The sequence below is a fragment of the Gopherus flavomarginatus genome, chromosome 7, assembly GCF_025201925.1.
Source record: "Gopherus flavomarginatus isolate rGopFla2 chromosome 7, rGopFla2.mat.asm, whole genome shotgun sequence".
In the NCBI taxonomy this organism is placed as follows: Eukaryota; Metazoa; Chordata; order Testudines; family Testudinidae; genus Gopherus; species Gopherus flavomarginatus.
Genome location: NC_066623.1, coordinates 100,045,124 through 100,621,839, shown reverse-complemented (window position 1 = coordinate 100,621,839; position 576,716 = coordinate 100,045,124). Strand labels below are relative to the sequence as shown.

The window sequence follows — 576,716 nt, the reverse complement described above, 5'->3', positions numbered from 1 at the left end:
TCTGTGCAAAGGGTGTGCAATGCTTTTTGCCAAGGTGGAGAACATTATAAGGCAGAGGATCCTAGCACTAAATGTATTTTGTGTGCATTTCTAATCTTTTCATTGGTGACAAGATAAAATCTGCATCAATCAACGTGTTGTAAAACAAGCTTGCTCATTGTTAACGAAAGCTAAGTGTGCACATATCAGCTGAAAGTTATTGTAAGCAAATGTTTTTAATTAAACAAAGCCAATGCAATCTGTTTCATTGGTATGAAATCATAATTAGGCCTGTGTTATCTTAAGCACGAAAGTGTGACTAACACTTAATTATCAGAAGAGCTGAAGCCTCCAGGTTGGAGCACAACAGTAGGTTCTACTTTTGTCTGCAACAGTAATCACTCACAAGCTTCACCTAATGCCGAACTCCTTCGATGCAGTGGGTCAACATGAGCATATAATATGTGTGCTCCATGAACATATTTAAGGACTGAAGGCTGGTATTTTTAGTGGAAGGTTCACAGCTGGTAACTCACTTCTCTATGATAGCCTGACTGAACTTGACTTTCAAGGAACAGTGCTACTAGTAGGATGCCCCACAGCTGAGCTTCAGGGTGTAGTGCAAGGCATCTTTTAGGTCAAATATTTCCTTGACTTAAGACCATGGTGGAATTATTATAGCCACTAGAGGCAGTTCAAGGGGACTGGCTATAATGAGCAGTCTAACATTTGCTGTATTTAATTGTCAAGTGCCAAGATAGGACAATGATGGGTGCAGAACACTAGTAAATATACAAGTTAGACTTTCATCCTGAGTAACAAAACAGAGTTAGTAGATTTGCTGTCCGTGTTTCATCTGCCCTATGGATCTAAGAGAATTCAGTCTCCTATGCTAGCAATCTGACATGGGCTTACATACTGGTGTGAGACAGAAGACTTGGCTAACTCTGCCCACTGATCTATTATAGTTAGAAAAATCCCGGCTGAACAGCAAAGAGTTAAGTACTGGCCAAAATATCAGCAAAAGCAGGAGGCTCTGGTGCTTTGAAACTCTGCTTAACATATGTCTGAAAGATTTTTAGGACTGCACATAACTGTAGAAGAGGAGAAGATTGGCAAGGCAGATGTTCATTGTTTACTGACCTCCAATGAAATCTGCCCTTTTCTTTACCCATTTGAGATGTTTAATAGATAAGTTGGTGCTGATTTTTAAGCCTTGTGCTGCCAAAAATCTGGTGTATTTCTCTGTCCCAGAGAGTTTGAAAACAAGTAGTACACTAGACTAGTGTGAAAATACACTTCCTTATGGCAGGTTTATAAGCTGATCGCTGGAAACAAAATTCTTGTAAAGAAACATGTTGAAAACCATGACAGGCTCATTGACAACAAGCAAAGCCCTCACAATCTTATTGCAGGAAGAGGGTCAGATTGCAGCTCAGACACCAAGCAATTGTTTATTAGAGCTTTGCAAAAAGTATGAAATTTTGCCTTGTGCGTAGTTGTGTGAGAAAGCTGACATTCTCACAAACACTAACATGAAAACAGGATTGTGAGAACTCCTGAATGTAATCAAGCTCACCCACCATTTTTCTACATGGCTGGAATGGCAACATTTGCACCACGGCCAACTGTCAGAACACTCATATTTGCAACTAGGGTTACCACCTGGCTGGGGGGTTTTTTTGTTTTGTTTTTTTATATAATGGATTTTCCAGTTTCCAGAAAAACAATTTAATCTGTTGGTATTTTTTTAAAATGGGTTAAAGATTTGCATTATCACAGTACACTGGATATTTAACGTTAAAAGTTTGTGTCCAGCTAAAGATGCTACATTGTTTCCACTTCTGCAATCGAAGTCGGAAAATGATGTTATCAATTTTATCTATATATGTTTTCTCTGTCGAGTCTATAAGAGGCAGAATGATTGGGCTCATTAAGGCAATGGCATTCTAGGGCCATCCACGTGGCTGCAGCTCCTGGAGTCATCTGATTACATCAGAGCTTCTTCATTTAACACACACACTGGACATTTCTAGCCCTTATGATTGCAAGGTTAGCAGACAATCATGCTGTAGACAGACAGGTTCACTGATATTGTGTATAGCAGTTTTCACTACAATTAAACTATTTAAACTTACATAGGAATACATGCAGCAATCTAAAATGTTAATAAATGAAAAAAAATAGTACCAGGTATGGAGTACAGGAGATGGGTATGTGTAGAAGTGGACTCACCAAAGGCACTGCCCCAGAGTAGTAGATTGTCCTTCACTAGCAGCACTTGGCACCAGTCACTCTGCTCTTGTGATAGTCTGCCTCTTCTCATGACTTGGGCCTTCAGGCAGGCCACGTTTTGTTCCTGTGGTGTACTAAAAACCATACTGAGATTGTAGGCTGACTGTAAAATTTCAGAGAGGTTTCTTAGTCCTACTTGCAGGCTGGGTGACTCTTTAGAAAAGAGTGTGATCAAGGCCTAGGAGAGAGGGAGTCTAGTGTGAGGTGGGGTAAGTTGTATATTTCTGCTTTAGACAGCAGCCTGCTTTGTCTGTTTTTGGATGCTCTCATGCTGAACCCTAAAAAATAAAGTTGTGTTACACTGCAACCTGCCAGTAAGGGTATTTATGTTTTTAATCTGATTTTCCTCTGTGTTTGCTAGGAACTTAACAGTGTCCACCCTTTCCAGGGATCTTCAGGCCCTAAATCCTAAAACAACACTCAGAGTTTCAGTTCTTCAGCCCCTTTTCCTGCAGGTTTCTAAGACCTACAGGGCCTCATCCAAGATCTTCAACATAGGCCACTCAATGAAATCTCAGCTCAAGGGCTTCTAGTCTCTCTTAATTCCCAGTACTTTACTGAACCCTATCTTGAGTTTGGCATGGTGAAAACCCATTATCTCCTGAAATCTCAATATTTCCTTAATCTCAGCTCCACCTTCCTTTGGCTCCACTGCCATGAGAAACATCATCTCTTTTGGATCCACTGCAGTGAGAAACACCTTCTTGGCATTTAACTGTCCATACACAAGGTTTCTCTGCTTCTAGGGCCTTTCCTGGTACCTTGAGCTTTCTGGGCTTCCTTTTCCAAGTCCTACACCCAGCTGCCTTCCTCTAGGCTTTTTGCAGGAGCTCAGCCTAATGCCCAGTAAGTTTGTTCTTACTCTTATTTCAGAGCATGGCCTCATAGGCTCAAGTGCTCAGTTCTGACCACAATCTTCCCAGAGCCAGTAACCCAACAGAAGACACTCCTAGCTAACTTTCACTTAGATCTCCTCCCATTTACTGCTCCTTCCTTTATGAAGACCCAGTGCCTCCCCAGCTGCTACTGATCATCATTCAGGCCAAGCACCTGGATGCTACCCAGTGATTTAACTGGACTCAGGGCCCTGTTTATCCATAGTTAACCAGTGTGTGGTTTATGTACACAATTACAGCACAGTTCAAACATAGATAGCCTTGACCCCATAACATGGTAAATACTAAAATTCTTGGAGAACTCTATGCAAATTTGTGGAATCTTCCATGTGCTCTTTTCTTCTCTCTGTCTCTCCAATAGACATGAAGGATGGAACATACCAAACACCTCAAGGTGTTGTTTTCACATTTTATTAATGTATTCCTACTGCCATTTTCAGCTCTCTTTCAATGCCTTTGATAGCTGACACATCGTTTCTATCACATCCCATTTTGCCATAGGCATTTCTCTTCTCCCTTAGACCTCTTCATTCCCAATTCCTGGGTAGACTTTTGTGCTAATATTCATTTAAATGACCTTTTTCAGACCTCCTTTTGAAATTTTAAATAATCCCAGGATTATGGCCATTAATGTTATGCAAGTAGCTAAGTCTTTAGAAACCATATAAGATTAAAGTGACCTAAACATAAAAGACTTCTTTTTAAAAAAATCCTTTTTTTCTTCTGTTCTCTTATTTGTTCTGCTCAAGAATCTGAGCCCATTGCCAAATGGAACCTTAGCCTTTACTAAGAGTGCTCTGGGGAGTTTATCAATTGCTGAGGAAAGTAAGCTTTTATTTAAAAAAAATTATATTAGCTCTTAGGGTTGTGAAAGTAACTTTCCAAAAGTGAACTGAGGCAATGCTGTCTCTCAAACCTGCAGATGGAAACTATAGCTCTAAGGAGCATGAACTACCCCCATTAATCTAGGTGGTGTGTTAACTCTGAAACCTAACAATGTAACTATGTAATAACTGGGCAAGTTTCAGGTCTAGTGCAAATGCCATTATAACTTAAATACAAAGTGATGCTACCTAGACTTTGGTTACTTGCTCACTTATCCCATCCCTGGAGCAGATGCGCAGAGCCTTGGCTCTGTCCTTGCTACATACTAGCCTGATTAACTGAGCCAGTTTGAGCAGGTAGCAAATTACTGCTGATATAGGCAGAAGCAGGAGAGGCACGTTTAAGTCACTGTCTCTGCAGGAGAGGTTCAGCTTACACATCACCCCTTGCTCAAGGCTGTGCCTAAAATCATAATCTAGCTCTTTATTAATTACTAGTACCCTGCAAAACTTCAATCATACAGAGAAGTAAAATGTTGGTCTATGTAAAAATCATGCAAGTAACGGAGGTCACTAGATCCTACCCAGACTGGGAGAGACCATACTAGTAATCTGGAGAATCTATAAAGGATTTATTTGAAAAAGACTTATTTGATGGCTTGTGCATGGTGACATAATGCATCATAAATTTGATTTTAAAATTTTTGACAAGGTGCTCGGGGCATTGTATCAAAATTAGCCTTATGTTGATTTTGATGAACAGAAGAGGGGTGGGGGAGGGCAGCAGAAATCTTGCTTGAAAATAGCAATGTAACTACTCCAGAGAGAATGAGAGAAGTGAAATCTGCCTGGGTACTCTAATCCTTCCAGGAGCTCATGTTCATCAGCAGGATTAAAACTGAAATTCTTTCTCCGACAATGCAGTGGAAAAGGGCTCCCAGGAGCGCCTTATTAAAATTCCAATATTTAACCAAACAGAGGTGATAGAATTGCACCCTTCACGCCCTAAAATTATTGCTTAATCATCCTTGCCAAACATGACAGCTAGGAGAAGCAATCTGGGGTACAATTTTTGCCAGGCCTCCAGCTGACCTGCACTTGCTTGTGCAAACTAGCATTTGCAAACTCCTAGTAAAAGTGTTACTGCATTCATTAATGCAGGTGTCATTGTCACTCGCAAACCCCATGGATGCCAATGGCTTCGCAGGCACAAAATGTTAACATGTGAATATCAGCTGGTGCTACACTATTTAAAGGAGATGTACAGATGTTAATAAAACACGAGTATACCTGGTGCAAGTTTATGAACTCCCAATTTGTGCAAGCAGGTTAAGGCTGAGGGCTGAAAATCTAGGCCTTAGAAAGCAAGAAAGGGATGGTGCCTGTCCCCATGCTTGATCCCAGTCCTTAGGTTAGAGTTCTCTGTTTATGGGCACTTCTGGATCCCCTGTTACTCCTAAAGTCCCATGTGGCCCGAGTGTCCAGGAAGAGCTCTTTTTCCCCTCCAGTCAGTATTTGGTGCAAAGATTATACCCACCATTTCTCTCATATGGAGCTTGCCATGGACATCCATAGCTTTATCATTTCCAGAATGGATTATATAAGCAGGATCTATGAATAGTTACCCTGGAAGACTACTAGAAGCTGTTGTCTTGCAGAATGCTGCAGGGATCAGTGTTTTAAGAACACAGTGGTTCCCTATTAGCTTTTCAGGTGCAAATTGAAGGATTTGATATTTATTTGATTCTCTGGGCAGTTTGTCCTAAGTACAGTATCCAAAGAACCTCCTCTCTCCCTATACTCTGCCACCGCTGCAGAAGTCAATTTATATGCTGCCTGGTTTTCTGTCTAGGGGCAAAGTTTATCTAAGGGAGGGATAACAAATTCTGGGTCTCTCGATCTTCAAATCACAATGAAAACCTTGTCTATTAACTCAGGAGGGTGTAACCTCAGCCCACGGCTGATTGTATGATTGAGTCTTGTTAGATTTAATTGATGTAATAAGTAGTAGCATGTGAACTGATGGTGCCTGGTTTTTAAAAAATAATGTATGCAGGTGCACATAGAGATATTATGAAAGATGTATTTCAGAATAATAATTCTTTCTATTGGGACCCCATGCACGTTGATCTACCTTCTGAGCTGAAATCAATGGTTTCAAGGGTATCTAATAATCCTATTTTGTGCTTTTTTTGTAAATTAAAAAAATGATATAAAACACAAATGGTCATTTTCTTGCTACAGCAGGAGAATCTACAATCCTCTTTTTAGTTTTTCCAGTTACCTTCCAAAATCAGTGCTCTACCTGTCTCCATCACTGGATCTACACCTAGCCTGGTAGCAAACTACATTGACATTGAAAAATGATAAACAAAAGAAAACATTTTTGCCTACCTCAGATTTTTCAAATACACACAAACAGAAATATCAAAAATTCTTCCAACACTTCGAAGACACTCCACTTGGTCCATCATGACCTACATCTACAGGCAAGACTCTAGCTACTGTTTACTGCAGTAGAAATGCTGCCAGTTTCTTTCCCTCTCTGTCTGATGCTAGATAGCAAATCAGCCAAGACAACGTTTGTGTGCCAATAATTTTAACAAGCCCAAGAGTGACTGGTGTTTGGCCCATGGAGTTTCTTTTCCTCCTAACTTAAATACAGGCCCCAGCTTACTCTGCCAAGCATAACCAAGTATACAAACAGTCTCAGAGCTTTTAAAAGGTCCACCTGTTCTGCTTGGGAGTGTATTTTTGTTGTGGTTGTTTTTTGTTTTGAACAAGAACACAATTTTTCTTCAGTGGAATCCCCGCTGCAGGAAGGGTGGAATTTCAAGGCTCCTGGAATGTACATGAAATTCTATGGCTTAGCAATCCCAATGGAAACTCCATGGTCACAAAGCATTATTTCAGCAAATTAATACTCATTCAGCAGTTCCAACACAAATTCAAATAAAACCATTGAAACAGTTGTAACCCTTCTGCCCCTCTGAGTTGGCAGCAACAAGGGCCGGGTTCAGTATCCAGGGGTTTCGTTTCAATAACACAATGCCAAACCAGCTCAAGCCTCCACCCAGTGACCTGGGAAAATCTTATACACACCTATAGGTGCCTCGAAGAGACAATACTTCCCCTCTCGCAAGCACAGAGTCTCAGTGTAGTAGAAAAGGTTTAATTACATGAGATAAACAACAAGCATTAAATTGGGAAAACACCTTAACTAGAGTTCATAGAACAAACCGTGAGCAAAGATCCACCCCAGGAAATTGGGCCATGTCCTTTTCCCTGGGCTCTTGAGTCCAGCAACCCCCAAATCACCCACAGTCCCAAAAGACCCACAATCCAAAAGTCTCTGTCCTGGGTCAGTGCAGCCCCAAAAATATGAGAGTCTATCTGCAGACGTCCCTCCCCCCAGCCTGGGTAGAAAGGGGCACCTTACGTGGTCTGGGGCCAACTGCCCTGCCTCTCCGTGGGCTTCTGCTTCCGCCTTTTCCACAAACTGCTCCGCTTTACCAGCCACTCCACTCCACTCCTCCAGCCGTCCTCAGAAACTGCTCCGCTCCGCTCCACCAGCTGTCCCATGAGCTGCTCCAGCTGTCCCCGCAAACTGCTCGGCTCCACTCACTCCATGGGCCGCTCCAGCCATCCCCACAAACTGCTCCAAGCCACTCTGCCAGCTGCTCTGTTCCACAGTATAGCTTCAGGCTCCCCCACTAGTTAGCACAGTACTCAGTGCTCTCAGCTCAGTAATTCCATCTCTTTAGTGATTTCAACTCTTAGTAGGGGAGCCCCAGTGCTAGTGCACCATTAGCCCAAAGTGAGTTCAGCTCAGTAACCTGTATCTAGATTCTTAAGGGAATAAAAAATCAACTCTGACATTCCACAGTGGAGAGAGGAGTGCATAGAACTGGTGCTTCTAGCTCCACAAGGAGACTACACCACCAGACACAGATACCTATCCCCAACCTCTCTCAATTCAAGGGTTTTAGAACCCATGTCCCTTGTCTAGCAAGTACCACCCAACTGAGGTTGAGTTATTTCTGTCACAAAGCAGTCCCTCAGCTTGGCAGCCTGGGATAGGGTAGGTGTGCCTATGCAAATACACTTTCTGAAATTCTTTCCCCCAGATGTCAGGGTAGAGCTCATCCTGACTCTGCTTACACAGTGAATTGGGAATACTTTTCTTCAGATTAGCATATTAGACAGGAATGGGTGAACCATTCACTCACTCCAGGAATCAAACCTGAAATAAGACTTTTTTTGAGGTGTGAAAGAGTTTGGCTGGCTTCCCTCTCTCACTACTACTTCTACCCCCCATGTTCCCTCCCTAACCTCACCCCACACTTCCTGAAGGACTGACACAGAAGGGCTAAAGCAACACTTAGAAAGATTTCTCTTTGCAAAATCAGAAACAGGAAGTATCAGGCCTGCTGTAAGATTGCCAGTTCTCTTGAAGTATCTCTGCAGCAGTGTAGCACAACCCAAAGGGTTTTGAATAGTTTGGATAAACATTTGGAACTGCTGGGCAGTTTATCCCATCTGAACTTCTGCTGCTTTGCCCATCTATAATATTAGTGTGGACCAGAGTGGAATTAGACACAAACAGCATGCATCTGAATTCATGAGAGCTGTGTTCAGTGAAACTGCACACCCATAGACCAAATCTGAAAATTGTCACTGTGCCCAGACAAGTTACTTGTCATTTTGATGATCTACGAGGCATCCATAAAAATAAGTCATTCTGACTGAGCTTCATTCCTCAAGGTCAACGCCAAGGTTAATTTATTTGTTTTTTTGCCTTCAGTTGTGGGTGGACAGTCCCTGGAAGAGTAGCCTTCTTTGTCAAATGCTTTCCCTTACGTATCCAGTTTGCTCACCTGCTATTGTTTGTATTCCACACCTTCACAAATGGCCCCATGAACCTACACAGTACTAATGGGGTGAAAGGTGGTTCTCAAGGTTTCTTTCCACTTTCTCACAGATTTTTCCCAGGATTATGATAGTAACAACTGGGCTGGCTAAATGGCACTGGTTTGATAGTAGATAGGCACCCTATTGGAGAAAATTAGTGAAGATTTAGAGGAGGGAAAGAGAAGAAAATTAAATGCTAAGTTATGGATGGGATTTTAGAATTACAGACTGATCAAAAAGAGAGACCATTTTTCATCTAGTCACATAGAAGATCTGATTTCTGAGATACCTTCCAGTCCCTGAAAGTCCTCTCCTCTTCCTGTATGCAATGCAGGTAAATCTCCATTAAAAGACCTTCAGTAAGACAAGACTTTGGGTTAACAGAAGGTTGGTTTGATCCCCAGAGGTTGCAAGAGCAAGCAACTGCATTCTCAGCCTCACAAGTTCTGCAAGTTTGAAGCCCGCTCTTGAAATGCTCCTAAGCTTCACAGGAATAGATCGAGTTCAGCTTCTCCTCCAAGAACCCAATGTACTCTGCAAGGCTGAAGCTCTTAGTTCTTCAATTATTATCCAGTAGTTTCTGAATCCTCCAAGAGCTTCAGATAATCTGAGTTCGCCTGCAGGACACTGGTCATTTTCTCGTGTTGTGAACAACATGGATACAGGTATGGTCAACAAAGGTAACAGTAGCAGCAGATTCAAAAGGACTTTAACCCTCTGAGTAACTCACAAGACTAGGATTGAGGCAGCCTGTATTTTATTCTTGTTTTTCTCACAGCCCCTAGAACTTTGTGGTCTTGAGAAATATTAGGTGACTTCCTTCATTTCTTCATCTGTAGAGTGGAGATACTCAGTAGGGAAGCAGTACGCTGATATTTTTAAAGCTGTTTGATGTCCTTTCATCTTTATAGTATCTTTCCATGCTTTTGCTTTCTTTCCACCTTTAATACCTGCTTTATCATTTCCGCTTCACACCCCATACCTTCGCAGCACACAGGTTTCTAATGTCTTCATGAGGGACGAGTGAACTGGTGTAATCCGGTTAACTTTCCAAAGCATTTGTATTTAGCCATTCAAGTTCAAAGTTCTATTCATGACCTAGTAATTGTCAGCTAAATATAACTAACTTTGAAAACACCGGACTTGCTTGCTGAGATAACATTTCCCTTTTTCTTACACATAAAATGTCACCTCTCAGTTACATAGTGCTGCATAACTCCATTTCCGTTAGGTCATTTCATAACAGATAAGACTTTTGCATGTTACATAGCCATACTTATTTAAAGAAATAAGAAGTGTTTATTAAATGATAGAAAGATTGGACTTGAAGGGGCACCCAGGTCATCAAGTCCAGCCCCCTGCTACTGCAGGCAACACTGTTGTAATCCCATTCATAAATTTATTAAAATCCATCTTAAAACCAGTTAGGTTGTTTGCTCTCACCTCTCCGATTGAAAGGTTGTTCCAGAACCTCACTCCTCCAGTGGTTCATAGATTCCAAAGGCCAGATGGGACCACTGTGATTCTCTATCTAGTCTGGCCTCCTGTATAACATAGAACTTTCCCAAATAATTCCTAGAGCATATTTTTTCTAAAAAAAGCCCTTCCAATCTTGATTTAAAATGTTCACCAATGGAGAATCCACAAAAACCATTAGTAAATTGTTCCATTGGTTAATTACTCTCACTGTTAAAAAGGTACACCTTATTTCCAGTCTGAATTTGTCTAGCTTCAGCTTCCAGCCAGGGGATTGTGTTTATACCTTTCTCTGCTAGAATCCTTCTTCTAATTTCTAGCCTAAATATATTCATGGCCAGTTTATATCCATTTGTTCTTGTGCCAACATTGTCCTTTAGTTTAAATAGCTCTTCTCCCTCACTGATGATTCTCTGACCCCTTTTCCCCACACACCAGTGTATTTATAGACAGGTAGAATGCCCCGTCAGCTCTCGCAGTGACCAGTGTGCATTATTTATTATTTTTAACCAACACCCAGAAGCACACAGAGTGCTTTACAACACAAACAAAAAGACAAGGTAGCTATCAGAAAGATTTTATAATCTAGGGCTAGCATGCTTCAATCAGATTCAAGTCAGCAGGTACTTGTAGCCATTCAGAGCCCCACTGATGTCAACAGGACATAACGGTCTGCCCAGGAAGGCTGGACCTAATTCTAGATGTGACATAGCTTGTGGGTATAACTAGTTGGAAAGTCAAGGTTACTAACAATCAGATTGTGCTGTTACTGTACTCAAGTTAGGCATGAATACAGAAATGTATGGTTCAATTAAAGTTTGCATTTGAAAGTTACTCTTTATTGGCTTGTTTATAGGCATCATGGCTTATGAATTAAAAAAAATTAAGAGTGTGCCCAATACAAACCAATAGATCCTTGTGACCCCTGGAGTTTGGGGAGTTTGCATCTGGCTTGTGTTCTTGTGGATATGTGTACAGTAGTAAAATGTCTTTCTTCACAATGGGTATCAGATACAGTTCCAGCACCATACTGGCCACCCCTCAAATCAGTGTTGAAAACAACGTGGCTGCTGCTAAAGCCAGGACCAAATTGTTTTCAGCACCCATAAAGGAAAGTGTGTGTTTCAACAGCTATGTATATTTGGTGAGAAGGTCGATGGGGCAGAGGGAAGCCACTGCTGATACCCTCATCAACAACAGGACATTTTCCTACTGTAGAAAGGGCTTGTAATGGGTCACATCTAATCCTGGATCTCAACACCCTTAAAACTGGGGAGAGTTGAGTTTTCATCTCAACCTGTTCATGGTATGCCCCTCTATTAAAATGAATGATGGGGAGGGAAGAAGAAGACAAAGGGGAAAGGAGACTCAGGTACCATTCTTCATTTAGCCTATTTCTGAGTTACATGAGATGACCTGAAAGGAATATACCCACCCATGTTATTATTTGGCAAAATATTTCTCAGAGATATTAGTTAAATGGCCACTAGTCACGACTTTCTAAAAATTAATTAATTAACTGAGGTGGAAAGACTGAGATGATGGATATAAGGCCTTGTCTACACTAGAGGGTTAAGTTGATGTAAGTTATGTAACTTAAGGTGACTTAATTTACATTGACTTAACGCAGTATCTACACCAGCTATGTCAGTGGGAGATGCTCTCCCGGTGACATAGATTCAGCCTCTCGATGAGGTGAAATACCAAAGTAAATGAGCGAGCGCTCTCCCATCAACTTATTGCGTCTTCACCAGACCCGCTAAACCAATGGACTGCAACGACACCAATTTAGCCGTGTAGTATAGACATGGCCTAAGAAACAAGTGGAATGTGTGCTTCCTGGGCCACAGATTTGCTTTTGGATTAGGAGGAAGCATCAAAACCAGCTAGCGGAGTTCACTGGCAGAAAATGCTATAGCAGCAAGCACGCCTCTCGGATAACAGAACCATTTCCTTCCTATTCATGCTGCAGAAACGGGAGGAACTAATGAGTCCCTTCTTGTGAGCAGGTGGGTCTCACGTGCCAACTCCGAACACAGCTCACACAAGCTATAGTGGGTCTAAAATGTACTGACTTTCTGAGTTTGATTTAATTCACAGAGTTTTATTCAAAATAGGGTATACCTGGGACTTCAATGGTACATATGCCTTGTGCTGGCTGAATTTCACCACAAGGAACTCATAATGAAACACAAACTCCAACCCCAGCCTTCACTCCAGGCTTGGCTGCTCTCAGGTTTCCCCTCTGAGGCCTCCACCCTCAGCCCTCTTTCTCAGCCATTCTTGACATCTGGATAGGGTAATAAGCTACCTGCAGTTGTGATACACTCAACAATCCTGTTGGAAAAGATTATGTTCTTGTGTGGTGTTTTCCAGCAAATACTGCCAGCCCATTGCATTCTACTTCAGTGGTGTAAACTAGAAATGATAATCTCACACCTACATTACAATTTACCATGCACCCAGAAAAAATTAGGTATTTCTGTTAAAGATAAAGAGAGCTAAACACTGCTCTGAGTTATGCTAGTACGACAATCCAGATGTTGGCATGAAGTATTTCAATGAACACATACGATCTCTATAGATGGTGGTTTATTTTTGTTTTCAAAATCCCACTAAACATATGGCCAGAAGACTCAGCTATTTCACTTTGCTAGAGTCTTCTGAAATTAATTACTAACTGTTGTAATAAAATAGTATCCAAAAAGAAACTAATAGTGCAGTCACAAGTTGTAACAAAGAAGAATACAAGCATCCAAAGAAATCCTAGCCCAGGTCATTTGCTTTGCTACACCTAGAAGAGTAAAAAGTACAATAGACGTGTGCAAAATCCAGCATGCAGGAGTGATCCGTCTTGGGGGAATCCTGACTTCTTGCACCACACTTCATGCAGTTCTCTGACAAGGCACATAACTGGTGAGCTCAAGTTAAATAAATGAAATCAGCTGTCTGACTTTAAGATAAATGATGTTATTAAAACATAATTGTATAACCCCATGTAGCTTACAGCACCAAAGGATGTGTATTTCACATGCCCTACTATAATTACATTCCCATTATAATTTTGCAGTTAGCTGCTATGAGGTCTGGTCATGAAAACATGCCAATTTTGCACAGGATTGAAGTCTGCCTAATTTTAGCAAATTGAGAGCCACACAAAAGAAAAGAGATAAATACTATGTTGTTATTTTTCATTAGAGAATTGCTATATTAAGAGGCTGTGATCCAGCTGTGTTTGTTTAAATAAAAGTGTGATTTGAATACCTCCTACAGCTATGTTCCTGCCAATGAATAAAAGATAAAATGCAGCTCTGGTTGGATGTTAGTCTCTGAGTTCGAGTTGACTCGGAGATTTATTGTTTAACATAAGGAAGTGAAAAGCATGTAGAGCAGACCACACACAGGGCTCTTTTGTGTATTGTTTCAAGCCATACCACTAATAGATTTGTTCCACCAAGGCTTGCAGCAGTTCAGCTGTGCTAAAATGCTCCACTTAACTGTGAAAAAAATAATAAAATAGTAATTATGTCTAACTGCCACATGCAGCTTAGACCAACACCATGAGTAATGTAAACAGGAATTAATACCATTCAAAGCTGCATGTTATCATCATTATGAGAATTAAATTAAGCTTTTATTTCCTCCAAACAAGCCCTTTAACTTAGTACCCAATGTCTCTGTAAACACAGTGACTTCCACTCAGGCCCTGATATGATCTCTGAAGCTGCTGGAATAATATCCTGCCAATGTGTAGTGACAATAGTTATTCTGCATTCCATTAGCCAGTCCAAATCTTGCCATAGAGAACTGGGAATTCATTGCATGTTGGAAAATCCCCTTACAATGCAAACATAAAGAGATGCACATAAATGTTCACTGCACTGTAGCAGCCTGTTTTGTAGTTTTCTTCATGGTAATCTTACATTCAGGCACATAATTCTAAGGAGCTGATATGTTTCAATGGACTTAGTTACGGCCAAGTGCAGAAGTGAGTGGCTGCATGCCAGCAAGCATTGACTATTGAAGGGTTTGGAATGTCAGAAGGACTGACTTGGGCTGTTTGAGTTTATTTAAATAGCATAAATGCCTCCAGCAAAAAAAAAATCTATTTAAACATTAGCCTTTATGTTATAATTTTAACTATATGGACTGGTGACTTACTGATAAGGATGGCTTAGTGCAATACTTTGTAACTGTAAACCAGACAGATTACTCTGAGCTAGGCTAGCAAGCAGGAGATAACTTTCTTGGGGGAAAAAAAAGCAGGAGGAAGACTATGGAGCAGGCTACAGTACTGTGCAGCCCTAGTGAAAAGGGAAGGAAATTTTTCAAAGTGATAGATTGTGACTTGGGCTACATACCCGGAGTAAGAATTCCCTTTCCCCTTACACCTCTGCACAAGCAACCCAAACCTAGTGTCCTAATGTGTAGGAGTAAATGGGGTACACACTCAGTTACTCCCTCACTGGGGGCAGGTGGAAGTGTTGGGGAATGGATTGAGCCCTCTCTCCACCCCCTGCTCTCTAGCCAGAGTGGCAAAGCCAGAGTGTGTGTAGAAGGGGGAATAATTTACAGCTAACATAGGCAAGTGGTAAATTATCACCCTCATCCCCCAAAGCAAGGAGGAAGCAGGGGGGAACTGAAATTCAAATGGCTGTCTGAGTCAAAAGCCTCACCTTTGCTCTTGGAGCAAAACAATTTACACACCCCTCTTTGCCCAAAGCTGTGCTTAAAGTCAGAATCTAGGCCAGAGCCTGAGTTTATTCAGCACAAAATGTGCATGTTTGGGAGATATGATCTCAACTCACTATACAAGGCTTTAGCCCTGAAACTCTCAAAAGCATCAATAACAATATCCTAGCCTCTTTTTACATAGCACCTCTCCCCTCAAAGGTTTTCAGATCAGATTTGACAATGGATGGAGAGGCAATGGCTTGGAAGGAGGTTGCAGACAGTGGGCAAGAGAAAGCTCTCTCCCCCATAGTGGTAAGACTGTGTGAAGGGATTAAGTGTTTTAGATAAGCTAACACATAACATTCAGTGGGTTGGTTCCACACCCTCAGCTGCTCACTTTTCGGGGGGTGTGGTTAGATGCCCACATCACCGGATATTGATTCTGCTCCCTGATTGGATAACTGACACTCTTCTAAACTGGAGGATGGGAATCAGAGATTTCCAAAGAGCTGCACAAACTCTTTAGGAAGCTTCTAATGAACATAAACAGTGGGCGTCGTTTAAAAAATTTGTCTTTTGCATTTTATTTATTTGTATTGATGAACATAAGATATTACAAGTTCCCCTGGTAGTCCCCAGTACAAGAATAAGGGATAGTGACTCAAACAGGTAATCGCTAACCTACCAGGAAAAAGATTTGAGAAAGTTCTCTATGCACCCTGTGTTTGCACTGATATTTGTTAGACTCTCCCATTCCACAAGCATACTTGTCACCAAAATAATCACTGATATGAATGTTTGAGGGATACAAATAAATAAGAATCATCAATACTATGTGTGCAGGTTCACAATTATTTAAATACTGCAACTTCGTCCCCACCCACCCACTATTCACCCAACTCTAATTGAGCTTAATAAATATTATAAAGCTAGAGATGACTACAAAAAATGGCCTCAACAGTACTGGATTTCTCACAGTAAACTAACAGCAGTATTCATAGTCATTCAAAGTGATTGCTCAAGGTGCTACCAGAGCAAGGCCCAGTCACCTGGGTTTGAACGGATATTCCAGGATATTTAACATGATCACTCTCAACTCTTCGTTGAATTGCGAGCGATAGCAGTTGGTATGATAGCAATGCCGTCATTTCATTATTTTCAGTCTTTACTGTTTCAGCCCTTTGCCTTCTTGATCACTGCTGGCAGGATTTATCTGCAGTTGTAAAAATAGCAATGATCTGATTTTCTAGCTGTGAGTTAAGTTAAATAAACTCAGAGCAGCTGAACTACTGTAGGATCCAGGCAGTTCATCAGTTTACAATGTGAAATGATTTAAAGTTCCAACAGTTATTTCATCAGCAATCTTTCCTCATTGATTATACCGTGGTAATGGAACACAATGCTAAGACTTACACTAGTACTACTGCATACCTAGCGTTGTGCCAACCCTTGCTGTGACTCCACCAGCTTTCACAAGCCAAACTGGCTCAGTATTTGAATGGGAGACTTCCAACAAAGAAGGTAGTGTACCTGCTGCAGTCAGTGATGCTTCTCTTTGAGCAGCTAAACAGAATTCAATGTCTCAAGGTAGCAATAGGGGACACCAGCTTGCTGGAGGTGCTGCTTTCTGGATGATATTTATTATAACTGAATCTTGTAGTGGAAGTCTCATTATGCTAGGGGCTGTACAAACATATATGAAGACACCAATTCACCAAAAACTTCTTCCCCAGATAAACTGCGCTCTCCCACATGCGAAAGCAACTCAAGCAGATTCAAGAAATAGCCTGGATGGGAACATGGATTTGTGATACATCTTTGTTATGCCTTACTTCTGCAGAATATCCAAGGCAACAAAGAGAAAGGAAATGTGAAACTGTCTAGAGCACAGGCTGAGCTATAGCGCCGGGGGGAAAAAATGCACAGAGAGGGAGAAAGAATGCATGAAATGTCTGCAAAATGTAACTCAATTATCAGAGATCAGCCATAACAAGGGAAAAAAATCACATAAGGCTGTAAGAGCTATAAGTATCAAATAGTTACGTTTGCGGCATTTATAAACAGATATCTTTTGGCAGGAGACTCAAAGAGGCCTCCACAAGGCACAAGATTCTGGGCTTGAATCCATTCATTCTGTGAATTAATTGACTTGGTTTGAACTCTACTGTTTTCAGTTGGAGAATTCACTGTGAACATGTTGTACATATCTCAGATATCAAATAGCAAATGTACTGAAGCCAGATACTGAACTGGAGCCAGAAATTCTCCATTAATCAGTATTGTGTGCTTTCTGTGAATAGGAAATAGAACAACAAAAAGCTGACAAGAATGGGAACAATATTTTTCTCTCTCTCTATCTTCACTTCCTCCCAAAGCCATACCATTATTAGCTTTCATTATTTATATTACTGTTGCACTGAGTGGTCCCACCTGAGACTGGGGACCCATTGTGCTCAGCCATATACAAACATTCTATAAACAGGCAGGACAGAGAGAGGAAACAGCAGCCCAGAAAGGTGAAATCTTTTGCCAAAAGTTATGTGGCAGATCAGTGGCAAAACTGGGAATAGAATCCAGGAGTGAGATCCTGGCTCAAAATTAAAGTCAATAGGAAAACTATTATTGACTTCAGTGGGGTCAGAATTTCCCCCCAGATCGCCTGTGCCCAGTGCTGATTCCCTGTCCAGTGGTCTATCCACTGGACTACACTTCCTTCCCAGTACTGCGGATCAGGTAGTTACTTATTTATTTCAAGATGGGATGCTTATCTTAAAATAAAGGTAACAGGCATGTCAGAGGGTGGCTTGCCCCATGGGTGAGAGAGCCTGGGGCTATGCCAACACTGATTACAGGATGAGCCCCACCTGAGATGGAATCAGATGGTTCCATATAAGGAGCAGGAAGATGAAGTGAAAGGCAGAAGGTGAAGGAATCTGTGGCAGAGTCTCTAGAAAGTGAGGAAAGCTCTCCAGGCAGGAGACCTGGGAGATACCCTGACCAAGCAGGGGAGGGACAGCAAACCTCTCCAGAAAGTGAGGTAGAAGACAAACCTTGGGTTATGCAAACTTATGAGTGGATTTTGTTTTGGGAGGTTGCATTTTATTTACAGTTTGTTTACTATTAATAAACCCCATCTGCAAAGAGAGATTTTTTTTTGACCAAGAAAAAAGCCTGTATTAAAGTTTATTTGAACAGTCCAAATGGGGAAACTGAGGCAGGCAAATGGGCACAGAGGAGGCAGACAACCTGGTTACAAGGCCTGATTCTCATTTTATAGTGGTGTAAAACCAATATAATTCCTTTTCCTTCAGTGGAGTTACTCCTGATTTACACAAGTCTAAGGGTCTATATTATAGGTAGGGGTGTGATTCCCAGATTGTGTAGATATACTTGTGCTAGCACACTAAGAATAGCCATGTAGTCACAGTAGCACAGGCTAACTGTGTTGAGTACAAACTTGCCTGAATCCTGTGAGTACATACAAGACACAGCTAGCCCACCCCACTGCTTGCCAGTGCCCGTGCTACTCTAGCTACACTACTATTTTTAGTGTACTAGGATAAGAACTAGCTCAAGAACGTCCACACAAGCTGGGAGTCACACCTCTAGCTCCGAATGTAGCCATAGCCCCAGAGAAGAAAATCAGGCCCAATGCTTTCACAAAGCAGAAGGGAGGGGTAGGTTAGGCTTTAATTTCTTTACAAACTCTTCTTGGCAATTGTTAAATATAACTATATTGTACTATAGAATTTGCACAGCATAAACAAATGCTTTCTCCTCTTTTAAAGACAAAGCGGTAGCCATGCATTTTGCAGACTAACTCTGTTCTACATGCTCAACCATTCACTATCCCTGCTGAGCACAAATTATGCGGTAAGTGCACCTGGAGTTACTGTGCATTGTAGCTCTCTGCCTCCAAGTCTAATCACCAGCACAACCTGCAGTGAATAAACCTTCATTACTGCATGTTTAAACTGCAGTATGCCAGGGCTAAGCCCTTTTTTTTTTAAATGTGAGCAAAATCTGCATGAATTTAGTCCAAGTCATGTGGAGAATCCACTGGAAAATGATGACTGCTTCTCTGTCTTCCCCCTGCTTCTAAGCTACCAATTTGCAAGCCAAATATATACATAAAAGAAAAAGCATATTACACAGTTGCCAGAGGGAAGGATATTTCTACTTATATAAATGAGCAGGGGGAGATGAAGACAGAGGCGGAGAGGAACACAAGCAGGAAAATAAATGAGCAGATGGAGAAGACAGCAAATGGGGAAACAACACAAGGCAGACTCCTGGCTATAATTCCAGTGGCCCACCTGCAAATGTTTCATGGTGAGTGTGCAAGAGAAGAATGTTTCCATTGGCTGTCTTAGTCCTTAAATCACATTGCCCAATATCTCCACTGCACATAGGAGGGAAATGAGCCAGCAGCCAGAAGACACAGAAGCAGGTAAAAAAAAGAAGTAAGATCAGTATCATTGTGCCTGTGGTTTGAGAGGCAGAAGTTGGCAAACTGGATAATTTAATATCAGAGCTTACTCTTGGAACACCTCTGTCACCACATGCTCCTACCCTACACTTTGACCCAACCCTTTTGGGGGTAGTGAGAGTTCAATAAAGAGCACAGCCCCCCAAATTATCTACCAGTGAACCAAAAAAAAATCACATTATAGGCCCACTCCAAAGTCCACTGAAGTCAATAGAAAGACTCCCATTGACTTCAATGGGCTTTGAGTCAGGGCCTTTTTGGGGAGAAGCATAAGTGCCCCCTCAGGTGACCATCTCCAATCTCTCATCTTCATGAGATCATTGATTTCTCCTCCATTATCCCCACCTCCAGCACCCTAACCCCAATACATGGTTTCATTTTCATCTTCTGGTAGAGGTAATCAGGTTGCCCATTCCCACACTGTTGAGCTGTGTCTTCTGTAGATGGGGAAAAAAGTATATTTGTAACCCATTTTAAACTAACCCATGTTAAAAACCTAGTGAAGACAAGGCAGTTGTCGTTCTGACTCATGTTAACTAGTCAAGGTAAACCTTAGGCTCCTCTGCTAGGGTTTATCTTGACTAGATAACATGAGTTAAAACTGTCTTGTCTTCACTAGGGTTTTAACATGGGTCAAAAAAACCCAAAACACCTTTTCTCCTAGTGAGGACAAGGCCTTAAGCACATATTTACAGTAACCTCTCAACCATGTTCTGCTGATTTCATTGTCTGAGAATTTTAAAGGCCTGCTGATTCCACCTGTGTCTTCATGAGACTGGTCTACTTTTGCCTTTTGGATTTTTCTGAATTGTCAAAGGCTGTCCAGGACAGATTCATTGGGCATATTTATTCCAATTTCCAAAGTAAAAGCAACAAAAAAGTCTCTCGGCTCACTCCTGGAACTTATTTTTCAAGGCTGCAGGGCGGGGAGAACACAAACAGAATAGGGAATTTCGTCCTCATCCCTCACCACACAATGCAATGGGAATGGGAAAAGACAACTTGCCGGACCTTTGAATGTTCAAAGTGGAATGCCTCAAACTGTCCCATTGTGTTTTCCGCTTCTCACAGCGGACAAGGATTTTGAGCTACTGAAAATGCAGCCTAGAGGAGAATAATGGCCAATAATTGCCTTTAATGATATTTTTGGTTTTTTCCCCCAGTCCTGCTATTTCATAGCTCTTTTCTCACTGGAAATTTGTCCCAAATACCTGAGAAACTACCAAAAAAATGACAGAATAATTTCCACGTCACAGCAGGAATACAGCTCACTTGGAACAGCAAGAAGTGATTCTGACATAGGAATCCATGCATAGAAAGTATGTAAAATTTCCTCTACCCTTTAGCACTCAAGGAACCTGTTTCAGAAATGAGAAATGCATTTGCTTGTAGCAATATCTAAAGAAAGTACAGTCACTAGACAAATGTATTAATGTTTGGAAAAAAGAGTCACTTCCTTCCCTCCCCTAGTTGTGTAGTGATATGCTGTAAATAAAGTATTGCTAAAATTCCATATTTGGCATGAAGAGATTGTCAGCTATTGAATCCAAGGCAGTTTAATTTAATCTAGACAACCACTGTCTGGTTTAAATGAAATATGAATATTTATCATTACAAAATAGATAAATTATTTACATTGTTTATATTAGGTGAGGAAAGAGTTGCAGTATCTTTAAAGGAAAAGATGGCTGATTCTAAAGAGATAAAACTATAAAGATATCCAAGATCTTTTTTATAGTTTTAACATGTTTTGTTTACATACAGATTATGTGTAAGATTTTTTTTTTTTTTACATCAGAGTTGATAGGCTGAATAGAAGTGTCCAAATGGTCTCATGATGCAAGAACAAGGGAAGGAAATTAAACTGAAAGGGAGAAAATTTAAAACTGATCAAGGAAATACTTTTCATACTTGTTTTGTGGAACTCATTGCCACAAGGTATTATTGATGCCAAGAGTCCAGTAGAATTCAGAAAAAGGATTACACACACTTAGACAGCCTGGGAAGACCCAGGTCCAGTCAATCTACTTACAAAGCCCAGATCCTTTTAATGCAAAGGATTCAGGGAGCTGTAGTCCCCAGAGGAGTCATATTACTGCAGGCTTAAAAACAGGGCCAGCTATAGAAAAGGTAGCCTTTCTCTCAGGAGAGAGATGTGTGATGTGGCTTTCCACAGTGGCCCAGGAAAGAAGCCATTTGGTGGACGATTTCTGGGAAGAGACCAGGGAGAAGGTCTAGTCATACGGAAGGAGCCCAGGAAGATTTATAATTATTAGTGCAGACAGCACCTCCAATAATAGATGGTGCTGTATATTTATCTTAGTATTAAATTGTTGTCTTGTTTTGATATTATGCTGTTGTCTTGGTTTGAGAGGAGGGGTGCTAGGAAGAAGTTATGTCCTGCCTGGGTGTGCTGGAGTTAGGGTGACCAGACAGCAAATGTGAAAAATCAGGATGGGGTGAGGGGTAATAGACACCTATATAAGACAAAGCCCCAAATATTGGGACTGTCCCTATAAAATTTAGACATCTGGTCACCCTAGCCAGAGTTATTACTTGCAGTATTCCAAAAAAAAACCTTTGATTTCTACAAGTGAGTATTACAGATTCAGTGAAGGACTATGGGGAACACACTGAGAAGAAGGCCTAGACAAAGAGAATTACTGTAGGAAATGGCCCTGGGAATAAAGACTGGGAAGCACATACAGATCCATTTGTCTTTTTGGCAGGCAGACCTCTGCCCATAGTAACCTTCATGGAACTTGGAGGAAAGAGCATAGGTTGCAGAAGGAAGAGTTTGGAGCAAGCACCAGGGAGTCAGTCTGTGTGCACATGGCTAGAATGCTAGCTGCAGAGGTGTCATAACCTATTCCCGGATTTGGACCTTAGCGTCCAAAATATGAGGGTTAGCATGAAAACCTCCAAGCTTAGTTACCAGCTTGGACCTGGTAAAGCTGCCACCACCCAAAAAATTAGAGTGTTTTGGGGCACTCTAGTCCCCCCAAAAACCTTCCCTGGGGACCCCAAGACCCAAATTCCTTGAGTCTCACAACAAAGGGGAATAAACCATTTCCCTTCCCCCCTCCAGGTGTTCCCTCCCTGGGTTCCTGGAGAGATACACAGAAGCAAGCTCCGTGAATCTAAACAGAGGGATTCCACCCTCTCTATTCCAGTCCTGGAAAACACAAGCACTTCCCTCTTCACCCAGAGGGTATGCAAAGTCAGGCTAGTAAATCTAACACACAGAGATTTTCCCCCCTGACTCCTTCCTCCCACCAATTCCCTGGTGAGTTACAGACTCAATTCCCTGGAGTTCCCCACCAAAGAAAAACTCCAACAGGTCTTAAAAAGAAAGCTTTATATAAAAAGAAAGAAAAAATACATAAAAATGGTCTCTCTGTATTAAGGTGACAAATACAGGGTCAATTGCTTAAAAGAAATCTGAATAAACAGCCTTATTCAAAAGAACACAATTCAAAACACTCCAGCAACTACACACATGTAAATACAAAATAAAAACCATATAAATCACTATTTTATCTTGTGTACTTACAACTGGGAAACAGAAGATTAGAAAAGCAGGAGGCAAGAAAAAATCCTCTCATAGCCGAGAGAGAGTACAGGCAGAAGACTAGAACAAAGAACTCAGACACAAACTTCCCTCCACCCAGATTTGAAAAAGTCTTGTTTCCTGATTGGTCCTCTGGTCAGGTGTTTCAGGTTACTCCTTTCCAGGTGTAAGAGACATTAACCCTTAGCTATCTGTTTATGACAAGAGGTGACACCTCAATAAATAATTTTTAATAAAGAGACAGTTTAGTTGTACAAACATTCCTCTTCTGTTATTACCTAGAACATGGTACATGAAACATTGGCTCTGATTTAGGGTCCCAGCCCCAGAGCCCAGAATAGAGGGAAGGCTGGGCTCCCTTTTGATGTCACTAGGCAGGACATTAGTCCAGTTTTAAATCAAACAAACAATGTTCTTTGTGGGTGGTTTGTGCCCATCTGGCACTGAGACAAAACCAGACATGGCTTTGTCCAATATGGGATAGGGGATGCCATTTTGAAGAACTTGCCACTCCGCCCCTGCCGGTATGACCACGCATGCTCATGGGGACAGAGCAGCACGCCTTTCAAAATGGCATCTGCCATGTGGCATTACCTCATCCACAGTATGTGTGTACCAGTATTCTGGGCATGACTGAGTGTCCAGCCTAAGTGTCACCTAAAGGTGGTGCTGAAAAATCCCTGTCATCGAGGGGCCAAGATTTTACCAGGAAGGGCTGAAGGAACCATGCTGTTTCGGAAGGGCTGAAGGACTACACTTAGCTTTACTGTAAGGAATGGTTGCCCTGATACAAGGGGAAGCATGTGGGATGGGTGGGTGGTTTTTGTTTGTTTTACTCTTTTGTTTATCCTAGATGGAGAAGACTTTTGCTTGGGGCAGGAGGACAAAGCAGAAAAACTGTCCAGTCACCAGGAGAGCAAGGGAAAACAGAAGCAGCAAGAGTGTTTCTATGCCAAGGAAAGGTAAGGCAGCTGTTTCATACAGTGAACACCCCACTTTTTTTCGTAAGTGATATAATGTTACATGGAAGGGATATAATCTCTTATGTTTTAGGACAAAAGCCAGCTCTGATTAAGGAAAATTAGGAAGAAACTTCCCTGACAGTAGGTTATTCCATAACTGCCTAATGTAGACTTTCTTGCATCTATTGTAGATACTTATATGGGCCAAATTGTGAAATATTCAGATACAACGGTAATCTTAAGTAGACTTTTCTCCCCACACCCCTGTAAGGTAAGACAGTGTTGTGATGTCCCATTTTACAGATGAGCAATGAAGACATAGAAGGGCGAAGGGCCAGACTTTTAGAAGTATTTAAGTGCCTAATGGGGAACATAGCTGCCTAGTGGGATTTTCAAGAGCACCCAAGCAAATAGCTCCCATTGATTTTATTGATAAGGTTTGGAAACACAGTAATTATATACAGTTATTATTACTTTCAGAAAGAACTCTTGTCCAGAAAACAAAAAGAATCAATTGCAATTTATTACCCTTTAAATATTAAGAGTGACATGACATTTACACGACAAGTCAATAGATCATCTCTTCATTTTTTATCCCTGCCTAATTATGTATAACTAAAAGTAAGTTGGGGGGGTTTTGTAAGTTTAAACAATTGTATCAAAAGGTCATTTTTCACCTGTAATAACATAATGGAAAACTAGATCAATAGATTAATTATACTCCCTGTTTTCTAAACACTTTTCTTAATGAATTATGATAAGTGTTGTGGAAATTAGGAAAGAAAAACCCGCAGTTGAAAGATCTTACCCTTCAGTGGCAGGCATATGAATGCAAAACATGTCAGCCTGTTTTTATTTCAGCTAAGACTTTCATTTTTATGGCTTATTAAACTCCTAACTCCTATTCTTTAGCTAAACATAATGTCCATAGAGGAAACAAATAAGCAGCATAATTGATTTTACTAGCCCATTATCCGGAATAGGGTGAAGAAACGACAGATTGTTACATGACAGAAATAGAGAAATGGCAAACATAATATCCATTTTGGGCAAATCCAAATGTAGTATTTTAACTCTTAGATGGCTTAGAATTCCTCCTCTGCGGATGGCAATGAGGATGAGTATATTCAGCTCTCCCTCATATCCTCCAGCTCTGGTCACTCCCTGTTAGCCTTAGGGAGTGGGTCTACATTAAAAAAGAGGGTGTTCTTACCTTGGGTTAGCTAACCTGCGTTAGCTAGCTTGTGTTAAAATAGCAGTGAAGACATGGCAATTCAGCTCTTAACTTCAGTTAACAGCTTGAGTTAAGGTCTATAGGAGCATGTCTACACTGCAGCTGGGAGCGAATTTCCCAGCCTGAGCAGACAGTGTGCTGGCGGGGCTCCTGCTAGAGTGCTAAAAATAAGAAGTATGGATGGTATCTCGTAGCCCAGGCTGGAGCTCAGGGGCTTTCAAGCCGGGAGGGCTGAGTGGGCTTGAGGGCCCAAGCTGCGATGGCTAAAATGCTATTTTTATCCATAGTAGCCTGAGCCCCACTAGCAAGCATCTGACATTGTGGGCTCGCAGGCTCACTCCCAGCTGCATTGTAGGCATACCCTGGGAAAGGCTGGGGTTGTACTTGAGCTGCTAGCCGGAGTAAAAAGCCATGCTGCCCTGTATTCACTGTTATCCTGGCCCAAGTTAAGAACACACTATTTTTCTAGTGTAGACATATCATAAGAAGTATGCATTCCTTTCATCTCCCTATTGCTACTTCATGCCCTTCTAAATGACCCCAGCCTGACTCTTCCCCCGTCCATTGCCTGTTCCTTCTCCCCACACCTCTTGGAGCAGAGATCAAGTGCAGTGTGGGAAACGACTACTAACTACACTATGCTCTGCAGTGTCATCTGCTCCTCTCTTCTGTTTATAATCTGCCCAATGGACCTATCTCTCAAGTCCTGGGTTTCCAATTGGTTGTACTGAATGATGTACTGAATGACAGAACAAGGAGCAAAGGTCTCAAGTTGCAGTGGGGGAGATTTAGGTTGGATATTAGGAAAAACTTTTTCACTAGGAGGGTGGTGAAGCACTGGAATGGGTTACCTAGGGAGGTGGTGGTATCTCCTTCCTTAGACGTTTTTAAGGTTAGGCTTGATAAAGCCCTGGCTGGAATGATTTAGTTGGGGATTGGTCCTGTTTGAGCAGGGGGTTGGACTAGATGACCTCCTGAGGTCCCTTCCAACCCTGATATTCTGTGATTCTATGATTCTGAGAAGCCTTCAGGAGGGGGTGAGGTAGGATCTAAAAGAACGGAAATAGAGTCTTATTGTTGACAAGAGCCTTGATCCACTCCCAGAAACCCCTCTGTTTTCCAGTCTTACCTGATTCTGCATCAGACTTTGCCACTACCTCAATTTTTCCTTCCTGGGTTTCCCACTAACTGTTCCCAGGCTCTCATGTAAGCCACATGACACCCCATCTTGGAGTATGATTTATAGAAGCAACATCACAGTTCAACTGTTAAACTAAACCAAAACAAGCCTTTCCCCAGTGCCCCAGTTTCTTCAGCCCCTGGATGGGTTCAGAGGTGTCTTCCCAAAATGTAGGTCCTGCTGCCTGACATTTCTTCAAGCATCATCTTCTGAAAGCTTCTGCCCCAGTCCTTCATGACCAAGGAACCCCTGCAGGAGTCTTCCTGCTTCCTACAGAGCTCCTTATCGTAAGCCCTGCTCTGGGCTATGACACGTTCCTGATCTCTGAACTAATTGCTGGCCCAAGTCCAAACCCATCACTGGCGCCAGGTAACTAGGTAGACGTGGGGCTAAACCCAATGCCCTTAAAAGGCCAGCTCATCCTGTGACATCTTCCCAGTACACAGACTAGTGTAGAGGTGAGCAAACTATGGCCCAGGGGCCGAATCCAGCCCTCAAGATGTTTAAATCCAGCCCTCAAGCTCCCACTGGGGTGTGGGGTCTGGGGCTTGCCCTGCTCTGGCACTCCAGCCTGGGATCAGGGTAGGGGGCTTGCCCCACTCTATGCAGCTCCCAGAAGCAGTGGCATGCCCCCCCTCTGGCTCCTACACATAGGGGCAGCCAGGGGGCTCCACACGCTGCCCCTGCCTCAAGTGCCTCCCCCGCGGCTCCCATTGGCCAGGAACCACAGCCAATAGGAGCTGCAGGGGCGATGGCTGCAGACAGGGCAGCGTGCAGAGGCGCCTGGCCACACCTCCGCATAGGAGCTTGAGTAGGGACATGCTGCTGCTTCTGGGAGCTGCTTGAGGTAACTGCCACCCAGAGCCTGCACCACTGATGCCCTAACCCCCTGCCCCAGCCCTGATACCCCTCCTGTCCTCCGAACCTCTCAGTCCCAGCCCGGAGCACCCTCCGGCACCCCAAACCCCTCATCCCCAGCCTCATGCCAGAGCCTGCACCCCTAGCTGGAGCCCACACACACATACCCTGGCACCTCAATCTCCTACCCCAGCTTGGAGCCCCCTCTCATACTCCGAACTCCTCATTTCTGGGCCCACCCCAGAGCCCGCACCCCCACGTGGAGCCCTCAGCCTCTCCCACACCCCAACCCACAATTTCATGAGCATTTATTGCCCATCATACAATTTCCATACCCAGATGTGGCCCTTGGGCCAAAAAGTTTGTCCACCCCTGGACTAGTGCCATCTTCATGATTCCTTCAAACTCTTAAAAATAGTCAGTTTCCTAAGTGATAAAGTTGTAATTTTTGTTTGATGTGGCCATTGTGAACCAGGGAGACCCACTATTCATATGGCTCTTGTCACTAGCACATGAAAGATTAGAAAGAAAAGTAATCTTGATTTTCTAATAGATGCTTCCAGTACATATAATACAATGTCCACTGATAGAATACAAGTGTGACCAAAGGGCTGTGGTCTGCTGGGCTGGAGCATCGGGCTGATTGCACAGCAGGGACATGTGAGATTTATTTTTAATAACACTTCTAAAATCTCTGGTAAGAATGGAGGGTTCTGTTTGTTACAAAAGCTACACATGATTACAGTGGTTGTGTGCAGATTTCATTGCTTAGAATGCACCAGGCACATTTCTGCTTGCTTTTTCATTTAGCAGAGAGTGGAAAGACAGATGTTAGCAATTCACCTTTTTCCCCTTAATTGCTAAATTTCAGCCCCTAGGTGGCATGCACTATAAAGTAGGGGGTGAAATCACCAGAAAATGACAGGCATACCACAGTGAAGAAAGGAGAGAGCTGTTTTGTAGTCTAAATAATACGGTAATTACAACATCAAAGGGTGAGGAGAAAGTTTTATAAGAGCCATGCAGTGACAGGTCTGACTCATGTTTTGGAAACTCACAACTATGGGATTTTACATGAATAATTCTTTAATGAAAGGTCCCCTAACTACAATCACATCCTGTGGGGCTAGGATCAGAGGGTCATAGGAAGTGTCTCAAATGTGCCAAGAAGTATATCATAAATCTTAGTCATTCTGGGGTGTTGTACAAAGAGATAGGATTCTGAAATGGAAGAGGTGAAAGATAACACAGACCTGAGTCCAAAACACAGTGGTTGGTTGGGGTGTAGAACTGTGACTAACAGGGCAGAGACCAGTTGCCTAAAGACACAGAACAGAGCACTCAGAACACATAGGCAACCTAGAGGAACCCCAGGCTCATAGACAAAGGAATACATAGAAGATTGGACAGATAATCCAACATTACCAGGGCCCTCTGTCATATAGCATCAAATATATTCACGATATATTTTTCTACTGCATCTTGTAGTACTCTGGCCAAAGTCCCTGAGGCAGTATATGAAAAGAACACAGTAAGTCCTACTTACCCAACACACTACAGATTGCAGGGTCAGATCCTCAGATGGTGTAAATCAGCCTAGCCCATTGACATCAGCAGAGTGGGACTGATTTACACCAGCTGACATCTTGTCCAAAGTGTAAAACCCTTAACAATCCTAGCAATTTTGCTAGCATAGATAAGACACCTAAGTTTGCACACAAGCAAGAATTCCCATACCATTAATCAGCAAACAGTTGATGTAGATTGGCATTTCATAGACATTTGTATATAGGTCTGTTTCCACATTAAAAACATATAGCACCATTTAAGACAGGCTTGGCAGTATCTGTCTCAACCATCAAATAATTCAGTAAGGACTGTGATGGATGGTGATATGAGTAGGCCCTGAATCTAATTTACACTAAGAGCTATTTCCACTGCGTAACTTATACCCACCTTACTGCCCCTTTACATTGCCAGAAGAATATAAAGGGCCATTAATGTAAATAAGAATCAGGTCTGTAGGTTTTAGACCAGAAGGGACCATTAAGATCATCTAGCATCACAAAGCTGTGTGTCCCACAGGAGCTGAGAACATCACTTCTGTGGCATTCTTCCCCTCCTGCCAATCAAAGAAACATGGCGGGGAGACAGATTCTGATTTCCCACATGGCCCCTGGGACACACATGGCAATTTCCTGTAATATCCTTAGGAAATCAAGGTCTTACCCTATTCCATGAGCCAAGGCCTACCAGCAAAAATTCCGGGTCTTCTACCTCTGGGAACTGTTCGTTTTATCCTTTTAACCACACTGGAAACTGGCTGCAAATTATGATGAACAAACAGCTCAACAGAGTACCTCAGTTAGGTACATTTGCTGAAGAGGCCAGAGCACTCCACACCTTGCAGGATGAAGCCCAGAAAGGTGTGGACAATACAGTCAGTGAAATCTGTATGCCTCATTAAGAAGAGAACACACAGTGGCACAATTGCCTTAGAGTAGCTCATGATGTGGCTGTTACAATTCAGGGCAATCACACCTATATTCCCCCTCCATAGTTCTTGACAGCACACACTCTTGGTTCCTGGCTCCTCAGCCATTACCAGTGAGGAAGGGAGACAATGGATGAAGGACATCAGGTACCTCCCCCCATGACTGGAGTCTCCAGTACGCATTGGCTAGTTGTGGGGAAAGGTGTTGATTGGCCTGCATCCCCCAGCTGCAGGAATTTAACAGGGAGCTCAGGACATGTGGAGCCTCTTCTGACTCCATTCCAGCAGCCTCACTCTGTACTAGGAATGGGAGTCTGATCTGGTAGAGGTTGTGTGTTTAATTGATTACACCTTTGAGGGTAAGGAAGGATTTTTTTCTGCCAGAGGGCCAATTGGCTAAGACCCAGGGAGATTTTCATCTTCCTTGCAGCACTTCCAAGCCATAGCAGGTTCAGTAGGATCTAAGTCTGCACCTAAGAGACGTGAGGGCTCAGGAGCCAGGAACCAAGAGTGGGTCCTCTCAAGGGACCATGGAGGGGAAATATAGCAGCAATTACCCTGAAGTATGACACTCAACATCATTAGCTACTTATTGGGCCACTGTGTTCTCTTCTTAATGAGGCACACCGATTTTACTGTGTGTATTGTCCACAGCTTTCTGGGCTTCATCCTGCCAGCTGTGGAGCACTCGGACCTCTTCAGCAAACAGTGACTTTGGCCAAGTCACTTAAGCACTCTGTGGCTCGGTTTCCCCATCTATAAAATGGGGATACTGACACTTACTTGCTAAAACACTTTGAAATCTATGGCTGGAAAGTGCTACATATGAGTTAGGTATTATTAAGCATGTGCTTAACTTTAAGAATAATAATTGTTCCACTGAAGTCAATTTTTTCAAATTCAGTCCATAGGATTACTCACATCTTTAAAGTTAAGCACATGCTTAACTGTTTTGCTGGATGGGGACCAGATCCAGCCCCTTTAAAAAGCAAGTGGAAGGATACATATAAGAATTATAGTATCCAGTGTTTCCTTTTTAGCACTTATACAATTCCACTATTGTTTCACTTAAATTTGTACTTTTAGAAAAAGAATGATTTATGGGCCCAATCTTTGTGTCCTTACTCAGTAAACATTAATTCAGGCAAAACTCTCATTGAAGTCAGCTGGTAGGAGTATATACAATAACTTCTGCCTGAATTACTTATAATTCTAGTTTTCTAGAATCCTGAGATCAGGGAAAATAAAATCTGTCCTAAAGGCGAAATTACCTATGCCTAAGCTACTTTCATTTGACAATTGCAAAGAACCATAGAAAGTATCACTATCTAATAACACCCAAAAAAAAAGAACTTCATTACAATAAAGGAAATTGTATTATTCATAAAGCTACTTTCTCTGTTTGCTTCACTATAGACCTTATGCCAAGAACCTTCCCCGGCCCATGTTGTGCACAGCTTCCTCTGACAGTTTTAAATAAAGCAGCGTAGGCATCCTGACAGCCACAGTTTCAATTGTTCTGTGGTACTAGAATCTTGCAGACCCAAAAGACACAAATCTGAATTGAACTAAGACTGCATTGACACTGCCGAGGGATGTGGCTTTGCTTAAATACATAGGGTCTCACAGCCACACTCCCATTCTTTAGAGCTAGATGAGAGAGGGGTCCTGGAATATGTTTCTGTTGTAACATGGATGCATGAGACAGGTAGTGAAAAGATTAAAAACCACTGGCTTAAAACACTGACAAAGTTTTTCATGTGCAGGTTCTTATGCACAAATTGTTGTCACAATGTTGTCAAGTAGCCAGGGGCCTTTTTATCTTGTCTGGTCTGTGGGTGCTTGCCAAACAACTTTAACTTGTTTGCTGTCTTTTTCAAACGTTTTTCAAGTTTTGCTTTCAACATGGTGTATAAATTGTCCATAAATTTCTGCCATTTGTTTACCATTTTCATCTCTTCTCCTTTTAATCTCTATTTCTTTTTGTGGTTTCCATTTTTTTGCTGGCAAGACCCAACCCTGCAATTGCACACAACTGCAGTATAAGCTTGCTGTACTGATGCTGGCTTATAACCCATGCTCCTTCCCCTCATTCTGCAGGGAATCTCCCATGTGAAGTACAAGATGTGCCCTCCCCGTGGAGGTGAGTGTGCTTCCTCATCGTGCCACTCACTGCTCTCCTCTTCTGAATAAGTTGTCTACCCATGGAGCTATTCAGGACTAGCTATTACACTTTACATTCACACCCAATCTTAAAACCAAATTAACTTTCAGTCATAAGTGGGTGAGCTTAGCTCCCACATAGAGCCACTCTTCTGAACTTCCACACCCTTTCCCCAAGTCCTCCCTCTTCCTATTTTGAGCTGACAGTGAAAATGCCAGTGCGACAGGGTGTAACGTCACAGCCGGTTGGGAAAAATACATCCTAGATAGCTATCACATGCATAAAAACAATGTTAAAAGAACATTATCGATATTGCAAAGTCACTCACTCAAAAACTAGAAAATGACCAAATTAAGGTTGCCTGTGCAACCTTAATTCATCCCCCTCATGCCTATGCACCATGATCACATGCTATTTTTTTCCACAGGACCCACCTCATTCAGTACTCACCCAATGAACAGCTATTCAGTATTTTGTTTTATGCTTTTCATTCAGTGTGTGGTCCTAGGCCTTACATACTGTACACTATTCAAACTCTGCTCTGAAGACAGAATTATTAATTTCTTCATAGGCTTTTCTGTGGTTCTCATCACAACTGTGTCTGAGTGCTTCACAAACATTAATGAATTTATTTTCACAACGCTATAGGGAGCTGAGACACTATTATCCCCATTTTACAGATGGGGAACTGAGGGGGCTGAGAGATTAAGGTCCAAGGTATTCATTAATTTGGGGCTATCGTCTTGCAAGGACATGGTGATATCATGAGATTATATCATGCTGTGCAAGAAACAGCATTCACTGGGAGAGGAAAACACTTGGCTTTAGATCTACAGGTTCACCTTACTCTGATATCAATGGCAGGGCCCAAAACTAAGCAAAAACTATCTCAGCATGTCTCACTCTAGTTCATGAAAAGTACAGGGTTGCCAACACTCCAGGATTGTCCTGGAGTCTCCAGGAATTAAAGATTAATCTTTAATTAAAGATTTTGTCCTGTGATGAAACCTCCAGGAATATACCCAACCAAAACTGGCAACCCTAGCAAAGCATCACTCCATAACAGACCAGTAAAGCTTGCACCTGGTACATTTTAAAGAGTAGAATGGTGGCAGCCACAGTGACCATGTACACTAGCACAGATTGTTCTTTCAATGACATCTTTTTGTTTTCCGTTTTAATTCCACATGCTGCTGATTTACAGTCGAGACATTCTGAAAAACAGAAGACCCACAGCTGATCCATCAAACAGGCATAGTGTGGGGTTTGTTTATTAAAATTCTCAATAAGCCATTCATCTTTTTCCTTATCAATTTATTCTGGGTATTTGTATTTTTCACTTTGGGATGGGAGGGAGCATTTATTTTCTGAGCTAAACAGAACAGGGGGTTAAAATTGAGATGCCTGCAGATAACACTGCACATGTCTAGCTTTGAAAATCTAGTCTGATGTGGGCATGACATGAGCAAAAGAGGCATAAGATTAAAGGGAAACTGTAACGATATTTGCAAGGGCCTGGGTTTGCAAGGTGCTGATCCCCAGGGGCTCAAGCTGAGCTCAATGGGTGTGGCTGGTACTCTGCACCTCTCAGGATCTCATCCCTTCGATAGCTAAATAAATCCTTACTAGACAATGTAAATCATGTATTGAAAGTTCAAAGCCATGTTTAGAAATCTCAGTTTCAGTGTCTTCCATTCAGTGAGATGTTGAGTCTCTCACAATGGGATGTTATGTCTGTCATTTTAGTGTGTAATTGTCAGGAGAGGGAGTGTGGCCCAATGGGCATGGCATTGCACTGGCACTTAGGAAACATGGGTTTTGTTTCTAGCTCTGGCACTGACCTGCTGTGTGTCCTTAGGGAAGTCACTTCATTTCTTTGTGCATCTGTTCCTCCTCCCACCTTCTGTCTGCCTTGTCCATTTAGGCCAGGAACCATCTCTTATTAAAAAATTGCACAGGGTGGCTCCAGCCTAGGCACTAAAGTAAAACAAATAATTAATGATGCTTCTCACCACAAAGGTGTTTTTATGATGTCATATAGAAAGAACTGCAAATCAAATTTCAAAGGTGTAAGTTATAGGATCAAATGGAATAGCTAAGATACAAAACCCTAACAAACCTCCCAACTTTGGCAAACAGCCCCAGGTATATATCTTTTTTTAATTATAGAATTTACCTTCCAGCAACTTTGAAACTCTGATTCCTGTTGCTCCTTGGGGAAGCAGGTAATTCCATTCCTATTTTGCATCACACTTTAAATGGCTGCTTTCTATGTGGTTGTTAATTAATTGTTATATGTCAGACATTAATTATTTTGCTAGTTATTTACTCTTCTTTGGAGTGATATGGCAAATTATAGATGGCTCATTGCAGGTGTAGTGGTGGTGCTATGTTCCCCATACACAGAAAGCAAAATAACGTAGTGTGAGATTTTCAAAAGCACTCAGATCTTGGCCTCTCTCAGTTCCCATTGAGGTCTGCGGGAGTTTTACCACTGACTTCAAAGGGAGCAGAATTAGGCAGATGTGCAGAAATAATAGCAACTATGGCAGGTGACCAGCTTGGCTTAACAGAGAAATCGTCAGTGAACTTAAACACAAAAAGGAAGCTTACAAGAAGTGGAAACTCAAGACAGATGACTAGGGAAAAGTATAAAAATATTGCTCGAGCATGCAGGGGTGTAATCCGGAAGGCCAAAGCACAAATGGAGTTGCAGCTAGCAAGGCATGTGAAGGGTAACAAGGGTTTCTCAGGTATGTTAGCAACAAGAAGGTCAGGGAAAGTGTGGGACACTTTCTGAATGGGGGAGGCAACCTAGTGACTGATGCTGTGGAAAAAGTTGAAGTATTCAATGCTTTTTTTGCCTCAGTCTTCACAGACAAGATCAGTCCCCAGACTGCTGCACTGGGCAGCACAGTATGGGGAGGAGTGAGCAGCCCTCAGTGCTGAAACAGGTTAAAGACTATTTAAAAAAGCTGGACATGCACAAGTCCATGGGGCCGGATGCAAGGCGTCTGAGGGAACTGAGGGAGTTGGCTGATGTGATTGCAGAGTCATTGGCCATTATGTTTGAAAACTCATGGTGATCGGGGGAAGTCACGGACGATTGGAAAAATGCTAATGTAGTGCTCATCTTTTAAAAAGGGAAGGAGAATCTGGGGAACTACAGACCGGTTAGCCTCATCTCAGTCCCTGGAAAAATCAGGGAGCAGGTCCTTGAGGAATCCATTTTGAAGCACTTGGAGGAGAGGGCAAGTCATGCCTGACTAACCTGATTGCCTTCTATGATGAGATAAATGGCTCTGTGGATATGGGAAAAGCGGTGAACATGATATACCTCGACTTTAGTAAAACTTTTGATACGGTATCCCCAGGGGTGAAAGTAACTGAGGACACTTACCAGTACGGGCGGGGCCTCAGGCAGAAGGGGTGGGGCTGGGGGATTCGGCATCCCCCAGCCAGCCCTTGGACTGCGCCACCCGGGACTCCCATGTTGATTTAAAGGGCCTGTAGCTCCGGACACTGCTGCTGCGGTAGGGGCAGCGGCGTCCGGAGCCCCGAGCCTTTTTAAATTGCCGACCCCAGGGCAGCTGCTCCTTTTGCCCCCCCGCCCATCAGTGGGCTGGGCATGGGCCGGTGAGGGTTCTTACTGGAGTACCGGCCTGTACCGGCTCACTTTCACCCCGGGTCTCCCACAGTATTCTTGCCAGCAAGTTAAAGAAGTATGGGCTGGATGAAAGGACTGTAAGGTGAATAAAAAGCTGGCTAGATCATCAGGCTCAATGGGTAGTGATCAATGGCTCAATGTCTAGTTGGCAGACAGTATCCAGTGGAGTGCCCCAGGGGTCGGTCCTGGAGCCGGTTTTGTTCAACATCTTCATTAATGATCTGGATGATGGGATGGATTGCACCCTCAGCAAGTTCACAGATGACACTAAGCTGAGGGGAGAGGTAGATACACTGGAGGGTAGGGATAGGGTCCAGAGTGACTTAGACAAATTGGAGGATTTGGCCAAAAGAAATCTGATGGGGTTCAACAAGGACAAGTGCAGAGTCCTGCACTTAGGAAGGAAGAATCCCATCCACTGCCACAGGCTGGGGACCGACTAGCTAAGTGGCAGTTCTGCAGAAAAGGATCTAGGGGTTACAGTGGATGAGAAGCTGTATATGGGTCAACAATGTGCCCTTGTTGCCAAGCAAGCTAACGGCATATTGGGCTGCATTAGTAGGAGCATTGCCAGGTCTGGGATCCAGGCTTGTGAGTGCCTAGGCAGCCATTGCATCCTGCCACCACCTGATATCTGCTGAAACATGGCAGGCTGAGGATCTTGCAGGACTACAGCCTCAGCCAAGGCACCACCCACAGGAGCCCTGATTGGACAGTTGCCTGGCCCCACCAATTGGTCCAGCCATGCTATTTAAGCCAGAAAGAAGCACAGGAAGTTGTCTGAGCAACTAGGTGGTTCTCTATTGCTGCTGCATTGGACTCTACCTGTGCCCACATTCTGCACCCAACCCTGTTCCTGATATCTGTTCTGCACCTGACCTGCTCATGGCTCCTGCCTTGCCCCTGCCTTCATTCCTAGTTCCCACTGTGCTCCTGCTCTGTGTCTGATTCTTGCCTCTCCTCTGGTTCCTGACCTCATGCCTTGCTTCTGACCAGAGGTTACCAGTCCTGGTTCTGACCATTGGCTCTGACTTCTGACCTTTCCCTCTGCTATTTGGCATCCGAGTCCAGCTCTGACATCCAGCTTTGATTTCTGGCTCTGACACTGGCTTGACCCCCAATGCTGGTAATCAGAAATTGACTCTGGTGCTGACCCTGGACTCCGTTCCCATCACGTGCGCCATCCACTAGCTCTGACTCTGACTCTGACCACTAGGTCAGACTGCTTATATCTGGTCCATAACAGTAAATATCCTTAAATCAATAAATCATACTTGTTTTAATATTCATTTGCCAGTCTGTTTGTAACAAGCCTAATTCAAATGTCTAAATAACTGGATTTTGACTCATACATTCTCATGTTCTCAAGCAGCATTTTTCTCACTTTGTCTATCTGTAAATTTGTTATCAGGAATATATCTTTTTGTCAGTCCCTGTGTGCACTGTGAAATCTACACATTACTGACAAGCATCTAATCCTATCTGTACTTCACCTTTTCACAAAGTGCAGCAACGGCCCACTGGTAAATACATTCACCCCATCATTGGGGCGGAGGGATATAATGTCTCTGGTGCACAGGGCACCTCTTTCTCCAACCTCCGCAGATTGATTCTACCTTCAGTATTCTCAGTTTGATCCTTATGTTGCATTGTAGCCTACCCATAAGTGCTCAGGCTGGGGACCTGGGGCAAGGATCTATGGAGGAGATCCCAGTGCTGTTGAAGTCAATGGGAGTTTGGCTACTGACTTCAGTAGGCTCAGGATTTCACCCAAAATATCCGAGCAACAGCTCTGCTAACAAAGAATTACTAGTCAAGGGAAGTCCCAATAATTTATTTCTCTAGTCATATGCCTTATATTTAACAAAAGTCAATAAGAAGAAAGGTCTGGGATATATATGGCTACAAAGCTACCAATGAAATCAAGAGACAACATTATTCTACTTTTTGTTGTATGGTTTGGTGGGTTTTTTTCTGGGGGTGGGGCAGTTGTCTTTTATCCATACTCAAATCCAATGTCTGGAAAAACACGATCTCTGTGGAAACAATATCCATTTACCTGCTTATAAATATTTTCAAAGCCAGACACTTGGAAATCAGACAGCTACCACCAATCTCTTATTGTTTCCCAATACACAAATCAAAGAGAAGCAGATGCTAACATAGTTCCTGATGCTTGCAAAAAGCTTAGCTCCAAACATCGGAGTCATCCCATTGGCTCGTGGGAGTAAAATTCAGTGTTTGCAGGATCAGGGCCTTGATTGGGTCAGTGTCTGAATTTTCTACAAAACAAAGAATGAACTAATCTAAAGAGAGGTGTGTTCCTAGACATTATCATTTTTTATTTTTTCTTAAAACACTTTTTTCCCGATTGTGTTTTTCCATAAAAAAATTTCAAAGTGAATTTTGAAAAATAGCCATAAATCTTCTGTGTAACTACCAACAACCCTATCCATTTTATAGTTAATCTATCTGACAACATATGGGCTGGCACTGTTTGTGAGTGTATGTATTTGGGGTGGGTTTTTTTCTTTCATGAAACCAACATAATTTAGAGTGATATTTTAGTTTATTATTATGAAAGGGATGGCAACTGGTTTTTAATGGTTGCAGAATGGTGACTCACAACACGGTCCCAGATGCTGTCACTGTCGCTATGAGAGCAGATTTGCAACATCTTGTCACAGGCATACATCAATGCCCATGCCTGCTGCCTTCATCCCAGAGGACAGCCTAACACCTGCTGCTGGCAGCGCGCCGGGCCTTCAGGGAACAAATGTTCTATTGCTGCTGGGTGATAGGACAGGACAGACTCTAGATTTCAAGTGAACTGGCTAAAGGCACCTAGGGCTCAGGGAACTCACTTCTGCACCCATATGCTTCCTATTTCTATCGGAAGATGACACACATAGTGAGTGATGGTGGGGTGAGGGGGTAACTACATTCTGTAAATACAGGACAAAGTAGGTAAAAGTACCTACCCTTCCTGTTACCCTTCTTAGCATTAGTTGTAATTCTTTAGAAAAACACTGTTTCTGAGTGAACATATTGTTGGAGTAATATGCTCCTCCTCTGTGCTTATGACATTATAAACTTAGGAAAGAGCATTATAACATTTCTTAACAAAACATAAGTACAGTGACACTTGCTAAAGGTTAATGTGCATAGTTCTGCTGCAGAATATACTTTACGCCCATTACAGCACTGGAGAAAATCAACAGAATTGTTATTTCCTACAATGCCTACCAAGCTTTTAGCTGCTGTAGCCTTGTGTTGCCAGATGTACTGTTTTTAAGATGACAAATAAGGACAAAAAGAAGGTGAGTAAACATCTTTTGTAGAAGTTTATTTTACAGAAAATGTTTTTGTCTAATATAACTGCCCCACTGCTACTTTATTTTTTTAAGAATGTTGCAATTTATGAAACAGCAGATTCTTGAAACAAAAGGCAGTTATAGCCCCACTGTCACCATTTAAGGGCCCGATCCTGGAAATGCTAAACACCATCTGCTAGGTGCTGAGAGCCCACATCTGCACTGAAGTCAGTGAAAGTTGAAGGCACTCAGTCTGGAAAAGCAGCTCAGGATCAATGTTGCAGGATCAAATGCCTAGTATCCTAAGGGGCGCACTCCTTTCAGTTAATTCTACCAACTTCGTGTCTACTGTGATGATAATAGCATTATTATCACTTCAAGTGGATGAATAGCAAACTGAAGGGATAAGGGTGTTTTTCTTTTTAAGGGTTACACCTGCATTTCAAATTAGAATGTTTTATTCTGAACTTTTGAGAAAGCTTTTTGTAAAAAGTGTTCCCAGATTTTACTCCAAATACAATGGCAGGTACTGAGAAAGATACAGTATAATAGCCAGCATGTTAAGAATTTGAATAATAAAATAAAATGAGGGAGCACTTTCCCATCACAGGATTTGCACCGGAATTAGGTACCTGTGAAAGTGAGTCCTCTCTCTCTCTCTCGTGTGCTAACAACCCCACAGATTATTGGTATATTTATATGGTTGCATGGAGATAGATTGTAGGTTCACAGCCTCTTGAATCCTCACACTGTCTTCAGGGGGACTTAGGTTAGGCCCAAACTGAGGGCTTGTCTATGCTTACAGCATTGCAGTGGAGCAGCTGCACCAGTCTAGCACTTAGGCCTTGTCTACACTTAGTGGGAGTTCGAAGTGTGGCGATTGATGCATCGGCAGTTGATTTAGCTGGTCTAGTTAAGACGCACTAAATTGACAGTAGATCACTCTCCCATCAACTCCTGTACTCCACCTGAACAAGAAGTGCAAGGGGGTCAATGGAAGAGCATCTCCAGCCAATATCACGTAGTGTGGACCCCGCAGTAAATAGATCTAAGTATGTCAACTTCAGCTACTTTATTCACATAGCTGAAGTTGCATAACTTAGATTGATGTCCCCCTGTAATGTAGACAAAGCCTTAGTGAAGACACAACGCTTCCCCTGTCAGAGTAGATGCTCCACCTCCCCAAGAGTAGGTAGCTATGTCAATAGAGAAGACCTCTCATTGATACAGAGTTCTCCATACTTGGGGTTAGGGGCAGTATAACAACATCGCTCAGGGGTGTGGATTTTTCCTGCCCCTGAACGACGTCATTATAGTAACATAAATTGGTAGTGTAGATCAAGTCTGAGTGTGCATTAGAATGAACCTCAGGGAACATTTCACTCTTGCTGCAATATACTGTACTCTTCTGCAACAAGTGAATATAGTCTACATCACAATACATTGATTGACTTCCTAGACTAGCAACAGGAGATTGTAGGATGGTCTTCAACAGGAGTACAAAAATCCTCTTTTGCTTATATCAAGTCTGTTAACTGCTCGAATTTACACGCCTAAGACCATCTTCAGAAAAGAGCCACCTCACGTAGAGCCATGACAGAATTCATTATCATCCACCATTCCTCTGTTTGCCTCTCCACACATATTTCTTTGCCATTTTTTCTGACAGGCTAGATCAAGGGTTGACCACCTTTCAGAAGTAGTGTGCCGAGTCTTCATTTATTCACTCTAATTTAAGGTTTTGCGTGCCGGTAATACATTTTAACGTTTTTAGAAAGTCTCTTTCTATAAGTCTGTAATATATAACTAAACTATTGTTGTATGTAAAGTAAATAAGGTTTTTAAAGTGTTTAAGAAGCTTCATTTAAAATTGAATTAAAATGCAGAGCCCCCCGAACCGGTGGCCAGGACCTGGGAAGTGTGAGTGCCACTGAAAATCAACTCACATGCCGCCTTTGGCACACATGCCATAGGTTGCCTACCCCTGGTCTAGATTATTAATTCAGGAACTCCCAAATTCTAATCTTGGCTCTACCAACAACTCCTTTTGGTCCTGGGCAAGTCATATAATATTTTCATGTCTCAGTAGTCCCTTCTGTAAAATGGTGATGATAATAGCCACCAAAAGGAGATGGTGAGAGAGTCTATTGGTTTGTTTGCACTGTACTTGAAAAATGGAAAGCTTTTCTATAAATGTTAGATATTATTGTTAAAGATTAAGGGCTAGATTCTGCCCTTAGAGGAACACACGCAACTGCTGTTGTAACTTCATTGACCATATTGGCACTAACAAATAAGTATTTGTTTATGTGCATTCAGACAATGAGCATAGGTTCAACACTCCAGCTTTGCTAGTGCACAGATGGGTTTTTCACATGCAGACAGCTGACATGCAAATTATGCAATCACAACAAAAAGCCCTTTGAAAACTTGGTCCAAAAGGTCTCTCTTCATCTCCTGTTATCTGAACAGTTTCTTAACTCTGATGAGAAAAAACATCAAAGAGCAGGGGAAATGCCTACAATGGACACTTAACAAATCTCCTAATTCAAAGTTGCAGTGACAAAGTCAGGCCATTCTTGGTGCATAACAGAGGTCAGGCTGACCCAGTCTTGTCACACTTAGAACATATTTCATGAGTAATTGCTTTTGCAAGCCTTCCCCCTGAGTTGTGAAAAAGCCCTGGCTATGATCTAGGAAATAAACCACCTACATTCCATTCATCTTAAAGGGTGATACTACTCTGACTGTAAACATAGCATGATGGGGTTCCCTGATATTCTCTCTCAGACATTCCATTTCTACTTTGCTCAAGTTAAATGACATTTTTTTCTTACTCCTGGCTTGTAAACTCATCCTGAGATCCGAAAGCCAAATTGCACTCGTTCTGGCTGTGCCATATTTGCATTGTGAAAGATTTTGCCCTCAGTAACATTTGTGCAGCCACATCATCTTTGATGTATTCTTTCGTTTTTCCTTCCTTTCTTTGGCTGACTCTATACTCCTGAAAAGCAAGTACCATGGCCCAGATCCTCCAAGGTATTAGGTTCCTGCTTCCCCTGAAATCAGTAGGAGTTAGGTGATTAGACATCTTTGAGGATCTAGGCCCATGTGTCTTTGGAAAGAAAAATAATTGACTGCCACTTGGGCACCGTTAAGGAAAACCCAACAACAGTATTGATGAATAGCAAAATCACTTATTTTACTGAGAAATGAAGCATATTACACTTCATGTTAAGTAAACTCTGTAAAGTAGGCAGAAGTGAGGCATATTTTTGCAAGAGCCAAGACCACGCAGTTCAAAGAAATGCATTAAGTACCTTACATTAATGATGTAGATTCAATGCATTTTTTGGAAGTTAAGAATAAATAAATGGATAGATGGTGATAAAAAAAATCCAACAACCCAGAGCTCTTTCTTGTAGCAGAACTTGCCTGTGGAGAAAGAGAATTCAGCATCACTACCTTGAGGATGGGAGGAGCAAGCCAGCTGGTGTCCAATGGATTGATACAGCAAGCCACTTTCCAGGCAGCTGCATAGGGGCTTAGATGACTCTCTGCTTTTTTAAAGTTTAAAACAAACATGAGGACAAGAGACAATCTTTCACTGAGACTTTATTGCCCATGAACACAGAGGACAGATTCAGGATGGTCCATGAGGAGTGTCTCTTAATTTGCTACCCAGGATTACAGGCAATTCTCTGGACACCTCAGACGCAAAATACAAGGCTAGATTAGCTATGTATTTTAAAAAAAAGTCTATGGCAGCAAACAAGGATCAGTTGTGCCCCTCTCAAATGACCTCTGAAGTTCAGCAGAACTGGTCAGTATAGGAATCGCCTGCATATTGCAAGAAAAAAAAATTATCCATGGCCTGACCAACTTTGATGGTGAATAGTTGAGATGCATAGATGGGACTCCCCTGCTTGAGCACTGTGGATTGGGTTGGGAAGATAGTGATAAATGCACCGGTAAAAGATTTGAAATGTTAGCTTGGATTGTTATAAAATGGGATCATCTACCAATAATAAATCTAGTTGTCCTCCTGCATTGCCTCTACAGAGCCACACTGGAGGAGTTGTGTACTTAGTTATGGGGCCAGAGAATCATTATGAGCAGAAGATGGCACCCCCGCACCCAATTTTTGTAGATGATTCCACCATCTTGGCAAGGCACAAGGTAATCCAACCCCAGCAAAATTTTTGACAAAACAGTAAACAACAAATCTTAAACTCATACTTTACAGTTTATTCTCTACCTAGCTGATAAAACTACTTATGAATTCTTTACAACTTTGTCTATACAAGTCACATGTGGGAGAGATGGTGACATTGGGCCAGCAGCTATTCCAGGAGGCAGATGTAAAAAGTATTACAGGATACTGTGTTTACTCCCTTAGCCTATGCAATGCACGGCTCAACGGCATGACCCCTAACTGCTAACTACTGCTCAAAATGCTTACGAACTCTGTAGCTGCATGGTGAGACACAGTCGCTTCTTATAGCATGTGGAGCCACTGGGGTGAAGGAAAAATCAGCATCTCGCTGCAGAAATGATCACATTTTTCACTGAAAAAAGTCCACTGAAAGTCAGGACCTTATACTGCAAATCCTGAGGTCACTTAATGTTTTTGATCCACGTCATGCAACTAGGGCCAGGCAATAAAGGTCATCCTCTAACGTTCCTTTGTGTCATATCCTTCCTAAACAGTACATGCCTCTTTACTATTAGAAAAATTATAAATTTTTAAACCCTTCTATTGGTGTTGAGAGAAATCAAGAGTGATAATACTTAGTACTAGTACAACATCTTATACCTTCAAACCACATAGTAGGCCTGATTCTCCACTGCTTTGCACAGTATGTACCCTTTTATCCTTGGGCAAAGTAAGTGAAACACACTACTATTCTGATCTGGTAGTAGTTCACTCTCATTTTGCACAGGTGCAAATGACTACACAAGGTACAAAGTAATAAAAAAGTCACCTCCTGTAACTCTTTAATAGTTATTGTATCAATTTACTTAGAAAGACGGAAGGTCATCAGTGGAATCACTCCAGAGGTACACTGGGATATATGAAATCATAGTGCAGCCTTCAGTCTCTTGGTCCCAGAGTGGCAGAAAGACGTTAATCCCATACATTATTGACAAGATACATGACCAGACCCAAGAAGAAAGTATTCTAACATATTAATTAAAGTGTGTTTTGACTGACAATTGTTACTGTAAAGGAGTCACAATTTTATATATTCCTGCTAACGAACTGGCTTTTTTTGTAAAATGTTCTCACCATGGAAACTGTATTTAAGGAAACAGATTATATTTTCTTGCAAAAATACTCGAGCTCTCCGTTGACATTTTCTGGGTTACCATTATCAGAAGTGCCATTTCTAGTTGTCAACTAAATGATGTAGACTTCCACAGTTTGCAGAAGTTTATTTTAAAATTAAAGTTCAATATCTCTGACCTACATTATTTCAAAACAAAAGGATTTAATAAACAGAGACTGTTAGAAGTGGAATACAGCCTTTTCTTGTTTTTGTATTCCCAACACCACTATATTTCCTTGTATTAAAAATATTAACTAGGGCTGTCAAGTGATTTAAAAAATAATTGTGCTGTTAAACAATAAGAGAATACCATTTACTTAAATATTTTTGGATGTTTTCTACATTTTCAAATAGATTGATTTCAATTACAACACAGAATACAAAGTGTACAGTGCTCACTTTATATTTATTTTTATTACAAATATTTGCACTGTAAAAAGCAAGAAAAATGTTTTTTTTCAATTCACTTCATATGAGGACTGGAGTGCAATCTCTTTATCATGAAAATAGAACTTAAAAATGTAGAATTATGTACAAAAAATATCTGCATTCAAAAATAAAACAATGTAAAACTTTAGAACCTAAAAGTCCACTCAGTCCTACTTCTTTTTCAGCCAATTGCTCAGACAAACCAGTTTGTTTACATCAGGGGTAGGCACCCTATGGCATTAGTGCCAAAGGTGGCACATGAGCTGACTTTCAATGGCACTCACACTGCCCGGGTCCTGGACACTGGCCCGGGGGGCTCTGCGTTTTAATTTAATTTTAAATGAAACTTCTTAAACATTTTAGAAACCTTATTTACTTTACATACAACAATAGCTTGGTTATATATTATAGACTTCTAAAAACATTAAAATGTATTACTGGCACGCGAAACCTTATATGAGAGTGAATAAATGAAGACTCGGCATACCACTCTTGAAAGGTTGCCGACCCCCGGTTTACATTTACGGGAGATAATGCTGGTTGCTTCTTATTGACAATGTCACCTGAAAGTGAGAACAGGCATTTGCATGGCACTGTTGTAGCCAGCATTGCAAGATATTTACGTGCCAGCTGCACTAAATATTCATATGTCCCTTCATGCTTCAACCACCATTCCAAAGGACATACATCCATGCTGATGATGGGTTCCACTCGATAATAATCCAAAGCAGTGCGGACTGACGCATGTCCATTTTCACCATCTGAGTCAAATGCCACCAGCAGAAGGTTGATTTTATTTTTGGTGGTTCGGGTTCTGTAGTTACCACATCAGAGTGTAGCTCTTTTAAGACTTCTGAAAGCATGCTCCACACCTCGTCCCTCTCAGATTTTTGAAGGCACTTCAGATTCTTAAACCTTGAGTCAAGTGCTGTAGCTATCTTTAAAAATCTCACATTGGTACTTTCTTTGCATTTTGTGAAATCTGCAGTGAAAACGTTCTTAAAATGAACAATATGTGCTGGGTCATCATCCAAGACTCCTATAACATGAAATGGCAGAATGCAGGTAAAACAGAGCAGGAGACATAGAATTCTCCCCCAAGGAGTTCAGTCACAAATTTAATTAATGCATTTTTTTTTAACAAGCAGCATCAGCCTGGAAGCATGTCCAGCATGTGGCTGAAGCATGAAGGGGCATACAAATGTTTAGCGTATTTGGCATATTAATACCTTTCAATACTGGCTACAAAAGTGCCATGTGAACACCTGTTCTCACTTTCAGGTGACATTGTAAATAAGAAGCAGGCAGCATTATCTCCCATAAATGTAAACAAACTTGTTTGTCTGATTGATTGGCTAAACAAGAAGTAAGACTGAGTGGACTGGTAGGCTCTAAAGTTTTACATTGTTTTCTTTTTGACTGCAGTTATGTAACAAAAAAATCTGCATTTGCAAATTGCACTACAGTACTTGTATGAGGCAAATTGAAAAATACTATTTTTTATTAAAAATATTTGCACTGTAAAAATGATCATCAAAAATAATAATAGAAACTGAGCACTGTACACTTTGTATTCTGTGTTGTAATGGAAGTCAATATATTTGAAAATGTAGAAAAGCATCCAAAAATATTTAATAAATTTCAATTGGTATTTTATTGTTTAACAGTGTGATTAAAACTGTGATTAATCACGATTAATTTTTTTAATTGTGATTAATTCTTTTTAGTCAATCATATGAGTTAACTGTGATTATTCAACAGCCCTTAGGTAGGTAGGTAGGTAGGTAGATAGATAGATAGATATGGAGTGAGAGAGAGGGTAGTATCAGTCTAGTTCCTAGGTGTACACATCTCATCATCACTGTACCAGACATAAGGTGGTACCCTTTGTACAGCAAAGGTGAGTGAAAGCTTCCAGAATTTCTGTGACTTTTCAGCTATTTAGGCTATTTCACTTTTCCCTTATATGCACCCTTTTTTTGTCCACACTATTCCAGCAGATGAGTTTATTAGTTGAAAGATTTGCCAAAACAGAATTTTAAGTGGACTTTCCAGAAGATTCCTGGAAAGCACATTTTATTTGGCTACCAACGTACTTTCACCAGAAACCTGAGTTATGGTCTTCCATTCAAGGAATAGAAACGTGATCTATGTGCCCAAGCAAAACAGTTCCACTACTTGCAATGGTTCGTGAACAAGAATTATTCAGACATTTGACAAAGTTTGAGGAAAGTCATGATCTCATCGTGGATTATTTATTAACAGAAAAATAGCACGGCTTGTACCACTCCCTCCAGCTTTTCAATTGCCCTGCACTGTACAGACATAACCTACTTGCCTCTCAGCTTTGTTGCCATCACTACAATAGGGCTTAACACTGAGTAAGGAGTTGGGGGGAAATGATGAGGGGTAGTTATTAAACTGAATAGTTGAATGGTTCCTATCGTTCCCTTATGTGTCTTCACACAACACTTCAGTCCTTAGAAAATTCTGACTGTCAGCACAATAGGACTGGTGAGTTCTCTCAGCAGAATGCTTTACTATTCTAGGGACTCTCTCTATCCTTAAAATAAATTGGAAAGTTAAAGAGATTTAGGGCTTGATAGTTGTGAAAGATACACACTATATCATTCATACATAAGAGATTTAATTCTTGCAGTGTCAATACAGCTTTGTCCTCAGATCCAGTTGTTATATATCAGGTGGATATTTCTGCTTAAATAACCAACAGTGGAATAGTTAAACTATGTTGACATTTTCATCTTTAGGTTTTAGAGTTATTCATTGAGTTGAATGGGGCTGTTTTCAACTCTGAGACCTATTGTTTCAGGAAACCTACACACTCAGGAAGGCACACTGCATCAGTTTGCTCTCCGTTCATGTGTTCAAGGTTTCCCCTCTCCCCACAGTGCAATTTTTTTCTTTAAAAGTGAAAGTTTAGATTTTGATTTTTTTTTATGACAACATGCATTAGTGAACACATTGACAATCATCAAGACAGAGAGTAACATTTATGACTTACAATTTTAAATCAAATGTTAACACATTAAATTTCAGGTAGCCTGTCTCTTAGAATTTTCTACAATTCAAAGCCCAGTGAAGTCAATGGCAGTCCTCACTGATCTCATTGGGCTTTGGAACATGAGCTGATTGCTTTGAACACAGTGATTAAATCAAAACAAACGAGTCAGTTAACTGTTAGGTTGGTAGGATGTTTCCACTCTGCTGGCCAAATTAATAAATTAGAGAGATGCTTGGTCTTCCAGGTATCTTATACAGCATCCGCATGTGCTGTAGTTTGTATTTACCTTCAATATCCTTGAGAGATCTCCCTTTCTCTACATAAAGAGTTACATTACATGGCATTTTTTCATGCAGCCATAGCATAACCAGTCGATGAACTCAGCTAAGAGAAGGCATTCTAAAATGCAAACCTACACTGAAATGCCCTTGTAGAAGAAGAGAATGTTTATGGGGTTCTGTAAAAAGTAAACAGAGAGCTGAATGTATTTCATTTTCCATGACAGCGAAAGGTAGGTGTTAACCCTCATCTTAAGTACATGAAACAAAGTCCATTTGCTATAAATTCCCATGGAAAGCTATTTTAGACAAATTAATTAAGCAATAAGATATGACAGGGTGAGAATCACTTGGTAATGATTTATGCTATTGTGTTGTTAGGCAGAAGGCCAAAGGCCATGTGCTGTCAAAGCACCTAGGTATAAATTATCATTTGATAATTTGAGCCCTGGCATGCCTTGTAACTAAGAAGGGTTTTATAGTAACATTTTGTTAAATAATGCTATGTTTAGCCAATTCTGAGGCATGTTTTAATACTTGTAATCCTGTCATTAAAAAAACAACTTTATTGTTTGTAGGCTGTGTCATACAATCTGTATCCTAAAATGCTTTACAGGATTATATGCTATAGTACAAGACAGTGCATGGCATAGAGACTAGTGGCAAATGACACTGTGCAGTGACTGAATTACAGCACACATTCATAAGGCCAGTTACAGACACTTGGGAAACATTAGAGGCTAGGAGGAGAGGTCCAATTTAAGATGAGGTTTGAAGAGAGATGGTAAGTCAGTGAGAAGGAGTAAGACTGCTCCAGATGGCTTTTGTACTAATAGTGGAAGGCTGGGTAGAAAGAGGCAGGCACTGGGTGAGCAGAGATAACAGGGAAGGTGACGTATTGGGCCAAATTCTACTGAACTGGAGCTGTGCCACCACTACTCACATCACTAGAGCGACAGGATTGTATCTGAGGCTGTATGTCAGCCTAAGATCTGTGGGGAGCAGCTCTATGGTATTTACTACAAACAAGGAAGTTGACTGGGTCCTGAAATGAAGGGAAAGCATGTGGAGTACAGGGAAGATGTAGGCCTGGTCTACACTAGGAAGTTTTACCTGTGTATCTATGCCTGTTATGTGGGTAAAACAACCCACAAAAAAAACCCTATTCCCTAGCCACTATAACTGTACCAGCAAAAGCCCTAGTGTAGACACAGTTATGATGGTAAAAGAACTCTTCCGCTTGTATAAACTGCACCTCCCTAGAGGAGTTTTCTGGTATTCCTCTATGGGTATATCTATACTGGGAACCCCATTTAAGTGTCAAAAAGGCCATAGATATGTTTGAATTTTTCATGTTCAGCAACAGTATTTCTTTGCAGAGATGTCCATTTTGAGGTTCTGGGTCTTGTGTAACCCCCCAACACACACACATACATCATTCAGTGCATTTAATCTGTCAGTTACACATCTGTATAAATCACTGGAACCATCCACTTGAGAACAGCATTAGATTCATTCCACTCCAGCAGGATGCAGCTGTATAAGTTTAGCTTCTGTATCAGAATCTGCTTATTCCCTTTAATTATTAGGTTGGATCATTCCATCTGTGCATTACTCAGTGATGTAATTCTAATCACAGAATTAACAAGCCTTGTGGGTATTATGACACACTTGGATTGACAAAGGGAGGGATCCTTTTAATACCTTATACTTGAACTCACTTAAAATCTCTCTTTTCATAGTTAAATAAACTAGTTTTAATTTGCAATCAAATTTAATCCAGTGTTGTGTATAAGATGAATTGTTTGCTAACTCCAATGAAAGTAGCAGATTGTGGTCTATTGACCCCTTACATCAGCAATCGATCTTTAATATCTAAACTGTCTAGGAGAGGGCTGGATGGAGCAGAACACATGCTTGGGGGGAAATTTGGGACTGGGAGCCTATGGGGGTCATCCTGCAGGTAGTAACCCAGGCTGCTGTTAGAGTGTAGCTGGTGAGTTCCTGTGAGACTGCTGGGGTCAGAGTGGCTGAATCAGGGCTGCCATTATACACAGACACTCAGGGTGTGACCTGCATGCTGTTTGGCTGTTTGCAAGCAGCCCAGGTTGTGAGGCACCCAATGGTGCAGAGCAGGTGGTGGCATAGCCCCACCCTTGTCTGGATTGCATCCCAACAGGCAACACATAAAAGGATTTGATCAATGTCATCTGGTTCTTGGCAACAGTGAATAAAATAAAATGGCAACGTCAAACCAGCATTCCCCATTTCAGTGGAAAGCGGGAGACACACGAGAGGTTCCTCTCTCACAAATGAAGCAGCAAGCCAGTTCAAAACTCATCTCCTGGGAAGCATAGAGGTAATTTGCACTCCGTCTCTGCTATAAGGGACTGATCCAATATTCAGTGATGGCAATAGAAAGATTCACATTGATTTCTGTAGGCTTTGGATCAAAACCTTCATTTTTCTGGGTGAATAGAGGGCTTTGTTCTACAAGAACGCCAAGCCATCAACTTTCAGAGCATTAGATTCACTCAGAGAAAGAAACCTGCACCATGTTGGACCAGCCATATCTTCAAAATAAGCAAGGGATCACCTTGTAAATAGTGTAGCTGTCAAAAACAGTACAACTCCTCAAGTCCATACTGCAATCATGTTATAGAGTTTACTTTTACTTTCTTCTTACTGATGATATATGACACTGTTTAGGTTGGGGGTTTTGGATGAGAGAAGAAAAGGGCTTCTCTAATTTTTCTACTTTCATTTCATATTGTCACAAAGACTACAGCACAACCCACATTGCCTTCATATCAATCAGCAAGATTAATCTAGAAAAACAGTTGATTTTACCATCAGCCCACATTAGTAGGTTAGGGTTTGGAAAACTGACAGAGAAACAGATGTTGGGATTATTATATGTAGTACAAATACCATAATGATGTACAGTTGTCAGAAGCTTCTATTTTCTTAGTTTAAGAAGATGATTATTTCATTTGGGAAGTGATTTTGTTTTTCACAAGTGAGGGGCGGGGGGAAGAGAGAGAGCTCTCAGGAAAAAAAATATAAGGAAGGGATGATGAATGTTTAGTCTAGCCTAAACGTATGTTAACAACATATGCAATTCATGAAGATGTTTATGGGAATAATCTTCGTTATGCCAGATACTCTAAAAGGTGCACGTCTCACAAAATTAGAAAGCAATCAATATTTTTAGGACTTGTGTCACTTCTGTCTTCAGTCAGTGCTGAGGAGATCTATTCATTCCTTGACAAAGCCTACTAGCCTCAATAGAAATCATGTATATACACAATAGATGTCCAGAAGACAACAAACCATTTATTGCTAGTTTGGTGTATTGATTTGGATCATTAATGGAATTTTCAGATTGAAAATATCAAGGTCAAGATTTTCAAAACTGACAGGTGATTTTTGATAGCTCTCTTTTCAGGTGCCTAAGCCTAGGTACTGTTCATAAAGAAATTGAGTGGTAATAAAACATGCCATCCTGAGGACCCAGAAACATCTCTGAGAGTAAATAGTCCTTCCCATCTTCTTCTCCCCCCCTCCTTCCCCAATATCACCTTGTAGTATGAGGTCTGAGTAAGAATCCAAAGCCTGTTGTGAAAACTCTATTGGTCCCCACTACCGTAATAAATGAAGTCTTGAGGGCACTCAGCACTTTCTGAAGGTACTCAGCACTTGGCAGGATTGAGCACGTTGGGCTGTAAATAACCTGATTAGTCACCTCCTCCTTTCATGAAACATGCCGCAGAAGTCAACAGCAAAATTTGGATTGATTTTATTGGGAGTAGGCCCTAAATGAATAAACTTATAAGAAAGCAGTATATGGAGTTACATACGCCAGTACTAGCTGAAATACAGTGTGAGAAGCTTAACACAAATGAAAAGATGGACGTTCAGTCTAGGGGAAAACACCTGAAAGGGACTGAGAACAGAAAACTTGCACAAGAAGGTATAGACTAGAAATCCCCCTGAAGGAAGGTTAAATCTTAGTGATGAAATAGAGTTCTACCTCTCTAAATTTATACCTTTAGCAGAGGTTTAGGTCTTTATGGATGCCTCCTTTTAATCTAATAGATCATAAAAAACTATACATCTAATTAAGCCAATATGTAGTTGATGTAACATTTGAATTTAGACCCACTCTTTAGGTGACTAATCAGCTTATTTACAGCCTAACTTGCTCAATCATTTAATTATAGGATTATGACATGTAATATATAGTATAGCCTCTGTACATTCATCAGGAATATCTCCCTTTGATTTATTTACCCAGCCAGTGGTTCCTGACCCATACAACTTAGTTCAAAAGCAAGTGGGAAAGGGTGTATCTGATAGTAAACTTAATTTTTATTAAGAGATTTAAGCACCAGAGTTTGCATTTTTTCATGCAACTTTAATCAAAACAATTCAGTTCAGTTATTTTTAAATAGCAATACTGATTGCCAGAATACCATAATTTTACCTCATTGATCAGCTGATTAAAATAGTCACTTCTTCTTTATCATTCTATTCTATTTCTTTTTAAATATTAATTTAATAGGTACAATTCACAATGCTGAACAAAATTTTTGTATTGTATTTAACAAAGCTTGTATGAATGATATTTTGAGAATTCTTGTCATACACCTCTACCTCGATATAATGCTGTCCTTGGGAGCCAAAAAATCTTACCGCATTATAGGTGAAACCGCGGTATATAGAATTTGCTTTGATCCACCGGAGTGCACAGCTCCACCCCCCCAGAGCACTGCTTTACCGCATTATATCCAAATTCATGTTATATCAGGTGGCGTTATATCGAGGTAGCGGTGTACTTACAGACCTAGAAAAAAGAGCTAATCTATTGCACACCATGGCCTGATGCTGCTCCCATAGAAATTCATTCTTAACATCCTACCATGCAAGTTCATATTCCAAACTAAAGATAGGTTAGATATTAGAGACAGGTTCAAATGAAAACCACAGATCTGAGCGTACGTTAGCCTTGGGCAGGGCTGGCTCCAGGCCACAGCGCGCCAAACACGTGCTTGGGGCACCACGCCGCGGGGGGCGCTCTGCCAGTAGCTGGGAGGGTGGCAGGCGGTTCCGGTGGAGCTGCCACAGGTGTGGCTGCAGACGGTCCGCTGGTCCCGCAGTTCTGGTGGACCTCCTGCAGACACGCCTGTGGCAGCTCCACCGGAGCCGCGGGACCATCAGACTGTCCACAGAAATGCCTGCGGGAGGTCCACGGTCCCAACCCCCCGCAGTATGCTGCAGTGCTTGGGGCGGCGAAATTGCTAGAGCCGGCCCTGGGCTTGGGGAAGTTCTGATCCACATCCAAACTTCAGCAGCTTGCCCCTCTCTCTCTGTCATATGCTAAACCAGACTCCTGGATCTAAACCAACCCAAGATACTGAAGTAGCTCTTGTAGTTAAGACCCCATCTCTGTTAGCTGCTGTGTAACATACAGCTACTAGCAAAAGTGACAAATACAGAAACGTTTGTGGGCTTTTTGTGTACATAATAAAGGTGCCAATGGCCTATAAATCACCATTGTAGGACACACAGGGATTCCAGGATTGTGAACATTTAAAATATTTTGGAAGTGTTTTTGTACTTGTAATCTGATTAAACTAAATTCCATAGGAATGCAAGCAAGTTTGTCGCCAAAGACAGGAACTGCAGCTGATAAGAAATAAATTAGGAACACTCCAAGCAGATGATTTTATCCTTAGGGTAGATGAGTGGGATAAATTGCCTTCCTAGACTAGTATTTTCCCCCCGGAGGAATAACCAGAATAATGTAATTGTCTTTATGGTGTCCAGTTTAACATAACAAGTTATGGTATTTTATGGTTCTTTCAAATAAGAAATCTGCACTGGGAAACACTTAAAGATAGCAATCAGCATAATACAGTGATTCTGTATCTCTGCCCTTGTGAGTTTATTTTATAGCTGAACGGCTATAAAGTGAGGTTTCCATCAGACTTTTAGACAGGCATCCAATTTCAGTACTGCTCTCTTGTACTATTTGAGAACAATTCTGAAATAAGATTTTTAGGGATACAAAGTGAGCAGCCTCTATCCCCAGGGTAAAGTAAGACTGTTTCACAAGTTACTTTATGGACCATATGGTTATGATTGGTTACATTCAGTGACATAACATCACATTAAGCAACTTAGCCGAGTGTATCCAGACACTACGCAATGCAAGTGGAGCAGTAGGTTAGAGCTTTAAAGGAGCCTCCTCTTTTCCCCCACGGGTATACAGTGTTGAATATAGTTGTTAGCCATGTTTCCCATAAGCCTTTAACACTCCAGCTACTCAAACTAGTTTGTAACCAGTCAGTACAAGGGAAACAAAGTGTTCTTCTCAATTCATTCTGAAAATGGAAAATTAAGTTATTGATCAGTTAAAGGGAACACTTTAGGGTTTCATGTATCCTTTGTTAAAAAGACAAACCATCCCTGATGTTCAGCTATCTGCATCCCTAACTCAACCTACAGAAGTCACTGCAAAGACTCCCATTAATTTCATTGAGCTCTGGATCAGACCCAGTGTTGAGGTATTTCTGAACTCTAATCACTATGGTATCTTAGAACCACATTGAGGCTAAGCCCTTCACTCTTGGAAATGGCAAAGACTGGAAGCATGAGAGAGGCAAGAAAGACAACAAAAGTCTTCCCAAAAAAGGAATAAAGAGTTAACCCTGACATGCCCAAAGGTGACTGTATTACCCAGTCTAACAGATTATAATTGACCATTGTATACAAGTCTGGTATAATCCTGGGGTAAAGTGCTTCTCTGACCATTGCTATCAGGAATGCTTTGACCCTGTTTATCTAATTGAATTCTGTGTGTGCTTAATTACATCCTGGCAAAAACATATTTCTAATAGCATGGCTAGAATATTCCATTCTATATTTAAAATGCATTAACTTTGGACAGGAATATTGTATTTGGGTACACTCCACCTCTATGGCATGCAAAACAATAGAGCTACTATTCGTTATCTTGGCTTTCAGGTCATGGACCACCATTGTAAACTCTTTTTATTACTTGTAATAATGACAGTGTTATACAGAAGATGTAGTGTATGCATAACTATGGGCAAATAGATATTGCCTCTCTTCATAGCTTCTGCCATTCATGAGGTAATATTTATTAATGTCATAATCACCACCTCCCCTCCATAAACAGAAGTAGCATTTTGTGCTGGCTTTACGTTTCTGCATTCACATCTGCTGATTGCTCTCCAGTCTTCTGCTCTTGCCACCCTCCAAGCCAGCCTCATGGTACATTGACAAAAGTTATAATGTTTGGTTGCCAGCAAGAAAATTTCAGCAGAACAATTCTGAATCTGATTGTTCTCAACTAACATGCTGCTCCAACAGATTTCAGCCCTTTCATAGGAGGTTGCAGGGCCGGTGCTACCATTAAGACGAACTAGGCGGTTGCCTAGGGCACCAAGATTTGGGGGCGCCAAAAAGCGGTGACCCCAGTTTTTTTTTTACAGCAGTTCCTCCCCAAGTGCACGGTGGCTGCTCCACTTCTCCCACCTCCTAGGCTTGCAGCGCCAATCAGCTGTTTGGTGCCGCAAGCCTGGGAGGAGAAGGAGAATTAGAGCACTGGCGGCATGCTTGGGGAGGACATGGAGCAGAGATGAGGTGCTGCACGGCTCCCCGGGGGGGGGGAGCTGCTGCAGGGGGGGCACCTCAAGGTGGAGGGGCCAGGGAGCTACCACAGGGCTTGGTGAGGAGGGGCTCAAGGTGGAAGTTTCGCCTAGGGTGAGAAACTTCCTTGCATCGGCCCTGGGAGGTTGCTTTTTGCTATGTCCATCTGTCTGATCTCCAAGCTTTGCTCCCAAGATTTGACATTTTAGGCAGTTCTGATTCTGTCTCGTCTCCTTCGCTTTCAGTTTTTAAGAACAAAAAACATACTAAGAACGGCTATTGGGAAGCGCTGTCCCAAAAGTACTTTTTTTGCACTGCTCCATACCAACAATAATGCCTAGCACTTGCACAGGGCTTTACAACTTCAACAAATTAATCTTCATATAACCCTTCCACGAGGCAAGTAATTAGTACCCACTTTATATGTGGGTAACCTACAAGGACATGCAGTAGACCAGCATCAGCCACAGGAATAGAGCTTGGGAGTCTTGACTCCCTGTTACCAGCTCTAACCATCAGACAGCACTCCTCGTCATCATGTCAGTCTGATTCTGGAGCTATTTCAAGTTGCTCCTTAAGTCAAGGAACTGAAATATCGATATGCTGAGCACTAATCTGATAACTCCATTCAGTTAGAAGAAAGAGCTCCATGTGTGTAAGTGGTTAATAGCTGCTACCCCAATTTTCAGGCAGTGAATGACTTCTAAAATATAATTTCATTTTAACAGACACGGACACTCAGAGTTAGCAGTGAAATAAGAAATTGTTAACCATGGCTTTATTCTACAGAAAGAGGGTTATTCTGGGAATGTATGTCAAAAATAAAGTAATTTGCGCCTAATTTAAATGCATTGTCATTTCATGCAACATATGTTCATTTTTTAAATACTTGCCTTGCCAGAAGCTAAGGAACTGGCCATAAAAATAAATTAAACCAGACAATGTCTGGTAAAGTTTAGAGAAAAAATTGCTTTAAGATGTATTGCATTTTTGTAGTTGTCCCTACTGTACTGTGGAAAGAGATATAGTTATATCAAGCTGATTACGTTAGTTCAAACATGCTAGATGAAAATTACTAATAGTATTGAAAAAGACTTCTGCTTATACAAGAAGACAATGCTTGAGGGGATTGGTTAAAACTAAACATCTCCATATTTGGTGTGTTTTCTTGTGTCTTGTGGTAACAGGTTTGAGACAAGCAGAACAAAATGACTGCACTTCCAGTCCTAGTAGGAATTGTATTAGGGTGACCAGACAGCAAGTGTGAAAAATTGGGATGGGGGTGGAGCATAATAGGAGCCTATATAAAAAGCCCAAAAATTGGGATTGTTCCTATAAAACTGAGACATCTGGTCACCCTAAATTGTATACTCATTCAGTATAGCCATAAAAATTATGAGATGACCAAGAGTTGTGGGTGCCACCTAGCGTGGATGATCCTCCCAGGAACTGAAGGAAGCTAAAACAGCAGGAGATCAGGCAGAAAGTGCAAGAAATAATCAATGATAAGGAAAAGGAATATGGAAGTTAGAAAATATCAGTTGTAGAGAGAAATGGAGGGGAGGAAGTTTGCAAACTGAGAATGAGGAACTTGAAACAATAATTAGAAAACTTAAAAGCTCCCATTGAGGAAAGGCAAATCCTTGAAGAGTTCAGGCAAAATTTCTACATTAGACAAGGACTGGATTCATTACATGGATAATGAACTGCACTAAATAAATCACTAATCACTGCACTGTACTTACTTCAGTGCCATTACTCCTGAGCACAGCCTGGCCCTCTTTCTCATTTCCACTGTTCCTGAATGAAAGCAGATGATTGTACCCCTGTTTTTCATAGATGTCTGTTAGTACATGGGCAAAATCCATCCCTATTGTAAGCAAGCACAATGCCATCCAATCCAACGGCATTCTATCCAGTTACCCCAGAACTGAAATTAGCCCTGCATGTTGGTGCCACAGCACGTGACATCAAAAAAATGCCATTTGAGGAAAGGCAACCAAAGTGCAGTAGCCGCAGAGATGATGGCAGCTGCAAAGTGCCAACTGACCCAGCTTGGGAGCAGAACGGCCAAGACTCAGCTTCACCATGGATGACACAGATTCCATGACAAATGCACAGTGACATGGAAAATGTTTCTTAGCGATGTCCAGAATTCACTACTTAACTCCTCTGATAGCTGCTCTGCCATGATTTCTATGGTTATCCCAGCTGCTCTGTGGCTCCTGTTCAGAAGAGAACACTGGCAAAGCAGAGTCATCATTAAAGAATCAACATGAGAGAGCCAGAGGAATTGTAAGACGTATGTGAGTGATTATTACACTAAGAAACATATTTAGCTATTCTGTTTTTTGTCTGATGGTTGGCCCTTTGTGCATCAAATTGATCTTAGAAGTCGGGAAGCACTCTGGGGTATACAAAAGCAAACACACAGATCCCAAACTTGGCAATACAACACAGCTGGAAACTCATCAATTCCTCCAGATGGGAAGTTCCCAGTTAGTGAGTAGAGCCAATGTAACAGTTCTACCTTACATTACACTCCTTGTTGGCTTCCAATGTTGGGAATATTCTTAGGGGAAAGGACTTTGTTCAAGGTACCCTTATGCCCTGGTGATCCCCGGCTGCTGAATAGCCCCTTGTGGACAGATGGACATAAATTAGAATAGTCCTAAGGCTTACGAGAGGAAGCCAGCCCAGGCTTTGGAAAAATGACATAAAACCACCTTTACCCTTCCCTGGTCCTGCTCCAAGTGTAAAATGACTAGATTGCAGAGTCTAGGCCTAACAGCTTCATGGGGATTAGTACTGCTTTGAGCAGGGGGTTGGACTAGGTGACCTCCTGAGGTCCCTTTCAACCCTGATATTTTATGATTCTGTGTTTCCAGAGGATGGATGTGAATCTTCCCCTATAATTTTAGTCACATTCAAAACCAGAAATGGGCCCAATTTTGCAACTGTGTTTCAGATTGTGGTTGAAATCTAACAATAGCTGATCTGAAGAGCTCATGAAGTTTTATATTGTCAAATCTCCATGGCAATGTGACAGAATCAGGGAATAATAACTGGAATGTAGCAGAATGGGTACATTCCTCCTTTATGGTAAGAAAGGGCTGTCAGCTGACTTTCTTGGCAGGCTTGAACACCTATACACCCCCACTTCTCCTCAGGGTGTCTGTAGGTCTGCATTAGCATAGGTACCTGTGGTAGCATAGGGTCATGACATAAAATAACTTTACATTGCTCCTTTTGAACTATCGTACACCTTCTTGGCAGCATGGCAAGGCAGAGGATTTCACTGTCTTCTAAGCAGTACTTTATATACCCAGGAAGAGATACCTTCTACCTAAACCCATGCCTGGTCATCATCTTTTAAAAATAATCATTTCAAGAGTGTCTAAGGCGTGGCCATATTCTAGATACCCACCACCTGAGAAACTCCTTAACACCTAATTCCAGCTGGGATTCCTCTAATATTCTTCCCCATTTGCTAAGCCTCATATTCTTAATTTCCATCTGTGGCAGTTATCAGTCTGAGGTCTCAAATACCTTGTCCTTTCCATTTTGCTGAATAGGAGTGGGATTCCAGCTATATCCCAGTTAGGCAGGAGGTAGAGCCTGAAGTGTCCTCCATGACATGGAAAGGTTTGAGGATCCCTGTCTCCATATTTGTCAGTGGTGGCTCTTAGGTTTTCATCTGCATTTGGGTGCATGACTTCCAAAGGCAATAAGTCCAATCTCCTCTGCATTGCACCTTGTGTAGCATTTAGCAAAGGAGATGCAAAGTGAGTGTAAAACACTACCATTGTAATCTGAGCCTGACTGTGATCTGTCAACAGTTTCACATGCCTGTCCCTATATGGACACCAATGTAGTTATTCTTGGTTTACACTTGTATGGCAATGGGGGGGAAACAACGTGTCACTGGCCTTTCCCCAATTTCTTACTCAAAACATAAACGCTGCTGGCCGACCAGGAAGGAGCTCATAATCACACCGTGAAGCACAACAAGTACAGATATAGTACTGGAGTTTTGCTAATCCCTCTGCAGTTTGGAAGGGGTGTCTTAGGGGCAGTTGGGGGATCACCTAGAAGCATGTGGGTGCTGTATAGAATGTTGTCCATGACTACGAGGCATGGCAGTTCTCTTGCTTGAGAAGACCCCTCTCAAAACTCACATTTGTGGTGGATCCCCCAAAACAAATGCTTCCTTCCAGGGGTGAATTTACAGGAAACTTCACATACTGAAAATTGCAGAGTTTTCCCTCCCTTATACGGCTACTTCCTGTGCATGAGAGAACAGGGCTACTGCATCACTGATTATAGACCAGAAACAGAATGTCACTGGCTAAGTGAAATAAAACTGCCATAAAAGAGAGAATTTTAATTTTAAAAGGCATACCGCTGGCTATCTGAAACCTGTTTGTCTTTCATGATAGCTAATCACAGGGCTAAGAAAATATGCAACCATATAAGTTTGGCTGCAATCCTCTCTGATCTTGCAAGTTAAATAGAGCCAGACCATGTCAGTGTTTGGATAGAAAACCTCCAAGGAAAATCTGGTGATTCAGTAAGTGACACTGTTGCTGAGAGTTAAATCAACCCAAGACACAGCCTGGTGCTAGGGGCGGTGATGGTGCTGTTTTTAATATGACATGTAAAACATCTCCTGGCACTTTTTACAAGACTTGAAATGTTCAGCTCATTGTTTTGGTAATTACAATCTATCTGTAATTCTACTCTGTATTTTCAATTGGATGTGGCTTTCTTTACTTCTTGATTTAAAGTGTTGGATAATGATTTTTGATCACCAGTTAAAAAAAAAACCACTAATGTCTTCCACAGTAGAGGTGGCTGCATTTCTGCAGTGGGAGAAGTAATTCCTGTTTATATATAAGGTTTGCAAAGCATTTGTAGGATCTTCACGCTGAAAGGCAACAAACAAAATGTATAATGGTTTACAGGCTGCTTGGAATTTTAAATCTTCATTCACTAGCATCAGTGTAACAAAGGGCTAGAGGTTAGACTCTAGGAATCCTATTCCTGGTTCTGCCTCTGACTCACTGCATGATCTTGATAGAACAAATTAGCTCTTAGTGCCTCAGTTTACCCATTTTTAAAATGAGGATAATCCTCACTTACATTGCATCATAAGATTTAATTAATGGACATAAGCCTGCATTCCATGAACACCTAAACTCCACTGATGGCTGAGGGAGCTTTCGGTACACAAGGAATGCAAGATCAACCCCTGTGTATATTAAGAGCTTTGAGATCCTTTGAGTAGTTGTCTTCTATAACTGCGATGTGTAATAGTATGCACTCATACTATTACAGCAAGAACAGATGACCATTTTTGCAGAGGTCAAAACATAATCTAAAAATGTTTCACTTTTTACAGTTTGTGTTTCTAATAAGATTTCATGGCATGTCCAAATCATTATACACAAAGGTCTATTCTAATAGCAGCAGACTCATAAAAAACAGGACCAAATAATCAGCTGTCTCCTGATCCATATATGTATTTACAGTAAAAATACTTTAATAAAGGTAGCTACAGCCTCTAGATCCCCAGACCTTTATTTGAACTCTTTGCTGTAGCATAATTGATGGATAGAATTAGAGTGGATATTAAGATCTGGAACTGAACTTTTTCTAATAGGCTCAGCTATACTCACATTACTCATAATATTAAAAAGAAGCTGCCATGATCATATTAAATGATTCCATCCTGACACAGATTAACAGAGTATGCAATTATATTTAAATGCTGTAATTGGAACATGCTGTTAAGTGCCTACTGTCAGTCCTGCATTCCCCTCCAGGCAAGTAAGCCACTTCGTCCTTTGCTCTATACATTTAATGTCTTATTCTCCATCCAGAAATAGCTGATATTTCATCAGGAACACTTCATTTACTTCAATTCACTGTGAAAACACAGAATTTGGGAACACTTTAAGGCACAGATTTACTCTGAGAAGTAAATCTGTTTAAAAGGGTAGGGAAGGGGGGCATTCTGGAGTTCCATGTGTATTGTTTTACATTGATTCCATAACAAATTTACTTAGTCCTGCAAACTCAGCCTGCAATCTAAAAGCCAAACTGATTTAATTCATTCACACATATCATAACTGTCAACAAAGATTCCACATGCCAGATTAGGCCCTTGGTTACAGCTGTGCAGTTCCCACTGACCTCAAATTTTGCCCAAACTCCTGTCTGTGCTGTCCTCTTGATAAATAATGACGCTGCACAGGTGTAACTGAGGGCTTAATATGACCTGCAGAATCTCTATTATTTGGGATGATGCATAAGAAGGAAAGAACCCAGCTTGACTTTCAGACCCCAGATTGTGATTGCAGGGCTGGCAGTTAGGGGGGGAAAAAACCCTTTGCGCTTTTAAAGTGAGATCTGATCAGCCAAAAAGTGTGTGATTGAAACCCCTTACAGAGTGACTCATCAGAGTACAGTCTCACTTTGAATGTCTACAGAATTTACTGTGTATGCAATAACATTGTTCTGCATTAATTATCAGTCAATTGCTTTACTAGATTGAGTGAGGATATGGCACAGCTCTAGCTGTGACATAATTGCTTATGTCTGAATCCGTCAAGGTTTGTTTACTTCTCTATCAATCAAGTCCTAATTATTTCCTATTATATCAAATTGTAATGGTTTTGGCTAACATTTAATAGGATTTCCAGTAAGTATTATTGCTCAAAGAGTATGAAGAGTGACAAAACAATGACTAAAGTATCAGGCAAAAAAAAATCTCATGTTTCTGAAAGATCTGGAATGACTGAAGAACAAAGCCTCATATTTAACAATGGAACAGCCTGGCCATAAGCAGTAGTTTCCCTACACTGCTTTGCAAGAGTGTTTCAACCCAGATCACTTCTAAGGATGGAATATACAGTTGTACAGTCTCCCTATCCATGCAGTCTTTGACAGGGCTGGATTTGGGGCAGGCAACCCAGGCGACTGCGGTGGGTACCGGACTTGCAGAGCTGTTTTTGCTGTTAGCAACAAAAGGGAAAATTGGATGTTTGAAGTAAAATGTTTCAGGTTTTCCGTATGTGGATTCATTTTTCACTAATCTCCTAGAATGTTCTGGACCTTTGTAGAATCTCATGGAAGCCTTTCAGACTTTCTGAGAACTACATTTTCCTTCAGCCTCCTAAAATGTTATCAGCCATGCCCTCGTGGGGTAAAAAGGGGCAGGGCGTCGCCAGTCAGTGGGATATTGGAATGAAGCGAGAGCACAGCTGTGATATTGCGAACCTTGTTTTATTGTATAATTGTGAAAGTGTACTTATGTTTTAAAGACTAATAAAGGACGTATTTAATTAGACACCAGAGATATCTATCAAACCCTTATCTATGCAACCCTATAATAAGAAAATTTCTAGCCTCAATTTTGGTTTGGCATGATAGCCGGTTCCCAGTAAACATTGTGAGAATAGCATTACAAACTCAGTCAAAACCACTACGACTTTCATGACAAGCTGCCTTGATTTCGTTGTGTCTTACGGAGTCAATGGATTTGAAGATGCCAACACTGCTGCCAAAGAAACGGTGGAAAACTTAGGAGTTAATCCTGTCTTCAATGAAACTTGTATTCATTGGAAGAAGAGACAGTTTGGTTACAAGGGCAAAGATGGGGTGATGGGAAGCTCGGAAGAAAGATTCAAGAGGAATTTTTTTGCTTGCTATTTGGCACTGCTCGAGTGTCCATCAAAGAAAGGTTTGGACAAATGAAACACCATGAAAAGACATGGGGAGTTTTATGACCTTAATAAGATGCCAGCAGACAAGAAAACACTCTTGAACAATTGTACGGACCTTCACCTGAGGCTGAGACACAGGAAATGTTCAAACGTCAGTGATAAAGACCTCTATGTTGAATTGAACAATATCTGTCACATTTTGCAACACAGGAAGCATCTCCACTCCAAGCTCTCCAATTAATTCATGATGCAGAGCTGAAGGACATTTTTCCTAATGTTTGGAAAGCTTTGAGGATTCTGCTCATGCTCTCACAGTCACAGTCACAAGTGGTGAGTGCAGCTTTTCGAAGCTCAGACTCATTAAAAAATATCTTTGATCGCCGATGGCGGATGAGAGACTGACATCGCTTCCTATTTTATTGCTTGAAAATGCCATTGGCCAGTCTTTGGATCTCTCTGATGCTGTGCTTCAGTTCGCAAGGGTGAGAAAAGTGACCTTTTGAACTAAAGGACTTCAGGTTAATATTCTAAGGTTGTCACTTACTGTAACACTATTTAATACTGGTCCACTCAATGTTGATGCACAGTTCAATTTCTTGATGTTAGTACATGTCAGTTATTCTTAACATTAAAAAGTTTCTATAAGCTTAGAGGAAACTAAAGTTTTTATTTGCTTATGTGTAGCATGAATAAATCCAAATTTAGAGATGCTAGCATGATGAATCATGCATGTAAATCATGCAAAGTCATGAAATAGGCTAAAAATGCAATACAAAATAAGGTATTCAGAAGTTTAACAAATAGGGGCGGGGGGTTCTGAAGACTCTCCTCACCTGAGGTGCCATTTGATCTAGGGCTGACCCTCATCCTTGATCTCTCTGCTGAGGCTGCTAATGGCATGCTAGCTGGTGGCCTTTATGCACAACGGTGGGTTTGTGATGCAGACTACTGTCCACTAAGAATTTGATCTGAGACTACTAACTCATTTCATATAAACCTTGTCTACACTTGCAGCGTTCTGTAGGGTACAGATAACTACATGCCACAGTGAAATGCAGTACTCTGTCCACAGATTAGTGTGTGCTTACACATGGCAGTGAAAGACTTTGGCAGGAGGGAGGCAGCCGGGAAAGGCTCCATCAATGGGGAAGCAGCAGGACATGACACTGCTAAAAATAGCAGTGTAGATGTGGGAAGCACGGCGTGGGCGTGGAGAGAGCCACGCAGGGTACATATCCTGGGGTTCAGGTGCGTAGGGCATTCTACTCACCTAAGATGTGCTTCATTGCCTACACCTCTATTTATAGCTGCGCTATCAGGGCATGCAAGGTCTGTACTTTACACACCACCGTGAGTGTAAACCTACGCAAAAGCCACAAAGAAGCAGTCAGGTAGTAAAATATTTAGTTTATTTTGGAAAAAGACTCTTCCAACTAATGGGTGACTCAGAGGAAGAGAAAGGTTTTATAATGAGACATAGAGACATCTTAGGCCCCCGTCACAGTAGAATTGGAGAGCCTCACAATATAGTTATCCTCACCATGCCCTTGTGCAGGAGCAGCTCTAGGCATTTTGCCACCCCAAGAATGGCAGGCAGGCTGCCTTCGGCGGCTTGCCTGTGGAGGGTCCGCTGGTCCCACGGCTTCGGTGGACCTCCCGCAGGCGTGCCTGCCGGATGTCCGCCGAAGCCATGGGACCAGCGAACCCTCTACAGGCATGCCTGCGGGAGGTCCGCCGACGCCGCAGGACCAGCAGACCTGCCGCAGGCATGCCACTGAGGGCAGCCTGCCTGCCGCCCTCGCAGCGCCGGCAGAGCGCCCCCCGCCGCTTGCTGCCCCAAGCACGCGCTTGACTTGCTGGGGCCTGGAGCCGCCCCTGCCCTTGTGAGGTAGAGAAATACCATTATCCTCATTTTACAGACAGGGATCTGCTAAGTGACTTGCCCAAGGTCACACAGAAAGCCTATGATGGCACAGGGAACTGAACCTGCTTCTCCCAAGTCCTAGGGGAAGGCCCTAACCATCAGACAATTCAGGAAAGAGCTGCTGACTCAGACAGGATGATTCCAGTGTGATTAGATGTGTCAAAGAAATGTATACTCGAAAAGAATTTGAAAGGTCATTATTTTTCTAAGTTTCAATTAGGATCAAAGCTATCACTTTGAGCCGACTATATAACATTCATTTTCACAGCAGGCTGGTGTGCAATTAGATGCACATTCTCAATGGTAATTCCTGGTGTTGCTTGTCTGATTTTCCAAGTACAATACCAATGCTAATGGTATGATATCTATGGGCACCAGAACCCTTGGAAACCCTGATATAATCCTTTCTGTTGAAGCAGAGGTTCTAGTGAGAAAACAAATTGTATAACGATAGCTTTATTGAGAAAAGCACTGAGATCTGAAATGAGAGACTGGGCAGTGCACGAACAGTTTACTTTGCATTGTCTAAAATCCTCCTATTAATTGATTTCTGCTTTCTGTTTCTTGAAAACACATATTCCTCTGTGAATAAACACCACTAGCCATCACAGAAGGGGCCTTGTCTCCTCTGTCAAAGCACGGGTCTTAAATGGAGTATTGTTTCCACATTATGGAGAATGCTAGGACCTCACACAGAGACTCATATGACATTGGTTGAGGCCTGTCTGAGATCCAGAAAAGAGTCTAGTCCAATTAATGCAACTTTCTGTGAACTGCCAGAGTTGCAAGAACAGCCGTATCTTCCTCGCGCCCTTTCCAATATGGCCATGCCGGTATGCCGCTTCAAAGCATGGCTACTCTCTGAGATGCCCAACAAGGGCAACTAATCTTACATGTGCACTGTGATGCTGGCAGGTCAGGTGCCAGGTCATGCCAAGGGCCCTAGGTCTCATTGAACACTGATTAATGAATAGCTGGGAACCAGCGTGACTCACCTGTGTCTCAGCATTGTTAAAATAGATCTTATATTTATAAGAATGTGTTTAGACTTCATGAAATGCTTCTAAGTTGCTGCATGCATTAATCTCATAATATCTGTATCCTCATGTTGTAAGGTGATATTTAAGTGTTTGCTTTGTAAATATAAAAGTGTTTGCTCTGTCAGGAGAGAAGCATCACCAAGTGTGAAATACTAGTTTACCGCAAGAGGTGCCATCTCCTGCCCACCAAAAGAAGGCCTATAGACATCAGACAAATCATTGTGGAACCTCAGTGCACAAAAGACTTTGTTGATGGCTCCCTCCCACACCCATGAAGTGGAAACATGCACAAACCCTTCTCCCATCAGTTTGAGCTGTGGGGGAAGGGGATGAAAGTCTCTGTCAAGAAAAAATATCATTGTGCTGCTTGGAATTTGGAAAGGACAATATTTCTAAGCATAAGCAAGGGAACTCCAAACTACTTAGCCTTAAAGGACATACAGAACCTGCATATTCCAGCAGCATCTATTACCTTTTTGAAAGCTAACACGGTAACTCATTTGTGTGTGCATGTTTACCTGCTTTAACCTTGTAGGTAACTTTCATTTCTTTTTCCTATTTAATAAATCTTTAGTTCATTACAAGATTGGCCACAAGACTTGTCTTTGGTGGGAGATCTAAGCTACAGTTAACCTGGGACAAGTGACTGATCCTTTGGGACTGGGAGTAACCTGACTAGCGTTGTGGTTTTTAGTGTGAGGGACCATCTATCACAAAGGCAGTCTTGCCTGGGTGGCAAGATAGGCCGGAGTGCCCAGGGGCTGTCTGTGACTCCATGTTAAGGCTGTTATAGTGCTTGAGGAGTTCACACTTGATAATTGGTTGGTGAAATCTATTTACAGAACACACAATCAGTTTGGGGTTTGTGCCCTGCTTCTTGACAGTCTGCCCTAAACTTGGCACTCACAGTCATGAACCACTCCAGACAGCCTGATGTTCACATTTTTAATTTAAGAAAATATTCTCGTATAATGTTTGAAATTCCCACATACAGGAATAATTGCTTGTCACACTCTTCCTTCCCCACAGATACTGAGTATTCTAACATTCTGTATACTAACACTGAATCTGAACTGAGATGGAAGATAGAAGTCATTCAGGTGCTTTATTGAAACACCTTATAAATAGGATCTATGGCCATCCACAAACAGACACCCTGGGTTAAGCAATGCCTCCTCTGCATATTACAATAGTGGAAAGTGGCCTTAGCATAAATAAGAATCTGGTCTCAAAAGTGAATATCAATTAATAAGATACTAGGAATGATATAATTATTAGCATCAATGAACTAGTTTTCTTCTTTGTGCTGATCAAGAAGGGAAAATGCAACTTCATCATATCCACTATTATGACAATCAGTGCTTGTGCATTCACAAAGACCTTGGTGGCAAGGCAGTACAGTAACTCCTCACTTAAAGTTGTCCCAGTTAACGTTTCATTGTTACATTGCTGATCAATTAGGGAATATGCTCATTTAAAGTTGCACAATGCTCCCTTATAATATTGTTTGGCAGCCGCCTGCTTTGTCCACTGCTTGCAGAAAGAGCAGCCAGTTGGAGTTAGCTGGTGGGGACCTGGAACCAGGATGGACCAGCAGCACCGCATCAGCTCCCCGCTTCCCTAAGTTCCCTGTGTGGCAGCCGGGCAGCTCAGCTGTCCCTCCCCCCACTACCATGTGCTGCTCCTGCCCTTTGCATTGGAGCTGCTCCTGGGACCCTCCTGCTTGCTGTGTAGAGTGGAGGAAAGAGGGGTGCTAATGTCAGGGTATCTGCCTGACCCCTCCCCATATCCCCATCTCCTGTACTTTATCTCCACGGGGATAGAGGCGGGGACACTACAGGGCTCGGGACTGAGGGATCTTGCTGGCAGCAGCTGCTGTCTCAATTTGCTAATCTACTTAAAAAGGCAATGTACTTACAGTATGGTCAGCATACTTAAAGGCGCAATGCATGCCTCTCTCTCTCACAGGGTGTCTGTCTCTGTCTGCCATGCTGTCTCCCCTCCCTCCATTCGTTCTGCCTTGTAGAGTGTGAGCCTACATTAACAACGTGTTAACCCTTGAGGACTCAGCCAAGTGCTAGTTCATCATTTAGCAGTAAGGCATTCCCTGGGACAGGGTTCGGTAACCTTTGGTGCGGACCGCCAGGGTAAGCCCCCCTAGCGGGCCAGGCTGGTTTGTTTACCGGCTGCATCTGCAGGTTTGTCTGATCACAGCTCCCACTGGCTGCGGTTTGCTCCTCCAGGCCAATGGGGGTTGCGGGAAGTGGCGGCCAGCACATCCCTTGGCCCACACCACTTCCTGCAACCCCCGTTGGCCTAGAGCAGCAAACTACGGCCAGTGGGAGCAGCGATCAGCTGAACCTGCAGACACGGCAGGTAAACAAATTGGCCCAGCCCCTGGTGGGCCACGTGCCAAAGGTTGCCGATCCCTGCCCTGCGAAATATCCCACCCTCTGACCCACTCCACCACCTCAACCAAGCTCCACAATCATCATTGCTGTGTACAGTATTAAATTGTTTGTTTAAAACTTATACTGTGTGTATATATATATAGTCGTTTGTCTGGCAAAAAAAAATTTCCCTGGAATTTAACCCCCCACTTTTTCCCCATTAATTCTTATGGGGAAATTTGATTCGCTTAACATCATTTCGCTTAAAGTAGTATTTTTCAGGAACATAACTACAATGTTAAGTGAGGAGTTACTGTAGTTTTAGACTAACATTTAGCATGACTGGGAATACCCACAAGTCCACTCTTTAGTCTCAGGCACCTTTTTCCTCCTTCTGTCATCCTATCTCCCCTTTCATTTAGCAACATCTTTGATTGCTGCATTTACCCTGTACTGGAGGCAGCCTCCTTCAGGTCTACTAGCTACTAGAGAAGGTGAAGTTAAGCTGACTCTCAGCTTGGATGCTGTGCATATCCCCTCTGTGATAATCCTAGCCCACCCGCCTACAGAACAAGATCTAGAATAGAGCTTGGCTTTAGGTCTACTGCTGCTGCCCTCTCCTCTGTGTTTTTGAGCCAACCAAGGATCATATTTTTTTTAGATGTTTCTGCTCTGTTGTACTTGATAATCAGCTTTCTCAAGATTCCTATTAGAACATGCACAGTGAAATTCTGGCCCCACTGAAGTCCATGGCAAAACTCCCATTGTCTTCAATGGGCCAGGACTTCACTCGTAGAATTAAAAGTTAGAAATACAGGCCAAGAGGCTACAAAAATACTAATGGAGTCATTTTCAATCTACTGTCATAATTGAAGCTTCTATTTTGGAAGTGAGACTTAATCCCCACATTAGGCAATAATACGTCTTTCCAAGGAATGGGTGGTAGTGACAGTGAGCCTTAGAGGCTGTGACAGGCCTGCTGTCCTAATTAATAGCTTGTCAGTCTTCAAATGGAGTCAGGCTATTCTATCAATGCAGGCCTCTAAACCTGGGTATACACAAAGGCAGGGTTAATTGACGTTGAGTACTAATTTAAAACATCATGAAGTTGGGGGGAGGGGATTGAAATGTTTGGTATAAACTTCTGATATGCGGGATATCTCAGGACCTTTAGTACTGCTTTTAGCAAGTGTCTGCCATTGCTACATAGAATAAGCCAGACATTTCTAAGTCCTGTTATGGGGACAAAAGGTGAAGTATGTGTGCCTGAGGGAACAATTATATCTTGAAGCTATGTGAATTTAGCAAAACAAACAACTCTCAAGGTTCTCTCTCTCTCTTTTAGTCAAACTGGAATTGTTGGAAGATCTCAATTATGATAAATAGGAGAGGATGGACAGCATAAAGAAGTGAGGTATAAAAATGGTGAAAAATATTAAATATATTTCATGTGCACTCTGTAAATTAATTGGAGATCATTCTTGGGAAGAATTTGTATGGAAAGGGAAGAATGCATAGACACAAGGAGTTGAGTAAAGGCACAGGCGGTAGTGGGTCAAATTCTGCCCTCGGCTGTCTATCTGTCTGGATAGATCTTTCTGTGAACTCCTTTCACCAGAATGTCTGAGTGTCTCACAAACATTGAAGAATTATCCTCATGACACCCATGATAATTCCCTTTATATAGATGAGGAACTGAGGCAAAGAAATTAAATGACTTGACCAAGGTCACATGGAGCAAGCCAGTAACTGAAGCCAGATTGCCTGTATCCTAAAACAGATCCTTGACACATGAATATAAGGGTAGAAATTGATCCAGTACAAGAGTACAACGAGCCATCCCAGTAAACAAAAAAGAAGTGCTTTGTGCTTAATGGTGAGCCAGCCAACATCTCTCTCTGTTTTGTGTCAGCGTGATAAAGATAAAATGACTTCCCAGTTATTTTGGGCCACATTGCATTGCACACTCTACTCTCAGAAGACTGATTTCCATATCTAGACTTTAAGTACTTTCCTGAAAAAGTTACAGCAGAGATGGAGCCTAGCTCCGTCCTCCACTGATCTATAGGAAAAGTTGGGAGCTGAACTCTGACTCCTATGTCTCCATCTACAGCAGGCCAGAATTAATAACCCAAATCTGAAAACCCTGAATTTAGGGAAGTTCAGACTGAGGTCAGAAATTCTTAGCTCAAACCCATCTCTAAAGTATATTTTCAAAATTATTGATTGAAGTTTGCATATCTTAAAAAAAAAAGCAGAGATACTTATTCACTTTCAACTTCTAATCACTGAACACCTAGGTGGCAACCTTCCTTCTCAAAAGAAGATGGCATAAGCATTAAAGCAGCTTAGTTACTATGCGTTATGCTGCAGCATCATGAGTAAAAGTCCAATTATGGAGCAGTAGTCTTTGCTACAGCAGTAAAATACCAGTATAGACAAGATCACTGATTTCCTATACAAAATTGGCTTCTGCTAACCCATAACACATTTTACTCGGGGGTCCAAATGTCGGGAAAGCCCTTGGAATGCCTTTAAATTTTAAAGCAGTCAGATCAGTGGGTCCAGCAGCGAGGGGCTTGCTTCCTTTGTACTAGATGTATTAGGCTCCTTGATCTCAGCTTGAGTAGATTGTGCTTCCTGAACAAGCTTCTTGATTGAAAAGAAGAAGACTGCCCCCAGAAGAAAACACAAGGTGGCAGAGGATAGGAGAAATGGGCTGCCACATGAAGTAGAGACAAACCATCTCTCTCTGTGATTCCCATATCACCTATCCTGCCATATCTAAGCTCCTTTCGGGAAATGTATTTAGAAGATTCATCACAACATTATAGCAACCAGCCAGAAGGGGGCGCTGACACCCAGGTTGTAAAAGCTCAGAGGGCCAACTTAATCCTGGGTGTAATTCCACTGATACTATGTAGAAAGGATATACAACAGCCTTGATATGTAGAAATAGAACACTCGGCTTCATTTCTTACACCATGAGGCTACTGAACACCAGGGACAAATTTGGCCACAGGCTGAGAGAAGCTGTTGCTAGATATATTAACTGCTAGGGGAAAGGAGAGTTATAACTAACAGACTTGAATTATGTGTGCAGAGGAGAGTGGATGCTGGAAAGTGTTGGGAGGACACAGGGGAAGCATTTGGGGGATCTGAAAATTGCACCTCCCTAAGGGAAACGAAAACAGGTGGCCAGATGTGAGAGGCCAAGTAAATGGTAAAACGTAACAAATTTAAAGGAGTTTGTGTTATATAAATACATTGGACAAGGTAAAAATATGGAAGTTATTTGCACTTATTTGTGGAAAATTGTCAGATCTGTCAGCTATGACATCATCCAGGAACTTATGAAAATAAATTCTATATTTCCATCCAGACCATTATACATTATTTCCATATACCACAGAAAAGGTAAAGGAAGCAAAATGTCAAACCTTTTAAGTCATCAAGGCTACATGTTAGAACCCGTACGTTCAGTAAAGATATATACACTAATCGCCTGCTGCCTTGGCATGTGCTGCTTTCGTTTCTGACGGACGGTTTGTATTATTTGTTGACTGTTTGAAAAGTCTTTTTTCTCCCCTCCCAGGGGTTCAGTGTTAAAATCATATTGTTTCATAACAGGGCTTGAAATGAAAGCAAAACTCTACATGGGGCTTGCCTAATGCTCAGTGTGGAAATTTGTAAACAGATGCCAGTACTAAGTGCTTACATTAGATAATAAATGGCACCTATCTCCCGAATGCCTTGCACGCCATTTACTCTGTGTGCAGCCTGGGAATTTTTATTTATTTATTTTATTGTGCTTTTAGGATCTTTTAGGCAAGCAATTTGCTTGTGAATCTTGCACAACTGTCACTGGTTTCATACAGGCTTAAAAGGGATTAGTTCTTTCCTAAAGGGTCCCAGGTGGATTCTTTATTAACCTTTTGGGTAATAAACATTTATCTCATTTTTACAGCAGCATTTAACACTATCTATTTATGGCCAAATATCTGCAAATCCATTACATGAGCCGAAAATGCACCTGCTTCTTTAAAAAAAGGCTCTCTGGAGAAGCCTCAGCAGGCACTGATAATTGTAAACAAAACAAACAAGAGCCTGTAAAATCAAAATGAAAGTATTACCCTGAGCTCTGTGTCTTACAGAATGACTTCACTTTGAACGTAAACCCAATTATCATCATAACACGGCTATAAACAAAAAAAGAATGAGGGAAGATTGAATGAGTCAAACTGAGGAAGACAGACACATTTGCAAGCCTGAATGGCTTTATCTGTGTGTGTGTGTGTGTGTGTGTGTGTGTGTGAGAGAGAGAGAGAGAGAGAGAGAGATCAATGCCAGGCCTCCTATTGTGCTGTTCATATATTACATCCAGGATCTATAGGGTCTAGTCTATTACAATTTTATAGCACCCAAAAGTGCACAAGGTGCTTCAGAGAAAGAAATAACACAGTCTCTGCCCAATGACCTTACAGTCTCATTGTTACATGTGAAAGAAAGAATGAGGGTGACTTAAAGAAGGGAGGGGATGGAGTAAGGGGGACAAGGGTTACAGCAAGGTGACCTTGTGGGGTGATGTGCATGCACATCTTGGTGGTTCTGCTGAATTTGGTATACGGCCCTACATATCATACGGAAGATAAAGACACAAGAGTGGCTGGTCCTGACTCACTGTACAGCAATGTCAAAAAGTTTGGCTCAGGTAGAGCGTGCAATTAGACATCTCACTCCTCAGACAAGCTGGGGCTAGGATTCTAATGAAGGAGAATTAAACAATATCGGGTGGGATTTTAAAAATGCCAAAAACCTGTTGGGCACCTAAGTCCCATTGACTTTCACTGGGAGCTGGGTGCCCATCTCCCTTAGGTACTATTGAAAATCCTGCCCATTGTCCTCAGAACATCTCCTTAGGCTGCAGATGCCTATTGGGAGCGAGTGCAATTCTCAGGATAGAGACGACAAGATATAGAGGGCCTAATCCTGTACCACAGATGCCAGTAGTACAAAATCAGGCACACAGACCCTAAATCATCAAGGTGCTGAACCACATTAGTCCCATTGTCTTCTCACGTGCTTCAAGGTAAGCACATGCTTAAGTGTCTTGCTGAATTAGGGCCGGGATGAGGAAAATGGTAGTCATTGTCTGTATTAAAAACAAAAACAGCAGCAACAGAAACCCACACCACACACAGGACACAACTGAGACCTAGTTAAAGGAACCTATAGCACTCTAGTGATCAGAACTTCTTGGAACCTTAACATTTTGAGTTCAAGTTAAAGCAAAGGTTTTTATTGTATCCAACCACGCTTGCCCCTGTTCCATAGGTGGCATCTCTGTGGGTAACTATCAGTATGTACAAGATTCTGAGAAAAAGTGACATTTCCATATTATGGATGCCATTCAATTTTTAACACTTCTTATGCTTTCCAAGTTTATATCAGCTTTCATTACATCACATGGTGTTAGTTACCGGCTGCAGTGAGATAATATAACACACCTCACACTGCGAGGCACGTTGATCTCTCTCTTGTTTAAGAAGTAAATACTAGTCCCAGTGGGTTATCAGCCTAGCATGGCAGGTGTTTAGCCCACATACCTGCTAACAGAAACAGTGAGGGAGTATTTCACTAGCAGCACTAACGTCCCCTCCACACCAATCTGATTAAAATAAGAGTCAAAGAAATCACATCATTGTGGCATGAAAGAAAGCAGCATTCCTTTCGCTGGGCTGATCAAATTAATTATGCTAAATAGCTGAAAACAGAGAGAAATGAAACAGAATTAGACCTTCAAATGGTGCTTGAGGCAGAGCCAGAAATGAGACCACTTCAGAGCGGTCCAGTGATATTTACAAATCAGAATCTCATGCCGTTCCCTCTGGCTCTGACTGACACCAGTTTCAGTTATCATTATGGATTTCTGTAGCAGAATCGCAGCATACAGGAGTGCAGAGTGCAAGCTCTGAAGTTCTGAGCTGCGGTTATCGCTAGAGATGCAATTTTCTTTAAAGAACTTTCAGCAATTATTAATGCGGATTTTTTATTCACAAGTTATATGTCATTTGTAGTGTCATTTACATAATGTGATTTTCATACAAGGATAATTCATTCTGAGAGTTCTTGGATCTGCATACAATAGATACACACATCAAGACAAATTCTATATCATTTACACCTGTGCAACCCAAATGAAGTTACTCAGCTGAACAATTATAAGTGAGCAAAGAATTTGAACCACCATGTCCTATTGTTTGAGTATTATTTATTTTTAAATACATTAGCCTCGAGAGTAAAGCAAACCACATAAATACACTTTAAAAAACAAACAGATTAAAATGGCAGCCCCACATACTCCTGATGTAGTTGTGGGCAAACAAATGACCTCTCATGATCAACACTTCCATAGGACATTGATAATCCTAACAATATCGGCATAAACACCCAGGATGAAATCCTGGCACAACTGAAGTCAATGACAAACCTGTTGACTTAAATGGGACCAAGATTTTACCCTGAAGTTCAGCCATTACCAAGAGGGAGATCATATGCCACCAGACGTCATCTCTTGGCTGTATCCAGATTTGTACCAAGGTTGATGAGGCTCCAGGAGATCTGAGTCATCCAGGTGCTATGACAGCTATCTCACCACATCCCTTTAAGTCATCTTAACCAGAAATGGTAGATGAGACACTGTGTGGCAGACAAACAGATTGCCAGCATTAAATTATATTGTTCAATAATGCCATGCCTTCACAGAAGCCAGTCCTCTGCCCTTCCGATAGAATGTGTAGACAATCTGCATTGGCAATGCACCAACTTCTTTCCCATCAGCTTCCATCAATCAAGGAAGGCATGAGTCAAAAGTACAGGCTGTGGCATGAAGTATTCTCAGTACCTCCAATACCACCGTGAACGTCATTGGTCCATGCTCAACCCGAAAAGACTTAACATGGGAAATGAATTGAATGAGGTTAAAATCAATTTGCCATACAAATGTTTCAAGCGAATGAGGGATCAGAACAACATCTAGGGTTTATAAAGCACCTTTTCATCCAAAAATCTCAAAATGCCTTACAAAGATCAATAGAGTATATCCAGGTCCCCTCCTTCCCAAAAGATGCCTGTCCTTTAACCACTATACAACATTGGCTCACTATGTAAATAAGGTAAGTGAAAGGTTGCAGAGCCCCAAAAGCTATTTCAACCGAAGAGAACTGACACTTTGCTGAATATGATCACAGAGCAACTGTTGAAGTGGTGTTGGAACGGTTTATCAGCTAATATAGACAGGACAAAGCTGTTCTTAGCACTATTATTCTCAAGAAATGATGGAATGCTTAAGTGATGGACCTACTTTGCCTACAGGACTAATAGAATTACTGATTACATGAACTTTGGGGGGACAATTGGTATAGATTATCACATAAGATGTATCTACAAAACACTAAAATATTCCACAGTGAGCTGCCTGAATGGATAAAGAATGGTTCTGGATATGAAAAACAGGGGATGCATATGAAAGAAAACAGCTTCAGATAGGGAGGAGTGTCATGGCCCTCAGTATTATCAGGACAAATCTTTTATATGAGAAGAATCTTATGGCAATGTGATAACATTTGCTTATAATACGAAAAAGTCAGTGCAATTCAGAATGGCTTGAAATAGCCTAAGAGCATGAGTTACTTATTCAAGTCAATATAAAGAAGAGTAAACTAATAAGACTCAGATGGGGAATTAAACAATAAAAAAATAGACCATTAATTCTCACATACTATAACAATGAACTGGAAGACAGCATGGTTGTAATTGAAAAAAGCCCTTTGAGGTCTTGAGCACAATTCCTAACAGCACTTGACGATGCGCTGGAGAGGTTTTAGTTGGGAGCTAAAGGTGACGGATAGAGGCATTTTGTTACTTTCTTTGTTGGGTCTGTCCTATAGTAGGTGACTTCTGGGTACCCTTCTGGCTCTGTCAATCTGTCAAGGATCTACAACCTATCCTGAAGGACAATCCCTCACTCGCAGACCTTGGAAGACAGGCAAGTCCTCAATTACAGATAGCCCAACCTGAAGCAAATACTCACCAGCAACTACACACCACACAACAAACACACTAACACAGGAACCAATCCCTGCAACAAACCCCGTTCCCAACTCTGTCCACATATCTATTCAAGGGACACCATCATAGGACCTAACCACATCAGCCACACCATCAGGGGCTCGTTCACCTGCACATCTACCAATGTGATATATGCCATCATGTGCCAGCAATGCCCCTCTGCCATGTACATAGGCCAAACCAGACAGTCTCTACGCAAAAGAATAAATGGATACAAAATCCATACATATCAAAATCAAAAACCAGTTGGAGAGCACTTCAATCTCACTGGACACTCAAAAACAGACTTAAAAGTGGCAATTCTTCAACAACAACAAAAACCTTCAAAAACAGATTTCAACAAGAAACTGCAAAACCAGAATTAATTTGCAAACCGGATACCACCAAATTAGGCCTGAATAAAGACTGGGAGTGGATGGGTCACTTCAAAAAGTAATTTTTCCTCTGCTGATAACCGCACCTTCTTGTTAACTGTTGGAAATGGCTGACGTTCCCCTTGATTGCATTGGCCTTGTTAGCACTACAAAAGTAATCTTCCCTCTCTTGATATTCACCCCTTCTTGTCAGCTATTGAGAACAGGCCACTTACACCGTAACTGAATTGGCCTCATTAGCACTGACCCCTCCCACTTGGTAAGGCAACTCTCATCTTTTCACGTGCTGTATATATATATACACTGCTTACTGTATTTTTCACTCCATGTATCTGATGAAGTGGGTTTTAGCCCACGAAAGCTTATGCCCAAATAAATGTGTCAGTCTAATAAACTATAATAATAATAATAGGAGATATATCAACCTCCTAGAACTGGAAGGGACCTTGAAAGGTCATGGTGTCCAGCCCCCTGCCTTCACTAACAGGACCAATTTTTGCCCCAGATCTCTAAGTGGCCCTCTCAAGGATTGAACTCACAACCCTGGGTTTAGCAGCCCAATGCTCAAACCACTGAGCTATCCCTCCCCTCAAGGTACTACAGGACTTCCCCCAAGTCTCTAAGGTGCCACAGGATTCCTTGTTGTTTTTGCTGATACAGACTAACATGGCTACCCTCCTGAAACCTTTGAAGAAAAGGTAGCTAGAGCACTGTTGGATTCTTCAGTTATTTGCAACTTCCTCCCCCCGTAAATAAATCTCTTACACTCTTCTTACAGGATTTGTCCCTGCCATGTTATCTATTTTAATGCCTTATTAACTAGCCCAGACATCTCATCTGCTTTTACTGTAGCCATATGTGCTTCAGCTCATGTCGCTGTGACTGCAGAAGCCACAAAAGATTGTGTGTTTTCATCACACAACAGTATGGAACTTTGACTTCTATCTCTCACTCTCCATCTAAGCTCTAAATTTTTGCACAGCTCTATTAATAAACTGCTCAGATTTTTTTAGTTGAATTTAACCTCTCCTTACCCAGTTCACAGGCACTTTTTGAGTTCACCTCTTTGCTCAGACAATGTCCAAAAATGTTACCTTCCTCTCCACTCCAGAGTTCATTACCAACCATGTGACTGCTATTAGCATGGTTCTCCAAGGGACTGACATTATCCCACATGGCCTGTGCCTTTTCCAGTGGCCTTAAGAGAATTATAATCCCCTTCTGAATGCACAGTTCATCTTGTTCATGAACCTGTTTTCTTAAAGTCTGTACATTCATTAAGCTTATTATCTTTAATTTTGGGGACATCAGATTCAGAGGACTCTGGGTGCATTAGCAAAATAAACTTAGAACCACGGGGCTAGATTTGTGTCAATTTACATGGTGATTCATTTGCTGCTACAGTTACAGCTAAATTCCAGATAAGGCACAAGAGAGTTAAGGATGAACAAAGCAGTTTGGCTAGAATAAGAACTGACTTGAAGCTTTTCCCAACAGGGAAACAGAACCAGACAAACTCTTCTGAGGGCCACAAATGTCTGGCTAATCTTTATTTTTTCATTAGTTTTAATTGCCACTGTACTGCCAGGTTTCAGCCAGGCCTGAACTAGAGGCAAGGGAAAGCTCTCAGACAGGCTGTTTTTAGGGTGCTTCTTTCCCATCCAGAGTTTCCACAAGCAAAGCCAGTTTCAAGCCCAGTTTTATACAAGAAAAGTTTGGACAAGCATCCAGTTTTTGGGTATTTTGCCCAACTAAACCTCTGAGTCACTTCAGTCTTGACCATTGGGAGAGAAAATAAACTGCAAGAGAAAGATGTCTTTTGCATAGACACCTGCCAGCTAATGGGCATAGATCCCTATTATATGTCATTATATTAGGGCACTGGTTCAGTATTCATTTCCAAGTATTTCTAGAGCTCTTATCACCTTTGTACTGACTAAAAAGCGAAACACCACCTACCGAATCAGCAACTCTTCCTGCAGTGCCTGGGTTTTCCTTGGTCTCCCATCCAAGCTGAACAAAAATAACTTAAAGGGCCAGATCCTTAGCTGGTATAAATTCACATGGCTCTTTGAAGCCAGTGAAGCTGTGCTGATTTACAACAGCTGAGATTTTGAGCCATCATTGAACTCCTGAGTGATCTATGTTTTGTCTCCTAATCCAAATCCATACACTAGATCATCCTTGTTGTATAGTTGTATTAGCCTTTTTCAACCTTAACTTCCACAGTGGATATGTGTTGCATATATGTGAGGCATGGTATATTTTCATCAAAGGAAAGCAGCACATCATTTACTTATGTGGGTGGGAGTGGTTTTTATCAAGGTCACTCTTGCATGCTCAATTATGGCTCTTTTTTCAACTCAGACTATTCTGTATAAGATTTGGATTGTCTATCTATCGTCCACCCCCTGCAAAAGAAAGCGGAAGGGTTAGAGCACATTTAAAGTATTCACATCTAAGAAGAGTCAATACCATCACCCCTAGTCCTACATTTTGATAAGTACCAACTTGTGTCACTAATGCTGCTGACTATATACTAACTTATTTTGCACAGATATTTTCTGACTCCGACTGGTTGCACTATTGCATCCAGTAATTCTCCTTATTTTTATTCATACTTCTGCAAAAGAGTTCAAAGCTCCACTTGCTGTGTGAGAATACGCATGCACCATGCTTCTTAAAACTTGACATTAAAAAAGGAGCTGTAGGAAATAAAGTTGTTTTATCTGGACAAGTGGTTACATAAACCGTGCTTCCTTGTAGAACTGGCAAGTGTGTAGCACTATAGTATTCATGTATGTTCTTGGAGTAATTTTGAAATGTACTTTGGGCAGCAAAGTTAAATCTCTCTGTTGCCAATATTCTATTGCTAGTGTCAAACAATATTTAGGCTCTTGTCTAATTTCAGTGCCAGCAAACTTAGTTTCCGGCACTACTAAAGTAACAATACATCAGTAAGATCATTAACCTTTGCTAGCACGTACTCAGCTCTGAAGTGGATATTATTTATCAAGCAATACACAGTGCAAATAATGTTAGCAGATTTGATCACCTCTATTTTCCTTCTTTTGCTGAATATATTGAATGTAATGTCTCTACTCTTCTGCATAAATAAGGATGGATATTGATAATACTTAATACTAGATATGTCACAGAAGGCAAAATGGCCCTACTTCAGATCTAGGAAAAATAAAAATAAAATATTAGTAGATATTCTAATTCTCTCTTCACTGAGCTACAAACTAAATGATTTTTACTATGGCTGGTCAAAAAATTTCTGTTGCAACAGTTTTTCAATGAAAAATGACTTTTGCAACAAAATGAAGATTTGAGAAAAATTCCCTATATGGCAAAAATATTCCAGTTTTAGGTAGGGGAACCCTTGGAAAACTTGAAAACTGAAAACATTTTGCTTTTCAATTAAAACAAACACACAAATTTTGATAAAAAAAATTTTAACTAAAAAAATTTCAGGGAGGTACAAGAGGGTTGGGAGGCAGAATGATTACCCAACCAACTTGATATTTTACCCAAATCCCCAACAACTCTACCCTACTTCTCAACACAGCTCTTTGGTGAAGAATCATATTATTGTTTTCTTCAAATTTTACAACTCTTCTTTTACTATCAACTGTCCTTGATTTTTTTGTAATCATGTTTATTCACTTACTTGCTAAAATACATATAAAAAATCATTAATTCACAATGGGTCGCCCGGACATCAATCTGAATTAGCAAGAGATTACTGTACTAATAGTGAGGACAGGGCTGGCACTCAGAGCTTAGTGGACCTATACCTATATTTACACAGCTGAGGTTCCTTTCTCTGCTTCTCAAAGAATACAGTATAGATCAGATCCTGGGCAGCAGTTCAGGAGCAGAGGGCTGTACAAAGTTATATCTATATAATTTATATATAAATACAACCATCAAAATAATTTTACTCACATAGAGGCACCCAGCAACAATGTCCTCTTTCCCTGCTTCTATCTCTTTTATTCTTGGGACCACCAGCTATGGCAGTCGGAGTAGCTGATAACACCAAAGGAATCACAGTGCCTGGATGGACAGTCCTAAGCATAGGTCAAGTTTCCATGTGGCAGGCAAGGCCCTGTGCCTCACAGTTCCCTCTTTTGTCAGAGCCCCTTCAGAGCACACACAACCTCCTCCTCCAATGTCCTGTTTGACCACCTACACCCTGAAAGATTAACTGTGGGACTCTAAAGAGCCCTGCCTCTCTTTCTCCTTGATAAAAGCCTTCTGACTTCCTACCCACCAGTAATGGCAAGGGCCCTGACACACACTCCTAATGGCATCTCAACATCCCTAACTTTCCAGATGCACTGGGCCTGATTCTGAAGTCCATTCAAGTCAAGCAGCCTGGGTCAAAATATGGAAGTACACCTTTAAGCAGCATATGTACAGAACAAAATGTATTAAAGACATCAATATTTATAGAACAGGGAGAATTCATACTATGCTTGTTATTTGTCAAAATAATCTTGATTTCAACTTGATATCCAAAACAATGAGGACTAAAGCTGGGACCAGCTCCTCCTTAAATCAGGTTAAAAGACAACATATTACCGTGCCAACAAAAGTAAAGTTATCACATAAATGAATCCTAAGGGACATCCCTATGTATCGAATCTCTGTCAATTCTAAGCATATACTGAAAATCTCCAACACTACACACATCATTGAATAGCCAAGGGGCATAACTTTGTCAAAGTAATTTTGTCCTTCAGAGCAGACTACTAATTGTTCAGAAGTCTTCTGGGTGAATTATGCTAAAAGTAAATTAATTAGTGACTCAATCTCCAATTTTCCAGACAAAACATCAGATTAGAACAGTGGGCCAGAGACAGACCACTCTGACATAGGATATGTTATCTTACACAAGGGACAGGCTAAAAGATTCCTCTTATACAGACTCTTCTGGATTCATTCTGGAAAGTGTTGAGATTTACATATTTAGGGTCTGATCTTGTGTTGGTTGAAGTCAGTGGGAACTCAACTATTAACTTCAGTGGAAGGAAGTTCATGCCCTTACTGGGAAAGAATTTGCTACTGGGGCTATTTAATGCTTCTAGAACAAAGCCTGAAACTAGGCAGAACTCACTAAGCCTCTAATTTTGTTACAAACCCGAAACTCTGAGCATATTTGCCAAACAGGACAAGCATTTTGATTTGAGCTTAGGCCAAATTTTCAAAAAACCTCAGCCACCTCAAGGTTTCATATGGTTGCAGTTTCAGCCTGGATGAGTTTCACTTTGAGGTTTTATTTTAATTCAAAGCAAAATAACTCAAAGAAAAAACATAATTGGGGTGAACTCACACAACCCAGGGCAAATTAAAAAAGACTATGCTAACCTAGGAGACCTAAAACATGATTCCTCCTATGCATTAGCCTTGTCTAGATTAGGCAAAGAGGTTGTGGTTGACATCTTGTTCGCTAATATACCATGATTTTGATCCTAGTCTAGTCACAGGTTAACACATGCTGATTGTGCGTAAACCTAGGCTCCCACAGCTAGGCTTAATGACAACCAGCTAATATGTATTAAACGGAGATCACTTCAATCTACACAGGGGAAAAATCACTGTGGAAATCATATCAGCTAAAACAATGCCAACCACTGGTGGATCCTGAGATGCTATGAAATTCCAGCAAAGATTGTTAATTTGATAAAAGCTTTGTATGACCAGACTATGCATGCTCTGCTGTATTTTTAAGTGAGACATACCAGATAGACAATACTTTTTCCCCCAAATGGACCAGCTAACAAAGACATTTTAATGCAAATATCTGCTTAATCTGTGTTTTGTTGATTGTTTAATCCCATCGTTAAATACTATTTTAAATGTAAAGAGAGAAGCAATCATTCCAGGCTCATTTTCTAGCTCAAGCCTCCTTCCCGCATCACCAAAGAGAAGGGGAAGTTTGCTGTTGATTTTAATGAGAGCAGGTTAGAGCTCATAAACCGTTTTGCCTGTAAGCCTGCACCCTCTTCTTGGAATATTACATTAGGGTAATCAGAGCAGTCACTTTTATTACATGTTCTAAAGGCAGCCAAAGAGGGGGAAAAAATTGTCACTGTTTGATATTCCAGCTCATAGTTCTGGGAACAAAGATGTACGGACACTAGAATTGTACAGAGCAGACAGGGGGATGCACACAGGGAGCCTGATTCTGCAACATGCTGAGCATTTCTTGCAAGGTGGTGAATGCCTTCAACTCCATTCGCTTCAGTTGGAGTGAACGGTTCTAAGCAACCCCTAACATTCAGCCCTCATCAAAAACATTTCAAGGAAGACTAAGTATAATTTAATCTATTACATGATTGTGCAAAAATTACTTAACCACATCAAAGCAGCAGTGGCATCATATTCTGGGAACAGACGTTGCAAAACAGTTCTCAAATACAAAATGCAATCTTACAGGTGATTTAATCAGAGGAATGCATCACAGAATATAGGTTTCATTTATGCCTCTAAGATCAATACAATGGAACCATTAACAGAGACAGAAATGTTAGAACCATTTTCCTTATTAGCTCTGGTCATTAAAGGGACATTTAGCCATCAAGCAATTTTTACTCTCTTTTTTTTTAATCAAAGTTCTTCTGAAAAGAATCCTTACTAAAAATAGAGGGAGGCATTTTCAAAGGGTCAGGAGAAATATTTTTAAAGAATAAATTGCATAGGTGTCTTTCATGCCAATTGCATTATTTTCTTTTGAATAAAAAAAAGTTCCAACCCAAATTTTTCCCATTTCCTCTTCTCAAACTTGAATATTTTATGATACTCAATAGAGAAGTAATAGCGTGCCCATCTCCAGCTCAGAGTAATATATTCTCTAGCACTGTTTTAATTTTATTTAGTGATTCAAATGTACAAAGATTCAGTTGGTTGGTTCAGATAGACCCAAATATGTTTGAATACCTACCTGTATTGTTACCTTTTTTCGATTGAACTGGCTAGTCAAAGTTCAGGATCTTGTAGGTTGTTCCAGCTGGAAATAGAAATTGATGATAGAGTCTGGTATTTTCTTGGATGCAATCTTGTTCATTTACAAGGAATGCACAAAGTCATGCTTCTCTGCAGGCAGAAGAAACCAAAAACAAAAGGAATAGTTTCATAGCTTTCAGCCCTACATTTCTTTCAGCCAGTACCCCAACCCAGAACTTAACCTCTCTCTCTCTAGTCTTCTCCCAGGGCAACACCCTTCTTATCAGCAGCACCTTAGCCTTCCTGCTTTGCCTCTCATTTTCTCATCTGTCCTCCCATGCCCCAGCTAGTCTTTGCCATGCCCACAAACACATACCTCCACCCTGTCAGAACAATATGTAGAAACCTCAACCCACATGGTGCTTCTTTTTGGACATCAGGCCTTCTTTTAAGTGTGGCTCCTTAACTATCTCTTACAGCTATCTTAAATGAACACTGCATTCATACTCATCAGTTTCAATGAGATCTTAACTCAACCCATAACAAGGTTTAACCTAGCTCATAACAGTTCCTTATGCAAATTATCCAATCCAATTAAAGCTGGAAAATTTGACTGAAAAACTCTCAAGACCACGCTTTCTTGAGTGATTTTGGGTAACATCATTTCAGAAAGGCTCCACAGATTATGAAAACGACGTTCCATAACACAGTTGTCTTTTTGTTTTGCGTAGGCTGTATGAACCTGATTCTGTGGTATAGGAAGGAATGCTCTGTCCAAATCCAGAGAATAGGGATTTAAGTCACATCCTTAATTACTATTTGCTCTCCCTTGATTCTGGGACCATTTTAACTTTGTGTTCACTGTCAAGAGCACCAATGGAATATTCTGGCAGCTGGGGAAAGCAAGTTGCCTTTTTGCCACCCATATCCTCTGGATGGGCATCTGGAGAGAGATGGTATGATACTCCCCATTGCCTGTGTCTGATCATCCATTCAGACAAATTCACTCAGTTACTTAATCATCAGATCCATCTCAGATGCCAGAAATACCCCATAAACCATTAATCATTAAGGGTCCATTGCACTGTTATTCATGTTATATAAGCTGAAGGACCTGGAACTGCCTTTGAAGCGTTACTTAGAGGCTTTCTGAAATGAAACTGAAAAGATTGATTTTAAGTGGCTGAAAGGGGGATTGTAGTATATAGGAATAGGGTAGTACCCCTTTAAATAGGTAGTGATTGCCTCTATTCTATTCCTAAACACTACTGTAGTCATGGATGGAAAAGGCTGTGTAACCCGGCCATATTTTTCTACATCTGTGCAGTATATATTTGTTGGGAGAGGAGATAATCATGAACTAAAAAGCTGGAGTTAGGCCCACACTCATCTCTGTTTAAAAGAGGAACTTTTGTTCTCTTTCGAACTCTTGTTCTATCGTGTCCCTGGTACTCATGTTAGGTAAGAGATGCTGAATGCTTCCATGTCCTGCTACTACTGAAATGAATAACAAAGCTCCTATAGGCTTCTATGGGAGCTGAAATCACACAGCAGATTGCAGAATTGGACCCTAAAGCTTTCAGATGGGTAGTGTTTGCTTTTCTGGGACAGGAGGTTACAGGCTTTTGTTAAGAACCTTCTCATTCCTTGATTCCATCTGGGTGCTGCAAAACCACTTCCTTTAGTAGAGTAAAAATATAAGATCCTATGGTGACATACTGCTTTTGATTAACAACTGAAGTTTGCTTCTTCCAAGGATTAAGTGTAATCGAGTAATAATTCTCTACTCAGATGAATAGGTTTTTTTGTTTTTATTCACACTAATTAAATAAATGTGTTCCTCAGCAAAGCCCTGAAATTCTGGAGTGAAATTCTGTAGCCGAGTTAATAAACCCCTGAAAATAAGAGCTCATGACAGAAGTGCTGACACAGCCTTAGCTATGGCAGCAGAACTATTTGTGCTGCAGCAATAAAGATTTGATTGTACTTCAGCCAAGAACACCTTGACAATCTTGTTTGGGCTTTGTGATTAGTTTTTAGCACTAGTATGCCATAGCTCAGTAGAACTAAGACAGTGGGTTTAGCAGAGGTTTTGTGATTACACTGCATGAAGTAATGCTTCTGAAGCAGAATCAGTTTGGGTGCAAATAACAAGTGAATTGCCAATGCATCTCAGTGGGCAAAGTCAGGACATGCTTGCTCAGATTGTTCTTATTTAAAAGCCCAGAAATCCTTCTTTCGCCCTCCTTCTTTGTTAATGTAACTGGAGGAAATCATTGATGGTTGACAACATTACAGAAGCCAATGCCAACAATTTAAAATACAGTATAGCTGAACAGAAGATTAACTCATAATAACCCACATTAGAGAAAAATCAGGTGGGTGGCTGTTAACGTTTTACAATTCTATTTCTGACTACATCTCTACCCCGATATAACACGACCCGATATAACACGAATTCTGATATAACATGGTAAAGCAGTGCTGGGGAGGCGGGGCTGCGCATTCCGGTGGATCAAAGCAAGTTCGATATAACGTGGTTTCACCTATAATGCGGTAAGATTTTTTGGCTTCCGAGGACAATGTTATATCGAGGTAGAGGTGTATACAAAATTAACAAAGCACTTCTCAGAAAAATAGTAATAGAAGTCCATGAAATATATAAGTTAGGGGGAAAATTCTGCTAACAGTCATACCAGTGCAAATCCAGATGATCTGCTTTGAAGTCAAGTATTTATACTGGTGCAAATGAGAGCAAATTCTGTATATAGAGCTAAAGTCCGCCCTTGGGAACACAAGTCTGATTCCATGGACAGAATTGGGACAGAAAAATAAAAAATAGCATTGCCATTAAGATATCCTTGGTATACCTGACTAATTATCAGAGCCCAAATATGAAGCACAATATGGGCTCAAAATACAAAATGCAAAGAGGAAAATGTGCACAGAAAAACTAGAAAAGTGTAGTCTTAACAATGCTGATGAATAACTTTCTATAACCTCACTCTCAAATGACTGTAGAATGTAACAAAGGCCGGTCAGGGTGGAAAGTCCCCCCCACAAAACAGTGCTTTTCAAAGGTGCCATTTTTTTTGCCCAGTGGAACAAAAAATTGCATTCTACTCACACAAGTGCAGGCTGAGAACTTGCTGCTGGATTCAAGTACAGCACAACAAACTCTGTGTAGGGGGAACTCCCACTGACAAATAGAAAGTGATGGAGCATGGCTCCATCCCCTAATATTCTGGAATCCCAGTTAAGGCTATGGTGATCACTTTACTACACCATTCATTGGCTCAAGTATTACTACCAGAAATACACATGGTAGGGACACTCAACCTCAGTTTTGCTCTGGGATTTGAGTCCTGAACTGCTTGACCTGGAAATCAATTTTAAAGCTCCCTGACTCCCTTTCCTCCACCCCACTCAGGAGCTTTACATTTTTCTATCTATTCCCCCCTTTAAAATCCATTAAAAACAACTCAGCCTGCTATGGGGACAAGGAGATACCAATGCTGTCTAATAATGAAGGGAGGGGAAAGCAGAAGAAATGAGCACAGGGCTGCCCAGAGGATTCAGGGGGCCTGGGGCAAAGCACTTTCCGGGCCCCTTTCATAAAAAAAAAAAGTTGCAATATTATAGAATACTATATTCTCATGGGGGCCACGGCGGGGCCCGGAGCCTGGGGCAAATTGCCCCACTTGCTCCCCCCTCTGAAAGGCCCTGAATGAGCAATGCTGGGGAGGCGGGGCTGCGCATTCCGGTGGATCAAAGCAAGTTCGATATAACGTGGTTTCACCTATAATGCGGTAAGATTTTTTGGCTTCCGAGGACAATGTTATATCGAGGTAGAGGTGTATACAAAATTAACAAAGCACTTCTCAGAAAAATAGTAATAGAAGTCCATGAAATATATAAGTTAGGGGGAAAATTCTGCTAACAGTCATACCAGTGCAAATCCAGATGATCTGCTTTGAAGTCAAGTATTTATACTGGTGCAAATGAGAGCAAATTCTGTATATAGAGCTAAAGTCCGCCCTTGGGAACACAAGTCTGATTCCATGGACAGAATTGGGACAGAAAAATAAAAAATAGCATTGCCATTAAGATATCCTTGGTATACCTGACTAATTATCAGAGCCCAAATATGAAGCACAATATGGGCTCAAAATACAAAATGCAAAGAGGAAAATGTGCACAGAAAAACTAGAAAAGTGTAGTCTTAACAATGCTGATGAATAACTTTCTATAACCTCACTCTCAAATGACTGTAGAATGTAACAAAGGCCGGTCAGGGTGGAAAGTCCCCCCCACAAAACAGTGCTTTTCAAAGGTGCCATTTTTTTTGCCCAGTGGAACAAAAAATTGCATTCTACTCACACAAGTGCAGGCTGAGAACTTGCTGCTGGATTCAAGTACAGCACAACAAACTCTGTGTAGGGGGAACTCCCACTGACAAATAGAAAGTGATGGAGCATGGCTCCATCCCCTAATATTCTGGAATCCCAGTTAAGGCTATGGTGATCACTTTACTACACCATTCATTGGCTCAAGTATTACTACCAGAAATACACATGGTAGGGACACTCAACCTCAGTTTTGCTCTGGGATTTGAGTCCTGAACTGCTTGACCTGGAAATCAATTTTAAAGCTCCCTGACTCCCTTTCCTCCACCCCACTCAGGAGCTTTACATTTTTCTATCTATTCCCCCCTTTAAAATCCATTAAAAACAACTCAGCCTGCTATGGGGACAAGGAGATACCAATGCTGTCTAATAATGAAGGGAGGGGAAAGCAGAAGAAATGAGCACAGGGCTGCCCAGAGGATTCAGGGGGCCTGGGGCAAAGCACTTTCCGGGCCCCTTTCATAAAAAAAAAAAGTTGCAATATTATAGAATACTATATTCTCATGGGGGCCACGGCGGGGCCCGGAGCCTGGGGCAAATTGCCCCACTTGCTCCCCCCTCTGAAAGGCCCTGAATGAGCAAGACAAGATCATGAAACTGTAGTTGCTAGTGACGTTTCCCAATCTAGTCAACAGGAGTCAGCCACACTTCATTTCGGCCACTAGTTGGCGCTGTGTGCACATCTAAATCACAAGCGGGCCCAGAGCCCAGGTGATACAAACTGAAGGCTTCCTAGGGCAAGCACCCTGTGTTGCTGGCTCTCCAGAGGATCCAGGCTATGGAGGATGATTTCCTCTTTAGGGAATTTCTTTTCCAGGTAAGACAGTGCACTGCAAGTCCTGAGTTAACCCTTGCAGTGGCTCTCCCCACTCCAGCACTTCTCTGAGTGGCAAACAGCTTTGGCACACCCAATACCGTGTAGTAATAACTGAGGTCTAGATTATGCTTAATTCAACTCAGCGTACGGTAAGGGAGTGTGCCCACGGCTATTGGCCTTCAGGGGTTGCAGCGCATGCCTTCCGCTGTGCCAGGGAGCAGGGCCTCTCTGGAGGTGGATTACACTGTTGTAGTGCGGGGAGAGAGCAGTCTCGGAGCTTCACGGAGTACCAGGTCTGCAAAGGCTGCCCCTTCCTGAGGACACAAGAGGTGTGGCAGTTTGTCGAGAAGGCCAATATATCTGTTGCTTCAAGGGCAGATGTTGGGTGTGCAGTGCTGGTGTGAAACTAGCTGCTAATATCTGTATTGTACACAGTAGTACTGGCGATGTGAAATACATTTTTTCCTTTTGCAAATGCACTTGAAAGAAAGAGTTGGGAATTTAACGATGAGGGTGAATACTGTGATTCTTCAAATAAATCTCTTATGGCTGATTTGTGTGGCTTCTGGTCATTAACATGTTTGAATCCCTGATGGGAAACCTCTCTAGACTGTGAGTGGTGACTCCGGGTTGGGGGAAGAGATGGACTTTGAGGCCCGTCTGGAGGAGGTTTCTAAAACGGGTTGGCAAACTTTTGGGGGTTCCAAAACTTAAGGGCCACATCGCGATTCCGAAACTATATGGAGGGCCGGGTAAGGAAGGCTGTGCCTCCCCAAACAGCCTGGCCCCTGCCCCCTATCTGTCCCCTCCCACTTCAACCCCCTGACTGTCCCCCTCAGAACCTCTGACCCATCCAACCCCCCGCTCCTTGTCCCCTGACCGCCCTCTCCCAGGACCCCGCCCCTGACTGCCCCCGAGACCCCACCCCCCCGTTCCCTGTGCTCTGACTGCCCTGCCCCATCTCCACACCCCTGCCCCCTGACAGACCCCCCGGGACTCCCACGCCTATCCAACTGCCCCCTGACTGCCCCCTGGGACTCCCTGTCTCTTATCCAACTCCCCCATTCTCCACCCCCTTGCCATGCCACTGAGAGCACCAGGACTGGCAGCTGCACCGCCCAGTTGGAGCCAGCCGCGCAGTCTGGAACACCAGGGCAGGCCGGCGACTCTCGCAGCCGCGCTGCCCAGCAGAAGCTTGCAGCCCCACCACCCACAGCGCTGATGGCACTGTGAGCTGAGGCTGTGGGGGAGGGAGGAAAGCAGGGGAGGGGCTGGGGGCTAGCCTCCCCGGCTGGGAGCTCAAGGGCCTGGCAGGACGGTCCTGCTGGCCGGATGTGGCCCGCGGCCCATAGTCTGCCCATCTCTGTTCTAAAAGGTGGAGCTGATTGTGCTCCTGCCACAACCCTGCTACGTAGGGACTAACAACTGAATTGTGCCTTTCTTAGAAGGCTTGTCTCTAATGTCCTCCTAAGGCAGTGAAGAATTGTGTTGCCCCTGGTTCAGGGTTGTGGCTTTTAAGCCACAATCTGGCCTGTATAATTACATAGAAAATAATAAGATTTCTATATATTTTTGGACAATCCAATGGGATTTCACAGAATTAAATCAGTATCAGAGAATTCTGAAGGAGGGTTAAAACCCCCTATATTAAGAATATCAGTCTCAATTAAATTCTGTTGCTGTCTTCAGAATAATTTCTATAGAACCTATTGTTTTCTTCCTTTTATACAGGACTTTATTGTACAGAATTATTGATTGGGGAAGACATTTGGTTCCATGGACTTCAGTGGTGAGTTTGGACATACTTTTTGTGCTGGAAATATTTCTTCTTCTCTGTATGTCTAGCCTGTGGTATCAAAAATATCTACTGCTGGAAATCTGAGTAGGTTATTTTGGTTGATTCAAACACTATCCTATCTGTGCATTTGATTTATAGTTCAGAATATCACAGAAGCACAGCCCATCATGGGCTCTGAATAAGTCAACAATATGCAACATTTTCATGTATTCATGTCCGTTTTGCATATGTGTAAATTTTTAGGGCACTCTATTCTGTGCACTGTGTAGTTTGAGAGAATAATAGACACAATTGAGAGAATGCAGAGGACCCAAGACCATGTCTTCTAGAGAGCATATGGTGTTTCTGGTCTTTGGCATATGTAACTGTGTCCATAAGAATTGTGCTAGAAAATGTAGCAAGTCAATCTGCATATGGTGATGCTGATGAATCTTTCCAATGATTAGAGATCATATCTTTAGCTACAGAAAAGAATATTAAACTGGCTTATAGAGGAAGAAATGGAAGAACCTTTGTTTCTGACAGGCCTTAAGTCTGGATACAGTTTAGTATTACCTAAATTCAATAAATGACTGCAGTAAAAGTACATATTGACCAAAATTTTCAATCTTGGAAAGTCAGTGAGAGACATGGCATGACCCTTGGCACTGAAATTTGCAAATGTGTGACTTATGATAAAAATTGGAGCATCCATATTTTGTTGCATGTCACTTTATAACTGACAGATTATAAAGCTTTTAACTGTAGAATCTCTTTTTAAGAATATTATTTCACTGTCGGAAATAAATAAACCTGTTGTCAATTTATGACAGCTCAGCTGTGTGTTTAGGGGTGCATGGCTGCTGTTACAGATTGTAGAACAAGTTTATTTGGATCCCACAGTGGGAGACGATCCTTAAAAAACAGGCTTTATCATTGGAAAAACATCGTAATCTTTTGCCTGTAGCTTGACATGTAATGGAACACGTGTTCTGTGTTTTGGTCATTTGGGGTCTGGCATGGCATGGGTCCCTGCTGAGGATATTATGGAGGTAGGAACAGGACCCCTGCCCTGTCAGCTTGTAGGGCACTTTGTGGGGAAGGAGGAAAGATCCCTGCTATGACAGCCCCAAATACAATTCATGCCTCCCACAAACACAGATCATGCCGGTTCTGTCCCCCACCACACACATGATCAATGCCACTAGCCCTGCAATTAATAAGTCCCCACAATTAATAGTGGCTGCTCCCTCCGTCCCCCACCTCAGGGCTGCTGCAGCTGGCCCCCTGCTCTGCTGGGACTCAAGGATTCTTAATGGTATGTTCTATTCAGTTGTAGGTCTCTGGTTCCTCACCTTCAGGGAGCAGTGAGAAGCGTTAGAGGCAAGCAGAGAAGCTGCCCAGCATCCAGTAGGGGATTTCAGATAGGGAGAAGAGAGAGGGAGTTGCTCAGGTGAATCAAAATTTTATCCACAGCAGGGGACGTGGTCACATAAAAAGCGAGCAACTCAGAGTTGGCTTATGCACCTCTCCCTGGGCTTCTCCTTCTCAAATAATGTATGCGTTCAGTTCCCCTCTGCCCAATATCTATTGGCAGCTCCTTCCCTCCCACATTCCCTCCTGCTCCGTAACACTAAGGGGAGCTGCTGGAAAGGAGTGGGGGGCCCGGAAGTGCTGCAACAGCAGGAGCATGCCACCCCCTGCCACACCTATTTGGGACACAATGCCGTGGGGCAAGAACGCGGAACTGGCTCCAGTGCTGAATGTATCACATTCAACAGAGCAATTGAGAACTCTGTGCACAGGCCTGGCCCCTCTGGAAATCAGACCAGTTAAGTGCCTAATTTTGGAACTCGTGTTGCAAAAGTTGGTCATGTTGGGATCAATTTTCTGGACTCTCAGAGCCATTCCCAGGAGTTGCTGACTTCAGTTAGTATGGCTCTCGGAAGGCTTGCTAAGGTCCAGTAGCTTCTAGTTTATTCTTAATTTTGGAGAAAGCTGATTGATATGGTTCTTTTCACTTTTCCTCTGCTCATGCTCATGTGTGAGAATTGGTTTAAAATTAGTGATGAGAAAATCGCAAATGTTTCAAAGCTTTGGCTGGAGAAATCACCCCCAAATGTTAATGTTGAAGGGCTAATCCCAGAGCCAGTGTAATCAGAAGTTGCTGATTTTTTTTTCAGAACTAGGCTGGAAATTGGGAAAGAAAAGGACTTTTTGTTGAGATTTTCCTGTACTTCCTATTTCTGGGCTAGAAAGCTGCATGAACAGCCTTTCTCACTCTCACAATGACATCTGTTGACCCAAATGCTTACTGTAACAAAAGAGTGTAGCCACTTATTATTAGAGGGCAATCATTAGATATGATGCCATCAAATTAACTCTTATTTTGCATGTGTGTGATCTCAGGACTAAGAGTTCTCTTCCTGATACCTCTGCGATGTTACAAGAACATATTTCATAGGTGCTAACTTTAGACTTCTTCCCTGTTGAATTATTATTACTTGGATTATCAACAAAAAGTGAGGAGGGAAATTGATGAAAACTAGTTTTACTCATACATCTTAACACAAACTATGGATTATGTACAAGTAACACCAGGGCCGGCTCCAGGTTTTTTGCACCGCAAGCAAAAAAATAAAATAAAATAATAAATAAATTTAAAAAGGGGGGCTGGAGTGCCGCTGCCAAAGCAAAAAAACAAACAAAAAAGCCGGAGTGCCGCCCCTTGGAAAGTGCCGCCCCACGCACATGCTTGGAATGCTGGTGCCTTGAGCCGGCCCTGGGTAACACACAGGATTATGAACAGGGTATGTCAGCAATGTATGGGATAAAATATAAGAGAATACACACACAATACAATGTTGTTATGATACATATAATGATGTTAGAGGTGTTTTCTTTGTTTTTAAGAACTATTCTATTACAATACTTATCAGTCTTAAGATTTAAGGAAAGATCTTACCAAAAGCCACTCTTCAGAGGCTCATTTCCTCCTTTGATCTCAAGAGATAACATAAACTACAAATCCCCAGTCTGGAATTCTTTTTTTTTCTTCTCCTCCACCAGTGAATCTGAGCAACCATCAACACAACTTTCAGTGTTAGATACTCAAGCCAGAGTAAACACACAACCTTCCAGTGTGGCCTCCAACTGCCAAGTTAGGGGGCAACCACATCCATCCAGTGTGGTTTCCAACCCTTGAAACCAGAGCCAGTGTAAACACACTGTCTTTCAGCTTGCCTTCCAATCCATAACTGATTCTGGATCAGAGGTGGAGACATCAAGGAAAACGATCTGTTAGAAGGTTCATCGCCAAGTTGCCATACAGACACTATTAAATTCTGTGACCCCCCTGCAGACCATTCTCATGAAATCTCAAAAATTCTTTTCTAGTTGGAACTAAGAAATGCCAAAATCCTTACAAGAAAAAATATTGTATTCCTCTAGAAGACCATAGCTTGAGTGATTGAGAACTTCACTGTAAAAATATTCTACTATTGTGTAATGAAAGGGTGCACTACAGAAATTGGGGGGTGGAGGGGACAGCTAACCTTTTTTTTTTAGCCTTTTGGGTTCCATTCAAATTCTGTGTGAAGATTCTTATTTTAACTATTTTCCGCCAAACTCCCCCCCACACATACGCGCACACAATTTCCTTAAAAATGTTATAGAAGGCACTTGGAGAAAAGCTGTGGGGTGGGGTTCAGTCACTTTTTGCTGAGATGGAAAGTACAAAATTGATAGAGAAAGGAATTATATTTTCCAGCTTTTAAAAGAGGGCAAGGGCATTGCAAACAATTGAGATTAAATAGAAAATTAAACTATAACAGAGTACTTGACAGCCTCTCTTCTGCATTGATCAGAATGTGCTGCACAAGCTAAAAGAGGGGGCACAAGGGTAATCTTTGCTCTGCTGTTTGTTTTTAATATGATCATGTTTTTGGCTCCTAACTACATCTAACTCCTGAATAAATGCTGCTTGTATCACTCAGAAACACACCTCATTATCTCATGTTAAACGTTCAGCTGCTAGAAAACCAACTGTGGTGGATAGTATGCCATGAATTTCAGAGGCATACAGGAAAGATTTAAGATCAGGCTATATTTGCAATTAATGACAATACTGTCTGCTAATCCATTATTTTGCCTCTTATCTTGTTCTTAGTCAAATATTTTGTCACTTCACCTTTACAGCAGATCTGCATTGGGGGCTACGTTTTACACAACGGGTTTAGCTATTATTGCTCTACTGTTTATCTCAAATGTGCTAATTTGTGTGTATTTGGCAAAATAGTCTAATAAAACATCTAAACAGAGATGGAGATCAATAGGCATTTTTTAAGGTTTCCTCCATGGAAAATGGAGGCTGGTTTGAAAGCCATAGTGCTTAATTTGGGGCAGAGGGGAGTTAAGTTTTAGTTCTCTGAGTCTTGTTTTCAGGAACTGAAAAGCTAGGTCCTGGTTTCAATGCATCACTCTTGAAGCATTGAACAAAATTATTCTTTGTTCTTCAGTGAAACTTATCTGCAGAGGAGCTGCATTACTTCCTGTGAAATACAGCCTTGCAGATGTGCTTTGCTAGGAGTCACTCTGCTTCTGCTTCTTTTGGTCAAGTCGTCAAGAATAGGCACTTTGTGCTGGAGTGAAAATGATGCTGCGTTGCCTGCTCCCAGCTGAGATCGAGCCCTTCTCACCAAACGGCCATGATTTTCCGCTAGTTATTCTGTTTGTTTATCTGCAGAGAAATGGAGTATCACTCACTCAAACGAAAGCCTCACCCATTCAGATCTTGGAACAACAGGCAGCAGATTCTCAAGCAAGTGCAATTTGAACTAATAATATAAATACAACAAGAAAATATGTAAGGGAACTTGTCAAGGGCTGTTGGGACTGTGAATGTGCTATGCAATAATTAAATAGTTTAGCTCAGAAAAGCCTGAGATTAGGGTTGAGGTGGAAGCTTGTCCCATTTTTAAGAAGCCAGAAAATATGACAATTAATTGCAGAAAATTAAGGCTTTAAGTAGTTAGGTTATATAAACCAGAATAGAAATTGATTTCATAGTGGTGCTTTGCATACTCAAAGAATCGCTAAGTGCTTTATGGTTTAAACACTTGTAGTACAGTAATTGTATGGTTAAATGAATCAGCTGTTATGCTCTGAACAATAGTTCACCGGGTCTTTGAAATCAGATTGGGCTAAAATTTTGCCCTCATGCATCGATGTTTCACTTACCGTCACTTTTAAGGTCATGGCCGTGTTGTGCTAGGTGCTGTACAAACAGAAGAAGTAGGCAAAAAGTTCCTCTCCCAAAGAATTAACAGTCTATGAAAATAAGCAACATACAGAGGGTGGTTGAGAAGGAGACAGTCAGCTACGTACACGTGTTCCTATACTTTATGTAATTACAAAACATTCAGTTAAATAAAACTGAATTACTCCAATTGCCAGTAAGCATTGTCCCATTTCTTCCAGAGGTTATGGCAGAAGTGGATCTAGAGGCGGAGAAGAAAGGGTAATGAGTCATCATAAATTCAGGGCAATATGTGAATGTAGAATGGGAGTGGGAGAGGTAAGGAAATGAGATGATCCAAACAGTAATTAGTTCTCTGTCCTCCTCTCTAAGTATGATCAGGACCTCTGGCAGTTCTGCATCCTGCCCTTGGTTTCACCATAGGCTGCTACTATTGAGTATGCTGTCTAATTTTCCTTCATTCTGGTTCCTTATGCCAAGGTCAGGCTCCTTGGGGAGGGGGTTCCAGATTGGTGGCCCAGCTTGTTGCGAAGGCTTCTGTTTTCTTATGTCTGTGCCTGGGTTACAGCAAGCCTACTGCCTTCTGTTCATAGTTATTATGAAAACCTCATGAACAGTGGTGGCCTGTGACATAATATGTGCCTGTCCTGTTGATGGCTTTTTATGCTGAGCATTAGTGCAGGATTAAAGAATTTTGGGGCCCTGTGCGCTATGGCAACTGGGGTGCCTCCCACACTTTCCTTAACCCTGGGGGAGAGAGAAGTCAGGTGCTGACCCTGGGAGGTGGGAGGCCCGGGGGAGGGGGTTGGAGGGTGAGTCTGTTTCTCACTCAACTCGCAGCAATGCCTGTCCTATGGGGCTGGCCTGACTCCCTGCTCCGCGAGGCCGTTGGTTCTCACCGCAGCATGCAGGCAGAGGCTTCCCACTGTTCTGCCCTGCCACCTTCCTGGCCCTGGATTGTTTTGCTACTCTATGGTTTTGGATTTGTTTCTCCTCCTCCCAGTAGTCAGGGGGCCCCACTGAAATGGAGGCCCTGTGGAAGTGCACCTTGGTTAATCTGGGCCTGCTATGCTAGGTCACAAACTAGCAGTATTTCAGACTAGTCTAAGTGGCATGCTGTTCCTAAAAATCAAGTGAGATATGTACTTCACTGATTAAGATGCCACAAATTTCTGCATTTTCTACTACATAAAATTACAATGCATGCCAGCCAGGCATTATACGTGCAACACTGACTATAGTTAAACTGCTTGTAAAAAAGTTTTGGACAAAGTTTTGTGTACACACTGGCAAGTTGTAGCTAACTTCTGTGGTCACTGTTCTCAATTTTTCAGAAATATTTTCCTTGGCCTTCAGAGGAAATCTGGCAATTTTCAGACAAAATGAATTTCCCAAACCAAAGTTATAGGGGAGCTAAAGTACGACTTCATAATAGAAGCTGATTGCAACTATTATGCAGAATTATGAAAGAAAATAATACAAAAATACAGGCAGAGGGTTGTAACCGTGCCTTTGTGGGTCACAACTCAGGATGCCAAATTCAGGACAAACTGCTGAGAAATAGGGCAGATGCACCCCAAGACTGGTGGCTAATTCCCCAAACCAACAAAAGTAAACATCTGTTTCACCACACTGGCTAACAAGAAGTCATAAAAGCAGTTTCCTTAGGCATACCAGTCCTTGTATCACCACCAAAAACACTGGATATAAAGATGAGTGGTTCTTTAAAACCAGTCTGTTCAAATAAAAGGTTCTTCTGATCCCAAAGGACCAGCCACATACCCAGGTCAATATATAACTCAGATTTCACCCCAAAATCACACTGTTGCCAGTACTTTAGTATCTAAAATCTAAAGGTTTATTCATAAAAAGAAAGGTGAGAGTTTAAATTGGTTAAAGGAATCAAATACATACAATAATTGCAAAGTTCTTGTTTCAGGCTTGTAGCAGTGATGGAATAAACTGCTGGCTTAATAAGTCTGTGGTTCCTTCCAAATCCTTGGTAGGTCCTCAGACCATCAGTTAGAATGCTCCTACTAATGTAAATTCGTAGTCCAGAGGTTTGAGCAGAAAAGAGGCAAAATGGAAGTGTTTCCAGGGCCTTTTATATCTTCTGCCATGTGGAGGGAACCCTATTGGTCTTACTGTGGAAAAGCACAATAACAAGATGGTGGTCGAAGTCACATGGGCAAATCGCATGTCCATGCATAATTTTGCTTAGTCACAGCAGAAAATCATTATCTATACCCCAGACAGTACATTTGCAAGACAGTCCATTCAATGTATATGGGTGTCACCCATTGTCAGTTAAGTGTTCCTTGAGCCACTTAATTTGAATAGTCCTTCCAAGATATGCGAGCTAACTACCTTGTGGGCATTACCCAGGAGCAAACATTTTGAAATCAAAGTATAGAGCCAATATTCATAACTTCAAATACAAATCCGATACATGCATATGGATAGCATAACCATAACCAGCAAATCAGAACCTTTTCATAGACATCTTACATGCCACATTTTGTACAAGATTTGTTGCAAATATGTAACAGCGGTTGCAACAATGATCTATATGGTCATATTTTAATCAGATAACGTCACAAGCATACAATTGTATAATATATTAAAGACTGTATCATATAATGCACAGAATAGGAGAGTTGAGGATGTGCTTTTATAACTTAGGTATCTTTTTACTTTTGTGTGATGAATTGCACAACATTAATGTTAATATTGGACTATTGTAGGTGGGACTGGTAGCCTATTATTAAGTTTGCCTGACACTTCCCATTATAAGACACTAGTTTCTTGTACTTTTAACTTTGCTAAACTTTAAGTGTTTGGCCTGAAATATTCTATGCTGGGTGTCTGCCTCAGGTTGAATTTCTTGAAAATATTCAGGAAAACAGTTCAGCTGTTTCTGAGAACAAGATCAGGGAAAACTGTAATCTTTCCCATGTACAATACTTCTGGCAACCTTTTTTGTTTGTTTGTTTTTTAAGAAGCTCTGGCTCACCCTGGAAATTTGGCAGTGGGGCGGTCTTCATGTCAGTGATGTGTCCTTTTGCTGTCCCCAGGAAAATTCAATCAAACTTGGCCGACTGATAAGCCTTTGAGAAATGGCCATTTGTGCACAATCAGCAGATCTCAATAGAGATTTTCAAGAGCTTCACAGCTAAGTTCCTAGAAGATTCCATCTGTACAGGCCATGCTCCAGTCTGGGGCTGAGCAGGACTTTCCCAGCAATTGCACCTCTGGGCTCCTGTGGGATGCGATGGGTCTGGGCACTGAAACTGAAAGCAGAGAGTCTGCCTCACTGGCACATTGATGCCCTCCTTCCTGGGCCCAGGCAGCACAGAGAAGGGAGTGAAGGACTGCAGAGGGGATGTGATGGAGTAGGGAATGTCTGTGTGGGGGATGGGAGAGCCCGGGAGGACTTTAGGTGAGAGACAGGACCTAGGCCTGTAACCTGAGCCAGGTAGGGGGGGAGGGGTGTCAGCACCTTTTGCCCGGGAAGCCAGACAAAGGAGGGACTAAGGAAGGGGCCGGCTGGAGGGGAGTTAGTTTTAGTTTCGGTTTTGGGCTGGGTGGTTGGAATTCAGGGAATCCTAAGCTGGGATCCAAACACCCTGAACCCCCAGAAGGACTTGATTGAGGGGTCCTGGTTGTGCCTACAAGCTCTGCTGTAACCTGCATTCCTGCTGTCCAATAAACCTTCTGTTTTACTGGCTGGCTGAGAGTCACTGTGAGTCCCAGGAAGAAGGGTGCAGGACCGGACTCCCCCACCCTCCGTGACAACTGGTGGCAGCGGCAGGATCTACTGCACCCTGTGGACGGCACTTCCTGCAGTAAGTGACTGGGGAGCAGTAAAACGAAGGGGGATTGACAGGGACCAGGTGGGCTGAAGAGACAGAGAGTGACGGTTTCAGGAGGCGATTAACCCCTGGGAGTGTGTGACCAGAGTAAAGGACTTTGCAGTAACAAGGTCCCCCGGGGGGATTGCAGGAGCAGTCCCGGGGCAGAGGAGTCTGCAGCTCGATCCTGGCAGAGAGGGGGTGACCTGGAAAAAGGGCTGGTGCATGAGAGGTCTCCCTGGAACCGGTGAGAAGTGGAGAGCACAGGACGTTGAGTGGCCAGCAGGAAGATGTATGCTAAGCACCTTAAGAAAGACCTGTGGAGCTGTGCAAGTAGAGGGGGCTGCGCATTGGGAGGTCCACCAAAGAACTGCTAATTGCCCAGCTGGAGGAGAAGGATTGCTTGGGTGAACCGAGCTTGGTCCCTGAGGGAAGCCGCCCAGCGGACGCAGCATGGGCCCTGGGGCCTGACATGGCTAGGAGGAGCCAGACTGCTGCTGAGGACATCCCGAGACCCTGCCCACCTATACCTAGGGGAAGGGTTAGGGGAAGCCCAGTGAATACCGAGGACACACTGACCCCGGCGGCCAGCAGGGGATCATCCCGGCAGAGCTGCCCGTCCCTGGAACGGATGCGGATGGAATATGACAGGGAGCTGAGACGGGAAGAGCTCGAGTTAAGGAGGCAAGAACTGAAGGAGCAGGCGAACCAGCATAAACATGAGGAGAAACAGTGCCAGCATGAGCTGGAGGAGAAGGAGAACCAGCATAAGCATGAGCTGGAACTGGCCCGGCTGAGAAGCAGCGGGGTCCCGGCTGCGGTGAGTGAGGGGGGACCCAAGCCTACAAAAAGCTTTGATAAGCACTTCCTGGCCCGGCGTAAGGAGGGGGAGGACATAGATACCTTCCTGACGGCCTTTGAGAATGTCTGCGAGCTGCACAGGGTTGACCCTGCAAACAGGATCCTATTTCTCACCCCCTTACTGGAGTCCACAGCCGTGGAGGTGTACAGCCAAATGAAAGGGGTGGAGCAAGGGACTATGGGCTGTTCAAACAGGCCCTGCTCCGCGAGTTTGGGCTGACTCCTGAGATGTATCGGAAAAGGTTCCAGAGTCAGCATAAAACCCGTGAGGTCACATACCTACAACTGTCCAACCGGGTGCAGGGGTAGGCCTGCAAGTGGACAGCTGGGGCCCAAACTAAAGAAGACCTGCTTGACTTATTCGTACTGGAGCACCTATATGAGCAGTGCCTGTCCGACCTGAGGCTGTGGTTGATGGACCAGAAGCCGGAGAACCCGCAGCACGCAGGCGAGCTGGCCAACCAATGTGTGGACAGTCGGGCAGGGGATAACAGGGAAGAGTCTCGAAGGAGCAGGCCTGCCTCAACGCAAAGATAGAGTCACCATGGGACCTCCCAGCGGGGGCCTATGAAGAACCCCCACCAAAGGGGAACATCCAGCGTCAGGTCCATCCAACTCCCTCAAGGGGACCCACGAAACATGGGCTGCTATCACTGTGGCCAACGAGGCCACATACGGGACCAGTGCCCCAAGCTCAGGGACAGACTGAGCAGACCCAACCCGCAGAGGGTTGACTGGGTAAAGACCCAGTCGGATGAGGGGCAACATTCCCAGGAAAGGGAGGCTGGCAGCGTACCACCTGTGAAGGAGGGAGGAGGTCCCCAGGTCAGCTCCTCTGGGTGGCTGGATGCTCCAGGCTCCGGGTTTTTGGTTTACACGGTGGGCGCAGGGCTGCCCCTCTGGAGAGAGTGCCTTGTTTCCCTGGAGGTAGATGGGAGGAAGGTCACTGGGTACTGGGACAGGGGCGCAGAGGTGACGCTGGCCCGGCCCGAGGTGGTGGCCTCAGATCAGATGGTGCCCGACACCTACCTGACCCTGATGGGCATGGGCGGGACCCTATTCAAGGTGCCCGTGGCAAGGGTATACTTGAAGTGGGGGGCCAAGGAGGGCCCCAAGGATGTGGGGGTACACCCACATTTGCCCACGGAGATGTTAATGGGAGGGGACCTCGAGGACTGGCCAAGTAATGCCCGGGGTGCCCTGGTCATGACTCGTAGTCAGAGTCGGCAAGGGGTACTGCGCCCTGACAACGGGGAAAGTACTCTGCCCGAGGCGCAGGACCCTAACCTGGTGGGGAGGGAACGCCCAGGGACATGGCTCAGAGAGGCTGCGGCCTCAGACCCAGCCAGCGAGAGAGAGCAGGTCCCCTTCCCTGTCCCAGCTGCTGAGTTCCAGGCCAAGTTGCAGAAAGATCCCTCCTTGCGGAAGCCCAGGGACCGGGCTAACCTCAGTGTGGTACAGACCATGAGGAGAGGTTGCAAGGAGAGGTTCCTGTGGGAGAAGGGGTTCCTGTACCGAGAATGGGCTCTCTCAGGGGAAGTAGAGGCATGAGGGATCAGGAGGCAGCTGGTGGTTCCCCAAAAGTTTCGCCATAAGCTACTGTACCTGGCCCATGACATCCCTCTCGCAGGGCACCAGGGAATCCGGTGCACCAGGCAGAGGCTGCTACAGAACTTTTACTGGCCTGGGGTCTTTACCCATGTCCGACAGTACTGCCAATCCTGTGACCCCTGCCAGAGGGTGGGGAAGGCCCGGGACAAGGGGAAAGCGGCTTGAGGCCTTTACCCATCATAGAAGAACCTTTCCAGAAGGTCGCCATAGACATAGTGGGACCTCTCAGCAAGACGACCCAGTCGGGGAAAAAATACATTCTGGTGGTGGTAGATTTCGCCACTCGCTACCCCGAGGCGGTGGCCTTGTCCTCTATCAAAGTGGACACCATGGCAGATGTGCTGCTGACCATTTTCAGCCGGGTGGGGTTCCCCAAGGAAGTCATAACGGACCAGGGGTCCAACTTCATGTTGGCTCTGCTCTGGTCCTTATGGCAGAAATGTGGGGTCCGGCACAACTGGGCCTCAGCGTATCACCCCCAGTCCAACGGGCTGGTGGAAAGGTTCAACGAGACGCTAAAGATGATGCTAAAAACATTTATGAACCAGCACCCGCAGGACTGGGACAAGTACTTACCTCACCTGCTGTTCACGTACAGGGAGGTACCCCAGGAATCTACTGGGTTTTCACCTTTCGAACTGTTATATGGAAGGCGGGTAAGGGGGCCCCTAGACCTGCTGAGAGACGAATGGGAGGGGAAGGCCACTCCCGATGGAGAGTCGGTGGTGGAGTATGTCCTGACCTTCCGGGAAAGACTTGCCGAGCTCATGGGCCTGGCCAGGGAGAACCTGGCCCGAGCCCAGAGGAAGCAGAAGGTCTGGTATGAATTCCAACCACCCAGCCCAAAACCGAAACTAAAACTAACTCCCCTCCAGCCGGTCCCTTCCTTAGCCCCTCCTTTGTCTGGCTTCCCGGGCAAAAGGTGCTGACACCCCTCCCCCTGCACCTGGCTCAGGTTACAGGCCTAGGTCCTGTCCCTCACCTAAAGTCTTCCCTGGCTCTCCCATCCCCCACACAGACAGTCCCTACTCCATCACATCTCTCCCCCCTTTGAGACTGAACTGAGCAGGATCACTCTGCCCAGTGACCTGGGGAAGTTCAGGGCCCCCTCTCCGGGACAAGGCATCTGCTATCAGGTTGGCACTTCCCTTCACATGGACCAAGTCCATGTCATAGTCCTGCAGGAGCAGGCTCCACCTCAGGAGCTTGGCGTTGGCTCCTTTCATCTGGTGCAGCCAGGTCAGGGGAGAGTGGTCGGTGTACACGGTGAAGTGTCGCCCAAACAGATATGGCTCCAGTTTCTTAAGGGCCCACACCACGGCCAAGCATTCCTTCTCGATGGCTGCGTAGTTCTGCTCCCGGGGTAGCAACTTCTTGCTCAGGTACACGATGGGGTGGCTCTCACTCTTTTCATCCTCCTGCATTAACACTGCCCCCAGTCCTGTGTCTGAGGCAGGGGCAGGTTGACTGGAATGGGGCAGAAGGAATCATGCTTGTGGGGAATCTTCTGCTCACTGGAGCACACTCCTTTTCAGAGCAGGGAATGGAACCAAAGATTCCTGAGTCGCTCCATTCCTTTGCTATCAGCAGACATCTGAGACCCACTGGCAAATTGTCTCATCCTCCCATTGTGCTGGTCCACATAGAAGATGACAACCTACTATGCTATCAGTTAGGATTGGCTTAAGAAGCAGAGGTCTGTGAGGAAAATCTAAAAGTTCCAACTCTGCTCATGACCCATGTGGTTGTCAATGTGATGCCACATGATGGAATTCCTGCTTTTTCACTTTATTTTAATTTTTAATTAGGTTTGCTGGAAATTTTACACCAATGTATGGTCAAAGACTATTCAAGCCTTTTAAACTCCCTGGTGCATAACACTTTGCTCTGTTCTTTAATATTACACTGTTCTAGGCATCTTTTCCAAAAACAGACTCTTGGCACATGTTTGTGTTGTGTGACATTTTTGATAAGTATTGTCTGGGATAATCCACCATGGAATAATCTTTTGGATTATCCATTGAAGCCCTGGTCTTCCAGAACAAACATAAATGTGCTCCAAATAATGCTGTTCCCCTTTAGGAAGACAATCAGTACACTGTCAGGTAAAGTAATTGCAAGAAGGAACCTATTCTATGTTTTTAAGCCAAAATGAAGCACTCTGATCAAAATGAGCTCAGTATCGACTGACCCTGTGTGCTTCAAAAGTGCTCATCTGCATTTATGAAAGGATAAAATGAGGAACAGGGGAACTCGTTTTGCCTAATTTGCAATCTTCTCAAATATTGGGGGTCTGAAAGTTCAACTCAAATGTTACAGGGCTTATGTTTTACATAGGTGCAACTAATGAGAGAGAATCAGAGAGGAGAGCAAAATTCTAATGAAACAATGCATTCTGTCTCTGTGTGTGCACACAAATATATATAATGTGCATGCCATAGAGTGAACACCTATTTCTGCCAGGGTAGCTTTTGGAAATTGTTTTTCTGTTTTTAGTACTTTAGCACAGACTTCCCAGTCACTGTACCAATGTGCATCGTGTTGGAAAAATAGTGGATTAATAGCAGGGAGAGGCTTATGAACTTTAACTAATTTTGTGAACGTAAAATTTAATTCATAGGATCACAATACCTCAGTGAGGTTTACTCATCCATATTTTGGCTCACACACTTTTGTTCCCCCTTCTAAGAGCGAGAATCTGCCCCTGTATATGTGGATTATTTGTGGGGTATCGGGATGCTAGTGCAGGGGTCGGCAACCTTTCAGAAGTGCTGTGTCGAGTCTTCATTTATTCACTCTAATTTAAGGTTTTGCTTGCCGGTAATACATTTTAATGTTTTTTAGAAGGTCTCTCTCTACAAGTCTATACATTATATAACAAACTAGTGTTGTATTGTAAAATAAACAAGGTTTTCAAAATGTTTAAGAAGCTTCATTTAAAATTAAATTAAAATGTTGATCTTACACCGCCGGCCCGCTCAGCCCACTGCTGGTCTAGGGTTCTGTTCACCTAGGCTGGCAGTGGGCTGAGTGGGGCCTGCGGCCGGGACCCCAGCTGGGAAGGGTTTGGCAGCCAGAACCCCAGACCGGCAGCAGGCTGTGCGGGGCTGGCAGCCGGGACCCCAGACCAGCAGTGGGCTGAGCGGCTCATCCTCCTGCCAGCCCACAGCATAGGCCCATCTGACAAACTGAAATGGAAGACTCCAATCAAGCCATTCTGTGTAGGTTTGAAATGTCACCCAGTTTATTTTACCCAGCTATTGTCCTATCATACTGCCCTGAAGGTAAGCTATCATATATTGTCTGCTAACTGTTGGTACTGGTAGGTGGCTTACACTGAAGAAATAGGCAATAGATTTATGAGGCCACAGGTGGCCTCTCTAGGCAATCTGGTATTTGAACTGAATTGAGTTAGTTAACAGCACAGGCTTCAAGAAGTATTGAGCCACACAAAGCAATTGTTTGAGAGGTCTTGCAGAAAACACTACTATTGTGCCTCAGATCAACAAAACACTACACAAATATAGAGTACAGCACTTTCCCTGCCTGGATTAACTTGGCGAGACACAGGACCACAGTTCTAGTAAGAGAGAATAAAGAATCTTGCTGCGGAACAGAAGGAAGAAAGCAATCTGTAACTCTTCATAGCAGTGCTTTCCAACCTTTATAGCCTGAGAGATGAACATATTATTTCTAAAATGTCAAGGAGTCGCAACCAGCTCTTGGGGGCAGATGTTGTGCCCTGATTTGCTTCCTTTGTGCTGCTCAAGGGGAGCAGAAACCATACACAACCCCTGCTTGGAATTCCCCTGGTCCAGGGAAGACCCAAGTGAAAATAGAACTAGCAAAGCTGGCTCTTACACCTCCCTCCATGAAGCCCTTGGCATGGGCGGTGTTTCAGTGGTTGGGAGGGGAGTGGTGCTCAAACTGTCCCTAGCTAGTGTATAGTCCCTTGGCACCATAAGCAGCTGTCACCAGCTGGAGCTCTGCTTTTCCTCCAGCTCAGACTCAGGGAGGTGAAACTGGTTCTTGGTCATGAGCTTTTCCTCCTTTTTTTGATGTCTGGAGGAGAGGACCCACCCTTTGCAAGGCACTGACCCAGACTTAGTCAGAGCCAGCCAAGCTTCTGTCCAGCTGTCCTTGGGGCTTCCGCAGCCCAATGGGCAAACCCCCAGCCTGCTCCCTATAGTGAAGGGAGCCAACTCAAACACTTCCTTTTTAAAAGTTGTCAGGTGCAACTCAGGGAACGCACTTTACATTCGTAATGCCAGGCCCCGTCTCTTCTCAGTACAATCACCTTTGAACGCCACAGTGTAGAACCTCAAGAGCCACACATCAACAGCTCTGTGCCACTCGAAAGCTTGTCTCTGTCACCAAGAGAAGTTGGTCCAATAAAAGATATTACCTCACTCACTTTGTCTCTCTAATATCCTAGGACCAACACAACTACAACAACACTGAAAACCCCTATTTATAGCATTCATCTTCACTAGACTATTCCGATACCGAGTGAGGAAATAGTATGTACATGCCACAGAAGTGGAAATGTAACCCTCTATAGTCTAAGAACAAGCTTGTGGTTTACCAGAATATTTCTGTTTCATTCTGAGGTTTTCAGCTAACAAGAGAAATTTACCCAGTCCATTTATTGACATTAAAATAAGGGTGATAGTCAACACATAAATCCAGTACTACTTTACTTTGTTCTTTAAAAGACTTTCTCAGGAGTGTTTGTGGACTCTGCTTATGTTTTTGCTTGAAGCGTCAAACCAGCCTGCTGTTAACCTAGTATCCATTCCAGCCATGCTTACAGCACAGGCTTCAAAGCCAATCAAAAATGGTTTCAGGACCTGTTCAGCACACAGAATATCCAATTTCAGCCATGGAAGCAAGTCCACTTTACAGATACTCCACACTGTGTGTCTAGAAAGATAAAACATAGGACTAAATTCATTCCAGGATTTACCCTGTCTTCTGCCGGCACACAGCCTTGGAGAAAATCTACTGAAGGACAAAATTTCAGTGGCGTAAAGTGGTCACAATCACCCTTGCACGAAAGGGCCTGTAATAGTATGTTTACACAGCAAATTAAAACCCACGGCTGCCCTGTGACAGCCGGCTGGGGATCACGGGGCTCGGGCCGCAAGGCTGTTTTATTGCTGGGTAAACTTCTGGGCTCGGGCTGGAGCTCAAGCTCTCAGACCCTCCAGAGCCCAGGCTCTAGCCCAAATGTGGAAGTCTACCCAACAGCATAACAGCCCCCATCTGAGCCCCACGAGCCCAAGTTGGCTGGCATGAGCCAGCCGTGGACTTTTCTTTGCTATGTACTAGTGGTCTCCAATCTTTTTCATCTGGCAGGTGCCAGACGACAAGCCACGGAGGACTCTGGCAGCGGACGAGCATTCGCCGAAGTGCTGCCGACAAGCAGCGTCATCCATAGGCATTGCCACCAAAATGCTGCTGAATTTCTGTGGCATTTCAGCAGATGCTCATCTGCCTGCCAGTACACGGGCGCATGGCACCCGCAGGCACCGTGTTGGGGACCCCTTCTGTGTAGTCATAGCCTTAGACGTCAGGCCAGCTTAAAAAGTGGGCAGCACTGTCCAGGATGGGGTTATAATCAAGGTGACTGGAGAATCATGGATTAGCACCTCCTTTCAGCAGCACCCATTGGGAGAGCTCCAGAGACGTTCCAGTGGGAGTTAAGGGTACAACCCATCTCAGCAAAAACCCTGTGGGAGAATAGGGATGGAAAAACCACCTAACCTCTGTCATGGTGGATTCCTACACTGGAAAGAGGCTTACTTAGCACCAGCACATGTAATTTATATCTCCCTTCACTAGTTTTTCTGAATCTGTTCCATGGTCTTTTGACTAAGGAAGATCTATGCTTTTAAACATCTGTGTGTTCCAGTTGTAACACTGTTCATTATTCCATGCAAAGGCAAGTGTTAGTGTATCATTACAGGGCTGAAATCAATTTCTCAGAATTCAGGAAATACAGACTTGAGGTGGAAAGCCTAACTATAACTCTGTCTCCTTGAGCTTATGTTCTAATGCATGGTGTCTTGTGATATTACTATAAATGGTCAATTAATACAAGATCTAATATCTGCAAACTGGAATATCTTGAACAACTTTCCATGTGGTATAGTAAGTTATAGCACATCAAGTTTACATCTTGGTTTGATTTTTAGTTTTAGCCAAGTTTGAAGAAAATTGATTTTAGTAGTTCTAAAGTTATAAAATAATTTATAAACTTGGCAAGTTGAAAATTTTTCCTTTTTATTTACTTTTTTAAAAATCAACTCGAACCTATGAAGACTTGCAGATATTTTCCACTAAAAAATATAAATAACTTCCAGGTTGGGACTAAGCATGGAAAATTTCCGCTCCAAAGGAATTTTTTGCTTAATAACTTTGACAATCTGAAAAGAGATTTACAGTGAACCTGCTTCAAAAGTGGAGAGTGCTCTGCAGTTAAAATAGCTTAGACTATCATAGTCCCCACTGAAGTCAGTGGAGTCATGCCAGCAGAGAATTTGGCCCTATCTTCTAGGATCCTTTGAATACACTGTGCTCAGAGACTGACTTTCAAAGATGTGTTTTTCCTTGAATTCCACTGGTGTGGTTTAAACAAGAGGTTTGATGTTCTATGCATATATCCTGGGGTCAGCCATGCATTATCTTGCTGTATAATGTTCAATAATCCAGAGCCACTTAAATGGATTATCCCAGACTTGCTTACAAAATTTACATGCAGCTCAATCCCTTTCAAAGCACGTGGGTATGTGAATCCTTGTCTAAGTATTTACCTATGCTGCTCAGCACATTGGCTGCCATTCAGATGGTATCATCGAGGATGAGGTCAACATTCCCTTTGGAGATGCAGCAAAAGAAATAGAAAAGCATTTAATAGACAACTGAGCTGGCAAACAGGAGCAATTGCTAACATTAGAGAATTGGTTTCTAAAATCAAAACAAAAATGGATTTACTTCCACTCTGCTCAAGAATTGCAAGTGAACATAGGCAACTAAGTTCGTCAGTCTTCATATTTGTCTCACGGCACTGTGGGCACTGTAAATCCATAATGATTAATTGTATTTGTTGTTTTGATTATATTTTATCTGCTTTTGGAGCATCGCTCTTTGAAAGAAGTTGATGTTGGTTGCTACATCTGTCTTAGATACTAAGTGGTTTTCAAGAATAGCCCTAAGCAGAGAGCCTTACAGAAGTCTCAGATTAGGGAGGAGGAGTTGCAGCATTCTGTTCATCTATAGATGGTAAAAGGCATCATGAGCTAGTACTGTTGCTTGAGAATCCAAAGCACTGATGGGTCCAACAGGAGACACAGCCTGTGAACTATTGTTGATGAAAGGCATTGGGCTGCTCCTCCAAATGCTTCCCCTGGCCAACCATCATTATGTCTTCCTTCCCAGCCACTTGTGACCAACTCTTACCTCAGCCAGAAACTGAGATAATAGTGAACATCTAAAATATGGGGCCAGTGGAGGGACAGAGATGAGTGTCATGGGCCTACTGATGACACAGCAATCTCTCCATCCCCCAATGGCCTTTCCTACACACTGAAAAGGAGAGGTGACAAGCTGAGCAGTGGGAGCCACCCAGTGACACCCCAAAGTGACAACAAGCAATTGCCCAACTATACCAACTAAAACACGGAGGAAGGACACTGTGTTAGAGACTGTGTCTTGAGCAAAGGCCTAGCCAGTGACTTGCCTGTGCAAGGGGAATGTTAATGATCTACATATTAATGCCCATAATTTATTTCCTTAATTTCTTTCAACTTGGTTTTCATAATAAACCTATTACCTTATGAAAATAGTACCAGTCAATCAAATGGTTAGACTGCTAACTTGTCAAAGTTAGGACAATATTCAAGCCATTCACAAACCAGCTTTGCATTGTATGGACTGTGCAGTCGGATAATAAAACTGTACTCTTATGAATGAGGTGATTTCCAATTGGCTGACACATGAAACAAGTTCATCCTATATATGCCAATTTATTGAGATGTCCAATAATAGTAAAGAGAGCAACTGTTCCACAGCTCTGCAGTGTTCATCGGACACAATGACAGTAGCCACATCATTAATCACACAGTATATTAGAAATAAAGTCACTGGAATGGAATGGTGTCAAAGGATAAATGTCTCCCACTTTGAAAATAAACTTCTCAGTTTCACCTCCAATGTTTTTTGATTCCAGTAAATCCTTTGGTTTCACCTGGCATTTATGTACTAGTAGGAGACCAATATCCTATGACAAGGGCTTATTCCACAGACAGCTATGTCTTTAGCATACTCTTAAATCTACATAATTACTATGCCAAGACCGCTTCTTTTCCTTAGAGGTTAAATATAAATTACATCCTGAAACAGTGTAACTAGGTGTAATTAGCCTTGTTTAGGCACTCTCACTTTAAATTATATATACAAATCTATGATGCTTTTCAAGGCATTTAACCTTAAACTGGTTTACTTGTACGTTCATCTTGTCACCTTTAACTTTATTCCCAAATAACATTCTAAAGATATTCGATTAATTTATTCAGTTATACACTCTCGCCTTAGAGGTTATCATGCTTAACAAAACATGTTTTAAAATAATAAACTCCATTAAGATTGTAATTAAATTTACGGGCAGTCTTTTTCTACAACTTTAAGAAAAGATGTCTGATCCTTTTTTTTTTTTCCCTTTTCCTTTCCTTTCCTTTTTTTTTTTTAATTTTTTTTTTAAGTCTTGTTCCATAAGGATTATAGCTCCCCCGCTGTTTGGAAAAGATAATTTCACTTGTAGCACTAATAACTTGAACAGGGAGAAGGCTGGCTCAGTGAATGGAATGCACTTCACTGCACATCTTGGCTTAGTTAGAAATCGGAAACAGATGGTCCTTGCGGCTGGCTTCCCACTCAGGCCTGCTCAGTGCCAGCCTGTGGTCGTTGGCTGGTTGCTGCTGGCACTGTGTGACTTGAACATAGTAGGACAGTGGCAAAAGAAATCAAATCTTTTTCATTGAGCAGCAAACTGTAATGAAATTTGACAGATCTGACATTCTATACCCGACATCTAGTTAGAATATATTAACCTTTTAGTTTTCTTAAGCTCTTCTCATACAAGTTATGAATCTCCTTATGAGAGTTATGCAGTGGATTGAATCCTTTGCTAGGGTTACAGAAGAGAAGCAGAAGTCTTTTGGATGTCCTCTAACATCACAAGCAAAATAAATATTTCACAAGACAAATGAAATACGGGGCTTGTAATTCCTCCCCAAAGAATTACAACACAAAAATATAGGTTTGTAGATTTTTATGGTATTTCATGTTAGGAGGAAAAAATCCATAGAAAGGTGAGAGTAAAACTAGTGTGAGTATTTGGAATATTCTCTGTTTTCATTACCTAAATACTGTGTTTTTAGCCTGGTATAACTTTGTTTGCATGTTGGGGAAAATGTCTTAATTTTTTACGCTTTTATATTTTCTATCTTTCCTCCTACATCAAGTAGTCCCATTGACCGTAGTGAGGCTACTCACAATAGAAAGCATCATGCCTGATAGTACGTGTTTGCAGGATTGGATCCTATGACATTGTAATTAGCACTTTTCCAGTAATTTAATTGGCTGTGATTTGAGCCCTGATTCAGCAAAACACTAAAGCAAGTGCTACAATGGGACTTATAACATGTTCTTAACTTCAAGTATGTGCTTAAGTGCTTTGCTGAATTGGGGCCTTAGAATTACAGAAGATGTTCAATTATGTCAGCATGAACAATAAATCTGCTTACACTTCTTAATGCATGGGGGGGGATTTTATTTTAATGTATTAAAATGTTGAAACAATGTTTTCCCTCCCTTTTCTCTCTCTCCTCCTACTTGATACTGATGTGAAGTCATAGTGCTGCATCTCTGACATCAATCTGGTCTCCATAATAACAGATTATGTCAGAAACAGAGGATTATGACTCCACTTGAGGATTTGGCAGGAGGAAAATCTGGGTGACAGGATGATAATGAGTGCTGATGAAGAGGAAGAATTACAGCTAACCAGTCGTATGCACTGAGTAAAATTACAGGTAAAGGATCAGACGCTCAGAGTAAAAAGAGATCCGTCAGTATCTGGGGAAGAATCCTCTCCCTCATCCCTGGGAGAGGGTACAAATGAGCTGCCCTTAGGCAGTTTTACAGCATCCTGAAGTCTCCGGCAGGGTCTTCAACTGTTGCACTCATTTTGGCCAGTGGATCCATGTAGTTGCAGAAACGGTGGCCCCATGCTGCATCACTCCATGTTTATGCCTTTAGCTACAGCAGAGCCTGTTGACTGAAGCCAGGATCGTAGGATTTCCAAAAGCTAGAACATACACTTGTTGTCAGCAACTTTGCATGAGTTCAGAGGTTGTCCAAAAATCAACTAATTGTCATTGTTAAAGATTAAGAAATCCTTTTCATAGCACATCTAACTTAAGATGATGCTGGGAAAATAGTTCCAAAATTAGGAGCAGATTTAAAATGATGCTATTGCACTGTGTTAAGAATTAAAGCTTCCAACTAATTGCAGCTAAAGAGATATGAGAAAATAAAGAAAGGGTTAATGGGCAATAGAGATCGTATAAAATAAGTAGATAATCTAGTATATACATTGAAGTAAGTATCTATTACTGGGAGCTGCATGCATCTGGAATGATACTACCTAGCTGCTTTTACCAGTGGGGATATTAGAAACCAATGTTGGGAGAAACTGCTCAATGTAGCAAAATTTCTAATGTTCTCATGCAGTCAATTTCCAATAGGATATATACCAGCTTGAGATATTCATCTAAATCAATGTACTTTGCTAGCCTGTTTTAGCATTCTTTCCTGTTTTTGTGCTCTTGATAGTAGGGAGAACTTCATCAGAATGCACTGGAGAGTGTAGAAGATACACGGGAAATACTCATGCTGTTTGTGCTATGGCAGGTACCTCTGCTCAACAATTAAGCAAATTATCTTTGGGTAGTTGGTTACATCTCCAGTAGGAAGCCAGAAAGTGGCTGGCAAGTACCCCAATCCATTGCTTGAGGCCTAAAGTTATTAGAAAACAAATCAGTAGTTCTATAGCCCACAGATACAAACATCTAGTCAATTGCTACCGTGAAATATCAGTCATGAATCACCAGCACCTTTATTTTGCCACTGTGCCCCTACAAATGTATGTACAGCACTTAGTTTTTCTCCCTGCAGAACAAATCTAGGTTAGTAACAAACCTCTTTGTGGTTTATTGTTGTTCTGAAGGCATCATTTTGTCCTTATACCATTCACATACAGCATTATGCAGAATGTTATTGACAAGAGTTAAATTCAAAACATGTAGCCATTTTCTTCTGTGTGGCTTTTTTTCTGATTGAAGGGAAACTATTTAGATGTTGGTTTCCAAAACAGCATCTGCCAGCAATCAAAGGGAAAAATGGCATAAAACAAATGCAATTGTTTGGAGTAACATTTCCTGGATCATGTTAAATGCTTGATTTGCTCCCCATTATGCTCACCAAATAATTTTATTTTCCACAATAATTGCAATATTTAACATGTATTTAATCTTGTTTTAATATTAACAGCCCACTTACAAAAGGAGTAATTGCTCTAGGTTAGTAGATCCACCACTGCCATCCTCATTTTTTTTTAAAAATAGCGAAGTTAACTGCACTTAATTGTTTGGGATTTAAAACTCTACTATCCAACAACAATTATCATGTCTTTCAAAACTACTGTACCGTCAGGAAGAAAATGATTTCATGCTTCTGTCATTCATAAACTGAAATCTGTATCCTTTTTTTTTAAATTACTGTTTATTTGATGTATTTCTATTTAATGTTTTAAGTAAAAATCTTTTTTAGGCCTTGGAAGACCGAAGCAGTGGTTACTGTAGGAATATGGGCAAACATTGTCAGCTGATGTAGAACCACATCAGGACACACAAAATGACATAGGCAGGAATATAAATTTTGTCAGAATTTTTTAATGAAAAGACACAAAGCAAGTCTGGCTTTGTAATAATAAATTAGTAATAAGAAGGGTGGGTAGGTTGTTGGATTTGAGAGGTGTAGAAGAGAAGGCAGAATGAAATTGAATCTGACATTGGTTCAGAGGTTGACAGTTGTTTAATCGTTTTATTTTATATTTTGCATGATTATTTTGAGAGAATGCTTCCACTAAGCAATGAGGAGTAGCATTAACAAAGCTGAAGTAACACAACACAATAAATGTTTTGGCTGGCCAGTGCAGGGACAGTTCCTGGCAGAGTGTCCATTTTCTTCCTGGACTCTGACTACAACTTAACACTTCCCATGCTAGTTAGACCTTTTCCTGTAAATAGAGTTGATACTGTACCTGCAGTCCGGACTGGTGAAGCACATTGGGATGCTGTACAGATAACATATTTATATATTTTTAATTCTGTCCAAACATATTGTTAAGGTTGGCATCAGGAAGAGGGAAAATAAAGAATAGTCCTTGTTGTTGTAATAGAGCAGTTCAGGGTTACCTTAAATCATTTGTCATCTCTCAAATCACAAAAATCTCAAGGTAGAGTTCAAACTGAATGAAAGAAATTCTATTCCATAGTGAATAACTATTTTGTAAACTATATAATCTGGACATGTAATTTGCTATAGCCAAATAGTTAAATCATCATTATAGCATGCAGAATAATCTGAAAAATTATGTGCCCGCAAACTCTTTCATTTTGATCTAAACTAAAATGGATATTGTTTAATCTAGATTGGAGATTCTTAATACATTTTTCCCCTTGTGTCTGAATAGTGAAAAGACTTGTACAGCTGTCTTTGAATGACTTTATCACTTATAGTTTAACAGAGGTTCGAAATAGCACTGGCAATCGTCTGCAAGTTCACAAAGTCACTCTTGGAACACTTTAGGGAAACACTACTATACAGATTGCAGTGCCCTATTATTATATGATGGTGGTTATATATTGTACGTCTGTCTCCTGATATTATAAAATGGTCTGATTTAAATGTAAACCATTCAGTGCCTGTTTAATATTCTATCATCATAAAGTGAAAATTTATTTCCTGGTTTCACAATGCACTGAGATAATTTACCTCCTCCAGATCTCAATTCTATGATTATCTTTTATTTTCCAAGAAAGGAGGATATTGTTTATTGTCAGCATTTCATAACTTTTCAAAACTGTTGTTTTGTGATGTCCTTTTTCCATGTTAGGATATTGTTTCCTAGAGTAAAAGTTGTGTGTTAATGAGAACACTGATGCATAGAGAAGTTTTGCAGTAGAGAGAAACAAACATACATGACTGCTATGGTTGTTACCAAACGATATTATAAAATGTTACATTAAAACCAGTTTAAAGAATGAAAGCTGGAAAAACTGTATTGAAAAAATAATTGTTTGATTAGCTCTTGGGTAGTCCTTTAGCCATCTGATCTACATATGGAAAGTCATTCATTTAAACAACATTCTCTAGTATCTGAAAATAAGGATGGAGCCAAATCATTCCCTTTTTTAAAAAACAATGAAAGACCGTATTTGATTCCTTTGGAATGCTCTATCAATCACTGGAGGTAAATATACTTAGGCAGCCTATACATTTGTTTTGCTTTTTGTTACTAAAATGATTATGTCCATAACTATTTAAAAAATCAGCAAGAAAAAAGAAATTGAAAACATTCAGTAGGTTGTTCCCTCACTTCCCCCTCCCAGTCATGTTCATGGGAAAAGTAGCTGCGATAAACAGATACTGAATGAGACTGAAACTCTTTTAAAAAAAAAAAAGCCAAAACATTGCATGATAGTCTCTAAGCAGTTCCATCTGTCAAGCAGAAATTTTAGGCTAATAGCCTGTGGCGATCTCCCTCCACAGTCCACTACCTGCCTTTGTCCTATTAAATCTCTTTATTCTTCTTAAAAAGGAGAAGGGGGGAGAAAAAAGGGAAAACCTTGTAGAACAAAATTATGAGTGATGAAACCCTAATTTTGACCGCCTCTCTTTGATGTTGAGCAGTGGGTTCTTATTTTAAAAAAAGAGGGGGAGGGAGAAAGCGGAGAGGACAGTGCTAGGAGCAGATGACTTTTCATCTCTACTTCACCTTGCCACTGGGTCTGTGAGAGATTGGTTCATTGTCAAGGAGATTTTTTTTTTACCCATGATTCCATATGGTATGGACCGGGCTACATGTTGCCCAACATGCCAGTGCAAATGTTTTCTCAATTAGGTGTCTTATCTCCCGTGAGTTAGCATCAGATGAAGCTTGCTGACAGCATAATGGCAGGGAAAACCTCCGACGGCTCCATCAAATGGCAGCTCTGCTACGACATCTCGGCCAGAACTTGGTGGATGGTGAGTTGGCAGCAGGGCTGCTTTTTTTTTTTTCCTCCCTTTTCTGCTTTCCCTTCCTCTTTGACAAAATGTCCCAGACCTCACATTTATCAAATTAACGTTTGATTTTTTTCACACTCTTCCGTGGAGCAGCCTCACTCTTGTCCCACTTGTATGCTTTCCTTTCTGTAACAAGAGACCGTTAATGTGAACTACAGTTTCCACAGGGAAGCTTATTCAATTCTCTTTTTAAAAGTACATGGAGAAGTAGTTTGAAAAAGCCTGATGCAGAGTAACTTGTCTCAGGCAGCTCCCTCAGGCTTTCAGCTTTGTTTTACTTTTATCTGCTGCTTTTCAAATACGGCATGTATGTGTATGTGTATTTTTGCCATGCAATATTTTCTGTAGAGGGGAGGGGGAAAGTTCAATACATTACAGAACAACCCGATTACAGTAGAACTCTGGGATGGTACATTTATGTCACAGTGTAAAATCATCACGTGTGAGAGAAGTGTGTTTTGCAAAGCGTTGCCTTTCATCTGAGACCCCAATCTAACTTTTTCCTCCGTTTGTTTACGTTAGAACAGGTTACCATTCTGTTATGATCCCGAGCCATGTGTTACAGATCCCACATAATCTGGCTCGAGCTGCATTTGGGCACAATTAAAGTTTTAATAAAGTTCCAGTGAACTCCGCAGAATAAGTTAACTAGCATGTCATGGTCAGTCGGGCCAGACAACCTTTGACATCTTGAATCTATAAGAGGTATAGTGAGTTAGGAGGATGCACAATAGTCCATTGTAGCAGAAGATGCAAGTCCTGTTGTGATGAAGAGAGTCCTCAAATCATTACTGCCCTCGTTAGCGTGTTGTCCGTTAGGGATTAATTCATTAGCAGTGCATTTTTAGTTTTCTGTAATTATTATTCTTGAGGCAAGCGTGAATTCTTCCAGTGAGAGAAAAAGTTCGCTGCCAGGACAATGAATGTATTATCCGTTCCTAACTGGACCGTGAACCTCAGCTCATTTCACATAGATATCAGTTAAAAAAGGACTGGCGAGTGGAATTACAAAACAAGGCATGATCAGTTTCATTGTATGATACGCTGAAACAAGGAGGGGGTTTTCCCTCCCCCTCACCTCCCTGTACCACTTTTGATATCATTTGGAAAGTTTAAGACCTCTGAGGACTTGAAAGACTTTTAAAAGTGAGATACGGAAGGTTTTTATTCTGCTCCTTGGTGGTGGCCATTGTGTGTATCATGTGGCTTGTGTTTAAAGGTGTTTGGGCTTTTGGGGGGGTTGTTTTGTTTTTGCGTTTTTAGTGTTTTGTTTTAAGGTTTAATTTCTTAACCATCCGTTAGAGGTTTACCAGTGTTTGCCAGTGAAATGTTACATGAAGCTTTTGGTTAATTATAATAGTGGAAGAATAACCACTTTACTTATACTACTGATTTTCCAATTAGACTTTCTGCCAGAGAAAATGGGAGGGAGAGGGGAGGAAAGAATGAAATATTTGCATGCTCAGTAACTGTTGACTATTCATTTGACTTCTTTTAGCTTGTAAAACTCCAGTAAATAACCCTATTGATTCTCAGCTGTCACTTTCGAAGCAAAGTTGTAAACTGCATATTTTAACTAGATACTTGATGTCACACTGTAATTTAAGCTTATTCTAATTCACTTGTCTATTTTATTAGCACTCCTATTTTATTGTTTATCACCTGCTTTGATGATGGGGGTGTCAATGTTTATTTTTTCATAAGTATCTTCAAATTCGGTTAGACAACTATTATCTCCCTTTGGAAAGTATCCTGGAAAGTGCTTTTATTCACAATTATTTCACAGATGTTTTACTGCTGTGAATATAATATGTAAAAATGCTCAAAACATTTAGTAATGCACTTAACTAAAAATAAACAGTTTTTTAAATCCACACATGCTGTTGTTTAGATTAAACATTGCAGAAAATTCTTCTTAAACGTGAACAAGACACACCATTTATTTTCTAAATGAACAAACAAGGAAAAAAACCAAAGAACCCCATAAACAGTCTGTTTGAAAAGATGTTGGGCTACATGAAAGATTCTTTATTTTAACTGAAATGAATAATTCAAGAACTTGTACAATAGATGTTTTAGTTACAAATAATTTTAAGATAAGATTTCAATTATTGATGAAAGAATAACAGTTTTGGTATTCCGTCTGAGTCTATAATGTCTAGTATAATCAAAAGTATACATGTATTAGTTATTTTTACTCCAAAACCTTCTAAGAGTTGCTACAATTGTTTAATCAAAAGTAAGATACAAAGCAGATTTTAATGTTCTAAAGGCAAATAAATCTTTTAAAATTACCTCATGCATCTTCAGGCTGCACAACAATCTCTGCTGCTTAGTGCTAAACTTCGGTTTGGGTACTACCAGCATACAAAGAGATGAGTGAATACCCCTTCCATCCATACGGACTCAGCTGCCAGCCCTGGGATATGCAATTTTGCTTTTTAATGACTTGAAAACAATTTGTGTGTCAAATGAGTGAGTTTGTTTTCTTTCTGGAGCAGGTTCTGAACGAGTTTTTAAGCCACAGTCATCTACTGTATTGAACTATTATGACCAACTTTAAAGGTTCTGTGTCCTTCTGATGAAAAGACCTGTTATAATGAAAAAAAATGCTTTATTGAAAGCTGAGTGTAGTAATCTGTCTCTCAACCTCAGGCTCTTTCACTCCAGTCTACATTATGTTTATAGCTAGATAGCTGGAGATAATGGTGATTGGTTGATGGGATGATTAGTAAAAATGAATAGATTTTTATCTTCGGGTAAAGTAGGCTGCATTTTTAAAAAGAAATGGAGGCTTTATCATATGGAGTTCTGATGCTGACATTATCTTCTGCCATAAATAAGGCTATATTAATGCATCTCTAAAAAATACACTTTTCTACACTGCAGCTAGTATGTTCTCTGTAGCCAGCAGATGGACTGGCTAATGAAATGTATCTTTTGTCCTAGTAAAATAAAAAATGTAAAGTTTTTGTTTTAACCTGAGTTATAAATGCTTCAAAGTACTTTAAGTAAGGCTTATAGCATGGGTATATTTAAGAATAATTACATTTGTCACAGCAGTTTAAGAAATCTTTTGAAATCTGATCCACTTCTCTCATGCTTTAATCATGCACATCCAGAAATAGATATTAATTTAGCTTTACTGTGTTGTGACATCTCTGGTTGAAAATGTTCACAAAAGTTTACAGAATTTCTTTTGATTTCGGCCCCCGCCCATTTTCAGATCTCTTAAACAACATGCAAAATATCAGGAGTTGGAAAAAATTGTGTAAATGAACGTACTGGAAAAATGATAATGGAACATTATATTTAAACTTGATGCTGTCTGAAAGACACTATAAAATATGAATCAGACAAAAGTTCCACTGGTTTTTGCAGTCTTGTGTTTGTAACAAATATATATTGCTGTACTTGTTTTATAAACATTTTGTTTTCAAAAATGCACGAATCCTAGCAAGTTGGTATGTGATGATGTTGGTCCATCTAATGAGGAAGCCACCTGTACAGTTCCTTTGTCTGTGAATTTTAAATGAACATACACCAAACTATATGTGTGGGGAAAATTCTCGTTTACAGTATGTCACTATACTATGTAAAGATATTGAGCCAAACATACTCTCGGTTTACATCCATGTAAATCTAGAGTCACTGCATTGAAATGAATGGAGTGGCTCCAGATTTAGTCAGCTGTGTGACTGAGAGCAAAGTTTGATCCATTATCTAGTATTTCTTAGTCAAAATTGTTTTAAAACACAAACCACTGTCCTCTTCCAAACTTCTCTAGAAAGATGCCTTATTAATAAATAAAAAGCCATTTCAAAGGAGCACATGTAAGAGTTAACATGCAAACTATTGTTATTGTGACAGTTAAAATGGATCCTTCAACTCCAGTAATATTCCAAAATTAATGACGGGGTTTTTTATGGACAACTAAGAATACATATTTCAGTATCTCCTTTTATTTCTTTAGGTGCTACCATATTACAAATACAATTTAAAAAAACCCAGTTCGTATAATGAATATGCTGGAATCATCTCAAAGCAGTCATTTTACTAATTTAAATGTTTTTAAAACATCAGTTCTTTGCTCTGCAGCTCTTGATAAATATTTTTCTTTCGTGCCTTTCGCTCAATTTTCTGGGCAAGTGGTTAAAATTGTTCAGGTAATCTCTGCAGCAGCTAAAGCATAAAAATTATCAAAATTAGTAATGATTAGTAAATTAAGAATGCATAAAATCCTCAATGTAACGTATTAGCACAGAGAGGAATGTAAACAGTAACATATTTAATGAGATGAAATAAAACATTTATTATCTGGAAACTGATCATTCTTTAAAGATGAAAAAATGTCTGTCAGCGTAAAAGCCTGTAACTGCTTGTTATATATGTTAAATGGATTCTAACTATCCTAACATGCTGTTGAGTTGTACTTGGCTTTCCTAATTTTAGCCTCCTGCAGAGAATTTACTAAATAGCAAGAGATTTACAGATATTAATACTTATCCTTGGCATGCCATTATGAAAATAACAAAATGGAAACAAAATAATATTGCACTAAAGGGTTTCCGTACACAGTTTTGTAAAGTAATTTCTTTGTAGTTATAAACTCTTCAGCAGCTGTGAAATATATTTAAAATACAGTTTTTTTAAAAAAATGCCTGCCCCTTTAGTGTTTTCAGATGATTACCAAATGTGACTTACGCAATAGTAATTTGCTTACATTGATACAGTGCACCATTAGATATACTTCAGCTACTCAAAAGTCTCTTGGTTTTTTGTTATTCTACTGTGCTTCTTTAATGTATATGCGTTTGTCCTCCTTTATTTTCTATTCTCTTTTTCTGTCACCTGTCCTGAATATTGTCAGGAGTGTTTCTAATTTAAAGCCAAAAGAGTTAGTGCCTGATTAGAAGACAGGAAATTGGAGGATTAAACTGTCTGGTTGAACTTCCTTTACTATCAGCACTCAGTAACTTGCACTGGATTACAAACTCTACAGGACAATTTCAACAATGTGTCATTACTTCTGTTTGTTTTAATTTTATTTTTTTGTTAAAAAGCAGCAAAATGGGGGAAAGAGGCAGTTAGTGACACCAAGTCAATAGATCTGTGCAACACTGACATCCAGTAGTCTTAAAACATCATCATGTCTGTATAAGTATCTTCATCCTTAGATCTGAGAGTTCATTCAATTTCAGAATATCAATGTATGTATTATAGATGTATTAAATGAACTTTAGCTTGTAAACAATGGAGCGGCAGATAATGAAATACTTTCCACGAGGAAAGAGTGACGTTATTTTGGTAAGAGGAGAGTGCATCACATTAACCCTTATTCAGCCCTTTCCCCCTCAGAAACATTCAGGTTCACTGTAATGTAATGGTATAGCCAGGCAACATCCTAAGGGAGGGATAGTGAGAAAAGCCAATTTATCTGGAAGACTTAACTCTGATTCCTAGTACTACCAACTGCGCCAAGAATCTCAAGTGTGATGGTTCAGTTTATAGCTTGCCAGGTGAGAACACTTCACAGAGCCATTGATAACAGACCAGGATATGGAGAGGGAGCATTTCTTTTTAACTTTATTGGCCAATCCATCTGCTCCATTGACTTCAATAGAATTACTCTAGGGATGATCATGGACCTCTATTACCAAGTTTACTGTAATACGTGAAAATAGCAAATAATAATGTGGTGGCGGGGGGTTATGCTCTCTCTCTTGTGCTGGATACCTAAAAGTAGCTCTAAACTTAATCTGGGATGGACCTTATGCCTCTCTGTGCTACCACTGTCCACCTCCCTTTCACACTATATACTGTACTAAACTGGGATCCCAAATGCTGGTGAAGATTAGAGCACACAGCTGAATGGGAGGAAACGGGCACTGGCTGATAGCAGTAGGTCTGCTGCTCTGATCCTGCAGAGACTTACTTACAAAGGCAGTGGGACCACTCATGTTTAAAATTAAGCATGAGCATAAATCTCTGCAGAATTAGAACTTTAGATTGATAAACTAGAAGAGTTGCTAGGACTGGTTGGGAACCGCCGATGTGCATAGTGCTTTTTGGCTGCTTCTGAGATGTGTGGGGTTGAGTCATCCAGCAGGACACCCAGACTGATACTAAAAACAGGTGAAAATAGAAGTGGAAGGAAAGTATCTTTTTAAAAAGCTTAGTTGATAAAGATGGATCTGTTTCAATAAGACTATGAAAGATTCTGAATCTCTCTCTAATGAAACAGAAAATATTATAAACTATCATTTAATTTGCACAGAGAGGAGAATGGAAAGTTTATTGGTGTAAGCACAGAATTAAAACTCAGAGATCCCTGACTCTCAATTCTAGCACTGAATGATTCCCACTGTGGCGATCAGCAACTCACTTCACCTCTCTCCATCTCTCCATACTTATTTATTTTCCTGATGGCACTTATTTATTTTTTAAGATGTTGTGAGGATAAAAGCTTGGCAACTCACTTTAAAGATGAATAATGCTAAATGTTCATAACTACACAAGGTCCTTTAAAGCAGACAAAATATTCTAAGTGTAAATCAGTGGCTCAGACTGGGGAAAACATTTTTTAGTTCACTAATATCTTTGGCCAAAATCTTTATGAAGGCAAAACTCCCTTTAGCTTTACTGGCAGTCTTGGCTAAGCAAGGACTGTGGGATTTGAACCTACTAGCAATTACAAAGCTCATTTGAAAATGTAAACTCTTCACATAGGCAAATGCATGCACAGACACTGAGGCCCTGATCCTCTTCCATTGAAATCAGTGGCGAAACTCTCCATGACCTCATTGGTGCAGAATTAGTCCTACATAATAAATAAATGAGGCCAACCAGATTGGGACCCCATAGTGCCAGGCACTGTACACATGCCCCAAAGCTGTGAACGAAAACGTATCATAATAAAAATCACAGATCTGATTTCCATATACTAGATTACTGAAAAGTAGTTGAGTGATATAAGAATTCAATAGATGAGAGAACACAGATATATTGGCTAATGGAGTGGAATTCAAACCATTTGCTACATATAAACATATATTTTCCAGAGAGTTGCCAAACACAAACTTAACAATAGAGCTAGAGATTTGTTTGAGTGTGGTATAGTACAGATGCCACGTGTTTTGCAGACGTTTACTACCAATAATTACAATGTCTTTGCTTTCAAAGGAAAACATGCTGCCCTTGATCCACACAATCAGCCCATATTTATTTCAAAACTCAAGTGGAATTGCAGACATGGATTAAGGGTGTCTGTCGGAGCTGGGTAGAAATTGAAGGCTGTATGTAGCCTCATTGACTATGGCTAAAACAGGACTATTCAAAATACATCCGGGCATAGTTTGCCATTGATCAATGCACATTTCTTAAATCAATGGGAGTTTGGTTCAAAAATATTTATAGTAAGATTCAGCCCCTAGCAAAGTGCTTCCACACTTTATATCTGGAACGTAAAGTAGAGATTATTTTGCCCAGAAGGAGATGGAGAAAATGAGCCAAATTCTGCGCTCAAGTACATTTGCAATTGAATTCAGAGGAGTTCTGCCTTATTAACACAGGTGTAACTAAATGCAGAATGTGGCCTAAAATGTATTTGTAAAGCAAATGTGAAGCAGAGGTCTTGTACTTTCAAGGTTAGTATAATCCTAAATTTGGCCTAAACTACCTGTTTTATTTTGTATAACTCTGTAACATCAATACCTTATATGTTTCTTTAAAATCAAAACAAAACAAAAAAACACACCCAAATTCTCCAAGGAATTCTCTTCAAACAATGTGCAGTGCCTAGAGCTAAGTACTCATGCTCAAACCCCTACAATGATCATTGCCCAGCCTGCAGGAGCAAGTTTGTATGCATGTGCAGCAAGGCAAGGCCGCCCAGAGGATTCAGAGGGCCTGGGGCAAAACAATTTCGGGGGCCCCTTCCATAAAAAAAAAAAGTTGCAATCTTATAGAATATTATATTCCTGTGGGGCCCGGGGCCTGGGGCAAATTGCCCCACTTGCTCCCCCCTCTGGGCGGCCTTGCAGCAAGGAAAATGTTTTGGTAAGATACAGATTTGTTTCAAGAATCTAGCTGGTTATTGAGGACATCAAAGCATTTTCACAATTATTTTCTCATTCTCAAAGTTTAATATTGATTCCATATTATTAAAAAGCACTGAGTTAAAAAGAGAGGTTTTTTTCTATGAATATTTTGCTTAAATATACTTTTGAAATATTTGCTTTAAATAAAGAACTCCAAAGCTGCTGGGCCACAGAGGATCTGAGACCACGGTGCAGGGAAGTTAACATAGATTTGGAGAAGGAAACATTTCTTCTCCGACCACTATGGAATGCCTCATTAGGCATACTGTGCTGCTCTATTCCCAGAAGCAGAGCTTCTTAGTAAACCCAGATTGATCGCCATATGACAAATGATGTTGGGGAGGAGTGAACTCCACTAAAAAGTCCTTGCTCAGAACAGGCTCTTTCGCAGGTGACTGAAAGCCAGCCAGTCAAGAATTTTAAGAGCCATCACTCAGAATCCTGGTGTCCTAACTAGGTTCTAGCTGGGTTAATTATATCCTGCCTTCCTGGCGTTTCAACTGAATACAGTAGTCTTCTTCACTTCCTGACCCAAACTATTGTGTAGAGTTGCTGTGCTGTGTTAAGCAACTGCTGTGTTCCATCGTTGAGGTAGCTGCATTTCAGTGGTGATCCTGCTACATCCAACAAGGACCTCCCAGGGATGTTGCGAAAGCTTAATTTAAAATGTGTAAAGCACTTTGAGATTCTCAAATGAAAGCAGCTGTTGAAGACAAAATGATTTTTTTTTATTATCTTCCCGTCATTGCTGGCTAGAAAGCTGAAAACCTCTTTGCTCATTCATCTTGGCATCACTCAGCACTTTTAATTACCCCAAATCCTAAACCTAGTCTGAGATAGTTTACTTCCAGACACTTTCACCAAGGACTTTTTGAATAAATTATTGCTACATGTGCATGCACGCACACACTCACATTTTGATAGCCGGGACTTACAGAATTTCAGATTCCAGTATGATAGAGAGAAATCACTATCACAGTGCCAGGGGCCAAATTCTGATCTCATTTTCACTAGTGTACATCTGGAGCAACTCCGTTGACTTCAGGTTTACACTGGTTTAAATGAGAGTAGAAACTGGCCTTATACACTTCCATAGTGCTTAGCCTCTGAGCATCTCAGAGCATTTACAAATTTCATTAAGTCTCTCATCACCCATGTGAGAAAAAACAACGAGGATTTCTTGTGGCACCTTAGAGACTAACACATTTATTTGGGCATAAGCTTTTGTGGACTAGAACCCACTTCATCAGATGCATGGAGTGAAAAATATAGGAGCAGGTATAAATACATGAAAGGATGGGAGTTGCTTTACCAAGTTAAGCTAACAAGATAAATCAATTAACACCAGGATACCAAGGGAGGAAAAATAAGTTTTGAAGTGGTAAGAGAGTGGCCCATTACAGACAGTTGACAAGAAGGTGTGAGTAACAGCAGGGACAAATTAGTATTGGGGAAATTAAGTTTAGGTTTTGTAATGACCCAACCACTCACAGTCTTTACTAAAGTAAATAGTTCATCATACATCTGATGAAGTGGGTTCTAGACCACAAAAGCTTATGCCCAAATAAATGTATTAGTCTCTAAGGTGCCACAAGAACTCCTCATTGTCCTTGCTGATACAGACAAACACAGCTACCATTCTGAAACATGTGAGGAAGGTCACTAGCAATGTACCTATTTTACCGAGGGGGAGTTAGTTAAACTGACTTGGCCAGGGTCACACACGGACCAATTGCAGAGGTAAGAAGAGAAACTAGGCCATCTGATTTCTGGAACCTTGCTCTGACAATTTGCTTACATGCTTACTCTTAGGAACAGAGAGGACATGCATGTGTGATGTACACACAGTCTGCCTATAGTAGATTTTTACCAAAAGTTTTTCTTCATTTTTCTGTCTGAAAACATAGGTTTGAAAGGGGAAAAAATGAAGGAAGGGCTACTTAAGACAGAAGTTTAAAGTTGGATGGATTACCAAGCAGGGCTGCCCAGAGGATTCAGGGGGCCTGGGGTCTTTGGCAGCGGGGGGCCCCCACTTCAGCAGTAATTCGGCGGTGGGGGTGTCCTTCCACTCCGGGACCCGCCGCCGAAGTGCCCCAAAGACCCGGAGTGGAAGAAACTCCGGAGGCCCAGGCCCCGCGAGACTTTTCCGGGGCCCCCAGAACGAGTGAAGGACCTTGTTCCAGGGGCCCCAAAAAAACTCTCATAGGGGCCCCTGCGGGGCCTGGGGCAAATTGCCCCACTTGCCCCCCCCCCCCCCCCCGGGTGGCCCTGTTACCAATTTGTCTGAACTACCGCAGTGGACAGCAGCAAGCTTTCAAAAGCAATGTACAGATACAGCTACATCTAAAACAACTTTTAACTTTTGCTGTTGCTAATAGATGTTTGCAGCTCTTATAAATCATCATCACAAAAAATTCCGATCTCCACAACGTCAGTCTCTAATTAGTAGAGAACAGGATGAGATGTATGTGTAAGGCAGATTATCCTACATCTCCCTGCTGCGGGATTCTGACACAATCCACATTCACCTCTGCTGCTGTTGGCTCACATGTACTGCACATACCTAGTGGTGCTGTAGAGGCCATTCTCTATTGTGATGGGAAACTATCCCTTCAGCAACCATGGTAAGGTAAATTCATCATTTATAAAGGCAGAGCCTGACTACTCACATTCTGCCGTATGGGATCAAGACAATGATTGCTGTAGACGTCGAGCACACACAGTTCCCTCATGTCCAAATCTCTTTGAACAGTTCCCAAAGAATTTAATAGAGAATAACTTTTCTATGAGTATTTTTGGCTATCTTATATAATTTAATAGGAAGTTATATTTCTGCTCTTGGATTCTCTAGGGTGGTTTTGAAAAGACCTCAGTCTTTAGTAAATCTCATAGAATTTTATAGTAATTGCTGTAGAATCCTATTACATTTCTGTAGATCCCTGTTCTCATCCATGTTCAGTTCTGTAGTGCTCTTCCGCGTGGAAATACGGGGATGTCCATTCTCCAGGTGACTAGCAAGGAAACAAAGAGGTTATACTCTTAAATTAGTGGAGTTGCCCCATGGTGAAAACCTCAGACTGGTCAACCAGTGAGAGGTGCTTATCCCAGCCATTGGTTTCTGTTATAGAAGAAGAAAACTGAAGACAAAGAAAATGGCGAACGAAAGCCCGGTTGTTCAACCACATTCCCTGGCAGGTGGAGAGAAAGGATTTGAGCTAGAGGCTCCCTTTTCTGTCATTGTGGTGACTGATGGTCAGGAGATCGCACTTCCTGCACTCTGGTGATGGGGGGTGAGGATAAGGACAATCTTTCATCTCTTACTCTACATTACTTGTAAGTCAATTTTATTTTCTACAGAAAATCTGGGCCTCTGACAATCAGACTGCCATCCTCCTTGGTCCTCCACCCTCCCTGGAGCATCACACAGGAGAATCACGTTGGTTTACAGCCGGAGTTAACAACTTCTTGCTTCACACTCACACATGAGAGTTTGAAAGGGCTGGAAATTGAAGATGAGGAGCTCACTGGTGTGAACTCTCTATGCTGGGGCCAATCCACAAGTTGAAGCCAGGGAGCTGTTTTATTGACTGAGAAAAGAGAGGCCCCTCACCTAACTCTGTGGCTTTTCTCTGTTTGTCAGTCTGTCCTAGGGTGACCAGACAGCAAGTGTAAAAAATCGCAACGGGCTGGGGGGGGGTAATAGGTGCCTATATAAGAAAAAGCCCCCAAAATCAGGACTGTCCCTATAAAATCAGAACATTTGGTCACCCTAGTCTGTCCATAATGAGAGAATTTTTGATCACCACATCTGATCCATTCCAGCATTTTTAGGGAGATATATATGCTTCAGTGGGCAGAGCCCTATTGGCTTTGGTGAAAATTAGAAAACTGGAAAAGCCTGATTTCAGCTGGAGTAAGTGAAAGGAAAATCTCTCCCATTCGTGTGCAACCTTCTAGTTATTCATTTTATGGTAGAGCTCGTGATGTACCAGCCATTTTCTAGATATTCAAGAATCAGCTCAGTTCGCAATAGGCAGCACGGCAGAAGTGGGACTGTATGAGAACCTGTGTGGACAGGATAAGGGATTTGGAGTTAGGGTCAGGGAGATCATACTGTGCAAAAACAGACAGTGTGGAAGGAGGCATGGGGGGACTATGTGGCAAGCAGGTGGATGAAGGTAAGAATATGGGCAGAGCGGAGGCAATGAAGTTTGACCAGGAAGGGTAGGTGGGGAGGGGCAGAGCTATAGAGTCTTGAGGATGGTGACAGGAAGCTTAAATTTGAGGTAAACATCCGCTTGTGTGCCTTGGATTGAAACACATGTCCAAGTGTGTGTTAGTCAGCCCGTGAAAAGCCCCCTAGTCCCAGTGAGTTTGGTGAATGTAAATTCTAACGTGTGTGTACGAGCAGGTGTAAGACTGTATAATGTACATGAGCACATTTTAGAATGATGAAGTTGTGCACTGCAGGCATTTGCATCTGCAAGTTGTAGGTGATTGGGACACTAGCCTAAGACTTGGGAGTTCAATTCCCTGCTCCACCAGATTTCCCGTATGACCGTGGGCAAGTCACTTAGCCGTTCCATGCCTGAGTTCCCATTTGTAAAATGTGGATAATAGCACTTCCCGAGGATTAAAATGTTAGATTGTGAAGTGCTTTGAGATATACCGATGAAAAGTGCTGCATAAGAGTTAGGTATTATTATATGTGTGTGTTCTCACAAATGGAGACACAGTGTAATTCTGCTGTCTTCAGTGGAATTCCTCTAGATTTACACTTTAACCTCTCCATGCCTCAGCTTCCCCATCTGAACAATGGGGATAATAAAACTTAACCTCCATGGAGGGTGTTTTAAGGCTTAATTAGTGTTTGTGAAGGGCTTCTAGATCATCTGATGAAAGGTGCTATAAATGACACATTTCATGTAAGAGAGAGAACATACTTAATGTTTTCATACAATTACGGAAATTAAACTTGGAAAAGACCTAAATGGTCATGTAGTCTCAGTTTGTCTCATGATTGTCTGTTTTTACTGTGTATTTATTGCTGATTTTATTTTACTTGGCTTATCGGCCAGATACTATAGGTTACTCATATAGCATATGCTGCTTTCACTCTTAGCACAAGTTAAAGCAATATGAGTTGTTCACTGAATTATCATTCTCAAAAGTTACATGATGATAGTATAGTAAAACTTGATTTTAAAAGCCTAAAATGATAGGCATGCTTACCACATGCCTCCAGACAAAGAATGCTTTGTGCATTTTTCTTTCTGCTCAGAATGTGCGTGTCACTATTCTAAATAAAACAGGACAGTTTTGTAAACTGATGGGATTGCTAGGTTTTTATTTAAAAAGAATAATTATTGGATTAATTTTCGATTTATGCTCGTGAAGAAACAAATGTGTACTTTAAAAAGATATTAGACATATGCTATACATATCTACTTGTGTATCTATATAAGATATTAGAATAGTATTAGCAAAGCCCATAATTATTAATCAATTCAGTGATTTGTATATTGGCTGAAATGAATGGCTTTGCATGGCATTCATTGAGCAATTTTATGTTTTCATTGCATTAAGTGAAGGTTTATTTATCACATGAGCAATGTTGGAATTCACGATCAAGTGCAGTTTGTCTAAGTTGTTTTCTCCGCAACTATTATTTTATTCCATAAGGCTCTCTTACTATTGATACCTTAGGAGGGAAGTTGCACTCTACCTCTTCCATCAGTGTCTGTCGGCCTGCACATGTAGGATTTGCATCTGTGCAAGGTGCTTTCTCAGCTTGGTTTTAATTAGAAACCAGGTGGTAAAGCCAGGGGAAAAGATTTGTAAAGATCTGAAAATATCTGAAGTGAAATGGCTTGTATCACTGTGTTAGTCATGAGGCAGAAGAGGAGGAATATTGACATGATTTGAAAGTAACATTGTTGAGTAAATGAAGACGTGAGAAACACTTGCTAAACTAAATGAGCTCTGCAGTTTGGTGCACATTTGTGTAATTCCTTTTGTTGATGCTTCGAACAATTTGCAAGAACAAAAATAGAAACAAACCCATTAAGAAAAAAGATGGCTTGAACTATTTATTTCTTATTATTTTTAAAAACTGCTGCAATTCAGCTGCCATATTTCATGCCTGACATGGGATAAGAAGTGAGCACAAAAATTTTCACAATACTGTATAATTCTATCCATTTCCCCAGTTGGTGACAAAAGATCTTTGAACTTTTGATTTTTGGGGTTGACCTAATAAGGACCCCTCCTTCTTTATGCACAAATGTAGTTCTGAAAAGGAGTTTTGATGCACTGTACCTCCCATAGCATCTACAGTGGCTGTTTGTAGCTGATAATAAAGCACTTTTTCCTACCAAATTATGGAATGAGGTGTTTGTAAAATAGAAAATATTGTAGTTTGAATGTCTCTTGCAGAATAAAATAAAATGAGTATGACCATACACTCATTTTATAATACTATTTTGTCACTGATTTTTCTCAGTATTGGAGCTTCCTCTGTTTGGGAAGGGTCTTTTTTATAGTCTCTTTTCACTATGTTAGCTCCCTATATGCACCTCTGACATTTACTCATCTAGCCTGGATCTTTACCTTTGTGCCATTATACTTGTTGCTGTCTTACTCAGTTAAGAAGTACAAGTAGCCACAGCAATGCCAGCTGCAGTCCCAGACTGGATCATTATTCCAGATTTGAGGTTAATCAACTGCAAATTCCATTAGCTTCATACAGAGTGAAAATAAAGAACAGACGGTCTCGCATGTGAGCCAGAAGTCAGGTGCAGCACAATAAAGCTAGCCTTCAGGTAAAGGTGTGGGCTTTTTCCCCTTTCAAAGGAACATTCCCTGATGATAAGGGGGTAAGGATCAAATGAAAAAAGGGTTTTCAGGGAAGCTTTGTAGAAGCCCAAATCTCTTAAACATCTTTCCTTTTCCAGTGACCAGTCTGAGTTCTTTCTAGCATTTTATTCCCCCCCACCATCCCATTCTGAAAACTGTGGAAAGCTGCTATTGAGGATTTTATTCTCAGATGTAACATCCTGTATCCACTTGATTGTTCCAGTAACTTTCAATATTGCTGAAAGAAATATCACAGTGCAGCTATCTGTACTGTAATGTAAAGAAATGCAGTTTTTGTGACCAAAACCTATTTATTAAGGCCCCAATCCTGCAAATACTCGTGCAGTGCTTACAGTTACTCAAGTGAGTACTTCCAGTGACTTCAGTGAGACTGCCCACACATGCAAAGTTAAGCACAAAAGTGCTTGCAGAACTCAGGCCTAAAGACCTTTCTGCTGTTTTTATTTTGTTAGTGTCGAAATAGCACTTTTTGCCATTAGTTGTTTTCTAATTAGTGTATTGTCTTGAATAGTAGTTTATATTTTCCTGTTATCTTGGTTTGTTTTTGAATAATGGGCCTCTTATTTGCACATGTAGTAAAAGTTATTCATGCCAAAAAAAAAAACAACCCACAACACCTGGAGTTAAAGCTGCAGTTGTCTGAAAATGATGCATCTGACACGACTAGTTTCACAGTCAGAGCTATTGAGACAAAATCTTTGCTATTAAAATTGAAAAAGGTATAAACGTTTGATTAAAATTGATACATTTAATATGAATTGTTTACTGGCCTCTTTCCTGCTGCAAATTGAGAATTCACATTAAAATGACATTACTTACATTATTTTGATGTGACCCTGATTTTTCTTTTCCTCCACATATTTTATCTGTGTAATCAATCTCTAGGTATACAGTGAAACAAATATTTTTGCTAGATAATCGCTTGGATCCCACTATAAAGGGTTAGGGAAAATATTGCCACCATTGAAACAAAAGACTAAATAATCCAGTCTCTGGGAACTATAAACTAACAATCGCTATCACAAATAGGCCCTTTCTAATTATAGTTTGTGGTGGAATGAAAGATGCAATTGTCTGGAAGTGATGAATATGGGATCCATGCTGGCTTAAAGGTCAAAGGTCATTTTATGCAAAGGTCCCTTTCTCTCTGGCACCGCTTCCTTTGTATAGCATAGTTTGGCAGCTATCTCTTTGCACTTCGGCTACCTGCCAATGCAGCTGGTACTGTGCAACTGTCTGGTACAGCCTACAAAGCATCACTCAGCAACCAGCAGCTCTGCATGGGGCCCCTTTTCTAGGATGACAAAGAAAGATGGGCTATGCGTTCTGCCATCTATGCCCATTAAAGGGACTCTTAAACTGCATTACTACAAGTTATTGTTAATTATGTAGTAGTCTCTGGATCTCTATGATCCTTTTAGGGGATGATAATCTTTGCTCTGTGCTATCAGTAGAAGTATTAAAGTGCGGGGGGATCTTTATTTGCTGGATAAAATATAATGTAAGTACTAATGTAGTAAGTCACTCAGGCATAACCATATGACTGAAACCCTCATCTTGATTATCTGCCTCATAGGTTAGTAGCATATGCAACAAATAAATCAACTGAACCAAGCAGATCACTGGTGAAGTCATATTCTTACAACTTCACAATTCATGTTATAGTTAGGGTTGAGAAAGTGTGTTTGTTGTCAACCATTTATCTTGAGACCGTTGTTAAACTGATTTTCACAATGTACTGTGAACTGAAACTGAGATTTAACAAAATGAAGCTGCTAGTTAGGGCTTAGTTTCTTTCTGCTTTCACGTAACAAAAAATAAACAATTTCAAAATGAAGTTTAGAAGCCATTTAGAGTGTAACCAGTGTTCCCTTGTAGGATTTTGAAAATAAAACGGGAGCATTACATGTGGAATTCTATATACTTTTTTCTTATGGTTCATTTTGTTTCCCTGTATCGTTTCTTCAACAAACATCTTTATTGTTACCAGTTGCAATCTTGGTCTTCCTCAGTGTTTGACTTCTATTTGTTGTCCCTATAAATATCTGGAGTATGTTATCCAATTCAACCATGGGATAAAAAGTGTGACTCCTATGTCGGGGATCAAGTCAACAGACCTGATTCTGATGGATATTTTCCAACCATTGTGATTCCAGTGACACAGCTGAGTTATTCCAGATATTCACTGGTGCAAAAAAGATCAGAATCAGTCATCATGATATGTACAGATGATTTAGCACATAGATCCCAGTCATTTTAACTCAATTGGTGTCATCTGGTGTAGCTCCATTGAAGTCAATGGAGCCAGACTGATGTACACCAACTGAATTTCTAACCCCTGCTTTTTCCAAAATTTAAAAAAAAATAATCTGGAAAAGAAAATACATGGAACCTGCTTATTTATGACTTTTTGTTCCTGCTCTCTGCACTATTTATGATCTCTCACAAGCCTCCTGTATAGCTGGCAAGTTTCCTGAGTTGTGCACCAGATTCTAGAATGGGAAACAATGCCAGCTTCACATAATACCATTGCAAGAGTTACAGCCTGTAGAACCACTTTTATTTCCTCTTTTGTTCAAATTACATGAAAATCTGAGAGATGTGGAACACAATAGGGGAGAGGAGAACCTTTTGTCTTCAGTTTCTACTATTCCTCCTTGTGTCTAATATTCCATTTCTTGCATTGTTCCAATATCAGCTATTTGAAATAGTTATATATAATTTAACATTATACAAGAGTATTGTCATATCAAACATAGTGAAATGGATTCCAAAAACACCATCTGGTATTTGGGAATGCACTGTGAGTTGGGAACGTGAGAAGAGATATTCTTTGCCACTTTGCTTGGGACCCAGCCATTAGCAATGTAATTGCCAAGAAAAGGTGACAGGCTTCAGGCTTAATGCAAGTGAGGATTTTTTTTTTCCCCTTCTCCCGCCTATTAACTCTGTGAGTCCTAAAGTAGATGCAAAAGGCACTCTAAGGGCATCACAGTTTTGAAAAACAATAGGTTCCCTTAAATTAAAAGGCGAGGGGAGAAAACAACGACTGGGTTTTTATAAGAAGAGTATTAGTGAAAGCAAAATAAGCTTTTTAGGATGTGGAAAGAAATCAAGACATTTATTCTTTAAAGCTATGGTGCACTGTAAAGAATTTTTTCTCATAAGAAGTGGATTTGCAATGATTAGAGTTTTCCAAGCTTTATCCAAAAGCTCGTTTCAAAGCCGTCATCACTTTCTTCTAATCCACCCAAAATTGCAAAACCCATATTGTGAAGGTCATCTGTGGCCATTCTAAATCTGTTTTATTTCATATAGTATCTAGTCTTCCTCTGTCTCTCCCATTCTTCCTCTTGTTCCTCATTTAGTGGAGGAGGCAGGAAGGAAAAAGTTGATAAACCTTTGTAAATTCTCAGATTGTTTGTCGGGGCCATATTCTGGCGTGTAACCCTCAAAGGGATGTGTAAAGTCCAGTTTTTATGATTTCTCATTGATATCTTGGGACAGATCCTTGGCAAGTGTAAAGCCAATGAATTAGACTAATTTTTCCAGACTGAGGATCTGACAGTGTGAGACCAGATCCCCAGTCATAACAGGTGTAGGGGACAGGGAAGGAAAGGTGATATTTGCATATGGATCGAAGTCTGTATCATATCTGCAAGCAGGCAACAAAACTTTGTAGCAGAGGATGAAAATAAGAGAACAGCAAAAGGAATGTTGGAATCTTTCTCTGCCTTTGTTACCTTTAACTTGTGAAATACTGCTTTATAGCAGTCCTGAACTTTAAAAAAAAGAAAAAAAAAAGGCCATGCTGATTTGTTTCAGTATGTCATAAACTGTGATGCTACAATAAGTCTGCTATTAAATTACACAAAATAAAATGATTTCTGGTGGGTGTAACTAATGCTTGCCAAATTAGACGAAGTGAAAGTTAACCCTCTTAGTCTAGCTCTTGGTTTTAAATATTTGTCTTTAACAGACATTTGCGTGTGCTGTGAAAGGGAACTGAAAACTCCTTTCTATCTGTCAATTTATGTACACGTGCAAAGTTCTTACAGTCTCAGTACCTGAGTCAGGTGAAATGTTAGTCACCACAAGTTATTTTCAATTACATTTAAACAAGTTTGTTAGTTGAGGAAATGCCAGGCAGTCCTTGTGATTGTTTTTTTTTCAATTAAATTTGCTGCAAACATGATACACCTCCTGGTCTAAAACTTTCTGCATGTAATGCAGATTTTCAGTAAAGAGTGTGAAAATTCAGTGTAAAGGAGGTGGTGGCAATTCAGCATACACCAAATAGCTTGGGGGAATGAGCATTGAGGCTGTGAGCCCAAACTTCCCATGCCTCCCACTGACCTGCCTCAATAAAACTTTGCCCTTTTGCAGTGCACTTTACAAACATTACTGAGTTAGGTCTCACCACACGCTGAGAGGTGTGAAAACAAGCCAGACTTTTCACATAGGGCCTGATCCAAAGCCTGTCAAAGTCAATGAGAGTTTCTCTTGATTTAAATGGGTTTTGGATCAGGTCTGAATTTTCCCCAGCCCTACTCTGCTTTTGGTACCATTTTCTCTTGAAAGCACTGAAGTTGTCACAATTAGGACTAGGATCCCTGTGCTGAGGTTTGTTTATCTAGTGAGTCAGAGTCGGGCGTATTTGGCATTTAAAGCTCTACTAAATAATAACCCAGTGTTGTACGGCATGGCACCTAAGAAGGAGGATATGTATCTGGCTCATGCTAAAAATAAGGCATTACTTTTCTCAGCAGAAATCACTTTCAGTTTAATAATAATAGTTTTTTCCTTATCTGTAATAGTTAATTTAAAAACCATACAAGAGTAAGCCTGTCAACACAGAGATTTAATGAAGTTTAGATGGGCTAAATTGGGTCATGATTACTGAGCCCCATCCCCAGGAAACTGGATTTGAATTTTATCACTCAGGTTTTTCTTGATAACAAGCCAAACAGAAATACTGAGCTGCTCTGAAACTGGTTCCATTTTTGATATTCAAAGAAGCTCTGCTTTCCAGACCCAGTTCTGTTTGCAATATTGCTGTGAGGTAAATATTCTATCGATTCTACAGATGCAGAAACCAAGGTCATACAGGTTTCAGAGGGGTAGTCATGTTAGTTTGTATCAGTTAAAACAACGAGGAGTCCTTGTGGCACCTTAGAGACTAACAAATTTATTTGGGCATAAGCTTTTGTGGGGTATCCCATGAAAGCTTATGCCAAAATAAATTTGTTAATCTCTAAGGTGTCACAAGGACTCCTCATTGTTTTTAAGGTCATACAGTCAATTTAATGGCAGAGCCATGAACAGAATGCAAGAGACCTGACTCCCAGTCCCCTGCTCTAAGCAAACCCCTCTAAAAAAAAAAAAAATTCCAAACCCAATATTTAGAAAGACACATTCTTATATGGAAAACTCTATATAAGAGCTAGGGAATATTAGTAAAAATAAACAATAATACATATATTATAGTCCTGCCTATAACAGAAATAGCACTGAGTATCTAACTGTTTCTTTGCTTTACTTCTTATCAAGGAATAAACTTAGGTCACCAGTGTTAAAAAATAAATAACTCAACAACAAACTGTCCAGAGGTGTATTCAGTAAATTAATATTACTAGAGATGTTTAGAGTCACTGTAGAGTAACCACAATGTACATGAAATAATCAATGCTGTATGAATAACAGTAATAGTACTTCTACACAACACAATTATTCCTCCCTCCCCAATACACAGGGAGGAATGTAGTAAAATATTCAGTAGTTTAGAGGTGTCAAAATAATTTGCAGAAGCTAATTTACTCTTTGCATTTAGCCTCTTTTTCTGCCTCTGAGCATTTTCTTGAATTTGTTTGTTTGAAATTGAGGGAATTTTGTGTGTATGTATGTATGTGTATAGATTTGGGTTTTGGTTTGTGGTTGGTTTTTTTACTCAGTGAATAGAACGTGAACACTTCAGCACGAGCGGTCAAAACCAGACCTGTGCTGGTTAGTTGAAATAGTCATGTCACATGGAATTTTTTCTGTTCCATCATCGGTTTAACATACCTCATATATCCTGATCCAGCAAAAACTTACAGTAGGTAACATTAAAGTACACAGGTGAGTAGTCCACTAAAACCAATGGGGCTTCCCATATTGCTTAAGGCTAACTGTGTGATTTTGCAGGATGGGGGCCATAACTGAGAGGACAGCTTAAAGAATCCTCTAGGCTTTTGAATGTCTCAGGGAGAAGTAGTGAGGAGAATTAAGGGAATTTTAACCTTTTTTGGGCCACATAACCATTGCCTGTCACATTAGTTGGGTGGGTGCATGATTTTAAATTTAAGTGTTTCTCCGGCACGGCTCTATTCTTGAAGGTTGTGGTCAGATCGTTGTTTGACTCATGTCATTGCCTGCTTGCCAGGGCTCTGGCAAGGGGCTTAGGAGGAACATTTCTCTTTGCTGTGCATTCGTGGAACTCAAATTCAGTAATTAGAACTCCAGTGGAAAGCTGTCGTAATAGGAGCAGGGGCATATCAAAAGAGAGAATTCATTTTCAAATCCGAGCGAATGCTTCCGTTGTGATACTCAGCCAGTTCTAATAGCTGGGCCTGTTGGCATGCTAAAAAGAACCTTCCACACAATGTAACTTAGAATCATTAGATTTTCCTGTTAAATAGCTGTCTTCTTTGTCTTAGACTCCATATACTTTCCCTTCCTGGTCTGAATGTTTACAGATTTGGTTTGGTTTTCCTGTGACATAATGATGGATTGTAAAAGTACAGTCAGAAGTAGTTTTGAAATAAAAATATTAAAAACATTATTACCTGCCCTACCCCCACGCCATACCTCTCTTTCTTTTTCCTCCTGTTTTGATGGCAGTCAGATAATGCAGATGCCAAGCAGTGGAAGATATTTTTAAGCAGTAGCATCTGGCTTCTTGGCAGACTGCACAGGCAGTTGGGTTGGTTGTTTTGGAGTTGCCTCTGGGTCTGTCACATGTTTTGGCATCCGATTAGTTGTCTGGGCCGCCTTGTCTTGTTGGACATATTTTTTCTTTGACTCACCTCTGATTCTGAATTGTCTTTATTTTCCTTTGCCAATGAACAGCAACTTTAGCAGATCCTGGGTTTGTTTATATAAAAATATTCTTATTTCCTCCCTTCCCAGTGTATGACTCAGACATCTCGTAACTGCCCAAATCTCACCACCAAAGGCGGATTGGATCACTGAGAATGCTGCGTACTTGATATTCAGGTCTTTGTCTGACAATGAACATTCTCCTGCACAGATACTTTTCTGAGATGTAAACTGTTCCAAGAGGGGTGGGGGGTAACTTTCCTGTACATTGCCAAGGAGAGGCATCCCAAAAACAAACAGAACCATCAAGAAAATTTCTCCTGGTAGATCCTGTATGTGCACATGCTTGCGCTAGTTTTTTTTTATTATTATTATTTTTTTTGTGTTTTGCTTTCAAAGATGCTCTTTGAGGAATTCCCACAATGTCTGGAAAAAAATGCAGCTTGAATTATTAGCCCTACTACAGCACATGCAGCAGAAAACTATCACGTGCAATGGCATAAATGCTATGTGTCTGTGGTGTTTGTTTCACTGTTTGATTTCTTAGCATGGTGGATCTTAGACTTGGAAGCCAGTCATGCCTTCAAACAAAACTGCCTGCCTTCTCTTCCCTCCGCCCCCCACCCAATGATTCATTGAGGAGGTTTTCTTAGCATGACCTGCTGCAGCCAGCCAATCTAACCCAGAATTTTTACGACTGTCAGAGCACTGAGGCTGACAAACAGGTGGGCTCACAGCAGGGAACAGAAGCAAAAGCCCCAGCACAAGTTATGATTTTTTTTTTTTAGGTGGCCAAATGAAATCTAATTAAACCAAAGCATGTTTAAATAAGCTTCATTTAACTTCCCTATTAATAACAGCCGCTCCTTTTTTATTAGTGCTATCATTTCTTTGTCTCTCCTCATACTCCTGGGAGCTCACTGAATTATTTGTTGGGAGGGCTCGGGGGTAGGGGTCTAAAATATGTCTAAAATCTTGTCTAAAGATATGTCTAAAATCTTGTTTTGGAGCTGTCCTGTGAACCAGCCTTTGCTGTGTTCGCCATCATGGAGATGTAAGTCTGTGCTCTCAAACTAAAAGGAAACCATGCTCCATGAAGAAATTATTTTCCTTCCAGAGGGAGGGCAAGTTGAAGTGGAAAAACTGATGCTTTTGAAATAAGTTGCTATTACTTTGAATGTAGCCTTGCTTAACGTAGATTTTAACACACTCTGCTGCAACAAAAATCTCTTTGTGCCCCTCCCTTCCCCCCCACTTATTTAGATCTGGGAGGAAATGGAGAAAACTCACAGTATGCCTTTTTTTAAATAGCTCCCAAATGTCCATGTAAATAAAAGCCATTTCTTCCGTTAATTTATTGCTGAAGTACATATTTAGGAACCTTCACGTATAACGTCACTGTAAATATCTGGGATATCAGAGACCAGCAAAGTGGTAGTGCTATGGAATGAAGTTCTCTATTACAGGGCAGGGTAATAAAAGCAGCTGGGATACACATTTGTTCCTACAGACTTCCAGTGCCCTCAATCTGGACATGGATTATCACTGAGAGGTAATTTCATAGTCCGCTTCTCGGCCAGGTGTAGTCTGCCACGACTGGGACATCTGATTCTAGGAAATTTAAAATGGAAAGGGAAATCTCCATTTTCAGGGTTTTTAAAGGTAAATTTCTAACCACATATCTTGCAAAAATCCTTGAAAATGTAAATTGATCACTAAAGATGAAAGGAACAAGCATCTCTCTCTCACTCTCATATATACACACACACACACACTTATTTACATAAAATGAATCAGAGTGGAAAGACAGTGTTGTCAACTCTCGCAATTTTATAGTGAGTCCCGTGATACTTGACATTTTACTTAAAGCCCCCAACGCTGAAGACGTGCCTGTGAGAATCTCAGATTTTATATTTTTTAAAGTAAGTTTATAACCCTTATGGTTACAGAGAAAAGCCTGAAAAATCTGGCCTGAGTGTACCCTAAGGGCTCATAAACCAGATGGCAGAGAAACAGAATCCAAAATTTATTTTTAAAAACTCATGATTATTAGGCCAGCCCCATGTTTTTTAGGGGGTCTGGCTCGTGTTTTTTGGAACACATGGAGTTGACAACACTGCAGTATCACAAAGAATCAACTTGCTCATCTCTCCATGTCCCCCGCAAACAGAAGTCTGATATGTTTGAAATAGGGTGGGGTTATAGCAAAAAATCTCTTCACAAGCCTGCCCCCAAAATGCTACAGCTCCTGAGAAATTCAGTCATTTCTCTGTTAGATTTCTCAGTGAGAAGAGACCACAATTCCTAGTGGGCTTTGCTGGATCCTGTGAGGTAGATTTGTGATATGAAAGCATTGTATGGGTGTTTTCACCATTATTTTTCTGTACCTGCAACGTTTGGCAGATACACTACAAAGCAGCAATAAAAAACAAGATAGTTCCAAATTGTAGCTCCCTCCTGTGATACTGTCTTCTCTGGGGATGAGCAAATAGTAGAAAGCAACTTCTAGCACTTAGCCAAACTATCCCTCTGGGACAAAGTGGCTACAGTAACTAAACTAACTTTAGTACAATCTTCTTCACACTACTCTGAGTCTCCACAGGCATGTCTAATAGGAATCTTTGTTTTCAGGACTTCTCTTTCAGCACAGAGGTCTGGTCTACACTGATCTTACCTCGCGTCCTCACAGCACGGGGTCGATTGCCGCGGCTCCACCGTCAACTTTGCTTCCACTTCTCACCAAGCTGGAGTTCCGCAGTCGACGAGAGAGCAATCGGGGATCGATTTATCGCATCTATACTACACACGATAAATCGATTCCCAATAGATCAATCGCTACGCGCCGATCCAGCAGGTGGTGTAGACATACCCTAAGAGTCGAAGATGAAAGTCTGCATACAAGATTTTTAACATGCAGCCGTATTTCAGTTTAGAGTCTGTACTGTTCGCTTGGCCAACAATCAGTCAACAAAGAAATCTCCAGGAGTGTATGAATGCTTCCTAAATGCTCTTGAATCTCTTAATATTATGGAAGGCCTGGAGTCACTGCAGCTGGACAGACATACTTTGTAAGGATATAAACTCAGAAACCCTAAAGTGTTTTTCTTTATCTATTGGTGACTCAAAATACAATGCAGTTCAGTTCACAGTAACCAGCTGTATTTTCCCTTCTTATTGTTAACAAAGGCCACAGTCAAAATCAAAAAGTTACAGCAAAGCATTATTTATCTAGTCCTCAGTATTATCTTCTAAGCACTAGGAACCTCTCAGAGTTGGTGACCCTGACAAGCTGTCAGTCTTCCTTCAGAGAGAGGCCTTTCCACTCTTGACAGCAATGACACTTTTAATTTTTATAAACTTTATCTGAGGCTCTCAAAGCATTTTGCAAAGAGTAATGAATTAGACTCCTGCATCCATTTGATGGGTGAACCACTTTTTCCATTTCATAGCTAGGAAAAGTGCAGTTAATTGATTTACCCAAGTTTATACAGTAGCTTCTGGCAAAACTGGGAATATGATTCTCTACTGCTTTGCATCTTGTGGCAACATTTCACACCCACTTGGCTACACATCAGAACGGGAGGGTTTTTACACCCACTTTGCACAGATGTAGCACAAATGCAAAACAATGGAAATCCCCTTATCACTTGACTTCTGTTCTCCTGCTTTGCCAAGATCTTTCTTCACCCTTCATTGGTTTATTTTTAGGGTAGGTTGCCTCTTTGCCTTTTTAGCTGAATTAGCAAGGAGGTTCATCTGCTTCCCTCCATTGAGATAAGCTATGGAGGGAGGAATCCCTAGTCCATTCTTGAGATGTTCCTCTTCCAGGGACACAGTAAACCTGGCAAAGATCGGGGTTAGGATTCAGTATTAGTCTGCCCAAATCCCGTGGGAGCTATGGCTGGTTCCTGTGTAGTCACCAATGACCTGTAAACAGCCTGCCAGTGTGTAAAGAGATGTTGGAAGTATCCCCTGGTATAAAAATTAGGACACAGTGTTTGACTTTTGTAAAGCACTTTTCTGTCCCACATTGAAAGGGGTTATTGTTTGTGATGAGATTTTTTTTCCAAAAGGGGAGTGCCTGCGCCACTGTTTGGTGGAGTTAGCCACATGGATAAGTTGCTTTCTCTGCTGCCATCCAACACAGGTGGAACTGGTGCCAATATAGCAAGAGTCAGTTGCAGCCAACCTGATGCGGGCTGACTTGTGCATGAGCCTGTGTAGCTGTATAATTGCTTGGCATGTGTTTGGCCCTTCACTTGTCCCAAGTGGTAAATATGTGAATGGGTTTCTACAGGTAATGATTCTTATAGCCAGCTTCTTTCCTCTTGTCATTACACGGGTGGAAAAGGCATCAAAGAGGTTCGTGTTCATTGCAGAATACTGAAGATTCATCATTGTTCAGAACTTCCTGTTAGCCATCGATCTCTCCTGTACAAATGCACGGTTTGTTGCCTTTAATTTCAATGTCCAGAACAAGAGAACATCCTGTGACTGCATCATCATCAGGAAAACCAAAACAAGTGCATTTCAGAAAATGTAGTTCTCAGTGTATGTGATTGATTTGTGCTACAACCAGTAAAGAAGTGGCTTGAGATCCTGGGTGACATCTAGAAACTAACCTGAAGCACGTCCATGGAAGAGAACAAGTGGAGACCACATATGAACCGGTAGTAAATCTGGGTTAAATTTTGACCAGAAGCATGTGTCTGATTGCCTGTCCCACCAGTAAGGCCTCTTGCAGAAATGTGTAAAAATCAGATAGACAAAGTGAGTGAGTTAATATCTTTTATTGGACCAACTTCTGTTGGTGAGAGAGAGAAACTTTGGAGCTTACACAGAGCTCTTCTTTAGGCTGTCTTTCTCACAAGCAGAAATTAGTCCAGTAAAAGATTATCTCACCCACCTTGTCTCTTTAATATCCTGGGACCAACACAGCTACAAGAAGATTGCCTACAATAGTGCAAATCGAAGGGCAAATTATGGTAAATTCCTCTTCTGTTCACATGCTGAGACTTGCTGATATTTTGAGGTTATAGAAATGAAGTCCTAGGCATTCACCATGGATGATATTAAGGAATATCAGATGCTTTGTGTACAAGGAGGATATTCTAAAGTGACAGTGACATTTAAATATTACTCTAAAATGCAAACGCAAATTTAATCTTAGAAAATGTGAGAAGGAATATACTCTTCATCTGTGCTCTGCACTCATTTTCAGACCCTTAACCCTTTTCTCTCTTCCCCTCTGTGCTTTCCATCTGACTCCTCCTTTGGCACCCTCTACCAAGTAGCAGAAGCCCCCCTCACTCTTCTGAGAGGAGAATATCATATTCCTCTCACTTCACTGCACTATTGGTCCCCCCTCCTGGCTTAGAACTGTTCTTTTATTGTCTGATGGAATGGTCAGGCACCAGCAGCAATGTGAAACTGTACTGCCAGGAGAGCAGGCTCGGGGGATTTATTTCAGGAGGTTCATTGGGGACTCAAGCCAGGCATGTGTTCCACCCCAGCAGTCAGACACTTTCCCTACCTGGCATAGTGGCCACCTGAAACCCTTGGCTATTCATTCATGGTGATGTGCTTTTTCTCTACACAATGAATCAGATGAGCTAGAGCCAGAGCTTTTTACTAGCCTAAACTCCTCTTAGAGGGCTTGGTTTTGTGTCTAATCTAGGCATCACTTCAGTGCAGATTGTCTGTGGTTTAATATATGCAGCCAAAGGTTAAATTCATACTGTGTTCTCACAGGTGAGACTGTGCTGGATTGTGCCAAGCAATATAGTCTGTGCTTTCCCAGTTTACATATTAAACCTACAATACAGGGGTAGGAAATCTCTGATTAATTATGTGCAATGAAAAATAGCATTACAGTAGATGTAGGTAGTTTCTCAAGGAAATGAGTTGCCTCTCCTTTGAAGGAACATTTAAGGTGGAAGAGATAATTGGAATACGGTAGTACCTCAGAGTTACGAACACAGCAGGAATGGAAGTTGTTCGTAACTCTGAACAAAACGTGGTAGTGCTTTCAAAAGTTTACAACTGAACATTGACTTAATACAGCTTTGAAACTTTACTATGCAGAAGAAAAATGCTGCTTTTAACCATCTTAATTGAAATGACAAGCACAGAAACAGTTTCCTTACCTTGTCAAATCTTTTTTTTTAAACTTTCTCTTTATTTTTTAGTAATTTACATTTAACACAATAGTGTACTGTATATATATATATTTTGGTCTCTGTCGCTGCCTGATGCATACTTCCAGTTTAAAATAAGGTGTGTGGTTGGCTGGTCAGTTCATATCTCTGGTGTTCATAACTCTGAGATTCTACTATATAATCATGGTATAAACTGAAGTGGAAACCATACTTCCTGATCCCTTAGCAAATATCAGTGAGGTTCTCAAATCTGGTCATTAATATGGTATTATTAACTTTAAACTATAAATGAATCTGCAAATGACATTAAGATTTTGGTTATATCAGGATGCAAAATCTGCAGTTAAATATTTGCTCACAGTTATTAAAGAAAACAATTAATGGTAAATGGGTGTTTTTCCACTATGAGGAAAATGCTTAATAAGTAACCAAGTAGCAAATTTTGGAAGCCAAAGGTGAGAATGAGATGGGAATTAACAGTACTTTGCCATCATAGTGATAGGCACTATATAAAAACCTTAGATTTTTATGTCTGTGAAAATAAATTGCTTCTTTGAATATTGCTGTGCCTCAGTACTGCTGCACTCTCCCATTCCCTTCTCTAGAGCATCTGTTTGGCAGAGAGATCATCTTTTGATTCTGTATTTGTATAGCATGCTGGGATCCTGTTTGCAACAGAGGCTCCTAGGATCCACTGCAATGCAATTAATAATCATAATAAAAATTGAGTCCAGAATATAAATGTTTAAAGTATTCTCTCTCTGATGAAAGAATTAGAATTGTCCACATTTAAAGAAGCAGGATTTTTGTCTGTAAAGAAGCAAACCAATCCAATGTACTTCTGGAAAAAAATTCTGACTTGAGAGATCTTGTGGTGGGTATGTTTTGACTTGAAAAAATGAGTAGCATTATTAACCCTTAGAATGCTAGTGTTTTGCATACTGCCAGCTAAAATAAGTGCTTTGGAGGAAATATATATGTGCTACATGAAAGGTCTCTGTAGTAGGAACAGGCACAGATAGAATATTTGTGTGTCAGGGTTGTAATTACAAGATGGATTTGAAGACACCAGTTTAGTTAGACGTTATGGTGGTAAAAATAGTCCTGCCTATACTGCAGCCCCTGCCAGTGCCACCAGCAGGAGAGCTTTACCTGTTGGGAAACAGAGTCCGAATTTTGAAAATTTAGACAAGGCCTGTAATGAGGTCTCTGACCTGAACTCAAACTAATTGCCTTTCCAAAGAAAATTCTGTGAAGGCATCTTGATTCCTTCTGGAAAACCTCTCTAGTTTGAGAATTGTTTTTTAAAATGTTTTAGTAATCCTATTTAAACTGCAAAGAATGGTACAGTCAAATCCCTCCCTAAAGCTCTTCTTCCTTCAATGGTAATTGAAGATGGGAAAATGAAGGGGGGGAGGAAGGATTGTCTCTTGGCTAAGGAAATAGTTTAGGACTCAGGTAATCTGGGTTCAGTTCCTGACTTTTATCAGAGACTTCTTGTATGACCTTGGGGAAGTCCCTTAATCTCTCTGTACTTCATTTTCCATGTCCATAATAATACTGCATGGGATGTTGTGAAGGTAAATCCATGAATGCACAGATGTTACAGTGATCTGGCCTTATAAATATGTATACAAATCTGCCTCGGTAGGGCCTTCAGCCTGTGTATCTGATGTTTGTTATATCTGTATTGAGTATTAAACTGTGAGCTTCTTGGGGAAGGGACCATGTCTCCCTGTACATTTTTATAATACATAATATAGGTACTGTATATCAAATGAAATCCTGTGGATACAGATCTCAATACCTTGTAAGATTTATGTTTTTTTGTAAGAGGCTGAAAAGATTTTCCTTTGATAAGCACTGTTCTAAAATGAGATTATTCTGTAACAGGATTATCCCACGAGAAGATATAGAACTGATGACTTCATGCTATGATATGATGGTCTTAAAATAACTTCTTGCATTAAATCATTGCTGTTTTTTACGGTAGAGAAGTGGAGAGCAAGCGAGTTAGCAGACCAGCTTTTCAAATTCGAGAAAGCATGAGTTTGTGTGGATAAGTGTTAGCCAGATCTGACAGGATCAATTTTCAAAATCCCTCTGTAACGATAGAACATTTCAGGGCTTCTTTTGTAATGGATTGCTTGTATTTAATGTGGCATGAGAGGTGAAATTACTTTCAGTCCAGCACAGACTGCATTGCGCTGTGTCGTTTCAGCTAGTGTCTGCAGTCAGTGCTGCAGTGATTGATGTTTCACTGAGATTGGTTGTGACCTTACTGTTTTGTATCAATGGACATCCCTGTAGAAAACCCTAAAACAGAGCCGCCTGGGGGGGTGCGGGAGAGAATGGGGCAATTTGCCCTGGCCCATGAGATTTTTTCGGGGCCCCTGGAGCAGGGTGTCCTTCCGCCCTGACCCCCCGCTGAAGTGCCAGGTCTTCGGCAGCAATTCGGTGGCGGGGGCCCCCCGCCGCCAAAGACCCCAGGCCCCCTGAATCCTCTGGGCAGCCCTGCCCCAAAAGAGTCTCGCACTCTGAGATGGGACATAAGAAACCCATCCCAAGTTTAATCTTGTAAATACTTTTCCCTTTGAAGCTGTACTCCTTGTATATTCAAACTCTCAAAAAATGGGATTTCATCTGTCTTCAAGACTGCATTGCACAAGATATTGATATCAGAGTGTAAGATTACACAGAACGCTTTGATCTTTGGTACAGAGGCTATGTCTTTATATGTATCTGTACAGCACCTAATAGACTGTAGGTGTTACAATAATATAAATAATGAAAAACATCAGCCCTTTCCTTTCTTAACTGCTGTAAATAAATATATAGCAACCTCTTCAGAATACCAGGTTCAGCATATAGCTTTATTCTTCATCTGATCCATTTCCTAATACCTCTTTCCATATTCAGTGTCCTCATAATGTTATCTTCTTACAGGTAATCTATTTTTGTCATAGCTCAGTATCATCAACTTTCCCAATATTTGGTGTTTCTCCTAAAGCTCCAGTCCTAGAGTCCTGTGATTACATTAAATACTTTTTTGTGTGCAGGTTCCCTAGATCCCTTGCAACAAGTACTTCAGCCCGCTTGCAACTTGTCTGGTTCTGCCCCCTAGTCAATCGCTCACAGCAGGGGAATACTCTGTCTTCTGAAGTTCCCTCCTGGTACTTGCCCACCTCCTGGGGGAAGACCATCCAGTCAAGGCTACTGCAGGAAACAGGCAAAGCTCTCCCTGTTTCCCACAGGAGCTGGCACTATTATCACAGGAGGTGAGGTATTTCCAGGAAAGTCAAGAAATCATTATTACTATTTGTGACAGGGGCGCTCTGCTCAAGGCTGGAGGGCGCCGCTTCCTGGTGGTTCTGGGGATTAGCTCTACCAGGCTGACGCCCCTTCTGGCGGTCACACTCTGTCACTTCCTCATTCTGCAGAATATGTGTTATTCCAGGAACTGCAGCCTTCTCTTTGTGACTTGGGCCTCCGGCCAGATCACTCCATTTTTTCCCTTTCCAGAGGTGAGTCAAAGTCTCTTCTCATAAGCAGTCTCAGGTGCCATTCCCTCAGTGGCATGTAGGGAACCCAGGCCCACTCTCTACTCTGGGTTCCAGCTCAGGGACCCTGTAGTCAGCAGCTAGGGTCTGTTCCTTCCTGGACCTTGCTGCCTTTTTCTGAGCCTCTTCCATACCTTCTGGTCCCACTCCTCTAGATTTGCCAGCCCAAACTCCCTCCTTCCAGGAAGTAATCGTAGGCTACCTGCCTCTGTAGCCCCAACCACACCTGCCTTCTCCCTGGGAGTGATTGCAGACTACTTCTCTGCAGCCCCCCTTCTGTTGCCAGATTCCTGGCTTTATAATCCCAGCGTAGCTTCTCCCCCAGCTGGGCTTCCTCAGCCAAATAGGCCTTAGCACTCCCTGGCTTACCTTCAAGTGCAGCCTATAGATTAATTGATCTAATTTACCTCTTCTGGCCTTGTACAATGATGTAATGGGATGACTACCCCACACACAAGGCACTGGTGAGACCTCATCTGGAATAACGTGTGCAGTGCTGGTCTCCCATATTTAAGAAAGGTGAATTCAAATTGGAACAGTTGCAGAGAAGGGCTACGAGGATGATCAGAGGAATGGAGAACCTACCTTACAAGAGGAGACTTAAGGAGCTTGTCTTGACCTAACAAAACAAAAGCTAAGGGGAGGTGTGATTGCTCTCTATAAATACATTAGGGGGATAAACACCAGGAGAGAGGGAAGTTGTTTACAGTAAGTTAAGTGCCAATGCTGGCACAAGAACAAATGGGTATGAACTGACCATCAACAAGTTTAGGCTTGAAATTAGGCGAAGCTTTCTAACCATCAGAGGAGTGAAGTTCTGGAACAGCCTCCCAAGGGGAGCAGTGGGGGCAAAAAACCTAACTTGTTTCAAGACTGAGCTTGATAAGTTTATGGAGGGGATGGTATGATATGATGAAATTGCCTACAATTCAGTATGGCCCAACTGTCACTGCTATTAGCAAATCTCTCCAATGGCCAGCAGTGGGATGCTAGATGGGGAAGACTGAGTTACGACATAGAATTCTTTCCCCATTGTCTGGCTGGTGGGTCACACCCACATGCTCAGGGTCTAACTGATTGCCGTGTTTGGGAGAGAAGAAGGAATTTTTCCCCAGGTCAAATTGGCAGAGACCCTGACGGATGAGGGGGGTTTTGTTGGGGGGGAGGGGTTGTCTTGTTATTTTGTTTTTTGCCTTCCTCTGCAGAATGGGGCACAGGTCACTTGCTGGTTTGAACTAGAGTAAATGTGGATTCTCTGTAACTTAAAGTCTTTAAATCAAGATTTGAGGACTTCAGTAACTCAACCAAAGGGTATGGTCCTATTACAGGAGCGGATGGATGAGATTCTGTAGCCTGCGATGTGCAGGAGGTCAGACTGGCAGTTCATGATTGTGTCACAGAGGTCACAGATTCTGACCTCTGTGACTTCCGTACCCACTGCAGCAGCAGAGCTGGAGTGGCAGCCAGCCCTGCAGCAGTGGGGCTCAGACCATTACTTCTCCCCCTCCCCTGGCAGGTATTTAGTAAAAGTCACAGACAGGTCATGTGCTTCTGTGAATTTTTGTTTATGGCCCGTGACCTGTCCGTGACTTTTACTAAAAATACTCATGACAAAATCTTAACCTTAATCATGATGGTCCCTTCTGGCCTTAAAGTCTATGAGGGAGGAGGGTGGAAGCAGAAAGAGCCCGACAGCTCAGGGCTGCTCCATTCCCTTCTCCCCTACCCCTCCTATGAGCAGTTGGATGGCACCCCTGCTCCTTTTACCTTCTCCCCACAGGCTTGGGAGAGGAGAGCCCCCAGGATACCCAGGAGGAGTAGAGGTGAGGCAGGGGTGGGGGAGGGCAGAACTGAGGGGATCAGAGAGGCAGAATTGATGTGGGAGCAGAATTTATTATAGGACATCTTGTATCATTGTGTGTTGGATCCCAGCTATATATTAAACACTCCAGTTTTAGCCATTCTGTGCACAGACTGATGCTGCCTTTTCTTTCCTTCTTGGCAAATGACTCTCAAATTCCTTACACCATGTACCAGAGTAAAATTTCAAAAAGCAGTGCGCCCCCTACAGAGGAAACTAAGCTCCTGCTGACCTTTCATTTCAGAGTCGGTGAAATGTGGCTTTTGCTGCCGTAATTAATTCTTTAAAGCAATGATTATAGACTGGATTTATTAAATGTCTGAATGAGGAAAATGCTTTCATTGATGTTGGTGCTGTTGTAAATAACTTGATATTCACACCATGGAGTTTCATTTCTCTGGAGTACTTTATTTACACTTCTTTCATTGACTCTTAGATTTCAGGTACTGTGACTGGTATATTAATTGTATTCTTTGATTATTTCCTCCTGTGTCCTACAATACCACTTACTCAGCCTTCTCTGATCAATAAAAGCTGCAAACAATTTGTTTGTAGCTGCACATACAAAGTGAGTAATAAAGTTCTTCACCTTTTTTAATTTTCCTTGATGTTGCTGGATTTTTTATGTCTGATTAACACAGTAGAATGGATCAGACAGTGACCTGCTACAGCAAAAGGCACCATGGATTTAGCATACAGCCCTGGTGCAAAAGGCCTATGGAATTTAATATAGAATTCTGCAGGAGAGAGAATTCTTTAGCAGGGATATAATTCTCTGTTAAATTCTCTAGAATGGCTTTTAAATTCTGTAGAAAAGGTAGGCTTCACGTGGTCATCACTATCAAATCTCTTCTTATGATCTGAGAGGTCAACTACATGATTATGATGGTCCCTTGTGGCCTGAAATCTGTGAAAATGCTATAAGAGCTAGATTGTCCCTAGCAGTTATTTGACTGTTCAGTGAAGGCATAAGCACACTCCTCCTCCTTCCTGCCTCATCCCTTTCCTCTGCACAGCTTCCATGCATCTTGGCTCTGGCCTGGAGTCAAGAACAGACTGAGGACTCAATGCTCCTGCACCAAGCAGATGAGTGGAAAGGGGCTGGATGAAGCCTTGTATCTAACCTCGCATGTGTAGCCAGAGGAGCTGAGCAGATGCGAGGAGGTAAGGGGAGTGTGCCGAAACTAGTGAAGGGCTGTAACAAACTTCTCCAGTCCAGAAGCAAGAGGGAATAGGCAGAATTGTAACTCTAAGGTTATGTCTTTGCTGTAGCTGGGAGTACGGTGACCAGGTGTCCGGTTTTCGACTGGAATAGTGGGTCAAAAAGGGATCTTGGCGGCTCCAATCAGCACTGCCGATTGGGCCATTAAAAGTCTAGTCCGTGGTGCTGCGGAGCCAAGGCAGGCTAGCCCCTACCTGTCATGGAGCACTGCTCTGCGCCCTGGAAGCGGCTAGCAGATCCGGCTCCTAGGTGGTGGTGGGGCCCACGAGGCTCCGCACACTGCCCCTACCCTGAGCACCGGCTCCACACTCCCATTGGCTGTGGTTCCTGGTCAGTGGGAGCTGGGGGAATGGTGCCTGAGGGTGAGAGCAGTGTGCGGCGCCTCCTGGCCCCCCCTCCCCTACCTAGGTGCCGGACCTGCTGCCCGCTTCCGGGGCGCAGCACAATGCCCCAGGACAAGCAGGCAGCCTGCCTTGGCTCCACAGCACCGCCAAGCAGGAGCCGCCAAGGTAAGCCCCCACCTCAAACTCCGAGCCCCCTCCTGCAGCCCAAACCCCGCACCCACAGCCCAGAGCCTGTACGCCCTACTGCATCCCATCCCTGAGCCCCCCAAACCCAAAGCCTGCACCCCAGCCCTGAGCCCTCACCCCCCCCACACCTCAACCGCCTGCCCCAGCCTAGGTCCCCATTCCACACTCATCCCGGGCCTCACCCCAGAGCCCTCACCCCCTCCTGCATCCCAACCCCCTCCTACAACCTGCAGTCCCCTCCCACATTCCAAGTCCCTCATCCCCATCCCCCAGATTGGAGTCCCCTCCTGCGCCCCAAACCCCTCATCCCCAGCCCCACCCTAGAGCCAGCACCCACAGCCCAGAGCCCTCATTCCTCCCATATCCCAACCCCCTGCCACAACCCGCAGCCCCCTCCCATATTCCAAATCCCTCAGCCCCAGCCCCACCCTAGAGCCAGCACCCACAGCCCAGAGCCCTCATTCCTCCCACATCCCAACCCCCTGCCTCAACCCGCAGCCCCCTCCCATATTCCAAATCTCTCAGCCCCAGCCTGGAGCCCCTTCCTGCACTCCAAACCCCTCATCCCCAGCCCCACCCCAGAGCCCTCCCCCCCCACACACCCAAACTCCCTGCCCCACCCTGGAGCCCCACCCCCAATTAGACCCCTCACCCCCTCCTCCACCCCAGCCCCCTACCCCAACCCAGTGAAAGTGAGTGAGGGTGGGAGAGAGAAAGCCACCAAGGGAGAGGGCATGAGTGAACGGGGGAGCGGGGCCTCAGGGAAGGGGCAGGGCTAGAGTGTTCGGTTTTGTGCCAATAGAAAGTTGGCAACCCTAGCTGGGAGCATGCTTCCCAGCTCGGGTAGACAGAAGTGCAAGACGTGCTTGAGCTAGCCCACTAAAAATAGCAGTGTCGCTTTGGGTAACACTTCAATCTCCCTGGACGTTCAATAACAGATTTAAAAGTACCCATCCTTCAACAAAAAAAACTTCAAAAACAGACTTCAAAGAGAAACTGCAGGGCTGCAATTCATTTGCAAACTTAACACCATTAATTTGGACTTGAATAGGGACTGGGAGTGGCTGGCTCACTACAAAAGCAATTTTCCCTCTCTTGGTATTGAGACCTCCTCATTAGTTATTGAGAGTGGACCACATCCACCCTGACTGAATTGGCCTTGTCATCACTGGGTTCTCCACTTGTAAGGTAACTCCCTTCATGTGCCATTATATATATGCCTATATCTAAATACAAAAGTGAGTGAGAGTGGGGGAGAGCGCTTAAAGACGATACAGTCATTGTGGAGAAACTAAATGGATTATTTGCTTCAGCCTTCACGGCTGAGGATGTTAGGGAGATTCCCAAACCTGATCTGGCTTTTGTAGGTGACAAATCTGAGGAACTGTCACAGATTGAAGTGTCACTAGAGGAGGTTTGGAATTAATTGATAAACTCAACATTAACAAGTCACCGAGACCTGATGGCATTCACCCAAGAGTTCTGAAAGAACTCAAATGTAAAGTTGCGGAACTATTAACTAAGGTTTGTAACCTGTCCTTTAAATTGGCTTCGGTACCCAATGACTGGAAGTTAGCTAACGTAACTCCAATATTTAAAAAGGGCTCTAGAGGTGATCCCAGCAATTACAGACTGGTAAGTCTAAGTCGGTAGACAGGCAAATTAGTCGAAACAATAATTAAGAATAAAATTGTCAGACACATAGAAAAATATAAACTGTTGAGCAATTGTCAACATGGTTTCTGTAAAGGGAAATCGTGTCTTACTAATCTATTAGAGTTCTTTGAAGGGGTCAACAAACATGTAGACAAGGGGAATCCAGTGGGCATAGTGTACTTAGATTTCCAGAAAGCTTTTGACAAGGTCCCTCACCAAAGGCTCTTACGTTAATTAAGCTGTCATGGGATAAAAGGGAAGCCCTTTCATGGATTGAGAACTGGTTAAAAGACAGGGAACAAAGGGTAGGAATTAATGGTAAATTCTCAGAACGGAGAGGAGTAACTAGTGGTGTTCCCCAAGGGTCAGTCCTAGGACCAGTCCTATTCAATTTATTCATAAATGATCTGGAGAAAGGGGTAAACAGTGAGGTGGCAAAGTTTGCAGATGATACTAAACTACTCAAGATAGTTAAGACCAAAGCAGATTGTGAAGAACTTCAAAAAGATCTCACAAAACTAAGTGATTGGGCAACAAAATGGCAAATGAAATTTAATGTGGATAAATGTAAAGTAATGCACATTGGAAAAAATAACCCCAACTATACATACAATATGATGGGGGCTAATTTAGCTACAGCGAGACAGCAAAAAGATCTTGGAGTCATCATGGATAGTTCTCTGAAGATGTCCATGCAGTGTGCAGAGGCAGTCAAAAAAGCAAACAGGATGTTAGGAATCATTAAAAAGGGGGTAGATAATAAGACTGAGAATATATTATTGCCCTTATATAAATCCATGGTACACCCACATCTTGAATACTGTGTACAGATGTGGTCTCCTCAGCACAAAAAAGATATTCTAGCACTAGAAAAGGTTCAGAAAAGGGCAACTAAAATGATTAGGGGTTTGGAGAGGGTCCCATATGAAGAAAGATTAAAGAGGCTAGGCCTCTTCAGCTTGGAAAAGAGGAGACTAAGGGGGGATATGATAGCGGTATATAAAATCATGAGTGATGTTGAGAAAGTGGATAAGGAAAAGTTATTTACTTATTCCCATAATACAAGAACTAGGGGTCACCAAATGAAATTAATAGGCAGCAGGTTTAAAACAAATAAAAGGGAGTTCTTCATGCAGCGCACAGTCAACTTGTGGAACTCCTTACCTGAGGAGGTTGTGAAGGCTAGGACTGTAACAGTGTTTAAAAGAGAACTGGATATATTCATGATGGTTAAGTCCATAAATGGCTATTAGCCAGGATGGGTAAAGAATGGTGTCCCTAGCCTCTGTTCGTCAGAGGATGGAGATGCATGGCACGAGAGAGATCACTTGATCATTGCCTGTTGGGTTCACTCCCTCTGGGGCACCTGGCATTGGCCACTGTCGGTAGACAGATACTGGGCTAGATGGACCTTTGGTCTGACCCGGTACGACCGTTCTTATGTTCTTATCTATAATTTTCACTCCTTACATCTGAAGAAGTGTTTTTTTTACCCACGAAAACTTATGCCCAAATAAATTTGTTAGTTTAAGGTGCCACTGTATTTCTTGTTGTTTTTGTGGATACAGACTAACATGGCTACCCCTCTGATACTAAAGGCCACGTGGCTTTTAGCTCACGCAGTAGAGGCTCGTACATTTAGCTCCCGAGGTCCTAGGTTTGATCCCGCCCGCCAGTGACTGGAGTCTGTCGGTGTTAAAAGTGGGGGCTCGTCCAGGATATCAACTGGGAAGTCTCTGAAGTTCAGGATGCACTATCTCAGCTAGGAGAAGTATGTAACCCACCCACCTTCTGTGTGTGGTTTTCTGTCCCTTCTAGTGGCACTTAGATCACTTAGAGATTAATGAGTATGCTGTAGCCTTAGCTAAGGGCCATGTGGCTTTTAGCTCATGCATTTAGCTGCTCGAGGTTCCAGATTCAATCCCACCCGCCAATGACCGGGGTCTGTCGGTCTTAAATACACACCCACAACATTGTGACTAATATCAGCATCAGAGTCCAATTCATAGTCATCTTCTGCCGAGTCTTTGCCATCCATTTCTTTCTGCCAATTACAAACCCAGAACAAATGTGATTTCCAAAGAGAACAGGATCTCTGGCAAGGTAAAGGAATGCAGAATGTTGTAGTGGGCTGAGAGACAGAAACTCTTAAATTCAAATCCCAACTCATAAAAAGACTTCTTGTGCAACCTTGGGCACGTCACTTAGATTCTGGCTCAACTCCTGTGGAAGTCCGTGTGAGTTTTTCTATTGACTTCGTAACCCTTCTGCCAGGTGGTGTCAGCAAAAAGTGCCAGGGTCCAATATCTAGGGGTTTCGTTTAATGAGACAAAAGAGAACCAGCTTGAGCCCCCAACCAGTAATTTGGGAAGACCAAACACCACCCTGGGTGCCTCTGAGGCCATGTCTACACTTACAGGTAGACGGACACTGCTGCAATTGATGCATTGGTGTTGATTTAGCGGGTTTAGTGAAGACACTCTAAATCGATCGCAGAGTGCTCTACCATCAACTTTGGTACTCCAGCTCCCTGAAAAGTGTAAGGGAAGTCGATGAGAGAGGGTCTCCCTTTGACAGAGCGCTGTGTAGACACTGTGGTAAGTCAGCCTAAGCTACATCAGCTTCAGTTACGTTATTCACGTAACTGAAGTAGCATAAGTTAAGTCGACTTACCGCAGTAGTGTAGACCAGCCCTAAGAGGCAATACTTCCCCACTCGTAAGCACTGGAAAAGGAAAATTTTTATTAAAATGGAAAGGGCACCCAGCATTAGTTTGGGAAAACACCACGACCGTGATTTGAAACCATATGACCGTAAGCATACCGACGCCCCACAGTACGTTGGACAGTGTCCTTGGCCTCAATTTCCCACCTTGCAGTGTGAAACTCCAATGAACGAATATCACTTTAACATGCCATTCCCCTTTCCCTCCACTTCTCCCCACTCACATTTGGTTGTCCTCAGTCAGCGAGGACCCAGCGTTCAGAGGTGTGTTCACATGGGTTCACCTCCTGCTCCTTCAGAGGGGGTGGAGTGTTGAGCCAGGCCTCTGCTACTGCTGCCTTCTCAGCAAATGTCTTGTTGCTGCTGCAGCCTCTGCTGCTCCTCACCGCTGCTGCTTCTGTTTTCTCTGCTGTTGCTGGCTGCTTAAGAACATAAGAACGGCCATACTGGGTCAAACCAATGGTCCATCTCACAAAGTATCCTGTCTTCTGACAGGAGCCAGTGCCAGGCGCTTCAGAGGCAATTAACAGAACATTCCAATTAGCAAGTGATCCATCCCTTGTTATCCACTCCCAGTTTCTGGCAATCAGAGGCGTAAGACACCCAGAGTATGGGGTTGCATTCCTGACCCTCTTGGCTAATAGCTATTGATGGATCTATCCTCCATGAACTTATCTAGGTTTTTTTTAACCCCGTTATAGTTTTGGCCTTCACAACATCCCCTGGCAACACGTTCCACAGGCTGACTGCATTGTGTGAAGTAGTACTTCCTTTTTGTTTGTTTTTAAACTTGCTGCCTATTAATTTCATTGAGTGACCCCTGGTTCATGTGTTATGTGAAGGAGTAAATAACACTTACTTTCTCCATACCCGTCATGTTTTTATAGACTTCTGTCAGATCCCCCCAGCTCTCCCCTTTTCAAGCTGAAAAGTTCCAGTCTCTTTAATCTCTGGTCACATGGATGCTGTTCCATGCCCCTAATAATTTTTGTTGCCCTTTTCTGTACCTTCTCCAACTCTAACACATATTTTTTGAGATGGGGTGACCAGAACTGCACACAGTATTCAAGGTATAGGCATACCATGAATTTAAATAGTAGCATTATGATATTTTCTGTCTTATCTATCCCTTTCCTAATGGTTCCCAACATTCTGTAAGCTTTTTTTAACTACCGCTGCACACTGGGTGGATGTTTCAGAGAACTGTCCGTAATGACTCCAAGTTCTCTTTCTTGAGTTGTAACAGATAATTTAGATCCCATCATTTTGTATGTATAATTGGGATTATGTTTTCCAATGTGCCTTACTTTGCATTTGTCAATGTTGAATGTCATCTGCCATTTTCTTGCCCAGTCAGTCAGTGTTGTGAGATCTCTTTGTAACTCTTTGCAGTTTGCTTTAGACTTAGCTTGTTGCCTCTGTTTTCTCTGCTGCCGCCTGCGGCTCACTGCCCCTGATCTCTCTGCCTCTGCTCAGCTCTGCCGCTGCTATCACTGCTTCTGTTTGTCGCATTCTGAGGTTTCACCACTTAGCCCAGATCTTGAGGATTCTAGCGCTTAGTGATTCACAGGGAAACTTACTGCTAGTGTAGCTTCTGCATTGTCTTTCATTGCAACACTATCCCCGCATCAGTTCTAAGTCTTAGCCCCGAGACAGCTCATTGCAATCACTGTCCAATTAGCTTGCCTTTAAACACTAGAGAGGTGAGAGTCACGTGGTGTCTAGAAACACCTGTCCCCACCCCCTCTGACTTCCACTGGCCTTTTTAGCAAGTGAGGTTCAATTTAGGGTGCCTCCCTTGATCAGGGCATGCTAAGTACAGATCTGCTGCCCTTTACTCATGCAATAAGGATAACATTTCATTACCCCTGCATTCAAATTTAAAAATTTTATTAAAGCTGATGTTAAACAGGTTAAGAAAAGAGTGTCTGTACATCTGGGTATAGTGCTTAGATTATCCACAAATACAAAGTTTGTTTTAAAAATCATAAGATACATATAGTGCATAATCAGCAATAATTCAAATTTAGGTGAATAAATTTAACAGTACAGTTTAGATATTAGCATCCAAGTATTTGGGTACATCACTCATGAAAAGTTGTACAGAGAGTTGGTTGTAGAAAGCAAAATACATCAACGAGTGAAGATTGTCCCTACTCAAGTTAATTGTAACCCCAAACCAGCCAAAACTGATCACTTTGGCAAAGTAGCTCTGTCTGCTGAATACCTAGGCAGAGTAGCTAGGTCTATGCAAACATGGTCTGCTCCAGAAGTCTTTTCCCCTCAATTTGTCACCAGACGTCAGGGGAAACTTCATTCAGACCCTGCTTACAACTTCAATGGGAGATGCAACAGGCCCTTAAACCTCTGTGTCTCCACTGTGTCATCTGTGAAATGGGAATAATACTTAAGTACTTTCACATGTTGTGAAGATTAATCAGGGTGTATAAAATGTTTCGAAATATAAACTATTAGCTTCCTGTTTTCTTATGGCCTTAATAAGCACCAATGTCTACTTTAATGTGTGGCAATTACCTTTTCATACCCTGCTATAAAGATAAATGCTTTATCCTTCAAGTCAGGATTTAGCAATATTTCAACAACATGCACTACATTGAAGGGTTTCCTTGCTATAGTCCAGAACATCCCAGGAATATTAGAGATGAGCAAACTGATTCAGGGAAAATAAGATCCAGCAGCAGAGCCCAAAAGTTAGCCTCAAACTAACTAAAATTTGAAAAAGTTTTATCTGTTGATATTGTAAGTTCTTTGGGATAGAAACTGTCTCTCACTGTATGTTTGGACAGCATGCAGAGCTACAGTAATGCAAATAATACTGATTACCTTTTCCAGACCATTAGATTTTGGTGTCATGTATCTTTGCATTGTTATGTTTATGCTAGACATAAAGGCAGGAATGCTGCAATATGGAATATACTTTAGTCAAGCACAGGTTATTATGCTCAATACAGGAATAATAAAATTCTCTGGCCGGTGTTATGTACAGGATGTCAGACTAGCTGATCTAATGGGCTTTTCTGGATTTAAAACCTATGAATCCAAGAAAATATAATGAATAGGCTATAGACTTACATTGAGGATAGTTTTTCCTGCCCAGCCAGAAGCAGAAAGTGCTAGAAATCTTGCAAGACATTATGTATTTGTGAGGTTCCAGCCCAGTTTTTGATCCCCATGCAGCAAACATGATACTTTTAAACTTCTTTTGACCTTTATGTAGGCATGTTTAGCACCTGCAGTTTTGCCCCCTAAGAAATCTAGAGTCCTCAGTTGCATGCATGCACTGATGGCTGTAAGTGAAGGCAAAGTTTGCTCCCTACAGAGCAATTCTTGTCTTAGTACTGAGTAATGGAGTGACCGTGGAATGAATGTGCACAGGAGCTCACAAACAATAATAATCATAATCTAATCACATATCTAATTAAGATGGAAGTGAGACCAAAAAGGGAGAAGAATGAAGATGTAGACTTCCAGTAAAGCATACATTTGAAGTATGCCAGCAGTGGTGGGTGAAATACAGCACAGGACCACAGGAGAAACAGAGACAACAGAAAGTGCTCAATGAAGAATGACTGCATCCACCAAGGATAGGCAAGGATGCCCCACTGCTCTCGCAATAAATACACATAGTAGAATGATAAACAAGGTGATGCAAAAGTGCATCAAGGGTAAGGAAAAGGCTTCAAGGTGGGTGTCTTAAGAGGTCAGACAAAGAAGTGGGGAATTGGATAGATTATAGGGGGAAAAGCAAGTCTCAAAGTGCTAACAAAAGCAAAGGCTGAGAATTGGCTGAAGATTGCACATACCGTTCCAGTGAATGGTAGGAATTTTAAATACCTTTATGGTATACCAGTGGGAATAGAGGCTGTTTATTAGCCATTGTGGTGGATACTGTTAAACGTATAAGCTGAAATAAGTTTTTGACATCTTCAAAGAAATGCCATTAAGCTATGCCTGAGAGAGCTCCCCAGCTCAGCCATGTCGCTACAGTCACAGAATATCTGACTCCAGGAAAACATTGTTCTCTTTCTTCAGTCTGGGCCTCGGCTTTATTATTATTTTAAATGAATGGATAAAGATCTCCAAACCTGTAGCAGCCACCTAAGTGCAACCGTGGCTACAGTGGAAACATGGACTGACCCTTAACCAGGGAAGGCTGTGGAAGGAACTACTCATAAGGAGATCTGGCAAAAAATAATATTTGCCTGTTAGATTTTTCAAAGTAACTAAATAGCGGAGAGAGAAGGGAAAGAAAAGTGGTTATGGATTGAAGTTGAAGCAATTCAGCCAGAATTTCTGTGCACAAAATGGAATTAAGATAGGCTAAGGAGGTGATATTTGGATGTGGTTTAGTCTAGAATTCAGAGTTCAGTGTCTTGTGTGAACCAAACATAAGCCTAGGCTTAGATTTGGTGCTGCCACACTCTTACAAGCTGTTCTCACGAAATTTCAGCAGAAAATCATAGAAGTCTTGTGAGACCCACTGAAAGGTTTCCACTAGTTTGAGCCGGCAGCCAAAGTAGATTTTAAAAATGAGGCCCCTTTCAGTGGGATTCAAAGCCAGATCCAAACAGATACTGGGATTTGAATCCAAAAACCCTCTTCACAAAATAATGAAGTTTAGCACCGATATTCTAGATTGGATATTCCCCTACCCCCTTTATTTTCAGTTGAAGAAACAAGTTTACAACTAGTGGTGAGGGAACCTCAAAAGATACAGAATTCCTGTTCAAGTCAATAAGCAACTAGTAATTAAGATAGGTGAATTTATTTAGATCCCTCTGTTTTAGAAGTCTGGTTTCATCTAAACTAGATACAGCACAAAAAGTAGCTTTTTCTAATGGTATCTCTGCTTCTGGGCAAAGCCAGCAAAACTGAGGCATGAGAGAAAGTAATTGGGTGCATGCACGTGCACATACAGGAAAGGAGTGGCTGGGAAGGGGATAGGTTCAGTTTGAAATATGGCTTTGACTCAGTTCTTATTTTATACAACCCCATTCACAATGTCCGAAGCTGGCAGGAAGTACAAGTGAATAGGGTTAGATGAAATGTCATCTGGAGATGGATAAATCTTTGGAAAAGTAGGGAGTGTGGCACTAAATTTTCAAGGTAAAGATGAGGAGGGAATCGTGTGGACTGATTTGCTTGCTTGTTTCTTGATCTGAAAAGCTCAGGTCTTATTGGACTATATAATTCCCACCTTGCCATCGCATGCATTTATGGTGAGGCACAAGTGTCCGTTCCTGCAATTCTTACTCATGTGAGTAGTCCCAGTGCAGTCAATGGGACTACTTGCATGTGTAAAGATTGCAGTTTTGGGCACATGATCAGAAAAGTTATGGATCAGTCCCTTGGCTGGAGGAAACTTTGTGGTGTCTGAGAGGTCATTGTTTTCCATTTTGGGCCTGAATTTAAGAGACGCCTCTTGTTCCATTGCCTCCCAGACACCAGTGCCCTCTTCTCCTTTACTTGGTTTCCTGTGTGTGCTGAAGCTTCCAACTACCAGACTATTTCTCAAACATTCGTGACTTATTTATGTGTCCATTCAGATGCCTGACTTGCATCTTTCACACTGTTTGGAACATTCTTTCCCTTGTGATCATTCCCTCTGTGATAATGCTAGCTTTAAAGCACTGGTAGCGAAACCTCTGATCCTATCCAAGGTAACTCTGCTTCCACAGAGTAGTGACACTTGGAGTTCTGAAATTATCACTTGCTTAATAAGTTACATCCGTCAGTCTTGGATGGAATCCATGGCAAACAGAATGTGATAGAAGTTGAAACTAATGAGCGTCTTCAAGAAAGGATAGGGAGCTTCTGTTATTTCATTTAGTCGAAAGAATTTAACTTCTGGCACTTCCATCACATCTCCAAATGGTAACTAAAGGTTGTTACTTTTTCAGGTTGTGCTGTGTAGCACATTTCATCAATTAAAATGCACCCTCAGTGTAAAATCACAACAGGGCCAGGCATGAAGGATGCTATCATGTGATTTTTTTTTTAAAGGATACTTTTGTTTCTAGTTGCTGAGCTCTGTTGTATAGCAGATTTGTGCTAAAGATAACATAGCATTACAAATATCCACTAAATGAATGCAACATGTTCATCTTATAGCCACGATGCAATTTACATTGCAAGTAGAAATATCTGTTTCGTATACCTTAATTATGTTTATAATGGTGATTTTGAACTTTTTTGTCCTAAAAGGAAGTAACTTCCTCATTGCTGTGGATTTTGTTCAGTGACAACACCATATGATGGTCAACAGACACTATACCAATGATGCTTGAGTATAGTTTCAAGACCTTGACATGGATGTTAGGATTGTGCTGCAGAATGTTGTACCGTAGTTAGAGCAGAGGGCTGATGGTGGGGACAGCTGGGGTCTAGCCCCAGCTCTGCTACTGACTTCATAAGTGTCCTTTGGTAAGTAATTTAACCCTGAGTGCTGCTCCCAACTCAAGACACTAACTTGCTGTGTTATCTTAGGGAAGTCACTTACCCCATCTGTGTCTTTTTCCCCATCTATAAAATGGGATAATAAAGTCTATTTGACAATGCCTTGAGATCCTCAGACTGTGTAAGTGCAATGTACTATTTTTCATTCTTGTTGCAATTTTTATTACAGTGGCTTCTTCACTTCATGTTTCCTCTTTTCAGTTCTGCATTTGTCATGAGAGCATGAGAACGGTAATGTCAGAGACTGTTCCATATATCTTTGGTAGTCCTTTCATTTTTCTTTTATGTTTTGTATCTTTCTTTGTATAGGGAACAGTGAGTGGAATTACTAATGGATCAAATTAGTAAAACACAATACAGTGTGGTGAAGTTAATAGACTTCCTGAAAAACAAATTCATTCTGGTGACAAAAATTCAAAGACTAGTGATGACACTGCCGTAGATATTTGTACTAATGTTTCCACATTAAGGGCCAGGCCCTCAGCTGGTATGAATCAGGATAGCTCCATTCACACACTCGTGTGCATCTTCATTTGGATACTGTATGCAGAGACATTACTTGCACAGAAATGATTAGGTGATGACAGTCTTTCATAGTGTGCAAGTACAATAATATCTCTCATATAACGTCACTTTGTATATTTTCGTTACAATTTATAGTGAGTGACAAACTTGAAGAAAATGATCAACAGTATAGCAAAATACCTTACACCCAGTGAAGAAAACTTTACCCTTTGTGAACTGAGTTAGACTGGCCAAAGCCAGAGACCTAATCATCTAAATCAGACTTGAATACATGCAATGAGTTTCTTCAGTCCCAGTCCATTTACAAGAATATGTCTAAATCAGTCCTGTCTTGGCATAGACTGAGCTGTCTCATCGTTAAGTGACATCAGGCCCAAAAGCACTGAGAATAGAAAGGGCTCCCCTGCACTGTCAAAAACTCTGCTGCAGTAGAAGAGCAAAAATAAAACGTTCAAATCCCACGACATTCACACCCCAGAGATTTCTTAGCAGTGCTTGGAAAACAAATTGAATAATGTTCTGTTTTCTTATTATATTTAAAGATGATGAAGTTTGGCTCATTTTCTTTTTACACCAGATAAACAGCATCATAATAATCTTAGGGCTTGTCTACATCACAAAGTTGCAGCGCTGTTGAGGGGGTTACAGCGCTGCAACTTAGGAGGTGTACACATCTGCAGGGCATCACCAGCGCTGCAACTCCCTGTTTGCAGCGCTGGCCGTACTCCCGTTTTGTCTCGGGTGTAGAGGATCCAGCGCTGGTGATCCAGCGCTGGTAATCAAGTGTAGACACTTACCAGCGCTTTTCTTGACCTCCGTGGAATAAGCAGGTATCCCAGCATACCTGAGGATACCTCTCTGGTAATCAAGCAGGTCTCCTTCCCCGCGGTTTGCTCCGGTGTTCTCTGAATCCCCCCCCAAGCGGGTCTCCTTCCCCGCGGTTTGCAGGGGGGTTCGGGGAACGCGAGAGCAAACCGCAGGGAAGCAGGTCTCCTTCCCCGCGGTTTGCTCTCGCGTTCCCCGAACCCCCGTGCAAGCAGATCTCCTTCCCCGCGGTGTGCTCTCGCGTTCCCCGTACCCCCGTGCAAGCAGGTCTCCTTCCCCGCGGTTTGCAGGGGGGTTCGGGGAACGCGAGAGCAAACCGCGGGGAAGGAGACCTGCTTGCGGGGAGGGGGTTCAGGGGACGCGAGAGCAAACCGCAGGGAAGGAGACCTGGTTGCACGGGGGTTCGGGGAACGCGAGAGCAAACCACGGGGAAGGTGATCTGCTTGCACGGGGGTTCGGGGAACGCGAGAGCAAACCGCGGGGAAGGAGACCTGCTTGCACGGGGGTTCGGGGAACGCGAGAGCAAACCGCGGGGAAGGAGACCTGCTTGCGGGGAGGGGGTTCGGGGAACGCAAGAGCAAACCGCGGGGAAGGAGACCTGCTTGCACGGGGGTTCGGGGAACGCGAGAGCAAACCGCGGGGAAGGAGAACTGCTTGCAGGGGGGTTCGGGGAACACTGGAGCAAACCGGGAAAGGAGACCTGCTTCCCCGCGGTTTGCTCTCGCGTTCCCCGAACCCCCCTTGAAGCCGCCCAACAGCGCTGCAGTGTGGCCACATCTAACACCACTTGCAGCGCTGGTTGCTGTAAGTGTGGCCACTCTGCAGCGCTGGCCCTATACAGCTGTACTAATACAGCTGTAACAACCAGCGCTGCAAAATTGTAGATGTAGACATACCCTTAGCTACAGAGTGATCAATAAGCAAAGTGCTTCAGTTGGTTACATGGCCACAAACCTTGCTGATCTAGATGAAATTTGTCATAGAGGGCTGAGCTACACCCGTTTACCCGAGCTGAGAACCTGGCCTTCAATGTCTGTTTCAGAGAAGTTTGGGACAGAGTCTGATATTAATGTTGGTTCCACAGTGTGTTTTCATTTCTGGTAAACACTCCTCCCCAGAGGTTTTGGAGCAATTCCAAGACTGATTTATAAAGAGGTGCATGAATTTTGCAGAGGGAACAGTTTCACATAAAAGCACAGATTGTGAATTTATTATAAGGTAATAAATAAATAAACATAGGTCAAATAAACATAGGTTTCCCATGGTTTAATCTCTGTAAATCTGTAAGTAAGGTTTAGATTGATACAGGTTCATGCCAGTTCTCCAGAATCAGGCCTAGGCTCTGATGCAGAAACGTAATTGACTGCAAGGGAAATGGAAATGTTTCTGTTAGAATTAGGACTGTTAAATGATTAAATAAATTAATTACAATTAATTGTGAGATTAAAAAAATGATGTGATTGATTACATTTTTAATCACACTATTAAACAATAATAGAATACCAATTTAAATGTATTATGCATATTTTGGGTGGGCTGTCATACGATTAAAAATCACAATTAATTAAGAGTGCAGTCTCTTTAATGTGACACTGCAATTTACAAAAGTAGAATTATTTTTTTACATAACTGCACTCAAAAACAAAGCAATGTAAAACTTTATAACCTACAAGTCAAAACATGAAGGGGCATATGAATGTTTAGCATATCTGGCATGTAAATACCTTGCAATGCTGGCTACAACAGTGCCATGCGAATGCCTGTACTCACTTTCAGGTGACATTGTACATAAGAAGCAGGCAGAATTATCTCCTATAAATTAAAATAAACTTGTTTGTCCTAGCAATTGGCTGAACAAGAAGTAGGACTGAGTGGACTTTTATGCGGTGAATTGAAAAATACTAATTTTTTTGTTTAACTTTTTTACAGTGCAAATATTTATAATAAAAAAAATAAAGTGAACACTGTATATTTTGTGTTCTATGTTATAACTGAAATCAATATATTTGAAAATGTAGAAAATCATCCAAAAATATTTATAATACATTTTAATTGGCATTCTATTATTTAACATTTATTAATTAAAACTGCAGTTAATTGTGACTATTTTTTAAATCTAGTTAATTTGTTTTGCTTTAATCTCATGCATTAACTGATTAATTGACAGCCCTGGTTAGAATACAAACATCAAAGAGAACAGACCCTGAATGTTTCTGGGGCTTTCTCTGTACCAGTGTTAATTTCAGTCTGAATCATTGCTAGAGTACCTCCCTGATTTATCTGCAAAACCATCAATTGCTCTTATGTTCACAAATTTGCAACAAAGTTAAACTATATTGTGTTTGCTTTGCATATTTGTCAAATAGCTGGTCTGTTTTCTTATATGGAAAACTCTCCTTTCTGTGCAATTCTGTGTTCACGGACAGAAATAGCAAAATTATACTGTTGATCAAATTAGTGACTATCCATTTATGCAGTGTAATATTTGTGAAGGTTAAACTTGTATCTGTTGTACAGCTCTAATCACTACCTATTCAGCTAGTCAAAAGCCTTTCATTTTAATCCAAAACCAGCATTGAGCTGATACTTCATGGTATTGAAATACCAGTCCATAGTCACATGGGCCCAGATTTTGAAAGGTATTTAGGCATTACTCCGCTTAGTAACACTTAAGTCTCATTTTCAAAAGTGATTTAGCACTTATGAGCCTACGTTCCACTGACATTCAAAACCCTTTAAAAATCTGGGCCAGGGAGTCTTTCCATTGACATCAATGGGCTTTGGATAAAGCCTGAAGATTACAGGGGTAATGAAGCTATACATGCTAGCAAATAACTGGGTTCATTCTCTTATTTAAAGTTAATTGTATAGAAAGTATTAACTGTATAAAAGGTTCCTACTGCATTTATGTTACAACCTTTTCAGTTCTGATCCCTGTTTACCCATAAATTATTCATTCTTCTCAGCAAATACCCCCAAACTACAGCATAGTATATAGATTTCACTTATCTCACAGAATATCATGATCAGTTGGGGCCAACTTTTTAGCAAGCCTCCAGACTTTCTGAGGGCATCCATTTTGTGTGCCCACAACACTCATATATAACATGGATAATTGTATGTACATATGTTAATTGGGGAATGGAAACTGGTATTTGCATCAACAAGTTAAGGTTTGAAATTTGACAAAGGTTTCTAACCATGAGAGGAGTGAAGTTCAGGAACAGCCTTCCAAGGGGAACAGTGGGGGCTTCAAGATTGAGCTTGATAAATTCATGGATGGGATGGGATGATGGGACTTCCTACAATGGCATGTGGCCCATTGGCGATTGCCAGTAGCAAAAATCCCAAGCTGTGGAAACAGGCCAGTAGATGGGGAGAGATCTGAGTGACTACAGATAATTTTTTCCCAGGTATCTGCCTGGGGGATCTTGCCCATGTGCTCAAGGTCTAACTGATTTCCACATTTTGGATAGGGAAGGAATTTTCCCCCAGGTCAGATTGGCAGAGATCCTGGGGAAGTTTCGCTTTCCTCTGTAGCATGGGTCATGGGTCACTTGCAGATTTAAATTAGTGTAAATGGTGAATTCTCTGTAACTTAAAGTCTTCAAACTATGATTTGAGGACTTTAGTAGACTTAGGGATCTATTACAGGAGTGGGTGAGATTCTTTGGCCAGCTATATGCAGAAGGACTAGATCATGATGGTCCCTTCTGACCTTAAAGTCTGTAAGTTACTTGTCCTTCATTTTCGGGTTTCAGGATTGGTGCACTCATTTAATCAACAGGCACAAGCAAGAAGGCTACAGCTGGTATGCTGTGAGTGCTGCTTATTAAACTAATCCTGATGGTTTTTCTGTTACCTTGTATCTTATCTTATACTTGGACTGTAAGCTCTTTGGGCTAGCGATTGTCTATTCACTGGCTTTATACAGTGCCTAACATAAAGGGGCCCTGATCCCTAATACAATTCATAAAGAATAATGTTGATGAAAATTTGGTACTGGAAACTTGGCAAATTTTAGAGGAAACCATTTTTGTGTTGCTCTTTATACATTTTGAATAGGTCCAGGTAATGAGGTATAGAGTTACTTTGAAGAGAGGTTTCAAAGGAACACAAATGCATGGGGTATTTTTGGTTTGTTTGGGGGGTGGGGGATTTACGGCCAGAAGGGACCATTAGATCAACTTCTTATATAACACAGGCCATAGACTTTCATCCAGTTATTACTGTTTTGAGCCCAGTAGCTTGTGCTTGATAAAGCATACCTTCCCCAAAGGCACACAGTCTTGATTTGAAGACTACAAGAAATGAAGAATCAATCACAACTCTTTTTCCAATGGTTAATCACCCTCACTCTTAAAAATATTTGCCTTATTTCTAATTTGAATTTATCTGGCTTCAACTTCCAGCCATTCGTTCTTGTTGTGCCTTTCTCTGCCTGATTACTATATTCTACAAAAGGCCAATAATAATAATAGTACTAGTAATAACTTCCTAGTTATTATTGACTTTGTTTTTGCATCCAATGTGGCAATGTGCCAAGTGATGCAGATGTTAAAATTACATTGAAAGGGGCCCCCTGTATCTCTTGGTTGCAGTAAAAAAGCTGCCCGTGTTCTTGCTTCATCAGCATCCAGTGTCACCTTTAGAAGGCTGTACATTTCCTTTGCTTTTACTTCAGCCTTCAAAGAAACAGAAAGGTTGTGTACCTTTCCCATTGCCACTTTGTGTAATAACAGTCCATGTAAGATCTAGCCAGATGCTACAACCCACCTTCTTATTTTAGCTGGGAATGAGGTGCTACCCATGGCCGCAATCACATTTTTAAAGGTTGTGCTGCCAACAAATATGGAAAGTTATTTCATCCTTGTCATTTGGTGGTGGTGTGGGTATTTTTAACTTGCTCACAAGATTGGCAGTAGAGGCTGGATTCTAACGTTAGCTCTTGTTCAAGGCAGTGTAAAATTGCACCATACCCTGAGGAGCACTGGCGGGGTTGTGCATTAGGAGCACATTCCCTCCCCCAACTCCCTCATGAGCAAGGGATGTGCACATATCTTGCCATCCTTAAAGATGGTGCAGCATATTCAGCTCCTTGCCATCACATTTTAGTGCTATGCCCTTTTTCCACCATGCCTCTTATAGGCTAGATTGCATTTTAGGCACAGTCTTGTTCTAAAAGGTGATTCAAGGGACAAATACCCGAATGGTATAAACTTCCATGTGTGTTGATATAAACTGGGTACACAGGCAGATGGGACTGATTAAAATAGGAAATATAACCAAAGTGGTTGCATCCTTTTGCAATCAGCTGTTATAAAGGCTGGTCATCAGCTGTTTAACAAGACGACTTTTCCAGTTTCCAACCAGCCTAGTGTCATTTTACATAATTGCAACCATCTTGGTATGGCAATTCAGATAGAATGTTACCTTTGAAATGGCAGCAATTAAAAGTTTGAAAATCGAAGTTTGGATCACAATTAGCCTGTTGTACATTGTTACAGTTTTCTGAAATGTATGATTCAGCCATTTTTCATACATACAGCAAATGTAATCTTTCATTTTTTAAAAAAACAGAAACAGACTTGTGGAGGCCTATGAGTAACAAAAACCATAGCAAAATGAGGAGAATGGGTTTTCCTATTTGATTAGAAGAGATTTAAAACTTATAGTACAAGAAAATGTTGAATTTAAGGTAATTGGTTGCTGGATTTCTTCAGAATTGAAATCATTATGCCCTGGCAATATTCCAAGCCATCCTTTTCTTATTTTTTTTAAGGTTATAGTTAGAAACAGTGCAGAACATACTATAATGTTGTAGTTGTTCATGTAATGTCACTGAAGCTAGCTTCTGAAAATAGACAAAGGACTTCATGTCCTGAAGTGTTCTTCTGGTGGAAAATTGATAGCAGCTTGAGATATGCTGTTACTGGGTTTTGTTCTACCTTCAAATTTGTGCTGACTAAAGTGCTTTTGTGCCTGCAAAAAAAAAAACAAAAAAAAAACAACTCTTGTGTAGAGGAGGCTGGAAGCTTAAAACAAATGCAGTTTGGAGGGCATTGTTTCCTAAGCAGGACTCTGTGAATTTAGCTGGGAATCAATAAATAACAACCAAACTATTTTACTTTTGTCAATTGTAATTTCCTGAAAGAACGTGAACGGCAAGAAATAATTTTATTATTTCCAAGACAAAAAAATAAAAATAAAAGAGAAGAATTAAACCGTGTTTTCCCCACTATTGTCAGTGTAGTCTGGAGTTATTGCCAGGTTTGTATACACTACAATCTATTCAAGCAGTACTGAGAGATAGGAACCAGAGATGCAGTTTGAATGCAAATTAAGCATGTGCTTTTTACCAAAGCAGCTCAGAGATGTGAGTGTGATGAGGGATATATGAACCCTTCCTCCACCCCCTGCCTAATATAAATAAATCGAACAAGTAGAACTACCACCCCACCACACCTACACTGGAAATCAAAGGCTGAAATAAACCATCATTAATCATAAAAAAATTTGCCTAGCCTTACCTTAATGATACTGTGTGAGTTTGCTGGCGTATCAGGGACAAGAGGATGCATGGCTAGAGCAGCTTGAACTCTGGAGACCCCAGACAATGGAACTATTTCTAGAGGACCATTACTGCCAGTGTAACATAGAGCAGCCTTTGGACTGCTCTAAGTTATGGTAAATGACGAAATGGCCCTCAGCCTCCCCCAGGATTTGGGCATCAGAAACAGGGCCACCTCTCTGCCCCCCACCCTCCATCTGTTCCCCTATCTCAGGTCCTGCAGTGAACATAGCTTGGTCATATGCAAAGTTCTGGCCCATTATTTCCAAGAAAGATTGTTAGGTACTGATGCTTTTACCTTCCAAAGCTACCCTTTAAACAACATGCTTTCCCCTCTGAGGATCACTGGCCTTTTTCTTTGCCAGATGCAGTTTCTTTCCCAGAAACTTTCCTTCCCATTTCAAATTAAATTAGTGCCTTTGGCCAGTGCACTACTTACTCTTGCAACAAGTGCCATAGGAACTTTAATGATTACAAACTGATGGTACCTCCATCAGCAGCTGTTTGGTGCCAGGGTGCTCGTGTTCAATATATACTCTGAAGCAAGAGGATGACCAGTTGAATCACCACCATTATTTCTCAGGTCTGGTTGACCCAGGGAGAGTGCTCATTCAGGTGCTGGCCCCACCCCACTTAGTTTGTGACTGTGACAGACTCAGAGTACAATATGGTATGATGACTGGCTGTTCACCAGTGGGTGCTTCTCCAAGAAGATGTCTCCAGCAGCATTTCGTGCCATGCTGAGACGTAGCTTTATCCCTGACTCAGAGTGAAGAGTGTCAAAAAGGAGCCCCTGGGTCAGGAGCTGTATAGCACTGTCTTTTCTTTTCCATCTCAGGCAGCTCCGCCATCATGCCAGCCACCCCAAACAAGCATCATTCTACACGAAGGGCAGCCACTGCCCCTCATTCCCAGCCCACTATTGCTACTCCAGCCCCTGCTCTTACCCCAGCTCTCCCTTTCTCTCCCCATTCCTGACTAGATCGGGGCAGATTTTTAGATGAATAGTTTATTTGCTGAAAAATGCCATTTTGAGTCAACTAGAACTATTGCAATAAATTTACCAAATAGTTTTAGGACCAAAAACAGAGAGAGAGAAATTAAAGATCGGGTTAGAGTTACAATGGAACTTAGGCACTATTAATAAAATAGGTGTTGGGGCTGTTACTCTTATTCATAATAGTTCCATGGCTAGGGCACTCATCTGGGATGTGAAAGACATGGGTTCAAGTCCCTGCTCTGGAGCATGTGTAACCCAGGTCTTCTTTCACCCTGGTGAATCCCCTTGCCACTAGGCTGCTGGGTATTGTGAAGTGGGTCTCTCTGAATCTCTCCTGGTGAAGCTAATCATTGGAACAGAGACTACAACATGGATTTTCCCTGTCCCAGCTGAATGCCCTAACCATCAGGCCATAGAGTCCTCTGGCTCTCTCTCAGGTCCAGTGACTGTTCAAGTATTTTATACAACATGGAACTGCTTCAACAGGAGAGGTTGAGAGCACCCCAACCACAGGATATTGGGTATAAGGGGAGACACCACCAGCTCCTTCTCCTCTTCTGGTGTTGTGAATCCTTTCATTTCCGTTGCTTTTATTTTTAAAAAATACCTGGAAATGTAATGCTTCAGTTGATCCAAAATGAATTTTTCTTGACTTTTTTGATTCACCAAAAAGTCCATAAAATTTTGGTTTTGATCCAAACTAATTTTATTTTAATTTCAGAACTGCCAGTGAACTGAAAAATCAATTATTTCCCTATCTGAACTCCTGATATCACCTTCCAGTGAACCTGGTACTGCCCAGGGAACCCACTTAAGAAAGTCCTGCAGCTGCCATGAATTCCCCTATTATATAAAACAAAAATCAGGACTTAAGGTTTTAGCATTGCTTCTAAACCCACTGCCCCAAACTTTCGCCTTCTCTCCCCTCCCCCCGCCCAAAAAAAGTCCCACAATATTTCAGGCCTGGGTTTCATAGATGATTCATTAATTCTATACATGGGCCCATACCTTTCATCTTAATGCCCCATCCAGATCTGTGTTTTGCTAGTGGCTTTCATTTATAATAAGGCCACATCAAAACCCCAGATTCTAACAGTCAGGCTTTGGGATGTTCCCAGTTCAGATCTAGGTTTTGTAACATAGGCCCTTCTCTAGTTTATACTGTCCTGGTAACTGTACATCACCCTTTCTATAACACCCTGTGACCGGGTGCCTGGAATTGACCACACTGAGAATGCCATGCTCAGGCTGCAAGAAACAGGGCAGACAATCCCCCAGACTGGTGGTTTATTCTATAATTGGATTCACCAAGCCAGTAACAAAGAGCTTCTGCAGTACCACGCTGGTTAACCAGAAGCCAAATACAGTCCCCCTTAGGCATTCCAGACAAAGGGTTCTACTACAGTGAGAGGTTACTGAAAACCCAATTCACCATATATGAGGTTCTTATTAATCCCAAAGGATCAGACACTTACCCCCAGCTCATATATATCTCAGATCTTACCAAATATCACACGGTCAGTCAATCCTTAGTAAACTAACTAAAGATGTATTAATAAAAGAAAAAAGAGAGTTAAAAGGGTTAATAGATCATATGCATACAAATGATTACAAAGTCTTTATATCAGGTTTGTAGGAATGGTGTAGTTTGATGGAATAGTGTGCTAGATTGCAAAAGTCTCTCTGATAACTTCCAAAAGATTGGAAGATCCTCAGTCCAGAATTCAAGATGCTCCTTTTAGTTGTAAATCCACAGTCCAGAGAATTAGAGCAGGAAAGAAGCAAAATGGAGACATCTCAGGTATCTTTTATATCTTCTGTCATGCATGAAATTTACTGCCCCAAACAAAGTCCACAGCTCCTGTGTATGGAAAGTTACTGGCCCAAGATGGAGTCCAGGGTCACATGAGTATATCACATGCCCCTACATGTTTTGCTAAATCAGAGGGGGTGCCCATTGCCTCCTCACTCTCTGAGAAATCCACAGGAAAGTCCTATTGGATGGGATGAGATTCTTCAATGGCCCATTGTGAGAGATGAGTGTTCTTAATGGGCCATCAACACATAGCTGGCTAGCCCTGATGTAAATCTATCTGTGGGGGTGTCACCCATTAATACAACTCATGTTTATGATACCAGTTCATAACTTTAGATAGAAATATGATATGTGGATTTAACCAGGATAATCATACTTGTTGGATTGTAACTTTACCATTGACACCTTACTTGATACACTTTGTACAAGATTTGTTGCAATTGTATAACAGTTGTGACAGACCTAGACGAGTAGGGTACAGGAGTCTTGTAGAGGGCAAATATACTGGTCACTGGATGAGTAGTTTTCTGTTCCCTGAGTGACCAGAGCAGGGGCTGCACTAGAGTAATCAGGAACCTGCTAGAACCAATTAAGGCAGACAGGCTGATTAGATCACCTGCAGCCAATCAAGGCAGGCTAATAAGGGCACCTGGCTTTAAAAAAGGAGCTCACTCCAGTCAGGTGAGGCGGAGCCAGAGGAGAGGAAGTGTATGTGAGGAGCTGGGAGCAAGAGGCACAAGGAGCTGAGAGTGAAAGGGTGTGCTGCTGGAGGACTAAGGAGTACAAGTGTTATCAGACACCAGGAGGAAGGTTCTGTGGTGAGGATAAGGAAGGTATTTGGAGGAGGCCATGGGGAAGTAGCCCAGGGAGTTGTAGCTGTCATGCAGCTGTTACAAGAGGCACTATAGACAGCTGCAATCCACAGGGCCCTGGGCTGGAACCCGGAGTAGAGGGTGAGCCTGGGTTCCCACCAAACCTCCCAACTCCTGATCAGACACAGGAGGAGCTGATCCAGACTGTGGGGAAGATCACTGAGGTGAGCAAATCTGCCAATAAGCGCAGGACCCACCAAGGTAGAGGAGGAATTTTGTCACACAGTATATCAATGATATAAATGATCATCTTCAATCATACAAAATCATATCCTCTTTATTGGTATGTTTTGAGTGTTATAAAAAAGGTGGGAATGTTATAAAGAGGGTGACTAGAATAAGGTTTAATGTAGCTGAGAGCTGTGCTCAGTTTGTTAGTGTTTTATTTACACATACACACCCAAAAAAGTAAGAGTTTATTATCTATTAATGATTGTTATTGAGTGCTGGTTCTATGATCTTTTGAATATTGCACCTCTAAATAGATCCCTGATGATTTATTCTTTCATTTTTCCCCATCAGTCTTGCTGAGAATATAGCCTGCAAACTGCACTTCTTTCTTGTAAGCCCACTGTTTTTTGCATTGTGAGATTTGTTCCATTTTTTAGTGCCCACAATTGCTGCGGGATAACCAGGAAAGCCATTTTTTTCTTTACCTTTAACTTTTCTCCTTTTCCTTTAGTTCTGAACTGTAACAAAGAGATGATGGTGACACTGAGTTTTAAGGTGGATTTTTTTTATCCAATTTTGACCTAACCACGCTGAGCTATTTGAAAATAAAACAATCCTATTGAAATTGTTACATAAAATCTCTTCTGTTTTCTCTCAGCTGCTAGTTTGCTCTGTTGTTTACCAACTGCTCTGTCACTGGCACATTCAAAATTGCATCTTTCTGGCCCTGTTTAAGTCTAGGTTGTGCTGTTGAGCACAGTCCTGAGCAAGGGGTGCTGAGGAAGTTGTACCTTCCACTCCAGTAGTAGCCTAAGGGCTTGTCTACATTACCAGCTGGATTGATGGGTAGCAGTCGATCCAGTGGGGTTTGATTTATCACATCTAGTCTAGACACGATAAATCGACCACCGAGTGCTCTCCCGTCGACTCCGGTGCTTCACCAGGGCGAGAGGTACAGGCGGAGTCGATGGGAGAGCATCAGCCATCAGCTTACTGCAGTGAAGACACCGCGATAAGTAGATCTAAGTACATCGACTTCAGCTACGTTATTCACATAGCTGAAGTTGCATAACTTAGATCAATCCTCCCCAGTGTAGACCAGGCCTAAGGGACTCAGCAATATCTCCTCTGAGACACAGTTCCCTCCTTCTACATATTAACTTCCAGCTGGCCTATACCAGCAGCAAATTACAACCCTGTACACTCCCCCAGATTACCTCATATGCTGGCCATAGAATAGGGGTACAGCATCAAGGCTCTGGAGAGATGAGGTGAATGGTCAACCATTTGCTCCAGGTATGAAGTAAGTGTATGTGGTAGTGCATGCTTACTCCTTGACACACAGATGCAAGATTCATGTGTAGTAAAATAAGGCCCTGAAACATAAACCCTTATCAGAGGTCCAGTATGAGGCCTAAAGCCTGAACTAAAGTAATGGTCAAGACTTTGCTAACATAAAGCAAAGTTAAGCCGTGAGCCAGAGGCAGGCCCTGCTCACAGAAACTGGCAAGGAAAGGGCTGATGCTGCAGAAAGAGACATACCTAAAAGGTACTGGACACCAGATATCAGAACATTTGCATACTTGTACACTCCACACAGATGACAAGGAACAGGATGACCCATCCCAATGACAGGGCCAAAAGGGTAATATGATGGATAGAGTTGTTTTGTTCGAACCAACATGTACAAGGTGAGAGGCGGCACCTTGCTACTTAGAGGGGTTGCACCTCAGTACGTCAGGAGTGATGTGTAACTTGTTTTTACCTGTGTATAAGAATGCATCCCTGGGGCAGTGTCTTTGTCTGGCCTAGGGGGCAGTGGAAAGTCCCGCCATTGACTGAGCTGGTACACTGTCAGGGACCACATAAGTACTAGGTAGCAGCACCTTGGACTTCTATGCCATGGAGCTGGATACTGTGTTTCTCTTCGACAATAAACCTGGCCCGGGTGCCTTTGTGCCTTACTAAAGTCTGTAGTCATTGGGGGTTCTCTCGGGGTCTTCTGTGTCAGCTATCTGTGCAGAGCTGGGGCAGCACACAGAGGGAACACGCATGCAGCCGAATGATATCAACATTGACTAGAAGAGAGCACCACACCAAGAGCGTCTGACAACATCAGGTGTCCCAGGCAATTGTGTGTAGGGGGTGCTCACTCTCCTGCATGTGACTGGGTATGTTTCTAGTGGGGTCCTGCAGGAATAAAGAGGTTATTTTACTTCTGTATTTGGCAGTGGTGTGACTGCTGCTGGAATACTGTGTCCAGTTCTGGTACCCATGATTCAAGAAGAATGTTGATAAATTGAAGAAGGTTCAGAGAAGAGCCACGAGAATAATTAAAGGATTAGAAAACATTCCCTCTAGCGATAGACTCAAAGAGCTCAACGAGACGGTTAATGGGTGACTTTATTTCAGTCTATAAGTATCTACGTGGGAACAAATATTTAATAATGGATTCTTCAGTCTAACAGAGAAAGGTAGAACATGATCCAATGGCTGGAAGTTGAAGTTAGACAAATTCAAACTGAAGTAAGGTGTAAATTTTTGACAGTGAGACTAACAATTGGAACAATTTACAAATGGGTCACAGTGGAGTTGCCATCATTGACAATTTTAAAATCAATATTTTTCAAAAAGAGATGCTGTAGAAATTATTCTGTGGTGGTTCTATGATATAAGCAGGAGGTCAGACCAGATGATTACACTGGTCCGTTCTGGCCTTGGAATCTATGATTCTGTGTAGTCCAAGTAACTATCTAGCTGTAATGGTTCCTCGCTCTCCCCCTTGGAGGGAGGCCATTCAAGCTGGGCCTGTCTGGCCAGGACCAGAGTCTGCAAGACAGCCAAGAGCCCCAATAGGGCTGGGCGATTAATAGTCCCTGTCAGGCTTTAGCCTGGGCTTGGGTAGTTCAAGTAATTAGCCCTTAAACACAGTCTCTCAGGGCTGGCTGTGGCCTGGGCGGAGCTCAGGCAGCCAGCGAACCAAATCAGTCTACAGGCGACTGGTAAGGGAAGCTCCTCTCAGAGCTAGAGCCTCCTTGCACAGTGTAGGGGATCAGCCACCCCAGGATAGGTTGGCAGGGGGACACGGGTCCACCCTACTCCACTGCGTCCCAGCCCAGGGTCCTGGCAGGGGCAGGACTGGCTGCCTCTGTGTTGGCGGGGATCCAGCCGCAACACACCGACTGAGCCACCCCTGGTTCTGCAGCCGCCTGCTTCAGGGCTGCCCTGGGCCACTTCCTGCCTCCCCAGGGTTTGGTTCCTGTGGCGTCCAGGCCTCTTCCGGCTCCTTGGGATATACGGCAGCAGGTACTCTGGGCCAGTCCTCGTCAGCATTTGAGAATCGGGAACAGCCAGGCGCAGATTCCTCTCAGGGACGCGGGAGAACAGGCAGAGCATCCCTCTCCTTCACAGGTTCTCCCCCAACTGTGCTGCAGGGTCGGCCTTTTATGCTTCCAGCCACACCCCGGTACTTCCGGCGATTTAGGCTCTGCCCTCCAAGGGGCGTGTAATGGTCCCTTGCTCTCCTGCTTGGAGGGAGGCCACTCAGCCTCACTACACCAGCCCTTAGTGATTATTTGTAGGAATCCTGCTCCTCTGCCAGTAATAGGAAAAACCTGCAGGAATTACCTTTATTAAGCCCCATTTTCTTCCCTTACCCCACTCTGACCAGCTTCAGTTCCAGCAAATTTCCTCTGACTGGAAGCTCAGCAAACAGTTTCTGCCTCAGTAGACATCCCTGTGCTTCCTTCTATGCCAGTACATAGATGGGACTATCCCTCTTGTTTCAGACACCAAATCACCAATGAGACACATCTCCCTCCTAGCCACAGCTAGAAAATCTTTTCTGAGTCAATGGTGGTTGCAGATATGTGAAAAACTCTCATTTGCTTAAGTACGTCATTAAAAAAATGGATGCACCAGTAAAACTGGCATTCTCTACAAGTTGCTTGCTGTGCAATTAAAAATAAAAAATCTACAATTTAATTCTGTTGGACAACAATCAAATCAAGCTGGAGAGAGCAAACATTCCAACGGACTACGCACAATGCAAAGTTCTGTGCTTGAAATCAGAGTAGCTGCACTACGCTTACTGGAACCTGGGCACGATGCTGTGTACATCATCGGTTACCAACTTTGAGTTTTTTCATGTAGGGTTTAATGAGAGTAAACAATGGTTAAGTTAAAGTGATGCTCAATGTCTCACCAGTGATCTCGGTATCCTGGACTCCCACTGCAGATTATAAATTTTGAATCAGAGATGTAGTTGCAAGATTTCTTCTCCTAAGCATGCCAAGCAGGAGAAATGGGGAGGTGATGAAATGAACACTGGCCCATGGGTTTAGAAAATTAGAGCCAGATGATCTTGCATCATATCAGCCAGACACTTGCTGATGGCCAGGAGCACACATTGATAGGCACTAGCAGCAGGGAAACTTGCCTCCTTTCCCATTCAAGCAACAGCCAGCTGAAATCACTATAGGCAAATCATAGAATCATATAATATTAGGGTTAGAAGAGACCTCAGGAGGTCTAGTCCAACTCCCTGCTCAAAGCAAGATCAACATCAACTAAATCATCCCAGCCAGGGCTTCGTCAAGATGGGCCTTAAAAATCTCTAAGGATGGAGATTCCACCACCCCCATAAGTAACCCATTCTAGTGCTTCACCACCCTCCTAGAGAAATAGTTTTTCCTAATATCCAACCTAGACCTCCCCCATTGCAACTTGAGACCATTGCTTCTTGTTCTGTCAGTATAGAGGTCTTTACAAACTCTATCAATAGCACATGGAAAGAAAAAATGGTTTTAAATTGAGCCTCCACTTTTAACAAGTTGAAAAGAACAATTGCTAATCAGTCATTAGGGAAAAAATTGTCTGCCAATCAAACACCTTCTGACCTACTTTTTAATAAGAGCAGAAACCAGAAACCCTTTATGCTGTTTAAAATCTTCAATGGGGTGCAATTCTAGTAAGCAAGAGCTCCTGAGGCACTTCTGTTACCTTGTCCCTTTTATATTCTTTCCACCCTTTAGCCACTCACACAAAGCAATGCCTTTCTATTTAAGTGTACTTTGACTAATTAATTTATTCCATCTGCTCTTTCCTCCAGAAGTGCAATTGTGACACAGAAGTTTCCAAAACAGATTTGGTTCTTATATTGATAACCAATCACAGAAAAATGTAAGGGAGTTGGAGGGAATATTGAGATTTTATTTTCTTTTATTTCATCCTCACTGGCTTGGAAGCAGATTGCTGATTTATACTGCATGCTGAATACATTAGGGCAGTCAACACATCTGAGATCATTCATGCAACTAGATTGGAAAAGCTGATCTCTGTCTAAGGAAGGGCCATAAAAAGTACAATGTCCTTAAAATCATTTTTATTCAGATTCAGTGGAACTGAGTATTTCTTTCGCATATCAATGATTTAGATAATGGCATACAGAGTACACTTATAAAGTTTGTGGATGATACCAAGCAGGGAGGGGTTGCAAGTGCTTTGGAGGATAGGATTAACATTCAAAATGATCTGGACAGACTGGAGAAATGATCTGAAGTAAATAGGATGAAATTCAATAAGGACAAATGCAAAGTACTCCACTTAGGAAGGAACAATCAGTTGCACACATACAAAATGGGAAATGACTGCCTAGGCAGCAGTACTGCAGAAAGGGATCTAGGGGTCATAGTGGACCACAAGCTAAATATGAGTCAACAGTGTAGCACTGTTGCAAAAAAAGTGAACATCGGTTCTGGGATGTATTAGCAGGAGTGTTATAAGCAAGACACAGGCTACTCTGCTCTGATTAGGCCTCAACTGGAGTATTGTGTCCAGTTCTGGGCACCACATTTCAGGAAGGATGTGGACAAACTGGAAAGAATCCAGAGAAGACCAACAAAAATGATTAAAGGTCTAAAAAACATGACCTATAAGGGAAGATTGAAAAAATTGGGTTTGTTTAGTCTGGAAAAGAGAAGACTGAGAGGGGACATGATAACAGTTTTCAAGTATGTAAAAGGTTCTTACAAGGAGGAGGAAGAAAAACTGTTTTTCTTAACCTTAGGTCAGAAGGTGTTTGATTGGCAGACAATTTTTTCCCTAATGACTGATTAGCAATTGTTCTTTTCAACTTGTTAAAAGTGGAGGCTCAATTAAAACCCATTGACAAAAAACAATGGGCTTAAATTGCAGCAAGGGAGGTTTAGGCTGGACATTAGGAAAAACTTCCCAACTGTCAGGGTGGTTAAGCACTGGAATAAATTGCCTAGGGAGGTTGTGGAGTCTTCATCATTGGAGATTTTTAAGAGCAGGTTAGACAAATACCTGTCAGAGATGGTCTAGGTAATACTTGGTCCTGTCATGAGTGCAGGGGACTGGACTAGACGGCCTCTCAAGCAGGGCTGGTTCCAGCATTTTTGCCGCCCCAAGCGGCGGGGGAAGCCGCAATCGGCAGCACTTCAGCAGCAGCTCTATCCCGCTGCTTCATTCTTCGCCAGCAATTCAGCGGCAGGTCCTTCCCTCCAAGAGGGACTGAGGGACCCGCCACCAAATTGCCACCGAAGAGCTGGACATGCCGCCCCTTTCCATTGGCCGCCCCAAGCACCCTTGCTGCGCTGGTGCCTGGAGCCAGCCCTGCTCTCAAGGTCCCTTCCAGTCTATGATTCTGTGCCAGCTAATGTGTAGTTTGTTCTTGAAATGCCTGGCTAGAATCCCCATTGAACCAAAAATGATCAGCAAATAGGGACCCAATTTGATTGTTTTTCTTTGGAGCATTTAGAAGGAGCTAAAGAGATCAATTTTTAAAAGTAAAAGCACTGCTGAACTTCATTGCCAACGCTTGTCATTTCACAAGCACTGCAGAATCAAATACTGCACTGTACTTCCATATGCAAGTTAGCTTCTAAAAAGTTAGCCACATTTATTTTAGACCAAGTGCCCTGTATCTGAACTGACAGCAGGTAACTGATCAAATATTACTGAGTTTGCCTTTAAATTTTAACCTGTGTGAGTTCCATTGCATCCTGTTTTTATGTTGTGTGGCATAGTATGCCAGAACTAAGCAATATGGCACACCATAATGTAACATGACAGCTAAAATTCTAAAGTTGAAGACAGTTCTACTACAATGATTAACCGCTTTTCGTATTGAATAGTTTTGCAAATCCAGTACTTTGCGGATATTTTTTAACCTGCCAGGTATCCCTGTACTGAGGAGGTTAGCTTTTGATCTGCCAGTTAGTCTATTAGATATAGATTTCCAGGACTTGGTTGGGTTTGCAGAACAGAATAAGACAGTTTTGCATGTCACTTTTTGAACTGGTTCAGATTTAGTTTCTCTTTCTGCATGTAGAGTTTCATCAACATTCCTGCTTTGATGCAAAGTAGATTGACAGTTTGTAGACTTGAAGGAGAGCTAGGAAAAAAATGTTTTCTAGCAAAATATCTGTGCTCCTTCAGGACATTCTGAGGCTCTCTTTGTATGTAATTTGGATAACCTTGACAACTAACACAGTAAACAGTGCCATAATTTTAAGTGATGATGAACTAGCATGTTAAAATATCTCTGCCAAAATCTAATACAAGTTCCAAGCCTACCAGGTGTTTCATTGTGTTATCACATAGAACTAACATAATTTTTTCCTTCAGTTTTGAAGAGGTAGTCCAAAATGTTTAAACTACAGTAGTTGCAACATGTCAAAGTGGGAATTTATCTCAGCCCCAATAGGTCTTAATAAGCCTTACACAACTGTTTAGGCATTTATTCTATTAACGGCTGTTCATTCCACTGGCTTCACCTGAATATTCATGATCTTACTATTCCCAGTGCTTCAGTGTAGCAGCTGTTTGAAATCCACAGCAAATGTTCAAGAGAGTTCCACAAATATAAACACCCTCACAGCTGAATGTTTGGGGCCTGTGCATCACAGAGGAGAGATATGAAACATTTATGAGGAGTGATTTTTGGAGAATGGCATTTACAAAGCTTAAATAGTCCTTGCACATTTGGGAGCACTTCACAATGATTGGGACATTACCATGGAGGACAAAGAGTCTGGGAAAGCCTATATCCCACAAAGATGGTATTCTCTCCTCTTCACCATAATTCAGCGTAATGGAAGATTCCTGCTAAATTCTATATTGATTAGAATCAGAACCAAGTCCCTTACAGTTGTAAGGTGTGTGTGTGTTGCTGCGGATTTTCTCAACCTTGTTTGAAGGAGGGTGGAAACACTATGCATAGAAAGGGCTTACTAAGAAGGTGATGTAGTGAGAAATAATGGGATGAAATTAGTTAAATTGACCACAGTGGCAAATAGGTCACTATACAATAAATTTTTAAAAAAGAAAAAAAATCGTGAAATTCCACTAGCTCCTGTATGAAGCCAAGCAATTAACTCAGGGTCCTGTGTATTTAGACCAGTGGTCTCCAACCTTTTTGTGGCCAGTAGCGCATTCATGTTTTCAGAAGAGTGTGGCGGGCACCAACCATTTTTCAAGGCTTATTTTGTATTTGTACATTAAATAATATGAAAAACATCATATTTAATATTATATAATATATGAATCTATAAGCTGAAAAAAGTAATTTTACATGTAAAAGGTATTAGTTAAATTATTCGGCAATTACTCTTTCACCTAACCATGTGAATTTGCTCTTTTTTATCTACCTGTATGAAAAATTAAGGAGTTTTTACAAAATAAATATCAAACAGTTTTCATCTTATTTATTTTAAAAAAGTAAAACGTTGAACTGCTGGTCCAAATATATTTATTATTCTTACTTTAACATAGATTGCCAGTTATGGTTAATTAAAAATATTCTTTGTATTGTTACTTGTATCTGGATTTCAATAAACAAACAAACAAATATGAAAAAAAAGTTAAACACAAGTTAATCATACGTGCTCATCAGCACTTAATGGAAAATAGGTATAATTAATTCACGTGGTTTTTCTAATAAAGTCAATGTGATTTTTGGCACTGCATTTCTTCAGCCAATTTTTCGTAGTTGGGAGAGTAGGATGACTTTCCTGTTCGTAAGCAATCGTCAAAATGGGCATCTGTAAGCCGAGATCTGTATTTTAATTTTATGATGTTCAGAGTTGAAAACAGAACTTCGCATAGATAAGTGGAACCGAAATAAGATTTTATTTTGTATGCTACATTTTTTAAGGCAGGAAACTTTTTTCAGTCAACCAGATTCCAAAAGTTTTCATCTGTTGCGCAGGATTTTAGAACAATATCATTTTGAAGGTCCAAAATCTCCAGTTCCATGTCTTCTGTTCTTACTTGAATCAGACTTGCAATTGATGTAGCCATTTCTATTTGGCAAGTAAAAGGATTCACAAGAAAGGCAACTACAGGCTCAATGATGGTGAACTGTTGAAATGTCTTCAGATTTTTCCAGAAGTGTTTGAATGTGGATAACAAATGATGATGGGTTAAAATCACTGTCACATACCATTTTCTTCATACTTGGGAAATGTATGAGAGACTTCATCTTCATATGTGACATCCACAAGATCAGTTTTGCTTTGAATGATTTTACAGAACTTATCATTTGAGCCACATGTTTATCTTTTCCCTGGATCTCAAGATTTAGAAATGTTCAGTTTGTCAGTGATGTCGGCAGGAAAAGCCAAGTCCATTAACCAGGTGGAGTCTTCTAGTTGCTCGAAGTTCTGATTTGTGGACAGTTTTGAGCCACTTGTCCATGTTTTACCCTCTCCTGAAGGCCCTAAGCTATGCCTCCTGCCAACAGCCCCCAGAGGCCATTATGACAGCTGGGGATCAGCTAGGATAGCTCACACCCCATTTTCCTGGCCATGTCCCCTGCGCTGGCATGTAGGAGTGGGTGACCCAAGTTTCTGCCCCTTCCTTCACACATGGTAAAGAAGAATTTTTTTTTTACCTAGAAGGATGTGGGGGGGGAGTCACAATAAAATTCACAGGAGCATTTCATGTATGACCCTCAGCACCACCACTTATGCCCTTTCTTTGAGCATTCTGCACTGGGAATTTCACTTTTATCCCTTTCCTTGGAGGATCAGGGTGGGGAGCATGGTCAGCATTTTGCTCTGGAAACAGGGACTGTCTTTCCAGAGAGCTGGCAGGTGAGAAACATCTCCAGGGGAACTCAGATAATAGTCTCCGTGTGGCACTTCTGTGGTCTAGCTAGATATGCAGGCTATAGAACATGAGCCTTACTTTCAGGCCTCCAGCAGCTATTAACTACATCTTATTTATTCATCTCCTTATTTGCATAGAAATTCTATCTCTGAATACAGTAGCTTCCTGTTGTTATAATATGCTTTGCCTGTGATCAAGAAGATTCAGGTGCCTCAAACAATGATGAATTACAATATCTGCCGTAAACAGCACTGGCAGCCTCTCTTTCTTCTCTCATCCTGGAGAGAAACCGTGGCCCCGCACCTGCTGGGGACAGAGAACTCCAGGGCTGCAGGCACCGGTGTTCTTTGTCCCCGGCAGGCGCGGGGCTGCGATTTCTCTCCCCTGCTGGGCACTAGGCGGGCGCACATAAATGCACCGCATTGGAGACCACTGATTTAGACTGTTTTCTGCTTAGTATTAAACAATATTCTGATGTAGTCTAACTAGAAAAGACACTTCAATTAACCAGCACATGAAGGAAGGACATACAGAATTCAAGGTTTTGTTTCGAAAGGGAGTTCTCATCTCCATAAATCATCTGTTCTATTTCTGCCCAGGTTGCTAGTTACCAGTAATTGTTACCAGCTAAAGATTATTTGGTGGCCTTTGCAAAATGAATTGGTCGGTTTAGTCAGAGGACAAGTGTCCTTCTCAAAAAAACAAAACAGAACAAAACCTTTTAAGGCATGAAAGTATAGTTCATTTTGAGCCAATTGGTACATTTGCAAGGCAGTTGGATGGAAGTTTAAAACTGGTGCTGCCTATTTTGTAGAAAGTGGATTTCTGTCTCCATCACTCATGGGGAAGCAGAAGGATGGTCTTGTGGTTAAGGCACTGTGCTGAGAGATTCATGGCTCAGCCACCAATTTTCTAAGTGACCTTGGTCAAGTCACTCAATTTCTCCATGCTTCAATTCCTCAACTGTAAAATGAGGAATAACACTACCCTACTTGATAAGGTATTCTGAGATTCAATTCATTAGTGATTGTGAAATACTTGGATTCTACATCGGTGGAAGCCATTTTACAACCTAGAAATCTAGATTAACACATCCTATCTCTCTCACCGGCAATACAATCAGCAAGAAAACAAAGGCATTTAAAAGAATCAGATTAAATTTTATTTAATTCCACTGGTTCGAAAGCACTGACTTTTGAACTCCTGCTTTTCATCTACTATCATCTCTCTAGAGATTGCGCTGAGCTTCAAAATCTAGATGCAAATCTGGATTCAAATGTCCCCAATGTTTGGGGTGTTGGGAGCTGTTTGGATCTGGGAGTTTGGCTGGGCTCATTATAGAGGTGGGGGCAAGCAGCAAAATTTTCATCTTCATCCACACTGGTCCATAATATGAGTTTGTTTGGATCTGGGATTTTGGTTTGGTCCAATCACTGTACTTCTGTTGATGCACTAGCAGATTTCTTATAAGAACAGTATCAAATTGTGCGACATGGGATATGGTAAAATGTGTGTGTGTACACGTATATATATGGGGGCGGAGGGCAAGGAAGTATCCAGTCACTTTACAGTGAAAGTCACTTCTGTGAGTATTACATCCAACTGTTGTCACCAAATGTGTCAAGTGAGTTAGTAGTTACTAAGATTTAAATTGTCAACGTCTTGTAACTATTTTCCTTCATACATATTTACATATAGGAGTAATGTTTATTTAGACTTTCCACAAACAGCATACAAAGCATTAACTTCAATATAATTAAGAGCAAGGCATCTTTTAAATGCCAGATGCCATTCAGAAAGTATGTCTCTATGCTGATCACACTACATGAGTGTAAGTGTACAGAGCAAATTTTACAACAGTCCCAGGATTTTCAGTACTACCAGAGAAGGCATTGTTCATATACAGACCTGATCTCTGTGAACAGAAACGGTTCCAGGCTAATAATGAAATAATCCATTTTTACCAGATGAAAGAAGGGGGATCAGAAAAGTAACTTGAGCTATGGGTAATAATGGTGCCAAAAGCTTATAATGGAAAATATCTAAAGAATCCGAGACTCTCTTTGTTAGATATGAATGATTTCTTTTTTCTTGTGAAATGTGTATGAAGAACTTGAGAAGAACTGCCTGAGTGAATTTTATGAGAAAAAGCTCTGTTTAGGGGGAAAAAGGGGTAGTGTCAAGTTGCAGCCCAAACACATCTCAATGTTACGTAACAGGAGGCACAGTTGAAAAATGTTCAAACGACTGCACTGTGATGCACTTGGAGTCTGAATCTTTCCCTCCCCCTGCCAGAAAACCAAGTTTGATCATTTTAACAAGAAAAGTTCTGTGTGTCTCATTATCAGTCTGCTCTAACTGATATTTAGGGCAAAATTCTTGCCCCATTAAAGTCAGTGGGAATTTTGCCATTTACTTCAATAAAGTCAGGATTTCATCATTACAACGTCACTACTTTGAATCAGTGATAGATTAAATACAGTATAAAAATGTTATGCGTGAGTGAAATTTCTGGGCCTCATCCTTCAAATCTCACTCATGCATCCTTACTCACATGAGTAGTCCCACTGAAGTCACTAGAACTTCACCTGAGTGAAAATTGGAAGAGTTCATTTGTGACAGCTCATAAACAATAGTCCTTGTCATTGCTTCCTCTGATCTTTTCCCCTAACCTCCTGCTCTCATACAAGTAAGGAAAGAGAAAAAACAAATAAAAGATGAAAATAAATATATTTTAATATTTAGGATTAATCTGTGCCCCAAAAATATGCATACGCCAACAACTGCATATACAGCATTTGCATTTGCCACATATAAAGAGCCCAATCCCACAATCCTAGGGAATCCAAAATGTCATTTTGATATCGGTTAAAGTTTTTGACTGTGCATGGAATGCCAGATTGAGTCACAAATGGGTAACTGTTTAAACTGCTCTCTGTGCATGCCAGCACCTTTTTTGCATATGCAGTTACTAGTACACACATCTTGCAAGTGCAGCTTAGAAAAACATAATCTCTATAAAGTTCAGGAGGTATCAAGGTTTATCTCTGAAGAAGGCAGAAATGGGAGTGGGTGAGAGTGGGTATGAGGAAAAGGGAGGAAAGTGAGATTAAGGGCATGCACACTGGTCCTCATAGCCTTTTCCTGTAAGTAAAATCTCTAATGTTCTGGAGTTCCATCCTTTGTATTTCAGACCCTGATCTGTGTTCTAATTCCCACTCAGAATCCTTTCAGCCATGTATGTATTGGTTACTAATCACTAAATAATAAACTCTGGTACCTCTATGGCACATTAATCTGAGGATCTCAAAATATATTACAGAATTTAACTAAATAAGCATCTCACATGCCCACATACACACTTGCTTAGAAAAGTGTGTGTGTGTGTGTGTGTGTGTTCATAATTCCAAATAAATCATTTTATTTTAGTGAGTGCTGGTTTAAGATTGAAATAAGAAATAGCTTGTTGACTATTAAGGCAATTAAAAGGATCATCTTATTGATTCCCACCCAGCTAGGCACAGACCTCAGTAATGAACATCAACTGGTTTAATAAGGGAAAAGGCAAGATTTATTGGATGCATGTGCTTTTAATTAGAGAGAGCTGAAGAGAAATAAAAAATGCTGAGCTATCATGTCATTGACCGGCTTTACTCTGATGAATGCAGCTAGTCCAGGAAAGTGAGTAATAGAAAGTAGTATGTGACCTGTTAAATTGTTGAAACCAAAGTATCAAAAACAAGATTGTTTTTTCTCCAAAGTTTTCCCTTTTGTTTTTTTTGTTTTTTTCCTCACTTTGATTTCAAAATTTGGATGGTCATGAGAAAGAGATACTCAAATGTTTGAGAATTAGAGTGAAGACTCTCTTTCCTCTCATGGACTCTTTAGGGAACCTCAGATACATACAAGTGCTTCAGACACATACTTAATTTTAAATTAAAATTAGGCTTTTTTTTTTCTAAAAGATGTGCTCTCGTTCAAACAGGAATTAGTTCAGGGAAGTCCTATGGCCTTGTCTCTACAGGAGGTCAGACAAGATGACCACAGGCATTGTCTAGGATGTGTCACCTTCAGGAAGAATAAAAAATGTCTGCAAGCATAGAATAGGTACTGAAATGTTCCAATTATGTGAGAGGTAGATTGGGTAATTGTTGGATTTTTATAGCTACCAGTTGTAGCAGTTGATTTAGCAAACATACAAATTGCTCTTGGGTGTTAACCCCCAGAGAGACTGTTCCAAATCAGCACTTTGTATGTTTACAGGCTGAACAATGAAACCCTGACTAAAATGATGGAATCTGGTATCATCATTTCTCCTTTTTTCAGGCAGGGAGCGTGGGTTTTTTATAGCTTATAAAAACTAAGGGACCCAATTCTGCTTTCAGCTATATTCTATAAATTCAGGCTACCTCCACTGACTTTGGTGGAGTAACTCAAGTCACTCAGCGTGTCAGTGAGAGTAGAATGCTACCTGTCATCTACTAAAAAATAAAGCTTTTGGTTTCAGCATTTCCCCATTTTATGGGAAGGATGGTCAGACCTACTTACTGGTGAAATCCTTCATAAAGCTTGAGGAACTGGAATCCTACACATGAACCCTTCCTCATTGCTACTGTGTGGAGGGCTCTTGGTTTCTGGATCCCTGTGATTAAAGCCTGAATCCAGTCCCTCTTTCCCCAGCCCTGACCCAGTACTCCGCTCTGTGGCAGTATATTGTGAGCTGGCATCAAGGCCATTTCTTTGACACAGAGCCTCTTGCCTCCCATCCTCCCCACGTATCTGACACAGTGGCACCGTGGTGCTTCCACAGCTCAGGCCTTGTTTGGGTCCTCCACCAATGCATGAATTTTGCCTATTCTGAACTCTGCTATTGTGAACCTCCATGCGGCGTATTGAGAGTCACAAACTGTTGCAGGGCATTGCAATTTGTAACTTCCAATTATTGATGTAGCAAACCTTTGCATGTACTGAAGTTGTTCTGACTTGAGGTTCCACTGCGTATTTGGTTTGTGAGGTTGTTTTGGGTAAGTGGGTCCCTCTGAAGGTAGTTCAGGATTAATGTGATTGTCAATTGCCTTGTGGCATGAAAAATTACTGAAAATGGGGCGAGGGTGTTTATTTTAAAAATCATCAGAGAATGTGACTGGACAAATATCCCTTTCTCAATGTACCTCAATCTTATAAAAAAGAACATCTCCCTAGGCTATTCCATTTCTAAGCCCATCAGTCTGCTGAGGCAGCCCACAAGGGTATCAGTGAGAGCCAAGTGTAGTGGTGGCTTTGGGTTCTGAACGCTGAGGCCTGAACTGTGGCCACTGACTCTTTTCACATAATCTCCAACTAGCCATCAGAGAATAACAAATCTCAGCCTTGTCTGTTTGGGAAACTGCACCAGTATGACCTAGGATATGAATTTAACCAGTTAAACTAGTGTAAACTCTTGCGTGGACACTCTGTTATTTCAGGTTGAATGGCTTATTTCAGTTAAGCATACTCTGGTTTCCTATCCTGGATGCAAACTGGTGACTTAAGAGGTGGAAGACACACGCTTGTCATTCTGCTGGCAGTCACCAAGCCATGAATTGCGAACCACTGGCTGTGCTTGGGTGAGCTGTTCTCAGAGTGACTGCTCCTCTCCCTAACTCCAGGAAAGGGCACAAATGGCTCTGGGGCTCCCTCTACTACAGCTGAAGCTGCTGCCATCTGCCTAAGGTCAGAGTTAAGGTTTTCCAGTAGTATGAGTCAGAAGAATTTGGTGGGTGTGTGATGGTTCCTTATATGTTGGAAGTGCAGAGGAATTTTGTGTGTAGATGTGGAATGTGTGATATCGCTTACCATAATGTGTGGGCATGAAGTGGGAGGGGGAGGTGAAAAAAGCTACCCTGAACTGAATATTTCCAAGCTTTTTAGGTATTACATGGGTGGGTTTTGCATTTATACAGTCTTTAATGTCGTCAAACAAAGATTTTGTTGGTAGGTTACATAATACTGCTTAATCTGTCTCACAGCTTTTCATGATGGTGGGCTGTCAGATTTGAAGGTTTGCCAGTAATCTAGCTTCCTAGACCCCTGCTATTCAAAGTGCGCCTGCTGGAGAGAGCCAGGCGTGTGTGAGAGACCAGTAGGACAGTGCATGTTGGAATGAGGAACTGAGGAGGATCTGACACTATTAGGCAATTCTGAGAGGGAGTTCAATTTTCAGTTGGAATCACTGACTGGTAATGGGACAATTTTAAAAGAGACTACATTCTTTTCCAGGATCTTGTTTGTTTGGAGAGGAGAGGAGGAATTAAGAAAAAATGCTTTTCCTTAGACTGGAGTATACTAAGGGGTTATAACCTGTAATGTGGGGCAAAAATTCCCAACAGTGTTTATGAAAAGGATCTCCAGGAAGAAAATAATGGGATTTAAAGATTTAGGTTGTCTGTGGTCATTTTTAACAACACTTAGATCACCATTCAATTAGGGTCATCATTATGCAGGTGACTGCTAATTAAAATCCTGAATATCAGGAACCAGATGAAATGTTAACCTTTTTCTCTGAGGAAAGGTTGATTATTCTTTGTTGTTAGATACCTTGTGTGTCTTTAAAGATGTAACCTTGTCCATTCCAGGGCATTTTTTAAAAAGGTTCTGCCCTAGATTCATTGATGGGAGAAGCACTTGGCTGAAAGACATTTATACTGTGTAATTGCACTTGTGTACACTAGGAATCATTTTACAGTGGTTGCTTTACTGTTGAAGCTGTAATTTTTTTGTATTGGTCAATCTCTCTGTTGATCGATTTGTGTCTCAGAAATAGAAAATGCTAACATTTTCTTAAAGGATAATGTTCTGTAATTAGTGGGCTTTAAAATGAATTTTCATGGAGGAAGTCTGTCACTTTCACACATAGTCCTTGTATGTCACAGAATCCAATGCAGTGAATCCTACAATGTTGGGGTGGTGAGTGTGTTATATCATAAGAATGTAAGAATCATCATTCTGAGTCAGACCAGTATCCTGGCCATCTAGCCCAGTATCCTGTCTTCTGACAGTGGCCAATACTAGATGCTTCAGAGGGAATCAACAGAACAGGCAACCATCGAGTGATCCAACCCCTGTTGTCCATTCCCAGCTTCTAGCAGTCAGAGTCGAGGTACACTCCAGAGGATGGAGTTGCATTCCTGACCCCCTTGGTTAATAGCCATTGATGGACTTATCCTCCATGAACTTATCTAGTCCTTTTTTGAATCCCATTGTAGTTTTGACCTTCATAACATCCCCTGGAAATGCATTCCATGGGTCGACTGTGCATTATGTGAAGAAGTACATCCTTCCGTTTGTTTTAAACCTGCTGCTTATTCATTTCATTGGGTGACCCCTGGTTCTTGTGTTATGTGGAAAGGTAAATAACACTTACTTTCTCCACACCATTCCTAATTGTATAGACCTCTATCCTATCCCCCCTTAGTCATCTCTGCTCCAAGCTGCAAAGTCCCAGTCTTTTTAATGTCTCCTCATATGGAATCTCTTCCATACCCTTAATCGTTTTTGTTGCCCTTCTCTTTACCTTTTCCAATTCTAATATTCGTGTAAGATATTTGCTATCAATGTTCTCATTACAAAAAGGGATGGGGTGAATTGGTGAGATTGAAGTAAAGGAAAAAGAGGGAAAGGGAAAACAGAGAGAAGTGAGCAAAGACAACGTAGAAAATCCAGATTAGCAGGATTCTCACTTCTCAACAGCTTGAAGTGCTGCAAGTCAAAATGTTTTAATTTCTTCCCCATTCCTGACAAGGTTCCTTTGTTATATGCACTGTTGTTGTAGCCATGTCAGTCCCGGGATATTAGCAAGACAAGGTGGGTGAGGTAATATCTTTTATTGGACCAACTTCTGTTGGTGAGAGAGAGATGAGCTTTCTTTTTTCAAAAGCTCGTGTGTCTCCCCAGCAGAAGTTGGTTCAGTAAAACACATTACATCACACACTGAAAATTTGTCTCTTACCAACAGAAGTTGATCCAATAAAAGATATTATCTCATCCACCTTGTCTCTCTAAGGTTCCTTATGTCAGACAATCGCAGAAGTGAGGAGGGAAAGTTAGTTTGTTGGAAGACAGGGAATTAAAACAGAAGTTCAACTTAAACCAAAAAAAAATGTGATGTTAGTTATTTCTGTCCTTGACTGTCATGAGCCTAGGGAACGTCCAACCTACTCCTATCATTTCAGTTCCTTGAGTGGGTGCAGACTGGTCAATAGTCTTAAATTGTTCTGACTATATTTAATGCTGGTTGCATCAATTTCAGGGCCAATGAAAGACCAAACACGTGAGTTTAGGCTCATCAAACTCTTCGATATCAATTCCGGATACTTCTCACAGTGCACAAGTAGCCTTGTTTTGTTAATTATCCAGTAAGTTGAAATTGTGCCTATATATTTGTGAGCATCATTAGGGTAATACTCAGAGTATTTCTATTTTCAAAGAATTATTGAAAATCGGGAGCAAAGTACACTGGCATAACTTACTTTTCAGTGTTCACAAAGAAGGAAGGTGAGGGCCCACAGGATCTGTGTTCATATGTCGTCCCAATAACGCAAAAATGCTAGGGCAGTGGTTCCCAAACTTGTTCTGCCACTTGTGCAGGGAAAGCCCCTGGCGGGCCGGGCCGGTTTGTTAAGGGAGTCCTCAATTCCCCAACAAGGTCTATACACTCTGAACTCCACCTATTTCAGGTTACAATATGCTATACCAGTGGTTCCCAAACTAGTTCCGCTGCTTGTGAAGGGAAAGCCCATGGCAGGCCGGGCTAGTTTGTTTACCTGCCATGTCTGCGGGTTTGTCCAATCGCAACTCCCACTGGCCGCGGTTCACCGCTCCAGCCCAATGGGAGCTGCTGGAAGCAGCAGCCAATACATCCCTCAGCCCACGCCGCTTCCAGCAGCTCCCATTGGCCTGGAGCAGCGAACAGTGGCCACTGGGAGCTGCGATTGGCCGAACCTGCAGATGTGGCAGGTAAACAAACCGTCCCGACCCACCATGGGCTTTCCCTTCACAAGCGGCGGAACAAGATTGGGAACCACTGGTATAGCATATTGTAACTTGAAACAGGTGGAGTTCAGAGTGTATAGACCTGTTGGGGAATTGAGGACTCTCTTCCCTCATGTACTTTTGGAGGATACTATCCATTTTAGGCAATCTTATCTATTCCAAAGGCAAAACATTTTCTCTTCAAAGTATTTTAATGAGACACAGGGATAAGTCTGGCATGGATGATTTATCAGTATCCTAAGAGGGGGTGATTCCATCAAGGACAGAGAAAGCATCCTCAACCTTCCCTTCAATTCTGGGGAAGAATTGTAATAAGGGACTCCAGCAAGTCCCCCGTAGTGCATCACTGCCTGTTTCACCTTTGTCTGTGTATGTGTAGGCTTTGTTTCACTTTGTTACTACTTCTATTTATTATATCAGGCCCTGACTCTCTCTCACTCGCTCTCTCTCGCTCTGTCTACCAATAAGAATGTGCTTGACGTGTTATTTTTCCAGCCCACAGCTGAGCTCATAGAAATTAAACTTGCATCCTCGTAGTTCCTTCCTCAGCACACAGGAATTCTCTTAATGGCAGATTGCCTGAGATGTCCATTCACCTAAAGTCAGTGCCCTGAGCCATCCACCCCCAGAGAGTAGTAGTTAAAATAAACTCTCTTGTCTAGTTTTCCTCATTATCCCCAGCTTCTATACCACTAAGTGTATAGTTTGTGACCCTGTCAAGGCCTTGACCCACAGAATAGAAATGCTGAACCAAAGGATTCTAAGTCACTCTTTCCCTGAAGTCTCTCTCACCCACATTGCTCAGTTAACATTTTACTGAGCATTTCACTCATCTGGAATCTGTTTTGAATAATTCCAGGAAACAACTGCACAGACAGTTCAGGCCAATGCTGACCCTAGCTTGCTAAATTCCCCATTTCTTTTCAAAACTACATTGGAACAGAATTGATTGTAAATGGTTCCCAAATCCTCCAGGCCAGTTGCACCAGTTTAACAGACTACTCTTTGTAGTCCTAATTAGCATCTGCTTCCTCCCAGTCGAGTGTATGCTATATCTTTCAAGAGAGCTTGTGCTAAATCCCAATCTCAGGATTGTTTGCAAAACTTGAGATTTGGAGAAAGCCGGTCTCCACTGAAGTTTAGAGTGCATGCAGCTGAGTTGGAGGGGGGCAGTGGCAGAATTCCAGAATCCCGCACAGAGGGTCAGCATTAAGGGGGTAGGGAGCAATCTAGCGCATCAAACTGATGTACCATTTATTGGTACAGGTACTGTGGTTGTGAACCAATGGACTGGAGAGGGTTCACTGTTTTCCTGACATTACTTAATAGAGAAAACTAACAAACCAACCCCGCAGGCCACATAAGTAAATTCCCTGAACAGAAGAAGATAAATTTGTCTGAAAAGCAATGAGGAATCTGACAGGAAAGAGTTACTTTATGCCATGTTTTGGTGAGGTAAAACAGCCTTAGGTTTGCTCTTGTCTGCAGGTTTTTCTTAGTGAGAACAGAAGGTTGGGCACAAGGTGAACTGTCAGGAGGAAAAATCGAGGGAATCATAGAGAAGATGGGCCTTGTACATAATTGATCTGACAGAGTGCTGCCCACTCTATCACCGTGGCTGAAATACGGTGGGTCTCCTGTGCAATAATGCATGCGAGTTTAACAGCACAAGACTTGGTCCGTTAAGGGATTTGTTTAATCAGGAGTGTAACTATCCCTGTCAGCACTGCACATCACTTGCAAAACAAGAAAGCTTGTCTTTGACTGGAAGGAAAAAATTCTGTTGCACTAATCACCTTTAACAACTGATGTAGGAAATACTCCGGGTGAAATACTGGCCCTCATTGAAGTTGATGGCAAAACTCCCAGTGACTTCAGGAGGTCCAGGATTTCACCCTTTGTTCCCTGAAAATTTGACATTGTTACTGCTTGTTCTTCACTCTCCCCGCCCCCCGGCATAGTTCATTTTATTGGGAACCGTAATCATGTTGAAGCACCTTGTAATTGCAAGAGCAATGTGGAAAGCTGAGCATGCCCCTGGTTCCCTATTATCGGAAGAGGTGTGGGGGGAAAGGAGACTCCCAAAGACTGAGGTTAAACAAGCAGGCGAAAGGATTGAAATTACTGAATGTTATTGGTTTCAGTTTGGAAGGAAAAATGACCTCATCACTTAAAAAAACAGAGAGCCCTTTTTAAAGAGAATGAGAAACACGGTCCTCAGAGCTTTCAGATAAAGAGTAAGATTTCACAAAGGATAAATGATTTTGTGGGCCCAACCTGAGACTCCTTTAGAGGAGCCTGACAGAGGTTAGGTGCTCATTGCTTACTGAAAATCAGGCCCCTTTAAGGTGACTCAAGAACTGTAGGCACCCAAAAATAGAAGCCCACCAGATCACTAGTCTCTTTTAAAAATCTTGGCTAAAAGGGCCAATCCTGCTGGGTGCTGAGCACTCTCTGGGAGGTGCTGAATGCCATCTGATCCCAAGGGAGTTGAGGTCACTGAGCAGTCACAGGCTCAGGCTCTTGTTATCAATTATCAGAAAAATGGAGTCAGGGAAGGACCATCCTATTCATTCCTGTGCCTTGACCTGGAGAAATCACCCTCTGCTGAGGTGACAGAGTAATTCACTAGCTATTATTTACATTCTGCCTTATGATGGATAAATCAGGCTGATAATGTAATTATATTGCTGTAGCATCATAATCTGTTTCAGAAGAACTAAGTTTATATCACCACAAATTTCATTTAAATAGTTACCAGCAATGAAAATCTATAGTAGCTATAAAAATAACTTGCACTATGCTCTTGAAACAACCCTCTCATGCAATGTTTATGGATGTTAAACCAGATTGTGATTATTTTCAGCATGTAGGGATTTACCCTCTGGATAGTGTTGGCAGGATCTGTGATGTCCTGTGCCTAAAACAAATATTATCTAAAAACATTTGTTTTAAAAAGGGTTAACAGTTTCCACTCAGTGTGAAGCCATAAAGAAAATAGTGTTCTGAAGTGTAGAACATTCGCTTTTACAGTAGGTGGTGGTGTTACACTTTCATACATGCCAGGCTAATTAACTATCCTAAAGACCACATCATTAAATTATTTCCTCTGCTTAAAACATTGCAATGCTTAATGTACCCTGGCAATTCAATCATGTTTTAAACAATATCCTTAACATCGGCTGTTGCATGGTGACATTTAGAGTAGATTTTACTAGGGATGCAAGTAAAATGGAAGTGAGCAAAAAATAGAATCTGCAGTCCAGAAAAGCTATTTGAACAAAAATCTTCTAGAGAACTTCTAAATAGGGCTAGTTATCGTCTAGACAATTGATTCTACCTGTGTTCTGAAAAAGTTCATTTGAACAGTAGACTTCAAAAAGGGTTTTTTTTTCATGTTTTCCCCACACTATTTGCTAAACTTATCTCCTGCATCTGACTATCCTTCAAGGTATATTTCATTTTGTTGTTTTGTAGAGTTTGTTTCCTACCAACGTGAAATCCCTTTAATGAAGTCTCACCAATTTATTTTTAAATAATTATAATACCTTCGGCTTTGTTTTCTGAAGGTATATTGTGACATTCACTGAGACTACTTTTTGAAAAATAAATGCATGAAAGCTCATTGGTTCCCATCAAGTCAAAATATCTCAAGTTAAAACTGAGCAAGAAAGAGCAGTGTTCTGGCTTTTCTGATGTATACACGAGCATCACTTCCATCCACCAGTAATGGATCATCTTTGTGGCACAAGGAGTGTAATAGTAGCCCAGATTTCTGCCTGAAGGACAACTAAACTACCTCACTCCTTGCAAAGGGCATACTTTAGTGTGGATATAGACATGGAAATGGCCTGTTTTTTTTGGCCGTGCATGGTAACAGCATACAGGTTACCTTCAAAAAGAGAAACTTCCACCAGTGGATATAGTGTACATAACCTGTTGGCTCCATGGAAAATCAGCGGTAAAACTGCAAACTGATGGTCCTGACACTGAACATGTCCAGAAGCTGCTGCCTGCACGTTCTCTGCTGGTCCTGCCCCAGTAAGGTATTCAGAGACAAGACAAAGACACACACCAATTCTTGGCCTACCAAATTTCACTCTCCTCAAGCAAAAAGCCATGTTATAAGGATAGCTCAGTGGTTTGAGCATTGGCCTGTTAAACCCAGGGTTGTGAGCTCAATCCTTGAGGGGGCCATTTGGGGATTAGTCCTGCTTTGAGCAGGGAGTTGGACTAGATGATCTGTTGAGGTCCCTTCCAACCCTAGTAATCTATGGTTACTAGTTAATAAAAGAAGCAGGAGTCCTGTGGTATATTGACATCCATTCCCCCCAACTAGATATAGAAGTAAATCAAAATCATTTTTAAAATGTTAATTAAATATTTTAGAAGACACTCAGGTGAGAGTGCAGAGCACAGCATTAAAGAAAGGGCTGAGTCAAAAGCCCAGATACACTCTCAAACTGGAAGGTGTTCCTCTTTAATCGCAGTTGGTATGTCAGCCATGTGTACAGTCCTAACACTCCTCTCTGGGTAGGTGTACATTATTTCCCACACATCATCTGTCTCGTGACTGAAGCTGACATATCTGAGAGTAGACATGATCTGACAGACTAAGACATATAAGAACACAACACAGACATCAAATCTTCTACAAAAAGATATCTAGTAAATAAGACACGGACAAGGCACAGCTCAGAATGAAAGCAGGATGCTACTTGAAGTTGCAGACACTCCATATTATAGAAAAAGAATAGTTAGCGGCATGTGAGAAGGTCACTATTCATGTAGCTTTAAGGGGCAAACCAGAAACAATAGTCTCTTCTTCACCTTGAGATTATCTAAGAGGGGTGAAAGGAAACTGAAATATCAATGGAGAGGGTGTTGGTTTTGTGCCCCGGTGATTTGGGGATCAAATTATTCTTGCTGCATAAGAAAATTATTCGAGAGTAGCCCCTTAAAAAAAAAAAAAAGTACCATAGGGTCAAGCCAGAAAATTCAGACCTAGTTCTAGACATTGATTATGTAAAGCTCAGATTATTCAGATCCATCGTTTTGATTGAACCTCATTGTAAAGTTATTTGTAAACCTTGGATCCAGATTAGAGTTTAAACATTCCTAAGGTCTGGAGGTGGCTGGCTCAGGAGTTTAGGTTCAGACCCATCTGTATTTATTTTTAAGAGGACTGATGTGTAGAAGTGTTAACCACTGCTGTTTCATCTCAGGTAAATTATTATGTTGTGCAAACTAAAATTCCTCTCTCACTTGCAGTTGCATTCCTGTGCAGTTCCCAAATGTATTCTTCACTGCCTGTCCTGCACTTTTCAATAGTATTTATTGCTTTTCTATGTTGCTCATTATTGACATATGAGGTCTGAGCAGCACTTCACAAACACGATTACATTTATCCTCACTTTACAGATTGCTAAAGTGAGGCACAGATCAGTTAAGTGACCTACCAAGGAGCAACCAGGAATAGAGATCAAATTTCCTAAATTACAGTCCAGTGCTTTATCCTTCCTTTTGTTGCTGTATACTGTTAAGTAGGTGTCATGTTAATCTTAGAAAGAGATGCTTCTCATTGGCGGGTGAAGTGTTCTCTTTGTGTAGTGTGTGTAAAGTGTTTCATGATTCTGTTGGATGTAAGACACTATGCAAATATAAATCCTTATAGCTGGTGTAACTTGAACAGGAAAGTTCAACAGATGGCACAAAAATCTGAATTACAAGTTCTCAATACTAGCAGGCTATAATTGAAATACTCTAGAGTAAAAGCGACTGCCACCTGCGCTTTGCAGTTTCAAGAAAAAAAGCATCTGAAATATCCTCCTCACAGAGAAATGGAACAGGAAACATGTCTGTTTCAATGGATTACATAGACAATTCTATGGGACAATTCTCTATATACTGCTCTCCCCTGTTATATAAGCAGTACGTTTTCAGAAGTTTTTTTTCCAGTGCATGAGGTTAATTAATAATATGTAAAAGTTTTTATAGTTTATATGGTATAATCTCATAAACATTTATTAGTATGCTAATAGACAGTAATGGCCCAGTGGGCATAAAATTAAACTGTAGTCTGAAGCGACAGTGCAAAATACTGTTCAGTTCAGCCATGTTATCCATTTTTTTACTGGCACTCAGGTTTCAAACAAATGCACAAATCTGCCTAATTTGGCTAGCTCTCATTTTCCTTGTAATGTGAGAGAACAAAATACTGTATTTATGTTCTTTCCAGTACAGCACTTTCCATGTTTTCCCTTAATCAGATCTTAGTGCTATATAATTATGCTGTTTCAGTCTTATCCTCTTAATTCTCTTAAAATACATACATTTTAAAAAATGTGAGGATAGGATTTCTGAGACGTAAGTAGTGGTTAAAACTCTAGCTGATTGAAGGCCTCCTTTTAGATTATTGGATCTTTTGCTCAGGGGACTCTGTCTTTTTCTGTTTTGTGCTATTTTGTTCAACCAGTCATAACATTTAACCACACAACCGGCATAAAAGAGAAACCAGCATTAATCTTCCTTCAATATTGCCTTTGCATTTTGCTGCCGTAGTGTTTTCGAACAACTTTTTTTTTTTTTTTTTTGCGTGCAAAGGTAGCTCAGTCTCCATCCAGTTTAGTTGAGGCCACTAATCCATTTTTGCATACCTAATGAGCAGTCTGTCTTATGGTGACTCCCATTGACTTATTTGGGCATTAAATCAGGACCCTGGGCAAAATTCAAACCAATATCCCAAAAGTTTGAAAGGTTTCAGCTGCCATTCGATGCCCAATGCCATCCATTCCTCTGTAATTAACTCTAAATTTGGTTTAAAAAAAAAATTAAAAATTCCCCCCCTGAAGTGGTTGATTTTTGCAGTTTTAAAAATAAAGATTAGTCTTTCCACAAAATTCTTGCCTGATGTGCGTGGGTCAGTCCCAGGTCCAGTACTAGTCAATATTTTCATTAACAACTTGGATAATGGAGTGGAGAGTATGCTTATAAAACTTGCAGATGACACCAAGCTGAGAGGAATTGCAAGCACTTTGGAGAACAGGAACAGAATTCAGAATGACGTTGACAAATTGAAGAATTGGTCTGAAATCAACAAGATGAAATTCAATAAAGATAAGTGCAGTGTACTACACTTAGGAAGGAAAAATCAAATGCACAGCTACAAAATGGGGAATAATTGGCTAGGTGGCAAGACTGCTGACAAGGATCTGAAGGATATAGTGAATCACGATGATACCCACAGCATCACAGAGGAGGCCTTGAAATGGTTTATGGACCTACAACTCAATCTATAGAATGTTGTTCAGCAGAAGCCATACCCAAGAGCAAGAAAGTGGTTCACAAATTGAATCGGAGTCAATGTGATGCAATTGTGAAAAAGGCTAATATCATTCTGGGGTGCCATGTGTAAGACATGGGAGGTAACTGTCCTGCTCTACTTACTGTTGGTGAGGCCTCAGCTGGAATACTGTATTTAGTTCTGGGTGCCACATGTTAGGAAAGATGTGGACAAACTGGAGACAGTCTCAAAGAAAGCAACAAAAATTGTAAAAGGTTTAGGAAACTGGATCTATGAGAAACGGTTAAAAATACTGGCATGTTTAGTCTTGAGGAAAGAAAACTGAGGGGGGACCTGAGAATAGTCTTCAAATATGTCAAGGGCTGTTAACAAGAGGATGGTGATAAGTTGTTCTCTGTGTCCACGGAAGGAGGACAAGAAGTAATGGACTTAATCTGCAGCAAGGGAGATCTAGGTTAGGTATTAGGAAAATCTTTTTAACTATACGGGTAGTTAAGCTCTGGAATAGGCTTCCAAGAGAGGTTGTGGAATTCCCATTATTTGGAGGTTTTTAAGAACCTGTTGGACAAATACCTATTGCGTATGGTCTATGGTCTGTATTTTCTTGGTCCTGCCTCAGGGCAGGGGGCTGGACTTGATGATCTCTGCAGGTCCCTTCCAGTCTGACACTTCTATGATTAACCCATGGTATAGGTTTACACTGATACTTGTCCATAATTTCCCATCCCTTCACTGTTGTATAGCATCCTATGCATTGGTCAGTTCAGCTGCCACCCTCCATTCCAGAGGTGGCTGCATTTCAGTGGTGCTGAATGCATATAAATCACTTTAGGGTACTTCAGGGTGACAGGTTCTATATAAAACATAGAACACTGTATTGCTGTTTCCATAGCTTTCCAAAGCTACATATTGGAAGCATGGCTTTCCACTCATCTGTGCAGACATACAGTATCTCCAGGATGCCCTCTTTTTTAAACACCTTGTTTTTCTAAGCTTTCTCAGGGCAAAACGTATCCCGCTAGAACAGATTCTGTATAGACATTTTCTGAAACCAATATTCAATTTCAAAATGCCTAACAAAGTAGAAAAACTTGATACATTCTTTAAAAAGCCAGATTTATCTCCCAGGGGACTGGACGTCTCAGGGGCTTGATAATGGAATATATAGAGCTTTTTATATTCAGGCTGCCAGGGCATAGCCAGAACTAACTGAGAGTAGTTATCTCATGGCTGTTTGGTAGCCTATGTAAAGTAAAGTCCAATTCCCACTACATAGGTGTTCACATCTCAAAACCTCATAAAAGTTAGCAGTAATTTTCACTGTTCTTGGTAATCTCAGCAGAGAGCCGGAGCTTTGAATGACCCCCTCCTTCCCTTAGCAGTACTTTGCTCAGATGAAATCAGAGGCATATTGAAGGGGAAGCTTATACTATCACTACCTATGCTATACTACTTAAAGGCCAGATTGTGCTACCCTTAAGCATGCTGAATAATATCTTACGCTTTGAGTAGTCCCACTGGTTGTACTGGGACTACTTCAGGAGTAATTATTACACAGTATGAGTAAATGTATCCGAATCTGGCCCAGAATGCACAAATGTAGGTTTTCATTATCTAAGGCTCTGAATTCAGCATTGAACTCATAAAGAAAAACAGACTCACAAGCCTAGACACAGAGGCTACACACAGTTTCTTCGTTTTTACCTTCATAGAAATCTGACTCATCACTGAGATATCTTCTGTACAGCATCAAGCACAGTGGGATCTGATCTGTGATTGGGGCTTCTAAATGCTTCCACAGTGCAAATAATTGATTATAATAATCTCCACGTCCCCTTGGAAAAATTCGTCAGTACTACAGATGGAATGCAAGGTGTGCTGACTGCCTTTGAAAATGAGATAAAATCCTTAAATGTGAAAGCCAATTTAGATGCAAAAAATTAATGCTGTGGAAACAGGGTTGCTGAGAACAGAGGAATAAGCCAGGACTCAAGACAAGGACAAAATAGCATCCAAGGCAACAGCCATGGGGAAACTAAATTACCAAAGAGGTGATCAGACATGAGAGACCTTAGAACATCTTGAAAGGGTTACAGTCAATCATATATTAAGCGTAACAGTACAGGGACTTGAACTTGAGAACTTTGTAGAAAACCAAATTGGTATTTTGCAGGGTATCCTAGCTCCATGGAGCCAATGTAGTGTAACCTAGGCCAGAACTTACATATGCACCGACACAACTAACATGGTTTATTGAATGTGGTCTTCGGTGTACCCAGTTTAAAGCTGGGCAATGAAAAATACATACTGTATGGCTTAGTCTTCTGTTGGGTTCTGCAGTAATGAACTCAGTGTAGAGACGTTTGACCTTTATAACTATGGTTTGAAACACCTGCAGATGCATGACATATCATGGGTTGTACGATTGTGCTCTTGCTTCTGAATAATGGTTTACAAATTAATTTTTAAAAATGGTATTTTTAGTTTACTTATTTTCCATATGTGTTCTGATATCCTCTTTTGCATTTTATTCTGTTTTATACCATAATGTGGGCAAAGAAACCTCATCTTTAGAAACTTCAGTTTCTGGCTCTAGTTCACAGATAAATTGCAAATGTCAAGATAATTTCCCTTCTCAATAGCTTCCTAAACTCTAATTAGCTCAACAAGGTGCATGTAACCTAAACCATTATTCTGTGAGTGTTGTGCAACATATATGCATGCATATAACAACTGCTATTTCCTTCTCGTGTTGTTAATGCATTGATTCCCTTGAAGCAGTTTCAAAAATAGTTAAAATAAAATGTCCTTTAATAGGAAAAATAACTTTTCATTTATTTCTTCTCCCTCTTCTTTGCTGATTCCCTTTCTTATTGATCAAGAAGATGTTGGTGATGGTTGTTTATATCAAAGTAGCATCTAGAGATCCTGGTTAAGATCTGGATTTTGTCATGAGCCAAGTATTATACATATGGGACTCTATTCTGTCCCCTGCAAGGATTGATTTTGATGGCAATTATTCATATGCTGTTTTGGGAAGAATTTGGCCCCACTCATTTTTAAAATCACATTTTAATAACTGTCTGGACACCCAAAAGAGGCTTTGAGGACTAACTTTTTTAAGCAGCTGCTACCTTTAACAAAACCAGATCCCACTTAATTCTAAAGAAGAATTCTTTTGAAAGGAATTACTGGGCATGCGGGAAGGTTAGTTTAGTAGATTAGACTCTGGTTTTCCCCTGGAACTCCACCTTGCTTGTAAAACCATTACAATTGCAGGTCCTCATGGCCACAGGACTGACAGATATGCCCATTGTTGTGTCTTGTGGGATGTGGACAGTAAGCACTGTACGGAGGCTACCAAACACATTCCACATAGGACATTGAGCAGCCATCAGGCTGGAAAAACTTTGCCACTAACAACCTTGGCCGTATTTGAACTGGCTTCTTAGTAATGAAAGACCCTATATCCCATTACCAGTCTTCTGGGCTATTAAGCCCTTCACAACACACTTTGTATATATAGTAGCTATATGTAGGTAAATACTGATATAGTATTAGAAATAGGCCTGAATTAAAACCTCAGATCTTAATATGTCATTTATGTACAGTACCTTTCATCTCGATATTCTTCATCAGGATTCAGTCAGCCAGCCTCCGGACATTCTCATGACATATGCTAAATGGGTATTATATCCGTTTTACTGATGCATAAACTCAGGCACAGAAAAGTTAATTGACTTCCCAAGCTCAGTCAATGGCTGAACCAGAAAAAAACTCGAGTTCTGATGTTCAGTCGCTTGTTCTACCGCTGCACCGCACTCCTTCTGTGAACCTCCACTTTCCTGCTGTGTGCTCTTTGAAAGAGATGCTCCTGCCCTTTTTCCAAGGGTGGAATCATAGTTGCAGTCAACCTGAGGGCAGGAAAGATTTTTCCCTTTCAGCAGTATTATCCTCTTGGTGTGAATGTGCAAAATGTGTTAGTCTGTGCTGTCACTTTAAAAGTGTGGAAGATCCTGGGATAGAGGATTTGGCTGCCATCTTTACTTGCCTACATGAGAGGAGGAAATCCAGGCAACTGCTTTAGGAGCTTTGAGCCTAATCACCACTGGTATAACTCCATTGATTTAGAAAAGGGGACGCGAACATCTCCTTCCAAGAGAGAACAAATTAAGTCAATATGGTTGCACTGGTGTAAAACTGGAGTAACACAATGGTGAATCAGGGCTATTGCTTTTATTTCAAAATGTGCCCATGGTATCATGCAGGGCTCCATCGGCATTCTGATTTTCCTATGATCTGGCATGCTTCTCAGCAAAGGAACCTGCATTTGAATGTTTTAAGTGCTTTTGAAAATCTGACCTATAATATACATCATCCACCCACCCACCTATCTAGTGTGAATTATGGGAGAGGCATTTAGAAATGGTCAGTGTTGTCCTAATACTATTCCTATTATTAGTCTTCATTATTTTTATTACATATATTATAGTAGCACCTAAATGCCCTAACTGAAATCAGGGCCCCATTGGGGGTAATCACTGTAGAAATATATATTAAGAGACATTCCATGCTGCAGGGAGTTTACAATCAAATAGACCTGACAGAGAAAGAGTGGAGAGGGAAACTGAGGTACTGGGAGGTGAAGTGACTTGCCCACAGTGTTAGAGTAGGTCAGTGGCAAAGTCAGAAAAAGAACCCATCCAGCACCATATCCAGACAGGACCAGGCTATTTGTGTCTGTTCTATATAATATTGTAGTCATGATAGACAATAAAATATGCACGCATGCAAATATGTAGATACACATTTTGCTTCAAAATACTCCTAATCCAAAATTGTAAAGTTCTGTTTTGAATTATGACTTCTCAAAAAAATCCTGAGAAAATGGTCTGTCAAACTAATCTGATAAACTCAAAAGTATGCTCATTTGTCATCACTTTGGGCTCAATACTTTGTTTTGGATACACTGAAGTTGTCTGACGGAAACTGGGACATATTTTTAGCAGTTTGCAAAATGAACCCATACTGCTGCACCCAACCTCTTTGCAGCTCTTTTGTGTTCCGCTTTAATGTACTCTCTGTCCCAGAAATTTGAGGCTTTGCTTTATCAGTTCTGTAGGATTGCATTACTCTGTTTGACTGTACAAAACTCACACATTTCACTACATTTGTAATCCCAAAGGTCACAGTTAAGGTTGGGAGAGAACAAAAATGATACTTTGTGGTCTAACATTCACACAATTATCAACTCCTAAATCTTGGTCATACTGTAATTAGAGTGTAAGAGATAAGAGAATTCTACACAGACTGATAGTGTCCGTGGAGAAAAAATAATTTCAAAGTTATGCAAAAGCCAAAAAAGATTGTATTTAGTGCATGGCAAAACAGACCTTTTTTGAAAGCATTGCTATTTTTCCAGTCTCTTAACTTACTGCATTTTTATGTCTGAATAGAAAAGAATGTAGCCATTTTGAAATATATGTAGCATATAGTGAAGCAGTTATGATCATATGCTGAATCATTTAAAGTATACCATAGAGACACTTTTGTTCTGAAAATAAATGAGTCTCATTCTGTGTATTTGGTAGCTTGAAAGAGGATCTAGTTCCTTAATTACATTCTTCCTCTCCAGTGTGTATATATTAAGTTTGCTATTTATATAATTGTTCACAGTAATAGTTTACACTTATCTTTCAGTCAAAGAGCATTGATTGATTAAGCCTCAAAACATCCCTGTGAAGTTAGTGTTAATTCTGATTTTTTTTTAGAGAAGTTAGGGAATTAACCTAGGAGTTCAGAGACCTGGTTTCATTTCCTTACTACATCACAGACTTCCAGTGTGACCTTGGGCAAGTCACTGAGCCCATCTGTGCCTCAGTTCTCCATCTGTAAAATCAGGATCAGTACTTCCTTACCTCACAAGGGTGCTGGAAGGATAAATGCATTAGATTGTGAGGTGCTCAGATAAGGCCCCTATAAGTACCATAGGTCAGGAAACAGAGACACAAAGAGGTTAAATGACTTGTGTGAAGAGCCTGCTGCAAGTCACTAGATCAGATCCAAAATTTGAAAGAACTTATTTTCCACTCCTGTTCCAGACGCAGCTGAAATCTCACAAGAACAGCTGATCTCAACATAGTAGATACCATGCGAGATTTCTGCTGCTTTAGGCAAAGCTGTCTGTCAAAGAGACACTCTTGAGATTTCGGCTTCATTGAACATGAACCTTAGCCCTGATTTGACCTTGAGGTCTAACCCGTAGCCTAAACCTAATCTGGATCCAGATCCCAGCACCACTTCCTTGGTCCATCTTCAGTTCATGTTTTAAAAGTAGTGTTTAGTTTTCTTGAGGCATCTCTTCCAAATCTTTAACCTCTGATTTCTCAAGAGCTTCTCTCATGTTCTTCCTCAGCTAAACACTAGAGCCAAATTCTGCCACCAGTTACATTGACTCATCCCCCTTGAGGGAGGTCATGGGGTTGTATAGATGTAACGGAAGGCAGAATTTGACCCTTTTGAAACCAATTTTGTTCCTACAGACCAAGTTGCCACCGTTCTTGATCTGATTTCTTATTTTTCTTATTATTCCTCTCAGCTTGTTGCTGGTGAAAGATGTTGGTTAGGTAAGAATATTGCAGAATTAAAATCATTGAGCTGTGAAAGAAAGATGTCAGAAAATCTTTTTAGTTACACCTACAAAATTATTCCCACCTTTATGAAATATCGTGCACCAAATATGTTTCCCGGGGCCTTTTCTTTTTACCACCTTTTAAAGCGTAGCAGCTCACACTCATTCTAATGAGAGCATACAAGCTCTGGAATAATTTGTTGAATGGTTGTTATATCTTTCTAACTGGTGTTCTCCCCAAACATTCTTTTGGTAATCCATGCACTTAAGGCTGAATCAAATGTATGTTTATGTAAAACAGCTCATGCTATATGCAGCCTGTGCTTTTTGTGTGACCTCTAGTGTAGAATGCAATATGTCTGGTCTCAGTTATGTTATTCTGTCAACATGTTCCAGTTTGGGCTAAGCTGGAAGCAGCCTTCTGTACATGTGGCTTGGGAAAAGAGGACATCTGTGCAACTAGTCCTATAAACCAGAGCAATTCAATGGAATATTGTTGTAGTGTTAGGGAATTAAAAGAATTTTTGCATTGCAAAACCACAACAAATGCTGACTTATACAAATAAGAGTTAGCTGCAGAAATACTCAGCTGTAAATCAGTGCAATGGGAGATGAGAAGAAGTGAAATGGTGCTCTTGTTTCAAATGCAAACTCACTCCTTCAAACACACAAATAGTCTGGGTTAATTTAAAGAGATTTAATTCACAGGGATGTATGTCCTTTAAAATGCACTTTGCGATTTATGAATGAAAAACATTAAGTATGTATTTTTAAATTTATTTTATTATTTTCTTATCTTAGTTTAAGACTCTCTGCCATCCAGAAGTTAGTTTGTTTATTACTGATGTAGTACCTACGGGCCTAATCTGTGATCGGGGTCCCATTGTGGTAGGCACTGTACAAATATAACAAAAGAACACTCCTTGAATATTGAAATGACACTGATACAATGTGCATGAAGTGGTTATCTATTAAGAATGAACCAAGCTCTCACTTGATACTGGCTGCAGAGAGCGTCTCAGCTTCCTAAGTGGAAGCAAGTGGTCCTTCCCATATTAATGGTCACAGACATCTGGAATATGGTGGTACCTGAGACGGTCCATGTGTGCAGAACCAATACATTTTCTGATTAAATGCTGTTTTTTAGATTCCATTTCATGAAGTCCTGGGCTTGGTGAGACCATGCTGCTTCAATGACTTTTCAGTTAGAGCTGGTCAAAAAACATAATTTTTATTTTATTTTTTTTTCAATCAAATCAAGACTTTTTAAAAACAATTTTTCACCAAATAATTTCCCATTTTTCACCTAGCTCTGCTTTCTGTATCTGACGGGCAGGAGCAAATGTCCCTTTGCTTAATCTCCTGGTTCCTTCTCTCTTTTTTCCTCTCAGTGCCCAGTTAATCTGATGCACCATTTGATCCAACTCTTATCTCCTGTCTTTGGCTTCCCGAGTTTGCTTGGTTTGAGGTGCTGTATTTGTTTGTTTGAATTCCTTTCAATACTATTTAAGCAAAATGTATCCAGTGAATTTTGAAGATCATGTTATGTTTTCATGTTCTGTACAGCAATGATATTACTAATTCCCTCCTTCAAACTCAGGGCCAAAAGCCAAATCCTAATAATTTTATTCATGTGAGAAATTTCTTTGACTTCTATGGGAACTACTCACGTGAATGGGGCAAACAGGATTTAACTTCAAATTTGTCAGTACTTTATATGCGTGTGGAAGGCCTATATTTAGTGGAAATGGCATTGACACTTCTTAGATGTCCCAGGAAGCAGAAAAACAACTGCATCCCCCCTGCACACTGGAATTCCCATCTATAGTGGGCGAGCAGAAGGAAAGAAGTGTCACCCACAAATGACATTTGTGGGCCACATTCTGCAAACCTTAGTGGTAGGTGAACAGTGAACAACACCTACTCTTCCACTGTGTACTAGACCTGGGTGAAATTTTTTGGATGAATGGTTTATTTGCGGGAAGAATGCAGTTTCAGTCGACCGAAAACTACAAGGGAATTTGACACACATTCACCAGATAGTTTTGGCCAAAAAAAACAAAAACAGATTTGCAAGGAAAATTAAGCACCATTCACAAAACAAACTGGAGGAAAAGCCATCTCCTTTACTCTTTAATCCAGTGGTTAGGATAGTCACCTACAATGTAGGGAACCTTGGTTCAATTTCTCAGTCTTTCTTGTTGAAGCTATTCCACTGTGTATAAAAAAATAGCCATTGGAGCAGGGACCTGAACTTTGGTCTCCCATCTCCATGCCCTAGCCACTAGGCTATAGAGTCACTCTCACTCACTCACTGGCCCACTGACTACTCCAGTATTTTACACAAAGTGGACAGGTGAGACTGAGGGAGACCCACCCCAGAATACCCTATTGCTTGGTTTTGCTTGACCTGAAAAAAAAAGTGTTTGGTTTTTTTTTCAATTTGCTGAAATGTTTTGCGATTTTTCACTTCAGGTTGAACCAAATTCTCCCTTGCCCCAGAACTGCCAGTGAACTGAAAAATCAGTTATTTCCTCAGCTCCATTAGGTACCCAGTAATAGCTAGTCACAGGCTAGCCCAGAAGTGCACATTGGATAGGATTCCCTCCCTCAGATCTGATGTGCATTTTTGTCAGAGCGAAGCTCTTTGAAACAGGTTTTTTTCAGCTTTCCGTGGTTTTTGAAGGCGTTCTCGCCATTCATGGGTGTTTTTAGAAATGGACCCAAGCCACATAGTTCAGAACGTGACTGGGATATTTGATCTAATTTTCTGGGATATGCTATATTGAACTATGTGAAAATAAACAGACCAAAAGAAACATTCACCATACAAAAAAACCCTCTCCCTTTTGTACTTCAGGGGGATAATATTGACTGACATGCCACCATGGAATATCAGTTCATCATACATGGGTCTTGTTCATTCAGAGTCCTCTAGCTTCCAGTGAAGCAAAAACTAACTGCTAAATTCTAATCAGTTCTGTCAGCCAGAGTGTAAATTCCACTTCTGCTCTGCTTGGGCAGTCAGGCAGCACAAAGGAGACACATGGGTCACCACCTGTAGGGAGGATTCTGCATCAGAACATAAGCCACCCCAGGACAAACTTCAAGAGGGAAGAGGTAGCTGCTCTTTAAGTTGCACTGTGAAGAAGAGCCCACCTGAAGGGAGCTGAGCAGCTGCTGCTCAGTCTGTGCTGGGAAGAGCCACCAAGGGTTTGGATGGAAGGATTTAGTAGGCTAGAGATTGAAGAGAATGGATGGATTTGGGGGAAAGAAAAGGAAGAAAGAGGATGGATTTAAAGGGATGAGTGGTCATAAGTACTGGAATAAATGTGTTCTGTATGTTATTTTTGGCTTTCTCTTCTAACGGGCCTCATTTTGGATGGGTGAAAGAGAAATGGACAAGGTTTGGGAAGAATGTCCTTCAGAGTTGTGTAGGGGCCCCAACTTTTTTGAATGCCCTTCAAAAAATAGTGAACACCTCTGCCTACAGGGGTAGTATTTGGAGAGCCAGATTCCGTCATGACTTGCAGCCTGTATATATCCCTTAACTTCAGTGGAGCTGCATATGGTGTAAGTCAGAGCGGAATTTGGACCGTCGTGAACATGAATTCCTAAAAACAACATTCAAATGAAGTTCTGCTTCTGATTTAAATTGAGTGAAGTTCAGAGTTTGGGCTGTTACTCCACCCTTAACTGAGTAGGTCAGTACCCTTGTAGAGCATGTGATGCAAAACATTGTCTACTTACTTGACAACCTTTAAAAGCAGCAAAGAATCCTGTGGCACCTTATAAACTAACAGACGTTTTGGAGCATGAGCTTTCGTGGGTGAATACCCACTTCGTCAGATGCATGTGGTGGAAATTTCCAGGGGCAGGTATATATATGCTAGCAAGCTAGAGATAACGAGGTCAGTTCAATCAGGGAGGATGAGGCCCTGTTCTAGCAGTTGAGGTGTGAAAACCAAGAGAGGAGAAACTGGTTCTGTAGTTGGCAAGCCATTCACAGTCTTTGTTCAATCCTGAGCTGATGGTGTCAAATTTGCAGATGAACTGAAGCTCAGCAGTTTCTCTTTGAAGTCTGGTCCTGAAGTTTTTTTGCTGCAGGATGGCCACCTTAAGGTCTGCAATAGTGTGGCCAGGGAGGTTGAAGTGCTCTCCTACAGGTTTTTGTATATTGCCATTCCTAATATCTGATTTGTGTCCATTTATCCTTTTCCGTAGAGACTGTCCAGTTTGGCCGATGTACATAGCAGAGGGGCATTGCTGGCATATGATGGCGTATATTACATTGGTGGATGTGCAGGTGAATGAACCAGTGATGGTGTGGCTGATCTGGTTAGGTCCTGTGATGGTGTCGCTGGTGTAGATATGTGGGCAGAGTTGGCATCGAGGTTTGTTGCATGGATTGGTTCCTGAGCTAGAGTTATTATGGTGCGGTGTGCAGTTACTGGTGAGAATATGTTTCAGGTTGGCAGGTTGTCTATGGGCAAGGACTGGGCTGCCACCCAAGGCCTGTGAAAGTGTGGGATCATTGTCCAGGATGTAGATCCTTGATGATGCGTTGGAGGGGTTTTAGCTGGGGGCTGTATGTGATGGCCAGTGGAGTCCTGTTGGTTTCTTTCTTGGGTTTGTCTTGCAGTAGGAGGCTTCTGGGTACACGTCTGGCTCTGTTGATCTGTTTCCTTATTTCCTCGTGCGGGTATTGTAGTTTTGAGAATGTTTGGTGGAGATTTTGTAGGTGTTGGTCTCTGTCTGAGGGGTTAGAGCAGATGCGGTTGTACCTCAGTGCTTGGCTGTAGACAATGGATCGTGTGATGTGTCCGGGATGGAAGCTGGAGGCATGAAGGTAGGCATAGCGGTCGGTAGGTTTTCGATATAGGGTGGTGTTAATGTGACCATCACTTATTTGCACCATGGTGTCAAGAAAGTGGACCTCCCGTGTAGATTGGTCCAGGCTGAGGTTGATGGTGGGGTGCAGTTCTTTAGCAGAGAGGACAGAGTGGTCATCTTGACTCTGAATTTCTTTGTTTATTGTTGTCAAAAGAACAACAGCGTTGGTTTAATGTAGCATTTGCAGTATCTCTCTTTCAAAAAAGAACACAACTCTGTAGTTTAAAAGAGTAAAAGTACTTCCAAAAGTTGCTTCCAGGCAGTTTGGTTTTAATGCACTACATGATGCACTGAGGGTGTTTCTGAAGTGCCTGGAAGAGCAAAGAGGTGTGGTGCTCCTCAGTGCATCCTCCAAGGGTCCCAGACTGCACGTATCTCTGACATAGTGGAGAATGTCATCCAGGAGCATGGAAACGTTATTGTCGGATTGATGACATGGTGTGTAATATCTCTGTAGAGACACTTATAAATGAAACTTCTATATCATACAGCACCAATATATGTTAAAACAGACCTGTGTATTCACACAGAGGCAGTGTGAGCCAGTGGACATGGCACAGGACTGGGAATTTGGAGATCTGGCTTCTAATTCTGGCTCTGTCACAGATCTGCTGTGTGATCTTGGGCAACTCTTAACTTCACTGTGCCTCTTTTCCCATTCCGCCTTTTGTCCTGCCTTGCTCTTTGGGGCAGGGACCATTCTTATCATGTCTTAGGCCTGGTCTACACCTAAAACTTAGATTGACCTCACTGCATTCCTCAGGGGTATGATTCACACCCCGAATTAAGCCGACCTAAGGCCTGGTGTAGAATTAGTCTGCCAACCTAGCTACCACCTCTGGGAAGGGTGGATTAACCACCATGATGGAAAACCCCCTTCCATCGCTGTAGCACGTCTACACTGTGGTGCTAGAGTAACACAGCTGCAGCACTGTAGCTGTACCTCTGTAGTGTAGACATAGCCCTAGGATGTGTATATACCCACATATGCAATAGTTTTCAATGACTAAGGACTTAAATGTTTAAAATCAAAAAGTGTGCATTTGTATGTTTATATAATATAGAACCCAAAGCCTAGCAAATGTTGTGGATAAACGGTCTACTAGCTTGTTTTTAAAAGATCCTAAACCCTTTTTTAGCTAGAGAGAAAAAAAATCAAAACCTTGAACACTCCTGTATTTTTCTCATTAAAAATATACGGAGATTTAGTATTTATAATGATAATAAACATGTTTTCCCAGCCTGAGACTTCGAACTGAAAACTTCATTTCGGAGGGAATCTTTTAATGGCTGTGTTATAAGCCTTCAAAAACACACTGATACAATTAAACAGACTCCAAACTCTACCCCACTCTCCCAAACTCTGGGGAAGTTCAATTCAGGGTGCAGACTTCACAGCTCAGAATATATTTCAATTATTGACCCAAATCTTCAGCTGAATGTGAATATTCCCCCAAATGTTGAGAACATCTCTCAACAAAATGCTTTCTTTTGTTGCTACTATTAGGTGCCATGTACATTTAAAAAGTATCTAGACAGTAAATGCAATTGCTGTGGAATATATCGTTCGAAGTGATTTGTGCTCTGAGATCTAGTCACACCAATAGTGTGCTAGTGACCTGTCAGTTATTAAATGTCAGTAAAGCTACGAAGTTGTAGCACTGAGGGTCAGACTTAACAAAATGTCAACAAGTCATTCTGATTTAGGCAGAGTTTGTCAGATGACAGTAAATTCAGGAGAATAGCATGGCAAGCCATTCCAAAGCTGAGGATACATTTCTGAGCTAACTGTTGTGACAACACTCAAGTTTAAGGTAAGCACGCCAGCTTGTTTGAAACAATGTGTGTTTCTTGAAATAGTCAAAGGGACTGACCCTGCTAGTTTTAAAGTCAGTGCCAAAACTGCTGTTGACTTCAACAGAAGCAGGATTGGGCCTCAATTTTTTTTCAGTGTATTTATTACATCTCTCTGTCTTACTGAACTGGGAGGAAAACAATCTAGTGAGTTATTTAATTAGATTTCCCCATAGATCTCATTCTTTCCTTAAGGCTGCTCAAAACAATCACACTTTAGCATCATCTGCTGGAAGAGACAGGCAATTGACCAGAGTACTTGAACCAACCCGTGTAAAAACCCAACTCCCTTTCTGAGTTGAATGCCTGTTCCTGCATCAACCTTGTGTGTCTCACTCAAGCTGTGCAGGCAAAACAGGCTCCGTTTTTCTCCTCTCCTGGGACAGCTGCAATTTCAGGAATAAAGAGAATGTTCCTAGGGGCAGTGGAATAGATAGTGGAGGCTCAGTTTAGACTTAAACAGGATTGCATACTTATAAGGGTCTCTGCATCATAGCTGCTCTAGGACATACAGGGTCAGGCGTGTAGGAACAGCTGACCCCAGAGACACAGATTATGCTGTTAATTTTTGCAAATAACTTTAAAGTTGCCTGTTTCCATTCAGCAGTGTAAAATACTCTGGGCAATAGATGCTACTCTGTCTGGTATACAGTCTATGTAACTGCAAATCTTAAACTCATTTTAAGATGTCATTTTACACTAACACAATATCATCCATCCCAGGATCTCAAACGGTTTCACAGACAACAGTTAATCCTTAAAATACCCTTTAAATACCCCTGTAAGGTAAAGTGAGTATTATCATCCCCATTTTACAGTTAGGGAAACCGATACAGAGAGACTAAGTGACTTGCTCAAAGTCATATAGTGAGTCTGTGACAGAGGCAGGAACAGAATACAGATATTGTGACTCTCATTTTTTCTTCCTTGCCACAAGAACATGCTCCTGCTTTCCATCTAAATCTAATGAAAGGTCGTAAAGTAATACCATTTTTAGCTAACACCTCATTTCTCAGATGCACATGACACCATGAAGTGTGTAGCGTATTACGTGTAAATCTAAAAGGAATATAATGACCAACTGACTTGTATGAACAAACGTTTTCTTTAGGAATGATTCTCAATGTTCCTTAGATGAATTGCTTTTTAGAAAGAGGACCGCATTTTGCTAGAAAGACATTTCAATGAGCTGGCTAGTTCACATGCATGCCGCTGTTCTCTCCTGGATGTAGTCGAACCTCCTCAGTTGTGTCAGAGGCCTTATGTGGCCAAAAGGTAATGGAGACCCTCCTTTATCTCAGCTGATAAAGGCCTTTGCTTTTGGCGCAGCAGGATCTGGGTTTTCCTCCTGTTGCAGACATGAGGTTTTCAGTGGTCAGGGGGTACAACATATGGACAGCTATGAAGCCTTGACACCCACAAAATTGGAATAGATTATGGAGTAAAGGTATAATGTGCTATAGATTGCCTGCCCTACCAAGTAGGTGGGTTGGATGCATTGCATGCTGGCTGAAGTTTCTGGCTGCCTTTCAGAGTTTAGCTCAAGGCACAGCACATTGCAGTAGCCTAACCCTGAGATAACAAATGGATTACATTGGTTAGGTTAGAGCAGGGGTAGGCAACCTATGGCATGTGTGCCAAAGGCGGCACACAAGCTGATTTTCAGTGGCACTCACACTGCCCAGATCCTGGCCGCCTGTCCAGGGGGCTCTGCATTTTAATTTATTTTTAAATGAAGCTTCTTAAACATTTTTAAAACCTTATTTACTTTACATACAATAATAGTTTAGTTATATATTATAAACTTATAGAAAGAGACTTTCTAAAAATGTTAAAATGTATTACTGGCACGCGAAATCTTACATTAGAGTGAATAAATGAAGACTCGGCACCCCACTTCTGAAAGGTTGCTGACCCCTGGGTTAGAGAAATGGTTGCCAATGATTGGCTGACTGAAAACCAAGTTTCTTACTACTTGCATCCACGCTCTGTCAGAGAAGACTGTAGTAGGAATCACTATGAGTACACATCACAGCTGGGAATCCCATCACCACCTACGGTCAACAGAGCTTACTCCTCTTCCAAGCCTCAGCCTCCCTTGCCTGGCACCATCTCTCCTTGATCAGCCTCATCATAACAGACCTAATATGTCCAGGAGTTATATTATAACCATTCCCCATTGCTGCCTTTCCCAACAGCCTCTCCCCAATCCTTTCTACTGTCGCCTCCCCACCCTTCCTAGCTGCTCTCTCTATTTCTGACTCAGACTCTTTCCTCTCCCCACCCCAAACACATTCTATAAACCCTCAGCACATTTTGCACATGCATCTGCCTTGTATGTCTTTCTCTCTCCCTGACTCTGCCTCTTGCGTGCATATGTATGTGGGCAGGAGGATTGGGATAGGCCTTCCTCCTTGTGCTGGCTACTTTAATGATGCAAAAACTGAAGAGTACCCAGCAAGTGCTTGCTATTATGAGCACCTTAATTCATGCCTCCTGGCTTGGCAGTGCCTCTGATACAGCTAACTTTTGAGCACCTGGACCAGCCTTTGAGTGCCTGTAGGTGCTTCTGAAATTGTAGTTCGGGTTTCAATCCCCTAAACTCACTCCCAACATGCACTCTTGAAGTACAAAAACCATTGGCCATTCTGATAACTTGGGTTCAGCCAAGTGCCAGCTCTGAAAAATCCCTGAACACCCAGCTTTACCTGAGCCCCTGACTGGAGACTCAAATACCTGTTTGTCCTAGTCTGTAGAATACTGCCAAAATGCTTAGAGAACTGCAAAGTATGAATAAATATGGTAGATATGTATAAAATGCTAAGAGTTTACAGTGTTGTTAATGTCTGCGCTTAATTCTGCTGCTATATATAGAATTTTAATCACAATCTTTACATCTGTTATTGGTAAGGAAAGAGTTACACAGACAGTCTGGAAACAGGACAGTGCTCTGAATCTCTGGAAATTAATATACATACTTTTTGTGACCTGGCTAAGGAGGAACAAGCAAGATGGAAAAAAAGCAACCTGATTTTTTTATCCAAATTTACTTCCCTGGTTATTAATGTGTCAGTTCTTTTTCATGTGCACTATCGAATATACAAAAAAAATGAATATCCTCTCTGAATACAAAGATGCCAAAATGTGTCTTACTGAGCAGCTAAAAAGAGAAAGGAGGACATGGCCAGTGATGATTTAAATGGAGTGGGACCTGATTTGTGGCTTCCTGACTATGACTAGGGATTTTTGGTTCATGTGTTGGCTGCATTTGTATGTGTTCATATACTTGACGTTCCATGCAAGCACAGCAAGATGGTTGATTTTATTTCTTAGTATGTCAGTCAAGGTGTTTCTTACTAGGAAGGGTCAAGATTGTGCATGTTGCAGGCAGAGCCCCTTCCTCAGCTTCTGGGATGACCGGAGAGCGAACAATTTGCAACATTCCTTAGGATGGCACAACCCGCTCCCCTCTCTGCACCTAGACAGCTCCACATGAGTCCAAGCCAACTCCCATTGACGTCAATTGGAACATTCCCACTGACTTCATTGAGAGCTGGACCAGGTCATCAGCCACTGTGCCATTGCCCTGTTTTCTCCACTACCCCCGCACACACCTTCCTCCCCAGGTATAGTAATTCTGCTCCCCTGAGTGCACACACTGTGCTTGCGCTTGCCTTTTCCTCAGAGAGGCAAACGTTAGCAAAGACTTCGTGTGCTCTTTTGCCCCATGCGTAATTGACAGCAACGTGCAAGTTGCCCAGCGCTGACCTGGCAATGCGCCCCAGTACTGACATGGAGAGACAAGAGGTTCATGTAGATTTCAAGTCTATTCGAGCCGTGGTTTCTCTGCTATTTGAGGAGGCCAGCTGATACGGTGTGGAGTGTGTTGTGGCTGTTTGTCTATGATAAATAGAGATGACTCCAAACTTTAAGGAAGATCAGATCTGGACTTGGATCTCAATTTTGTGGCTGGGTCACATTTCCAAATGGAAGCTGGACTGAGTCCACTAGTTCATCTCACAAAGGCAACTGAACAGCATCCTATGTCCTAGAAGAGAGATTCTGTATCCCATTGCCAATCCCACAAACCAGGTCTCTATCATTCAAGCTGTTTTTCTGTGTACCACTACAGTTTATAATAAGCCAACAATCTCCACTATAGAACCATATCAAATTGTTTTAGCAGATATACAATCCACTGCACTGCCCTTATCTACTCGGTATCTTTGAAAAACTACATTACTTTTGCAAAATAAAAATTAATCTTCCCAAATGTGTGTTTGGTTCGGAAAAAAATGTAAATCAATATAAATTCTGGCCTGGATTCACCTCTGTTATTCCAATCTCATATTGCTATAACTCCATTGCTATTAGCACAGAGGTGAAGCTCACCCACCCCACACACACACGTTCTGTTAAGAAAACATTATTCTTACGTGGAACTGGTTCTTGTTTACCTTCAACCTGTACAGTATTTTTTACCGTATATTACTTTTAGAAATGATTGCACCAGTTCTGATAAAATTCAAGCTGCCCCAAGTCAAACTGACCATACCATTATTAGAGGTTCAAAAAAGTGTAGGTTACTTTTTCTCCTCAGTTATTCTCATTTGGCCCTTTGGCTCTGGCTGGACCTGGAGATGCAAATGCAAAACATTCCAAGAGGGGCAATTCTTCGTTTCTTAGAACTTCATGTCTACAAACGGTAACCATTTAAGTGCTAACTATTATTTATCATCATTATTAATTTTTGTTGTAATTACAGCATGACTGGAAAACACTTGCCAAAAATACTAGAAGGAATAATCTCTTGAGAAAGCCTGTTCTTGCAAGATTTCCATCCCAATATTTACAGACCCAGGAGGTCCAGATAAGCTTTGGATATGCATCAAAGCTTGTGGATGCTTATCCGAACCAAGCACAAGCCCGGATCCTTTTGAAGTTTGTCCATCACTAGTTATTTCTATCCAATTCCTCCCCTTTCATAACAAGAATTATAGTCCCTGTCTTCAGAAAGTTCTTGTGTTCAGTTACTCCTAATTTTCCACAAAGGGATATACAGAATTATACTAATGTCTATACCAGCCTTTCAAAAGAAGTCATGCCTCAGTTCTCTTCTAATTCTTAAGCCTGTTGGTCTTTGTTAAAATTTGAAACACAAACAAAACTCATGGAGCTTAAAAGTATCTGAACTAGGCATCTGCATCTCTCCTTTATGCATCATTTAAGGTCAATAACCTTGAAGGTGTTGTGAATTAAAAATCTGGCCTTTCACCACTGGGAACAAAGTTCAAGTTCATCGTGAAGTCTTGAGTAAAATACGTTTGGTGATTTCTGCTCAATCCCTGGTGAACAGTAGCTCACGTAATAAAACTATCATACCTAATTCAATCCAACTGGAAAGTTTTTCTAGGGACAGGCCTTGCATGTGGACAGATTTATTGAATAACCCCAAGAGAAGATACTCCCTATAGGTCAGGTGAGACGAGGTCATTGGCGGGGCAATAATGATGAAGTTTTTTCAGCTGTAAATTCCACATTTCAACAGCTATAACAGACAGCTATGAACAATATGGATAAGAATTTTGTGTGATTTAATAAAAAAAAATGTCTTGTTCTGTGTTCTGCTTAAAGCCATTATCCTTCCCCTCCCCCCCTCCCTTTGCATTATGGTATTTATACAGTAAAGCTACTAGAACCAATTTATTTTCTGTGTTGACAGAAGATACTGAATATCTTCTTAGTCCTTTCAAGTTCATCCATTTACAACGTTCAGTGGAGATTGTTTCAATTAGGGTCATCTGGTCATGTATTCCTTGATCCTTTGATCACCAGAGCAGCAATACTGTGTCAGTAATCTCTAGGCCACCATTTGGGTTAATGAATCGGCTTGACTTTAATTCTAGCCCAGATGTAATCTTTTATAGCTTAATGATTTGTTCTAACATGAGCACCAATTGAATGTAAACAGTTTCTTGATTTAGAGTGGAAATAGGGGGTTTATGCCTTGTTTCTATTTCTAATTAATTGTGGAGCAATTAAATCAAACCTTGATCTGTTGCAATCAAGATTAAATCATAGTGTAGGTTAGGCTGCTAATATCGTCTTTGAGATCATTGTTATCAAGACTAACAGTAATCAGCAAAGGAGGAAGAAACAGATGTAACTGGGGTCACAGATATGAAGAATTGTTCAGCTCAGTTTCGCTACAGACTTCTCATCTTTGACAGCTGGTCTGATGTAGCATAATAACACTTATTTAGTAACTCATATTCAAGGATCTCAAAGCACTTTTCAAATGTCAGTTTATTCTCACAGCGCAGATGTGCAGTTGGTAAATATTGTCTCCCATGAACAGAAGGAAGAACTAAGGCCCAGTGTGCTTAAGCAACTTCGGCAAGGTCAGAAGTAGGGCCTCAATCTCAATATCATGAACAAAGCACTGGTAAGAGAGCTTTGCAATGGAATCTATGTATGTTGTTTGATAGGGATGGAGGGCATCCTTACCCAAGGCATGCATACAGCCAAACAGAATAGGTTATGTGTCCTGCTGCAGCCCCCCCCAAATGATGATGTGGCTCAGCATGTCCATGCTGTTCGCTGACTCGCTGGCTATGCTGTGGAGTTCAGACGTTCTGCCTCCATGAAGAGCTTTAGAAACTTGTCATGAAGCTTTTATCTGCAATTGCTGTGGGGGGGTGGAGGGAGGGGTTTGTAGTATCCTCGGTGGCAGAGAGAGAACAGGACACATTTGTAATAAGTCAATGTAAACGTGGGGGTGCTGGGGCTCGACCCTCTCTGGGGAGGATGGGAGCCACGCCGGCCCACTCTGCTCCGGATGGCCCGGGAAGTTAGCCCAGCAGTCCTTGCGGTACTTGTCCGCCCGACAGGCAAGGGACTCAGACCATCCGGCAGGGCTGAGCCGTAACAACCGCGAGGCGTCATTTCCTACGTCAGGACAGATAGCAACACAGAATCAGTAAGCTCAGGCCTGCGTCAGGGCTGAGCAACGGTAATAGTTTAGGGCCCAGTCCTTGGTCAGGGTGGGCAGCAAACGCTGAGTCAGTAAGCTCAGTGATAACAGTTATCGGCCTCCTCAGGCCAGGGAGAGGGGGAGTCTGCCAACCTAGAGTAGGGTGGCAGGGGGACGCAGGCCCTCCCCCTCCACTGTGTCCCAGCCCAGGGCCCTAACAGCGGCTGTCACTCCGCTGGTCAGTCAGTGGGGTTCCTGGCCGCAACACACTGACATTGGCTCCGGCAATTCCTCAGCCTGACTGGAGTCGGCTGCCCTGGGCTGCTTCCTTACTCCCCCTCAGGACCTACCTGGGTCCTAACGTCGGCTTCAGCGGGGTCCAGGAGCATAGGCTCATCGCGACCAGGGGTGGGTGGTAGGTCCGGGAACTCCTCGGGATACTCGGGCCATGGTAGCACCGGCGGCTCCTCCGGGTAGCAGCAGGCGCGGGGAAGCTCAGGCGGCTCCTCCTGGTAGTGAGCGCGGGGAAGCTCCGGCCAGTCCGGGCGGCTCCCCTGGGTCACTGGCATCGCCCAGTTTCGAGCTCCGGGAGGGACATCTGTTCTCTCCCGCCGCTGGGGCCTGACTGAGCTCTGAGGGCCGGCTTTTATAGTTCCGGGTCTCCGCCTGACCCTTTGAGGGGCGGGCTCAGAGCTCCGTGGCTCCGCCCACTCTGGCCTCTGCCCGGGGATCGACCCTCTCCGGGGAGGAGGGGAGCCACGCCGGCCCACTACAGTCAATAAGGTGCTTTACTGAGGCTGCGGGTATGTCTATGGTGCAATGTAAGCCCAGGATTAGTGGAACTCCAGTCAGTGGGCCCTGGGTTTGAGAACCTAAGACTTGAGCATCTACACTGATTGTCAACTCTAAGTAAAGAATTAGCTAACGTGGGTCTCCAGCAACCACACTGCAGTACGCAGACATGAGTACAACCAACCAAATCCCAGACTTCCTAGTGCCTCCTTGAAATGTGGCCACTCTAGCTCTGTTTGTGGTGCGGTGTGGGAAAACTTGATTATCCACCAAACTTGACGGTTCAGAGGACAAAGAAAGTTGGCCCATAGTGTTGTGATTGACTTTTGGCAGTCTCCCAGAGCATGAGTCCAGTGGGGCTGCATCTTCAGTGCAAACCAATAGGGTTTGAACCCTGGGTCCTGGCTAGACTAAGCTTCAGACTCCCCATCCCCAGGTTAATACAGTTTGTGTGTAGATGGAAGGGGGGTTTTAAACCTGAGTTTACATTGCAGTGTAGACATACCCAGAAGGACCTAAATCTCCCTAGCTGTAACTAAGCACAGACTGGCCTATCCAGTATCACCACATTGGCCGGGGTGGGCAAAATATGACTCACGGGCTGGATCCAGTTCGTATAACATTTCTGTCCAGCCCATCATGACTAAGATTTCTGTCTGGCCTCCTCAGCCCCCTTGCGATCTCCGAGTCTGGGCCGCTAAAAATCCCACAGCACAGCAGGGCACTTAGACAGACTGCCTGCCTGCCGTGGCCCCACGCCACTCCTGGAAGCAACTGGCTGCTGCAGGCATGTCTCTGTGCGCCCCTGGCACATCTCTGTGCACCTCTGTGGTAAGCGCCTCCTGGCCAGAGCCTGCACCTTGCGCCCCCTCCTGCCCCTCAACCTCCTACCCCAGGTCAGAATTCCCTCCTGCACCCAAACTCCTTCCCAGACCCTGCATCCCAATCCCCTGCCCCAGCCTGGGGCCCCCTCCTGCACCAAACTCCCTCCCAGACCCCAAACCTCCTCCATTAATATAGTAGAAATGTGCGGCCCATGACTACTTACCAAAATTCGTGGAGTGGCCCCCCTGCAAAAAGAATTGCTCACCTCTGACATAGGCTCTCCCTAAATTCTGGTCTGGATTAAGTAAAAAAAGGGACTGTGGATTACACTTCAAGCTTAGTCAATGGAAAAGCCAGGAATTAGAATCCAGAGTCCAGATTCCCACTCCTCTTCCCTAATCATATCTCTGAATCACGGCATTACTGTTCTAGAACAGCTCTCACAAAAGCTGTTCTGCATGGATCTCTGCAATTATTTATACTATCACATTCTCCTGAAGATTAATTCAAGCTAAATAGGAATCTTTTGCTCAAATGGGTCATCCGTATGGCACAGGCATCCCACAGAAGTAACACAACGATCTGAGTTTGACAATGAACATAGAAAATATATGAAAGCAGCACATTATAGTTTGTACTTCAGTTCATATTAGCTTGAAAAAAATTACAGCAGTGCCATTTTCAATTCAGTGTTAGGCTGGAAAGGCTGCAAATTGATTAGAATTATGCCTTTTTTATGCCAAGTGATAATTTACTGCAATTAATTATCAAAAGATCTACTGCTGTCAATTATGGTACTTGCCCTTTGGGGGACTAGAAGCTATTTATGAAGAGCTAAATTCTGTAACAAAGTTCTATTTTACTTTATGTTGTTTTCAATTAAACTATCATTTGCTTTCTTTCTGCCAAACATAATAAAGACCTATTAGGAAGTAATCATGCTACTGTGACATTTGTTTTATTTTAATCTAAACATTATCTAGACCTTCATTGAGTCAACACTCCTATTGTTACACCTGCAAATTGTACATGGAGAGGAGCATACTTCAGAATTAATGAGCACAGCTGCCGTCTCTCTTACATTCAACACTTGTAAAATAGACCTCTTTAAAGTGCCATTATCACAATATTGATAGAGTTATTTATAGTACTGCAAACGTTCCTAGTCATAACAGAGTCCTTGTTATCCCCTGTAGCAGTTCATATTGTTGCCATCTCCTGGCCTCATTCCAGAGCCTGTGATAAGGCACCAGGTGGACAATCCTTCACAGATGAACTATAAAAGACATTAGGAAAACTTTTATATAAGCAAGTTTTATAGGGGGGAATAGGTCAAGCTGTCGAGCCCAAGCCTGTAACAGACTTGTCATGTGCTTCCAGTGCAGTTTCTCTCAATTTCAGAGTGGAATGTGAAATGAAATAAGAAGCAGTGCAAGCTGGAAATGATCTGGCCGGCATTTTTGCAGTTACTAAGATTGTTTTACCATAACTCAGCAAAACAGATGTAAGTTCAAACTCATGGTGTCAGTCGTTGAAAACAAACAATCACAGGTGCCAACTTTTGTTGCTAAGGGAATAAAAGAAGCAGGGCATCATGTTCTGTATGTGCAGAGCTCGAGGTTGTACAAGCTGGTGGTTCTGTTGTCACTAAGCAGTTACTTGGGTTTTCAGAAATATGCAGGGGGGGGGAATAATCCTGCTAGGCAGGTCGGCCTTCTGACCCACAGGAAATTTCATCCAATCTGATTCAGATACTTTCGCTCAGTCTTCACATTTTGGATTCAATCCTATTTCCGTTAGAGTCAATGCAAGTTTTCCCCTTGGCTCCAGTAGGTTCTACATCTAATTCTTTATTTGCATTTGTCTTACTCTGTGCTTAAATTTTGCAACATGATTCTCTTTCACATTTGAGGCCCTTATACATCCCAAGATCCCTGCCTAGAACTCCCAGTGTTATGCTAATGATGATGGTTCCCAGAACTGTCCTGCAATGCATGGCAAGTAACTAATTCAATGCCTTTGCCTAATTCAGTGAAATTGCTACAGCTGTATTAAGATCACACAGTTTGGTGAGCAGTCTAGCTTCACTTTGAGTTTCAGGTTCAATTTAACCCCAAAAATTCAAACTTCAGATGAAACTCAGAGTTCTGTCATTAAACCAGTGAGTTTTGATGCTCTACTGTGAGATTAAAGAGTTTAATAATTTTTGTAACAAGCCCCTAATGACAACCTTGCTGGTTTCAAACCAGCTTTTCAGCAAAATGTATTTCCAGATCTGAGCACCTTACAAAATTTAAAAGACCTAAGGCCCCAGTCCTGCAACTGCATCTGTGTGGACAAACTCCCACACCAGAGATGACCCACACCTGCCAATACTGAGGGGACAGAGTGAAGGCAGCAGCTTCAGCATACGTTACTGAGCATGCTCAGCCTGTGTGACCATGCTCAGTACAAGCCAAGTAGCAACTCAGGGGAGGAGGAGGAGAGTATGTGACCCAACTTACCCACACACACACCACCACTGCCCCAAACCAGCAAGGAGCCTGACTTCAGTGATCTGTGTGGGTGGCTCTCACTGCAGGATTGGGGTCTATAGGAGAGGTTCTTTAGATTGTAAGCTCCCTGGAGCAGGGGCCTGTCATCATGTTCTGTGTTTGTACAGTGCCTGACACAATGGGATCCTGGTCCGTGTCTAGGGCTCCTAGGCACTACAGCAAGGCAAATAATAATATGAATCAGGTCCCCATTGAGAGTTGAGTCTAGTTCATTAAGGCTGGTTTGTGCCACTCTGGCAGTACGAAGTAGTTTTAAAGTCATCTTATCTGGCCTTAGAGGGAGCTCTCTGGGTAGTGGAATCCTCTGGTGGTATAGGTCCACAGCAGTAGCTTCTACATCACCAACAGCCTGACTTAGGGCACGTGACCTAGAATCCCGTGGCCCCACATGTGACTTATGTGTCTAGTCAAAACAGACTAAGCTCTGTTCACAGAAATTATTTGTTGAATAATTTTGGATAAGGAGTAAGGACAAGATTGTCACTTGACCTCTGCTTCTGTGTAGAGGGGTAAGAGGGCACAATTCTCCCATATGGGCAGACTGCAGGTCACAACATAGGGGTGGAGGAGAGTCACCTCCATGGACACAGACTCTCCCTCCTACACAGGTGGGCAGGCAAGGGTGGGAACGAGCAACCTGGTCCACCCCCAGCTCACTAGCCCGTGTAGATGAGCCGGAAGAGAGGGGGACATATTCTGCTATTGGTGCACTGGCCCTTGAAGTAAGATGAAAGGAACAATTTGTGACTCTTAGAGTCATAGGTCCCTCCCTGGTCTCCTTAAGGCAGGTTATGCCACCACAATCTAGCACTAAATTTGGGAACACCTTCCTGGTGTTTTCAGCGAAGAAGTCAAGGATTTGCATACCCTGTTATTTTTAAGGTTACTCCCTCAAAGCTTGAAGAATCTGCAATGTTACACCTTTTCTCTGGAGGACTTCTGTCTACCAAAGCATTTCTATGTAACATCATTGTAGGACCTCAAAGTCTTTGTAACATATTTATTGTTGCAACACCATTGTGAGGTAGGGAAGTGCTATTATCCCCATTTTACAGAAGGGAATTGAGGCACAGAGAGGCTAAATGACTTAGCCAAGGTCACACAGGAAACCAGTAGTGGAGCAGGAACTGGAATCCACATCTCCCAAATTCTAAGATAGTGCTCAAACCATCGGACCATCCTTCCTCTACATGATGTGACACCTTACACAGACAGTAAATTACTTCCATTTAGTTTATATATATATATATGTATATGTCCAAGAGTGAGATGCCTCCACATCAGTGCAACAGTGTTTTCAGTTCCCCAGCACTGACTACATTTTTTGCAAGTGGAAAAAAATCTAGATTTGGGAGAGGGTTGTGGTGGGAGAGAAGGGGAAGTTAATTGCTTTTTGTTTCTCCAAACTTGTTTTTAAAATGAGACACAATTTTGGTGCATGCATAATGAAACTCATCCAGTTAAAATCAGAAAAGGGTTTCTCATAATTCAGTTGGACTTGTTTTTAAAATTTGGATGTTGGTCAAGGACAGCTTTATTGATTGAATTTAATGGCATATATTTTCCTGTCCTTTTACTGAAGCCTATTTTTCAAGCCACTTGAGAGGCTGCTAACATTTCAGAAAGGGGATATGCCAAAGCATTGCTTTAATTCATTATCTTTTGAATATACAGTAGTTGCTACTTAGCCTGAATTAAATCAGTTGGAGAATGTGATAGTGTAATTACTTACAGGTATTCAAAACTCCTTTTAAGTGAATTCACTAGGAAATTTGTCTTGCACTTACATCAGATGCAAATGTCTGTTATTTCAATTATACTATTTTGTCAATCACAGACAGATTTTTCTTGTTTCTACATGATATTTTAAGGGATAAAATTCCAGCTAGGTCATTATTTTCTAAAATAACATAACATAGAAACGATCCATGAATTACTTCGCTAATTCTTTCAAAATGTGTAAACGTGATGATCCTCAAGGTAACAAAGGAAATAAGTCTGTCATTTTGTTTCCTTTTTTTCCCTCCCAAATCATGTTATATCTCTGGAAATTTTGTAGACAAAACTTGAACATTAGCTAGATTACTTCACTGAGTTTCAATGACGTAAAGTCTGTGCTCTTCCAAAAGTTATATCACGTCGTAGGTAAAATCTAGATGTTCTCAGATTAGAATGATCTATGGACTGGAAAGGAGAGTGCAGTGAGGTAATATTCAGAATGTTAGCAGCAGTGCACCAGAGCAGACCCTGAATACACGCATCGCTAACACTGAGCTACTTCTGGGGAACTTTCCAATTTTCAGGTGTAATTATATCCCATTGAAGCAGCTGAGCACTGAATGTATAGTTTTAGAAGGTGTAACCATTGCTGAAACTGCTGTAACCACTTCACTTCCTTGGCCTCCCCATTGGGGGCTTGGCGACACTTGCAGACGTAGAGCACTGTAAGTTAAACCTGCCTTCGGAGAGCACAGTAGGGAAAGCACTGCAGTCTGTCCACACTGACAGCTGCAGGCGCACTGGCGTGGCCATATTTACAGCACTTGCAGCGGCATTGGGAGCGGTGCATTATGGGCAGCTATCCCAGCATGCAAGTGACTGTAATGTGCTTTTCAAATGCGGGGAGGGGGGTGGAGTGTGACAGAGAGTGTGTTGTGTGTATGTGGGGAGAGAGAGAGTGGGTTTTTGGGGTGCTGAGAGTGTGTCAGCATGCTGTCTTGTAAGTTCAGACCCCCCTGTCTCTCACTCACTCAAAGCAAACAGTAAATGTTTGCTTTTCTCAGAGCTGATAAGCAGCCGGCTTCTCCGAAACGGAGCTTTGAAACGGCATTTCTGCATTCCTGCAGCCGATTTCACAACAATGACAAGAGTGACCACTTGACTTAAGGGGATTATGGGACGTTTCTGGAGGCTGATCACAGTGCAGTAACGCAACAGCTCGTTCACACTGGCGCTACAGCACTCCAGCGGGGGCGCAGCAAATGTTATTCCACTTGCCAAGGTGAAGTACCAACAGCGCTGTAGCTGCGGAGTCAGAGCGCTCTACGTGCCTTGCCAGTGTGGACGGGGAGTGAACTAGGGTGTGCGGGGCTGCTTTATTGCGCTGTAACTCGCAAGGGTAGCCAAGGCCCCTGTCTACAGTTCATTACTCCCGTTTGGATTGTCCTGCCTTAAAATACATTTCAGACTAGCAAAGCACGAAAGTACATGCACAACTATGGACTTCCATCGAAGCATGTAAGTTTTTTGGGGCAGATATTTTGTCTTTCCACTTGTCCACTAAACTAACTAGCATACTTTTGGTGGCTGTAAAAATAAATAAAGACACAAAAATAATAAAAATTCTATTTTATTAATTAATAATGGGCTCAAGCTGCAACATTTGGTTCTGAATTTGAAAGTGTTCAGATGCAGGGTTGTGCTGGGGCCCATCTCTGCTTCACAGGGAGGTGAGCAAACTCGGGTTAGTTTAGTATTTGAAAATTCCAAATCAGGAATGGTTTAGACATTCCATTTTATAAGAAATCTCAGTGTTTGCTTTTGTGGCGAGAAGAGGTGTGCAGATAAATGATTCCTCTTTTATCCTATCTCCAGCTTTAGATCTGAGAGTCAATATAGACTTGAGTTGAAATACTTGATGCTTGCATTACTCCCAGAATTAACCTGATTCTAGTGTCGGACCCAATTCACAAATGTTTTACTTGGGAATTCAGTACCCATCCCTAGTGAAGTGATTATGAAACTCTGATTGCAATGAACTGAACCACAAATGGATATGTGATTTTGTGGGCCACTGAACACTGACAATTTTCCCAACTGAGTCAAAATTACATAAATACCTGCATGGTTGCATCTGCTGACTCAGCTAAATTTATGCTTGCATACAGCCACATGACACCCAACCTGAAATTGTTCTGCATTTTAATCAAATGTGTTGTAATGTCAGTATAAAACTTTGTATAAGAGCAGCTTAATCTGTGGAAAGTTTCACTGAAGCATTTTTATTTGGCACCAGTGTAACTAACTGCGCGGCTCCATGAATTAAAATCAAAACACAGTGCATACAAGCGCCAAGGGCACTGATGTTTTAATTAATGAAATTGTTTTACCAGTGCTTTCTAAGGTTAAAAAATGCTAATAGTGTCATATGATGCTATCCATATATAGATCTATCTATGGATATATATATATATATGCGCCTCTGTAAGGCAGTCTGATCCCGCCAGCTGCTCCACGTATGTAAACCACTGTCCCCATTGAAAGCCCCCTTGACTTCGTTAGGGTTCTGCCTGGGTACGAGGTTCTGCCCACACAAACAGCTTACAGGATCAAGGCATAAGTGACTGAAAAACTAATAGACATGGTCTTTTATCTTGGGTGTTGGACTTTGACTCTGAAGATCTAGGTTCAGTTCCACGCTTAACTAAGAATCAAACTATGTGTTCACCCTGTTGATGTGATCAACATCAGGTTTGGTATCTTGGAGTTAGATGGAAAGTGCAGATTTCAATTTAGTGGATTAGAACCTGGAAGGATCGGTACTGCAAAATAGAGTGTTGCCTGCTGATCTCTTGATTTACTTTTGCATATGGTCCCAATACACCCAAAACTATAGACCAATGAATTTTTCCCATGATGGTACTTTAAAAAATATTCTGGGAATTATTCAATGAGTACAAAATCTATAAGTTCACTGGTTCTCAAACTCTGGGTCGGGACATTTTAATGGGATCGCTTAGACTTGCTAGGGCCCAGGGCCAAAGCTGAAGCCTGAGTCCACCACCCCAGGGGGCTGGGGGATCAAGTTACAGGCCCCCTGCCTGGGGCTGAAGCCCTTGGGCTTCGACTTTGGCCTGCCCACCCTGGACAGTGGGGCTCAGGCTTTGGCCCTCCCACCTGGAATGGCGGGGCTTGGGTGGGCTCAGGTTTCAGTCCCCACTCCTGGGGTCATGTGCTAATTTTCATGATCAGAAGGGGGTCCCGGTGCGATGAAGTTTGAGAACTCCTGTTTTAGTTGACGACATAAAAGAAATCATGTGAGACCTAGGTCCTCGTTTGGCAAGTTCTTTCAGATGTGGATGCCTGTTCACTAAGAACTGAACTGAGATCAACTCATTGTACATAGTTATCAGATAGTAAAGTGTTGTGGTCTAATGTTTCTCTGTCCCCCAACCGCAATAGAATAGAAATATAGATTAAATGAGATAATTTAATTATTTTACTGAATTGATTCTGGATTTCAACTTCATGAAGGAAGTTTGCTCTTCACTACGTTATTGACTTGTATGCACACAAATATCTATTGACAACCATCCACATACGTTAAGTGTATGCAGAAAAGAAAGACTTGTGTTATGGATCTATCTACTTATATGACCATAAGATCATAGCACTTCCCAAGTATTTATCCACACAACGCTCTGCTGAGGTAGGGAAGCATTATGATCTCCATTTCACAGATGGGGAGCTGAGGCACAGAAAAATTAAACCTGAGATTTTCAACATTATCTAGGCTTTAAATTTACTTTCACTGGAACTGGGCATCAAAATCCCTTTGAAAATCTCTGCTTAAATGACTTGTCCAAAGTAGCCCAGGAAGTCTGTGACAGAGCCAGAAGCAGACCCCATGGTCAATCCAGTGTGAAGGGAAAATGACACTTCAGAATCGGTTCCTCGCTCCCGGTTGGAATTCTACCCTTTCCATAAGCAATTAGGGGGAAATAACATTATTTAAAATATGAATAGTGGCTAAGGTTTTGAGAAGTGACTTGTGATTTTGGGTGCCCAACATGAACCACTTTAAAGGAGGCTCAGTACCCGCCCTCTGCACTCAGGCTCCATTCTCATGCTGAACACCCTAAATGTGAAACCTCCCACATCACTAGTCGCATCTGAAAATCTTAGCTAGTGTCAATACCTAAACAGGAGCCATGTTCTAGGAGCTTGTTTGACCTGCGTGGGACAGGAGAGGAAAAATTATGGAAGCTGAAAGGGTCCAAAATAATCATTGTGTTTAGTTTCTTCATGTTGGTGAGAAGAATTATTCTGTATTTTAAACAGATATAGGGGACACAGCAAAAAGATCTTGGTGACACACCCAGACATGACCTGATGTGACAGACCCAGGCGCAGACGTGACTGAAGCTGGGGTGTGATAGGTATTTCTCCACAGGTACAGGGATGCTGGACTATACGTGAAATAAGTTCATCTGCCTGTCAGATGGTGGTGATGCTTTTGAAGTTACCCAGTTGTTAGCAGCAGCCGTATAATCTCCACAAACTTGCTGAAAACCAGGAAGCTTTCTCATGACCTGAGAAACTTCCAGCTTCTTCAGAGTATGACTTGGCCCATCTGCTTGGCAACAACAATCTCTAGGAAGACATTATCCTGATAGGCTGCTCTTTATGGTCCCCCAGTGGACACAGGGTCCAGTTAAACATCTCTGTCTGGTTATCAAAGCACTACATATAATTAGACTTAGCTACCTGAGAGAAACACTCTGTCTCCATGACCCAGGATCTTCCACCAGTTACATTCCACAGCAATGAAACAGTTAATCAATGCAGTAGGCTCATGACCATAAAATAAACGCACCAGGGACTGTGGAACTCACTGCCGGATGGAATAAGAATAACCACAAGCCTCACTGAGTTGAAATCTAAATGCCAAACCCACCCCCATGTTCAAACTTTCCCAGAGCAATACCCTCACTCTCCGATTTTTGTATTCACTTATGTTAAGACCCCCACTCCTAAACCAGCCTCCTAATGGCAGAGAAGGAAGAGAGAGATGTCATTGTTGGGAGATTATTTAGTATGGTGATGAGTGCTAATACTAAGAATGTAGGTGGGTGGGTGAATGGATAGTACATTCACATCAGGTACATGTAACCAGTGGTTAGATGAGGTGGCCTATTTGGAACCAGGAACCCCTGGTTTCTATTTGTTGTTCTGCTACCCCATCAGGGAATTCACCCACCTGAATCAGCAGAACTTGGAAATTCATGAATATCCTGTGCCTCAACATTGGCTTCTAGCTCCCCTTGGTCCTCTCTAGACCCGTAGCACCAATTTCTTCTGGAACAACCCAAGGCAAAAGAGTTCATGTGAATAATAGTGGTAGTTCTTATTTTGTGAGTTGTTCTTTGTACGGTATGGTATTTTAGATTAGTAACCAAGGATTTAATTATTTGGTTGCGTAGGCATATAAGCTAAACCAAAGTCTTTAGGAGCTGCTGTGTTCCTGTTGGCTAGAAGTGCGTGTGAAGAAATGAGTGATTATATGTTGTTGCAACTAATGTTACAATCTGCATCTACATGTAATTAAGTGAGAAGTACAGTTTGACAGCTGCTGTTTTGATGTGTAAGTGTCTTGGAATCTCAAAGAACAAAGGTAACTTGGGCAAAGAAAGCGATGTGAAAAGCCAGGTCTTCAGCTGGTATAAATCAATGGAGCTACACTGATTTACACCAGCTGAGGATCTAGCCCTTGGTGTCACTTCTGTTGCTCAAGTTACATAGTACTACAGGACAATGCCCCACCCCCAACAGACAACAGAATTTGGAGGTCAAATCTCTCCCCAGAATCTGTCCGATCTGTCTGTTTATTTCTGATCTCTGATGCAAGGACACTTCAGAACGCTGCAGCCTTGGGGAGAGTATTTCTTTACCTCTAAAATATTGTGTCTGACCCTTCAACCCAAAAGCATCTCCAGGGAGAAGAGGAGAGAAGACAAAACTTTGATTTCTCCATTGAGAAAGTCCATACAGCCGAAGCCAGGTAGGAGAATTTAGACCTTTGTTCTCATTTGGTGGATATTTATAAGGATTAGTATTATTAGATGGTTACTGAACACTTCTTGGAAAACAGTAGTGGGATACAGTCTTCTGATTTAAAAGAAAATTCATATAAAAGTACAAAATGCATAGTTCTTTGGGTAATGTTTCCTCATTCTAGTTTGTCAAAACCTATCAGTGAAAAAGTGATGTCCTACACCTTTAGTGTGTCACTGATATTATGGTAAGTAGCCAGAATTCTTAAGCAAAAGAGAATGTTGCAAACAGAAGAGGGTAGGTCTTATAGTATATTCTTGTTCTCTCTTCTAGATTTCCACTTCTGGAAGGTCACCTGCCTACGTCAGTCCACTTTATTTTCAAAGAAAAGGAGAAGACACTAATTCTCTCCTATAGTTCAAATAACTCATCATATCGCTTCACCTTGGGATTATCAATGTACCGTAAATAACAGTTCTCTCACACAGTCACCAAGAACCAGCCTGGAGGCTTATTAGCCTCGCAATCTGAGGAGATTGGGCTAATCCAATTTTGTCCCCTCCCAGACTGTGTTGAACTCAATACAGATAGTGGCCAGAATCTGAGCTGTAAACTCCAGATGCTGCTGGATAAGATACTGTATCCGAAAATAATCAGAAGTCTGATTCACAAGGAAATGCCAAGTTTTCACCAATGTGCAGCTGTTGAAATTGATTAGCCCTGATAGAATGCTAGATATATTTGTTATTTGTACAGTTTGATTCACTTTTCTGACCTGTGGTTCTCAAACACTTGTTTAATAAAGACAGAACTCTGTTAGGGTTGTATCTACTTGTAAACTTTAAAAAACAACACAACCATGTACCTGGGAGATAAATTTCATGAGTTAATAAATTTACAGATTTTAAGGCAAAACAGGACTATGCTGAATCTCTAATCCAGGGGTAGGAAACCTATGGCACGCGTGCCAAAGGCCATGCGAGCTGATTTTCAGTGGCACTCACACTGCCCAGGTCCTGACCACCGGTCCAGGGGGCTCTGCATTTTAATTCAATTTTAAATGAAGCTTCTTAAACATTTTAAAAACCTTATTTACTTTGCATACAACAATCGTTTAGTTATGTATTATAGGCTTATAGAAAGAGACATTCTAAAAACATTAAAATTTATTACTGGCACGTGAAACCTTAAATTAGAGTGAATAAATGAAGACTCGACACACCACTTCTGAAAGGTTGCCGACCCCTGCTCTAATCTAACCTCCTGCAGAACACTGACCATAAAATAAGTAATCTTGAAAATCACATCTATGCTTGTTGTCAAATATTTTGAGTTTTTCCCAAAGCCCTCCCACTTTGGGCTATGAGTTCATCAGATTTAATAAGCAGGATTATGCTGAGTCAGAACTTGGATGGAAGATCCCCAAAGAACACTGCAGCCCCTAAAGAAATGATTCTAGATATACAGTAGATGACGCTCCTCATCTGGGATTATATTGAATTTTTACGGCAGACATCATCAGGTGGTAGTGTTACACATGCCAAGTTCTTTTTCTTAGCATCTAAGCAAGATTTTAGTCTTGGGAAGACAATCTATATATTGTGCTTATGCAAGGTTCTGGTTAGTGGAAGCTGTGTGAGCAGCAGGAAAGTTTGCTCTCTACTTTGATCTCTGATTAGAGTTAATTCTGGAGGCATAGTTGGTCCCTGGGAACTGGACGTTGGGGTTGCGCTGAGATTCCCAAAGCCTGGGATTGCCCTGCATGCTATTTGTGACACACACTCTCGTTCTAGGCTTGGTGAATCTGTGTTAATAAAACAAGAGACGGAGAGAATGTACCCAGACTTCGTGACACTGATTTCTCCTCCACTGGGAAGCAGGCATGCAAAGCTGAGGACATCCACTGCTACTTGTCAGAGAAACAACAGAACTAATGCCCAGTATGGAGGTGGCAGATACTTTTTGTGGGGTGGGTCTGGCTCATTGGATGGCTTTATGTGGCCTCAAGGACAAGTTTCTCCGCTTTCATTTTTGTGCAGAATTACAGGTTTCATTGTATTTTTAAGTACATTTCTAGCAGCACCTGCTTCCTCCTGAGTGCCTGGAGCCACCATGCAGGTAGCTCATGTTGAGCAGCCAAAGTGGTGTTTACTCCCTCTTATTCCCCTGCATGGATGTAGATTCCAAATCACTGCCTAGTCCCACATGTTCATGTGACTCACATGTGAATGCGTGTTTCATGTCAGAAGGGACCATTCAATCATCTAGTCTGGCCTCCTGCATATCACAGGCCATTACATTTCACCCAGTGTAATTTGTGTTTGGCTAAAACATATATTCCAGAAAGTTATCTGAACATAAGAGATGGAGAATCCACCACTGGCATTGGGTAGTTTATTCCAGTGGTTAATCACCTTCAGTGTTTAAAAACATTGTGCCTAATTTCTATTTTAGTTAGTCCAGTTTCAGCTTCCAGCCATTTGGTTCTTATTGTGTTTTGTTTCTCTGCTAGATTAAAGAGCTCTTTAGTATCTGCAAGGTATTTATACACTGTAATCAAATCAACTCTCTCAGGCCTGGTCTACACTGAGGATGGGAGGGGGATTGATTTAAGTTATGCAACTTCAGTTACGTTAATAACATAGCTGCAGTCGATGTACATAGTTCTACTCACCGCGGTGTCTTTACTGCAATGAGTCGACAGCTGACGCTTCCTCGTCCACTCCTCCTGTGCCTCTCGCTCCGGTGGAGTACCGGAGTCGACGGGAGAGCACTCAGCAGTCGATAAATCGACCCCCGCTGGATCGATCGCTGCCTGTCAATCCTGCGGGTAATGTAGACAAGCCCTCAGTCTTCTTTTTATACGCTAACCAGATCAAACTCTAAGCCTCTCACTGTAAGGCATTTTCTCCAGCGTTCAGATCACCTGGGTGGCTCTTTTCTCCAATTTTTGAACATCCTTTTTGAAAATATAGACAATGGAATGTGACACAATATTCCAGTATTGGTCTCACCAACACTGCCTCCCTGCTCCTGTTCACTACTCCCCTCTTTGTACAGCCAAGAATCACATTAGTCCATTTTGCTACAGCATCATGCTGGGAGCTCATGTTCAGTTGCTTGTTCACTGTGACCCCCTAAATATTTTTTAGCGTCACTGCTCTCCAAAATACAGTCCCCCATTCTGGAGGTCTGGGCTGTACTGCTTGTTACCTTTGCATTTGGCAGTATTAAGATGCATTTTGTTTGAATGGACCCAGCTTTTCAAGAGATCCAGATCATTTAATGATGGGGCCAGGGCAGTCATATCATTTATCATTCCGTCAATGTTTGTGTCATCTAAAAATTTGGTCAGCAGTGATTTTATATTTACCTCCAGACTATTGATAAAAATGTTGACTAGCATTGATCCTAGTACCGATCCACGCAGAGCCCCACTAGAAACACCCCCTTTTGGAAAAAAGCTGCCATTGATAACTATTCTTTGAGATCTGTCAGTTAGCCAGTTATGAATCTACTTAATGTGTGCACTATTGGTATTGTAGAGCGCTCGTTTTTTTAAATCAGAATGTCATAGGATACTAAGTGAAATTCTGTACAGAAGTCTAAGTATATACATCTACCTTTATACCTTTATCAACCAAGCCGGTAATCACATCAGAGTGAAATCAGGTATGTTTGACAAGATCTATTTTCCGTAAAATCATGTTGACTGACATTAATTGTATTCTTATATTTCAATTCTCTATCCACTGAATAACTATATCAGCTTTCCTGTTATTTTGCCCAGGGTTGATGTTAGAGGTTTTTCTCTGTGTCTGGTCAACAGGGGCTTTAAGTCCATTAATAGCTCTACCTTAAGGCTCTGTAGCTCAAGCTATAGAAAGTCATGTTTTAAGTTCAATTCCTGGGGTCAGCCACAATGGCAGCCATCACAATTAGATATCATCAAGTGACTAATTGACCACTAGCCAAATTGACCATATGTACACTGTAAAAAGTGTAATTACATTATTAGATATGATAACTTCTGTTGTTGGCCACTGGTTTAACCAAAGTTTCTAAATGACCATTAGTGCCAAAATTATTACTATTATATTCTTCTGGAGAATAACGTGACTAGCCACATAAGATGCATCACGAAAGGGAACATGAAATATCAGCTATCATGTAACTATCCATAAACGTTGGGTTTCTACAAAGTGATTCTACTGCATCATAATTAAGAGTTTGAAAGTCAAATGATTTAAATGCTAGTTTTAATTACTGCTCGGTGAACTTTAGTGTGTTAGAATTGTCACAACTTTCCTTGAGGATTAATCTCAAGACAGGCAATACAGTGGGAAATTATTAACCTGTACTTTGGTTCAGCAATTATCTGCATTACAAGGTTTATGCAATTAGCTGTTTAAGATGTCATTATATTTTGCCATCTGGTACACAGGAGTTTATGCATATGAGCAGGCATGTATTGAAGTGATTTTCACTATATGACTCTTGATCTCAACCCAAATCATCTCTATAATGAGTGGAAGACACAGTGTACAGTACATTAGTGGCAGGTGCATACTATCAAGCTTCATTTTAATAGAGGACTTTCATTTTTCCATTTTAAAGTATTCTGCACAAGTGCTAGGAAATTAATTACACGTTTGCAATTTAGCAAAGACCAAAGACATGTTATTGCAAAATGTTAAGGAACATCAGTTTTCAGAAAGGGAGCCACTAAATTTATGTTCTTTCCTTCTGTACCATAGAGTCAAATTCTGCCTCCAGGTACCAACATGAGTGTCTCATTGAAGTCAGTGGGGAATGTCTGCTCGCATCCTAGTGAACAGAATTTAACCCTCCGTGATTTATTTGTGGCAAATCTCTCAAAGCTGTGGATCAAGGGAAATAACAGAGCAAATTACATCGAGAGCAAACTGATAGGATGACTTGAAACCCGCCTATGGTATGATACCTGTGAAACCCTTGACGGTGGTTAGCCGGCTGGTGTGCAGTGACTGCTACCTATTGCTGCGTACGTAACTGCCTCTTTGTCACCTTGTGTTTCTCCCCACTCCTGTTTAGCTGTCTTTGTCATATCCACCTGTTGGCTCTCATGTTAAACTTAGATTGTAAGCTCTGTGGGGAAGGGACTAGCTGTTTAGGTATGTCTGGACAGTGCCAAGCTCAGTGGCATCCTGGCCTCCTGGCACCACTACAATAAAAATCATAAATATTAACAACAGACCATTATATCGAGTTACAATAATACATGCTATTTCTACATATATGGGGCTCAGAGTACTTCATAATCACTATCAAATTAATCCCCCCATCATCCCTGTGAGGTAAACTGAGGAACTGAAAGGTTAAGTGACTTTCTTGAGTGTGGAAGAAATCTATAGCAAAGACCAGAATAGAACCTTGGGGGCCCCATACACAAGGGACTCTTCATATGCAGAAGTACTTTTCTGAATCAGGGCGCTGATCCTTAGGCCTGTGCTGATAGTATTACAATACTATCATTCATCTGTAAATACCAAGCACGAAAAATGTATATAGATGAGGAGGGAGAAATTACATGGATGGGATGGTTTGAGTGTTCAGAGGCAGGAAACGGATTTTCAGAGGAGGGAATTTCCCTGGCTTCTCCCACTACCAATAAATCACTACCAACTCTCCACTATACTTTATAGATCTTATATTCTAAAGTGTAATTCAGACAGTCTAATTGCTTAGTTCCTGCTACCCCAGTTTCAGAAAGTCCTCCTTTTGTGAAAGGTATTTAGTATCACACACAAGGATAGTTCACAGACATGCTGTGAAATGTGGTCAACCTTCTAGCAAATCAAATCTCGCATGCATTTTTTTTAGTATTGCTTCTCATCTTATGTTCTGGATACTCGTAATTTCTTGGAGCAATGAATAATAAATTAGGTCCAAGGGGCTGGAAAAAGTCATCTCAGCAAGGTATACTTCCAATTACAGCCCCTGAAATTCCCATTATGAGAATTGTGCTCTGTTTGCACAAGTCGGAACTTCATTATTGAATTACATTAAAAGGACGCCCTCTAGTGTCCCATTTTATTAGATGGGTAAAAGAAAAATGAACTGCAGAGTCCATAAGGTTATTAATTATTTATTATTATTATTATTATTATTTTATTTATTATATTAGTTTGGGGTGGGAAATTTTTTCTCCTAAGGGTTAAGTCACTCAATGAAGCTGACATTAAATATTTGTATGGAATAGATTTAAAGTGTTCCTTCAGATCAGAATGTCTGAGATTTTGCATGAAAATATTTTTTTCTACAGGGCTGAGGGAAATGGTCCCAGAAGACCTAATAAAAATATTACACAAATCTGTGCACACACACTAAGGTGCAGACTTGCCTCTTCTAGAAAATCAGTGCTGACGGGTCTATGGTTCGTTTTACCGTTAGTCAGAGATTATTACATAATATATAAACACTTTTCTCAAATAACAATTTATATATTGTTATATGAGAAATATAAAAATGTTTAGAGAAATATAAGAGTATGTCCCACATTCATGCATGTGCAATGATATCCATCTGGAAAATAACTGGAAATGTTTTTCGAAGTGAAGCCAAATACTTACTCAGCCACAGTGCCCACTGATGAAAATAAACAGGTGATAAATATAAAGTAAGGGAAAATTAACATTCAGAAATGTGTGATATGTTTGCTCTCCAGAACAGATTAACAATGAAAATCCAGACAGGGAGCTTGGTCCTGAAACTTTTACTTTCACACAAGTAGCCTCATTGACTTCAGTGGAGCTACTCAGATAAGTAAGGATGGCTAAGGTGAGCAAGTGTAGCAGGATGGGACCCATATGTTAAGTTTGCTGGACCAAATCCTCACCTGATGTAAATTGATGTGTGAAGTCAGTGGCGCTACACCAGTCTATACCAGCTGAAGATCTATCTTCCTAGATAAATATGTCCTCTAACATCCACATCACCCACTTACCCTTCATTTTATTCATAATTTATTTCTTTACAAATATTCTTGTTTTCTGCAAGAAAAAGCATCTCTTCCTTTAAATAAACATAGGCCAGTCTTGGGAAAGACTGAAGCGTTAATTGAAGGTCACTGGAATTTTTCTGATCATTACAAATCCATTGCGAACAGAGCAGCCATTGAAAAGTGACACTGATGAATGAGAAGCGCTGCTGGTTTCCTTGGAAAAGTTGGGTTGCTAGTAGTGAGAAATGTGTCATTTATTTTCCCAGGAGAATGTTACTTTTTTTCTCTCTCTCTCCTCCTCATCTCCAAATCCTTTCGAATTGTGTAAATATCCATGTTTGCAAAAGTTAAGATGAAGAAGACAGAGCAGGATGTAATTCCAACAGGATCATTCCCCTTTCCAACAAGCAAGTAATTAGAATAATTAAAATTGGGCTTTAATAATAGCTCAGTGGTTTGAGCATTGGCCCACTATACCCAGGGTTGTGAGTTTAATCTTTGAGGGGGCCACTTAGGGATCTAGGGCAAAATCAGCTCTTGGTCCTGCTAGTGAAGGCAGGGGGCTGGACTGCATGACCTTTCAGGGTCCCTTCCAGTTTTATGAGATAGGTATATCTCCATATATATATATATATATATATATATGGAGATATACCTAACATGTTATCAACACACCAAAGCGTAAGGAAGCAATGGTAAATGTGTGGAAAAGATGCTGCATCTACATATTGGACTAGAGATCTCCATCTTGATTGTATTCTTTTGGCTTATAGTTGTCCTTTTATCTTTGAGAGTGAGGAGTCTCTCCTTTCCTTACATGCATTACATAAACCCATGCAATGACCTTCCCTTATTGTATAGAAATCCATACTCACATACCCCAGTACTCTAAGATTGCACATCAACAGTCAAAAAAACTGCCTTAGCACTGCTGTGAACTGTAATGTTTAATGCCATTACTGTAGAATACTGTAGTGTTCTCATAAGGGTTTATAGTTGCAGAGGAGCTGTGTAAAACTGTGACTACAGGGCAAAATCACCATGTCCTGCCAGACATCCTAGAACACTTATTCTCAAGGGCTGGTACATGTATCAATACAGTTATCTCGGGCTTTTACCATTGATTCTCGTTAAGCATTCCCCATCAGAATCTCCTCCCTACTTTAATGATAAATTCTGGGCCCACACACTTTGGGTTGATCCCCTGTGCTCCCCTGCTGCCTGCCTGTCAATTACCTTTGCATGCCCTAATCTACAGCAGTTCTAGGCTACTCTAAATCCCAGCCTGGTGCGCTCAAGGGTTTGGAGCAGCAGCAGGACCAGATTTAGGGGCGGGCGACCATCTGGGGTGCCAACCTTGGGATGCTGTAAAGTATTCAAAAGTTTAACAAATGGAGGTGGACACTGAAGATGCTCCTTGCCTGCGGTGCCATTTGGCTTAGGGCTGGCCCTGAGCAGCAGGAGAAACCCAGGCTCCATGGTGGGTTAGATTAACTCCACTGAAGGGCCTGAGACTGCAGGTCTTTCTGATTCAGATAATCCCATTGAAGCAGTGGGATTATTTGTATGAGGGTGGATTCGTATGAGTAAAGTTTTCAGGACTGGACCTTTAGAGGGTCATAGAGGTGGGAATAGGAAGAGATTTTCTGCTGCAGCAAAAGGGAGAGCAAGAAAGTTGCTGAAACAGCCAGGAGTCTTAGTGTGGTAAACTGGTACAGGTAACTAAAAATTTTAGGAATCACCAAGGAGTGTTTTGTACGCCAAATACTGGCCACCACTATACAGATTATTCAGATCTACTCCAGTGTAAGGGCTACATTTTCAAAAGTGTCTCAAGCCTGTCTTTACTTTTGACTGACAGTCCCTCTAAATGCATACTTAAGTTGCAAGCTCTTTGGGGCAGAGACCGTCTCTTTCTGTCTGTAAAGTGTCTAGCACAATGGGGTCTTGGTCCATGATTTACGGTACCTAGGTGCTACAGTAATACAAATAATAATGAGATCATGAATTGATAAATGGGCATTGTTATCTGCGTATTTGCAGCGGTCACTGATAGTGCACACCTATGCACACAAAGTAAGCTCAGAACTGTACACAAAATAAGAGGTCTTGTTTAGACAATTTGAAGCATTTGTGTTAAATTGTCATTCTGTAAGATTACAACAATGCAGAGGGAATATATGCAGGTACAAATACATAATAATGCGTATTGGTGTGGTTGAATGCTGACAAAAAATTGTAATACTTCCAAGGACTGGAGCACTGTATAATTTTATTTTCATTCCATATATATTCCATACATAAAAGTTCAGGTCGTGTGGTTTCCTTAAAGCAGAGGGGATGTAATAGGTGTGCTTTATTGCCACCTGGGTTTGAAGATCATAAAGAATCAGTTGAATAAAGATACCTGACCTAGAATCAGTGCTTTGGTTATAATTCAATCAAACCCTTCATTGTTGAGCCTAGCAACAACTGCAGTCACAAGACTCAGACCGCAAGCTCCCCTGAGGCTGCTGTTCCTAAATTCACCACTAGGGGGGCGATGAAACTGGGACTTTAGGAACAGTGGCTTTGGGGACCGGGATGTTGGCTGGTTTCAGCTGCACGTTTGTGGTGATATTTCTTCTGGCTCCTCTCTTTCAACCACTTTATTCTGTTGGGCCATTTCCTTGTTACTGTGCAAAGAGGGACTTGCCTACATCCTGGAGCCAAAATACACATTCATCATTCCGCAAAGTACCAGGTAGTGTTACATGGACATTTTGCCTCTAGGACTGGGCCCTTCTCCTGGCCCTGTGCAATGTTTATTTGGGTGAAACAGAAGCCTGATAGGCTCGGCTCCTTGGGATCAAACATATTTTTCCACTTGAGGTTTGTACATGCAGGTGAAAATCTTTAAGATTATGCTGAGGTGAAGTGGGGGGAGGTGTTCCATGGAAACACGTTGTGAGGAAGAGCCACAGCTGCAGCACGTCCCATTTGTTGAGGCAAAGCCCTTATGAAAGGAGCTTTGCAGACGTTCCCGGGGTGATACCCCGGGATTGCCTCTAGGTGGCGCGCTGACCGTCTCGCTCCATGTCAAGGGATGACTCAGGGGAGCACACAAGCCAGCTACTCCGAATAATACAGAAGTACTTAGTTACCACTCCTGATTTGGGGATTAGTAGATAGAAAAATCCCAGCCTCTGGGGTCTAAGGCTGGTGGGTGTATTTTTTTAACTAAGGAAGAAAGTTTTAACTTCAAGCCTTATTAAGTCACCCCCTCCTTGCTAAAGACACATTAGCCTGCAAGCTAACTCCCCCCGCCAGATTTCCGGTGTGGAGCTGGGCAGAGGGGTGTGTGATGTTGCCGGATGAGGTGACCAGTGTACGGGGCCTGGAAATAACGTTTGCAACGTTTCTATTGGGGAGTGAGGGCAGAGGGCACCAAGCAATACGAAAAGGGAGAGGGGGAATCCGCTCCACTTGTGCGGGGAGTGGGAATGAGGGAGATGAATGGACACTGTGATGTCTGTGTCTCCCATGGCACCTGCTGCAGCAGGAGTCGTTTTCCAATCCCCATGCATCCCCCCCAGTGCCAAAAAGAAATCTGGAGCGTCCAAACTGTTCTCCCTTTGAAAGTCTGCGGCCAGCAGGAATTTTACCACGTCGCTTTACGGGGCGCTCCTTCCAGCTCAGAATGAAGCTGCTCTCGAAATGTTCAATAAGATAAATTGGTTAGCAGCGGTGCCTCTTGCTAAGGCAAGCAGGTGCCAGGAACCCCTTTGCAGATCAGGCGAGCCGCGGGGAACCGCCAGGCTCGGCGCAAAGAGCATTCGCCACCAGCGCTGGGGAACCGCAAAGGTGGTTTTCCTGTGTGCCTTTACTTTGATTTCTCGGTTATTTACGCAGCCCAGAGCCGTGTGCTCTACTGCTGAAGTCTCTGTCCCCCGATTGTCTTTGGGGAAAGAGTCTAGCAAAGATTCAGCCCCGTTCACACTGCGCTCCACTGACCTGCCTACCGAATATCGGTCGATTGAAAGCAACCGGGATTGTGGCCATTAGCTTAAATGAGAGCTCGATCGGGCCTTTTACTTCTGTTCTTTTCTTCGATGACTGAGGACTGCTCCCAGGGAAGTCAGTGAAAGTTCAGGTGGCAATTTGGTCTGCATAAAGACAAATCTTCTGTGAAAGTAGACAGGGGCTAGGCTCCAGAAATATATATACTTTCTAGGAGATTTGTGTGTGTGTGTGTGTGTGTGTGTGTGTGTGTATATATATATATATATATATATATATATATATATATATATATATATATATATATATATATGTAAACGAAAACCAGGAAAAATCTATATTAAATTGGATCTATGCATAATTGCACCACGTTTTACACTTTTAGACATTTCATTTTTCTATTTTCTCTAGATAATATATTACTAGTTTGTATATCTTCCTTAATCTGTTGCCTAAATTATTGCCACATTACGAGCACGTGGTGTTAGGCAGTGCAGTAAATCCTCCTTGATTTACAAATAGTAGAATAGGGTTGGTTGATTGTTTTGTTTCGCTAGGAGACAACGTGAAATGACAATAAGTAATTGAGTAGTGATCAGGTGTGGAGACCAACAAATGAAAACAAAATTATTTAGTTACACTGCTTAAAAAATTAATCACATAACGTTGTTACATTAGCAAAATATCCTGATCGTCAAAAACTATTTATCTTTCAATCTCCCCAACAGAGCACAGCCTGCAATGTATATTATTATTTTATGGTTTTAATTACATGATGTCGGTTGAATACATTTTACACGTGGTATTTAAACTATTAAAGGCAACGTTATTAAAAGTACTGGACTAAACTCTGCCAAACCTCTGAAGAGCACGTTAAGAATATTGAAACTGTGAACACCAGCTGTCTTTTTTTTTTTCGCTGTTAACTTTTTAAAGAAAGCCAGTCGCACTGCAATTCAACTTTGTTTTGTTCTGCGGCCTAATGGAAGTTTGGGGGATAAGGGGCTCAACCTGAGTTCTTTCCTATGATCCCACTGTTTACATAGAAGTAGACGGTAATTTATATAACCCATTTGTACGTCTTTAATTTGAAGTAAGTCCTCCTATATCATTTTAGTCATTAGATGCAAATTACAGACCTCATCTTGCTGTCTGCTTCGATAAAACTCCCTTTGACTTCTCTGAAGTTTGGCTTCAGGATCAGGCCCTGTGCATTGTGATAAGGAGTCAGTATGCAGCACTTTCCCAGTCCCTCCGGAGTGGTGCGGGATAGTAGTTTGCACTTAACGACAACAACAACAAAACTAGGTTACTTTAATTTCACCAGCCAAAAGCCTGGGAGTGACTCTCTCATAATAGACCTGCTGTCGGATATTGTGAGTATTTTATGCCAAAATATAGAAGGTGAACTTCTAACATTCACAAACCGGGTGTAGTTGCAAGTCGCTCTGGCGTGGAACTAATGATCCATGAACACACACATTTCATAACGGGGAAGTAAAACTATCTAGCAACTCTGTGGCCTAGCAATTAAATCAAAGTGTGTCTCAATATTTCCTAGAAAGGATCAGTGACCAAGAACTAACAGGCGACTGTAAAAAAAGGACCTTTGAATAAAATCCTCTAAAGTTAAATGATTGGTTGTGGCTTTTCAGAGAACAGTTTGTCCCGTGTGGTAAAATGCAGATAGGGATGAACTAGGATCGATTCGATATCACCAGGGACGCAGGCAGTTAGGCCCAATCCTGCACTGATGCCAGCCGAAGGGAAGTGTTTGGAGGTCTCTAATCTCTGCAAAGGCAGCGGGGCCCGATCCTGCCTTGAATGAAGTCAAGGGGCGTTTCAAGAGCAGCCCCCGAGCTGTGTAGATTGAATAACTTGCTCTGATTAAATCTGCTTGACTTTTTTGGTAATGACCCGTAAGGCAGAGCAATGGCCAGCGTAGGTGCAGGCAGTGCTGGGCGCCCCAGAGGTGTGTCTGACACGTGCCAGGCTGGAGAGGGGGCTGGGCGGAAGGGAAGCGGGTGAATAACCTGGAGGTGCTGTTTCTAGGCTGAAGTTCCAAGCCGGCCATAAAGATACCAGACGCCATAAAGTTACTAATCGGAGCCCCAGGCAGTGAAACGATAATTGCTCCTTTGGCCCAAGGGTACAAGTGACTTCAGCGCTGTTGTAAGACTCCAGATAAACGGTTTGGGGGTTTTTTTAATGCTGAAATAGTTGCCGTGAAACGTGTTTGCGCGTGTGCCAGTCACATCTGTCCAGACTCAAGCCAGGGTGAACCGGAGTCTCCTGGTGGCTCTCTCCCCCGCCCCCCAGCACACCCAGGATTGGGGGACAGAGACATGTTCTGCTGCCCTTGCTGGGGAGCGTGGTGCCCTGTAGGATCCAGGGTGCTGCTGGGCCGTGTCTCGTGTGTGCTATGCAACCCCCCCAACTGCCCCAGCCATTGTCATCAGCGCTCTGCGTTGGCACAGCTGGAACCCGACTCCATGCTGCGAGGGCCAGTGACTTGCCGTCTTTGCTGGACATTAACACGGATCGAAATCTTCCGTCCTCCCCGCGCCATGCCCCCTCCCTCCTGTGTTCGGGGGACTCCTCCCGGGCCCCATCCTGCTCTCCCCGAAGGCTTTAATGGTGGCAGGATCGAGGCCTTAGACGCCTGTTGGAGTCAGGGTAGATCTCACTCCAAGGAGTGCAGGGTGCAGCCTCCCAGCTGGGGGAGAAGCGCCCTGGGCTAGGGGGAGCTGTTTAAGGGGCCCGCAGTCCTTGCCCCAGTTGGGGGGGTGGGTATCTGACTCCTGAAGGGTTTACAGGATACACTGGAACCCCCCTGGACGCTGGTTATGACCAGGAGTGTGCGGCAAAGGCCTTTGCCCTCCAGCTCTGGCTGCTCAGCTAACCTGGCTTTTCCGGGCAGCAGGAGCCGAGCTGGTTTCTAGTGGGAATTGGAAATGGTCCCTGGGTCTTGTAGGAGGCTAGGCTAGATATAGGACGTCCCGGGAGAGATTCTTCTTAGGGCAAGTGTCAGCTTCGCCTCCCAAAAGGGCACCAGGAGCAGGAGCCAGGCAATGGGCAGCCCTCCTTGTTGCTTGTCTCCGCTCCTGGGGAAGAGCGAAATCCCTCGGGACCCTCCCCAACCTACCCTGGGCACCGAAACGCTTCTGTGGAGGGACAGGCTCGCCTAAGCCCCCTGGAAAGCTCGCCTTGCTGTGTTGGTTTTATTCTTTTCAGTGCTCCGAGGTGCCTTGTGTCTTGAGCCAGGTAAGTCAGCGGAGAGAAGAGCAGTTCCAGCTCTGGGCCTCATAACACTCACCCTTCAACCAAATTCAAAAGCCAAATGGCAAAACTGTCTCTTCTCCGTGGGTTGGGCTGTGGGCAGAAGTTTCCTTTATGACCCGTCTAGTCTACGGGTGCTTCCCCCACTCTGAGTCTTGTGCTGATTTGGAGTCAATCCCGACTCCTGTTAATCTTTCTCCCCCTCTCATGGAAGGGGGGAGAGCATACAGGATTTTTTTCCTCGGTAGGATTGATTTATAGTCTCTCATCTCTTTTCTAACTGACTTACATTACTTGCAGCCTCACATCCTCTAAAAAACAGGCTCAGCTTTGATTTGTGCTAATTACACTGACTCTGTGATGTGGTTTAATTTCACTAGTGCTTGCAGCAGTTGAAAATATCCTACAGACTTAGGGGTTTTTTTCTTTTGCAGGATTGTAAACTTGATCGTCACCCTCAGGTTTATATTTCTAAAGGGTCTAGTGGATGAAGGGTACTGACCCTGCCAGCTGAGGCTTATGAACCTGAGAGACGTCAGCAGGGGCCTTTGCAACTGTAGTGTGAAATACCTAAATCTTGGAGAGAGGGGTATTTCTACAAACACAAAACCCCAAAGCTTTATTACATACACTGTTCTAAAGACTGGACTAGTAATGTAGCTTTCTTTTACCTTCTTAATTTTTTGAACTCTACATTTTCCTCTACGAAGGTGTACCATTTTCCCAACTGAAGGCCAGAGGTAACAGTTTACATAGAGGTTTAATATTACAGCGACGGTATGTCTGTAATCTTTAGAGTCATGGTAAATTAGAACACAATGCCAAAATTCGCTTAGTGTACAAAGTTTGGAGCCTAGTAATAAGTTTGTAAAATGCCAGATTAGGTTTAAATCTATATTAACATTTTTTTTATTGTAAGGAGTGAAAATAAAGCTGAAGATTTGATTTGTGATCGGGCACTTGCTTCCTCTTATTTCTCACTAACAAGCTTTGAGCAGGAGAAAATGTTTGCATCCCACTAGTGTGCTGGTCTCTTTGATTTTAACACAGGTATTTCTTATACGTATCAGTTGTTTGTAGACATTATAATGTGTGTGTGTGTGGGGGGGTGTTATCATACAGGGAGTTTCAAAAGTGTCTCGGTGACTTAGGAAAACAAGTATCATTGACTTTCAGTTAAACCTCTGGCTCTAAAGCCACTTTTGAAACTCCCACCCATAATGTGCGTATATATATTTCTGACTTAGATTGCCATAAGAGAACAAAATGGCACTCTGTTCACATCAACAATCCACCGCTATGGGTCACAACAGTAAGAATGGACCTTGTAGACCGTGGAAGGAAATGTTACGATTTATTGTGTCTATACGGATTATAGCAATGCCACAAACACTTTTCAGATGTCTTTCGCTACCATTCAAAAATGCATCTAGAATGAACATGCGAAACTGCATTAGTTGTGCTAAATGCCTAACCTGAACGTGTAAAAACATTCTGTGGTCAGGCTTCCACTCAGTCCTTAGGTAACTCACCAGCCCTCCCTTGGCAGGAGTGTAGCACCTGTGCTGGGTCCCGTTTCACACCGACCTCCGATCACTGTAATACCTCGTCACCAGAGGGCAGGTGACAAGGCGGAAGCGCTGATTACGAATGTCCTTGCTGTTACCGATTTTCACGCACCGTCTGGACGTTACCTGAAGGGCTCTGTGTTAATTGCAGGGATTTACAGCCAGTTAATAAAACAAGAATAGTAACAGACATAATAAAAATGTTGTGCAAAACCATGCTGGCAGGATTTGCAGAAAGACTCAACAGCTCTTAATAGAGGCACCTAGCTCTGATTTGTTTTAAATGCATCTATGAATGCAGACTAAAAATATATACATTTGTCAAGTATCCGTCTCTACTTTAGAATTGGTTGGGAGCCATAATACATAGAGAGAGAGTGTGTGTGTGTGTCCCGAAAGAGACTATAGATATATACATACACGTCTTTCAGGAGCCCTCTAGTGCATTTTGACCACAACCCAAGACCCTTTAAAGAAAGTTTAGCAATAAATTCTTGGCATACGAGATTATAAAGCAAGGCTGCCTTTCGCCTCTCTTACGTGCAGATGCCTGCCTGGTCTCTCTTCCCCACCATACGTTCTCCAAAGAAACCTCAACTGCAGCGTGTCCAGCGTGTGAATATTTTTAAAGCCAAGTTTCGTCGCAACTCAGTTCTAGTGCGTTTCTCTTAAAAAATCGTGTGAGAGCGTGCAAAGGAGAGCGTGTTTTGCTTCCCAGTCACCAGATTCCCAGGGAGTCTGCGTAAACGTCAGTTTCACCCTCTCCTACGTGCTTGTCTCACCGTCTAGTTTTGTTCAGACTTTATTTTCGTCCAAGCTGCATTACAGAGCGCTTGTCCACGCTGGGGGGTGGGGGGGGGAAGATCCTTTTTTGTCTTTTATTTCCCACTTTCCTCTGTTCAACAATCCGGATTTTTTTTCTTTCTCTCTCACTGCGTTTGGCTCAGATCTGGCCACAAATAGCTTATCTCTCTCTGTGTGTGCGTGATTTAAAGTGGGATAATTGAGAGCCGGGGCTGGAGCAGTGAATGATTCGCTGTGATAAATCAGCGTGGCTGTCTTCAGTACTGTACTTCCATTATTCATCTCAATGCGTGTTGGTTTATACGATGGACGTAGACTGCGGCAAAAAAAAAAAATCACACCACCACCACCACGATGCAGCTGCTAACCTCTGCACCAACAGCAGCCGCGGCTGGTGAAGGACCGGGCACAGCATGGATTGATTATTTCCCCCCCCCCCTCCCCTGCAAGCCCCGTGCAGCGCAGCCATTCGAAATGAATTGACTGTAGAACAATCACTGGATGAATGTGGATTCGGTTCTCTACCTACGGCTTGTTTTGTATTTTGGGGGGTTTCCTCGTGACCTTCCCCCCCCCTTCCTTTTTCTGTACCTTAAATGAAAATGGCTACCGTTGACTTCGTGAATAATTCGGAAGGCAGACTTGGCAGCTTATGAGACTACGATTTTTTTTTAAACACCATTTATTTTCCCCTCCCTCTCCACCGATTCATGAGTATACAAGAGAGAGGGAATGGGGGGATACAACGCTTGGTTTTTTGTTTGTGATCATTTTTGTTCTGGTTCTTTTTGCCTTTACTCGAGGAGTTAAAACCCTCCCTGCTGCGAAATCAATTGTAGAATAAAAATTGTGATCTGTACGGTGTTTAGCACCATGCTCAAATGTCAGTTTTACGTCGCTGTTACTTCCAGCGATGCAGATGTTAGAGCGGAGACTGCAGTCCTAGGGTTTACCTCCTGTGTGTGCAAATAAAAGCAAATGGTTCTGGGTATTTACTTTTCTAAAGATTGAGGATTGACTAGCTAATAAAAGAAGTATATGATTTGTCTGGGGCGGTGGGACGGGGTAACAATGCATCATGTTGCGTTATGTATTGTATCTAAATATTAAAGTGACATATACAGGGATTCTGGAAGACATAGGTCCTGGTGTATACAGGACAAACAAGAAAGTGTGGGGGAAATCTCGAAAATATTTTCCATTCATAAAAATGTCTGAATGTTCATACATGCCTTTATTTCTGTATCTGACTAAACAGCTAATAGGGTATTGCCAGCTTCAAATGATAATTGCAATGTCAGTGAAACCTAATAATACAGCAGCACATACAATTTTAAACCACACCTCACTGTTTACTGTGATATAACTTTCCCAAAGTTTATTTGTGGCATTAAGAGAATTTAAGTGCAGAACAAATTGCAAATGAGAAGCTCTGTTTCTATACATACTGTGGATCGCTACTAGAGTTTCTACAAGTAGGGACAATCCAAATCTGAAGAGGATTAAAAACATACATCTGTAGGGAAATGCTTATTTCCTGCCAAGGGGGAAAAATCTGCAGGCACAGCTTTTCCATGTTCTAAATGGAAAATTATATTATATTTGATTTATGCAAACTGGCTAAACTGCAATTGTAACAATACACCTGTTTCATAAAATGGGAACAGAACTTTAGAAACAGCTACATTTAAAAAAAGAGTTCACTGCATTTATCTAGAATAACTGAGTCCCCTGTTGTGATCTGTGTGTGTATACAGGAGTGAAAACAGAACAAAAACAAATGAACAAAACCAGGATTCATTAGTCCCTTTATAATCACATTTCTGTGTGTTTGTATTGGTTTCAGAGTACCTTTTCATGTTCTCTGTATGTATAAATATCTTCTTCCTGTGTGTTCCAGTCTATGCATCCGAAGACGTGGGCTGTAGCCCACAAAAGCTTATGCTGAAATAAATTTGTTAGTCTCTAAGGTGCCACAAGTACTCCTGTTCTTTTTGTGTTTGTATTGTGTCTAGTTGCTAATAGTATTAGCACTGCAATTGTCCCAACTTGATATGGAAGTTAACACCCCTTTAAGATGAATAGAAGAAATTCTCTCCTTTTCTAGTGCTACTTTAGTCTGTTTCCAGAAGGTAAGCAGGTCATTGACTACAACAGCTCTACAACCACAAACTTACTTTTTTTGTGAAGAAATCTCATATTCTGCAAAATAAAGCAACCTGTGCAGAAAGATCCTACCCGCCCCATGTTGCCCATAACCAGGGATCTAGATTGCCAATACTTATAATGCAGAAGGTCTCAGCATTACAGTAATGAAGACTTGAAAAATGTTCTGATGCTGAAGCTAATGCATTTATTAGATGTTATACAAAACATTTAGACTTTCTGAACAGTGGAGCAGAAGGCAAAAAAAACAAAAAAAACCTTGATCATAAAATTTACCTGTTTAGAAAACCTAGAAAAAGCTTCAACTTGAGCACATGCTGACAGAAGCACTATGTGCACAAAAAGCAACAAGTAAACATTTGAATTTAATAATCAAAACTGAAGATTAGTATTAAAATTTTAATCACTAGGGCTTCCTTGGTTAAAATGTTTAAAAATAAAAAGTGGATTTTGTAAAACTCAATACATAGAAAAGTTTCTGTCTTCCCTAGAGTGAATTCTACAACTTGCATATAATATTTTCACATTTAGGGGAGATTTAATTTGGGCTTGTAGGAGTATTTTTATAACGTAGAAAAATACAGATAAATATTGACAAAACTTTTGTGCTCATATATTTTGAAGTTCTCTTTACACCTTAGGAAAGTGATCAGCTTTCCACTGGCACACATTCTTACCCCTTATTTGGACACTTACCTCATATGACGGATTACACTATTTTGATAAATAAAGGCCTCATACATTCTCTAGTTCTTGGAGTGATTTGCAGACAGACATCATTCAACATACACAGTACCAGAAGCTTTCATATTGAAAGGTCAGATGTTAGCATACCGAGATTCTTCATGCCCAATCACTGTCCCCATGCACAAAGTTAGGAGAGATTTTGCCTGAAAAGTAGGATGCTTGTATTTTACAGACTTATTTCTAATAAAGAAAAATACAAGGAACAAACATGGTTCTTAAACAGATCACTAATTCATGCAGTTTGAGAAATATTATATGTCTTGTCTTAATTTTAAACTTCATTGCTCACACAGAAAAAAAGTTCAACATAGAATAGAGGAAAGCATTCTAAGTGTGGTATAAATAAAAGTTGTGAGGAGTCTTTCATTATACTCCCCCATTTTCTCTTAGTCATAACTTTTCTATAAAGTATAGTGCAGTTGCTGAGTGTTAATCTTATTCTATTAAATTCAATTAACATCTTCCAAGCCATATTTTCACCTCAGCTATTAAATTTCAGATTCAGTGTGTAGTAAGTCAACGCAAGACAAATCACTGTATTCAATGGGCTGTTTTCATGTGGTAGCAAAATAGTACCAAAAGTAAACAAACTGACGAAGTTTGGGAAGTATATTGTCATAAACACAAAAATGTGCATGTACCAAAATATATAGTAGGTATCTCATATTATAACAGAATTTTCATAATTTGACTGATCCTACACTCCTTACTCAAGCAAAATGACTACTAAAGAATGCAGGATTAGGTCCAAAATTATGTGACATACTATTTATGCTGAACTGTGATTTGGAAAGAAAGCTGCATCAGTACTGAAGACTATAATCACTCAGTCCCACTGCAGAGTAATTTATTGCCCTTGAGAAAGGTGTCTGTCGGTTTCAGATAAAGAGGAGAGAGTTGAATAACACAATGTGACTGTATAAAAAAAGTTTCTGTATATTACTTGACACGTGTGTTCTTCCATGTTTGTGGCCTAGCAGTTTAACAAACATGCTGATGGTTTGCACCAAACCGGTGTAGGGACTATCTTTTTAGTACGCATTTGTACAGTGCCTAACATGTGGTTCTGAGTTCTGACTAGGTGCTACTGCAATACAAATAAAATAATAATAATTTTCTGTCAATAACGCTTTTAACTTTTTAAATCAAAACTATTTTCACTATGAACTTTGTAGGTTGTAGTTTTCAAAATGAATCCTGTTTTCAAAGTACTATTTAAACTGAAAATCTATTTATTAAATTGTCAGAAACTACAATCAAACGAGGAAAGAAAATAATGATTATTCTGGATCTCTGTCTCTGATTTCTGTTTTACTCCTTTCATTAGTTTGAACCCATCTGATTGTAGGTTGCTATTTCTGTATAACTTGCAATAGATAAAAGTATACACTCATTTGGAAAATTCTGCAGAATTTTTCAGTGATCAGCTAGAATCAGGAGCAAAATGGACTTTCCCCCCAATATGCTGGAGAACAAAGACTGGATTAGTGAAATTGTGAAATGGAAAGCTTTAGTATGGCAGAAGGGATCTATGGTTAGAACACCAGCCTAGGCCTTCGGAGACCTGTGTTTAAATTCCCTGCTCTACAACAGACTTCTCTCTGACTTTGGACAAGTCACTTAACTTCAGGGGGCTGTAGGAGTCTAAAATACCTTTGAGGATCTTAGTTTTAGTTCCCCATCTATAAAATTGAGATAATAGCACTTCCCTACCTTCCAGGGTTGTGGTGAGGATGAAGACATTAAAGATTATGCAGTACTAGGATGATGGCGCTGTGTAAGTATTCAAGACAGATAGAAAGCTGCATATATGAACATTTATTATTCACAGGAACTAAGTAATTTTAAATTAGTATTTTGGCATCAGATTTCCATCAAACCTATGTGTGTGCTCATTTAATCTAAAACAGTTGAGCCCGTCAGTTTACTGTCTCTGCAGCCTTATTTTACTGTTTAAGGGTTCTATACTACTTTCATGGTTTTTTTTTAATAATTTATATTATAGCAGTATCTAGATCCTCAGATTGGGGATCAGGGCCTATGGTGCCCCACTTTGCTCACAGACTGTAATCTTATTTTCAGGCTCTTCTAAAAGAATAGAAATGAACACACTAAGAAAGTATCATAGTAGATGGGTATTGTCAGCCTTTTTTGAAGTATCTCTTGGCCATAAATGATAAAACTGGGGGAAAGGGTAATGCCAACCCAGTCAATATCTATCAGCTTCCCCCCACCACACACAATCTTTTTATTGGAATAAGAAATGCCTTATGATACACATCAAATTATGCGCTGTAGAGTAAGTGCTGAGGATTTAGCTCTATATAGTGCATGTAAGTCTCTTGGGCCTGGGCTACACTAGCGGGGCAGTTCGAACTAAGATACATAACTTCAGTTACGTGAATAGTGTAGCTGAAGTTGTGTATCTTAGTTCAACTTACCTGGCCGTCCTCACGGCAGCAAGTTGACTGCCACGGCTTCCCCATCGACTCCGCTTACTCCTCCTGTTGAGGTGGAGTACGGGCATCGATTTGCAGATCGATTTATCGCATCCAGACGAGATGCGATAAATCGATCCCTGATACATCAAACACTACCCGCCGAGCTGCTGATTTTAAGCCAATTGGAGGCTTTCTATTGACTTTAGTGGGCTTGCAAATGGGCCCTGAAGTCCTGACTCTGAGAGGAGCTGAGAGCCCTCAGTTCCCATTGACTTAGTTGTGAACTGGAGTCAATAGTGTCCAGGGCTTCTCAGATGGTGCTCAGCACCTAGGAAGGTTGGGGTCCATGGCAGTTGAGCATGCTCAGAACCTTGACAAAGGTATTCAGCACTTTGGAGGAGTAGGCCTCTAATGATCACAGTTTTATGTTAATATTGCTATGCTGTATAAAGAACTAATTGTATTCTAAATTCCCCCTTATGTGACCCACCTTCTTTTAAAAAACCCAACACAGTCTACCTCCAATGTCATTATTGCACACCTGGCCATCTACAGATGTTCCAACAGTCCCGGTTTGGGGGGAGATAGTCTCATAGAGTCATAGCAAGGGTTTGGTCCATGCTTCCTCCATCTCCTTTGGGGCAGACAGGCTAAACTTGAGTGGCACTGCATCCTTCCTTAGCCCCTTGAAATGCACTGAGAGTATTCTTAACTCTTGATAACATAGCAGACAATCCTTGCCATGTTTCTTTTAACAACACTCTCAAGGAGACAAGGGTAAAACATAGATGGTTTAATTTAATCTGCAGACAATATTTCATCATTTGATGATTTGCTAATAGGAACCATCTAAAAAAAGCCTCTCACTAAATAACAGAAGTTTATGCTAACCAGTAGTTACCATCTTTATTTACCAATTTTAGTTAACACTATAGTCTGGTAGATCTTTAAAGTTCTAATCTCATCCACTTAATAGTATTAAATATTTGGGGGTAACCATGATACCCCAGCAGTCCTTACTCAGCTCAAGGGCCACACTGTATTATTAAAAAAATTATAAAGTTCCAGAAATTATCAACTGTTTTTTTTATGTTGCAATATCAAGAGATCTCAAGCTTCCAATACATGATGCAATGCTTTTGCTGTCTGCTGTTAATCACACAAGCCTCCATCATCAAGGATGGTTGGGGGTTAGGCCAGATGACCTTTGCAGTCCCTTTTAACTTTGTGGTTCTATGATTCAGAGCTACACACAATTGACTGGTGGCTTTCTGTTTCTCATGCCCTCTTTGGAGATTTTTTTAATTTTAAGTTTAGCAGATTGTATTTTAGGAGTTGTAGATATCAGGGTTATCCTGCAAAAATGTCCAAAGCTAGTTAACAGACACAACATCTTGCAAGGATGACACCAGGACTATTTTTGGGGTGCTGCAGAAGTTGAATACTTTGCAGCTAGGAATTGGATGACTGTAATAATAACCCACCCCCACCTTCAGATTTTCCAATAGTTTGGAGGGCAGCCACAGTTCGAATTAGAATAGGGTGACAAGACAGCAAATGTGAAAAATCTGTATAGGCTTATGTAAGAAAAAGACCCTAAAATCGGGACATCTGGTCACCCTAAATTAGACCCATGCAGGATCCTTTTGTTTTGTTGCATTTGATTTCTGAACTCAGATTTAATACATTTCAGAGGAACTTTCCCCCACCCAGTGCAAATGGCTCTGCCGACCTCCCGGCCAGTCTCTGGAACTAATTCAGTAACTTGCAAATAGCGGTAGGGTTTGTTTGCTTTTAAAATGACAGGCTCGGTTGCAAGGCGGACAGCATGCAGCAAACCATCTCCTTAGACCCCATTCCAACGTCCGCCTGCAGAAAAGACTTGCATTGCGTACAGATATACCCTACTCCTCTTCCTCCCGCCTGCCGTTGCTGCAGCTGCTGGGCTGCGGCCTACTGTAGGTGGACCTCTGTCCCGACCCCGGCAGCAGCTGGAGCTGAATCCTGGAGCTCGCGTTGATGGGCGATTCAGGAGCTGCCATTGGCCAAGGGTGGGCCCCGTGCGTGCATCAGCCTCCTCCTTGTGCGTCCGTGGTTCCTATGCAAATTGCAGCGAATGCGGAAATAAACACGGAGAGGGGCGGGGGGGGGGGAGAGAGAGACTGCCGAATCGATCGCAACTTCTGCAAAGTCTAACACAATCCAAAGCACACAAGGCAAAGCCAGGGAGAGAGGGAGACTCTGAGAACCCAGCCAGCCCGGTTTGGATGGCTTTCAAAAAAGAGGAGACAGAGAGTGTGAGAGAGAGATTGCATTGCAAATCCTTCTGATCTGGGAGTAAAGTTTTTTTTTTAAAGAAAGAAACCTAACCAGCAGCCTGCAATTGGCTACAGCTTTTATTCTCTTCCGGGTTTTCAACGATTCCAAGTTTATTTTATATATATATATATAATGCCAAACAATTGAACAAAAAAAGTGTCAACCTATGAAGCCAATCGTCTCAGCCTTGTAAAGTTTCTCACGTACTCTTTATACATTGCAATGGTACGTGGTGCATCTTAAACTTTCTATTTCCATGTTTTTATAAACAAAGATACTGTATGTAACGTGATACTTAATAGCTATTCTATTGCCGATACATTCAATGTCAGTGATTTGCTACAAAAATAATGTATAGCTGAATGTATTTCTGTGTTATGTGTGCAGGAGATAGCAGCTGTGTGATTGGGATTTGTTTTGTGTGTGTGTATATATATGCACTAGAGTTTCCTTTTTTTTTCCAGGGATTTCAGAAAACCGCTGAGCTTGACAGATTTTTTTCCCCTCCTAGCGCTTGCTCGGTTCCAAAAAGAAAAAAAAAATGTACGTGCTCGGGTCTGTAAAAAGACGTCTGGCATCAGCAGCCAACCCAGCACAAAAGGAAGTGTCTAGACTTTGCGTGTAATTGACACACGCCTTCTCTAATCAATGTTGCAAAGCTCCATGATGGACTAGAGGGCTGTCCAATGAGAGAGCAGCTTGACTGTTGCAACGTTCGAATATCCCAAATGGGAAGGAAGCTGAGAGTAGGTTGGCCTTCTACCCACTCAAAGTTCTTTGAGCTCAGCAGGGGCCGGTGTAGTTTCAAGCTGTCAAACCTGCTGCAAACCTCCGGATTTAGCAAAGCGCGCGCGCGCACACACGTTTCTGCTAGTTTAGCAAAATACGGAGTTAGGGTAATGTTAAAACAAATTGTGTGTGCTTTGCTCTGCCTTTTGCACGTGAAAATAGATTAAAAGAATGCCAGGGTGATTAGGCCACCCCTCCCCCCCTTCCCGTTGGCATTTTGGTGAAAGAGAAAGCTGGCAGTATTCCTCATGGGAAGTCGAGAAGGGCCCCCCTCAGATGCGGTGTGTGTTACTTTGTCACTGTGTACAATGGACATTAGGTGATTACACTAGCATGTTTAGCTGACTGCAGATGTCTTTGCACATTAACTGTTCAACGGGGCCAAAATGTAGGAAGATTTAGAAAGTGCTTTGCAAGAGTAGCCGTGCGCCTTCCCCTGGCGTGTTAATCCTTTGTATGGTTGTTTATGGTTTTCTTAACCCATTAGTTACTGAATGGTGAATAGTGTGTACTGAGGTGCAGGAGGTCTGTGTTGGATTTGTTCACAGGCGACTGGCAGATGTTTTATAAAGTTGGGGTGTGTTCGCGCGCGTGGGTGTGGAGTGAGGGGAGACGGAGCTAAAGGTACCATCAGGAATGTAAGTAACCCGGGACTGATGAATCTCTGCGTTTCTTCCTGTTACTAGTCATCCCTGTGCAGAAGGTGCGAGTGTAGGAGATCAGTAACACACTAACTTGGAGTCAGGCCCGTAGTCCCTTGGATATAAGTCCCTGACAGAAGCCCAGTGGAAATCTATTCCAACAGCTTGTCTTGGAGACAGTAGCTGGCAGGCGCTGATTTAAAATATCCTACTCCTCTTTCCCTTGAGCGATGTAGGTACTTTGAAAGTTAACTAGAAAAAGGATGGGCTCTTTTAGCTCTGTGGAAATAGCTCCCCGGGAGTTGACCCCTAAGTCTTCCCGGGTGCTACTTAAGGCAGATTTGGGAGTCACAAAATTCATCCATTGCATTTAGTTGTGTACAGACTGTCTTTCAAGGGTCCGTAATTGTGAGTTACTGGCCAGCGTTTTATTCCCAGAAAGCGGCTCATAGTATCCAAAGTGCAACAAAGCTAGAAAGAAAGAACAAAAAAAGAAAGAAAAAACCCTTCCCCCTCGAGGTAACTGGCAAAGAAATTGTTGCTTTAACACGTACAGAAAGTGTATAAAGGAGGGGGAAGGGGGCGAGTTGTGGCTGCTCAGCATTAGCCGAGTTCTGACTCTAGTGCGCATTGGGCGCTCAAGTCTAAATCATACTAATACGGCCTCACTGTTAAGTAGCTCCGAAATAAGAGAGAGTTCAGATGTACGTACAAGTGAACTCTCATTGACGTAATTTATATATCTAAGAGGATTTCTCTAACGCTGGCAAGGTAAAGTTTCTGCAAATAAAACATTGTAAATGCGATGCCGGGCAAAGTGCCAGAGAGAATATGGATAGCAGGGATCATGGCAGAACTCTCTCTCTCTCTCTCTTTTTAACCAGCCATCCCATCTCCAGGCAGCCTATAGCCCTTTCAAAATAAATGACCGAAGTCCGCATTTCCAACCTCTCCTTCCTAGCGGCTGATCTCTGGGTTTGCTTTAGTGCCTCGCTTACTTTGTGATGATTAAGGAATTTGATTTAACTATGCTTCCCCGCCCCCACTTCTGCGTGCCTTTCCATACCTTTATGTGCCACCCGACGGTGATTTCTCTCGGAACCCCCCCACCTCCCCCAGTTGCTTTGTTTGAACGTTCCGCTTGGAACTTTCACTGGGCGAAAGGAGATCCTGAGCCAGTTGGGACCAGCGTTGTGCAAAGCTCCCCTCTCTCCTACCTCTTCTGTAGGCTCATGATCCTAGAGTTTAAGCGTGCACGATGTGTGCTGGATTCGAGAAAGCGGATGTGAAGGGGTTTGGTGCTGAACTTGGATGCAGCCTCTGCCTAGAGGGCGCAAACAATCGTCCCACGTCCAGAAGTCTTACGAAGGGCGCCAAAAGTTACTTAAGATAATATTGCTAACCACAAAAAGCTGGAAATCGTGAAGCAGGGCTGCCTGCTGCACCGAAAGGGCTGCTAGGGGCCCGATCCCGTATTCCTCGCGCACCTAGGATGCCCGTGGAATTCATTATCCCAGAGTTCATGGAACTTCACGTTAGCTTGTATTTGGGTCGGACAGGGAATGCAGGATCAGGCCCCAGAATGGAAACTACCCCCAGTGACTCACTTTATTCTTAAAATTGTTTTTTATAATTAGATCTTACTGTGTATCACTAAAAAGTATCCTCTTTTGTACCGCAGGGCTCTAAATAGAGGCAAATGTAAACATTATTAGCAACAAAAGAAAGTTGTTATAAGTTATAGAATACTTTTTTTTCTTTTTCTTTTTAAGGCATGCTTTGGTCAATATCTGCTCTCTGTGCCTCAGGTACATGTCTTGCTGTCAGCCAGAAACTTCTATCGAGGAAACTTGGAGAGCAATGAAGTGATATATAGCTGCAAATATTTAGCTGAAAGTGTTTCTTGTAATTATTTGACTAACAGATACAGACCACTTTTTTTTTTTATCAAAGGAAGGCACTGAGTGAAAACAGCTCATTTTTCAATTAGTCCAGGACATCTCAAGTTAAAGAAAAGCTTGTAGAGAACTTCCATCAAACATTGCCCTGGTAAATACCAAGAATCTCTTTTCAGTCAGCAAATTTAGTGACGTACTAGCGAGGGAACAGAAATGAAAAAGTCTCCAGTTGGAGAGAGAGGATTTTTTGTTTCTTTTCTTACACCAGGTTTTCTGGCAGAGCCTTTTCTTTGAACAGCAATGGGCACAGGGATTAACACTCCTGAACCTGTTGTGAAAAGGCTTTACAGTTTGAAATACAGTACCTACATCTCCCATCCACATGAGAAGCTTTGCACGCTGCATGCGGTGTGTCTTGTGGCGTCTCCTTTTCTTGGAGGGTGGTGGTGGTGGTGTTATGAATGGTTGTGGATATGTAAGTGTCTGCAGGCTGCATGCAGCTGATTGGGAAGAGGAAGAGGAGAAAGTACTCCATCCAGGAGATATATTGATGTTAGACCGGAGAGAAAATATAAGACTCAATAAAAGAGAAAAGCTCGCTGACTGGAACCTTTCCAAACCCAAAAAACCAAACCCTTCCTTGTGCCAAAACAGTACGTTATAGCCGAAATAAGTGGCTGGAGGCTCGGTTCTATTTGAAGTGCTTTACTTCTATTGGGGGGGGGGGAGCAGGGTAAATGCAGAGCACAGGTTGTGCATTTTTAGTAAAATAAACATCCCTTACCATCCAGTGATTTATTTAAAATGACAATCACATGGCCAGTATTAGAGATATTTGGAAAGTTTTGAACAAATTTATTCCCCCCCCCCCAAGGGACTTAACTTTAAAAGGCATTCCAGTTGGTAAAATATTTATGGTCCTGTATTAAGGTGTCTTGATCTTAAAAAAAAAAAAACCACCACCACCCAAAACCTAGTGGACTGTACCCACTCCAGTGTTATAATTCCTTAGTCTCAACAGTGCAGGGAAAAAAACTAATCTGTGAAAATTCCACGTGTAAAAAAAAACTTCAAGACCTCCGCTAATGAACACGATGCCTGCCAAAAAAAAAAAAGTTTTGAGTTTACAATGCGTAATTAAATATATCCCACTCTTCAGAGGAGCGTGCAGCGAGCAGCTTCCCACCAAATGTTCCCAGACTTTTGCATCTGTGGAGCTACAGACGCAATCGAGAGGCTATACAATCGGTAGCCTGTATCGGTGAAGTTCCTTAGGCGATGCACGGAATAAGGGAGACGGTGGGGGTGGGGTGAGGAGCTAGCACTGTGGAAAAGTAGTTTTGTTTGCTGAAGCACATCCTGTAGCCTATAGCCGCCCGTGAGTCCTGCCTGTAACTGCTCCTGACTGCGTTACCCAGTAATGCACTGAGAGCGGGGATCGGGGATAGGGAGGGCTGGCCGAGCACAGCACTGCAGCCCCTCTCCCCTCCCCTCCCCTCCCTCCCCCGGGCAAGGCAGCGAGCGAGCTGCTGCTGCTCTTGGTGCGGTGCAGAGCGGAGCTGGAGCAGGAGGCGCGCGGGCAGGTTCCCGGGGAGCCTGGAAGCTGGGGGTGGGTGGGAAGTGTGTGCTATGCCTTTAACGCCTGGGTACAGTAGACATGTATAGTGTGTAGTGTAGGGAAAGTCTAGGCGGGGTTAAAGTTCAGCTCATGGGGCTGCTCAGCGCTCGCTGCAGTTTAGCAGAGTTGGAAATGTGAAAGCAAGAAGCAGGCTAGATTCTCCCCCCCCCCTTCTCTCTCCCTCTCTCTCTCTCTTTTCCTCTCTCTCTCCCTTTCTCTCTCTCTCTCTCTTTCACTCTCTCTCTCACACACACCTCCAAACCACAAAACCCCCCACAGCAGTCATGTATTCTCCTCTCTGTCTCACCCAGGTAAGCAGCTGTTCGGATGCATTTGGGGCTGGTTTTGCTGGGTGGCGCGTGTGTATGCGTTGGGGAGGGTAGTACGGGGGGAGAAATACAGCTTTAAGAAAGTAACTTTGTTTCCATTAGATTGCATTCCTCTTCTTGCACGGCCATTTGTGTAGGCACATGGCTAATGGCGCCTACTTATTAATGGTTTAATTAATATTGGTGGTGGGGGGGTTTCTGCTCCTATGCAGTTTGGGGGGGGACGACGAATTGCACGTGTTTAGCAGGGTTGCAGCCCATGACATGCTTGGTCATCTGCAATCAATACTCACTGTTTGTGCTTCCGATGCGAGTAATGCATGAAAACATAGATGTGCTTAGGGTTATTTTTTTTAATGTAGCATTAAAAGCTGCTGCATTTTCTGTTTTAAGACGTAAGGTATTGCATAGTCTGCATTGATTTCCCTCCCTAAAGTCCACACTTTTTGTTTGTAAGGGTATGGTTCGTAGATGCGGTTAAGGTTTGCCTATGAGTCTCTCTGTACATTACCCATGCCTGGACCTAGCTATATATATATTGCACCTACGCATAGATCTGCAGCTATCTACATTGCCCTGATCTATAGCCCTACATATATAAAATACACACTGCACCCATGCAATGTATAGCTGCGTATAGCTACGCACTGCACTCCTGCATAGATCTACAGCTGAACATACATTGTACTCTCGTGCACAGATCTATATCTCTAAGTACACTGCAGCCGTGCAGAGATCTGCAGCTCTATACGTTGTACCCCATGCACAGATCTGTAGATGCAGCCTCTGATGGTCAAGAACGTCTAGCTCTGTCTTACACCCTAGAAATGTACCGCTTTGAGGCGCGTTGTCACTTTCCCGGGTGTCACATTTGCCTGGATGTTTGGGGCGTGGGGGAAGTTTGGATTGCAAGTTCAGTCAGTGTTTTTCACAAAGTTGCTCGAGTCCTTAGGGCAGCAAAGTTGCCTCTGTGTTATTTTTTAACATTATTTCAAATGCCTTTTCCCTTCTACGTACTCCCTCCCTCCCCATTGCATTACCCTGGATCTGTGGAGTTTAAGCTTGTGTGCTGACGCCCAGCCCTCCATTCCGGACGGTCTCTTCCTTTCACAGCTGTTGCTCTAGCTCCTGCTGCTCCAGCTACACTTAACTGCTCAGGACTTTGGGCAACTTTTCTTCCCAGCCTCCTCTCCCTCCCTCTATACCTCCTCAGGCAAAGGATTGCGCTTTTGCTGCTTCAGATCCGGTGCTGGCATTTTTCATACTTATTTTCACTATTAAAAGGCATAAAGCTGAACTGAGATGTGATTTTTCTTCTCTCCAAAGCTTCCCCTCCCCTCCATATAGCTCTGTAATCTTGTCTGGGATTTAGATGCCTTCTAGTCTGACTATTATTCATAAGGATGATAGTTTCTATTTATTTCCAGTTAAGTACCTTCTTCCGTCCCTTTTAATCCAGGTTATTGCAGACATTAAATTGTACACCTTTAATTAGCAGGAGATAATAGTTTGAACTAGGAAATACTTTGCGGCGGACTCACACCAGAGTTTATTTCCTCCTATATGAGAGCACTATTCCTATAATTTTATGTTTATATATGGAGAGAGAGAGAGAGTCATTGCTGGAGAATAACTGACTCTAATCGTGGGAATGGATAGGTTTTAGAAGAAGCCTGAATAGGTTTAAAAGTTGTTTTTTTCCTTCCATAAATCAATGAATTTGTGGTTATAGTATCCAGAGTGACTACAGGTTGGAACTTCACTATGGTAGTAATCTTACAATTTGTTATAGGCAGAAGGTAGATATAGTGAATGGACTTGTGAGCTGCAGTGAAATGCGGGGGTAGGAGGGGGGTGTTTCAAACACTGTACCTTTCTGGTCAAATTTATGCCAGTTTATTAATGCAACTGGAAATACCTACTGTCTGTTGTTTCATGTTCAGGATGATTGGTAATAACATAACTTTCAGAGAAGCAGCCATATACTATTATCTTTTCAAACTGCACACACGTAATCCTGTTTTAGTAGGCCCAGTGGGACATTAAGAAGAAAACTTAAGACAAATTTAGGATATTTTAAAATGCTGAATGTTGTATCATTCTGTTCCATAATTCTTGCATTCTTGTTGCACATTTGAAAAAGTAGTTTAGGGATTCAAAATCCCTCTTTTAAAACTCCACATTGAGAACGGAACAGTTATGTGGTTCTGTCATTTTATGTAGAAAACATACGCAAAATCATTAATAAGAGCGTAAGTAGTTTTCTATATTTAATGTCAGAATTAACATAAGCCTTTTATTTATACAAGTTTTGAAATAAATGCTTTTTAAAGTTTTGGAGAAACATTAGAGTTTTAGAGGTTGAAAACATAGGAAAGTGGATTTTTAAGAAATGGTCATAAAGCACATTAGTCCAAGAAACGCAACTGAAATGACATGACTATATGTACCTGACAGAGATTTGAATCATATATAAGGAAAATATACACAGCATTTGTTTCACTTCCCTGCTGCATATCCAGAAAATATTTTGGGCACACATGTACCTCCTTTATAGATTTATGGCCAAACATTTCTAGGAACATGGGTTTTAGAGATTTTACCCTTGCTATATCTGACTTATTTTCAAACACAGCCACGTAAATATATTGTGTAAAACAATTACTCTAAAGCATTACGTTATTTTTTTAACTCTGATCTGGATTGTAAGGCTTTTTTTGTCAGTAGATTTTACAGGTTTTTTTTAAGAGTATGTGAGAATTTTTATATACATATACTTCTAAGGCCCACCTTTAGCTACAGAATGCACTTTGAAGCACTATATTGACACACTGAGAAAGTTTTATGATAAAGCTTCCTGTTTATCACTGTCTTTTAAAAAAAAAATTAAACACATTAGTGGTGCCCTGTATTTTTTTAGAGTAATATTTAATTGTTAAAGGAGATAACAGTGCCTTTTAAACTAAACTTTTGAAATATTTTTGAACTTAACCTGAGAAAAGGCAAAAGTAATCTTATTTTCTTTAAATTTTTATATTTTGCAGTGATCATGTGATCAGACCTGCACATATATGAATACTCGCTCTTGCATTGCTACATTTCAGCAAGTTGTTTGGTATTATAACACTGAAACAAATAACTTTATTATGTAGAATAAAAGATCAAATTTGGTTGGATTAGTAGTGGATTCCTTTACCTCTGCTCATATTTTGGTAATACCATGTCACTGAGATTTAGGTAGGTTGATTTTATAGGAGAATATGTTTATGAAGACAGTTGAAAATACTGGATGAGTTAGTCTGTCAGTCTTCTGTTCTTGAATTAACCTTTTTGTTTAGTAGTTCATTTTGAAAAATGACATTAGACTGTTTATGTGATTATGTTATGTATATATATATATATGTGGTTGTAGCATGTAGCAGTTTAATACAGACTAATTACTGCTTAAAATTATATCCTCGTCTTTAGGCCATATAATGGTTCAGAGCGTTTTTAAAGCCATCCCTGTCCTGTTCCTTTCCCCCCACCCTCCTTTCAGGTTCTCTGTAGCTCATCTTTAAGACAGATTAAAGGAACTGTATTTTAGATAGTATCCAGCTTAGGTCCAAAAAAGTCATGAGCATGTGGGATCAGTCAATAAGAAGTACTGTTGAAAGCTGAAAGTTAAATATTTCTGGATAAACCAAGATGTATTTAGAATTTATTAGTGCTTAAAACAATCCTCCATTTCAACGTAGGTCTTTTCAGCGAATTGTGTGTATACCTTAGCAGATAAACTTTGACTTTGCAGGAGGCCTTTTCGCACTATCGGCTCTTCTAAAAGGGGGAACGGGAGAGAACATTTAAGAATCAGAAGTGTGCTTTTATTATTTTGAATAGCTTCTGGTGAACTGCAGCTTTTACCGTTTTTTTCTTGTAAAGCTATTTTTCATTTGCAAAAGTGCAGCTTCACATGTTATGTTTGTTGCCTTCTCTTACTTTTTGAATCTACTGGCTGAAAGCTAGCAGCAATGTTTTTTTTTTTTACTTTATTGAAATTTGAAACCAGGATCTTCTCCAAGTGGGGGTTGTGGAGGGAGGCAGTGTCACTCACCAAAGTTATTGTATTTTTACATATTATATTTTAGTAATCATTCATATTGGTAATGACTCCTGCACTGTCGTGCTGCATTGGAATATCTCTCTTTCATTTTCTGTAGTTTCTAACAATCTCCATTTTTTTCTGATATAAATGATCTAATGTTGTTTATCGGTTTTAATATTTACATTTTAGGAACCACAGAAAATACATGCAATTAAAGTATTTAGAAAGCTAATACAAGGTCTCGAATTGTAACAGGATTTTGCTAATAGAATGTTCCTATCACTGATTTCTTGGTTTTGCCTATATTTGTTTGAGCAGCAAAGGCTATTTAAAAAAAACAAAAAAAGCCATTGGAGCTGTAGAATAAGTAAATTTTAACAATGTTATTTTAAAGGTTATGAAATGATTTTGATACGTGACATACTCTACATATGAATGTAAAAGAAGAAATTCAGTTAAACTGAAAAAAACCCCCACCAAACTGTTACCTTGCAAGAATGGACATAAATTGGAGTTTAACATGCTGTAGGAAGTTTTGTGCAGTTTCATGGTGTTTTTTTTTCTTTGCCCCACAGGGCCCAATCCTGCAAATGGGAGTAACTTAATTCATGGGAACAGTCCTATCGACCTCATGAATGAAATTAGTCCCTTGCATACATGTTTGCAGAACTGAGTTCTTAATGTGTACATGCTTTTCTGTAGATAGTGTAACATCCTGTAACAGTATTACGTAGAGAAACATAACCAGCAGAATACAATGAATTATAATATGTTTTGATCTCCCTGTCTGATTTATGTAGTACTTTTTAGGTATATTTATTTATTTAAAAAGTTGAATATAGGGATCTTTCTTGCAACATATTTATTCAAGTTCAGGAAACTTTTTAATACTGATTATTTCTGTCTCAAGTAAGATGAGTGAACTTAAAATATTATTACTGAAGGCAAGCGAAGTTTTCAGGTGGAGAAAATTATTATAAATGTGGTAAATTCTTTTATAATATATTAACGGAAATAAAACAAAATGTATTAACAAAAATAAATCATTTTTTGAGTGTGGATCACTGTGGCAATGCTAAGATTTTGTGCCTTAATACTTACATAGAAGTTTTCCTCTCAAAAAAAAAAATTTTTTTTTTTTAATAGAAGGCTGTCAGAACTTGTCTTATATCCATGGCACAATATCAGATTTATTATTTTTGGTAGGCTACATATAAATCAAACACTTTTTCTTTTTTAAATTAAAAGGGTAGAGTTTAAGTTTTTAATACTTTTTACTGTTAGGCATGCTGGAGAAATTTGCAAACTGGGTACATTATTTACTGTTTCTAGTGGTACAGAAGACAGAGTTTAGAAGCACCTTGTATTGTATTATAAAATCACTTATACTGAAATTTTATTACACTGCAGATTGCCATTTCCAAATATGTCTTAGGGAAAGTTTGCTGTATTTCAGACATCCCCATACAAACATTGATTGGCATCCAAATGTTTAGAATTTGCCAAATTGGCGGGCATATGCTGGCTACACCACAAGCGAGTGGGGTCAGGGAGAGAGCAAAGAGAGATATGCATTCTTTGAAAATGGATTAAGGTCACTACACTCGTGTATTTTTAAACTTTTATTTTTTAATGATTTTAAGTTTTAGGACTGAGTCTAATAGTTACAGAATCTTCCTCATATTTATGTGTATTTTAGTCGTTCTCTACCCTCTGTGATAGCAGTGTCATATTCTTTAGGCTGATATAATATTGAGAAAGGGTTTATATATAGATATGTATATCTATAGATATAGTATGTGTGTGACTGTGTATACAGACGCTTCCTGACTTACGTAAGCGTTCTGTTGTGGAACGCCTTGTGTAAGTCACATTTTGCGTAAGTCGGAAATGTGTTCCTGACCTTTATGGAAAAATAACAACAAAAAACCCGCCTATTTCTAGTTTACAGAACTTTTTCCATAAGTGTGGATTTGCATAACCCGGGGGGGCGTCTGTATACATATATACAATATATGTGTTAATATGTGTGTGAGATTACAAAGGTGCTTGTGTTTTCTGCACTGCGTAGTATATACACATTATCATTACTTAATTCTCACTTCTAGCAGTTATTAATTTCTCATGTGTTAAAATAGCATTTTAAGGAGATGTTTTGAACTCTGTGACTGATTTGTTTGTGTTTTCATGACATCAGTATAATTCTTTATCATTTTCCTAGGATGAATTTCATCCTTTCATTGAAGCACTTCTGCCGCACGTCCGAGCATTTGCATACACGTGGTTCAACCTGCAAGCCCGAAAACGAAAATACTTCAAAAAACATGAAAAACGTATGTCAAAAGAGGAAGAGAGAGCAGTGAAGGACGAATTGCTGAGCGAAAAACCTGAGGTCAAACAAAAATGGGCATCCAGACTTCTGGCAAAGCTCCGGAAAGATATCAGGCCTGAGTACCGAGAGGATTTTGTTCTCACAGTCACAGGAAAAAAGCCTCCGTGTTGTGTTCTTTCCAATCCAGACCAGAAGGGCAAGATGAGAAGAATTGACTGCCTACGCCAGGCAGATAAGGTCTGGAGGTTGGACCTTGTTATGGTGATTTTATTTAAAGGTATTCCGCTCGAAAGTACTGATGGCGAACGCCTTGTAAAGTCCCCACAGTGCTCTAACCCAGGGCTGTGCGTACAGCCACATCATATAGGAGTTTCTGTTAAGGAACTCGATTTATATTTGGCATACTTTGTGCACGCAGCAGGTAAGTGCATTTATGCAAAGTTGTCCAACTTTCTGTATATCTACAGTCCTCTGCTGTACCATCCGAGTTGAGTGTTATGACCAGTCAGAGACTGTATGAGTCAGTGTTTGAACTTGGGAGAATATGTGCCATGTAAAGGTGGTTGGCAGCATTGTTTTAACGCCAGTTCCAGGCCTGACAAGTAGGAGAATGTACACCAGTATAATCTGGTTGTGAATGGACAGGTGTTCACACACTTTCTGTTGCCTTTAAGAAGTAGTAGTGTCAAGATATGTTGGTTTTCCAATACTAACAGCAATCAAATCTTTGGCACATCTAAACTGCTTTCAGAAGTGGCCGACGTCAATATTAGCACAGGAAATGTTAAAGGCTGTCTTTTAGAACTATGTAGTGGCCTGTTTAAAATGGACCTTATTTTAATACTGGTAAGAGAAAGAAGGTAGCTGAACGTTTTTTTAAACTGGCTTTGTATGTGTGTTGTGTCGTGTAAAGAATAAATTCAGGGAAATAAAAGTGTCAAAAGCCTAATGGTGGTAAGGCCCAATACAAGACCCGGTGAGTGCCTTCAGTTCATATTGACATGGGTGATAGGTGAAGGTGCTGAGAACCTTGCAGGATTGGTCCCAGAGGGAAAAGCAAAGAAATCATACAAATATGTAAATAGAACAGTGCAGTGTGGATTGTGGCTAAAATAAAGGCCGTTGGTATCAAATGGGGAAAGTAAGGTCAGTGTTAAAAATGTAACTAGCACACAATAAATGAATACACTTAGAATCTGACTGATACTAAGAACTGATGTCTTGTTTGACAATACTGCATTCAGGAGAGCGGAAATGCTTTTACATGTCATGAAATTCGCGATCTTGTCTGTGACTCCAATGTGAACCACACCCTACCTGTGAATATTAGTATATTCAGAGGCTACCTAATAGGTCAACTGGATAAATAACATGCAGTAGCATTTCTTTTCAATCATTTTGTTTCTGACAAAGTTGCTGTGTATGAAATGTTAGGCCCAAGTTTTTGGAGCTTGTTGACTTTTCATATATACGTACTAGTTTTGCTGGATTTCATTCACAGTAGTAATATAAGCCAGGGAGTTGGAGGGAGCTGAAAATGAGGGGAAACAAAGAGAAGTCAGTGGACTCTTATCAGTAGAAACTTAATAAATATATAGTAACAGTAATAATAATAATATAAATCTTGCTAAAAGAAGAGAATACATCTATTATCTAGCATTCTTTTGGGGTGATACATAAACTGCAGACTATCCAAAAGCTGCCTGCAATAAGATCAATATTCATTGTGATACATAGTATCACTTCAGTAATTTTATTGATATACACTATGGTTAGAAGGAACCTTTGGCTAACATTGTGATATTTTACATAGTTAGGCTGTGAAACTTTGTAATTAGACGTGATTTGATCAATAGCACTTCACATTGCTGGGGAAGCAAATGTAGGCAAATATTACAGGAAGAGTGTTTTATTTACTGCATGGTATGGTGAAATGGGAATGACCAATTCATGTAGACTTACGTTTAGCACTAGTGTTGTTTAGTTAGTGTTATGTTTCATGAATTAAATGCAGGCTTCTGAAAAGCACTGGGAATTGTCAGCAGAACCCAGTGACCTCCTACCTTAAAAACTTGAATACACGTTATCATTTTTGTCTGTCATTCTGTATATGTCTAGATAAAATATGGTTGAGAGACAGAGAGAGACAAGCAGCTTAACTAAGTATGTATGTAATATAAGGAGGCCTGAAGTGATAGTTTTTTTCTGTTGTGGCAGTCACACATTAGATATGTAAAGGATCTAATAATATTTTGTTTAGCAGCATATCATCTTATACCATCTTATCAATATGAAGTGGTAACAAACAGACCGCAGTTGCACTTACTGTTCTTTGGACTAAACCTTTGCCACAGGAACTTAAACATTAGACTTAATCTTTATTTACATTTATAGCCTCTTTTAAACTATAAACCTCTCACTCTAACTATACAATTTAATATTTTACCTATTGCTTACTGATTGTATATATTGCATGACACTGCCATTGCAATAGTTTGTGCTAGGATGTTAGTAAATCTAATCATAAGGTGGGACAAAATGGTTGTAAAATGTTATTTAGGAAGCATGCAGTGTAGTAGTTGCCTTAAAAAGACATAATGAAAGCGTCATGGATAAGGCTACCTTTTGGTTTTTTTGTTTTCCTCTGATGTATCCCAGAATTCTTTGTTACACCTGAACTCTGGCCAAGTCAATGGTGATTGGTTCTCACGGAACCGCAGTAATGGCAGCTAATGCTGTGTGCGCAACAGGAAAATGACAAAAGAAAATAGTAAGCATCCTTTGTCTCAGAATATTTCAGACTTGATTTCAGAGATTTACAGACCTGTTATTTATGCCGAGGAAGTTGCCAACACAAATATTAGGTAGGTTGGTCAACTTACATATAGCTGATTTGACAGGCATCTGCTATAGTGCAGAAGATTTGTAAACACTAAACAATGTTTTTACCTCTTTAAAAGTTTTGAGAAGTTGCCAGTATTGGCAGGAGGCACAGACTTTGAAACGTGCTTTAAGATACGTGCCAAAACCATTGTGGCCTTTTCACCCATAGTGCTTGTTTCTTTTTAATATTTATTTGTTTATTTATTTAATAAATTAATTCTGTTCCACTATGCCTTGTTCTAGATGATTTCAACCCTGAGCTGTTCCTTTCCATCTAAACGTGTACGATAATTATTGCTTCGAGTCCAGGCTTTCTCTTTAGTTGAACACTGTCATCTATAAGAGAATACATGTGCCCAGATTTAAATAATGCTTCTGACAAAGCAGATTCAGTTATAGAATGAATTATTCTCTTTTAAGAACTACTATATAAAAAACAAGAAAACTCAAGTATGTGAATACACAAGCTGTGTGCCATTTTTGTAAGAAAATAAGGACTGTCGGTGTTTTTTGAATTAGAAGGTCACCCAAAATATATTGCCCTATAGAGCATCAGCTCCAATTAGCAGTTTGTAACCTGTTTAAGAAAAGTATTCTCATACCCTTAACTTGGGTTGGCTTTTTAATTTTCATTTATTCTGCACATGTATCAAATGACAACTTGGAAACCACTGTGGCAAACCGTTTTCTTTGTGGGAGTGTAACAGTAAAGCTAATTTATGACCAGTCCTTTACCAGATGATCTGTATCAGAGTCTACAATAAACCAGGCACGTGGCAAGGTCACAATTTAAGTTGTTAAGGTCATAACCTTAGCCACCAGGCGTTTGACCTTTTAGATAAAGTTAACCTTTGTTCATTAGTAAGCACTCAACCAAGAACTTTCTTGAGTTTTTTACTGCTTCAGAGTTACTTCTGCTAATGTGATCAGATTGTAGAGAAGATTCGCAGCTGAAGTAGTTAAATTTTCCGAGAGGTCAGGTTTTTTACAGAGTTCTTGAGTGGACAAAGCTAGGTTGTAATCTATAGGCCAACAAAGTGATAACAACACAACACTTGATTTTTTGACAGATGTTATTCATTCTAGGCAAGAATTAAAGCTAGCTAGAAATTTGCCACTCAGAATCTTTTGATCTTTAAGACAGACATTTAAAAATGCTAAATTTTAATAAATCTGGGATTTTTTAAATTTAAATAAAGCCATTCTTTTGATTTTAGTAATATTAAAAAATGAAGCCAAGGTGGAAATAAGTCTAATGTATTTGTGTAACTGTGAAAGTTTACTTCACGTTGAAATACCTATTGTGGATAATTTGCTGTGTACAGTAATACTATGTACACATGACTTTAAACTTAAAATAGACACATTTTCTGCTGTAATTGGTGGCATTTTAATATTTATACTTAGGCTATAATAAAGTATCAATTTAAATAATGCACATACAGGAAACATGCTTGCATATATTCAGAATATCAATGTAAGTATCTTTTAGTTTCAAGTCAGAAAGGTACGTAACACTTTGTGCCATCATCTTTTAGTGCAATTGTTATTGATTGTTACTGCATTAATCCTGTTAATAGCTTCAGTTGTTCAGTATGTATCTGTAATGTGAAAGGTGTTTTAACAGTACTGTACATCATAAAAAGAGCTGTCGCAGCATCCTGAACACCTGAGATCTGCTCTGCAAAAGTCTAGTGTTTTACTGTGTAAAGTGTTACCATTTACCACGTTACATACACCATATTGTTACCTTAATTATGTTGTAGTGGAAGCTCATTTTTAATTACTTAGGTTATTTTCTTGGTTTTCTCTGAGACAGCATTTATTATTTAATTTAAATCAAAAGATAGAGTCCACTGTTAGTTTTTGATGCATTTTGTTTTTATTTTGGCTATGTTATTGCCATTCCATCATACAGATAGCCACGATATGCAGATTGGCCAGATGGTTGTGTTAACAGATTGAGAACCCACTTCCCACTGCTAAAGAGCAGGTGTAAGATCAGTAGGGATTTTTTTTTTCCTCCCAAGATTCATCCCAAATGCTCATTAGAATAGTGTTTAATGATTTAAAAAAAGGCCGCATTTCAAAATATCATCATATCTGTCATGAAGTCAATGTGTAATGCTCTCTGCAATTTATATGTATATCTGGAGATATTTTAAGCATATCCTCACTGTGAGACTGTTGGAAATTGACTTCTAATACACTGGACTTCAACAGTCATGTATTTCAAAAGCAGTCTTAAACGTTTCACACGTGAAGCTGGATGTTACTGACAGACATGCATTACTTCATTACTGGGCTGCATGTGCAGATCCAAAGGAACCTGGCTACATCAATATTCAGAAAATCTCTTAACGTCTCAGTATTTATATGTTTGTTTTTCATGGGTCTTCTTGCTATAGAGAAACATGTATGGGTTAAAAGTAATATGAGATGTAGTGCTCTCAGCATATTTCCACCATCAAAGAAGATCAGATCTTGTATTATTTCAAGCCCATAAAAGGCTCCCATTAAAAAGAAAAGAAGCCTGCAGAAAACATTAGTGCTCGCAACTGGATTTGGAATACAAAGACTAAATTCTCTGGACAACCATCGTTTTATATAACACACACACACACACACACACCCACCCACTCACTCTGTGGTGTAGAAAGATATCTTTGCCCATCAAACAATTCTCGTTTGGAAAGTGGAATAATCAGTCTCTGCTCCTTGCAGGAGTAAACAGTAAGTTGACAGAAGCAGGATTTAGGTTGGGACAACTGCTTTCACCCTGCTGTTGTAACTGAGATGGTAAGTGGCTGTGTTAATTCTAACCCTAGCTATAGCAAAACTTGTGACTGTTTGCTATATCACGAACCATTGGCAGTTCACTCATGTGGTTTAGCTTTCTCCTTTCACCACCAACAACCAAACAAACAGTGGCTAAATATGCTTTCAGTGTGGCTAGAATATTTTCCAGGTGATTTTTGAAGTCAGTAATGTAATAATATTATTTACATGTGTTATTCTACAAGCAGAGGTAATCTGGAGTGAGACAGTAGATAGTGTGGGTGAAAAATTAGGAGATGTCTTTGAATGGAGGTCAGTGCATTTATAACTGTGAGGTTTGTGTGTTGGTAACAAAGTTAGCCAGTGATGCTGGCTGGGTTTTGACTTGTCTACAGTTACTGCATTTTTATATTTCCCTTCTTTTCCACCCAATGATGAATAGCATTAATTTAAATCTATTTAAGGCGAGTGTGGGAGAAACCACAATCTTTGTTGTGGTCACTGCTGTACACAGCAGGGCTGAATGTTTCATTTGGTTGAGGCCTCAAAGCAGATTCTGGAGGACCCAAAACACCATGTCAGCCTTTCAAGCCCTGCAGAGAAGCAGTGGAAATTCTGATTCTTCACAAATGCCGATATTTATTATTATGACTATTTTTTTTGTTTCAGTGTAAAGGAGAGGATGCCTGTCCATGGCTCTGTGCGTTCAAACAATTATTGAAATGAACATTCCTTTCCAGAATAACCACCCAACAGTGTACTGAAACCACACACACAGCCAAATTAAATGAACATAACCAGCTAGTAATTCAAAGCAGCAAAATAAACCTAGCTCCATCAACTCCCTCAGCCTCAACCCTCCCCAGAGCTCTAGCAAAGAGATGTTCTTCACAGCACATCCTAAACATCACCAGGTTGGGGCTGTTTAGAGCTGGGTAGGTGGGAATAAATTCCAGGCCAAAGTATCTTTTCTGGAGAACTCCCTGCTGGCGGGTTCTGCATCAAGTGGGTTCCAGCTCACGTAGCTTCGCTAGCCACAGCTGTGGCTATAGCATCCATTCTGGATTATTTAAAACGAATTGGAGGATTGTAATTACAGATTAAATATGCAAATTGAAAAATCAGGGCCACTTGTTTAATCATTGCCATAGCAGTCACTATGGTTGACTCTGTGACTTATCACAGAGAGAGCTTGAAACAGATGCAGCTCTTTGTGAAATAAACGGGATAGTTTTAATCCCAGGTAGATACAAAGATACCCTTTGATTAATTTGTTCAGTTAATTATTTGTATTATGGTAGCATCCTGAGTCCATGATCAGTTTCAGAGCACTGTATTAGGCTCTGTGCAAACATAGAGGTGGATGAGGTTCTTGCCTGCAAAAGTTTACAATCTGAAGCTTTGGCTGGCTTGATCCAGATTCTCCAGGCAAGTTTTCCAAATGTTCAAACCTGAGGTGCTGAAGGTTAAGCGCACAAATTCATACTGAGGACACCTAATTAAATGACTTGATTTTCAAAAGGGCTGAGCACCTGCAGCTGCCGTTGATTTCAGGGGGAGTTTTGCCCAAGTAAGTTAATTCTGATTGGTTCTGCCAGGAGTCGGAGAGTTTTCTGATCAGCTCTAGTGTTTATTATATTATTATATTCACTGGATCATAATCTTCGATCACTAGCAAGAGTGCAATGGAGTGTCCACTGATGTAAATAAAAATAATGTATTTGTATGCTTTGGGCAGTGTTTAATAACTCTGTAACTTTGTTGATGTAAATCAATGAATTTGGCTATTTGAGCTCAATTCTGTCTGTAGATGCATTCATGTAACTCATTAAGAGTAATGCATACATCTCTAATGGCAGGATTTAGCTATTTCAAAGCAAATAACATTTCTTTGGGTCAGATTTATAGCTATCCTCCATAAAATATATACGTGCATCCATCTTGTGTTTACTAAACGCACGAGTGCATGTGCAAAATGGAGAATGGTGCCGTATAAACTGCTTTGAGCTGTGTTTTGTATGTATAAACTTGGGTTTTGCCTGTGCAAGTGGGCTGCTCCTTCGTATTTGACCCTTTGAGCCCTACATTTAGAAACCTTTTTGAATCCTTAAAATTTGAGGGGAAAAATACTTAATGTGATCCTTTACTAAGACTGGATGCTGTCAAGTGCCATCATATGCCTCCAATCGAAGCCTTAAATAAAGACAGACAAGTTTGTTACATTGTAAAGGCCTGTAGCTGCAACTTTATTGAAATGTTAATTAAACCTTCCAGGTAAATATCTAAACTCATTTGGGCCCTTGTGACCACCAAACCATTGGGACTCAGTACAGAACTATATCAGGCCCCACTCATAGTTCTAGACTCATGAAAAGAACTGGCCACGCCATATCTGTATTTCAGTGTGAGGCTTGTCCTCATACTGCTGTTGTCTCTGAGCTCCTTTGGGGCCAAGAAACATGTTACACATCACCAGGAATCTTGTAATTGCAACAGATTATCCCATAACCATTAGTGTTGAGTGTGGCAAAAGCTCTCCTGATGGGGACTGCTGAGGGCTCTGCCTAACCAGACCTGGGGGATGAAATTTAGCTCTGATCATATACCAGAAAAGAGGGAAGTGAAGAATCCCATGGAAAGGTGAAAACCTTGATTTGGGTCAGTTTACCGAAGAGGGGAAATTCCTTCCTAATCCCATACATGATAGACAGTAAAATCTGATGCAATTCTAAGGAGAGCTAAAACAAATGCAGAGGCAAATCCATATCCAGCCATGGCAATAAGGTGCAACTGATTCATGCATTGGGAGAGTGAAGGGAAAAAATTCACCATATGAAGAGACTGGCGCGTGCTCTCCAGTTTCTAAATAACTTCCATCCCTATCTCCATCTCATCCTGGTTGACCAATCAGGTGCCATGGCAGGTTTTAAAATGGCCAATTGGGCACTGCCTTGGGCTCAAGGAGAGAGCTCTTTCTTCAGAAAGCCTTTATATGGTAGTGATACGAGCTGAGTAAAATTGAGATCAGGCTAGATTTAATTCTGAGCTATTCTGAAGTTTTCATGGCTTTAGTGAAAAATGTCTGTCACTCAAAACCTAGGTTTGAATTTAGTTCTTCACACCCCGGGACTGAAAAGCTCCACACAACTGTGTGATTTTGGGGTGGAAAGCCGTTAGCATATTTGGGCAGGATGATATAGACAGTATGTCTGCATTCCTTTAAAATATAAATCTCGGTCATTTAATTATGTTTTCAAAGGGCAGATATGAGGATATACTGCAAAACTCATTACCTGTTTTACCGACATGATAATCTTATTAACCTTGCTTTCTACTTTTTAATTTTATTGTGCACCCTGTGTAACTCTTACCATATCAAAAATAATTGCTTGGCGAACGCATGATGTCAGAGGTCTGATACAACATTTATCTTCACAAGTGAGAAGACTGATAACTTGCGAGTTACATAACTGCATACAAGGGATCATATAGCACCTCACAAGAGAAGGAAAGTGAAGATAATTGTCAGCCGATAATATACAAGACAAGATGCAGGCATGTGCATTTGTACTTTGGATTGAAAATCAGTCTTGCAAAACTGTTGTGAAAATTGACCAGTGTTTGTCAAAATATGCTCGTTTGTCCATTGATGATGATAATCGCTTCCCCCCTCCCCGTTTTACTCACACATTAACTATTACTTGCTTAAGGCGAACAAAATGTTCAAGGCTGACGTTTCCAGCCAACCACACCCCTCCAGTTGGATTTTCTACCATGAACCCTTACACCTCACACAATTCCACTGAAATCTTTCTCTGTCTCTTTCAGTCTTTAGTATATAGTGGATATTTTCTCCTTTATTTTGTGATCTGGGGGTGGTGAGTGGAGGGAAACAAATGCCATAATAATATCCCTTTTCAGAAGAATATAGTTTAATTTTGTGTGTGCGTGCAGCAGCTGCCATTGGCAAGCTCTCATCTTTGTTGCCATGGTTTTTATTGCATGTGTGCCAGAACATCACTGGATGGTTCAGCATGATCCCGTTATTGGGTGAGATGTATCTGTAGTGAGTCACAAAATTGTCATTAGATTGGTGGATTTAAAAAGTAGGATTATTCAAACAGGTGGGTCGATTATGATGAAGGGTTATTTGGTGGCTGATGACATAATAACTTGGATAGCGCTGGTTAAAAATACCACAGAGGCATGTTTTTATATATAGGAAAACAGCCCAACAGTGTCCTCCAGTTGAACTGTGAAGAGGCAAAATAAAATGGAATAGACACAAGTTAGGTCAGTTGTTTTATTCAGTGCCATTGATGATGACAATTATATAAATACACATGTTGGATCCAGTCTTTTAGTTCATTCCTTCTTAAAACTCTCACTGCAGCTATTGGGAGCTTCATGCATTGACAGTAGCACCAACTCCATGGTGTTTAGTTATTCTTAAACCATTAAAATAGTTGCAAGATGAGGGGCCAGTGTTGCTTGTAAGGATCAGAGCCTGAGTCGTACATGTGGAAAGCATATATTGGACCTACTTGAGATCTATTTGTGAAAAGTTCTGTATAAGACATAGGTATTATTATTTTATTACTCATGGTTCTTTTAGTTGGGCATGTTGAGACTTAAGACAGGCAAAAGAATGAATGTGGTTAGTGGTACACCATTCTATGAACTATAAAACTGACACTATATGCCTTGTAACCATGTGTGGTATTAGCAAGACCCCTTGACTCTGCTATAGCTGTTACTTGCTATGATCATAGAGATGTAGCTACTATTACTCTTGTTCTTTGGTTCCATCTATCCATCAATCATATTAATAATGTGCCTGTCACATTGGTATCTAAGCAAGGACTAACTATTATTTGATAATACGTCTGCTATGCACCCATTTTTTGTGACCCTATGTGTCTTCTCTAATCATAACCATTTACCTCCCCTATTGTATCCCTTAACTCAAGCACTAGATGCATAAATATCACATTGAGCACAGATTACTCCTTGGTGCAGAGTGCATTTGCAGATCTGGGAATTTGCTGTCTCATGTGGGCAAGCTCTCCAAGCACGGAACTCCCAAAGGGAACTCTTAGGGCCTGATCCAAAGGCCAGTGAAGTCAATAGAGATACTCCCGATAGTGAGGAGTTCCATGAATGGAAGGCTGACATGCTCAGGTTTGTGGAGTACAGGCAACTGTGTACAGCATGTTATGGGCCTGCAAGGAGAAAATGCAGGATGATCCCGATGAAAAACAAAGTGCAGCATGAAATATTGAGACAGCTTTATGCATGGAGCTTGCCTTTTTTCCCACAGTTGAATACAATCGCTATGAACTACAAGTTTAAGCTTTGTAACTGAAATTACTACTAGTCAAACTACTACTTGAATATTTCTGCTTAAGGCCAACGTACAGATTAGAAAATATACTCTGTACCATTGAAGGAAACCTGATGAACCTCTGCAGAGGCATCAAAAGCAAAGTCTAATCTTGTCAAGGCAAAAATCTAAGAGAAGTTTTAGGACAGAAATATGATGTCTGTCACATTTCATCCCAAAGAGGATTGCTGGATTTTGGTGTTCTCTTTTTGCCTAAAGCAGTAGACAAGAGAATTTTAGTTTGGAATGGAAGAGCTATAGCAAAATCCCTGTCTGGTACTACACAGGGTGAAATTTCAGTTTAATTCAGTTGGATTGTTGTTCTTAAGTGGTAGATTTTACTATTTAAGCAAAGTAGTTTCAAATAACTTATAAGAATGTATTAATTGTAGCTGGATACTGTTCAAAACTATTGCTGTTGTTGTAATTACTGTTGGGGAAAGATTGTGCAGTGATGAGGACTTTCCTTGATGTTACATTGACTTCATTAAAGATATCTGGCAAACCTATTTTCAGTGATTGCTTTGCTGGAAAGTCAGTTTCTGCATTATTTTAGGGTATTGTGAGTGGCTGGTACAAATGTAGAGGGGTTCGTTTTAATTTCTGCTGACCATTTAGAAGGTCAGATGCTCTACTGTTGTACATTAGAGTTGACCAACTGACTTCCGTGAAGCTGGGCTGATTTTCACCAGCTGAGAATCTGCTTCATAGTGTTTATGTAAAGCTTTTTAATTTTTTTCAGCTGGTGAAAATTTATATTTGCACATAAAAATGTCTTTTGAAAAGTAAGGTAAGTTGGAAACACCACAGGGCTGGCTAGGCAGGAGGTAGTATTTTCATGGTCAAGAAGTCGCTCTTCTTTGGAGATGGATCACTGACACTTTAGCTAACTCCAGTGCTTGTTGGTGCCTAGATTCTATGGCTCATTTATTAATATGCATGTTATAGAGACAGATGCTGTTCTAGAGATTTTCACCCCAGTCTGAGAAGAATGTCCTCAGGATGTACATTCTTTGCAACATGTCAAAGGATATGTAAGTGTGATACCTGGACAAAATAATATGCTCAGAACCCATTTATAAGCTCTAAAGCTATTCTGTTCAAATGTTACAGATTACAGTCTCAGTATTTATTTACAGGAGTGGAATAATTATTTTAAATATATGATTTAAATATATCCTCTTATTTAAAAAGTGAATTTTTGTACTGTGAAATGGACAGCCCTGGAGATTGAAACCCTCTTTCCATAGAATAGAAACAGCAAGGGCAGTAAAAGTGCAAGTTCCCCTGCATTGCTCCACCGTTGTGCCTAAATCCTGACCCTGAGGCATTGGTCCCCATACCTGCTCAAACCCAGAACATGTGGGCCTATATCAATGTCCGTGCTATCCCATTGCAGTCATGGAGGTTCTACAGGGGCACAGAAATCACTCTGTATTGAGACTGGGCTCTGAATAAGGACTCTTCACTGCTGATGTCTAGCACATGTGTGCAAGGTGTTGGATGATATATGCACATCTCCTTCTCAGTATGCTGGGGCATGGTCTGGACAGAATCTGTATGGAAAAATTTACTCAATGCAAGGTAAAATTCAGAGTAATCTTTTTTTGAACAACCCTGTAAATCTCAGGACCCGCATTTTAAGTTTTCTGTGAGACATTCACTTTGGAACTCAGTTCTGCTATTTGCCAGAGTCTGATCGCAGAGCTGTCATCTGTAGTACTTATTCTTTTATTGTCCATACTGCTTAGCACCATATTGCTAATCTGTGTTGGAACATGAAGATTTTTTGTGTCCACTTTTAGTCATCCTCTGTTATTTTTTTTAACAACATGAATATTCCGTTTCATCTCACTTACCAGAAGTTGCAAGTTTGATTCTTGTGCATCATCTCCAATGGGAGGTTCATAATAGATTGTTCCACTGAATAGATGTTGCAGTAGCTGGATTCCTGTGGCTCTTCAGAAGAGTTCTGTTTCCTCTTTTTCCTGAAGGTTTTCTAGCATAGCTGTTTCTTGGCTTAACCACTGCTTCTTTTCTTTTCTTTTCTTTTTTTTTTTCTTTTCTTTTCTTCCCTATTTAAAGATAAATGTTCTTTCTTTTACTAATAGGGCCATTTTAGTGGCCAGATTTCAGGTCTGAATCACTCAGGGTATGTCTACAATGCAATTAGACACCCTGGCTGGTCTGTGCCAGCTGACTTGGGCTTGTGAGGCTCAGGCTAAGGAGTTGTTTAACTGAGGTATAGGCACTTGGGCTGGATCTTGGTGTCTAGAGCCTTGCAAGGTGGCAAGGGTCTCAGAGCTTGGGCTGCAGCCCAAGCACAAATGTCTACACTGCAATTAAACAGCCCTTTATCCCAAGCTGGAATCAGCTGCCACAGGCCACCTGCAGGTATCTGATTGCAGCACAGACATACCCTAAGACTCCATGGAATCACTAGTTCGAATCCCAGAAGAACCAGCTCTGCCCTTCTTCCTCCTTAATTACTTATATTGAGTTCCCTGAATTTTATTTTAGGTGGGTCTTTTTACACCTCCTCCCCAACTCAGTTGGGTTGTTATTTTGTAATGATTCTCATGATAACAAACATAAGGAAAGAGAGACTGTATAATGATTCTACATGGACATAAAAATACCACCGAGCCTTTTGCAAAAGTAAACATTTGTTCCAGGGTCCTGGGCCCAAATTCCTCCATCATTCAGGTGCCGTGTACTGTTCGTTTTACGGTTGCATTTCAGGAATGCCGTATGTGTCTAGTCCGTGAAATACTCTTGGATCCTTTGGGATGAAAGGCCATGCTTAAGAACACAAGAATGGCTATACTGGCTCAGACCAAAGGTCGATCTAGCCCAGTATCCTGTCTTCTGACAATGGCAAATGCCAGGTGCCCCAAAGGGAATGAACAGAACAGGTAATCATCAAGTGATCCATTCCCTGTCATCCATTCCCAGCTTCTGGGAAACAGAGGCTAGGGACACCATCCCTACCCATCCTGGCTAATAGCCATTGATAGAGTTATCCTCCGTGAACTTATCTAGTTCTTTTTTGAACCCTGTTATAATCTGGGCCTTCACAACATCCTCTGGCAAGGAGTTCTACAGGTTGACTGTGTGTTGTGTGAAAAAATACTTTCTTTTATTTGTTTTAAACCTACTGCCTATTAATTTCATTTGATGACCCCTAGTTCTTGTGTTATGAGAAGTAAATAGCACTTCCTTATTTACTTTCTCCACACCAGTCATGATTTTATAGACCTCTCTAATGTCCCACCAAAGCCATCTCTTTTCCAAGCTCAAAACTCCCAGTCGTATTAATCTCTCCTCATACAAAAGCGATTCTATACCATTAATAATTTCTGTTGCCCTTTTCTGAACCTTTTCCAGCTCCAATATAGCTTTTAGAGATAGGGTGACCACATCTGCACACAGTATTCAAGATGTGGGCATACCATGGATTATATATAGAGGCAATATGATATTTTCTGTTTCATATCTATTCCTTTCTTAATGATTCCCAACATTCTGTTTGCTTTTTTGACAGCTTCTGCACATTGAGTGGATGTTTTCAGAGAACTATCCACAATAACTCCAAGATTGAGTGGCAACAGCTAATTTAGGCCCCATCATTTTATATGTATTGTTGGGATTATGTTTTCTAATGTGCATTACTTTGCTTTTATCCATATTGAATTTCATCTGCCATTTTGTTGGCCAGTCACCCAGTTTTGTGAGATCCTTTTGTAGCTCTTCGCAGTCTGCTTGGGACTTAAGTATCTTGAGTAGTTTTGTATCAGCTGCAGATTTTGCCACCTCACTGTTTTTCCAGATCATTTATGAATATGTTGAATAGGACTGGTCCCAGTACAGACCCCTGACTATTTACTTCTCTCCATTCTGAAAACTGACCATTTATTCCTACCCTTTGTTTCCTATCTTTTAACAAGTTATCAATCCATGAGAGAACGGTCCCTCTTATCCCATGACAGCTTACTTTGTTTAAGAGCCTTTGGTGAGGGACTTTGTCAAAGACTTTCGAAAATATAAGTACACTATATCCACTGGATCCCCCTTGTCCACATGATTGTTGACCCCCTCAAAGAATTCTAGTAGATAAATGAGGCATGATTTCCCTCTACAAAAGCCATGTTGACTCTTCCACAACAAATTATGTTCATCTATGTGTCTGACAATTTTATTCTTTACTATAGTTTCAACCAGTTTGCCCGGTACTGAAGTCAGATTAGTGGCCTGTAATTGCTGGGATCACTTCTGGAGCCCTTTTAAAAAATTGGCATCACATTAGCTATTCTCCAGTCATTTGGTACAGAAGCTGATTTAAATGATGGGTTACAAACTGCAGTTAGTAGTTCTGCAATTTCACATTTGAGTTCCTTCAGAACTCTTGGGTGAATACCATCTGGTTCTGGTGACTTACTATTGTTTAGTTTATCAATTTGTTCCAAAACCTCCTCTAATGACACCTCAGTCTGGGACAGTTCCTGAGATTTGTCACCTAAAAAGAATGGCTCAAGTTTGGGAATTTCCCTCACATCCTCGTCAGTGAAGACTGATGCAAATAATTCACTTAGTTTCTCCACAATGGCTTTATCGTCCTTGAGTGCTTCTTTAGCATCTCGATTGTCCAGTGGCCCCACTGGTTGTTTAGCTAATATTAGCTGCATCCATTTGATGTAGCTATTATTAGCGGTCAAGGTAGTTTAGCTGTCAAAGCAAGGGAGTGGAAGTCGGGAGGCTGATCACTAGATTTTTCTGTGTCTCTGCAGCTCTGTGAAATGGGTTCAGTAATACCTTCCGACACAGTAATTGTGTTTTGAGATGCCACTGTAAAAGTATAAAGCAAGATTTATTAGTAGTAACAATAATTTCCTAAAGGGGGATGAGGCAGAGCTGTCTCACAAATCCATCATCATTACATACTTTAATATATATTTCTAGTTACCCACCTTTTAACTTTTCAGCTTTTTAAGGAACTATTTTCTTAATACTAGCCCTACATTAGGCTATACTCTAGGGCCAGTCCAACTTTAAGAGAGATCAGTGAACATTGAGTCATTTAACATTTTAATTGTCTGCCTTTATCAAATGCTGTTTGCTGTGATGACCAGTTTGTTTGGAGTATATCTCTTTTTTGTATTTAAAAAAAAGAAAACAAAGGAAGTACAGTGCTATGCACAGAACAATTATTAAAAACAGTTGGGAAGAATATAAAAGGTACTGTGTGTGAGAAACAGGACAGCTGTGATGGTCTATTGGGAAAGTGTGTACAGATGGTGATAGGGAGGAGAATGACGACTACATGGCTGATAAATGAAATACAAAAATCATTAAATTGGTGATCTTACTAAGCAGTGTATTTTGGGTAGAGGTGGTTCGTGCATCATTAGTGCTCATTCTCTGCCTCCTATTTAGCCAGAAAGTGCAACTGTCTGTGCATATTTGTAGTTCTGATTTTGATTACCATTAAAGACATTGCTTAATAAATTATATGTCATGGAATTATTAAAGAAGGTAATTAAGCACATGTTTTTTGCTATATTTCCAGTGGCATGCAATTGTCATAAAGACTTTGCAGTACTCCAAATGAAATTGGATCCGAGTTAGTCACGGTAACACGTCGAATTTCATGAAATCTAAAACAGATTTCTTTGTTTTGCAAGAAGTGAAAACAACAGTAAACTGGATACAGCTTGTGGGGTGTCATCATTTCAAAAAACTCCACTGAGACGGGCAAAACATTTGACATTTTACATTAATTTAAAAACACTTAATGATTCTGTACCTGGTGGTAAATCCAGTCCCTGGCACCCAGCCTGAGGATCTAGGGAAATCCACAGGGCAGATATTCTACAGAGGTGTTCCATGGAGTCCTAACATGCCTATTCTACAGATGGGGATGGAAGGACTGGAAAAGCCACGCAGGGGCAGATCTTTTAGATTCATCTGCAAATATCCATATATATGCAGTTCCGCAGAATATGTGGGTCTGGGCTCTGCCACACAGGAAGTGCAGCTCCCTCCAAATCCAGCCCTTCCTTGCTCAGCAGAACATCACGAGGTATGTTATCAGGGTCTTGCCCCACCAATGGCCAGTGGAGCTTAGGGCAGAATATGCCACAATATCATAAAGTAGATAAAACCGCCCAGGTTCTGAAAGCCTTGACTCAAGGGTCCTGCTGAATACGACCCTTAACATTTTTAACCTTAGGCAGGACGATGTTATCCCGAGCATCTCATCTAGTTCCCAGCTGACATCATCACAGCTTTTGTCCTTATTCAGTTCCCCTTGTTCATCCATTACTTGGTGTTTCTGCTCACTGTTTCTAAATATCATCAATAGATGAAAGCATTTGTCTTAATAATAAATAGGCTCCAGTAATACTGTGCTTTTCCACAAACAAACTTACTGTCCAGCCACACTGTGAGCCTCGATGTCATTCTATTCCTCTTCTGTTTCCTCTCTCTTTGCTTGGGATTGAGTTGCTTTAGAATACCCCCATCTCTGACTCCTTGCCTAGCACCTGGGAATTGATTGCTTGTGTTTTAAATTGGAATCCATCCTAAATTGTGCTGCTTGCCAGCAAGCCAGTTCAATATACTAATGCATCAGCTTTAGTGCTTTGACTTCCTGATCTCAGGTACTATGAGTTCAAGTCACAGATAGGGATTAAAAATGTGAGTTTGGAGTGAGATGCTGAATTTCATTTATGCTGGCTCGAGTGTCCGATTCATTACTGATATAGATCCTAATTGCACCTCTGCAGGTAGGACAAATGAAGTATAAATGGTCCTGCAGCACTTACAGCCACGTTCAAAATGCGAACTTGACAGGCAGGATAAAGAGGAATTGTTTTAGAGTCACCTTAGGCTGCACATGACAATGGGACAGGGAATAAGTTAAAAATGCAAAATAGTTCTAGAAGCTGGGACTGGATGAAAGAGGATGGATCACTCAATAAATTGTCCAGTTCTGTTTCACTCCCTCTGAAGCAGCTGTCACTGGCCGCTGTCGGCAGACAGGATACTGGGTTAAAAGGACCATTGTTCTGACCCAATATGGCCATTCTTCATGTTCTTATACACAAAATGGGGACAGTTATATATATCTATATATATCTATATCTATCTATCTATCTATCTATATATATATATATATATATATCTAAAGTACTTGTATGGTCCTGGACTACTACCTTAACCACTGGACCAGGGATCAGCAATCTTTGGCATGCGGCCCACTTGGTAAGCATCCTGGTGGGCTGGGCTGGTTTGTTTACCTGCCGTGTCTGCAGGTTCCACCGATCGCGGCTCCCACTGGCCACGGTTCGCTGCTCCAGGCCAATGGAGGTAGTGGGAAGCGGCTGCCCCCAGCACATTCCTCGTCCCGCACCACTTCTCACAGCCCACACTGGCCTGGGACTCCAGTGAGAGCCACAGTCAGCCAAACCTGTGGGCACGGCAGGTAAACATACCAGCCCGGACTGCCAGGGTACTTACTCTGGTGGGCTGCATGCCAAAGGTTGCCGATTCCTGCACTGGACCATCCTCTGCTTCCTCTGAAGCATCTGATACTGGCCATAGTCAGAGACAAGATGCTAGACTAGATGAACCATTTGTCTGCTCCAGTCTGGCAATTCCTTTGTCCTGATAAAGAATTTAGGAGGGGCCCAGGCATCTCATGGGAGTTTTCCATGTGGAAAGAATTCAAGATTGGGCCCTAAATATTTATATGATAATTAAAAAAAGGTATGTAGTCCTTGTATAAGTCAACATTTTACTATATGAAGAATTTTTCATTTATTTCATGTTTTATCAGCTGTTAACTTGCTATGTCTGTTTATTTGGTGCCCAACCTATTCCCACTGAAGTAAACAGCAGAACTTCAGTGAGAGAAGGACTGGGTTCTTTGTTAGTATGTAGCCTCTCAAAAAATCCCTGCCCTTGTTTATTGAATAAAATATATTTTTTTAAATCTAGGCTTTCCCCTCTGAGGATCTGTGTTTAAATCCATCCTTGAGTCTCATGGTGTTATCCTTGTTTCTAGTGGGGTCTACAGCACATAACTGTCACATGCATAGAGTGGTGTAATTTGGTACGACTGATTCAGCCTCTGCTGAAGAAGAGCAAAAGATGTAAAAAGTAGGGGTGCATTGATAGAATTGGATGTCGAACTTAGCTCAGTTCCTGCCTGTGCCATGTTGGTTCTGATAGTTCTGTTAGGCCTTCGTGTGTAAATATTTGTTTCAGTCATAGCCCTCTGACTGTAGTGAAACTGAGAACATAAGAACGGCCGTACCGGGTCAGACCAAAGGTCCATCTAGCCCAGCATCTGTCTACCGACAGTGCCCAATGCGAGGTGCCCCAGAGGGAGTGAAGCTAACAAGCAATGATCAAGTGATCTCTCTCCTGCCATCCATCTCCATCCTCTGATGAACAGAGGCTAGGGACACCATTCTTTACCCTTCCTGGCTAATAGCCATTTATGGACTTGGCCACCATGCATTTATCCAGTTCCCTTTTAAACATTGTTATAGTCCCAGCCTTCACAACCTCCTCAGGTAAGAAGTTCCACAAGTTGACTGTGCGCTGTATGAAGAAGAACTTCTTTTTATTTGTGTTAAACCTGCTGCCTATTAATTTCATTTGGTGACCCCTATTTCTTGTATTATGGGAATAAGTAAATAACTTTTCCTTATCCACTTTCTCCACATCACTCATGATTTTATGTACCTCTATCATATCCCCCCTTAGTCTCCTCTTTTCCAAGCTGAAGAGGCCTAGCCTCTTTAATCTTTCCTCATATGGGACCCTCTCCAAACCCCTAATCATTTTAGTTGCCCTTTTCTGACCCTTTTCTAGTGCTAGAATATCTTTTTTGAGGTGAGGAGACCACATCTGTACATAGTATTCGAGATGTGGACGTACCATGGATTTGTATAAGGGCAATAATATATTCTCAGTCTTATTCTCTGTCCCCCTTTTTAATGATTCCTAACATCCTGTTTGCTTTTTTGACTGCCTCGGCACACTGCGTGGACATCTTCAGAGAACTATCCACGATAACGCCAAGATCTTTTTCCTGACTCTTTGTAGCTAAATTAGCCCCATCATATTGTATGTATAGCTGGAGTTATTTTTTCCAATGTGCATTACTTTACATTTATCCACATTAAATTTCATTTGCCATTTTGTTGCCCAATCACTTAGTTTTGTGAGATCTTTTTGAAGTTCTTCACAATCTGCTTTGGTCTTAACTGTCTTGAGTAGTTTATTATCATCTGCAAACTTTGCCACCTTTCAAGGAGAGAGAACCCATCTCAAGGCCTTCTCCCCTGTAGACAACATATTTCAGTCTCTTTGGGTGAAATCCTGACTTCATTGAAGACAGTGACATCCCCACCCCCTGATTTAGCTTTTATTAATTTAAATTTTTCATTCAGAAGAATATAAAGAAAAAAAATTCCCCACTCCATTAGCTAGAGGTTGCCTCATGCCCTGAACCATGCAGATTAATAAACCTTCTAAAACTCTTAGTTTATTGTTATTTTTGTAATTCTTAACTATCCTGATATGGGATCACCATGGTTTCATAAAGAAATTGTGAAATCAGACTTGGTAAAGTTTTATCAAGTTCACAAAAAGATCCTTCTTGTGACCAAGCAAATTTCTCTCTGTATTTTCTTGGAATGTTAAAAGGGAGGAAAGGTTAGATAAGGGGAAAATATGTGGCAGCTTGATAAATTACCCTGGATTTCAGTGCAATAATTTTCCAGAAGTAAGATGTAATTGTTTTTTTAAAAAGACACAAAGTAATAAAAAAGGAACTATAAACAGTGTGTGTGTAAGAGAGATCATGTCGGCCAAGTCGTGCAAGTTTGTTCCAATTCTCAGTTATTATAATTACAAAAAAGCACTTATTTTAGGAGCATATTTTTTTTTAATGAGCAGAATTTGAGTCATTTTTTTTACAAATATCCCATAAATGTATTTTACCTCCCACAAAGAAAATAGCCAGTTTTATTTAGAATTTATTATGTGCTAAAGGGGATTATTTGGGTACATATAAAATAATTTGGTTCATAGATGATTCATTCTTATATAAATTTTTTTTTTATCAATCTTTGTTATTAATCAGCTTCCCTGTAGTATCATTCCACTGAGTACAGAAGTCCTACAGTTCCAGTGACTAAAAGTTGCTTTGATTGGTACTAGAGGGAGAGTGCAGAGAGCTAGGTTTTCATTGATTATAGTTTTTTCTCGTTGCAGCAGTCAGCTTTATGTCTGGCCTTGAAAATGTCTTGGAACAAAAGAATCTCTCTCTCTTTTTTTTATTAACTAGTCTTAGATCTGGATAAGGACACTTCACTAATCTCTCCATCACCAAATGTTTCCCTGTGAATATGAAGAGTTCCACATGTTAGCTGATCCTTATTCCCAAATATAAATCAAAGCTAAACACCTTGCAAGTCCGGATTAGATCACCTTATATTATTTTTGTCTCCGATGTTCCCTCTCTCTCTCTCCTCTCCCATTGGTTTAAAGCCAGGTCTACACTATAAACTTACATCACTATAACTACATCATTCAGAGGTGTGAAAAATCCACAGCCCTGAGTGATGCAGTTATATTGACCTAACACCTAGTGTAGACAGCGCTGGGTTGACGGGAGGGCGTCTCCCATTGACATAGCTACTGCCTCTCATGGAGATGGATTAACTGTGCTCTCCTGTCGGCGTAGTAGTGTCTTCACTGAAGTGCTACAGCTGTGCTGCTGCAGCATTTTATGTGTAGACCTGCCCTAAGTTTGCTATTGAGAAGGTTGAGTCACCTTCCACCTTTAACACAGAGCATACTACCTCAGGATTGCTCAAGTCTCCCCTTACCCGAGTCTAAGCTTTTGAGGCCTAATTCTGCTCTCTGTTACACTGGTGTAAATTCTGGAGGTCTGGATTTACCCCAGATTGAAATCATTATGACTCGGAGCGGAATTTGGCTCCAAATACCTTGGGCTTGACTGATTTACTCTACCTATGTCAGTGTAGCTGACAGCAAAATTAGGCCCTCAGTGACCAGTCTCATGTTTGGTGTGTAGTGTCGTGCTAATGTGGATGATGAAGAATGTGGAGACAAAATATATTACATGCCTACATAGTGCTGAGAGCTTGGAACGAAAACATTAATTCTTATTGAAGCCGTGATTTGTATCTTTTGATTAGTTACTAATTTTATGTATAAGCAAAATTCTGTAATGATTGTAACTGAGGTAAGAGGCAGGTCTCCTATTCTATCAGTATGATTTACAGCTGCTGTTCCCAAACATAGTTTTTTTCCACAGAGAGCCTGATCCTGTGAGATACTGAGGTCCCTCACCTTCACTTCAGATTGCTAAATGGCTTACAGAATCAGGCCCTTAAAGTGCACAAGTTGCTGTCTCCTGTTCCATTCCCCCCAAGTATTTTAAGTCTCAAGTAGAACAGTGCTACTCTTGTGAAGCAGACGGCAGGAAGGCAACTATTAAAAGTAGAAGGCTATTAAGCAGTCAGATTTTTATTATGCTTTAGTGTTTTGTTTAAGTCTGTTCTTAATTGGTTGATTAATGTAAGCTAAGTCCTTTTCTCCCCCTCCATCTCTACAGATGGCAAATGGTAGGTCCCAACTGTCATTGTGCGTTAAAAAAGGTTATGGTTCAAAGTCAAAGATACAGAGATACCACAATAATCAATCATAGGAACTTCTCTCACTGTGCCCGGCCAGGCAAAAGTTAGACCTAGTGGTAATATTCCCTCAAAATCTATTAGGAAGAATTTTTTTTTCTCTAAATTTTATTTTGGTGAGATTATTTAGTTACGGAAAAGTTCTTTTTGTCAGATTCACAACATTTAGATAAATAAAGGCAGAGTTGCATGCACAGAATTGTGCAGCTTAATACTGCCGTGGCTCATTTTCTTGTTCTTAATTCTCATCTTAAAGGTGTATTTAAATATATATGCCCCAGTCTTGCAGTCTCTTTGTTTGACAGGCTCCCATCAACTTCAGAGGGACCCTTGCCCAGGCAACATTGGAAGGACTGGGCCTGTTTAGTTAAAAAGAATTAACACAGGAGAAATATGGCAGTCTGAGTGCAATGTATGTTTTAAAGAAATACTTCCAAAGAAATATCTTTTGTACCTTTTTAAATATGTGAAGATGATTTATTAAGGCTAACTTCCTACTCAGGATGAAGTCTAGAATTATGCTTCTGGTATTGATCCATAAAGTGGATTTGCATTTTATTCATACTATAAAAGTGCTTTTAATGGTGACATCGTGGTAATTGAATCTATACTGTGTGTAACTACCAAAGTATCTTTTATATTATTTTATGTGGTGTAATACAATAACTAAATTTAAGTCTTGTGAAAGGGAATGGTAGTACTCTGTCCTTAAGTGTAACATATATAGCTTTTAATATTCTAACAGTGGAGTGGAGTTAAGGACATTCTTTATTTAAGGGGAAAAAAAGGAGAAAGATTTCATTACATTCAGCACAGTATGAGACTAAGTCAGAGTAGTTTTGCTAATTAAATTCAATTGCCATCCATTAGACCAATGAAATGAGATGAATCTACTATATAGCTGACACAGCACAGGTATGCAATTTGGCTAAATGGCCATTTTTAAACCTCAGCCTACATTTCTCGACTTGTTCATTTTTTGAGAGTTAGAATTTCTGCACACACAAAAAGTTGAATAATAACTGATGCCTACAGAAGGGTAAAGATATCAGTTTAAATAATCAGTCTCAGAGGAGTGAATGGTAGCAGTGACTCAGTTTGAAAGTGCTTACTATAGTAAGCTTACAAGGTATAGAACAGTAAGAGAGATGCTGTACATGGAGTTCTTTTCTGTGTTCATTCATAGATACATGTTTTATTTATCCCGATATCTAAATTGATCTATACAATTTCTTGAGCTGAATTAGTTCTGTTTTATTTAACATCTCAGTCATTATTATAGAATAAGACTGTATAGTTATGTGTGTTTTAAAAAGTATTTGAAATTCACTTAGTAGGGTAAGTTTGTCTACTTTTCAGCATAACTCACTATTTTAGGAGACTTTATATGTCAGCCTGAGAAGTTTCTTACCTCGGTGAAATGACAAGAATACCACTCAAGTATTGGCTGAGACAAAATTTTGACAGCCAGCAAGCCTGTAATGCTACTGAGTGCACAGATTTACACTTCCTGCCAAGATTAAAATTGGCTAAAACCAAAAAGGATATTAGGGATTGTCACTTTAAGAAGAAATAACATGTTGGTGTGTTGCACTGGTTTCAGAAATGTGATGATCCTTTGAACCATCTTACCCCCTGGAATCTACAAGCTAATGTGTAATAATCAATCTGATTGAGTTGTGAATGTTGGATACAATAACTTGGGAGAGTAAAAATAAACCAACAAGTTAACCTACATGAAACTTTTTATGTTGCTGTACTCTGAAATCTGGGAGTGTAAATCCCAAACCTGCAGTCTTTACCTTGACAACATTTCAGTGAAGTTGATGGAGGCTTTTGCCTGAGTGAAGTTTGCAGGTTTTAGTCCATGGTAGGATTTTGATTTAGACTCATGTTGTATTTTCCTTCAAGCTATTTTTAAAATTCAGTAAAACCTATGGGGGGAAAAATAACCAAGTATGGTTGAAAAAAGGCCTAGCAGAAAATTGTTGATTGAAGGTCCTCTTGCTGCATACTGTGTATTCTTAGACTTTCCTTTTGGCATGACTGGTTATGCTTTTTGATGATAAAGTTTTGGGCTCAGGAGTGTTTTCTCAGTAGAATCTAGACAAATAAATGTGAAAAAAATGCTTTCAAAGATACAATTAAACTTCCTACTTTGTTCTTTACAGTAACTACCCTTTTTTAACAGTGGTACAAGTTCAAATTAAGGTAGCAGTGTGAAGAGGGAAATGTGGGAACATTCATTTGTTGAAACTTTGCATTTCTTCAGCTTTATAGCCATCAGAAAGGAGATTGTTGTGCATTCTATTAAATACTGCCAGTATGATTAATTTAAAGGGTTACATTTTATTGAACCCTGGTGTAGATGTTCTTTGTCAACCCACATTCACTGCTAGTTAGAGTGTGTGTAGCATTTATCAAAACTTTCTGGAGCCTCTCTCACCTCATTAGCATCTGAATCTCTATTCAGCAGTTAATGTCCGTTACAGCTAGAGTGCTCAATTCTTGTTTTCAATAAGCCAGTTGTAAAATGTCAGACTGTCACTTACAATATAAAAAAGCAAAAATGATGGTATTTGTAAAAATGTTATCACCTCATAAAAACAAATTGTAAAGACATGAAAGTGATCTTGGTATGCTTTGCTTTCAGAAGTGAGTTAGTACAGCTGCTTTAAATACCAGTTGTCTGGATTCCCACACTTTCCTACCAATGGTGAGGTTTACACAAGCATAATTTAAGTTACAATTACCCTAATTAACATCTCATTTGCATAAATTGTTGAAGTCAAAACAACAAAGAATTACTTAAGAAGCTTAACCCTATTTGTTCAAAATAGAGAAATGAGTTTTCACTTTTCAGGAAAAATTGGCAGGTTCATTATGTCTCTCAGCTATAATAGAAACTGAAGTTATACTATCAATTAATACGTTATATTTTTGTAATAGGATGTGCCCTTTTTATTTATGGGATATAACATTTCAAAACCATCCTGTTCTTGGATTCAAAGTTACATAAAACTGTCAAAGAGTGATTCAGCATCATTTCGCACAGTTAGTAAAACTTATCTGATTGGTGGGGCTGATTCTTTTCTTACTTACCCCTGTACAAATCTAGAGTCACTCTACTGGAATAAAATTGTTGGAAGAGGAGGATCATATCTAATATGTTTGAAAGCTCTGTTTTCTAAAAAAGAGGGCTTGCAAAGTAATGTGAAGAGGCGAAAGTGTAGCACTGAAAATTTGCACTGGCAAGAAACATTTTATCCTTTCTCAGCACTCATTTTAAGTAGTACACATACGGCAGAGTTGACTGGTCCTCTTTTGATACTCCAAGTGTTTTCAGACTTTCCAAGGTCACAGTAAACATTTGGTTTGATGCTGTAGCCTAATAAACTCAGGGAAAACTGAGGAACGCATCTGGCTTTCAGAAGTTAAATAGTTCTTTACCATGTGCCGGTTTGGAATAATATGTCAGTGTATTTAGCTGTACTATATTTAATAGCGCCCAATATGTTACCCGAAGAAGTCCAAACAAAAATTGCTGCAAATAAAGTTTTAACTCTATATTCAGTGGCAATAGAATTGACCTTCCCTATTTCAGGACTTTGGCTTCAAGGTCTGGTAGGCTTATAACTAAATATTGATGGAAGGAAGGAGTTGACTAGCACCGTTGCAGCTGCACATATGACTTATGGTTATTACCTGGCATAGTTCAGGGGACTGGTTAGGGCTTGAACCAAAGCGAATGAGCTAGTGTGAGTCTTTCCCTCAGGTACTTGTTTCCTTGGTTACGTTAAGGCAAGTTAACTGGCAAGTTACAAGATCTTTATATAGCTAATATATGACAAAGCCCTGGCTGGGATGATTTAGTTGGGGTTGGTCCTGCTTTGAGCAGGGGGTTGGACTAGGTGACTTCCGGAGGTCGCTTCCAACCCTAATTTTCTGTGATTCTGTGAAAAATAATTATTGCAATTTGTATAAATATTATAGGGGTTTTGTCCATTGTTAGACCCGGGCTGTATGGCTAGGTAGGGTAACTGTGGAAAGAATGGCTAGATTAAGGTGATTGAGATTATTGCTATTTTACTCACCAAAACAAAGATCAAAGTGGTGACAGAGTCTTGGAATATTATGAAACTAAAGTATTAACGGTTTATTCTGCATCAGAAAGTAGCATTTCTGTGACCTATGCCATCGTTATCCTGTATATTACACCTTTTGTTAGCATTCGCACACATGTAAAGACTGATTTGAATAATCTCAGATTTATAGTAAATGGTCAAGTGGTTTGTTCTTAAATTGAAATAGAGAGAAGTGAAGTCTGGGTGTCTTTGGAATCAGATAAAGTTAATTAGTCTCCAGGAGCAGATAACTTATTCTGGAATGTTCTTTACTAGTGATGGCATGCAGTTTTGATAAGATGTCAGCTGTAGATGTTTCTCGTCACTAATGAAAGTGAGACCAATCAGCAGTGCTGCTTACAAATTTTCATATGCTCTATTATGTTGTTAGAGCTTCATTAGTTAAGTCAAAGTGAATGTGCGTTTCTCCCAATGAAAATCTTTATGCATCAAAGTGATTTAACATCCCATCCAATCAGTGGACCGACCCTAGATGTAAATTATTGCTTGTGTGTGTAAGAGAGTGAGGATGCTGATCAGTTGCATCAGCCTGGAAGACAGAATAAAACACATATTGTACTAGTTTTAAACTCAAAGTTTAATTCTGTGTTGGAAAGCTCTGTAAGCTAGAGACTATAATGGATTAATAATAATAAAATAGCTGTACTAAATATGGATCTTGTGTCATATATAAGATTTTCATATTCTCTTGCATAGATTGTATTATAATTGAGTAGCTGACTTATACCCTTCCTTCTTTTTCATTAAACAATAATTATACAATAAACAAAGCCTGCATTCTGAACATAAATGAGTCTGCCAGTGCTCGTACGGTACTCTTTACAAAATAAGGCTTACCAGGTGGCAAGGATTGCATAATTGAATTGGACTGCATCCTGGTTTCCCACACCCCGAGCATTTTCACTTAGAAGTAAATTGCAATTAAAAGAGACAGAATATTTCCATTGTGTTAGGAATTCTTAATAGCAAACTTTTTCATCCATAAGGGTCTATTTTCTTCTTGAAGCTTAGGGGAAATTACTGGATGTGCCTAACTACCATTAAAGCTAACAAGAGTAATGTACATAAATCCCTGCATGTTGATGGCCGAATAGACCCCAGATGCCTTCATGCCTTTAAGAGAAAAGTGCTTAAAGGGAATGAATAGAAGTGTGTGAGTTAGTGGGTCACTGTGGCGTCTGTTCCAGAAATGTGCAGATTTAACTTTAGGGATTGGGCTTTCAACCCATTCTCCATAATTCCATGTGGAAAAACATTTTAAGGACAGAGGACTATGCTCCTGTATCTGGAGCCTTCCTTAGAGTAGAGGCACTTGGAAGAAGAAGCTATATAAAACATCAAGACAGAAAGGGCATTCATAGATGGATGCTGTGGGCCGATTTATCTCCCACAAAAGTCACTGTTCACTTCTATCCCATTACATTTCAAATGCTGCTTGCCAGCAAGTTCCCAATTTTCTTCATTTTTGGCCATCACTTCCTAGGCATGCAGGTCAGTGACATTAAGGTAAGTATCTCCTAATGTGGCAAGGAGAAGATAGCGTGTCTTTTTTTTTCCTCTTTCCAGAGGACCTTTGGACCCATTGGATTTGCCCCCTTCTTTTGTTTGTACTCCCCTGCCTCAGCAAGATCCTGTCAGCGCTACTTCTAATCCAGTTGTATGGGTTAGACAGCAAAGCAGGGGACTCCTTTGCCCACTCCGCTCTGCCTTTACTGTGTTCTCAGCCCCTGAGAGAAGGACAGGGTTTGAGTCTTGAGCTCTGATCCCCACATGCTTAGACACTGCATTTACCGTCTACTCCTTGGCCATCCCAAGAAGACGCATTTATACAGACATTGTTGCTCTCAGATTAAGTGAAATGTTTAAGCTTTTATTCCAGTCTGTTACCCGCTTATTCACTGCTATAACTGAGTCATGCTTGGGATTTCAGATATGCTAAATTATCCCTACCCTTCTCATTCAGAAATGTGTGAGGACGTACATATTCCCCCACTGATACAGGTGGGACTCCATAAGTAACTACCACATATAGATGCTCTGGTAACAAAATTTGTAGCTGACTCCTTTTGTCTAAATGGTATCAGAGGGGTAGCTGTTTTTGTCTGGATCTGTAAAAAGTATCCATGAAAGCTTATGCTCCAATATGTCTGTTAGTCTGTAACGTGCCACAGGACTCTTTGTTGCCTTTGGCTAAATGGATTCATTAATCTGAAACATGAATGTGTGATATTTAGTTCCTTTAGTTTTATTCCACATTAATTCCTGCTGAGGCTAGTGGGAGCTGCACGTGTATACCTAGCTCTTATCTGGGCCCTAAATCTTTTAACACTCCTAAACTTTCAGATCTGTTCCGCTGGTTGGCAGGGCAAAGCACAGTCACCTTGCCACTAGGCTAGATAATTAATAGCTATGTAACAGAAGTGAATATAGTTGCTCAGCAGAATGAATGATGTAGACTACAAGGGAAAGCACTGGAAAGTACAGTGAAGCTGGAAAGTGTTTAGCGGGGAGAAACTTCTATTTGTCCTTCATTAAGGGGAACTGTGAAGAAACCTAAGTTATGATCACATTAATCACATTAATCAGAAAAATTAGCATTACATTACATTCCTTATGTTTATTTGGGGTAGATTGGATAGCATTCATTAATTTAAATAATAAGTATATCTGAAATAACTCTTGCTGATATTTAATTAGTTCTAAAGGTTGAGTTTGTTTTTTTAACAGTGGTTTCAGTTTATGAAAGTTAAGGGACAGATTGTTTGTTATTTCCTTACCTCGTATAAAGTCCCATTGGAATCCATGGGGCTGTCTGCAGAGCAAAGTGCAGCCAAATATGAGAAAAGTCATTACAATGTAGTCTTTAAAAAGTCAAAATAAACCATAGGCTATTTCTTGTTTTTTTTACCTTGGCCTTTCATGGCACGTCTGTTTCTTTTATCCATTGTGGGTATTGGTCACTAAAGATGAGATTACCAAGAAGTTGAATCTGGCATCTTTTTTTTTTTTTTTTTTTTGAAATACAGTTTCCCTTTAATTAAAAACTTTGCAGATGAGCCTCATCCTGTGAAGTGCTTAGCTCCCTCAGCTTTCATTGAAACCACAGAAGCTGTAGGTTCTGATCCTCCACGATAAAGTAGTGGACTTATCATGGCCACAAAACCACAGTAGATATACCGTAGTTCTGTCAGATAAGTTGTGATGCCTTAGAACTATGGTTATTTTTCTTCCTCCCTGCCTTTTAGCAAAGCAAGACCACATACAACTTTATGACTATCTTTGTAAAACAGTGTTTTTAACTTTTTAGTGCATTTAGCAGCTTCACGCCTTGTTCCTTCTCTTTCCAAAGACATTTATTTCTGGAGAGAGAAAACAAACCAAAATCTAACCAACAGATCCTGCAGCTCACTGCAACCAGTTTGGTTGAAAATAAGTGCATGGATCTGACTATCCAGAAAACTTAAAAGAATATTGAAAGAGGTGTCTGATAGAGAGGGTGGTCTAGTGGTTAAAACACTGAATGGGGACTCAAGAGGTCTGCATTCAGTTCCCAGTTTTGCTACGGACTTCCTGTATGACCTTGGGAAAGTCATATAACTAACTTTGTGCTGCAGTTTTCAATCTGTAAAATGGGGATAATGTTATTTTATTTCTCCCGCCCTTTGTCTGTTTTGTCTACTTAGACTGGAGGTAGTCTGGGACACAGACTATATATGTACAGTGTCTAGCGCAACAGGGCCTCTGAGCATTGCTGTAATATAAATTATTATTTTATATGTTTATATTTATATATTTAATAATAATAATAATAATAATACAGATGAGGCAAGGGAGGCCTGCTAAACATAGCTGGAAGAAGAATATACTTACCAATGTGAATGCTGTGAACTTCCTCATTTGAGACGCAAAGCATTTATCACATTTAAGAAACTATAAAACTATATAGCATTTTCAAAAATGAAAGAAAATAATCTGACGGTCCGTCCTCAGCAGTCCAGCCATTCAGAAAGAGCTTTACACATTTGGAGTAACACTACCATTGTTCTCATTAAGCTTTCCCATTAAGGTGGCAGTTTTCAGTGATAAACAGAACTGTACTTATTAGCACTGATAGTCTTCTGAATGGACTTGCAAGTAAATAAGAGATTTCTTGTGCCATTTGCCGATGACATGTCCTTTTAGGAAGGAAGTCTTTTAAATGTTATAGTAGTGCTACGGTTTTAGGGGAGAGGGTCTCATGTCATTGTTATTAACCCCCAACTTTATAGGGTTACAGAAATGCTGTAAGATTTTACCCTACGCTGAAACGTGCACAGAAAGTCACCCCACGGAACAACTCTTTATTAGCAATTTTAGTTTTCAACAACTCTGGCTGTTTTTGCGCTATAAGAGGTTTAAAAAATTGTAATAAAGACCAAGTTCTTTGGTTTGGATACTTCTGTTTGCAATTTCCTAATTCCAAACCAAATCTAACATACAATTAAAAAAATGTTAGCCTTTAAAGGTTGGGTTTTCCAAAGTGCTCAGTATTAGCCTAACTCTGATCGCACTGAAGTCAATGTTAAAACTCCCAGTGACTTCAGTGGGAGAAGAGCTGGGCCATTACTCAGCATTATTTTGGAAATCCTATCGTCAGCGTGTAGCAGATAACCACTGATAGTGCCCTGTATACGACCTCATTGTCAGATTTAAAAGAAATAAATACAAATAACTAAGGGCTCTATCCTGCCTGCTAGGCAGTGACCTGCCTTGGGGGCAGCACCAGTTGGAATGGGGTGGGGGTATTATCTGGCCATACGGTATTAAGAATAACACAGACTGGGGAACAGTGCTTTTTTTAAATATGAATTTTAACCTGTTGGAGTCCTCTTGAGATTTTTATTTTTGATATTTAAAACTTAGGCATTGGATGGAAATGAGAATGGGATGAGACAGTTCCCAGAAGGGATGTAATAGCTAATCACAGCAATGGGAGTAAGTGTATGTAGGGAAGCGATCCTGATGACTTCAAGTGGAGCTGGATTGGGAACTTAATCTTTGCCTTCATGCTGTTTTACTATATATCTAGGTCTGTAATCCATTCCATTTTCTGAGTTTCCTTATGGCTGTTAACAACTATTTTGTGCCACATGCACAACACCACCACATCACTGGTGGTGATGACATGGCACTAAGAAAGAAGTAGAGTGAATTTGGTATAGATAGTGTTTGAGCTGATGTAGGTTTTTATACAAAACAAATACTAAATTAAGAATAGCTGGAACTGAAGAATGAAAAAGTTTAAAGGAACAAAATGGAACTACCAATAAAATACCATCAAAGAAATATCCAGTTGCAAATTTTAAGATGTTTCTTGAGGGTTTTTTCCCCCTTTGATTTACTGAAAAGTTAAAAAAAAAATAAATAAAAGAGGCCTTCTAATCTGGAGTCAGTTTTAATTTTAACTGTTATTAACGGGAAATGGTGAATTCACAAGCAGCATATCCAACGTGTGAGGCTGTATTTACATTTACAAAGAATTTGTGTGTCATAAAGTGAGGTGTATCATAAATCAGTAGCTCTCAAGCTTTCCAGACGACTCTACCCCTTTCAGGAGTCTGATTTGTCTTGCATACCTGCAGCTTTCACCTACTTGCTTACAAAATCAGACATAAAAATACAAAAGTGTCACAGCACACTATTACCGAAAAATTGCTTACTTTCTTATTGTTACCATATAATTATAAAATAAATACATTGGAATATAAATATTGTACTTAGATTTCAGTGTATAATATATAGAGCAGTATAAACAAGAACTGCTAACTGTTGTATGTAACCCTATTGCTTAAATCAGCCTCTGTACCAATGACGGGTGGATAGCAAATGTAATGCCGATTTTAAAAAAAGGTTCCGGAGGTGATCCTGTCAATTGCAGGCCGGTAAGCCCTAAATTCAGTACCACGCAAATTGGTTGAAACTATAGTAAAGAACAGAATTATCAGACACATGGATGAACATGATATGTTGGGGGAAGTGTCAACATGGTTTTTGTAAAGCAAAATCATGCCTCACCAATCTATTAGAATTCTTTGAAGGTGTAAAGGAATTTGTGGACAAGGGTGATCCGGGGGTATAGTGTACTTTGACTTTCAGAAAGCCTTTGATGAAGTCCCTTGCCAAAGGTTCTTAAGCAAAGTAAGCAGTCCTGGGATAAGAGGGAAGGTCCTCTTATGGATCAGGAACTGGTTAAAAGATAGGAAACAAGGGTATGAATGAATGACAATTTTCACAGAGGACAAAGGGTCCCCCAAGGTTTTGTATTGGGACTAGTGCTGTTCAACATATTCATAAATGATCTGAGAAAAGGGGTAAACAGTGAGATGGAAAAGTCTGCAGATGATACAAGACTAAGCCCAGCTCCCCTGGACCAGAGCAGATGATCATAGTCCAGCCAATTAAAGAGGACTGGGCTACACCTGGGCCTATTAAGGGCTGCTAATGGGCAGCTGGGGGATGGACTGAGGGATGCTATGCACTGGGGAGGGAAAGCCACACCGGAGTGGAACTAGTGCCTGTGGAGCAAGAGATCAGGAGCTCAGGGAACCAACCCTGGGGCTGTTGTTTTAAGGAGGGAACAGAACTGGCAGAGATTGGGAAACTGCCAGCAGCAGGAGTGCTGGAGATCCGTGGGAGGGTTGGCCTTGAAGCCTGAGGCCAAGGAAGGATTTAAGAGTGTTGTTCCATTTGTTGAGTAAGCTCTCAAAATAAAACTCCTTGCAAAAGACTAGGCATGGCAGCACATGCTTTGGAGCTGGGGAGAAGCCTTGACTGGACCTCACAAAACTGGGTGACTGGGCAACAAAATGGCAGATGAACTTCAGCGTTGATAAATGCAAAGTAATGTACGTTGGAAAACATAATCCCATCTCTACGTAAAAAATGATGGGGTGTAAATTAGCTGTTATCACTCAAGAAAGAGATTTTGGAGTCATTGTGGATAGTTCTTTGAAAACATCTGCTCAGTGTGCAGCGGCAGTCGAAAAAGCTAAACAATGTGGGGAATCATTCGGAAAAGAATAGATAGCAAGACAGAAAATATCATAATGCCACTATATAAATCTATAGTACATCCATGCCTTGAATACTGCATGCAGTTACAAATGCTCTGACTCAAAAAAGATATATTAGAATTGGGAAAAGTACAGAGAAGGGCAAAAAAAAAAAAAAGGGGGGGGCTAAAAATACGGTACAGCTTCAATATGAAGAGAGAGTAAAAAGACTGGGACTGTTTAGCTTAGGAAAGAGACAGCTGAAGGGAGATAATGATAGATGTCTGTAAAATCCTGAATGGTGTGGAGATAGTGAATAAGGAAGAGTTATTGACCCTTTCGCATAACACAAGAAGCAGGGTCACCCTACGGTGACAGCAGATTTAAAACAAATATAATGAAGTGCTTTGTCAGATGACACACAGTCAACCTGTGGAGCTTGTTGCCAGAGGATGTTGTGAAGGCCAAAAGTATAACTAGGTTCAAAAAGAATTAGATAAGTTTATGGAGGATGGTTCCATCAGTGTCTATTAGCCAACATGGTCTGGGATGGAACCCCCTGCTCTGGGCATCGCTGAATGCCTGATACAGGGACTGGTTGATGTGATGGATTACTCAATAAATTGCCTGGTTCTGTTCATCCCCTCTGAAGCATCTGGCAATGTTGGAAGATAGGATACTGGGCTATATGGACCATTGGTCTGATCCAGTATGGCCGTTCTTTGGTTCCTATGCTCTTATATGAATGGAAAATTACTAAAAATACAACAGAAGTTAAAATATCTAGAATGAAAGTGTAAAATATGGCAAAGGAACTTCTCTGCCAAATGAATCAATTAAAATTAAGTCTTGCTTTTTAAATTTTAAGTTTAATGTATGAAAATAGCATTAGAAAGGCCCATCTGGTTCATTCTTACATAACGGTGCATATAATATGCTGCATGCAGAATAGACAAGGTTCTGCTATTGTCTGTTCATGGGTCCTAATGTTTATCTTCACTATACTTGCTTCTATTAAATATTGTGGGTTTTCTAGTGACTAATGGGGACATTTTGTATTATAGCTTATTATTTGTTTGTCTGCCTGTTCCATGTACTCTCTCACTCCACTTTCATACACACATATGCAAAAAATACTAGGGTTAAAGAAGAATGTCAACCATATGTAATATACAAGGAGATTAGTGGCAGTAAGATTGAATTAATTGTGGTTTTGGCAGTCAAGACACCATAAGGGCCATATTTTAGAGTTTTACACAACTCCACATGTATTCCAGAGTTTGCCTGGGATCTACAGTATGTGTAGCTCATTAGATACACAATCTGCCTTATATTCTATCCTGTCACATGAAATGGATGGCAGCAAACTGGCGTCTTGGAGGTGTTGCTAGCACTACAGATTTTAACACTCATGCCAGACATGGGCATCATGAAACTTCTCTACCTTATCTGGTTGTGATGCATCTCAGTGGCCCAAATTCTAATCTTACGCATTCCGTGCCCATTGCTGTGTGTGCTGGAAAATCTGCACAGTAACAGCAGAATTTGTTTATGCCAAATGCACGCTGCACGTCTGAGTTTATATTTTTTGTTTCAGTTGTGTCTCTCTGATAGGTTGATATTCTGCTTCCAAGGGGCATGTACTATTAAAAAAAGAAAGAAGGCAGCCTCTGTCCTTGGTTGCTGTTTTTAAAGAAGACAACCACTAACTGGTTAGTAGCCCAAAATTTGTATTCAGCTATTCATGATGAGGATCTCATTAAATGATATTATATCTCCAAATTAGTGTGACCACGTTACTGCTTTATTTTATACATGATTCTTTTCATACGTTGTCTTCAAAATAGCCTTTTTGTCACTTTTTCCTAGTATAAATAAGGAAGCATATAAGATATAAATTCCATCTCTCTTGGTCACCTCCCTGAATTCATAATTTGTTGCTTTAAAATCACAGAATCTAAAAACCTCTGTAAATATCTCTGTACATAGACAATGCTGCCAGCCAAAGTCTAATAACCATGCAAAAATAAGCACTGTACAAAAAGGAAATTTGTGATATCTGTTCATTTGATTCTGATTTATGTAAAAGTGGCAAACTCTTGGTTGAACTTATTTGAGTTCAAATGAGGCTACATTCAGCAGCGCCGAATGATGAAATATAGGTGAAGGAAATGCTGGTTTGCTAATTTCAGCAGAACGTTTAAAACAAAGTGTTACTGTTTAATCTGGGCACATGATGGGTGAATGAATGAATGTTTGAGTGAAATGACATAATTGTTAGTTAGTCTGTATAATTTGGAGAATGATCATATCTTTGCACAATTTTAACTCTTTCTAGAGGGAGAGGATTCTCAGGGCAGATAAATAAATGCTTGCCCTAATGACTGTGAATTCTAGAATTCCATCTTTATTTGTATTTTTTCAACTTTTTAAACTACGTCTCAGACTTGCTTAGCAGTGCATTTCAGTTGAAGAGTATTATCCTTAACCTCTTTGCTCACGTTACATATGATATTTAATCCATCATCTTTGTTTTAAACAAACAGTGCACAAGCTGTTGCTAGCATTGGTGTAAAGCGGATGGTCCATCTGGAAAGCAGGAATATAGATCAGGGAAATAAGAGAATTAAAACTGTTTTAGGGGTGAATTTGGATGTGTAAAACCTTTGAATCAGAGCAGAGCATTTAACAGCTTTTTAAAAAGCAATTTAATAATGGGCAGGGGAAACTATTTTGCTTTTTTATGGAAGAGGGGAATCCGAAAGATAAGTCTGGTAGTAATAGATATTTTTAAAATTCTGTAGTTCTAAACTATATATAAACAAAAATATGCATGTGAGCATCTTTATTTTAAAAGTTTGCTATTTATTCTAGCTAATGGAATGGCTAACAGTGTCAGTTTAGTGTAAAGTTGACCATTATTCCTAGATAGAAGTGCAAAAGGTAAAAAGTTACCCAGTCATAAAATAGCTTATTAATTAAACCACTGGCAAAACAGCCCTTTCAGCCAGTGGGGCGTGCTACGCAAAAGACTACACTTCAGCATTTGGCTTTTGTGTAATTGCCGGTAGTGTTCCATAGCCAGGAGGACCAACGATTGCCATATTTGAATCTATACAGTCTTTTTAAAGGAATTTTTGTGAAACCAAAATAGTTGTGACATAATTTATCTATGGTGCCATCTTTGATCCTCTCTCTGAGAAAGGAGACTCCAACCAGATGTTCTATATTCACTGTAACAACGGTACTCTTTTTACAAAATACAAGTTTTTTATCCCTCTCAAAAATGTTCTGTCACTTCAAAAATACACATTCTAGCTCTGCCTGAAATATTCTCCATCAGCGCTACACAATTATTGGAGCACAAATTTGCATGCCATTCATATAGCTTTTAATGATACTGTCATATTTAGAGATTAAAAGAAATTCCTCCATGCGTATTCTGCAGTTTTGTTGCAGGAATTTGGGGCGTAGATTGAATACTCAAATAGATAAAGACCCTCTGTGTAATTGTACAATAGTATATATGCAGGGCTGAGGCACTCAAACAGTTTTTCATAGGAGCCTGAAGCGTCATCACCATTTTGCTGATAGCAGGACTGAAATTTTTTTCATTGCTGGTACCTTGACCAGAAGTTTGTAATTTAGGGTTTACTCTTGCTCCCATTGAAATCAATGGCAAAACTCAACAGCTACTATTCCAAAACAAAGTAAGAAGACAGCATGAACAAGAATGGAGTTATACACACTACTCCTCTCCTGTAAGCTTTCACTGTTATTTTTCATAAAAGTATATTTCTGGTTATAAAAACAGTATGGTAAATGGGCAGGCAAAAGACCTATGTAAAGAAGTTTAACAAAATATAAAACATAATTGGGACTTGCCAAACAATCTGACATCCGCATGAATCCTGCTCAGATATAAGTATATGTGTTTTGCTTTAATGACAGCACATAGAGTACTGCTGACTCATAGTGGAAAATTTTACAGGGAGTTTTGCTTAAGGAATGGCATTAACTCAAGTTACCTGTAGAATATAGTGTCAGGTGGAAACACTTAGGGGGCTGTGGAAAACTTTCTGAAATACAGTGGAAGGACCTAGGGAAGCATTACACATAATAAGAAGGAACGGATTCAGTAATTAGTGGACTATGCAGTGGAGAGGGAAAGAAGAATACAGTTGCAACAGTACAACGAAAAGGAAAAGTACATAACCAAGTGAAAGGAATTGCTAAATGTCTATGCCTGGTGAACATCTTCAGTGTTTGATGTATACATAACCTTGTTAAAGAGCTGAATTCAATAACCTTAAGACTCAGAGTGAAAAGAGAAAGGAAAGGAACCAAAAACTGCCACCAAATATGCATGGCCAATTCCTATGGACATAATCAGGAACTGTGAAATGTGTCTTTGGGGCATAATGTGACCTCAAATGTTCACATCATAAATTAATTCCTGTTGGGGTGAAATCCTTCTCCACCCTTCACAGATGTGAAACTGGTTTAGCTCTACAGCGCTAGGAAGTGGGGCAGGCTACACAGAGTCGAATCAGAAAAAGATGGTCCACTTTTCAGGCGCATGCATGGAGATGGTATATGGGGGAATGGCTACAGTACGGCCATGCTATACAAACTGGTTAGCTCCGCTGAACGCTAATCCCATATAAGTGCCATGGCCTGGATGGACAAATGTGCTACACCTCATAGCCCCATTCGCTTCCCCCAACCCGTGTAGCTCCCCTGTGCAAGGCCTGTTTACTTGGACTTTGTGCAGGAGTTGAGTATGTTGAGTCCACATCTTCACAGTTCACAGAGGACATTGTTGAGCCTATCTTTAGGGAAGGAGAAGACACTCCAGTGTTGTTATGGAACAGTGAAACACTTCTGACCAATCATAGCACAGAATACAGCAACAGTCTTAAGTACATCTGTGAAGTAGGTAAGTAGGTACAATGCCTGAAGGAAATAGTGAGGGTGCTCCTTGTAACCACAAAATATATATCTATTGATAGGTACTGATTTATTGTCAAATGTTTGAATTTATTTTTGCAAATTAAGGTTTCTCTCTCTCTCTCTTTCTCAATATCTTTTTAAAGGCAGCAGCCTTTTAAAAATGGATTTTATTATTTATTTATCTCCTCAACACTTATGGCGCTGAACTCTAGAGCATCTGGGCATGTCACAAGAATTAAAACGGACAAATCCATAAACAATAAACAACAGGCTACCCACTTGGGCAGCCAAAAGCCCACCGCTGCATAAGCTCCAATAGCAGCACCCATCTGCCAAATAAAATCATCCTCACTGCCTCCTATTATCAGCAGAGGCCTGACTGCATAAGTATGCCTTGCACTGGTAAGGACATGGCTGCTACAGCAGAGCAGCCTCCCAGAAAGCAACCAGCTCACCCTCCTCAGTCAGGATTCCCAAATGCTTCCCTAGCTGATACTTGTTTTGTATTTCAAAAGCAGCAAGGTGTTTTGGGGGGAATTTTTCTTCTTCTCCCCATCATGAAGTAGCAAAAAGTAACAACACCCTTTTACTTTTGACTTTTTGGCCTGCAAACTCTTTCAGAACACAATAGAAAAGCTACCACTGGCACCCAAGGGAGGAGACTTAATGACTAGAAAATAAAGAGAGAGAATTTACTTGGAGAAAGAGTGGAATTAAAGTTCCGGACAAAACATGCATCACTGATGCATAACCTTTTTGTTAATTGGGTCTTAACAGGTTTCTGACTCAAGCTGTAATCATTTGAGAAATGGGTCACACTAGGCAATGCCAGCAGAGTATCCTGCAGCTACAAGAACTTTTACCTAGTTGTAAAACGACATCTAGGCTTGTGCTGATTTACACCAGCTGGGGAACTGGCCCCTTAGTTCCTTGTGTATTATTTAAATACCCAGTCATACATTCCTTGATTTACAAAGCTCCAGTTGAAGCCAATGGGAGTTTTGCCTATGTAAAGACAGTAGGATTGGCCTTTAAAAAGGTTTGTTTCTGCTAATACCGTGGTTTTCAACCTATGACCTGCAGACCACTGTCTAAGATTTCCAAAGGAGTCCATGCCTCCATTTGAAAATTTTAAGGGGTCTCCAAATGAAAAAAGGTTGAAAACCCTGTGCTAAAAAAATGCAAACACCCTTTTATGTGGACTAGCTTTACAGCCCTACCTGTGATGGAAAGACATCTTGGAGATCTCTTTATCACGTGCTTTAAGTAGAGTGCCAAGCATGAATTAATTTTCTCTTAAAGTTCTGTAATCTTCATGTTGTTTTTATTTCTTTTTCACTTGCTCCCTTACCCCTGACAGTGGCACTGAATTTTTCTAACTCCAGCCTTAAACTCTAATCACAAAATAGATCACATGAAAGTTCTTTTTACTAAAACAAGATTAATTAAAATATAAAAATGCACCCAACTGTGGTAAAACCATTTCTTTTTCTAAAGTGATTGCTCTCTCTGCTAAATCCCTCTGTTTTCCGCAGCAGAAGTATCTCCACGCAAGCAAAAGTCTTCTAATGCTCGTAAAGTAACCCTGATGTTATCTCTCTAATTAGCTGCTGAAAAAAAAGATCAATTAATGGTATAATTAAAAACAGTGTCTTTAGATCTGTTGTTTGTGGTGAACAAATGTGGTAATTACTTTGTTCATTGATGGAGAGATGTTGTATTTCCCCTGACAGAATTTAGAGGACCTAGTTCTCAGTTACGCTATGACCCTTTACGCCTCCCTGGAAGTGTAAAGGTGCCTTAAATAATTTTACCCACTTTAAGTCACTTTCACACTGACAGAATAATGTAGAGGGGCCTTCGTGTAGATTAGTATCAGGCCCAGGGGTTCTATTTTGCTGGTGATATTTACATTTATCTCCCGCCAATGGCAAATAGGAATCATGCATGTGCGCAAAAGGGAGAAGAGGCCTCCTAATGTTTATAACAGAATTCCATTTTAAACATAGCTGACACCTTTCTTTAGTACACAGTGTTACATCAACCTCATGTCCCCCTCCACTCTGGGACCACAAACTTCAATATTTTATCTCCAAATCCTCAAGTTGTATATGTTGCAAAAAATCTTAGGTGGATCACGTATGTGTTTAAGTGCATGATGCGATGCTGCTGCATGGCTGTCGAACTGAGTCTGGTGACGTGACAGTCATTTTTATTGCAGAGCGAGGGAATAGTATATATTTGTGCAGAGCTGCTTGGCCCTTCTCTGTTATAGAGTAAGCTGTTTTTCATATATTGTACCCTGGGAAAGCTCTGTTACTGTTAAAAGAGTAACCATATCTCTTTCTGAACTATTGCCAAGCAGATGTAGGGTTTTGGAATGTTCCCAACAAACTTACACAGCTGATACTTTAGCGACTGGTTCTTTTCCATCTCTTTCCTTGCACTTATTTAAATAGCTGGAGAACATAATTTTGTGTGGGACTGTAACTCTGTATTCCTTCCTTGTTAAATATAATTAATTGACACTGATGGGTAGTCTTAGTAGCATGATAATTACAGTGTATTATGTAAAACACACAAATATCCATTTTCTAACGGATAGTTTCTGGGTAAAACCAAGCTGGTAATGAATAAGACTGGGTACCCTAAACCATTTGTTTGGTCTGTTCCTGTTCCTGCAGTCATTGAAGCGAAGGCAAAAATCCTGTTTACTTCACTAAAGGCAGGGCTAGTAACTTAGGAGTTGTCTACACAGCGGAGTAATGCGTTCTTCAGGGATGTATGTTTTCTAAAGCACACTAATGTGTTGTGCATTAATTGGTCCATGGTAGACCCTGCTGATATGCACTAATGGCTCCCTAGTGCGCTTTAACATAGTAGTGTTTTGAACAGCACAAAGTTCAAGCACAACAGCAGGGTCTACATGGGTCAATTAATGTGCAAAACATTAGTGTGATTTAGAAATCACACTCTTGCAGAACACATTACCCTACTGTGTAGACAGGCCAATAGAGTGATAAAATGGGAGCAGTAAGAGATTTAACAGTATAATGTTGCTGTTGTTAAAACTGATCTAATTGCAGGTCTGCTTGTTTTTTGCGGGGGGGGGGGGTGGGATATAGAGGATTTTAAATGTGGAAAGAGCTAACAATTCATAGATCATATAAAAGGGTTCCAGGAGTTTAGACTATAGCTAAGGGTATAGATGTCAGATTCTTTTACACAATAGAGGGTCTTTTGTTTCAGAATTCACTCTTGGCAGGAATCTCCTTGCCACTGCTGTTAATTTCCTGTCTATCTTTCATTGAGCAGCAGAGCTGGAGCTGGGGAGCAGTTGAATTTTTTTGTTTAGGCTGTTTGATTTTTTTATTTTTTTTAAAGCCCTGTGCTGAGCAGGATATCCCTGTATATGTTTGGAGTTCCTGAACTTCTTTGGAGAAAATTATCCTTAAAAAGCCTTGTCCATAATGCTGGGTTTCTTCTCTCTCTCTCTCTCTGAAAAACCTTTTAAATTCTCATGTGCTTTTGAAAACTGTTACCTTGCTGTTTATTGCCTGTGTACTTAAAAAGGCTGCCGACATTTTGTTTCGAGTGACCCTGTGACTTACAAGTAGTAATTAAAAAGTTAACAGAGTTCATTTGTACAATTTTATATTAAACAATTAACACAGGAAACCATAGTGAAGAAAAGGATCCTGGCTTTTTATGTTAGAGCTAGTCTGTTCTTGCAGCTGAAGCCGGATTGTTTAAACCTCAGCGTGTGTAACTCTCTCGTTTCCCTATAGCTCCCGTGTTCCATTACCTCCAGTTCAATTAGTAAAAAATAGCAGGCTATCTTTCTGCTGCTGAAGATCCACCTCCAGCTGAGTCAGCCACAGCTAACTTACATTCATCCAGAGGATTGCACTGGCACAGCAGTGCAGACGTAGTGCTCCAGTGGCCTCCTCCCCTTCCCCATCCCTGCTCAAGGGTTCAATCTTGCAAGTTTCTGAGTGCTCCCAACTCCCACAGGCTCAGGCCTTTAGGTCCCAGTTCAGTTAAGCATCATCTAAGCATGTGCTTAAATACATCTCTGTTTTGCAAAGTACTTAATCACATGCACACTTTGAAGTCATTGGGATTTAAGCACATGCGGAAGTGCTCTGCTGGCTAGAGGTAGACTGCTGAATCGGGGCCCTACAGGGTGGCCTTCTAGACATGCAGCTGTTGTTTATATTTTCCCCGGCTTTTCAAATGATCCAATCAAATAACATTATTCATATTTCTTGACATCACAAAATGATAAAACTACATGTGCTGCACAGATATATTATAAATCTACCATTATAATATTAACTTAATGGGCTTTTCATTTCTAGCAACGGCACACACTGAAATCTGTATTTTTGTTTGGACAAAACAGTATGTAAATAGGAAATAGTAGGCAGAACAGAGACTGAAAGAAAGAAACACTATATTACTTTATATTTATATGAGATGTCTGAGGGAAAAATTGGCCCTGAATCCTCAGTTACAGTAATGCTTGTACCCACAGTAAATGCAGCAGATTAGGAGACAGAGTGATTATCTCCTGTTCATTGAGAAATGTCCTCAGATTTAAAAATTTTGCTACGCTTTCTGTAAATCTTCCCTCACCTTTCTAAAACTATATTAAAAAACAGTCAGAAGGGCATTGTGAAGTGATGTGAATACCACCCACTTGATATTAAATCAGTCAGAAACGTGATACACATAGTAATCTATTTTTATTTAGATTTAAACAGCCCTTCATATTAACAAATCATAATATGTGCATTCTGTAAGGGTGATTACCACTTACATATTTCCAGACATACAGGCAGGCTGGTCTGAACAAACTCAAGGCACATCTTATCTTCCAAAGTTTAAAATGCTAGCTAAAAGAAATAATCATACAAGGACTGAAAAGTTTGCTTGCTTATATAAAGTGTGGCTTGAGTTGAATTAAAGGAATACATTGCAGTATACAAGTTACTGTATATGCCTGTGTTGTCCATGCATTCTTTTTGGTAACTTGATCTTATTTATATTTGCGTTTAACAGATAGCCTAGGTTAAGTTATGTTAAACATGTTGTACTAAAGCTTGATTCACAGTGCTCTAGTCTGGCTTGCTTTCTTAGTTAGCTTTAATCAAACCGTCTGCATTCCATGACCTTAATAAAGCTATTTTTCCTGACAAGTGAAGACTGTTTTAACAAGCAAAGCTCATCTGGGCTGAAACTAAAGCCAAGTTAAGATGGTGTTTTAGGTCCTCATTAAAGTCCACAGCATGAAGTAGAGGGGAAATGATGAAATAGTGCTCCACCAAACGTCTCTTCTTTACATTTAATTAGACAAATTATATGCAACCCAGTAGATGCCCTGAGAATGCAAACAACAGTAGGGTTGATAAAGAGTCTGGAGAGCATAAAGGGGTGCAGTAAGACTTTTAGTGAGAAGTAAATTAACACCAGGAGCCAAACACAGAAGCTCAATGGATTTCAGGAGCGATTAAAAAAATAATCATATTACGTTGGTCTAGAAAAGAAAAGAGTTACTGTGGAACCCACCCCCACTCTGAGACTTGCACACACATATTATAAGATGACCCTGAAATACTTGTAAGTGAAAGTTAAGTGATGGCATTTTTCTTCTCTGTTCAGTACTTTCCTTCAGTTAATGCTGACTCATGTAGGTTCAGTGAAATACTGACTGCCTTGGACAGCCAAGTGGAGAGGAGAAGAGATGAAGGAAAAAGCCCTAACAGTGAATGATGCCACTGGTTTGGCAGAGTGTTAGGAAATCAGCCAAATGCTGACAAAATCTGGTCAAGCAGCCACCCAACCCAGAGGATGTCCCTTATACTCATTAGCATTGTGTTTATAACTGAGCTTATCAATGAAACAGCCAACAGACATAATCTGTGGTTTATGCTCTCTCTCTCTCTCTCTCTCTCCTTTCTTTTTTTTTTTTTTTTGTAAGGATTGCTGAAGGGATATAATCCACTGCTTTTTATACTGTTTTTTTATTGTGTTTGCCTCTGGCTGTGTTCTAGCTCACCCCCACAGTTTTTTCAGGGACTCCAGCTTCCCTCTGTAGGTCTATGTGGTGGAATCTTGGCTGCCTCTAAACTGTAAACTCCAAGGCTGTTTAAAGTAAATAAATGATTTGTTAGTGTTGGGAGTGTCTTATTGCTTATCCAGAGATAGAAACAATGGAAACAGTGAAATTTGATCCCAGTTGTGATAGATGCTGCTGGCTAGCAGTTAATCAGTAAATTGTAATTACATACAGGACATTGCAGAGTTGCATTTGTTTCTAGGGTCTCGTTCAGCGCAGAGGATTTTAAGTGGAACTAAGGGAAAATTTTATATTTTTTATTGGTTTTGACAGTTGTCTTCGCTTATGCCTAGCCCCTCTCCCATACCTCTCACCCTCCTCCACCCCCCAAAAAAAAAAAAAAAGTGACAGGCAGCTACCACATTGTCTTTCTGCTAAGAAAGAGTCCTTAAAAATTGTCTCTGGGATTATTTATTACTATGATTATGTATTTATTACAGTAGCGCCTAGAGTTCCCTTCTTCTTTCGTATGACTCGTGTAGAGCAGCAATGACAATTTCACCTGAAGTTGATTGAACCCGATGGCTACATCAGGAGTAGAAGAGTTTATTGCAGAAATGCCTCCTTCATATTTATAAATTGGGCAGTAGGTAGTGATATGTTTGAAGGTCTGTTGTGGGAGCCACATTTGCACACCAGGGGCCCTTGACTTTCCATTTGTGCATTAGATATCTTTATCTATCAGGGTTGGTTCAAATTTGGTTCAGAGTTGACCGAGATGACTGTGGAAGGTCAAACCCAGGAACCATCTGATTGTAGCCTGATTGCACGAGGCTAGATGAATGTTACCGGAAAGGCTTGTGGGATGTAAGATGTTGCAGGGGCAGGAGGACATTGTTAAGGTCTTGGTGGATAGGAAGACATCTGTTTTCCTGAGTTCAATCAGGGCGCTGTAGGAATACAGAATTGAAGACTGTCCCTGCCCCAATAAGTGTACAATTTAAGGTCCCACTGGCGTATGTGTAGTTCATTATTATTATCGTTTATCATGTTTATTGTTGTAGTGCTTAGGGGACAACTGACAACGGGTCCCCATTGTGCTCCGTAGGTGTAGGTGCTCTGCAAACATAGACAGTCCCTGCTCCAAAGATCTTACAATATAAATAGTCAAGAAAGGATAAGGGGGAAGATACGTAACGCACATGCAGAATGAGCAGAGAGCAATGTGAGTACCATGACTTTTGGGAGGTGGTGGTGATTAGGGGATTATTTAAATCCTGAGGTTGAGGTTTAGTTAGGAGGAGATTAGCTATTCGGAATGATGAAAGAAGGGAGGATTTTGGAGAGAAGAACCAATCAGCACAAGGGAGACACTATCCTGTGTGAAAACAGCAGAAAGCAGTCTGATGAGATCAATCAGGGTCCCATAGACCTTGCTGAATCTCCTTGTGCAACTGAATGCCTTCATTATACTGCCATGTAATGGGAAATGGGGTGAGTCCATGGTTCCATCCCAAAGTCGTGTACTATTACTCAGGCTCCAGGAGGTAGGAAGCGACTGTAGGGCCTGGTCTACACTACAGGGGAGGATTGATCTAAGAATCAATAGCAAGAATAGCGTAGCTGAAGTCGACGTATCTTAGATCGACTTAGATTGATTTACTTCGTGTCCTCGTGGCTCAGGATCGACGGCCGCGGCTCCACCATTGACTCCGTTTCCACCTCGCCCTGGTGGAGTTCCGGAGTCGATGAGGAGCATGTTCGGGGATCAGTGTATCACATCTAGACGAGACGCGATACATCGATCCCCGATAGATAGATTACTGCCCGCTGATCCGGCGGGTAGTGTAGACATACCCTAGGAGCAAATGATTAAGGCCTCCCCACAGTAACCTCTGTGGATGATGTGGGTGGGTAGTAGTGCTGTGAAGGAGGGGTAGGAGTGGAGTTTCTGCCATCTGCTGGATGCTGCATCTTCTGCAGGAACTTAGTAGAAGCAGAGATAGGGGCTGCTCCTTGTAGGAGGTCTGGCATTGTGCTCTTCTGGAGAGAATGTGTCTTGGTGTTTCCTCTTTCCCGCCCCCAGCAGAACTAAGTGTTCAAGCACAATCGTGCCCTTAATTTGTAAACATTACAGTTCTTTTTATGATTGCTAAACTGGTGCCAAAGCCAAACACACAGTTGCTCACAGTATTTCATGATGATCCCATGCTGCCAGGGTAGAAGATAATGTAATTGATTTAACAAGAGGCCTTCCACTACTGCAAACTGAGAAAGGCCCGTTTTAATTAAAAACTTTTATTTTCCAGCACAGTTTTTATTCATGTTAAAAAAGAAGAGTGCTCCTTACCTTTTGAACTTCAAGGTTTCTGGGCTGAACAAAATAGGTGGAGCTTTTCTTTAAGCAAATGTCTGGCATTATTTTAGTCTTTATGCTAAACTAAGGTTAAGGCACCTTCTCAGTCATGCAAAGGAACAAGCAAGTTGGTGGTAATTATTTGGTTGGAGACAAATTTTTCCAGTAGCCATAGAAAGATTAGAATTTGATAGGGATTTGCTGTTTAGCCGAGGAAGTAATTACAAGGCAAAATCTCTTATCATTTTAAAGTTAGCCATTCGATTAGCTATTCATACATTTTATTGGTCAAAATATGACTGAATGGATTACTGTGTGAGAGCTTTGTGGAAAATAGATGTGTAAAAGCAGTTTAACTGTCAGTGCAGTAAGGCTGTGGTTAGCGCCATGTGCTGCTATTGGCTGGCAATGAAAATGGTCTTTAGAGGTAATTTTTTCCCCTCTTTATAGATAGTCATGGACTGTTTTAAGAGCTTGGAGGGACTAATGAGGACAGGTAGCTGAAAGAAGAGAATTTAAGTTTATGAGATAAAAAATAAAGGGCACCATTCTCTGTTTCCTTGCACTTTGTGCAAAGCCATTTACACGGCAAAGCACATGGAAAGTGGGCTTCAAACACTACCAGAAAAGAAGGTTGGCATTTTGCACATACTTTGTGCAGGTGTAAGTAGCTACATATGGTGCACTGGAGAATCAACCCTTTTAAAGATGTATAGAATCATAAAAGTTAGAGATGGAAAAGATCTATCAGGTCATACACTGCATGATGTAGGGCCCTTCCCTAGTGACTTGTCCTGCGTATGTGCCAAGGGGTTGAGGTGTGGGGGGGGCACATCTTGATGCATGAGGGGCTTTCATATATTAATTATGAAGCAGGTCAAGCTCCCACATCTGTGGACTTGTTGCAGTAGGTCCACTCAGGGATGGAACCTAGCACTTTGGGGGTTCCTGAGAGGGAGCACATGGGGAATCAGTAGGGGTGGCTGAAGGAAGGGTTGGAACAAGGCCAGAGGTCTAGGTCTCCTCCACGAAGCAGAACCTCCCTTGCATCTATTTGAATGGAGTGCTGAAAAACTGGTAAGTAGCTTCTTAGTGTGGACAAAGAGGTAGGCAGTGATTCAGCAGAATACTAAGCACACACTTACCTTAAATCCCATGCTTCAAGCAAGTGCTTATGTTAAGCATGTATTTAAGTGTCTTGCTGAATAGGGGCACTTGATCCTTTACCCACTGAAGTTAACAGCAAAGCTCCCATTGACTTCAGGGTGCAGGATTAGGCTTCTAATGTATAACCTCTCTACACTGAGATGGAACTATCGCAAGACTAAAACTGATAGCTGACATTATGTGGGGCTTGATCCTACAAATGGTAATTTCAGCAAGTGCAGTTCCTACTCCATGGTATCCCATTTAATTCAGTTGGACTCTGTGTGGGAATAACTATAGACTGCCGCGACATTTAATGGGGACTGTGGAAGTGGAATAGTTGCAGGATTGGGCATCTCGAATTCTTGATCTATTCCATTTGCATGCCAAAGTGTTTTCGTTAGCACGGCATTCATGTATGTGCGATAGTAGCTAACTGATGTAATTAACTGGCAAGTCAAAGGCTATATGTTTGTTGTACATACAGCTGTCTTTCCATAGTAAGAAATTCTTTCTGCTGACACAGAGCGTATGAAAACATGCTAAATTGAAGTAATATAACTGATAATCTGCTCAGTGCCTGCAAATTATGAACAATTCCACCTATCTGATGCTAAAATAATTAGAACAGCATTGTGTCCTCTTGAACATAGTTGATGAAAGGTGACCAGGGTTAAAAAACATAGTAGGTCAGAAATGAGGGAGGGAGGGTTGGGTAAATAGTCTTTACTGGGCTCACAGTAATGGCTGTTCTTTATACAGTGAAACTGATCTTAAGTGACCAACAAAGTCGCTTTCCTCGTATAAGTGGATTTTAACAAAAGATCAAAGGAACTGCTGGAAATCTTATAGGAGATACTTTTAAATGGTCGCTTGCCCACCTTCAAATCCCATTTGTTCCCTTTCCTGTCTCCTTGATCTATATGTTGTCCGTTCATCTCCCAGGAATAAAGTTATTGACATGTGCAAATGCTTGCAGGATTGACCCCCTTGACTGTAAGCTCCGTGGGACAGGAGACTGCCTTATTCTGTGCCTGTAAAGTACATTTTAGGCACTGATCCAGCTCCTGCTGGAGTCTTTTCATTGGAAGTTGGATCAGATCCTATATAAATAAAGAAGTTGTTCACTGTTGGAGGTGGCCTTTGCTATAGGTTTCGCTGCAGGGGATCATATGTATATGCCTTTTGCATCACATTTAACAGTGACTCTGTCCTAGGCGCTGTCCTCTTCTTTCTCTGTACCCTTTCTCTAGGTCAGTGGTTCTCAAACTTGGGCTGGTGCTTGTTCAGGGAAAGCCCCTGGTGGGCTGGACCGGGCTGGTTTGTTTACCTGCTGCATCCACAGGTTCAGCTGATTGTGGCTCCCACTGGCCGAGGTTCGCCGCTCCAGGCCAATGGGGGCTGCAGGAAGGGCGGCCAGCACATCCATCAGCCCATGCCGCTTCCTGCAGCCCCCATTGGCCTGTAGTGGCGAACTGCGGCCAGTGGGAGCTGCGATTGGCCGAACCTGCGGATGCGGCAGGTAAACAAGCCATCCCGGCCCGGCCCACCAGGAGCTTTCCCTGGACAAGCGGCAGCCCAAGTTTGAGAACCACTGCTCTAGGTGATCATATCTTGTCACTTTGCTTCAGCTGCCATGACTTACAAATCTACCTCTCCACTCCTGACCTGTCTCCCACTATCCAGTCCTGCATCTCAGCCTCTCTCTATGACATCTCCCCCTAGATGTCATGCCATCAGCGTAAGTTTAACATGGCCAAAACGGAGCATGTGTCTCCTCCCTGCTTCCTCTCTGTCACCACTGATAACTCCACTATTCTTTCAGTTGCTCATATCTATAACCAGATGTTATTTTTGACTCCTGCCTCTCTCTAGCCCCACATATCCAAACTATTCCTTAATGTTGTCTCTTTTTTCTCCATAACTTTTTTGGGATTCCACATTTTTCTCTAGTCCTTGCTGTAATCTCACTAGTCTGCGTCTTCCTCCCCTCAAAACACTGCTACTAAGATCATCTTCCTGGCCTGGGTTCTGACCACATCATCCCTTCCCTGAGTCCTTCCACTGACTCCGCCTTCTCCGCAGCATCCGATACAGCCGCCTATGCTGTACTTTTAACTACCATTCACAGCTGAGCCCTTTTCTACTTATCTGCATTTGTATTCTGTTGTGTTCCTTCTCCTTCCCGTAGTCTTTATTGCCTCTTTGTCCGCTTCTCCTGCAAGCATCTCACTGCCTTCTTCCAGGAACCATCTTCCCTGAGCTAATGTGTAAAGCCACTACCTTGTCTGCTTTCAAATACTTCCTGCTACCTAATACCCATTTCTACAGCCATGCCTATGGTTAATTGTCTCCATAAATGGCTAGGCAGGTGGCCAGGAAGGTTTACTGACCTCATTAATATCTACTGTATACTTATATTTAAAAAATAAAATTTTAAACCAGCAAATTATTCACATAGCTACGCTATAACCACATGCTCCTTTCACTGTTACCCTTGTACCTTTTCTCCCTCTCCCTCCTTTTATTTCTTACACCCTCTCAGGGCAAGGGGCTGTGTCTTCCTATGTGTTTAGATAATGCTGAGCACAATGGAGTACTAATCTGCCTGGGACCTCTGGGCACTATTCTAAAACAAACAAGTAATAATGAAAATGCGAGTTTAAAAATGAAAAGGGACTCCAGCCTTGTCAGATATTTTGTTGCAAGGAGAAGAGAAAGATTGTTTATTTTGGCCCCAAATTTTAATCACCCAAGGGCTGTTCAGTTAAAAATATTCAGTTTTGCCTTCTGTTTATGGTATACTTGGCTGAGTACAGGCAAATTTTGAAGTTGAACATACTGTCTGCTATTTTTGCTTAATTTTAGATTCTACATTTTAAGTAGTTTCTTTAACAAGAAGCATGTTTTCAGTGAGACAAACTTAGCTTGAGGAGAACTGTTCCAAAGTTCTAGCCATATTGGAGGTTGGTGAAATGTAGTAAACGATAGTTTTTTGGGGGTTGTTTTCTTCAAGAGATGAAATGAAGAGCGTGTTCTGGCGACATATACTGGCACACTGCACCTTAAATGCACTGTTCCACACTTCAGTTCCCACAGATGCCCTTCATTCTTCAGTAGAGCTTCCAGACAAGGGCACAGGCAATACTCTAGTCTGATCTTTAGCCGTACAATTTGTCTTGACTGTGTACTTGCATCTAGGCAGGACATAGCTCGTGTGGCCACAGCAGGGGGTCACATGCAGCCCAAGGAGCTTCTGAATGTGGGTTGTCCAGCAATAAGTTAATTTAATTATCTTTGCCCATTCTAAGCTAATTGGCTGCCTACCATCCAGCCTGCCCTCAGGCACAAGTGATTTAACCATATGCATCCATGAGGGCAGCTGCCTCTGATCTCATAAGCCAACTCTGGGGTTCATCCTTGACAACGGCCTGGCTTCTCCCCTCACCCTTCGTTTTCTTTGGCAGTGTGCCCCCAGAACATTTGTGTGTAGAGGAGAATGAGAGCATTGGATGTTGAAAACTTAAACACGTAGCTAGGTATTGACAATCTGAAATCACAAGTCAACCCTCTGAGAATCCCAGATGCATCAGAATAGAAATCCTGACTTTGCACTCCATTTACTTGTACACATTGTGGGAAGACTTCCTTTCTCTCTCTGTGACTAGTTTATATGCTACCACCACACTGAGAACACAAGACCTTCCACTCATTCCCAAGACTTAAAGGCCACAACTAGTACAACCCAGCATTCTTGATTACACGATGCTCTTAAATGTGTCAGGAAGGTTGACTGTGTCCAACAACTGTGTTAATTAGATCCAACATTAGACCAACACAAAAGCCCTGACCTCTAATCAAATAGCTCAGTTCCCAGTAGTCTCTCCAAATACTTCATCTGTCTTCAGATGGTGCAGAATGTCATCCCACTTAAGCCTTGTTTTGAGTGGGACTTGGTGCAAAAGCCTTATGCTGACTCTTACAAGGGCAGATTTCATCCATGTTGAGTAGGGCTCCATAACCAACCAGAGAGGATTACTTCCTGACCCAGTTATGGTAAACGTATTACTTGGACACCTGTGGTTTATGTACCTGTTTGGTAACTTCTCTTACTCTTCGATAGATCATATGTCAAGGACAGATCATGGACTAAGAAAAAGCATAGGAGACAGATGTCTTTGTGCCGAGCAAGTAGAGGTATAAAATGATAACTCCTTATCTCTTCGTCCCCCATCCAAACAGAAATGCTGAGTGCATGCACTTCTCATCTGTCCTGTTCATGCACCTGAGATCAGCAAACTTTATCCTGCTGCTCTACATTTTAGTGTTAGCAAAGAAGCAAATGTATAAGATGATGCAGACAGGATCATTCGTTCTACCATAGGATACTGTTGGTGTCAGTCTAGGTGTGTTCCAGTGCCCAAGGAAGGAAAATCTTCATAATAGTACGTATTATTGTGTTAAGCTGTGCATGCATGTACTGTGGGATGGGAATGTCTGTTTAATAGTGTGTAAAGTATCTGCATATTTCTCTTTTAAATGTAGTAATAATAACAGTAATTAATAATACTCTGCAAGTTTGTAATGCCTTTCACCTGAAGATCTCAAAGTGCTTGGAAAACATTAATTAAGCCTCCCAAAATCTCCTGTAGCTACATCAGTATCTCCTTGCTTCATTCCTCCCTCTTTTCCTCTGAGAATGTGATTTTGGATTTACCCTTATTACAATATTGTAAAGGCTTTAAAAATCTTGTTCAAAGTAAAAGAGGCTGGAGGCTTAAGGTATGTGAGGGTGCGACTCCTATTGACTTCAATGGAAGTTGCATATAAGTATCTAGGGGGAGAATTTTGCCCAAGGATTCTGCTTTGTGTTATCTTCGGTTTGAAATAATCATTTCATTTATATTAAATATGAGCGAACTAAATACTTTCAGGTGTTGTAATTCTTTAGGATGAGGCCATTTTAGAGTCTGCTTTGAGCCATTAATGCATGTCTCAGGTATGCGAGTGGAATACAAGGTCCTGAGTATTAATGGTGCTTTCCACACACCCCTTATAAATAGTTGTACCATATGTAGTGATTTCCCTCTGCTGTTTGCTTTCTCATTCACAGTGGTACCTAGAGCAGATGATCTTTTGCTAGGTCCTGCAGTGGACATCAGATAACAATTTGGGAAAATCACTGTCTCAAATATGTATAGGGCTCGATCCTGCAAGGTGCTCAGTGCAGTTTACTCATTAGCTGCAGTGTGAGCTAAGAGTGGTAAGAGCCTTGCAGGGAGCATTTAGCACCTTGCCAGGTCAGGTTTTGTTCTGTAGTGTTTTCTATGTGATTATTTTGATGAATTCCACCTCCACAGCGGGAAACATTGATCAGACATGTGATCATCATCAGATGAAAGGACACCAAACCAGGTATAACTGGTCTTGTTACATTCTTACTGAAATCTTGCTTATAAGGCTGCTCTGGCATGTCAATTAAGCCCCTGATTGGGTATGTACCTGAAGACCACTTGAAAACTTCAGCTAGTGAGGGATGTGGTTGCCCACCTACTTCTTGTATGGAGCGTATTCCCTCCATATGCCACAAAGTGCACAGGCTTACACTTCATTTCTGGTACAGTCCTTAAAGCCATTTTCCCCACCTCCTGCAGGTCTATTCAAAACCCACTTCCCCTGTACAGCCTGCAAGAAAGTAGCCTACCAGTAATGGCTAGATTGTATGGCAAAGAGAGGCAACTGATTTTGGTTATATACAAAGAGGGAGAGAAAGATCAAGATTTGCAGTAACTATGTAATAATATGATTTTATTACCATTTTATTACCATTACCTCATCTTCTGAGTGTTTTTCTCATTCACTTGTACTGTGTCTTAAATTAGATTGTAAACTGCTCAGGGAAGGGGCCTGACTTCCTGTGTGTTTGTACAGCACCCAGCACAGTGATCTTCCCAGTCCTTTGGTGTTCTTCCGCAGTAACAATAAATAATAATAAAGGGCTGGTTTTGGTCTGCAAAGCCCAACAAAATGGGGGTCCTGCATACTCCTTTGTAGTAGGAGCCTGCATTCTCAGAGGATGATCCTTCACTCTGGAACATACTCCCTTGTTAGGCCCCCAAGAGGCTGAGTTTGCTGGCACTCAGGGCACATAGCAGGTCTAGCTGGTTTTGCCCAAGGCTTTCTTTGGGGGGGTGACCTGAGGGATGAGGAAGGGGGACAGTGTGTCAGGTTTAGCAAGGTGTGGAGTTTATTAGTGCTGACAGTGTTTGAACGTGACATCTTTTGTAATAATGCGGTTTTCAAATCTGAATTATTCATGCATGGTTTTGCATACAGGGCCATTGTGTAAGCTGGGGAGGGAAATTAATTAAATAAATGTCAGCATCCTTGAAGAGCATCTGAGGTTTCACATGGCACAATAACTACTCTCTTCCCTTTTAAACATGGGCGGAGGGAGGAATAACGGGGTGGGGCAATGTACACACATGTAAATTCCATCACTTACTTCAAAATGAGTTTTTAACAACAACCAAATGGATAAATTAGTTGTAGTGAGGTAGAATTAAATCCAGTCATATAGATTCTCTTTTTTTACATACTCTTTGTTAATCACCATAGTTAATTCTTTGCTCTTGTTTATGATGAAAATGAAATGGTTCAGAATGAATTCAGCATAGGTAGCAACTTCTAATGCTTAAATTGTTTTCGAGTTAATGGCAAGTGACTCAGTGCTGGGTATGTTAGCTATTGCAGTAGTGGATTGGCCATCTCTTATCAAGGTAGCATTCAGTGACTTCTTTACCAGTAAGGTTTTTATTTAAATGATAGGAAATAACTTATTGTGCCTAATTCCAGTAATTGACAGAGAGTTTTTGTAAACTCCTTGCTTTTGTGTGGGGTGGATGAAGCTCCCCCCCCTTAACCAGCCACTCTTGTTTCTTCTAGAGTTTGTTGACAGAGACAAAGGATATGTTTACTGTAAAATAAAGGCCATAAACCTGGCTTGAATCTGAGTCCTGAAGAGACCATTTTTTTATAACAGAGAAGACTGTGTGTGGGGAAGGGAAGAGCCTCAGAAAAGGAAGAAGAAAGGGAATGAAGGCGGGGGTGGGGAGGAGGCAGAGATTTATGACCCTTTGAAATCACGCTTTTATGCTGAGCATCCAGTCTTGATAGTGTGAGTTCATAAGAGCAGCAGAACTCCCAGCTGTAATGTGCAAAGGAGAAATTAAACAGTCCACCTAGTGCTTTGACTACAGAGAAAAAACACAACAATAACAACAACAAACCAAACTCTGGATGCTTCCATGTTCATTTAAGTCCTGTTGAAGAACCCTTTTACAAGCTGATCAACTGAATCACCCTGTGAATTGCTAAAATATACCAAGGGTAGTGTTTCGTACAAAATTATTGCCATAATAAAGTTTTGTGGGGGGGGAGGGGCTCTCATTTTTTAATATAATGACTAATTTGGAGCACTGAAGCTGCCCATATGCCCTAATAATGCCAAAATAATAGAGGTGCATTGGCCAGAATAGCCCTGCTCAGCAATACAATAATAATTGAACATATTTAAAAATGTATGTATCTTCCATCTTTCCCATATGGGCTCCTTAGGCAACATGACCTTATGTGGCCATTATCTGACCTCTCTTACACTTGGATTACTCAGTACAAAGCGAATTTATGGTTGTTTATTCTCTCCTCCTATCAGCTATTAGTGCCTAATCATATGGTCTATCGATCATGTGATTAATCACCTGCCTAAAGAGGCAGCAGGTCTTGTGGAATGCTGCACTGCACCAGACTGAACTTCAACCTTTTATACAAACTGGAAGAGTAAAAACATTAGTCAATGCCGGGAGCTTCTGGTTGGTATGCTGCTTGAACACCAGGAGGTAAATCCCCTGGTTTTTGAACGGTGTACTTTGTACTTCCTTTTTGCTGTTGTTTTTTTAATGTATAAAACTCCACCTAGTTGAGTGTGCATGCGCTTGTAAATAAGATGATTTCCAATGCATCCTGTAAATACTGATCAAAGGGAAAATATGTGGGCTTTATTACAGCAGTGCCCACCAGTGCTTATATAATTAAGGGTCTGTCAGCGTTTCAATTATAAGCCCTTATTTTCAGGAGTTTATAACTCGGCCATAAAATTTTGCTCTGGTTAAGACTTGACATAAAGAGGCCCAGCATGGAACCAATTTTTCCTGCTACCAAATTGTATTTAAAAAATACTGATTGGTCACCTTTGAGTTATGGCAACACACGTGCTTATTTGTGTTTCTGAAGCTTTTTTATTTCTTAAAGAAGCAGCTTATTATTACAGTGAAATTAGCATTTTAAATTCACAAGTATAAACTAAGCCATTTTGCTGCTTATTGCATCCAGCGTTAAAATGGTTGAGTTGTTATACTTTTGCACATTGTATTTATTTTTCATAGACACTTTCAATATGTATCAGTTCCATATCATTGCTGCAAAGACTGTATACTCTGGGCTATAGATTACAAGGATCTTCATACAGTGCAATGGATGATCTTCCATATAGTCTAGTGGAGTGTCCCTGGGCAATCCTGCCTGCACACAGCAGAGTGAAGTATTTTCCTGCTACATTACTTACGGCTGCTCCACAAAGGAGCAGTATGGGGTCCTACAGCATTCACTGCTGGGTGCAATAGCTGGATCCCTCTGCTTTATACTCCGGGGAGCACTTGGCCTCTGGCCTGCCCTGCCCTATTCTGGGGAGCAGAGAAAAGGCCCCTGTCTCTTTTTGCCCCTCAGTGAATCTGTTCAAACATCAGAATTTTGCCCCATCTACGCAGGAGGAATTAAACACAATGGGCTGATTCAGCTCTGGTACCCCTGTCTAAATCCAGGGTAACTCCATATGATTAGTTTTAACCTTTTCTTTGAATTGCCTTGCTTTTTTTATTGGGTTAAGTTACTCACTGAGGGATTTATTCTTCTCCCAGTGATCCATATGCATTAATTCCCATTCATGTTAATGACAATTACGGCTGCACTGAAGGGAGAAACCCTTTTCCTCATCATTCTTGTGTAGTGTAGAGTTTCCTTTGAGCGAAACAAAGGGAATTTCACTCTAAAAATATGTTTAAAGTCCTTAACATTTCAAGTTGCCATACATACACCTCTCAGATTGCTAAGGCAACTTGGTCCATCTCCAGAATTGCACATGCACATGTCCTTGATATTGTAGTAGAGGACAGCCAGTTGCCCTAAAAAGATGCAGCCATTTAAAAACATTAATTCTCTTGGGACAACTCACCAAAGTGCAAAAATAAATGAAACATAATGTGGCTAGATGCTGTGTTACCTTTCCATTCTTTGGCTACATTATCCTATTAGGTGGGTGTAGTGGGGTAGGCCTCTCGCGAGCACTGCCTGCTGACTGAGTCATGTGCCTGCACTCTCTCTCTGATTCCAGTAGGTCTTTAGCGACTCAGCCCTCCAGACGAGTCACACACAGTCCATATGAGAAACAAACAAATCCTTTCTGGAGGATACGGTCCTGGTACCATCTTCCTGCAGCCCTCCCTGGGCTTAGTCCTCTATCTCACCAATGAGGCTTATCACAGTGCCCTCAGTCGGTCATGGCTTTATGTGTAGACTTCCCTGGGCTCAGTCCTTTACCCAGTCCTTCCAACAGAGCCATCGCGGTACCCTCGTTGGGGTCTGCCTGCAGCTCTCACTGGGCTTGTTCTAGTATCTTTCCCTCTCTGGAATGGAGCAGTGCCCCCAGTGTTTCCTCCCTGGAGACTCTTCGCCCTGTCTGGGCCTTGCTGATCCCAGCTCTCCAGCTGAGTCATTGTCAGTTCAGTTCCCTTCTGGGGACGTATCAAAGTTCAATATTCAGCCTGTTTTCGGGGTCTGTTTTCACTCGTTTCCTCAGGACTTAATTAAACTGCCCTCTCTGGGGTTAGGCCATTCTGCTTGTGGCCAGTGGGGAGAACCAGGGTCTGCTCACTACTCCAGGTCCCAAGCCACGGACCCTATAAATAGCAGTCATATTCTGTATCCCTCTAACTAATTACTAGTGTTCTCTGGGCCACTTCCCTGCAGCCTCTGCCAATAACTCTTCTGTCTGAGTCACAGCAGCCAGCTAGGAGCACCTTTCTTGCTCCCCCAGTCCATGCTAGTAACTGCTCTCTCTGACTCCCAGCAGTCAGTCAGGAGCACCACCCTCACATCTCTAGCTCCAGGCAGCAACTGACTTTGCTCTGGTACTGCAGCTCCTTTTATATAGGCCTGAAACACTCTGATTGGCTGGTCCCTGCAGCATCGATGATTGGCTGCTTCCCCGCAGCCGCACTAGGCAGCTTGGAGGACTCACCTCTATTGCCCTTTTTCCTGGGGCGGGGTGTGTAGCATTGCCAATTTTGGTTGGAGGTTTAATCACATGACATAATATTTAATTAAAGATTAATCTTTAATTTCTGGAGACTCCAGGGCAATCCTGGAGAGTTGGTAACCGTAGGGGTGTGGGGGCCTCAGAGCGCCTGGTATACCCTGTCACAGGGGGTTACTAGTTGGACAACTGAAGATGATGGACATTTGCTCATCCTTCAGGCCTTATTGGACTTCCTGGCAGCAAAAGCAGCAACAAGAACACTAATAATAAATAATAACTCAGGTTTAGACTTATATGAATATTTCACTGACTTACTAAGGCACATATTGCGTCCATATGTTATTTTATTCAGTACCAATTTTTATACTATACCAGCTTTTTAAAAGGCCTTTATCAAGGTTGTTAAAGTTGGCTGGGATTTTCAAAGGAGTATAAGGAAGTCAGGCACCCCACTCACATTGAAATTCAGTGGGCACTGGGCATCTAATTTCCTTTCATTCTTTTGAAAATCCGAACCCTAAAAATATTACTTTATCCTGGCACTGAACCTCATTTCTAAGGTCTTTCCATTTCCATGCAAGTCATTGAGCTGATGCTAGAAAACTTCATCTGATGTCTTGTCTACTGCATTATATGAACATACACTCAACTCTTCTGGCCAGAAGAGGAGCCTGTGACTTCAGAGGAGCTATACTAATTTACTGTAGCTAATGATCTGGCCCTCTGTGTTTAAATACAGCAATCCTTCTGACATTACAGACTGTTGTCAACTTCTGCCATTTTATTGTGAATCTCACAACATTCAGTGCAGTGGTTCTCAAACTATTGTACTGGTGACCCCTTTCACATAGGAAGCCTCTGAGTGTGACCCCCCCCTTATAAATTAAAAACACTTGTTTATATATTTAACACCATTATAAATGCTGGAGGCAAAGCTGGGTTTGGGGTGGAGGCTGACAGCTCGCAACCCCCCATATAATAACCCCGCGACCCCCTGAGGGGTCCCGATGCCCAGTTTGAGAACCCCTGATTTAGTGTTTCTCTTAAAGTCCCAACTCCAGGAATTGAGTGATCGTATGAGAATTTCAGCTCTTCCTTTTTTCTTAATAGTTAAATTTTAGCTCTCACGGTTATGGGGAAAAATAACTGATGATTTTGGAGGCCTGACTCATTATTTTGTAATGTTTGCGAGGTAGCAGCAGGAGTTGTATGTTGGTTTTAGGTTAGACAGAAAAAGTACTTACCCTGGCGCACCGCATGCCAAAGATTGCTGATTCCTACTGTAGTGCATAGGAGCCCTGGTCATGCACCAAGACCCCATTGTACTAGATACTATACAAACACAGAACAAAAAGATGGTCTTACACTTATATATAGTCTAGCTGCATAAAATTCAAATAAATGGTTGGTGCATAAATTAATACATCCCCCAGACAACATGTACTGGCAGATTTTAGGCACAGTGGGCCACAGCTGCCCCAAGTGCTTGCCCCATGTCTCTGAGACAGGCAGCGTGGAAATGCAAGAGAGGTCTGGATGTTACTCTTGAAGGATTGCTGTAGCCTAATATTCCTTAGAGTGCAGCCTCTTTCTGTGGGAAGTCGAGAGAACCTGCATAGCTGTGGATCCACAAGCTGCTCCTGTGTAACTAGCTCCGTACCGTGAAGGGGTGCACACCTCTTCCAGAGCTATCCAAAATCTCACCCTTCTCTTGCATAGTCCAGTGATGGTCAATCTGCAGCCCGTGGGCCACATGCGGCCCATCAGGGTAATCTGATGGTGGTCCGTGAGACATTTTGCTGATGTTGATCATCTGCAGGAATGGCCCCCCACAGCTCCCAGTGGACGTGGTTCGCCATTCCGGGCCAGTGGGAGCTGCGGGAAGTGGTGGGCCGCAGGGATGTGCTGGCCACCGTTTCCTACCGTGCCTATTGACCAGCAATGGTGAACTGTGGCCACTGGGAAATGCGGGTGGGCTGTGCCTGCGAACGGTCAACATCAGCAAAATGTCTCGCGGCCCACAATTAGATTACCCTGATGGGCCACATGCAGCCTGCGGGCTGCAGATTGCCCACCACTGGATAACCTCACTGGTTCTGCTGCCATGGAACTCTCCACACTCATGGAGAAGGGAGCAGGATCTGCCCTAAAGGATCTTGCTTAACTTCAAATAAATAAGTGCTCTTCTGCACTGCACATTGGTGCATAATGAATGAAGAACAAAGACTGCTGTGCATGTGGGCTTGTGGAAACAGAGCTGATGGACCAGATTCTCAGCTGGTGTAAATCAGCATCATTTTATTGCAGTCAGTGGGGCTTTGTCAATTTACACTCGCTGAGGTTCTGTCCCCAAGTCCTGAAAAAGTACTGCTTGCTTTGTGAAAAATCTCTCAAAACAGATAGTGATTTTAAAAACATGAATCTGGTTCCTTAAAAGCGATATAAAATTTCAGCAAACTTCATTAGCCCCAGGATGAGGGGAAGGGGAAGATCTGTTATTATCAAATCAAGTAATAGTTGGTTAGCAATAATTTATTCATTGCATTTAGTCTGGGTACCATTGCAAACAGAATATGTCAGTTCTGAAGTGCACAGATTAGAAAGGAATGTGGAGTTTGGAAACGTGGCAGCTTGCAGCACCGTGTATGGTTTAAATTAAACCTTTTTTTGGAAAGCAGAATAGCTGCAGGCCACATTTAGGGGGAAAGCAACAGCAGTGAGGGCTGGCTGTGGTTTTTCCTTAACTGTGTTACCAACCCACTTTCTCTTGTTTTAACACAGGGGAAAAAAAAAAGACTTTGGACTGCTTGAGACCAACCACACAGCTTCTCCACTGACCACAAAAAGGAAGCTTGGCATGGCAGCCATAGGATTAATACCCACTGTCTCTTAACCCAACAGGGTGTGAAAACTTTTTATAAGATTTTTTTTCAATTGTGGAGTGACAGTGTGGTTGGAGTTTAGACATCTTGAAACAAGCATACGTTTGCATTTCATTGTGTTTTGGGGTTTCTCTCAATTGTCGCAATAAAATCTATTGCTTATAAGTTGTTTTCATCTACTTCTAAGGTTTTAGTGCTGCAGACCATCAACAACTTTGTTCGTCTTGCTGCAGGGACAGGAAACATAAAAATATGTCTGCTCTGAATAATGTACTGGGTCAGTCTTGGTCTGTTAGAATATCATTGTTCTTAATGAAATGGAGACAACTAGCTCTTAACAGAGCAGCCTTTTCTTCTTTGGAAATAATTTGATTAAGATCATGGATTCTATTAATCATTTGATCAGCTTTATTCATTCATCTCATTTCCTTAAACTAAAAAAAACTCCACTCTGTGCTGTGCCTTTATCTTTTAAGATGATGACATTTACATATTTCCTTGTAGTGTAATGTCCTGGGCTTAATATACAGATTGCTCTCTATAGATATTGTAAACTGGCTATTTTCTCATGTGCTAAGTGCTATTGTTGATTAGTATCTTAATAATGTGATTAAGTAAGCTCAGTCTCCATGGTCTTCTGAGACACCGCCTCCCCCAGCCATGGCCTCCTGGCTAGCTTGGTTGCCACTAATGCCATCAGCTGCCATGCCATGTCTGTATTCTGTGACCCTCTCTGACTAGAGGATGTCACCTTGCACAGAGAAAGAGAAGTTAGAGTCAAAGCATAATTCAGATGACCTGCTCATTAAATGCATCTGCATTCAGGTTTCTTGGTGCTCTGCATCAAAGACTCTGAAAACACAGAGTGGAATTTAAAATGTTTAAGAAGCTATTAAAAATGACACTGTAGCTCCAGACAGCATTGTTAATTCTTGCTTGGATGTGCTGTTAGGAAGGTTTTCTTTTGATGTCATTAGAAAAATTGCTCTTTTGTTAGAACGTTTTCTGCGTGTGAAGAAATACAGCCATAATGCATTTCTAGTTTATTAAAACACTATATTAATACCTCCACCTGCAGAACAGCCTCCACTTCTTGTTGATATTTTCGTGAATACCTTTGATCCTCATTCCTTCTGTACATCACTTAGTTTAGTAGTTGCAGAATGGAAAACTAATGGCAGACTTAGTGCAAAACTAATGGTAGACTGTTAACTTCTTTTAGCTGCACCAGAGAAGTTGCACTGTATCTTGATCATTTTCATCTTGGTAGAATTATACTGTAACTAATTGAATCCATTGATCATTGTCTTGTATTTTCCATCGTCTTCTCAGTGGATTCAGTTTATAGGGTTCTATACATCAGTCAAGAAAATGGCTGCAGTGAAATTACCAACACTGATAATACAGGTAATTTAGTCAGTCCAGTTTATTTCCTCTGTATATGTGTAGGGTAACATACAACTGTTTTAAATCCAATAATGAAATAACTATGTTCCTAGGCCATAGAAAGGGAGATGACTCGTAATGAGGGAGAATATTGATAAACAGAGAAGATACAAAGTATCTATTGGTTAGATAGATCGTTGTCTTTTAATATAAAAAAGATTGAACTGACCTCGTTATCTCTAGCTTGCTTGCTAGCATATATATACCTGCCCCTGGATCTTTCCACTACATGCATCTGAGGAAGTGGGTATTCACCCACGAAAGCTCATGCTCCAAAACGTCTGTTAGTCTATAAGGTGCCACAGGATTCTTTGCTGCTTTTACAGATCCAGACTAACACGGCTACCCCTCTGATACTTGACACCATGCAAGGCACTGCATTTAGCCGTATGGAGTGGAAATCCATCAACCTCATGAAGAAACTTGCACAAATACAGACAGATATCATCTTCCTTTCCAAATGCAAACGGATGGACATCATACCAAATGGACTAAAGGTAAAAAATCCACTGCTATCTACATACTACATAGACCACAGTGAGAGATTATGCCACACTCTATCAAAAAAACTGAGGAACCACCTGATCAGCATCCTATACAGCAAACAGGAAAACATCAAAAAAGAGCTCTCCAACCTGGAGACTCTCATTAGTAACCAAACTTCTACACAAACGGACTTCACTAGAATAAGACAGGAGATCTACATTACTCACTTCACCTCTCTACAAAGGAAAAAGAACTGTAAGCTGTCTAAACTCCTACTGCCACATGGGGCCACAATCGTGGTACCCCTAACCCACCCAGCAATATTGTCAATCTATCCAACTACACACTCAGCCCAGAAGAAAAGTCTGTCCTATCTCGGGGACTCTCTTTCTGCCCGGCCACCCCCACCAACATGATACTGTTCTGTGGCGATCTGGAAGCCTACTTTCGCCGTCTCCGACTCAAAGAATACTTCCAGGACAACACCAAACAGTGCACTGATACACAGGTGCCCTCCCACCAACAGCACAAGAAGAAGAACTCCACATGGACTCCTCCTGAGGGTCGAAATGACAGTCTGGACCTATACATTGAATGCTTCCGCCGGTGTGCACAGGCAGAAATCGTGGAACAACAACATCGCTTGGCTCACAACCTAAGTCGTGCAGAACGCAATGCCATCCACAGCCTCAGAAACCACCCTGACATTATCATCAAAGAGGCTGATAAAGGAGGTGCCGTTGTCATCATGAACAGGTCTGAGTACCAAAAGGAGGTCGCCAGACAACTCTCCAATACCAAATTCTACAGGCCACTTCCCTCAGATCCCACTGAGGAATACACTAAGAAACTATAGCATCTACTCAAGACACTCCCTACACTAACACCAGAAGAAATCAACATACCCCTAGAACCCCGACCAGGGTTATTCTATCTACTACCCAAGATCCACAAACCCGGCAATCCTGGACGCCCCATCATCTCGGGCATTGGCACTCTCACTGAAGGACTGTCTGGATATATGGACTCTCTACTCAGACCCTATGCCACCAGCACTCCCAGCTATCTCTGTGACACCACTGATTTCCTGAGGAAACTACAATGCATTGGTCACCTCCCAGAAAACACCATCCTAGCCACCATGGATGTAGAGGCTCTCTACACAAACATCCCACACACAGATGGAATACAAGCTGTCAGCAACACTATCCCTGATGATGCCACAGCACAACTGGCTGCTGAGCTCTGTGCCTTTATACTCACACACAACTATTTCAAATTTGATGACAATATATATCTCCAGATCAGTGGCACTGCTATGGGCACCCGCATGGCCCCACAATATGCCAATATCTTTATGGCCGACCTGGAACAACGCTTCCTCAGCTCTCGTCCACTAACGCCCCTTCTCTACCTACGCTACATTGATGACATCTTCATCATCTGGACCTGTGGGAAGGAGACTCTGGAAAAATTCCACCACGATTTCAACAGCTTCCACCCCACCATCAACCTCAGCCTGGACCAATCTACACAGGAGATCCACTTTCTTGACACCACGGTGCAAATAAGTGATGGTCACATTAACACCACCCTATATCGAAAACCTACGGACCGCTATGCCTACCTTCATGCCTCCAGCTTCCATCCCGGACACATCACACTATCCATTGTCTACAGCCAAGCACTGAGGTACAACCGCATCTGCTCTAACCCCTCAGACAGAGACCAACACCTACAAAATCTCCACCAAGCATTCTCAAAACTACAATACCCGCACGAGGAAATAAGGAAACAGATCAGCAGAGCCAGACGTGTACCCAGAAGCCTCCTACTGCAAGACAAACCCAAGAAAGAAACCAACAGGACTCCACTGGCCATCACATACAGCCCCCAGCTAAAACCCCTCCAACGCATCATCAGGGATCTACAACCCATCCTGGACAATGATCCCACACTTTCACAGGCCTTGGGTGGCAGGCCAGTCCTTGCCCACAGACAGCCTGCCAACTTGAAACATATTCTCACCAGTAACTGCACACCGCACCATAATAACTCTAGCTCAGGAACCAATCCATGCAACAAACCTCGATGCCAACTCTGCCCACATATCTACACCAGCGACACCATCACAGGACCTAACCAGATCAGCCACACCATCACTGGTTCATTCACCTGCACATCCACCAATGTAATATACGCCATCATATGCCAGCAATGCCCCTCTGCTATGTACATCGGCCAAACTGGACAGTCTCTACGGAAAAGGATAAATGGACACAAATCAGACATTAGGAATGGCAATATACAAAAACCTGTAGGAGAGCACTTCAACCTCCCTGGCCACACTATAGCAGACCTTAAGGTGGCCATCCTGCAGCAAAAAAACTTCAGGACCAGACTTCAAAGTGAAACTGCTGAGCTTCAGTTCATCTGCAAATTTGACACCATCAGCTCAGGATTGAAAAAGACTGTGAATGGCTTGCCAACTACAGAACCAGTTTCTCCTCTCTTGGTTTTCACACCTCAACTGCTAGAACAGGGCCTCATCCTCCCTGATTGAACTGACCTCGTTATCTCTAGCTTGCTTGCTAGCATATATATACCTGCTCCTGGATCTTTCCACTACATGCATCTGAGGAAGTGGGTATTCACCCACGAAAGCTCATGCTCCAAAACGTCTGTTAGTCTATAAGGTGCCACAGGATTCTTTGCTGCTTTTACAGATCCAGACTAACACGGCTACCCGTCTGATATAAAAAAATAGTAGCTAAATCCTGTCTCAGATGCTTAGGCAAGATGACTTCAGTGTTAGTTTCTGGTTTGGCCCTCACTAGTTAACCATTTGGAAAAGGATTCTCTGTCTGGATTAGGAGGGAGGGTAGTCTTGTGGTTAATGCACAGGATTAGAAGTCAGGAGATGTGCGGTTTGTTCCCAAGTCTGCCAGGGCCTTTCCATGGGACCTAGGGCAAGTTATGCAATAACTCTCCTTCTGCCTCAGGTTTCCTGTCTGCAAAAAGGAACTTCCTAACCTCACAGGGTGCTATGAGGCTTACATTAGTATTAGTAAAATCCTTCAAGATCATTGGATGGAGGAGTAAATGCAGAGGAATATTTTAACTCTCCTCTCTCCAGTGTACTTGTGTGCACACACACTCACACATACACACTCCAGCTAGTTCAGACCCAGGACCAAATTCCTGGTCATTGTCCATCTGACATGTGAGCTGGATGGAGTTGCAAAACCCACTCAGCAGGCTCATAAGCCTAAACAGATGTGAGGAGCAGCCATGTAGCCCCTCTAACATCTGTCTTGTTTTTGGGTGGAGTCCTCAATCTTGCCTGTAACCAGTGCCAAAGGGAACATATCAGAGAGGCACTAATCGTGCACATGTCCTCCCCAGATATGGGGCAAGGATCAGGTCCCACAGGCTGACTGCTAGTTATACAGCCCTCCCAGATGGTCAGGGCGAGGACTGCATTGGGGCAAAGAATCCACCATGGTGATTGGGAGGGAGGAGAGGACATGTCCCCGGCCTGAAATCCCGCCAGTACCCTTGTCTCTGCTGTCAAGACCTGAATTTATTTTTAAAGTTAGGGACCCCCATTATGGTCCCTATCTCTCTGGGCTGTGGCAGCTGAGTGGTGGTTATTAATGCCCCAGGGTTGCGCACACACATGCTCTTTCATTCATGCATAGCTCAGCAATTTGGGGGGGGGGGGCAGTGTCTAGTGCTTACATATGGAAAAGGGCAATAGAAGAAATAAAACAGAGTCCAGGGTTTAATATGAAATATTTATACAGTAAAGATCTTTCATCCTTTGTCATTCACAGGGAAGGGAAGTGAGGAATGTATTGGGAGTACATTACCAGCAGTATGTTATAAATTAAAACCTCAGATTGAATAATATAGGCTGATAATGTGTGGTGCTTTGGAAATGAGTGACTTCTGCATCAATGTAATTTACTATACCAGCTGAAAAATATTTATAAAAGAAGGTATCTTCTTTACTTAATAGTTATTCAGCATTTATATTTATGGATATCAAACTCATACTGTCAACAGCAAACCATCAGTCACAGACAGAAAGTAATATCCATTCATACAGAACAGTTTAAAACACAGTTATAAAGAAGTAGCCTGGTCTTTGGGCTAGCTAACTCTCTGTCTCTCAGTGTCCCCATCTGTAATAATCATCATACAGAGGTGCTGTGAAGTTTAATTAGGGAATCATTGTACAGGACTCGGAAGATATTGACTGCTCTGTGAGTGCTAAATATTATCACACAAAAATAAGTCAGCCTTCTCACAGCTCCTCTCAGGTTGTTAGTATCAGTTGTAGATAATGCTTTTTCTAAGCAAATTAGTATGTATTCATTAGGGCAGGTCTACACTAGAAGCGCTACATCAGCGTTGCAGCACTGATGCAGCTGCGCCACTGTAGTGCATCTGGTGAAGATGCTCTATGCCAATGGGAGAGCACTCTCCCATCAGCATAATTACTCCACCCCCGCGAGAGGCAGAAGCTGTGTTGGCGGGAGAGAGTGTTTTTCACACTCCTGGGCAACGTTAGTTAGAGTGACTTAGGCGGAAGTGCAGACCTGCCTTAAGAGGGGAGAATGGGACTAGCATGGAGAAGCAAGACTGAGTAAGAGAGGAAAGAGGGGAGGGATAGCATATTGGCCTGCTGAACCCAGGGTTGTGAGTTCAGTCCTTGAGGAGGCCATATAGGGAATTGGGGTAAAAATCTGTCTGGGGATTGGTCCTGCTTTGCGCAGGAGGTTGGACTAGATGACCTCCTGAGGTCCCTTCCAACCCTGATATTCTATGATAGTTAGGGTGCTAGTTTGGTATTCCTGAGACCTGAATTCAGTTGTTTTTGCTGCCACAGACTTCCTGTGTGACTTAAGAGAGGGGAAGGATAGTCTGGTGTTTAGGACCCTACTGTAGGAGACCCATGTTAATTATTCCTCTGCTACAGATATCCTGTGTAAACATGGGCAAATCACGTAGTCTCTCCATGCCTTAGTTCTCTATCTGTAAAATGAAAATATTTGTGCTTTCCTACCTCCCAGGATAAATACTTTAAAAGATTGTTTCATGTTCTTATACTCTTATAGTAAGAGGGGCCATATAAGTATCTAAGATAAGCAGAGTAGGTTGTTCTGTTCATATCTCTTTGGTTTTTGTATCTACCAGTGACAAAGGGGAGCTTCTTCAAATGGAAATGGTAAAATTAACTAGATTGTACCACCAAGCTGGACTGAACCATAGAAATGCTAATTATCAGAGGGGTTGCCATGTTAGTCTGGATCTGTAAAAAGCAACAAAGAATATTCACCCACGAAAGCTCATGCTTCAATACTTCTGTTAGTCTATAAGGTGCCACAGGACACTTTGTTGCTTTTTACAGAAATGCTAATGATCATCTGATAAAGTGTGGATCAAACTGTGTTCTCTTTTATACCATGTGACCATATCAAAGGCAACGAGGCTTCATCAGTGTACATGAGAGGAGAAATTGGCTCTATAATTCTGGTAAATGCTGTGTACTCTGGAACATTGAAGACTGAGAGTTTCAGTCTCTGCTAGGTCTCTGCCAGCTTAGAGTTGTATTGGTAAAAAGATGCACTGGTCATCGAATGAGTCCGTGTGTGGATTTACACTTGCAGAGGATTTGCATAGCCAGCCACAGGAGTGCTATTACCTCATAGGTGGAAGCTGTAGGGAAATATAACCATCCTCATTTTATGCACATTTTTGTGAGACGTAAAAGAGAAATGGCAGTGAATTTGGGTAGATCGCTTCCAAAGTAAGATCATTATTTGTCTTTTGGCATGCACCAGTAAAACCATTATATCACAGTGCAGTGTACAACGTGATAGGCTGGACATGCCAGAAGTTAGAGCAGTCCTTGTCTTCCTCACAGCATAGTTTTCGTAGCTGACTAGACTGCACCCAAACCAGTAAATTTTAAAGTTACTTATTATGAATACATCTGTTTTCTTTGGTAAACTCGCTCAGTTATTATTTCCTAGCTATTAAAATTTGCCATTTTGATAGTTGGTTATTCATTGTCTATCATAAAATATTTATTAAGGTCATATTACTGTAGTGCAGCAGAGAAACTGTAGAGTAATATTGTGCTGTACTTTTTGGTAGGCGCATTTCTGCTTGGTTGCATCACTGTCTGTAAATTTTATTGATTATAATTAAGTCAGTCTGCATTGTCTCCAAGAACTTACATAGGTTTAAAAATTAATACTTCTCATATACATTAGGAGAATGAGTTTGAAAAGGGATTATGATAGAAATAAGCAACGGATCTGTAGCCCTGTGTTTATATTTACAAACCATTAAATGCTGTTCTGTTCTACTGCTCCCTATTTGGGGTCAGGAATGTTTGTTTCCTCTCAGTTTTTCATCTCCTTGAAGATTGGCTTTTGTTAAATTATGAAAATCCATTCTCCATAACTAGCTGACTTGGCCATTACCCTTCCTTGAAATCGCTTGTCACACCGCCTTATCGGGGTTCTAATAAGGGGTATGGAAAACACCCTTGGGAAGAGCAGAACCTTAAAGAAGTCATGTTGCCAAAAGTTGTGATGAAGTCATTTTAGTCTGTTCATTTACTCTGAGGTACCACATAATGGGTCAAGATAGTTGTAAACTCCCTCTGTTTGGCTCAGTTGTAACTGCCCAAAGAATTCAGTTCTGGGCACTTCAGAAAGATGTTGACAGGAGCTGCAGAAACTGGGGGGAACGGGGAGCTAGTTATATGATTTATGAGTGAAGATTAAGGGCCAGATTGTGATCCTCTTACTCACACTGAGTATCTCCTTACTCCACAGGTACTCCCCTTGAAGTCAGTGAGGCTGTGAAAGTAATGTGCTATTTATTGTAGGGATATTACAGTGTGACCATAAAAATGCAAAATATGTTTAAGTGAGCTAAAGAAGACCAAAGATCTGACTGTAGTCTGCAGATATGTGAAGAGTATGAATACCAAGAAGAGGGCAGATAATTATATAGGATGATATGTGGGGGCACAGATAAAAATTTACTGTCAGTGAGATGTATTAGTGGAATATTCTCACAAAAGAAATGTTGCTAGTCCCTTAGCCTGAGACGCTTACAAATAGAATGGAGAAAGCACTAGAAAATGTTCCGTAGGGATCATTCTGCATTGGCAGAGAGCTGGACTGGATGATCAGATATGTTCTTTTCTATCTCTAGGTTTTGTATAATACTTTGGTTCACTGATCTGCACAATGGTTAATCTCTATAATGCAAAATTTATTGTGCAAATGACTTCCTTTTAATGGATCTGTATTGAGCATTGTTACACATTATTATTGATTGTTACTAGTTATGGACCCAATATATTATATCAGTGGCTTGCATGTGAATATCTCCGTAGTACTATAGGTTGATGTGCCATAACAAACGAGCACAAAAATAAAGAATATCTTCAGCTCTTGAATAAATCCACAACAATAAAATCACTTTCCACACCTCTAAGAAAATAACTTGGTAAGGAAAGATATTTTAATTTTAGGCTTCTTAGGTGTTATTGTATTTTTTAATGGTGAAGTTTAATTTTTATTATGAAATATAACTTGGTACAAGGCCATTTTTATAAAAAGAAAAATAAAGAAAGGGTTGATTTAAGGGAATGAATCCTGTGATTGGTGATAAACTCTAGATTCTTTTCAACTCTAGACCTCTGTTTCAAATCTGATCTAGGTTATTAGTGTGTTATAGGAGTTCTTTTGGATGAGCCTAAAACTATTCTTTGTTTGTACAAAGTTTCAATTCTGGAACAAAGCACACACTTTCTAATGTCAGCATCAATGGAGTAATGCTGATTTACATCAGCTAAGGACCTGGTCTTGTGACATCCGTTGGCTCTGTGATAGCCTTTGTGAAATTATCTTGATGTAGAGGACACATCACAAAAAATGACCACAACTGGCAATAACTGGCAGCCTGGCTGACAATGTTGGCAGAGAGATAAAGGACTGGGGAAGAAACTGGGTCTAAGTGTGATTCAAGTGGTGCACAGGCCTTGTTCTGACCTTCTGCATCACCAGGGTGAATTGAACCCTAAATGAACATGGCCTTTGAACTCCTTCCTTGCCCCAACAGATTGCTCTTCCAGGTCAGGGTTAAGGCACACTGATGGAGCAGTGTGGGGAAATTTGTACTGCACCTGCCCCAGGCTTTATTTGTTCTGTAGATCAATCTGGCATCTCTTGCTATCACTAAATTTACATAAGATCATAAGAATGGCCATACTGGGTCAGACCAGAGGTCCATCTAGCCCATATCCTGTCTTCCGACAGTGGCCAGTGCCAGGTGCCCCAGAGGGAATGAACAGAGCAGGTAATAATCCAGTGATCCATTCCTTGTTGCCTATTCCCAGCTTCTGGCAAACAGAGGCTAGGGATACCATCCCTGCCTATCCTGTCTAATAGCCATTGATGGACCTGTCCTCCATGAATTTATCTAGTACTTTTTTGAACCCTGTTACAGTCTTGGCCTTCACAGCATCCTGTGGCAAGGAGTTCGACAGGTTGACCGTCGGTTGTGTGAAAAAATACTTCTTTTTGTTTGTTTTAAACCTCATACTTATTTCATTTGGTACCCCCTAGTTTTTGTGTTATGAGCACATACACGCAAGTTTAAATACAAAAAAGTAAATTATTCCAGCTGTGTTGCAGCAGCTAATAGAATCAAACACAAAACTCATCCAGCTCTTTTGTTGGACAGTAGGAGTTAAGCTTCAGCAAAGATACAGTTGGAGCTGGCCTCAGGCAACTGCAAAACCTGCAGGCTGATCCTAGAAAGGCACTCATGGTATTGTGAAAAACTCTCGCCCATTATGTTTCTTTGAGGCTGCCATTTAAATAGAAGCTGTTGTCTCAAGTCTGGGCACTGCAGACTTTTCTCAGGAAGATTCGATGGGTCTGGAATAACCAGGCTTACCTCAGGCCTCTAAAAATCAAAGGCCTGTTGGTATCTGCCATGACAATATTTTCATTGTGTGGGCACTCGACTGTAATGGTTCATCTAAAAAGAAGTTTAATTGTGGCCAGTAGTCGAGAATCTTTCTTTGTATCCACTTATCAATGTTTTCCTTTTGCAGCAGGACTTGGCTAATGTGCTTGTGGAAAGTTCTCTGTTTATCTGAAAAACAAGGCTTTACTTATCACATTGTTTGGTGGGAGAAAGAAAAGTTGAGTCAAAAAAGAAAGAAACCCAAGAAGAAGATGTAAAAGCAAACTTCTGGGGCCAGCTCCTCAGACTGTGTAAATTGTCATAGTGCCATTGAATTGGACAAACGGGGAGACCCAATTTACGTGGGAGAGGCATGGATGGCTCCACTGAGGAAAGCTGATCTGACAGCAATGATAGAAGATGGCACTTGGCGATCTACTGCTGTATTTCCAATAAATGTTTTTTTTAAACAACTATTTTTGTAGGACCTGTAAAAACCACACAAATTTGCTTGTCTAGGACTGAAGAACTAGTTAAAACACCACTTATTTTGCTCACAGCAGCAGTCTAAAAGCTCCTAAAGTAAGAAGTTGTATGACATTTATGCAAATATTAAATGTATAAATATTATAGTTCTTTTTTATGATTGATATTTATATTACACTTTATACTTTTAAAATGCTGCTCAATAATTAACACTTTTTGTCTAGAGATGCTGAAAAGCTTTGCAAAAGTGGGTAAGTAGCATTGTCCCTATTTTATAGATGGAGAAAATAGGGCACAGATCAGTGAAATTGACTTGCTGAGGGTCTCACATCCAGGCAGTGGCATAGTGGAGAATAGAACCTACATCTCCACAATCCCACTTAATTCAGTTTTAAAGTATTCCCATTCAATAGGACCAGGATTTCATCCCAGGTATTTAATATGGGGTTCTCACACTGCTATATACGATGACTTTTTAGTAAGACAACTTGCCACTGATATTAAAGGTGCCAGTTTTTTATCTATGTCTGAATATATGTTTCACAGTTTATTCATGCTGATCATAAATGTTTTTTTGGCTTTGGGAATCAGGCTGAAAAAAATGGTAGTTTCTTTTAATGAAGAAACATTAAAGAACAACAATCTGTGCTGGAGTACAAAAAGATATTTAGAGGCAATAAAGCTCTATAAAAGTTGATTTGGTTGAACCAAAAATAGTCATATTAATTCAAGGTCTGTTCAAAGCACAGAAAAATAGTCTTCATTTGCCAAACTGCTCAGCATAAATATGGTTTGAAAAAATATTTTAAGTTTTTAATAACTTATCACTAACAAAGCAGAGCAAAAGCAATAAAATATACTAAAAATATTTGACAGCTCTTTTAAAAGGTTATGGCTTTTTTACAGTCAGAACCCATTTATTTGGAAAAGCCATTAAAAAGCCAGGAAAATAGGCATTTTGGTGCTTGTTAAGAGACATCGATCTACTACTGTACTGGTCTTAGACTAACGTTAGCTTTGTTTACCTGTTGAATCAGAAATTTAAGGAAACTCTGAATAATAGGTAGAACCAGTTGTATTGCTTTTACATGATTTGTGAACTGGAGCAAGTAATAAATGGCATTGCTAATGCTAGCATGATTGTCTCACATACTGAGAGCCTCATTCTGATCACACTCACTGATTTTACACTGGAGTAACTGCACTGAAGTTTGTGGAGCTGCCACAGATTATACACTCTGCTTTAGGCCCTTAGTCTTTTTGTTCCTCCACTGAATGCAGATTGTTAAAAGGAACATCATTTAGGAAAGTGTTTCTGTGGGCTGGTCTGCACCAGGGGTGGAATATCGATCTAAGAAACGCAACTTCAGCTACGTGAATAGCGTAGCTGCAGTCGAAGTATCTTAGATCGATTTACCTCAGGTCCTCAAGGTGCGGGATCGATGTCCGCGGCTCCCTGTGTCGACTCCGTTACCACCGCTCGCTCCAGTGGAGTTCCAGCATTGATGGGAGCGTGTTCGGGGATCAATAGATCGCGTCCAGATGAGACGCGATATATCAATCCCCGAAAAATTGATTGCTACCCGCCAATACGGCGGGTAGTCTGGATGTATCCTTTATCTGCTTCACAAGGCTAAGGAAGTCTCCCTACTGAATCACACAGGTGGAGAGGCAACAGTGGTCAAAAGGCAGCTACAGCTGACAGATTGCAACCCTCGTGATGAAGGGTAAAAGTTAAAGAGTCCTGACTTCAGTCTCAAGCTTAAGTCAGTAGGTTGTAAGTGCTATGGAGAAAGTGTACTCAGTCCCCGAAGGCTGTGGTGATGGTGGGGAAGTGTCTTGTGTTACTCTAGCTGCTCTTTGGTGACTTGATTGATGCAAGGAGCGTTTTTGATTGAAACTGAGTCCAGGTCTTTACGAGAGGAAGAATTATGACATTCATAGCTTAGAAGAGAGGGGTGATAAATAAAATTGAGGGAATCCGCAGAGCTCCAGGGAGCTTCCTCTCTAAGGAGAGAGTGAAAAAATTTATAGATGTCTAGAAATTACAGTTGATCTTTAAAAAAAAAAGTTAGCCTTGTTGAGTCACGTGACTGGAATTCAATTATCAGCACCATAAATATTCTTGTGAATGGGAGCCATGTGTTGGCAATGAATTTCTGCTTTCTAAAAAGGAAGGAGCCGTTAGAAGTGATTAGAAATAATGCTGTGCCATCAACTTGTTTCTCAAGTCTAAAAGCAACCAAGCCCCATATATATCCTTGCTATAGAGAAGTGGGCCAGATACATGCTGCTGGTGGTGGATTGTTTTAAGGCTAATATATTTTTAAAATCCATTATTTAAGTATGCAATATTTAAAACTTCAGCCATATTGGTTTCAGAACAAAGCAAAATAGTTGCTAAGATGCTTTCTTGCTGCTGATAGCTTCCCTGAGATGTTTAGCAAGGAGCTGCATGTTAAGTATGATGCCTCTAAATCTGTCTAAGATTTCCCATTACATTGGTAAAATATTGCTGCTAATCACAATATGTATAACCTAATAGCTCTCTCTTTATATCCCTTATGTTTTTTGCTTTCTACATCATGGATGTGACTTATGTTTATAGGATGGGGCGTGGAAGGGGATTTAGTCCTCTTGACTTCCTTTCTTTCTCAGACTCGACCCCTGGAATTGCTGGTGAGCTTTTTTAGAGCAGGCTTGATTTCAGGTGCAGTGGGTCCATGCAGTACACCAGCAACTGCTTGTATCTGTGATTCATGTGTGTTCCACTCAGGAATGAAGGGAACTGTGTGATATAGTTGTCAACAGATAAGACCGCACTAGTTTTGACCCTGTGTATCTAGAATCTCCACTTTCAGAAACTTGGTTGAAGTAGCACGCACAAATGTACACCATAATTTTTCAAAATGCAAGGGAAACCTGATGTCCTAGAGGCCTGGGTCATTTGTCAACTCATTTGGCTTGACAAATGTTGGAAACTCATCATAGTCCATTGATTAATGATGACCTGCTTATAAGGTGGGGGAGGGGAAGGGTATTTAATCCTCTTGACTTCCTTTCTTTCTCGACACCCCTAGAATTGCTGGCAAGCTTGTTTAGATGATTCATCAAAAACATTACACATTGCTGGCTTTTAAATCAAGCCTTTGTATGTGGGAAATTGATTACCATTTCAGTAGCAATGTAAAGCACAACAGTCATCTGTGATGTAAAATGTACAATTGTAGATCTTCATTCCGGAGTCTGACTACCTAATGATATACTCTCCCATTGGGGAGGGGGTGTCAAACAGTGGATTTTGAAAATGGCTATTTAAAGAACTGTAAATGCCTCATGGAAAATTCTGAATAATTTTTTTTGGGAAATACTCTCCTTTATTTTACATTTTTTTGCCTTTCCCTCTTTTTTTTACCGTAAGAGACAGTAGCCCAAAACTTTAGATATTTGTTCCCCAGGAGCCCATCTACTCCTGCTGCTTTTTTAATCACTTGAAGTTATAATCCTATTTCTGACATCACAATTATCTCTGCAGTAACTAATTGTGATGTTGCATATAGGGGATTATGGCTTCAAGTGGGTAAAAAACTGGCTGAGCGAATGGGCTCTTAAAGTTAAACTCCCATGGACCTGCCCCTGGTGAAAATCATTATAGCTGCACTGATTTTGATTTAATTATTCAAATTTACACCAGCTGAGGAACTGGTGTCTTATTTTTATGCAAATATTTCTACCAATTAAAGCAAAACAAAATCCACCAGTAAGAAGTGAAAAACAGAAAATATATTATAAAGGTTGAACAATGTCTATAAATAGAATACCTGGTCAGCTGACTCCAGGACAAAGAGATGGGCCTTTTAGAAACTGTAAATACAGAATCCTAAGCACTTCCATCACATATTGTATATTTACATACAGGCCTACTTTTTAAAAACAGCCTCCTGGACCGGGCTTCTGGTTCTGATTGCACAGTTCTGATGGAACCTGCATTTTTTTCTCCTCTGTTTTTAGAAGCATTCAGGTAATTAGTTAATTGTGGGAACAAAAATAATGGTGCACTTAGTTCTGGACACTTTTTTGCCTGCAGTATTAAAGGCCAACCTGAGGAACAGCTATCTTGCTGGACTGAAGACTGCTGCAGTATCAGATTTTTTCCCTGTTGAAGTGAAATAACATTATTGTAGTACTAGAACTTCGTTGACAGCTTTGTAAGGTTTCCTTCCTAATCCAAGTAGCAGCCAGCCTTCTTTTGAGACATTCAGTTTTTATACATGGGTTCAGCTGTCAGTTGTGAGTTTTTCGAGACTTCTTATGTCAGAGAATGTGAGAAGGGGATATGGGCAGATGAGGATAGGTAGATTCTTGCTAGCATTCTTATCTAACTGCTCTAAAACTGTGGACAGCATTTCTGAGTAGTAAGAGGATTGTTAACCAGCTTTCAAAGTTTACAAGGTCAGCTGAGGTACTATGGCAGGACTTGTAGGTTCAGTAATTGATCTTGTATAACGTTAACCTGGATTGAAGACATTGATTTGATCACTCTCCTAATTTTTCTTGTTTAATTAGAGGTAGCTAGCAGCCTGAGCGTAAGAAAATATTATTAACGTAAATAAATATTGTCAAACCCATTTCCATAAAGTAGGTTTCCTTTTTTAAAAAAATGGTTATTGAGCAATTTAAATCTTTGAACACCTTTGTGGCTAACCGTACACTTCATAGAATCTACTTCTGCTGGGAGAGTTCGCATGTCTGCAAGACATGTGAAGAGTCTACCCCTGTATGAGACTGGGGACTACATATTCTATGTAGTTTCCCATTGTCATTTACTGACAGCAGTTTATGGGTATACCAGACCATCCTGTGGGCTCAGGAGGCACCATTTCTCCCTTTGCAGGTAGTAGTGATATGGAATGGCCAACCCCACCATTTCATTGCATTAGAGAAGGACTTTTTTTATATTGTGTTTCTGTCTCATATTTTTGCTTTGTTGCTTGAGGAGAGCCATGGAGGACTGTTGATCTGTTATCCTGTAGTGCATAATATACATCTCAGTGAGGGCTTCAAAGCCACAGTAGCACCAGAACTCCAAGGAGGGTGCCTGCACTTCATTGAACAGATTGACAGCTACAGCAGAGGCCTGAGGGATACTTTCATACTTCCTCTTAATTAATGAGTATGCATGCACTTAAGACAAGTTACAGTACCTGATGTAGCATGTTGACCTACAGCTCCCTCTAGCCAAGTAGCCTGTTTAAACTTATTTATTTCTAAATATAGCTTTTAAATGATAATGGGAAACTTCCCGATTGATTAGTTTGCTCCTGCTGCTTCCTTTTTCAGATGCTGAAGTTGAAATGATATTCCCTAATACTATTCTTAGGATGCTCATTAGATTTATTAAATTGACTGTACTGAAAGTTCTGGAACTGTTAAATATCCCACAAAGCTACAGAATTTAGAGATGGAAAAGTCCTGTTAGGTTATGTTGTCCTGTTAGTGGGCAATTGTTCTCCACAGTACATTGAATTTCCAGTCTAGTTTTAAATGTCCCAAGTAATGAGGCTTCTACCACATCCCTTGCGAGACTGTTCCAGTAGAGCTCACTGCCAGGAAGTTTTTCCTAATTTCCATCATGTTTTTTCCCATTCTTAATTTTATCCCTTTTATTCCTAGTTATATCCTCTTGTATCACCCTCCCTGACATTGACATTCTCAATTATTTGTGCTGTGTTTTGATGTCCTCTCTCACCTATCGTAAAATCAAGTTATACATTCTAATGCTTTGCATTTTTCATAATGTAATCAATCCCTTCAGTCCGCTAATGGTTTTTCTTGCTCTTTTTAGAATTCCTGCTAGGTGGATTAGAGTCATAGAACTGTTACCTCTGTGTTCCATGTTGTGATGACTTCGCATATTCAGCCTAAAATTGCACTGGCCTTTGCTGGTGCTGCCATACTGCATTACAGAGTCATGTATAATATTCTTTCTTCAATCATCCCTGGGTCTATTTTGAGATTATTGTTTTCTAGGTTCTCTCTCCCACGGAATATTTGTGTTTCTCATTGTTTTCCTCCGTAAGTATTTTTCTGAGATGAATATCATTTTCTGCCCATGTTATTTCCCACCCATATTTCTAACCCTTCTTGCCTTTTTCTCTTGTTTCCTTGGTGTCCTGGGAGTCCATCCAAGATTTCCTTTTTAGCATCATATGTGAGTTTCATTCATGTAATGTTTATTCTTCTTTTAGATCATTAATGCACATGCTAAATAAGATGGGACTCACCACCTCTTACCTCTTCTCCCTGAGGTTCTCCGCTTGTCCACCCAACTCAGCATATTGCTATGTATCATTTTCACATGTTGTAATGAGCTGTGTCCCTATGACAAGATTCATATCACACCAATATGAAACAAATTATGTGCATAAGATTTTACTTGTCTTTACTTGTACTGAGTGATTTATCAAAATCCAAATATGTAACCTCAACTGCACTTTGTTATTCTATTAATTTTGCAACATTACCAAAAAAACCCAGCAAAACAAAGTTAACTACTGTGTCAAAAATTGTTCCTTAAAACCATGCTACTTATTGATCATCCGAGTAGTTCTGTGATTTCGCTGTTTTTTAACCTAAGAATATTTGTTTGGACCATAATTGCTCGGATTATTATTCCTTCCTTTTTGAAATGTTGGTACCACATTTACTTATCGCAATAATTCCGATACCTCTCCAATTCTCCGTGAGTTTTTAGAAGTAATTGTTAGTATTTTGGAAAGCTTGTTAAATAATTCAATTAGAGTTTTGCCTGAATAAGGACTTGAGGTTGTGGCACATAACTCGAGGCCCAGTGAAATGATTGGGAGTCTTTCCTTTGAATTCAGTGGGCTTTACTGAGGTTTAACTCACAAGATTGGCAGTATGGAGATCTGGCAGTATTTCCTTTTTTCATTGACTTGTCTCATCTTTGGCAAGTCACTTAGAGACAGATAAGAAGCTGGTGTAAATCAATGTAGCGCCATTGAAGTCAGTGGAGGAACACTTATTACACCATCTGACAATCTAGCCTTTTAGTTCTGCATGCTTCAGCTTCCCCACCCGTAAAGTTGGGATAATAACTGCACATTTCAAAGGGCTGTGAAAGGCTTAATTCATTATTGTATGTAAAGTACTTAGAGGTCTTTGGATGAGGGATACTGTTGAAATTCAAAGTATTATTATTGTTAAATAATAAATTATTTAAAATATAGTGGTCCATAGAGAAAATAATGGTTTGTAGGCAGTGAAGTGGTTAATATGATTGCATCTCTTACAGGTTTCACCAGATACACTCACTCACTGTACAATGGATAATTGTTAGCTCTTGTTGTGCAGATGCTGTTGCAGATGGAGCCCTGTACCTGCATGCATAGCAAATGAATTAGACTGGCAATCCCCTTTATAAAGCATAAATATGTAATTTGTTCAGCTGTTGTAATTAAATATGTATGTGTGAAACAGCCACCATTCAGGTCATTAATGATGCGCCATGCCAAATTAGAGCTTACAGACAGTAATGTACATTGTTGTGCAATGAGGGAATTGCAAATAACATAGCTAAGCCTTTCCTAGTGAAGTGGTGGATTCAGTGGCTTTAAATGGAATATTTATATTTCTAGCATTTTGATGACTTCAGTCTATATTTGAATTGCTGCCCAATCAAAAACATACAAATTGGATGGAATGTTTATGTTGTTAGTTTTGTTTTATTACTGTTTGAAGATCTTAAAGTACCCTTTAGGTATATATGACCGGGTATAACATTTTGTAATCTTTTGATAACATACTGAATATGTTGTTATGATCATTCTTAAATGTATACTCAATAAAGAACTGGGAAGACCCTTTCTTTTGCTAATGCAGACAACTACCTTTTCAAACCACCTTGGACATTTTAAATTATGTAAGTGTATCTAGTTTCTGATCTTAGGACTTCAAACTGACCAATATTTTTTTTTCAATGTGATAAACAGTGTATTTATTGCCACATAGATCTGCTAGATAAAAATGCAGTTCTCAGAAACAATGAATGAAGCTGGCCAACATAACGCACAGTGGCTTAAAATCAGGATATCTTTCTCTTGTGTGTATATATATATATATTTGTTAATAGCTAGTAGAAGATAATTTTGCTTAAAAAATTGTAATATTATTTATTGAAAAAATAAAAGTTAACATGCTCATGTGCAGTGGACTTAATAAATTAAATTAAAGGTGACAATTTGCTTCACCTGAAATTATTCTTCCTGTATATGTTCCAGTCAGTTTGAAATAGATCAGGGTATTTTGTTTTGATGGTTGGTACTGAGTATACAAGAGCTAATCATCTTGACCTTTCTGACAAACAGGGCAACAGAAGGAAGCATCTCAGAGTTAATTCTGTCTTGTTGGCAGTGGGAACAGAACATTCCTCTGTGATCCTCTTTCACATGATTCACTTGGGCCTCCTGAAAGCCAGGCTTGATACTATTAGTTGGGCTTCTTAGGGCTAAAGTAGATAGACACTAGTGACATCACAGACCATTTGTGGTTTAGAGTGAGATTGGACAGGGCAAGCAGAGTTGTTAAGACTCATATTAAGGAAACAGAGTAGAAAATGGGATTAGACGATAGATTATTTGTGTGGTTTTACAGTGAATTTGAATTTGCAACTCTTAAACCTAGACTAAGAAAGGAATAGAAGATTAAAGATTTTTCAAGGTTAGGGCTATAACGAGTTATGTAACTTGCTGCATAAAATCTATTGTCATGTGTATGATGTAAAACAAATTGCAGACATTTCAATTACTTTTATATGTATTTTACTGAGAGCATTGGAAGTAACTATCTGTAGAACAATATCTTTATATTTTAGTTAAATTATTGTGTCATAACACTGAAGGTCTTTCTTTCTTTCTTTCTTTCTAAAATGAGACATATTTTTCCAAAGTATAGTTTTTTATTCAGTTACAGTAGAACGTATTTCAGTTACAGTATGAACGCAAAGTCAGATATGCGCGGCCCCTGCATATTCATTTAGTACATTTTAACACTGTGATTATTGGTGTTTTGGGAAGCTATTTTTGAGGACAACAACGATGATAATCTCAATCGCAGTTAGGCCTCCTGTAGGGTTTCACTGATTTTAACTGGAAAGCTCCTGTCAGTTGTGTTCATCCTATCTATAGCCATGTGTTCAGTGTTAACTTGTTCCACAGCATGGCTCCAGCAGCTTAGCAATACAGAGTTTTATGAAAGATTCGTTTTCTATTTTTTTTTCTTTCCTTCTCTGGGTCGTTATATGAATAGCTCAACCTGCTGATTCTTGGGTTGCATTATTTCCACCTCTTGTGAGGTTTTCGTTGCCCTAGAATGGCACAAATTTCTATAATGTTCTATTTTGGGGTAGGGGAGAAATGTTTAATGTTTGTATTGTTTATTAGAGTGTTACATCATCAATTAGTGGAGAATATTTTCAAACGTATTACATTCTGTTTCTGAGAAACAGTCCCATGTATGTCTGCTTTTCTATTTTGTCTTACCAGTGCTTAGAGGCAACTGGCTCTCTCAGTAAATAGCTGCTTCAGGGTTCTTTCTTTTAAAATCCAAGTTAACAGTTTAATTGCGGAAACAGAGTTTGGCAGAAAGAATGCGGACTTCTGGGTGGTTAAATCGCCAGTGGTGTATTATTGTTTTAACAAAGGGTTAATTTCCAAAGGGGTGTGGAAGGCTCTGGATGTTCAGTTTGGCACATTCAACTTTCCAGGACTGACAGGATAAATGGGTCAGAATTGGTTATAAAAGTATTAACTGTGGCAAAACTGTGTGTTAAATACATTAACCATTAATAAAAGGGTGGGAGCACCACAGTGGCAGCTGGCCAGGTACTTTATGATAAGCGTTTGCAGGACTGGGCCAATCAGACTTGATTGTTTGCTGGCAATTGCTTCTTTGGCCAACGCTGCAGTAAACACTTTCACTTGGATGTTGGTTTTCTGTTGTGTCTGGCAGCCACACAGGGCTGCTTGAACTTTAGCCAGAGGCAAATATTTATACATCAGAGCATGCAGTGTTCAACTGGTCAGGCCTGGGAGAACGAGTGACAGATCTGTGTGCTTTTTAGCCAAAGAGGATGTGTGTCCTTTTTAATTACATTTGTGACATGGTGAAGTGGGACCACATTTTGGGTCTTTTCTGCTTTAACTGTATATGCTGTGGCATAAACTTTTAAAACGTTTAAAAACATTGGCTGAAATGTATTTCTGCAAGGGGACAGCCTGATGTTAGTTCTGTTCCTTTAATTCCTCTTGGAAAGTTTACAGTTAATATTTTCCCTGGAACGTTGTCAAGCTTTTGACAGTGCCTGAGTGTATGCTGAACTGTGAAATTGAGACGCAGAGCAAGTTGTGAGAAATCTGTTTCTACTCAAATCTGTAAGGTTTATAAAAACTTCAGCGGGGGAGGGGGGGAGAAAGAACTGAGGCTGGGTCTCAGCTTGCTTCTCTTGGTGCGCTGCAAGTCCGCCATTTTAAGAATTCAGCAAAGGGCGAAGCTCTCAGCTCCTTACATGGCGGCTGTATTTACTGCAATTCCGGCCAATCGTACAGGCTGTGCCAAATCATGTGATATGCCACGAATGCACTTACAGCCATTTCCTTGTTCCTAAAAACTTTGTTACCTCTACAGATTACTTTACCTTGTTTTTGATGCCAAATGTTCTTTGCTGACTGTGTCTAGCAGACTGGCATTTGTCCATAAAGTTATTTTAGTAGGTAAAAAGTCTCTGAGCACTTGAGCTGTGTGCATTCTTTATGTAAAATGGATTTCCCTTCTTGGCCTCGATCCAAGAGTACAGAATACTCGCTGGGCGAGAAGAGAGCTTCTCTGCGGATGAACTGGTGGACTGACACACTCTAATTTTTTGGCTCCAGACCAAACAAGCTAGATTGATGCCAAAATTCAACAAAATAACACATTATTGTGTAATAGGAACAGTGCTCAAAATGAGCAAGAGCTCGCAGGGACTGAACACCAAGACTTTTTTTTTTTTTTTCTCTAAAGCAGAAGCTCAGAACTAGCACATTTAAAATACTGCTTCAGTGGAACAAGGAGTTAAATATAAGTGTGATGTAAAAAATCAAGGATAACGTATGATTAAAAACATAAAGGGGGAAGAGAAGAGGAAAGGGGTGAAAGATAAAGAGTTAAAATTACTTTTGTGAGACTTCCCTCAAACATGTTCCGTAGTGCTCAGTGCTGTTTTAACCCTCTGTGCTCTGCTCCAGAGCTCTGACCTATATTGAAGCATTAAACATCTCACCTGTTTTTTTTCATTTACCTTTGAGCACTTAAAAAAAAACCCATCAGAACAAGTTAAGTGCAATGCCTAGATTTGTATTCTGTTAAATAAGAGTTATTGGAGTGAATACACTTAGCACAGAAAATAGAACAGAGAACCCTTTCTATCATGTTGTGTCACTTAATTTGATGTTAAGTAAAGTGTGCATATGTTTAGAAGTATAATACTTCAATATGCACAATAATCAGGTTTTCCTCTTAAAATAAGTAGCTTTAACTATATTGTTATTAATTTTGCGCTTCAGTAGCAACTTTCATCATCGAATCTCAAAATACTTTTAAATAAATAAATAAATAAATAAATAAATAAATAAATAAGCAAGCAAGCAAGCAAGCAAGCAAGCAAGCAAGCTTCAAAACACTCCTTTGAGGATATAAGTGGTGTTTAAGGAATCACTGCATTCATCAGCGAAATGCAGATGTCTCCGGGGTTGAACATGGCAGCCCTTTTAACAGCGCATAACAACACAATAGGAAGTGAAAACTAACACATCCACTGGAAACTTCAGGGGGACTGTAGGTCTGCAGATTGTAATTGCATGAGTCGGAATTTGGCCAGACCGCTATTGTTAGCCCGGTTACTCTTACCAAAAATTACATGGGATTTTTAATGGCAACAGTTGGTCAGGACCCCCCTGGTTTTGCAGGACCTCCAGCAGCACAGCACCTGCTATCCCACTGGGCCATTTTCTAGTACTGACTCAGAATGGACAGTAAGTTGTGACCATAAGCAAAGAGGAAAATGGGCTGTACAAGAGATAATGCCTACCAGTTAACTTTGATGCAGTGGAGAACGTTGGATAATGAAAGGGTTTGCACTTGGTTGGAAAACATCCTTCCCTCCACCACACGTTTTTCCATCAACCTGTGGACAGCAGCATTTTCTATCCTGATTCCCCATCTCACTCATAAAAGGATGATAGCAGCCTGATTTCCACCACAATATCCAAACTGATCAGGGTCCGTTGTAAAATGCGCTGATTCTTATCTTCTAATTGCTCTCTCTAGATGTATCTCCTTCTCATCGATTGATGGATGTGTGTTCTTTTTTGCCTTCTACAAAAGACATTATTTTTTATTATTATTTTGTTAAGGAATTTTGCTGCCTGTTTGTTTACATTAGCAATCCATTTAGTGCCCACAGGCTGCAATCAGGGTTAAAGCCCTGTTATATTATTAACTATATCTTTCTATTGTACCTGCTCCAAAGAGGTTACAGCCTAAAATAAATCAAGAACAAACAAGCTGGTCAAAGTGTCCATTGCCTGGGGAAAAATAAACCTTATTTGAGAACTACTACAGTATTTAATTTTGAATTGTTGAGCATTCTCAAATACAGAATAGAATATTGCAAAATAAATAATAAATAAAAAGTAATGAGATGAGGATTACTTCCATCCTGGTGTGCAGTGACATTAACCATTATATTAATTAGAGCCTGGGCTTTCCATGTGAAAACCAGATTTTTTCCCAGTACAAGTTTTTTATCTTTCTGGGGCCAACAACAAAAATCTTCTGTCAGTTTATTTAATTGAGGTTTTGTAGTTTTAATGATCTAAAACGACATAAAAAAAGTCAAGGCTTCTGCCAGTTTTTCAAGACCAGACAAGGGTATGATACAATGTTAAATATATATGTCTATATATGTGTGTCACAAAGAGTTGGGGAGTTTCAGAATAAGGTGTGCTCTTAGTATTTCAGCTCACTGTTATAATACTTACAGTTGCATCAAGCTGTTCTCCACTCATTACAGAAATTTTTAAAAATGTTATGGGGGAGCGAACTAATTTTAACATTTAAATCATTGAGTATGAAACCAATTCAAAATTATGGGGCTGAATTATGAATTGTGGTGTGGCTGCTTTGTGCTGTACTTGGAATCTAGCTGTAGATCCAGTGTATCTGACCCTGGGAGGATCCCTCCACTTAAGGGGGTCTTCGGTGGCACAGAGGGTCCTACGCCACTGTATTCATTGCTATCGGTGTTGAAGATGTGGTAGGGAATTCCTAAGCCACTCTATCCCTGGCTGCTGTTTCATGACTGAGGCCATTGGCATCTGGTGTAAATTATTCTGCCTTACACCAGGCAACCTGACTTACCCTGTGTGACTGGCTTGGCACATAGCTAGCCTAAGATTCAGTGAGCACAAAGGTAAGTTTTGTGTCAGCTTTTGCAACACGTCCCACCATGCTTTGTGTGCTCCTCAGATGTAACCAGGGATCTGGCCCACAGCATTCAACATACTTCGAAAGATAATTAAGCTATGAGATAAAACAGTAAATCATAGGAAGGGAGCCCACCATGAATCTGTCCAACAAGAGTGATATTCACAGTCTATGGACCGGGTAAAGACAATTAGAAGGAGTGGACTGAAGCCATCCTACTGTAGTGTATGGATCATTGGGCCTGATTTACATAAGTTTTACACAGGCGTAACACTGCTGACTTCAGTTGCACTACCTCTGGTTCACACAGAGGTGAGAGGAGAGTCAGCTTTGTTGTTGTGTTACTCTTCCGTTTTTTTATATGTTAACATGTTCTGGCTCTTTTTATTTTTACTTTATTTTAAGAATTGAAAATGAGCCCAGGTGCAGTTACAATAGCCGAAGCCAAACTAACAGTAATTCACTCTTAAAGAAGTGGCAGGATAAAGAATGTCATGTATATAAGCAAAAGATAACTGACATTAACACAGTAGGCAAGGTGATTACATACCACGCTATTGACTCTGTGTGATCATTATTGCTATTTGGAGGGTTGCTTTAATGGGTACCTGAAGGTTAAGTAATAGCTGTAGTAGGACAGTGAGAGAAACAGCGAGAGACGAGAAAAACCAGAGGAGACGATAGAAAGATGGATAGAAGGTTAAGAAAGAGGAAAGTGGATAAGTAGAGGTATGGACTTCTGGGGAGAAAGGTGATGTAGTTATGCCTTGGCAAGTGATATTTATGGGCTATATGATACCTTTGGTAGAAGCTCCCCAGAGAAAAAATAATACAGTACATCTAAGTGGTTATATCTTAAGACAATTTTTTTTATTTTTGTCAACAACCCAGTATGATAGAAATGTGTTAATATAAGTTTGTGAGCTTTAAAATAAAAACAAAAAAAAACAATCCTTTTTCTAAATCTCAAATAAATACCCTCTCTTCCACTTCCCCCACTTATGAGCAAAACTGCAGGTGTATTCTTACTTTACCCAAACACAAGTGTTTTAAATTAGCTCTATTCCAACTCACCTAAACTTCTTTCATTATTTGCAAAAGTTTCATTTGTTTTTACACTCAGAGTTAATGGGGCTGTACATGGGTATGACAGGATGGACTGGTGAATCTTATAGGGCTCTGATCCTGCAAAGACTTGTGCATGTGCTTATTTACACATTGTGAGGAGTCCCATTTCAGTGAAGTCTACGGGACTACTTACAGTGAATAAAGTTAAGCGTATGCCTAAGTCTTTACAGAATGAAGCCTTAGACTGTAAACTCTTTGGGACAGGGACTAACTTTCTGTTTGTGTGAACTACATGTAGTACCCTATGGGTACTAGTGCAATATAAATAATAATAATAAGAACAACTATATCTTGCACTCACTGATTAATGTTGGCTTTTCTTTGGAAATGTACTCATGACAGTATGTATCCCTGGGGGAATTCTGTGAAAAAAAAATTCTGCACCAACTATTTAAAAATTCTGTGCCAAAAATTAAAAATTCTGCATATTTTATTTGTCAAAATAACACAATATAATTATGCCAGTTTCAATTATTTTGATAATTTATTGAAACTACAATACAATGGGTGGAGAATGGGGAGCACTGGAGGAAATCCCCAAATCGCCTTTGTCTAATAGTAATGTAGCAGGTTTGATCCTTTATTTCTAGTTATTAGTCAACAAACATATGCAGCGATACGCTCAGTATTACATCATAGGCAACTGATGAGCAAGTAAGGGCTGAGGTATCATACTCACAGTTTATATTGGCTACTGACCATGTCCAGAAAGGTCAGTAGTAAACAGTTCATGGAGCACATTTTGATAGAAAAAAATTTCAGTTAAAAAATTTAAGTCAGTTCTACTCACTAAACCGCCATAAGCATTTATAAGGCCATGCTGTCATTTACAATATATCCCCTCTGGCAGTGTAAAGGAACCTTAAAACTTTTACACCTGTTTTATGCTGCTGGGGGAATTCAATGAGAATGGGAACAGTTCGCTAACAATGGGAACAACTAAGCAGGCGGGCTGCTACATTATGCGTTGCCTCTGGAGATAGACTGTCTCAATGCCTACCTCAAATACGCCAAAGCCCTGCCCCTCCACGCTGGGCATGCCACAATAGGGAGCAGAGTGACACAGTCTCTCTTGTTCTCTTGCTTGCATGCCCAACCCTACCCCCTGGTGGCGACTAACGTGTTCCCACATATGCATGCCCAGCCCTCTCTCCCACTGTGCAGATTTATATCTATGCTGTCTGCTCCGGGTGCCGGGGAGGAGCAAGTGATTGCTTTTGCAGCTTCCCTTTGCTTTCCCTCAGAAATCATTTCTCTGTGAGGAAGCAAAGAAATCTATGGACAACATGAATTCTACGCCCGCGCAATGGCGCAGAAGTCCCCCAGGAGTAATTATAATATCATGCCAGAGAATGTAGTTCAATTTCAAATTGTATTACCATATTTCCTAAACATATCAGGGTTACATTTTTCAAGGAAACAATTCTCTTCTTTATGTAGAGTGAGGAATAAAATCCTTATTTTAATATCCAGTTTTCCCGGCACTGGGGCTAACTATTTCATTTAAATTAATATCTACAAGAGAGACATTGCAAATTTAATATTAACAGACTATACTTTATACTATGGGGTTATCCACAAAATATGTGTTTGCAGTCCAAACTAGCTAATAGTTTTGCAACTGGTGAACATAAATTGTAATATCTATACTTCCCAGCTTGCACTAGTGTTGTCTGAAGTCTGGGATGACTGATGTTAATCTCCAACTTGTTTTGTGTCTTTCCAGAAATGAACTTGAAGTAGAATAAAATGTGATGTAAATCCATTCATATTTATATTAATAATAGAAAGCAATACACAAAGTGTATCCTATATAATAAGTTATTTAACATAACTTAAAAGTAGAGACATCCCTGTTATGAAAGAGAAAGAGTATTCAAATACATCAGCTGTTAATTGCATTGCTGGTCTTTGAGTTTTCAGCCTGGTGATGGTTGTATCTTAAATTCATCTTTATGAACTGAATGTGGAGTTTTAAAACATTACAAAAATTAGATGGAGATAATGGAACCATCCATCTTTCTTTTGGGAGTTTATAATGGTGCAAAATAATTTTTATTTCTAATGGGTCAATCTTCCAGTCCTTATTTACACTTTATTCAGACAAAACCTTTATTTCAGTACTCGGAATCTGCCATCGTAAAACAAGTAAGCATTGCAGAAGTTGATCCATTATTATTCTGTATTTAGGGCTAGCTATGCAAGCTTTACTCATGCAGGTGAGGACTTATATGAGTAGCCCCATTGAAGTCACAGGGGGAAATCTTGACCCATTGAAGTCAATGGGAGTTTTGCTACTGACTTCAAGAGATCCAGCATTTCACCCACTGCAACTGCTTATGAAATAAGATGCTACTCTGTGTGAGTGAGAGGATCAGAATTTGTCCTTTTGTTAGGGTAATGAAACCTCATAGCAACATATTGATTTGGAACCAAATCTCGTGTGTTACTGAGACTCTGCACAAGGGAGAGAGGGATGGATAGCTCAGTGGTTTGAGCATTGGTCTGCTAAACCCAGGCTTGCGAGTTCAGTCCTTGAGGAGGGCCACTTAGGGATCTGGGGCAAAAATCAGTACTTGGTCCTCCTAGTGAAGGCAGAGGGCTGGACTTGATGACCTTTCTACCTCTAGGAGATAGGTATATCTCCAATTATTATTATTATTTTATGCAACTTGCAGTCAGATCAATGGGAGTTGTAGGGACTAAGATCTGTTAGGATTGGGCCCTATATCAAACAAGAATCCAGGGAATAATTCATAGTGCAGTTGTTTGTTGAGTGTTTCTCTTGTACTGTAGTTTTAGCCATGGGCAGTGGATTTGTTTGAAAGCAAACAAAGACATACCAGTTGATTGGAGCATAATGCAAATAGATAGGATAAATGGGTAGATTAAGGATGGGTAAAATGAATGAAGAAACTGACTGAATAAAACACCTTATTGTGCCTGGAAGGCCAATCTAGCTCACATTTAATCCTGGAGGAATTCTAGTAGGATAAAATGTTACCTGCTTTGACTTTTTAAGCCTTACAGAATTGTTTTGGCATTTTATTTTTCATTCATTTTTGGTGTGTTGGTAACTTGATCTGTTAATCTGAACTACAGAAGTGTGGTTTACATTTCCTTTTCTTTCTTTTTTCTTTCTTTAATTTCTGCTAAGGATGGAGTAAAATACATGTTTAACTTGCAGTGGCAGTGACGTGGTTAACGTTGAGCCTCAGGTGGTTAGTGGGGGCATTCTTTATGTATGTATTTTGTTTAGAGTTATTTTGGGGGGTGGGGAGCAGGGGGTTGTGTTTGCCTGATGTTTATGAGGCAGGCAAAAATACTCTCACAAAACTGCAGCACTCACGCCAAGAGCCCAAGTAATTTCTTGCTCTACAAGACCACAAAATGAGTGGTTACGATGTGAGTAATCGTGTATTATTTGTAAGGACTGAAGCATGGAATATAGTTGTTGCTTTTAGCTTATCTCCTTCTTGACCTTCCCTATCACTCTTCCTTGTAGCTTCGGTAGACCTTAACACTCCTTCACCTGAAAGGGCAGCCAGGCAGGCTGCTTTAATGAAGGCAGTACCATATCAAGGAGGATTCTTGGCAGAACTCTTCCCAGCCAGCCTGACCTAGCACCTCAGCTACATTCTTGGCTTTGTCCAGCAACAGCTGAGAACCCTGGTCTGTTTCTGAATCCAGATGGTAATGCGTTGCCATATGTCAACAACACATGTCATCCTGATTAAATTTTTAACCACATCTATTCTGCTGTCCACATGATGAACCATTCTCAGCCCACTGCATGGCAGAGGCCTCTTTAGTAGTGATCCTACTCCTACTGTGGAAACGTGCTGCTGGTAGCTCAATACAACTGAAGGCATAACTCTTTCTTTCCACCAAGCTCATCACTTCAATGCTGAGCCTGAGTGGGACTTCTTGTCCCTAATGACACTGCTGAAAGAAATTGTTTCAGTTGACTCTGAGTAGTAGTTCTATGTTCTGGATCAGGAAATAAAAACACTTTTCAAAATTTCTTGTGAGAGCCTTTTGTCTTAACTTGTCTGAGACAAAATGTCCTGTCCAGCCTGCCTGAGGCTTGGAAGGAGAAAGAACGCTCTTCTAATGGGACACAACCTAGACAGCCTCTCACTCAGAGACTTACTCTTTTTTTGTTTTTTTCACTTCCTTCTCGATGTTCTCCATTAGTTGCAGAACGCAACACAATTTACAATGTTTTCAACACCTTTTATGGTGCACCTCTCCCCCAGTCCAAGCAAACTACCATCTTAGGCTCCTCACCCCAACAGCTAGACTTCATTGGGTATCTGACACAGGAGTTTTGTACTGACAAGGTTTTCTGCAGGTTTCCACCCAAGGGAGGATGTCTAAATCCTCCAAGACATGAATGTGTCACACTTAAGGTTTCAAGTAGGCTGTAAAGATCACACATTATTAGACACTCCAAATTATCATTTTGAGACTGAGATGCTGGGGAACGAAGATTATTACAGCTTCTTCTCCCTACCTGTGTGGTCCTACATACCATCTAAATTTCTGCCTCTCTGAGAAAAGCAAGATAGGTCGCAAATAAATATGACAGAAGTGAAAGGTTAGTTTGTTAACTAGCCCTGACTTCTTTTAAGCAGAGATGAGCCTAAGGACATGCAGGTCTTGGAAGGATCTGAGAGCCATAGAAAATTCCACCCCTTCACTCTGCCATTTGGACTACATTTTTGTGTTCTCAGTCTATTCAGGAGAGCATATGGAGTGTGAGAGTAACTGGCCCAGAGGCCGTAGGCACAGGGAAAATGGGTTTTCCTTGGCACCTGAACTTGCTTTATGGCTCTGAATACACTTTTCTGGTTGTTTCAGAAACTGTTCTGGTGCTGTCTCCAGGGGGAACCCAGACTGCCAGCAAAACAGAGGGCTGGTTTGTGTGATGAATCTGCTGAGCCATCATAGGTCAGCAGGGGGGGCAGTGTGATGAACCTGCTCGGTGTCAACTTGCTTTGGAGAGAGAGGTCAGGAGGAAGGGATGAGTTCTGTGCCATTGGGAGGCTGGTGGGTGAGGATGGAGCAGTGCAGAGTGCCTGGCGGCCGTTGGAGGAGTGTGGCTGTTGGAGACAGTTGGTAGAGTGCTTGTTGGCACCCAGCAGGTGCTGAGCCTATCGAGTCTAGTGCTTGGAGCCAGGCAGCACTTGCTTCCAAGCTCGTGCTACCCAGGGTATGTTAACCAGACAAGTAGAAGGGACTGGAGTACGTGGCACTCCTGCAAACCCACAGAGTGATACTTCCAGTGGAAGCAGGATTTCAGACCAGCATAAGTTGGAAAACGAAGTTTGCTTTTTAGTCACAATAGCCAGTTTCTTTATATAGCTAGGCAAATTATGCAAGAAGTATTTCTTTTTATTATTTGTAGAGCAGCCAGCACACAAAACTTCTGTTTTTCCCTTGTGCTTTCACACTGCTCCAGTCAGTCTGTAGAGCTGATCAAGTTGCTTGAAATGTGAAAGGAAAAACACCATCTGAACTTTGCTTTAAAAAAAATAACACTATCACAGCCTCTCTGATATACTGTATTCAAGCATCTGCACAGGGAAGATCATTTGGATCAATTTTTATGGATAGTCAGTTTTTCGAGGCCGTGCCAAAAGACATGCTCTTAATTCTGATTCAGTAACTGACTTCTTGTGCATACTGTGCCAACGCGCAGTAGAGAGATGCTATTTATTTAGCAGTGATTGCTGTGTAAACATTCTTTGTTTTACATATAGATGTATTACAGTATAGGGGTCAGATCCACAGCAGATGTAAATAGGTATAGCTCCACTGACTTCAGTAATACACACCATTTGACAGTCTGGCCCATTGTGTTTTTTTTTTTAGTGTGTATTGACCTGCAATATTAAAAAACTTGTCATTGGGGACCAATGATGTCGTCTAATGTAGTGCTGACTTTCATGTAGTATAGCTATTAATAACAATGAGGGGAAATTAAGAGTCCTAAGTATGACGTTTCTTATGCTTTTAAAGTCTATTCTGATCTTGCACATATTTTAAATATAACATTTAAATACCTTTTGTAGCGTTTGATGTTGAAGCACTATTTGTTGGAGTAATGAAGTCTTATCTCAGTTCTACTTCTGTCTCATAGTGGGGTCCCAGGGGACCTGCCTGTGCCTCAGTTTTCTCATCTGTTAAATGGATATAATGATATATAGAAACTAGTAAACTCTTCTTCTTCTTCTTCATTGTTGTCACTTCCCTATTTGGGGTCAGTAGTTTCTCCCAAAACTCATGACAGGCTCTTATGCAAGTTGGTCTCTCTAAGGTCGTCTGGTATCTGCTCCGTGTACTGAGTCTGTGTCCTACCCCTTGGTTGTTTTCCATCCACCGTCATTGCAAGGGCCATTCTACCAATGTAACTCTCAGGTCTCTGCTGGACATATCCATACCAATGTAGCCCAGTCTCTTTCAGTTTATCTTCAATTGGGGCAACCTAAATTAAGCCCTTCACAGCTTCATTTTGTTTTCTGTCACAGAGTAAGTAAAGTCTTAAGAAATATTTTTAAATGTCTTTCGATGACAGGTCACATTCTGTACTTGGATATATGGATCATTATTGAAAAGAAGAGAAATTGGAATCATTAGGGAAATGGCAAAGGGTAAAATATACTTAACTAAACATCAGTCGTGGGGGAATTTTTATTAGGAACTAGTATATGATGCTAGCCTCAGTTCACTGTTTGACCACACCTCTAGTAAATGTCGTGCCTTCTCCCAGGCCACGTCATGTATGGCTCATTCTTCCTGAGCTGGTGTGCAAGGCCCCTCACCTTCTGCTTATCCACATTCCTCACAATGACCAACCTCTGTTGGATGCCTACAAGTAACTTCAGCAGCATGGTTGTAGGAGAATTTGGGATTATCCATCTATCCGTCTATCTATGTATACATCTGCTCACCCTTCCACCCACCTGTTCTTATTAAGTGGATGAGGCCAGTCACCACCTTATCACCGTTATTGCTTCTTGTTCCTCTACCCTCCGTCTCGATGTTGTTAAGGCACTGGACTGGGGATATCTGGGTTCACTTTCTAGCTCTGCTATAGACTTCCTGTGTGACTTCAGGCAAGGCCCTTAATTCCCCACCTACAAAATGAAAAGAGTAACCCTACCCTTTCTCAGAGGAATGCTGAGAGGGTAAATTAATGAATTATTGTGTGATGCTCATATGCTACAGTGATGAAGGCGAGCTACAACCGGAGCAGTGCTTTCTTTTGTGTTCGTACATTCTTGGCATTACCAAATACAAAGTAATAATGATAATTAATAATAATAATAATAATGCAGGATTGCACTTAGAAAAGAACAATATGATTAGAAACAGCCAGCAAGGATTTATGAGAGGTCATTTGGCCTGGCAGACAAGGAGAAAGACAGTGGATGTTGTTTATTCCTTTCCTAAAATCATTTAGGGTAGGATTTAAAAAAAAAAAAATCACCTGAGAGACTTAGGTGTACAGGTCCCATTGATTTTCATTTTGTGCTAGGCACTAAACTCCCCACTTTACTGTATTGTACCCTTTCTGTTTGCACTTTGAACATTTATTAGCGGTGTCTCACATATTGCAGATTGTAGTTGGTTGGACAGAAAAGCTTCTCAGAAACAGTAAATGTTGAGTGGCTGCAAATGGCAATTTCATCTGAAAAGGAATAACTAATAAGACAGCAAGACCTCAGTTTTGTACCTCATTTATTAATAATAAGCCACAAAAACATATATAAATAATGTCCATTGTTTTTTTTAAACTCATGAATGCTTAGAAATTCAAAGTGAAGGCTAAGACAGCCTGTAGCTCACTCTGCAATGCTTATTTACAGCATACACAGTGTGCTATGTGAGATCACGCTATTTTGATACCCCGTGGTGTGCATCAGCACAAGGATTGCATTTTGTACAGGGCTTCTGCCTGAACTCTGAATTTCTTGAGTTTTGTGGGTTTAAAGTGCACGTTTATGATTTCGTTCTCTTTTTTGATTTTTTGTAGTAATAACAAATGCAATTAAATAGAGACAGAATGAGAGATGGGGTAGAACACTGACAAAGTGGATGTGAGATCACACAAGATAAAGGCTGCAAATTAAGAACTGGTCAGAATACATAATGTTTGACTCTGATTTATTAGATGCACAGCAGATTAACATGAAGGGGTAAAATTTCTGAACCCTGGCTAAGGGATAGCTACTCTGTTATTTGCTTAACAAAATGTTTTATATCTGCATATTTCTAATCCAGTGTGTTTTAGATTCATTACAGATAATTCTTTCAGCTGTTTCCTAGGTATCCTGTCACGCAAATGGATGAAACAATATAGCTAGCTCAGTGGAAAAAAAAATACAATAAAATGTGTGCACTGTATTTTTTGTGTTAGGACCTGATTCATCACTTCTGCTACTCTAGTTTTACACCAGTGTAACTCTCAAGTTAAAGTGGCATAACACTGAAGCAATTCAGTGGTGAATTAGGGCCTTAGTATCTATCATATGCCTAGGTTTTAAAAATGGTTAAGATAAAATTGTTCATTAAATAATCAATTTGAAGTTTATTAATTAGCAATAATGGTGATTTTTTTGTAATGTTAACATTTAAGAAAAATTTGTCTGCTGTATAACTTTATCATATGAATATTCAAAAAACTGGAAATCCAGTATTTGTATAGGTGTAAAATTAACATGATAAATCAACTTGCACAATCCAGAGGACATACTAAAAATTGGGGGAGATAAGAAAAATAGTTTAATTTTTGGCTCTATAACAATAAAGTTCATTGTAAGATCTATCAAGACATTTATAAAAATTGTTCTGCAAATCATAAATAGTACACATTTGTGTATAAACTATGTAAACAACAAAAATTGATCTTCCATGCAGTCCTGGCATGTCACTTAATCTGAATTTTAGCAAATTTTGGGAAGAGTAAAATGAAGATGAATGAAACAACATCAAGATTTCCTGGAAGCACCTAAAATTGTGCTGATGAAACAATCTGCCAGTCACATGAGCAAGTGAAAGAGGCTCTTATAACAAACTACAGCATATTAATATGTATTTGATGGGTAACCAACATGGTTTATTAAGACTAAAAATGGATGTATCCTAAAAGTATCCATATAGAGACCTCCCAACATGCCTCACACTTGCATTGGAGGTGCCTCATGTCAGGTCCACTGTGTATGTGAGTCTTCATGTTCATTTATTGCTTGGTCTTTACTGAAATTGCCACCAAAGGTGTACGTTAGTGCTGTTCATGAAGGTAAGAGTTTTGTTGTTGTTGTTGTTGTGAAACCTCTCTACTGGGCACTAGACTGCAGACATCAAATTCATTTCATTTTGGCCACTGATCTGTCATCATATGGTCACTACCCACCTGACTGTATTTAACTGTTGATCTAATAGCTAGTGACTTGTAGCCACATAACACTTTGAGGTCCATTTGCTGGTTACTGAGATATTCATGATTTAAAATTATGTGCTTCAGTTGACTGACGAGCATTTTCTTCCTGAAAGGTCCTTGAATACCAAGTGTACTTTTAAAACAGGATAGAGTGCAGGCTGTCCCATAATTTTGTTATAAACAAATTTATATTCCTATTTCACACCTACGGCATGGTTCAAAGTACTGTCGTATGCAAGGAGTCTCCGTATATAAACTCCCCATTCAGTCCACAGAAGGTTTCTTTAGGTGTTTCTCTGATGATACTTATATGAATTCTTCTTCAGTTAAATTAAATTTTTGTGGCACTGACTTGCTATCCTTTGTATTCATGGTTCCCATGTATTTTCAAAGGTCCCATTCTTTCTCCCTCTTCTGTCCCCAAAATGTTTGGTTATAAACACTGAATAATAAAAAGACTATTTTCCCCAGAAAAAAGAAGCAATATTCTACAAATTATCTATTTTAAGGTGTGGGGCTGGGAAATCTGTTTGTTCAACACTTTTTTTAAAATTACAATAATGTCCTATCTCATTCATGGTGCTAGAATTTTTTTGGATCATAGGAGCATCATTAAATGAGCTCATTTTATTCATGCTCCTAATGGCACTGGTGGTCTGGATTCTCATTTACTCTAAGTCCCTTTTACGCAGCTCTTGCTGTGTGAAGAGACCTTAAAGTAGGTACATCTGGAATATATACCCGCTTTTAGGGCCCTTTACACTGTTAAGAGTGGTGAAAAGGGGCCTTGGTCTAAACGTTGCCCAGTGACGTAAATGGGGCTGCATTCATGAGTAAGGCAAGCAGTGGTTGGCCTCATATATGTTGCTGTAGTTCCTAGGAATGAATGAACACATTCTCACTCATAGTAAAACTGCCCTTCTGTGAATCAAAACCCAGCCTTTTTAAAGGCTTAGATAAGGGGCCTTCAATACCATCCTTCTCATTCAGGCTCTGGTTTCACCCTGTTCCTCCCTGCCTCCCATCTTCTCCAAGCCCTGTTTCCTGTTGAAGATCCTGATTTAAGGTTTAGTAATTGTGTCAACTACTCTGCTGGGCCCCCTGTGAAGGTTCTTTCAAATCTCGTGTGGTCTGGCAAGCACTGCCATTCTGGGGAATCTCTGACCAGTGAAATACCAGAGTAAGGGAATATAAATGGATCAGGGCCCAGAAGAGTTCCCGCTGGATTGGCCAGACCTTAAAGAGGTTTCTCAAAATAGGGATGAGTTTGTAAGAGACTGTTTTAATCTCCTTTGGCTGCCAATGTTTCCAAAGGACTGTTCTGGCAGCCTCGATTTGCCAGGCACTGGGACCTTTCCCTTGGCCATGCCCACCATCTGTCAGCCAGGAGGAGAAGTAATGGCTCTATGCCATGCAGGGATTCCCCTTTCCTGGGATTTGCCAGGTTAAGGCTGCTTAACTCTGACAAGGCATAAAACAGCTGCAGTGCGGCTAAGAATCGGGGCCTTAGATGGATGAATAACTTCCACTGTCATATCAGCAAATGACAATAAGGCTGTTTTGTTGTAGTTTTTTTGGCTTCTTTTTTTATGAAAATACTGTAAAGATTTCAGGCCTGATCCTCAGTTGGAGTAAATTAACGGCTGCTGGGGATCCGGCCCTACCTAAAATTAAATAAAAATATCAGTCCTTTTATCTGTGTGCAAATTAAGTGAGTTAAAGTGATATGAAAAAATGTTTGTTCACATTATAATCTTGCTCTAGGGTAGTAATCTACAAATTGATCTGAAAAGATCCTATGCTGCTTTGGGGAAAATTGAAAATAGTATTAAGCCACAGTTTCACTGGTTATTGACTGTAGGGAGCTGAGCTCTGGATATCACTGAGGCCATGTCTACATCTAAAATTTTGCAGCGCTGGTTGTTACAGCTGTATTAGTACAGCTGTATAGGGCCAGCGCTGCAGAGTGGCCACACTTACAGCAACCAGCGCTGCAAGTGGTGTTAGATGTGGCCACACTGCAGCGCTGTTGGGCGGCTTCAAGGGAGGTTCGGGGAACGCGAGAGCAAACCGCGGCGAAGCTGGTCTCCTTTCCCGGTTTGCTCTCTCGTTCCCCGAACCCCGAGCAAGCAGGTCTCCTTCCCTGCGGTTTGCAGGGTGGTTCGGGGAACGCGAGAGCAAACCGCGGCGAAGCTGGTCTCCTTTCCCGGTTTGCTCTCGCGTTCCGGAACCACCCTGCAAACCGCAGGGAAGAAGACCTGCTTGTTCGGGGAACGCGAGAGCAAACCGCGGCGAAGCTGGTCTCCTTTCCCGGTTTGCTCTCGCGTTCCCGAACCACCCAGCAAACCGCGGGGAAGGAGACCTGCTTGTTCGGGGAGCGCGAGAGCAAACCGGGGAAGGAGACCAGCTTGATTACCAGAGGCTTCCTCAGGTATGCTGGGATACCTGCTTATTCCACGGAGGTCAAGAAAAGCGCTGGTAAGTGTCTATATTTGATTACCAGCGCTGGATCACCAGCGCTGGATCCTCTACACCCGAGACAAAACGGGAGTACGGCCAGCGCTGCAAACAGGGAGTTGCAGCGCTGGTGGTGCCCTGCAGATGTGTACACCTCCTAAGTTGCAGCGCTGTAACTCCCTCACCAGCGCTGCAACTTTCTGATGTAGACAAGCCCTGAGATTATAATAATTATTATGTGGAGTTATCTTTGAAAAGTGATATCACACAGGACTTTAAAGATCAGATTAAAACTAAGGTTTTCCAATTGACTTCAGTTTACTGTAGTTATGAAAGTGTAGAGCAAATAATTAACAAGTGAAGAAAAAATAATACAACTCCAAAGAAAAAGTAAAAAAAGCAGCGTCTTGTAGATTAGCACTTTAGCTGAGGTAAGGTCCACACAAGAAACCTTTTGAGGTAAAGCAGTTTGGTTAGGGGTATGATTTTTTTTTGCAACATTTCTGCACTGACAAAAGCCTTAGTGCAGACTCAGTTATACCAGCTTGAAAGAGCTTTTGCTGGTGTAGTTTATTTCACCCAGGGAACCGGTATAAGCACTTGTTTGCTGGTATAAGCCTCATCTATGCAAAGAGGGTTTGCTGGTATAGCTGTACTGATATTGTTATACTAGCAAGCCATTTCCAGTGCACACTTGTCCTTAAATTAAGTAATTGCATATAGAGATTGCACTGGCTCCAGATGATATCGATAGTAAAACTTCTTTTGATATCAGTGGGCACAAAGTTTGGCCATTCCTATTGTACAGTGAAGTTTTTTGAAACCCCCAGAATCTTCATGTATGTCTTACCTAGCATGTAGTAGTGACAGGTCGTGTAAAGATTTACTTTCCCTCGCAGCATTATTATTATTTACACCCAGAAAAGGGTTGTTGCCAAACACTTCAGGTCTACCACCTGTACCCTAAGTAAGCCAGATCCCAAACTGCGTAAGTCAGTGTGGCTGCAAAGGAACTATGCCAATTTACACAACTCAGGATCTGGCCCACTGAATAGTACCTTATGCTGCAAGTAGTCCCATTAAAATGGAATAAAGCTGTTTCCAGAGTAAGGTATTAACTCAGTGGGTAGCTGAATGTGGCCTATAAAAATATAGTAGTAAAATACTGGGGAGGAAGTAACCCATAATTGTAAAAAAAAATGAAAGCATACATACTACGAATGTTTTTTTAATGTATTGATAAAGCAGATGTGTATATTCAAGCCTTTTGTTATTTTATTTTTCACTTGAAGTAAAATTTGTTAAACATTCACGGTTTTGGAAAGCATATGTAAAGGTCTTGAGTTTTCTATTCTTTTCACAGATCTGATTATTTAAGTAGCATAATCCTATCATTGGAAGTATAGAAGAACAAAAGTTTCTATCTTATTAAATCTTATCAGGCTATTCAGGAATTTATACTGTGTTCATCACCTTGGTATGTAGAGGAGATATTTGTAGAAGGAAAATGGGGGACCTGAGATTAAATGACTGTTAGATGATGAAAGGTAAGGGTTAAAATCTTTATGATTACAGTACTCACATTTCTCCTCTGTCATCAGCTCTCTGATATTTTGGCATTTCAGAAAGAAAGAAAGATTACACTATGTGACCCCTAGCTATTTGGTATTGTGTTGTAAATGTGATGTGGGCTCTTTTATTTATTACCTAAAGATATTACTAACTGCAAAACTGGCTTAATCTTAGAGCTTATAATAACAACTTCAGCAATAATAATAATAATAATAATTAGTAACATAATGCTTTCCAATGCCTGTAAAAGATCTAGCAAATATTTTTGGTTAACACTAGGCAACACTACAACACATCTGGCATCGTCGGATCACAGGAACTGGCATTTTCATTAAAGTATCTGTAACTGCAAATCAAGGAATTCTTCAGTTTCTTAACTCTGTGAAAACCCTTTTCACACAATATTTTTAAAGCGTTATAATATGTATTGATGAAAGAAGTGAGAGTATTTGTGTCTTTTCAATTTTTTTGTGACAGAACCTTAATATCTTACAAGGAAATGTGAAAATGTTCATAGCACATAGCACTTGAAAGAATTCATAGCACAGCTACCATCCATGGAAAATGTAAACGGAGAAAGTTTCCATGCAATCACTGCTTGTGCAGTATTATCAATATTAGCTCAGAGCTCAGTTCTCCTGCCATTGAAGTCAATGTCACAATCCCTGTAGACAGCAGTGGGAGCAGGAGCTGACCCTTGCTTTGTCCCAGGATGATCATCTTCTACTACAAGAAAGGTTAAAGTTAGACCCATTTCTTGTCTAATGTAATTAAATATGTGCATTAATAATAAATCAACAAAATTTCATCCAGTATAGTCAAGCCCCTCCATTTTCAATGCAAGCTAGCAGAAAGATCTTGCTATTGATATTTCTAATCTCCTTCAGTCTGTGATACTACTACAAAAAACAAGCAAACAAAACCCAACCTAACAGTGATAAACGCTTCAATGGGTTTTTGAAAGTCCAAACCGAGGGCTAGCTTTTGCTCTTACACAAGTGTGCAGAACAGCTTTTGAAGCCAGTGAGAGTTGTAGGCCTGTATTTGAAGGAAGAATTTGGCCAATAATTTTTTGTTTATATAAAATCTAAATGTTTACAAATCTAAATGTTGTTAAAGAGGTTGGGGCACGTGCTCAGCTGATGTAACTTGATGCAGCTCCATGTAAGCGAATAGAGTTACACTGATTTACGCCCTCTGAGAACCTGGCCTCTTGTCATGTTTCCCACTGAAATCCCAGAGAAGTTCCTCATGACTGCCTTCCTGCAAAACAGGTTCATTAACATCTTGGTTCTCAACTCCTCAGGGCTTGTCTACATCACAAAGTTGCAGCGCTGGTGAAGGGGTTACAGCGCTGCAACTTAGGAGGTGTACACATCTGCAGGGCATCACCAGCGCTGCAACTCCCTGTTTGCAGCGCTGGCCGTACTCCCGTTTTGTCTCGGGTGTAGAGGATCCAGCGGTGGTGATCCAGCGCTGGTAATCAAGTGTAGACACTTACCAGCGCTTTTCTTGACCTCCGTGGAATAAGCAGGTATCCCAGCATACCTGAGGAAGCCTCTGGTAATCAAGCAGGTCTCCTTCTCCGGTTTGCTCTCGCATTCCCCGAACCCCCGTGCAAGCAGGTCTCCTTCCCTGCGGTATGCAGGGTGGTTTGGGGAACGCGAGAGCAAACCGCGGCGAAGCTGGTCTCCTTCCCCGGTTTGCTCTCGCGTTCCCCGAACCCCCGTGCAAGCAGGTCTCCTTCCCTGCGGTTTGCTCTTGCGTTCCCCGAACCCCGAGCAAGCAGGTCTCCTTCCCTGCGGTTTGCAGGGGGGTTCGGGGAACGCGAGAGCAAACCGCGGCGAAGCTGGTCTCCTTCCCCGGTTTGCTCTCGCGTTCCCCGAACCCCCCTTGAAGCCGCCCAACAGCGCTGCAGTGTGGCCACATCTAACACCACTTGCAGCGCTGGTTGCTGTAAGTGTGGCCACTCTGCAGCGCTGGCCCTATACAGCTGTACTAATACAGCTGTAACAACCAGCGCTGCAAAATTGTAGATGTAGACATACCCTCAGTGAATCAGCCTAGGCAGTAAAGTGGATTGGAGTAGGTTAGCTTTGTGCATGAGATGCTGCAAGGCTGCTCAGCTCAGTTTCCTATGATGATACATACACCTCTACCCCGATATAACGCGACCCAATATAACTCAAATTCTGATATAATGCGGTAAAGCAACGCCCTCGGGTGGGCGGGGCTGTGTGTTCTGGCGGATCAAAGCAAGTTCGATATAACACAGTTTCACCTAAAAGGCGGTAAGATTTTTTGCTTCCCGAGGAGAGCGTTATATCAGGGTAGAAGTGTATCTCCTTTTGTTTTCCTGGCTGGATCATTCTGATTCAGAGAAGGAAATAGAACAATGGGAATAATCCAGTTCCACAGGTCCTAAATGAATGATGTATATTTAATTCAATCTTTATTATTCTACCTGTGCCAGTGAATATTCTCCTTGCTTCTGGGTAAGCCTAGATGTACACCATCTGCTTGTCTTATGATCTTTGACATGATGGAGAGGCCACCAAAAATACCTATTGATTTCATACCTTGTAACTGATTGGTATAGGAGGAGAAGATGTTCATAATCAAGCAAACACCTTAAACTTTTGCTGGACACATTTTCAAAGTAAACTCCACCCAGCCGCTAAAATTGTGCCTGCGTCTAAGCTTTTGCATGTACATTTGTCTTTAGCCAAATTTTTGCATACATCAAATTTTAAATGCAAAATATTGTAGAATCTGTTTTGAATGGTGCTTTTGAAAATCTGACCCTGTAATTCTACCTCCAGATGCTTTGTAAGAGCTCTATTTCTGTGCCTGCCTAGTCTGCTGTTGTAGCTGCCTACATCTTTAATTCCTGTGAACCATAGTCATGAGATCTTATAACCAAATAGATTATTATTTTTCTAACTTTCTCATTTTGGTACCTGAAGAAAACATAGACCATTTAGGAATAGGTAGAAATACCAGCCTATATACCTTATTGGGCAATTCAGAAAGAGCCTGATCCTGCATCGTGCTGCGTGCTTCCTGCCAAGTGCTGAAGTCAGTAGGAACAGAAGTCACTCAGCACCTTACAGGATCAAGCTACAAACTGGAGCATTGACTTTCACTGGGCTAATACTGTGTACATAGTCTAACCCGGATCCACAGGTGCTGTAAAATGATGTTGTCCACTGAAGTGAATGGAGCTAAGCTGACGGTTACATCTACGGGGGCTCTGGTCCTCTGCGTCCGGTCAGGCGTGTGTGCTTATTGTCCACATTTTTTCTAAATGTGGTTGAGCAGGTAATTTAGATTTTTGTCTATTTTTAAATTTACAACATTTGAATAGATGTTCAGTGCTACCCTCTTCCATAGCTTATAGATGTGTTTTATCATCATGGCAAAAAAAAGTATGAAAAGGTCAGTTCAAGTGTAGGAAAGACAGGAGATCTGTACAAATTAGGTGTTTCTAAGGGTGAACGAATTGGTAGCATGGTTACTATGTCATTCGTAAAACATAATATAGCGAAATGACCATATCCATTTTTAAAACCCTGTAGATTCTTCCTTTGCCAAAAGGATTAGCTCCACCTTCTTACTCATCGGCTTTATGGTAGGGTGTTTTTTTTGTGGGAGAGAGTAATTTGGGCACAGTGCCGACAGGGTCCAGACTTGTATCCCTTACTGTATCACTACTACAGCTGGAAAAATCTGTGCCTGAAAATGTTGTCACATACATGGCAACAGCCAGAATAACAGTACAGGCAACATATACCTTACAAAACATCTGGTAAAAAAATAATCTGAGTCAAGATCTACCCAAGTATTTTCAATGTTTTCTTTATTAAACCCAAACCTTATAAATTGATTATCATATTTTTCTTAATAGAATTACTGATTAAGCTTAGCAGAGAGAGTAAAAAAGCCCTAACCTTCCACAAAGAACCCCTGAGAGGTGGTCTACTCTTAATGGTCAGAAATCTCAGTACATTTTACATAGGCTACAGTGATATGGTCCCTTTGATTTTGTAGAAAACGAGCATTTTTTTGTTCCCCTGATCTGTTTGTCCATATGCTGGTATGCAACCATGAAAAATCCTCCATCTTGCTTGCAACACACATCTCAACTAGTCTGTAATTACGTTCATCTTTTCCTTCAATCATCTCTTGTCCTGGTTCAGCACATTTAGATTTTTCACAGAACTTTTGTGTCAAAATCAAAATCTTGAACCAAAACCAGCACATCTGTGGGTTCTTAAATGTGTTGTTCTGATGCCAGCTTGAGTGTCAAGAATAAGAGAACTATCAGGAAACAGTCATGATTGAATTCAAATTTTCCAGTGTATTTATGGTCTGTTTGGTCCACCTACTGAGAGACATTTAATTACAGGTCTTCTTTACACACCACTCTAGGTAAGGTTCTTAACAAAGCACAGTGAAGGTAGGAAATCCCAACAATCCTTTATAGGAGTTAGAAAATGACAGAACTGTTTAAGTTTCCAACTGTGAGAGTCTAATCAAAATAACAGAGTTTCAGAAGCACTTGTCCTCTCATTTGCCATGAATGATATGTGTGCTAGCACAAGGTGCTTTAAAACAATTTGACCCCTTGTTCACTCTCACTTTTATAACCAGGTCCTTGGATATTCTGGTGAATACAGAAGCCAAAGTAGATAGAAATAAAAATTCGTTATCCAAAAAAAGCTTAATTGTGAACTTTCCTAGCCCAAGTTTACTATAATGTATAGGCTGTCAGTACAGGTGAATGCTTGGAATACTTAGGCCACATACATATCCTGTGTCACACCTTTTTGTGTACACTAACTGAGAATTTACAAATACTGCATTGAATTAGACTGTTTTATGCAAAATTTTGCAGTCCTCCCTGGGACCAATGTTCTTATACATTTGACCAAAGTTGCGACATAAATCAGGACTTGTGTACCTTTGACTACTCACATTTTAATATTTTTAAATATATGTATTTTACAGCAAAGCTTTTTGTAGTTGATATGCTTATATAATATGAATAACTGTATATTTTCCTACCTGTATATATTAAGTGGTTACTAGCTATTTTATTATAATACATTTAAACTCAATAGCAGTGGAGACTTTACTAGATACATAACTAATTTATTGTTGCAATGTGGTATTTAGACCACTGATTGTCTGCCAGTACAGTTAAAAGAAATTAGAGACACCATCATTGCTAAATCACTTTACCATTCAAAGAAGAACTGTAAACATATGCATTCATTTAATTATAATAGTGCCAATTATAAGAGAAATTGTAATGCTGAGAGCAGTGGCTTTTATGTAATCATAATAATGGCATGTATTTATCTTGGTTTGGCAAGTTAGGCCTTTCTTTAATAGTTGGCTTTGCCTAAATAGAATGTGGTTTGCTGAAACCAACAATAACCCCCACACCCTTCCATTTGTTATTACGCAAATACTGAACAATAATCGTGGTATAAATGATTAATGTATGCATGGATTAGCAAGTATCTTTGAGGTTTAAAAAGTGTATTTACTTTCATTCTTCTGTTTGACTAAGCATATGGAACAATTAAATGTTTGCGTAGAAATTTCTTTTTCTTTCAGTAAAACTGAGAAATAAGCTCAGGGCCTGATTCTGTTTTCATTGAAGTCCATGGGAAATTTACCATCAAATTCCATAGAAGCAGGCCCATTGTTTTTAAAACATTTTTTCTGTGGTTGTTTCACCTATTAAAACATTTCATATCCTGATTTCAAAATATCCTCCATATAAATACCATAAACTCATATTGGGTGTTTTGCGCTAAATGCTATAGACACTAAGTATAGGTCTTATTTGTAAATGTAAAAAGAACATTCTAATTATACTTATGAAGCTAAAATAATCTAATTAAAATATTTATTGAAATGCCTTTATTTAGTGTAACCATTTATATTTGTCAAAATGTGTATGGGATTTATAACCTTTCAAAAGACAAGTGAAAAAAAAAGTTAGGCATATGTGTTTTTTTCAGTGAGTAACAGTTACTGGCACTTGATTTCTGTAGATCCCTGTTGGCCCCGATTATATATAAAGCTATTGAAATCCTTCCTTTCTGAGACTCATTTAAAAGCATCAGATATCACGGAGCTGGTTTACAACAAGGTTACATGGAGCAAAATAATGATATTTTATGGTATATTGATGCAAACAGCAACAAAATATTGACATGGACCCCAGTTTATAAAGGTCTTGAAAGAGTTAAAAAATGCATTACTTGAAACTTGATATAAAAATTGTGGCCAAAGTAAGCAATGTGCTGGAGCACTCGATTATTCTTTTATCAATAAATAAGAGTGGCATACAGTTAATTTCAGCACTGTAATTGAGCAATGCATTCTGGGAAGCTGAAAAGCACTGTAAGATGAGGAAATGTTTTACAGACTAATCATGAGAAGAAAGGAGCCTTTCATAGCCCGTATGATGCTGTTGTCAGAGCTAAAGGCAGATAATGATTCAGTAATAATGGCACATTGTGGATATTTAAGCTGAAAAGATTGGGACAAAATGAGCAGACATTGTTGATTTGCTAACCTGAACGGTTTGTCTTTGGGCTCCAAAAAACCATCTATACTAAACATTTTATACTAAAAAGTTTTAAAATTCACACACAAAAAGATATTTCTGGGACACTTGTATCAAAAATCAGTTCTGTTTTGTTTGTTCCAAGTTACTTTTTTTCAGCTGTAATTGATCGTCAAGAGTTTTTTTTGTTACTCTGTGAGCTGACAAAGTATAATGTGCTTCATGCTGCGTAAATCTTCTTCCTTTAGGTGCCAGAAGAAATCATCTCAAAAGAAAATCAGTTTTAGTAATGACCTAAAATATTAAATATAAAATTGAGAGTGTCATATTGCAAATAAGTGGGCTAATTTGCATTTTTCTCCAGGGCATCGATAGTGCTATAAAGAGTCATGCAGTTGAATTTATGTACATTGTCTTTTTTCCTCATTAGTACATTTTGGATCTGTTAGTTGTCTTTCTTTAAACATCTGTTAAATGCAGCTTTATAAAGCCATACTTTCCCATATGTTTGGGAATGTTACCAAAAGCCTGGAGCCTTGGCCTCCTGAACGCTGCTTCATTTCAGAAGAAAAGGTAGATGAGCTCCGAGGGCCAGATTCTGCCTTTAACAGTCAATGGTCAAACTTCCATTGCTTTCAGTACGTGCTGGAGCCGCCCCTAAAACATTTAAGGCCCAACCCTGGTAGGAATTGAGAACTTGCAACTTCCACTGCCTTTAGGTAATGGTTTTAAAATACATGTGTTTAAAGGTTTTTTAATTTGTTTTTTAGGAAAAAGCCCAATTTTAGCAAACAACGCTGTGATGTGAGAACATTTGGCCAAATCCTGTTCTCCTTAATTACTCCCATGAGAAATGCCAGTGAATCCAATATGACAGCTTGTATGAGTGAAAGATGGAGGAACTGGCCCTTTATTTTGTGAATATAAAGTATATACACACACAACCGTGCATTAATTTATTATCATCTCTGTGATGATGTAAATAATTCCAGGCCTGGTATTTCCTTTGTAAATGCACTTTTCATGTGCACTTTTACACAAAGGATAAAATGAAACATACTTTTAATGGCTAGACAAATGTGTGGTTTTTTCTTTGAGAAAAATATTTATAATAAATAACTTCAAAATTAAAATCAAAATATATCTTTAAAAAGATTTTAGTTCTAAGCATTCTGTAAAAAATTGTGTTGTGTGTTTACAGTAACAATCATTTGGATCCATATGTTTTAAATCTGTGTATTTACAGAACTAGCTTTTGTTTATTTTAAAACATATTAAAATTATCTTTTATATTTTTTTTTTTACAAAGTTCTATATATAGTAAAAGATTTTAAAAACACAGGACTAGGTCCTCAGCTGGTATAAATTGATTTAACTCTTCTGGCTCACAGTACATGGAGAAGTTGAACACCAGGAGTGTTGTTAAAAAAAAGGATGACGTGCAATTCACTGTGGTCTCCAAGGCCCCAATCCTGCAAACAGGGACGTGGTTAACTTTACTACCTTGAGTAGCCCTGGTGTTGGTAGTAAAGCTAAGCATGTGTGTAGTGTTTGCAGCATTGGGGCCCAAGCAGGGAGCTTGTAGAGTCCAAAGGGAAAAGAAGACAGAGGGTGATGGTTAACAGCAAAAATATTCCACAGTCCAAGGCATACACTTGCAACTCTAGTGAAGGGTGAAGTTTGTTATCCATACTACATTCTGATGGAAACAGCTGCTCTAACACAATTCAAAAATGAACATTGATACAGCCATATGACTGATCTGCCAACAACATTAAATAGACACAGATTGAGCTGCTGTTAGAAGCTGAGTGGCTCCTTCCAGGGGCTGGGTGCCGTCAGCTTCCTTTGAGTTCACTGGGAGTTCGGGGTGAACAGTCTCCATAATCTTAGCCACAGAAGGAGTACATTAATTGAGAGACTGTTTTCAAGACATTTTCACACTTAGTAACAAGAATGGCTCATTTGAATCTTCGCTACCTGGGTCCTCTTAGTGACCACCAGTCTTTTTTCTAGGAAATTTTCCCCATATTGTCTCAGAGTATATTGGGTGTCAGTTATCTGAGCCTATTTGGTAGGGGATAACATGGCTATTTCAATTTTCTTTAGCAAAAGACCTAAACTCTGCTGCTCTGTGATTTTGATTTGAACTGTCTCATTCAAACCTTTTCTTTCATTTTGATTTGTATGGCTTGTACACCTTGAATTTCACATTGAATTTTCAGTTTAAACAAATCCCCAAACACACTTGATAAGGTAACTCCCATCTTTTCATGTGCTGTGTATTTATATCTGTCTACTGTATTTTCCACTATGTGCATCTGATGAAGTGGGTTTTAGGCCACGAAAGCTTATATCCAAATAAATTTGTTAGTCTCTAAGGTGCCACGAGGACTACTTATTGTTTTTGCTCATACAGACTAACACGGCTACCACTTTGAAACCTGTCAACATCTAGGAACAGGTAATTCTATTCCCTTCTTAGAAAATCAAGAGAATCTTTTGATTTTCCCTTGCAATGCTCAGCAGTCTCTCTCTCTCTCTCTTGCTCTCACATGGGTTCAAGGTGCAAAATTCAGATGTAGATCCAGATTTCAAAAAACTCAAAACTCAGTGCTGTTAGGAGGAGTTTGATTTGACCCACTCTAAATATAGACAGCTGGATCCTTAGCTGATGTAAATTTGTGTAGCTCCAGACTTCAGTGAGGATCTGGTCCAGAGGTTGTTTGCAAATTCCAATCAAATCTGAATTCAGATTTTTTATATTCTCAAAGGTTGGATGTGATTTGATTTGGGGTTTGGGCCCATATCTATTTTGTATTAGCTGAAAGCACATCAGAGTACCTCCAGGTTCATCCATACCACTGTTCCTTTTTACCTGTATCATAAAGATACGTAAAGAGAAAAGGATTTGTGCTCCATATTAATATTGAGGTCTCTTGCCAAGGCTTTATTTCAAAATACAGTGGTATATGCACCTTGCTTCTCAGACACAGAAGTTTGGCCTTCACTTGATTCTCTATAATCTGCAATCTACTTTACCAAGGTAAAGTTCTTAATTCTCCATCTGCCAAAAGACTTGTCTAATAGTGTATCTTACAAACAGCAATCACTGATCTGCTTGTCCCACCTCCTTCCTTCATCTATCTAGGCCATCCTAGTTTGCTGAGAGTACTTCAGATGTTGCCCTTGGAGGAGGACAGAGTTGTCTGGAGCTTATCCAACTTGGCATAGGGATGTTCTAATAAAACTCTAAGTGATTCTCCTTGCCCATGAGGAAGGGGATGAGGAAGATGAAGGAAAGGATGGCTGCAAGGTCATCTCATTCTGTCCCGCAGCATGCACTTCTTGGGAAAGTCACTTTTCTCCCCCTAATTCTTACTCTTGACTGCTAATGATCAAAATAATAAAACTTGGCATTTATATTGCACTTTTCATCTTCCGGGTTCTTTTACAAACACTAAGTAATTAATTGGTCTTCGCAACATACATGTGTAACAGGCAAATATCGCCACATCACAATTAGGGAAACTGAGGCAGAGAGGATCTCTTAATATACGTTACTGATATTATGGTAGCTCGTAGGGGCCCTAGCTGAGATGAGGGCTGCATTATGCCTTGGCACTGTAAAAATACACAGTAAGAGACATTTCCTGCCCTGAAGATTTTTTAATCAAACAGACAAGACAGTCAAAGAATAGGAGACAGGAAGTATTATTAGCCCCATGTTACAGAACTAAGGCACAGAGAGGTTAAGTGATTTACCCAAGGTCACACACAAAGTCTGTGTCAAATTGTGGATTTAAAACGCAAATCTCCCGAGTCCTATTCCAATGCTTTAGCTATAAAATCATCATCCATTCTCTCACAGATTAATAGCATAAGGCTCAGATCACTAGACCATGCTAACGCTATTAGACCACACATTTGCCTTTCAAAGGCTTCTTATTAAGACATCCTGTTGAATGAAAACATTAAAATATCATTTTAGGTACTACAGTGATGGATGCTATAGAAAAATGTACCACAGAGAGATTAGATTAGGGTAAGATTTTCCAAGATGGCAAGGACCTCCTTAAAAAAAAAAAATCCAATCAACCGGATGTAACTGAGTTAAGCTTGCTCTCTTTCTAGAACAGTATTTTAATTCTGAGCAACCCTGGTTAAAGTCCATCAAAGTAAAATTAATTTTGTGATTTAGATTAGATCACTGTGCAGATATTCCAGTGTCCTGTTTTTGACACAAAAAGCATGTTTAATGGAAAATGGTCAAGCAAGCTATAGTCAGAATTAATGTTTTTTTAAAACCAAGGAGGGTGTTTCTTCGTGTCCAGCTTGGTTTTTACCAAGTTCAGCAAAGCACTTGAGCATATACCTAACTTTAAATATATGTTTAAGTCCCATTGACTTCAGTTTGACTGGAATTTACCTTGATCGTGGACTTTTGCTCATTGACCTATGAGATGTAAGCACATGCTAGAATTAAGCATGTACTTTAGGGCTTTTCCCAAAGCTGTTTTGAATGTTTAATGAAATATTTACACCATGAGTAGTATGAGCACCTGTGCTTCAACACCAATGATTAAACAGATATTTGCGTTGTAATGCATACCAGGTGCTTTCATGTTAATGGGTCACTCAAGTGAAGTTTTTGAACTCTCATTTCCAATAGAACTTCTTTTTAAAATTGTAAGTGAAGGGAATATTCAAAAATAAAATTATATTCAGTAAAGCCAAGTATCTGCTTAAAACTACAGCAACTAGGAAAACTGGAATGAAGGCTGGACATCTGCCTAAGCTTAGCTCATAGGTGATGGTAGTGGCAGAAGACGCTTGTTAATGTGCACCTCAAATGCCTGGATCCTTTATGTAAATAGGAATTGTACTGTGGTTACTTCATGCGTCCGACGAAGTGAGTATTCACCCACGAAAGCTCATGCTCCAAAACTTCTGTTAGTCTATAGGGTGCCACAGGACTCTTTGCTGTTCTTGCATATTGTGATGTGTGTTTCTCCCTTGAAGTGGTTTTAGTTTTGTATGTGAATAAAAGCTAGCATGTTTGGTACTTTCAGGAGTTTAAAAAGTAAGGGCTGATTAACTCAAGAAGGAAAAAGCCCTGGGAAGAAAAATTTATTTAAAAATAAATTTTAAAAAAGATAAATGGTTTATTTTAACATTTCTTTCTTTAAAATAAAAAAAGGTGAAGTTGGTTGAATTTGGGGGGGAAATTGCATTTAACACTTGGATGCACTTTACTCTAAAATGAATGCTTGCTCAAGAGTTTATGAAGGCTTCATGGGAAGAGCAAAGCAATCTAAGCCATATGTATTGGGCAGATTGCCAGTTGTTTGCCAATATGCCCAGGCCACCTGGCTATATATGCAGCCAACTGTGCCATTCTGACTAGCCAGCTTTAACCTTCAGACTGCTGCTTTTTCCGCTCTTATGAAACTCTAAAGATCTCCAAAGTGCATTCCATTTCTCCCATGCCAGTAGTTTATGTGCATCCGGACAGGCTGTACAGGTACGCTGACCAGACAATTCACAGCACCCATTTCAAATGAGCAATTCTTTTGTCTAGAGAGCAGTTTAATAGTGTTGAACCAGGGCCATAAGATGAGTCTGGAGATAGCAGACTGAAACCTTTACCCATATGCCATAGACAGACACTTTGACTGACAAGCCACAGTTTTATTCCCAAGTCTGTAGAAACACTGTTTTATAAGTATAGTTTATCAAGATTATGTTTAACATTGTTTGCCACAGTAGCTTTCTTTACTGAATATTTTCACGAATTTTGAAAGAACTGAAGCATTTATTGTAACTCAGGCATTAATAGCACATGGTTGTATTATATGAGGTAATTTATTTAAATGTTTATTCATTAAATTTCACTTGCAGCGAAAAATACTTCAATATTCTATTAACCTTTAGTTAAATTCTGTGTCATGGACAAAGCCTGAAACTAGTGCAGTATCTGTGGCAGTATTGTAACATCTGGTAGGGATTAGATATAATAGTGAAGCTATTCTAAATTTTGAAACTAATGTAGAAAAAAGATTATGTTCAGCTTGGTAAACATAGCATGGGAGTAAGTGTAAGTGACAGCAAAATTTTAAATGTGTCCTATCTGAGATGATAGGCATGCATCACAGATTAATTGTCCTTTACTTGAATAAAAAGCAGCTCTGACAGTTTAGCATGGAAACTTTCCTTCTCTGTATAGATTTTAATTAATGCATTTATAATTGTTATTATATTTTGAGGGTTGGGGGTGCAATCAAGCCTATGTGTTACATATCTGTTTCAGTTTAGAGAGAGACATGCAAATATTTTATTTGTGGAAGTAAATGAGAGCAGGGTAAACATCTAGCTACCTGATTGCACCACAGATCATCTGCGAGTGGAAAAATGGAACTGACGCTTATTTGCATAAGACTGTAGGTTCAATAAGGATCCGAGGTTAAGGCCCCTTCAAAAATCAGGCCTTTAATGAAGCTTTAGCTAAACTCAAACTCGGCAACTGTACATGTACCAGGGTTTCAGGATGAAAGTTTTTCACTGTTCTAATGCACACTGCTGTCACTGCCGCAAGAAGCTATTCTAGTCCCCTCTAACGCTTGTACCCTTGATTTGTTCGCAACATCCAGCTGTTGAAAACTAGCTGAGATCCCATGTGGAGCCCATCCGCTCTGCTGTGTAATCCACCAAAGCTTGCTGTTGAGCTGAGTGACCCACTCTTCCTCCCTAAAGGGATTGAGTCACATTGCTTTTGGGGTGAGGGAGTGGCATTGTAATTTTTGGTGAACATCCAAACCTTGGAGGCTGATACAGATTTTTGGGACTTGTATTTGTCTTCTTCTTGTAAGATACATGTTGCAGATTTAACGTTTATTAGCAGAGAAAGATATTGTTGCAAATGCACAAAGATGGACATACAGTGATAGAGAAAGTGTCCCATTGGGTTTTACAATCTGTCAGGTGAGATGCAGCTGAAGCCAACCCCACCTTTGCTACCCTGGCCTGGTGTGGCTGTCAGCGTAGGTAACTGTGGCTAGGATGGAGAAAGCAAGAGCAGAAACGGAGACAGGTGATTAAACTAAAGGTTTAAAAGGGCTGATACCATATAGGTATTTAGGGTACACTTACAATTCACAAGTTTTGCCTTTAAATATTCATTGATCCCGTCTGTGCCTGATGTGCTAATGTATATTTGCTTACAACCATGTCCAGATAAATATATACACCACATTTTTTACTACAGTATTTGTTTAGTCAGTGAGCCACATTGTATTGGTCTACAGTGATCTTCCTGTGATACTGAATCTTAATAAAAGGTTTAAGGCAGCACTCTAATACCTTGCCTGAATCATACGGCTTTTCTATCAATCAGTGTTTATTACCTAATATTTTTCTGTGGTGTGGTGTGTGTGTATGAGAGAGGGAGAATCTGTTAATCTGTCTGTCTGTCCTCTGTATGTTGTTACCATGTTATTCCTTCATTTTATGTATTTGAACCTGATTTTATTTTCAGATAAAAAGTTTGGTAATAAATAAAAATTCTTTCATCCAAGGATCTCAAAGCAGTGAAGTTTTAAAGGTTGCCCATAATGAAGTTGTTTAAACAGGAATCATAATATCCTTTGAATAATGTTTAAGATGTTAAATATCTAAACATTAGTTTGGCTAGTCCACACTGAAGATTTTCTGTTAAAAAGGACTGAGAAGAATGTGGCCATGCCAAAGTGGTTGCAATATACAATACTATCCTGAACGGAACAGATGCTTCATTCTGCTGTCACTTCTGCCTATGCTTTCCCCTTCTTCTGACCAAATTCCCCCTCCCTCATCCATCGATATTCACAAAAGGGAGGGTTCTATTACATGTCCGCTGCACTCCCATCTTATATTAGGAAGAACATAGGCTCAGCTTCTCTCTTCATGCACCCGCGAGACTCCCAGTAGTGTTAATGTTCCACACTTGTCTCAGGGGAAAATGGACCCTGAAATCTTTCTTAAAAGTAATAATAAAGCTCTCATTCACATGGCTTTAGTTGAAAAATTGAATCCACTCTCCCTTCCCTGCCCCCCCCCCCCCAAAAAGTTATAGTGTGCTGGAACGGATTTCCTTTGTTTGATGACAGATACAGTCACAAAGTGACCTCAGACTCCCACCTCTAAGGATGATATGCATTCCTATTTCCAGTCTTTGTCAGGGGAACTAGGGGTGTGACTACAAAGCAAAGAAACACCCATGGCTGGCCTGTGCTAACCGACTTGGACTCAAAGGGCTTGGGCTGCGGGGCTGTTTCATTGCTGTGTAAACTTCTTGGCTCCCAAGCTCTGGGACCCTACCACTTTTCAGGTGGATTCCAGTCCACTCGCCTCTCAGTGTCCAGCAGGTCTTGTGCAGCTCCTCAGCAACTTCTGTTCCAATCTTGTAGTGCTTGCTTCTCCGCCTTCCCCATATGGGGTCTCCTGGTGAGAGCATAGATGTAAGTCTGGATCCCTGAGTGCCCCCTTCACTCCATTTTGTAAAGACTTTAAGGAGACACCGTCAGCTTGAAATAACAGCCCTGAAAGTTCTATACCTATAAGTGACCTCTAAGACAGGAACAGAAAGAGGCTGAAGAACATTTTCCCTGGGTTTGCAAATTGTTTATGTTGTGTACTTGTGCATCAGTCAGTTTCACGGTGGTGTTGATGGTGTACACCCTGGCATACACTCGGCAAGGATTTTTACCAGTTACAGCTACAGTTGGTAGGAGTGTGCACAAAAACAGAGGGACTGGGGAGTAGAGTAGGGACCACCCAACAGGTTTGGTGGTGGTGTGCTTCAGACCCTTACTAATATAAACTGGGGAACAGAGAAACCCTTTTTTTTTTGTTTAAAAAAAAGTCAGAACATACTGTTTATCAGAAAATTGATTTAACTATTCAGTTATTAACAATTAAAAAACTCATGTTGACATTGCCACTTTAAGAGGCCAAATTGAGACAGCCTTGAAAATTTAGCCCATACAGGAAGAAAGCAAAAGTTGCCTCTGAAGGGCAAAACGGACAAAGATGTGCTCAGAGCCTGCTTGTGCTAGCATGTGAAGAACACACTGTAAGCTGTAAAGAGGGAGGGACCTAAGAGTATGGGCCCTCTCAAAACGTTTCTGATTCTAGGTGAAAATCACATAGTAAAGAGGGATGACTCCTGCACTGTTGAACTCAAGGGGGACAGGATTTCAACCCAGAAGTTTCGACACTATTTTAGACATCCCATTTAATAACTGACTCACTTCAGATTAACACAATAGGAATTCCCCTAATGAATAGTGTTAGCCTTTTTTGTTCCTAAATCAAGTAATGTTTCTCTGGGCAAATTGGTAAATTCCTCTCCTCAGTTATTTTTCCAGTATTTTACAACATACAACAGTAGATAAGTGGGAAGCGAACTGCCTTCAGGCATGACTGTTTCAATCCAGGCAACTGTGCACTGAGGATGTGTCCTGTTGTGTTGAATTTCAACCCACCACAACACATCGTCAGAGCATTGTGACATGAACTGACATGGAACAGTTAATCGTATCTGGTTGATGCACTACATCATGATGGTTCAAAACTTGAACTCTTGCCTTGTGTGTGGGAAGAGGTAATTTCCCCTTCCGTGCTACCAAATGCTAACATATATACTAGTCAGGACAGATAAACAGAAGAGTTGATTAAGGGGTGTAGTCTTGATAAACAGGTCTGAAATTCAGATTGTTACTTCAGGGAATCTCTGAAAGGAGGCTGGTTAGCTGAGCACCGAACATATGGTACAATCTGTCTTTGCATAAAGCAGCAGTGGACCTGATTCTGACTTTGTTTATGGTGGAGTAATTCAGGAGTAGATCCACTGGCTATACCAGTGTCACCAAGCATAGACTCAGTAGCTCCTATGACATTTTTAACAAGAGGTTTTGTGCTTTGCTTGAATGAGCAAACTTTACTGCAGTGCCTCTGCTGTAGTTATTGGGCACTGAGGTTTAAGAAATGATGAAATTCCAGGTCACCTGTATTATGCATTACTTGGGCTCTGATCCAGAACTGATCTCTGTACGAGTTTAGGGGTATGCCCATGTCGAGCTCAATCCAGGATTGAGGCCTTGATCAGCTTTGAGCTGGTGTAAATTGGCATGGCTCCACTGAGTAGAGCTAGGCTGATTTATGTCAGCCTGAGGATCTGGCTCTAGAAGAGGGTGTGTGGTGTGTATGTTCAAAATAGGAGTCAGTGTTATAACAATAATTGTTATGATACCATCCTAAGGTGTTATTAAAAACACTAATATAGGATTAGTCTCATACAATTATTATTGAATGACAGCTCCTTTTGAATGTGTTGCCTTGAGACTTGGTCTTCAGTGTGGCTCTTTCTGACTTTTATAAATGTGTTAAATTAAATAATATTTCAAGATAAATGAAGGAATTAAAAATGAAAACTATGGAAAAGAAAAAATAAAGCAGGACAGAAATGAATATTAATTTAATGCTGAATGTGAAAATGTATCAAAAGTGCTAATCAAATAGTTTCATGTAATACAAAAACTAAAAATTTTGTTCTGGGAAGGCAATATTTTCTGTATTAGCTTTCAGTCACTTTCACATAGGACTATATCAATGCCAATTAAAATTCTATGACCGTGAGTATAACGACCCAATCAAAGTTATTTCTAACCTATATAGCAACCTAAATATAATTAACAAACTATATAATTCCTAGAGCTGCCCAAATAATTAAAAATATTTGACAAACAATTGATTCATGATTGAAAAAAATGAATAAATTATTTGAAGAACTGCATAGAGCCGGTTGAATAATTAAAAATGTATTTGTGAATAATTGTTTAATTAATTGATGGGGAAATATATTGAATACATTACTGGAACATTAAGTCAAATATTATTTGACTTATACTAATAGCCTTCAGTACTACAAAGTGCTGAGTACCTCCTGGTGATGATGGGAGTGGAGGGTGCTCAGCAGAATGCACTCTCAGGCTTTTAAATATTAGGGCCTCGTTTCAGTAAAGCACATAAACTGGAGTTTAAGTGCTTTGCTGGATCAGGGCCTATGCTCAATCCTGCAAACACTTACACATGGGCAGCTGGGACCACTACTGTGCATAGAAGTACTTATGTCTGTATGTGTTTGTGGGATCAAGGCCCCATTTGGTATGAAATTAATCTTTCTAAGCTGTTATTACTAACATAGACATTGTCACACAGAAAAAATTTCTTAATATATATCCAAATTTCAACCCCCACATGCACTGTATTCATGATTTGAACTATTTAAACTGTTCTGATCTTTCCATATTAGATATTTGCACAGTACCCTTAGTTTACAAGTCAACTATACTTATAGATGTATTACGTAAAATACCTCTCACCCTTATCTTCAGTAATGTGGTTTTTTTTGGGTAGAATGCACTCCATCTTCAAGGCTCTGTGTGCTTGATCCAAAGCCTATTGAAATCAATTGAAGAAATCCAACCCCCCATTCTGTGGCCACAACATGACTGTCACCCTTCAACACAGTTCCTGTATAACCTTAGGTGATGTGTGGAGCACTTTGCTTTGCCTTGGCAAACCAAAAATGAATTATGCCCACGGTGTTGAAGGACAATACCAGTCTCATGTGATATTTAAGTAATTTCTAGCTTCAAGTCACTTTACACACATGGCTGCTTTTAGTTATGTTTTTATACAATGATTAGTGAAGTGAAAATTAGTGAAAATAATGAATTTCTTGATAATATACTGAGTTTTCAAGTTCCCGTTAGTCTTAACAAAACCTGATAACTGACATACTGGAAATGCTAATCATAAACTATAGAGCAATTTTTTTACAGTAAGACACCCCCTTTCTAAGCAGTGGTTAGTTCTTTCAGAGGAATATTGGTCAGTCTTTGAGATAAGAACATACAGCAGTCTGTTGGATTAGTTATCAGTGGCACCAGAATGTTGTTCAAACATGCAAGCCCCACTCTGGGTATGGTTCATGGTGGGAGTATATCATTTCAAGAAATAAAAAGCTTCAGCTTAAAGTGGTATTTTAATGATATTTTTAACACCACAGACTTCTACCTGACAAAAAGATCATTAATGTCTGTCTATGTAGGAAAGTCTTGCTGGTGTTATCACATGGCATAGTCTTAAAGGGGGCCCTTCTTTAGACTTGGTTCTCTCTAGTTTTCCGTCCAAGTGTCCATCAACCCACGATGAAGAGAAGGAAGTAAATATGTTCATGCTCCTTTGATGAATATAGACGCCCCCTGGGTTACGCAAACCCGACTTATGCAAATCCATGCTTAAGGAAGAAGTTCCGTAAGCTAGAAATAGTTATTTTTGTTTTTTTGTGTGGTTTTTTTTGTGTGTAATGGTTGGGTATACGTTTCCAACATACGCAAAATTTGAGTTGCGAAAGGCATTCCGGAACAGAATGCTTGCATAAGTCAGGGAGCATCTGTATTCTGACAGGTGATTTCATGACAAACTTCATCTTCTGCCCTCTGAGGAAAATAGTCTGGAATCTGCTGGTATAGAAGGAATGCTTCTTGCGTTACATGTCCATTTCCCAAAAGGAAAATATTAACATATGCTTATGATTTTGACCATGTTAAGTCATTTTCTAGTCAATGAAAACATGAGAATCTTTCAATTGACTTCAATGGGCTTTGCATCAGGCCCTAAATACCTCCTTTCCAGATATTTTCAGATAACCTGGTTAATCGTTATCTCTGAATTATGGTCAACTGTGATGCTGTCTGACTGGTATAATCCTATTGTCTTTTTTAATTATGAACAATATGATTCCACTGCATAAACAAGTTATTTTATCTTCTTTTGCCAATGGCAAACAAAGATAATAACAATATACATATTTATTGGGTATTAACACCATTATGTTTTCCTAGATGATAATTTAATACAATTTTCAATATCTACTGAGTACAGAGATAACTTCGTAATTTTACTGAATGTCACTAAAATGATTTTGTGATCTTTAACAGAAATATTTTAAATACCGTATGTTGCCTATATAATAATTACAAGTTAATTAACATCTTAATAGGATTACGATTAAATTCAGATCACAGTGTTTTCATGTTCCTAACCATAATCAGTTCTGTATGTTACGGTAAAATCTCGTTCCTACAGTAACACTATGTTAACTTATCAATAACATCATTCTGATTTTACAAACAAGACGTTGTTAATTAATTCTGGAAAATCCTATGGCCTGTGTTATACAGAAGGTCAGGCTCATAGTCTATGAGTCTATGATCACAGTGGGCCCTTCTATTAGTCTATATTGGCTTTATGTTTTTGTTAGTATTTTATGGGCTGAATATTAGAAAGTGGCTTCTAAAATTACATGTGCAGCTTTTGTCCATGCAGAAGATTTGAAAATGCAAACTTACAGGTAGTTTTACTTGCTAGTTTGAGGCCCCTGTGAAAATTTAGCCCTACATATTTTCGTCTCTTGAATCTGAGCAGTTTGACAGTGGGATATTTTGGACCATAAGGGTAGATTTTGACATAATTTAGTCATTTCTCTCTTACTGCACACAGTTAGGATTCCTCAGTAAACAAATCGTCACACTAGGGGTGGTGAGAGAATGTAAAGAGAGTTGGATCTTGCTACAGCAATCCACTGTATGCAATCTACTGTATTAAAAGGATATTTCGCCCTGATTATTCCAGCAGAAGCCCATGTAGAGCATGGTTCAGGACAAAGCTGTTGTGGTACAAGGTGGTTGGACCTCCCCCTTCTCTGGAAGGCCATGAAATAGTACAGCATTGGGTGGGTAGGGTGCCTGGCCAGGGACCCAGGAGGCTGAATGAGTCAGTGTGTGTCCCTAGGACAGCTTCTATCAGCTGAGTTTCTGTGAAGCTTCAGCTGTAACTTAATTGCCCCAGTGAACCCCTAAGAGAGGGTGGAGTGCCTGTCTCCACCTGGGACTGAATTCCCCTCCTTGTGCAGTGGCCCCTGCTGGCTCAGGAAGTCACATCTTGCTCTGCTTCTGTGCCAGCAGGAGTGAACGGAGTCCGTTCTCTTTTCCAAAAGCACACTATAATTTGTTGGGCCAAAATAGAACATGTAAATGAAGCTTAGAAGTAATCTCTGCTTAAGCACTGACCTTGGCCCTCAGATTTATGTGCTTGCTCCTGCCGTCCCATCATATACTAAAATACCCACTCCAGTGTGCAGTGTTTATGTAATGATGTCATCTCATTTAAAAAATACATGATTGTATATTGTATTTGTTGTTAAAAATCTCCGTAAGACCTAGGGCTTGATTCATTGGTGAAGTGGAATGCAATCTGACTCTCCTGTATCACCAGAGGCAGCTGTTCCCCAGGATCAATTCATTCCCTGAAGAGAGCAAGCACTGTTTTTCCCTATTGTACTTCTTGGGAATATCCAGTGTTCCAGTGAAAGATGTGCACCTTATAGATGCTGTCCCTGCCACCCACTTTCTGAGATGCACTCATCAACTTGGTATCCTCTAGTAGAGTGAGAATTGTGGGTGTCTTGCAGTATGGCAGCTCCCCTTTGGGACAGAATTTCTGCTGCTGGAGGTTGGTAACTCAGAGCTTGTCTACACTGGCAGGTTTCTGTGCAATAAAGCAGCTTTTGGTGCTCAAACTGCAGCCATGTACACACTGCCAAGCCACTTTGTGCGCAGAAACTCCTCAGCTGCAGCGCTGCAAAAAGCCCACCTTGATGAGAGTCATAAGGCTATTTGCGCAGAGGCACCAGCGCTCTATTGCCAGTGTAGACACTTGATTGCTTTCTGCCTTGTAATTGGCCTCCGGAGCTGTCCCATAATGCCTCAAGTAACCGCTCTGCTCATTGTTTTGAACTCGGCTGCTCTGGAGACATGTGCCCCTCCCCTTTCAAAGCACTGTGTCTGACAGTCCTTGTGAGCTGTGCTGATCTGCTCCGGGGTACAAAGCAAACCATTAATGTGGAATGCTCGTGCTGTTGAACAAAGAGGCAGAGGTGTGTGTGTGTGTGTGTGTGTGTGTGTGTGTGTGTGTGTGTGTGAGAGAGAGAGAGAGAGAGAGAGAGATTGCAGTGCAGGGAGCCCAGGGAGGGAGATGGCAGCTGATGTTGGGGTTTCCCCCTCCCCCTGCCTCAGGACTGGTTGCTTCCTGCCGCTGTCTGCACTTACAAGACAGCATGTTGACACACTCTGACCCCCAGAACACACTGTCTCCCCCATACACACACACACACACTCCCTGTCACACACTCCTCCCATCCCGTCAGTTGAAAAGCCGCTGGCAACGTAGCAGGATAACCATGGAACAATTGGATTGGGAAACCTGGATCATGTGACTCTGTGCCTGCCCCATAAGGCATTGAAAACCCTTCCCAAAGCACCCTGTGGCCAGTTGCACATACAATGCACTGTTACCACAATGCACTGCTGTCTTTGCTGTTGCAAGAGTTGCTAATGTGGATGCGCTCCAGCGTCACGAACACAGTGTGGACACGCAACAGTGGTTTAATTCCAGCATTTTAATAAAAGTGGTATAACTTGTGGTGCAGAAGCTTGCCAGTGTAGACATACCCTCATTTTCTATCTTCAGGAACCTGGGAGTGAATAGAGCTGTATGTTAAGAAGAAAATACAGCTGTAAAGTGAGTGTAAAATGAAAAGTTGTAAAAAATGTAATATATACAAAAGAAAGTTAAAACGCACATAAGATTGGATCCAACCATTCGAGACACAAAAGACACTGGAGTACATGCATGAAATACATAAAATAGATTTGACCTCACAATCCATTAACATTGTGGACTAAATATAGCAAATTACGGTCCCTGCACTGGTAATTCAGTGTATTCACAATTTTAGCAGGAGAGGATCCTTCTGATTTTTGACAACAAACTCCTCAAATTTTTACACAAGACCATTTGAGGTTTATTAAAGTGCTTTGCTAACATTGTGACTTCCAGTGTAAAATATGCATTAGGATTTACACCCTGACCATACTCTTTATAAGTGGAAAAATAAGTGTTTTCCTGAGGCTGAGATTTAGCAGTCAAATGTATGGGGCTCAGAAGCCTTCCTGGATTTTGAACTGGGGCCATACAGTTTTCTAAATTAAATACCCAATGTGCTTCACAGGATCTGAGTATAATAAGCCTCAGCAAACCTTAAGATATTTGTTCTTAAATTATGAAAAGACTAAATCAAGCTTATAGTTTTTACTTTTCCAGTTTTCACATAAAGTATTTGGCCAAAGCTATCATTGGTTACACTGGTGTAAATCAGGAATAACGTCAGAGGGATTGCTTGGATTGACAATGTGGTGAATTTACTTTATTGATGAAGAAATGGGGATGAAAAAGTGTTTGGCCTTTTTAAATAATTGAGTCTGTTTGCATACTTTGTGTTATTAGGGTATGTTTAAATTCTCAACTGTTTCATATTAGCTATATTAATGTTTTTAAAAAATAATCTATTTTAAACGTGTTACTGCAATACATGCTGAAATATTTCTGAAGGCCAGAGTTAGAACTTGCCAGTTGGAAAAAGACAGTCTTAATTGCTGAAGTATGAAAGTCAGATGGCCTCAAATACCATCTGAAAAGATAACCATATTTTTTTCAGCTGTTGTGTAGCCTCCATATCTCACTGTTAAGAAGCTTCTTTTGGGACTGAGACAGGTCACGTTGGAAGTCAGTGGCTAATCAGCTCCCACTGCAGATTGTCTGCCTTCAGCTTGAATTATTTTAGGCAGACATCCTGGCTAGCTGCAAGACAAACGTCTGATGGCTTAAGCCTGAGAAGACCTGAGTTTGGCAGCCACTAAGTTAGAGATGAGGGGGGAAAAAGAAATCCTATCTTTTCTGGTGCTTTTCCCTTCTTGGTTTCCCCACTAAAAATCAATAATGTGGTCGATAGTAGGTTTTGAGTTGTTCACTACATAATGGAGTGTTTTTCTGATATAAACCTTCAGTGTCTAGGTTTCAGACATTATAAGGTGTCAAAGGAGGTTTGATAGCTGGCACAATTGTCCCAAGTTACATTTTATTTCCAGTGACAGCCTTTGTAATATGAGAAGAAAAAGAGTTCAGCAGTTATAAGTATAGATCATTTTTACACCATTTACATTTTTTTGTGGGTGAAAAGTTTTTCAGAAATGGATCATATTCTTTTTTAAAACCTACATTGAAAAAAATTCTCTTGAGACAGTGTTAAATCCAATAGAATCCGTTTTTCAATAAACATTCCAAAGTGTGAGGCTTCATGAAACATTTATTTTCCTAATTTCCTTGTAAAAGATATTTAGAATATAGTTATATATGTAGAACAATAGTCTTATTAATTAAATAATCCATTCAGGAAAACATTATTGTTTCTTTCCATCACTAGAGAGGTGTATCAGGAATAGCTAAACTAATAAGTATGTTACAGAATTTTTGTTACTTGTGTGTATACATATAATATACATTTTCTTTTTTAATTAAATATGTGTCTAACAAGCTTAAGTTGATGTAGCCATGTTGGTCCGAGGATATTAGAGAGAGAAGGTAGGTGAGGTAATATCTTTTATTGGACTAACTTCTGTTGGTGAAAGAGACAAGCTTTCGAGCTTACACAGAGCTCTTCTTCAGATCTGGGCTGACCTGAAGAAGAACTCTGGACAGAAACTGGTCCAATAAAAGATATTACCTCACCTTCATTATCTCTCTAACAAGTTTAAGGACAATTTGAGTTGACAGAGGTACTACAGCATGCAAATCTTTTCTATGTCCATTCACACAGTCAGACTATTATTGGTGCAAGAGTCTTCTCCTTTGTAGTTCCTTCATATAGCTTTGTCTTCTGGAATAGTAGTCCTGTATCTTTCTGCCTCATCTATTCTCATCTCATTTCATCTGAAAACATGTATTTTCTCTCTTGCTTTTACCTATTAATTTCTCTCTCCTTCTGCTATTTTTATAACATAACTAAGTAACCACATTCGTTATCTCCCTAAAGCATGTTAAAATACAGTTTGTATGAGAGAATCTGTAAGATTCAAAGAGGTTGGATGTTTATATGAATAACAAGTATATCAAGAGTTATAGTTGTTAACGTAAATAAAAAAAGTATTGGAAGGGAGAGAAAACTTCATATTTCAGAGCTAAACTAATCTTGAACTATTACTGATTAGGATGAGACCTTCATGGGGAAGGGTATGTAGCTAACCACTCATCTGGCCACTTTCAGGTTCTTGCAGCTTCCTCTGGTCTTCCTTTGGTGCTAGCCAGTTTTGTAGACAGCATACTGATCTAGATAGACCACTAGTTTGATCCAGGATGATAGCTGCTATGTTCTTATGCAGTGCAAAATGAAGGACACATTCCTGCCAGCTGTTTACTCGTTGCTGTAATCCAGTGAATAATGGTTTGCAGGATTGGACTCGAAAGGCGTTGTCAGAAGCAAATTCTTTCCTCAGATCCATGCATACAGCTCATGAATTGATTTCAATGGGAGTTGCACCTGAATAGCTAAGGGCATAACATGGCCTTTAAATATTTAGAAAGTATAATTTAGGCCTCCTAGTCCTTCTCCTACTGAAGTCAGTAGTAGTTTCGCCAGTGACTTCCATGGGAGTACATGATCTTGTAAATCCTCATTCAAGTGAGTAGTCCCCTTGACTTTGGTGGGACTTTTGCTTGAATAATAATTGCAGAATTAGGTCTTAGATGGAAGAGAGAATGGAAGACTGAAAATCGAAGCTCTTAGAAAATTGTGACGATACAATGTCTTTCATAATACCAAAATGACAGTTATTTAAAGCATTGAAAATTCTGTTCGAATTGTATTTCAATATTTAGCCAATAATCTTTAAATACGTGAATTTGAAGCAAGTATCTTACCCCAGTACACTTTTAGATATCAATCATGCTATATTAATTGAAAGGATTTGGTCTAATCTCATAAAGAAACAGGCAAACTCTTGGCTTTGCCTTTAAAGAAAAAATATATCACTCATGTCATCCATTACTGTGCTATAATTATGGTAAGTGAAGCAGAACAGAATCGATGGAGCAATTTATCAATGCATTCCGAACTGTTCTAGCACAACTGACGTAATGCAACTGCAGATACTGTCCTTCAATATAAAAAATATCCAGCAGTGTCAAGACTTTATTCTGATCCATTTCAGCATATTTTAATATTTAATGTTGTCATTTCAATTATGGTTTAATTAATTTATTTCATTTGCTATACAATTATATTTAATTAATTGGCTTTTTAAACTTTTTCCCTCTTAAATTAAAATTTCAAAAGGGCAAGAAAAAGAGTGAGGATAAAAATTCCAGTTACTATTTAATTCAGACTTCAAGGTAAAAAACCCTTAAACTTTAACGTTTATGTTAATAGAGCATAAACTTAATCTTTTCTATGCCACTGTAAATTATTTCAAGATAAGAAGCAGACTGTAATGTGTATGGTAAGCATTTCCAATGGGCATTTTGTCTTTCGTAATGAATACTTCCCAAAAATGTCATTTTAGTACCTGGATAGTGTTTAGTATCTTCAAATATTTGCCTTTTCACGCACTCAGTTTTCCAAGTGTTGGATTTTACCTGTGTCTTATCTTTTAAGTTTTATTCAAATAAGCTTAGAGAGTTAGAGCTCATGCAGACTACACTTGTGTAAAACAGTCCTGTAGAAACACTCATTGCAAATTCCTCATGAAGTTATTAAATGTATTTACAATACATTAAATATGAAAAATGAACTTGTTCAATAAGAGGATTGTTTAAAACAGAGAGAGAATTGCAGTGAAAATTCCCTGCTCTGTCCCTCCCTTCCCCACTAGCAATACTAACATGAATCCCTGTGGGGTAATCTATCCTGCTCTTGACTTAAGCATCTATCTGTTAAATTATTTTCCTAATTCTGAGCTAAAGTGTGTGGTAACAACTGTGCCTTTCCTCACATGGGCACAGAGCAGGGGATCAAATTTTGGCACTGCCAAAGAGAGAGGCAATTGGTTTGAAAACACAGTGATTTTGTGGGGTGTGAGAAGAAGAAAGGTCTTTGTTTACACGTGACATCAAAATTAGACACCAAAGTGAAAGATATTACCTCACTCACCTTGTCTGACCAAAATTAGAATCTGTTAATAAAGTGTGCCTATTTTAAAATAACCAGCTGCTTGAATATACATTTCCATTTCAAACAATTTTTTTCCAGGAGAGAAGCACATGAAAAAGTTCATGAGAAACAGAAACTGTTGCTCCTTAAAAGTAGTTTCTTTCATATAAAGCTGTTTGATTACTTGTAGGTATTTTATATAGTCTTGTTGCAAATCTTTATTTTTCTGTAGATGGATTTTTTTTAATCCGAAAAAAAAAGGGATCCTGTACTTTGATTCCAGCTAGACTTTCCATGGCCTCATTAAACATTAACAAAAGGGAGAATGTATTCTGTATTTTGTAATTCTTGATCTGTCCCATAGTACTGTACAGCCACAATAACAGCATTACCTAGTGTACTATATATTCGTTCTTGGGTAGTCAGCGTGGTTCTGTTTTTTTGTGTCCTGTAGGTTTAGTTTCCTAATTGCTCTTGGAGCCTTTGTTTTTGAGTAAAAAGCCTGTTAAAGGGTTAAGGAGCATGCAGTCCGAACTTCCTTAGTGGAATGTGTTCTCTGCTGAGGAAATCAGAATGTCACTCACTATTTAAAGATCTACTAGTAAACTGTTTTGTCGGGTGGATTTATTAAGGGTGATTTTACCTGGTATCACATTGTATTGTTTAATTTGGGCTATATTTAACCAGCATTCTGTTTAAACAGTGTCAGTGAGTTCTGAGAGCTTGCCAGACAAATTCTCAAAATGGTTGCCAAGCTGTAAGATGGCTGCCAAGGTCTGAACACACAGAACAGGTCCAAAATGGTGACCAACTTCTCAGAATTTTCCTATCGATTTCTTTCCCCCCCAAAATGAGGAAGATGCAGGACTTGGCTCCAACCCCTTTGGCACTACGATTTATAGTGTCATCCAAAGATTCAAGTAGTCACTGTGTTCTTGTTTCACAGTACTTGGCAGAAAGCTATTTAGGGGAGGACGTGGGTGAAATAGCCAGTGTAAAATAACATAAGAGTTTTCCTTCCTTGGCTAGAATGCACCAAACATGTTGAAAATATGAAATGGAAGGTACAGTACTTTAAAAGAACTCTAAAGAGACCAGCTTTAACTGACACTTCAGACTATGTTCATTTATAATGTGTCTAAAGTGGTGCAAACTTTAAACAACAGGTTTCAGATTTATTTTATTTTTGCATTTGTTTACTTAAGTTTATAGCAGTTGCTTTCTGGCAGTTGTGCTTCTTAGCAGATTGAAATAAAATCATAAGGGTTAATTAAAACACACTGCTGTTAGTGCTGATTAGAATTTTAGCTTAGTGTAAATACTGGATGTAGTGTCCAACTTTTCAGGGACTTGGCATCAACTCAACAGGAATCTCCAGGCTACACAGGAGACAGTGTGTGCTTGGATGCTTTTTGAATACTTGGATAGGTGAAACTTACTACTTTTGCTGGCATGTGGGTTAATTTTATGGCTGTGTTATGCATGATATGGCCCTAAAATAGCTGTAAAAAAAGAATAAGATAATAAGGCAAAATATTATGATCTTAAAAAATTGGAAATCTGGATTTTATTTAAATCCCGGGCATTCTGGGCTAAGGGCCTGCCTGCGCGTACAATCTGTAAATATAATACTAGTTTGGAATGTTTGAATTGTACTTATAAATATAAAAAAAATTGAAGGACGTGTCATTTTGAAAAGTCATAGATTATCATTATTTATTTATACAGCTGCAACGGTTCTAACTTAAAATCTTAGGTTGCCAGTCACTGCTTCCTTCTATAAAATACCTGTATTCAGAAGGGCTGTGTTTATAAGCTCTCTGTTTACAGATTCCGGCTGATCCTATGTCCCTTAGTTACCCTTCCCTCCTCAATAGCTGCCCCCTTCTCAACAACCAGGGTTACCTCAGCACATTTTCATCAGAAAACAAAGTTAATAAAAATCGCTGAGAGGCAAGTATCATCCTCCATTGCTGATGCAACAAGTCCTTGCATCTGGTAGCTAGAAGGTATTAAACTAGGAAAATAATTAGCACTTTTTGATAAGCTCAAATACCTCACCACTGTAACCGTCTATTCTCTGCCAGCACTGACCTACAAGTCAATCAGCCATGTCATTTCTCCTATAGAAACTGTAAAGCACCTGAAATGCATTTTGCTCTATGGCTGATCCAGTTGGGTGAGGGAACTGATAGAGCTGCAAATGTTCCTTCAGCTACAACTGTTTGTACTGGGGTGTTTAAGCCCAGGATGTTTTCCAAAGCCTTGTATTTTTACATTTTCCCGGGGTTTGTAAACAACCTTCTGTTCAAATTCATGCTCTCTTTCTGAAAGCAATCGCTACCCGATGTCCAAACGGTACATCTGGGGAACCAAGTGTTATTGACAATGATGGAATTTGAACTCTGAATCCTTCAGCGTAAAACATCAATGCACATTAAGGTATTTGGCCTTTAAAAGACCAACAGATAGCAATAAGAGCACATAGAAGTTAGTTGCAGAGGTGAATGTTCTGAGTTATATAACACATTCTTTCATACATGTTTTCAGTCTGTTCTAATGTTATACGCTGTCAAAAATGTGGAGCAATACAAATTCAGGAACAACATTTTGTATCTTCTCTGCTAACGTAAAAAAACAAATCACAATCGAATTCTATAAGTGAATGCCTCTGTCCTTACTGAAGAGTTTATTAAAGCAAGATTAAAACACCCTCTCTTGTCCCTCTTTCCGTTCCCCTTAAATCTAATAGAAAAGTATAAATTTAAGAACAGTACTTCAGCTGCTTTAAATTAGAAGACAAGTAATGAGACATTTAAAAGCTGCGTACACTCTAGTATAAAAATTGTGCATCATCTTTTTGTTGACCAACTTTGGGGTTTACTCGGCTGTATGTGTGTTGAATTTGTGTTTACATTTTAGATAAATGTAACTGGTGATGAGCTTGATTTTAAATTCCCATTGCTAAATTTTTGTTTATTTGTATCACCTTTTCAAGCCTACCTATATTAAGGAAATACCTAACAAGTTAACCATTACATTTCAATATTATGAATGTATAGGCCATTGGAGGATTTTCCAGGTACTCCTTCCTATGTGTCATTATTTACACTAAATGACCATTGGGCCTGATTCTCTTCTCACTTAGTATCATTATTTCACCAATGATTTACACAAATGTAAATGAGGGAAGAAGTCGGTCCATTGTGTATGGCTTAAAATAGCCATTCTTAATCCTAGATTCTGATCTCACCATGTTGTACGTGGGGAATAACTTCATTGTAGCCAACAAAATTACAGTTGTAAAACTGCTATTAGTGAGAGGAGAATCAGGCCCTTAGTTTACAAACTTGTCAATTTTTCTGTCATGGAATGAAATCCTTCAGAAACTTTTGGCACTAATTAATTTTATGCTTTGTAAAGTGAGTCTGGTTTGCTTTTTTTGTAATTTGAACTGGTGATACTTGTTTGTACATTCTACACGTACACATTCTGCATATGCGTGCACGCACGCGTGCATCTATACGATATGTATAAAATTACTTTTTATATAGTAACTTTCTGCATAGGGCAACCCAAGCAGCTGTTCCTCCTTTTTATAGCTTCTTTAATCTATGTGCCAACAAGTCAGTTTACAAAATCTGTTTTGTTGATGACTGCTGCGATAATAATTGTGGTGTTTTGTGGCTTGGCAAAAGCCTGGGGTCTCCTCCGAGGACTCTTGCCAAAGTCTTTGAAGGGGTTGAGGTAGATTCACTGCCAAAATGAGTCACCACTCTCTATTTTATTTAGTGTCCTTCTGCCAAGGCCTTAGACACTTTCTGTTTTCATTCTTTTGTAGGCTTTCCTTCCCACATTGTGGTTTTCTTCACAGCCAGAGTAATGTGTTTGCCAGCATAGGTGAGAGAGTGTGGGTAACTCCCCCAATGCCACTGCTAGACCATGCTTAAGGGTTAGTGGTTTAGCTACTGTGCTTTCTTAAATGAATGTGCAAGATTTAATTATACATCTATGAATTATAAATAAAAGGACGGCTCTAGCTAATACAATGTAGCTCAGTAAGTTGGAGTAAGGTCAGGGGAATTCAGAAGTTTCCCAGTGTTCACTTCTCAATGGCACTGTGATAGTGCATTCTTTTAATCATTGTACTAGTTGCATTAGGGATGAGTTGCTCCTGTTGCATTTACTCTCATTTTTTTATTTATTTTATTTATGACTTTCTCCTGCCCCCAGAAGCAGGGAATCATTCTCTTGGCAATGGAGCGACAAAGCTTTCTGTGTTCCCAAATGCACAGGAGTTATAACAACACTTGGTACCTCCCACCCAAATACCTCAAAGCGCTCCGCAAGCACGAATTAGTTAAGCCTCCTGACACCGCTTCTGCGAATGTGAAAACTGAGACACGGAGAGGTGAAGTGGTTTGGCCAGATTCATGTAGTAAATCTGCATCAGGGCTGGGAACAGAACCCACTCGTCTGACTCACTGGCCTTTGCTTTAACCACAAGAACTTCCTCCTCCTGGCTATAGAAGGAGAGATGTTTCTGCCTTGTTCTAGATAAAATGCTAGAAGTAGAAATGGCCCAGATGTCCTGGAGGTAAAGTGTGTAACTACTAGCGGGTGATGTTGGATGAGATGAGACATGTGGGTAGATGACTTATTATAGTCTCTGTGGTTTTCTTATTACTGCAGTGTTTTGGTATCAATAAGGAAAGTAATGAGGCAATTTCTGTAAACAGTTAAGAAAAATTAGAGTGAAAAAACATGTCTGGTACCCTAAAAAATAACTGTAGCATTAGCTATTCAAATAGATTCTCCCTTCCTTATCAGCTAAACACTCATGCTATATGATCTAGGCAGTTAGCTTAGTACTGACTTACTAATGCTGGTATTTTTAAAGGAGTCTAAGGGAGTTAGCACCCAACTCCCCAAAACTCCATCCTAAAAGTATACTACATATTGCAGCACATACATGTCACATGCTCCTGAAGGACTCTTAATATCCCTCATGTTGCTCTGTGATTCTCAAGACATTTCTGGTCAGGACTCACCTGAGAACAAGAACCAGTTCTCAGGGCTCACTATCAAACAGAATTGTCCCAAATGAGTAATTAAATACCCATGTAAAATACAAATTTAAGAAAATAGAAATTTTGTGTGCCAACGCAAACTGTGGAATAAGTACGGAGGATGTCAGAATTAGGGGGAAATACTTTGGGAGATCAATTGTCTTTCCTCATTTCTTCTTTCTGTGTCAGCCTCTACTTGTTATCCTGTTTTGCTCTTTTGGGGTGAAATTGTTCCCTGTGCAGAGGATCAGCACAAGGCCTATGTATCAGTGAAGTTTAATTGAAGCCTGTGCTCTGCAGAGGGGTGAGTTTCACACAGGAAGAATAAAACAGCATAGGCTTACAGGGGTTCATTAGGACTTAAGTGGTGCATAAGCCATGTGTTGTGTTAGCTTGGCACAGGGATGAATTTAACTCTGCATGCTTACCTCTTTTCCCTCCCTCTTGTCCTTTTTCCCAGTGTCTTGTCTTTCCCGCCCCCGCTTCCTCCCCCAGTTGGCACCCTTTTATTTCTTTGTGTGTCCATTTGCCCCTCTATATTGCTCTTTTTTGTGTTTGTCCATGATTTTTGTCCTCTCTTGCTAAGCTTTCCTGCTTATCATCTTTCTGATTGTTCTTTTACCAGGCACAATTTAACAGAGTCGCTCCTGCAATGAAGCACTTTACCTGAAGTGTCTTATAGAAGTGAAACTGATAAAAAATCATATAGTCCTAGTCAATTTCACATTGCAGCAGCCCAGACAGGTAACGTTTCTGCTCAGGAGCACATTCTTCGTCCTACCGTTTTCTCATTGTCAGCTACTGGTGGACATTCAGTCTGGGTACTCACTGCCCACAGTCTGAGAACAGCTGATAAAATCATCCATAATTTGGAGACTAGGGGTTAAATGGCTCCCTGGTGTAACTTCAGTGACTTTGTTGGAGTTTACTGAGGAATTAATTTGGCTTTGTAGGTTTCAAAATGAAATTTTAATTAAAAAAAAGGAATTATCTTATTTTTGTAAATTTAAATTAGACTAGCAGTTGATGGATTAGTCACGTGGTAGTAGCATTAAAAGATATTAAATAAGCCCCATGTCACTTCACCTTCAGTGGTCTCTTAAAATATGCGTTAAAATATGTGTTAACTACTTATGCTAAAAGTCTGTTCCACTTGGTATTTATTTGTAACGTTTCGAGTAAAAAGAGTTCAGTATAAACTCGAAAGCTTGTCTCTCTCACCAACAGCCATTGGTCCAATAAAATATATGACCTCACCCACCTTGTCTCTCTAATATCTGGGTGCCAACGCAACTACAGCACAACACTGTAAACATTAATTTCCCATGTTAATTTGCAGTTTCCACAGGGATGTTGGAGGATTGCAAAGAGGAAGAATAGCGGCCTATGAAAATTAGAATACAGGCAGATTGGTCCACAGTACAATCTCTGTGTTGAAATGTGCTTTACACCGTGAAAAGTTTGAGAACCTCATTATTACTCCTTTCAGATTATTTAAATATTGTTGTACTGTTCTGGTGCCTACTTCATATTCCTGTGTCAGAATTTGAATGTGAAGAGCACTTATATGTGTAATTCTCTATTTCATATCTGGGATAGGTTTGCTATTTTTCCGTACATTTAAGCAAATTCTTGCTTTTAACATAATTGTTGTAAGAATTTCCAGCAGCTATAGTTTTCTTTTATTGAGCTTGATGCCTTTTTCTTAAGAAAAGAAATTAAGTTCTCCAATGAGGTAAATGCTTAGCTTTACTCAAAATCTAAGCCATTATGACTGAATTCAGTTTCATGGACAGCTTCACCCATAAATGTACTTAGAATACCTCTGTGCTATTGCTTGTAGTATTGTTGGTAGAAGTAACAACACCTACTGTACTTAAAAGACGCCTGTATCAATATAGAATCAGATTCTTTGTCGGTGAAAATCAGCAGAACTCCATTGACTTTTGATGGAACTACACCAGTTTATACTAGCTGAAGATCTGGCCCATAATACAGAATTTTGCAACTTGAATTTAAGTTACGTTGTACAAAAGTTTCCACCTACTCTGGTGCCTAAAGTCAACACTCTTGGGATGCGATTCAAAGGTATCACATAAAGAAACCAATATAATCAAATGGTACACTCCGGATTTACCATAAAGTTACATTTAGGCCCTTTCTTATACTGCTTTTGCATCTGGACTTGTTAGCAATGTCCAGAAGGATTTCAGCTATGGAAGAATTAAAAATGTCCTATATATTTATATACTTGCACAGTTATACTGATTTAAACTACCTACTAGGTATTGTGCTAATAATTCTCAAGTTAGAGACAGAGAATTTTAACACAACATGCTATCCTCTGTTATACACAGTGGTCACACTGAAAATATTTCTAATGGTCTGAAAATTTTTACTAGTTGAGAGAGCATTTCTGTATTTATACCCAACAGTACTAATAGAACAGGAAAAAATCTTTCAGATGAGTAAAAACTTTTAAAGCATGATTATAGTACTGAAGCTATATCATCTTGTGAAAAATACATTGCTTACCTTATAGAAGTAAAGTGAAGGTTTTAATGATGGATGGAGAATTCCCCAGTATGCAGTAACCTCTGATTATATGCACTTGAAACTCTTCGCCGAAGTCAGGTACTGTAGCAGAGGCTTATATAAAGTTCAGTTCTTTATTAATTCAACCTTATAAGCACAGTATGCAGTTCATGTTCATGATTTCAATCAATTATTTATTTAAGAAGAAAGAGATGTGAAAAATATTTTGGGGGTTTGTTCCAAATCTGAAATATTTAATGAGAGGTCTATTTTGGAAAATGTCTGGATTTATTGTGGATACATCACAATTGATGTAGTATAAATAAAATGGAAGCTTCTTTAAAAACTATTAAAATAATAGGACCGCTGAAGGAAATAAAAAGAGAAGAATTTTTTTCTGTATGCCAGGCCATAAGATGTACAATGGTACAGCAGAATGAATGAATGCCTGTTTAGAAAGGAAACTTTCTGTGCACCAGAAGGCCGATTCCCCAAATAATAGAGCCATTCACAAATATATTTTTCTGTATAACAAATAATACAATAATTGTACAATGGAGTCTCCTCAAGTGCATAATAGATAAAGAGATTAACTGTAAAAAGAGGGGAAAGAAAATTCCATCTTCAAGATCCCGGGTCTGATTAATTAGAAAATATTTGTAAAAGCTGATCCTTTGTTTGCCAGTCTGTGTGTGTGTGCTAAAGCATGCCAGTGTTCACAGGATATATTGGTTTCTGTGCTCTTTAAAGAAGTTATTCTCCCTGGGCAGATTTCTACTCTCCATCTTTCACAGCAGATCTCAACTCCATTGTTCTCTCCCTACGTGTCTGGAACTCTTTTGGGAGTCCCATGCATATAGGGGGAGAAGGATAGCTGAGTCACACTCCACCATTCAGGTCTGAAAGGAGAATTTTGCCCCAGAAGCAGAAGAAACAGAATTATGCTTTGAGATGTCATGGTTAGATTTTCTGCTGTTTAGTGAACGCTACAGGTACTGCAAGCTTGCTCCAAAGTGCATTGGAATCAATTGGAGTCTGTCCGTAAAAAGCAATAAGAGTTCAATCCTGCTACCATTGAATTCACTGTGAGATTTCAGTCCCATCTGTACAGAGTGAATATACACTTATCTACAGATAACTCCCTTATAGCTCTTTATTTTGAGCTTTAGTGCTAGGCACTTTTCAGAAATGTCACTGAAGCCTCCTCCATTGCCCATGTCTAAAAGGGGGTTAATAAATTACATGCCTTATCAAAGTGTTGCAGGTTTGACACTGTAGTTAAAGGTGAGGTGGTATTTCCATTCTAAACCCTATTTTTCACTGGTTTCTACATTCATTAACATTTATGTTTTGGGCTTATTTTAGACATATATATTCATCCTTTCCTTCATGCCATTGAATGGAAATAAATGGAATCATTTTATATTTTTCCATTTTTATTTCTGAGTTCAGTCTCGAGCACTGGAGATGTATATGTGGTCAGGGAATAAGACACCATTCCTGTCCAGGCATGACTACTAAATTGTAATATCTGTGGGTCAAGGATCGTCTTTTGATTTTGTGTTTGTACAGCACAGTTGGGTCCTGTCCCAGGACTGGGACTCCAGGGTGCTAACACAATGCCAATAATAATAATAATAATAATTGAAACAATAATTGAACCTGTCAGTGGGGTGATCACGTAAGATTTGGTGGAAAAGGAATCATTGGCTAGGAATCCTGCAGCCTTGGGTGTGTAAATAGCTTCTGCTTGGATTATGCCACCTTATGTTAGGGCGTGCGACTAAAGCATCTGCATTGTCATAGATCCACTACTTTCCACTGACCTTGTGCCCTCATTCCCTGAGCTCAGCTGTATACAGTGGGTTGTAATAGAATAAAATGGGTATCTTGCCTGAGTAAGGATTGAGGGAAAAACAAGTGAGGAATTCAGGATTTGGCCCACTGGAAGAGAGTAAGACTCTCTTAATTTATTGTTGATTTGCCAGTTATGATTTATAGGTTTAACCCTTACTAACTGAGTTTTCCACTGTAATCTGCTATTTTCCTTCAGCATCAGTCTCCTACCTGGGCCAATATACAGTTATATATAGATAACAGACATTCTTCTTTTATTGGACAGGTTTTTGTGAGTAAAATGAATGAGGGTCACGGGGACAAAATCCATCATGTGCTACCCAGGACTAAATTGTGTGCCCAGCTTAGTCTTTATCACAACGGCTGCTGTTTCTCCAGGCCACCTGTTTGAGGAGAGAGGGCCACTGGATGTGTGTAATGGAGGGATCCATTGGCCTTTCTTTGGCCTGTCCTCAGTGTATCCCTCTGATCAATAATTGTCCAATAAGAGCCCTGCAAACCAGTTTAAAGTTCATCCTTAGACTTGGAGTCTATACCCAATAATTGGGGGTAAATACATTTGATTCAGACATAATTTCCACAGTGTGGGATTCTATCCCACCATGAGGTTTCGGTTTTGGGACAGACGTATCAAAAATGATCAAGTAAACATATAAGATTAAAATTTTTCCAGCATGTAGGATTAATCAATCTCCCCATTTTATTTACCCTCAGTATCTGACAGATAGGTGATGAAACAGAGATCTTAAATGTGTTTGCTAACTTTAGGCCAGAAGATATCTGGTTTATAAATAGGAGTAATACCCTACCAGGATTCTGCATTTAGATGAAGTAATGATAGAGATGAGTTATTAATAAAGTTTAGTAGTGTTTTTGGTGTCTTGAAAATTTTAGAATAAGAGTCTGAGTCTGTATAAGGGGCTGATTAATCATAGGGAGAATTTTCATCATCTGAATGTGATGAAACAGAGAAAATTGGTTAAAATATTGGGCCAGAGTCACTGGTGCACATGGCTGCTTTGCCAGATTAAGCAAGGTTCACAGCTGCTTTGCTAGAATGTAAACGATGAATCTAGTTTTATATATTTAAACAATGTTTTTCAGTGTTGGGATTGACTTATTAGATATTGGATAAATGGAGAAAACCCTCATTTGAACCAGTTTGAAAAAACTCTTCATTTCTTAGTAAGTTCAAAAAATGAAGTGCTATGGATAGGTGTCAGAGGAGAAAGAAATACAAAATATTTTAAAACTCTGGCTGTATTTTTCTAGATTGATACATTAAAAGAAATATGTGAATTTTAAGAACAGAGTCTGGTATATATTTTTGAGTGGTAAATAAAAAAACCTTGTGATTCATCAGAGAGAAATCAGATCATTCCATCTCCCTCAAATATTGCTGTGGGTCCCCTGCAGATTGAAATTGTGCTGCTAAACAGATAAAAATAAATAAAAATGGAAGGGTACAAGGTTTTCTGATTCTTTGTTTGTTATAACCACATGCAACAAATTTTATATCTTCCACCAGCACTGATAAATTTTGTAATGACTTTTCTGAGTTTATTGAAGAAGGAGTCTGGGATATTGATAGGAAGAACTTAAAAACGGTAGTTGAATCTGGATAAAATATTCATAGATATAAGAATTTCTAGTACCAGGGAGAGGCTGCTGGGTTCATTCATGACTGTCCTTCTGATTTCCTAATTTCTGTTTTCCCTGTTTGCTCTGTTCTGTGTTTAAATAAACTCTTCTGGTTCTGTCGTTCACACATCATTGCTTTTTGCTTCAAAGGCTCCTTTTAATAACTTATTCTTTGGTTTAATTTTCTTTTGAACATGAAATGGGTTTAACCAAACATTGTGTGCACTACACTCACCCAGAGAGAGAGAGAGAGAGAGTTTGATTTAATATATATGTAATCGTGTGTGTTTCTTTATGTTTACTATAGTGACAGATATAGTTAAGTTTGCAAAATAGTTTCCATTATAACCTCTTCTTTTACCATCATCATATTTCAAGTATGCAATTTTCTCTGCCTGGTCTTTGCTGGAAAGTACACCATTGTGAAAAGCTTGAGCAAAATTCCTTTAACCATATGTTTTTAGTAATTTTATAGCAGAAAAAATACACTTTTCTCATGTCAAAAAATTCTGACCTCACTTTTATGAAGGACTACAGCAAAAAAAGCTGAAATTCAAAACTTTTTAAAAGAATAGTCCTTCGTGAGGCACAATGTCTTTATAAGTTTGGGAGGAAAAACTGAAGAATCATTTCTGGGCATGCTCAGGGGGCATATACGCTAACATTAGCCAAGTTCTTTGCCTTTGTATTACTGAGATACAGACCAGGTGGCTGCTACAGTTAGTCTGCAGGTGGGACAACTTTCATGAGGACATTCTTTATTAACTCCTGTGATCTAGGCGGATGTTGTTTGGAACCAGAAGCAGTAGGTTCTATTCCCAAGGTTGCATCTGTGCCATTTAGCTGGCAGTGGTTGTCTGTTGTCTGTAGTGCATAGTTTAATCAATCACGCCACACTTTATGCAGCTTTTTAGATATATTCCTTGCTCTTCAGCTGCTTTTTTGGGTTTGTGGCTTCATACACTGTATGTAAGTATGTTGCCACCTGTCCCATTTTTTCCCCACATAATTTTCCCATATTTGATGGGGGGCGGGAGTCCTGTGTCCCATAAATCTGTGGTGTCATTAGGGGCCTTTAATAATTTGCAGCAAAATAAACAACTCTTGGGTCCCATAAAATGTAATCACATTGTGCTGCAGTATCACAACACATTAATTTCTCCCATTGGAAAATCTCCCATTGGTGCCAACCTAGTTGGAGGGGGAAGAAAGAAAAATAATATGTAAATACAAATATGATTAGACCCTCACTGAGTCACCAGACAAGCCAAGCACCAGCATTCTGAGGGGGAAAAAAACAAATGATGACATAAATGTGAGGAACACCAACTGCAAAACAAAACAAACAAAAAAATCCCAAAATTTCACATACATTTGTCTGAGATCGCAACCAGTATTACTACTGGAGATCTGTGCTTGACTGAGAGCATCACATGAACTAAACTTGAGAAACATCATTAAAGAGGAACATGTGATTAACTGTTCATAGTGTGAGTAGTCCGTTTACAGCCAACTGTTCCGCTTGCATTTTGAAAAGTTAGGAACATGTGTAAGTCTTTGCAGGATTGGGGACGCAAGTTATAATAAACTCTTCATTGCTCGGACTGTTTTTGGTTGTGACATGGAACACAGTGGAGTCTTGATCTTGACTGGTGCCTGTAGGTACTATTGGAAATGATAATACAATGAATAAGGGACTTTACAATCTATGGCTGTAATTCATTAAGTAAAGGCCAATCCTAGGCCTTCTGAAATTGATGGGAATCTTGCCTTCATCTTCAGTGGGACCAGACTTTGGCCATAGGTGGTTTAAAATAGTTAGATCTGTAACATTTGGTACAACTATAATTTTCAGATCCTTATGTTTCATGCATTGCAGTTTTCTTTGTGCTCATACCATCTAATACTATCTTTCCATGCGCTAGAATATAAAAATGAACGACAACTACTTTTCCTACAGTACGATATCAAGGATACAATACATTGTAGGGGTACTAGATTAAAATAAGTCAACACACATTTTTTTTTGTTCAAAAAATATCAGTGCAACAGAGGTCAGTTAAATTGTAAATCCAGTTCTAAGTGTATATATAATACATATGACTGCACACTGTAAATTTGTTTTATAGATTTTCATTGAATTACTGCACAGTCTAATGCTAATTGTAAAATGTTTCAAGTTTATCTGAGGCCACTGAATAACTCAGGCATGATGGTTGGGGTGATGGAGAGTTAAACCTAGCAGGAACCAGGAGAAGTGAAGGAGGGCAAAGTGGGTATACTGGAGGGGTCATGACTGTGCTGCTTGGGAGGGGACATGCCAGAGGGGAGCCAGTGGAGCATTCTGGAGACCCAGCAGATTTTCTAGTGGAAGTCAATTCAGCATTTGGGTCCTGACTTCTTAAGTCAATGGAAAGACTCTTTGGGCATGGCAAAGTTGTGTGCAGAAGGCTAGGATGTGAATTTAAAGCACACTAGTTACTCTTCACTAACTCCCTTACGGCGCACTAAGAGTGTCCTGAGGCAGTTTAGCTTTCTGCACTTCCAAAATGTATTAAGCTAATGCAAACAAAGGCACTCAGTGCACACACAGTAAGAGCATCCACATGAGGAGTTAGTGCAGAGTAACTAGTGCTTACCATGTGGATGAGCCCTTACTGATTTAAGTGGGTTTTGGGTCAGGCTCTTAATGCTGCCAAATTACCTTCTCCTTATGTCTTTGAGAGAGGAGTAGGAGACACGGCCATTAGAAGTATGCTGTCAGAGGAGGAGAAGTACCATAGAGTCTCTCTCTCCCTGCAGGCATATTTTTGGATCCACACACGGATCTGAAATCAGTGAGGTTTCTAACCCATACCTGCTGCCCCTTTCCTGAGATCAGATGCCTTTTGGAGAGAGTATGCCCAAGTTCTGTTTGCCGAGTTCCCAGCAGATTTTGTCCCCTCCCATGGGATTTTTTTATGGACCAAGACAGTTTAAATAATGCAATGAGCTGGGAATGTTTTTAGATGGGTTAATTCTAAAATGGATTATCCTAATTTCTCATATGTAAGAAGAAAACTGCTTTACTCCTCCCCTAGATATTACAGTTTATTTAGGTTCAGTTGTTTTACCATGTCTTTATTAAGAATGTAGTGTAGATGTAGCTGTGTAGGTCCCAGGATATTAGAGAGGCAAGCTGGGGGAAATGATCTCTATTATTGGACCAGCTTCTGTTGGTGAGAGAGACAAACTCGAAAGCTTGTCTCTTTCTGTCTGGCTTGAAAGCTTGTCTCTCTCACCGACAGAAGTCAGTCCAATAAAAGATATTACCTCACCCACCTTGTCTCTTTATTAAGAGTAACTGTTAGGGTAGAGATAGCTGCCAGGGAAACTGAAGGGCCCTGGTCTCTTTCTCAAGCTAATAAAATGATATTTTAAAATAGATTCCATGTATTTTTATACTGGAATAAATTACCAGTTCTAGATTAAATCCAGTCTGTGTTCATGTTGTTTATTTGAGATAGGATTTTCAAAGAGCCCAAGTTAGTTAGAAGCTCAAGTCTTATTAAAATTAAAATTCGATGGGTCATGGGCACCTATCTCGCATAGGCTCCTTTGAAAATCCCAGCTTCATTGCTAGGTCTCATCTCACTTCAGACTGAGAGAGAAACCCCAGCTGATCATAAAGTTGTTATGTGAGAGCATTACTGATTGTAGGATCCCATCACATGAAAATGTCTAGCTTGCATTGTCTATATGAATGTATGAATACTGGATAAGTGGATCTAATTTAGCTTCAGTTTCTGAAGCATTACAGACAATGCAGTGGCACTTTTCAGTAGATATTGCTTACTTTTCCCCAGGATTACAAATATTTGAATACAATTATTCCATCAACTGGACACATTTTCCATCCCATTTCTGCTTGAACAGTAGTATAATTTAGTGTTGATTTAAAAGACAGTCTGCCTTAAAGCAGATTGCAGAGTTTGCACACTGTGAATTGTAATTAAAGTATAAGGGGTTCTTATTATGTCAACAACTGGCATGAGAACCCCTGAGCAGCAGGTGACCCCAAACATGTGAGGTTTGTGACAGCTAGGATCCTTCTTTCACTGGTTTAGCAATCTGAAAGACCAAACTGAAAGAAGCCCAGAGGCTGTATATTTCATTAGGTCCCAAGGGAAGTGTGGGATACAGCTTCCTTCTGCTTCCCTGGGACGTAGCCAAAAAGTTTCTAGAGGCTCTGTTTTTGACAGAGGCTTGCTGAAGGTGGGAGGGGGGACCTTCCGCCAGTCACCCATAGGACCATAAATTTGACATTTCCCACAGTTTCTTTGAGTCAGTGATGTTGCTGTGTCAGCAGTATGTCCCAAATCTTGTGCTTTGTATTCTTTGAAATGGAACAGTTAAACTTTCAGGGGAACTAAAATGTTTTTCTTCACTGTCCAATAGTTTGTCTGGTGCGAAACCACAAAGGATTGTAAAGTACACATCTCAAAACAGGGTTTAGTTTTATCGAAAAGTATGTGTACTGTGCACACTGCTACAGGGTATACCTTTTTAAAATGAAAAAGAAAGAAGAATGTAGAAATAAAGATGACATTTCTTCCAGTAGATAAAGCAGAGCAGCACCAAAAAATATATATGTAGGATTTGATTGCAAGAGTGATAAGGAAAAGGAATTTTATGCAAATACTGGGCTAAACTCATCCCTAGTGTTATTCCATTGAAATCAGTCGAAACTTGGCCCAAAGAGTGAATTGTGGTGCATCTAGTCTATAATGTATTAACATGCTTTGAGAACTTAATGTTGAAAATCAATAGATTCTTCATCCTCTGTCCTTCCTGTCCTTTTGTGATTGACCTACAGCCATAACCTGTAGAAACTTGTACTTTTCGAGTTCCTGCAAGACACTCCTCCACACTTTTTCTGCCTCTACAGGAAAAAAAATTGACACAGCAACTGTATTAGTACTCTTTCCTCTTTGACTTGTATTTGTGTCTATGTGTGTTCAGCCTTTTAATCTTTGTTAATGAAGTTTTATTAAAAACTTGTCACAAGAAATTTAAAAAATGAGTACTCAGCTCAAACTATTTAGAAATTTTTTATTTCACACACACACAGATCGATCTATCAGTCTATCTGTTGATCTATCTATCCATCCTGTGACCATCACTGTAGTGTCTGAGTACTTTCCATCACAGTGATCAACTGTTGTATCTTATCTCGGTTCCCAGATATCTCTGTAAGTCCCACAACATCTTAGCACCACCTTACTGTACAAATCTCACGATGGAAAAGGGTTTGCTGGTCTTTTTAGTACCTAAACCCATATTTATACGTTTATTATTAGGGAGCAATTTGTCTAGCAGTGAGAAGAGGGGATTGGGTTTCTTCACTCCCGAGCACAGTTATCAATTCTGCCACAAATCTGGTGAGTGGCCTTGGTCAAGTCACATAACCTACTGAGTTTCACTGTAATTAGATTCCATAATGACAGATATTTTACAGATGTGATAGATCAGATTTGAGAAAGATGAAATAGATTTCAGAGTACTTCTGGGCCTTAGGGCTTGTCTACACTGCCCTCCAATTGGGATTACAAGGATATGAACAGTGCTGCTCTGTAACTCCCCCGTGTGGACACTGTGGGCATGAACTAAAAGGTTCCTACTTCGCGTTAACATAGTCCTTTTCAAACAGGACTATAGTGAGAACAAGGAACGTTTTAGTTTGCTCCCATGGGATCCACATAGGGAAGTTACAGTGCTGAACTTTAGTGGGCAATGCTATTCACACCTATGTAGTCTGAACCACATGCCTTAGTTTGGTATTTCAGAGATTTTTTTTAAAAATTGATTTATTACTGTATAAGCAGGATTGAACCTGATATAGCTTACCAGTTTCAGGCATTTTCTTGTGGGCATGTAACTTTTAAAAAGTTAGTATTGCAAACATTTTGCAAGCATTGAAGCCATAACAGGGACCAGATATTTTTATGTTATTGAAAACAAAAATATTAAAATGGCCAAAATATTAAGATTTTGAAAGTAGCCCAGCCCTGCACTGCTTTCCATAAAGATGTGTATTATACACTTATGATCATTCTGACATGATTCTGCCTTTAATTATATTTCTACCTTCAGAAGCTACTGGGCTTTTACACATATGGAGCGGAGGCCAAATTGGTACTAAGAAATATTTGACCAAGTCCTTTTAATATTTTAGCTCATACAAAGAGCAATGATGGAAGTGTTCTGTTTGTGATTAGTTTATTTTAACTAGTTTATTTGGGTGAAGACACCCAAATGGCATTTGCCCTGGTAATAGGTGAATCTATATGAAAATGTTGTTACCAATAGCCCAGGACGGTATTTATCATAGACCAATAGATCATTTACACTTTTATATGGTTTGTCTTCGTTTCTTTGGAGAAGGCTTTGGATTTTTCATGACTAGCCAGCCTACAAATACGACTTCAAAGATGTTTCCAAACGAACACTGCAACTTTAAATTTGGCAAGGATTTAATTTTCCAAAAGCATTTGTACGATATTTTCTCTGGGAAGTTTTAACTGCTCTTAGCTAATTTATCGACTACCCGAACTGAAGGTTCCTGACCTCTGTAATATATGCTAAGAGGCATATGCTGTAGCACATTAAGTACTGCTGCACAAAATACTTTCTTGTAGGATTCCCATCATCTTTGTCGCAGACATTATTTATGACATTTTAGTCAATATTTGCATGACAGAATGGTCAAAATTATTTTGTTTTAGGCATACCACTGATAGCTGGAGCCATACTCTTTATCATTCTTTTACATTCATTAGTCACTCTGCAGTGTTTTAAACATTTTAAAACACTCACGCAATTCAAAGGCAAATAGATTTCAGCCAAAACGCCTTCAAAATTATCTTTTTCCCTTTGAGTTATTCAGCGATTTTTAACACTTCATATGTTTGATGTTTTTTTCTTTAGTCTCAGCAAGGCAAAGTTTTTGCCGGCTTTGAATACACTAAAGATATGAGTTTGGGAGAAAAAACGCAAGGTAACCTTAATATGAAAATGTTATCAGACACAGCATAAGGTATAGCCAGCCCCCAAAAAGTGAGTATTTGCCTTCTAAACAAAGGGTAATTTTTTATTTTTCGTATTTTACAACAAAACTGATTAGCGAATAGTCTAACGCAAGAACATGTTGCTGTTAATAAAGTTTCCTCAGTGTGCCAGAAAGCAGATGGTGGCAACAGAATAGTGTTTTCTTTTGACAGCTTTTCTGAATGCTTTCTAAACCTACAAGAGATTTTGCTGTTCGATAATTAAATTTCTGACACTATGATTCTTTTAATCTAAAAACAGAAATAGAAACTGAAACTTAAAATTGTAATCAAGTCAAGCTGTCTGTTCAACAGACCAGACCTGCATCTTTAAAAGTTTGATTGAAATTGTGTCTACTCAGTCTAGTGCTCCGTTTTAGGAGTTCGGGGCTCTTCTGTTTTTCCCTCCTCAGATTTTAATTTCTCAGCAATGGAAGCAAGTTAAAATGAATTGTAATTAATATTTTCAGAGTGAACACTTTAAGCGTAACTCTTTTTTCATGCTGTTTTTTTTTCAGTTCCCTGTCTTTATTTTTTTCCCCATAGCGCACCCTAGTATTCCACATATCTCCAAGGATCTGTTGTTCCCCGAGATGTTCATTTTAAATACTGTTTAATTCTTTCCTTGCTTATAGCCCTCATACCTTGGATTTTGGTGTAATTTGGCACAACGGTTCTGTATAGACTCTGCAGGATATCACTTCTCTATTAGTTTTAACTTTGTCTTCTGCCTGTGTGGCTTATATACTCTGCAGAAGCGCAGTACAACTAGGCTGCCTAACAAAAAGCCTCTTTCTCTTCTGACTGAATCTGTCTTGTCGATGCCAACATGATACTGATGCAGCAAAACACATCCTGATTTTTATGGTTATTTAGTTTTCTTTTAAGCTGCAATCTGCAATATTGTGGGAGCAGGAATGTATCTGCAAAGCAGCGATTGGTAGGTATTCTCTGTAGATAGAATCTCCTAACTTTGGGAGATTGCTTCAGACTGACTGCAGTATTTCTGAAATTATTTGCAAAAGGCAGGCAGGTTAGAAGAGAGGAAGACGAACTTTGGGGTGCAGTGCTGGTGTCTGGCAAGAAGGAGAGCTTAGAAGTGGCAAGCAGGTTTTTCAGTTACATATATTTCAGTATTTTCTTAGGAGGCATAGTTCACATGAGACTAACGAAAATCTGAAATGGAAATTTTTCAGATGCCACGTTGAACTCCTCAAGTGCAAAGAACAAGGAAAAGACATATACCGGGGTAGGGGGAAAATTGGCACTACAACCAGATATGTACTTAAAAGGAGTTGAGATGAGAGCCAAGAGGCAAGCTGTCAGGTACACCCCATTGAATGAGAGCTGTGAAAACTACGTTTCCACTATGAGTCCATAATAAAAAATAAGGCTTAAACTTTACTCACATTGGTGCTGACTATAACTCAGTATTGAGCTGATACTGACCAAAACATCTTTTTATTCTTAACTAATCTCACCTATTTTTATTTGTGACATTATTCTTCTTTGTTTGAAATACTAATCCTTAGTATATCAAATGAGCCCATTCCCCAGCAGATTCCTCCTTTTGTAAATGTTAGTATATACGTTCTTATTTGAATATTCTTTGAAAACTTTTCTCCTGTAGTTGGTTTTTTTTGTTCGTTTGCTTGCTTTTGTGTAGAGCAGTCAAGTCTTGGGTGAAGTCTAGGAAAAGAATGAGGTTAGCAAAATTCTTAGATTGAAAAATACATTATGTTGCTGACGCCGGGAAACAGCTGGACTGGTATTGGTGGCACAGCTAGGGTTGCCAGTTTTGGTTGGACATATTCCTGGAGGTTTCTTCACATGACATAATCTTTAATTAAAAAATAATCTTCAATTCCTGGAGACTCCAGGACAATCCTGGAGGCTTAGCAAGCCTAGCAACAGCAGCTGTGAGTAGAGAAAAGACCAACTTTTGGAAGATTCTAACTCCGGGGTCGGTACATGCTTTTGTTTGTTTTATAGATAGAGGCAGAACTGCATTGCTCTTAATGCCGCCTCTTTAGGGCAATCCAGAGAGCAGCCTTGAGATGACCTTGTAATGCTGTGCATCTTGGCTAGAGGAAATGTGCCTCGTTGCAAGTTATTACGTGGTTGGGGGAGGATAAGGGATGAGAACTGGCACCAGAATGAATAGCCTAGCAAATGCCACATGCTTGGATCCCTTAGGGGTGGGTTTGTCACAATAAATATATAGCAAAAGGAGGTGTGAGGGTGGGGAGATTTTGATGTGTGTGAATGTGCTGCAGCCCAGTGGAGTCTCTGCATATACTGAAAATGGTGGACACAATTCTCCTCTCAGATATACTGAGGCAGACGCCACTGAAGTCAGTGTGGTTTACACTGCTGTAAAACCTGTATAGGCCCAGAGTTGTACCAAACCTACAAGATCTGCTCCAAGCCATCATGGGACAACATCATCTTCACTATAATATAATACAGTACAAAGAAATGTACTATTACAATGAATAATTTAATTAGATATTGCTATGGAAGGTGCTTCAGTTCAAGGATTCTTGTGGAAGTGATTTGAAGTTGCCTCCAAAAAATGAAGGAAAAGATGGCAGACAACAGGGATCTTACGGGTATGGTTGCACTGCAGTAAAACATCCCTGGCTGGCCCATGTCAGCAGGCTCGTGCTGCAGGGCTGTAAAATTGCATTGTAGACTTTCAGGCTCTCACTGGAACCCAGACTCTGGGACTCCGTGAGAGGGGAGGATCCCAGAACCTGGTTTCCGGCCCGAGCCTGAACGTCTACATTGTATTTTTATAGCCCTGCAGCCTGAATCCCATGAGCCTGAGTCAGCTCACATGGGCCCTTGTGGGTGTTTTATTGCAGTGTAGACGTGCCCTAAGGGAGATTAAAAGGATTCAGTCAGACTGACATTAGTACCAGGCTTTTAAACCACACTTTTTCCATGCAGTACAGTTGGAAGTTTTCTAGTTTAACCATGACAACACCGTAGTCATGATGCCTATGTATAAGAGAGAACAATATCTGGTGTTTAGAGCAAGAGGTTATGGGCCAGGCCTCTTGCCTTCTATTCCCATCTTTTAGACACTGTAGCTCTGGAGATAAAACACTTAATCTCTCCATACCTCAGGGCATTCATCTATAAAATGGGTATAATATTCACCTTCCTTATTGTATTGTGAGCTTTAACGTAATCCTAATAAAATGCTTTGAGTTCCTCAGATGAAAGCTGTTATATGAGTGCACATTTTTTTATTATTAATAGTAATAGTTTCAATGTGTCATTATTTATAATGGTGTTTTTCTAGTTTTATACATTTTGATCAGTTCACACATTTTAAAATGTTATAGCTCAAATGAGCTTTAATTATTTACAGATTGAAATTCAGACAAACGCTGTAGAATTACTCTATAGTTTTAAATACCTATATAATGAGCGTTCCTGAACCCTGCTCACCGACACTTTAGGATCATCAATGAAGCCCTTCAGAGTTTTAAACTCTTCATTGGTGTGCATATTCAGAACGTTGATGGCTTCTAAATAGAGTGGTTCAAATATTTCAAAGCACTTGAGATTAGTACAGTGTGAAGCAATTTAAAATTATTGTACTGCAATTAATTTTAAATAAGTGAGCACTGCATCTGTCTAGAAACCCATATAGATCCAAATGGAAGCGCTCTAAAAAACTGAAATGATCCAATAAATTTAAATCACTTTAAAAGTCATAAAAATGAATAGTGTAAATCAGTTTGTGAGGGACGTAGGCAATTTTTATAGAAAGGAATCCGAGGGTTAAGGCTCAAATTAGATTTTTTATTTTGGGGTTCGTGATGATGAAAAATAGGTTAATTTATATTTCCCAGTGGTTTCTCCTGGCTCTTATTTATTCTGATTTTTTTATTTCCCAAGATTGTAGAGGCTCAGAAATCCAACTTTGCCCAAATCTTTTCCCCATTACAAATATCTTCTCCAAACCTATGTAAACAAGGTATATAAGACAATAATGGTCCATACCTAGGAAATGCCAAGTATATTTTTAAGTCCAGCTGAAAAATAGTGCAAAATTAAAAATTTTACATCATAAAAGCTCATTTTTCTTGTCAGGCTGGATTACTTAGGGAATATGGATTTTTTCACCTCTAAATTATCAATTCAAATATGACCCATGTCAGTAGTTACCAAAATTAATTACAATCTGATGGCTTTTTGGAGGCCTATGCAAAATGAATTTGTGGTCTCAGTCCAGTTCTTGTAGACAGGGGTCCAGGTTAAAAAGACAGTCTCACAAGTAATAGAGGGCCTGATCCAAACCCCAGTGACATCAGTGGGAATCTACTGACTTTGGACCAGGCTTATGAAGTTATATGGACAGGTTCTTTTCAGATCTCTAGCACTTCAAGGCACGTTTCTGGTAGATACGTACAACTCTCTCCACAATATACTGTTAGGTCTAAAATTCCAAATTATCTTCCCAATATTATGACCACAAATTTATTTGTTACCTATGGGATTTACTTGATTATTCCATTTCACATTTTTTCCTAAACTCCATTGAATAAATAGTACCATCGCTTCCTTCTCCATACAGCAGCTCAATGTGTTATTGGGATGAGGGTTTACTTCAGGGTAATTTCTGCCTCTTGGCAAATGACTGGTGAGTGTCTGACTATAGTCCTGACACTGATGTGGGACGCCAACCAAATGGTTTCCTGGATGGAGTACTAGCCCCACTTGGTTTTTCAGGACTGGTTGGTAGCTGACATTTGCAAAAAATTGTTTTCAGCTTGCCCCAGGTCTGACGGGGAGTTCCAGAGCTGTGGAATGACAAAAAGCAAAGGGGCCCCCCTCTGTAGGGCCTTTTTAAGGCCTTACCTTACTTTTAGACAGTTGTCATTATCTTTGTCTAAAGGTCATGGCTAAATTGAATAAAAGGAAAGCTGTGTGTTCCTGTCGATGCACAAAGGCAGTATTGACTTTCCTAATCCAGTTTGCTGAGGGGTGAGAGAATTAAATTAGATATCTAAGCACAGAAATTGAGAGCCTTTGAAAACAAAGATAAGGAGACAGGCTGTATTTTCCCTTTCCTGGGAGCACTGGGCTCAAGATTTTGCAGGTGTGTCATCTGATCCATGGCTTGCATCGATCAAAACTGTGCCAATGCATATTTAATTAGCAAGGGGACCCTGGGTGTATTATGGCCATCATCCCTATATTGAATGGACTGTCAGACTTTCTGAATGCTTCCCCACCCCCAGCCCCGCTTCGTTGTTTGGGGAGCTTCTGCATTTTGTCTGAGCAGCTAAAAGTTTCTTTGTTTTTAGCTGATGATGCATACAGCACCACTGAGGAGAATACAAACAAGTAAAGTCCTAAAGTGTTTATTTTGTCTAGGAAAAAGGGCTGAACAAATTTGAATCCTTTGGGTTAGGGTAACAGATTTTTTTGTCTCTTGGAATTAAAAAAAAACGGTTGCATGTTGTTTACTTTAAGAATATTTTATTATAACAAATAAAATGTGCGCTATGGGATTCCTTAAGGAATCCTTTGATGACAATTTGAATTAAGTCAAAATTAATGTTTGCTGCTGCAAAGAAGTACATAGAAAATGTTCCAGAAATAAATCAATAAGCAGGAATCAAAGGCTGTAAACTGTTTTAAAAACAAACAGACGTAAATCAAATGCTTGTTTGTAATATCAAGCAGCAAATACGGGAATACACAGATTTCCCACATTCTAGAGCTATCGCATGATACCAGTAAATCATTCATGGATGGACTCGTGAAAACAAACAAAGTTGATTTAAAGTGAAAACCATTTTGATACAGCTTTGGAGTACTATTATCATTATAGTCAAATTATACATGCTGCTCCCATTTCTTATGACTAAGGAAGTAATGAGGAGTTTTTGCCGCAGACAAGTTAGCTCTGGAGTTTCTGGGATCTCTGCTTCCATCTACCTTGTTACAAAGCCTGATTATTCAGAAAAGTGTTGCTTGATAAACAGATGTAATACACAAAGTCTGCTTAGAATAAAGAGCAACAGACTGTGGGCACATGTTTTGGTCTCATTCAAACTCATCAGCATAGTCTAGCTAGCTGTTTTGTCGCTAGTCTACTTACAGGGTAGCTTAGTAACGTCTTACTGGTGAAGTAATAAGGAGTTTTTTGCCACAAAAGTTTTGTGGCAAGGGCTCATGGGAAAATCATTTGCATACATCTTGTTACAAAGGCTGACTACTTCCTGGCTTAGACAAAGTGTTGCCTGATAAACAGACTTAACACACAAATGTCTGTCTGGAATAAACAACAGCAAGCTTTGATTTACATTTCCATTATCAAAGATAATCTCTTTCCCAATGTACAGGAATTAAGAGTCCTCTTCTTATACAAACCAGACTGGCATTGCTGTGATTTTACCACTGCAGAACCCTTGTTCGTGAGTTGAAAGGATGTAACGTACTGTATATGGGGTGCATAAAATAAGAACTTGACAGCTGGTATGGATAGATACATGTGTGAGGCAGACGTGTATGATAATGACACATGGGCACTTGGAACACCTTATAAAATAGTTGACTTGAAGGTGATGGCTAGAATTTAAATGTAGATCAGTGTCTTATTTAAAATAAATAATAGTACACACCCCTATAACTATAAATAGGCGTGGCAGAATTTGATTTTTTTTTTATAATTTCAATGGATCAATATTTATTTTTAAGCATTTTTAAAATGTTTATCAGTTTAAATTTTCACAGTTGCACAAAATGATGGGTTTTAAGCTTTTTTCTTCAATTTTTATTTATCAAAATTTTCACTGTGCTGCGAGGTTATCAAACAATAGAGGGGTCAGAAAATAATTATTTGGTGACAGTAGACATTTAGATTAAAAAACTAAAGCCTTATAAATTGTTGAAACACAAATTATCAACACGACATGTCAAAATATACAAAATAAATATTCTGAAATGAAACTCTAATGAATTCTCAAGCAGCATTTTTCTTTGCTTCTCTGCAAATTTTAATTATTATTGGTGGAAATATTTTTTTGTCAATTTGTGGGCTTTAGGTGAAATTTACATTCATCGACATTTGCTGAAATATCTAATCCTTCCAAATCTATCTATAAATGACAATTGTAGTAAATTTAGTAAAAGTAAGTATAAAAAGTCGCAATACCTGTGCAGGTTTCTGCTTGTAAATAACTCATCCCTTAAACTCATACAGGTTTGTGTATAAAGGGATATGATTTAGATTTTTTTACATATATAAATCTTTGGTGAAATCTGTACCCCAAATTATAGATGAAAAATGTATTGCACAAAGACAACCCAGACGTATAAATATTTTATTAGAAATAGGACTCTGAAACTTGAATAAAATGTCAGTTCATTATACAATATTTTCCCAATAAAACATGACATGAATGCAAAATTTTACTTGTGCGCTTTTCTAGTGCTTGTGAAAGGTGTGGACTGACAGTACTGAAGAAAGGAGCTCTTTATTTATTTATCCACAGAACAGGGTCAGCATGGGCAATGTTAATACAGTCTTCCTCATTGATCCCCACCGACATGCTATTTCCTCTGTCCTGAAGGTACCACCTCTCCCAGTTAGAGGGTAGATACATTTCCGTGCCCATTCATACATTGGCTTCTCTGATGAAACCACTAACAAGGGTTCAGTTGTGATGGGGACACTGGTTTGGTAGGAATTAATCTGACACCCACTAATTCATTTAACATAGAACACCAGATAGCCAAGATAGGTTGCTTAAGGCCTAGCTTCAAACAGGAAACGCTGAGAGGAAGAACATTGCATGTCCTGAATAAAATGTTGGAGGAGATTTTCTGTTTACCATACAGTACTTCTCCAAGAAAATGTCTTGCCTCTCCAAGGTAGCATAATTATAAGTAGTGTAGTATTGATAAGTGAATAAGTGTATTTTGATTATCGAACTGCATAAGCAGTTGGTAACACTATGGTCATTTTCTGTGAGGAAGTAGGACCTGTGTTTCAGGTCTGTTTCTTCCTTGTCTACAAGTAAGGATTGCAGTGTTAGTCTGTTGATGTTGCTACCACCCAGAACCCAGAGTTTTCAGTGAACCTTTCATATTTCCTTTTTATTGTTGCCAGACAATGGATCACATGTGTTCAATGGCACACATCACAATGAATCCTTTTTCTACACTGTAGTGAATCTGTGGTCACACACATCAAGGCACCACAATTTACAGTGGGAATGAAACCCAGAACCGTCAGCATTAGAAAGCACAAATCCCTCCTGCTTGAGCTAAAGGACCGTGCCTGTCCACAGTTTGAGGTCAAGTTCAAGATCAGACTTAGCTCTTCCATATAACACCCACTCTTGTATTGGGATAGCATGTTTTTAAGGGTCTGATCCGCAATATCAGAGGCTGCTTCAGAAAATCTGGCCCATTTTGTCTTTTTTCACCCTCACTAATAGTTGGCTCCAGGAGATACAGAATAATATAGCTTCAAAATTCCTTTTATTCTGTTTCCCTGTAATGATTATTGATATCAGTCCCGTCTGAGCCCCGCTAGTCCAGTAACCCAAGTGTTCTCTCATGCATGCAAACTCTAGCTACTTTAGGGTTAAAATTCTATCGGTGGGCTTTTTTTAACCTAAAAAATGCTGCGCTATTCAAGGTTAAGCTTCCTTAAACTAAACTCCTGAATTTAAAAAAAAATCAGCAATCCTAATAGTGTTTCCTCACTATAATGTTTCCAACTCCATCTGAAATCATTTAAATACACCCCTTAATAACATGCACTTTATTGTAATATACAGATTCTTTGGCTTCCTACCAGCCCTAGCTTCAAGCACCAATGAAACTCGTTGCCGCAGGGGGCCCTGGATTCAAGAGGGGCTCCCATCTACTGTATATTTTGTTTTGTATGTTTTTCACTGGCTTTAATTATTGCAGGTGGTAGAATTTAACTGACAGTGTCACTGCTAAAAGAAATAGGCATAAAGTGTATATAGTGTATTGTGTGAAGCATCTATCAAATACATAAAGAGAATATCCAATGCATTGTTAAACTGCTTTATAATAAGTGATTTTATTGATTTCATGCAAATACTTATAAAACAGTCTTTCATTTATATCTATTATGTATGGACAAAAATTAATTTGTTTCTCTAGTCACCTGTTTGGCTAACGGACTCAGCAGGACTGACATCCCTCCCACAATATCAGAACCCACAAAACATGAAACATTCAGAAAGCTGGGGTTTTAAAGTTACCTTAATCAAAATGAAAAATTGTGCAAGCTATTGCCAACTTAGGAAAAAGTGAGGTGGACTGTGAACAAAAACTATGCAGTCCTCGACAAGTTTATAAAATACAATGACACTGAATTTTGCCAATCCTTTAATTGTGTGGTGGCACGTTTATATGTGCCAGATCATCTGCAGCATCTGAATAAAACCAGGGAAACAAAATTCTGCATAGAAACATTTTGGTTAAGTGCCTTTTTCAGTGTTCTTTTCAGGGGTTTCCATGAAACGGTACCTTGCCTGACAATCTTGAGCAGACTTTTGCCCAGTTAGTATTTTTGGGAGCCTTAGATGATCTGTATCACTGTATTTTTAAAAACACATTTTACTGCATTTTATTTTCCTTCGCCCGTTTGCAAACACTATAGTTTTTTGGGGTATTTTTTACATGAGGAGAGGGTTGCAGAAAAATAGGATTTGTAGCTAAATGTGAAAAAAAAAAGGCAAGACGCAATATACTAACAAACGTTCTGGGCTCACTGTCTGTCTTGCCACTAATTCTGGTGTCTGGAGCGCAGCGCTAACCATATACAAAAATGCATTCTTTGTATCTCAGCATCCAGAGAGAAAGTCTGAGTTTCTGTGCCGAGTACAGGATATGGAGCATCAATGAAGATGATGCCACACTGGGTATCAGAAGTGTGCCAGCTCGTAGCTTGGCATCCTTGCATGTATTAGTGATCGGCCATTTCCGCTGCCGTCTAAATGAATTTTAAAATATTTTTTTAGTTATTCATCTTATTTCCATATTTCTTTACTGTCTGTTTTTAAAAAATAAATATTTTTACTACATTTTAACATAATTTTAGTTGTAAAGGTCAAATAGTGATTGAACAATGACTTGGTGGGGAAAAAGAAACATAATGCATGTCCTATTCAATGAAATATGTTGATTTAATCCTTGAATATTGACTGGATTTTTAACCTTTGTGGTACCAAAAACATAAAACTTCTGTCAAAATATGGTGTCCAGAATATGGCAATGCTGAGGATGGGCTTATATGGACTATCTGCTAACCAGGATCTGAGTTTAGAGATAGTGCTAACCCACAACGTTGATATTTAAAATAAAATGTTAGCAACAAAGTTTAAATTTAAGATCTTTGTCAAGCTTCCTTTAGGAAGTGTTTAAAATAATACATTTAGAAGCTGGAGGAGAAGATAGTTCTTAGAGATAGACAGTAATGTTGTGGGATATCACATTGCCAGTTTTTTTAGCTGAACTTCACGTTGATTTTAACTGCAGATATCTGCCCTGGATTCTAAACATTTTTAATGTTCATATTACAAATTTGATGAAAATTATGTTGTGTGCACCTTTTATTAGATGTAATGTTTAATTTATATGGAACTGTCCTTTAAGCTTTTTCACAATAGTTAATGGATAGGGTAGCAGGTAAATTTTTAAAAAATATTTAAAATAGGCATTTTCTTTATAGTACTCAGTGGTAATTAAAATCTTCATTTGCTTAAAAGCAGGGGCCTTTTAAAAGCAATAAATTAGCATTGCTTGACCCAAGGTCTCCAGTAGTGCTGCTTCTTTCAGTGCTATTAATACCTCAAAGAAATAGAAGGGGTGGTGTTATCATTCTATTGCAATAGAAGTAAGATTTTCAATTTAATCACGGTTAAGTGTCATGATCTTTTGATCTTGCATTGACTTCGTACTGAAATGTAGTCCAGTTTCAGACAGCTAATTCTAAACCTTGCACAGTCAAGATGAAGTGAGGAAATAGGTTTACCACAAATGTAGATTTTTTTTTAATACAGTAACAAATGGTTTCGTTCCTTAAGTGTGTTTTCAGTTAAAACTTTTTTAAAGGTTTAAATTTATCCCAAATTCTTCTTTTACTCAAAATTGATAAAGTGTGATTTCTTTTAACTCTGTAATGTTTCTGTTGATCCTAAGAAAACCTAGTTAAGAGGTTGAGTTTTTCTTTAGAAAATATTTTTTACACATATAAAGCATTTTTTCTAATTTGAAGAGCAGACAGTTAAAAATAATTATGAAACAAAAATCTTGTTTACCCAAAGCTTTTGCTGAAAATCCTTATTTTTTAAGTAAAAGCACCTTTTTAGTACAAAAGAAAGTGAATGTAGATTAACAAACCTACATCAACAGATATGATCTTACGGGTCATTTTATTGTTTCAGGCAGATATATTAGTAGGATAATTGGCGACTTCTAAGTAGGAACCTGTAGAACTCATTATTGGTGCATGTTTTGAAGCCGTTGGTTCAGCATCTGATCTCGCTTTACACCATGTAAATGAGGAATAATGCCATTTATTTCAGTCTGCTACCCCAATGTACCCGCAGTGAAAGCATGATGAGAATCAGGTCTTCTATCTGTATTGTGAATTTCTGTTGCTGTAACATATAGACGGTAATCAGAACATGTTAGTTAGCATCACTTTTATAGCTAGTTACTGTTATATGCCAGTTTAAAAATATGTTTTGACTCTGGATTAAGTCTCAGGTTTGTATGCAATATACAAACTGCATTATAAAAAAATGTAGAAAAGCAGTTTAAATCAGGCTTCCTCTGAAGAGAATATTTCTCTAAGCCTAATTTATGCTAATGCACAGACTGAACACTCCATGCAATGATGTAAACAAGATACAGTTTCTTCTTAGCATAAATATGACCAGGGCACTGGCCTCCTAGCTTTGTCATGTCCTAGTGCAACATTCCTGTCCTTAGCTTGTACTTTCAACCTTTTAAGGAAGTCTGGCGCCTGTGATCTACTTTCCACAGCAGACCCTGTAATTTTTGGCTGTATTTTATGTTTTTCAGATTCAAGTCAATCTGAAAGTCCCAGCCAGCCAAGTGAAGCTGATATTAAGGACCAGCCAGAAAATGGTAAGTTCTTACCTGCTGCTAATTTGGAATATTATAATAATCCATGTTTACAAGGATTTTCATTTTCAAGTAATAAGTGCAGATGTCTAGAATGTAAAGACTCAGTCTTTGAACAATCGACTAGAGACCTCCACAAATGAATGGTGCATCTTCTTCGTAGTTAAATGCCATGGTTTCACAAAATAAGAGTAGCATTTGTCTCTACAGTCCTGGAGGGAGATCTTTATTCCATTAAAAGTTGCTTTAATTAAGGGGATGCTGTAATAGAGCCCGCTGCATGCAGCACTGGGGCTTATTTCGCTGTAGCAGAGGCTTTCAATCCATGGGTCATGAGTCATGACCCACTAGGGGGTGCCTGCAGCTTTACTTTCATTTTTATTTGTGTGCTTTTAACGTCGTTTTGTTTATTGATGTTTTCATGATAACGGAACACTCTGAAGTACCTGACTCATAGTGTCTGTCCAGCTCATCATTTTAGATTGCGGGATTTCAAATCGTCCTGCAAAACGAAACAGTCACTTTGAAGTACTATAATTTTTCTGTGACCACTTCTCTCTACCCCTAAAAAGTACACACAGTAAAACTGACAGGCAGTCCTCCTGAAGCACTGATACTCTCAAAGCAGGACTGGAAATCTATGAACACAGCAGCCACTCAAACTATTAACCACTTCTTGAGTTATAAAAGTTTTTTCAGAGCTGTCTGTATTTTCATTGGCATGCTTCTGAGAAGGTGGTAGTATTACATGGAGAGAAGAGATGCAGCAGGACTCAAATCTTAATTTGCTGCTGCTTTTTCTACTTTTATTTCTAAAGCTTGTTTCTGAAGACAGCTATTCAGCTTTGTTAGAAAGCAGGCCTATGGCTGTGAATTTTAAGAATACTGCAGTGAGACTGCTGCATTGTTTTAATAGGGAGTCATAAGCACAGAAGTCCCATTGAGAAAGGCTAAGCCATAAGGTCACTGCTGTGAGCAGGTACTAGTATTCTCTGAGGTGGGACAGTTTCTAAAAGTAGAAGTAATGGCTGTGTGGAATTGAACCCATGGAAGGGCCATCATGGCTGGTTTCCATTGTAAAAGGGCCCAGAGAAGCATTTGCTGTCAGTAATTGAGCTAGGGGATTGTATGTGAAAAGATAGATGAAGATACAAAAGGAAGAGCTTGAGGTAAAAACAATGCCCTTCTCTTTCCCCCAAACACTGCCCCCCAAAAAATACAACCCAACAACAACAGCTTAGCATCTCATGGCCCCTTTGGCAATTGAAATTCTGTACCTTCTGTTACTACAGAGAATTATTTCATTAGTGCTTGGAATCAAGAAATGATGACATCCAGCACTGGAGATAATTGAAACTGAGACAATCCCTGGTTATTCTGAATTTTTTTCTGATGTTTCTAAAAATGGTACTTATAATTATTAGTAGCAAGTGTATATATTGTAGTAGCATCGAGAGGCCCCGATTGAGAGTGGGGCCCCATTGTGCTTTATTCTGTCTAAACACAAAAAAGAGGCTTGTAACGTCTGCCCTGTAGGGCTTATAATCTAAAGCCCCTTTCACACTTATGAGGGCATTAAAAATCTCTCTCATATCGGATTTCTATATATATAAGAGAGATTCTCATTTCCCTTTAACAAATCCACGAGATTGCTTTTTGATTTGGTGTGTTTTTATTGCTGCCTCTCTTCTTTATGGTACGTCACTGTTTCCTTTAATGTTTTGAATGTTTATATTGAATACTTGACTAGTAAATAAACAAGTCACGAATAGGGATAAGATGGAAATGGTGGTGCTCAGATCTGGATTCCATTTGGATTTGAGTTCAGAGTTAGAGTTTAGGATTCAAGGCAGAATAGAGCTAGTGTTTATATTCAATGATATCAAAATCTTAAGAGCTTTTCTCAGGAAATTTCAGCATCACACTCTAAAAATCTCTTGGTGTCAGGTGATGTGGTGAGATGTCTAGCATTCTGGATCACTATTTCTCTCCCTCTGAAATTTGAAAGGTTTCAGATTTGAGGGCCTTTATTCTGCTCATCTCTAGCCACAACATCTGAAAACATTTTTCTGACTATTGAATGACGGTGTCTAGCTTCTCTTATCAGTGCTGTTTTACAACAATTATAATTTATTGCAAAAGTATTGCCAGGTTTGAAGATGAATTGGCTAAACTGTGAAATCTGTTCCGCCAGTTCTGAATGTTTTTTTTAATATGTTTCCTCTGTATATTAGGTCACATTTTAATTTAGACTTTGCTAGGCACCCCGAATCCTTCTGACTCTGGTGTTCTACTGTTATTATTTGTGTCTGGTTGATATTCTTTTGCAGCTTCTCAACAACCGTTCTCCTTACTGTGCAGTGCTCAGTCTTAAGGAAGCACATTTCACAACTGCCACCCCAAAAAGCAGCAATGACAGTGAATAATATAAAATGTGTCAAACCCCAGTAACACTAAATATGTCAGTTCTGGAGCCTTAATGCTTCTTGTAAAACAAACTTTAATGAATTATTGGAATGTCACTGGTGACTTGTCAATAGTACTTTTTTCCTTAAAAATAATCAGGAAAATTATTCTTTCTCTCAGTTTTAGTAATGGGTATTTTTCTCCACTATAACAGAATCCTTGTATCTGATTAGTTGCAGTTCGCCTGATCCCTCCAGGTTGATGCTGAGTTCATTCTCAGTGTGTACCTGGCGCAGCATGGAGATCAACATAGCCCTGCAGTTCTGATCTGCTGAATGCCAGGCTGAAAGCCAAACTGCAGGCTTTAAAAAATAAAAAACTGCTCACATAAAGTGCATACAGAAATCATATTCACTGTATTGTTCCACACTTGCCATAGACAGCTACCATAGACCCCAAAGCAAATACCTCTGGAGTCAGGGGGAGTCTCACCACTATTTTTAGTGGCAGTTGGGTTGTGCCCACAGAGAGGGAAATGTCTTAAAAACCAAAATAAAATAGCAGTGGGATAATTCTGCTCCCACTGAAGTCAACAGCAGAGCAACCAGATTGAGGACAGATTTTGGATCATATTGCATGGATTTCTGTAAGGAGTCTACAACGCGTATCAATTAAGAGTACTACCCCTCACATGCACACATTCCTTCATTTAAAAAAAATAAATCTTTAAAAGCCTTCCGAGGGTTGCACAGCCCCTCTGCTTGCCTGTTAATATTCTTTCTGTTCCACTCCATAAATTCTAAAGTTATATATTTTGCATAGCTTGAGTAGTGTAGGTTCAAAAGGGTCAGCTATATAGCCCTGAAAAACAAGGTCTTCTACAGTAAGTTTTAATTCATTGTTTAAAATTCTGGAGGTTGCTTTAGGAAGAATCATCCATTTAAGTTTCACTAAACTAAAGCTAATGCAAATAATTACTTTTGTATTTAGAGCCATCCATTTTCTCCAGTGGGTTTCATGGTTGCTATCACTCAGACAGAGCCAGCAGACAGAAAAATATTTGGTGCCAGCTGCTTCCAAAACAGCCCCTGCCCCTCATTTCTTTTCTTTAGCCTTTGCTAAGACACAGTTTCAGGCAACTGCTTACGCTATTAGCCCTGCTACAACTAACAGAACCCCAAAGAAAGAAATTGTTTTTCAAGACATCCAGCAAAGAGGTGAACAAGTGTTTTGTAGCCATCACAGGACCCTCTTCCTGGTCTTCTCTGGAAGTTCCCAGATTAAATCCTAACCAGATAAAGAAGAAAACTGAGAGCTTAAAATGGAGAGAAGGGAAAATCATGTGTCTCATCTTCGGATGGGTAAAAGGCAAAGTATATGAAGGAGAGCAGAAAAAACCATCATGACTCTCCCAACCCAAATTTAGTCCTTGTCTCCCTCCAGTTTGTATTCAGAGCTGGTTGATATCTTTATCCAGGCATACATCGCAGCCTGAGTAGTTGGAGCAGAAAGAACTCTCTCCAACATTACACAGATTCTCCACACATAAATAAGAAAAAGCGATAGGTGTAGAGTCTGTCCAGCAGAAAACTCAAACAGTGGATTGACTTCTTCTGACCATGTCCTTCAATGGCCTTTGGAAAAGGAGGTTGGAATAGCTCTCAGCAGCAAGGTACGCATGAAGACACTGGACTTGTTAAAGAGGAAAACAGTTTATTCTTTGAGTAGTGTCCCTGTGAGTGTTCCAGTGTAGATGTGTGTGCGTACCTGCACTGCCGATCGGAGAACATTGGTAGCAGTGTCTATTGGGTCCACAACATGCACTGTCACTCTTCTTGTGCTGTGCCCCGAGGCTAGTCAGCACACATGGGCTAACCATCCTGAGTTCCTTCTCAACTGCCCCTGGCTAGAGATGGAGCCTATAGCTGTCCATTAGCGGATCATTAACTCTCCTTTTCATTTGTTAATTTTTAGCTTTCTTCTGACTTTTATTTAGCCATGCCTTTAAAAAAAAAAAAAGAAGAAAGAAAAGAAAAATCTGGCATCTGATTACCAACATGTGCCGAATACATTGCTCATGCAAAATCCATAGAGGGGAGATTTTTATCTAACAAATAAAATATTTAATGCCCAAATCAAATGTTTTCATTCTAATGCATTCTTCATGCTTTGAGCTGCAAGTATCTTCATATCACCACAGGTAATGAAATGCACTTTGTTCTTCATTGCATTAAAAAAGACCAAACAAAGATGTGAAGCAACTCATTGAACACGTTTTTCAACCCTGCAGTAATTAGACTGAACTTGTAAACATTGCCATTTAAGTAGGGCTGGTCTTGGATATTAAACATGAAAGAAACGCTTTTTTAGAAAAATACCATGTATCAACTTTTCAATGCTTAAAACCACAATGGAACAAATTGTGGCCCCTCATAATGTGTGTGGTTGAAGTAGGGATGGGATGGATGTAGGGAACTCTCTGCACTCCCTTCCCTCTTCCCTGAGCAAGGCTGCTCGGGACAGACATAATATGGCTGTAGGTGCAGGAGAGTGCAGTGCTATCTGGAAGGTCCATGACTGGGTGAGGGAAGGGTCTCTGTATGCAGCAGCCAGGGTTCACTGTCATCCATAGAGCAGGTATAGGAAGAAGCACCTCACACTGCTTCCTGCATGGCCCTGGAGTCATTATACCATTCAGAGGGTCTGCATGAGCAGTTTGCCTCAGCTGAGCCCAAAGTGTACTGAATTCAGGGAGTACAAGAAGAATCTGGAGCTTGTTACTCTCTAGTTTGTCTGGATGGTAAAATGTTCAAAAGTGCCTTAGGAACCGAAGGGCTTGTCTTCCTGTACAGCGCTACAGCCGCCATAGTGCTATAGTGAAGTTGCTCCTCTGCCAGTGGCGGGAGAGCTTCTCCCATCAGTGTAGTTAATTCACCTCCCTGAAAGGCAGTAGATATGCCGGCAGGAGACGCTCTCCCAACAACATAGCGCTGTCTCCATCGGTGGGTGGGGGAGGAATGTATGTTGGTATAATTGTGTCGCTCGTAAGTGTGGATTTTTCACACTCCTGAGCAATGTAGTAATACTGATATAGGTCTGTAGTGTAGACCTGGCCTAAGTCCCATTGTTAAAAGTGACATAAGCACTTAGGAGCCTAAGTGTCATTGACATTCAATGAGATAGATTCTGAGGCTCCTAAGAGGCTCCTACATCACTTAGGCGCTCTTGAAAATGTTACCTAACATCTTCCATTTTTACCTGTTGTGTTGTTAGAAGGACCTTACTCTAGCTATGGTATAATACATGGAAGAAAAACGTTTTGTTCTTTTTAACTGAGTGAGGTAAATGTCTTCTTAAAAGTTCTGCCTCTTGATATACTTGTTCTAGTATTTCATCTCATTTTCTCTCCTCTCATGAAACCTGCAGTAATTTCATTGCTGTGCACGATTATCATCTCTTTTTCCTTTTTGTGTCGTAGAACACAGATCAATATCCTAAAGAGATACTGATGAAATCAAAGAGCCACTCTTATGGCATTTACATGTTGAACCCAGTCTGATACCACTTTACTCTAATTCAGTTGAACACGTGTTGAAATGAAAATTAATACAGTTAAAAAGTGCTTCATGTCAGCCTTCTAACATTCTTAAAAGCACCTCTTTTCCAGGATATACCTGGAGGCTGCAGAGAAAATTTTTCTTTCATTGATAGTTGCATTTGGCATGATACAATAGAAGCAGCTTTGTTGTTGTTTAGAGACTCATTTGGGTTGGATTGTATGAATATGGAAAGCTGCTTTTCTCATGCTATAAAGTAGCATTTGAGAAATCATCCCAAGCTCAGAGATCAAACTGAAATTAACTTCTCATCAGTAAGTACTTACAACAATGAATTTGCTAGCTTGGGGGTAAAGTAGAAGATCAGTGATAATTTCACTTTGTTTGAAAAAACCTGCGTATAGACTCTGGGCCAAATTGTCCACAGACTCACACTCCTTAAAATACCATTGGCTTCAGTTAGGTTACACAGGTGACTTTAAGTCAGGTTGTAAAGTTATGCTAGAATTTGTTCTGTAAAGTGGAGATTTGGTGCAGTCGTTCAGTGTGCCTTTCTGCAGAGTGACTATAGTAGGACATTTCAGTCTAGAAGTAGACATTAGCTAATGAACGTTTGATTTGAGGCAAATTCTATTTTATGTCCCTTACAGTTTACACTATTATTTATTTATGGGAAAGATGGAATCAGTTGTCTGTAGTGAGCCTTAGAGTCCATGTTTCATATGGTTCCAAAGAAACATGTGGGCATACTTGGCCACAAAATTTATAAAAGTGTGCTGTGAATCCTGCATTTTTTCATCCTGTTTCATTTCCAGTAGATTGCAGCCCAGATTCTCATTTCTAACACAAAATAAAATGAATAGAATTTTAATTGCAACACTCTAGAACCAAAACTCTTGCTGCATCTAACTCCATTTCCCAGCCAGTTTCATGGCCCTTATGCAAAAAGTATCTAAACAGTCTAGTAAAGAAAGCACTTGTCTCTCTCCTGTATTGCCATACTTTCAGTGAGATACATGTCCAAAGTCAAATGAGGTTATGGTCCAGATTTTATTGCACAACTTTTTTAATTTCCAGTGTTAATGGGTATACTCTCTGCTCACAATTTAGCCTAGTTATCATTAGCTGGCACTCCGTCGAGGACACCCTGTTTTGGCAGCTTTGAAGAATGTTGACAGTCAACCAACATGATATGAGATAGTCAGTAAGGGTCAGTTCTGAAGCCACTACAGGGGCCAAGTAGGGAATCTTGCCTCGTCAGTGACCTGCAGTATTTAATACTTTAGGATTGACGGAGGACTTCAGTTTTCACTGCTTATAACCATTAACCTTCACAACCAAAGCATTCTGACCAACCCCCCACCCTCCAAATCATCCAAGGAAAGTCTGACAGGAAATATTCAAAATATGAAATGAATGCTTATAGCATAACAAAGCAGTGCTTGAAAGACATGAAACGTTCATTACACTTCATCTGAATGCTGCAAAGAAAAGGGGCAATGAAAATGTGGCTGGACTGCATGTTTTTATTTCACCATATGTGTGTACAGCAAAAAGGCGGTGAACCTTTACAGTGGGCAAGGTGTATAAATAAAGTTGCATTACTCTAACTCATTTCAAGACTTATTTATATTCAGTATCTGTCTTCCATACCGTTCTGCATTTATCTATACAGACCCAGATAGCATTAAGATAGCACTCGCCCTGGGTAGAGGGCAACTTGTAGGTACGATGCCCCAGAAGCACCTCCTGACAAGGAATCTTGCCTCAAAGAGTCAGGATTCATTCCTTGCTCTCCAGCTTGTTCCCTGAGTGTGTGAGATCTGCTGCTGGACCATAGCCCCCTCACTCCCTCACCAGCCCAACTCTGCTGACCAGAGAGTCAGAGGAAAGCCAAGTCTCCACTCGTTTTCTGCTTCCTCCCCAGCCACATGCATGCAGGGAGAAGTACCAGGACCGTCAGCTCTTCAGCTTTGTTGTAGCTCATCTATAAGAGGTATTTCCGCTCTAACACCAGCCTATTCTCGCCCCTTAGTACTCCCAGTACTCAGTGGCGTCAGGACTGAGCTAGAGCTGTGAAAATTTCCCAGTTTTCACCACTAAACAACTTGTATGCTGAACACAAAATTTTTCATGAAATGCTTGTTATTCAATTCACAGCAGAGAGTTTTATTTAATCAATGTTACAGCCATAACCTGGGCAGACCACAAGCTGAGTGATGATCTAGGATACCACACTAGCCCACCAAGAAGACGGGCAACTAGGAAGAGGGTTTAATTTGTGGTTCTGGCTTTCATATAAACTTTCTGCCAAGTGGAGAGAAGGGCTTATTAAGGGAAAAGGCTAGGATGTTTGAAAACAAGGGGGGAAACCCACAAAAAGAAAAAACCCTCCAGCTTGTCTGTGGGTGTTAGAATTTCCATATGCTTGTAACTTAAGACAAAGGGCAAGTTTTGGTTGCTGCAAAATTACCTTTATTTATTTTTGTGATTGTATAAATATAATAAACCCTGCAAGCCAGAGTGTTTGGTCCAAAATGTGAACTTTTTACTCCCCACAAATCTCCTGAGTTGTGCTACCAACCTGTCAGCCTGATACACCCTTGTCATAAATTTGTATAGTTTAGCTTCCTCCACTGAACTGACTCCTTCATTTAACAGGTCTGATGGAAGTGTTATGAACCGCAATGAAATATGATAATTAGCAGTTTGATTTCTTTTTCATGTATTAATTTAAAAGGCTTGAACTCTAAATACAGGATCTGTAGATAAAAGCAGACTCTGAAATCAGTCATTTATCAGAAGTATTCATTAACTGACATTCATTTAGCTGGATTCCACTAAGAGAGGTGTGTGTAAATGTTTATACTGCTTTCTTCCCTATCATCCTTTTTTACACTTCCTCTTATAAAAAGCCTTGTGATTGACTTCAGAAGTGCTAAGAGGGTGATTGTCGTGTGAGCAACCTTGTCATAAAGGAAGCCACTGATCCAAGTCTTACATTACTGTGCTTAAGACAGTGGTTCCTAAAGGTCCTTTATTTTCTAAGCTGGGCATGTGTATAATCATTTAGTCTGTTCCTGTGGCACCGGGAAGGTGCACGATGGTTTGCCATGAAAAATCAGAGCTGCAGCTTTGACTTAAATGTTGCAGCATGCTGTTATCTGACTCGTCCTTTGCAGTACACCCTATGTTAAGGAGCTACATTACTGTTAATGCTTGTGCTTCTGGTCATCCACTGGAACTGCTTAGTGGGTCACAACCACCTTTTAAAAGTGCATAGGTTATCCACTTATAGTTGGAGGATTTTGGAAATTATCTCTTACTTTAGATTCATCTCTTTACACTCAGCTTAGTTCTTTTGTAGACTCCAGTTCTTACATAAATAAAAATATATGATATTTTGCTAATTACAATTTGAATAGAATAATGTGTTCCTCATGTTCTCATAGGCTTTAAGGCCGGAAGAGACCATCATGACCATCTAGTCTGATCTCCTGAACAATGCAAGACACAGAACCTCACCTACCCACGTCTGTAATAGACTCATAATGTCTGGCTGAGTTACTGAAGTCCTCAATTCATAATTTAAAGACTTTAGGTTACAGAGAATCCACCATTTACTCTGGTTTAAACATGCAAGTGACAGAGGAAGTGCAGAAGAAAGTGAAACAGCCCCCCCCCAGGATCTGTGCCAATATGCCCCAGGGGAAAATTCTTCCCTGACTCCAAATATTGCAGTCAGTTGGACCCTGATCATTTGGGTAAGACCAAACAGCCAGACATGTGGGGAAGAATTCTCTGTAGTAACTCAGAGCCCTCCGCATCTATAGTCCCATCACTGGTCATTGGAGATATTTGGTACTAGCAGTTGCTGATGGCTACATGCCATCGTAGGCAGTCTCATCATACCATCCCTTCCATAAACTTATCAAGCTTAGTCTTGAAGCCAGTTAGGTTTTTTGCCATCACTGCTCCCTTTGGAAGACTGTTCCTGAACTTCACTCCTCTGATGATTAGAAACCTTCATCTAATTTCAAGCCTAAACTTGTTGATGGACACTTTTGTATCCATTTGTTCTTGTGTCAACACTGGCACTTAAATAACTCCTCTTCTTCCCTGGTGTTTATCCGTCTGATGTATTTATAGAGAGCAATCTTATCTACCCTCAGCCTTTTGGTTAGGCTAAACAAGCCAAGCTCTTTGAGTCTCCTTTCATAAGGTAGGCTTCCCATTCCTCTGATCATCCTAGTAGTCCTTCTCTTCACCTGTTCCAGTTTGAAGTCATCTTTCTTAAACATGGAAGACCAGAACTGCACACAGTATTGCAGATGACATCTTAGCAGTGCTTTGTATGATGGTACTACTACTTCTCTGTTTCTACTGGAAATACCTTGCATGATGCATCCTAGGATTGCATTAGCCTTTTTCATAGCTGCGTCACATTAGTGGCTCGTAGTCACCCTGTGATCAACCAATACACTTAGGTCTTTCTCCTCTTCTGTCACTTCCACCTGATAAATCCCCAGTTTATACCCCCAAAAAATTGTTGTTAGTTCCTAAGTGCATGACCTTGCACTTTGCACAATTAAATGTCATCCAGTTTCTATTACTCTACTTTTCAAGGTCATCCAGTTTTCCTTGTATGATATTCTGGTCCTCTTCCTCATCAGCAAAACCTCCCAACTTTGTGTCATCTGCAAATGTTATTAGCACACTCCCACTATTTGTGCCCAGGTCATTAAAGAAATTGATAAATAAGACTGGTCCAGTGACTGATCCCTGAGGAACTTCACTAGTAACCTTCCTCCAGCCTGACAGTTGAACTTTCAGAATGACTTGTTGTAGTCTCCCCTTTAACCAGTTCCATATGCACTTTCAGTTTTCACATTAATCCCCATCTTCTCCAATTTAACTAATAATTTCCCATGTGGAACTGTACTAGATGTCTTACTTATATCCGGGTAGATTAAATCTGTTGCTTTTCAGTTGTCTAAATAATCAGTTATCTTAACAACAAAAGAGATCAGGTTGGTCTGGCACGATCTACCTTTTGTAAATACCATGTTGTATTTTATCCCAGTTACTGTTTACCTCTATGTGCTTAGCTACTTTTTCCTTCAAAATTTGTTCTAAGACCTTGCATACAATTGAGGTCAAACTAATGGGCCTGTAGTTTCCCAGATCACTTATTTTTCCTTTCTTAAAAATACTTACTGTAGTCGCAATTCTCCAGTCATGGTGTGTGACCCCCAAATTTATGGATTCATTAAAAATCCTTGCTATTGGGTTTGTAATTTCATATGCTAGTTCCTTTAATATTCTTGGATGGAGATTTTCCAGCCCCCCTGATTTGTCTCATTAAGCTGTTAGAGTTTGACTTCCGCCTCAGATACAGTAATTTTTACTTTCGTATCCTCATTTCCATTAGCCACCCTACCACTACCCGTAAGCACTATTCCCTCCTTACAGCAATGCACATCTATTGTTGAGATCAGTGGGAGTTCTACACTCAAAAGATCAGAATACCAGAAGCAAGATCCACCCTGTGGATGTCAGAATAGAATTCTGCTCCCAGATATGCGCACATAACTCCCAATGCCTCTATTATACACATATGAAACACATTATGGGACAAATAATGTCATCATATATACACTGAAGTCAGTGGATGTACAAAGTGCATATCCGAGACTCCGTTTGTAAATCGTTTAATAAAGTGCTGCATCCTTCTGGATGAGAGGAGCTGTCCATAACAGACCAAGGCCTCCAACAGACAGATGCCAGGGTTGACAGTGGAAAGATTGAACCTTGGGCCTTCAGCTTGATGAACAGAGGCCCATAACACTAAGGCTAGAGGAAGATTCATTTAGCTGAGAGTACCAGGCTGTCGATCTCTCAGGCAGCCACTAGGGAATGCATTGCCCCTGTTAAAACAAGCTTATCCTTGCTATCTGATGTCCTCGGAAATTCAAGTCCCTCCAGGGCTGTTACTTTGTAATGAACTGTACCCTTTTTTCCCTACATACTCCATGATCCTTATTAGGGAATCAAACCTGGGATCTTCAACATCAAAGATACAGACTTCTACCACATGAGCTAAAGTATAATTGATTAGCTCTAAATAGCAAACTGTTGTGGCTGCTGGACCAGCCACTGAAGGGAGCCATGGTCACTCACATGCTAAGGGTCTGATCCAACTCCAGTAATGTAAATGGTAGTTATTCTATTGGATCCTAAATCAATGTATTCGCTATATAAATGTAAGTCATTATCTCACATACCCAGATGGTTTGGGTATGTGGTGAAGTAAGAGAATGGATTAAACCTGCTTTTATAAGTGGAATCTGCTTTTATTCAATTATTTTGATAACATATTTTAAAGATTGGCTCATGCACCATGACTATGTGATTGTATTGCATTGCCCGGTAGGAAAGAAAAGATGCATTTTCAAAGGAGACCCAAATTTTGTGCCCAGATTTTTGCACATTAAAATATTGGATTTGATTGCACAAGTCTGAGTTTTTGCACAAGTAAAAACTTGAGTGTGAAAAACTATGGATGCAACTACCTAAGTGCAACTTCAGAGTATGTTTTTGAAAACGAGACCATAAACCTTATTCCTTTTTACTGAAGGCAGATGTTACTGTTAGATCTTTTCCAAGGAAAACAACTTAACCCCCAGTCCAGGCATTGGAAATGAAGTCTTAACATGGAAGATGCTAGGCAAGTAACACGGAGAAAGTTTAGGGTGATTGCCTCCTGCAGATCTAGGAGTAAAGTCCTCTCTGAAGCCTGACTGTAATGTAACTGAAATGGAAAAATGCCAGATCCATTTCTTAGAAAAAGAGAGAGACTTTTATTTGCAATGGTTCACAAATATTTTCCCAGGAACAAAGTAACAGCCAATGGAGGGCAGTGAGGTTAGGTTAGGTGATGGTCACATTTGTAAACAAAATTTCTGTATTATGCCTGTGATGGGCTGGATCACAGAAACCCCATGTGAGCTGCCACCTGAGTTGCCAAGACTACCTCTGCTCCTGTTTTCCCTGCCAACTCAGGACTCCAGCACCCTGTCTTGCTGAGCCAGATACTCCCATCTGCTCCAACAAAGACCCAGGGTCTGAATTACTTGCCCCAAAGCTGCAAGTTTACCTGAAAACAGCTCATAGAAGTGCGCTTGTCTTTAGCACTCAGATGCCCAACTCCTAGTGGGGTCTAAACCAAAATAAATCCATTCGACCTCTATAACACTGATAGAGAGAGATGCACAGTTGTTTGCTCCCCCAGGTATTAACACATACTCTGAGTTAATTAATAAGTAAAAAGTGATTTTGTTAAATACAGAAAGTAGGATTTTCATGGTTCCAAGTAGTAACAGACAGAACAAAGTAAGTCACCAAGCAAAATAAAATAAAATGCACATATCTATGTCTAATTGAACTGAATACAGATAATCTCACCCTCAGAGATGCTTCAGTAAGTTTTTTCCTCAAACTGGACACCTTTCAGGCCTGGGCACAATTCTTTCCCCTGGTACAGCTCTTGTTCCAGCTGGTAGCTAGGGGGATTCTTCATGATGGCTCCCACTCCGTTCTGTTCCACCCGTGGATATATCTTTTGCATAAGACGGGAATCCTTTGTCCCCCTCTGGGTTCCCACTCCCTCCTTCTCAATGGAAAGACACCAGGTTAAAGATGGATTCCAGTTCAGGTGACATGATCACATGTCACTGCAAGACTTCATTACCCACTTGCCAGCACACAGGTATACAGGAAGACTTACAGGTAAAACACAGCCATTTGCAGACAGTGGTCCTAGTTAATGGGAGTCATCAAGATTCCAAACCACCATTAATGGCCCACACTTTACATAATTACAATAGGCCCTCAGAGTTATAGTTCATATTTCTAGTTTCAGATACAAGAGTGGTACATTTATACAAATAGGATGATTACACTCTGTAGATTATAAGCTTTGTAATGAAACCTTACAAGAGAGCTTTTGCATGAAGCCTATCTCAATTACATTATATTCACTTATTATTAAATTTTTATAAAACCATATAGACTGCACAACGTCACAATGCCATTGTTACCTAACTTGAAAATGGCACTACAAGTTGTTTACAGCAGTTAGTGCTATTCACTTTCTCTCTTTTTTCAATGCAGTGTCTTCAGTCCTATAACGTCTTGTGAGTTGTGATAGTCTCCTGACAAATTTTTGTTCAGTGGTGGTCGACAGGTGCTGGTTGATTAAATGTGCTACTTACTGTGTATGTTTCACTTCTTGTGTCTTAAATTTTTTCAACCACTGTTGCACCTGAAGAAAATGCGGAAGTTTGACAGTTGGGAGTTACTGCTGAGTATGTGCTGTAAACTATGCTGCCCCATTCCCCTTTCCCCTCCCCATCCTCCTGATGCCAAATGATTTATAAAGTGCCTTAGCATTCTTGAGAGAGTTCACACTATCACCTCCAGGTAGTGCAGTAAGGAATTACAGAAGTGGATCGGAAGCACAGATTGGATAACTGGTATATTTCTGTGGAAGAACAAAACCAGGAGAGATTAAATTTAAAAGGAGAAAAGTTTCCCACTGTGACTTGCTAGGGTAAATCTTTAGTCGCTGATGTACTTGTTAGTAAACAGGTGATTGTGTGATTACAGTTTTCCATATACAGCACCTCTGTATTCCATTTTCATAGAATCCAATTAATATTTTAATTTTCAAGTGACTCACTCTTTCTCCAGTTATTGTGTACTCCCACTTCTACGCACACACAGACACACTTCTCTCAGAAACAGGTGTTCTGCTAAAGACATGCTGCAATGTGGGGATTCTAGCCCATGCTCCTGTCACCAGTGAAAGGCAGCATGGGATAGGAAAGAGGACTGCTGAGTGGAATCAAAAGATTTTTTTACTCTGTCTCTCTACTCTTTACAAACACATGGTCAGCAGCCCAGTGTTTCAGCTGCTCCATTCTCTCCCATTGAGCTCACTGGCACTTTGACCTTGCAACGCCCCTGCGGTCATATTGCCCACCTCATCCCCAGTAAGCCCTAGCCCCAGACCTCCCTTCTGCCTCTCTCTGGGAGGAGGCAGCTGAGTGAGAAATTACACTTTTATGGTGCAGTATCTCATTAGACCACCTGGGACTCTGCCTGTCAACCCTCTGTCCCTGCATGGTCAGCAAGGTGCTTGTAGAACCAGCCTTCAGTCAGGCAGAGAGGAGGTGTAGGGGTTGAGAAAACCACACCACCCTCTAAAAAAATGTACTGTGAGCATTTAGTGCCTGTGCCTATGTGTAGTTTTCCCTGCATAGGGGCTTCCTGTTCCTGCAAAGAGGGGGCTTGTGGGTGAGTGTCAACACCATCCATTTGGAGTCAATGGGCCAAATTATTTCCTTGCATTACTCTGCTGAAGCCAAGGAGAGAGGGATATTTTTATTGTGAACAGTTTATAGCAGTTACACCCATAGAAAATTTAGCCCAAAATCACAGGTTCTTCATATTTCTCTTCTTTTGTTCCTTACTCTTAAAAATAATTGCATGAAAGAAGGATCCTTGGTTCATAGGAAATTGACGGTGGCTTTTCTGACAAATTCTGATCTTTCACCATGTTAGCAAGAGGGTGACCCCGAGCAAGCTAGCTTTGCCTAGCTGAGCACCAGGCACTCAAGTTTCTGCTAGTGAAATCTTGGAGTAAATTGAGCCTGAGCTCTTTTAAAAGCAAGGAACTTGCTTTCATGATGCTTCCCATACCAATAAAAAGACGACAGAACACAGAAAGGGGCTAAACTCTTCCCTGGTGTAAAAAATGTGGAGAGGAGCCAGTGAAAGGGTTTGAGCAGCAGGAGAACATGGTTTTGCAGTGACAATTTCAATGTATGGAAAGGGAGTGAGGTAGCGAGGCTATAGGGATACAGGGGAACACCACAAAGTTCAGAAGTACACAGCCGATAGTGCTGTTTATTCAGACCACAGGATGGTGTGAACAGTGCCAGTTGGGGGAACATCTGCAAACGGGCTTCTGAGATTGCCAAGGCAGAGTTAACTGGGGTAACTGTGCACTAGCCAAGAGCGAGACCCAGGGAATTGATTAATCCATTGGGAAGTCAACAAGGCAGAAGAAGTCAGGCAGCTTCCGTCCCTGGGACCAGAAAAGAGGTGTGCTCCTTATTGCTGGCAGATTATCTTCGGAGATTCATTCCCCATTTATCTGAGATTGCAGGGCCCCTTAACTAATCTCATGAAAAGACTAGGAAAAATGAGGTCACTTGGTCACCTGCTTCTGACTTCAAGGATGTATAGCATACCTCTGTCCAGGCTCTGTATTAGAGTCCAGACTTAGAATCATAGAATCATAGACTATCAGGATTGGAAGGGACTCTCTTTGCCTGTCATGGTGCTGAGTGATGCATTTGAAGTAGGACTGGGACTGGGACCAGTCCTTTGACAGGAGGCAGAAATATAGAATATCCCATACACTATATAAATGTGAGTTATTATTATTGCCATTATGATGCAATCTATAAACCATTCCCACAAGAATGGAGACACAGCATCATTGAGAAAGAATATCTTCCTGTGAAATGGGCAGCAGAAACACTGCAGCATTATTTTCTGGGTAATGATTTTACCTCAGTGACAGGTCATTATCCCACTCCATGACTGAACCGGGTGAAGAACAGGAACCCAAGGGTAATCCAGCAGTATTTGGCTTTTACGACCTTTAAAGTTTGAAATGAAAGAACCAGCCAGGTATTAATATAAGAATACTGATCAGCTCCCTAGGAATGATGTGAGTGACAAGATGTGTGGAGGAAAGACAAATTCTTTCCCAAGCAAGGGTATATGTTAAATGATAGTCCCTAACATTGGCTTCTACGGCCCTGTAGCCAGGGCAAGTTCTCTCCTATCCACTCTCTTGTGCTTAAAATAGGATTTAAAGTTAAGTGACCTATCCTGAAAGGAAAAAGCTATGCATTTACTTGCTAGGAGAGGTGTGACTTGGATGAATGAATTGTTTTGGGATGGGAAAGAAGGCAGAAAATCTGCCTTGTTCTTTCTCCTATTCCATTTTCCCCTTCTCTCATATAGGAAGAATCTTCATTTTAGATAATTTAGCTTCCAAGAAAAAGAACCATTCATATCCTCATATTTTGTGGAAGAATGTTTTTCTAGGGATGGGCAGGCTGGCTTGGATACAGTAAGAACTTTCTCCTTTACGCCTCAAATGACTCTTTGCCAAAAATTCAAAACTCTACCCAAACCAATCCAGTATTGAAAATTTAACAAAAAGTCTGTTAATTTTTTAAATTCTTTTTTTGTGTCCCAGGTCCAAAATAAATTGAGAGAGCCCATTCTCATGAGATATCTTGTCCAATGTTGCAGACCTAAGAGGTTCCATTTTTCCAGTTACAGTTGAGATAAGAATCTGCAATGCTGGGATCTCATCCGTTCAGAATTTAACTCCAAATCTTCCAAAGTTCACCAGTCATTATTTTTCCCTTTTATTTCTGGGTTCCAATAATGCAGGCAAAGGAAGACCAGAAAAATTCTGATATTTTTGCATTATAAAGTTTAATGGAGAGATTCTGTTTTAAATTGAACTAATTGAAGTAAATGTAAAGAGCCTTGTGAATGAAGTCCTTTTTTGTATGCTTATAGAGGTTAGCTGTTTTATACTGCCACCCAGCACGATACTATCTGCCTTCCATGTAAAATCAATAGCAGTAGCAAAGTCCATAGTGGAATTCATGGAATCTCTGGCACGTCTCCTTTTCCAGGGTCAGAACTTGGCTTGGGGAAGGGTTTTTGTTTTTTATTTTATTAAGTTCCTATATTTTGGGGTAGTTGGTAAGGATTTAGGGGTAGAACGAAGCCTAAATGTCGAGTGTGTAATTCTTATACTGGAAAGGCTTTTGTTCTATTCCAAGGAAGATGAGTATATTATCCTGGTGTAAGTGGTTTGCTGCAGGCAATCTATTGTTCGTTCGGACACCCTTCTCAGAGTATAGGGAATAATTATCGTCAGTGTAGAGAGTATGACAGTAATGTTAGCGTTTTGGAAAGGCAGCTCTGAAGACTGGACTGGTGATGACTGCAGGTAAATCCAGCACTATATTTCATATAGATTTTATCATCAGTGAACGTTTTGACACTTTTGTACATTGCGGAGCACAGTGTCAGCACATAACACATAAATAATCATGTTGAATAAAGTGGAAAAGCCCATGGGAGATATGGGGCTGGCTGACCATGTGACCTAGTTTCCATTTCAAATGCCCATCTTCCAGAGGTCTTTTTTAATTTTATTGAATCTACTGCAGGTATTCTAAAACATCTATTATCATGGTTTCACAGTAGAATTTATTTCACTGTAGTAGTGATGAGGGAGACAGGTTTAAGGCAGGGAAGGGGAGAGGGAATAGTTCATGGAGACCCAAGGGTATGTACCAATATTATAAAACTAATTGGGAGCAGGAGTTTCCTTCCCTGGCTTCACCTGAAGTATGGTGATTGCTCACTTGCGTTGTATTTATCTAATTAAATTCTGCCGCCTATTGTAAACAAAAAGGTTATTCGTATGTTTCCTTCACTGTTAATTTTAAAAAATCTTGGGCCAGCTTTCATTTTCTTTGATCTCAGTGCCTCACACTCCCTTAACCCAACTCCAGGCCTTATCAGTTATGTCAATATAGCACTGCAGCATGTTGTTTTTGATGATATAAACTATGGGAACATAGTTAGCTACCACCAGTAGAGGGAGTATGAAACTTGGTGTTTTTATAGGTCCTAAAATAATTACACTATTCCTGGGTTTATTTGTATATTTAGGCAACATAGTAACCTAGATATTTAGAAACAGGATTTATTTAAAAGAACATACATGACAGTTTCATCAGAACTTTATTGTGCTGGTTTTTCATATGGGGTGAAATCCTGAGTTTTGCCATTGTCTTAAATGCGGTCAGGGTTTCATCCATGGTTTTCTAGTGCCCCTGGAACTTTTCCCCAAGACTTCTGAAATATCCCAGTACTTCATTCATCAGTCAAAGTGCTTGTTATTTTTAATAATTACAAGACATTTCTAATTGTGGTCTAGTTATGTTACTTTATCAAGTAGAATTTGCTCTGTGTTTACCAGGAATAAACAGTCTAGTGAAGCTGAGCGTTCGATGTGAGACACTCTTTGGAGCTGAGAAATGAGGGTAGAAATTGTCAAAGCTGGTTTTTTTTGTCAAAAAATGAATCATATTGACACTTGTTTAACGATAAACTTATTCAGAACAGTACATTGCTGGAAAAAAAATCCTCCACCCTAGAAATATGCAGGTGTCACAGATGAGTCAAACACTAGTGGGAGCAACACTGCCATAAGTTTGCAGAAATCCCCAGTGTTCTTTTATCTTTTATATGAGAATTTCACAAACCTGAAAAAAAGGCCAACACAAAAGTGTCCAAATATTTTTATGCTCACTTTACAGATTGTTACACTCAGGAAAATCTTCCTCACCAATTTGCAGTGACTACAAGAATCAGAATGCAGGGCTTAAAAATCTTAAAAATCACAGAAGTTTCTTCTGCTTTCCATCCTTTACAATTAAGTATTCATCTGTCAAATATTTGTATCATTGGAGAACAAGCAAAACAGGAGAAAATAGCATAGGCCAGTATGGAAGCTACAATATCAGACCTATGGTACGAGAGATGGTTTTGATGCTGGAGGTGCCAGTTGGATTAGGACGAAGCTACACCCATTTCTCTGTGTATAGCCCATCAGCATTTAGTAGCAAAAAGCATCTCTCACTGAAATGAAATGTCAAGGAGAGTTAGGTTTTGTACTTAATAGGACTTTTCTTGGCCTCTTGTTGATGGGCCCTATTGCTGAAAAGAGACAGGACTTGTGGCTTATAGGAGACCCATGCCATTTTCCATCCTGCTTTAATACTGCTTTGCCACCCAGAAAAAGAGCGTTAGCATTTAACAACCCTCCCATTTCCCCCTGAATATTTATATTCTTTTCCTGAGTGCCATACCAGTATTAAAAGCAGAATGAAAATGGATTTAACAATCGCTGGCATGGGGCTTCTATACAGCATGTGTGCCACAAATCATGTCACTTTTCAGCAATAGGGCTACTGCCAGCAGGAGGCTTAGAAATGCTCATGTTAATCAAAAATTTTAATTTCAAATCAAATTGACGGTTTACACATGGTGAGAAATGCTTCTCACCATGTGATTTTTCAGTATGCAAAGCTGGGCAAAATGGGTGCAGTTTTCTGTTAAGAATTTTGACTGCAGTATTTGCAAATTTATGGGTTTCAGTGTATTGGGTATGGTGAGTAGTTGATCTAACGGAGCCCCTTGGAGAATAGGAAACAGAAGGGTTTTCATGCAGCCTGGCACTGGTGAACTGCTGTTGGCACATGCTGCTGGAGAAATGACTGGTATTCAATAAACATCACTATGGTTAGAGGAAGATTTAAAGGAGGGAGGGGCTGCAATGCTATAAACAAGGAGTTGAAACAAATGTGCCTATTTCACATCTTGATTATTTTGAATATGTAAATGTTCCAAACCATTTTTAAATAACTTTCAGTTTATTTGCATGTTGGTCTTGTACACCCAATGCCTACAGCATATCCCCCAGTAATATTGATGCAAACGATAATATAGGTCCAATTCTGATCTGAGTTGGTATAATTAAATCAGTGGAGTTACTCTGATTAACATCAGTTTAAATATAACTAGAATTTGGCCTTATATTGTTCTTATGGCCTGCATTCCCAGATCCTTATCCTGCAAGCTCTTATTTCATGGAAGTGAGTAGTTACACTGAAGTCAGGAGGACACCATGAGGGCCCAACCCTGCACCTGTGGACAGGGCCGGTGCTACCATTAAGGCGAACTAGGCAGTTGCCTAGGGTGTCAAGATTTGGGGGCGCCAAAAAGTGGTGCCCCCAATTTTTTTTTTACAGCGGTTCCTCTCCGAGCACGCAGTCGCTGCTCCACTTCTCCTGCCTCCCAGGCTTGCAGCACCAATCAGCTGTTTGGCGCCGCAAGCCTGGGAGGAGAATTAGAGCGGAGCAGCATGCTTGGGGAGGACGCGGAGCAGAGGTGAGCTGGGGTGGGAAGGTGCTGCATGGCTCCCGGGGTGGGGGGGAGCCTCAGGGCAGGGGGAGAGCTGCTGCGGGGGTGGGGGCACCTCAGGGTGGAGGGGGCGGGCAGGGAGCTGCCGCAGAGTTGGAGGGGGGGTGCACAAGGTGGAAGTTTTTCTTAAGGTGCGAAACTTCCTTGCACCAGCCATGCCTGTGGATGTCAATGGCAAAATTCTCATTGACTTTAGTAAGAAGAAGATTGGGCCCATAGTGAGTAAGGAATACTCACATGAGTAATAATTGGCAGGATCTGGTGTTACTTGAGGAAACCAGTGTTTTCAAACCATATCTGAAATATAAACATAAAACCAAAGTATGATCAATTGACATGAAACATGATATCACGAGTTACACACTAAGTGACATTTCCATCTTGAAAGGAATGCAGCTTCTTTTGAGACTATGGGTTTAAAGTTCCCTTGCCATATTTCTTCATGCCGGGGAAATCAGACTGAATGTGACAGTACCCCTCCTCTTCCATTTCCCCCACCAGCACACAGGTACCATTTTACCTGTGCCAAGCCTACTGGGTAGTCTGTAGCATCACATGGCATCGCCAACTACATTAGGAAAGCCATATCCATCAGTCTGCCCAGGATTACCTCATAGCTCCTTTCTGTGTTCCCTCAGTCACTGAGCCAGATCCCAGGACGATAAAGCTGAAATATAATATCACTGCAGAGACCTAGGTGATCACAATTGTTGTTGTAACCAACCTAGATAAGAAAGGAAGATAAATAACTCATTATTATTATTATTATTTGCATGGGGGAGGCCTTTCTTTGTATTAGTCTCTTTATTGTCAGATGCCATAAATATTCCAAAATGATTATCCTTATGTAGATTTCATCTCATTTTCTTTGAAAGGGTTTGAGGAGCATATTATCTCATAAGCTGCCAAATGAATATAACCATTTATGACATTTCCTCTTTTTTTTAACATTTCCTTTTTGGATTGAAGACCTGAAGCAGATAACTATGCTAATTTAAGACATCTGTTGTTTTCCAAGATGTAGGGCCCTAGACAGTAGTAACTGCTGAGAATTTGTTTACTGAAATTGTGATTTTTCTTAATAGTTTTCATTATTGCAAAAAAATTATATATTTTTAAAAGGTCTCTGTGTTAAATAGGTAGAGAAAAAGTATCTCTTATGGAATATGAAACTGGCTGCAACCAGAGCTGCCAAATACAGAGGGCTCAGTGAAGAAACCCCATTATTACTCAATTCTCATACCCCTACATTGGATTGGACCTTGTGTCACACGTAGGGTCCATTAATATCATGAGAATCCTTCCACTGACATCAGTGGATGCTGAATCAAGCCCTCAGTCCCGTTAAACCAGTGGGACTCCGCACAGACCAAGGTCGTATTCAGTTTGAGTATGGGTGTTGCAGCTTGGCCCACAGTGTCAAGAAGTTTTCTGGAACCATACTGTTCTTTTCCATTCAATTCAGGAATTTTGGAGTTCAAAACCCCCCATAATTCATCAATGATTTTGCATGGTGTGAAGGGTTAACAAAACTTTCATTATCACACTCTGTTAAACCAGGACCAGGAAACAATTTCTAATCAACACTCTGATCTGGGCAGGGATTGTGCAGTCTTTTGTATTAGGCCTCAGATCTGTGTTCTCTATTCACACATGCTCACTTCCAGCTGTTGTCATTGAAATCCCACATAATCTGTCCAGGTCAAAGGGCAGTCATCCATGACTGCTGCTGTTAAAAGGTTATGCTGATTTCTGTTGTCAAATATTGGCCCTTTTCTCTTTCAATCACTCCCATTCTACTTTTTTCAACAAGAAAGATCCAGCCTAGAATTGTATTACATGACTTTAAAGTCTTAAAAGTGTTCCTCTATTGTACTAACACGACATGCCCTGGACGGTCTAATTCATTCTGTTACATTCCACAAAGAATTTTCTAGTGCTTCTTAAAAACTCTGTGCTAAAGCTGAGCAGGCAAGCTTCAAAGAATAATGACATATGGGTCTTGTGGCCTAACATTTATTTTGTAAGGAAATATGTCATTTGACTGTGTAATAAAATAACCATGCTTAATTATTGCTATGACAATAAAATTAAACTAGAAGTAACTGTAGCCAAAACAAGGCTGGGGCAGGAAGGGTGCAAGTAGAAAAGTGAGAGGAAGGGAGAAATGAGATTTCTGTATCAGAATTAAAATCATGGCTAATTTCTAGTTTGAACTCTTTTTTAAAAAGTCATATTTTAGAGATTTAATTGAGCCCATGTTTTAAAGCTTATAATGTATGAGTTTACAGAACATACTTTGTATGAAGAAAAATGGATCCCTGGGGTTAGCGTTAACCAGAGTTGCATGCAGTGGCCCAGTGCAGACTACAGAGTAAAAAAATAAAATAGATGATAGTCACCTTTATTTTTAATAGAGTACTGTGATCCATATAGACTACAGGTCCCAGAATGCAGTGGTCCATCTTGATTGTAGAGGGTATTCAGGTGAAGATGGAGAATTGCATGCTGGGATGTGTAGTCTCCACAAGACTTGCAGAGTATAAACACCTTATATGAAGATATCACATGATGCACATATGTTCTATCCTTCCTTTTATTTGTTTGTTTTTGCTGGGGGAAAGAACATGACCGAGGATCAAGCCTAAGTTCTACCACACCTATCCTGACACCACAATACAGTTAGATAAAAGTAAATCCACTGAGCAGTCTGGTGAGGAGAGTTCTCAATTATTTTCTCTCTCAAGGTGTCAGTGGTTGTACTCTTCTGATGGTTAGAAATCTTCCTCTAATTTTGAACCTGAACTTGCTGATGGATGCATCATCTCTTGTTGGTTTGGGGATTATTTGGTGAAGAAATCTGTCAGCTATCACATCCAGGAATATCTGGGCCCAGCTATTATAAGTAGCACTTGTCCTCCAATCTATATATGGGAAATTAAAGTATCTCATAATCATACAATTCCCAGTAGTATTCAATTCATTAAAATATTAAAGAGATGCCTATCCCTATCCATATCAGATCCTGGGGGTCTGTAGCATAACCCAGGGACAATCCCAGTGGAGCCAGTGCAAGCTTTCTTCCCCCAAAGTGATTTTGACCCATACAGATTCTGTTTTATCCATTCCATCACTTCTAATTTCTTTACAGTCTACCACCTCATCATTATTATACAATGCTACTGTATCACCTTTACCTTTATTTCCGTCTTTTCCTGAACAGCACATACCCTTCAGTACCTGTACTCCAGTCATGACCACTATTCCACCATGTTTCCGTTATCCCTAGGATATCTGGTTTTACTTCCTGCACCAGTAGTTCCAGTTCCTCCATTTTGTTACCGAGGCTCCTTGCATTGGTGTACTGACGTGTATATTCTAAGCAGTATTAATTAGTTACTCAACACTTTGTGAAACAGAGGATTATCTAGGTGGAGGATAGTACCAAGAGGAATCAAATTGCACTTTGAGTGGAGAGGGCTTTTCTTTTTAATCAGGCATTTGGTTAAGATAATAGGCTTGAAGCCCTAATTGATTATTACTATTTTAAGGTTTTAAGATGGTTATGTACAGTAAGATGCTTGACATGAATAGGGGTTTATAAATTGTTTCAGTCCTAGTGTAGGAACTTGTCTCGTAATTTCAAAATACTGAAAGTGAATCAAAGTTTCCCAGAAAGCTGTTTCTCCAAGCTTAATATTATAATACATCATCAGACTGTCCTATGCAAATGAAATAACTGAATTTGGACTTTTTCCTCTTCAAAGGATTAGCTCTTTCACAGTATATTATTGTTCAAATTACAGAGAACATGTTTTGTTTGCAAAGTACCACATACACTCATGGCACCATATAATTATTTAATAAATAATAATAATAATAATAATAAAAATTAATAATAAAAGGAAAACTTTAAAAACAACAGTAACACTTTGAACACTGGTACAATGAAAACATTTTTTGATATGTAATTAAGGAACCGTGACTTGATGAGTTTACTGTATGCAGGCTTTCCAGATAAAAGTAAATGCTTCAGTTGTGATTTTCTCAAACTTCAATTCAAGTGCTTGATCTGTAATCTTCCTACATCTGAGACTCCCTTCCTGGGCATTAATTACGAATTCAAAGGTGACTCTCCATGTAAACTAAATATTCGGAGGCAGTTTAGTTGGCTTTTGTACACACAAGGCCTCCATTGACTCAATCTTTATATGAATTCACTTAATAACACAGCGCAAATGAAATGAGACCTAATTCTGATCTTACATTCACTAGTGTAAAACAGGAGCAACTCTGTTAAGGTCAGTGGAAATTGACTTGCATATAACTGGTGTGTCACAGGGTTCACTTATCGCTAGCAGCGCCTCCTGCTGGCCGTCCTGGGAATTAGCTCTGCCAGGCTTGTGTTTTCCCTCCAATGATGTCTTGCCCCATCCTGTCTCGACGTGTGGCCCCACTCACTCTCAGATCTGCCATCTCCTCTTTGTGGCTTGGCCCTCTGGCCAGGTCACTAAGGTCCTCTCCTTCTTGAGAATTCAAAGTCCTTCCAGACCCGCTGGATTGCTGACATTTCCAGTGCCCTTGCCGCTCCCTATTGGCTGGTAGGGAAACTAAAGACCACTCTCTGCACTGGGTTCCAGCCCAGGGTCTCTATACAATCTGACCCCTTGTTGCTGTTTTCCTGGGCTTTTCCCCTCTCTGGGCCGGCCGGGCTTCCAACTTCTTCCACTCAGGGAGTAACTGCAGCCTACTTCCCTGCCTTCATGCAGCCTCCTTGCTGCTTACAGCTCCAGGGCTTTATACTGGCCCTGCCTGTTCCTGCCCCACTGAGCCTACTTCTAATTAGTGGTGTGCTCCCTGGCTCCTCCTCCAGATGCACCTGGTGGAGTTAATTGGTCTGCCTGGCCACCTTAACCCCTTTGAACCCTGTGTGGGGCAGACACCCCATCACATGGTGCAAGATCAGAATTAGGTTCCTTAAACGTAGACTTGTTTTCGCTCCTTCATTATTGGGGTAGTGTTTGATCCCAAAATGAAGAAAATGTAGTTTATAAGATTACGTTTTACATAATTACACTGTCACCATCAAGCTAAAGTGAATTACTTTTACTGTGGTGGTGGTGCTATATATGCATATTATTTGTATAATACCAAGAGGGTACTAGGTACTAAGAAACTATTTACTGGTTAGTATTATTATATAACATATTCAGCTAACTTTATTATTTTCCTGCTTCCTCAAGAAGAAAATTATCATCCCCATAAATATGACTTATAGTGAAGTACTGGAACCCAGGGCTTTTTCTTTCATGTCCAGATCCAACTCCTATTGAAATCAGTGGAAAGACTCCCACTTATTTCAGTGTGAGTTGCTTTGGACATAAAACCTTGATTCAGGAAAGCACTTAAGCACCGGTTTAAATTTAAGCGTGAGTAAGCCCATCCCTAGTTGGCAAAGCATTTAATTAAGCATGTGCTTTTCTTAAGCACGTGCTTACCGTTAAGCGTATGCTCTGGTGCTTTGCTGAATCAGTGCCTTGGTTTATGCATAGAACTTCAGTGAATGAATAGTTTTTGATAAATTCAATAAGGATCATCTAATCCTCATTTTAAACACCAGCTTTACTACTCAAATATGATTGAGGTACAAAACTGGAGAGATAATCAGTTCATGAACAGCAATTTCAACTTCCTATCTTAGGGGTATTTAACAAAAGTATAATTTTGCATATATTTCAGAAAAGTGCTGTATTAGAAGTAAATCTTGCAGACTTTAGGATGTTTAATCCTCTTTTCAATTAAGGTTCTTTTAATGCTAACATCTGCTTTTGCAATTACTTAACAACTTTACCTAATTTTTTTTCTCATTCACAATTAAGTGGAACAGCCAAATTGATACAGTTTCTCTAAAAGACATTTTTCCATTTTGGCCTTTTTTAGCAGGCACAAAAAAGTTACATTTTTACAGCTTTTCTTGTTAATTATGCTGTGTCCTGGCCATTCCTTTGTCATTTGTTTGGTGGGTTCCCTTCATTTTTTCCACTTTCAATTTTAAAAAGATTCCTCAGCAAAGGCTACAAACCCTAAGCCCTACTTCTGCAATTTGAATCATGTAGGCAGAACTTTAGGCCTTCTCGGAGTCCACTAAACTCAATGGGGCACCACGTATCTATGCATGCATGGATCAGATTGGAGGATCAGGGCCTGTTCAAGAGGACAGCTCATATGAGTCAGGATGTGAGTAAGGGGCCCGATTTCCTAATCATTTATGAATGTATAATTCAATTTAAAAATCTCAACCAATAAGACTGAAAATCTTGTCATGCTTTGCACTCTTGTTCAGTCACAGCTACAACCCTCTAAACACACACACACACTCACTCTCTCTAACGCTTTGAGAATGAGCCCAATGTTTTACCTTCACTGTGAATGTTCTTGCTTTTGTGTATTTTAAATCACCCCCTCAACATTATTGCAATAGGATCTCCTTTGTTACAGCCTGTCTGGCAAACAAAGGTGCCAGTGGACACAACAGGCAGAACCAGTGTAGTCTACTGTTATCAGACCTACCAAAGGTAGGTGCCATAATGGTGCTTGATGGTGCCATGTACTGAGCGTTCTGGCCCTTATCCAGTAAAACACTTAAGCATGTGCTTAACTTTAGGCGTCTGAGTGGTCCCATTGAAGTGAAGACCTAAGAGAATTATTTTTAATTCATAGATCTTTTAATCCAGTAAACAAATCTGCTGCAGTATATGAAAAGTAGACTCTCATATTAAAAGTACTCAGGAAATTGCCAGTGAACATATTCTGTTTGACTAATTACCCACTTTTAAAAAGAAAAATGATGCAATCATGAACTTTGTTATTGAAAAATGCAAACTGGGCCAGGCACAATCACCTACATTTTCTGAAATCTACTTTTGAGAAAATGGAAAAAACACTCAATTTCTATGCTGGCATTTTATGCACTTAAAAAAAAATTTTCCCCTCAAAAACATAGTAAAAATTCATGCTAGTAGAATGAGAGATTTGAGTTAAGTTTTAACATCAAGTACATTTGAGTAATTTAGCTGTAAACTATTGGATCGTGACAGATTTGTGAATATATTTGTGTACATATGTAGTACAAACTCACACATAGAGGGACCTATAGACACCAAATTATAATTTCAGTAGTGTATAGTATACTGTACTAAATATAATGATATAATGCTGTATCTGACAGACAGTTAACTATGTAGGGCACATGGTGCCCCTATAAAACATTCAATAATATGTGTGTGCGTGCATTGGAATCAGTGACCTTAAGTAGGACAACCTTAAAAGGTATGCCACTTATCCTGTGGACAAGTACGACTTTACAGTTCTTTTAATAATCCCTTATCCTGAGATTTCTCTTTTGACCCTGATTTCAAAAGCAAGAGGTCAGGCTGGCCTGCTAGCTCCAGACCTCTAATTGAAGTCCTGATATGTACGGTATGAACTGTAAATCCAGCTATGTACACTTACTTGCACTTGGTTTTGAGTTTGAAAGCTGCTTGCTTTGTAATTGATTATGCCCATGAAATTGAATTAACATTTGGTGATAGACATGTTTTCAGAGAAATAGGAAAATACCATTATGTGAAGTGTAACAACATTTTGATATAAAATGTAGAGTCATCCCTTACAGAAATGAAACAGGCAGGGAAACATACACCCTGTCTCAAAGAAATTCCAAGGCTTAAAGTTAATGCTTTTCTTATGCAGAGATTTATTTTGTCTTTTGCAAAGCTTGTTTTAAATGCTAGAATTTTTCTTTTTTATGGGAAAGGCATTCATTTTAAAGGTTTGGGGTTTTTTTTAAACAGCTGCTATTTTAAGATTTCCCTAGTGTAACCTCAGAAAATGAAGAGTACATCTTTAAATCTTGTTTTGTTTGAATGAATGGGTAGATAATCCTGATCAGATGTTTCTTTAGAGAATAATGTTTAAAACGATTATAGAATTTAGCTGTCCTGTCTGATTCCTAGGTACAGTATTTTAATTTCAGTTGTTAAGTCGGTAGGGGTCATCTAAGGTAACTGTATATTAAAATAGTCCTCTTTTGTTTCAGATTTCCTGTTGAGATACTTTAACATCTAGAAAACTCCCTGCTGATGTGTCATGTTAGCTTTCTTAATCTCCAGATACAAACTACAAAATAACCTACATAGCTGTATGACTAGTTACCCACCTCCAGAAATAATAATTAGTGCTAAGTGGGAAATTTGATGTCACATTTTAAATCTAAATGAAACTCAAGTATTTGAGAATACTGTCATTAAATGCTTAATGCTCATCAAAATTCTTTCATTCTATTTGTTTTGTAGGACATTTGGGCTTCCAGGACAGTTTTGTCACATCAGGTGTTTTCAGTGTGACTGAGCTAGTCAGAGTCTCACAGAGTAAGTATCCTTTTGTTGTTGTTTCCTGTGTTTATTATAACTTACTTTTCCTCCTGTTTCCCCCCACCCCAGAAACTGACAGTCCCCTCTTCTACCTGCACTCCACACATGACTAACTGTGTTCCACATTTTAAATTAAGTGGGAAAGTTAAAATAATAGAATATTTTAAAAATAAATGATAAGTTCCCGATTTTGCAAACCGATGGATCCTTACACCAATGTGGCACCTTACTGAAGCTATTAACATTCTGTGTAGGTGCCCATATGGATCAGTTTGTAGGTTCAAAGCTTAAGGGATGAATTTTAACCAGACCTTCTAAAATGACATCAGCTGTGCCCATCCATGAGCCAGGAATTACCTATACACCAGTTTTGTATATACATGTATGTGTATGCACAGAAGTGGCTGCTGTTTTAACACCCTTAGATTGGTGAACTTGCAAATACTGTGGACAGCTATACTGGTGTTAGCCCTAAGAGGCTCACTTACTCAGATGCCTACAGCTTTAACTTTGTGAGGCCTGCATTGTACCTCCATGATATGGAATTCTGCCTTTTAAAAGGATTTGGTTTTTGACCTTTAAAGAATGCTAATGCCCACAGCATGAGTGACACGCTGCAGCATGATCATTACCAGCTTGTCAATACTCACTAACAACAGTGAATTAAGAGTACCTGTCACCACCCCGTTCCATTGATCAAAGGTGCATTGATTGTATTTTTCTGTGACATAACCCAGACAGTCCAAGGAGACAGCCCCTCTCGAAGCTGTGCCTCTGTTTCGATTACAGCTAGACCAGCCCCTCAGTGCTAGGGTGCCGTGGATTTTTGTAGGTAGGGCCAAACTATGTTGCAACATTACAGTAGCACCAGTTAGCACTGCAGTAGTTCACAATTGGACTGTGTTTACAATATAAACCTTGCAGCTTATCTGCTTTAATATGCTTAGAAATAAAACACGGCGTGCAGGTTCTCAGCATGGAAGTTTAAAAGTTTGTTTATATGCCCTGCAAGTCCAACTTTTGGCCTTCCAGGGGCCCTGCCTGGCAGGGACAGCCTTAGGAGAGAACCCACGTTTTTGAATCAAACCATGGGCTTTCTATAGGAAAGGTCACCCTGTTTTCCTGCTTTATCTCCCTACACACACACACACACATATCAGCGCTCTAGTCAGAGCACTAAATTGGCTTCCTACTGAAAAACTAGAAGTGGGGGTTGGGGAGGAGATGTGTAGGCATCAGAGAGGTATGCATGGGAGACTGAGAAAGAAAAGGGTACCCTGACCTTAGCCAAGCAATTCTCCTCGCTCTCCTTCCCAGATAACCTGTGGAAAGGCTGTTTCAAGGACATGTGATGCCAGAGGGAGTTCTGAGTACACAGTATGTTTGAAAACCAGGCCACTTTATTTAAGTGCCCAAATTTGGACTTGGGAGCCTAATGTTTGGCACCGATTTTTGAAAACCCTGGTTTCGTTATTTTATTGTAGTGCACTAAATTGATTTTTAACATAAACAGTGTTGGGAATAGCTAAGTTATCTCCTCCTGTATGTGAATAGCTCCATTTTATGATGTTTTAATTTGGTGCAAAGGGGAAAGGCTCTTGAAGTCCTAAGGGAATCCACCCTATCACCCTCTAAGACATCCCACATTAAGATAATGTTATCTTCACTGGAGGAGCACTAGTCATCATAGCTGTCTCTGGTTTCTGTCAACCCTGGTTCATGTGTTTGCAAGATGCAGTTGTTAGAAAGTAACTAGGTTCACCACTCCTGACTTCCGATCTCCATAGCAGAGAGTTTGGGACTGTGTTTATGAGCCAGCATATTTCATGCTTATTAATATTCATAGACTCATAGACTCTAGGACTGGAAGGGACCTCGAGAGGTCATCGAGTCCAGTCCCCTGCCCTCATGGCAGGACCAATTACTGTCTAGACCATCCCTAATAGACATTTATCTAACCTACTCTTAAATACCTCCAGAGATGGAGATTCCACAACTTCCCTAGGCAATCTATTCCAGTGTTTAACTACCCTGACAGTTAGAAACTTTTTCCTAATGTCCAACCTAAATCTCCCTTGCTGCAGTTTAAGCCCATTGCTTCTTGTTCTATCATTGGAGGCTAAGGTGAACAAGTTTTCTCCCTCCTCCTGATGACACCCTTTTAGATACCTGAAAACTGCTATCATGTCCCCTCTCAGTCTTCTCTTTTCCAAACGAAACAAACCCAATTCCTTCAGCCTTCCTTCATAGGTCATGTTCTCAAGACCTTTAATCATTCTTGTTGCTCTTCTCTGGACCCTGTCCAATTTCTCCACATCTTTCTTGAAATGTGGTGCCCAGAACTGGACACAATACTCCAGTTGAGGCCTAACCAGCGCAGAGTAAAGCGGAAGAATGACTTCTCGCGTCTTGTTTACAACACACCTGTTAATGCATCCCAGAATCACGTTTGCTTTTTTTGCAACGGTATCACACTGTTGACTCATTTTAAGCTTGTGGTCTACTATGACCCCTAGATCTCTTTCTGCCATACTCCTTCCTAGACAGTCTCTTCCCATTCTGTATGTATGAAACTGATTGTTCCTTCCATTACATTTTATCATAACAACAACAACAACAACAACAAATCTTTTACCAAAGATCCCAGTGCCTAACAAATTTTACAAACATATTGTGAAATGTATTTATGAGGCTCACGCTCCCTGTCGCTGGAATGTACACAGCAGCCTTTAAAATTTGCTTGGAAACATACAGGAGGGTAGGGTAAAAAATGTAGTATTGCATCCATTGGAGTTACCAAGGAAATTTTGGGAGGTAAAATAAAATTATCCAACTGTTATTTATCCAGGACACAAGGGCTTGCTCTCCTTGCTCATGCAAAAAATGCCATGGTCTCTTTTAAGGACCCTATGCAATCAGGACCTCAGTTTTATATCCTGTCTGCAAGACAGCACCTCTCCGAAAAACAGTGCCCCAACACTTACTAGGATCTCCCTTCAGTACTGACTGAGAAGAAAGAATACCAACTGCTGGCTTAGGAACACTGCTTCTGGTAGCATCTTGGATTTTCTGTGGAGGTGCCCCATACACATGCTGACCGGGTCTGACCCCGTTTCGTTTATGAGCTCTGACAAGCCCACACAGTAGGATATGTCTAGTGTGGATTCTATCAACAAATCCCATTGATGTCAGTGTGAATTTGCCTGCCAACATTCAGGGAATGATTTAGCATAAAGGATCCATGATTAACCGCTATGAGTTGTGCCTAAACTGACATGTAAGGTTGCTTGATAGATTGCCCTATTCAGAATAAACCTGGCTGGGCTGTTTAAATATACTTGTGGCTTTACTTCAGACTAGTCCACAGATTGCTTTGGCACTGGAGAGCTCAACCCCTGCAGAGCACTAATCCAGATTCACCAGGATTTTTTTATTAGAACTTGGCAGCTTGAATTATCAAGATACACTCAATCCAGTCTATATATTTATTTCTCTAAAAAGCCACTGAAACTTTAAACACCACCCTGCTGGGGGAAACAGCCCATATGCACATCCTCTGTGGTGAGGCCCTTCTTTGATTTCCTGAGCATGCGCTGTGACAGCTTCCCAGAAGGCCATATTCCACATATGAGCATGAGGCTGCAGAGAGATCCAGGAGCATGTTCTTGGAAGAAAGTTGTGTGATTCTGGGCCTGAATCCCTGTTGTGGCGAATGCTGTTTTGGGGTTGAATGATGCAGTGCAGCAGTGCTGCCCACATTTTGTATACAGCTCTACATCAAAGCAACGTTTGTTTAAAAAACATTTCAATAATATTAATTTTCTAAATGTGTTTAAATGTGTGTGAATTTTCAAGGACAGTCGCTGTCCCTCTTGCCGTGCAGTGTGTGTGCTACAGGAATTCTCATGCTGAGACGGAAGGACCAAATTTTGCTTTTTGTTACATCAGCATAATTGCACTGAAGTCAATGGGGTTATTCTAGATTTACACCTACGTAAGATAAGCAGATTTTGGCGTCTGCGGCAACTATAGCTCTGTATGGCCTTGTTTCTTTTACACCTTTTGACATTATAGTTTTCGTGGTTTTTTTAATAGAAATACATGGTTTCCTTGAATTTTAAGTAGTTGTCTGTTGTTAGCTTCTGTCATCTAAAATTAACATGAGGCACGTGTTAGTGTTTCCAGCATTTCCTCATTAGGTATTGTTGGGTAATAATAATGTGCCATATATATTGAATAAGGTTGTCAGAGGTCAGTGTGATGGAGAGACTCAGATAAAATGTTGTTCTGTCAGCCATGCAAGTCTGAGTAGTGGGGATGAAAAAGCTAAGCAAAAAGTCATCTTCCTGGGAACAAATATTTGGTATTAACATTATACCTTTTTCTAATCCAGAACCCCAGTTCTCAAACTGGGGGTTGTGATCGCTCAGAGGGTCATGAGGTTATTACGTGGGGTCGTGAGTTGTCAGCCTCCACCCCCAAACTCCACGTCGCCTCCAGCATTTATAATAGTGTTAAATATAAAACAGTGTTTTTTCATTTATAAGGGGAGTCGCACTCAGAGGTTTGCTGTGTGAAAGGGGTAGCCAATACAAAAGTTTGAGAACCACTGATATCTTTAATCTGTCAATCATTTGTATAGGTCCCAGTTCTCATAGTATTTATTTAGGTTTGTCTGAGCCCCTGAACAAGAATTATAGACCCTCTTGGTGACAGGTAGACCTGTAGCTTTCTTCTGTTCCACAGCAACGGGCTTTACCACTGAATCACTAGCCTGCTGCTCAATCTTCTAGAGGCTGGGTAAATAGGAAAGACAAAGCATGAGAAAGAAAGCAGGGGTGCTTGGGCATAGGAGGTGAGATTGGGAAGCACTGGCAGGCTGGAAGCTTAGGGGCATGAAAAAGGCTACTACAAACATGTTGCCAGTTTTAAGAAACTAAACATGGAATCCCCCATCTTTGGAGGTTTTTCGGAACAGGTTAGATGAACACCTGTCAGGGATGATCTAGCCTCAGTGCAGGGGGCTGAACTACATGACCTCTCAAGGTCCCTTCCAGCCCTACATTTCTGTGACGCAGTGTATGCGAAAACTAGGTATGAGGTCGTTCTCCACTCATTGTCCAATGTGAGTAGGCCAGATCAGATCCCCAATATTCCTGTATTGTGGTTGGGGAAAATCAGCATTGACCCACATACCCCGGACTCTGCTGGGACTGCTCCAGAGAGAAATTCATCCATGACTGAGAAGGGTTGGGCTGAGGGTTAAAGGCAGGAGTGTCAGAGCAGATGCACATTATTGTTCCTCAAGCCTGAGGCTACATTTAACCATCCGTTGGCCCCTTCAGCACTGGGGAAACTCCCCCTAAAGAATGTCCTAGGGACAGTGGTGAAGGGAAGCCATACAAGTGTGGCTCCAGTGCACCTCTGTTGACTCCTATGTTGCTGGTGAGAGCCACAGGGGGCCCTAAGCTCCTGTAGACCCCAGACAATGTGCAGGATTTGTTGATTGAAAAGGCAGCTGTTGCACAAGCGAAACAAACCCCTCACCTCCAACCATCCTTTATGAGGAGGTCCTCAGAGGTGTCTAACTTCCATTGAAATCCATAGAAGCTAGGCTCCTAAATACCTTTGAGGATTTGGACCTAAATTCAGTCCCCAGCTCATGTGTGCAGAGGTCCCCAGGGCAGTAGAATATGCCTGCTGTGAAAGGGTGGCAAGATGTGGGAGTGCAGAATTTGTTCACCCCATTTGGCACAAAGTTCTTCTCCATGGGATATCCCTGTTCAGCAGGACCCTGGAAGTGTGAATGGGAGACATTGACAGGCTGGGAGCTTGGGTCCAGGGAAGGAGCATGGAGAGGAGGCTAATGCAGCCATTAGATTTGAGTAACCTGCATATGCTCCTGATCTGGATTCCTTCCTGTGTGGATATTCCCCACAGACAGTTGAAATATACAGGCTGAGCTGTGAAGGAAGGATTTGGGGCTTAATGAGCAGTCTCTAAAAGCAGATCAAATTTACGCATGTTTCGCGCTGCATTGTTGGCTGAAATTATAGAATTCCCGGTGCTGATGTACGAAGCACCCTGCCTGCTCACTGGATTGAGAATGCCACGCTTAAAGTTGTAAAATACTAGTTCAGTTTTTCATGGAGTTGGTGGGATGATTTTTAACCCTTTTAATATGCCAGTTAAACCACACACACACACACTCACACTTCTGTGTTAGACACTTTAGATCCCATGAAAGGATTAAGTAAATTCCACAGGCTGTGAATGATTTTATGGTCATGGAATTTTGAAAAGGCAGGGATCCTGGAATAATGCAGTTTAGGAGTGGATACTAAGGGTGTGAGACTTTCAAGCAGTCAATCTTTGTGATTAGGGATTGCTGTAGCAGTGCTTCAGTGTCTGCTGAAACCAGCTGCAGAATTCTCCTTACTCTTGCTGCATAGATGGGTGCTGCTGTGGCATAGAATTTCGGGGGCTCTGGCAATGGGAAACTGGAACAGAATGTAAGAGGTTTCAGATTGACATGAAGTGGCACCCTAGTGTTTGAAATGTGCAATAATTCTGTAACTGTATGAAATAATCATTGCTGTTTAAGGCAATAAAAGGGAAATAATCTCTTGTGTGTAGTGTTTGTGTGTGTGACTCCTCACGCTCACCCGAGAGGCTGAATAAAGCTGTTTGTAATATTCCATCTCAGATGATTAGAAGTACTGAAGCAGAATCATCTCGGTTGAAAGACATAGAACTGACACTGTAGTTACTGTGGGAGGAATGTGAAGGAGAAATTAAATTCATTGCTACTACTCTGAGCGGGCAGGGGGTGGGTCAGGGAAGAGATGGATATAACCGAAGGAATATAGCTTTCCAGTGTACTTTTATCAAGGAGTACTTATCCACTCAAAATAAGAGGTATAATGTAAACAAATTATAGAGAAAGTTCTATTGCACCCACCAATTCCTCTGGATGTAGAGGGCCAACCCACAGTGTAATTCTCCCGAAGGTAGAATGGTTATCAATAGCTGTAGTCCAAAGCCCACCAGAGGGGTCTACTTTCTCTGTATGACACAGAGCTTCTTCGTGACGCCACAAATTGGTTTTGTGGTGGCGGGGCCTTCAGATCCATAACCGCCTGGATCTGCTGGAGATTGCCTTACACTCAGCTGCCTTGCAAAAAAGCAGGAGTTAGTGCTGCTGCAGCTCTGAAACTGCAGAGTGGCTCCACTGCTTTTCTGCAGTCTGGAGGAGAGTGGGAAGGATCCATAGAACTCCCTAGTGCAGAGCACACTTACTAGGGCTTTTATAGAGCCTGTATGTTTTCTGCTATACTAAGCAATACCGTAGCTGAGATAGTTAGAAGTCAGCAGCATGAAAAATAACATTTAAAAGATAACTCTGTATTCCTTAGCCAAGGACTGCTATCCCAAACATAGCATTTGGGCTTGTGTGTATAAGAGGGAGAGAAAAAAAGATGATAATAAAAAATAGACTGCAGGCATCGAATGAACAGTTACTGTGACCTTGTTTTTTGTATGCCATTACACAATTCAATGGCAGTCCACTCAAACCTTGCTCTCGATCGATATCCTATTAAAGCAGCACAAAAAGTCTCCATAAACTTAGTGGTTAGCTATGTTTATAAATGGAACTCAGCATAATTAGATGGTCAATAGCAAGCTGTACTAGTAATTTTAAAATGAACATCACACATTTCATATCAGTTGTAGTCGGCAAAACCTCTTTGAGCCTAACAATACAGTACATAGGAGACAAAGGTTATGCAACAAATTCGAGCTACCCTTTCCTCGCTCAGTCAGAAAGATAGTATGTTTTCCTCTGGTTGTTAAGCCACAGTATATGAAAAAGTGTGTTAGTCAGTCGTCATGTTTCTTATAATAGGTTTATCCTTATGTACATTGTCACTTTGCTGCAATATTAGACATGTCCTGATCCTAGTTTTACCCAAATATCTTTGTAAAAACAAATAAACAAAAAATTAAAAAAGAGAAATTAAATATATCTTAACAACTAAAAGACAGGGCCATTTTTTTAAGGAAGACAAATGCCAGCTTGGCTGGTTTTATGTAGTGGGTTTCCTGTACTCTAGTTCAGTAAATTTCCAAAATAAATATTCAAATTGAATCGAGTCACAGGGTTTTTTGCTAATTTTTCTTGACATTTTGGGTGACTATTTGAGCTAATAAACTGGCTCACTGGGAGCTTTCCTCAGAGCTGCCCTTTATCCAGAGCAGAGCTACCCTGCAGGTGGTCAAAGAGAAGCAGCTCCTTGCTCGCCTCCCCAGTTTAACATGGAATGATTGGCCTACGATGAGGGTTGTTCTAGTCTTTCAGGCAAACTCTCTCATTCTGCCCCTTCATAGTGATTGAAATGTATCCTGTGTGTGTAGGAGTTTTGTGATGGAGACCGCCCTGTCAGCTGAAATCAGCTGAAGCTGCATCAGTTAGTTCACTTACAGGCGCCGCACACATCAATCAAAGAAAGTTTTAAATGAAAGGCCAGATTTCTATCCAATAAACCATTTTACTCCTCCCTCATTGGGGTCAGAGCTCTGTGTCAAATGACATCTTGATGCAGGCATGTGGGTGGGGTGTGTATTGTGTGGAAGCTCAGTTGAAATTTTCAACCTATATCTCCTGCTTGGGATGTGTTCTTGAGCTATTTTGGTGTCATTTTTCTGAGGAGCATCTCTTAGGTGGAGAAAGCAGCATATTTTCAGTGTGGCTGGTATAATCTTAACCTTCAATTTATGTATACTTTGGTGTAATAAAGGACTGGCTTTGTATTATAGAACAGAATGATCTCCACTATGTTAGTGCTCTGGACAATGCCAAAGCATGTTCTTGGGACACTGGGTGCAGGTGAGGAGGGTGATCACATGTTGGATGATCATATGCTAAAATGAGGAAACTCAGTTTAGATCACTTTAATCCTTCTGTTTGCTCTCTGGTGCTGGAATGTTGATGGGGAATCCTACAGACAGACAGAAATGTGACTCTGTCTTTCCTCAGTATTCAGGGCTAATAGAAGAGGGAAAGTCTATTCAGGCAGCGTGAGGGGCCATTCGGAGCAGGTGAGGTTTTGCCTGGCTAGGCTAGATGAAGTTTATGCTCCTTTGCAACATGTTGTGTTGCAAAACAGAAAAGTAAATACAAGGTCCAAATAGAACATAACAGGGTTCCCTCAGCCAAAGTCCAATGTAAAGTGTTATGAAGTGTGACTCGATTCAGCCAAGTCTACAACAGTGATATAAAGCATGAGTTACTTCAACCAAATTCCAGAGAGGAAGAGACCGATTCCCCCCCTACTCAGAGAAAGAGAGTTAACCCCTTCCCTGCCAGCCTCTGGGTGGGGTCTGTCATTTCCCTCACTTTGTCTACAGTAAAATGTTGTTTGAAGAGCAAAGTAACTGGGAAAAGAAAACACAGATACCCTTTATTGAAAGATAACTTCCTAATACCACAGTATATGAATCCAGAACAGTTCCCCTTTGTGGAAAGTTTACCCCTATAGCATTACTAAGTGTAGTGACCTTGGTCTGTCTCTGCTATGAATGTAATTGTTAGAACTGCCATAGGCCTTTTAAATAAGCAACTGCCATGAAGCCTTTAAATACCTTTAATACTCAACTGCTTTAATAAATGTTCTGTCCTTTGACCATTTTATTAAGAGGAATGGATCTTGTCTTTTTACCCTTCATCATGCATCCTCTCAGCTCAGCTCCTTGAGTACTGCAGGGTGTTCGAGGACTTGACAAGAAAACCCCAATACTGTTAAATATGGAGAAAGCTAGAGGTTACCTAGTTAACACTTTCTATCTTGTGGTTAGTTTTTATGTTACTAGCTTTACCCCCATCCCACTCCACATATTTTTAGGCTATGTTCACCATGTTGAGAAGTGGAAGCATATTTTAGTTTCACATAAGGCAAATTCAAGAATTTGGCCAGTAATGCCCTAGATTTTGGGGGGTGATGAACAGGAGCAGAGTCAATTTATGAACACAAAATTTTCCTCCATCTCTGTCTGAAATAACACTGCTTAGTAAAACTTACAATAGCTGGGAAATTCATTGCCCCTTGGAAAGAAATGGTGCTTTAATTTAGTGCCTGCCTTTTTATGTGCCTATTTGGAAAATATTACTATTAACCTCCAAGTTAGGCTTTGTTAGGTCTGAGGTGCAGGGGAATTGATCAACAAAGGGGTTTACAGAGTACAAAATCTGCTTGGCAAAGGAGTTGCTGAAAACTATGGAGTAGATGCTGCAGAGAGTACCCTTATGATTGATTTCCATTCACGTCAGACTGACTGCAGTGTGGTCATTTTTCTAACCCATAACTGCTCACACTGCAGCAGTCTGCTATCTGCAGGGTGTCTGAATTATAGCAGTCCATGCCTATGTTACCTTTTACACAAATTACTTACACTAGTTTCTTTTTCATGCAAATTTGTCAGTTTTACAGCCTCTTGTAGCTGCTGTCAGGAAACTCTAGCAGAAAGCACAATTTAATAAAATAAATTTAATTTAATAAAATTACTATATTTAATTTTTCTTAAAAAAAACAAAACCCTGCCCTCTCATACAACCAGTGCACAGGAAACATATTTTAGTTAAAGGAAGACAACAAAGGATTTTGGTGTTCTTGCCATAAATTACTTCCCAAATTATTCCCTTTTAATGATCATTCCAGATTTTCTTAAGTTTTAATAGCATTATGTGCTTTCCACCCCATCCTTTTAAAATCTGTTGCTTGCTGTCTATTCTAGCAGTGCTTGTTCCCTAAAACTTGGGGTGAAATCCTGACTCTATTGAAATCAAAGGCAGAACTTCCAGTGGCTTCATTTGGGCCCATATTTCATCCTTGGTATGCTAGGTTATTTGTGCAAGATACCTGAACCATCCAGTCTTGATTTCCTCACCGATGCCCACCAGAGTGAAATATTTCAGTTGGGCTCAGTTCCTCCCCGGTAGGAGCAAGCACAGGTCTATTGATTTCAATACAGTTTTTCCAACTGAGGCAAGAGTAAATTTGGCACAGTATCATTGTGTGGCACCAGGAAAATCCCGGTGAATCAGTTTTCACATAATATATCCTGTGCCAAACAGATATATCTTGGGCAACGGGGTAATTTTCATCAGATTGTGGAATGGGACAGACAATCAATCATGGTCCATAAAGCAGAATGTCCTATAAAGGTCAGGGCACTGGAATGGTGACAGTGGGAATGGTATCATATCATATGCAGTTGATTTCATTGAGGAAGACCTTGCCGGCTCAGTTTTATATTCGGTTACAACATTCGTTCCATATTGTTTAACACATGTGAGTTCACAGTCCTATCTATGCCTGTAAACTTTTGGAAAAGGAACTCTCATAATACCTTAGTGTAAAACAAGTACTCTAGGCAAGTGTATTAGAGTTAGGTGAGTCATAGCACAGTGGTAGTCCTTACAGAAAACCATGCATGCTGGTGGGAATAAAGAATAATAGAAAACTGTTGTTGGATAATAATATAATGAGGCAAATTGTCTCTGGCCCCCGCACAGGCGCACAGAGACAGAGAGGAACACAAGGAATCTCAGCCCCTGGCATACTTCCTGCAGGGGCGTTGGACAGTCATAGCTCCTATGCTCCGAGGGTATAGAGACTGTAGCCTCTATGTACATCTGGGTGCACACAGCATTCTCAAAGCTCTTGGGAAGAGGTGACACCACTGCCCCTTCCCTGTCTACAGAAGCTCACAGACTGGGCCAGGCGTACACGGTGCAACACGTCCACCACTCAGGCTGCGCCTATTAAGGAAGGAAGTTTCAAGAGATGTTATTAAGAAGATTACAATATGGCAGCAGTTTCTTAAAGGAATCCAAGATTCTTGCTGCAAATGATTAGAACGGACGGTGCAGAAAAGACTGACCTGAAAAGAAAATAAGAACATCTTTATTATATCATATCATTATTATTATTTATTATATTATCGTCGTACTTAGGAGCCCTAGGTGGGGACCTGGACTGCATTGTAGAAACAGACCGAAAAAGACACTCCCTGCCCCAGAGGGACTCGTATAGTGGTAAAATGTTCCTCATTACCATGTCAGTTCACTTTGGGTGTTGATATATAATTGAGTCCTTATTTACATGACTTACTGAGTTGAATTTCTTTTGTTTCCCTAGCACCAATAGCTGCAGGAACAGGTCCAAATTTCTCCCTCTCAGATTTGGAAAGTTCTTCATACTATAGCATGAGCCCAGGAGCAATGAGGAGGTCTTTACCTAGCACATCCTCTACCAGGTAATTTGATATATGCATGCTATTGGGTTACGTGTGAAACCCAGATTATGATTAATGCTCATATGGAAGTTATTGTTTAGTATTTACATTGTTTGATGTGTTCTGGTGGGGACGGGACAGTGAGTCTTTTCAGAATCACAAATTTGAGTGTCTGTCTCAATCTATATTAAAGCTCTATACTTAAAGTCCAGCTTTGAAAAAAGCTGCAGAGACACACACAGGCCCTGATTCTTTTCTCATGTACATTGTTTAGAATCGGGTAATTCCATTGAAATCAGTGTAGTGACACTGATATAAGGCGAATCAGGCTCATAATGAAACATAATGTCCTCCTATGATAATGTCACTGAGTATTTTTCATGGAGATATTTCTTGTAGGTATCATAGCTTGCATTGCATTGAAGGGAAAGAGACCGGACACCAGACTTCAGATAAAACGTATATGTATTGTGTATACATAAAAGTGTTAGCTGTGAAACTAACATAGTGCTGAAGATTTGGCCTTTTAATCCATTCATATTTTGGTGTGGCTTTAAGAATATTGTGATTTAATTAAGCAATTGAATTTTTGATAGAGGCTACTATCAAGTCCGATTGCATATCTTAGATGCAAACTAGCAGACAAGAATATTTTTTACTCTGTCTTTTTACTTTAACCATCCATGAGATTGAATTTATAAATCAGCGTAGTCACCATTGCCATCTTGAACACTATTAAGGAACCAGATTGATTTTTGTTTGTCCGCCAGCCAAAATGTTCAGTTATTTCAAAGACATGACAGGAAATTCTAACTTCAGCTTGGAGTTCTTTTAGGTTCTGATCTCAGTCAGCAGCGCCACCAGCTTTGCAAAAAGCAGGCACACCATAAAAAAAAAACCCATACCTTTTCTCTGTAGCTGTTTTTATTTTCTACAAAAGTATGTAGAGTCTCCTAGCAATAACTTTTAGCTTACAGTTCGCAGTGATTGAAAGAACATTCTGTACACATGAGCTCAGTCAGCATTCTGAAGCTTAGCAAATACGGTTCCCATTATATGTGGCAGTAATCAATTTAAAAGTTGTACTGTTAGTTTTTTCACATGTGTTTGGCATACTGTATGTGCAGTGCTCATCATTAGAATCAATCCTAGCAAGAATTTTGTTGTGACGCCAGGAGTGAAAAAGGCAGATTATTAGAGTTACTTGAAAGCTCAGTTGTCACTCTTCTATTCTTCTGCAAATAGCTAGCACTGATAAGGAGCTAATTATAAACATCACCAGTAGTTAATAACTTGGTAATACGTTTGTTTTTCTCTTGTTAGGTTGTTCCCAGTTAGAAAAAAAAATATTCCTTAAATACACAGACTCAGCGGCGCTATCAGGCAGTAATTGTATTGTACACACAAAATTTCCCCTACCAACATATACTGATTCTTTAAAATAAGTTATGGCAGAACCTGCATTTCATACATACCATAAAACATTGTCTCCCTTCAGCTTTGCATACAGAACTCCCAAATCCTGCAGCTCTTACTCAGGCAGAAATTAAGTTGAGTCTTGCCTGAGTAAAGGCTGGAAGATTTAGCTCAATGGGAGTTATGCCAATGGAATGTTTTATATCTATCCAGTACATCCCTGATACACAAAGGCATCTATTCTTGTTTACTCCATGGAACATTTAGGCAGGTAAGGCTTTTCTTGAATCCCTTACACACTGCTGGTGGAATTGACCCCACAGAATAAAGAGTTAGCAATAGACATAAGATCTGAAAAAAATGTGTTAGGACAAATTGACAATAATATCCTAGAGCATTCTTGCATCTCATTTTTCCAAACTTAGCCAAGATTGTAGGCCCTTGGCACTGGAATTCATTCCCCCACTGCTCTGCCACACTTTGAGTCAGTTGACCTTCAGAGCACGGTGTAGGGGTTCTCCCTTCTCTCAGCCTTTTGGATTTGGAGGAGGTATTGTATATGGTGGATGCTGTGTGAGAGTCTTTCAATGTTGACATTAGTCAGCAAGATTTTTGTTCCTTTTTTTTTTTTTTTTTTTAAATCTGTGGTGGCATCCAGAAACTGTCCTACATCAAGCATTGAACAAATAAGGTATAGGATGAAATTTTTATACTTGTTTAAAATAACCTGTGACAATGTAAAACTGAAACATCTTTTCCATCTTTTGCCATCACTCAGGTGTTTATTATTGTAGGGTTGCCATAAAGCTGGGATTGCTGCCATTTAATTTTTCTTTAGGATAGGGCCAGCTCCAGGCACCAGCTGAGCAAGCAGGTGCTTGGGGCATCCAAGGGGAAGGGGTGGCATGTCGGGCTCTTCAGCGGCAATTCGGCAGTGGGTCCCTCGGTCCCTCTCAGAGGGAAGGACCTGCCACCGAATTGCCACTGAAGAAGAAAGCGGTGCGGTGGAGCTACCGCCAATCATGGCTTTTTCTTTTTCTTTCTTTTTTTTTTTTTTCCGCCACTTGGGGCGGCAAAAACCCTGGAGCTGGCCCTGCTGTAGGAAAAGAAAGCATTGCAAATATAAAAAATGCATACAAAGGGAGTATATGGAATTCACAATAAGATAGAAGGTAGAAGACAAGATAGTTTAAATGAGGGTCTACCTGTCAGTACCATAGCTGGTGACAGAGTAAGTTAATGGTACAAAACCCACTGAAGTCAATGGGAGTCTTTCTGTTGACTTCAGCGTGCTTTACATAAGGTCCTAGCCTTACACCTGTGAAAATCTAAATTTTAAAATAGCTTTGGTTCCAGTTTGGAATGAGTTTGGTGATCTCAGCTTAGTCTTTGTTGGAGGTTGTTCTGTGTCACAGTATCAGCATGGAGCTTGGCATAGTTCAGAATGGCATAAGGCAGCCTCAAGTCTGATAAAAGTTGATCAGGACTGAGGAACATTGTTTCAGCTTTGTGGGGAAGAGTGAAGAGAACGGGAATCTCTCCCAAGTCAATGCCGTCAGTGTCACTAAACTTAACCCAGTTGGTCTCTTCCTGTGCTACCGAGAAATATACCAACAGAGAAATACCTTTGTATCCTTTCAGCATATACAGTATTGTATGTTTTGCTGTTTCAGCTCTACAAAACGCCTCAAATCTGTGGAGGATGAAATGGACAGTCCTGGTGAAGAGCCATTTTATACAAGCCAAGGACGCTCTCCAGGAAGTGGCAGTCAGTCAAGTGGATGGCATGAAGTGGAGCCAGGTAAGCCACAGCTTTCAAGAGTCATAGGAAATTTTCTCTAGTTTTTCAGTTTTGTTATCATAAGAGAAGATCATATGGAAAGGCTATAGATAAACCCCCTATGATTTGTGCTGAAATGATCAGTCTAATGAAAATATTGCAATAGTTTGATTGTTCCTGCAGCGCTGCCGAGAGCAGGTTTGGGCCCCAGTGAAAAAAAATTTTGGGGCCCCCCCAGCAAGGGTGGAATGGCTAAACAGGGCTGGAGAAGCCAGGCCCCGGGTCCCATTCCAGACCGGTGGGCCCCGGTAATCTGTACCGGCTTCCCCCCCACCGCCGTCGGCCCTGCGCAGCTGCAAATGTTTTCGTAGTGCCTCACTTCTGTATTTGGGCCAAGCATCTGAAGTATTTGAATAATGCAGCAAAAGATATGTTCTCCTTCTCTGTCAAATTGTCCATATCCAATCATGGAATATCACTGATAACAGCTTGGCAAAACACAGCACCTGTCCCAGCTGTGTACCACATTTCATTCTGTTGTAAAATGCCATTGTTTATATGTGTGTGTATATACATATTTGTTAAAAAAAAATACCTCTAAAAGATGGAAAGACTTTTGAAGGGTTTTATAACATTTGTTTACTCTGCAGTGGGTTTTTAAGAGACTTAGTATGAGTTGCTGTTGTATTCATCTATAATAGTGTGAAGTTTGATAGGAGACTCCATGCTAAAATACATATCATTGGATGTTGGAGTTAATAACTTTAAGGGGGAAGCCATGCCTTCTCCTGATAAATTTTCCTTGGCTTGTGTTATTTACTTAATGTCTCTTGATCACCTAGCTTGGTGTCATCTGGGTACTTAATAGTAATGAACAGGGCCGGCGCTTCCATTTAGGCAACCTAGGCGGTCGCCTAGAGCACCAGGATTTGAGAGGGCAGCATTTTGCCACCCTCAGCTGCAATTCGGTGGTGGGGGGTCCTTCCGCCCTCTGGGTCATCGGCGGCAATTCTGCGGTGGGTCCTTCACTCGCTCCGGGACCCGCCACCGAAGTGCCCCGAAGACCAGGAGCGCGGAAGGACCCCACTGCCGCAGAATTGCCACCAACGACCGGGAGTGCGGAAGGACCTCCGCCTAGGGCACCAAAAACCCTGGCGCCACTCCTGGTAATGAAAACGTTTTCCTGGCATGATGGCAATTAGTAGGCAAAATAATGCCACAGAGCTCTGTTCTAGATAAGGATTTTATTGCTAATTATTATTAATACTAATTTATTGAATATCAACGAAGTGTTTTTGTCTTTCACCTTCCAACATTTTACCAGGTCATCAAGATATGGTCCTAAGGGATTAGTCCTTTGTGTTTTATATATTTTAATATAATTTTACTTAGATTTAAAATTATAAAGCTGTCTAACCAATGGTCTAGGCACCCTAATATAATTAATGATACAGCTGTACAATTAGATTATACCTTAGCACCATTAAAATCAATTCTGCAGGAACTTGGCTGGCCACCCAGCCACCTACTGCCTTCATCATCTCTGAAGCATATCCACAGCCTTCTCCAGAAGCACATCAAACAGATGTCTTTTGCAGCATGCCTGGAAAGCCACCAAATTTAGCTATTTCAGACTTGGGGGGAGGAGAACAGCAAGTTTCAGAGTCTCAGAGCTGACAGAACATCCTGCCAACAGCCCCCCTCTCTTTTATAATGAGCTGGATCCAGCCTGAGTGCTACTGCTGACCACAGCTGTGACGGTATAGCATGGAGAGAAAGGCAGTCCCTCAGGTAGGCCAGCTCCAAGCCATGTAGGGCTTAAAATCCACCCAGAGACACATGGGCAGCCAGCACAGATCCTGGATCACTCTGGTTAGGTGACCCCAGTGAGATGTCCTGTTCAGTAAGCAAGCCACTGCATTCTGCACCAGCTTCGGTCTCCAAATAGTTTTAAGGTGTAGCCCCATGTAGAGTGCATTGTCGGAATCTGATCTTGAGGTGACAGAAAGCACAGAAACAGTGGCAAGGTCTGTATCTGAAAGGACTGCAATCTCCTAGCTAGACGCAAACTGGATCACTGCTGCAACATGATCGTCAAACAGCAGCATGGGCTGTAGACTCTCTCCTAAATTGTGAATACTGTACTATCAACTAATGGCAGACATACTCCTTCAATGGAAGGGGCTGATATTACCTCCTCCCTGTTCTCCAGCAACATCCCCCAACCCACCTTCATCACCTCAATATGATCTGGGGTGAGCTCCAGCCAGCTTGCTTTCAAACAATGTTTGAGGTGCTGAACAGCATAGTTCCAAATGAGAGAAGATAGTGACATACAGTTGGGAGTTATGAGCATGCTGAAAACACTGAACCCCATGTCCCCTTACAAATGTTCCTACTGGCCTTTTATGCATGTTGAACAAGAGAGATGACAGAAAGCCACCCTGCAGCACCTCACAGAGCTGCACGGGAAGAGGAACAATTGTCCACAGCTACCTGCTGAGAGAAGAGAACAAAACACTGAAAAGTGGCCTGGTCCATTCCCAACAGATTCTCAGGCAAGTCAGCAGCATTTCATGATCAACCATATTAAAGGCAGTTGATAGATCTAATAATACCAGCATGGAGTCCTGGTTTTCATCCGCCGCCAGGAGGAGATCACTGACCAGTGCATCAGGGCGGTCTTTGTGTCATAGCCAGGTCAATACCCAGATTGATAGGGGTCAGGAGGATCACAGGCATCTAGACACGGTGATAATTGTCTTGTCACAACCTTCCCACAATCCTACCTAGAAAGGGAAGATGTGATACTTGTTGATAATTAGCAAGATTCTCAGCACCCTGTGATGACTTCTTGAGCAAAGGCTCCAAAACAGTAGGCAGCCTGCGCCGTCTAAAAGAGGTGCTGACAGTGTCCACAAATAAGGAGACCAGCACTTCCCCACTGGCCTTCCCCGGCAAAGAAGGATGTGAATCCAAAGGACAGGTTGCAGGACAAGGGTCTCCCAACACTTCCAGTACCTCAGGGAGTATCAGTGGCTGAAACTCCAGCAGAGAAGAGAAGGCCTTTGTTCCCTCAAGACCAGGCTCAATCACCACGGAAGCAAACAGCCCATCCGTAATCTGATCAGTCTTGTCTGCAGGATAGCTAACAATTTCCTCACAACAGGAGGGCCTCAGACCAGCTACCGAGCCGAAACCTTCCAGATCTACCAGACTCTCTGTCACCCAGATCAAATCTGCTGTCAGATGTTGCGGATACTGTGGAGGAGAAAAATAATTATCACTTTGCCTCCTGCTCAGCAATAGCATAGGAATTAAAAAGAAATATTTATGCTACAGCTGGTCAGCCTCAGCACAAGATTTCCACCACTGGTTCTCTAGCCATCTCCCTCTTGCTTCATTTGTTTCAGACCATCCATAAACCAGGCTGACCTCTGAGAATGAAGCCAGCAAAGAGAGCACTGAGGGGCCACCTCTTCAATAGTGGAGGACAAAAAACTATAATCATCTCCTACAAATGCATCAAAAGAGTGGTCTGTCAGCAGAACAAGAGTCACCATCAGAGCTCTGTGTAACAGAAAGCAACAGTTTACATCATATTTTGTTTTAATATATAATATACAGTAAGTCACATGTGGCTCTGAAATCAACATTTGATCCTTCATGTTTGACACGGATGCTTTCGTCTCAACCACTACAGAATGTATTATGAGTCTCCAACAGGGCAACTGCCTAGAAAATATATTGGCCCTCTGAAAAATACAGAAGTGGGATCAACATCCTTAATTACTTTGTATATTGCCAGAGTATTGCTCCTGAAAGAATAGTAACCTTGCCCTGTTTCATTGTTGCCTTTTCCTGTTTCAGTTACATCCTTTCTGCTCTCTATATTGTCCAAATAAGACCCTTGCTCACAAAAGACATTAAAAAAATTCTACATTTTTAACATATAATAATTACTTTGGGTTTTAATGTTTAATTCATCTGATTGACATATGCAAAGGGAGCTTAAACACTGAAACCATCTTAATAGTTGATGTAGCTCATCAAAGCCCAGAGCAATTATACTGTATACAGTGGTAAAATATGTTTACAACAGAGCCCGTTGCTACTGTGAATATTTCTGATACTATTAACTCAGGCTGGTCACTGTTGAGGGTTTAGCCTGTGTTGTTGGACGGTAGCATAGGAGTGATTTGTTCAGCAAGATTTTCTTACATCCCATCAAAACATGTTCTATTGGACGATCTGTCCATGATCAACATGGGAACATGTGGATTACTTCCCTTGAGAAAAGGGGAAGGTTGGATAGCTGTCCCTGAACGTGCCTTTGGGGAAAAGACAGGTGTTGAAGACAGCAGCCACCAGCGGCCACACCCAGTTCCCCAGAGGACCCACATAATAGGTAATACAGCCCCAGACTGAACAAGGAGACCCATCTAGGCACAACTTCTTACCCTGTATCTAGGAGTAGAAGAAGCCTGCATGTATGTGCAGATTCTGGGGGAATCTGCATGTGTTTGGGCATTTGATTAGTTTTGAGGAGAAGGGAGCAGCACGTGCATGAGAGAGATTTGGGGGATGCAAAGCATGAGAGAGAGAGAGAGATACAGTGTATGTGTGTGATCTGGTGCGTGGAGAGAAAGTTTTTGGCGCGGCAGGCAGAAGACGAAGAATGAGGGGTTTCACAGAGGTTTGGAATGGGAGTCATGAGAGGGGGAAGAAATGATAGCAAGAGGATTGAAACTTGGAAGGAGGAAGAGAACACAATGTGGAAAAAGAAAGATGGAGGGGGGAAAGGAGAGAACAATTATTACATCATATAGAAAACATGATAGTGAAAAAAGACAGAGGCAAAGATAATGAGATATGTATGAGAAGAAAGGAAAAATAGTGTAGTGACCAGAGAAAGAAAAGAACAAATACAAGGGTGAGAAAGTAAATGATTAAAAGTTTTTACTTGGAAAGGGGAGATTCAAAAGGATGCAATAAATAACTAAATTAACAATATTTCTGAAAGCAGTGCATGCTGGGGACAAAAGTTTGCCTAGGGCTAGCCATGGCTGGCTATCCTGCCTCTCTCCCCATTTGCTCTTTTTATATTGGTGCTGTTTGTGGTCCCTGCTGACTTGTTTTTCTGTGGTTGGACCTGTGAATGGGTCCATTAAGGGTTGGCTGTGGACTCAAGGGGTGCTTGAAAAATGGCTGGAGATCAGAAGAGCCCTGCTCCCACCTTGCAGAACGCAGGACAAAGCTACTCTGAGACTGCTACTCCAGACTATGGGGAGTGATAGTACCCCCTGCTTTCCAAAGGCTTTGGATGACTTCATCTATGCCCTGTGCAACCCACCAGCCACATATATTTCCCATCCACAATTCCTCCCCCTGCACTCCTGCTTTAAAGGGCTCCACTGGCTCTCAGCTCCTTGATTAGTAAATTGTGTGCGGAGCTCTGGACACAGGGTCTGCACCCGCCACGTCGTGGCAGCATGGCATTTCGATTGCATTCTGGTCTGCGTGCACCCAAGGAAAGGTCCAGAGCACAGAGCACTCTGTGTATTACATCTGGGGTACTTTTCACAAACAAGTGTATGGTGCTTTATTTATGCTTCAGACATGGCAGCCAAAGCAAAAACCAACATTAATTCCACGTTCCTTGTAGTGTACTCGTCGAGTCTCACATCCATTTGCCTGCACTTGAACGCTTCTCGGGAGCTCTGAGGCCTAAAAAGACTGGAGTCTGCCAGAAAAGATGAATTTCCTTTCACAACAGGAAGGCTTGGGAAGTAAAACAAAACAGACGTGTAGTAAATTACTTCTGGTTTTCAAATACCTTTTGCAGTATTCTCCTTACTGTTACTTTATCTCAGCACTTTCAGTACATAACTCTTGTTAACTGAGAAGAAAGGCAAGAGGGACGATAAAGATGATGTTAGGTAAGAAAACCAGGGAATAGCAAACTGACTTTGGACTTGGGTACAGGCACTGGCTTTTGTTCAGTTTTGTTTCAGCTGTATTTTGTAAGCTGGTTTAAAGGCATTATTCCTAGTAAATGCTTGCAGCTTCTGTTTTTGGTTCCATTCTGATCAAAATGCACCCTGTAAGGCTGAAACACATACAACTGTATTCCACTTGTGCATTTTTCTAGTGTGTTCTCTAATGCAATACAGATGTGACATCCACTGTACCTTATCAGGTATTTTTGTGTGTGCTTTACTGTATATTAGCAATTTCAGTTTCAGGTTTCTCAGTCTAGTTTCTTGTATTTATAGACTGGGGGTGGGAATGCTGATTAAAGTGTAATCCTCACAGTATTCTAAAAATCAGCCTTGTTGGCACGGGGAAGAGCAACCTGCACCTTCCTATGTCAGTCTGGTCATTGTTTTCCCCACAAGGGCATTGACTCCAAGGGAGCCAGGATGTTTGCACTACCTAAAGTCCTTTGCAGTTCCGAAGGAGAGAATGCAGTTTTAAGTTCCACAGGGGATGCACTGGATCAACACGAAATCTCTCTTCAAACAGCACATGCTGGCCCTGTGTTCTACTTCCCTCTTGTTGAAAGGATGTTTGTGCTGTTTTGTGTCACTGCAGCCCATTCTCCTTCTCTCCCCCAGTGGTTCTTCTGCCACCAGGGACTCTGTACAAAGGCCTCAAATGTGAGAAAAAGCAAGTGATTGGATTGCAGAACTGATTCAGTGCAAAGCAGCACCAACACAGTATTAAAGCATAATGTTTTTATTGCATGAGTGAAATATGTATTGTACAGTTATAATACCTCATGGAATTAAACCATTACATAAGCCCATAATAAATGACAACACCTACGCTAGATCACATTAGTTCTTCTGCTAGTGCTCATCCACATATATTCCACTCTTCTTAGTCAGAAATGAATCGAGGACTTCATACTTGCCTAGTGGGTATCAGAGTAGGCATATGTCCTGGTACCTTTCTCCCTCACCCCCAGGCCCTTTTCCATATAACTGTCCATCATGACCCCATTGAAACCCTTGGAGTTTATGCACCAGCTCCTAAAAGGAAAGGTAAGAACCCAGCAGGCAGACTGTCATCAAGTTCCTTTTACCACCAGAGAGCCTCAGTGCCTCCAAGAAGGAGGCTGTGTGCTTCAGCCTCTGCAACATTCTCCTCCCACACTACTGCTATATCAAAATGGTTGAGAGTTGCTCCATAAACAGTGCACCCTTCCTGCCATTTGGGAATCGCCTTCATTTTTTCCAGGAGTCATGGAACCTAAGAACATCCAACCCCTAGGTTTCAGAGATAGTCTCAGTCAGATATTCTCTGCAGTTGTGCGCTATCCCTACTTTTCCCCCACACTTTCCTCGTCACTTTTCAGGGACCCCTCAGGAGGTGGAGTAACTTCTGTCTCTCAGCACAAGAGAAGAAGTTTTTCTGCAGTTTAGGGGGAAGAGTTTTTATTCTGGTTACTTCCTAAAATCACATAAGGTCTCAATACCTTCTTCTACTTCCACTTCAGAATGGTAACTCTAGCTTTTATAATTCCATCATTAGATCTATAGGACTGTTTTGTGACTCTCAATCTGCAAGGTGGCAGCTTCCACAGCTCCATACAGTGGGCACACAGAAAGCACATAAAGTTTTAGACTCATAGCCTATGTTACTTTCCTACCAATGATCAAAGGACTGACAATACAAATTATGACTGACAGTGGTCATGTTTTTTACAAGTAGCCAGGGGAGGAGCCCAGTTGTCTCCTTTATGTTGGGAAGCAGTTCAGTGATGAAACTGGTTCATTCAGGATAACGTATTTCCCATAGAACTACATCTCCCAGGTCTGCAGATGGCTCTAGCGGACCCTCTGACCAAACAATTTTTATCAAACCAGGAGTATGATCAAGAATTGTGTTGTCAGATGCATCTTCTTCAAGCAGGATCGTCCATCAATATTTGCAAACCGAAGGCATTTCTCAAATTCTGCTTTAAAAAAGAAAGTGTAAGCCCATGGTCATTGTAGGATCCATTCCTCACTCAGTGGTCCCCAGGTATGAGATGTTCTTACCCTCCAATCCCTCTGACTTCCAGTGTGCTCAGAAGTCATCATGATAGCACCTGCCTAGCTAAGGTAACTTTGGTACCCAGGTCAGCTGCTCCTATCAGTTTGTCCACCAAAACCCTTGCTTCTTCTACCAGACTTAATATCTCAGGATAGTAGGAATATTTTACATCCGAATTCAGTCTCCCTCTACCTGGCAGCTTGAACTATTAGATGTCAGACCCAGAAAGATCATGTTCCTCAGATATCCAGATCATTTTCATTCAAAGTAGAAGAATTCCACAAGGCTAACTTGGGCTGCTAAGTGGAAGACATTTGGGATTTGGTGTGAGCAACAACAATTACAACATAGTGACTCCCAGATCCCTGCTAATTTGGATTATTTGTGCTCTCTCCCCACTCCATCCCCATTTGAAGCTACACATTTCCCCCTGACTGTAGTTACGTTTCTTAAGGGCCTTATGCACATTTTTCCATCAGTCAAGGAAACTCCTTCTTCTTAATGTGCTCTTGGCAAGTGTAATGGGCCCCCCATTGGAACCCCTGGCAATCTGTGCCCTGTTGCACCTATCTTCTACTTTTAATGGCAGTCACAACAGAAAGGAAAACATCCTTTAAATGGCAATCACATCTGCCAGAAGAATTGGGGAAATGCAAGCTCTCATGCAGACCCTCCCTGTATAGTATTCTGTAAGGATAAAGTATTACTCATCCCATCCCAAGCTCTTGCCTAAGGTACTCATGGATTTCCACTTCAACCAAATGATTCATTTACCAGTAATTTTCCTTAAGCCACATTAAGCACTTTTTACATGTTCTCAGAGCCTGATCCTTTATTTTAAAAGGATCAGACCCTCCAGAGTTTTCTCGAGGCCATTTGTAGCATTTGCTGACAGAATGAAAAGTCAAGTGTTATCAACACAGAGACTATCTAAGTGAGTATCGGGATTTTAGTTTTAGCTAGTTTAGATCCCTCAGCTCGATTTAGGGCTCATTCCACTAGGGCTCAGGTGGCTTCTGCAGATTCCATCTCAAACATGCTTTTTTTATTTTTTACTAAGCGTTATTCCCTCATGGAAGCATTGAGGTATGAAGCTTCTTTTTTCAGAGCTGTACTGCAATCTGTGTTGAAGTAGACACCTTCACATCAGGTCTTCTTCTTCAACGCTTAGCCAGACAGTCGGCTGTAGCGATCGTTCGTCATTTGATCCGTTCCTGTGCAACCGCAAAGGCTTGACGGCCTGAGAGTCCAACATTGGAACAGACTTGATGAACCCATGTAATAGAGGGGTCTGCCTCTGGGCCACCTCCACCCACATCAAGTCACCGCTTGTAAATAACTAAGAGTAGAATATATATGAATAAGTACTCAAAGATGAAAGAAAAGTTACTTACTTTACTTTAACTGGAATTCTTCAAGATGTGTTGTCCATATATATTCCATGACCTGCCCTTCTTCCCCTCTACTATGGAATCCTATAGCATCTGGATTTTACAGTGGTGAAGAAACTGAATGGCTGTTGGACCCACACTGCCCTTTATGCACATATTACCAAATATGATGACATTCAGGGTGCATGCATGGGCCCAATGCACACCACTGGACAAAAGATCCCAATCTTGAATGCATAGGGCACGTGCATACCAAGAGTGGAATACATATAAACATAATAAAGAACTCCAGTTTCTGTAAGGTAAATAATTTTTCTTTCCTAAATGGTTTTTGCTTTCATATGATTTGGATCCGAATGCCTCCTTATCCTTGCTGTTTGCATAACAGTATCCCAATACAAGCTGCCCAACGGCTTTCAAGAATGTAAGATTTTTCTTTACTTCTAAGAGCAATACTACTTCTTAACTTTTTTCTGAAATACCATATCAGCAGTCTACAGTTCCTGCTGCTATAAGTTTAATGTGTTTGTAGGAACACTTAGCATCAAGTCTTTTATATCACAATCTATTACTCACAGGTGCTACATGATACAGGATTGTGTTAGCACTTTATAGATCTTTTATCAGATACGTGTATGTGTTTCTGTGCCAGGCAATCAGAATGAAACTTCTGCATGACTAGTGAGTTATTAACTGACACAAGTTAAAAAAAATACAACCTTTCCACACCTGCTCTTTTATGGATAAGTTAGAGTCTGATTGACTGAAGCCAACAAAAAGTCCAGAACTAAACGAAAGCGAGTAAAAATGCAGCATGGAAATATTAATGCTTTGAGCATCAATATTTTTCAGTAACATTCATCAGGTAAAATGTTTAACTTGTTTACTATTATAAACAGTAATTGTGACAGTGAATTATCACTGGATCAACGTCTCAGCTTTTCTCCTGCCATGTATGTAGCAAGAGACCATTATCCTATGGCCACATTCCATTCAGTTGGAATTATCCCTCCAAAATCATGGCAGTTAGAGATGGAAAAACCTGTTGGATCATCCAGTCCATCTCTTTGCAGTACAGTAATATTTTTAATGAATTCCTGAATTTATATTTAAGAGTTGTAAATTATTGGGTTTCCATATCTCCCCAAAGAGTGTTGTCAACCTGTGTCAGGTGATATTCAGTCTACATATGGCCTGGTCAATTTTAATACTAATGCTCTTATATGGAAATGTCCATCTATAGATCTCATAGCGCTTACCTGCCCTTTGTTAATTCACGTCAGAGAGGTACTCAGTTCAGCGTGAGTCAATCAGTGAAGTGCTGTAGCTTTGCTTTTACATCTGACTCCAAAATATATGGGGTGCTTCATTTCAAACATCAGTTCATTTGAGAGTGGCCAACCTATATATAAATCCCCGGATAAGATTACAGTGGGAATGATTCTGGTAAGGGGGTTGCACCTCAGATTTCCAATGTAAACTGAGTTTCTGACTGGCCTGGTGTTTGGGTCATTCTGACATATTATGCTGGGTGATTTCATCATCCATGTGGACAATAGATTTCATGGGCACCATGACAGCCATAGGACCATCTGAGATGCCTTCTGGCTCTACACACAAGTGGCATATTCTGAGTCTTGTTATCAGATGGGTTTGTGGAAAATTATACCTTAATCAGGGTTAAATCATTACCTCCTCCAGAATGAAAATAAGACTCACCTTTGCTCCCATCTTGGTGCAGAACCTGTGTGTCATAAATCCATTCTCAGCAGTCTGTGGACCGAATTAGGCTTTGGATTTCTTTAAGGGCTGAGTTTTATTCTGCCACCCCGATTCTGTTTAACAGATGTTGGGAAGATAGTGAATGGTTTGGGCTGCAATTCCATTACTGTGTGGATGGTTTACAGCCCCAAGACTCCTTATTATCAGAACAGGAGGCTGTTGAGAAAGGGGCATGAAAAGGCATCACTGCTAGGCAAAAGCATCCTCTTCCCTCTGAATTTAGCTGAACATTTGTGGCCATTTCTTGCTGATTCAGAACTTGTCACTGATGTTGCTGCTTTGTGAACTCCAAATTGGACCGCTGCAATGCATCTGCCCTTGAAGACCAGCTTGTGTAGAATGCGACTGATTGCGTAGTCTTGACAGCTGGGTTGTTTTTTACCACCAGTCTTTGGGTCTGAATGGGTAGGAGACAGAGGCAGTGTTTTTTGGTAGAAAGCGTTCTACTATGGAATGCTGGTCCAAAAGAGTTCAGGTATCCTGGCCCATCAGGGCATGGGGAAGTATTAGTCGCTTGCTCAGGCAGTTACTAGGATGGAAGGATTGTGAGAACTGAACTAGGTGTATTTTGGAGCAGGTGGCAAATCTTAGCTAGCTTAGTTGCCAACACATAGTGCATGCTGCTTCAATTTTTTGTGCGCTGCTGCATTTTATAGAATAGATAACGAAAATATTCACACAGTTGGTTCCTTAGGGATACACACATCCGAACAGAGAAGCTGCCTAAAAGACAGGGCAGAGCTTATTTACAGAGGTGGGGGAGGGAAACACAAGGTGGCCTAGTGGTTAGAACAAATGACTGTGGGATCCTTGGGTAGCTTTCTTGACCTCCCTTTGCATCAGTTAAGACATCTGTGCAATTTTGTGAAAGAAGCTCACCACAAAACAGATGTGGGGCTATCTTGGGTAAATAGATTACCCTCCCCCCAAAAGAGAAAAATGACACATTTTACAAAACGCAGCTGTGTAAATATTGTGTGGGGGCAGGGAAGAGTTGGAGAGGTGTAACACACACCCTTTCTTTTTTTGCAGAAGTTCTGTGCTGTGCACTGTTTATTACCATCACCAGGACAACCATCACTATATTGCATAGCACACAGTGCAGCTACTGTATCCCATACACAGACTTTCATCTTTTTTTTTAAAAGGGGGAAAAACAAGTCTTATTTTAAAGTAATGTTTTCAAAATAAAAATATGCAAGGGGGTGGGGGGAACAGAGAGGGAAGGATACCAGAATGGGAAGAGGAAACATCTCCCTTTTTTTCTTCTCTAAGTGCTCTATTGGTTCCTCCTATGCTGTTTATGTATGAAACAAACCCTGACCTTTTAAATTAATCAATCCAGGTGCCTGTTGCTCTTTTCTTTTCCTCAGCTCTCACTGCACTTACAACCCATACATTTCATCCGCATACGCTCAAATCTTCATATACATACACATAAACCTATAGCCCTAAATGCTGCCCAGCCAACCTGGTTGATGGGCTTTTGGCCATGGTGATCTAAGAGCAATAGGAAAGGAATGAATCCTCCCTATCAACCTGGCAGCTTTGTGTGGAGTAGCTGCACAGCTGCCTACTGCCATTGGAATAGTATACTGGCTATAGTAGCAGCCAGGCACAATTGCACCCCTACCTGGGGGTTTAAGCCTGGGCACTCGTGCAAGCCCTGGAATGCCAAATGTCCCTCTTCAGTCATTTCACTATGTTTAGGACTTTCTGTCACAAGAGCAGGGGAGGCAGCATTTAGCCTTTAAACATTATTCATTTTCTTTTGTCCTGTAGCGCCATGCAAACTCACAATACAACATGGGTGTGTGAGACACCGATCTGCAGCACATAGCTGTTGGAATGTTATTGCAATAACAGTGATGTCTCTGTCGTACAATACAGAGAAGATTCACTGCACCCACAGCTTCTGTTGACTTCAGAGGGAGTTATAGGTGCTCAGCAGCTCTGGAAATCACACCTTTTTTATATATAATTAAAATAGCACTTCTCTTATTCTGTTATACCAAACCACATGCCATATTTTTAGTGTGACACACCAAAAAACATGCCATCGGAGGTCCTTGTTGCTCAGAAGCTATAATTGTTTAACAAATTAAAAGCCCATTTTCTTCCCTCAGATACATGCACACAGCATTCAGTTACTGCACACACATACCAGAACACTGGAAACCCACTCAAATCAGACTGAACCCGAAATCCTTACTCGAAGTCAGTGGGACTACTCATGTTAGTAAGGGTTGCAGGTGGAGAGCAACCTGGGGAGGAATGACATTTTATTTTAAAAGTAAGGAGCTCTTGCAACCAATTATATATGCATAGATTACCTTTTATTTATACTCCATATAAAACATCCTGTTCTAAGTGCACATTTATCTATAGCAGATTGTAGTTGTATCATTAATGCATTACCCTGCTCTGAACAGAAGAGAAGTATTTTAGATGTAGTACAAATTTAACCCTATCCTGGGTCTTGCCTGAATTGTTAACTTAAAGAACAACAAACAAACTACAAACATCATCCTAAGCTTTCACCTAAACATGGCTGTTCGGAGATGTGCAAGTGGTAGGTTTGTGGTGGTAGTTGGCCACTCTATTCTCTCTCTTTCTCTGTCCTTAGTTCTCCCTTTTTTGGAGACATATCACAGCCTTTTAGATTGAGAAGTAATTGGGCTCACCTGATTTAACTTCCTAGGACTCAAGTGAAAGTATTACTGAATCTCAATACATAGTTCAGACATCGGCCATCAAGATGACTCATTGGAAGCATCCTGCTTCTTTGGGCAGAGTCCTGGATTCTGCCACCCTGTTTGTATGGTATTTTGAGAATTAAAAATATATATATTTTTCAAAAATTCCAGCTGAAGCTTCTTGTGCAAGTTCTCAAGCGAGCAGTGAACTTTATGCAAAGTTTTATATAAATTGTTGGGCTGTGAAAAGAGACTCTTCATCTTGAAATCTAATAATTGGGGGGAATGAGAGGAAGTTAGGAGTTTAAAGTAGTCTTAAGAACTGCACATGTTACTGAGTCTCTCTGCCAACAGTTGTAATTTTACAACATCACTTTCCTACTTTTAAAGTGTTTTTCTCTATGTTGCTATGTGAAAGTCGCACATGAACCAAAAGTAGCACTGACTCTACAGGCTAAACAGTGACATTGACTGTATACAACGTAGCAAAGAATCCTGTGGCACCTTATAGACTAACAGACGTTTTGGAGCATGAGCTTTCGTGGGTGAATACCCACTTCCTCAGATGCATGTAATGGAAATTTCCAGGGGCAGGTATATATATGCTAGCAAACAAGCTAGAGATAACGAGGTCAGTTCAATCAGGGAGGATGAGGCCCTGTTCTAGCAGTTGAGGTGTGAAAACCAAGAGAGGAGAAACTGGTTCTGTAATTGGCAAGCCATTCACAGTCTTTGTTCAATCCTGAGCTGATGGTGTCAAATTTGCAGATGAACTGAAGCTCAGCAGTTTCTCTTTGAAGTCTGGTCCTGAAGTTTTTTTGCTGCAGGATGGCCACCTTAAGGTCTGCTATAGTGTGGCCAGGGAGGTTGAAGTGCTCTCCTACAGGTTTTTGTATATTGCCATTCCTAATGTCTGATTTGTGTCCATTTATCCTTTTCCGTAGAGACTGTCCAGTTTGGCCGATGTACATAGCAGAGGGGCATTGCTGGCATATGATGGCGTATATTACATTGGTGGATGTGCAGGTGAATGAACCAGTGATGGTGTGGCTGATCTGGTTAAGTCCTGTGATGGTGTCGCTGGTGTAGATATGTGGGCAGAGTTGGCATCGAGGTTTGTTGCATGGATTGGTTCCTGAGCTAGAGTTATTATGGTGCGGTGTGCAGTTACTGGTGAGAATATGTTTCAGGTTGGCAGGTTGTCTGTGGGCAAGGACTGGCCTGCCACCCAAGGCCTGTGAAAGTGTGGGATCATTGTCCAGGATGGGTTGTAGATCCTTGAGAGACTGTGAATGGCTTGCCAATTACAGAACCAGTTTCTCCTCTCTTGGTTTTCACACCTCAACTGCTAGAACAGGGCCTCATCCTCCCTGATTGAACTGACCTCGTTATCTCTAGCTTGTTTGCTGGCATATATATACCTGCCCCTGGAAATTTCCATTACATGCGTATGAGGAAGTGGGTATTCACCCACGAAAGCTCATGCTCCAAAACGTCTGTTAGTCTATAAGGTGCCACAGGATTCTTTGCTGCTTTTACAGATCCAGACTAACACGGCTACCCCTCTGATACTTGACACCATGCAAGGCACTGCATTTAGCCGTATGGAGTGGAAATCCATCAACCTCATGAAGAAACTTTCACAAATACAGACAGATATCATCTTCCTTTCCAAATGCAAATGGATGGACATCATACCAAATGGACTAAAGGTAAAAAATCCACTGCTATCTACATACTACACAGACCACAGTGAGAGATTATGCCATACTCTATCGAAAAAACTGAGGAACCACCTGATCAGCATCCTATACAGCAAACAGGAAAACATCAAAAAAGAGCTCTCCAACCTGGAGACTCTCATTAATAACCAAACTTCTATACAAACGGACTTCACTAGAATAAGACAGGAGATCTACATTACTCACTTCACCTCTCTACAAAGGAAAAAGGACTGTAAGCTGTCTAAACTCCTACCTGCCACATGAGGCCACAACCGTGGTACCCCTAACCCACCCAGCAATATCGTCAATCTATCCAACTACACACTCAGCCCAGAAGAAAAGTCTGTCCTATCTCAGGGACTCTCTTTCTGCCCTGCCACCCCCACCAACATGATACAGTTCTGTGGCGATCTGGAAGCCTACTTTCACCGTCTCTGACTCAAAGAATACTTCCAGGACAACACTGAACAGTGCACTGATACACAGGTGCCCTCCCACCAACAGCACAAGAAGAAGAACTCCACATGGACTCCTCCTGAGGGTCGAAATGACAGCCTGGACCTATACATTGAATGCTTCCGCCGGCGTGCACAGGCAGAAATCGTGGAACAACAACATCGCTTGCCTCACAACCTAAGTCGTGCAGAACGCAATGCCATCCACAGCCTCAGAAACCACCCTGACATTATCATCAAAGAGGCTGATAAAGGAGGTGCCGTTGTCATCATGAACAGGTCTGACTACCAAAAGGAGGCCGCCAGACAACTCTCCAATACCAAATTCTACAGGCCACTTCCCTCAGATCCCACTGAGGAATACACTAAGAAACTACAGCATCTACTCAGGACACTCCCTACACTAACACCAGAAGAAATCAACATACCCCCAGAGCCCTGACCAGGGTTATTCTATCTACTACCCAAGATCCACAAACCCGGAAATCCTGGACGCCCCATCATCTCGGGCATTGGCACTCTCACTGAAGGACTGTCTGGATATATGGACTCTCTACTCACACCCTATGCCACCAGCACTCCCAGCTATCTCCGTGACACCACTGATTTCCTGAGGAAACTACAATACATTGGTGACCTCCCCGAAAACACCATCCTAGCCACCATGGATGTAGAGGCTCTCTGCACAAACATCCCACACACAGATGGAATACAAGCTGTCAGGAACACTATCACTGATGATGCCACAGCACAACTGGCTGCTGAGCTCTGTGCCTTTATACTTACACACAACTAGTTCAAATTTGATGACAATATATATCTCCAGATCAGTGGTACTGCTATGGGCACCCGCATGGCCCCACAATATGCCAATATCTTTATGGCTGATCTGGAACAACGCTTCCTCAGCTCTCGTCCACTCACGCCCCTTCTCTACCTACGCTACATTGATGACATCTTCATCATCTGGACTCATGGGAAGAAGACTCTGGAAAAATTCCACCACGATTTCAACAGCTTCCACCCCACCATCAACCTCAGCCTGGACCAATCTACACGGGAGGTCCACTTTCTTGACACCACGGTGCAAATAAGTGATGGTCACATTAACACCACCCTGTATCGAAAACCTACCGACCACTATGCCTACCTTCATGCCTCCAGCTTCCATCCCGGGCACATCACACGATCCATTGTCTACAGCCAAGCACTGAGGTACAACCGCATCTGCTCTAACCCCTCAGACAGAGACCAACACCTACAAAATCTCCACCAAGCATTCTCAAAACTACAATACCCGCACGAGGAAATAAGGAAACAGATCAACAGAGCCAGACGTGTACCCAGAAGCCTCCTACTGCAAGACAAACCCAAGAAAGAAACCAACAGGACTCCACTGGCCATCACATACAGCCCCCAGCTAAAACCCCTCCAACGCATCATCAAGGATCTGCAACCCATCCTGGACAATGATCCCACACTTTCACAGGCCTTGGGTGGCAGGCCAGTCCTTGCCCACAGACAACCTGCCAACCTGAAACATATTCTCACTAGTAACTGCACACCGCACCATAATAACTCTAGCTCAGGAACCAATCCATGCAACAAACCTCAATGCCAACTCTGCCCACATATCTACAGCAGCGACACCATCACAGGACCTAACCAGATCAGCCACACCATCACTGGTTCATTCACCTGCACATCCACCAATGTAATATACGCCATCATATGCCAGCAATGCCCCTCTGCTATGTACATCGGCCAGACTGGACAGTCTCTACGGAAAAGGATAAATGGACACAAATCAGACATTAGGAATGGCAATATACAAAAACCTGTAGGAGAGCACTTCAACCTCCCTGGCCACACTATAGCAGACCTTAAGGTGGCCATCCTGCAGCAAAAAAACTTCAGGACCAGACTTCAAAGAGAAACTGCTGAGCTTCAGTTCATCTGCAAATTTGACACCATCAGCTCAGGATTGAACAAAGACTGTGAATGGCTTGCCAATTACAGAACCAGTTTCTCCTCTCTTGGTTTTCACACCTCAGCTGCTAGAACAAGGCCTCATCCTCCCTGATTGAACTGACCTCGTTATCTCTAGTTTGTTTGCTAGCATATATATACCTGCCCCTGGAAATTTCCATTACATGCATCTGAGGAAGTGGGTATTCACCCACGAAAGCTCATGCTCCAAAACGTCTGTTAGTCTATAAGGTGCCACAAGATTCTTTGCTGCTTTTACAGATCCAGACTAACACGGCTACCCCTCTGATACTTGTATACAACGTGCTGTTTTAATGCACAAAGTAAATAAACTGAAAAGATTGAGAAAATATTTTTTCTCTCATCTCTTTCAGCTGCTGTAATCTTAGGCGTATTACTTGTAAAAACTAGTAGGTTAAAAAAAACCAGACATGCTTTTCAGATTGACTGCATCACTTTAAAAATGGTTAAGAATTGATTTGCCAGACTCTCGGGGAAATGCTGTAATGTTTTTGGCTGTATTCTACTTCCTGCTGCCAGCTAAAAGTACCATCTGGCTTGTTTGGGGCCCTACCCTGTCTCAGGTGCTTCCAAAATTCTCCCCAACTAGTGGATCATTTCATTGGGCTGCTGTGTCTGCTGCAGCATGTGTCCTAGGCTGGGAATCCTACTGCTTCTGTTTTCTGCCATCTTTTTAACTGTGGTGTATATGTTTGGGCACAGATCTTACTGCCTCTCTTGAGGACATTTGCATCATTGTCAGCTGCACATATTAAATTGATATGCAGAGCTCACAAACATGTATTCCATCTTTTGTCCCTTTGTTTGTACAATTGTTCCAGTTTTAATTCTTCTTTGACACCTGGAATATCACAAAGCTGTTGGTAATCTGCTGGCTACTGAGGAAAATGACATTGATAGAAGGATAGTGTGTGTCAAACTTGTATCTAGACAATTGCAGGCATACCACATGCTCTCATAGCTCTAGGAATCCTAAATCCATTACTAATCTGGAGTACCAAATGTGGCAGTGTGCTGCTCTGTCATTCCCTCACTAGAGCAGACAGCAGTCACTGATAATTGATTAGAAAAAAGTATTGTTTATGTCTGCGGGATGCTATATTGGGTTGTCTGATGCAAGTCAGTATTTAGTACATGCTTGCTGCCATTTTGTGAGAAAGGAAGGGGCTGTAACAAAATGGCGTCTATAATTACCTCCTTATTTCTAAATGAACTAATGCCCCAGTGTACACATTTCTACATAGGCGTAAGAATATTCAGGAGAACTAAACTCAGGAACCATTCTTTTGATGTGATCATCATATTTAAAGATTTGAGGTGCTTTGACACATATACAGTTATAGGGTATATTGTCCTGTTTTTAAAATGATCTGTACCATATATCGCTGACTTAATTTTCTTGTCCATTTCAATCTGTGTTCCAAAGAATGCTGAGACCATAGTTTAGTAAATACCAGGTAGCTATTATATATTGGTAGAATGTTACATCATGGCTCTTTCTTGTTTGTAAGATTATATTGTTCACTATATAAATCTTTGTCACTATTTACATTCTTCTAGAAGTTTGTGGTTCCTTGTATGTTGGTATAATAGCATGAGGATCAAGAGTCGATGACATGATTCTCTGTATTTGAAAGACTTGGGAGATGGCTGCGGATAGTTTTCAGTAAAAAACCTGAATGGCTCTGTTAAGTATTAAAAGTTCCAAAAGCTGTGCTGAAGTGAAAAGGAAGCACCACAGGATGATATTATTTTTATTTATTTGTGCCAAGTTAGAATGTGTGTGAGTGGAGTGAAAATTTTAAAAGCTATATTCCAGCTCTTTTAACAGAGATAGAAAAATATGCAGAATATGTTGCTTAGAATATTAGATAAGCTACAGGGTGTAAACCAAACATTTTCATGATATGAGGGCAGTTAAGAAAACAGTACAGTTTTTACTAATTGCGCTCGTAAGTAAACGGATCTATCATTACATTGTCATGAAGGGTGACACTGAGCAGAAACACCCTTCTAATCCCCAGAAGATAAGGATTTAACATAATTAGACAGACACTGTCTCCGTTGTTGAATGTAGCATTAATCATCACGAAAAGTCCAACTTTATCCAAGATGGCTTTTTCTGATATGTCATTGCGTTAGATAGCTTCTTACACTATTTTGTGAAGAAATGACGACTACAGCTGCATAGTTTTCCCTGATTAGGTCTCTTGCTGTTTGATGAGCCTACATGTATATTCTTATTGGCAAATGTTACATTATATAACCATTAGTTGTTTCTCGGCCTAGAAAGCTACGCATATTTGAGCTATTGAACTATTTAACATATTCAGCCTAAGGAATATCAAAGAAGCTTTACTGTGTTCTGTCTGACAGGTTGATGTATCTTCGACTCTTCATATATGGCATTACAATAGTTTCATTGTTGTAGAATAAACAAAAAGTTTCTTGCCTTGAATTGTAGCTCATAACATCACACAAAAGAGAGCCTCTTTCTATGAAAAATCTCAAAGTTGAAATGATGAAAAATGTTGCCACCTTCCAGAATTTGTCGGCACTACATTCCCCTCCTCCCCTCATTGCTTGTAATTTCTGCTGTGAAATGCCGTCTTGTTATCAACTTGTATCAAGTTGGATCAGTGCACAGCTGTATCTTCCCACCTTCTCAGTGGCTCAGAAGCCTTTGAAGGGAAAGAATAGGGTTTAGTCAAAGATAACAGCAAGACTTCACTCAGTAACAGGTGGAGGTCAAGCCGGTTTATTTGTTGGGATGAACAGAGTACAGAGATGAAAAATCAAATGGTTTGCCATAATAAGGTTTAGAAAGAAAATGCTGACTGGTCTCAGCTTTGATTCTAGCTGTCAGGACATTTTCTAGTGTTCATTACTTGATTTCACAGTTCAGGCCATTTTAAGAGGCTTAAAATTATATTTCTGCACTCCTCTGTAAAACTTAATTGTTTTTTAAATTTTTGCTTTAAATAAAGTTACAGGGGCTCCTTATTATGTCAGTTGTACATTTTGACAATTGTAAAGACAATATGCCATCAATAAACTACATGATGATACAAGAACATATGTCTGATTTTTTTGTACATGAAGTAAAATTTATCATTTAGCACAAACTTGATTACAAATTTTAAAACAACTTACATTGGAAATTCCAACTTTAAAAGAACATTAAAATATGTAAGCATGAAGTTTAAGGAGTCTTCTGCCATCGGTACATATGGAATTTGTGTGTATAACTTTCACTAATATTGATGAGGAAAAATCCTGAGTGTTTGCATTGATTCACAAAGATCTGGAGAGCCAAATCATGAGTGGGAATTGCAGCAGGGCACAAAATAATCAGTGTGACATTCTGACACTGTGTCACCGTGTTTGTGTAGTGCCCACCTGTTGCTGTCATGGATTATCGATGCAACATCACAAAAGAATTTCTGGAACCCTAACTGCAGTACTGCTGTGGATCTCTGTGCTAGTCTAGTTTTCCTGCTTTCCCTATCCTGGGCTGCTGAGAGGAGGAAGTAGGTGTTTCTCCTTTCTTTCCCTCTTTCCTCTACCCACAATTCCTTCCTAGCTACTTGGATGGACAGGGAGGGAGTAGCTCTGATCTGTTTGCTCAGCACTCCCCAATCCTACTCTTATAGCACAGGGAGTGCTTCTGTGTTTGAACTCTGCTTACTCTAGGCAGAAAAAGCAGAATCACTAAACCCTTGGATGCTGTAATAGTTGCATGCAGATCTCCAAAGAGTGCTCTAAAGCCTCCCATTGACTGTCACTGGCTTCTGGAGTCAGTTTATCTTGTATTCTTATAAAATATGTTGTCTGCTTTGTACTACGTTGTGACATCTGAAGCCAGATTCCTGTTAAAAACAAAAAAACCCAACCTGTGTATAAATTTAGACCACTTCAGCACAGATGACACCTCCTGTATGCAGGAAAATGTGCAGAATGCTTGTTATGTTTCAAAGCTATTAACCCCCTGGCATCAAGAGTCAGGATATTTCAGTGTTGAGCACTAATGCAAAATATATTTGCATTTAGTGGCAGGGGCATCAGACCTGCCAGCACCAAGATGTCAAACCTTCTTTCTGGATGTGGTTAACGGAAACATCTTGGGGAATAACTCCAAAAAGTGGCAAAGTCAACCAACCTAAGGCTGTTCCCAGGTCTGCATATTCAAATAAAGACCATAAAACAGAATCCCTCCAAAACAGCTTAGACATATTTTGCAGCTCCACAGGAGCAGTTTTCTGGGGCTTTATATTCCTATCTGCCATAGTGTCTAACAATAAAAATAAATCTGTCCCATGCCAAACCTGACAACAACTTGGTCAAATGGCAAGATGCATCCTCCTAGTGGTCCTACATAAACTACTTTAAAAAGTTACTGTAAAGAGGTCTTTCTCTCACTATATGGGCTGTTTTGCAGCCTTATTTGCTACAGCTTGATGGAGCCTAAATGCGTCCATCTTCTGTGATGTGGAAGCCTGACCAGCAGCCAACATTTTGTGATTCTACAGCTTTATACAAGTTTTCTCTTAAGGAACCCAGAAACTTTCCGTCACTTCACCCCTGTTCATTCAGGCCCTTACCATGGTAATGGGATTTATTCATGTCAGGAGAATAGATGAAAGGAAGTTGTTGGCAATACCTGGACAGGGAAAAAAAGAATATTTCCTGTTACATGTAAAGTTTAAACAGATTCTCAAATAAAATGTAACAGTTGCAGAGCAAAATGCTGTGATCCAGAGTGGAGCAAAATTCCAGTGACTTTTACATAGCGTATCTTGCCTATTGGGAACATCCCCAAGTACCTGGCAGTTTGCTTTGAATTTTAGGTAGTATCTTGTGCACTCTTGTGGATGCATTCAGCCCTCATGATTCTCTTATCGTGCTTTCCAGAGAAACCACGATTGCCACTGTCATTTGTTATTTAAGACCAGGCTGAGATATTGTAATAAGTGTTTTTTATATTTTCTCACTACATAGACCAGAGCTCATCAAATCATTAAGGGTGCATGAAATCCTGTCCCTTTTGCAGTCAGTGACAAAACTCCCAGTGTCTTCAGCAGGGCCAGGACTTCATTTAGTATCTTCGAGGCTGCAATAAATGTAAAAAATATTTTTCCCCACCCCATCTCCTTTTAATTTCCCTTATGAAACAGGAATCTCTCGGGAATCACGGTAGCTTCAGAGAAAAATGTGGTGGGAGTGCTTACACAACCATTGTATATGATTTTATTCCTACTGTCTGGCCCCAGCAGACTTCATCACAGGATGAAAGAGAAAACTCCTATCATGCTCAGGGTATGCTGCTGTCTTCTAATAAGTTCAAAATATTCATCATAAATGTTCTGCATTCTCTTTGCTGTGATCTGTGTATGCTGCCATTGTGGGAATTCCTTTCACATAAATCGTTCTCTTCAGTGATACTCAAAAGCACTCACTGTCAAAAATGCCTCTTCTCTCTCAGGACCCGTTCCACTGCCATAAACCTTGGACTCCCATGCACTCCCCTCTCCTTACAATGTGCAGCTTCTTCTTTTATTAAACCCTCCATACTCCTACCTCCTATACATGGAAACTTCCATATCTTTCCAGGGAGCACCTCTCTCCTTCTCCAAAGTTTTGGAGGATTTGCAAACAGAAAAAAATTGTTTTATTTCATCTAGCAGACTCTTCTGTCTCAGAGAAATGGGGACTTTAAAAATGTAGTGTGCTTGTTTTTTCCTCGGTATAAACTGCCAAATCTTCCTGTGGCTCTGTCTATGATACCAGCATCATGATGAAATTGTCCTTCCCATCAGAGGAGCACCAGTGTATAGTTTGGAACTTAGTCTCTCAAATTAAAGAACACACCAGCTGTCAGTCAGCAACAAATTCCTTCTTTATTATGTAGCTGAAGATGGCTGTTGCCATCCTCTGACTTTTAAGATAAACTATTAAGGTGTGATCTATTTCATACTTTGCAAGTACCACTGAATACCAATACATAACAATTTCCTGGGTGCACTCTTGACCTGTATGACTATAAATCCATTTTCACAATGTGATATACTGCACATGTTCAAATTGCTGTAACTTATTTCTTTGGAATAGTGAATAAACTCTTCACCCCCACATTGTGCAGAAACCATGTGACCTGCCATATCTCTGTTTTAATAAGACTTTTAAAATAGCTATGATTTACATTTAATCCTGTTTAAGTACAATCTATTTATTAATTGAACAATATGTTAAATGATTGTATATAGAATTGGAGTCTTCAGAAGTACTGCTAACATTGAATTTATTCTTGTCGTTGTAAAAGTCCATTTAAAACATTATCGTGCAATAGGTAAGGTCATAGGTCTAAATAATCTGCATATTTTACCCTTATCCATCTCATAGTTTGTGAGGTTAGTAGACATCATTGTAATATATGACCATGGATGGATTTGATCTATTAGAGTCAACAAATATGGAACAAATGGTGTTTGAGAAAATAGATTCAGATTTTCTGTTCCATATTGTTTTTGGTTACTAAAACTGCATTTAGTATCACGTGAAATGCAGCATCCATATGCATCTTGGGAAGATATAGCTGAACCGTAAATCTATTGGTCTTTTACTTGCAAAAATATCATACCTCAGCTATGATCATATGCAAAGATTTTTTAGAGGGCTTTGTAAATGCCATTTGAATTTACAATGGCACTTTTTTGCCTTACAGCCATTGATGTTCCATCTCCAAAGCACTCACATAAAGGTATATTCTCATATGGATGACTGCAATTCGTGCCTACTTCTATATCTAATCTACCAAATATATTGAAAAACTCTCATAAAACATTGCCGCAGAACAACCTTAATTTTGAATTTCAATGGTTAGATATCTAAAGACATTTTTGATTCTTTTATTTTTTTCTGTGCAATAGAAAAGGACATTGAAGCTAACATTGAATCTAACATTTAGTTGAAATTTTTAATTTTTCATGCTATACATTAAACTTCTCATAATTTTCAAATAATAAAAAAATCTCATGAAATAATTTTATAAAGTAATTGATAGTATGTGAAGTATTTCTTATTAGTGACCTCGCTGATCACTTCAATAACATAGCTGGAAGATAGCTTTGCATATCAAATGTAAATCAATCCAGATGATGTTACACGTGTGTCCACAAACAAATAAGTTCCTGTTCTTTCTGTAAGCCATGTTGTACCACAGATTTTTAGGCAAAGCCCCTCATTGATTTTAGTGGGTACTTATCTGCTTAAAAACTGATGGTAAGACTCCTATTGCAAACTGCATAACTCTCTGGGCCAACTTTTCTGCTGGTATGACCTGATGCCACTCTATTGTAAATGGAACGGCATCATTTCACACCAGCAGAAATTTTTATCCTCGTTATTTGGGACAAGAATCTGGTCTTGTTTTCATTACCATCGTTGGCTAAGATTTTCAAAGGGACCTAAAGGACTTTAATTTCTGAATCCTATTGAATTTCAGAGTGAGTTGAGCATCTAACTCCCTTAGGCTCTTTTGAAAATCTTAGTCCTTTTTTTTAATCAATCTCTTTTTAACAATTCTTTGGAACAATTACTGGGACAAAGATTTTACTGCTATATTTGGAATATTGAAGTTGTTATGTCTTTGACGAGTTAGTATGTCTCTATTGTTTCATTATCTTAAATATTTGGAAGCCATTCTGGTACTATGCTTATGAGTGGATAGATAGATAGATCCAGAAGAAACTGATATTGTGTATCAACTGATTTTCATATAGAGTAGTCTAAACTCATAAATGGCAGAATGTGGATCTTTTATTTTATTTATCCTTGTTCATTGAGCTGGATTTTGTTTTATGAAATGTGACACTCATTGGTAGGAATTGAGCAATGATTGTGGGGAGCGCAGGAGAAGATGCATCCCAAACATACAACTAGAAATTCAAACAATTGAAAATAAAGTACACTTGTTAGAAAAGGAGCAAACTTCCACCTATCTTGTATTGTGTGCATACTGGAGTTACAATCAGAGTAAACTGGCATACAGCACTTAATGTGATCAAGTGTCAGCTGATGACTGCTAAAATTTGTTTAGCAGTAAGTGTAACAAATATGACAGACATTACCATGGTCATCAAAATTACAGGAAACTCAAGAGGACAAGTTGAAGGGTCCCCTTACCAATTTACATGACCAACACTTCTGTAGAATTCTGACTGATCTCAGTGGCATGCTGAGGTCATTTTCACAATAGAATGAACAGTCGTTGCATGATTCCTCCAACATATCAGATACTAACAAGCTTTCATTCAACAGCCATCTTGCCTTCATGCATCACCTTTTATTTTGAAACAAATATTTTGTTTTGTCCACTCCTCATTAATATTTGAGCCTCCCATATTCCTCTTTATAGTACCTCAAGGTGTTACTAAAGCCCAAGGTTCTATTGCACCCTTACCTTTTCATATGAAATTCCAGTGTCAGACAGCTACTGGGAGTGTTTTGGTAGATGGAAATTAGTTAACACAAATCTGACTGACTTGCTATTGAGTTGTGTGTTATGATTTAGATGTTATGTTATGGTGGTGGTGTATTATCAGGAAGGTACTGGCTAAAGACAATACTAAAGTGAAATTAGATGGAGGTCACATTAGATATATAACTATCTAGAAAGAAAGAGGGCATCAGTCTCCTCTTACACTAATGTACCTCCATTCACTTCACTGTAGTTACTCCTGCTTTATACCAGTGTAAGTGAGAGGAGAATGACCCCATAGAATGTGTGGAAAGTAGGCTACTAGGTATCTGTTTACTGTGGGAATGGTTTTTGTGGACTGAATTCTTACACATCCTTCTCTAATTCATTTAATAAACATCAATCTCTTACATGGAAATTTTAAGACTCTTTGGATGTGCGTTAGGAAGCCTTTTCTGTACTTTTTGTACTGGCAAATATCAGGAGGTACAGGAATTAAAAATATCGCAATGCTCCAGTGATCCTTAGAAGATGGTGAACGTGAAATATTCCTATATATTCATGGATTAAATTTGGGTTGGAGGTTTGCGAAGTGCAGAGTTTTGGAAGGTCTTACTGCGGGACTTCATCATCAGTTCAGTGGCTCCAGTAACCAGAAGCACTTTACGCTTGTGTTTGTGCATTGAGCAGAAGGGTGTGATGCATGATCTGGAATGAACAAAATAGCTTTATGTTTAGGAATTGCCAAATTAATGAAAATTCAGAATGCTTTAATTTTGAAAATGAAAACAAATTCTTTGGAGAAAATATTGCTGCGGACAGTTTCAAGATTTCTGTTGTCTGAATTTTCTGTTTATTGTGTACTGTTCTTAAACTTATTTTTAACTGAAAAACCAATGAAAAACTAATATTTGGTTTCAAAAAACCACATCGTGTTCCATTTAGCACCATTATGGGCCTGCTCTTGCTCCCGCTGAAGAGAGTGACAAACCTTTAATAAATGGGCGCAGGCTGAGGCCTCATATGTTTGGCTTTATATACATATATAATGACAAGAATAAAAGTACAGTAAGTTGAGGTAGCCACTTAGATTTCCACCTGTGTTTTATAGTACAAAACTCCTCAATTTTCCTTTTTTAATTTAGCAGTTAGCTTTTCCATTTATTCTGCAGTTAAAATTGTCAAAAAAATTTAAATGCTGTTGGCCCATTTCTCTTCTCAGTTACACTCATATCAGTCAGGGAGAATCAGACCCAGTCTTTATGAAATCTGTGACTCTGAACAAGAAATGTAGGGCTCATCAGAGATTTGGACTTCATGGCAATGGGGGGAGTAAGAACCACCCTTAGACCCCACGTGGGCTACCCAGTCCTGGGCTCAGGCAGTGCTTGTTTACATCTTCCTCACAGCATGTGAGTAGGAAGGGTCAAGGACTGGGTGGAGCTTGGCTCCCTCCCATTCACTGGCCGGCCACTACAGCTGAGCTGGTTTGGGGGACATTATAATTTGCTGCTGCCCTTGAGCATACAGGAAAGAGGAACTAATTGTCACTCCTCATCACAATACCGCCTGGCATGGTACGACTTATCCACCACTCCTTATTCAGAGCTGCGCCTGATGTGATAGGCTAGTCCTTAGTGTGCTGAAACCACCATGCTATCAGGAATATAGTGGAAGAAATTTAAAACGCCATGGTTCTCAAACGTGGGTGCCAAAAGTTGGGCATCCAAATCCATGTTTAGTCATCTGTCTGTCTTAGGTTAAAAGATGGCATGATTAAACACCTCAGTCTTTAATCTAATTATCTTCACAGCGTCCCTGTGAGTTAGGGAAGTACTATTAAATAAGTGGCCTGGTTTTTAGAGGTGTGAAGAATCCACACCACCAGTTGAAGTCAGTGGGACTAAGTAAGAGTTGCATACCTGGGCCATTTTTTTCTGGATGATTAAACTTCAGTCCCATATGCTTTTGCTTTCCTGAAAGAAGCTAAAGTGGAATTGACCAGGACTGAAAAATACGACTTAGTGAAAGAACAAAATAAGAATATATGAAATGGATGGACTAAAGAATATGCAGGATAAATCAGGCACATCAACCAAACATATGGTGCTAAATGAGAGGGGGTATTTTAAATTGAAAGAAAAAAAAAAGTCATTTCTGGCAGTCTCAGGAATGATGTCTCGTGGCTGTGATAAATTTAGAAGAATGGGACATATTTTGGCTTGTTCTTGGAAACCTTTTTCTTGCATGCAAACTGTATTTCTCCTTTTATTAACCCATTCATAGAATGTTTGAATTTTGCTGCTAGAGCACCATGCTAGCTCGCCATTAAATGTGAATGATGCTAATTGCTTTGCACTGCCTAACTTACTGCTGCCCCCTTCCATCTTAAAGGACAAAATATGCTCAGAAGTGAGCTGGCAGTTCATCCCCTGCTCTGTTCTTAGTCAAGTTTAAGTTAAATAATTAAAATCTTGTTTGCATATTCCAATAAACTGTGAAGCAGTTGCTTTTTCCTTGAGATCTGATGGATACAATCCCTTATAATAAACTAATAATTTAGCATCAAAAGTAAAATAAGATCAAAAATTCAATGCTGTCTGTTGTTTCAAAACCAAACCATTTACCAATGGTAAGTTAAAATGATAATTATTATGATGATAATGAATTAATTATGATTCCAGCATCAACATTTGTTTTTCTATCCATTGGTTATTTCATAACTAAATTTATAGTAGAAGCTCTGTTTGTACATTACAGCTGTTGTGATCTTATAAAAACCTTTCCCATATGATAATGATGCCACTCAGCTCTGCCATAGTTCAAGATTATTTGGCCTTTTCATTCTAAATCCTCAGCTTTAGGTGTTTATAACTCAGTCATGTGAATTTGCTTTGGGTTGGTGCATATGTTCTCAGCCCAGAGAGATTTTTGTTTTAAACAAAAGTTGGATTAAATCAATTAAGCAGTTTTATAGCACTAGAGCAGAAGAAAGTTTATGGGCTGTCTAAAATGTTTTAGTGTCTTCCTCATAACCACATTGCTAGAGGATATGGCAAAAAGTGGAAGATACAAGGAACACTGCTCCTACCTGAACATGGGTTTATGGTCCAGTAGAACTGCTCTGTGTGCAGTCCCACTTCTCATGTTCTTGTCACAGCCCTAACACACTCATTCCCTCCTCTGAATTCCAATGCAGAGGTCTGCCCCTGAGGACCTCTGCAGTTCCTGGCCCTCACTACACAGAGGAAACTTAGCATTTCCATTGCATCTGAGGCCTTGTATGCCCATGCAGGCAGACACAGGATGTTCTCTTAATGTGGACATAAACATTTAATAATTAAACTTACCTTACCTTGAAAATTTCTGAGCATGAAGAGGGCTTGTTTCCCTTGTTTCCCTTATGTTTTTGAATTAAACAAAATATTGTACTGTGGCTTAAGGATGAATTTCAGCCCTTTCTCTGTATTCAGTACCTCCCTTCAGCTCCCCAACATGCAAAGGAAGTACATGAGCTGCATCCTCCCATAAGGTAATGCAGCCTGCTCCCCTGATGCACCCATGCAGCTCCGTGGACAAGTGCAGAGGAGATGTCATGGTCCTGTCCCCTTTAGGGAATCCCAGATTGGATTTAATGGTTTCCCAAAGGGAGCTGTTCCTGTGCTCCTGTTAGCATAAGTACTGTGATTGCCCCTAGCCACTGTGGGGAGGATGGCTCATTACATACCCCCTCCCTTCCTGCACTTCTGTGCAAGCTCAAGGGCCACTGTATACCGAGTGTGCACATATGTTTATACTGTGTGCTCATGTGATGCCCATGGACGGACACACACACACATACAGCAAAATACTTGAAATTGTTACTTGGACTATGACATGGCCATTGTTTTTATTGAGGCATAGAGTCTTTGCTTGCTGTGGAGGGAAACATTTAAAAATAAAGTGATTTAAGCATCACTTCCAAACATGCCCAGATGGCATCTGCCAAAGTTTTTAGCATACCCTAATTAAGCTCCATCCTTTTTGTGACATCACAATGTACATTCATTCTCCTTGCCATTTGAACAGTGAATTAGCAGGCTACGTTGGGACACATTGCATCTGAAAGATTGTTAATACTTCATTCAAACACATTACAGTTCAGCCCACCTTCACATGCCTCTCCCCCATCAAAAAGACTTTATCATGATTAGAGTAAATCATGAGAAAATAGATCCCATTTTTGTTGCATTGTGCCACAGTCCCTCTATTCTAAACTTGTATTTTAAAATAAAATTTAGTTGTTAACTTTTTCCTGCTGTGAAGAAACAGCTACCACCAGGGAAACACTTGATAGAAAACAGTCTCTAGATCAGGGGTCGGCAACCTTTCAGAAATGGTGTGCCGAGTCTTCATTTATTCACTCTAATTTAAGGTTTCACATGCCAGTAATACATTTTAACATTTTTAGAAGGTCTCTTTCTAAAAGTCTATAATATATAACTAAACTGTTGTTGTATGTCAAGTAAATAAGGTTTTTAAAATGTTTAAGAAGCTTCATTTAAAATTAAATTAAAATGCAGAGCCCCCTGGACAAGTGGCCAGGACCTGGGCAGTGTGATTGTCGCTGAAAATCATTTTGTGTGCCGCCTTCAGCACGCGTGCCACAGGTTGCCTACCCCTGCTCTAGATAAACACTAGTTGCTTCAAAATGGGACTTCACCTATGCCCCGACTTTAGTTAACTTACTGATATGTGAGCTGCAAAACTTAATTGGGACCATTAAGACTCCAGTCCTGCAATGCACAAGCACACTGCCCTGTGTTGTAAATTAATGTCTTGGGGACTATAAAGCTACCATTATTCAGAACAATCCATTTTCTTTTTTGCTATTTCAACTGTAGCCCAAAGAACTTAACATTTTTTCTGCATATCTGTCAATAGATGGATACACTGAAAATGAACTATAAATACAGTGTGGACAATCTGCATGTGTGTGTATCTATGTCTGTAGTAATATAGATACTGACCCATACACACACGTACTATCTATATAATACTGCATATCCACCTATCCTAGTATAGACAGCATACTAAACATCCCAGATTTTACTGAGTCCATTGCAAAACATCCATTCTACTAATATTTTTGATATTGCATCAGAGCTGAATGACCCATAGAGTTGATATGATATCAACAAAAATGGCTCACGTGGAAGAATAAATCCAAATTGTCGTATTAACACTGCACTAAGGCTACGTCTTCACTACCGCCGTATCGGCGGGTAGCAATCGATTGCTTGGGGATCGATATATCGCGTCTCATCTAGACGCGATATATCGATCCCCGAACACGCTTATATCAATTCCGGAACTCCACCAACCCAACGGAGTTGCGGAGTCGACATGGGGAGCCGCGGACATTGATCCCGCGCCGTGAGGACGGTGAGTAATTCGATCTTAGATACTTCGACTTCAGCTACGTTATTCACGTAGCTGAAGTTGCGTATCTGAGATCAATTTTCCCCCGTAGTGTAGACCAGCCCTAAGTCTGAAGGTCAATATAATGTCAATAGAAATGTTTTCACCCCAGTGGCAGTTCTGTTTTCTACGGGAAGCATCTGCTATATTTTCACGGGTATAGCAACTGCTCTGAAACTATGTAATTGTGACTTTAATATATACGTGCACATTTAAAAAAAATAAAAATAAAGCAAAGATAACCACACAAATAAATGCTTTTAAAGTAACCAAGTCTTAACTAAGCTGAGGAAGGATAAGGAAATTCAGAGTTTGGAGTGAGATTCCTTCTTTCTCTCCTTGTGTATTGATCTTGCAACACACTTAAAGTATCCACATGCAATAGTCCAATAAAATAGTGTGAGTTAAGGACAGACTAGCTAGCAGCGTTAACTATTTAAAAACATGTAAAAATCCAAGTGCTGTAACTATTGCAGGTTTCTAAAAATAAAGCATAGTTAGGATTTAATAATAAATAATAATTAATAATAACAAAAAAGCTGCATCTTCTCTGTACTTCAGATTTAAAGGACAAATATGGCTGCATTTTAGTACTTACTACTCAGAGCAAACCAGGGTCACTCCTACCCCAAAAAGATCATAAATAAAAGTGAACTTTCAGCTGCTTGTATTCAATTTTATTTGTCCTTTAAGTTTATTTAGCTGCTTCTGCACCCACTTTCACAATGCATAGGCTGTCGTTCCATGACCTAGCATTATTAAATTGCACTTATCAATCATTCTTGCCAGGAATGCCATCGCCAACCACATTAAAGAAGTCAGAGAAGTCTGGTTTCAGCAGTCCCTCGCCTTCGCAGACCTCCTCCCTTGGAACGGCATTCACACAGCATCATCGACCTGTCATTACAGGACCCAGAGGTGAGGCCTTACCCAAGAGCCCAGAATCAGCTTAATAAACTTTAGCCTCCACACCCTGAATCAGCATTATTTTCTACTGAAAGTCACCATCAGCCTGTGACACACATGATAAGAGGTTTTGCTATTTCAAAACTGGTAGCCTGAAGGTTTCAGTTATTGAAAACTGTGTTTGTTTACTGGGGTCTGTTTGTTAAAGTTTTTGGTGACAATTCAACATTTTCCAAAGTTTTTTGTGGGGAGAAGTCATTATTTTTCATCAGAAAAATTACAGAACGGGTTACTTGCTGTGTGTTTTTATTGTCCATGTCAATATATACGATAGGTTCATTTATCTGCTAAAGATGGGGATCCTCATTCAACATCTAAAATGTGCTAATCTCCTTTTGACATCCTCGGTTTTCATTGCGTGTTATTTTGTATTCCAGCTGTTGGTATTAGTGTGCTGGAGAACTGCCCTCATTAGTGGACTCCTTTGAAGTTGTAGATTGGTTCCTACAATACGTTGGCTGGTTTTCTTCACAATATTTTCTGACTAGCTTTTCAAATAAAACAGATGTCCTCCGGGTCTCCATGTACTTATACATTTGTTAGAAAGATATATCCACATTAACCTAGAAAAAATAAATATGATACACAGTTCACGTTAGAAAGAGAGCACATTTGTGCACAGTGCTGTCCACAAATGAATGAATCATTTAGTAAATTTTCTGTGTGAAAATATAAAAATGTGAATGAAATAATTGTAACAATTCTTTCTGTCGTGGGTTTTGCTTTATTCAAAATAATTATTGTTCAATTGATGAGGTGTGGAAGACTTACTAGCAACTCATACCTGGATAAAAGAAAGTCCACATTTTGTACTTTCCTTTTTATAAGATGTCTTTATTGGGTTTATTGTCATCACTTACATCAGTGTAACCAGGAATAATTCTATTGTCTGTATACTGTAAGGGGATGGTGCATAAGTCTGTGGAAAATCGCCAGTGTAAGATTGGTATTAGTTTAGAATCAGGCTTAAGGTTTCTGTATAGTTTTAGAAATTTAAAACATACTGGACTAATCAGTGGAGTCAAGCTGTTGGCTGTTAATCATATAAGAATTATTATTTTCCTGTGGAACTAAGGTACCAAGCAAACATATAATATCTTCAAAAAACGAGTGAAATGAAAGTAACATTAACAACATAGTGTGCTGTACATCAGCTGACACTAAATTCCTACCTTGTAATACTCTTAAACTTTCTGCCCTTTAGTTCTGTACTGTTGACTAGTTGGTTAACAAATCCTATTCAGTATTTAGTTAGATTTTACCTCACCCCAGTTTATTTAATTTAAGACATACCAGACTAAAGCAGAGCGGCGACCCACTGGCCTGGCGCCTCCTGCTAGTTGTCCAAGGAATTAGCTTTTCCAGCTCCGGAGTGCCCTCTGCTGGCCAATGTCTCGCTGCTGGCCGCCATGTCCTTCCTGGACCCTGGTGCCCCTTTACGTTGGTCTGATTGGGGCGTGGCCCCAGCTGTGGCTGTTTCCCCAATCAGTCGAGGCTTGCTGCTCTGCCTAGCAGCAGTCCTCATGCAGCCTCAGCCCTGTCCCAGGGCTGATTTCAAGCCCTTCAGGGCAGGAATGGGTGACCACCCCGCTACACAGACCGATATGCATCCATTTGTGCTCTTACTTAGACTCTGTGTATTTTGCATTTTTATGTGGTTTAAACAAAAATATGTCACTATACAAGTCTTGTTCAAATTTATCGCCATTATCTATTGAGAAATTTGGTGTGCTGTTGGGGAACTCTGCCAGTTGGGTGAGGAGACTGTTCACAAGGGTGCAAAGAATTTGGAAGATCAGATTATAATGATTCTCTTTCACAATTTTATTTTTAAATGCTGGAAGAAAATGCGTGCACTAACTCTATAGAAGACAGTCATAGGTCCTAGTGTATTAAACAAAAATCTGCTTTTTTCAGCATCAGTCAGTGAGATCTTGTTCCACTTGAGGCTCACTCACTAACATATTTTTGTGGATTTTCAAGGAAATCCCACTCTCTGTTAATATCTGAGTTCCTTTGAGGTCCTTTTAAAAATATCACCCAGAAAGGTCTTGTTCCAAACTGGAATCTTTATTGGATAGATGGCTCCTCTCCAGGACTCTATTTCCACTGATCACTGGCTGTCTTTATTCCTCTTCTCCAACAATTATTCTGTTCTGAGGTGGATTACTATATTACCATCTGCAGATCCAGACTGTGACCTTTGTTCAATCCCCCAAAGTGTACATTAGAATCAACAGCAGAGGAGGAAGGAGAGAAGCTTTTCAAGCATAGGAAGATGACACAGGAGCAATAACCTCATTATATGAATTGATATATTCTCCAAACAATTATTATATATTACTAGTTATTGGAGGTTGCACAGTTTAGTGGCAACATGCCAAGTAAAATGTAGTGTACGCTGTCTGTTCACCTTGTGTGGTGAGAAATTTCCATGAGTTCGCTTATATCATGTATCGGTGGCCAGCAGTCTGTCATCTACAATATTTTGGATCTCCTTGGGGGTGAATACAGTGCACTAAACAGTCACGATGCTGCTGAGAAAAATCAGTGAGAAAGAAGTTGTATATAAGCAGGTTACAATCATAATAAACCCCTGAGTCAGCCAAACAATTAAAAAAGGATCTATTTTCCTTTTGAGGGGGGAGTGTGTGCACCACAAACATTTCACATTCATACCAATACAAATTATTTGCACACACTGTGCAAAATAGAGAGCAAAGAAATGTGTGTAGAATGTTTAAGAGATATGCCGTTAGCAGTCCATTGTTTTAAGTTCTCCATCACACACTTGCAGCTTTCACAGCCTTCCAGTCATGCCTTGGAACCCTATTCTAGTTTGCAAATGACTAAAGATACACAGAGCCTTTCCTAACAGTCTGCAGAATGAAACATTGTGAGAACAAAGCCATTGTGGGGATCAGTGTTAGGAAGCTGGTCCAAAAGTGGATGTGTCTGTTATGAAGTGTTCCACTGAATGAAACAGTTAGAAAACCCCATGGAATGGACTGAAGCAAGCAGCTGTGCTGTGCTATGGAGGGCCATGTGTGGCAGCTTCTCCTCTGTGCTGGTGCCAGCTCTTAACTCACCTATGCAGTAGCCAGCTGACAAAATCTGGGGCTGGCCAGAGGATCAGATGTGCAGTGAGTCCTGGCCCAAGGACCTTAGTTCTTTAGAGACTGTCTCTTCTGTTCCCTACAGCCAACAGATGGTGGCAAGTTCCAGGTTTTTTTAGTGGTAAGCTACCAAAGTGATTCATGGATTCTCACTTAACGAGGGCAGTTTTTCTTGGCATGACTCCATGAACCTTGATCTTCTCTGAAGCAGGATACATAGGTCTCAAACTAAGTATTATGTTTGGCAGTTGGCAGCATTACCTATAGCCTCAGTTTTAAGTTTTGACATGACTATCAGCTTTAAAATAAATTGCAAATTCTTAAAAATTCAAGCAACAAGATTTTTATTTCTTAAGTACTATACTCTCATTACATGAGGGTAACATTTTTGATGGTCAGTGTGTTCCAACAAAGTGATTATGCATTCATTGCAAAGCCAATCTGTTTCCCAGTCATCAGGCTGCTTGCAATCTTTACCAGACAGCAAAATACTGAAATAATAGGCAATATTTACATAGTAGCAATGTACTAATGCCCGAAAAGCTCCTTACACTTTAGTGACTTTACCACCTGGAGCTGGCTACAAAGTTAAACTGACCATGATCATGAAATCCTAGAGAGGTTCATACAACAGCCCATCTTGACATGTACATCACTTCTCACACTATGACTGTGTAGATCCTGCAGGCAGGCAGGCAGGCAGGCAAAGCAGAAAGAAAGAAAGAAATAGATAAGGGAGAGAAATGAAGGAGGCACACAGATACAAAGAACAGGGAACAGGGGATGTGGCAGAAAGTGAGGAACCCAAAGCAATGGATATGTGAGCAGAAGAAAGGAATGCAGGAAAAAAAGCACTAGGGGAATGTCTAATGTTGTCTTAATGTGATTTTCCCACATAGTACAGTATTTCCACTGAGACTTGGATGGTCACCAAAATGTGTCATTGTGCTTCAAAAGTGTGCTTGTTGGTTGCCCATTAAACTAACATGCAGCAAATCGCTTAATGAATTTGTACTGACTGACTTTAATGGAGTGGGCTATACAGTGATGTATACCATTGTGAAATAATATATTCCAGAATGGAATCTCTCCAGTTGCCCCTAGAGGTTCCCTCAGAGTGCTGGTTATTGTATGCTATATCATAGAATCATAGAATATCAGGGTTGGAAGAGACCTCAGGAGGTCATCTAGTCCAACCCCCTGCTCAAAGCAGGATCAACACCAGCTAAATCATCCCTGTCAGGGCTTTGTCAAGCCGGGCCTTACAAACCTCTAAGGATGGAGATTCCACCACTTCCCTAGGTAACCCATTCCAGTGCTTCACCACCCTCCTAGTGAAATAGTATTTCCTAATATCCAACCTAGACCTCCCCCACTGCAACTTGAGACCATTGCTCCTTATTCTGTCATCTGCCACCGCTGAGAACAACTGAGCTCCATCCTCTTTAGAACCCCCCTTCAGGTAGTTGAAGGCTGCTATCAAATGGCTCCTCACTCTTCTCTTCTGCAGACTAAACAAGCCCAGTTCTCTCAGTCTCTCCTCATAAGTCATGTGCCCCAGCCCCATGATCATTATTGTTGCCCTCTGCTGGACTCTCTCCAATTTGTCCACATCATTTCTGTAGTGGAGGACCCAAAACTGGATGCAGTACTTCAGATGTGGCCTCACCAGTGCCAAATAGAGGGGAATAATCACTTCCCTCGATCTGCTGGCAGTGCTCCTACAAATACAGCCCAATATGCTGTTAGCCTTCTTGGTGACAAGGCCACACTGCTAACTCATATATCGCCCAAGCCTTTCCTAGAACCCTGGGAGAAACTACAAACATACCAAAGCTAGACACTTCAATAGTTGATCTGTAAGATGTTAAAGACAAGCCAAACAACTGTGCCATAATATGAAAAAATCATACACATTTTGCAGAGTCTGAATACCCAGCGCAGATTAGCTAACACAGTGACACTTAACCAACATAGCAACTTGCTGAGGCAATTCAAAAATAAAGATGGGGTTATACCTGTGTGTAGCCAACCGTATGTGTCAAGTGTTTGAGTTTGGCCCTACTTCGGATAATATGGAAGGTAGAGGAAAAGTGGCTTCCTAACAGAGAACTTCAAAGGCAGGATTTAGTAATGATTACATTCACCACACAAATACTGCTTTCTCTAACTAACATCCCCGCTGAAACGGGAGAGGCTTGCTAATGGTTAAAACTCCAACTAAACAAAAGTCAGGAACCGTGTAATTAAAACTCCACCTTTATTGTATTGTAAAGCGTTACCCTGTGACATAGGAAATATTTAAAGGAACAGGCTGTTTAGCTAATTTGTGTGTGAGTGAACTGCTTAGAGGACTACTATCCTAAATTAACTGTAAGACCACCCACTGAGATTGCCTCATAAAGGGCCATGATTGCTCAGCTTCGTTTTGTGTAACTGTTCAATAATTACCAGATAAATGCATAATGAAAAGCTCTATTACACTAATAATTTGTACTGAGATAGATGTGTGGGACACCATGCTGGGTTAATTTGTCATCCCTGCAGCAAACTTCTAAAGAAGGCTCTTTGCAGAGGAATTGTGTTAATACATTGTTCCAGTGAGGACATGTTAGAGCAACAAGATGACTTGGTCGCTTAATCTCTTAAAGAGGCAAAATGCCGTGGGGGAAGTGCCAGAGAGAATAATGGGGAGTGATTAACAAAGTGGACCTAGATTTAAACACATCCTGACAAAGAGAGCTGATCTAAGTGAGCAAAAGTATTTAAAAAAGGGGAGAGAGTGTAAAAATACTTATAAGATTTCATGCAAATCTAAAAAATAATATAAAAATATAGTGCTGAAGGACCTAAGTATTTTACCTGCTCTCTCACTGATTATGTATTCGTGTTCATTGCTTTCTTTCATGTATCCGTGAAGTTACACTCTGTGCTTTTAACAGTGCATTGAACTGCAATATTTTTATCTCTGCTTTATGCTAAATTCTGTAACCTCAGACACACACAAAAAGCACATTATTACTTTGAATATGGAACCCATGTTTAAGCATCAGAGCTTAGGATTTTCAACCTCCCCTATTGACAGAATCATAAATCATGTTAAAGTTAAGTGAATTACTGTAGCGTGGAACTATAGCTTTAACAATGTTTATGTAGTATCAGCTTACCATCTACAGAATGAAATAGGGGAAAAAACACTGATATTAGAAATGGGAACGTGGAGTCCTATTAACTTAACAGCAATATATCACTCCAAAGTCACAGATTCCATTACCATGCCCTTTTTAGTATCAAAGCAGAATTATATCATCACACACATAAAGGTTATAGGGTTTTTTTGGAAAGATAATTTACATTTCTTTTGTAAACTTATAATAATAATAATAGGAGATATACCTATCTCCTAGAACTGGAAGACACCTTGAAAAGTCATTGAATGCAGCCCCCTGCCTTCACTAGCAGGGCCAAGTACTGATCTTTGCCCCAAATGCTCAAGTGGCCCCTACAAGGGCTGAACCCACAATCCTGGGTTCAGCAGGCCAATGCCCAAACCACTGAGCTATCACCAGGGCTGGCACTTTCATTAGGCAACCCTAGGCAGTCACCTAAGGTGCCAGGATTCAAGGGGCGGCATTTTGTGCGCTCCCTACGGGGCGTGTGGGAGCTTCCGGTTCTGCTCCCGTCGTGCCGCTGAAGAAGGACCTTCTGCCGACGTGCCGCAGAAAACAGCAGCAGGTAATTGAGCAGCTCAATGACTGGCGCTGTCGCCTGCGGCATTTTGGCGGAGGGTCCTTCTTTGGCGGCGTGATGGGAGTGGAACCGGAAGCTCCCGCGCACCCCGTGGAGAGTGCACAAAATGCTGCCCCCCGAATTCTGCCTAGGGTGCCAAAAACCCTGGTGCCGCTCCTGGCTATCCCTCCCCCACTTAGCAACTACATTTCATTATGAAATAACCACTACACCTTTCTCCAGTGGTAGCTTTTCTTTTTGTATATGAAAAACGTCTTGATTATTAAAAAAATGCAAAAGTTGTCAATGCTTGATTTTGAAGTAGGAAACCCCACTAGTAGACTACGTGGTAGTTTTTGGCCATTGAAGAGACCTTTGGCTAAGGCCTACAGTTTGTTTTGTTTAGGAAGTAGAGGCATTCTTCAGTGTTTATACCTTTTTAACTATTCCTTCAGTATTTCTTATCTAGCATACGTAGAAGAATGTCACTATGTTTTCAAGAGCTTAATACTTGGACCTAATTTTGGATTTCAGTCTAGCCCTGCTTTCTGGTTTTCCTAGGGGCCAGTTTGTCACTAAGGACTTCAAATATAGCAGCTCAGAATAGCCGGAGCCCAGGATATTTCAGCCCCACCCATAGGCAGTCCCCAGGCACACACCCTATGCTGTGGCCCTCGGGGGCATTGGCACAAGGCCCTTCTACCTGTACTGTGCTACTGGGAAATCTTACTTACACCGTGAATATTTCCCAGTGGACGTTCCACATGATTTCCAAAACTTTATTATGCAGGACCAGCATAAAGGGACCAGGACCCAGCCCAGAACTGAGGACATTATAGGTCTGGTTTTCAAAAGTGCTGAATGCCCAAAGCTCCATGTGACTTCAGTAATATAAATGGAAGCACTCAACATTTCTGAAAATAAGCCGTTATGTGTACAGTCTTGCTCTTATTGATGTCAATGGGAGCAGGATCAGACCCTCCATCATCATGCTTGGGTGATTGTATATCATTTGCATAATTATTTGTACTATCATCAGTCCCGGCCCCAAAGATCTTGCAGCCTAAGTATGTTGGGTGAACTCTATTTTGTTGTATTTTGAAGGTACACTTAAAAATTACCTAGTTGAATGCAAAGGTAAAATATCAGTGACACAAAACTCTCAGCCTTCTTGTGAGTATCAATTAAGGATCTGCTCCTGTTCTGACTGAAGGCAAAACTCCCAATGGTTTCATTGAGAACAAGATTGGGCTTGCAGTGTCTGTTGTAAGGGCTACCCAATTTTACTCATCCTAGGCCAGATCGACAGCTCACCAAGAGCCCACTGGACTCCCCCATTTAACCTCCATTTTGGAGAATGATGTGGGACTTCAGCAGTGCGTACGTCTTGTGCTGGCCTGCGTAGGGGTGAATTCCACCCACGGGGAGGAAGATCGCAGCAATGTACTGTATTCCATCATGATTTGAGTGGCTTTCTACCAGTGAATAGCCTGTATGCACAGACCTGTAATTTCTGTGGTCAGTATCTCTGTATTAAAGATGAGGGTAGGGTGAACAGACAGCAAGTTTGAAAAATCAGGACAGCGGTATGGGGGGGAATAGGAGCCTATATAAGAAAAGACCCCAAAATCAGGACTGTCCCTATAAAATCAGGACATCTGGTCACCCTAGGTGAGGAAAACCCCAGGCCACATTGAAAAAGTCAGCAACCAGCGTTTGACCACCCAAGACCATTTCAAAAAGGTAGTAAGAAAAGTTGAGATCTTCAAAGGATGTTAGGCAAGCAATTCCCATTGACATTCAGTGGGACTTCATGAATACCGTTAGGTGCCTTTAAAAATTCCAGCCCAAGTTTCTCAATTTATTTTCTTGTTTGGGGTAAGTGCTTTCGTCACAAAAAATCTGTGCTTTTTAAAGTTATTGTTTTACTCTTCTCTTCTTTACCTCTTGCATTGTATTATCCACAGAAGTGCAAGTTCTTTTCAACAAATCTGGATTATTGCCAGCTTTTCTTATTAAAAAGTCACTCTTCATATTTCCGAGAAACACAGCTGTTTCGTGGTGTTTGAAAGCATTTCACATCAGCCAGCATGGTGGCTTAGCCAATTAGTACTCTAATATGGTCAATTTTGAGAATAAGTACCTTCGGGGTACAAAGGGTGGGATACATCTTGCATAATTTGAACTGGCACTTGCACCAATTTAATGCTGTGAGAAGACTCACAGCATGCAGGGAGTTAAGGCATCTTAAAAGCCTGAAAGGAAATGTCTCAGAGAACAAACCACAATATAACATTTCTAGATAAATAACTTTTTAAAAATACTTTCTGAACTGTAATAAAGTCAAAAACAAGCTGATACAAAATACTACTTCTTTCATTATGATTATATTGTTACTATTTCTAGGAAGAATGATCAATGTTTAATGAGCTAGTAGTAAACTTAATTATCACTTTATACAATAGCTATCTTAGCACTTTGCCCCAGTGAAGCCAATACTCCATCTGTCTAGTCGGATGGTCTAGCCATCCGTAAGACCTGGGTTTGAGTACCCAGTCTGTTGCTTCCATGGATTGGGAGCTGGGGAGAGGGGTAAAAATCATTTGCTGAGTAGGAGATGAAGGATGTTGCATGGCAAACAGTGACCCTGTTGGAGACTTAAGGAGCAGCATTATGAAGAAGGAAATTTCATCCATTCATCTTGGCTGGAAGGATGGTTGGTAAGAAGTCAGGATGAATAGGAGGGGAAAATATAAGTGGATCAGCATGTCTGTGTCCCATATGTTGGGAACCATTCATTCCTTGAGGGAAGAGGTGGGAGGAATCGATGTAATTGCTAACGGTCAGATTATGAAGTCCGTTTGTATTCTGGCAAGCAATTACCAGAGGAGTCCCATTGACTACTGCAGTAAGTGCCCACCAGTGTGAGAAAGGACCCCAGTCTGGCCCTGTATGCCCAAATAAAACTATATCCTGCTTCAGATTAACTGATTCTTTATTATCTGATCGTATAACTGAATACAATTTACAACTTAATCTTTTATTCATTTGCCCGACACATATGAAATGCTAATCTAATCAATGAGTCTGACTTGTTTTATTCGTAATTTAGTTTGTTATTGGCTACTACAAATCAAGGAGGGAGAAAGTCAGACAAGACTGGCCTTCATAATCAGACATTTGAATTCAGCGTTCTGAAAAAAATCCTCTAACTTTTATGCTGCATAGCACTAAGAACCCATAAAACACTGAAAAAGCTAGCATAGCATGCAACAGCTGTAGCACATAATTACTTGGCCCAGCCATAGTAGTTTTAAAATACTGGTCTATCTGTTGCAGGCCACCATACATTATCATCTCATTTTCTTCCGTTAAAAGACTGGGATGATTCAGTTGAGCTTCAATGGAATTAGAGTCATGTGTGCTTTGAAATATTTACGCTTGCCTTGAGATAGGAGGATTATTCCCCCACAGACAGACAAAAGATTTATTAACACTGAAGATTCCTACCTCTGCATTCCTACTGCAGGTAGAAATGAAGCCTTGACTTTCAAACCTGTGTTCTTTTTTATTTTTTGTATAGTTGAATAGGTAAAATCTATAATAAAATATGAATTTCTTTGGTTTAAAGGAGAGGCATGAATAGGCAGTTTAGGGCTTCTGAATAATAAATACATAAAATAAAAATACTTCTGTGTTGTCTTCCATCTAAGGATGTCAGATCACAAACAACTACTGATTAAACTTCACTGCACCCTCTGTGAAGTAAGTAGTAGTAGCCACTTTTGCAGATGGGGAAACTGAGGCAGAGAGAATTTGAGGCCAGAATTTTCAGCTGGGTCGTCTCATTGTGAGTGATTAACTTCAGACACTTCAGGCCTGGTTTTTTACCACCTTAATGGACACTTTTGAAAATCTTGGCTGAAATGGCTTACCCACGGTACTTACACAGTGAGTATTTTTCAGAGGCAGGACTGGAAACCTGGTCTCCTGATTCCCAGTCCTGTACTCTAGCTATTAGATAATGCTGGGTGTATCTGGTGGAATCTGTCAACTGATACAATACACTGAGTTTGGTGGAGAGCTTTCATACATCTTTGGCCTGTTAAAAGTCTTACTTGGGAATACAAATTCCTGAGACTTTGCATGCAGCCTCTCACTTCATGTGCAGTTTACTAGCTGGTTTCTTGTTGCTGTGTGGACAAATGAGTGTCATTTTCTTTTAATAGTGCATAATAGTAATATACATACATATAATAGACACACTAGTTAAGAAGTTCAGTTTTTGCAACTGGGTTATTACTGCTTAATAGCTGAGATGGTAAATTTTTGCAAAATCTAGACTAAGCTGTGATGTTTTATGTGTCTGGAGGAAGGAGTATTTTATATAATACTGGCTGAGAGCATGCTACACCTGAGGGGAGATTAGTTTTTACTATTTGCACAGCTCTACTGACAGCTTTTCTTGGGATCCTCCCACAGAATTGGGAATCAGTCTAAAGAGGCGATGCCAAAAGTAACAACTAAAATGAAAAGAACCTAAGTCTCTGTCCAACCTGTGTAAAATCTGCAATGGCTCAATGAGAAGGGAAGAGGCAGCTAACTAACATCAAGGTTGCAGATCTGAGTACATATCACTTATCTAAAATTTTGTTTAATGAAAAATGCAGGATGGGGAGGGAGAAATTGTGCTAAATGGACTTACAAAGAGTCAGCTGGAATAATAAGGATAACTAGACATGAGAAAAGTATGGACTTTTCTGAAATATCTTAAGAGAGCAAAGGAGGGGGAAAATCTGCTTGAATTTGAACAGTCCATGTCTGTTTTACTTCATGTCCTCTGATTGATTAAAAATGTGCACGAGGATTTACACATTCAGGCATGCAGAATTCCATAATAATGGCTTCCTTACTGAGGTAGGTCTCTTGGCATATCCATTATAGACCTTGTTTTTTGCCCCCATGAATTAGTCTGAGTATAGGAACAACCATAGAGGATCAGAGCAGTGGTCCTGTAAGGGATCGGGGCCTAGGTGGTATTGCCTAGAGGTCACAGCTGGGCTGAGGTCTGGCCCCCAGGGACAGGAGTTGCCAGACTGGAGCAGGAGGCAATGCAAGGCCAGGTTCCGCAAGCAAGAGTCAGATCAGAGTCAGGCTGGGTTCGGAGACCAGCGATAGATAGTACCAGGTTATAATTGAGAGACAGGAGGCAGGATCAAGATTGGCAGCAGGCCAACATCTGTGTGGAGGTCAGACTAGATGATCATAATGGTCCCTTCTGACCTTAAAGTCTGTGATTAAAGTCTATGAACTTCCTGGGGTTAAATAGGGTCACTTGGCCAATTAGAGGGCAGGTACTGTCATTCTGGGTCTCGTGGGCAGTACTTCCTGCAGCACCTGCTCTTCACAATGCTCTCTGGCCGTGCATCTGCATGACCACCTTGTAGCACTATGGGAATATCAGGCTCTGAAGGACTGGGTTCTAGGTCCTGGGTCCTTTCTGGTCCAGTAGTTCTCAAACTTTAACACATCCAAAACAGAAGTACTTGGCACATCACCATTGTAGTTAGTTTAGATCCTTGCTCTAATAAACTAACCCTTCCTAATAGTTCATTGAGGCCCACATCCCACCATTTTAGAAACACTATATAGTCCAGTAGGATGCTGCAAAAACAAACCTGTTGTGGACCTTTTATTCCTAATCCCAAGCAGTAAGTGATAACAGCTTGTACGAACTTTTATGAGCAGTAAAGATTTAATAATAAAGAAAAGTAACATGCAATCAAACTACCAATGCATGAAGGGAGAGAAATTAGCTTTTGTTTTGTTAAGGTCCTTTTATAACAGTAATTGAGAAACGAGTGTTTATTTCTGCCATATTTGATTTAGGGTTATTCTTCTGCATCCCTTCAACCTTTCCCTTATACTGTTAAGTGAGCCTGTGCTTTGGTTTCTCCCATGTATTAAACATACTCCAAGTCCAGTGCAAGAATTTCAGCTAGATACTGAATGCTTCCCCAGGCTTTTATCAAATCAGTTCTTCATTGTTTACAAATGAGGTACATGGGCACAGAAGGCCACAGAAGTTTAATAGGCCTGGTGTGTGAGGGAGCTACAATGATATAGTTACTAGTTTTTGGTGAGAAATAAACCTGAGTGTGAGAGAAAAGCTTATACCCAACAAAGCCGACAGATTTCTTTGGAGAGAGGATAAAATCTCATTCTAGAGAAAAGGAGCAAAACTCAAGGTGCTGTAACATGGTGGTTTTAGTTACACAATGAGTGGGAAGAAGTGGATATGAGCATAGGAACATCTATTTTGCATGGCAAGGGGCTGGGTAAAGGTATCCCATAGTGTGGAGGAGAAGAGGTATATTTCTGCTCTCAGTTACACCTCTACAATCCTGGTGAGATCAGTATTGTTGCATGTATTAAACTGAAAGCAAAATTTGCAAAACGGGCTCCTTTAATTTACACCCTAACTATTCTGTTAGTAGCTTTTCTTACTCCCCTTCTCTCGTGTGGCTCTTTGGCATGTACATTCACCAATTTACCTTCCATTAAACATCATTCCTGATTGTGGCTTAGGGTCTGGTTTGAGATTTGATTTCAAAGTTGTACAAGGGAGCGGTGAATGTCATTTGCAAAATGAGCTTGCCCCTTTTTATGTGAGCATCACATGAAATTGTCTTACTTAAAAATGTTTGCAAACTGGTGTGAAAAAATGATGAGGTACAAGAGCATCATTATACGAGATACAAGAGCATCATTAAAACATTGACCATTTGTAGTAAAAAATAAAAATAGATCCATATATGCAAACCAGTTATATGAAATGTCAGTTAAATCAACTCTGATCTCCCAAATACAGTTTTTATTACTCAATTCATTAGAAAGGCTCTTAAGGTAATGAATAGTTGTCACTTTTATCAAGGACCACTGGTTCCTTTATAAATGTGCACTAAAAACACAGAAAGTTGTTTTAAAATATTTGGCTCCATTTGCCCTCACCTTGTCTCTGAAGTGACTGTAGGATGCAGTGTGGTCTGATTTAGCAATTGTGAACATCAACTGTATAAATAATAGTGTACATTTAAAAAAAAAGGTGAAGTAGAGCTATAAAATAATTCAACTGCATAGATTTGAACTGTTATCTAATGCAAAAATCTGTTCCACGTAACTTCTTTGTTTTCTTTCCTTTAGCAAGTCCGCATGCAACACCATCGACTCTTCATTTTCCAACGTCACCCATTATTCAGCAGCCTGGGCAATACTTCTCACACCCAGCAATCCGCTATCATCCTCAGGAGACTCTGAAAGAGTTTGTCCAACTTGTCTGCCCGGATGCTGGTCAGCAGGCTGGACAGGTGGGGTTCCTAAATGTAAGGAAGCTATTTTTATTTCTTCAGAAGTGTTTGTCCTATCTCACATAACTATGGAATTATCTTAACAGAGTGTCACACATGTGAACGTAGCACCTTAAAATACTTGCTACAAGAAAAAAAAATATTAACTACAGGAAAACAAACGTAGACTGTGGTGTAATTAATGTACTTTGATAGAAAGAGCTGGTGGTTCAATGACCTTCTGGGATCCCTGTACCAATGCTTCAGCTTCAGACATTTGAACCCTAGTTCCCCTGGGTTTAACAAAATACAAAGGCCAAATAATTTTTATTAATTATTCCTTTGGCGTTGGGGAGAAGAGCAAGAAAAGGGAGGGTGAGAAACAGATGTTTCAGATCAGCTAAGTTCATTTAAAAAAAAAATACTGTCATACAGCACTTTAGATCAAGTTGACCAGTACTTGAACCCAAGATGTTAAAAGTAAAGTTTATTATAGTTTGTTATTTCTGTATGCGGTTATCTTTTCCCCTTATCTCTATGAAGAATTAAGCAGTGTTCCAATGCTTCAAATAAGCATTTTCATTTTTTAATCAACTAAAGTGAATCATCCTCTTCACTTTATTGAAATAACATTCCAGTCAAATACAGAAATGAAACTTTATTTACATCGTATCTACAATAATGCTGTGGTCGTTTCATGAAATAAAATGCATGTAATTGTGTCCCACCAGCAGAATAATGATTGGCAAAATTGTTATTACTTTCTTATATACATAACATTGAAAGTGTTAGTAAACCTGCAGAATTAATGTAATTCTTAGCATTACTTTTATTTAATAAGCTACGTTGTCTTCAATACTTTTTTCCTACCAAAATACCTGATTCTGCATATCCCAGCCAGTACTGGCTTTCAATAATGTCTGCAATATGTTAGCAGTTACATTTATGTCTAGACAACAAATCAACAGAGTGCTTTTCTTTTTCCTTGAGTATATGCTTAGTTTAGCCCAAACCATCTGTATTATGTACTGTTAGCACATTCACAATGAACATACAGCAAAGGTCTACTTGGTAGGAAATTGGCCTACTTGTAAGACAAGTAAGTATTTGAGAAGTGTTACTAAATATATTAGTTTATTAAAGGTGCTGTCTGTTGAAAAATATCTCTGAAAAATTACTTTTGAGTAAGGCCTCAACCAACCAAACATGAGTAACTGTACTCCTTGAAAGCAAGAGTACTACTCACGCATATGAAGTTACATACATATACAAGCCTAATTCTTATTTACACTAGGGCCCTTTTACGTCACTGCCAGTGGAAATTACAGTTGCACCCACGTTCAGGCCCGTTTACATTGCCACAGCTGTTAAAGTGGTTTTAGCGTAAATGAGAATCAGGCCTGTAAATGACTGTAGGATTGGGCCCTTAGTTCTAAATAATTCCTGTTAGTGGAAACCTAAGCAAAGATTTAAGTACAATTTTTCTTCAGCAGTATTCAGAATATGTATCTGTATTTAAAACTGAGCTTTTATCAATGGAAAATTGGACATTCAGTGCCAGAAGAACTGCAGTTAGGATCAATTTGTGGAGTGCTGTCAAAACTGATCTTGTCATTTCTGTCACTAAAACAGAATACCTGATTCACAAGCTGTCCTACTTTTTTTTTTATAATGGTACTGCCATCAATTGGTATGGTTCTCAATAGTCTAGTTGTATATTAAGATTGAAATTTTCCATACCTAGTCCTTGTTTTTGTGATGCTGAAAGCTTATTTAGTAATGGACAGGAGTTTTCCTAGTAATCACTTGAAATAGCATAGCTGAGTACGCAGAACCATCCTGCCTCTGATTATGTACATCCCAAACAAAATACTTGTACTTTTTTAATAATGAAAATAAAGCAGATGTAAGCTCAATTGTTTCTAAGCAGATACCTAATGGCAGCTGAAATGGGAGCTGTGCTATTGGTAATTTTATGGGAATATAGGAGTGCAAGTTGCTTAAAATACATTAACTTATTTTTTCCATGAAATAAAATAGCTGCTTGACTTTTAAACAACCTCAAAGTTAATCTCTTTTCCTACTAATGAGTTTCTTAAGAAATTTAAACTTACATCCCAGGCACAGATATTCTAAGGGAACAGTAGAGGCATGAATGTAGAAAGCGTAATGGGAGACAAAATTCTGCCTAAACTTGTACTGTAGGTAACTTAGTTTTACACAGTGCAAGAGTGTAATTTGGTCCGGGATGATTCTGACCAGTTGCTAACTTTGGAGAAACAGTTTGGCCCACTAAATAGGGTGAATTTCTTGGTTAAAAATGAAAGATGAGTTTAAAAGTCTTTTGCAGTTATTGCAAGATTTTGAGATGGGTTGTGGTACAAAGCCCACTGAAGAAAATGAAGAACAGAAGATGGCAATTTTTCGTTCCAACCTGTTTACTTAGCATTGAGAAATTAAGCATTTGCCACACCGAATTTTAAAGTGGCCTCTCCTGTTGCTGGAGGCTGCTAATAGCTAATTTTGTCTTTTGTTTTTGGCAGCCCAATGGCAGCCAAGGCAAGGTGCACAATCCATTCCTTCCTACCCCAATGTTGCCACCGCCGCCGCCACCACCAATGGCTAGGCCTGTGCCTCTGCCCGTGCCAGACACAAAACCTCCAACCACATCGACAGAAGGAGGTGCCGCCTCTCCTACTTCACCAAGTAAGTACGGCTGCAACAGGGGAGAGGGAGTTCAATAAGATTCACACTGTGGCAGCTACCATGTATCTTCTGTTCATCAACCAGGAGGACTGGACTGTGCTCCTCAAGTTAATTTCACAGTTGTCAACTGCATAAGATTGACAAAAAAAACTACTGCTGGCATTGCACATAGTTACACACCGGAAAACTCATGGCCAGCAGCTAATGTATGGGTGGGGAGCGGGGATTTTCAAAATGCTCTGTAGTTTTGTGAAGAAGCTATGCTACTGGCCCTCCACTTGTGTCCCACGACCAACCCTAGACGGCTCTACACTGAACTCAGGGGCAAACCCACACAAAGAGTCTTGCTTCTTGTCTAGACCAGGCCAGACCGTCAGACTCCCTGGAACTCACTCCTTTTAGAGTTTCTTTGAGAATAAGTCTTTCTAGATGAACCCAGACTCATTACGCTTATGACCAAGCTCCCTGGCAGGCCCTGCATTTGGAGCAGTTAGCTTGTGGTATTTCTTCTACTAAGGGGGAGAGCATTAATGCTCTTTTCCCCACCCACACAGCCCTCATATATTTTGTGTAGCCACAAGTCAATTAGTCAAATTCCTGTGTGTACATTGGAGCCACCATTTTGGATTCACTCTGCTAGGAAGCAAATGTGCATCAGCTGTGTTTGAAGCTTTAAACACTTTGGGCATGCAGGGAGTTAATTGCAAATGGTTTAATGAAAAGATGCTCAAATTGTCATTTAAAAACAAAGGAGAAGTTTTCAGTACTTTAATGGCAGGGGGACTTGTTCCCCAATTAAATGAATCCAAGATGAAGTCCAAGAATAAGCCATTATTGGAGTGATAAACATTTTTATTTCAAATGCCTCCTTGAGAGTTTACAATTTCAGAGATGGCCACCGAGGAAGCACATTAGATAGATTAGATGGAGAGTGCCCAAAAATCAATGTACTCTAAAGAGCAAATCCCTGTGTATGCTTTCAAATCTATATTATTTAAATGCTACATGTGGCCACTGCTTGATGTCCAAGGAGGCATGTATTATTCAACAAATATAAAGCCCAAGTTCTTAAAGCTTCAGGCACAACTCAGGTGATTCACACCTCAGAGACCAGAGGCCAGTATTGTGGCTGTGACATGGTGGGTTCCATGGGGCATTGCATGGTGGGCTCCATGGTGGGTTCCATGGGGCATTGCAGGGTCCTGACATTTGTTGTGTTTTCATGGCATTCTTTAACTGGACAGGATTGTTTGCGTTTCAGGCTGAGGATACTTTGGCTTGCTTGGGAATTATAATTGTGACAGAAAGGATGGGAAGGTGGGATTTAAGACGCGGATTTAAGCGAAGACAGACCCGTAACTTAGAAGTGTTGAGAGTTCATGGTTGCTAGTACTGCTCAGAAAATTTCTGTCAGACTGAACCCCTCCCCCCATTTTCTGGCCGTTTCTTACCAACACTTTTTATATCATGAACCTGTTTGTCTTAGCACTTTTGATGTCAGGTATCAGTTAACTTAATGCTTTCTAGCTCTTTAATAAGTTTCAGTAGTGGGCCACGAAAAGGTTAACATTTACTCACTGATGAGTAGTATTTGAAATAACTCAGTATTTCCCTGTCTTTAGAGTTGGAAAATATGAAGTCAGGATACTATACATGCCATCATATATAATTATAACTCATATGTTACGGGCAGTTTGTGGTATTTAAAAGAAAAAAATATCCAAACCCATTTTAACAGTTACCTTAATGTTTATTTTGTGTGATCCTTGGATTCTATAAACAATAAAGATGTATTTGGCCAGATTCTTAGCTCATGTAAATTGACTTACCTACACTGAAATCAATGGAGCTACACTGATTTACACTACCAGGCAGTCTGGCCCATTGTGACAAGGAATGTTCAACCAGGAGCTGTCAAGATAATCCAGGTTTTCTCAAGAGCAGCTAGTTAATGGCGTTTAAACAAAAGATTAGGAAAAATAATTACTGTTGGTAATTAGTCAATCTGATATCTAAACATCCACTTCTGTACATTTTCAAGCATGCACCTTCCATTTGATAAGAGTCATGAATGTTAAAAAGAACAGTGAATTGAGTTTTAAAGATGTGTATAATACATTTCCATAAAATATGGACTATAGGAATGATTTCCAAAAAAAAATATACCACATACATATCTGAGCTTGTTGAAGCATGTGTAGTAAAATAAACTGCCAGGACTTTTCCATGGGGGAACACCCATTTTTAACAGTCCCAGGAGAGTTCAAATGGCATTGTTCTAATCTGTAGCAACCCTCAGATTTTCATTGCTTTCCGCAGAATAGTAGCCCAGAATACACACATACACTCACTGGGCCACTCTCCATATGTTTGTCTTGCTGGACTATCTTGTCACATAATGTTCTGCAAATTTAGAGCTGTCCTTCAAAATGGAGGACAGGTAGCATCTCTCTCCAGATTATAGCTACGGAGTTTTGCTGACATACATCAGAAAATGTCCATCACTGCAACTCAGAGTCCGTAATTTTCTGGATCCTACTCTGTTCCTTGCTCCCATTATACAGAGGACTTTGTTGTTTATTGGGGTCCTTAACTAAGTGTAAAAACTGTCAAAGTGCACTGGTATCTGTGTCCTTAAGCAGTATCTTGAGCTCAGAATACGTAATGTACCACAGAAAGAAGCCCTTGCTGAGAAGTGTTTTGCTATTGTGGGGGAGGGGTTGTTTGTTTATTAGAGTACGAATAGTCAGTACAGAGTCACCAGAACTACATGAAAAGATGTTTTCCATGGTTACGCAGTTCCAAGGCACCAGTGCAGGAAGCATCCCTTTATTATGGCTGTCTCCCCTCCATGGCATTATAACGAGGGAAGTCATTTACTGAACAGAAGAGGAAGTGCTTATACAGGAGTGATATTAGCATTTGGCCTGACTCTCCTTTGCTGTATGAAGGGGAACAAAGGCCCCAAGGAAATAGGTGAAGGGGATTGGAATTCGTTTCATGCTGTTTCCCTCCTTTGATCTGGTAGAAAGCCCTCTGTAGGAGCATTCATTTTGAGGCTCTACTAGACTTTGGAATATGGCCTTCCTGGGGAATGGGGTGGGAGGGGAAGTGAAGAGGCCAGGAGCAGCTGCTCAATATGTGATGCTCTCCTGGGAAGTAGAACTTAAGACCACAACACAATGTCATGGTGGTTAATGATTCTCAGAGCAGCAGTAAAACTCTCCAGCAGTGAGATTAACTTTTTGTGGAAAGCATGTCCATATCACACTGCTTAAGGAAGGAAAACCCTATGGAGGTACACTGAGGTATTTGCTTCTTGTGCTCTGGTCTGAGATGCAAAGACTTGGGCTCAGAATTTCCAGTTGTAGGTCCTACCACATTTGCAAGAGTAGTATCTCCATCGGTGCGGAGATTCAGGGGAGAGGGGAGCTCATAGGATTTCTGGAGTTAAGTTTTTCCTCCAAGCACAGGTTTTTCTGCAGAATAACTTATCCTTAACATTACACAGAGACCCTTGGTTAGCATCCAGTCTTTCCCCCTTCTGGGGATTTGGTTTTATTGGTAACTCAAAACCAACACAACACGAACATCACCCTATGCTGCTTTCCAAAGCCTGACTGTTCCTGGAATTGACCTGCTGTGGCCCAAAGAAACACCACCTCCCTTATGTGCTGATTGGAGCTTAATAGGGCAGTAGAGCCAACTGACTGAGCAATAACTCCTCAGGGTATTAGCATCTGAGCCCAGGGTGACTAAGCAGAAACCTTCATTCCCATACAGGGTCTAAGATTTTTTCCATCTTGTTATCCAATTATTTTTAAAAAACACGACTGTTCTAGTGGAAGTTATTTCCTAATGCTCCATAACTGAGCCTAGGGAGAAAAACCTTTTCTGTTCCACTTGTAGGGCAAGAGAATTATCACTTTTGTGACTTTGTACAAAGAAGCTTTCATGTTAAATGGTGATTGTAGCAGGAAGAGAAGAGTAATCTTGTAGCTGAAGCACAGGACTGACAATCAGGAAGGTTGAGTTCTAGTTCTTAATCTGCCACACATTTGCTGTGTGCTGCTTGAGCAAGCCCATTCAGCTCTCCGTGCTGTACCTTCCCAGAAAGGAGGATGATCATGATGACCACTTACCAACATTGCTGACTGTGTACGTGTTGCAGTGTGCATTAAGATGCTCCGATGGAGTGTTTTACTGCAATGCAAAGTACTGAATGTGTGCATGTTCTTATACATGGCGTCATGTCTGTCTCCCCAGAGGGGTGCAATGGTCTTAAACTTTAGCAGTAGCTATCTTATAAAATGGTGTAGCTATTCATATCAGGAACGTGTGCCCATTTTTCTTCCTGGCCTGTAAAGGAGAAATTTCACAATGTATTAGACTAGCACTGACTGGAATTCTGCTTTGCCAGCAGACAGTCATCCTTGTTAATTCACAACCAAAAGATAGACTGCACTCTCTTGCATGTAACAACACTCCTTTTAGCAAAGTATAGGTAAAAGGTCTCAGCTGTAGGAAAGTGCTGCTTTATAATAAATCCCACTCATAACATTGTTGGTTGTTTTCTCCTGTCTTTCATGCTGTTTCTTCCCATTTTGGCTAAATATCAGAGGCTTCTGTGAGCAAATGTTCTTTCCCTGCCAGCACTTTCGCTCTTGCTTGTTCCTAAAGTGAAGCATCATAGCAAATTTGTGGCATCATGCTCATTCCGTGGCTATAGACTATGGTGTCGGAAATTCCCCACAGCAGATTCCAGATGAAGAAAGGCCGGGCAAGGCAGGAAAATGTTCTTGTTCAAACATGAAGGGCCGGAGTTTCAGCTGGTGTAAACTGGCATAGATCCGTTCACTTCCAGAGGAAGTTTGTAGATATACATTAGCTCAGGACATGGCCCAAAGAGCCGAGAAGGGAGGAAAGGATGATCTTATGGTTAAAGCACAGGACCATCAGAAGACTAAGATTCTATCCTTGTTACCTTTCTGTGCCTCAGGTTGCCCCCCTGTAAAATGAAATATGAAAATCCCACTATATAGGAAGTTATTTAAAACACATAATTTGATATAGCTTTAACTAACCAGTGGGATTTCCTAGTTCCTGTCCTAAAAAGAGGAGAGTAAAAGTGCCAAATGATAGAACCTCCGGGAATATCTCAACCCAACCTCCTGCATCAAGCAGGAAGAACTCTACACTGTACTTGGATGGGCAGTTTCTAAGGAAAAGCCAGAATATTGCAGGAAGCGGTTCAGGGATGTAGTAGCTGGCACTTTTGTACCCGATATCCTTCCCTTTACCAAACTAGTATTAGAGGGGTAGCCGTGTTAGTCTGGATCTGTAAAAGAAGCAAAGAGTCCTGTGGCATCTTATAGACTAACAGACGTTTTGGAGCATCAGCGAAGTGGGTATTCACCCACAGGACTCTTTGCTGCTTTTACCAAACTAGTGTACCAGCATGGTAATAGAGATTGCTGCTGTTGAATATTCAGCTTTTTATATGAGACACAAAATGGAGGTTGACTATTTGTGGTCCTCAAAAGTCCTATGGTACTTCACACCAGGGTATGGACGTTAGCTCCAGTGTCCTGGTGAAAATCTATCTTAAGGAATTACTTTCTCACTGCATGGATGCTCCCTGTTATTTCAGCATTCTTCAGCTGTAAACTTTTTTCTTTTTTTTTTTTTTACTGTTGCTGTTTGCTCTTAAGGAGACACCAACTTGAAATCTAAGCATTTTCAGGAAGTGAGTTAAAAGTAGTTGCAGGTGCTACACCAAAAGAAGAAACATTCCACCCCAGAGGTGGTCAGCTGAAGCGACTCCTGCATACAGTATATAGTTTATGAAGTGCCTTAGAATCCCTTGGCATGAAAGGTCATTGAACTGACAAAAAATAATTAAGATAGGGAATTGTATGGAAAGCATGATAAGGCTAACACTCCTAGCATATATACTATACTATGACATGTAGTAAGCATATATGTGAGGTTGTCAGTACCTAAACAACACATAGTAACTTTTAGAACACTTTTGTAAGTCAAGTAATGTGAGAATTTGGAGCTTTATTGGCCATTGTATAAAGTGCACAATATTTCCAAATGCTTCATAGTTACCCATTGGTCTAAATTTTTAGCAAGTGCATTTGTAATATTACAGACGTTAACTTTATAGCCATCACAAAATCTTGCATCCCTTTGCCTTAAGTAATTATTTGGAATGGAAATAATGCTACATAGTACTAAGGCCTGCCATGCAATCCCAAAGCCAGAATCCACCCTAGTCATCACTAGTTTACTGAAGTGCAGAATTTTTTTTCTTGTGCCATATGCCCATCTCACTCTTAAATCTACACCTTGTGTTCATCAATGCCTGAAACCATGAGAATTACAATGCAGACACAAGTCTTTCTGCAGTGGAGCTCTGCCACAGTAAAACAATGTAGTGATATGCAATGGCTGAAAAATGGAAGGTAAATCTGAGTTTCTTCCCTTCACCCATTGACTGTTTCCCTGGAGGCACCTGCTCCAAAGAATTAATTGATCCATTTGCTCATTGTCCATTCATGCTGGAAAAAAGACAGGAGGCCACAGATGTAGTTTAATTAGGCTGCAACTTTATTCACTTGAAATGTCTGGGAGCACCTTGCAACAAATTGTACAGTGCAGGAAAGGGGGGGGGATGTCAGTTCTTCACTGTTCCAGATGTAGGAGCCCTAAACTCCGCTTCCTCAGCTCCCTTAAAGGGGGCTACGAAAAGGAGGGGGTCATCTCCGTGCTGTACAAGATGTAGGAGTCCCAAAACCCGCTTACTCAGCTCCCTTAAGGGATGCTTTCCTTCAAATCCTTGTCTAGTCCACTGTATCCAAAAACCATATCCTGTCCATACCAAGTACCTTCACTGGACATGTGCCAGGAGTGTTACTTAATTTGCAGCATTATAACCTAATCCCTCCCACACTCCACCCCACCAGGTCCTAGACCAGCTGTAGAGAAAGAAAAAAAAATCCACCCCACCTAGGTGGTGGAGTGAAAATTCCTTCCCAGCGCCACAGGAAAAGGGCAATTAACATAATATTCACTGCAGGTCAAGAGGAAACCCAATCCTTTTGCCAAGATGGGTGCTGCCAGCCCAATCCTGATAAAGAGGGCCTTTCCAGGCCTGCATGGGGTATAAATACTCTTCCAGTCATTAGGAAGGGCACGGCAGTGACCTCCTGATCTGGCCCCATCTACTTCCCATCCTTCCTATGCATGGAAATTTAAGTCCTCTCCTTCCCCCCACCTGCTGTAAGGAAGCCTTTAAAGAGGCAATGCCCGAGTATGTTTTGCCTCATGAAGAAGCTCTGAAGAGCCAGATAGCAAGTGCCCAGTTTTGAGCTCTAAGACAACTCTTGCTGCTGCAGGAAGAATCTTCATTTTTGTTAAATGTAGGATTGTAAGGTTGGCTAGATCAGTGACTCTCAACCTTTCCAGACTACTGCACCCCTTTCAGGAGTCTGATTTGTCTTGTGTACCCCAAGTTTCACCTCACTTACAAACTACTTGCTTACAAAATCAGACATCAAAATACAAGTGTCACAGCACACTACTGAAAAATTCCTTACTTTCTTATTTGTACCATATAATTATAAAATAAATCAATTAGAATATAAAGATTGTACTTACAGTTCAGCGTGTAGTATACAGAGCAGTATAAATAAGCCATTGTATAAAATTGTAGTTTGTACTGCTTTTATGTAGTCCATTGTAAAACTAGGCAAACATGTAGATGTGTTGATGTACCCCCTGGAAGACCTGTGTGTACCCCCAGGGGTACACGTACCTGGTTGAGAACTACTTGGTTAGATGCCCCTTGCAGTTAAATCACAAGGAGAGAGGCAATGCAAGTTAAAGCAAAGATAATTTATAGATTTCTTTAAAAAAATTGCCTCATTCAGAAGAGCCTCAATAGCTGACACTATTGACAGGCACGCATGAATTACTGGCTTTTTTTTTTTAATTTACCAAGTGAACACACATGAAAAAGTAAGGAGTATGCATCACAAATTCATTTGTAGTTTAGTTGTAATTACTCAGAAATACTTGGTAACATGCCAGGAGTGAGTACCTTGTAAAAATAATCTTAAAAATATGGAAACTCACTACAGTGCACTAAGTTCCTCTTAAATCTTTGCTGCAAATTATGGAAAGGCAACCATGTTTTGTGGGAATATTAGCAAAGCTTTTACAGTAGTTTTGGGATGAGGAGAAACTCAACATAGCAACCATTCTGAAAAGTGCTGAGCACCTTAAGATTCCATTGGAGTGGAAACTGAAAGTGTTCAGTTTCTCACAGGATGGGGACCTAATCCATATTTAAGACCTCCTCAAGCATGCATTAGTAATAGCATCACTTTGATAACATATCCTCAAAGATCATTCTATTGACATCTGATCCTTTTAGCCTGACATGACATTACAGTATACGGCATTCTACTTGTAGTCTCCAAACCAAAGGTCTGTCTTTCACCAAACACTTGGCTTTTATAAAAAAGGCAGTAGCATTTCACCTTCACTGACAACTCAGTATCTTTATATTTAATTATCCTTATTTTTCCTCAATATGAGGTGTAACCTTAATACTTAGCTTAATACTTAGCTTCACTGGAATTTGGCAAGGGATTTCCTTTTTTTTTTTACAGCCATTTTCACCACTTCATCAAGGAGTTAGATTGTCAGTTAGATTGTATCACATGTTATGCATTCCTTGGCCCTTAAACATATATAACTATTAAGGTACATATTTAGATCTGCAAACACAGAAAACTGAGAAAAGAAGACGGTGTGTGCAGTTGTCAAACCAGCAGAACACTTAGCATACTGAAAAATTTTTTGAATTTGGAATTGCTCTGAGTTCTGGACTGTTGCAATGGAGAGATGTAGAGCAACAATAAAATCATTAAAGTAGTTCAAGTTTGGAAGTAATCTGGGTTCTTGGCTTGTATTGCTCTTAATAGCTTTACATTTTATGGGAGCCATTCCAATTTTTAAAGAGAGTTTCAGCCTTGAGACTGATTGCACTTACTACCCCAACCAAACTGCAACCCATTATTTTTTTGCCAAGGGAATCTTAGTTTGTCAAACAGATCACATGAGTACTTAAGAGCGTGTAGACTCCAGCAATGAGAAAAATCAGGGCTTTAACTGTGTACTGTACTATACTGGTATGAAATAAGGGCCTAATCCTGGTAACATACACATGAATAACTTCACTCAAATCAATAGCTTTATTGAGATCAGTGTGAATTACTCATATGAGTGAAGATACCTGGGAACACATTTGCAGGATCAGGATCTATAGTATATGTTGTTCAGCCTTGTACCGAAAGACCTGCCCCTCTCAAAGACAAAAACAGTTCAGATGAACTGAGCACATCTTCTGGATGCATTACATCATCTTATTTGAGTATGTTGAAAGGAATTACTTTCATTTAGTTCAGTTATGTGCTTGCCTATATATTCATCATTAAAGCAAACCTTTCCAGTGTCTACAATCAAACTCTTGCTCTCTAAAACGTTTGCACATTTCTGTGTTAAACATCTGCTTAGGTGGCTCTGAGACAGTGTGTTTTGGTGTTGTTTGTGTGTGATCTAGTGCTGCTTCCTCAACGCACGTGTCCCTTCCCTTCACAGCCTACTCGACACCCAGCACCTCCCCCGCAAATCGATTCGTCAGTGTTGGACCTCGGGATCCAAGCTTTGTAAATATCCCTCAACAGACACAGGTGGGCAGCTTTCAACTTCTCTGTATGCAGTGCAGCTTGTTATTCTTCTGTGTAATTTAAATGTCTCCTGACAAAGTGGGCCACATTTCTTCACCACTGTCAATTCACCCACATGGTCTCAGTAACAACGGTGAAATGTCACTCACAATTTGTGTTTGTCTGTTGTGTTTTATTGGCTTATATGGTAATAATTCTTCCATAATTTCTCCAAACTCTCTTGCTTTCCAAGGCATTGGCTTCTAGTGTGCAATTTTTCCTCTAGGACCAAATTTTCAAATTCCTTTATTGCATCTGACATATTTGCAAGTGCATCTATTTGCACATGCAAAAGCCCAGATGGGCCAATCAGGTAATCATGGACTTCAGCCCAGTCCTACACCACTGAAGTCATTTCAATGGGAACAGAATCCAATTCTTAATTTGCCATTTGTATGCAAGGTTTTGAGCATGCCCGTGATTTTTTTTTTGGTGCGGGGCCCGGGAGATATGGAAACCAATGTGTTCACAACTACTGTGAAGGCCTAGTTAAGGGAGGGCCTTTGAAAATTTGGCTTCAGATGTCAAAATGCAAGTTAAACCAAAGAACCAACAATTTAAAGCTCTAGCATCTTGTTTGCAGCCAACATCATATTTCACTGCAGTGATGTTGAGGTGACTATTCAGAGATTTGCTATAGTTGAGTCAGAAGCTCAAGCAAATATTTTTATTTCTTCAGAAGGACAGGGTTTAAATGTGCTTTTTCCAAGCTGTATCAAATTCTTAGTATTGATTAAGAAAATAGTTTTGGCAGTTTTTTTAGTGGTTAATTTTAGCCAGATGTTGAAAAAAATTAAAGCTGTGCTCAGTAGCTCTGCTTAGTATGGTTTTAGGTTGGACATTAGGAAAAAGTTCCTAACTGTCAGGGTGGTTAAACACAGGAATAAATTGCCTAGGCAGGTTGTGGAATCTCCATCTCTGTAGATATTTAAGAGTAGAAGCAGCAAAGAATCCTGTGGCACCTTATAGACTAACAGACATTTTGGAGCATGAGCTTTCGTGGGTGAATACCCACTTCGACATGCATCCGACGAAGTGGGTATTCACCCACGAAAGCTCATGCTCCAAAATGTCTGTTAGTCTATAAGGTACCACAGGACTCTTTGCTGCTTTTACAGATCCAGACTAACACGGCTACCCTCTGATATTTAAGAGTAGGTTAGATAAATGTCTATCCAGGACGGTCTAGACAGTATTTGGTCCTGCCATGAGGGCAAGGGACTAGACTCGATGACCTCTCGAGGTCCCTTCCAGCCCTAGAATCTATGAATATCACATTATGATGGAGCGGTATAAAAATGAGAGGAACTAAAGTGCTAGGAGAACTACGGCTTGTAGTTTGAAATGATTTCCTGATTACTTTACAATGATTTTAAAGGTTAAGATTAAGAAGTATTTTTAATACATTTGTGATGATTTAATATGGCTGTGATTATTTAAAAATAATAATTTAGCTGGGGTGAAGTTTTACTTTTTATCCACTTCTGTACAATTAGATGTGAATAATAAGGATATAGCTGCATAGACATCACATGCTACAATTTCAGAACATGCATGAAGACAGAATCCACATTGTGATGTGATCAATGCCTACCCTATCAGTGTAATATGACTGTGTAACTTATTACTGAAAATTGTCCATTTACAGGGCTGTGACCAGATGCCTATGAGCACAATGTTTTCTTGCTATCTGTTCCTTTTGTACCATTTGTTAGGGGCTTTAGTTTATAGCTGTGTCGACAGCACAGGTTAAACTACATTGAATCTCGAACCCTTCCTGCATTAAACAGGGTCACAGAAAGTACACTAGCAGCTGGGGGAGGGGCGGTTTAACTCTTCAAGTTCTGATTTCTTTAGTTCATTAGTAAAGGGAAGCCTGTGTCCCAGTTTCAGCTGTTGGGCCTCCCTTTTAGTGCCTCCTGTTTAATCGATATAGAAGGCAAGTTTTCATGCGTCTTTATATTTAAGTCATAGAATTTCCCTTGTGGTTTTGGAAAGGATCATAACAAACAGAAATACATTGAAATAAGGAAATAGAACATTTTAAGGTGAGCTGCTAAAGTCTTCAAGCATTTGGCTTTTTTCTTCAGTGTCCAAGAAACTTGAAACTCTTTGGAGAATGCTGCAATAGCTTTTCTAAAAGGCTGACAATACTGATTGGCAGATTGTTACATAGTGGAATATAACAAAATCTGAATCTGTAAGCTATCAAACTTCTTTGCATTTTTAAACTAGGTTTTTTGTATTTGATTACTGTGAATTTTGAACCCTGCAAGTTATGATTTAGGCCATTGGAAAGTGTTCTGGCCCTATTGTATGTGCTTTTATATAATATTGGATAGCAAATGACAATACCCCTGCATAACTCCAAATTAAGGCAAAACATGCTGCTATAGATAAGGAGACTGCCAGTCTCTCTTACTACAGCTGCATCCTTTGTGCTACTATACTTCAGGGTACATCAGCATAACCATTATGACCAACTGTGATACTGGATTTATAGTTTGCCATAAAAAGCCACTGTGAATTGAAATTATTAATATAACAGTTCTGAAGGAAACCATGTTTTAAATCAGAGAAGTGGGGGTGAAAATACCAAGAGAAGTTAATGGTTAGGGAGCTAGTTAACACTGTTCTTGTCAAAACAAATCCACTGTTACAATGAAATTTTTCCAGGACATTAGAACCGTCACTTAGGATATTTTCAAAAATATAAAAATAAAAACAAATGAAACACTAATATATTGAAAGTGGCTGGGGTTGCTGTTTCCCATCAGGAATTGTACAGTGCATTTATTTAGTAATCAGGTGAAGAATTGTACGGCCTGATGTTGAGAGATGCCAACACTCACAACTCCAAGAGTTCAGTGGGAGAGGTGAACACTCAGTACTTCTGAGCGTCAAGCTAGTAACGTTGTTACTTTTGCTTCAGCAGAACTCTAGAAACTCCATTTTCTCCTAACTTAACTCGAATGGTTCATCTCCATTCTAGAGCTGGGCCCAAGCCAAAAGCCTGGATTTGAACACTCCTGACCTTCGTGGAAGTTCCGATCCAGATAGAAACTTTGAGAAATGACAAAATTTTAGAGACAACTTTTCAAAAGCACCATATTTTTTGCCCATTTTGCAGCTGTTAAACTGTGTCATAGACTGCGTACCTATAGTCATCAATCTCAAAGTTGCTACAGCATTGAACAAGTCCACAGTGATGTGCAAGTGCTATTTAGTAGAACGTACATTTCACATACCTGGATGTGCAAGGGGCTCACACAGCAGTGAAATAAAATAGTGAACAAACTAACAACAACAACAATGTTGGCCTGGCGCAGGAATTATTTTTCCTGTTCTTAAACAATAGAAGGTAGGAACATGCCTTTTTTAGTGGCCATTACGAAAATCAGCAATGGATATTTCTGTTAACACTCTGTTCTAATTAATTCCAAAAGTCCTTAAATGTGAGTCATTAAGGACAACATTTTAAATAGAAAAATTGATATTTCATTATCATAGGTTGTCGTAGAAATACCTCCTGCACCAGGACAGATCTGGGGCAGAAGAACCGGACAAATAACTGTTTAGTAAGTGTTCATGTAGGAGCCCAGAGAAGACTAAAGTTTCAAAAGGAGAGGTTTTTATAGCAGTTCAAACAGTTGTGCAAATCTAGATACACTCCCTCCACTATCCCCATCTATTACTGTTCTGCACCAGCAGCAGCTCATGGTCCCATTTTTAGGGCTATTTAAAACTGACTTACTATTTGGGCTATTGGAAGGATCACTTCAGTTGGCCTGGGCCTTATTTGATGACAAAAAGGCACAGGTGCTGTAACCTTTGCTTGATAAATTGTTTACTTTAGCTGCCTGACTTGTAAGCAATACAAGGTCTTCAGCTTAGCTGCCTTTGCCATATGCAAATCAGAAATACAGTATGCCTGGGATACACGGTCTACTATTTCAAAAGCAAGCTGGTCCGGATACCACATGATTAAGTAACAGATACATTTCTTGTGTTGACATAGTCTTGTAAAAAGAAAAGTGGCAGAGGAAATGGAAAGTACCATCATATTAATCAGGGGCTAACCTTCTGGAAGCTACTACAATCCTATAAAACAAATAACGTCTCTCTCTTGCTGCAGAAAATAATGAAGCAATGAGCATGTGGTCAGCATAATCAGTCTAACTTAGCAGCTGGGGTTTTTTTAGGACCAATATGTAGACTCAGGCAGATTATTTTTTAACCAGTGTTTGTCAATCTGTAAGGCTGGATACAAAAAATACAAGGTTTTTTTTTCCATTCTGATGGGTTGGGAGCCATATAAATTCAGTTTCCTACAGCTGCTTGCCCACCACACTTTGATTTCCGGGCAAAGTTTTTTCAGACACCTCACCCCCCCCACACACACACACGCACCACAGCTCATTAGAAGTTGCATTTCTGTTGGCAGAATCAATTCCTGATCCACACCAGCTCTAGTCCATTTAACCCTAGCTAAGTGTTGCAGTGCATGAACCTTGCAGCTTAAACACTGGTAAAGATCCCTGGTACAGCAAACACAGTAGTGTTCGTCGCACAAGAGACAACTGGCCATAGTTGGTCAAGAAGCTTTTGAGAAGACAGAATTTTAAATGCCCTGCTTCTTTGCTGGTTTAATGGAAAGAGAATGCCACCAAATTTCCTCTTAAGAAAATACTTCAAAGAAAGACGCCAGTTAAATTTAAAATCACTGCCTGATAGCCTCATGCTCCATTTTACATTTGATTCATCTTAGTTAGCTTCCAGATCTTTGTTAACACAGGAGCAGGTACTGACTCAAGAGGACACCACTTCGAGGATAGAAACAAGGTAAATCTGTTCCTGTTTCTCTGACTGCACCATCTAATTCCCAAAGTAGAATCACACTACAAACATTAACCAAGTTTCTGCTCTCACTTCTGCTGATCTGAGTCTAGAGTAACTCCATTAGCTATAGTGAAGTTGCTCTGGATTTAAGAGCAAAATCTTGTCTATTGAGTATTCATAATAGTCATGGTAGCAGAAAACACATTTTTACCCACTGCTGCAATGCAGAGGGCATGTGGAAATAAAAGCTATCTAAATAAGAAAGCTGCACCCTTTCCTCAGCAATAAGATAGAAAAAACATAGAAGAGTACTTACTAAAAAGAGAGATATAACACTCACAAATGGCAACTTTAGGGCTGGAGCTGCTTGGTATTGCCAGATTTAAAGGGCTAGAAAGGCATGCTGGGAAGAAAATTCTATAAGAGCGCTACCCTTCCCTAAAGATAATTAAGGGAGGGGTCCCGCCCCAGGAAGGGGTTGTATGTGTGTGCTATATTACTAGGACATACAGCTTCTTTAGGTATTCTGTTATCCTCAGTTTCTTCTATGCTAGTTGGGAATACCTTTGTATTCTCTGTTTTAACAAAACTTTATTTTATCTTTATAAAACATTGCCTGTCTTCTAACTCAAGTGCATATGCAGATCTAACAACATAGTGCATGATTGCTTTTTTCTTGTTAAGAGACAAAGGAAAGACTTTTCCCCTCTCCTCTCCCCTCCCCCCCCAAAAAAACCCTCTCTGTAATTTTTCACTGGCAGCAACATCTTCAAGCAAAAGCCTGAGAAAAGAAATGTGCCTTTCACTGTGCTCTGTAGGTTGGGCTCTGTCAGCCAAGTGAGAGAAGCAGATTCTAGAGTAGATGGCTCTCCAGTGATAACATTCAGTCATCTAATTCTAGAGAATGTCACACAGGTGACCCAACTGACTTCAGCTGCCTGCCATCTCATTGGGAGCAGAAAGGCAGCCTTTCAGGTAACTAGGACCTAACTGTATGGAACTTTATAGAACAAAGGCAACACCATGAAATGGACCCAGAGGTATAGGAAGTTAGTGCAGTTCCTAGAGAGCTGTTATTCCTGCAGCTGATGCCACCTGGCTGTTTTGTATCCAGTTTCCATTGGCAGGAGATGGAAAAAGAAATCATTGCAAAAATGTTTCTCTTAATAAGTAAAACATGTAACTTATGTTGTGGGGAGTAGTCATTTTGCTACTTGATTCCTACTTCAGCCTCACTCTTGTGCCATTACAGAAAGGGAGAGTACAACTACTAGTCTTATCTTTGGCTGATGTTTATGAAGCTTATTAGCAACCCCCTTGGGCTGTAATGAGAGATACAAGCTTTCCCTCATCACACCTTTTCCTCTTCTCTCCCTCATTCCCGGGGGCTGTGCATTACCTCAATGTGCGCAGCTTCTGCTGGCCCTCACAGCAGGGAACTTAAGGTGACTCCCCAGCTCAGGATTCCATCATATTACTGCAAAGTGCTACCAGCTGCACCAGGGTTCTGCTTAACAGAGCAGTTTGTGTTCATAAAAAGTGTAGCAGCAGCTTGTGAATTTTACATTACAAGAGGTACTCAGAAAAGGCAATAGGAAAAATGTCAGTTTTTAGTTTCCTAGGTCCTGAGCTGAACCATCACGAATTCAAGCCTGCCCTGTTTGGACAGCATTGTAGCATTCACAGATTTGTTTGCCTGTCGCTCATATATATCTGGTGACTCTACTTATATCCAAGTTAGTCTTGTCCTTCAGCCTGAAAGTAGGTCTTGTGTTGGCGCACAGAGAGAGATGAGAGAAGCCTAATTTTATGAAACTGTCTACACCAGTCAGCCCACTGAGAGCTGTGTACACCGCAAAGCAACTTCTATAGCTGCTGGGCCACAAAGTGTTGGCTACAAAGTTCCTTGATTATAGAGGCTGCTTCCTGATTTCACAGTGGGGGTCACCTTCTCCTTTCAGCAGGGGCTGCATTGCTCCACAGAGCCATTTCCCAAATGCTGCCTATTGCGGGAAATGTGGAAGTTGCACTGAGTGAGAATTTGAATGAAAGAGTGGAGCCACCTCTGGCTACACAACAGAATTTTAAAGCATCCAGGTCTCGCAAGCACATTGTTTGAAAGCTCCTCTCCAGAGCCCGCTTTTCTTCCAAACCAATGATCTGAGAGCTTCCCCACACCAGCGACAGGGAGTGAGGCTCACCTACCATTCCTGAAGCTCCGGGTATAGAGACGTACCCCATAGATTGCTTTTAAGCAAGTTGGGCCCCAATACCCTGATGTGGACCCAAGCACTGGACTCCAGGTCCGCAAGCCCCTAGTGTAATGTTTGTGCAGGCCTTCACAGCAGCTGTGCTAGCCCCGAACACTTTATACAGGGGGGATACAAAAGTGGCCTCAGAATAGAGGGGGAATTTTGTCACCTTTAGCACCCTCCCTGGTCAGTTCAGCACACAAAACCTATGTAATTGCATAGAAGCATGGATTGGCATTTCAATCTGCAGGATCAGAAGGGTATCCCTCCAGAGAGGGAAGCACTTGTTACCCCCAAAGGATAGAGATTTCTGAAAGACTTGTCAGTGCCATCATGTGGCCCCGTCCTCAAAGTAGGTGTGAGCCAAACCAGTCCAGAAATGATTGGGTAACTCCCAAGCAGGGGGATATTTTACTGGGCTTTTCTTCCTTCTCCTCTTTCTCCTCCTTGAATGCCAGGCTGACCCCTTTCAAAGTCCAGTACTATGCACTCCACTTCCAGTGTCCATGAACATTATGGATGATTATTTATGACAGACAGAGACAGATTTCCCAAACCAAGCCATTCAACTCGATACTTCCCCCCCAGCCCCTTCTCCCCATTTATAACAAACAGGAAGCTTGTTTGGAAAGCACCCCTTTCTTTTGGCTTTTATGGGTGTGACTTATGCTCCACAGCAGGGGAAAAGGAAGGGGAGTAAGTATGTGGGGTGGTGAGAGCCGGGAAATGTGGACATATGATGAATGAGATGGGGAGATGTAATTTCTTACTGAATAATTCTCTACAAGCTGTGCAGACTTTCTTTTGTTAAACAATTACTCCAAAAGGCAACAATTCTATGCTTTTTCATTGAAGAGCCTTCACAGTAACAATGGCCTGTGTTCTCCTTGTCTAAGAACCTCTGCAAACAGCCAGCACAGTTTTCTGTCTTATCTTCAGCAGGAAATGTCCTCTAAAAATATCTCATATTTCTCTCTGTAAAATAGATTTAATAGCCAACCATTTCAAATGGCTTTAAATTGCCTGGAATTGGAAAAAAAAACTTCCCCATATGGAGGGGTCATTACATGATTCTCTTTTATGGGAATTCTTGCATCTTCGTCTGAGCAAGCATAAGATACCAGCCAATGTCAGAGACATAATACTGGATCAGACAGAGCATTAGTCTGATGGGGCATGACAGTTCCTGTGTTCATAGTTGCATGCTATATGAACTAGGCATAGAATGCATGGAGAAGGCCTCCCAGGTTTCTAGAACAGCTTTTAAAACTAATAACGTTTGGGGTGTGGGGGGGTTGATTTGTTCATTTGTTTTTTGGGAAGGAGGATGGGTGGGGATGGTTGCCATCAAATCCGTTAGATGATCCAAAAGAATTTAAAGTAATTGGTGCAAAAGGAGTTCCATGCCTCAGAACACACTTTGTGAATGTTTGTTTCATCAGATATACAGCTGACACGGTTAACTGTAATGGGGTGGTGATCCCCATTGAATTGCAGATTCCTGTGACTGACTGAAATACTACAGGGACTTTGGTAATACCGTGCGTGCTGCTCACACTCTTTCCACTTGCAAAGTTGCAAATTTTTTCAAACCCACACACACACACACATATCAAACATACAATCATAAGGTGAGACTCCAGTTATGTCCCTCTTACTGTTTTTATTTGTCTTAGCTGATTTCCTGCCCATCCCCCACCCCCAACCTCCATTGCAGATAACGGTGCATTGGATTAGTCTGCCTGACTGCTGCATCAGGTCCCACATCGATTTATTGACTCTGTCAGAGTGGCTAGTTACAGTAATTGTTACAGGAGCAGAATAGAAAGCAAGAATGTGTCCACATTAAAAAAAATGTTTTGTTGTTTCTTTCCTTTTTTTGCCCAATAGATCTTTAGGTGTTTACCTAGCAGAGAGCACTTTACTTAAGTTAATCAGCTCCTTCTACATTATTAATTGTGGCAGTTAGGGTGCTACATGACGACAAGCATGTTATGGAAAACACTGATCTCACACTTGAGCAAGTTTTCTGTTCCTTCTCTTATTTCATGACTGCTTTAGGATACTGCTAAATCACATTTCCCTGATTGACAATATGCTATCAATACTGTTGATTTGGGAGTCAGGCAGAGAAAAAAGAAGGGAGGAGATCTTCAGAATATTCTAAAGCCCTGGCAAGAAGTCACTGTAACTGTGTAATGGTAACAATTTATATGCCTAGCCTGATTTCTGTAACATACATTTTGCTAGGAGTAGTGGTTTAAGATCTGCTGTTTAATAAGTGATTGGGATTTACAAAGAGGGCTAACGGAGGCCTTTAAAATCTGTATACAGAACGTGTGCATATAATGTCATTAAAAAGACACCTACTGATTTTTTACAAGGGGTTTTGGAAATGACTGCCTTTGAAAGACATTTTATGGTAGTTCAGCTTTCACATTTGATACCTGTATGTGCTCTGTAAATTCCACACAATCTGACAAAACCAAATAGGTGTCACGTATGACCTGGATGGAAAAGGTCAACACTTACATGGCTTTTCCTTTCACTGGAGCATTAACATTTTTGCCATCTGCTGTATATATATTTTAGCGACTCCTCACTAAATAGTCTACAGTAAAGGATTAGGACCACACCATACAATACAGTAAAGTTCAAAAATTAAAGGCCATAGCCTCTGCCTAGTTCTCAATGGACATGTGTTAACATCACAAAAACCACCACTACTGCAACTGACATCTTTTGTTAGTGGTCTCAGCAGAGGGGCCAAGAACTGAGGTAGAGACCTCTACAGGTAGATTCTCTGCCCTTAACAAGCAAGATAGCATTCTACAGGAATGGACCAAAACAATACGTTAGTATATATTTTATAAACATAAGCCAAAGAGGCACCTTGGTAAGGCAGTAAATGTCTCATCCCCCAAACCCCTGTACTTCACTGACAAGAGAGCCAGATTATTCCAAGTTAATGTAAAGAGGGTACAGGAGGAGGAGGAGGTAGCTGGGACCACTGAACATGGTTTATGCATGTTCCGTGTTCATGTCTCAAAGTGATGCCTGCAAACTTAGACATTTTGTAATGCACATATTCAGCATGCATTTTTCAAATAGTCATAACTAGGTTACATCAACTAGTTAAGTCATAACTAGGTGATACTTCGGGTGGACTACTCAAAGCTTGCTAAGTTTCAACTTTCAAACGTCAGCTGTTTTTGATGTAGTCAGTTAGAAAACATGTCGTTAATTTGTTTTTGAAATAACAAAAATGTCTTTATTTCACTCTCACCTAAGTCAGAATCAGCTGAAGGGATTTTCCTCAAACTTTCCCAAAAAATTCCATATTGTGCAGAGACAACTCTTGGACAGTTTAAAAATGTACCCCCTAAAAGGTGAATTTGGGGAAAACTTCTGATCATGAGAAATAAAGGGGCTGTAACTGAAAACATTAGAGAAAGTGCTGAGCTTCAGTTCATTTGGAAATTTGACCCCATCAGCTCAGAGTTAAACAAAGACTGAATGGCTAGCCAACTACAAAAGCAGTTTCTCCTCCCTTGGTGTTCACACCTCAACTGCTAGAAGAGGGCTTTATCCTCCCTGAATGAACTAACCTCGTTATCTCTAGACTGATTCTTTCCTGCATATTTATACCTGCCTCTGGAAATTTCTGCTACATGCGTCTGACGAAGTGAGTATTCACCCACGAAAGCTTATGCTCCAATACGTCTGTTAGTCTATAAGGTGCCACAGGACTCTTTGTCGCTTTTTACAGATCCAGACTAACACAGCTACCCCTCTGATACTTGAAAACATTTTGTAACCTTAACTTCATAATATGTAATATGAATATTGTTAATATCCAAATTTCCAAGATTCATGTAAAAATATAAACGCAAAATCTTCAGGTATATTCATTTTTCATGAACAGGCTCTGACACTGTGTACAAATACCACTGTTTGCACATGCTAATGGATGTGACCGAATTTTTTAAGAGCACGTTTTTTTATTCATTACATATAATAAATGGAAATCACTTAATCCATCAGTGAAATGCAGCCCTTGTATACAAATTTACGTATATTATTCTGTACTTTGATATATCTACAACATTGTAAATAAGACAGAAGAGAGGAATGTCATACATAAGAGGCAGTGCATTGAGTTAGGTGCTTATGTATCCAGTTTGAACGCACAATATTTTTTCTGTCTTTATTTGCATGCTGATTTGGCCTATGGTTTTTTAAAATTTGTATAAAGCACTTTGTGGTCTTTTAGGTTAAAGGTTGCTGTATAAATCTAAGATATTGGGCTGTCTTTCCATCATTGAAGTCAATGGTAGTGGGAACTGGAATAGACGCATCTGTAGGAGTTAGTTTAGGTAACTGCTATGCAATATTCCTTGATTTTTTTTTTAAATCTGATTATATTCTGCTTATGAATAATTGTGTGGTGCAGACTGGATAACGTTCGTCTTTCACAGAGAAGTTAAGACAAAAGTTAAAATTCCCATTTTCTTTGCAGGAAAAGACTGAGAGTGCAGCTTTACTGTGAAAAGTGTCTCTGTAAAAATTGCATCACGTGGCTCTATATTTATTATCCCTGAGTGATCCCAGAGAAAATTTATTCAGTTTATAAGTACAGAGATGTTTTATTCTAACTTACCAGACTTGTAAGCTCAACCTGGGATCTGTAAATCACTGATACCTCCGCTTCTGCACTTTATGCCACCTATGTAATGCCATTGTCTCCAATTGGAACTATATTAACAATTGTGTTGATCTTGCATGAGCCAGACTAGGATCCAGTTCATTCTCCCATAGCACTGTTGGCTTTTTCAGGACTGTACGGAGTAAATGCAGGAAATACTTAAAATAAGGAGCTAAGATTCCAAATACAGCTGAGGAGCTCGGTTATTGAATACAACGGTGCTACTGTTAAAAAGTATCTTTTCATTGTAGAGCATCACATACAGTGATTCATAAAACAGTGAAGTGGAACCTTTAATTTAAAGTTCAGCATTTATAGTGGTAATTTTGTCTATTTCCTCTGACAGTATTAAGTAAATTGAGATAGTTTAGTTAGTTATTACTAAACCTGATAATTAGTATTAATCCATTTCCCCTGCTATATACACAAATATTATGAAACTATGATAATGAATCAGGAAACTCTCATATTTTGACTTTTAATGTCTTGAAATCTACCGCTAGTTTTATTGGCACATCATAATATGTTTGAAAATCACTTATCATTGGCCAAAACTCTAACCCCGTTAGTCAGCCATATCTAATACAGTATTTCTTCATTCAAAGACTGGTGATGTACGGAACAACTTTCATATTCTTTAATAGAAGACTCCCTACTCCTTAGTCCTCAATATAGTTTCTTTTCCTCATCTCAGTCACCAAGATCCTGTATAATTGTGACCTTTGTTGGCCAACGAGAGCTGCATTGGACTTTATTTGGCCATGTCTAGCTGGGCCAGATGGTCTCTGCAGTGTAATATGTAATGTTCCTTGGTCCATCCCCGAAGGCTGAGCATGTTGCCACTGCTGTTTCAGCAGATCCAGGGAGCAAAACATTGATCCCAGGAATTAAACCTAGGTATTGTGCATGGCCTTGAACTTTTCTCAGAGTAGTTTGTTCAGTGTAGCAGGATACAGTTGTCAAGTTCTGGGATGGAATCCAGACCAGTGAGTGGTTGTGTCACTGTCTGCCCTGAAACCCTGGGTACCTTAAATGCTCTGCTGCTGTGGCTCACAGCCTGAACACCGACCACAAGCAGATAAGCGTGCATGTCAGACCCTGAGCGCCTGGGAGCCCTACATTCCTGGATTAGCAGTCTTGACTGCAGCAGCCTTCGTATAGCACAGTGGCAGCCTTCTGGCTTCCACCAGTCTTGGTTACTACTTGCAGGGTGACTCCAACACACCCCGTCCCGAAACTCCCCAAAAAGTTTTTCCTGAAGTGTCCATCCCTCTCCTGGACCACTCAGAGAAATAATAAAGTTTGTTTGCGCCGTTAAAGGGACCCAAACACATTACAGCTTATTAACTTAATTGTCATAAGTACACCCTTCCCTGCAAGCATGGCACTGAGTTGGTTTGTAGTAAAAATAAAACAAATTTATTAACAGTAAGAAATAGGCGAAGTGATGCCAAGTAAAAGAAATAAAAATCAAGATGGTTACAAGCAAACCAAAGTAAAAATATGCATTTAAAAGTCTAAAACTTAATCTAGCAAGATGACAGGCTTTGTTCAAAATGGTTTCTTTTGCCAGTCTTCTTTCTTGCTGCCATGTCTGACCTTCCCTCAGTCAGGACCTTCCACAGAAGTAAAAAGTGCTGGGTTCCCTTGTCTTCCTAAGGTGAACGATCTTTGCCTAAGCAGATTTCTCACCTATATTCAATCCCCAGAGACTTCAATCCCTGCCTTGGTTGAAGGACTCATCTTTCTCAGCTTGCAAGAGCTCTGTTGCCTTGTGTCTGTTTAGTGATGAACACCAACGATGGCCTTGCTTCAAAAGGCAGGATGACCTTATGCTGTTCTTCCCTCCCTTTGGTCTTCCCAGTCCCCGCCTCATTTCTATGTAAATGGGACTGCTATTGTTTTGGGTCATATCTTGTGTAACTTCATTGGAGACACGTGGAAAGCTGTCTTCCCTCCTGCCTGGGTAAAATCTAATTCTCCCTTTGTTCGGTCATAGTCTGTAAAACACAGTATCGATGAGTATTCATAATTCCTTATATAGTGTCAGTACATACATTTCACAATGATATTAATCACCGGTGTGTCCTAGGCTTTCATAAAACCTCATTTGATACACTTTTATAATACAGTAACATTATAAATTTGAAACTCAAAAATGAGTCCTACAAAAAGTGAAAACTAGGTCAGATTATGAAGGATGAATATAAACAAACACTAAAAGCATATAGGGACAAAATTAGAAAGGCCAAGGCACAAAATGAGATGAAACTAACTTGAGACATAAAGGGTGACAAGAAAACATTCTACAAATACATTAGAGCAAAAGGAAGACCAGGGACAAGGTAGGCCCACTGCTCAATGAGGGGGAAAAGACAATAACAGAAAATGTGAGCATGTCAGAAGTGTTAAATGACTTGTTACAATTTTCACCAAAAAGGTTAGTAGCGATCAAATATCTAACACCAGTGAAAATGAGGTAGGATCTGAGGCTAAAATAGGGAAAGAACAAGTTAAAAATTACTTGGACAAGTTAGATGTCTTTTAGTTGCCAGGACCTGATGAAATGCATCCTGGAATACTCACGGAGTTTACTGAGGAGATATCTGAGCCATTAGCGATTATCTTCAAAAACTCATGGAAAGCAGGAGAGATTCCAGAAGACTGAAAGAGGGCAAATGTAGTGCCAATCTATTAAAAAGAAAATAAGGACAACTTGGGGAATTACAGACCTCTCAGCTTAACTTCTGTACCTGGAAAGATAATGGAGCAAATAATCAAGCAGTGTGCAAACAACTAGAAGATAAGGTGATAAATAATAGTCAACATGGATTTGTCAAGAACAAATCATGTAAAAAACAGCCTAATAATTTTCTTTGACAAGGTAACAAGTCTTGTGGATGAGGGGAAGCAGTCGATGGGGTATATCTTGACTTTAGTAAAGCTTTTGATACTATTTTGCATAACCTCATTAAAAAAACTGGGTAAATATAGCCCTGATGGAGCTACTATAACGTAGGTGCATAAATAGTTAGAAAACTGTTCCCTGATAATAGTTATCAGTGATTCACAGTCAAGCTGGAAGGCCATATCAAGAGGGGTCCTGCAGGGATTGGTCTTGGGGCTGGTTCAGTTCAATATCTTAATGGTTTAGATAATGGCATAGAGTACACTTATAAAGTTTGCAGACAATACTAAGATGGGAGGGGATGCAAGTGCTTTGGAGGATAGGGTTAAAATTCAAAATGATCTGGACAAACTGGAGAACTGAAGTAAATAGGATGAAATTCAATACGAACAAATGCAAAGTATTCCACTTAGGAAGGAACAATCAGTTGCACACATACAAAATGGGAAATGACTGCCTCGGAAGGAGTGCTGTGGAAAGAGATCTGGGGTTGTAGTGACTAACCAAGCTAAGTATGAGTCAACAATGTAACACTAGCAACCATCATTCTGGGCTGTATTAGCAGGAGTGTTGTAAGCAAGACATGACAAGTAATTCTTCCGCTCTACTTCACACTGATAAGGCTTCAGCTGAAGTATTGTGTCCAGTTCTGGGCACCACATTTCAGGACAGATGTGGACAAATTGGAGAGAGTCCAGAGTGTAGCAACAAAAATGGTTAAAGGTCTAGAAAATATGACCTATGAGGAAAGAGTGAAAAAATTGGGTTTATTTAGTCTGAAGAAGACTAAACATTCTTTATCACTATTGATAACGTCACCATCCTCTCTGTTGCTCAGGCCTATAGCTTTATGGTCATCTTTGTCTCCTCCCTCTCCCTTGCCCAGTACACCCACCTCATGTCAAAATCCTGGTGCTTTTCTCTCATTAACATTTCTAACACCCGACCTTTTCTTTCTGTACACATTTCTACAGTGGTTATCTCATGTCTTGATTACTTAACCTCCTTCCCCTGGATGCCTGACCCCTATATTGTCCTTCTGCCAGTCCTTATAAAATGAAACAGCTAAGATCATCTGACCTGTCTGTCACAGGCACCCCTCTTTGAGTCCAGCCACTAGTTTCCCTTTTCCTACTGCATCAAGTTCAAACTTCGTATCCTTATTTTCAAAACCCTTCACAACTTTCTTCTTCCCTGTTTATCTGCTTTGTCTCTTATTGTGACATTCATTCCTCCTTTGCTCTCAGCGATGTCAGCCATGGCTGCTCATTTGTTTACTTTTCCTACAACCATCTTTGTGCTCTCATCTATGTTACTCTTACACATGGAGCTCCTTCTTTAAAGTAGTCTGCAAGCCCTCTCTTCCTTCAAATCCCTCTTCATGACCCACATCTGCTGTGATGCCTGCAAGACATCAGTAATTCCTAGATCCAGGGCAAAAAATACCCCCGTACTTTTTTTAACACTCTGGTTGTGCACGTAGCTAGGTGATATAACCATGAGATTGCAAGCTCCTCAGGGCACATACCATGTCTTTCTGTGTGTTCGTACAGCACCTCGCACAACAAGGCCCTGATCCTGATCAGCATCTTGGGATGCTACTGCAATATAAAAATATTCTAAGATTATGGAGTCCAATCATCAGACATAAGCACCCTCGTCCTGTCCTCTCATTACATGTGCGCACACACACACACACACACACACACACACACACACACACCCACACCCACCCACCCCCTCTGGAACATTCAGTCCCAGAGAGGGTTTTCAGAGGAAATTGAGCTGTGTGCTGGTTTTAATACGGATGCAGGGGGTTTACCCTCCCTTCCGGTTTACACAACAAGTCCATCCCCCCGGCCCCAGATGCAGCTCTTGGGTTGTTTCTTACATGACACTCTCCCTGTTCTCCAGAAGACTGGCAATAACTAGCCTTTCTCCTAAGTACTGTCAAAGCCAAAAGGCTGAGTCCTTGTAACAACTTGCAGGCAGACAGAGGGTAGCCAGCCCCCCCTAAAAACACCTCCGTCTCTCCCTCCACGCCCCATCTCCAGACTCTGCACATTCTCCCTGGCTCAGGAACATAATCTCATTCTCCATCATTGCTCCCAGTTGGCACTGAATTGAGGAGTGAGAGTCCCAGAGGCGTGCGTGTGTGTGTATGTGTGTGTGTGTGTGTGTGTGTTTCTAAGCTGCCAAGCCACAAATATAACTTGGGAGGCCCTGACTGGCTTTTGTGTGTGTGTGTTTTCCTCTAATTGTCTAAAGCAATAAAAGAAAAAAGTGTAGATAAGTCTTGGATTTTAAGGACTTTGTTCCTGAAGTCCTGATATAGGCAAAACTCCCCAGATTTCAGTGGGAGCTTTGCGTGTCTCAGGACAGCAGGGGCTGGCTTAAATTGAATAAAACTGCAAGTACAGTATAGGGAGCTTGGTAACAAAGAATTTTGCAAAAAACAACAAGAGCAGAGAGTACAACGAAGAACAGAGAGGGTTACAGTGTGGTGAAAGTACATGCTGGCTGTTATAACACTGTACCTCTAGAATAAATTATGTCCCTTTAAAAAGCAATACTTTAACTGTAGATCTATCTAGAGATAATTAAGAAGATATTGTTCACCTTATTTCCCTCCCTCCTTCCCTCTCTCTGCAGCAGTTCTGTGGAAACTTTTAATACTGCAGCTTGAAACTTGGGCCTCTGGGTCTAAAATGCCTGAGAAAGCACTGCAGGCGCTAACTGTAAAACATTCCTTCAGTGGGCCCTGGAAACAGAGCAAGCTAACGCAGAAGAGGTTCAGAGAGATCACATGTAAATGAGGGCTGGCTATAGACTCCTGAGAAGCGTTTTATTTAGTTTAAACCTGAACTTGAACTTGCAAATCTGTTCCTGTAGAAGTGGACAGAAAGCATTGCTCTGTAGAACAGGAAACCATGTTGCTGCTAGAACGGTACCAGCACTAAGGGGTGTGGGGGGAAGGGGAGAGAGGTGCCAGTGAGAAACAGATTTCTATCCCAAACTTTCCTGCATATTTAATTTTGGGTAGAGTGCAAAGTGACTTGGAAATATATTCCTGATGCATCAAATTGAAAGACGATATCAGAACATCCCTAGTATAATGTGTAAGAGGGTGTTTAGTAATTTTAAGGGGGGAAATCAAAGATATTTTGATTAAGAAGCTGATAAGCTCATAATGGTCTTAGAACCAGGAATTGTTCCTATTGAAATGTTATAAAACCACGTCATACTGTTTTTCGTAATCACAATATATATAGCGCTCCTTTGTGAGTTTGTTCTATATCAATATGGGTAGATCTAAATCTAGATATATGCTTTATAGCAAAAGAGGGGAAGGAAATAGGTAGGATTTAAATAAATAAATGTTAAACTACTATTCTCCTTTGATAAATTGCAATTGTACCCGTGGTAGAATAAGCCTTGTGGAGATTTGTAGGTAACTGGTAAAGCTGATAGAATTCAAAAAACATTTACGTTTGAATCCAAAATGTTTTGTTTTAAATTATGTATTCACTTCTTTGCTAAAATTAGTGTTTTGGATTCTTGGTTTTCCTTGCAACAGAAGATACAAAAGGAGTCCAAGGTTGCTGGCATTTTAACACAAAGGTGCAATTGACACCGTCTACAGGACCCAGCATGTAGTGTTTCTGTTCAGTTCAAGTGGAGTGTTGTTTACTTGAACTACTATTAATGGGCCAAATTATATTAAAGATGAGAGCAGCTGCAGGCCACTTTGTAGAACCTTGAAGGCTATATTTGTCTGGTGGGTCATGCTTTGGTCATCTCTGAGTACAACCAAACCATTTTTAGTCATCAAATCAGTGTTTTTAATGAAAGTTTGAATTGGATGGATGAAAAAACTGCTGCTTTTTGGCAAAAATGCAGGAAATATCCATGTGGAGGGTCTTTTGGTGCAAGGTACTTCAGTGTTTGCTTTAATAACCTTTTTTGTTCTATGACTGTATGTAAAGATGACAGGGCAGTGCGGTGTGGCTTGGCTAGAATCCCCTTCCATGTGTCTGAGGTTTATCAATGCAGAAACCACCACAGCCTTTGAAAAGTAAACAGCTGGCTTGGCTTTGTGTGCTGTATTTTAGATTAGGGATGTCTGGCAGATTTGAGATGACTTTAGCCTGGACTGTTTGGAATACTACAAAACCATTTTTTATAATGTGTTGAAAGTTTGTTCAAATGTCTTAGCTGCACTGCCGCCACCAGCAAGACTGTTTGTATTCCAATCAGAAAACTGTATGGTAGCAACAAATATTAGAGAACTCACTGGAAGTCTCTGAAAGATCTCAGCTCGCCTTAATCCCCTTGCTGTACCTCAGATCTCAAGTAACTTTCATACTGTGGGCTCACTTTAGTGGATAGAACCTATTTTTCATGAAAAAGCAGGAAGTAAGCTGTCTTTCATAAAAAGATTTACAAAATGTAATCGTTGAAATATTCTCTTTGAACTGCCTTGTCTGCAGGGGTGTCTGGCTCCCACTACCCCCTTTTCTTTAGAACACCCTTACAAGTTCTTCTAGTAGATCAGGTACACTGGTGGTTCAATTCTTTGATGTCTTGAATGAATGAAAGAAAAGCATAATAAAAGAGAGCTGTTGATCAAGCATAAAATACTCTTTAAGCTGACAGAATGGCAGAGTTAACACATTCTAAGCTGCTTTTAGTTTTTTCCTTTTTTCCTTACATTTTCCTGTGCTTTGTGTACAGTGGGGGTTTTTATTTTTTGAAAAGTCTCTGATCTATGTAGTTAGCCACCCGCTAACAAAAACCAAAATGGGATTGTTTCTTTCTCTCTCATTTGCTTGACTGCTTTTTTCTTCTTCTCCTTCTTCTTCTTCCTTTTTTTCCCCCGTATAAACTGGTTTGCGGGTTAGCCCTGGCCAGCTTTCACTGTTTGCCGTGAAGTTTAGAAGACCTACTTTGCCTATTTCAAAGTCAACTTAGTAATAAATAAAAGGGCTCATTCTCTTAACATTTTAGAAAAGAGGTAAAAAATTCAAACCTCTCTTTTTCACACAGTGTTTCCAAAATAAAATAAAACAGAGCCCTTGACTTGAAAAACAAAACTAAAACTAAAATAAAATACAAATGGATTTCTTGTGCGATCACTTTCTTTTACTTAGAGTCAGGGAATGGGGAGAGTTTTCTTCTCGTAGATCTAATTTAGATCTTAAGTTACAATACATGATTTATACATCATCTTCAGAGTGCCTGGTCTGCTGGCTGGATTACATTGCAAACGTTTGCCATTGATAAGTTTTACTGTATTATATTCAGACTAAATGTGACTGTCATAGTTCAGTCAACCTTTCCTCTGTTCTTCAAGTTCTGAAGGCAGGGGGTCTAAAGCTCAGAACATTGCTTTATGCTTAAGAAACATCTGGGGCCAGCTGAGACACTCGCTGAAATGTTCAGATGTCTGGAACAACAGCAATAGTTACTGTATTAGTACGTTTGTAAAAGGTTTTGGAGAGGCTGGGGTGACTTTAAGGGGTAAAAGCACTAGTTATTTCCAACTTGAGGTTTGAACCAAGAGGAACTCTTAACTGAAGTAAGTTGGTTAGTCCCAAGATAGTAGTGGTTTGGACTCCTGCATTTTTAGTAGTCAGCAGCCAGAAGTCCATATTACAAAATTATTGCACATAATTCAGTACAGTTTGCCATAATTGGCATTCTCACAAAAGTTATTGAATACAGAGCTACTGTACACCTCACCTAGAGACTTGTGCCCCTCCAGGGAGGAGTTTTATCTTTTTGAGGCTGTGCAAACATACTCATGCTGGCGAGTGGCCTATACTGTACTTAGACTTTGGACAACCAGAAGATTCACTTTGTTTTATTTCCCTTTGGGGATGACCAGGTTGCTGTTTCTGTCCCTTTTGGTATTTAGTTTTGAAAAATTTAATCACTGAATAATAATCCTAGCACTAAGAAAAATAACTGCCGTAGACCTCAGAATGCCCTCGGAATGTCTTTAATATTCACTTGTCAGTTTAGACACAGTGCGTCTCTCCTCATGCCTGGTGAAACCCTATTGAAACCAGTGGGCAAATCCAGGCCTGGTAAAAAGCAGGTGCATCCCCATTAACTTCAATAGAGCTTCAGCTGCTTACGTGGAATACAGTTCACCTTTGAAGTTTCATAGAACGTCTGATTTTGGCCCTGTTCATTTCAAATGACCTGCTGTAAATGAGTGTGTTACTGAGAGCTTTAAGTCAATGCCAGAAAATCACTAGAATTAGTGCATGGTGATGAATTTTCACAACTGTTTCACATTTGCGGCTAAGATTCAGTACTGCTACCCAAACAGCTTCCCCATTTGGGGGTCAAGTTATATGACTGTTGTTTTCATTTAGGCTATATCGCGGCTAGACTTTTTACCCCTCACACATTCCCACCAGCAGAGCTATTCTAGTGGTAGCAAAGCAGGAATTACATCACGTTGGTTAAAATATTGATGCTTGCTTACACCAAAACTCAACCATTGTTACCACCAATGGAGCGGCACCAGCGGGAATTTAAAAAAATGGGTCTAGTGTGGACAAAGCCTTAGACATAAATGGATTATGCGAAGAAAAATCTCCTATGTGTGGAGTTAGTGAGAGATTTAAATGTGTGAATGTCCTCAAATAACCTACATAGCCTAGAGAAGTAAGCCAACTGTCACACCCAGTTCTGGATTCCACATTAACCACCTCCTTCCGCAGTGTTAAACTTTGCCCTCAAGGACTTTTGTTTAACTTTTTAATTTGAAAAACAGATACTGCTGCTTTACAACCTCCACTTTTTGCTTTAAGTGAAAGGCCTCATTGTTACTTCAGGAAATGTTCAGGTAGAAGTAATTCTAACAAGTTTTTGTTTGTTTTGTTTTGTTTTAAAACATGCAGAAAATGCTTATGGTTACAGTTCAGAGCCAAGATAAAATAAATCACACAGGAAGGCTGTTTTGAGGAGATTTTAATAAACTTTGGGCCTGATTCTATGTTTCTGACCCAGGCAAAACTGTTAGTAAAATCAGTGAAGTGCTGTCTGCCTATCTCTTGTAAATATGCCACTTTCCAGTGTGTGTTTCCTGGTTGTTCTTTCCAGTACAAAGGACATAAGTGCCAAAAGTTGCTTAAGGTTTTGTGTCTGTGCCTGTGCTATATTCAGAATAGCATAAAAAAAACAAATAGACTGGCACTATGAAAGAAACATAATTGCCATTTCAGTCTTCCTGTTTAGGATTCAGTCAAGTAGATATTGTTTATGGTTCATAAAACCTTACTAGTGTGAGAATTCTAAGATACTGGCAGTGTAAAGCTTCAACTTTCATGGTGCTGTAAATTAGGGGGGGAAAGTGTAATAATACTCCTCCGAGAACAGTAAAATAGAGCTCCGTAATGGTTAAATGGAATTTTATACTCACATTCGGTGTGGAACTGTTTTGCATTACATGAGTTGAATACCTTAGAGATGACACACATCTGCAGGCACTCTATTAAATCCTTAGTCAGCATTTTTCAACCTGATGAGATTACTTCTTCATTTGACTGGAGAAAGGGAAGCTAAGATCTTGTACTGGACTGCAGAATTCTTTTTGATGTTTCACCTTGAACACTAGAATAGGACAGTGAGATACTCTGTAGGTCAATACAGAACTGTAGTAATACTGTTGACTATATAGCAGTAATTTTACTTAGCTAGGACCTTGTGGTCCAGTGGATTCATTTAATTCCAAATTCCCCACTGCAGTATGTTTTTTTAAAAAAAATCTGGATCAAAGCTAAATGTTTGCTTTTCTGGTAAAATGCACAAAGATAATTTCATCCTGCATTGGGTTGTGATATTGCATGCAATTTAAATGGAGATGTAAAATTAAGAAAAGAAATACTTTTGTTCCCCAGCTGGATGCAGTAAGTTAGATTGCAGGACAAGAAAGAAGGATAAAATGTAGGTGGTAGCCAGAAAGCATAGTCCATTTTAAATTATGTTGGGGAACAATGGCAGAAAATTCCATATGTATAGATTTGGGTTTGCCTGTTTCACTATGCTGTTTAATCATACAAAGAACTCTGCAAATCACACATCTCAGAGCTGCATATTCTGTTATGTGCCTCATACACATTCTTCATTTTATATGTTGAGGTCTGCTCCTCCTTTGCAGTGGAAAGGTGAGTCAAAAGGATAATCAGACTCTTCAAATATAATCCAAGAAGATTTAAACTCATATGTAAGGTCCTTAAATATTAAAAAATTGTCTAGGAAAAACAGGATAATTAGGCATGTGTATTTCTTTTATAAAATATACATTGAAATGGTATCTTGAGAGCAGTGCGGGATCTGATGAGACAATGCACTGTTTCAATCTAGCTGTTCTTGCTGTCTCAGCATATAAAATATTTCATCAAAGAATAGTTGCAAAAGTAACCAGTGCCATTCAGATGTGTTTGTCATTTGAATTTCTTACACTTAAAATCAGCTTTTATGTGAAGGCCATTTGGATAACAACGTCACTGGACACAAGTTTACAAAAATATGTTTCAGTTCAATACTGAAGGGGTAAATTAAGTTTTTCATTGGTATTAAGATTGAACTGTGTCTGCAGGAGTCATATTGACACCCCAGTGCATGGTAACTCTACTCCTTTATTGACGTGTTGTTAGTCTAGAGCACAATAGCACTCTGTGTCTGCAAATCATTGGTAAAATCATCTCAAGAAAAAAAAAAGTTTGAAAGCCTAATGCTAGACAAAGGCACAAGAGCTGCACTGCGCAGCTAAAAACTCCAGAGTCAGCAACTTCTATTGATTAAAAACTAACCTTTAAAGTAACTCTCAGAGTGTGTGGTTAGCATTTAAATTTAAACATGTCATGAGTTGATTTGTGTTACAGAATACCAACTCGGAAGGAGTTACATTCACATCAGATTTTTTTTTTCTAATTCCCTTAAGCAGCTAAAGTATTTCATGAAATGTCAATAGGGCAGTGGAGGAAAAAAAAAGGTGTTTTGGAGGGGGAGTGGGGGAAGCTGAACTGAGTCTTGTAGTTCCTTTTCCCATGCAAATATTCAGCCCCAAAAGAGAAGTGTGGGGAGTGAAACGCAATAATTAGACCTTTGTCTAACTTTCCCAAGTGCCAGAGAAAGACAGATTAATTAAATATACAACAGTGTTAGTTTTTGGAGTGGGGGTCTCTCTTGCTGTGGAGGTCATAAATTAGGCAGAATAAATACTTCAATGTGTTTGCAGTGGGCCTGCTACGTCAGAGCCACTGGAAGGTTGGTGGGAGGAGAGCAGAGTGTTTCTTGCTAATGATAGTCACGTCTGGGTCTGTCTGGTTGCTCCTAGCAACCAGACATGATGTAACACCAGGATGAACTTGAACTTGGGGGACTTGAAAAGGGAACAATAGACCAGAGCAATCAATAAAGCCTATTTCAGTGAAGGATTACAGAGCTGCTCTGGGGTAACCTTGTCTGCAAGGCACACACTGAATAGTAAGATATGTGAAGAAACTTTTTGCTTTTTAAGAGAAGTGCAGAAGCACTGCAGAATATTTTAGTAATGCAGTGAGTAGCAGGGAGAAATGTGGTATAGAAAAGTGCACCCCCTGCAGTCCAGAATGTGCACTAAGAATCATTAAAAGAAATACTGCATTTAAGTGCACCGAAGGAAGATTAGGAGTTTCAAACCGGTTTCCTTACACTTCAGTAATTAAAACTCCAGACCACGTTGGCACCCCAATAATCCAAATCCGATCTATTAAAAATGAGATGTCCAAAGACTAGAAAGGTCTAATCATAATGCCAGTTTAGCAGAGGTCTAGATAGTGCACAGTTACTCCTTTTTTGAATTAGTGGAAGGTGTTGATGTGTATTTGCCAGAGCGATTTGCCTTCCTGAGTTCTTTAAAGCTAGTGGTTAACAATAATGCACGTCTGAATACAGGAAGTGTATTTTTAAAAAATCTGCTCTTGAAATAAAAGTCTGCTTGTGAGGCCAGTAAATCTTACTCCAATGTATTTAACTATCATTTAGCTGTTTATCCATGTGATCAGGCAAACCTTGATGGTAGCCAACTGGACCTCTGCAATAAAAGGATTTTTACCTATTTGAATGACCAAGACTGGATTTTAACCCTTTTGCTCCCTGCTGTGCACTTTCACAAAGCTCATCCTTGTCCATTCAGACCATTCTGAAAGCTATAACATTTGTATTATGATTGTAAAACATACATGTAAAGTTCAGAACACCTTGAAAATTGTGATCATTATGATACCATCCAGGGGCCAATTCTTGCTTGCCTTATCTGTGCGCATAACCCTATCAAAATCAATGGGACTGTTTAATCAATAAGGAGAGCAGGATTTGGCACTGCTGTTAAAATAAAATAAACAGTGGCTACATAACCCCTGGAAGAATTTTTTTCTTTTTATAAGCTTTGTGTATTAAAACTATTTCATTTAATTACAGCCTGTCTGAGTACAAATACAAAATTTGTATGCAAGGGTTGAAATAGATATGGGGATGGTATGGCTGCTCTCAGAAAGGGGAATGAAGGAAGAGTTAGCTAATGAAGTCAATTGGAAACTGGATTACTGACAACATTTCTCATACCATATTATTTATTTTATCAGCTTCTGTAGAGCCTACCACCGTGGCAAGAACATAGAATCTTGAAGTCCAGCATGAACCTTGCCTTAGGGGCCTCTATAAATATTAATACATAATATTGTGGTGGCTGTACTATAAATCACATGACATGATGAAAAGAAATGGAGGAAATAGTTGGTAAAACTTGTCATCAGTATGTATGTGTTCAACTCTGCACCTAATATGATATGACAGGAGCTTATATAAAATGAGTTTCAGCAACAAGTCTCTCATACCTGAGCCTTTCTCATTATACTCTTTTACCTTAAACTATAGTTACTTCTTGTTATTTTAATTCCCTAGAGTGCAGTACCTCACAGTCAAATTTAAATCCACATTCTGTTTAGAATCCCAGGACCTGATACTGATCTTACTCATATCTGTTTTACACTGGGGTGAATCCATCAGGCCTGTTCTGATCTCACTTACACCCGTTTCGCCCCAGTGAAAATAAAGCTACATTGATTTGAGTGTAGCTACTCTTGACTTACCCTAGTGTAAATGAGATTCCCATGCAGGCCCTGCTGGGCTTATTCTGATCCCGTGGAAAAAGTTGATTTCTCTGACTGGGGCACTTCAGTTTTCCTTGGGTTCAGGACCGTATCATCTTTGGAATGCTAAAATCAGCCACCCTGAAGTTCACAGGGAAGGGTGAGTGGTAACGAATCTGTGCAAATATCCTCAAACTCTGTCCCCCTGTTTAGAATACGAGGATTGCCCTGCTATTCGCGGCTCCTTCCAAAACATCTGTAATTACAAGCAGCTGAAAGGTTTTCTCTCTGTTTTGCAGTCCTGGTACCTGGGATAAAAGTCACAGCTTCCCATCACCCACCGGACAGACCACCTGACTCCTTCCCAACTCTGTAACATGGAAGCAGCAGCAACACAGTGCAGTTACTTCACGTCAGTGGAAGGAGAGATGAACAGATATCGACAGCAAACAACTAGTACATGGAAATGGCAAATGTTATGGTCAATGGCAAAGGCCATAACTTTTTTGAGATTTTTTTAGACACCTTCGGGACTGTTGTGATTTCTCATATGGTGCTGGAAATGGTTGGGCTTTGTAATTTTTGAAGTGTTTCATTGGTAGTGTAAGTATTAGGTGACACTGGGTAGAACTAGCCTCTGCTGCTGCTTACTGACTCGCTGTTGTAACACACTTTCCATATGGAGCCTAACTTGTTTTACAGCATTTTCATTGATTTTTTTTCCCATGCAGGTGTGAGACTTCTTGAGAAATCATGAAACACACTTAACCTGTAACTTTTGTAGTAGCTGAATTCTGCAATATAGAAACGTACAGGACAGACATAGGGCATGTTTTTCTGTAACGGATTGGGAAAAAATGCAGTTTTTTGTTTTGTTGGGGTTTTTTTTACAGTCGGATACAGTTAGATACATAACATGAAAAATCTGAGCATTTTCAACAGGTTTTTTTCCACTCAAGTTGCAGAGTGATTTAAAACATCACACTACTACTATTCACAAAAAGAAAAAAAAAAGAAAAAAAAGAAAAAAGTTTGAAATGCTGCACTTACATAACATTTTTTCAACAATTTTCAACAATGACACAAAAATTCATGCAGAAATGGGGAAGTTGGTCTGTTTTGACAGAAACTGACAGGAATCAAAACAATCGAATTTTGAATTGAGTAAAGTGCAATTTCATTGGATAGCTAAATATCTTTGTAAGATAGAGATTGTTGAAAATTCTATTTTTGTTTTCCAAGTCCTTCCACCCCAGGACTCTAAAGTATTGGGGTAAAAAACAGCCTTGCAAGAAAAAGGGGAGCTATTTTTGCTTTTTATGTTTTTTATTGTTAAACTTGTATCCCTTTAAAACTGAAGGAAAATTTAAAAAAAAAATCTAATGGTGCTTTTACCACAATATGTTAACTACATTAAATGCTAATTAATCATTTTCTGTTATCAAAGCACATAACTAAAATTAAATCATAATATCTGTTAATTTTATAAGCTAAAAGTCACTATAATGGATTATGCCAATTCTGACAAATTTTACGTCTTTCCGGCAATATAGGGTTTATCAGTTCTCAGACACCTTGGGAATCATGTAGAATGGTCCAGAAATTAAAACACCTTTGTGTCCCTGAACTGGTACTTTTTCTGGACTAAAAAGAAAACAATACAGAAACGAATGCTGATGTGACAACTTACGCCAGTTCAAAGCAAGGGCACTTGCTGAAAAAAAAATAAAAAAAAGTTTGGACCCCAAACGTCCTGTATCTTATGTACAAAAAAAAAAAAGAAAAAAAGAAAAAAAAAAGAAAAAAAAAAGAGTGCAAGTGATTTTTCCTATCAGACAGCGGAGCATCCCTTTGCTTCACATGTGACTTTAAGAAGGTTTCCTATACTATACATATATATACGTTCTGGTTGGCACGTCCAGCTAATCAGAGAAAGTCTCTGCATGTTCTAGTGTTAGTAACTAATTTTTATATAGTTAATGTAGGGTAAAGTAGAGTGCATTAAGACACAATATTGTAATCCCTATTCCAGGCACTTGCCTTTAAACTATGTTTGTACGGCCCTTCAGAAGGGTTTCTACTACTGTCCTATACAATCAAGTAACTGAAATTCTTGGGAAGACACTTTGCTCCTCATCTTTTCCCTGAAACAATGTTTTTTTTTCTTAATTTGCACGAAACAAAAAAAAAACAAAAACAAAAAATTCCATATCAATGTGCCTTGCCCTGGATAGCGATTATTTGTGGAATTGTTGCACATGTTCCTATATTGAAAGGGGTTTTTCCCTGGTCAAGCATTTGGAGACACTTTTTGTAAATGTGACTTTTATGTCAGCCATTGTCAGTTTCAACATCTAGAATTAAATAGAATGTTAGTTGTTCCGCAGATAGGAGTAGTGTTTATTGTCCTGTATGGTCAGTGGCAGTGCTATTCTGAGATCTGTAGATGCTAGATTATCAGTATTTTTGGATGTTGCTGCATTTTACATTTTATTTGGAGTCTTCCTTTTGTTTTGTTTTTCCCAGATATATGAAAATATGCAATACCTGCTTATATCATGTAGAAAAGCTTAGCAATTATTAATTTTTCTTTTAATTTTTTTTTATTTGACCAAAGTTGGTGCTGCACTTGACGCAGTGTGTTTTAGGTGTTTGTCTTTGTACTTATGTGATTTTGAATGCACATGCAGGAAGGGCTCTTCTTAGAGAAGCAGTCAAACTGTGAAGCACTAAGCTGAACCCTGCTTCAAGCAATTTTTGTTTTACAATTGTTCCTTTCACAAGCAAGCCTTAAAAAAAAACAAAAAAAAAAACCTTCCTTTTTCTTCAGATCCCACACCCATTTTTATTAGCAGACTGCAATCAAGCCACATTCAACAAAAGTATATAATGCCCATTTTTATATGCACGTTTTTAAACTTCCAAGTTCTGAAAATTGTTTACTGGTTATTCTCTATTTAAGGAAAAAAATAAAATGTTTTGGATTTTCATATGTGTCTGATAAGTGGTTGAGTAGTCATTTTGCTCTGTTGTATTGTGTGATTGTTAGTATATGGTATCACATCCTCTAGCCAGCATCCTTTGCCTTCCCTATAGCACTTAGCTGGGCATTACTTTATTAAGACATATGTGCACTAAAAAAAATAATAATAAAATTTTAAAAAAAGCAGCTTTCAGTGCTTCACAGTGAAGGGAAAAAAGCCTAGACAAACATTTTGTCAGAACCTTGCTATAAGCCAAGGTATTACCAGTAAATTGGTTGTATATACAATAAAATTGCACCCTTTTTTAAACAAAACAAACTTAAGCAATAGTTTGGGCAGTTAGTTGTTTTTAGTGAGCATGTTGTAGTCATGGCTGCAAAGAGAGAGAATTAAACTGCCCACTCAGAAGATATGTAATTTGTATGTTGTATAGTTTTATTGATTACACTGATTTATTCTACCCTATTTTATAATGCAGGACTTTTGTAATGTTGTTTAAATGAGGACAAATTTCTGTCAAATTAGCTTAGTGGAATTTCTGATTGTTCGTTATAAAGGCAGCATTCATAGAATTGCTTTTTTTTCCCTTTGGGAACTGGATTTAAGTTAAAAACTTTCCTGTTTCCGTTTTGTATGTATTTAAATACAGTTATTTTTCTTCTCTCAATGGTATAGCATATTCCTATGCTTGAGAAGTGTAGGCTACTGAAGAACCATTGTAAATGGACAGTACAGGTATGCTGTATTTTTGAAGGTATTTTGTCGCATTAAGTTTGATAACGCTAAAGTTAGGGAATTCTGATCAGAATTGCAGAAAAAAATGTTTTAAAGGCTTTAAAACATTAGGTAGGCGGTCAAGGGTGTTAATCAACAGTGGTTGTAAAGTATTAAACACACTAAATTACATTTTTGTTCACCTTATTACCATGCAGAAAACACAGCAGTTCAGTTCTGTTCAGGTACGGAGAACAAACAGTTTTTTATTCCTCAAAGTAAAACAAAGACTGGAGTTCTGAGCAAGACAGCTGCTCGGGGTGTGCAGCCTACAATAAAGAAAACATGCAAGATTCAGGCGGACGGTGTTGGTCCCTAATTCAGAATCCGATTACATTTCCTTCCCCTTTTAAATTGTTTTATTAGTTTGTTAAAAAATAATGCAACCAACTTTTTTTCCCTCTCCACCTCATCTCTGGAAATTTTGTCAGACACAAATACTGACCCATACTCAATTCCTTCCTCGCCCACCCCATTCCCAAATTTAAAGGTTTAAAAATCTCTTGTCATGAATTGCCTCCACGAGTTCATTGCTCTCTTTTTGAACTAGGGCACTTGCTTTTGTTGTGCTGTGCACCCCAGCAATGCCATTCTTTATTCCTCGTCCTTTATTATAAAACATACGGGCTACAGTTAGGCAGCCATGGCATAGTTTGTCTCCGCTCTTTATTCCCCCCTCATCCCTCCTCTATTGAGGTTGAAGGGTAAAGGAAACACAAACTTTCCTCAACTCCGCAGTATTCAGTCAGTCCACAGGAATATGCAAAATCTCTCTAACTTTGTTTTTCTTTCACTATTTGTTTTTGTTCCATATATTTTGCAGCTTCGTAGTAACAGTGTTATAAAATATTTACTGTACAAAAAAACTACAAAAAACCCAGATACATAGCCTAAAATAGTATTTTTTTTCCCCTTGTGGTGATTTTTTAAAAAAGAATGTCAGTTAATATTGTACTTTGCATTGTGTCTCTGGAAATATCTTCTTCTTTTCTTTTTTTTTTTTTAAGAAGGCCTCCATCGAACAAAATTAAACACAACCGGCATGATAATGTAAGGAGAGCTTCAATGGCACCTAGAAACGAAACAAACAAATCTCATGAGATCTGGTGGAGGAAGGTCTCATGAAGTGAACGCTGCCTGCTAGGCAGGATTGTCATCAAATCAGTCTTGCAATGCCAATTTTGTCTTGAAGTCAATGCATGTATTACTGTTTGACAGTAAACCCAGCTATGCCATCATCAAGTCCAAGGCTGTGCAATAGTCTAATTAGTATCGAGTACATTTTCCTTTTATTTTTTCCAATAAAATAGCAGTGGGATGAAAATTGCTTTGATATATAGCAGGTAACATTGAAGCTATTCCATAGCACTTAACTGTAGTGAATACTGTGTCACCAATTCTGAAATCAATTTAATGTTTAATGCAAATCCATTACATGGTGCTATTACAGGCTGGCAAAATGATTTACAAATATGTGACAACTTGGGCTCAATTCACTCTGCTTTCCAACAATGTAAATGCATAGCAGTGTTTATCTGCATGAGAACTATGCACTAATCTATCTGAAAAAAAAAAAAGAATATATCAACTTTGGTATCTACTTTCCGTTTACTTAAATCCTTGCCTTTTTGGTCATTGTTATAATGCCAGCTTTAGGACAGAAAGAAGTATAAGAAAACCAGCATAATACCTGATATATTAAAATGTAGTGCCTGTGAAATCTGTATTATATTGCTCTTCTGAAGTAAGATTTTTTCTACACCGGTAGCCTTCGCTGTCTGTCAGAACCTTCTGATATAGGTGATGTAAAATAACCGTACAATATTAATGCATGCTATTCCATAATGCTTAGTGAGCTGTATGAATATTACTCAAAGTTATGTTAGTCTTTTTTTCTGACTTGGTTCTTGTCAGATAGGTTTAAAGATATTTCACTGAGAACGCAAATTCTGTCTTTTCTTGATTTGGGGTGTTTTCAGTATTTTGGAGGTATACATTTACTTAAATTCAGTATTACTTGTGTTGTTTTTTTTTTCTTTTTCCTAGAGGGCAGGCATGGGTATTGAGACCAGAAATCCGTGCCTGGTAAGATGTTTGTCTCAAAAGCTACCGTAAGAATTCCAAGAGAACATATGTATAAAGTTTAAATTTAAAGGATAGCTCTCAAACCCATAATTGAGACTTAGCTGATGTTGAAAGCGCTTTCTGAATGGGCAGTGTTTAACCAGGTACCCATGCTTGACCCTTTTTCACATCAGACCTCATCATCTAAAAGGAAAAATCCTTACAAAAAAGAGAGAGAGAAAGAAAAAGAAAAAAAAGAAAAATCTCATGTGGCTGTTTAGTTTCAATATTTTTCCTTCAAACAAAACTCTGTACAAACTTTGGGCCAGATTCATAAAAGACCATTTGCTATTAACACGGGATTTCAGTGTACTTTTCTCATCCAAATCTAAGAACACTGTCTTTCCAAGTATATGCTTCAGCAAGACCCTCTTCCCTGTGCACAAGCACCCACCTGCCTTTTATGCCTCCTGAGGGCTACGCACCCCATAACGGGAGCAGAATCAATCAGAAAAAGGGGCCATGGCAGGGGACAGAATGTCATATCCAACACCTGAAATAGACAAGAATTTTAAAAGGAAAGGGGAATGTAGAGGAGGGGACAGCTCCATGCTGCACTCTGGCCATTACATGGTCTTTATACATTTACATGTGATGTTCCTTGATTACAAAAAGAATTAGTCTGTTCCAGGGGTAGGCAACCTATGGCACATGTGCTGAAGGTGGCACACGAGCTGATTTTCAGTGACACTCTACGCCCAGGTCCTGGCCACCGGTCCAGTGGGCTCTGTATTTTAATTTAATTTTAAATGAAGCTTATTAAACATTTTAAAAACCTTATTTACTTTACATACAACAATAGTTTAGTTATATATTATAGACTTATAGAAAGAGACCTTCTAAAAACATTAAAATGTATGACTGGCTCGCAAAACCTTAAATTAGAGTGAATAAATGAAGACTTGGCACACCACTTCTGAAAGGTTGCTGACCCCTGGTCTGTTCCATAGCAGAATATGCTAGGTGTGCTACCTCTGATTTCCACAGAGACCATTCATAAAGGAAAACACTCATATACAGTGTAAACTTCTGTATTTTTTACAATGGATTTTTAGGAAGACTGTTTTCCACTTAATCTGTACTTTTGCTAATGAGTGAACAAAACAATGTTCTTTACCCAAATCTCCCCTCTCCTCCTCCTTTCTACAAATTAGTAAATTTTTTTAGAAAGAAGAAAGGCAAATAAGGTTCACTTTAGAGTTCTGTGGTAGGTGGACAATTTCCCAGCTGTAAACTCTCATCCTTTACCCCTGTTTTGTTACTTTCGTAGAAATGCAGAGTAAATAGTGGTTACTGATACCATACAGTGAAGGTTTACAAAATTTTTTGCTGTGGACATACAATCAATGGGCAATCCCCATTCTGCACCTGTATTGAGTTTCTTCCCACAGTTAAGCATTCGCCTAGCTCCTCTGATCCTTGTCCACTCAAGTTCCTCATTTTAATTTTCAGTTTGCTGGACAAAACACTTCTAATGGACGTGTGAAAGATCTGCTGGAAAATCACTTAGTACCCGTGTTAATACCACGTTGTCTTCATGGTTTTGAGTCGAGCCCCTTGTACCTCTCGTATACTTGTATTGACTCTCATAGCTACCATTTTAGTTTTACTGTGTTCTGTGAAAAAGAATTGTAATTGGTTGAGAATCACTGTGGGCATCCATTCTTATTCAACTAAATCTCTGCAGGTTTTTTGAGCTGGTGTGGATTAGTTTAACTCTTGTATTCAACCATTAGTGCTACCACCTTCTCACATTACAATACAATTACTGGAAGCAAGTACTGCATTTCCTATGCAACAAAAAAAGGAAAATAAAAAATTGCTAATGCTAACAAACGGTGTTGTTATTTACTTTGTGCTGTGCCCTTTGCGTTTATGGGGCCACGGTAATTATTGCCTGTTAAAACATGACTTTAATATCAAGGTATGTAACGCAGCTCTTTGGGCCAGCTTCGTGCCTTTTATCTGGTTCCACTTCATTAGCTAGTCCCCAGTCGTGGACTTTCAGTTGAATTGACTCGTAAATAAGTATGTAACAAACTATATTTTCTCAGTTCTATGGGTGTCCCATTTACAAACATTATGGATCACTCTTCAATGAACACTTGAAGGTTACATCATTCGAAATAAATATATAGCCAGCCTACAAAAAAGAGGGGATACTTCTTGCTGACATGAACAGAGAACATGCATTAATTTTGAAAACATTAGGGCTTGTCTTAAGGTCACCCTTAAGTACACTGATATGCAACTTAAGGTCACAAAGTACCAACTTGCACTCTGGTCCTTAGCATTTGAACTAAATTTTTAGTGCTTTGCTAAATACAGATATTTTATGCAGATATCTGGAGTTATACTATAAATGAGATACCCATGAATGTAAAGCTTATGTGAAGATAGACCAGAGAGACTGTTTTTCATAATTATGTGTGTTCTACTATATAGGACACAGTTTTTTAAATAATGTAACCATTTTTTAAATTTACCATTGACAAAAGTAACTGTTTGCAGTTGAGTAGCAGGTACTTCCTCATACACTTCTAGGTAAAAGTTTGTGCTGAGTATCCCACTAGATTAGACCTGTTGTATATCTCTTATGTATGGCATCGTAATAATAGGAGATACTTGCTACCTCTGAAATACACTGCAGCTGTCTAAAGCAACACAGATATACAGGTGTAATGTGAATTCCTATATATGGTTTTGAGGGAAATAATTTTTTTTCTAATAAATGTTTTTCTACACACACAAAGCTCTTGTACTTTTTTCTTAAATATATATATTCTTTATCTGTCTTTATCTATCTATCTATATTAATATATACAGGAACATGAAAGTCTTTGGCTATTAGTTGTAGCTGGAGTAGGTTTGATGTAACCATTCCTTAGTACTCTCGTCTTGTATCCGTTTCATGTGCGGCAACACTGGGCCAAATTCTGCTCTTGATTACATCCGGTCAAAATCTGGAGCTACTTCAGTGATGTACTGCAATAAGAAAAGACCCACCAGCTCACCTAGGATGCAGCTAAAGTCAATGGATTTATTCCAGTTTTACATCATGGTAATTGAGGGTACGTCTACACAGCAACTACAAATTCATGGCTGGCCCATGCCAGCAGACTTGGGCTCGCAGGGCTCAGGCTGTGGGAGCTGTTTCACTGCTGTTCGTACTTCTGGGCCTGGCCTGGAGTCCAAGCACTGGAACCTTCCCATCCTGTAGGGTCCTAGAGTCCGGGCTCCAGCCCAAACCCGAAAGTCTACACAGCAGTAATACAACCCCCACAGCCCAATCCCTGTGAACCCAAATCGGTACAAGCCAGATGAGGGTTTTTGTTTGCTGTGTAGAAATACCTTATAAGCAGACTTGGGCCCTTTAGATTTGATTTTTCTCTCACATCAGTATAAGACAAGAGTAGTTACAATGAAGTCATTCAAATTAAATGAGAATTAAACCGATGTGCAAGAGGAGAATCAGGCCCATTCCATCCAATTACACCCTTAGTTAAGGCCATGTGTTATTTCACATATAAACTATTGTTTAAAATACTTGAACAAATTTTTGTCTCCAACTCACACCCACCTTCAAGTTTGTTCGATTTTTTCACATAGCTGAGTAATAATTTGCATAGAATTAACTCTTTACGTCCCATTTTCCTCCTGAATGACCATGTAACTGATCGATCTTTTTTTTTTTTTTTTTTAAATCCATCACCTAGACTTACCTTTCAGGCTAAAAAAAAATGGGTGCAGAGTGAGAACTTGACAAATACACCAAGAAGATCCAAACTGGCAAATTCTCCTCTTCCACGAATCCCAGAAAAGTCACCTAAATTAAAGGTGAACTTGGGACCTTCTCCAACTCTCTCTGTTGGAAGCTATGAAGTCTCTGTGGTAGCCATTTGCAATTGAATAATCCAGTTCATCAACAGTAAAAAGATAATTATATTTACTTCATAAAGTGAAACCAGACCAGGAAAAGCTAGCAAGGTTTAGCTAGTCAAGAAAATCTGCCCTACAATATGTTAGACCATTGGCACACAGGTAGGTGTTCTCTTCTGCCTATTTCAACATTTTTACTAAGTAGGTGTAGTCAAATGACCACATTTCAGAATTTCTATAAATCCATCATTTCACAAATATACTAGTTTTTAGAGCTGGTAAAAATTTTCTATCAGACATTAAATTTTCCACACACAAAACATGGTTGAAAATTCAAAATTCCTTGTAGAAAATTCAATTTTGGTAGCCAAAAAAAAAAAAACCCACCGATTTTTTTAAATACAATTTGTATCCAGAATGTTTGGTTATTTTTATACCAGCTTTACTCAGTTTCTGTAAATAGAGATATGTAGTGTTTGGGTAAATGAAATCACTATCTCAGTTAATTTCCTCGTGCATGGGTAACCACATCAAAAAAGGCTCCAGCCACAGCAGAGATTTTTGCTGGTGGTTTCAGCAGTGAGGCCAGTGATGGGCCACGGAGACAGACATACTATCTGATCCCTGGACTTGGTCCCACAATACAGGTCAGATTTGAGACACATTGGCAGGGCAGTATAAGGAGCCTTGCATTGCCATGGGCCCTGCAGAATTTGCTCTATAGATAACCAGATGGCTTCTACCTGACACGATGTGTGGTACTTTCGGCAGCACTATTTTTACACACATACACAAATAGATATAAAAGATTAATGTAAAATTAAAACAAAATTTAACTAAATGTCAAAGGGCAAAAGTCTCTCTTGACCCCATATTCATCCCTGACCCCTTTGAAATCTGGTTTCTACTGTCTCTGGTCAATTGAAAGTGCTCTCACTAATGTTACTCATTAACTCTTTTTTTCCTTTTTGGTCACGCCCTCCTCACTCGCTGCCTTTGCATCTGACTGCACTTTCTTGACTCTCCTGCCTCTTACAGAGTCATGTGTTAGTATTACTATTTATTAGAATGCCCAGACTGTACAAACACAAAAGAAAACATGATCCCTGTCCTGATGGGCTTACATCCAAAAAAGCACACATTGAACACACAGATGGCCGGTAGGGGAAAGAGGACCATCAGGGAAGTATGATGTCCTGTCCAGATGGTCCAGATTGGCCATCTCCTGCTAATACAAAGTTTTAATGATGGTATATCTAGGTGTAGCGGTGCGAAGCCGGGACTCAACCCTCCTTGAAGGCAGGGGGGCGCCACACTGGCTTACTGCACTCCGTTGACCCGGGGCCTGCCCCTTGCTTTGGGGCTGGGCGGCCGCCCACTGTCACTTAGGGCTCAGACTCTCTGCTGCAGGGCTGAGCAAACAGACACAGTTAGCAGGTGGCTCCGGCCCTTTGTTGCAGGGCTGAGCAGACAGGCAAACAGTTAACAGGGGGCTCAGGCCCTTTGTTGTAGGGCTGAGCAAACAGGCAAACAGTTAACAGGTGGCTCAGGCTCTCTGTTGCAGGGTTGAGCAAACAGGCAAACAGTTAACAGGTGGCTCAGGCCCTTTGTTGCAGGGCTGAGCAGACAGGCAAACAGTTAACAGGGGGCTCAGGCCCTTTGTTGTAGGGCTGAGCAGACAAGCCGTTCAGGTGCAGAAAGCCCGGGCCCTGGCCCAGGGTGGGGCAACAAGCAACTCAGGGCCCAGGCCCTTCAGGAGGGGTTTAGCCGACACACACCAGGAATGGCCTGTTCAGGCCAGGAAGAGGGGAAGTCTCCCACCCTTGGAGGGGTGGCAGGGGGAACGCAGCCCTCTCACTCCACTGCGTTCCAGCCCGGGGCTCTAGTAGCGGTCAACACCGCTGACGATCAGTGGGGGATCCTGACCGAAACACACTGACATCGGCTCAGGTGAGTCTGCAGCCTGACTGGAGTCGGCTGCCCCCGGGCCACTTCCAACCTCCCCCTCGCTTGGTACCTGCCATCCGGTGGGTCCCAGACCATGGGTTCCTCAGGATACCGGGCGTCGGGAGGTCCAGTCCACTCCTCTGGGGATTGGGCATCGGGAGGTCCAGTCCACTCCTCTGGGTACTGAGCGTCGGGACGTCCAGTCCACTCCTCTGGGGATTGGGCGTCGGGAGGTCCAGTCCACTCCTCTGGGGATTGGGCGTCGGGAGGTCCAGTCCACTCCTCTGGGTACTGAGCGTCGGGAGGTCCAGTCCACTCCTCTGGGGATTGGGCGTCGGGACGTCCAGTCCACTCCTCTGGGTACGGGGCGTCGGGAGGTCCAGTCCACTCCTCTGGGGATTGGGCGTCGGGAGGTCCAGTCCACTCCTCTGGGGATTGGGCGTCGGGAGGTCCAGTCCACTCCTCTGGGTACTGAGCGTCGGGAGGTCCAGTCCACTCCTCTGGGGATTGGGCGTCGGGACGTCCAGTCCACTCCTCTGGGTACTGGGCGTCGGGAGGTCCAGTCCACTCCTCTGGGGATTGGGCATCGGGAGGTCCAGTCCACTCCTCTGGGTACTGAGCGTCGGGAGGTCCAGTCCACTCCTCTGGGTACTGGGCGTCGGGAGGTCCAGTCCACTCCTCTGGGGATTGGGCATCGGGAGGTCCAGTCCACTCCTCTGGGGATTGGGCGTCGGGAGGTCCAGTCCACTCCTCTGGGTACTGGGCATCGGGAGGTCCAGTCCACTCCTCTGGGGATTGGGCGTCGGGAGGTCCAGTCCACTCCTCTGGGTACTGGGCGTCGGGAGGTCCAGTCCACTCCTCTGGGGATTGGGCATCGGGAGGTCCAGTCCACTCCTCTGGGGATTGGGCGTCGGGAGGTCCAGTCCACTCCTCTGGGTACTGAGCGTCGGGAGGTCCAGTCCACTCCTCTGGGTACTGAGCGTCGGGACGTCCAGTCCACTCCTCTGGGGATTGGGCGTCGGGACGTCCAGTCCACTCCTCTGGGTACGGGGGGTCGGGAGGCTCCGACAGCTCCTCCGAAGGCTGGCCGTCGGGAAGCTCAGGCAGCTCCTCTGGGTACTGGGCACGGGGTAGGTCAGGCCAGTACTCCTCCGGGTATCGAGCACGGGGCAGGTCAGGCCAACACTCCTCTGGGTACCGAGCATGGGGTAGGCTGGGCCCAGCAGGAGCTCAGGCCCCAGCATCTGCCTTCTATGGCGCTGGGGCTGGACTTTTATACTTCCTGTCCCACCCCTTGACTTCTGGGGGGGCAAGGACAGGCGGCAGCGGCCTTGGCCTTCCTGTCCTGCCCCTTGACTTCCGGGGGGCGGGGACAGGCGGCGGTGGCTCCGCCTGTTGCCGCCCCTGTTCTGACCTGTTCCTCTCAGGCGTGGCGGGGAGTGAGGCCCCCTCGCTACACTAGGTCATGATATAACTGGGATGAGGAGAGGGAAATGACCTTGCAGGCCAGCATATATGTAAGCATGTCATGGAGGCAAGTGCTGAGAAGGTTGTTGGAGATGCAGACAATCAACAAGCAAAGGCTGGTGTTTTTGGCGGAGTAGAATGGAGAGTGAAAATAGGGGAGATTGAATAAGGTCCGAGTTCCGCAGCACTGTGGAGGCAAGGACAAGATGGTTGAACCTAATGTGGAAGAGGGGAGACTGAAAGAGGAAAGTGACAAGGTCAAGCCAATAGACAAGGAAGATGCTTTTAATGGTAGCATTTTCTATTGACTGAAGTAGTGAGAAGAAAGGGGTATGGGTAGGAGGTGTGAGAAGAGGGAGAGCTAGTTAGGATGGAAGCTAATGAGGAACTGAATGAGAGTCCTGGGTGTTGTGATAGAAAGAAAAAAGATGAAAAAGAGGCAGAATTTGGACCTGGCTGGTATGTATGAGGCAAGGGAGAGCCCACGATAACCTGGGTTATGAGATGGAACTGGTAGAAAAATATGAAATTGTTTCCATGTCACAGTGTTCAAAATGGAAATGGTTTTGTTTTGTTTTGTTTTTGGGTGGGGGGGGTTGAAAATATTTAGTATCTCGTTTTTCAAAAACTTTTGAAAATTTTCGACTTGGATTTATTTTAATTCTGAAAGTCCAAATTTGTAATGTTATCCCTTCCTCTGTTTTAGTTCCTTTTCCCCCCACTAAGAACAATGACATAAGTGGTATCCAGAGTTGCTTTGTTTGGTGGGTTTTGGGGGGGGAGGGGGGCTCTCACGTTTTCCTCTTTTTTCTCTTTGCAATTCTGTAACTTTGCTAAAGCTGAGGAATTTTTGGGAAAGTTAGAATGGCAAAAGAAAAGAGAAAATGAAGGAGGGGGGGAGGAGGGGAAAGCCCTATGCATCATTCATTCTTTAATTCAGTGGTAGTGCCTTAAGGATGTCACCAACCTGACCAACTACACTTACAAACATTTTTGGTAATAAAAGACCATATTTTTCCATTGGAAAAACGTATCAAACAAAAAACTGTTAACAAGCTCTCATTATGAGCCAGTGTGATAGGGAGGAAGATGAGATTGGCAACAATGGCAGAGAATCGGGGTGGGGGAGACGTAAGGCATTGCATTTGGACAATTTTGAATAGAATTCAATGGTGAGATGTGAAGAGATGTCAGCCAGTGCCGGGTGGGAAAAAACAAGTCAAGAGTAGCCAGGTGTATTTGAGAGTCACCTAGCTAGAGCTCGTAGCTGAAACCATATGTGTGACAATAGGGCAAAGGAAAGCACCTTAGGGTCATACACAAATAACAGGATAGAGGTGGAAGATCTGGCAAAAGACTCTGAAGGAAAAGTAAAAGGGGCTGGAATAAAGCCAGGGGAGGACGGTATTGTGAAAGCACAGGGAGGACAAGATGATCAGCAGTGCCAAAAGCAGCGGAGAGGTCAAGGACGATGAGGATGAAATAGAGGCCAGGAAGAGATCACTAGTTGGTGCCAGAATCAGGGAAGACATAAAGGTGGCTTACACCCAAGGTCTGTGTGAGCTCAGCATGGTCAGCTGTGTCTTGTATACCTACAGCTCATTTATTATTATTTATTATTATTCAAATGCTCTTCATTGTTAAGAAACTTTGAAGCATTGGATACTGCCGTCAAGGAAGTCGCTAACCTGAACAAGCTATATGCCCCTTGGCAAAGGCAATATTCTCGCATTTTGGTCTTCTGTGTACAGTGCAGGCAGGGCTTACAGTCATTCCCTTTGTTCATACAGAGTAAAAATAATTCAACAAACCCTCCAGCCAGAGGAGGATCAGCCACAAGCCCACCCCATCTACCACCTACAATGTGGCCAACTGCAGTGAGGCCAGGAACGTGCCTACTATGCAGAGCAGTTCAACCAGTGACAAGCGGGCTTTGGTGCACATCAGAACAGACTCCATGGTTGAATTTGCATCTCCACCCGCATGCAGTCACACAGTTCCAACCTCACCAGTGCATCCAGAGATGAGACAAACACTACAGAATACGGGTCACAGTCTATTATCAATTGGGGCAACTGTTTGTCCCAACGGCAGACCACACCATAGGTGTCTACTCCCATGAGCCTCAATTATTTCATGGGCCTACTCATTAGCTTAATTTTAAGCACATGCATAAGTGCTTTACAGGATCAGAGCCAGGATGTTCAACACCTTGTAGGTGCAAGCCCTAACAGTATCTAAGTCTGAATAGAAATACTTTGCAAAGTGCTATATGTGATTGAAAAACATTCATGGAACACTACAGTTAGGTCACAGTGTGGACATGGTGTCCAATGCGATGGCTAAATGCAGAGTCACAAGATAATTTATGTGTTTTACAGACATAAGGTCTGGTCATTAAAATGCCCCCTGATAGCTCTGGCCTAAAAGTCTCATGAGGGATGTATTCGGGTTTTCTCTTGAAGTCTTGTGTGTAGAGAGTAGGAACAGGACTCTTCCCTAGAAATGGTGTTAAAATGCACCAGCATTCTTGGTATTCCTCCACTGTGCATCTTACATGCTGAGAGGAATTGATATGCTCTCATTAAGCTATGTGAAAGATATGCAGTAAATATGCCAAAGATCATGACTGGATCCCTAAAGTAAAGTAATGCTCCCTTGACAGGTCAGTTCTGCTGTAGGTATTATCTATGCTAAGAAATGTAGCTCCATCGGTGGCAGAATGGTAGTACTGCATCATATTCAGTGGAGCTACTCTCAGCAGGGTTAGAAGACAGGGTGTTTAAAATGCTGACACCCACATGGAGCCCTGTTTACATTCATGCTCTCACTGGTACAGCTGAAATAGTGAAAGCAGTGGTGGGAAATTTTTTGCCAAGTTAAGGCCATGATGCCGGAATTACAGTTCTATAGCCTCTGATATTCAGAAGGTCAGCTTAGGTGACCATAATGGTCCTTTCTGGCCTTAACATCTATGGAAACTTAAAGAGAAAAAGCCCATATGTAGAAACAGTCTTGGCAAGTCACAGGATGGAGAGTCCGAGATCTACCACTCTACATGAACTTGATCAAGTCATTTAACCTCTCTGCACTCTCAATTTCCTTATCACTCAGAATGGTGATAATCGGATTTGTCTACCTTGGGGCTAAATTAATGCTTGTAAAGCTCATTGATATCGTTGAATGGAAGGTGCACATTATTATTCTGACTAAAATGGCTCCACTCGGATTGAAAGGTACACTAGAAGGATACAGAATACAGAGAGCACAATGGGGGGTCCCATTGATTAACAGCAAATATTAGCCAAGTGTAAACTACCCACAATCACAAATGGCCTTAGGTAAAGACAATATGTACCAGTGTATATTATTGTCTGTAAAAATTAAGCATTCTACTGTTTCATTTAGTGGTGCACCCTCTATTACAGGCTCACATGGTAAGTTGAAATACTGACATGCTATGTTTAAGCCAATGTTGTCATAGCCCAATACTCCTAAGCAGCTGCCAGTCCTCAGCACATTCAAGCATGGCTTTGGCTCCAGAACCAATTTTTTTATATTTCTATGCACGGAGGAGAGGTTTCCATAATACATTCTGCTACTACATGTGGCTGAAACTAAGAGAAACAATAGAACCTGTTTACAGACAGATTTATATGAGCAGTATCCCATCAAAACATGTACTTTACTTTGCATAGATCACACAAACACACACACACACACACACACACACACACACACACACACACACACAATATACTTTAATTTGCATAGTTTACACACACACAGAGACACACTGTACTTTACTTTGCATCGATTACACACACACAATGTACTTCACATAGATTTTACACACACATACACACACACAAAATGTACTTTACTTTGTATAGATTACACACACACACACATGTTCTACAAGACAGCATATTACAGCACAGTTTTTGAAAGATGGTAGCTGAAACAGAAATTTGTTTGGAAGTCATAAAAAAATTAACTTAGCAAAGAATTTAAGACTGGCAGTGGCACTAAGAATATTTTTACCTAGCATATTTTTTCATTGAGTTCAACCCCATTGAACTCATCCAGGTTGCACTTTACTAAAACAAAAATAGATTTTAACCTCTTTAATTGCCATAGGTTTTTGCAATGTGCAAATTGGGTTTTAATGTGCATTTGCTGTAAACAAAAGGAACATTCTAAGACCATTTCCCATTTTAATGTTTTCTCACATAACACCATCAGGTTTGATTCTCTGCGATAACAGAAGCATATTCTGAAAACTATAGGAATGGGAGGCTACATTCAAACTTGAAACATGTCACTCCTATAACGAGGTTGCATTTGTTAGTGAGTTAGTGGCTAGTGAAATTTCAGACGGAAAGTTGCCTATGGTGTACTTATGTCAAATGTCAACATTCTAGGCAATCTAGTCTCTTTTCTAATGCAGACTATGCCAAATTGCTTTTGTACTGATGATATATAATCTTCAAAAATTTTCAATCTTCTTTCAGGCTTATTGTTATTACAATGATATCCTC

The 576,716-nt window shown here is 40.7% G+C and overlaps 1 protein-coding gene and 2 long non-coding RNA genes across 13 annotated transcripts; 1 reads left to right on the top strand and 2 right to left on the bottom strand.

Moving 5' to 3' along the window:
* Nucleotides 1-93,798: 93,798 nt before the first annotated feature.
* Nucleotides 93,799-98,681, bottom strand: LOC127055279 (uncharacterized). Its single transcript, XR_007775446.1, has 3 exons — nt 98,435-98,681; nt 96,502-96,591; nt 93,799-96,001 (listed from the first exon to the last, which is right to left on the bottom strand). It is a non-coding gene; the product is annotated as an uncharacterized LOC127055279 (long non-coding RNA).
* Nucleotides 98,682-114,111: 15,430 nt separating this feature from the next.
* Nucleotides 114,112-252,637, bottom strand: LOC127055278 (uncharacterized). Of its 4 annotated transcripts, XR_007775444.1 has the most exons (6): nt 250,407-252,637; nt 249,831-250,002; nt 236,713-236,862; nt 157,243-157,437; nt 119,551-119,846; nt 114,112-114,283 (listed from the first exon to the last, which is right to left on the bottom strand). It is a non-coding gene; the product is annotated as an uncharacterized LOC127055278 (long non-coding RNA). The 4 variants fall into 4 exon arrangements; XR_007775443.1 differs by lacking the exon at nt 114,112-114,283 and having other exon boundaries at nt 119,367-119,846; nt 157,243-157,440; XR_007775442.1 differs by lacking the exon at nt 114,112-114,283 and having other exon boundaries at nt 119,367-119,846.
* A 10,739-nt stretch (nt 252,638-263,376) lies between these two features.
* Nucleotides 263,377-566,718, top strand: NFIA (nuclear factor I A). Of its 8 annotated transcripts, none has more exons than XM_050962038.1 (11): nt 263,377-263,600; nt 269,924-270,455; nt 428,346-428,411; nt 457,882-457,956; nt 470,157-470,274; nt 473,343-473,470; nt 506,273-506,401; nt 520,498-520,676; nt 523,184-523,346; nt 533,019-533,110; nt 559,300-566,718. In XM_050962038.1, exons 1-11 carry the CDS (start codon nt 263,574-263,576, stop codon nt 559,315-559,317), a joined length of 1,527 nt encoding a protein of 508 aa, XP_050817995.1. In that variant the 5' UTR covers nt 263,377-263,573; the 3' UTR covers nt 559,318-566,718. The 8 variants fall into 8 exon arrangements, 7 of the variants coding, with proteins under 7 accessions (XP_050817995.1, XP_050817990.1, XP_050817993.1 ...); XM_050962033.1 differs by having other exon boundaries at nt 263,483-263,600; nt 520,498-520,661; XM_050962036.1 differs by lacking the exon at nt 506,273-506,401 and having other exon boundaries at nt 263,483-263,600; nt 520,498-520,661.
* The last annotated feature ends 9,998 nt before the right edge of the window (nt 566,719-576,716 follow it).

What these genes read in the sequence shown, in the direction of transcription:
- NFIA (XM_050962038.1), top strand. Translation starts at nt 263,574, where the DNA reads ATGTATTCTCCTCTCTGTCTCACCCAG. An exon ending in ATACTTTGTGCACGCAGCAG is followed by an intron (nt 270,456 to 428,345) that starts GTAAGTGCATTT and finishes TATGTTTTTCAG; the next exon opens with ATTCAAGTCAATCTGAAAGT. An exon ending in GCTAGTCAGAGTCTCACAGA is followed by an intron (nt 457,957 to 470,156) that starts GTAAGTATCCTT and finishes TTGTTTCCCTAG; the next exon opens with CACCAATAGCTGCAGGAACA.